General features: G+C 45.9%; 1 protein-coding gene and 2 long non-coding RNA genes across 5 annotated transcripts; 2 read left to right on the top strand and 1 right to left on the bottom strand.

The window, feature by feature from the left end:
* The first annotated feature begins 93,453 nt into the window (after positions 1 to 93,453).
* Positions 93,454 to 147,101, top strand: LOC137542153 (uncharacterized). The gene is made up of 3 exons (XR_011025365.1): positions 93,454 to 93,523; positions 134,216 to 134,274; positions 146,993 to 147,101. It is a non-coding gene; the product is annotated as an uncharacterized lncRNA (long non-coding RNA).
* LOC137542151 (uncharacterized) lies at positions 98,940 to 338,074 on the bottom strand. Of its 2 annotated transcripts, none has more exons than XR_011025363.1 (5): positions 337,839 to 338,074; positions 302,720 to 302,779; positions 223,616 to 223,695; positions 108,684 to 108,809; positions 98,940 to 99,010 (listed from the first exon to the last, which is right to left on the bottom strand). It is a non-coding gene; the product is annotated as an uncharacterized lncRNA (long non-coding RNA). The 2 variants fall into 2 exon arrangements; XR_011025364.1 differs by lacking the exon at positions 337,839 to 338,074 and adding an exon at positions 309,567 to 309,639.
* A 32,045-nt stretch (positions 338,075 to 370,119) lies between these two features.
* PMEPA1 (prostate transmembrane protein, androgen induced 1) lies at positions 370,120 to 466,064 on the top strand. Of its 2 annotated transcripts, none has more exons than XM_068263868.1 (4): positions 370,120 to 370,570; positions 450,575 to 450,729; positions 461,009 to 461,062; positions 464,016 to 466,064. In XM_068263868.1, the coding sequence occupies exons 1-4, from the start codon at positions 370,468 to 370,470 to the stop codon at positions 464,556 to 464,558; spliced, it is 855 nt and encodes a 284-aa protein (XP_068119969.1). In that variant the 5' UTR covers positions 370,120 to 370,467; the 3' UTR covers positions 464,559 to 466,064. The 2 variants fall into 2 exon arrangements, with proteins under 2 accessions (XP_068119969.1, XP_068119970.1); XM_068263869.1 differs by lacking the exon at positions 370,120 to 370,570 and adding an exon at positions 448,840 to 448,867.
* Positions 466,065 to 505,000: the final 38,936 nt, after the last annotated feature.

Raw genomic sequence — 505,000 nt, 5'->3', positions numbered from 1 at the left:
ACTGTGAGTGAACAACCTACATATAAATTAAACCACACATATTAAGTGCATAGTGCCCAGTCACATTAATAGATACTTAAGTCAATATGAAAAAAGCGACGTGCCCCTGTGAGTGTGGCCTGCAATGTGCTGCAGATCAATGAAAAGATTGTGTCTGCTTACCTCTGGGATGTAAGGAATGGGGAGCCTGGGAGGGCGCCTTGCGCGGTCGCAGCTGAACTGCTGCTTCTAAAGGAGGCTATTAGCCTGAGCTGTCTTACGTCTTAACCACTTCCCGACCGCCGTATAGACAATTGGCGGCCAGGAAGTGGACCCCGCAAGGACCGCCGTATTGACAAATGCCGGCGGTCCTTTTACGGGCATGGGCGGCGCGATCCCGTCATTCTTGACGCGATTGGCCGCCGGGGACTGGCTCCGCCCACCTTGCGCTGTAACCCGCTGGCCGTTCGGAAGCGCCGGCGGGTTACTAGCACCCGGATCGCCGCATACAAAGTGTATAATACACTTTGTAATGTTTACAAAGTGTATTATACAGGCTGCCTCCTGCCCTGGTGGTCCCAATGTCCGAGGGACCACCAGGGCAGGCTGCAGCCACCCTATGTCGCACCCAAGCACACTGATTCCCCCCCCCCCTGCCCCAGATCGCTCCCACAGCACCCCTCAGACCCCCCCCCCCAGACCCCTGTTTGCACCCAATCACCCATCAATCACTCCCTGTCACTATCTGTCAACGCTATTTTTTTTTATCCCCCCCCCTGCCCCCCTCAGATTCTCCCCAGACCCCCCCCCCCCCCCCTGTGTACTGTATGCATCTATCCCCCTGATCACCTGTCAATCACCTGTCAATCACCCATCAATCACCCCCTGTCACTGCCACCCATCAATCAGCCCCTAACCTGCCCCTTGCGGGCAATCTGATCACCCACCCACACCAATAGATCGCACGCAGATCCGACGTCCGATCACCTCCCAAGTGCAGTGTTTACATCTGTTCTCTACCCTAAACACCCACTAATTACCCATCAATCACCCACCAATCACCCCCTATTAACACCTGTCACTGTTACCCATCAGATCAGACCCTAATCTGCCCCTTGCGGGCATCCAATCACCCGCCTACACGCTCAGATTGCCCTCAGACCCCCCCCCCCCCCCTTATCAATTCGCCAGTGCAACATTTACATCTGTTCTTCCCTGTAATAACCCACTGATCACCTGTCAATCACCCATCAATCACCCCCTGTCACTGCCACCCATCAATCACCCCCTGTCACTGGCACCCGGAAATTGATTTTTATTGGTTTTTTTCACAAAGTGTCATTTTCCGCTAACTTGTGACACAAAAATAAAATCTTCTATGAACTCACCATACTCCTAACGGAATACCTTGGGGTGTCGGAATACCTTGGGGTGTCTTCCTTCTAAAATGGGGTCATTTGTGGGGTTCCTATACTGCCCTGGCATTTTAGGGGCCCTAAACCGTGAGGAGTAGTCTTGAAACGAAATTCTCAAAATGACCTGTGAAATCCTAAAGGTACTCATTGGACTTTGGGCCCCTTAGCGCAGTTAGGGTGCAAAAAAGTGCCACACATGTGGTATCGCTGTACTCAGGAGAAGTAGTATAATGTGTTTTGGGGTGTATTTTTACACATACCCATGCTGAGTGGGAGAAATCTCTCTGTAAATGGACAATTGTGTGTAAAAAAAATGAAAAAATTGTCATTTACAGAGATATTTCTCCCACCCAGCATCGGTATGTGTAAAAATACACCCCAAAACACATTATACTACTTCTACTGAGCAGGCCACATGTGTGGCACTTTTTTGCAGCCTAACTGCGCTAAGGGGCCCAAAGTCCAATGAGCACCTTTAGGCTTTACAGGGGTGCTTACAAATTAGCAACCCCCAAAATGCGAGGACAGTAAACACACCCCATTTTGGAAAGTAGACACTTCAAGGTATTCAGAGAGGGGCATGGTGAGTCCGTGGCAGATTTCATTTTTTTTTGTCGCAAGTTAGAAGAAATGGAAACTTTTTTTTCTTTGCCACAAAGTGTCACTTTCCGCTTACTTGTGACAAAAAAATAATATCTTTTTTTTTGGGGGGGAAGGGGACACTTGGTGACAGCAGGCCTAGGGCCCTGGAAAGTACAAATCCGGCCCTGAACACCAATCAGGATTGGGAATTCAGACATAAACCGCTCCAGCCTTGGCGTACTAATCGATAGGGAATTGAGTTTCAGAAACCAAATTTCATCTGTGGTTAAATCTTGCTACTTTCATCTGAAGAACATTGCAAAGATTAAACATCTGATTCCCCCAGAGGATCTTCCAACCCTAGTTCACACCTTCATCACATCACGGCTGGACTACTGCAATGCCCTTTATGCTGGCCTCCCCAAAAAGGACCTGCGTCGCCTGCAATTAGTGCAGAATGCTGCTGCCAGATTGCTAACAAACCAGCCTCGCCACTGTCACATTACACCGATCCTTCGCTCACTGCACTGGCTACCAGTAGAATGGAGAATACTCTTCAAGATTGGACTGCTGACATTCAAATCCCTGCACAATCTGGGCCCTGGATACTTGAAGGACTTGCTGAAGCTGCACCACACCTCTCACAACCTCAGCTCAACAGGTTCTATAAACTTGGTCACTCCCAGAGTGCACCTCAAAAAATCTGGAGATAGAGCCTTCTGTCATGCTGCCCCTACTCTTTGCCCCTACTCCCTGCCACACCCAGTAAAGACAGCACCATCCCTGGAGCTATTCAAATCCAGACTGAAAAGCCACCTGTTTAGCCTGGCATTTTCGGACTTATAAAATTCCACGATGGTCTGAGCCATGCCTATGCGCTTTGAGTACTACGGGAGAAAAGCGCTTTACAAATGGTATTTGTTGTTGTTGTTGTCGTCTGCTATATGCTCCTTCATGTCCTCTCGCGTCTTAAAACTTAATATAAGTAAAACAGAACTAATCATTTTTCCACTGTCTCTGTCCGCCTCTCTGCCTAAAGTAACAAGAAATGTTAATAACACTCCATAACTTCAGTACCCAAAGCACGGTGCTTGGGGTAACATTCGACTGATCTCTCTCTTTTAGGCCGGGTTCACTTTAGGACGCATCCGCCCGTACACTTGCGTTCCGCTCCGTGGGCGGAGCGGTAATACAAGGTCCCGACATGTCGGGAACGTCCGCTCCGATGAGCGGAACGCAGGGAACGGAAAGGAGCGGCACGTAGCAATGTAAACTTTCCCATAGGGAAAGAATTGTTGCGGCTGCTGCATTCCGCTCATCGGAGCAGAACGTAGGCTGAAAACAGCCTAATGTAATCCGAGCCTTTATTCCTCATGTTCACTCCCTAACCAGCTCCTGTCATCTCCAACTCAACAAAAACATAGCTCGCATACGACCTTTTCTCATTCAAGACACAACTAAAATGTTAATACATGCGCCTATAATATCTCGTCTGGACTACTGTAACATACTACTTTGTGGACTACCTTCTAACAGACTGGCCCCGCTCCAATCTGTACTGAACTCAGCTGCTGGTCTCATTCATCTTTCTTCTCGATCTTCCTCTGCAGCTCCTCTCTGTGAAGCTCTTCACTGGCTGCCAATCAACCAGAGGAGTCCATTCAAATTCTTAACACTAACCTACAACGCTCTTCCCAATCTCTCTCCCTGGTACATATCCTCACTAATTTTCAGATACAAACCCAATTGCAATCGCAGATCTGCACACGATCTTCTGTTTTCCTCCTCTAGAATTACCTCCTCACATTTAAGTTTACAAGATTTTGTACAGGCTTGACCCCTCCTCTGGAATGCCCTCCCACAACGCATCCGTCACTCGCCAACCTTTGTTACCTTTAAACGCTCTCTAAAAACTCACTTGTTCCAACAAGCATATGCTCTATCGTTAATCAATATCAAAGCGCTCCAGCCAAAAAAACGTATTACAAATCACAATACGTTTTCAGAGTGCGCCTCAATCCGGTCTTACGCTACAACCATTCTCATTATTAAACACAATGTCTCAGCGCACATCCGTTATTGCAAGTCCTTCAATACATCAGTCCATAAAACTGCAATAAAATATTCAGCCTTCTGGGGCGCGGCTAAATATGATTGATGGTAACAACGGGCAGTCATAGTGCCGAGTCGGGAGGGGTGCGGCCGAGGCATGAAGGCCGAAGCACCAATCGCGGCGAAGCATGGGATCGCATATAGTAGTGACGGTGGCGCGCGGCAGACCAATCAGTAACATCCTATACGAAAATAGTTATGTGGTCCAGTCTCCGTGCCCCTGATGAGTCACGAGGCAGTGACGAATACTAGGAAGTCGGCGGAGAAGGTGTACAGCGGCCCCTGTCTGATCTATGCGGCGGATCCCGGGGATAAAGTGGCAGCACGGGAAAAGGACCATCAGCCCAGCATAGGCAGCGGGGGAGAGCCCGCCATAAAAACTCTATGCGCACATAACGCCTAGGACCATGTGAGTGGCTTTTAATAATAAAATTGTATATGTATCACGCTATGAGAGGCTCATTTCTTTGAGGTAATCTACTAATAAGGAGGAAAGAGTGATATATGATATCTGAAGGGGACCACCTGTACCAGGACCCTGAAGCACCAAGGCTCCTGGATTCATGCTTTTTCTGACCAGTCTAAAGGGGCCCATACACCTAACGATTTTCCCGCCGATATACGGCCGATTCGATCACAGTGATCGAATCGGCTGTGAAATCGCTGCGCACACCGCTGACAGAACGATCGATTTCCGTCAATAATCGATCGTTCCCGTCGATACGTCTGTGCAGAAGATTTTTCTTGCTCGCCGGCGGGTCGGGAGTGCGTCGATAGCGGAGTTCGAATGCCTAACGACCGACACAATACAGCGGGTATACATTACCTGTTCCTGCCGGCGCAAGTCCTCTGGTCTCTGCTGTCTTCTCCACTCTGGTCTGGTCTCCGGCATGCTTCACTTCTTCCTGCCCGGCAGGAAGTTTAAACAGTAGAGGGCGCTCTACTGTTTAAACTTCCTGCCGGGCGGGAAGAAGTGAAGCATGCCGGAGACCAGACCAAAGAAGACAGCAGTGACAGCAGGGACTCGCTTCGGCCGGAGCAGGTAATGTATGCGGCGGCAGCACCACCACCACCACAGATTGTGAACGGTTTCAGGCTGAAATCGGTTCACAATCTGTTTGCAGTAAGGCAGCCATAGGATCCCTCTCTGATCAGATTTGTTCAGAGAGGGATCTATCTGTTGGTCGAATCTGATGGCAAATCGACCAGTGTATGGCTACCCTAATAGTGGTCAGAGACGTCTGGTGAGAGTGTCTTTTATAATGGTGTATCTGGTGGTGGACATGAAGAGATTACTAATGATAGCAAGATACAGAAGGCTGAATATTTTATTGCAGTTTTATGGACTGATGTATTGAAGGACTTGCAATAAAGGATGTGCGCTGAGACATTGTGTTTAATATAAGCATATGCTCTACCTTAGGCCACTTCCCTTTGTCCATAGACCAAATGCAGTCATACTATCTCAGGGAAAAAAACAATAAATATATAAGTAGATAAATACTTGCTCTACTTACATAACATATATATTGCACTGTCCACGTGATGAATTCTGTGACTTTTCTAAAGGAAAGGTAGAGATTCCTATTCTAGACAGTTTCCATATTTACTGTGGCTAATTTTGAAGCCAGCCGTGATGTAATATCTGCCCTAATGCTTCATACACACTTGAGATAAAAGTCTTTGGAAAAGGCAAGATCACAGACCAATTTTACCCCCTTCCATGTAGTATGAGAGCCATACTCTACACAGTCTATTCTATGGAGCTGAACTCCTCATCAGATAAAATCTTTGCAAGATGCAGCACACACAGATGCTGTACACACTCAAAAGATTATCTGCAAAAGATCTGTTCCTGCAAAAGATCCATTCCTGCAAAATGCATTCATAGTCTATGAGATCTGCAGATCATCATACACACCTTGTTTAACAGACTTCATCTGCATATCTGGCAATCGCCTGCAGATCTGAAAATCCATCCTGGTGGATCTGATCTGCGGAGACACCCTCTGTGAACTGACATGGAAATGGTAACCCGCAGACGACCAGTTTACGCCAATCGGCGTTAGCTGGTCGTCAAGAGGTTAAGTGAGAGTGAATTTGAGGTGGAAATAAACTGAAGATATAAACAACTGTATGTATCCTCCTACTCTTAAAAAATATTTTTTAAGATACCCCAATGGTTTGATTTTATGTTTAAACATTTGCAAAGTAGATACGTTTTATTGTCTATGCTTAATGACTGCTTATTAAGTGCCCCAGAGCTAAAATATATGTATTTTATCTATCTCCTGCACTCAGACGTTGTTCTCTGCAGGAACAAGTTTTATGCCTCTAATTTCTTATCAGTGAAGGCTATGCTGTAACCCGACAATGGTCCAACAAAACAGAAGCTGTCACTTGCATGCCTGAAGCTTAACTCTTTCAGGCAGAAAAATAAACTGTCTAATTATCATCTCATCATGCCACATATCACCTTGGGTACACTTTAATTTCCCTGCTTTTTCTGCATCATAAACACTTCCTATATCTCTATATTTCATTGTATATTGGTATGTAACCCCCCCCCCCCCCCCCAGTGAGGTTTAGCCTAGGCTATTTAGCTATGCAGCCTTCTGCCCCAGTGCATTCTGGGAGACCAGATGTTGTTTCTTCTGACAGTGGAGCACGCAGTAAACAAATATTCCGCAGTGATGCTCCTTGCCAGCAGCAAAGATGTCACTATCTGTAATATATTTCAGAATGTAAATAGAGGAGAGGAAAGATTTTACAGTGTGCAAACACTGACTAAATAATGTATAAAGTAGTACAGCAAAGTCCCCAACATCCAGAATTTAGGTAACAGTCTCAACTAACCGGCATGCCTGAGGGTTAACAGGGACAGTTTTTTAATTTTATTTTTTTTTGGGGGGGGGGGGGGTGGTTGTGGTGATTAAAACACTTAAGTGTCCAGTGCCTCCTTCTAACTTTCCTGTCGCTCATAACCGCTTACCAAGGTCCTCCATGCATGGCTCCCGGCAGGTCACGTGGCCAGAGGCGGGGCAGGTGACACGCAGGGAGCTGTGCACGGAGAACCTTGGAAAACCGCTATGAACGACAGGAAGCTTAGGAAAGCTGCTATGAGCAAAGGAAGCTTGGAAAGCCGCTATGAGCAACAGGAAGCTTAGGAAAGCCGCTATGAGCGACAGGACACTTAGGAAAACCGCTATGAGCGACAGGAAGCTTGGAAAGCCGCTATGAGCGCAGGAAACTTAGGAAAGCCGCTATGAGCACCAGGAAGCTTAGGAAAGCTGCTATTAGCACCAGGAAGCTTGGAAAGCCGCTATGAGCGACAGGAAGCTTAGGAAAGCCGCTATGAGCGACAGGAAGCTTAGGAAAGCCGCTATGAGCGACAGGAAGCTTGGAAAGCCGCTATGAGCGCAGGAAACTTAGGAAAGCCGCTATGAGCGACAGGAAGCTTGGAAAGCCGCTATGAGCGACAGGAAGCTTAGGACAGCCGCTATGAGCGACAGGAAGCTTAGGAAAGCCGCTATGAGCGACAGGAAGCTTAGGAAAACCGCTATGAGCACCAGGAAGCTTGGAAAGCCGCTATGAGCGACAGGAAGCTTAGGAAAGCTGCTATGAGCGACAGGAAGCTTAGGAAAGCTGCTATGAGCACCAGGAAGCTTGGAAAGCCGCTATGAGCGACAGGAAGCTTGGAAAGCCGCTATGAGCGACAGGAAGCTTAGGAAAGCCGCTATGAGCGACAGGAAGCTTAGGAAAGCCGCTATGAGCGACAGGAAGCTTGGAAAGCCGCTATGAGCGACAGGAAGCTTAGGAAAGCTGCTATGAGCACCAGGAAGCTTAGGAAAGCCGCTATGAGCGACAGGAAGCTTAGGAAAACTGCTATGAGCACCAGGAAGCTTGGAAAGCCGCTATGAGCACCAGGAAGCTTGGAAAGCCGCTATGAGTGACAGGAAGCTTAGGAAAGCTGCTATGAGCAAAGGAAGCTTGGAAAGCCGCTATGAGCGACAGGAAGCTTAGGAAAGCCGCTATGAGCGACAGGAAGCTTAGGAAAGCCGCTATGAGCAAAGGAAGCTTAGGAAAGCCGCCATGAGCAACAGGAAGCTTAGGAAAGCCGCTATGAGCGACAGGAAGCTTAGGAAAGCCGCTATAAGTGACATGAAGCTTAGGAAAGCCGCTATAAACGACTGGAAGCTTAGGAAAGCCGATAAGAGCGACAGAAAACTTTGAAGACGTCGCTAGAGACTCAGTGACTTTTATTTAGCACAGGGAAAGGTGTGTGCTTTTTAGGCCAGTTGCTTAAGCAACCAGCAACAAGGAAGCTTAGGAAAGCCGCTATGAGCGCAGGAAGCTTAGGAAAGCTGCTATGAGCACCAGGAAGCTTAGGAAAGCCTCTATGAGCAACAGGCAGCTTAGGAAAGCCGCTATGAGTGACAGGAAGCTTAGGAAAGCTGCTATGAGTGACAGGAAGCTTAGGAAAACAGCTATGAGCGACAGGAAGCTTAGGAAAGCCGCTATGAGCGACAGGAAGCTTAGGAAAGCCGTTATGAGCAAAGGAAGCTTAGGAAAGCCGCTATGAGCAACAGGAAGCTTAGGAAAGCCGCTATGAGCGACAGGAAGCTTAGGAAAGCCGCTATGAGTGACATGAAGCTTAGGAAAGCCGCTATAAACGACTGGAAGCTTAGGAAAGCCGATAAGAGCGACAGGAAACTTAGAAGACGTCGCTAGAGACTCAGTGACTTTTTTATTTAGCACAGGGAAAGGTGTGTGCTTTTTAGGCCAGTTGCTTAACCTCCTTGCCGGTTATCCCGAGCTCAGCTCGGGGTAACCTGCGCAGGAGCATATCTCAGGCCCCGCTGGGCCGATTTGCATAATTTTTTTTTTGTTACAAGCAGCTAGCACTTTGCTAGCTGCTTGTAACTTCCGATCGCCGCTGCTCGCCGCCGATCCGCCACAATCCGCCGCGCCGAGTCGCTCCCCCCCGCCCCAGAGCCCTGCGCTGCCTGGCCAATCAGTGCCAGGCAGCGTTGAGGGGCGGATCGGGATTCCCTATGACGTCCCGACGTCGGTGACGTCATCCCGCCCCGTCGCCATGGCGACCGGGGAAGCCCTGCAGGAAATCCCGTTCTCAACGGGATTCCCTGCATACTCTGATCGCCGAAGGCGATCGGAGTGGGTGGGGGGATGCCGCCGCTTAGCGGCTATCATGTAGCGAGCCCTTGGCTCGCTACATGATTTAAAAAAAAAAAAATTAAGAAAAAAAAAAGGCGCTGCCTCCTTGCCGGATTTTTTAGACCGGCAAGGAGGTTAAGCAACCAGCAACAAGGAAGCTTAGGAAAGCCGCTATGAGCGCAGGAAGCTTAGGAAAGCTGCTATGAGCACCAGAAAGCTTAGGAAAGCCGCTATGAGAGACAGGAAGCTTAGAAAAGCTGCTATGAGCGACAGGAAGCTTAGGAAAGCCGCTATGAACGACAGGAAGTTTAGGAAAGCCGCTATGGGCGACAGGAAGCTTAGGAAAGCCTCTATGAGCAACAGGAAGCTTAGGAAAGCCGCTATGAGCGTCAGGAAGCTTAGGAAAGCCGCTATAAACGACAGGAAGCTTAGGAAAGCCACTATGAGCGGCAGGAAGCTTAGGAAAGCCGCTAGGAGCGACAGCAAGCTTGGAAAAGTCGCTAGGACAGGAAGCTTAGGAAAGCCACTATGAGCGACAGGAAGCTTAGAAGACGTCGCTAAAGACTCAGTGAGTATTTTATTTATCACAGGGAAAGGTTTGTGCTTTCTAGGCCAGTTGCTTAAGCAACCAGCAACAAGCACATGTACACGGCATCAGGCGATCCCCCGCTGGTGCCAGATACCGGGGATTTTGCTGTATTGTTAAAATAAGAAATGTTATTCAGTAAGCTTTATTCAGTAAAGTTTATCTTTAAGTCCGCTAATAAATGGTAATGCTTTGTAATCAACACTTATTCCAGAATGTTAGCTCTGATAGAAAATAATATAAATATATTTTTTTTTAAAAAGCAGCGATGTGAATAGAAGTAAATAAGGCCGGTATGTCTCTGTCTGCGGCCGCACAGCGAGGGTCTGGGACGCCAGTCATTAGGAGTCTGCTTCTCAGAGCACAGTTATATAATCACTACTGTGTTATAATGAGAAGGCTGCACTCTGAGGACAGCAGAAGTGATAGCGTGACACCAAGTCACTTGCTGAGGCTTCCTGTTCCTCGTACTGCTTCCCCCTGCACAGAGGCCGAGCTAGAGTTCTGCAGAATTCAACATCTATGTACTGCATGTCAATTTGCCTTCTTGAAACAGAAGGTATTTGCGATAATTCAGCTTTAAAGAGGAACTGCAGTGAAAATAACGTAATTAAAAAGAAGTGCTTAATTTTTACAACAATTATTTATAAATGATTTAGTCAGCGTTTGCCTATTGTACAGTCTTTCCTCTCCCTGATTTACATTTGACATTTATTACATTTGGTGACATTTTTACTGCTTGCAGGTGATGCCTGTGGAAGGAAGGAGATGCTGCTTTTTGGCAGTTAGAAAAAGCTGTTATTTCCCACAATGCAACAAGGCTCCCTACAGTGTGATGTCAGCACCATGGCCCTGACATCACAATGTGGGAAGGGTTTCACCACAATATATACAGCTATACAGAGCCCTTTGATGATCCGTTTGTGAAAAGGTAAATATTTCCTGTGGAAAAGGGGGTATCAGCTACTGATTGGGATTCTTGGTTACAGGTTACTCTTTAAGTGAGCAACTGTCGTTACCCACAATGCACTGCTACTGAATATGCAAATTAGGGGCATAACAATAGACCCTGCAAGGGATGCAGCCCATAAGCCACAGGGGGCCCAGTCCTGGGAGACTGACAACTAAGGGCAAAGAGGAAAACCAATTTCTGCTCTTGTGCTCTTTGCACAATTGTTCCAATAACTTCGTCTTCTCAGCCACTGATAAGGAATCACAGAATGTTTTGAAGACAAAGATTTGTAGACAGTCCTTATTCAGTGTTCAGCAGGGTCTTGTGTAGAACCTGCTCTACCCCTCCCCAACTGCTGTGCCCTGTAGTGATACTTGAGGAGACTGGGCAAGGAGAGAAGGCGGGAGGGGGGGCATCCAAAGTTTTGCAGGGGGGCCCCGTGATTTCTAGTTATGACCCTGATGCAAATCATCTCTTTCTGCCCCTGAAAGTAAGGCTGCACATCCAGAGCCGCTGGTGTATGCAGCTAATCAATTTTAAAGATCCATCTACATGTATACCATACCTCTAGTCCGCATTGCAGAAAACAGTCCCATGTTAAATCTAATGCAAGCTCAGCCTAACACCAACTTTAAACACTTCATGCCAACCATTATTAATGTTATTTATACAGTGATCAGTGAAAACACTAAAACTGAGCTGTGGTTCTTCTATGAAGACATGCTGGGAGCTGTGGTGCCTCAGTGGTAGGCCAGTGGAAGCATGGGAGGGGGTCCACTAGAAGGTCAGGAAATGCTATGGGGGAACTGCCAGATAACCTGGTGGCAGACCAGCCCACCCAGCAGAAAGCCAAGCCAGCCAGCACAGGTAACTCTGCCTAGTCATGCAATCCAACATTTTGCTGAGCAGGCCTACTTAGACCTCTGTTAAGGTCATGTATATTTGGCTCCACCCATGACCACACCTACATTCTGGTGCGTGACCACACCCATTATCCAGCTGGAGTGACCAAAAATGCCCCGGATATCTTAGGATCCTAGCAACCCCCCTGCCCAGGTGCCACTAAAAGAGCTCTTACCTGTCAAGGCATGGACTTCACAAGACCAGTGAAGATGTCCTACTTTACAGTTTTTGGCACCAAGACATTAGCAGAAGATCCTTTAAGTCCTCTAAGTTGTGAGGCTGGACCTCTTTGGCTTGGACTTTATTTCCCATCACATCCCACAGCTGCTCCACTGGAATGAAATCTGGGAAATTTGGATTTGAAGGCCAAAGAAAACGTGCTTCATCACCTGGCCACCTTCTCCCGTTGCTCCAGTTGTGTCACTCACATACCCACCGTTGGCAGTTTTAGCAGTGGTGAGGGGCACTCTGTTCTGGGATTAAACAGGCCCATACCCAGAATGCTGTAGGTCTCTGGTGCCTTCAGCATAAAGTTTTCCAGTGGTTCATGTTCCATTAGCTCTTCTACAGGCTTGGTCCATATGAGCTCTAGCCTTCTCTCACTGCCAAATCAATCAGCATTGGGCACCAATGACCCTCTCGCTAGGTCACCAGTTGTCTTTCCTTGGAGCACTTTTGGTCAGCACCAACTACTGCATACCAGGAACACAGCACAAGACTGGCCATTATTGAAGATGTTCTAAATGTTGTTTCACCACTACAGGTTTGCCCAAACCAAAGCTGTTCATTGCACCCAATCTTCCTGCTTTAGTGGATTTAATGTGGTGGTTGATCTGTGTACAGCACCATCACCTTCTGTAGCACTGTACAAAGTAAAATACAAACAAGGGTGAATATTTTTATAAAGTGGTAATATACAATATGGTTTCTAACAAAACATACAGCTATTAACAGAAAATAAGGGTGTTAGAACTATGGCCTTACAGTAACCTTAAAGTGTACCTGAGACGGCGGGATACAAAAAAAAAAAAAAAAAATTATACTTACCTGGGGCCTCCTCCAGTCCTTCAGTCAGGCTCGCCCCCATCATGCGCGCTCCCATCGTGCTCCCGTCATTGGGAGTGTGTGCTGGTGCAGGTAACAGGAGCGTAACGGAAGGGGGGGGGGGGGCGGAGCACAGCAAGACTGCGCCTGTGTCGACTGAAGGCCTTTATGGGCCAAATTGTGGAGGATCCAGGCAGTGCAGGAGGACAGCAAATGAGTGATTAGGCAGGAGGGGGCTGGAGTAAGCCTCAGTTATGTATATTTTTTTATGTCCCCGTCTCAGGTAGACTTTAAAGAACCACAATCACAAAAATGTGTACAATTTATGCACAATTACTTTTCCCCTATGTCTCTGTTTTGGACTAGTCCATCTCTTCACGGGGGAGGGGGGGGGTGAAGGGGGGTTCTAAGCATTTTCTTTATTCTTTCAAAAAGAACTCTATAGAAAGGATGTTTATAAGGGTGCTGCTGCAAACTGATGCAATAAACCATTTTATTTATAGACATACATCTTGATAGGATTTTCTTGGATTCCCACAGACTTATTTTGTTTTTAACATCCAAAAACATGAGGTTTAAGATTTTACTCACTTTGCTGTATGATGATAGTTTTAGAAGTTTTATAACCCCACCTTCAACTGTTTATTTTTTTTTGTCTATTCCATTCACTGAGAAGAGTTTTATAGCCTGTAATTAGTTATTATTGAGTTTCCTCTGTCTACAGTCTGACTGAAAAAAAAAAACTTTAATTTATAGCCCTGGAATTTAAACCCTTAAAGGACATCCGAGGTAGAAATAAAATGATGAGATAAACAATTGTATCTAACCTCCTCCTCCTAAAAATGATTTTTTTTGTTTGTTTTTTTTTAGATATCTCACAGTTTTATTTTATATTTAAATCTAGTTTTTAGTTTTTTTATGGTTTAATTGTCTCTGCTCAATGACGCCTTGCCAGGGCTTAAATCTATGAACTATTAACCCTTCTTTTCTATTTCCTGCTCTTAGAAGCCATTTACTGACAGGAAAGTGTTTTATGGCTGTAATTACTTATCAGTGAGGGTTACGCTATAGACTGATCCAGTCCTGACCCGGAAACTGTCACTTACAAACCTGATTAACTCTTTCATGCAGAGAAAGAAAAAAAAAAAGAAACACAGCATAGTCATTTGCGTGCTTGGCACTGTACATACACCGAATACTCACCTGACGATGGATCGGGAAACTTCGTAGCCATACCTCCCGACGAATGAGGTTTCCCAATCGATACTTCTGCTGGAGGGAACACACAACAGTACACGACAGGCGCGAACGAGAGTTCAAACAATCCTGGCTCTTTATGCGGGAGTTGTCAGGGATCTTAGGGATCCGATCCGCTGTGACTGTTATCGCTGCATGCCACAAACTTTAGTGCGCCTAATCGTGCACATGTACCCACATCGCAAGATTGCAGAAACGATTGCTCATCACTAATAAAAAAAACAACACAAAACACCAGTCGTCGAAAAAATTGCCATAAAATCACAGAGCGGCTGCTGGAGAGATACGCAAAGAGCGCACTTCTCTTACGTCAGACTGGCCGCGATTCACAGAAGTGACGGGGCCCAGTTCCGAAGAGGAAGAAGGCTGAGGATGGCGGCGTGTGATAAATCCGTGCGCAAGGGGCTGGAGGAAGCCCCAGGTATGTATAAAACAATTTTATCCAGCTCTGGTACACTTTAACAGCGAGGAAAAAAGAAAAAGCTAAGAGGACGTGTAGGTAGTTCCGCTGGCAGGTAGTGTATGATGCGGGCACCACTGGGGGGGGGGCTACATACCAGCAATATACAACAATATATAGATATAGGAAGGGTTTCTGATACTGAAACCAGGATAATTACAGAAATGTAAAAGTGGGTATCCTGAATAGTTTACTGCATTCTACTATGTGTCACTGCAGGGTCTCTTTAAAAGGACGTCATCAGGATTGTACTGTGCAGGCGCAGTAGTTCTGCGCCTGTGCAGTATAATGCTGATGACGTCAGCCGGACCACATGACCCGCGCGGGGGGGCGCACAAGAAGCCGACCAGGAAGTCGACCTGGCAGGGCAACGGGAGCCATCGGAGCTGCGTCGAGGGCACAGGACGGCTGCCAGGGGCTGGGGGAAGCGCCAGGTAAGTGGATTTTGTTTTGTTTGTTTTTTTAGCCTGGACCTTTCCTTTTATGCTGGGAACACACAACACAATTTCCCATCCAAACAAAGGGAATCGGGATTTTTTCCCAAAATGTCTGATCTGTTTCCGATCGAGAAAGGAATCAATTTTGCAAAATTATCATCGAAAAATTTTCCTTTATTGATCAGGAGCAGTTTGGACATGTACACACGGTACAACTTCCCAGCCAATCACCCATCGATCAGACGAGAAACTGCATAGAGCAAAACTCTTGTACTCAGCAGCCCTGGCACAAACCTTGAGAAATAGACAATGGCAGCTTTGTGATTTATGTCAGCCCTGATGCTTACAAAGCCTAATGGTGTCCATACACGGTACAATAAAAATGTTCTGATTTTCCCGTTTATTCAACCAAAACGATTTAATCGAATGAAATTCAAAACGACAAAAAAAAAAACATGCTGGAAAAGTATTTATATTCGATCTAACGGAATAATCAAACTAAATTATCTAATACAAAAAAAATGAAAAATTGTACCATGTATGGGCTCCATAAGAATGACCTTCTAGTGGGTGTACGAGGCCCCCACAAAACAAGACACCTCTATGAAGCCTCTGCTGTACCGAATCGGCTGGTGAATTAATCTGGGGAAAGTCACATGACTCCGCTAGACTGAGAAGCTGCCAGACTACGGTTCATCAATTACCATCACTATACAGTTGTGTCCTTTGCAGCAATTACATATATATTGATTTTCCTATGGAGCTGGTGTTTGTTAAACGCCACATGTTAGGTCTCAGAGAACCTCAGTGATCAGGCAATGCTGCGGAACCTACAGTGGGAAACGCAAAGCTATCACTTATTGATGAGCTAGTGACCAGTTGCAGAGAGGAGCATCTATTCCTTAAAGGGATACTGTAGGGCAGTGGTTCCCAACCTTTTTGAAGTTGTGACACATCACACCAAACGCTCAGATCTCCGTGACACATCACATATGTATAGGTAGTATAGCTGCCCCAGTATAGGTAGTATAGTTCCCCAGTATAGGTAGTATAGCTGCCCAAGTATAGGTAGTATAGCTGCCCAAGTATAGGTAGTATAGTTCCCCAGTATAGGTAGTATAGCTGCCCCAGTATAGGTAGTATAACTGCCCCAGTATAGGTAGTATAGCTCCCCAGTATAGGTAGTATAGTTCCCCAGTATAGGTAGTATAGCTGCCCCAGTATAGGTAGTATAGCTGCCCCAGTATAGGTAGTATAGTTCCCCAGTATAGGTAGTATAACTGCCCCAGTATAGGTAGTATAGCTGCCCCAGTATAGGTAGTATAGTTCCCCAGTATAGGTAGTATAACTGCCCCAGTATAGGTAGTATAGCTGCCCCAGTATAGGTAGTATAGTTCCCCAGTATAGGTAGTATAGCTGCCCCAGTATAGGTAGTATAGCTGCCCCAGTATAGGTAGTATAGCTGCCCCAGTATAGGTAATATAGCTGCCCCAGTATAGGTAATATAGTTGCCCCAGTATAGGTAGTATAACTGCACCAGTATAGGTAGTATAGTTTCCCCAGTATAAGTAGTAAAGCTGCCCAAGTATAGGTAGTATAGATGCCCCAGCATAGGTAGTATAGTTCCCCAGTATAAGTAGTATAGCTGCCCCAGTATAGGTAATATAGTTGCCCCAGTATGGGTAGTATAGCTGCCCCAGTATAGGTAGTATAGTAGCCACAGTATGTAGTATAGGTGCTCCAGTATAGGTAGTATAGTTGCCCCAGTATGGGTAGTATAGCTGCCCCAGTAATGGTAGTATAGATGCCCCAGTATAGGTAGCATAACTGCCCCAGTATGGGTAGTATAGTTCCCCAGTATAGGTAGTATTGCTGCCCCAGTATAGGTATTATAGCTGCCCCAGAATGGGTAGTATAGCTGCCCCAGTATGGGTAGTATAGCTGCCGCAGTAATGGTAGTATAGCTGCCCCAGTATGGGTAGTTTAGATGCCCCAGTAATGGTAGTATAGCTGCCCCAGTATGGGTAGTATCGCTGCCCCAGTATGGGTAGTATAGATGCCCCAGTATAGGTAGCATAACTGCCCCAGTATGGGTAGTATAGTCCCCAGTATAGGTAGTATTGCTGCCCCAGTATAGGTAGTATAGCTGCCCCAGTATGGGTAGTATAGCTGCCCCAGTATGGATAGTATAGCAGCCGCAGTAATGGTAGTAAAGCTGCCCAAGTATAGGTAGTATAGATGCCCCAGTATAGGTAGTATAGCTGCCCCAGTATAGGTAATATAGTTGCCCCAGTATGGGTAGTATAGCTGCCCCAGTATAGGTAGTATAGTAGCCACAGTATGTAGTATAGCTGCTCCAGTATAGGTAGTCCATAGGAGAAAAAGAAAGTCTGGCACTATAGTTTATTGTATCAGATAAAAAATGCAAAAAGGCTTGTACAAAACGTAGCTGTGCAAAATACAATGTGCAATGCAAACTGCCATGCAGAACTTGTAGACGTGCATGGAAAATATCAAGAAGACAAGGTCCAATTGCTGTACCTGAGTGGTGGGAGGTGGCAGCTGTGGGCGCCGCTGGTGCACGGCCTTACGACCGTTTCGCTAGGCTAAACGCCATGCTTCTTCCGAGGTGGGGTGTGCACTTGGACCTTGTCTTCTTGATATTTTCCATGCACGTCTACAAGTTCTGCATGGCAGTTTGCATTGCACATTGTATTTTGCACAGCTACGTTTTGTACAAGCCTTTTTGCATTTTTTATCTGATACAATAAACTATAGTGCCAGACTTTCTTTTTCTCCTATGGACTTTCATGCAACACTTTGCTTTAGTCTTGAGCACATAGTTACCTTACCTGATTGGTGAAGCACAGTACAGACTCATACAGTGAACCCCGAGTGCCTACCTGTTCTCCCCACATCTATCCAGTATAGGTAGTATAGTTGCCCCAGTATGGGTAGTATAGCTGCCCCAGTAATGGTAGTATAGATGTCCCAGTATAGGTAGCATAACTGCCCCAGTATGGGTAGTATAGTTCCCCAGTATAGGTAGTATTGCTGCCCCAGTATAGGTAGTATAGCTGCCCCAGAATGGGTAGTATAGCTGCCCCAGTATGGGTAGTATAGCTGCCGCAGTAATGGTAGTATAGCTGCCCCAGTATGGGTAGTTTAGATGCCCCAGTAATGGTAGTATAGCTGCCCCAGTATGGGTAGTATAGCTGCCGCAGTAATGGTAGTATAGCTGCCCCAGTATGGGTAGTTTAGATGCCCCAGTAATGGTAGTATAGCTGCCCCAGTATGGGTAGTATAGCTGCCCCAGTATAGTTAAGGCAGTTAGGTGGCAAGCCTGCTTCTCCCTCCGTTCCTGCGGCCGCCGATTGTTTTTCCTTCTAAGCTGGCAGCCACTTCCTCTATGCAGGTATCCGGCAGCCCCCTCTTCTCTGTCACAGGCTCTTCCCTCCCCGCTTATCCCTGCCTCCTCTCTGTCCGTAGTTAGATAGCTAGTCCGTAGATAGTCCGCATTTGTGGACATCGGCGGCCATTTTCTTGTAGTGCTAGTCTAATTACAAACGGAGCAGAGGCTAGGAAATGCAGGGAGAGACAGAGCGGGACAGCGAGCGGCGACACATACCCGATGCTGCCGCGACACATGAATGTGTCGCGGCACACGGGTTGGGAACCAGTGCTGTAGGGGGTCGGGGGAAAATGAGTTGAACTTACCCGGGGCTTCTAATGGTCCCCCCCGCAGGCATCCTGTGCCCACGCAGCCACTCACCGAGGCTCTGGCCCCGCCTCCGGTTCACTTTTGGAATTTCAGACTTTTACCCCCTTGCCGTTCCAATTCTGACTGCAAGGGGGTGGCGCAGCACTTTTAAAATTTTTTTTTTTAATCATGTAGCGAGCCCAGGGCTCGCTACATGATAGCCGCTGACAAGCGGCATCCCCCCACGCACTCTGATCGCCTCCGGCGATCAGAGTAAGCAGGAAATCCCGTTCAGAACTGGATTTCCTGCAGGGCTTCCCCCGTCGCCATGGCGACGGGGCGGGATGACGTCGGGACGTCAGAGGAAATCCCGATCCACCCCTAAGCGCTGCCTGGCACTGATTGGCCAGGCTGCGCAAGAGGTCTGGAGGGGGCGGGTAGCGGCGAATAGGCGGCGATCGGGATCGGGATCAGCGGGGCCAGAGAAATCCTTCTGCAGGTTACACCGAGCTGAGCTCGGGATGACCGGCAAGAAGGTTAGTCTGAAAACCACTGCGCCTGCGTAGCCGTGTCCTTGCTCCCACTGATGTCACCAGGAGCGAACTGCACAGTCACAGACCATACTGGGGTTGTGTTATACACTTCTGGTGACATCAGCGGGAGCGAGGACATGGCAACACAGGCACAGTGGTTTTCAGACTTTAAAGTCTGAAATTCCAGAAGTGAACTGGAGGCGGGGCCGGAGCATTGGTGAGTGGCTGTGCGGCACAGGATGTCTGCGGGGGACCATTAGAAGCCCCGGGTAAGTTCAACTCATTTTCCTCCGACCCCCTACATTATCCCTTTAAAGGATACCCAAGGTGACATGTGACATGATGAGACAGACATGGGTATGTACAGTGCCAAGCACACAAATAACTATGCAGTGTTCCTTTTTTTCTTTCTCTGCCTGAAAGAGTTAAGAATCAGGTATGTATTTAATGGCAGTTCCTGTCTGAGTCAGGAGTGTCTGAGTGTAAAGGATCCGCAACAGGCACAAGTGTAAAGGATCCGCAACAGGCACACGTGTAAAGGACCCGCAACAGGCACACGTGTAAAGGATCCGCAACAGGCACACGTGTAAAGGATCCGCAACAGGCACACGTGCAAAGGATCCGCAACAGGCACACGTGTAAAGGATCCGCAACAGGCACACGTGTAAAGGATCCGCAACAGGCACACGTGTAAAGGATCCGCAACAGGCACACGTGTAAAGCATCTGCAACAGGCACACGTGTAAAGCATCTGCAACAGGCACACGTGTAAAGCATCTGCAACAGGCACACGTGTAAAGCATCCGCAACAGGCACACGTGTAAAGGATCCGCAACAGGCACACGTGTAAAGGATCCGCAACAGGCACACGTGTAAAGGATCCACAACAGGCACACGTGTAAAGGATCCGCAACAGGCACACCTGTCTGTCCATGTGAACGGCCCTTACCGGTTATCACAGTAACGCTGACACTGCGGGATGAAAGTAATAAGTGCGATAAGCCGCCTCTACACATTGCCATTATTACATCTGAGCTGGGAGTGCAGCGTTAATTATGGAATGTTCACACAGATGCAACACTTCGTAGTTTCTATGGTTCCCTCATGGCAACAAAGACAATCTGAACATTTCTCAGTTGCGCTCGGTGGAGACATTCAAGGCCCACTACCAACCAAATGGGGCAAAGTTGTAAATGAGCACGGCTCACAAAGTTCATTACAGAACTTTCCTCTCCTGGTTCAAGGAATTACCTCACCCAGAGAAGTATATGATGGAGGTCAGAGTTACCCTTTAACCACTTAAGGACTGCAGCCTTAAAACCCCTTAACCTCCCTGGCGGTCAATTAAATCCACCAGGGAGGCAGCGCAGCACTATTTAACAATTTTTTTTTTAAATCACATAGCTAGCCTAGCGCTAGCTACATGATAGTCGCAGAGCGGCGGCATCCCCCTACCCTCTCCGATCGCCTCCGGCGATCAGTCGCATTAGGAAATCCCGTTGTAAACAGGATTTCCATGAGGGTTTCCCTCGTCGCCATGGCGACGGGCGCGATGATGTCACCGACATCGTGACGTCAGAGGGAGTACCGATCCACCCCTCAGTGCTGCCTGGCACTAATTGGCCAGGCAGCGCACGGGGTTTCTGGGGGGGGGGACCCTCTATTGCGACGGGAAGCGGGGTTACCGCTAAGGAGGTTAAGGACCAGGCACTTTTTTTCCATTCAGACCACTGTAGCTTTAACGGTTTATTGCTCGGTCATACAACCTACTATCTAAATGAATTTTACCTCCTTTTCTTGTCACTAATACAGCTTTCTTTTGGTGCTATTTGATTGCTGCTGTGATTTTTAGTTTGTATTATATTCATCAAAAAAGACATGAATTTTGTAAAAAAAAAAAAAAAATTTTAACTTTCTGTGCTGACATTTTTCAAATGAAGTAAAATTTCTATATAATTTTTTGTCTAAGTTTATTGTGCTACATGTCTTTGATCAATAAATAGACAGACACTTATTGGATTTTTTTTTGTTTGAGTAAAAGTTATAGCGTTTACAAACTATGGTGCATAAAGTGAATTTCCCCAGTTTGAAGCATCTCTGACTTTTCTGAGCATCGGTCATGTTTCGTGAGGTGCTAGAATTCTAGGATAGTATAAATACCCACCAAATGACCCCATTTTGGAAATAAGACATCCCAAAGTATTCACTAAGAGGCATGGTGAGTTCACAGAAGATTTTATTTTTTTTGTCACTAGTTAGCGGAAAATGACACTTTGTGACAAAAAAATAAGTTAAAAAAGTTTCCATTTCTGCTAACTTGTGACCAAAAAAAATATGAAATCTGCCATGGACTCACCATGCCCCTCTCTGAATACTTTGGGGTGTCTACTTTCCAAAATGGAGTCATTTGTGGGGTGTGTTTACTATCCTGGCATTTTGGGGGGTGCTAAATTGTAAGCACCCCTGTAAAGCCTAAAGGTGCTCATAGGACGTTGGGCCCCTTAGCGCACCTAGGCTGCAAAAAAAGTGTCACACATGTGGTATTGCCGTACTCAGGAGAAGTAGTATAATATGTTTTGGGGTGTATTTTTACACATACCCATGCTGGGTGGGAGAAATATCTCTGTAAATGAGAATTTTTTGATTTTTGTACACACAATTGTCCATTTACAGAGATATTTCTCCCACCCAGCATGGGTATGTGTAAAAATACACCCCAAAACACATTATACTACTTCTCCTAAGTACGGCGATACCACATGTGTGACAATTTTTGCCGCCTAGGTGCGCTAAGGGGCCCAACGTCCTATGAGTATCTTTAGGATTTCACAGGTCATTTTGAGGCATTTGGTTTCCAGACTACTCCTCACGGTTTAGGGCCCCTAAAATTCCAGGGCAGTATAGGAACCCCACAAGTGACCCCATTTTAGAAAGACGACACCCCAAGGTATTCTGTTAGGAGTATGGTGAGTTCCTGGAAGATTTTATTTTTTGTCACAAGTTAGCGTAAATTGATTTTTATTGTTTTTTTTCACAAAGTGTCATTTTCCACTAACTTGTGGGAAAAAAAAATCTTCTATGAACTCATCATACACCTAACGGAATACCTTGGGGTGTCTTCTTTCTAAAATGGGGTCACTTGTGGGGTTCCTATACTGCCCTGGCATTTTAGGGGCCCTAAACCGTGAGGAGTAGTCTAGAAACCAAATGCCTCAAAGTGACCTGTAAAATCCTAAAAATACTCATAGGACGTTGGGCCCCTTAGCGCACCTAGGCTGCAAAAAAAGTGTCACACATGTGGCATCGCCGTACTCAGGAGAAATAGTATAATGTGTTTTGGGGTGTATTTTTACACATACCCATGCTGGGTGGGAGAAATATCTCTGTAAATGACATTTTTTATTTTTATTTTTTTTTTTACTCAAAGTTGTCCATTTACAGAGATATTTCTCCCACCCAGCATGGGTATGTGTAAAAATACACCCCAAAACACATTATACTACTTCTCCTGAGTACGGTGATACCACATGTGACACTTTTTTGCAGCCTAGGGGCTTTATTCACAAAGCGGTGCTAACCTACTTAGCATGTCTAAAGTCTTTAGACGCGCTAACCAGGGTGCTAAGTAGGTTAGCACCGGATTTCTCAATCAGATCGCGCGCTAACTTTGCGCACGCAAAGTTTTATGCGCGCTAAGTCCCATAGGCTTTAATGGGCACTTCGCGTGGAGCGCCCTGCGCTCTGTGCAGTACGCGCGTAAAGTTTTATGCGCGTAAAGTTTTATGCGCGAAAAGCTTGTTTAGACGTGCTAAGGGGGTTTTCACAGGCATGCTAACAGTTAGCACCGCTTTGTGAATCAAGCCCTAGGTGTGCTAAGGGGCCCAACGTCCTATGAGTACCTTTAGGATTTCACAGGTCACTTTGAGGCATTTCATTTCTAGACTACTCCTTCAGGTTTAGGCCCCCTAAAATGCCAGGGCAGTATATGAACCCCACAACTGACCCCATTTTAGAAAGACAATACCCCAAAACTATAAAAATCAAGTACAACATGCTTTTCCAGTTATAACAGCTTTTAAATGTGAAGCATAGCTTGACACAAGTGTCTTGCAGCGATCTACGGGTATCTTAGCCCATTCTTCATGGGCAAAAGCCTCCAGTTCAGTCACATTCTTAGGCTTGCTCGCTGCAACTGCTTTTTGTAAGTCCCACCAGAGGTTCTCAATCGGATTTAAGTCTGGTGACTGCGATGGCCACTCCAAAGTGTTCCAGCCTTTAATCTGCAACCATGCTCTAGTGCATGGGTCCCCAACCTGGGGGCCGTGGCCCCCTAGGGGTCCTTGGGCAGATTTCTGGGGGGCCGCGGCTTCTCCCTCTCCCCCCGCGGCCGCCACTCCTGTTACCTTATGAGCGGGCGGCCGCTTCCTTCCTTATATTCCTCCAGCCGCGGCTCTCCTCTTCGCAGCATGTCGTATTACAGCAGCGCTTCCTGCACGGCTGCTGTAAGGAGCCAAGGGAGCCGGGACAGCGGTTCCCATGGTAACGGTGATGCGTATCGCCGCTACAGGAAGCCGCTACCCCACCTCCTTCCCTCCTTACAGTAGCCGTGCAGGAAACGCTGCTGTAATACGACATGCTGCGCAGAGGAGAGCCGCGGCTGGAGGAATATAAGGAAGGAAGCGGACGCCCGCTCATAAGGTGACAGGAGACTTCGGGGGGGGGGGGGGGGGGGAGAGGGCACCTCTGCTAGCTACACTGGGGCAGCTATACTGGGGTAACTACTGGGCTAACTGTACTGGCTACACTGGGCTAACTGTACTTGCTATACTGGGCTAACTGTACTTGCTATACTGGGCTAACTGTACTTGCTATACTGGGCTAACTGTACTTGCTATACTGGGCTAACTGTACTTGCTATACTGGGATAACTGTACTTGCTATACTGGGCTAACTGTACTTGCTATACTGGGCTAACTGTACTTGCTATACTGGGTTAACTGTACTTGCTATACTGGGCTAACTGTACTTGCTATACTGGGCTAACTGTACTTGCTATACTGGGCTAACTGTACTTGCTATACTGTGATAACTGTACTTGCTATACTGTGATAACTGTACTTGCTATACTGGGCTAACTGTACTTGCTATACTGGGCTAACTGTACTTGCTATACTGGGCTAACTGTACTTGCTATACTGGGCTAACTGTACTTGCTATACTGGGCTAACTGTACTTGCTATACTGGGCTAACTGTACTTGCTATACTGTGATAACTGTACTTGCTATACTGGGCTAACTGTACTTGCTATACTGTGATAACTGTACTTGCTATACTGGGGTAACTGTACTAGCTATACTGGGGTAACTGTACTTGCTATACTGGGCTAACTGTACTAGCTATACTGGGCTAACTGTACTTGCTATACTGGGCTAACTGTACTTGCTATACTGGGCTAACTGTACTTGCTATACTGGGCTAACTGTACTTGCTATACTGGGCTAACTATACTTGCTATACTGGGCTAACTGTACTTGCTATACTGGGCTAACTGTACTTGCTATACTGTGATAACTGTACTTGCTATACTGGGCTAACTGTACTTGCTATACTGTGATAACTGTACTTGCTATACTGGGGTAACTGTACTAGCTATACTGGGGTAACTGTACTTGCTATACTGGGCTAACTGTACTGGCTACACTGGGCTAACTGTACTTGCTATACTGGGCTAACTGTACTTGCTATACTGGGCTAACTGTACTGGCTACACTGGGCTAACTGTACTTGCTATACTGGGCTAACTGTACTTGCTATACTGGGCTAACTGTACTTGCTATACTGGGCTAACTGTACTTGCTATACTGGGCTAACTGTACTTGCTATACTGGGCTAACTGTACTTGCTATACTGTGATAACTGTACTTGCTATACTGGGCTAACTGTACTTGCTATACTGTGATAACTGTACTTGCTATACTGGGGTAACTGTACTTGCTATACTGGGCTAACTGTACTTGCTATACTGGGCTAACTGTACTTGCTATACTGTGGTAACTGTACTAGCTATACTGTGGTAACTGTACTTGCTATACCGGGCTAACTGTACTTGCTATACTAGGCTAACTGTACTTGCTATACTGGGCTAACTATACTTGCTATACTGTGATAACTGTACTTGCTATACTGGGCTAACTGTACTTGCTATACTGTGATAACTGTACTTGCTATACTGTGGCAACTGTACTTGCTATACTGTGGTAACTGTACTTGCTATACTGTGGTAACTGTACTAGCTATACTGTGGTAACTGTACTTGCTATACTGTGGTAACTGTACTTGCTATACTGTGGTAACTGTACTAGCTATACTGTGGTAACTGTACTTGCTATACTGTGGTAACTGTACCAGCTATAGTGTGGTAACTGTACTTGCTATACTGGGGTAACTGTACTAACTATACTTGGGTAACTATACTAACTATATTGGGGTAACTATACTACCTAACTAACTATACTGAGGCAACTATAGTCCTTATACAGGGGCAACTGTGTTAGCTACCTATACTGGGGGCAACTATACCTAGATACCTACTTACCTATATACTACACTCAAAATTAGGGAAAAGAGGGGGGGCTGCCGCCGCCACTAACCACGCCCCCCCTCCCCCCGGGGGGCCCCAGAGAAAAGTTTGGTCGGGATAGTGGGCCCCGGGCTTAAAAAGGTTGGGGATCCCTGCTCTAGTGGACTTGGAAGTATGCTTGGGATCATTGTCCTGTTGAAAGGTCCAACATCTCCCAAGCCTCAGGTTAGTGACGGACTGCATCACATTTTCTTCCAATATCTCCTGGTACTGAAGAGAATTCATGGTACCTTGCACACACTGAAGCTTCCCGGTACCTGCAGAAGCAAAACAGCCCCAAAGCATGATTGACCCCCTACCATGCTTCACAGTAGGCAAGGTGTTCTTTTCTACATAGGCCTCGTTCTTCCTCCTCCAAACATAGTATTGATCCATAGGCCCAAACAGTTCTAATTTTGTTTCATGAGTCCACAGAACACTACCACAAAAGTTTTGGGATAGTGTTCTGTGGACTGATGAAAAAAAAGTAGAACTGTTTGGGCCAAGACTGGAACATTTTGGAGTGGCCATCGCAGTCATCAGACTTAAATCCGATTGAGAACCTCTGGTGGGACCAAAGAAAGCAGTTGCAGCGCGCAAGCCTAAGAATGTGACTGAACTGGAGGCTTTTGCCCATGAAGAATGGGCTAAGATACCCGTAGATCTCTGCAAGACACTTGTGTCAAGCTATGCTTCACATTTAAAAGCTGTTATAACTGGAAAAGGATGTTGTACTAAGTACTAAGAATGAATATCACTTGGGGGTTGAATGAAACTGATAATGATGTGAGCACAGAAAAGACATTTGTGGTTATTTCATTATAAATTTTATGTTATATTTGTCTGACTTACAAGTGCCTCTTTGATTTAATTGTAAACAAGATGACTGAAATGATCAAAATCAAAGTCAAACTGGCCAAAACACTCAATTTCAGTGGGGATTGAATAATTTTGAACACAACTGTATATACATGTATATATACACGCATGGCACACTTTGTTTTTTTCTTCTAAAAAAAAAAGTTTAGGTCAGCTTTGAAATTAGCCCCGCCCCTCACCGACGTCCTGCTGCCACCGCCGCACTGATTGGCCGCCGAATCCCCAGAAGAACAGCGGGGACAAGGGGACAGTAGGCGTGGCCGCGGCGGCAGCCCCAGGACCGCCTAACGCCAATTGGCGTAAAGTCCTGGGGCTCTGTTTTGCATGAGATCGCGCGCATGGTGCGCGCGCATCTCATGCTCGCAGGGCCGAGCTATTGCCGCTCGGGAGACTGTTAGACGGCGATCACGCCGTCTATTTACTAGGTGCAGCGCTGCGATGAGCAGCAGCGCTGCACTGGGGACAGCCGTGTGACACGGCTGTCCCCATGGGGGACAAGAGAGCAATCGGCTCTCATAGGCAGAAGCCTATGACAGCCGATCGCCATAATTGGCTGGCTGTGGGGAGGGAGGGAGGGAATAAACTTAAAGAAACAGGGTTTAAAAAAAAAAAAAAAACAATAATATTTATTTTTAAAAAAATAAACATGGGGGGAGCGATCAGACCCCACCAACAGAGAGCTCTGTTGGTGGGGAGAAAAGGGGGGGGGATCACTTGTGTGCTGAGTTGTGCGGCCCTGCAGCTTGGCCTTAAAGCTGCAGTGGCCAATTTAGCTAAAAATTGCCTGGTCACTAGGGGGGTTTAGCCCTGCAGTCCTCAAGTGGTTAAACTGGGGCAATAGGAACAGATGGGAGGTTACCGCCAGGGAGAAGTTTCTGTATATCAGTATATCTCATGACAGATATCTCTAACAATGATCCAATCAGGTGAAATGAGCTTGATTTTACCTTTTGACTGGCCATCGCAGTCACCAGACTTTTTTTTGCTATATTTACCTAAAATGACACCATGGGCTCCAAAATATAATTATTGCTAAATATTTTTGATATTATATCACTTCTACCATCTGCATATTGAAATATTCTGTAGAAATCCTCTTCAGTGATCTATACCCTAAGTTTCTTATTACAGGCCACCCAGGCAAATAACTGGAATGTCACCTAGAGGTAAGAGGACATATTGCACTGTCACAGTTTTTTTCTATATTTTTACACAGTGCTGTCCATGCTCACAGCACCAGAATGGCTAAGGATTAGGCTGCACCTACCCCAGGGGCTATGTGTGTTGGATCTTAAGGGTACTTAAACTGGGCACACTTGGAAAGAAAGCTATGGCAAGTTTGGACAGGTCTTATGCTGGGAATACACGAGTCGATCCGGTGGCCGATTAGCCGCCGGATTGACCCCAGCCGCGTCCCCGCGTGTGCGTGGATCGATTACCGCTCGTCCCTGCGCTTCCTTATCAGCGCTTGATTCCCTGCCATTGTCCGCCGGCGGGGATCGAGCTGGCGGGAGTCGAGCGGCTTGATGGGGCCAGCTGAGTATTATCAGCTGGCCGGATCAGCTGGTCGATACACGGTACAGAAACGTACCGTGTATCCCCAGCATTAGGGTTAGGCATCAGTACAGGGTGGTCTTAGGGTTCGGCATGGGAAGAGGGAGGTCTTAGGGTTAGGCATTGGTAGAGGGATGGTTCTGTATGAGAGTAGGGTTAGGTTAAAACAGTAAAATTTCAGCAAAGATTACCGATATTTTACTTTTGGAATTAATTTGGTAATTTTACCAATATTCTACTAGCAGCAATTCCCCATGCCCCCTTTTTTTTTTGCATGTAAACACTGAGCGTTCCCTGGGCTGCCAGAAGACCTATCCAGTCAATACTTAAAGAAATAAGAGAGTGTTCACTAGAAGGGCTGATACTACTAAAAACTTAAATACTCTGATCACATGAGAAGGCTGGATTCTCTGGAGAAATCCTTGATGCTTGGAAAAATTGTGGGCAAAACAAGAAGAGGATGACAGAGGCTAAGATGGATAGACAGCATATGTGAAGCTATGAACATGTCTATGCAACAGCTGAAAGAAGCAGTGATTGACAAAGATATCTGGCATGCAGAACTACATATGCTCACGAAGAGTCCGAGTCGACTGAACAAATGAGGAGGAGAACTTTTCAAAGTACTTTAACTATAGCAAGTGTAGAGAAACAAAACAAAACAAAAAAACCCCTCATAAGCCGCATATACAAACTTAACCACTTGCCGACCGCCCACTACCTATTGGCGGTGGCAAAGTGGCACCCCCAGGACCGCGTAACGCCAATCGACGGAGGCTCCTGGGGGACTCAATGACCCCCTGTCACTGCCACCCATCAGATCAGACCAGACCCTAACCTGCCCCTTGCGGTCACTAAAACACCCGCCCACACCCTCAGATCGCCTGAAGACCCGCCCTCAGATCACCTCCCAAGTGCATTGCTTACATCTGTTCTCCCCTCTAATCACCCACTGATCACCCATCAATCACCCCCTGTCACTGCTACCCATCAGATCAGACCGTAATCTGCCCCTTGCGGGCACCCAAAAACCCGCCCACACCCTTAGATCGCCCTCAGACCCCCCCTGATCACCTCGTCAGTGCATTGCTTGCATCTATTCTCCCCTCTAATCACACCCTGATCACCTATCAATCACCCCGTCACCCCCTGTCACTGCTACCCATCAGCTCAGACCCTAATCTGCCCCTTGCGGTCACCCAAACACCCGCCCACACCCTCAGATTGCCCTCAGACCCCCCTTATCACCTCCCCAGTGCATTATTTACATCTGTTCTCCCATCTAATCTCCAACTGATCACCTAACAATCATCCGTCATCACCTGTCACTGCTACCCATCATACCAGACCCTCATCTGCCCCTTGTGGGCACCCAATCACCCACCCACACCCTCAGATCGCCCTCAGACCCTACCCCCCCCCCCCCCCGATCATCTCGCCAGTGCATTGCTTGCCTCTACTCTCCCCTCTAATCACACCCTGATCACCTATCAATCACCCCGTCACCCCCTGTCACTGCTACAAATCAGATCAGACCCTAATCTGCCCCTTGCGGGCACCCAAACTCCTGCCCACACCCTCAGACCCCCCCTGATCTCCTCCCCAGTGCATTATTTACATCTGTTCTCCCCTCTAATCACCCACTGATCACCCATCAATCACTCCCTGTCACTGCTACCCATCAGACCCTAAGATACCCATCAATTATCTCCTGTCACCCCCTAGCACACCTACCCATCAGATCAGGCCCTAATTTGCCTCCTGTGGTCTCCTGATCAATCAGCCAAACCCTCGGGTCCCCCTCAAACCCCCTTCTGATCACCTCCCCAGTGCATTAATTGCATCTACTCCCCCCTCTAATCACACCCCGAGACACCCATCAATCAACTCCTGTTACCACCTGTCACCTCCTGCGGGCACCCAAACACCCGCCCACACCCTCAGATCCCCCCCCCCCCGATCACCTCCCCAGTGCATTATTTACATCTGTTCTCCCCTCTAATCACCCATCAATCACCCCCTGTCACTGCTACCCATCAGATCAGACCCTAATCTGCCCCTTGTAGGCACCCAATTACCCGCCCACACTCTCAGATCGCCCTCAGACCCCCCCCCCCCCCTGATCACCTCCCCAGTGCATTGCTTGCATCTATTCCCCCCTCTAATCACACCCTGAGACACCCATCAATCACCACCTGTCACCCCCAGCACACCTACCCATCAGATCAGGCCCTAATTTGCCCCGTGTGGGCTCCTGATCACTCGGCCAAACCCTCAGATCCCCCTCAGACCCCTTTCTGATCACCTCCCCAGTGCATTGATTGCATCTATTCTCCCCTCTAATCACCCCCTAAGACACCCATCAATCACCTCCTGTCACCCCCTAGCATTCCTATCCATCAGATCAGGCCCTAATCTGCCCCCTGCGGGCTTCTAATCACCCGGCCAAACCCTCACCCCGCCCCACCGCAGTGACAGAATTTTCTTTTCTAATCACTGTGGTCTCTACGACTTAATTGTGGCTGAGACCAACCGTTATGCCACACAATATGCAACCGCCAATCCAAGAAGCTACCATGCCCAGCCTTTTCGGTGGAAACCACTCCAACGTAACATTTTTGGGGCCTTCTCCTTAACATTGGTCTAGTCAAAAAGAATGTATTGCGGTCTTATTGGTCTACGCACCCAATACATCACATGTCCATGTTCTCTGCTGCCATGTCCAGGTCACGATGACAAAAAATCATGTGACAAAAAATAAAATCTTCTATGAACTCACCATACAGCTAACGGAATACCTTGGGGTGTCTTTTTTCTAAAATGGTGTCACTTGTGGGGTTCCTATACTGCCCTGGCATTTTAGGGGCCCTAAACCGTGAGGAGTAGTCTAGAAACCAAATGCCTGAAAATGACCTGTGAAATCCTAAAGGTACTCATAGGACTTTGGGCCCCTTAACGCACCTAGGCTGCAAAAAGTTTCACACATGTGGTATCGCCGTACTCAGGATAAGTAGTATCATGTGTTTTGGGGTGTATATTTACACATACCCATGCTGGGTGGGAGAAATATCTCTGTAAATGGACAATTGTGTGTAAAAAAAAAAAAATAGATATTTCTCCCACCCAGCATGGGTATATGTAAAAATACACCCCAAAACACAGTATACTACTTCTCCTGAGTACGGCGATACCACATGTGTGACACTTTTTTTGCATCCTAGGTGCGCTAAGGGGCCCAACGTCCTATGAGTACCTTTAGGATTTCACAGGTCGTTTTGAGGCATTTGGATTCTAGACTACTCACGGTTTTGGGCCCCTAAAATGCCAGAGCAGTATAGGAACCCCACAAGTGACCCCATTTTAGAAAGAAGACACCCCAAGGTATTCCGTTAGGTGTATGGTGAGTTCATAGAAGATTTTATTTTTTGTCACAAGTTAGTGGAAATTGATTTTTATTGGCTTTTTTTTCACAAAGGGTCATTTTCCACTAACTTGTGACAAAAAATAAAATCTTCTATGAACTCACCATACACCTACGGAACCATAACTCACTATACACCTAACGGAATACCTTGGGGTGTCTTCTTTCATTTTCGTTTAACTGAGGGTTTGCTGCCCACAACCCTTTCAGTTCATGCACGAGGAAATATTTTAAACAGTTGATTTCCTGCAGCAAAATCATTTCAGTCGCTTTATCGTAGGACTGTCCATAAAGGATTTGCAAAAAAAAACCCGCCAAAGTATATTTTCGGCATCTTCTTACGGAGACATTTTATCCATGAAGGGCTCCTGGCTGGTTGAATAGCTGAATACAAGCGTAGATTTGTTGAGCACAATGTGGATTGTGGCGGGGGGGGGGGGGGGGGGGGGCGTCGGTGGAGCGCTGTGTTTTGTGAAGCAGCACAATGACCCTGAATCTTCATTTAAGCCATCAGTGAGGTGACAGTATCTATCGAGCGGCGGCGCAGCAGCGTCTGCAGCTAGCCGCTCGCTAATTTATCTGTTTTCCTCCTGTCTAGACATTGTTTGGGTCAGAAAGCGCGGCTCTCCCCTGCCGTGGGCCTGCTGCTCACTTGCAGAGACCCCGGGCGGCCGGGAAAGTTCAGCGCATTTTGCCTTGTGTCTGTCTGCGTCTCGTTATTAAGAGTCTAAATTATTCTGCCTTCTGCAGACGCGGAGTCACGCAGAACTGGCCGCCGAGAGGGGAGAGGGAGGGCAGACTAGCAGCTGAGGTAAACAGGTCAAGCGCTCCATTTACAAAAAAAAAATAAAATTGTTTTTCATTTTTTTTTTTTTTTGGGCAATTACAGAACGCATGACGGCTGGGACAAGCGCGCAGCTGCGAATTAAACATTTTGTCACCTCAAAAATAAAATTTAGCTTTTTTTGCTTTTCTTTCCACAGGTATATCGAAAACTCCTTCATTGAGCATGCTGTCAAGGTGCCCATTAATGGTACAATCTCCTAAACAATCGACCGTCCGATCTGATTGTTGCGATTGATCGGAAACAATCATTTTTTGCCCACCAACAGAGGGGAAAAAAATATGCAAAGCCAATCAGACTTATAGAATCGATCTAAAATTTGGATTGCAAGAACAATTGATGGAATGATTGCTTGTCATCGATAGGTACCTATAACGGTATCTGATTTGATCAACTGCGCTCGATTGTTCGGGTAGATTGTACTGTTAATGGACACCTACATAAAGAGGAAACTTGGGTTCTTCGTATGAAAAAAAAAAATAGGGTAAATTTAAAATGTAATGTGTAGTTCATCTGTAAGTCACAGTGTTTCCAAAGGGCTGGGGGAGGGGTTATATGATGACCTCATCACATTCTGTTCTATAGCTTTACAAGGCTTTTAGGACTAATTCACATTAGGGAGATTAGCGGGCAATTCCCGCCAATCACCGAAGCGCTCGCGCAATACTAACTTAATGGCAGTGATCTCACTACCGCGATTTCCGCCAATCACGGGCGATTCACGATTCTTGGCAATCGCAAAACGGTGCATGACGCATTTTACAGTGATTCTAGGGCGATCGTGATACAGTGCTTAAAAAGCACTAACTGTGATCGATCAAAATCCCCAAGAGTGCACAGTGATTTTACTGCGTTAATCACGGTAAAATCACCCGCGCTAAGCGTTTTGCGATTTCTAGTGTAAATGGACCCTAAGGGTGTGTCAGACACTAAACTTGAGGCACATAATAATGCTGCATAAACAAGCAGTCTTACTCAGACACACAGATAAATGCAGCAGTGCTGGGGGTAAGTTTGTTGAATATATTTGCACAGATTACGATTTTGTTTAAATACAAGATATTTTGGCCTGAAGATTCACCGATACCATCCTGATGTGACATGTGACATGATAAGATAAACATAGCTACGTGTACTACTATTATTATTATTTATTGGATTTATAGAGCACCAACATATTACTCAGCGCTGTACAATACATAAGATTATAGACAAGGGGTGACGGACAACACAATGCAGGTAATCAATAAGATACACAATGCCAGATCATGCACTGGAGTAGTAGTAAGTTCATGTTACTCCGGGTAGAGTGAACAGTCAAGTATGATACACAAGGAGGAGTGCTACCAAAGGCTTACACACTAGTGGGAGGGGGTGGTCTCGTGATAGGAGGGGGGTTGCATCGTGAGGTTCTCAGCAGAGAGAGTTAGGGTATCGAAGAGGTGCAGAGCTTGCTCATCCAGAAGGCATAGTTAGGCAGCTGCCTGGGGTCTGGAAAGAGAAAAGGGGCCTGGCTGATGCCAGCACAACTTAAAAAAAGCTAGATGGTTAAAGTTGCTGTTTTGAGGGCTTGTGTGAAGGTGTTGAAGGAGGTGGGGGGGGGGGGGGGGGAAGTCTGATGGGAAAGTGAAAGAGAGTTCCACAGGATGGGGGCAGCTCTAGTGAAGTCCTGCATATTGGAGCGCAAGATGTTTGGGCTGCTTAGGAGGAGGTTGTTGGAGGAGCGAAGTGGGCAGCCAGATATGTATCTGCTGACCAGGTCAGAAATGTAGGTCTGGCAGGACTTGTGTATAGATTTGTAGGCCAGACATAAAATCTTGCAGCATACCTCCCAACTTTTTGAGATGAGAAAAGGGACACTTAAGCCACACCCCTGACCCCACCCCGACACACCCCTAGTCACACATACGTTAAAGATTTAATGAGAAAAATTTGTTGTTTGATAATTCAAACCACACTGGTCCTTTCTATCATGGTTTCTTTTTTCTTCATATTAACATTTTAAAACTATTAATCTATCAATTTAAAGGATGGAAACAAAGTTTAGAGTCTTAGAGGAGGAAAGAGGGACAGAGGGACAAATGAGTAGGAAAGAGGGGCAGAGGGACAGGGCTCCCGAAGAGGGACTGTCCCTCCAAAAGAGGGACACTTGGGAGCTTTGTTAAAGCCAATTCTGAATCAGAATGGAAGGCAGTGAAGGGATTTGCATAGGTGAGTCGTGGAGACAGAATGATGGGAAGAGTAGAGTAGTCTGGCTGCTGCTGTTGTTGATTCTGAGGGCATGGACAAGCAGTTTGACAGTGTCAATGGAAGATGCAGACCAGGGCAAATTCTAGGCCAAAGTGCACCCTGGGCGAGGGTGTAAACCCCCCTCCCCCCTGCCGAGGAGCCAGGTATAGGTGCCCGTAGTATAGGTTAGCCAGGTCTAGTTGCACTTCGTATAGGTAGCCAGCTATAGGCCCCCCACTATAGGTAGCCAGGCATATGTGCCCCAGTATAGGTTAGCCAAGTGGGTGCCTCCAGTATAGTTAGCCAGTATAGTTGCCCCCAGTACAGGGTAGAGATAGGCAGGTTCCCCCGGTATAGGTTAGATAGGTAGGTGCCTCTAATATAGGTAGTCAGAATAGTTGCCCCCAGCATAGGTTAGATAGGCAGGTGCCCCCAGTCTATAGGTGCCTCCAATATAGGTAGCCAGTATAGTTGCCACCTGTATAGTTTAGCTATGTAGGTGCCTGCAGTATAAGTTAGATAGGTAGGTGCCCCCAGTAAAGGTTACATAGGTAGGTGCCCCCAGTTTAAGTTGGATAGGTAGGTGCCCCCAGTACAGGTTAGATAGGTAGGAGCCCCCAGTACAGGTTAGATAGGTAGCTGCCCCCAGTAAAGGTTAGATAGGTAGGTGCCCCAGTATAGTCCAGATAGGTAGCTGCCCCCAGTGTAGGTTAGATAGGTAGGTACGCGAAATATAGGTTAGATAGGTAGCTGCCCCCCCAGTATAGGTTAGATAGGTAGGTACCCGCAATATAGGTTAGATAGGTAGCTCCCCCAGTATAGGTTAGATAGGTAACTGCCCCCAGTAAAAGTTAGATAGGTAGGTACCCGCAATATATGTAGAAAGGTCCGTGGTATGGAGGTACATATGTATACACAGTAAGTGGTAATCCTGGAAGGCCTGTTTTTGGAGGTGCACCCATCTGCAGTGTGAAGTCGGCCTCAGCATTGTTCTTGTGTCTGGTTATTTGCCATGTGAACTAGGCCTAAAGTATGTTCAGAAATGAGAAATGAAAACACCACCATGGAGTGTAGAAGGTAGAGAGGGGGTCAGTCACATGAAGAATGCCTGAAATGGATGTAGCATGGACATGTAACGGAACGACACATATATTGCAGCATCTAGAAACAGGGCCTTAGGGCTGGGACCCACTAGAGCGTTTTTGGATCGCCATAAATTGCTGGCAATTTCCAAAACCGCTTTGTTAAAGTAATTGAATTGAGAGGAACCCACCGGAAGCATTGCGACTGAGGGAATCGCAATTGCAAGACATGCAGCATTTATGGAGTGTTTGCGCTCCAATGGAAAGTTTGTAAGCGCTGTTAAATCGCTACACAGAGCGATTTGTGTGCAATTTTAAAGCGCAGGAAGAGCCCATAAGCCCTTGTTTTTAACTATAATGCTTTAAAAGCACTGTGATACTTCCGTTTATAGTCTCCTGGATGAAGGGAAGTCCACAGACTGCTTTTATACTCCACATGGTGCCAGCCAGCCAATCACATGTGTAGGCCACTTTAAAATGTTTATATTGCTAAACACACATGCAAACGACAAAAAAACAAACAAATTGAAACGACCAATCAGAATTGAAATTGCTAATCCCAAATCACGGGTCAAAAGCTAACACTATTTTAAAATTGCTATTCCTAGAGGGTCCCAAGAATACAAAATACCTATAAGGCAACTCTTGGCCTTTTGGCCTACAATGGCTCGTGTGTTGTGTGATGGAGGTCATGGCATTCTGTTTTTAAAAAGGTAGAGCTTTGCTTTATCCGCTTCCAGACTAGTAGGCCCCTTAAAGGGGAACTGAAGTAAGAGGTATACGGAGGCTGCCATATTTATTTCCTTTTAATCAATACCAGTTGCCTGGCAGCCCTGCTGGTCTATTTCTCTGCAGTAGTATCTGAATAACACCAGAAACAAGCAAGCAGCTAGTCTTGTCAGATCTGACTTTAAAGTCTGAAACACCCGATCTGCTGCATGCTTGTTCAGGGGCTATGGCTAATAGTATTAGAGGCAGAGGATCAGCAGGGCTGCCAGGCAACTGGTATTGATTAAAAGGAAATAAACATGGCAGCCTCCATATACCTCTTACTTCAGTTCCCCTTTAAGGACCTGAGACTTTTTTGGTGCGAAAACAGGGCTCACCGATGTCATGCCACACGGATCTGCCGCTTCCGCCGCACTCCCGTCATTGAAGCCCACTTGCTCTGCTGTTACCATGACGATGTAATCGGTTCCTGACCCTGTGATTGATATGAACCAATGAGATTGGCCGACGTTGATCACAGGCAGGCTCATGGAGCTCTGCTGTCATACCAACAGCAATGTGAGTGGGCTGCAGCAGCGGAAGAGCGGCATGATCAGCGGTAGCGTGCAGTGCTTGAAATCTGAGCCCTGGCAGGGATAACAGGTCCCAAACAGGGCGCAAATTTCAATCAGCAAGGTCTGGAAAGGGTTAAAGTAGGATGAGGAAAGCATTTCTCGGTTTTTGCAACAGGCAAAATCTAGAAGGAAAACTCTCACACAGCGACAGCACTGTACTTCTCCTTATCTGGAACGTAGGTGGGGGAGAGAAGGAACTGCGCTGTCATATCAGTGAGGCAGAGGAACAAGCACACATCACCTGCCACAATTACTGGAAGAGTCACTGCTAATCTCACACAATTCAAAAGAAATGCCGCCTACACAGGAGGATTCTGGGAAGTGATGACATCGCCTCCTCTATAGTGGCCGATCAGTCATGTGTGCAGTGCCTGGAAGCCAGGTCTTATGTGCGCTTCTTGGAATTCTGGGTAATATAAGTAATGTCATCATGACAGTCAGTCATGCAGCAAACAGATATTTGTTTATGCTTTGTTAGACAAAACTTAAAAGGAGTACTGTAAGGGGGCGAGGGGGAATAAAGAGTTGAACTTACCCAGGGGTTCTAACGGTCCCCTGCAGACGTCCTGTGCCCGCGCAGCCACTCACCGATGCTCCGGTCCCCGCCTCCAGGTTCACTTCTGGAATTTCTGACTTTAAAGTCGGAAAACTACTGCACCTGCACAGCCGCGCCCTCCCTCCCGCTGACGTCACCAGCAAATCATACTGTAGATACCATGCCTTAACAACCTACTTTTCAATTTGCTGCTGTCCTTTTTTTAATGCAGACAAACAAAAATGAAGCTTGCTGGAAACCATGGCAACAGTATGCAGATTACTCGGGATTTGCGAGAATTCTCATCTCTCCATTTGTCCAACTGGCCCCAAACTAAAGCTTGGTACACATTTTAAATTATGATTGGCCAATCATTGACCAATTTTACCACCTCCATGTAGCATGAGGGTCAACATATATGGAATATTATGAGCAGAATGTGTACGCAAATCCTCATATTACATGAAGGTAATTTGTAAATCTGTGCAAAAAACCTGCCCTGCCTACATCTCGGAGTTTGTTCACAGGTATACACTAGGCCGCCCCTTCCGGTCCTCCAATGACCTTCCCATAACTGTCCTGCGCATCTCCCCCTCCCATGCAGGAGTTCTCAAGTGCTGATGCCCCCCCCCCCCCGTCTGGTACTCCCTTTCACTGCCCATCAGACTCGCCCCATCTTCAACAGCACAAACCCTGCCCTACCTAAATCGCAGGCCGCCCCTTCCAGTCCTCCAACGACCTTCCAATAACTTGCCCGTACATTTACGTGTGAGCAGGTGAATTAGTAACCCTGTCACCCAGAGATCCTGGCATAACTTTCAAGCTTCATGGTGGAAACTGCATGTGAATTTGCATAGAACGCTAGCGTATGGGATGCACAAAAGTCGCATTGCTGTGGGACACGCAACACGATTTTATGCGCGTTTTGAAATTGTACAGCAAGGGTTTTTTTCCCGCATACAGCATGTGATTAACACACAAAGGTTTTCAATGATAGAGAATGTATTTTTTTCACTAGATATGAATATGAATAAACCCAAAACGGAAATGCATGAAAAAGGCACATAAAACGCACACATGTAAAAATGCAAACGCAGAAACGCATAAGACAGAAAACTCATTTTTTTTCCTGCACAATCAAGTGTTCTCCATGCCTCAAAGAGGTTCTAAGAGGCTTAAGGTGGCCACACACCGTGCAATTAAAAGATCACATTTTTCACCAATTCGATAATTTCGATCTGTAATCTTGAAAAATCGAGAGCTTTTCTTTGTTTTTGATCAATAATTCTGATTGAATTTCCTGTTTTCTTCGATTTTTTGAGATTGGACAGACCAACTTTATCAAGAATTGTATGGTGTGTGATGGATTGTCAATTACTTGATGTACAGTTCCAAACAATCACTCAAAAAAATTGATTGCCAGTCTCGAATTGAACAGATATTTAAAAAAAAAAGTTTTGTATGGTGTGTAGCCACCTTTATACTTCATATTTGATGTATTCTATATTACAGCCTTGGTTGTCTTTCAGTATGAGAGCTTAGCTTTTATTATTTTGTATTGAAATAGTTCCGACATTCAGCGCTGTACAGAGTGTATATATAGTCTTGTCAGTAACTGTCCCTCAGAGGAGCTCACAATCTAATAGTTATATGTCCATTGTAGTCTAGGGCCAGTTTTAGGTGGAAGCCAATTAAACTATCTGGGAGGAAAATGGAGTGTCTGGAGAAAATCCACGCAGACACGGGGAGAACATGCAAACTCTATGCAGATAGTGCCCTGGCTGGGATTTAACGACCCAGCGCTGCAAGGCGAGAGCACTAACCACTACGCCACCGTGCTGCCTACACAATCTGTTCAATATCTGTTGGCCCTCATACTACATGGAGGTGGTAAATTTGGCCAATCAAATCAAAATTGGATGTGTGAGCAAGGCATCAGTCATCCCCCATACTCCCACTATGTTCAAATATGACCCGAGCAAGAGCTAGACTTTCCCACCAAACGTGTACTGGGTCAGCTGTGATAGAAGGTCTAATAGTAAAGCCTGGCACACACTTTCAATTATGTATGGCCAATCACTAACCAATTTTACCACCTCCATGAAGTATAAAGGTGAACAGACAGTGAATAGAGCCCAGTCTGTTCATAGTATTCAATAAGGGCAGTTTGGTAAAATAATTTTGGTCGGTAGAATACCGTATCAGTATTTCACATTTTTTTCCAAATTCACTAAAGATTTTCCGCATGAGGCAGAAGGTCGGTAATTTACCAAACAAACATGCCTCAATTCACTAAGCCCTGCTCGGTAAGCCATGTAGCAGGGCAGCGGTGAGGCAGGGGGCTGTGTGTATGAGTTGAGGTTTTCTGTCTAGTACATCCTCTACATCCCTTTAGAGCAGGGGTCTCAAACTCAATTTACCTGGGGGGCCGCAGGAGGCAAAGTCAGGATGAGGCTGGGCCGCATAAGGAATTTCACAATCGCGGCGCATCGCCGCCTCTGCCCGCCCCTCTCACTCTTCCTTCACAGAGAGGGGCGGGGAGAGGCGGCGATCCATGCGGCGATTGACGTCAGGAGGGGCAGAGCTGAAGCTGAAAGCTCTACCCCTTCCAGGAAATGCCGGCGGATTGCCCCCGGGCAATTTGGGGGCTCTGCAGCCCTCGATTAGCAGCGGGGATGCGGCGGATTACTTGGGAGCACTGAAGCAAACTATAAGGAAGCTTTTGCCGGCGAGGGCCACAAAATATTGTATTGAGGGCCGCAAATGGCCCGCGGGCCGCGAGTTTGAGACCCCTGCTTTAGATGTACTGCAGCCACCAGGGGGAGCTCTTCTGCATGCCAGAATACAGGATTTTCACATTTAAAGGGAAGCAGAAAAGCTTAAAAATGTTTACCTTCCTCTGCTCTTCAACAGTGAAAGACCCACCCAGTATTCCCATCAAATCAGAGTGAGGAGCAGGGCTGCCTGGCTCTCCACAGAGGATGTCTGTAAAATCTACTGCACAGAGACAGCATGGTGAGAGCCAGTTATCGGCTGCTGTGAGCAGGAGAAAATTACTGAACACTTTCACCCGGTAAAATAATTGTATAAATCTTTGCGAATTGGAATTTCTTGGCAATTACCGCACAAGCCGGTAATTCAAATTGGTACTTTTCCGTTAGCCGGGCACAAGTGTAATAGGGCAAAGTAATGTGTTCCGTGAGCCACCGGCTTCGGCTCTGCCTCCTCTCCTCCCCCTGCCTCTCTCCTATAGAACACTGGCAGCCGGGGGACATGCGTGTCCCCGAGAGTCGTTTGACGCAAGATAACAAGCAGAGCGGGGAGGCTGCAGACATTGCTTCTGCCAGCACCCGCTCTGCAAGAGAGAACGGCAGGATTCTCTGCCGCGACAAACGACCCTGGGGGACACGCGTGTCCCCCGGCTGCCAGTGTTCTATAGGAGAGAGGCAAGGGGGAGGAAAGGAGGCAGAGCCGAAGCCGGCGGCTTCATCTGTTACATTGCCCTATTAAAGTTGCGGGCGGCTAACGGGCTCACAGAACACATTACTTTGCCCTATTACACTTGTGCCCGGCTAACGGAAAAGTACCTTCAAATTTTCTATGCGGTAACAGGTTTAGTGAATTGTGACTTGGGAGGGTGATCGGTAAAATCAGCTGTTTTCAGCATTCGCGAATGCAGTAATGCTTTGTGAATAGAGCCCATTGTGTAGGTAAACCCTCATACTACATGAAGGTGGTAAAATTAATTAGTGATTGGCCAATCATAATTGAAAGTGTGTACCAGGCTTTAGTCATCACTGCAGGAACTGTACAGACACACAAGTTGTCAGAGTTTGAGACCGTTTGAGACCGTTTTATAGCCTTCTCTAGTCTGAATCCTGAGCCTACAGCAATCCAGCCTGTGAGAATGCTTCATTAACAAGAACTGTTAACACAGGGGGGGGACTGCAGCTACACAGAGGGGACTGCAGGGGTGATACCAGCTACACAGGGAGGGGGGACGGGACTGCAGGGGTGACACCAGCTACACAGGGAGGGGGGACTGCAGAGGTGTAATAGCCTTTATTAGGCCTCTTTTCCATGGACTGTTGAACTGTGTGCTCAGCAAACAGTTACCAGGCAGCAACGAGCAGTTGAGAGACTTTGAGAGGCATTTCACTGCCTATCGACAATTCTTGGAAAGGAGGCCTAAACCATGTCTGTCAGAAGAGAGCTCTTACCTGCAGCTGCTGGGCCCTGGCAGGTGCACTATGAAGTGAAGAGGGGGAGGGGATGTAATTATCATCAGGTGATCTCACACCTTGTTAATCATCATCAGCTACACAGCCAAATGTCTTTATTTTTCTTCTCAGGCCAGGGGCACACTTTTTGAATTGCATGCGTTTTATAAAATGCATGAAAAAACACACATAATGATAGTCTATGAGCACAAGTCTATGGCCTGCACAAAAACTGCATTAGTATGCGATTTTTTTTTTATGCGTTTTTAAAACGCTTAACAAGTTCATTCGGTACTTATCCGTTAGCCGGGCGCATCCGGGCAGGTGGCGCTGTTGTAGCGAATTTCGATGCGCTGGGTTGTATCTAATTCCATTCATACTTCAACGTAGTACTGTGTGAATGGGAGCGCCGCAGGTGGCGCTAATTACATTGATACGTTGATAACAATACAGTGTTAATGGCAAGGAATACATTGTATTTGAAGTGGCTGGCACTTTTACATGGAATTCAAATGAAGGCGGCGGCAATGTAACAGATGAAGCCGCCGCCTTCCTCTGTTCTTCTTCTTCTTCTCCTCCCCCCTTGCCCTCCTCTCGCTTCTACAATGCTGGCAGCCTGCGGGGACATGCGTCTCTCCCCAGAGTCGTTCGTCGCGGCAGGGAATCCTGCTTGTTTCCTTGCGACGAACGACTGTGGGGGGGACAGGTGTGCCCCCCCCCCCAGCTGGCAGGGTTGTATAGTTGAGAGAGGGCAAAGGGGGAGAAGAAGAACAGACGAAGGCGGCGGCTTCATCTGTTACAGTGCCGCCGCCTTCATTTGAATTCCATTAAGTGCCAGTGCCGGCCACTTCAAATACAATGTATTCCTTGCCATTAACGCTGTATTGTTATCAATGTATCAATGTAATTAGCGCCACCTGCGGCGCTTCCATTCACACAGTATTACGTTGAAGTATGAATGGAATTAGATACAACCCAGCGCATTGAAATTCGATACAACAGCACCACCTGCCGGATGCGCCTGGCTAACGGATAAGTACCGTTCATTCTTTCTGCATGCAATGCTTGGTACTTATCCGTTAGCCGGGCGCATCCGGCAGGTGGCGCTGTTGATCTTAATTCCAATCATAATGACTTCACGTTAACCTGTGAATGTAAACGCCGGATGCGCCCGGCTTAAACAGATCAAGCCGCCGGCTTGCTTCGTGTCTCGCTCTTCTCCCCCTCTTGCCCTCTCTCCTATAGAACACTGGGGAGGGAACATGCGTGTCCCCCCAGAGTCGTTCGTCGCAATGCCGCGACGAACGACTCTGGGGGGACACGCATGTCCCCTCCCCAAGGCTCATACGAGAGAGGGCAAGAGGGGGAGGAGAGCGAGACACTCACGAAGCAAGCCGGCGGCTTGATCTGTTTAAGCCGGGCGCATCCGGCGGTTTACATTCACAGGTTAACGTGAAGTAATTATGATTGGAATTAAGATCAACAGCGCCACCTGCCGGATGCGCCCGGCTAACGGATAAGTACCCAATGCTTTCCTTTGGTGTAAAAAAAAACAAAACACTTGTGTTTTGCATCCATTTTTGCCCAAAAACGAATTTTTATATTTTTACGTGTTAAATATGAATATTGATAAAAAACACACATTGCAAAATGCATGAAAAACACATAAAACACACACGGAAAAATGCAAACACAGGAAAACTGATGGTTTTCCGCATTAACAAGTGTGACCTTAGGGTGCATACGCACATCAGACTATAGTCTTTGGAAAATGAAAGATCACAGACCAATTTTACCCCCTTCCCTGTACTATGGAGAGCCATACCTTCAGTCTTTTCTATGGAGCTGAACTCTCCATCAGATAAAAATCTTTGCAAGATGCTGCACACAAAGATGCTGTACACATTCAAAAGATCAGTACCGTATCTGCAGAAGATCTGTTCCTGCAAAAGATCCATTCCTGCAAAATGCATTCATAGTCTATGATATCTGCAGATCCTCATACACACCTTGTTTAACAGACATTCATCTCCAGATCAGATCCACCAGGATGGATCTTCAGATCTGCAGATAAATGTCTGTTAAACAAGGTTTAACAAGAAGGTGCCCGTGGGTGGTGAGGTGGGTGCCACTACACTTCAGTCAGAGCACCTGATCTGCATGCTTGTTCAGGGTGGATGGCTCAGGGCTGGAACCCACTAGGAATCCATGAAATCACGGTCAGCGCTGTGTCCAGTAATTCTTAGGGCAATTGCAAACAATTTGTTTTGAAGTGCTGTACAGTAAACTGTAAACTTCAAATGCGCCTGCACGATCCGAGCCACACGTATCTTTCTTCATGTTCTAGCCCGCAATAGCGTCCTGCGCTAATAGCGCAGGACGGTATTTCAGGCGGAAACGAGAAGAAAGATACACGTGGCCCGGGGGCACACGGGCGCAGTTGGCGCATCGACTGAACCAAAACTAGCTGGCGGCAGGGGAAGGGAGAGTCGTGGAGGACCGGCGCGGGACAGGAAGTCTGCAAGGAACTGGCAGATGCTCCACATCAGTGAAACTCTAGTGGATCCCAGCCCTTAGGCTTGGGGCACACTTGAGGCTGCTCTTTTCCCACGGCCAAATTAGCATTTTTGGTGGGTCGCTAGCTGAGAACAGCTGACTGACGGAAATGGGGACTCGGAGGCAATGGGCTCTATTCTCAAAGAGCCAAATTTTCCGCAAAATTTTACCGCTATATTCCCGCCAGCGGGAAAACTCCGCATTTTTTCCACATTCACTAATATTTTCCGCATGTTTTTCCGCATGCGGGAAAAAAAGATGCGGAAACAGCCATTATTCATGCGGGAATGATGCGGTAAAAAGGTTGCATGAAAAAGTGTTTAAAAAAAAAAGTCAAAGTCCAGCAAGCACAGCCCTTAGGGCCCTTTTCCACCAGCAATCGCTAGCGTTCACGCTGAACGCTAGCGATTGCTGAATCGCAATTACCGGCGATTCCCCGACGTTCGCGGCCGCGATTTTGCTATGCTATGCACTGCATAGCAAAATCGCGGCAATTATCGCTCCGCCGCGCGTTCGCGTTCCCGGCAAAAACGAATCGCGGTAGTGGAAATGACCTACCGCGATTCCCATGTTAAAAAGCAAACCGTAGCGATTGTAAAATCGCTAGCGGTTTGCGTTTTTGCGATTCAGCCAGCGCAAACGCGCTGGTGGAAAAGGGCCCTGAATGCTTCATACACACTTGAGATAAAAGTCTTTGGAAAAGGCAAGATCACAGACCAATCTTACCACCCTTCCATGTAGTATGAGAGCCATACTCTACACAGTCTATTCTATGGAGCTGCACTCCCCATCAGATAAAATCTGTGCAAGATGCTGCACACAAAGATGCTGTACACACTCAAAAGATCATTATCTGCAAAAGATCTGTTCCTGCAAAAGATCCATTCCTGCAAAATGCATTCATAGTCTATGAGATCTGCAGATCATCATACACACCTTGTTTAACAGACTTCATCTGCATATCTGGCAATCATCTGCAGATCTGAAAATCCATCCTGGTGGATCTGATCTGCAGATGATCTGCAGATGATTGTCTGTTAAACCAAGTGTGTATGAGGATCTGCAGATATCATAGACTATGAATGCATTTTGCAGGAATGGATATTTTGCAGGAACAGATCTTTTGCGGATAATGATCTTTTGTGTATGTACAGCATCTGTGTGTGCAGCATCTTGCAAAGATTTTATCTGATGGGGAGTGCCGCTCCATAGAAAAGACTGTAGAGTATGGCTCTCATACTACATGGAATGGGGTAAAATTGGTCTGTGATCTTGCCTTTTCCAAAGACTTTTATCTTAAGTGTGTATGAAGCATAAGCCTCCACACTTCATTAAAGTCAATGGGATGCGGAATATATCACCTACTACTTGTAGGTGATAAAAAATCGGTAATTAACGACGAAATGATGCGCCTGAACATTTTTGAGAATTGATCTTTTATTGCGGAAAATACCGACTTTTGCGGAAATTTTTCCGCATGAATCCCGCACTTTTACCACACTTTTTCCGCATGCATTTTGAGAATGTCAACTTGACAGTATTTTGGGTGCAAACTTCCCGCATGTACTTTACCGCATGCGGGAAGTCTTTGAGAAGAGAGCCCATTGTGCGATTAAAAAACAACAGTGTCTGTTTTTTTTCACCCGTGTGGAAAACCGCACAATGCTCCCGGTGCACTGCGTATTTTGCCAATTGTGACCATAGCAGTAAAGTTTTAGGCTACGTTCACAGTGGGTGTTACATTCCCTGTATGCTTTGCTGTCAGCACACGTGTTTTGCAGTAACGCAGTGCCTTGGAATGCTGCATGCTGTTTGAGCGCACCATGTACACTGTGACATCACTATAGTTGGTGCATTGCAGTGCGACGGTCTGCGCTACAATGTGGCCATTATGTCGCAGCCCCCCCCCCCTCTCCCTCCCCCTCGGCAATATGTATTGTTTCAAAGGAAATAAATATGGCAGCCTCCATATCCCTCTGGCTAGGTTCACAGTAGTTGCAATGGAGACTGGACATAATACAAAGCCTGCATGCAGCGAGCTAGAATAAAGCAATCAGTTAGGACTCAGCCAACATATAAGATGCTTTTCTGAGCGTTTTGTAATTGATTAGCGCTTTCGGAGAGCTTTTTAAAAATCATTCCCATTCACTTTCATGGTAAAAATCATGGTAAAAATTGCATAAAACTCACCGTGATCATGTACGTGAAAAATCGCTGCAATTTTTACAGCGATTTTAATGAGCATTCAGAAAAGCAATATAGTGTGACTCAGCCCTTACAACACAGTACTATAAAGCCCCTGGAATTCTATGGGAAGTGAGTTGACATTTAGAAGTATTCTGCAACGCAACTGAGCACTGTGAACAGGACCTCTCACTTCAGGTATCCTTTAGGCCAGGGTCCCACTTAACAGAATTGCATGAGTTTTCCCCATAGAACATATTAGAAAACGTATGCGATTCTGCTAAGTGTGACCCTGGCCTAAAGGATACCTGAGGCTAGGTGCACACTTAGCAGAAACGCTAGCATTGCGGAAAAAGATGCGTTTTTGCTGCTAATGAAAGTCTATGGGCCACAGTAAAAAAAAACGCATATCAAAAATGCATATGCGTTTTCAATGCATGCGTTTTCCAAAACACTGGTTTTGTTGCAAAATATGCAAAAACTCATCAAAAACGCACATAATGAAAGTCAATGGAAACGTAAATGCACCAAAAACGCAGCAAAAATGCACACAACATAAAATATGCACATGACATAAAACGCAGCCTTTCATGTTATGTTATGTGTGCACCTACCCTCAAGGGGAAAAAAGAGCACAATTTTGGTACTTACCTCTAGGGATGGACAATGAGATAGAAATAATTTTGAGTTGATGCAGGATTATGCAAATTTTTGCAGCCTGAAAATGGACCGAATTTTACCTCAGCAGGATTTGATGTGGTTCATTTTCCAGCTACATACATTTGCATACAAAATGTGTATCAACTCGAAATAATTTGCATCTCATTGACCATCCCTACCTACATCAGTGGAGGGATGTCTCTGGATCGTCCAGAAGCTTCCCCTCCCCCTCTGCCTCACCGGTCCAGCGCTGGGGCCCCCTGAAGCTTTTTAACTAACCCTGGTCGACAGAGTGAAGTCTCCAAGCAGCCCTGTTTTTTCGGCACACAGCTGCAATTCCGGCCCCAGCCACTGGGAGTTCCTGGAATGCCCTCCTCACTATGCACAGTACCAAACTGGACTGGTTGGGGTGTCCTTACACAATGCAATCTTGATTGTATGACTTACCGATACAATCTACAATCTCCTCTTGAGATATTTAATATGCTGCTACCACCTCACAAGAGGGTGAGAGGAACTCCTACAGTTATCTGTTCCTGTAAGTATCTCCACAAAGAAAGAAATGACCAGCACTTCAGCAAAAAAAAAAAAAAAAATGACCTGGGCAATTAGTTATCTTCTCATGGTGTCACATACAACGTGCCTCTGCCAAAGCACAACTTCCATACTAGTAGAGTAAGAGAAAAAGCGGGCAGCCAATAAATGTTTTAATGGTAAACACGAGCATCGGTGCCCGCCTTCTCTCTTAGGCCCAGTGCACACTGAGCGGTTTTAGCAGCGATCCGCCAGCCGCATCCACCAGTGAAAACGCTTGGCTAATGAATTTCAATGGGATGGTGCACACCAGCGGTTTGAGTTTTTTTCCAAACCGCAAACGTGCCTCCTGCTGCACGCTTGCGGTTTTCAGAAGCGTTTCTGCCTCAATGTAAAGTATAGGAAAAACGCAAAACGCTCTGGAAAACGCTACATCAGAGCGGTTTTGCAGGCGTTTTTGTTACAGAAGCTGTTCAGCAACAGCTTTTACTGTAACAGTATTTGTAATCTGCTACACAAAAACGCTCCAAAAAACGCTATGCATGTTTAGAAAACGTATCTAAACATGCCTAGAATCGCTCTGAAATCAGCTCCAAAAACTGCTATCGTTTTGACGATCTGCTAGTGGTTTTGGTGTGCACTGGGCCTTATGCTGGGCATAGACGGTTCATTTTTCTTTATCATTCGAGCCGCTGATGGCTCAATTGATAATTTTCAACAGGTCCGATCACCACGCGGATCGATTCCTCGCTCGATCCCCGCGGGCGGACAATAGCGGAAATCGAGTGGAAGATAAGGAAGAGCCCACGGGGACGAGCAAAATCGCCAGTGCTTAAAAAAAATCTTCAAACGCTAATAGTGTGAACAAGGGCTTTTTCACACTATGAGCTTTTGCGTATTTTTTTAACCACTTGCCGACCGCCCACAGCCGATGGGCGGCGGCAAGTACTGGGCCCAAACGACTGCAATACGCCCATTGGCGGCGGCGGGCGTGGTTATGCGACGATCGCGTCATTCGTGACCCGATCAGCCGACAAAAGGCTCCGCTCCCCTTGCGCATGTGTTTTGGGGTGTATTTTTACACATACCCATGCTGGGTGGGAGAAATCTCTCTGTAAATGGACAATTGTGTGTAAAAAAATTTTTTTACAGAGATCTTTCTCCCACCCAGCATGGGTATGTGTAAAAATACACCCCAAAATACATTATACTACTTCTCCTGAGTACGGCAATACCACATGTGTGGCACTTTTTTGCAGCCTAATGCTTCATACACACTTGAGATAAAAGTCTTTGGAAAAGGCAAGATCACAGACCAATCTTACCACCCTTCATGTAGTATGAGAGCCATACTCTACACAGTCTATTCTATGGAGCTGCACTCCCCATCAGATAAAATCTTTGCAAGATGCTGCACACAAAGATGCCCGTACACACTCAAAAGATCATTATCTGCAAAATATCCATTCCTGCAAAATATCCATTCCTGCAAAATGCATTCATAGTCTATGAGATCTGCAGATCATCATACACACTTGGTTTAACAGACTTCATCTGCATATCTGGCAATCATCTGCAGATCTGAAAATCCATCCTGGTGGATCTGATCTGCAGATGATCTAAAGATGATTGTCTGTTAAACCAAGTGTGTATGATGATCTGCAGATCTCATAGACTATGAATGCATTTTGCAGGAATGGATATTTTGCAGGAACAGATCTTTTGCAGATAATGATCTTTTGAGTGTGTACAGCATCTGTGTGTGCAGCATCTTGCAAAGATTTTATCTGATGGGGAGTGCAGCTCCATAGAATAGACTGTGTAGAGTATGGCTCTCATACTACATGGAAGGGGGTAAAATTGGTCTGTGATCTTGCCTTTTCCAAAGACTTTTATCTCAAGTGTGTATGAAGCATAACTGCGCTAAGAGGCCCAAAGTCCAATGAGCACCTTTAGGCTTTACAGGGGTGCTTACAATTTAGCACCCCCCAAAATGCCAGGACAGTAAACACACCCCACAAATAACCCCATTTTGGAAAGTAGACACTTCAAGGTATTCAGAGGGGGGCATGGTGAGTCCGTGGCAGATTTCATTTTTTTTTTGTCACAAGTTAGCAGAAATGGAAACTTTTTTTTTTTGTCTCAGTGTCATTTTCCGCTAACTTGTGACAAAAAATAAAATCTATGAACTCACCATGCATCTTAGTGAATACTTTGGGATGTCTTCTTTCCAAAATGGGGTCATTTGGGGGGTATTTATACTATCCTGGAATTTTAGCACCTCATGAAACATAACAGGTGCTCAGAAAAGTCAGAGATGGAGAGAGACAAAATAGGAAAATTCACTTTTGGCACCGTAGTTTGTAAACGCTATAACTTTTACCCAAACCAAATATACACTGAGGCCTAGTGCACACCGGAGCGTTTCCGCTGCTGTTTGCGATCCGCTTGCGGGTGCGGATCCGCTAGGGTAATGTATTTCAATGGGCTGGTGCACACCAGAGCGGGAGGCGTTTTGCAGAAACGCATACTCCCGGGCTGCTGCAGATTTTGGATTGCGGATGCGTTTCTGCCTCAATGTTAAGTATAGGAAAAACGCAAACCGCTCTGAAAAACGTCACTTCAGAGCGGTTTGCCAGGCGTTTTTTGTTACAGTAGCTGTTCAGTAACAGCTTTACTGTAACAATACATGAAATCTTCTATACCAAAACCGCTACACAAAACCGCAAAACGCTAGCTGAAACGCTGCAGAAAAAGAAGAAAAAGCGTTTCAAAATCTGCTAGCATTTTGCGGATCTGCTAGCGGTTTTTGGTGTGCACTAGGCCTGAATGGGTATTTTTTTAGCAAAGACATGTAGCACAATAAATTTGGACAAAAATGTATACAGAAATTTTACTTTATTTCACAAATTTTATCACAGAATGTAAAAAAAAAATCATTTTTTTACAAAATTCATGTCTTTTTTAATGAATATAATAAAAACTAAAACTCGCAGCAGCAATCAAATAGCACCAAAAGAAAGCTGTATTAGTGACAAGAAAAGGAGGGAAAATTCATTTAGATAGTTGGTTGTATGACCGAGCAATAAACCGTTAAAGCTGCAGTGGTCTGAATGGAAAAAAAAGGCTCACGGCAAACCGCTAGCGGTTTAGCAAAAACCACTACACAATGGGCTCTATTCATAAAACCTTACCGCAAGTTTTCCGCTCAAAACAGCGGATTTTCCCGTCCATTTAGCAAAGTGGGCATTCATAAAAGCTGTTCCCGCATGAAAATCTACAATCCCCCAGCAGAGCGAGAAATTTCCGCCTTCTCCAGTGTTTTTCTAGATTTATCTAGAAAAAAGTAACAAAATGGCCATTCATAAAGATTAGAGGAAGCAGTATGTGGATGGGAAATACCGCTTCCTCTGATTTTGCGGATTACATACAAGTGAATGGGACAGACCTCCCAGGGAGAGCAGTGCACGGAGGGACTCTGCCGGCTGAAGTGTTTCCGCATGCCTTCCGACAGCTTACCGCCAGCTTTCAGCGGGGGATCTCCGCTCTTGCATCGCAGCTTTCAAGATTTTTTTGAATGACCACCTAGAAGTGTAAAATACCGCTGCGGTATTTTACCTCTACGAGTATTTGCCACATTATATGCCACATTATATGCCACAACTTTTTTATGAATAGAGCCCCATGTAGCGAGTGCAGTGTTCTCACTGCCGCGGTTGCGGTTAGCGATAACCGCAGCCGTGCTGCATGCAGCGGTTTGCCAGCGACGAGCGCTCCGCGTTTAGCGTGCAAAGCACGCTAATTGCGATCGCTCCAAAACCGCCACAGTGTCCAGTGATTTGTTTCCGCGCTAATCGTGGGAAAATCACTCCCGCGAAACATTCTGCGATTGTAAGTGTGAACGGGCCCTCAGGGGCAAAAAGACTGTGGTCCTTAAGTGGTTAAGCGCTGGTGATTTTAGAAATCACCCCAAAAGCACTTGTGCAATGATTTCCTATGAGAGTGTTCACATATGAGAGGTCAAATTGCGATCCGCTTTCAAAAGCGCTGCATGGACCATTTCGGCCCAATGGAAAGTATAGGGAAATCGCTAAGCGCTTGAAAAAGCGTTTTGTAAAGCGATTTCCCGAGTGCTTTTAAAGGGAAGGTTCAGGCAAAAAAATAAGCAAAAATCAAGTACCTGAGGTTTCTTCCAGCCCCTGGCAGCCGTCCTGTACCCTCACCGCAGCTACCGGTCTCCTCTGGTGCAGATGCCAACCTCGCAAGGTCTGCATCTGCCTGCACTCTAATGTGCGTGGAGCGCAACTAGGTCTCTGATACCGGAGGGGGGCCCAGGCCTCCGGCGGGGAGCGGAGCTGCAGCCATGGCACAGGACAGCTGCAAGGGGCTGGAGTAGATTTTTGTTTATTTTTTAGCCTGGCTGTATCCTTTAAGAATAAATACATTGTATTTATTCTTTTCCAGGTCAAAGAGTTCACAATCTCAATCACTCATCAAAAGTGCTTAGAAAAGTGATTCCACAAAATCGCCCAACGCTCAGAAAACGCCAGGAATTGCTTGAAAAAAATCGTCCACAAAAACGCTCGGCGCTTGCGATTTAAAATGTGAACATAGCCTAAAAGTAAGTTTATTTCAACAAGTTAACTAGAAATATATTATCACAGTCTAATAATCTAGTAACGTCTTCAGAAGGCAGGTTTTTTTTTTGCTAGGTTTTACAAGGTTATTCAGAATAAGGGCAAGGCTGAAATGGATTAACCACTTATCTTATGAGGCCTTGTCTACATTGCATTCCGATCATGTGAGCGTACGCGTTGGGCATTTTTTGATGTGATTTTTTTTTCTTTTTTTTTTTTTGCGATTCCCGGCGCTTGGGTGGGCAGTGCGTTTGACCCGGAAAAGAATAAATACAAAGTATTTATTTTTAAAACCGCGAACGCAATTGCTGCACAAAAGGGATTTTGTGAGCGTTTCGCGGTTTTCCTATACCTTCTATTGAGGAGGAATCGCCCCGAAAATGGTCCATTTCAGAATGGAAAGCGAACAGAACGCCCCAATCTGAACTACGCATAGGAAAGCATGGTGTAAGTGCTTTCACTGCGATTTTGAAATATCGCCAGCGCTTAAAAAAAATGAAAAAGCGCCTCTAGTGTGAACGAGCCCTAAGAAAATAGTGCATAACAACATAAGAGAAAAAGTTGCCGAAATTACCATGCATCCGCTAATGCTACATACACACTTGAGATAAAAGTCTTTGGAAAAGGCAAGATCACAGACCAATGTTACCCCCTTCCATGTAGTATGAGAGCCATACTCTACACAGTCTATTCTATTAAGCTGAACTCCCCATCAGATAAAAATCTTTGCAAGATGCTGGACATAAAGATGCTGTACACATGCAATAGATCAGTATCTGCAAAAGATCTGTTCCTGCAAAAGATCCATCCCTGCAAAATGCATTCATAAGCTCCGTCTACACGGAGCGATGTTCCTTATCAATCGAGCCGCTGATGTGGCTCGATTGATAAGATCTGTCAGGTCCGATTTTGCCGCCGCCGATTCCCTGCTTGTTCCCCACGAGGGGACAATGGCAGGGAATCGAGCAGAAGTTAAGCGGCACGGCGCGGGGACGACCGAATCCGACGCGCGGGCGAGCGGAGACACGGCAGGATGCGGAAGAGGCGATCCGGCGGCTAATCGAGCCGCCAGATCGCCTCGTGTAGACAGGGCTTAAAGAGGAACTCCAGTGAAAATAATGTAATAAAAAAAGTTCTTCATTTTTACAATAATTATGTATAAATGATTTAGTCAGTGTTTGCTCATTGTAAAATCTTTCCTCTCCCAGATTCACATTCTGACATGTATTACATGGTGACATTGTTACTGTGGGCAGGTTATGTAGCTGCTTCTAGCTGTTCTGGATGTTACAGACAGCTGTAAACAGCCATTTCCTGTCTGTGAACATTGTTACATTCCGGCAGTTTGCCCAGAGTACCGCGGTATTCAGAGCTTCTTGTGGGAGGGGTTTCACCACAATATCAGTCATACAGCGCCCCCTGATGGTCTGTTTGTGAAATGCAATAGATTTGTCATGTAAAAGGAGGTATCAGCTACTGATTGGGATAAAGTTAAATTCTTGGTCGGAGTTTCTCTTTAAGTCTATGATATCTGCAGATCCTCATACACACCTTGTTTAAAGGTGGCCACTAATGATACAATCTTTTTCATCCAATTTTACCAAATATATGTAATACAAGCGTAAACTGAGTGATGTATTGAATGGATAATTTAGGCAGTTACCTTATATTACATAGAAATCGAAAGATTGGATGAAAACAATTGTATCATTAGTGGCCAGCTAAACAGACCTTCATCTGCAGATCAGATCTACCAGGATGGATCTTCAGATCTGCAGATGATTGTCAGATATGCAGATGAATATCTGTTAAAAAAGGTGTGTATGAGGATCTGCAGATATCATAGACTATGAAAATTGGTATGTGATCTTGCCTTTTCCAAAGACGTTTATCTCAAGTGTGTACGTAGCATAAGTCTTTTAACCCAGCAGCAGCATCAGTAGAGTTATCTCATTTGAGATTAGTGCACTGCTTTGGACCTCAGGCGGCAGAACTCGTGCTGTAAATCTTTGGAATCCTTTGATGTGTCTCTGCTAGCACAGACTATACAGCTGCTTTCACAGTGGGACGTTAAAGTCCCACGTTACAGCAGCCTGTAACGCAGCCCAACTCACAGTAATGAAAAATCAATGGGCTGTTCACAGTGCCCACGTTGCGTTACATTGTAACGCTACACGTTGAATGAAGGTGCAGCAAGAAGTGCGTTATACTGGGCTTTAGCTGCGTTAGACTGCTTGCACATGCTCAGTGACTAGCCACATGGCTAATTAATATTCACTGCACTGTGGTGACGTAACCTGGAATGTAGTGTTGTCCGGATCATGAATGAATCGTTCATTTGATCTGGATATGTTTCGTGAGTCAAATCATCCGGATCATCACAATTAACGATTCGGTTCACAGTGGATGTCTGTTTGGAACAAACAGGAACATACAGAATGTACAGTGCAGGGAAAGTCCTGTCCTGCTAGTCAGGGCCGGATTTACCATAAGGCACTGTAGGCACGTGCCTACAGGCGCCTGATGATGGAAAGGCGGCTCATTTCCCTCCCTGAGTGCCTCCCTCCCTCTGCAGATTCCTGATGAGAATGTAAATGAGAGGGTATTCACCCAGCTCTTGGCATTTCACTGATGAGATCTCCCTTCAGTCAGGGGCACCTCCAGCTACTTAAGGTAAGAAATGTAATATTGAAATTAAGTTAATCAGGAACAACTTACTTTGAGTGATTGTTTTGCTTGTAAATGTGCTGAAAGGTTATTTTTATCAGTTAGGTGATAAATAAGTCATGTATGAGAACTTTTGTGAATAGAGCCCAATGACCCCTAGTGACAAGTGGCCATTAATACACATTACAGCAGTACTAATTAGAAGCAAGGAAATGTAACAAATAAAAAAAAAAAGTGCTGAAATAAAATGGCCTGGGGCACTTGCAAACCTCTAAATAAATTGGCTGCTAAAGGGTTAAAAGTTGAAGGCCAATTATATGCACCCAAATAGCAGCATTTAGTAACACTGCGCGTGTCACTTGCTGCCATATTAGGTGTGGTTTTGGGGGTATAGTTGCCATATTAGGTATGGCTTTGGGGATATCGCTTCCATATTAGGTGTGGTTTTGGGAGTATGGTGGTTTTTGGGGTATCGCTGCCATATTGGGTGTGGTTTTGGGGGTATCGCTGCCATATTAGGTGTGGTTTTGGGGGTATCCTGGTTTTTGGGGTATCACTGGCATATTAGGTGTGGTTTTGGGGGTATCGCTGCCATATTAGGTGTGGTTTTGGTGGTATAGTTGCAATATTAGGTATGGTTTTGAGGGTATTGTGGTTTTGGGGGTATTGCTGCCATATTATGTATGGTTTTGAAGGTATCACTGCCATATTAGGTGTGGTTTTGGGGGTATTGCTGCCATATTAGGTGTGTTTTTGGGGGTATCTCTGTCATATTAGGTGTGGTTTTGGGGGTATAGTTGCCATATTAGGTATGGTTTTGGGGGTATTGTGGTTTTGGTGGTATCGTGGTTTTGGGGGGATTGCTGCCATATTAGGTGTGGTTTTGGGTGTATTGCTTGCTACACAGAAGAAAAAAAGGGATGTGTGCTCAGACCAGTCAACTCCTGACTAAATACTGGCTGCCTCAAGTCATCTGACTAATTAAAATGGCAAAGCGTATGCAAATTGCATTCGCCCACCAGAATATGCAGGATCTAACCTGTCCACCTAACTTCCTGCAGGAGTTGGCCCACGCAAAATTCTGCATCTCAACAGGGGTGCCTCGTGTAGGCCTCCTTGTACCCCCAAGAAATGAAGGGCAGCGCAGACACCCCCACAAGGCATCCACTGCCCGGGAGCGCTGCAACTGCCTCCCATGGGAGAGGGGAGCGAGAGAGCATGGCCAGCACCCCCCAGACATGGCCTGTGTCCAGGGGGGACCACCCACGCTGCCCCCCCAAAGGATAGATTCCCTACCTTTGCGAATTTACTTACCTGTGGTGCCATATGCATGGTTTGGGAGCGAACACACCAATGGTGAGGTGAGGGGGGACGGGGCGCAGACAAGCCCCCCAAGCGCTGCCACCGCTGGGCAAGCCCATCCGCACCCCCCCCCCCCCCCACAACACCCCGTGAAGGAAGAAACACAATTGTATGCTACACAGAAGAAAAAAAGGGATGTGTGCTCAGACCAGTCAACTCCTGACTAAATACTGGCTGCCTCAAGTCATCTGACTAATTAAAATGGCAAAGCGTAGCATACAATTGTGTTTCTTCCTTCACGGGGTGTTGTGGGGGGGCGGGGTGCGGATGGGCTTGCCCAGCGGTGGCAGCGCTTGGGGGGCTTGTCTGCGCCCCCCCCCCCCCCCCCCCTCACCTCACCATTAGGTGTGTTTGCTCCCAAACCATGCAAATGGCACCACAGGTAAGTAAATTCGCAAAGGTAGGGAAGCTATCCTTTGGGGGGGCAGCATGGGTGGTCCCCCCTGGGCACAGGCCATGTCTGGGGGGGGGTGCTGGCCATGCTCTCTCGCTCCCCCCTCCCATGGGGGGCAGTTGCAGCGCTCCCGGGCAATGGATGCCTTGTGGGGGTGTCTGCGCTGCCCTTCATTTCTTGGGGGTACAAGGAGGCCTACACACAGCACCCCTGTTGAGATGCAAAATTTTGCGTGGGCCAACTCCTGCAGGAAGTTAGGTGGACAGGTTAGATCCTGCATATTCTGGTGGGCGAATGCAATTTGCATACGCTTTGCCATTTTAATTAGTCAGATGACTTGAGGCAGCCAGTATTTAGTCAGGAGTTGACTGGTCTGAGCACACATCTCTTTTTTTCTTCTGTGTAGCATACATTTGGGTGTATTGCTGCCATATTAGGTGTGGTTTTGGGGGTATCGCTGCCATATTAGGTGTGGTTTTGGGGGTATAGTTGCCATATTAGGTATGGTTTTGGGGATATTGCTTCCATATTAGGTATGGTTTTGGGGGAATCGTGGTTTGGGGGTATCACTGCCATATTAGGTGTGGTTTGGGGGGTATCGTGTTTTGGGGGTATCACTGCTATATTACGTATGGTTTTGGGGGTATCGCTGCTACTATATTACGTATGGTTTTGGGGGTATCGCTGCCATATTGGGTGTGGTTTTGGGGGTATCGCTGCCATATTAGGTGTGGTTTTGGGGTATAGTTGCCATGTTAGGTATGGTTTTGAGGATATCGCTTCCATATTGGGTCAAGGCTCAGTCCTTGGCCCCCTACTGTTCTCCCTATACACATCCTCCATTGGCAAGGTTATCTCCTCCATGGGTTTTAACTATCATCTGTATGCAGATGACACCCAAATCTACCTCCACACCCCTGACATATCTACCACTACCATGGACAAGGTCTCCTCCTGCCTATCTGCCATCTCCTCCTGGATGTCCACTATGTTCCTGAAACTAAATCTAGACAAAACGGAATTTATGATCTTCCCACCCTGTTCATCCCTGGACCTCCCAGATGTGCAGGTCACTGTTAACCACACTATAATTCGCCCTACCTCTCAAGCCCGCTGTCTGGGTGCCATCCTGGACTCCGCACTCTCCTTCACTCCCCACATCCAAAACCTCACAAAGTCCTGCAACTTCCACCTTCGTAACATCTGTAAGATTCGCCCTTTCCTGACCCCTGCTACCACCAAACTCCTCATCCATGCCCTCATAATTTCCCACCTCGACTACTGCAATGCCCTTCTGTCTGGTCTGCCTATGACCCAAATTGCCCCACTACAGTCCATCATGAATGCGGCAGCCAGAATTATCCACTCCTCCCATCGCTCCACCAGGGAGGCTCCCCTCCGTGAATCCCTCCACTGGCTTCCTATCCAGTCCAGAATCAGATTCAAGATATTGTGTCTGACCTACAAATCCGTCCACAAAAACTGTCCAACCTACATTTCTGATCTTACTCAGAGATACACACCAAGCCGCTCACTCCATTCCTCCAATGAACTTCGCCTGACCGTCCCCCGCATCACCCAGTCCCATGCACGCCTCCAGGACTTCTCAAGAGCCGCTCCAACACTATGGAACTCCCTACCTCCACCCTCCTTCAACACCTTCAAGAAGGCCCTCAAAACTCACCTTATTTACTCTGGCCTACCACCCCTCACAATTGCTCTAAACACACAGTTGAACTCTGGTCCCCTACCTCTCGGGTCCCTACCTCTCCCTCTAGATTGTAAGCCTTTGGGCAGGGTCCTCCTCCTTTTGTGTCCTACCTGATCATGCACCTCCATTACTGTGAACCCATGCTATGCATTTGAGTGAACCTAACTTGCCTAATCTCCATGCTCCCATCCAGTGACTAAGCATTACCTTGTAGTCATACTGTGCTGTGTGATCTGGTTTTCTTGTATTCCTGTATTGACATATTGCTGTATGTCACCCCTAAATAGTGTCTGTAACCTAAATTAATGTCCAGCGCTGCGTAATATGTTGGTGCTTTATAAATACAACAAATAATAATAATTGGGTATAGTTTTGGGGGTATCGTGGTTTGGGGGTATGGCTGCCATTTTAGGTATGGTTTTGGGGGTATCGCTGCTATATTATTGGTTTTGGGGGTATCGCTGCCATATTAGGTGTGTTTTTTGGGGGTATCGCTGACATATTAGGTGTGGTTTTGGGGGTATAGTTGCCATATTAGGTATGGTTTTGGGGGTATTGTGGTTTGAGGGGGTATCGCTGCCATTTTAGGTGTGCTTTTCGGTGTATCACTGACACATTAGGTGTGGTTTTGGGGGTATAGCTGCCATATTCTGTGTGGTTTTTGGGGTATCCTTGCCATATTAGGTGTGGTTTAAGGGGTATCCCTGCCATATTAGCTGTGGTTTTGGCATGGCTTAAGTGTCCATCTTTTTTTATCTCCAAAAGTTGGGAGGTATACCATTGTTTGGGGGAGGGGGGCGCGCAAATCTGGCTACCTATACTTGGGGGCTTATCTCGCTACCTATGCTATACTTGGAGGGCTAATATGGCTACCTATACTTTGGGGACTAATCTGCCTACCTATAGTTGGGGGGCTAATCTTGCTAATTTACTATATTTGGGGGCTAATCTGGCTACCTATACTATACTGGGGGGGAGGCTAATCTGGCTACCTATACTATACTTGGGGGCTAATCTGGCTACCTATACTTGGCGAGGGCTACCGAAATTGGGGGGGCTAATCTGGCTACCTATTCTGGGGGCCCCTCTGTTTACCAATACTGGGAGTCCCTCTTGCTATTTCATACAGAGGCTTGCTCCCTATACTGGGGGCTACCTGGGGCATAAAGTTACCTTATAATTATTTTGAGGGGGACCCAATCAAAATATGATTTCTAGCTATGCCCCTGCAAGGACCATATAATAGTGAAACTACAGTTGACAATTTTCGGGAGCAAGGCCTACAGTGAAGATTGCAGCATGTTCCCTTGAAATGACACACTTACAGATAAGCTGTGAGAGGCCATTATAAATATCTCGTGGTGTCCCTGTTGGGAAACAGACGGTGGGGCTGCCAGCGTGTCCCGGCGTATTCTGTGTGACTCATTAGGCTGACTCACAGGTGTTGCGTCTGGAAGAGAAGCTCTCCACGATTCCCATCCTTTATTTGTTTTATGAAGTCGCTCTTGTGGCAGTCATTGTTTGACTGCAGAGTTATAAATAGCGGGTCTCGTGTCGCCTGCTAAAGGGGGAGGGGAGTCGCGGCGGTGAAAGACTATGGGAACCGCGATACGTCACCTCCAGCCAGACTGCTGAGTCACAGGAGACAATTGTTCCTGTCCCCAGGGCTGAACTTTAGCCTACATTTCCTGCAGACTTCCGACCGTCTGGCATCGTCACACCTGCCCCTGACTCAGCAGAACTCCGCTATAACCTCTAGGTACGAGTCTCCATTACGTCCAACACTCCAGGCACTACGGCTTTCCTACCTCTGTGCAGAAGTTACCTTGCAAATATTAGTCTTAAAGTGTACCTGAGATGAGAAGAAAAGTAAAATTCATACATACCTGGAGCTTCTTCCAACCTCCTTCAGCCTGATCACTACCTCGGTGCCATCTGTCGCCTCCTCCGTCTTCTGTAAGGTCTACCGCCAACTTCGGCCAGTCGGCGCATGAGCAGTGCGGCCGTGCATGCTCTTCCATCTCGCTCCCGCGGGCAGGAGAGTTCCAGGCGAGGGGACAGCGACAGGGCGTACGTGGGCGGGCTGTGCATGTGCAGTAAGTCCCGACTGGGAGCCCTTACAAAAAATCCAGGAGGCGAAGGACTGAGCCGAGGGAGCTTCAGGTGTGTATGAAATTTTTCATTTCATCCCAGGTTCCCTTTAAGGTGGCCATACATCAGGATTTGCTTATTATAATCATTATTATTGATATTACTGGTAGACCTAAGCCTGTTTAAAAACTGGCTCTAGGTCTGTTGCTGCTGCCACCTGTCAGCACGCATGCGTACCCACCCACTGCGTGTGTACCCACCGCGCGCACCTGCCCGCCCACCCAGCCGACAACCTGTCCCAGGCTGTCCGTGCGACACATGCGCAGTATCGCAAACGCACAGACACACACACACACACACACACAGGGATGCAGAGACACAGGGGGATTAATATATAGGATCTCTTGCCACCAAGAGCATGTCCAATCAAAAATGCGACCAATTTCAGGCCGAAATTGGTCACATGTTTCGATCTGACATGCTGCAAGATGTACGGCCGACATGCTTGATCAGGTTTGTGGCGGAAATGTCATGCGATATCGGGACGCACGCGAAGCAATACAAATTACTTTTCCATCTGAGTTACTACGACTTGGAGGGGCAATAATATTTATTGCCGCCAGGAATTTGGCAGCAGGGTGAGCTGTCATACAGGGATAAACTTATTGCTGATTAAACAGGGACATAGCTAAAATGTCAAAACTGCTCTTGTCTATAAGGGGGAAACAAGGTCTGGATGCGAAGGGGTTAAAACTCACATCAAACACACCTAGCTTTCAGGGGCATAAAGAGATTTGCATATTCAGGTGTGATGCATCATGGGAAACCAGAGTTGCTCACCTAAAGTTGAACTACTGCAGTATTGCAGCACTGTACCTAATAAGGGAGGCGTACGTATTGTAACGTCACTGCTGAGCCGAATAACGGATCAGCCTGCTGCCGCTCAAATCCCAGACTGCATAAAATACTATTTCCCCTCCAAGTTGTAATAACTTAGAGAAAGATGTCATTCTGGGTCTGGCAATCGCCGGAATCACTAATTATCCGTGGGGCGCGCACTAAAGCATCAGTGCTACAGCAGTGCCTAGCTTTTGCGCCAAAATGACCTGCTTCGTAAGGGAGGCCCTATGCACTAATGTATTAGTACAGTGTCGAATAAATGGAGACCCTTCCCAGTATTAGTATAGTGTTCCTAATAAAGGGAGGCACTGCCCAGTATTAATACTATAGTGTTCCTAATAAAAGGATACCCTACCCAGTATTATTATACTGTTCCTAATAAAGGTAGACCTTACCCAATATTAGAATAGTGTTCCTAATAAAGGGAAGCCCTGCCCAGTATTAGTATAGTGTTCCTAATAAAGGGAAGCCCTGTCCAGTATTAGTATAGTAATCCTAATAAAGGGAGACCCTACCCAGTATTAGTATAGTATTCCTAATAAAGGGAAGCCCTGTCCAGTATTAGTATAGTAATCCTAAAAAAGGGAGACCCTACCCAGTATTATTATACTGGTCCTAATAAAGGGAGACCTTACCCAATATTAGAATAGTGTTCCTAATAAAGGGAAGCCCTGCCCAGTATTAGTATAGTGTTCCTAATAAAGGGAGACCCTACCCAGTATTAGTATAGTATTCCTAATAAAGGGAAGCCCTGTCCAGTATTAGTATAGTAATCCTAATAAAGGGAGACCCTGCCCAGTATTAGTATAGTATTCCTAATAAAGGGAAGCTCTGTCCAGTATTAGTATAGTAATCCTAATAAAGGTAGACCCTACCCAGTATTAGTATAGTGTTCATAATAAATGGAGGCCCTGCCCAGTATTAGTATAGTGTTCCTAATAAAGTGAGGTACTGCCCAGTATTACTATAGTGTTCCTAATAAAAGGATACCCTACCCAGTATTATTATAATTTCCCTAATAAAGGGAGACCTTACCCAGTATTAGAATAGTGTCCCTAATAAAGGGAAGCCCTGCCCAGTATTAGTATAGTGTTCCTAATAAAGGGAAGCCCTGCCCAGTATTAGTATAGTGTTCCTAATAAAGGAAGACCCTACCCAGTATTAGTATAGTATTCCTAATAAAGGGAAGCTCTGTCCAGTATTAGTATAGTGTTCCTAATAAAGGAAGACCCTACCCAGTATTAGTATAGTATTCCTAATAAAGGGAGACCCTACCCAGTATTAGTATAGTATTCCTAATAAAAGGAGACCCTACCCAGTATTGTTATGCTGTTCCTAATAAAGGGATTCTCTACTAAGTATTAGTATAGTGTTTCTAATAAAGGGGGACCCTACCCAGTATTAGTATAGTGTTCCTAATAAAGGGAGGCCCTGCCCAGTATTAGTATAGTGTTCCTAATAAAGGGAGACGCTACTCAGTATTATTATAGTGTTTCTAATAAAGAGAGCCCCTACCCAGTATTAGTATAGTGTTCCTAATAAAGAGAGCCCCTACCCAGTATTAGTATAGTATTCCTAATAAAGGGGAACCCTGTGACGTATGCGCAGACACCCACCAATTCCTGTTCCCTTTGCTGCAGTTTACCATAAAGCCTCAGACCCTGAGGGAATCCTGAAGGCAGTCAGAACTGCAGGCAAAGTAACCTTTTGGATTGGTTGGTGAGTCCACACACAGTCCAATTTCAATTGTATATACCAGGGGTCTCCAAACGTTTTGGGTCGAGGGCCGGGTCAACATACTTCAGACTGCTGGGGGGCCGGAGTAGACATAAAATGATGTAGAAGTCTTTGCGGGACAGACAGTGAAACATACCCAGGTGACAACCTGCAAGCCAATTGGACAACAGTGTCACCTGATGTGGAATTTGATTGGAAACCAGCAAATTACTGCTTTCTGGCTTCCATGTGGATGGGGGGTGCTGCACTGCTATTCCATATGTGGACCACCAATATTTAAAGATGTAGCTGACTGCATTTATAAGCAATACCTTTTCTGTGTGGGGGGCCGGTAAAAAAGCCTTAGGGGGCCACATTTGGCCCGCGGGCCTTAGTTTGAGGACCACTGGTATATACAATCGATACAATCTGTGCTCTCATATAGAGGCCATGTCACTGCCACCAATCCGCAATAAAAGCGTGCAAATGCGCTAATTCTAACTCTAGTTAAATCCTGTAGGAAAAAGGGTTAATTTGACAACTTTTCTAGAGATAGCAAAACTAACAATATTTAATATCAAAACAGTTATGGTAACATGTCTCTATTTGAAGATGTGAATTTTTTTGGCGGAGATTTGTTTCAGAAAAGCACTTAGATGAACAATGTTTTAATCGTTTATTTAAAGAAATAATGCAGAACAAAATATAGGAATAGAAACAAATGGATACAGAAATAATAAGGGTTCAATATGAAAATAATAGCTGATTACAGTCTGAGCAGTTTGTCAAGTTACCGTGTCCTTTGCGGTAAGTCCCACAGAAGATTTAAAGTCTAGTTCTGGAAAGTTCTGTGGAATGGGTATTAATCTTTTTATCATCCAGCCCAAATCCATGATGGTACAGGATGGCTGGGGTCTCTCTCTCCAGGCTGAGTTTCAGTTGGTTTTAACCCTTTCTCTGCCAGAGGGTGTGGATGGTAACAAGATAGGTTGCTCCACCCTTAACAATCTGACCTCAGGCTGCTGAAGTCCGCCCCTATTGTCTGAGGGACAGAATTGGCAGTTTCTCCAAGTATGCCATAACTCAGCGGATATCTGACATATCATACCCAACATTTTACATTCCGTCATCATGCGCTGAACCAATCGACATCAAACTCGCTTGGAGTGCCACCTTCCCTGCCTATGTAATCAATACCCCAGGCTGTGAGATGACTAGGAGATCGATTAACGTCTCAGAAGGTGTGCTGCGCTGGTCGCATGGCGCACTGTGAGTTGTGGACCACTGGGCCCAAACGGTTCCACAATATCCATCGAATTATGGACTACTATGAAGTGAGATATCAAAAGCTCATTAAGCCAGGGACATGTCTCTGGGTATTCTCAGGACAGGCAGGAATGTGAATGGGTCCTAATGAGTTTATGAGGGGATCTGTTCCTCTCCTTATCTTTAAAACTAGGATGGGAGAAACTTCCTGGAGAATCTTTATTGCCCCCCTTATAGATAACATTTTTCCTGTGTGGATGGTCTGGTTTTAGGGTGAATGCCTTCTTTCAGTAAGTACAAACAAACACAAACAACACTCCCTCACATCCCCCAGGGCGGGGGTGGTGAGATGGAAGAGCACTGAGTTTCTAAAAGCCAGGCATATGAATTAAAGGAGCTCTCCAGATCATAGTTTGGACGCAATTACATGCGCTTCCCGCAATGGCGTTCGCGAAATTGTGACAAACCCTACTAAGTACTAGTATAGTGTTCCTAATAAAGGGAGGCCATACCCAATAATAGTATAGAGTTCATAGTAAAGGGAGTCCCCACCTAGTATTAGTATAGTGTTCCTAATAAAGGGGGGCACTGCCCAGTATTACTAAAGTGTTCCTAATAAAAGGATAACCTACCCAGTATTATTATACTGTTCCTAATAAAGGGAGACCTTACCTGTCACAGGACCCCTCGTGGCCAGACCGCAAATGCCTTCCAATCAGTTTCAGCACACAGACCATGCAAGCTGTGGTCGCGATCAGTGCGCAGAAATCGCTGGAGTTTTGGCAGCAGACCGACCAGAAGGGAGCCCGTGAGTTACGGTAATTACGAATTACACACTATTTCAGGGTATAACTGCCACCACCTCTGTTTTCTGAGACAGAGATACTCACTGGCTGAGCCTAGATGTACAAATAAAAACGGTTAAACACACTCTATTCTGTCTAGCTAGCAACAAAAGTAGCGTCTCTCCAGAGGTCTGGGTTCAGTTTCTGTATGGCTGAATAATAGGGTAGCTGAACAAACAACTGATGATAGCGTCGGTTTATTAATGCAATATAAATAATTAATATATACAGAAAATTGTTAAAATCAACAATTATGGAGACAAATGATAACACAGTATGAAAATAAAAGGGAGAAAATACTTAATTCATGGAAAGATGTCCTTCCTGGGAAAGTCATAAAGTTCTTAGTTTCAATTCCAGAGCAAAGTCCAAACAAGATGGCTGCTAACCACGTGTCCTCTGGCTAGCAGCAGACAGGCTCTCATACAGATGGAATTTAGAGGACTGAGGTCCGCCTGCTGGCAATGTGCTTTTGATGAAGCTGGCTCGGGGGTGTGGCCGTGCCTGCCCCCTCTGAATTACCAACCAACCACAGTTCAAGTCCTTGGGGAGAGATTTAGGCTTAAACTTATAAGATGCCGTAACTCATAAACGATACATGTCATATTTAGGTGGATAGCAGATTCATACTTGTCGGAAAATACAGATTAATATGATATCAGACGTGACTAGGGCTCCTGGTTCTGAGAAGATTCATACCGCAATAACTGGACGAGATATTGCCATGAATGTTATATCAGCACGTTGGGCAGACTTTAACGAATAAGACTATATGAATTTCATAGCTGTGCAATACACGGTCTCCATATACCGACAAGAAATCATCCAACACCTGCATTCAGATCTGCCCTCCATCGGTGCCATGGAGTCTGTGGGAAAGCAGGTTTTGAGTTGACCTGCTGTGAAGGAAGTGTCCTTTGAATAGGCTCACAATTTGGTGACTATGGACATCTCCCTGAGGTAATTAAAAGTAAACATTCTTCTTGGATACAAGCATTGTCCAAGCTAATTAACACCTCCCCCAGGCCTTCTACAGGGATTCTCTCAGCTAAGACCAAACCTCCCAGCTGTTCCTAGTCAGAGGGACATTACACATCACATCTCGGTTTAACGATTTGTGGCGCAAACCGACCGCAATTGCGTTTTGGCCGACTGGGCGTCACATTACCCAGTATTAGAATAGTGTTCCTAATAAAGGGAAGCCCTACCCAGTATTAGTATAGTGTTCCTAATAAAGGGAGGCCTCACCCAGTATTAATATAGTATTCCTAATAAAGGGAAGCACTGTCCAGTATTAATATAGTAATCCTAATAAGGGGAAGCCCTGCTCGGTATTAGTATTGTGTTCTTGATAAAGGGAGGCCCTACCCAGTATCAGTATAGTGTTGCTAATAAAGGGAGGCCCTGCCCTGTATTAGTATAGCATTTCGAATAAAGGGAGACCCTACCCAGTATAATTATACTGTTCCTAACAAAGGGAGGCTCTACTCGGTATTAGTATAGTGTTCCTAATAAAGGTGGACCCTACCCAGTATTAGTATAGTGTTCCTAATAAAGGGAGGCCCTGCCCAGTATTAGTATAGTGTTCCTAATAAAGGGAGACGCTACTCAGTATTATTATAGTGTTTCTAATAAAGGGGGGCCCTACCCAGTATTAGAATAGTATTCCTAATAAAGGAAGACTCTACCCAGTATTAGTATAGTGGTCCTAATAAAGAGAAACTCTACCCAGTATTAGTATAGTGTTCCTAACAAAGGAAGACCCTACCCAGTATTAGTATAGTGTTCCTAATAAAGGGAGGCCCTGTTCAGTAGTACAGAGTTCCTAATAAAGGGAGGTACCACCCAGTATTAGCATAGAGTTCCTAATAAAGGGAGGTACCACCCAGTATTAGTATAGTGTTCCTAATAAAGGGAGGCCCCACCCAGTATTAGTATAGCGTTCCTAAAAAAGGCGGCCCTAACCAGTATTAGTGTAGTGTTCCTAATAAATGGAGGCCCTGACAAGTATTAGTATAGTATTCCTAATAAAGGGAGGCCCGGTGTCCAGTATTAGTATAGTGTTCCTAATAAAAGGAGGTCATGTTTAGTATTATTATAGAGTTTATAATAAAGGGAGGCCCCCTACCCAGTATTATTAGAGCATTCATAATAAAGGGAGGCCCAGTCCAGCCTATTGTTATATTGTTCCTTATAAAGTGCTCAGTGAGTTTAGAAGGAGCAGGCAGGGAAGCGTTAAACGCAAGTTTTCTTCCTTCGACTTCAACTTCTCTTCTCATTATTTAATTGTGTTAATGGAAATGCATCAAAAGCTGTGGAGGAGAGGAAAAAAAAATCTGCAATAAGCAGTTTTTTTGGGAAGGAAAAAAAAAAGGCAGATAGTTCCAGCTGACTTTGAAATCACTTTAGTCTGGCTGTAAGGAAGGTGTAGCGCGTCTGGCTTCATGAATGCTGAAGAGAATGAGCCTTTAATTTGTATTCAGAGGGTATGAATTTCATCCACTCACAGGAGACGCCGCTGTTTAATTAGGTCTGGTAGTTAACTCTACTTCTGGGCGATTTTTTTGGAACAGCGTTGCAGCCTCTCGGGAGATCGCGGACTTCAGACAAAAAAAAAGGAGTGGAGGAGAGGAAAAAAAAAAATATCAAAGCTAGCGGTTCGAGGAGACGCGGAAAAAAACATGGCTCCCAGCTATAGGTTAGCACTCGGAACGAAAACGCCGCATCCGTGGCTTTTTATGCTGCTTGTTAGTTTTAATGAAGTCGGTAAACATCGCTTTGTCATGGAAAAATGAGAAAAATAAAGAAAAGGTGGGCTGATTCCAGCGCCTGCTTGTCTGCTGCATTGGAGGCCTTTGAAACGGGGCCTCTGTTGATAATACCTGCTTGTTCAGGTTTACTTTACACCGCCTGTGTTAGGAGCAGGGCAGCGGAAATAGGCGGATAACTGGGAGAACACAGATTTTTCAAATATATGTAAGAAACCATGCCATATTATTATGTATTTATATAGCAGTGACATCTACTGCAGTACTTTACAGAGTACATAGTCAAGTCACTGGCTGTCCTCAGAGGAGCTCACAATCGAATCCTACCATAAGTAGGAAGCAAGAAAGGATCTGCAAACCAGACAAGGTCGGTGCAAAAAGCTGGTTTTCTATATTGGAAACTCCACATTACAAGGTGCAATAAAACCACAGGGTCATCTGACACGTATCGGGCCTACAATCTGCCCTTAGTCATAATCCACCGTATTTTTCAGACTATAAGACGCACTTTTTCTCCCTCAATAGTAGGGGGGAAAACTCAGTGCGTCTTATAGTCCGAATGTGCACAAGTGTATGTTTCCCTACAACAACTGTGATAAGGAGAGTGATGTGGACGCTCTTTCGAGAAGGAGAGTACAGCGGCATAATAATAATTACCTCATTCCGCCCCCTTTTTTCCTCCCCTCTCTGTCCCTCAGCTCGGGCTATACTGTCTCCTCCCCCTGCATGAGCGCCGCCGGCGCCCAATCGCAGCCGCGGCTCATTCTGCGCGGCGTCTCTGACAAACGATCAGCTGCCTTCAGGCTTAGAAAGTGAAGTTCCGGTTGAGGAGTAGCGTGCGAACAGGACAGGCCAGCGGTGGATCCAATAACAGCTGCTCACGTGATCTGGCTCAAGCTACGACGTGAGTGCTCACGTGATCTGGACCCGGAACTTGTGATCAGCTGCCTAAGCACACGCCAAGTCCCGGCAATCACAGCCTCTGGACGGATGCATGGCGGAAGGGCTTGAAGTTGAACGCACAGCACGCAGCTCCACATGCTGTCTGTGGCACAGGACATCGAAACCGTGAGTCTTTGGGGAGGCGCTCCCCACACTGGCATCTTGTTGACACTAGCCAGCGATCTAGGTGCATGTCATTCACTGCTGCAGGTGATAGGATGGGGACGGGAGAGGACAGCTGAAGACACGTGGCCCTGATACTGTGCCCTCACTCCTTTGACTGGCTGGGCTCAAATGTGTTGTATGCATTTGTTGGTGTCAGCACTTGATGTCACGTGAGCTGACTGAATGTGTAGGACTCTCCCTGACTGAAGTGGCGCTGAACATGAATCCCCTTCTACACAGATGAATAGTTTGCTTGTTGGAGATTGCAAGTGTAGCAAAGTGTAGTGTTAGTAAAGAGTAGTAAGTGGGAAAGCCGAGGGTTAGTGTAGGGGACCATAGTTAGTGTAGCTGGGGCAGCAGGGGGTTAGTGTCGCTGTGCAATGTAGAGACAGTTTGAGGGAGGGGAGGAAGGTCCATAAGATGCTCCTGCACCATAGACGCACCAGGTATAGTATAATTTTATTTTTCCCAGGATTTTGTCCTTTAAACCTAGGTGCGTCTTATAGTCCGGTGCGTCTTATAGTCCGAAAAATACGGTAATCCTACCGTAGTCTAATATCCTACCATATTATTATTATGTATTTATATAGCACTGACATCTTCTGCAGCACTTTACAGAGTACACAGTCATGTCACTGACTGTCCTCAGAGGAGCTCACAGTCTAATCCTACCATATTCCTAGTCTAATGTCCTACCATTATATTATTATGTATTTAGATAGCACTGGCATCTTCTGCAGCACGTTACAGAGTACATAGTCATGTCACTGACTGTCCTCAGACGAGCTCACAATGTATTGTATTTTTTTGGACTATAAGATTCCCTTTTTCTCCCCCTTAAGTGGGGAAAAAAGTGACTGCGTCTTATAGTCCAAATCCTGGGAGTTCCTGACTTGTGAACGCCACTACGAACCTCCAACCCGCTGCAATGTCGGGGACTGCCTGTACTGTGCCCATGCAGAGGAGGACACAGGGGGACACAAAGGGGCATAGAGGAGTAGAGGAGAAAACAAGGACAGAGATGGCCACATGGGGGGGGGGGGGGGGGGGGACACAGGACGACACAAGCGGGACCGAGGAGGACACAGGGAGACTCAAGAGGTCCAAGGGGGCATGCTGTACAAATGGGCCATAATCCACAAGGTGCCCCATTACTATGGATACACCAGGTTTAGTATATTAGTATATATTTTTCCCCTGGTTTTTGTCTTCTAAACCTAGGTGCGTCTTGTGGTCAGGCTGCGTGCTTTCTCCACTCCTGTTCTCCCTGTATACCAACAAATGCACCTCGACCTCCGACTCCGTCAAAGTTATTAAATTCGCAGACGATACCACGCTTATCAGCCTCATCGACAGAAACGGGGAGGACCCTTATCGAAATGAAATTGTGAAGATTTGTAATTGGTGCAAGGACAACAATCTTGTTCTCAACACGGCAAAGACCGTGGAACTGATTGTGGACTTCCGGAAACTCCCCCCTGCCCCCCTCCCTGTGTTCGACGGGTCTGAGGTCTCCAGAGTTCAAAGTGTACGCTTCCTAGGTACAACCTTAACAAGCGACCTCAAATGGGAGCAGAACACTACTAAAACTCAGAAGAAAGCACAGCAAAGGCTATTCTTCCTGCGTCAATTGAAGAAATTCGGTATGTTACGGGAACTGCTTACCAGCTTTTACACCACGACCATCTAATCCATCCTCTGCTGCTCCATCATCGTCTGGTATGCTGGAGCAACTGCTAAGGATAAATACAAACTCCACAGAGTGATAAGCGCAGCAGAAAAGATCATCGGCGCCCACCTGCCCTCGCTAGATCTCCTCTACTCCACGAGAATAAAGACAAGTGCCTCCAAGATCCTACTCGACCCCTCTCACCCGGGCAGACGCTACTTCGAGACCCTTCCATTGGGACGCCAGTTCAGATCCATCCCCTCCAAAACCAATAGGCGCATGAACACCTTCTTCCCCCAAGCAGTTCACCTGTTGAACTCACTGAACTCAAGACCCCCCCCCCCCCCACCACCACCACTGGGACACTCTAGCCCCCAGGGCAACCCTTCCCCACAGCTGTAAATTCTGACCCTCCCAAGACTCTAATTGTGTTGCTCTATAAGTTTGCGTGTATGTTTTGCTTTGCCTTGCTTATGTTTGCCGGGTGTTATATGTTTGCCGGGTGTTATATGTTATATGTTCCTGAACTGCCATTTGCCATGTGAACCACAAGCAATTCCGGGCTCACCAATTGGTGTGCTTGGTGACAATAAAGATGATTCTGATTCGGATATGCAGTTGGAATTGAAGAGTTGGAGTTGGTGTTTTTTATAAAATGAGTCTGATGATTTTTGTACTCCCTCCACAGCCCTAGGTAGGTAGCACTCAGATTATACAGAGTGTTACACAAACTAAGTAAAATACATGTTACGCATTTTATGTCGCTTGTGTCTAAATGTGTAACAACCCATTCGCTGTCTGCGTACCGTACGTTCATTTTAGTGAATACACTCCAATGTCCCTAGTGCAAATTAAAAGCCAATTTAGGGGGAAGCCAATTAATGTATTAGTATTTTGGGGGTGATGTAGACAGTCCCCGAGCTGGGTATGGGACTCTTGCACTTCAGCACTCCAAGCTGAGACTGTGAAACACCTAGCCAAAAAAACCAAAAAAAAACCCAATCCATCTAGTCCCTTTAAATATGAGCGGTAAACTTTCTTACAGAAGGAAAAGAACACTGGAACTTTTCCAGGGCAGAATTAGCATCAGGCACGGGCCGGTGAACGGGTTAATGTCGCGGCCACATCCAATTAGTCACACCTCCGCTTAGCCATGCTCAGATTTTGCTGCAATTAGCAGAATGGCCTTTATAAAGCGAACGGCCCGAGGAGAGGAAACGCGCTGAGATAGCCGCACGCCGGACATTAAGGGGAAACGTGTTTATTTCTTCGGACCCCAACGCAGTAGGTAACCACAGTGACCCTTGTTTTACAGAGAGTAATATTTATGCTAAACTTAAGCGCTGATACTATTTAGTAATTAAAGGTCTGTACACACTCTAGATTAAAGTCGTCCCAGACAAACAAAAGATGTTGCTTAAACAATGTTATCCGGCATAAAGTAACAACGTTGTTAATACACACCAAATTCTTTGCGCGCAAGTGGAAGTGGCATTACACACGACTTGTACGCATGACTGTGGTAGGGATTGGATTGTGAGCTTCTCTGAGGACAGTCAGTGACTTGACTATGTATATAAATACATAATAATAATAATAATATGGTCGGACATTAGACTATGACTATGCTGGGATTAGATTGCGAGCTCCTCTGAGGACAGTCTATGACATGATTATGTACTCTGTAAAGTGCTGCAGAAGATGTCAGTGCTGTATAAATACATTATAATAATCTAGTCGGACATTACACTATGACTATGGTGGGGATTAGTTTGTGAGCTCCTCTGAGGATAGTCAGTGACATAACCATGTAATCAGTAAAGTGCTGCAGAAGATGTCAGTACTATATAAACACATAATAATAATCATATGGTAGGACATTAGACTATGACTATGATAGGATTAGATGGATGACTATGTACTCTGTAAAGTGCTGCAGAAGATGTCAGAAGTGCCCAATCTAACGCTAGTGCAGAACTACAGTGGAGGAAATAATTATTTGACCCCTCACTGATTTTGTAAGTTTGTCCAATGACAAAGAAATGAAAAGTCTCAGAACAGTATCATTTCAATGGTAGGTTTATTTTAACAGTGGCAGATAGCACATCAAAAGGAAAATCGAAAAAATAACCTTAAATAAAAGATAGCAACTGATTTGCATTTCATTGAGTGAAATAAGTTTTTGAACCCCTACCAACCATTAAGAGTTCTGGCTCCCACAGAGTGGTTAGACACTTCTATTCAATTAGTCACCCTCATTAAGGACACCTGTCTTAACTAGTCACCTGTATAAAAGACACCTGTCCACAGAATCAATCAATCAAGCAGACTCCAAACTCTCCAACATGGGAAAGACCAAAGAGCTGTCCAAGGATGTCAGAGACAAAATTGTAGACCTGCACAAGGCTGGAATGGGCTACAAAACCATTAGCAAGAAGCTGGGAGAGAAGGTTTCAACTGTTGGTGCGATTGTTCGAAAATGGAAGGAGCACAAAATGACCATCAATCGACCTCGCTCTGGGGCTCCACGCAAGATCTCACCTCATGGGGTGTCAATGGTTCTGAGAAAGGTGAAAAAGCATCCTAGAACTACACGGGAGGAGTTAGTGAATGACCTCAAATTAGCAGGGACCACAGTCACCAAGAAAACCATTGGAAACACATTACACCGCAATGGATTAAAATCCTGCAGGGCTCGCAAGGTCACCCTGCTCAAGAAGGCACATGTGTAGGCCTGTCTGAAGTTTGCCAATGAACACCTGAATGATTCTGTGAGTGACTGGGAGAAGGTGCTGTGGTCTGATGAGACCAAAATAGAGCTCTTTGGCATTAACTCAACTCGCTGTGTTTGGAGGAAGAAAAATGCTGCCTATGACTCCCAAAACACCGTCCCCACCGTCAAGCATGGGGGTGGAAACATTTTGCTTTGGGGGTGTTTTTCTGCTAAGGGCACAGGACAACTTAATCGCATTAACGGGAAAATGGACGGAGCCATGTATCGTGAAATCCTGAACGACAACCTCCTTCCCTCTGCCAGGAAACTGAAAATGGATCATGGATGGGTGTTCCAGCACGACAATGACCCAAAACATACAGCAAAGGCAACAAAGGAGTGGCTCAAGAAAAAGCACATTAACGTCATGGAGTGGCCTAGTCAGTCTCCGGACCTTAATCCAATAGAAAACCTATGGAGGGAGCTTAAAGGGAAGGTCCAAGCAAAAAAAAAAAATGAGATTCACTTACCTGGGGCTTCTACCAGCCCCATGCAGCCATTCTGTGCCCTCGTAGTCACTCACTGCTGCTCCAGTCCCCCGCTGGCAGCTTTCTGACCTCGGAGGTCAGGGCCAAATTGCGTACATTTTTACACATTCCCGCTAGTGCAGGAACATTAACACCTACATTTTTACGCGTTAGTGGTGAAACGCGTAAATTTTTGTTCCTGCACTAGCTGGAATGTGTAAAAATGTATGCAATGTGGCCCTGACCTCCGAGGTCAGAAAGCTGCCAGCGGGGGACTGGAGCAGCAGTGAGTGACTACAAGGGCACAGGATGGCTACATGGGGCTGGTAGAAGCCCCAGGTAAGTGAATCTCATTTTTTTTTTTTGCTTGAACCTTCCCTTTAAGCTCAGAGTTGCACAGAGACAGCCTCGAAACATTAGGGATTTAGAGATGATCTGCAAAGAGGAGTGGACCAACATTCCTCCTAAAATGTGTGCAAACTTGGTCATCAATTACAAGAAACGTTTGACCTCTGTGCTTGCAAACAAGGGTTTTTCCACTAAGTATTAAGTCTTTTATTGTTAGAGGGTTCAAAAACTTATTTCACTCAATGAAATGCAAATCAGTTGCTATCTTTTATTTAAGGTTATTTTTTCAATTTTCCTTTTGATGTGCTATCTGCCACTGTTAAAATAAACCTACCATTGAAATGATACTGTTCTGAGACTTTTCATTTCTTTGTCATTGGACAAACTTACAAAATTAGTGAGGGGTCAAATAATTATTTCCTCCACTGTACGTTACCATGCAGCTCCTGTGGTGATCAGCATCAGCCCGGAAGTGATGTTACTCTATGGCGACACAGGTTTTTTAAAAAATTTTTTAGAAAGTTAGCGTTGCGGCTCGCATTCACGGAACCATATTTTTAAAATACGCTTCCGTGCACTTCCACATACCCCGAAACACCGTGTACTAACACGGTATTCCCTGAAGGCCTGTTTTTGGTGGTGCAATGTGGTGCAATGGACGCGACGCACCGCAACGCTGATGCCAAATAAACAGGGTGAAACCAGCCTTAAGCTTTACTCATTGTGCGGTAAGACTTTACGCTAGTTATTCCATATAACTGCAGTTTAGTGAATATACCCCTAAGTGGCTAATTCATAAAATGGTGCACAGACTGTTCACCTGAAAACCGCAGACCACACATACTTTTGAGTTGATGCAGGATTATGCAATTTTTGTAGGCACATTTATGCAGCTTGAAAACAAACCGATCACATTTTACCTCAGCAGGATTTGATTGGCTCATGTTCAAGCTGCATACATTTGCATACAAAATTTGCATAGTGCTGCATCAACTCAATATTATTTGTATCTCATTGACCATCCATACTGCAGACAAATCTACTGAAACATGGGCATTTTTCCCTATCATTAAATTTTAACGTCGCCAATAAAATGAAAGAAATAGAACTTTTCAGAGTGCATGGGAATCCTAAGAATATCTTCATTTAAAGGGGCACTATGCCAAAAAATTGTAAAATTTAAAATATGTGCAAACATATACAAATAAGAAGTTTATTTTTTCCAGAGTAAAATGAGCCATAAATTACTTTTCTCCTATGTTGCTGTCACTTACAATAGGTAGTAGAAATCTGACAGAAGCAACAGGTTTTGGACTAGTCCATCTCTTCATGGGGGATTCTCAGGGATTTATTTATTTTCAAAAGCACTTAGTGAATGGCAGTTGCGCTGTCCAGCTGCCAAAACAAACTGCAGCGAGCAGGGAAGCTGGCCAGCATCATTGTTTAAATGCTTTTTAGGGAATATCCTCATAAAGAATAAAAGCCTTGCTGAGAATCCCCTATGATGAGATGGACTAGTCCAAAACCTGTCACTTCTGTCAGATTTCTACTACCTACTGTAAGTGACATCAACATAGGCGAAAAGTAATTTATGGCTCGTTTTACTCTGGATAAAACATACTTATTATTTGTTTATGTTTGCACATATTTTAAATTTTAAAATGTTTCACCATAGTGCCCCTTTAACAGCAAGATGCAAAACGCCAACTCCCACTTTATGGAGGTGTGAGGAGTACATCAAGTGCACAACGGACATAGCGAACAGCGGCGGAGTTTGTTACAGATATCTGTTTACCACTTGTGCAGTAGCGCTACACGAGGGAGACGCAAAGTTATTCGGCCACAAAGAATGTCAGCAGGTCATTACTTTTCAGATAATGATAATGGGAAGGACTAAAGGCTCACGGCTATGGGGGCAACCAAAATGCTTGTACATGCTCTAATCCGAAGACATAACAACAAATGTTGTTAAGGTGATACCTTTAATGACTAACTGTACAAGATTCCTTTGCAAACTTTCGAAACTTTAAGTTTCTTCTTCAGGCATGTTTAAGAGCTGGATCAGAACCAGATGGCCCCTCCCATTCCATGTGCAGCCCCCTCTTCCATATGTATCATCCATGTACAGCAGCCCCTCCTCTTTCATGTTCAGCCCCCTCTTCTGTGTGTATCATTCATGTACAGCAGCCCCTCCCCTTCCATGTACAGCCCCCTCTTCCATGTGTATCATGCATGTACAGCAGCCCTTCTCCTTCCATGTGCAGCCCCTTCTTCTGTGTGTATCATGCATGTACAGCAGCCCCTCTCATTCCATGTGCAGCCCCCTCTTCCGTGTGTATCATTCATGTAGAGCAGCCCCCTCTTCCGTGTGTATCATTCATGTACAGCAGTCCCTCCCATTCCATGTGCACCCCCTTTTCCGTGTGTATCATTCATGTACAGCAGCCCCTCCCATTCCATGTGGTTCTGATCCAGCTCTGGAACATGCCTGAAGAAGAAACTTAAAGTTTTGAAAGCTTGCAAAGGAATCTTGCACAGTTACTTATTAAGGCTGCTTTCACAGTGGGACGTTAAAGTCCCACGTTACAGCAGCCTGTAACGCAGCCCAACTCACAGTAATGAAAACTCAATGTGCTGTTCAGAGTGCCCACGTTGTGTTACATTGTTACGCTACACGTTGGATGAAAGTGCAGCATGCTGTGCGTTATACTGGGCTTTAGCTGCGTTAGACTGCTTGGATATGCTCAGTGACTAGCCACATGGCTAATTAATATTCACTGCACTGTGGTGACGTAACCTGGACTCATAGTGTTGTCTGGATCATGAATGAATCGTTCATTTGATCCGGATCTTTTTTGTGAGTCGAATCATCCGGATCATCACAATGAACGATTCGGTTCACAGTGGATGTCTGTCTGGAGGAAACAGGAACATACAGAATGTACAGTGCAGGGAAAGTCCTGTCCTGCTAGTCATTTCACCCCCAGTCTGCTTCCCTAGTAAAATGATTCAAATGATTCGGTTCAAAGATACGGATCTTTTCAATGACCCAATTCGAATCATCCGAATCCTTGAAAAGATCCAGACTTCCCATCACTATCCTGGAGCGGCTGTTCTATCAGTATAGATAGAACGAAAACAGCGCACCAAGAGCTGCATAACGCGGCTCAATCTGACGTCCAACTTCAACACCACCATGCGTTGCGTTAGGAGCACGTTAGGCGACCTTAACGTCCCCTAAAACGCAACGTCTTGGTGTGAAAGAGGCCTGAAGGTATCACCTAAACAACTTTTGTTGTTATGTCTTTGGATTCTCTCCATGACTAATACCGGACAACGCGCAACATACTCTATATCATCTCCCGTCCTGACTACTGTAACACCCTACTCTGTGGCCTACCAAAAGGCAAACTGGCACCTCTCCAGTCCGACTAGAACTCTGCTGCCCGTCTCATCCACCTTTCCTCCGGCAACTCTAATCTCTCCATTGGCTGCCAATTACCAGGAGGATCCAGTTTAAACTCTTCATGCTATCATACAAAGCTCTACACAAGCTGTCACCTCTATACATTTCCACATTCATTGCCAGATACCTCCCTGCCCGGATCCTCCGTTCCTCACAGGAGACCCCTTTTGTCCTCTAGCTTGGTCGCCTCTTCTCACTCATGCATCCACAACTTCTCACGGGCTGCCCTCTCCTTTGGAACTCTCTCACAGCCTGTCCGTCATGCTCCAAGCCTGGAAACCTTCAAACGTACTCTAAACACCTTTTCAGAAAAGCCTATAAGTTGCTATAGGTAGCATTGGAGGCTCACTGCCTCTTCCACTAACCAGTCTCCTTCCCTATCATGTCCACCCCACTACCCTCTAGACTGCTAGCAAGGGCAGGGACGTCCTCCTATTGTTTCTTATATTGTGTAATTTACCATATGAAGGTGTACCAATTTTAGTAATCTCTCAAACCAAACATTAACTACCGCATATCCTTGAATATAGGTCGACCTCGTGTATAAGTCGACTCCAATATTTGACCCTCTTAAGCTGGAATTTTTTATTGACTCAAGTATAAGTCTACCTAGCAAGTTAATGGCTGTACTTGGGGACCAGAAGGGCTTAATGAATGTACTGCATACATTATTGCAGCGATTAACCCCTCCTGTCCCTTGAGTGCAGCCAATAACTCCTCCAGTCCCCTAAGTCAAGCAATTCCTGCAGCCCAATATTTTCCCCCTGCCCAGTTCCTTGTTAATTGTTGTGGCCAGGACCTGTGTTTTCTTTGCATTTCCTTTATCAAGGAAATGCAAAGACCACTGGGTAAATTGCTGCAAATAGGAATGTAACTAATAGTACACACACTGCTCAGTGAGTTCAGTGTTGCTTGTGACTTGTGTATAAGTCGACCCCTATACTTTTATTTAGTGAGTCAGACTTGAATTTCTAGACTTATAGTTGAGTATATACAATATGTATGCATTTGTACTTATGAAGGGATACATGGATATCATGACTGTACATTGTCTTGAACTTCTCATGTATGTTCCCCCATATTGATTTCATACTATGTACAGGGCTATGTAAGATGTTGGCTCTGTATAAAATAAAAAATAATAATTCTAGGGATATAATTTGCCATGACACAAGGTTACCAGCAGCAAATCCCCCCCCCCCCTAATGCCCAGCCCATAATACCCGAAGAGTAAATGGCCATCGGCATTCACAAACGCAGTAACTACGGCAAACTCCATCCCTATTGGCTAGCTGACTTCAGGACAGAGGTCATCATGGGATAAAATTCAAGTTAAAGTAACACTAACCCGAAAAATCCAAAATTTTAAAACAAGTGTAGGAGAAGTATATTTCAGACTAAGTGGCACTGTAAATTACTTTTCTCCAATGTTGCTGTCACTACAGTAAGCAGTAAAAATCTGACATATTTTGGGCTTGTCTATATCCTCATGGAGGGGGTTCGAAGGGTTTTCTTTATTTTATAAAATACTTACTGAACGGTAGTTGCTCAATGCAACTGCCAAAATAGTGTGCAAATGAGTAGGGAGGCTGGCTGATACCTTTCTATAAATCCTTTCCAGGGATTGCTTTTGTATAGTTAGGTTACGTTTCCACTGTAGTGTGAAATTTTTGCATCCCAAAAAATTGTATAAGATTTTTCTGATTGGTGAAAAACTCGCTTGTAAATTTGTACACTTTTATGCAAATTTTCGTATGCGAAATAAAAAAGTCAAATATAACAGAATCTGCCTAGTAACAACTTATTCATGACTGCTGATAACTTCCTGTAACCATGGATTTAATGCAAATTTTCACGCAAATAACATGAACATTTGCATTGCTATGCATTGCCTATGCAAAGCATTGTACGCGAATCGTACGCGATGTCCGAAAAAATTATGCAGGACCTCAGATTTTTTTTCCCATGTACAAAAGTTCACATCGAGTGGAAACACCCCCTTTTACTACCATTAGTTACCATTAGTTGCCAAATCAACGTGAATTTTCTATGCAAAAAATCTTTAACAAAACTCCCAAGGAAATAATGAGAATCCCCCATGAAGAGATGGAGTAGTCCAAAACCTGTCAGACTTTTACTGCCTACTGTAAGTGATAGCAACATAGAAGAAAATTAATTTTAGTGCATTTTACTATGGGCATTGTACTATACTCTCCCTCTTTGTTCCCGTAGGGCTGCTCAAGTGTAATAACGTGATCAGCAGAAGCTGGCACTAGGGCAGTGATCTGAAAATTTGGCTCTCCAGCTGTTAAGGAACTACAAGTCCCACAAGGCATTGCAGGAGTCTAACAACCAGTCATGATTCATAAAGGCAAATGCATTGTGGGATTTGTAGTTCCTTAACAGCTGGAGAGCTAAGTTTGCAGACCACTGCACTAGGGGAAGAGTGAGGGAGAGGAGAGGTCTCTTATCACTGCGGGTGCCAATAGACCAGGTGAGACATGTGCTGCCACTGCTTTTTACTATGCACAGAAGAGTGGAGGAGGATGCAGTGGGACAAACAGGGCACAAAAACGATGACACGGTGGCAAACAAGGAAACTGACAAAATGAGGGCACAGAGGGACAAACAAGGACATGAGAACAAAAAGGGGCACAGAGGACACAGGACAAGGGGGACAGAGGCAGACACATTGGGGATAGAGAAGGAAACTGGGACACAAGAGATACAAGGGGACACAATAATCGGGAAGGAAAACATCAAGATGCCCCAGCACCATGGACGCACCAGGTTTAGTATATTGTTTTCCCCCTCTGTTTATGCCCTCTACATTTAGGTGCATCTTATAGTCCGGAGCATCTTATATGCTGAAAAATACGGTATGTTAAATTCTTGTGGCTAAAGTAGAATACATACAGTAAAGTCGTTCTCAATGTATCAAGGCCAGAACTCCTTAACAACAAAAACTGTACCTTCTTTTATAAACGCAAAGTGTCGACCATGATTTGAAAAACTGAGAATAATAAAGAGAAGACGTTTTTCATAAATGGACCCCGAGCAGAATGACATTGTGATCATGACAAGTGTTGCCACTGATGATAACAGAACAGACTATGAAATTAACATGTGTGAAGACGCCTCGTGTTCTCCTAGCACTAAACTCCTACTCGTCCCATTTCACCGTCACCTGGAACACAGAATCCCTTCTGAAAGGAGAAGACTATATTTGCAGCATAAACTCAATTAACCTTTTAATAAAGGCCTACAAAGAGAACTAGTAAGTGGCTCTATTTATAGCGAAAACGTAACGGTTTGGAGTGGAACTTAACAAGCCGAAAGAGAGGATCCAATTATAGCTCCTCGGCCCTGAAGAGGAAAAATAATTTGAGGTGTTTGGAAGTGCAGGACTGAGAGTCACAACCACGCTGTGTCCTTCAGAGCCCCCAAACATCCTTAAAGCAGACCTAAACTAAACGGTTTTTGGCTCAATCACATCCCTGATGGGTTCTACGCAACCAAATAGGAGTATGTTTTGCAGCGCCACCGCATGAGTTGGGCAACAAGTGGTGCCCCTATCTAAAAATATATTGGTAATTTAGTTTACCGATATTATCCTATGCACTAGCAGCACACATTCTCACTTGAAGCCTCCCCTGTAAGTCCCTAATAAGAACCTTCACACCCAGTGCATAACCCTAACCTCCTCCAAGTGCCTAACAAGAACCCCCCCCCCCACACACACACACCTAGTGCCTAAACCTAACCCTTCCAAGTGCCTAACAAGACCCCCCCACACACACCTAGTGCCTAACCCTAACCCATCCAAGTGCCTAACAAGAACCTCCCCGCCTAATGCATAACCCCCCCCTCTGCCCAAGTGCCTAACAAGGACTTCCCTGCACCTAGTGACTAACCCTAACCCCCTCCAAGTGTCTAACATCTAATACATAATCCCCTCCCCCGAGTGCCTAACATGGACCCACCCCACACACCAAATGAATAACCTCCCCCTCCCCTGGAAGTGCCTAACATGACAAGTCCCTAACGGCCCTCCAAGTTTCTAACAAGACCCTCCTCACCTAATGCCTAATAAGACACACACACACCACACACACACACACACACACACACACACACACACACACACACACACACACACACACACACACACACACACACACCTAATCCTCCTCCTCCTCCTCCCCTGGAAGTGTCTAACAAGAACCCCCCACACCTAGTACCTAACACCACCCCTCTCCCCAAGTGTCTAACAAGAACCTCCCCCACCTAATGCCTAACCACAACAATTCTCTTTGTGCCTAACAATGACCCCCCTCAAGTACCTAAAACTAACCTCCTAAACCAGGCAACCCCAAATGGCAGCTAGTTGTAGCTGATCTAATAGGATGGGCTACAACCATTAATTCCTATGTAGTAGCCTATCTGCTACCACCCGCATTGGATGCCTAACTCACCGCATGGGCGCCGATTACTGATAGTCAGGCCTCTATTGAACATCTGCCGATCTCGGCTCCTAAATGACCTGACCCTCCTAATTATCACTTTTTTTTTTTTTTTTTTTTACTGTTGTACACTGCCATTTATCCTTACAGGTCAAAATCTGCTGTCTCTGTGATATGAGGGCGGCCGGGCCATCTTGCTTCCTCAAATTCCAAAAATGTTATTGCCAACACAGACATGGCTCTGGGGCTGTACACAAGCCCTAGGCACGTATCAAACCTCACCCCACCTATTCCTCCTTTTTACACATAAAGAAGCCAGTGGTGTAGCAATCTCCATAGCAATTACTATGGGGCCTGCCGTGTCCCTCCGCCACAGGGGGCCCGTGGCCGCCCGCAGCTGAGAGGACCCTTTTTTAAACTATAGTTATAACAAATCCAAATCCCTCTCCCTCCCTGAGTCCCCGCGAATAGCTGGTGGTGAGGGGGGACTACTTTCTGCAAACTGATTTACCTACCTGGCCGGACCCGACAATTACTCTGTCGTTTCAGCCAGGAGTGGCATCCTGATGTGGAGAGGAGGAGGACCGCGGCGGAGCTGTGACGGGCAGAGACGGAGTGCTGGACTCACGAAGGAGCAGCAGCATCAATCTTTCCCATCCCCAACCTATACTGGGGGAGCTCCCATAGTTCCATAACTAGCTAACCTATATTGAAGGGGCGCCCATACAGGGCTAACATATACTGGGTGGCAGTGGCTCCCATATCTGGCTAAACTATTTACTAGGGGGGCAGTGGCACCCATACCTGGCTAACCTATATACTTGGGGGGGGGGGCAGAGGCACCAATACCTGGCTAACCTATATACTGGGGGCAGTGGCACCCATACCTGGCTAACCTATATACTTGGGGGGGGGGGGGCAGTGGCACCAATACCTGGCTAACCTATATACTGGGGGCAGTGGCACCGATACCTGGCTATGATATTTACCTGGGGGGGGGGAGGTGGCACTCGTACCTGGCTAACCTATATACTAGTGGGACAGTGGCACCCATACATGGCCAACCTATACTGGGGGAGCTCCCATAGATCCATACCTAGCTAACCCATATTGAAGGTGTGCCCATACAGGGCTAACATATACTGGGTGGCAGTGGCTCCCATACCTGGCTAACCTATTTACTAGGGGGGCAGTGGCACCCATACCTGGCTAACCTATACTGGGGGGAGCACCCAAAGCTGGCTAACTTGTTCTGGGGGCACTCACAGCTGGCTAACCTGTCCTGGGGGCACTCACAGCTGGTTAACCTGTCCTGGGGGCACTCACAGCTGGCTAACCTGTCCTGGAGGCACTCACAGCTGGATAACCTGTCCTGGGGGCACTCACAGCTGGCTAACCTGTCCTGGGGGCACTTACAGCTGGCTAACCTGTCCTGGGGGCACTCACAGCTGGCTAACCTGTCCTGGGGGCACTCACAGCTGGCTAACATGTCCTGGGGGCACTCACAGCTGGTTAACCTGTCCTGGGGGCACTCACAGCTGGCTAACCTGTCCTGGGGGCACTCACAGCTGGCTAACCTGTCCTGGGGGCACTCACAGCTGGTTAACCTGTCCTGGGGGCACTCACAGCTGGCTAACCTGTCCTGGGGGCACTCACAGCTGGCTAACCTGTCCTGGGGGCACTCACAGCTGGCTAACCTGTCCTGGGGGCACTCACAGCTGGCTAACCTGTCCTGGGGGCACCCACAGACTGCTGGCTACCATGTTTGGGGGTCCTGGAGGAATGTTTGGGTGGGTGAGAGGTGCGTGGGGTTGGAAGGTTATGGGGGTAGTGGGCCCATAAAAAAATTGCTATGGGGCCCAGTCATTTCTAGCTACGCCCCTGAAAGAAGCAGAAAGATAAATAACCCAGCCGATGTAAGGAAAGCAGCCGCAGGTGTCTTATGGAAGATGTGTTTATATCTTTCCTCTTTTCCATCTGGATTGTACGCCTCCCCCATTTGTGTACGAGAGCGCTGCGGTGAAGGATGCGCTGCTGTTCAGTTATCAGCTGTAAGTGCACATAAAAGCACATACGGGAACACACCGGCTCTCATATAAAAAAAGCACTGTCTGCAGGAAACCGCCACCCGGACCAGCATCCTGCTGAGCGGCCAGCAAAGAAAGACACCAGCCAATCATCTCGTCCGCAAGAAGCACAACACGGCAGACATTACAGCACCATGTCGTTGCTGTGGCAATTCTTTAATTAATCTCAGTGTTTTTCATACATGGTCATTCATTAAAAACTTAAAGGATAAGAGAGGCGACAGAGGTGCATAAAGGTTTTTACCTTATCTGCTGCCAGTGAGGAGCGAAAATGACGACATTCTTTTCACATAAATTTTTGCGAAAATAATGTTAACCGGTATAAATAATGATTTCATGCGCTTCCACAAATTTTCGCCATATATTGCTTAAATACAATGTATTTTTGCGAAAAATTATCTAAAAATGTAAAAAAAAATGGCAATTCCAAAGCAAAAATGACTTTGGCGAAAATTTGCGAGCAACACTGCCTGCAGCATTAGGTATCTGGGATGCAGACTGTGTTTACCCCCCGATTGCCTCCAACAGTCTGGACTGGGCCCGGACCCTCCCCTGGGTAGCTATCCTTGACCCTGAAGCAGTACTGTGCATTTCAAGCCGCGCCTGTGCAGTCCGCAGGCTGAGTGCGCACTCACACCCTGGAGACCGCGGACGCAAGTGCGTAGGCGTGCACGCAGCCCGCCGAACTGCTTAGGTGCAGTGTGTAATGCACAGCACTGCTTCTGGGCCAAGGATAGCTACCCAGGGGAGAGTCAAGGCCCGGTCCGGACTGTTGGAGGCAATCGGCGGTAAAGGGAGGCCGCAGTCTGCATCCCAGATACCTTATGCAGCAAATAAGGTAAAAACTTTTATGCCGCTCTGTCCCCTCACTTATTCTTTAACCTCCCTGCCGTTATAAAAAATTGCTGCGCACGCCAGGGAGGGTGTTTTTTTGGCATTTTTTTTTTTTTGTAGCATGTAGCTAGCCTAGCGCTATGCTATGCTTCCCCCCGAATGCGCCGATCGCCGCCGGCGCATTTACCCATCCGGAAATCCCGTTCTGAACGGGATTTCCAGGAGGGCTTCCCCCGTCGCCATGACGTCACCGACGTCATCGACGTCGTGACGTCAGAGGGAGTCCCGAACCACCCCTCGACGCTGCCTGGCACTGATTGGCCAGGCAGCGCACGGGTCTCGGGGGGGGGGCACCCTCTGATGCGGCGGGTTGCGGCGAATCGGCGCGGAGCGGCGGCGATCGTAAGTTACACGCAGCTAGCAAAGTGCTAGCTGCGTGTAACAAAAAAAAATTATGCAAATCGGCCCAGCAGGGCCTGAGGAATCCTCCGCGGCAGGTTACCCCGAGCTGAGCTCGGGATAACCGGCAGGGAGGTTAAGGAAAGGCCAGGCTGAGTTCACACCTATTGTGACCAATTGGGCCTTGCTCACACTATCGCTTATGTCAAGATGCCAAGGAAACACTACTGCTGAATGCCTCAGAGCAGTGGCATAGCAATAGGGGTTGCAGAGCTCTCGACCACACGCGGCCCTTGGAGCCCTTCCTCAACAGTAGTATTAGCTCTTTATTGGTCCTGTTCTTTGGTATGATCACTTCTATAAATGCTTTGAATGATAATAATCATTAATAGGCTGGTTCCCATCCCCTTCTTGCACCTCTGACACTGTGGTTGTCCTTGGCTGGTTTTGGAGTGCCGTATCAATTGGCATGTCTAGAGGCTTGGGGGGGGGGGGGGGGGGGGCTTGGGCCATGTAAAACTTGCACCGGGGCCCATAGCTCCTTAGCTAAGCCAGAGGGCCTTTTCGCAAAAGAAGAATTGAGATATTATGTCACTGTGTTCTGATCCTCGAAATAGGATTGCCAGTTTCATAGAATTGTCTTTATGAAACGCTATCATATTATTCTGAATATCCACCACAACCTGGTAAATTTGATCTTGAATCAAATGTTTGATGGCTTCCACCTCACCTCACACAGATGCTCACTCACCAGATGGAATGACAGATCAAACCGTCATAGAGCCGCCTCATGTAGTTCTCCAAAGTGGTATGTTGTTCCCATAAGCCATGCAAAAATGATTACATTATATACTCGCCTATAAGCCTAATGTTTCAGCACAAAAAATGTGCTGAAAAGATATCCCATAGGCTTATATGCAAGTCAGTGGAGCAGAACGGATGGTGGAGCAGGATAAGTTACTGGCAGAGGAACGCAAGGATCTTGCACTAGTGATCTCTTGCCATCTGGCTCCCTGCTGTGTCCGTGTCCCACATCCCCTGCAGCATGGTGCGCAGAGTGCGCTGCACAAGACTACCTGTTTCCCCTGGTTTGTGGAGCGGAGTGTGCAAGCAACGTGTCAGCGGTGCAATGATCGGGGATTCTTCCTGCATGGCAATTGCTGTGTCTCATATCTATGTGGCGTCTTGAGACACAGCTGTATCATCCTTGGGGCACATCTGGTTATGAGGAGAGTGAACATCTGGCTACTGTTGAGGGGGCTATACTGTGGAGGGGGCTTATACGCGAGTCAATCACTTGTTCCTGGTTTCTGAGGGAAAAGTGAGTACCTCGGCTTATATGCAAGTATATACAGTATTATTATTATTGTGATAACAGCCAATTGCGTCAGGGATTAGGCTGGCGTGGTGCCTAAGACAAAAATAATTTATAATAGACTCTATAGGTTTATTTTACAATCAAACAATTTTACTTTTCTAGATGATTATTATATGCAGCAGTGAGGCACGGTGATGGGCATGACGTTCGCGCCTGCTTTTGTTAATCTTTCCTCAATCACAAGAAAATGTATGCGTGCTCTACGCCAAGCTTAACCCTTTCAAGTCTAGCTGTGCAAATCTGGCTAAAATGGCTTATCATGAGACATGCTCATGCAGAAATGCATCTGCTTTCGCATGCCAAACTTTGCAGGGTCAAAAACCAATACCGCGAAGCGGTTGCCCTGCGGGAATTAGTTCATGCTATACAGCACTATCCAGGAGCGCCTCGGGGAGGCTTCCCATTGCCCCCATACAACCGGGGGGCTGTGGGGCCCCAGGCTCTCTCACTGCCTAGGGACCACAGCAACACCCCGGAGGTGGAGGCTGGGTAGCGCAGACGACCCCCCCAAGCGTGGCCGGCGCCGGGGGGGGCCATCCGCACCCATCTCCCAAAAATTTAAAAACAGGCACTTACCTGAACGTCCATTGCGTTCTGCTGCTGCGCATCGACTCGGGGCACTGCATGGGAAAGGAGTGACGCATGGGTCACCCCGAGCTGTGGGGCTCAGGGCTGGCTCACACACATCACTCCAGAAGAGGGGGGAGGACAGGCACAGACAGCCCACTTATAGAGCAAACCATCCACCACCTGCCTCCAAAGGACAGAATGCAAATATGCTCAATCACAAGAAAATGTGTGCGTGCTCTACGCCAAGCTTAACCCTTTCAAGTCTAGCTGTGCAAATCTGGCTAAAATGGCTTATCATGAGACATGCTCATGCAGAAATGCATCTGCTTTCGCATGCCAAACTTTGCAGGGTCAAAAACCAATACCGCGAAGCGGTTGCCCTGCGGGAATTAGTTCATGCTATACAGCACTATCCAGGAGCGCCTCGGGGAGGCTTCCCATTGCCCCCATACAACCGGGGGGCTGTGGGGCCCCAGGCTCTCTCACTGCCTAGGGACCACAGCAACACCCCGGAGGTGGAGGCTGGGTAGCGCAGACGACCCCCCCAAGCGTGGCCGGCGCCGGGGGGGGCCATCCGCACCCATCTCCCAAAAATTTAAAAACAGGCACTTACCTGAACGTCCATTACGTTCTGCTGCTGCGCATCGACTCGGGGCACTGCATGGGAAAGGAGTGACGCATGGGTCACCCCGAGCTGTGGGGCTCAGAGCTGGCTCACACACATCACTCCAGAAGAGGGGGGAGGACAGGCACAGACAGCCCACTTATAGAGCAAACCATCCACCACCTGCCTCCAAAGGACAGAATGCAAATATGCTCAATCACAAGAAAATGTATGCGTGCTCTACGCCAAGCTTAACCCTTTCAAGTCTAGCTGTGCAAATCTGGCTAAAATGGCTTATCATGAGACATGCTCATGCAGAAATGCATCTGCTTTCGCATGCCAAACTTTGCAGGGTCAAAAACCAATACCGCGAAGCGGTTGCCCTGCGGGAATTAGTTCATGCTGTACAGCACTATCCAGGAGCGCCTCGGGGAGGCTTCCCATTGCCCCCATACAACCGGGGGGCTGTGGGGCCCCAGGCTCTCTCACTGCCTAGGGACCACAGCAACACCCCGGAGGTGGAGGCTGGGTAGCGCAGACGACCCCCCCAAGCGTGGCCGGCGCCGGGGGGGGCCATCCGCACCCATCTCCCAAAAATTTAAAAACAGGCACTTACCTGAACGTCCATTGCGTTCTGCTGCTGCGCATCGACTCGGGGCACTGCATGGGAAAGGAGTGACGCATGGGTCACCCCGAGCTGTGGGGCTCAGGGCTGGCTCACACACATCACTCCAGAAGAGGGGGGAGGACAGGCACAGACAGCCCACTTATAGAGCAAACCATCCACCACCTGCCTCCAAAGGACAGAATGCAAATATGCTCAATCACAAGAAAATGTATGCGTGCTCTACGCCAAGCTTAACCCTTTCAAGTCTAGCTGTGCAAATCTGGCTAAAATGGCTTATCATGAGACATGCTCATGCAGAAATGCATCTGCTTTCGCATGCCAAACTTTGCAGGGTCAAAAACCAATACCGCGAAGCGGTTGCCCTGCGGGAATTAGTTCATGCTATACAGCACTATCCAGGAGCGCCTCGGGGAGTGTTAATCTTTACATGGGATGGCTGGAGGTCCAGATGGTCTGACCTCCGATCAACCCATTTGCCTTGAACCTCGTGATCCTTCGCCGTTTTATAGATGATATATTATGCGTCTGGTCAGGGATCATGGATGAACTACAACTATATACAGAACACCTTAACAGCAACCAGTTGGGTCTGCCCTTCACCATGGACAGTCACCCAAACAGATCAATTTTCTAGATCTACTGCTATTTATAGAACCAAAAGCTAACCTGATACGCACGAAAAACTATTTTAAACCCACAGAACCTAATGGGTACCTAGACTTTACCAGCTCACACCATAAACAGTGGTTGAGGAATGTATCATTCAGTCAGTTTGAAAGGTTGATGTGTAACTGTACTGAGAAACCAGATTTTGCGAATCAAGCAGAAATATTAATAATATATTTCTAGAGAAAAATATCCTGGCACTATAGTTTTTGCTGCACTAGAAAAAGCCGCCAGATTCACCCAAAGCAAACGTCTAGACAAAATACCTATAAAAAAAACACTAAAACAGAAACCTATAGAAAATATCCTTTTATTTTAAATTATTTAGCACAATATGAAACGCGTTGAGCCATGCTAAACAAATTGTGGCCAATCCTTTGCCAATCCTTTCTAAGTTAGACTTTATGGTGACTTCTTTATTTCTATGACTGTATTATTGTATTGTGATTTTAATACATTTTTGTATGTTTGCAAGGATTTTAATGTGGTTTATACCTTTGCATTTTGTATTGTTATACTTAAAGAACTACATAACAACTGTGTTAGTCCCAGAGCATTGTAGGTATAGATCCCATTTCCATACCTCTACCCACCTAACCTGTTAACTAATATCAATTGTTTGCACATATAAATACCTGTAGCAACAGGAATTCTGTAATCCTGAGGAAGTGGGGGGTGGGGAGGGTAATACCCCCACAAAACGTGATGTGGAATAAAACTTTTATTATACCACTCTAACTTGCAATCATTGTCTCACTATTGCCTGTCTTGCCTTATGGGCCCAGCTTAAAGGGAACCTAAACTGAGAAGGATATGGATTTTTCTTTTAAAATAATACCAGTTGCCCGACTCTCCTGCTGATCCTGTGTCTCTGATACTTTTAGGCTAGTTATACACCAGGACGTTGCGTTTAGGGGACGTTATAGGGCACATAACGTGCCCCTAACGCAACGCCTGGTGCTCTCTGGTGTGGACGTCGGAGTGAGCCGCGTTGTGCAGCTCACTCTGGCGTCCGTGATGCCGTGATGCGTACTCTTGGACGCATGCGGCATCACGTGGTCCTGGCCGGCCAATCGCGGCACAGAGAGGCCGCTCCAGGAAGTAAACACTGCACGTCACTGAGTGCAGTGAATATTAATTAGCCATGTGCCTGGCCGCTCTCCCCTCGTCCCCAACATGACTGAGCATGTGCAAACAGTCTAACGCGGCTTAGCCGCGGAGAACGCACAGCATGCAGCACTTTGCTGCGTTACAATGTAACGCAACGTGGGCAGTGTGAACAGCCCACTTGTGTTACATTGCTGTGCGTTGGGGGAGCGTTACAGGCTGCACTAATGTGCGCCTGTAACGTCCCTGTGTGCAAGAAGCCTTAGCCACAGCCCCTCAACAAGTATGCAGATCAGGTGCTCTGACTGAAGTCAGACTGGATTAGCTGCATGCTTGTTTCAGGTGTGATGTAGTCACTACTGCAGTCAAATAGATCAGCAGGACTGCCAGGCAACTGGTATTGTTTTAACCATCTTAGCGGTATGGACGAGCTCAGCTCGTCCATCACCGCCGATGGCTGCCGCTCAGGCCCTGCTGGGCCGATTTTAGTCAAATAAAGAGCAGCACACGCAGCCGGCACTTTGCCAGCCGCGTGTGCTGCCCGATCGCCGCCGCTCTGCGGCGATTCGCCGCGAGCAGCGGCGAAAGAGGGTCCCCCCAGCCGCCTGAGCCCAGCGTAGCCGGAACAAAAAGTTCCGGCCAGCGCTAAGGGCTGGATCGGAGGCGGCTGACGTCAGGACGTCGGCTGACGTCCATGACGTCACTCCGCTCGTCGCTATGGCGACGATCTAAACAAAACAAGGAAGGCCGCTCATTGCGGCCTTCCTTGTTTATTCTGGGCGCCGGAGGCGATCGGAAGAACGCCTCCGGAGCGCCCTCTAGTGGGCTTTCATGCAGCCAACTTTCAGTTGGCTGCATGAAATAGTTTTTTTTAAATTTAAAAAAAACCCTCCCGCAGCCGCCCTGGCGATCTTAATAGAACGCCAGGGTGGTTAAAGGAAACATCCATATCCCTCTCAGTTAAGGTTCCCTTTAACTCCTCTGACCTCGGCAGTGCATTAGCACTGCTCCTAGCACTACCGCCCTCACTGCTCTAAAACATAGGCAACAGTTATAACCTTTAAAGAAAAACATTTCTTTGTTACAGCTTACAGCAGAGCAGATTCTAGGCTAAATTGCTCCCAGGCTTAGTGTGTCAAATTTGTTATTTGCGATGTTGTATTTAGCCCCACAGTATAGGTATCCAGGTATAGGTGCCCCCAATATAGGTATTCATGTATAGGTGCCCCAGTATAGGTATCCAGGTATAGGTGCCCCCAATATAGGTAGCCAGGTATAGGTGCCCCCAAAATAAGTATCCAGGTATATATGCCCCCAGTATAGGTAGCCAGGTATAGCTGCCCCCAGTATAGGTAGCCAGGTATAGCTGCCCCCAGTATAAGTAGCCAAGTATAGCTGCCCCCAGTATAAGTAGCCAGGTATAGGTGCCCTGATATAGATAGCCATCTACAGGTGCCCCATTATGAGTTAGCCAGCTATAGGTGCTCCAGTATAGGTTAGTAAACTATAGGTGCCCCAGTATAAGTAAGCCAAGTAAAGGAAGCAGACAAAGGGTTAACATCCTGTGTTTACATATTAGGTGTGTCTGCTGAGGACTGCCGAATGTCTGTGCTGACACAGCTGAGAGATCAAATTACACTGGTGATTACATACAGATGAGGGGGAATTAGGCAGGCTAAATGCTCTAAAAACACACAGGGTGCATTTCTCTATGTTTTTCTTGTGTCCTGTGCAAGACTTCAGGTCCACTTTAGGATTCTAGGATCACACAACATACTTGCTCTGATTATTGATTTATATAACACCACCATCCGTCGTAGCGTTGTACAATATAATTATAAGGCTTGAGTGCATGAAAAAGTGAGCGCAACCTAAGTATGACAATTACTATAAATGATTCTCTAATAAATATACAGCAGTTGCAAGAAACAATAGTGAAAGGAGGCCTGTCTGGACTTGTAAGCTTACAATCTAATCTCGCTATAAAGAAATAAAAAAAGCCCATAAACTGGCTATGACTGCAAAGCAACAAGAACGTCAAAATGAATAAATATATGCAAAGTAGAGAAACGTACGGAGAATGAAGGTCTGACTGCCCCCATCCTCCTCTGCACCAATCCCCTCCTCCCCCGAATACAGAACCGCGTCCATCCGCAGATCCGGCTGGCGTAATGTGTGCAGGCATTAGAATTTTGGGACTAAATTTAGCAGACTGGAAAAATCAGTCTTTTTTTATTATTGTGCTTTTCCTATTGCTGTCGCTGCCAATTTTATCATTATTTTTTTCCTCTCTCTCTTCTTTTTAAGATGCCTAAACAGCCCCCAAAAAATATGAAGCGCCCTCCTTGATATACTGCATTGCACAGCTTTTAGCTATAAAAGTGATTGAGGCTGGCTGGGGAGGACGCAGACCACAAGGAATAAAAAAAAAAAGAAGAAGAAGAGTCGGGTTAGAAGCGTCTAGAAGATCATCTCTCGTCTAACTTTTTTTTCTTATTTATTTATTTCCTGCTCTTTCTCTCTTCTTTTTCTTCTACTTTTTTTTTTTCCTGAAGAAATGTTGATCTAGGGAGCGCTTGCTGCAGCTTGGCAGAATATCCAGACGTTACCTCATAGCTCTAGACAGACAGCAAAATTTCTGTGCCAGGGTAGCGCTGCAGGAGTACTCCGCACACAGGCTGCCTGATTAGCACTTATTCTGTTTCAAGAGGCCCAGAGTCTCTTCTGCAGTGCCGGGTCCTGAGTGGCTGCTTTCCGCTGCCTGCGTCCGATAGGCTGGCAGATAAGGTGATAATGGGGAGCAGGTAATACTTTCTAAACTTCTGCCCTTTCTGCTTTCTCTTATTCTTTCTTCTTTCTTTTTTTTAATCTAAACCTTTTGTCCTATTATCTCAATTGCAATATTTAAATAATTACCTCTTTTTTTCAGTGCGATTTTTTTTTTTTTACTTTCTTCTTTCTTTTGTTATGAATTTTTTTTTTTAATCATGAAAAATACATACCTACCATCGAATAGTCTGGTTAAATTTTACCTCCCTACCCCGATCTTAATACAAAGTAGGGCATTTGGGGTGCGTGGCTCGGCAGGTGCCTAATTGGTGCAAATGTTGAGTATCAGTAACCAGGCGCCCAACTCACCGTTTGGTACTAAAGCTGGAAACCATCGGCTACATAAGTAGCCAATTGGTACTACAGTAGACAGGCCTAACCAGCTGGCTACATATAATGAGGGAAAGGTTAGGTTTAGGCGTTAGGTTGGGGATTCGTTTTAGGCAATAGGTGTGGGGGGTGTATTTTAGGCACTAGAGGGAGGGTTCAAGCGAGCATGTGAGCCTGGTTTGTCTACAGTAAACTATTGGTAATTTAATTTTCCAATAATTTTACTATCAGCAACTTCTGTGCGCCCGACTCATCCAGCCGCAGCGCTGTACATACACTTCTAAACCCACCACCTGCCCCGAAGGCGGACGTATGCAGGTGGATTTCAAAACAATTATTTAAGGGGCTGTTCTTACTCGGTCGATTAGCGGGCGTTTACCACTTATCGCCGAAGCTTTTTAAAGTGCTAGCTCAATAGTAATAATCAGGGCCATGATCTCATTGCCACGATCGCCGGCGGTCCGTGATTAGCGGTGATCGCAAAATGCGGAACTTGCGATTTAACAACGATCGCGATTACAATGCTAAAAACACGCCAACTGCAATTGGTCAAAAATCATAGAGTGTAAAGTGATTTTACCGCATTAATGGTAGTAAAATCACCAGCGCTAATCGCTAGCGTTTTGCGTTTGCAAATGGAAACGGGCCCTAAGGCTACTTTCCTTGCTGAATCAATTTTACTCAGTGAGGAACTGATTGTTTTGTTACATCGGGTAGCAATCTATAAGTGTATAAACAGCTTACCAAAAGAACCACAAGGGGAGCCCAAACCTACTTCTTTGCCTAGGAACCCATTACATCTTATTCCATCTCTGGATTGGGCCCTGCACTCACGTGCATATAAAGATGATGTAGGGAAATTTGGGTGCAGCCAAAAGACAGCTCACCCTGATCTAGCTATACTCCTGCCATTGCTATAAACGATTCCCCCCGCTGATAACCTAACTATTCACTTCCCCATGTAACTTGGGCTATGGCTATTGCTGACACATACCTATGAATCTGCCACTGGGAGATTTGGGCGCAGGATAAAGCCTCACCCTGCTTCTGCACAAGTCCCGGCGGCGTTAATTACTATTCCCCCTCCAGGCCATGGATAGTGGGGGAATGATGTAATTCAGCTTCCAGGTATTGCTGGCAGCAGAATTACAGTGTTTTATAGGTAATTTGGGCTCTGTCTATTGGCGACACCCAAGTTACTCACTGAACGCAGCTATAGCTGTAATTCCTAATACGGCCTTTGGTGGCGCTGGACGCACCCAGATCTCCTGCGCTGTTTTGACAGAGCTTGATTGCTGACACCCGTATAACACCAGTTTTATCATAATTTGGGCTCTGGCTATTGCTGGAGCCCAAATTAGTCAGTGAGCACCGCTATAAGCGTAATTCACAGTACAGCCTACGGGGGTGGCCAAATCTCCCAAATTAGCCATTTCCCTGACTGCAGTGAAGCCTGGTGGTGGTGATCAGTTAGCTGTACAGAGTGACAGATTGTATAGTCAGCACAGAGAGTACTATTGCTAGTGGAACACTGCAGACTAAAAACTAAGAATGACGTGTGCGTGATCGAGAACACACAGCCAGGACCACGCAGAGGCGGTGGCCGGCAAATGGCTCTGTCACCCAAATCAAAACGTAGTCACTGCGGGGGACCGGAGGATCTGTTTGTCCCATCGCGGGCACTGCGCAGCTGCAAGGGGCCGGTAAAAGCCCCAGGTGAGTTAAACTTATTTTTGGGTGACTTTAGGTTTCCTTTAAAGGACAACTAAAGTGAGAGGTATATGGAGGCTGCCATATTTATTTGATTATAATAAACATTACCTGTTGCCTGGCAGCCCTGCTCATCTATTTGGCTACAGGAGTGTCTGAATCACACTAGAAACAAGCATGAAGCTAATCTTGTCAGCTCTGACAGTAATGTCAAAAACACCTGATCTGCTGCATGCTTGTTCAGGGGCTATGGCTTAAAGTATTAGAGGCAGAGGGTCAGCAGGAAAGTCGGGCAACTGGTATTGCTTAAAAGGTGAATAAATAAGGCAGCCTCCATATCCCTCTCGTTACAGGTGTCCTTTAAACAGAACCTGTTAGTACCTTAACCTATGAGGTGAAGCAGCAACCTTTGTCTTAACCCATACTACCTAAAGAATGGATGCTATGATATTCAACTTCTGATTATCTTATATACCTATGCAATGAGACATCCTAGTAAAACCAACTGTTGAATTGTTTATGCCGCACCTTGTCTGTAGCTGACTTCTAGCTAATTGCATACTTCTTGTGTTGGATGTTCAAATATGTTGGCCCTTGGCCATGTTCTGTACTTTTAAAAATCAATAAAATGATTTGTTAAAAAAAAAAAAACAGAACCTGTAACAAAAAAAAGTTCACCTGGGGGGTACTCACCTTGGGAGGGGAAAGCCTCAGGGTCCCAATGAGGCTTCCCCCACCCCTGTAGCTGCAGGCAGTCCAGCGCTGGCTCCCCCGAAGTGTCCCGGAATCCTCCCTCGACAAGCCTGATAAGCGACAATTTATTTACCTTTCCTGGCTCCAGCAGGGGCGCTGTTGCGGCTCTGCGCACAAAGATAGGCGAAAATAGCCAATCTCCGTCGGGTCCGCTCTACTGCTACAGTAGAGCGGCCCGACAGCGATCGGCTATTTCCGCCTATCTCTGAGGCGGAGAGCCGATACTGCGCCTGCGCTGGAGCTGGGAGGGTAAATATTTACATCCCCGCTGTTCAGGGAGCTTTATCTCTGCCGCCGTGGGACACAGGAGGACGGGGGAAGCCTCAACAGGATCCGAAGTCTTCCCCCACCCGAGGCGAGTACCCCCCAGGGAAGGTTTTCTTCATTACAGAGTTTCTTTAAACGTGTTCATCCACTATGTGATGGTAAGCCCAGTGCCACAAACTATTGACTGCACCTTATCTGGAGATTGGAGCAATCATTGTCTCACCTTGCTCTCAGGGGCTTAACTATTAGAAAGCTCTATAGCCACGGGGAAGAGGGCATAAGCCGAAGAGGAGCCCCCACATTCTACTTCCCTCCCATTTTACTTTACTTTCTCCAATAAGAATTTAAAATAACCTTTCTGCATTTAATAATTGAAAAAGTACCAAAAATAGTAGTAAAAACACTATCAAAATGATTTTAAGAAGTTTCTTGCTTGTTGGGGGTTTAAAAGGCACTTTATTGACAAGGTGTGAAAATATCAACTTAGAGAAAACTCAGGAGAAAAAATGAATTGCATGTGGGCCAAGGAGGAGTTTTCTCCTAGGTGACATTTTCACAACTTGTAAATAAAATGCTTTTAACCCACCAGCAAGCAAAACATAAAATACTCAAAATAATTATGACAGTACTTATTCACCTACTTTTTGGTACTTTTTTCATTACAAAGTGATAAAAAGTTATTTTAAATCAAAGATGAAAAATTATCTCCTGGGAGAAAACTCAGGAGAAAAAAAGTGAATTGCATATGGGGTTATGGCTATACCGGGGGACAAAATTATATGGGGGAGGGGCTTGACATTAGTGTGGGGAGTAGGGATGGTCAATGAGATGCAAATTTCAAGTTGATGCAGGGTTATGCAAATTTTATGTGCACATTTATGCAGCTTGAAAATGGACCAATCAAATTTTACTTCAGCAGGATTTGATTGGTTAATTTTCAATCTGCATAAATTTGCATACAAAATTTGCATAATGCGGTGTCAACTCAAAATTATTTGCATCTCATTGACCGGGATGGTCAATGAGATGCAAATAATTTTGAGTTGACATAGTGGGGAGCATGGTAATACGGAGGACAATGGCACTACTGGGGGAACACGGCTATACAAGGGAAAGGGGGTGACATTACTGTGGGGGAATGGTAATACTGGGATACATGTATATATATATATATGGGAAGTGCCGCGAGTTACACTATTAGCATTACTCACGCTGCTCGAGTAGTGAGACTGTTACTTCAGTAACGTGTGTAACTAACAAGTGGCACTGTTTGTTACGTGAGTTACCATAGTACCGCAAGTCACGCTAATAACATATCTCACAGTACTTACTGGTGCTAATAAGGGTAATATTGCCATGCACTGTGTGTGCACGGTAATATTATCTCTAAGTGAATCAACCCTATTGTGGCAATACTTGTCATGGGTTGGCAGAGTCATGGTGGTCACTCTTGTCGTGGTTTGGCAAAGTCATGGTGGCCACACGTATGGGTTTTCAGAGACATGGTGGCCACACTTCTTATGGGTTGGAAGAGTCATGGTGGCTACACTTGTTATGGGTTGGCAGAGACATGGTAGCCACCCTTGTTATGGGATGGCAGGGTCATGGTGGCCACACTTATGGGTTTACAGAGACATGGTGGCCACACTTGTAATGGGTTGGAAGAGTCATGGTGGTCACACTTGTTATGGGTTGGAAGAGTCATGGTGGTCACACTTGTTATGGGTTGGAAGAGTCATGAGTATTATGGGTTGGCAGAGTTATTGTGGCCACACTTGTTATGAAATGGAAGAGTCATGATGTCCTCACTTCTTATGGGTTGGAAGAGTCATGGTGGCCATACTTGATATGGGTTAGCAGAGTTATGGTGGAGACACTTGTAATGGGTTGGAAGAGTCATAGAAGTCACACTTGTAATGGGTTTGCAGTCATGGTGGCCACACTTGTTATGGGTTGGAAGACTCATGGTGACCTCGCTTGTTATGGATTCACAGTCATGGTGGTCATGGTGGCCATACTAGTCATAAGTTGGCAGAGTCATTCAACCATGGTCCTCATTTTAAACAATTTTGTTCAGTTCAAGGCTGTTTACCAACTTGAGCATCGGTGCAACTGAATGGTGGTCAGGCTTATCCCATTCAGATAAATTTATAACAAAAAAAATAAGTCTACAGCAAATCCCCTTTGATTTATTAAAAGAAACCAAAGCATAAGAAACAAATACATCTCTTTTTAATAAAACTGCTGCGTTTGGGGGCAACTCTAAATTAGCTTGCCAGGTAAGCAATTCATTAGAGACTCTTGGAACATAAAGGATTAGATAAACATCTTGTAATAAACAGGCTGGTTCTCGCCGTCACACCGCAGTCTGCCACAAAACGCCGCCATTCCATTCAGACACACTGAGAAGTGAAATATTAAAGCAGAGAGGTGTAAGCCACCACAAAGACATGCAATGCAAAAAAAACAGCGAACGGCTCAGGTCTGTGGAAAGCCGCGGCGTAGAATCCATGCAGCGCCAGAGGTAGAGAGCCGCAGATGCGAAGTACATTCTACCTGCCGTGGACCTGAGCCGTTTACAATGAACCTGAACCGACTGAAAATTATTTAAAATAAACACATGATGTACCTGCAAATGAATATTACATACTCACCGTCAGCTCCACAATTTCTTCTAACAACGATTCCTTCTAGTTCCGACTAGATCTAGTCAGACTTGGCTCTCCGGAAGCTGAAAGCCTTAGAGCCCTTTTCCACTATATTAGTTGCTGTCAATTATAACTGAAAGGACAAATGATATGCAATGTAATGCATGTGCTTCCCTATGGCTAAAATGGGTGATATTACAGGGTAACGGAGTGCTGACCCAGAAGCTGTTATATGGTCATCGCCATTTTTAAAATGGAGGCTGGTTAATTCCATAGGTCACATTGGACTAACAGGACGCGGAAGAGGAGAGAGAGATTGATGAGTATACTACACCAGAGGTGAGTATGACGTGTGTATGTTTATTCTGCATTTTATTTTTCAGTTCAGGTTTGCTTTAAGCCCCAGTTCTCCTCCTAGTCTTATTAATGAATCTATCAGATATGCAATTAATGTTTTTAAGTAGGGTAATAATAGGAGGAACTTGCTGGAGCACATCACCGGTTGCCAGCTACGTATCGCTGACAACCTAAAGCCTTGCTGTACTCCAACTCCATTACCTCTCTGTGGGTCAGGAGCCCCCCCCCCCCCCCCTCTCCCGGCCACACCAGAAGTATTGTGGTAGTGGAGTGAGGTGCTTTACCACAGGGTGACAAGGATGACTAACATCCAATGGGAAACACATAGGAGACCACAGTGCAATGGAAACAGGGGAGCTACAGCAAAAAGTCAGGTCACAGTGACAAAGGGTGTACAGTATACTACCAAACAAGTGTTAATGGATGAGAGTGATCCCTTTGTTCTAAGTAAACCTGTGAGATTTGAACATTTAAAAATTTACCTCAGGAGAGTCTCCCTCCAGCCCGCTCGGGTCCACCCAACTGCTCAGGTGTAGATGGCTCGCACATGTGCAGTAGCATGGAACCCTGCTACTGCGCAAGCCATCAACAAGGGCTTGTTGGTGGTTTTGTGGACGTGACAGCACTGGAAAGGCCAGTGAAGTACGACAGGGAAGCCTCTTCATTTATCCAGAGGCTTCCCTCTATTAAAGTGGACCTGAACTCTTGCACAGGACAGAAGGAGAAAGATAGAGAAATACACCCGGTATTTATATACAGAGTTTAGCCTGTCTAATTCCCCCTCATCTGTGTCTAATCACAATGTAATTTGATCTCTCCCCGCATCACCTGACTGAAAAGGCAGATAGAGCAGATAAGCTCATTTGAAAGCATAGGATGTTAACAATATGTCTGCATCCATGAAAGCAGGAAGTAGGAACACTGCAGACTTACTGTATAATTTGTATCAGCTGTAACAAAGAAAAGTTATTCTCTTTATTTCCAGATTTAGGGTGTAAAATGCGTGCCATTTTTTCACAAGCTTTTAGACCCTAAAAACAAGAAAAAAACATAGCCCAGAGATCTGCAGCAGCTCCTGCATATTATAACCCACTCAGGCACGGGATTACCTTTCTGAGCTACGGATTTCTGTCCCGAGCCTGGCTCGGGATTACCGCTAAGGAGGTTAAAGGATATTATGCTGTTGCTTATCTTTTAGAGTAGAGGGGAAGTTTAGGTCCGCTTTAAGTTAAGTTCCCAGTTGGGGCACTTTTTTTTTCCCCTACAGGCACACTTAGAAGTATCAGAGCCCTAATTGTGCCAATTGTGGAGCCCAGGATTAGAGGCATAAAATATCTGCTTATGTGCTAACTGGTGCGGGAGAGAGCACGGATTAATTCAGACAAGGGAACCTTATCGTAGGCGGATTGGAACAGTCCAAACACTCTACACTTTTTGGGGGAAACGAACACCCTCCATTTTTATTATCTTTAATAGTAGTTTGCATCGCTGTCCGTGTCCCAGGTTGCTGCATATACAATTTTTGAGTGCAAAGGGAAAACAATGGTTAGTTGATCTGGCCACACCGTTTAGCACAGCTACACTTGTTTAACAGTATACTTACCTACTCACCCACTCCTTCATGTCACTTCCCCAGAACCAAATCCAGCTGCAACACTGTCATTTTGCTGATGTAGCCCTCTGTTGGCAGCGGAGGACCAGTGACAGGGTAATTCATATGTAATGCGTTTATACTACATTCTGCAAGTAACCAAAGGGCAAGCAGCCCTTCTTCTCATCCTCAACTACTGCTTGTATCAACTCTCCCAGCCAACATTTACCCACCCTTCATTTATACCCCTGTCCTCATGTGACTTCTCCTGACTCTCACCCAGGGCCGGGCCGAGGCATAGGCTGGAGAGGCTCCAGCCTCAGGGCGCAGTGTAAGAGGGGGCACAGAATTCATTCAGCTGTCATTCCTAATTGTGTTTGAAGCAGAAAGAAATAAGAAAAGGGGAAACATAGCAGTGACTGCAAGCCAAATAACTACATATTAAGGTGTTGGGGAGGTTGGGGGCCCTGTGGCGCCTCTTAGTCTAATAGCAATCAGTGTGTGACGCTGGGGTGGGAGGGATGGAGGGGCGCACTTTGGTGTCTCAGCCATGGGTGCTGGAGGACCTTGTCCCGGCTCTGCTCTCACCTACCCTAACACACTTCCAATACAAATAGAGATGTCAAAGGCAATCTGATTTTGGGTTCCCTATGTTAGGTATCGTATGCTAGACACTAACGGGCCCTACCCAACCCACTAAGGTTCTCACATGCAGGCTAGAAAAGTCCGATAGGCTGAACTACCACTTCTCTTTATTACTTAGCTTAGTGACAGGAGTAAAGGTGCATACACACGCACAAAGAATGTCAGCTGCTGGGCCACAGCCTTGTGGCACGTTCTGTTGCTATGGAGAGGGGAAGAGACAGTCAGCGCTGCACTCGATTAAGCAGTTTCCAGTGGGAGGGGTAAGGAGAAGCTAAACTCTTTGCTGCTTGGAGTAATGGTTGCAATACATACCTCTCTAATAGGATTCAATCAAATCTGCCCATCATCGCTAGATCTGTGGGATGTCCATATACCGCAGGCCAAAATGTTTTATACATACATGGGGCTTCGTCCAGCCCCTTCAGGCGAATCGGTCCCTCGCCAATCTCCGCTGCATGGATCCTCCGCTAGGCAGCCCGATAACTTCGCCAGTTGGCGCCAGATGTGCTCCCCCGGCCGGGAGCGTTCTGTGCCTGCGCAGTACACTCCAGACCACGTGGACGTGATTGACAGCCGCTCTCGCGCAGGTGCAGAAGATCTTGACCTGGGAAGGTCGCCACGGCGAACGGAGGAGATCCTGGGACCCCGGAGCTGCGGCGAGGGACATGTCGGCGGCCTGGGGCTGGAGGAAGCACTGGATAAGTAGATGTCATTTTTTTTCTAGCTCTGAATTTCCTTTAAAGAGAAACTCTGACCAAGAATTGAACTTTATCCCAATCAGTAGCTGATACCCCCTTTTACATGAGAAATGTATTCATTTTCACAAACAGACCATCAGGGGGTGCTGTATGACGGATATTGTGGTGAAACCCCTCCCAAAAGAAGCTCTTAGGACCGAGGTACTCTTGGCAGTTTCCGGTCTGTGAACCCTGTTGCATTGTGGGAAATAGCGGTTTACAGATGTCTCCAACTGCCAAAACAGCAAGCAGCAGCTACATCACTTGCCAGCAGTAAAAATGTCATCATGTAATAAATGTCAGAATATAAATTAGGGATTTAAAAGATTTTACAATGGGCAAACACTGACTAAATCATTTATACATAATTTTTGTAAAAATCAAGCACTTTTTTTATTACATTATTTTCACTGGAGTTCCTCTTTAAGTAAATTATCTTTGCATATTTGCAGTCAATATCCAAGAATAGCCTCTAATGAAGTTATTTGCACGCGCTGTGAAATATCTTCTAGAAAACAAAAAGGTATCCAGCTGAAATTGCCCTGCTTTCTCTTTGAAAACATGAAACAGAGGAGGAGCTGAATGAAAGAACTGTACTCTGCACCAGGGCCGGCGCTACCATAGAGGCAAAGGAGGCAGCTGCCCCAGGGCCCCAGAGCTTTTCAAATCGACCTTATAGTTCCTGAGAAAATCAATTTTAACCCTCTGGGCGATACAATTATATCGCCCAGGAGGTGGCGCAGCACTATTTTTTTAAAAAATAAAAAAATTTAAATCATGTAGCGAGCCCAGGGCTCGCTACATGATAGCTGCAGCGCAGCGGCATCCCCCCACCCACTCTGATCGCCTTCGGCGATCAGAGCAAGCAGGAAATCCCGTTCAGAATGGGATTTCCTGCTGGGCTTCCCCGGTCGCCATGGCGACGGGGCGGGATGACGTCACCGACGTCATGGACGTCGGAGGGAGTCCAGATCCACCCCTTAGCGCTGCCTGGCACTGATTGGCCAGGCTGCGCAAGGGGTCGGGGAGGGGGGGGACTGCACGGCACGGCGACGGATCGGCGGCGATCGGAAGTTACACGCAGCTAGCAAAGTGCTAGCTGCGTGTAACAAAAAAAAATTATGAGAAATCCTCCTGCGCGATATACCCCGAGCTCAGCTCGGGATTATCGCTCAGGAGGTTAAAGTTTCAAAGGAAAAAAAATACACATTTAAAAACCAGCCGACTTTAATGGTTAATAGCAAATCCACCTTAAACCTTATAGTTTTTGAGAAAATCGATTTTAAAGTTTCGAAGGAAAAAAGTATACTTTTAAATGCGGTAAATGTCACTTTTAGTACCTAACAGTAGTGTAATTTTACATGTATCAAAAGAAAGAGCAATACATTTACTGACAGGGTTTCCAGGGGGTTCATACGCAGCCGCAGTGCTTTGGCCAGGGATCGCTATACAGCCGCAATATGGCTGCATGAAGATCCCTGGCATTTTTTTCCTATTTTCCCAAATTTTTTTTATGTTTAGAGTGTGGGAATTTTTTTTTTTTTGTTAATTATGTGGGGTCCACCCTCCTGAAACTTTTTAACCCCTTGTCCCCCATGCAGGCTGGGGTAGCCAGAATGTGGAGCTCCGACTGATTGGTGCTTCAAACCCTGACTATACCAGCTGCAAAAAAGGTCCCTTAGTGCCAATTTTTGCTCCGGGGTATCTGTTGGGGGGCCCCCTAGGTTTTTTTGCCCTGGGGCCCCATTGTTGCTTAAACCGGCCCTGCTCTGCACTAGTGGTGATCTTATTGTGCTAGCTTTGCTGATTTTATATTTTGCACTTATGATTACACATAATTATGTTTTTCAAAATGTAATTGATTTTACGTAATCCATTAGTAAATATTGCATATTATGCAAAATTAAAAACGGAAACGAAAATTACAAACCAGAATGGTAAGGGAGAATAATGGGAACAAATCAAATATTTTTTATTTCAAAAAGACCTTTCAGTTTTTGTGACAATCTATTTAAAAAAAATCATAATCCAAAATCCATGGTACAACAAGCGCTTGGGGGAGGGGTTGCCGCCCCTCTCTCTTTCAGAGCCCCCACATCATAGAGAATGCAGGCTGTTATAGCTCAGGGTGTGGTCTGGGCTACGACTTCTCACTATACCAGCCTGCTTGGGTGAAAAGGTGTTAAACAGGCATGAAACCTCGTAAAAAAAAGTACATTTCCTCCAGAGTTCAATGTGCTTTAAATTATTTTTCTCCTATGATGTTGTCACTTACAGTAGGTAGTAGAAATCTGACAGGACTGACAGGTTTTGGACTAGCCCATCTCCTCATGGGGGGTTCTCAGGGTTTTATTTATTTTCGAAAGTACTTTTTGAACAGCAGTTGCACAGTCCAACTGCCAGAATAGTGTGCAAACAGGTGGTGGTGGTGGGGTTGTCGGCCTACATCTTTGTATAGATTCTTACCAAGTAATGCTTTTGTAAAGAGAATCCCCCATGAAGAGATGGACTGGTCAAAAACCTGTTCTGTTTCATAAGATTTGTACTAACTACTGTAAGTGACAGCAACATAGGAGAAAAGTCATTTGTAGCTCATTGTACTCTGGAAGAACCATACTTATCTGTATGTGTTCACATTTATTTTACATTTTACAATTGTTGGCGTTAGTGGTCCTTTAATGACAGGCAGCGGGAGTTGGCATCAGCCGCTACATCAGAGCAGGCAAGGACACTGCAGAAAAAGTTGGATTCACTTTATATTGTTTTCTCTCATTTTTTTCCCTGACTCTCTAATCTCCCTCTCTCGCCACCACCGCCGCCTTCTCCACGCTTAAGCCCGACAGATATCAATGAAGCCACCGCGTCTGGGCTCAGTACGTCAGGTCCTGCCCACGGGCATTAACAAAGCCAGTACAAGCTCAAAGCATCCAGTTAACCTGATTACCATTCAACCTTTGTCGCAGGGGAAGCGGTTCAGAAGCTCCGCGGCTCATCCGAAACGGAAAGGTCAGCGCCAGAGGAAGAAGAGCGAAACTCAAAGATGATGGAGTGACCCCTCCGATCAGAAGGATGTTAACTTTTATTATCTGGTTCGGAGCGGTGGGGAGAGCCAAGCTTTTTTTACACGGCAGCTGCTTACGTTCCCATTCAGCCGAGTCTGGCCGCAGACAAAAGTGTCTGCAAATAAGACCGCTCAAGTGTAATTTTCTCCTTCACCTCTCTCCTTATTGATCGGCCTTCGCCGCACTCTCCATGTAGATGGGTGAAGCTTCTGTTCTTAACCCTAGGTCGCTGACGGCTGAGATCCGCTCTTCAGCCGCGAGTTTTCTCGCTCTCTCACCGTCTCGCGCTATATAGGTCACTTCTTTTATACAAATCAGGCTGCTTCCGCTGGCAAACAGACAGGAAGGCCTCAGGGCAGTCATATTGTAAAGCCAGCTTCTTCTCTCCATCCAACAAGCCGAGCCCAGATTTCTCAAATAAAAAGTTTGTTAAAAGTTTTACTTAGCGGAAGAGGCCTCAGCTCTTATCCATATGAATATTTTTTCTGCTTACTTATTTAGCTTACCTATCCTGCTGCTTTAAGTGTTCACCGTCAGATTTATGAGAAATGTGATATGTCCCTCCCACAGCAAACGTCACCTATACAAACAGCTTACATCACTGTGTAAACTCTTCAAAGGGAGGGAGGGGATTCAATATCCTTCTGTCATAGTGTCCTTATCTTATCAGAAATAGGAAACTTGCTGTTATTTGCATGCTGAGATAAGCTTGTTACTGTAGCTAAAAAAACAAAAACCTCCCACAATCTTGGTGGCACTGCACAGATCCTGCAGTTAGGGCAAGACAACCAGAACAGGTAAAAAGAAAAACAATTGAGACACATATTTTGGGGGAACTATTTTTGGGGCATTTTGTTATTTTTGGATGTTACGATTCTATTCAAAATTGAGAAACTTAATGTTCAAACAACAAAAATGTCTGTAAGCCAGTCACTTACATCAAGGCATTGTTTCTTTGATCAGTTCCTATACTAACCTTGCAGCATGAGCAACACTGCAAGTAATCCTCTCATACCTCACAGGGAGCATGCATTAGGACCAGGGGCGTAGCAATAGGGGTTGCAGAGGTTGCGACCGCATCGTGGCCCTTACTCAACTGCAGTATTAGCTCTCTGTTGGTCCTTGTGAGAAAACGCGGAAAAGCCGCTGCAAGTACTCAGAGTAAGGCGGCTGATTCCGCGTTCAACATGGCAGCTTGCGCGCAGAGACCTGCATTCACTGGCTTGACGGAGCGCGGAGAAACCGCCGCATGCCCAGAGAACAGGGCGGCGGATTCCGCGTCCGACGCGGCGGTTTGCACACATAGGCCTACTTCTGTCAGTACTGCTGAACGCGGAGAAAATGCCGCACGCTCGGACAGCAGTGCGGCGGATTCCGCATCCAAAACAGCAGAGGCATTACAACACATGTCTGGTGTGGCTGGGACTGATAGTCCACACAGGTTCAGAAGGACGCGTGCGCGCGCGGAGAGGCAGAGCATTTATGACAGCCAGAAGGGTGTCAGCTGACCAGGCCGGTCAGCTGACAATTCTTTCAGTTTTCATTGGTCCAGCACTTAGGGGAGGCGCAGGAAAGCGCTGGTGTATATATACTGGGTGCTGGTCATTCCTCTGGTGTCTGGCGTTGCGATCACTACGTGGTAGCACTCAGACCTTGTCAGTATCTGTGTTACATTAGACCAGTTTCCTAGGTGTTGATGATCAAGGACCTCACACCTTAGTCTAGGAATTCTGTTATTATCTGTGTTATTATCTAGACCAGTTTCCAAGGTGTTGATGACCAAGGAACTCACACCTTAGTCTAGGAATTGTTGATTATTTGTTATGACCATCTGCTTTCCTGACCATTCTTCTGATCTCTGATTTTGTACCTTTGTCATTCTAATACTCTGTTGCCAAACTCGGCGAGTCTTAGGATTCTGCATCTGTCTCCTGTCTTTGTACTTTATCTGTCCGTGTGTTAACGACCTGGCCTGCCCGACCTCGAGAACGATCTCTCCTGTTGAGAGATAGTTCACAGATCTGTCAGTGACACTCCCTCATTGGTGTCACTCACGTTCTGTCCTTCCCACTCTCGGCCTGACTCCTCCCTGCAGAGAGTTCAGACCAACGGAAGGAACTTGCTGCGGAGCAGTACTCCTTATTGCTCTAGCACCTGTTAATCAGGTGCGGTCCTCAAAGTATTACTCTTGCACCAAAACACTCTCATCACTCAGGTGTCCAGAGGTTAGAGATATATCTGATTATCGGTGATACTGCAGATCATCAATAATCAGGTATATATCTGCATTCTCGGTGATACTGCAGATCACCGGTAATCAGATCCTCTCTGTGTTACACCGATCGTTACAGTCCTGTGCTCATAAAAATCACTTCTATAGATACTTTGAATAGTGGTAATCATTAACAAACTGTTCCCCATCCCCTCTCACACGTTAGTTGCCATTGGCAGGTTTTGGTGTGCGGTATCAATTGTTATGTATAGCGTGCTTAGGGGGCCCCAATGTAAAACTTACATTGGGGCCCACAGCTCCTTAGCTCATAACATTTTGAAAAGGAAGCATGTCTAAACCCATTTTTCAGGGAGCAATCAATATTCCAACTCTCATTACTTATTGGAACAGTAATAGGGGCAAGGAATAATCCATAGCCAGGACTTCCCATGACTTCCAGCACCTATTCAGTAAGGAGACCTGGGGCAAGACTCCCTAACACTGCTACTGCCTACTGAGCGTGCCCTTATTGGCTGCAGCTCTGGCGCTTTGAGTCTACCAGAAGAAAAATGTTATAAATGTTCTGTGTCTTGTCTACTCATAGAGAAAGAAAATTAGGTTCATTCACCCATAATATTTATATAGGCTGAATTAAGGCAGGTGCTTAATAGGCGTGGCCAAAATAAACAATACAAGTTTACCGAAATGTGGACTTGAAATTGAAATGATGAATTTTGTAGAAAGAACAATATATAAGAAAAGCTAGAATGAAAAGCACTTGGCATAGGATATCAATAATGAGATTTTAAGAAATTAAACTCACTTAGCATTGGTTATTTAGTAGATTTGTTTAAAGAGCGTTTCTCTGTCCAATCACCATGGCATGACACAATTAACTGACGAGCTTCCAGAATGCATGGCAGGCATTCACTGCACCTCAGCAACAGTCCTGTAAAGAGAGTAACAAAGGGTGACAATTTGGCCACGCGTATTCGGCATGATCCTGAGAGGAAAAAATATATCAATACACTGCAAGCGAATACTTACTAAAGAAAAAAAAGATCAAGAAATGATTGATATTTGCCATGCCATTTGGTCATGTTGTTTGATCTACAACCAGCCTGCAGGTCATCTTCTTTACTACTGGCAGACATGGAAAAAACTAGACAGCACCAACTGCCATTATTTATAACCACACACACCAACATTACAATAGGCTAAAACATTGTTGTTGTTGGTTTTTTTTATAGATAGACATATGCACAGAGGAAAGATGTGGGTTGCTTGGCAATTGGGAAAAGCTGTTATTTCTCACAATGCAACAAGGTTCACAGACAGGAAACTGTCAGGAGCAAGGTCCTGACATCACACTGTGGGAGGGGTTTCACCACAATATCTGCCATACAGACCTCCCTGATGATCTGTTCGAGAAAAGGTAAAGATTTCTGTAACGATTGTGGAACTTTCTCCGTGATCAGCGCACAACGCGTGCGCTGACACGGCGGAAATCCTCCACAAGCGTATATTTGCAGGCACCCAGCAAAAGGTGCTACGCACCTGTAGAGGGAAATTCCTGTCGGCAGATGGCGCTGGGGAGTGCAGAGGAACCAATCCTCTGTACCTCCACAAGTGCCAGACAGGAATTGTACGAAGCGCAGAACGCAATTGCAAGAGAGGCGATTGCGAATGAGATTGAGCAAAGGGATAGGTTGTATGTGTGTGCGCCAATCCAGTCGCCACCCCGCGACCGCGCACACACAACAGCAGATACGAAATAGGAACGCGATCGCGAGAGGTGCGATTGCCAGACGTGACACAAGGCAGATCAAAATAGAATACGAGCGTAGCAAAGGCACAGCAAATACAATAAGGATATACGGAAAACAACAACGCTAGCTAACCGCGAACACCGCACTCATTCGCAACAGTGCACGTGGTTATGCGCGATCTCCACGTGATAAGCACAATAGAGACAAGCACGCCTAACTAACCATTAACAGACAAACATGAAACAGAGGACGCGAGCGCTTGCTTAACGGTTACCTCACCGAGCCTGCAGCAAGCGTAGCGGACAAGACAGACACACGAAAACAGGGACAAACGAGAGATAAGATCCACAGCACTAGCGAAAAGTGGCTAGCGTGATCCAGGTACAGAGTAGCAGAACAGAAGGATCCCCAGTGCTAGCGAAAAGTAGCTAGCGCGATCCCAGGAGACAGAACAGAAGAGATAGCTGGTAGCAACCGCTGCACCAGCTATACTCCAAGAACAGAGATCAGAACCATTTCCTGTCGACCACCATTGGGGCAGGACAATGGCAACAGGCAAGACAAAACAGAACAGGCAATACAGATAATACAACCTGACTGGGCTAGAAGGGGAGCCTAAAGCAACCCCCAGGAATTAACTATACTAGATAGCAATGGCTGACACTCCAGCAGTGTCCATCAGGAACAGACCATGGAAAGAAAATGACCAGCGAAGCATTGTGGGAAAGACATAGTACTTATAGTACACGCCTCCAATGAATGTGGCCAGGCAATTTGCATGACAACGTATGCAAATTCCTCTGCAAGCACAAGCTGCAAAACTGACAGAAACTCTTCTTTCCAGAGTCCTGCAGCATGCAAACCTACACAATGGTCAAAGGGCTGCCTGCCTGCACAGGCAGCTGAGCAAATCATCACAATTTCTCATGGGAAAGGGGGTATCAGCTACTGATTGGGATGAAGTTCAATCCTGGGTTATGGTTCCTCTTTAAAGAGACACTGAAGCGAAAAAAAAATTATGATATGATTTGTATGTGTAGCACAGCTAAGAAATAAAACATTAAGATCAGATACATCAGTGTAATTGTTTCCAGTACAGGAAGAGTCAAGAAACTCCAGTTGTTATCTCTATGCAAAAAAGCCATTAATCTCTACGACTTTTAAAGTCGTGGAGAGGGCTGTCTTCTGACTTTTATTATCTCAACTGTAAGTGAACAGTTTTCTTTTTATCTGCTAGAGGAGAGGTCATTAGTTCACAGACTGCTCTGAAAGAATCATTTTGAATGCTGAGTGTTGTGTAATCTGCACATATTAGAGAATGATGCAATGTTAGAAAACACACTATATACCTGAAAATAAAAATATGAGAATATTTTCTTTGCTGCTAATCTCCTAGTAATTATTCATAGTACACAACCAATTCATTATATCATATTTTTTTTTTCGCTTCAGTGTCTCTTTAAAGTGCAAGTTAACCGACTAGATTTATATCCTTTCACAGTTCCCAAAGAAACTGTCTGATCTGGTTTTTAGGCTGTAATGCTGGGAATACACAACAAGTTGTTTGGGCAGATTACCTTTCCGATCGATTTCCATTCACTATGAAAAAAATCCATCAGAAAAACAACCGAAATAAGATCGGATTTGTCGGATATAATCTATCGAGCCATCTATCTGCCAAAAAACGCATGGTGTATTCCCAGCATTACTTCTGTCGAAGGATTGACACACAGAAGCTGTGAGAGGAGCAAGAGTCTCCTGACCCAGCTATCTCGGTATCTTTCTGCATGGTATATGTGTGGGCCAAAAAGTGCTTCCCGTGCATTATAGTGCCTTCAAACACTGTTGAAACACATAGGGATGGATTCTCTAAAGTGTGATAACTGCTATCACAGTAGTTATTACGTGATCTGCTGCGTGCGGCACTTTGCCGCGAACAAGGTTACTCCTTGTGATAAAGGAAGGTTTGCGCGTGATCATTCAAGTGAGTGATTGTGCACAAACCTTCCTTTATCACACGGAGGAACCTTGTTCGTGCGCAAAGCGCTGCACGCGGCAGACCACGTGATAATAGCAGTTATCACGCTTTAGAGATCCGAGCCCATAGTCCGATCCAATTCCCTTTTTCTCCTAGACCTAGAGGATACATTTTCATCTTCAGTTTAAAAAAGCCTTTGCACTCTGCAATTGAAAAAGTACCAAACGTGGGTAACACAAGTACTGTAGAAATTATTCTGAGCATTTTCTTGTTTGCTGGTGGCTTAAAAGGCATCCTATATAATGATTTTCCTGTCCCTGCGTCCTCCTGTATCTGTGCGTCCGTTGTGGCTGGCGCACATGCGTGACATGTGTCCAGACTTTGAACAGCAATCATGGATAGCCGTGCACGACCGGTCACATGTGCGTGGGTTGTGACCGTGAGCAGGTCCCAGCTGTGTGGGTGTTGCAGGTCACGTCCGTGTGCTTGTTGCGAGAGGGGGTCGTGGCTGAGCACTTGTTGCGGGTCACGTCCATGCACGTATTGCGAGGGGGGGTTGTGGCCATGTGCGTTATGCGGTCACAGCCAAGTGTGTGTCGGAGGGGGGACAGGAACGTGCGCTTGTTGCCTGTAACAGCCATGCACATCTTTGGGAGGGGGAGGGTCATGGTCGCGCACTTGTTGAGGGTTATGGACATGCGCGTGTTGCCAGGGAGGTCACAGCCATGCGCCACTGGCTTAGCGGGCGTTATTTAATGCACGGGCCTTTTTTCAAATTTTATTTATGATCTGAAAATATCATCTAAGAGAAAAAGTGAATTGGAAGGGGCCCATAGGCTAAATCTCCTTCCCAACACCTCGTTTACCAACAGGACTTCAACAGTTTTTCACAGACAGCAATAAAAGTGTTACATGTCTTCGAAACAGTGGCGTGTTTTTGTTGTTGTTGTTTTTTTTACAAGGGCTTGTGAATAAAACAGAATGGAACAAAAGTTACAGAACTAAATTAAAACTAAATAAATCACAATTTAACAGTTACAATTTTTATATAGTATTTTTTTTAACAACAATATAAAATACAATATCCCTTGTGTAGAATTAATGTTGGAAAAACTTTTCAACAAAAATTAGTATTTTCTTCAAGTGAGACATGACTATGTACAGTGCTGCAGAAGATGCTATATAAATACATAATGATAATATGGTGGGACATTAGACTATGACTATGGTAGGATCAGAGTGTGAGTTCCTCTGAGGACAGTCAGTGATATGACTATGTACTGTGTATAGTGCTGCAGAAGAGGTCAGTGCTATATAAATTCTTACCGTATTTTTCAGACCATAAGACGCTCCAGAATATAAGACGCACCTAGGTTTAGAGGACAAAAACCCTGGGGTGAGAAGGGGTAATATACTAAACCTGTTGCGTTCATGGTGCAGGGGCGCCTTATGGACCTTTCCATGACCTCTGGTGTCTCCCAGTGTCCTCTTTCCCCTTCCTCTGTCCCTCTGTTCTCTGTCCCCTGTGTCCCAGTGTCTGTCCCCTCTGTCCTGTTTCCTCCCCGTGTCTTCTATCCCCCATGTCCTCCATTGTGTTCAATACATGCATGCAGCCGCACATCTCTATCCCTGTGTTCCCCCTGTGTCCTCCATGCCCCCTATCCCCCATGTCCCTTCTATTCCCATGTGCTTTCTATCCCTCATGTTCTCCATCCACTGTGTCCTCCGGTATTTGCTCCCATCATTCAGAAGTCTCTTCACAGCTTTGCCGAGCCATTAACTAATCAGGTGGGGGGCACTGCCCCAGACCGCCAATCACGCTGCTTACTGCTCCTTGCTCCTTTCTTAACCTCCCTAGCGTTACGGATGAGCTGAGTTCGTCCAGACTAAACATGCTGAAAAAGTTTTGGACAAACTCAGCTCGTCCAGCAGTTCCCCCACTCACCGCTGCCGCGTGCGCCGCTTTCGCCGCCTCCAGCCTGCTCTCCAGGCTGCTGCAGGCTGCAGGCTTCTCCCTCCCGGTCTCCCCTTCCCTCTTCTCCGGGCTGATCATCTGTGCAGGGAAGATGGCGCTGCCCAGCCACTTCCTCTGACGCAGATCATGCGCCCCCTGCTAGCCGTCGCACAAATTGCATCATTGGATTACATCAGTACACAAAAGATGTAATCCAATCATTCTATAGTAAATCACACTTGTTTGCAAACACCTGTATACACACTATAAAAGGGCAGAACCGTTACAGGTTCTCCCTCTTTCAGAGTCCCAGTGTCCAATATCTTAGGCCTCGTTTCCATCTATGCGCTTCTGTCCGCTTCTGTCCGCTTTTCAGCAACATGTATCAATCTGTAACATTGATGTGCTGATAAAAAGCGGACAGAAGCGGATAGAAGCGCATTAAGGGCTCTTTCACACTAGAGGCTGCGGTAGAAAAGGCTGAAAGTCAGCCTTTTGCTTAACGCCAATACATAGCGTTTTCAAAGCGTTTTACAGCTCATATGAAAACGTCCTTTTTTTTTTCCTATAAAAATAAGTGAACAAGTCAGCTGTAAAACGCTTTGAAAACGCTTTGAAAACGCTGAAGTTGGCGTTTTCCATTGACTATCATTGAAACGCCAACAGCCAACTTCGGCTGTAAACAGCCCTGAAAAAGCTCCTGGGAGCGTTGAAACGCAACACTCCAAAACGCCGAGTTAGATGTGAAAGGTAAAATGAAAGTCTATGGACTTTCATTTTACCTTAGAAAACGCCAACTTCGGCTGTGGCGTTAAAACGCCGAAAAAGTCCTCTGGTGTGAAAGGGCCCTAAGTGGAAACAAGGCCTAGTCTGCTTGTCAGCTCTGCTTTTGTGATTTCTGTGCTTTGAGTGATTTCCTGCCTTTTCCAGCCTTTGCTACATACATATTGCAGTTTTGCTAGTTTTTATAAAGACGCTGTGATCTCTGTGTGCTTGCATTTGCTGGATATTTTTTTATCCCCTGTCGCTGACCTTTGACCCCGTATCCAGTTTGGGGTCATGGCCTCGTCCTCCCGGAGGCGTTTGTGTGACCAGGAGCTGCTGGATGTCCTGGAGGTAAGCAACAGTGAGGAGGAGCTCGTTGAGGAGTCTACGGACAGCGAGGTTCCCGGTGACCTGTCTTCGGTCGCGTGACGGTGAAACCGAGGAGCCAGTGAGTGCCGCACGCACTTGGTGTGAGCTGGAGAGCCCCACTCAAGCTCCACCATCCAGGTTCCCTTTCCCAGGAGCACCTGGGCAGAAAATTGCATGTGACCACAGCCCGCTGTCCTACTTGGAGCTGTTTCTTACCGATGAGGTCATCCAGAAGATCGTCGAGGAGACCAATCAGTATGCAGCGCAGCAGCAGTAGGGTGCTCCTCTACCCAGGTTCTCTCAGAGCAGGAAATGGGAACCGGTGCCCTGCGACGCCATCTGGGTGTTCCTGGGCCTCATCATCCTCCAGAGAGTTGTCGGTAAGCCGCTGCAGAAGTGGTACAGGACCACTAACAAGATCCTCAGTACGCCCTTCTTTGGATCCGTTATGTCCGAGCCCCACTTCACCCTCATCATGAAGTACCTGCACTTCAGCAACAATGAGGACTTTGATGAGGCCACCCATCCCACTCCCAAGCTGAAGAAGATATGGGAGATCTATCAGCTTATTGTTGCCAACTTCAAGGAGGTCTACGCTCCGGAGCGTGACATCACCGTGGATGAAAGCCTCATGGCATATAGGAGGAGACTCAGCTGGGTGCAATTTATTGCATCCAAAAGTGCACATTTGGGGGTGAAATCCTTTATGCTCTGTGAGGCCAAGTCCAGGTACATCTGGAACTCTCTTATTTATACAGGTAAAGGCACCAAATTTGAACCTCAGTACAGCGAGTTTGGGTGTGCTACCTCCTCTGTACTAACACTTATTGAGCCATTGCTGGATCAGGGGTACTGCCTTACGACAGACAATTTTTATAGCTCCCCGGAACTGTTTGACCACCTGATTCAGCACGAGACAGATGCATATGGTACGGTGAGGGCTAAACGTCGCCATATGCCACCGTCCTTCTCTACCAGGAAGCTGAAGAAGGGAGAGGTTGTTGCCTGGCAGAAGGGCAAAATTATGGCTCTGAGATGGAGTGATAAGCGGGACGTGTGCATCCTCAGCACGGTGCACAATGCAGAGACTGTCTGCACCACTACGAGAAGTAGACAGGAGGTGGCCAAGCCCAAAGTGGTGTTGGATTATAACCGTACGATGGGGGTTGTGGACAGGGCTGATGGAGCAATGACTTTCTATCCGGCTGTCCGCAAACCGCAGCGGAAGTATTATAAAAAATATATAATTCCACCACCTGCTGGAACAGTGTTTGTGGAATGCCTATGTCCTGTATAAGGAAAACTGTAAAAGGCCTGTAGCCCACCACAACTTTGTCTGGCAGGTTACGGAAGCCATATGCATGAAGCACCGGAGTCAGCAGCTAGACCGGGGCGCAGGGCGTCATACGTTGTGAACCCGGCATGACTTTCTGGACGCCACTTTCCAGAGCCCTTGCCACCGACCGCACTGAAACAAACCCCTACAAGAAAGTGTGTGGTCTGCTGCGCACAAAAGGGCAAAGACGGCAAAAAAATGCGCAAGGAGACCTGTGTCTATTGCCCGGACTGTGATGTGGCACTTTGTGCAATACCATGCTTCAAAGTATACCATACAAAGGAAGTGTTTTAGGAGTAAACCTCTGTACTGTATTATTTTTTCTGCCTTAAATAGTTATTTCTGCATTTTCTTGATATTTCTGCATTGATTAAAAATGCAAGTTATTTCTGTTTGTCATTAAAGCCAATGGGTACCGTTTAAAAAAAGAAAAAGTCAGATACTCACCTAAGGAGAGGGAAGGCTCGGTCCTAATGAGCCTTCCCTCTCCTCTCCCGGTGCCCTCGGTGCTGCGCTGGCTCCCCTGTTCGCGTCCGCCGCGGCAGGGACTTCGGAGGTCTTCGGGAGCACTCGGGCTTCCGAAGACGGGCCGCTCCATACTACGTACGCGCGAGCGCGTCATAGAGGGCGCTCGCGCATGCGTAGTATGGAGCGGCCGCGTCATCGGGAGCCCGAGTGCTCCCGAAGGCTTCCGAAAGCTCCCTTCGGCATGCGGAAGTGGCAGTATTTGACCGAACTGGTCGAATACTGCCACGGGGGATCCTGCGCGGGACCGGGAACCAGGAGAGGAGAGGGAAGGCTCATTAGGACCGAGCCTTCCCTCTCCTTAGGTGAGTATCTGACTTTTTTTTTTTTTTTACCGGTAAACATTCACTTTAATACATTTTATTTTATTTTTGACAAGAATTTGTGTTGGACACTTTTATTATACTCATAATGTACAGGTCCTTCTCAAAAAATTAGCATATTGTAATAAAGTTCATTATTTTCTGTAATGTACTGATAAACATTAGACTTTCATATATTTTAGATTCATTACACACAACTGAAGTAGTTCAAGCCTTTTATTGTTTTAATATTGATGATTTTGGCATATAGCTCATGAAAACCCAAAATTCCTATCTCAAAAAATTGAAACAAAACTCTAAACACCTGCAAAAGATTCCTGAGGATTTTAAAAACTCCCAGCCTGGTTCATTACTCAAAACCGCAATCATGGGTAAGACTGCCGACCTGACTGCTGTCCAGAAGGCCATCATTGACACCCTCAAGCAAGAGGGTAAGACATAGAAAGAAATTTCTGAACGAATAGGCTGTTCCCAGAGTGCTGTATCAAGGCACATCAGTGGGAAGTCTGTGGGAAGGAAAAAGTGTGGCAGAAAACGCTGCACAATGAGAAAAAGTGACCGGACCCTGAGGAAGATTGTGGAGAAGGACGGATTCCAGACCTTGGGGGACCTGCGGAAGCAGTGGACTGAGTCTGGAGTAGAAACATCCAGAGCCACCGTGTACAGGCGTGTGCAGGAAATGGGCTACAGGTGCCGCATTCCCCAGGTCAAGCCACTTTTGAACCAGAAACAGCGGCAGAAGCACCTGACCTGGGCTACAGAGAAGCAGCACTGGACTGTTGCTCAGTGGTCCAAAGTACTTTTTTTTCTCGGATGAAAGCAACTTTTGCATGTTATTCGGAAATCAAGGTGCCAGAGTCTGGAGGAAGACTGGGGAGAGGGAAATGCCAAAATGCCTGAAGTCCATTGTCAAGTACCCACAGTCACTGTGATGGTCTGGGGTGCCATGTCAGCTGCTGGTGTTGGTCCACTGTGTTTTTTTTTATCAAGAGCAGGGTCAATGCAGCTAGCTATCAGGAGATTTTGGAGCACTTCATGCTTCCATCTGCTGAAAAGCTTTATGGAGATGAAGATTTCATTTTTCAGCAAGACCTGGCACCTGCTCACAGTGCCAAAACCACTGGTAAATGGTTTACTGACCATGGTATTACTGTGCTCAATTGGCCTGCCAACTCTCCTGACCTGAACCCCATAGAGAATCTGTGGGATATCTGTGGGATATTGTGAAAAAAGTTCAGAGACGCAAGACCCAACACTCTGGATGAGCTTAAAGCTAATGGGAACCGTTTTTTCTTTTTTTAAATTCAGACACTCACCTAAGGAGAGGGAGGCTCTGGGTCCTATAGAGCATTCCCCTTTCCTCTCCCGGTGCCCGCTGCTGTCCTGGCTAAGAACACTTTTCTTTTATCGGTCGGATGAAATATGCTAATTTTTTGAGATAGGAATTTGGGGTTTTCATGAGCTGTATGCCAAAATCATCAATATTAAAACAATAAAAGGCTTGAACTACTTCAGTTGTGTGTAATGAATCTAAAATATATGAAAGTCTAATGTTTATCAGTACATTACAGAAAATAATGAACTTTATCACAATATGCCAATTTTTTTTTTTTTTGAAGGACCTGTATACTAAACTATTGCTTGGCTCATTTTGATAAGTTACAGGAAAAAAGGTTCTGAAAATTAATTGTACCACTTTTTGCACGGAAATCCTGGGGAATCAGAACGCCGAGGTGATTAATAGGAGGCGATGGTCTCGAGAGCAGGACCACTGCTCTGCCATTGGGGCCAATCACTGCACTCCCTGCTACTGAAGATCTCAGTGAATCTCTGCAGAATACCAGATCTCGGTTACACAGTTTGGTTGAAAAAAGACATTCGTCCATCAAGTCCAACAAAACATAAAATAAATAAACTTTAGGTACTTTGGGGTTGATACATCAAACGCCAGTAGTACTGTGGTGCACACTGACGAATGGCAGCCTAGGTATACAACTGTGATGCATAGAGGAGACCGGCAGCACTGGAGCAGGTAAGTATTACTCTGGTCCCTGTGATATTTTGCATGGGGGGGGGGGGGGCGGAATCAGGTACAACCGGGCATACCTCCCAACATTTTGAGATAAGAAAGAGGGAAACTTTAGTCACCCCCGGTACACCCCTGGTCACGCATACTATTAAGATTTTATAAGAAAAATATATTATTTTATAATTCAAACCACACTGCTCCTTTCTAACCTGGTTCATTTTCCTTATATATAATTATTTCAAAATAAGAACTACCGGTATATCAATTTAAAAAATGGTAATAAAGTTTAGAGTCAAACTCATTTATCAGTAGAAAAATACATATATTTACATAAACTTGTACATGAGTCCTGAAAGAGGGAGAAAGAGGGACAGAGGCACAGGGTTCCTAAAGAGGGACAGGTGGGAGCTATGTTTGGATTCTAGGGGGCTTCACGGGCTGTTGTTACCCCCCTGGTTAAAGTGGACCTGAACTCTTGCACAGGACACAAGGAAAACATACAGAAATGCACCCTGTATGTATTTAGAGAGTTTAGCTTGTTTAATTCCCCCTCATTTGTGTATAATAACAAATTGTAATCTGATCTCTCCCCGTTTCACATGATTGTCAAGGCAGAGATGGCAGATAAGCCCATTTGAAAGCACAGGAGGTTAACAACATGTCTGTTTCCATGAATCAGGAAGTAGAAACGCTGCAGATTTATTGCAGGATGTGTATCAGCTGTAACAGTAATGTGTTTAGGTTATTATGCTGTTGTGTGTCTTTTAGAACAAGAGGATGAGGATGTTCGGAGTTCAGGTCCGCTTTAAGCCTGTGTTAATCTACATGTAAATATTGCAAAATGTTATTTACATCTGTGTCTGATCTCTACTGCCTCTGTGTTTGTCTCTGTCTCTTGCTGTATCATATGCTAAGTATACACTATTGGTACAGCAGTGGGGAATAGGTTAGTGCTACTTAAATCAATCATAATAATCATCTGCAAACATTGCACCCCCCCCCCCCCCCTCCACACACACACACACACACATCGCCGTCACGTGCAGCTATTGTCGCGGTCTCCCTCCCAGTAATGAAATGGTGCTGTGTTGATTGTAAAAATGAAAACTACCGCTGGAGATAATTGTGAAAATGCTTTATGATTGCACTAGAGCATTTAATTAGCCGATTAGAGCAATTAAACATTGACAAAGTAAATGGCACATGTGATTAATGAAATCAATCTGGAGAAAGTAACAAGATGGAGAGGGATTGTCGGAAGCGCAGGAAACGGCAAACAAATCAGAGGGGGGGAATCAGAGGGGTGTTTTACCCGGGGAGCTCTCCTATCGCACCATATCCAACCTGCGGCTGGGAATGTGGGACTGGCTGTCATGTGACCGGTCTCCTAGAGGGCATGAGGCCTGCACTGGCTCCTATAACAGAATATTATCATCATTCAAGCAGCCTTCAGATCACTGTAGTGGGCTCTATTTAGATCTCACTGCTGTCTTTTAAAGCTGAATACTCACCTGAAGAAGCAGGAAGATGTATCATAGCTACGTTAACCAACGACAAGCGTTCCACAATCTACCTTCCTGCTCACGGGAACATGCGATGTCAAATGATGGGTGTAGATGAGAGTTGTCGGGGATCTTAAAGGGTCCCTGAGCAGTGCAATAAAAAGGAAATGTGAACTTACCTGGGGCTTTCTCCAGCCCCCTGGCATCCTCTTGGTCCCTTCCGCGGTCCTGCTGGCGGCTCTGGTAATCTGGCATCTTCGGATGAAGTGCGTCATTGTGTCGTTCAGCATAGGCGTCTTGCGTGTCTAGTTCTCTAGTCATAGGATTACCGGAGCCGCCAATGGGACCATGGAAGGGACCAAGAGGATGCCGGGGGACCGCACGGCTACCGTGAGCTGGAAAAAGGCAGAGGTAAGTCCAGATTTCCTTTTTATTGCACTGCTCAGGTTCTCTTTAAAGATTTGATACCCTGTGACAGTCGTTATCGCCATGCGTCGCAAAGAGCCATTCGCCTAATCACGCACTCGTACCCACGAGATCGTGGAAATGATCGCTCATCGCTAGAAAACAAAAAAACGGGGCTCCAAAACGATTTGTTGGTTATGGAATGGATCTGTGTCACAATTTGTGAATAAACAATGTTTTGGTTAACAGAGGCGCCAAGCTCGCTGATATAATACAGATGCTGTGACTCCTACTGTATTTTGCCCGAGGAAGCGGGATGTATGGAGCGTGAAACGCGTTGCATTGTTTTTTGGAGTTCCGGATAAATTGTTGACTGTCTGAATCGTAGTCCTTGCCTGTGTCTGTTTGGAGGGGGTAAGACCACCGCTGCCTCCTCTGTTTAACCAGTTGGTTTTTTAAGTTCATTTAATTACCTTTTATTCTTTTGGCGCCTCTGTATCTTGTACACTACATTGAGTCCACCCTGGGTGGAGGGTTGTTACCCTATTTTCCTGTCTACAGAGAGCGACTTTTTATTCCTGAGTAGGGTCAGGATTGTTCTCCCCACCTGCCTATACAGTGGTTGCCTATTGGTAACCCTGGTTTGTAAGTATAATTTTAACTTCTCATTTATTTTGTTGTCCCCAAGACGAATTACACTATTGGGGCTCTTGGTGTCCCTCTGCTTTATTTTCTTCAAAGTTTTGGTTATATTTGAGTGTGCACCCCTCCCATTCCATGTGCAGCCCAGTCTTCCATGTGTATCATCCATGTACAGCAGCCGCTCCCATCCCATGTGCAGCCCCCTCTTCCATGTGTATCATCCATGTACAGCAGCCCCTCCCATCCCATGTGCAGCCCCCTCTTCCATGTGTATCATCCATGTACAGCAGCCCCTCCCATCCCATGTGCAGCCCCCTCTTCCATGTGTATCATCCAAGTACAGCAGCCCCACTCCCATTCCATGTGCAGCCCTCTCTTCCGTGTGTGCCATCCATGTACAGCTGCCCCCTCCCATTCCATGTGCAGCTCCTCTTCCATGTGTATCATCCATGTACAGCTGCCCCCTCCCATTCCATGTGCAGCTCCTCTTCCATGTGTATCATCCATGTACAGCTGCCCCCTCCCATTCCATGTGCAGCTCCTCTTCCATGTGTATCATCCATGTACAGCTACCCCCTCCCATTCCATGTGCAGCTCCTCTTCCATGTGTGCGATCCATGTACTGTTGCCCCCTCCCATTCCATGTGCAGCCCCCTCTTCCATGTGTGCCATACATGTACAGCAGCCCCTCCCATTCCATGTGCAGCCCCCTCTTCCATGTGTATTATCCATGTACTGCAGCCCCCCTCCCATTCCATGTGCAGCCCCCTCTTCCATGTGTAAAATCCATGTACTGCAGCCCCCTCTTCCATGTGTGCCATCCATGTACAGCAGCCCCCCTCCCATTCCATGGGCTGCCCCCTCTTCCATGTGTATCATCCAAGTACAGCAGCCCCCCTCCTATTCCATGTGCAGCCCCTCTTTCATGTGTGCCATCCATGTACAGCAGCCCCCCTCCCATTCCATGGGCTGCCCCCTCTTCCATGTGTATTATCCATGTACTGCAGCCCCCCTCCCATTCCATGTGCAGCCCCCTCTTCCATGTGTAACATCCATGTACAGCCCCCCTCCCATTCCACGTGCAGCCCCCTCTTCCATGTGTGTCATCCATGTACAGCAGCCCCCTCCCATTCCATGGGCTGCTCCCTCTTCCATGTGTAACATCCATGTACAGCCCCCCTCCTATTCCACGTGCAGCCCCCTCTTCCATGTGTATTATCCATGTACTGCAGCCCCCCTCCCATTCTATTTGCAGCCCCATCTTCCATGTGTAAAATCCATGTACTGCAGCCCCTCTCTTTCATGAACAGCTCCCTCTTCCATGTGTAACATCCATGTACTGCAGCCCCCCTCCCATTCTATGTGCAGCCCCTGTTCCATGTGTATCATCCATGTAGTGCAGCCCCCCTCTTTCATGAACAGCTCCCTAGAGCATCAGTTTCCCTTCTTTATGTGTTGCTCCCCATTTTTCAGCCTCCTCTTTCCTATACAGCAGCCCCTCTTTCATGTTTAGGTGCCTCTTTGGGTTGCAGCTAGCCAAGGCCCAGGTCTTTATGGCCTTTCCAGAAATCCGGCTCTGCTCCTATATGCCCCTACTGGCCTGCAGGCTGTGTACCGAGCGGCGGTGTGACACACAAGTGGTGATGCGTACCATTGATGGAAGCACATGGGGGGACGCACTAACGCGTAGCGGATGGTAAAATTGCTGCAAGAGGATGTAACCGGCCCTTACCAAAACAGGTCCAAGGAAGGATGAGCGGTGGGCTCATGGCTATGCAAGGCTCCCAGATATGTGCGGGGCTAAACGGCAGCATCTTGGGGGGTTCAGCAGTGCTGTCATCCCACCTGTCCCCTGGCCACAGAGAGTAAATCAGTTCCTCCCTGTTCCTAAGTAAATAAAAATAGTGCTTCACTTCCCCATTGTGACTCCCTGCTGCACCCAGCCAGGCAATCAATTATAATAATGAGTCAGGTGACCACTAATGACACCGCGCCGCACGCTCCCCCCGGCTGCAGCGCGCAGAAAGCCACTTAATAATGACTTCCTTTATTTTCATAAGATTTAATAAAGCAATACTGGGGATAAAAGAACAGCAGGCTGGTGGCCTAATGCATTTTGCCAGCACTCCCAACTCTTTCCTTCTGGCTCACAAATGCCTGGTTACCCGTGTAGGCTTGCAGCGTTGGAACCCTGGGCACAGATGCCATCACAGACAGTACTGACATGCAAGCTCAGATTTACCTCACAGGAGCCTATAGGCACAGATGTCCTGGCACCTCAGATTTCGCCCTCCATAAACCTACAAACCGCCGCTGACCCGCACCGAGGTGTGCTGGCTGTCCCAGCTGTCACCTCTCTCTTACTTCCCTTACCTGTCCTACAGAGGCATCAATAGGGTTGGTGTCACCAGGCGCAGAATCTCATGGTGCCACCCCTGCTTACCCCATGAACTTCCCCAGGTAGTAACGTTGCTTATTATAGGGGTATGTGACAATGATCACCATGTGGCCCAGATGGGGAAAAGAGCAAGAGGGAGAAGCACATCAGGCACTAGCCTGGTCTGTATTTGCATAACCCTTCTCCACTGTCCCTTAGCCTGGAGCTTGGTGTCACCCCCTCTGCTAGTGACACCTGGTGCGGTCCGCACCTACTGCACCCCCCAAGGGATGCTACTGCCGCCATAGGTAGCTACAGGTGTCCACAAGTATTAGATAACCAGAAGTAGCCTCAGTATTATGTAGGTAGAGGTGCACCCAAGTGAAGGGAGATCTCGGCACTGGAATGCTGAGAGCTGGAAGAGTAACCTCTCAATTACACTCCGCTCAGGACTCTGCATAGAGAAGGAGGCACTGGGGGAGGGGACATGCCTACAGTGCCTTATGGTGAATCCAGCCCTGCCAACATGGAGTATGTATGTGGGCTTTCTAGAACAAAAGCATGTAAGAAAAAATAGACACAACCTCTAATAGATGTTGAGTGAAGGTGCCCATTACCGGTACAATTTTTCCTTCAGATTCGATCTTTCGACATGATCTGAACGATCGAAACGAATCGGAAGACAATTATCAATTGTTCCCATTAATGGAACAATTTAAGAAGGTTTTACATTGCGATTCGATAATAAAATCTCAACAATTCTTCAACTCAAGAATTCTTAATCATAGGTCTTCTGAGAGCTCTTGTGTGAGGCATCATTCACATCAGGCAATACTTTTTGGGAAAGGCAAACCCCAAAACTGTTGTGTGTGTTTTTTTATAGGGAAGGGCAGCTGTAACCAACACCTCCAATCTCATCTCATTGATTGGACTCCAGATGGCTGACACATCACTCCAATTAGCTTTTGTAGATGTCATTAGTCTAAAGATTCACATACTTTTTCCACCTGTACTGTGAATGTTTACATGGCGTGTTTAATAAAAACATGGAAACATGTAAGTATTTGTGTGCTATTAGTTTTAGCAGACTGTGAGTGTCTATTGTTGTGACGTAGATGAAGATCAGATCACATTTTATGACCAATTTGTGCAGAAATTCATATAATTCCAAAGGGTTCACATACTTTTTCTTGCTACTGTATTCTTATTAAATACTTTGTTCTTTACATAGTTGAATATACCGACAACAAAATCACACAAAAATTATCAATGGAAATCAAATTTATCAATCTATGGAGGCCTAGATTTGGAGTCACGCGCCAAAATTAAAGTGGAAAAAAACTCTACAGGCTCATCCAACTGTGATGTAATGTCCTTAAAGGACCACTATGGCGAAAATCGTAAAACTTAAAATACATGTAAAACACATACAAATAAGAAGTGCATTTCTTCCAGAGTAAAATGAGCCATAAATTACTTGTCTCCTATGTTGCTGTCACTTACAGCAGGTAGTAGAACTCTGACAGAACTGACAGGTTTTGGACTAGCCCAACTCTTCATGGGGGATTCCCAAGGTTTTGTTTATTTTCGTTTTCAACCATTTTTATTGGAAATTTCAAATTATAAACATATACGTCATTTGACATACCATTTATATATACTTATGGTATATACTTTTTACATAATAACATTCTTATCTTATTAAAACAATATAAGAGAACCTGTACCTAGATACATATGATAGAAAGTAAATTTTATGCATAATACAGAGAATATTAACAGAAAAGTAGTTTATGGCTCATTTTAATTTGGAAGAAATGTACTTTTTAAATTTTACAATTTTCACGAAAGTGGTCCTTTAAAACAAGACAAAATGAGGCTCAGTAGTATGTGTGGTGTGGCCTCCACGTGCCTGTATGACCTCCCTACAACGCCTGGGCATGCTCCTGATAATGTTGCGGATGGTCTTTTGAGGGATCTCGTTACACACCTGGACTAAAGCATCCACCAACTCCTGGACAGTCTGTGGTGCAACGTGGCAATGGTGGATGGAGCTAGATGTCCAAAATGTGCTCAATGGGGCTCAGGTCTGGGGAACAGGCAGGCCAGTCCATAGCATCAATGCCTTCAGCTTGCAGGAACTGCTGACACACTCCAGCCACATGAGGTCTAGCATTGTCTTGCATTAGGAGGAACCCAGGACCAACCACACAGTGTAGAATAAAATATACTAAAAACATTTAAAACAGGAGGTAGTGGTGGATGTACCTCCTCAACAAAGACTCAGAAAGTCGATATTCTGCATAGATCAGACTTAAAGAGAACCCGAGGTGGGTTTGAAGAATATTATCTGCATACAGAGGCTGGATCTGCCTATACAGCCCAGCCTCTGTTGTTATCCCAAACCCCCCTAAGGTCCCCCTGCACTCTGCAATCCCTCATAAATCACAGCCACGCTGCTGACAAACAGCTTGTCAGAGCTGGCTGTGTTTATCTCTATAGTGTCAGTCTGCTGCTTTCCCCGCCTCCTGCAGAACTCCAGTCCCCACCTGCATCCCTTCCCACCCTGCTGATTGGAGGGAAGGGACGGGGGCAGGGACCGGAGCTATGCAGGAGGCGGGGGAGCAGCTGAGACTGACACTACAGATGTAAACACAGCCTCACAGCACGGCTGTGATTTATGAGGGATTGCAGAGTGCAGGGGGACCTTAGTGGGGTTTGGGATAGCAACAGAGGCTGGGCTGTATAGGCAGATCCAGCCTCTGTATGCAGATAACATTCTTTAAACACACCTCGGGTTCTCTTTAAATCAAAAATTCTCCAAACAAGCAATGCATTTCGCAGCTATCCGACTGCTTCTTCAGGCAATAAAAGGAGCAACTTTGATAAACTCAAAGGCAAAAATAGCAACTCCAGAGGCAATTAAATTTGTTTTTAGTATATTTTATTCTATTTTGGTGCCTCTGTTTCCAGCTGATTAATTACTGGAACCAAAGCAGGTCATTTGGGCGTTGTTGACGCTGCAGTAAAGTCGGTGCCCGTAGACCGCAATATTAATCATGGCTATAACGGAGCCCAGTGGAGAATATAGGAGCCGCCAATAAGTTACACATTTTGTAATAAGGTGCTGCAGATATTGGCAGAGGGTATTTTTAGTGCCCAATGAGGCATGGATATGGTGCCTGGGTTTGTCGGTTACTGTTAGGTATTGATGGGAGGGCGGTTCAAGTGAGAATAGGGGTAGGTTTTGGGATAACAGAATATTGCTAAAAGTTAACAATATTTTAATATAGTATTGCCCACTGACCAAATCAGATGCTGGTAATTCTGAGTTGATGCTTAGTTTATGCAACTTGGAAATGGACCTATCAAATGCAGCAGTCCATATACTAGCTGCATAAATTTGCATACAACTTGCATCAGCTAAGCATTTTATTAACAATACCTATGCTATTCATAAGATCTGACAAACTAATCCCTAACATAGTCATAGTCTAATGTATTATTATTATGTACATTATTTATATAGCACTGACATTTTCAGCAGCACTTTACAGAGTACATAGTAATGTCACTGATTGTCCTCAGAGAAGCTCACAATCTAATCCTATCATAGTCATAGTCTAGTATCCCACCATATTTGTATTATTATTATGTATTCATACTGCACTGACATCTTGACAACTTCTGCAGCACTTTACAGAATACATAGTCATGTTACTGACTGTCCTCAGAGGCGCTCACAATCGAATCCATGCCATAGTCATTGTCTAGTGTCGTACCATATATTATTATTATTATTATGCATTTATATAGCACTGACATCTTCTGCAGCACGTTACAGAGTACATAGTAATGTTACTTGACTGTCCTCAGAACAGCTCACAATCTGATCCTACCATAGTCATAGTCTAGTGTCCTACCATATATTATTATTATTATTATTATTAGAAATCCAGCAAAGGACCGGCACCACAATCGTGTGTAATAGCTCAAATACTTAAATGGAGCATCAAAAGCAACGACAGACTGCTGTTTCGGCCTATCATAGGCCTTTGTCAAGTTGCACAAAGTGATAGAAACATACAATGTACAAAACAAACTTTAAATACACAAAGACACCACCCATGGGGTGTCAATAGACCAATCCTGGACGGGTGACAAAGGCGGACCTGATGGGGAACAGGAACAACACACAACCCACCAATCAGGAGGACATAATTCAAACAGGTACTCACCTGTGGCATAATAGCGGAGAACCGCCGCTCTAATGACCCCAGACGCGCCGCCATAGATGCTCAATAGCGCCAGTATACAATACGGCGCAGGCGGATGTGACGTCACCGTCACATGACCTGTTACAGCCCAATCATTGCATCCGGCCGCCGTCCAATGGGGACACAGAGCGGCTCCAACGCAATGACAGTGGGTGGGGCGGCTAAGTCGCGTAGCCATAGCTACGCATGTAAATAAACATAGAAGTACAATGCCGCATAATACTTACACCACACTGTCAGTGGAGAAGGTAAGCCGCTGCCACAGACATCACCCGACCAGGAAGATCTGAAAATAAAAACAAAATAAAAACAACATTAAGCACAAGAACTATATCACATCTAAGTAAATATAACATCAGAGGAATAAATGGCCAATAATTATTAAATACAAAACGAGAAATCTATTTCCCTATTTAAGCCTGCCCTATCCATGGCCCCTAATCTTTTGATCCACCCTGCCTCCCTACGCAGTAATTCCTTCACCCGATCACCCCCTCTCCAATCTCTAGGTACCCCATCAATAGCCATAACCTTAAGTTGAGCTACACTATGATGGCACATAGTAAAGTGATCCGAAACTGCCTGTCCCGCAGTATAATTTCTGATGGCAGTTTTATGTGATGAAATGCGACTTTTGAGAGTTTGTGTAGTCATCCCTACATAGATGTAACTACAGGGACACTTAATTAAATACACCACATAGGTGGAATCGCAAGTAAATCTCCCCCGAATATGAAAAGTGGCACCAGACATAGGATGGTGAAAAATGTCTCCACGCATGACGTTACCACACATGTGGCACGACATGCAAGGAAACATGCCACTTTTACCCATAGGAGCCTGCGGTTTGTGATTCGCACGAATGCGCAACTTGTCTCTAACAGTTGGAGCCCGACGAAAGGACATAAGGGGCGGGTATCGAAATTCAGGGACTCTAGGTAAACCATCCCGCAGAATATACCAGTGGCGACGCAAAGTTCTAGCTATCAAATCGCTACAAGTATTATATGTGGACACGAACGGTATACGGTTGGCATGTCGGTGTCTGGACCGCCGAATTGGCGCGTCCAGCTCCAGACTATCAGCCGGATAGCCCCTCAAACGAAACTTGTGTGCCAACTCTGCCTTACGTGACTCACAAACCTCAGGCTCACTGACAATTCTGTCAACCCTTACAAATTGACTGCGGGGGATACTACTTTTAATACGATCAGGGTGGAAACTGCGGTAATGTAACGTAGAATTCCTATCAGTTGGTTTGGTAAACAAATCAGTGGAAATACCTCCCCCCTTACGAAACACCCTAACATCAAGAAAAGATACAGAGTCTCTATCGCAACAAGCTGTGAGTCTGATGGGCGGACATTGACCATGAACCTGATGGATGAAATCATCCAAACTCGAACGTGGCCCCCTCCATATGCAAAATATGTCGTCAATAAACCTCCACCAACAAACAGAATGCTGGCGGAATAAAGGGTTGAGGTAGACAAATGTCTCCTCATATAACCCCATATATAAATTAGCATAGGCATACTTGTAGCGATTTGATAGCTAGAACTTTGCGTCGCCACTGGTATATTCTGCGGGATGGTTTACCTAGAGTCCCTGAATTTCGATACCCGCCCCTTATGTCCTTTCGTCGGGCTCCAACTGTTAGAGACAAGTTGTGCATTCGTGCGAATCACAAACCGCAGGCTCCTATGGGTAAAAGTGGCATGTTTCCTTGCATGTCGTGCCACATGTGTGGTAACGTCATGCGTGGAGACATTTTTCACCATCCTATGTCTGGTGCCACTTTTCATATTCGGGGGAGATTTACTTGCGATTCCACCTATGTGGTGTATTTAATTAAGTGTCCCTGTAGTTACATCTATGTAGGGATGACTACACAAACTCTCAAAAGTCGCATTTCATCACATAAAACTGCCATCAGAAATTATACTGCGGGACAGGCAGTTTCGGATCACTTTACTATGTGCCATCATAGTGTAGCTCAACTTAAGGTTATGGCTATTGATGGGGTACCTAGAGATTGGAGAGGGGGTGATCGGGTGAAGGAATTACTGCGTAGGGAGGCAGGGTGGATCAAAAGATTAGGGGCCATGGATAGGGCAGGCTTAAATAGGGAAATAGATTTCTCGTTTTGTATTTAATAATTATTGGCCATTTATTCCTCTGATGTTATATTTACTTAGATGTGATATAGTTCTTGTGCTTAATGTTGTTTTTATTTTGTTTTTATTTTCAGATCTTCCTGGTCGGGTGACGTCTGTGGCAGCGGCTTACCTTCTCCACTGACAGTGTGGTGTAAGTATTATGCGGCATTGTACTTCTATGTTTATTTACATGCGTAGCTATGGCTACGCGACTTAGCCGCCCCACCCACTGTCATTGCGTTAGAGCCGCTCTGTGTCCCCATTGGACGGCGACCGGATGCAATGATTGGGCTGTAACAGGTCATGTGACGGTGACGTCACATCCGCCTGCGCCGTATTGTATACTGGCGCTATTGAGCATCTATGGCGGCGCGTCTGGGGTCATTAGAGCGGCGGTTCTCCGCTATTATGCCACAGGTGAGTACCTGTTTGAATTATGTCCTCCTGATTGGTGGGTTGTGTGTTGTTCCTGTTCCCCATCAGGTCCGCCTTTGTCACCCGTCCAGGATTGGTCTATTGACACCCCATGGGTGGTGTCTTTGTGTATTTAAAGTTTGTTTTGTACATTGTATGTTTCTATCACTTTGTGCAACTTGACAAAGGCCTATGATAGGCCGAAACAGCAGTCTGTCGTTACTTTTGATGCTCCATTTAAGTATTTGAGCTATTACACACGATTGTGGTGCCGGTCCTTTGCTGGATTTCTACTACTTTGACCCCGTTGGTACTGGGGTGGGACCTTGGCACGCATATACCTTGGGCATTGGTGCTCCTGGATCCATTCTACATACGTCTGATTGTACCATTTCCAGTGCAGCACGATGGCTAACACAGAGGAACAGGCTGAAGATACCTTCTATTATTCGGACATACAAGCTGCCTCTATCCTGGCTTCTGTCGGGACAGGTACACCCTTTTTGGCCAGACCGGATGTAAAACCCCTACAGTTGGAGTTTGAATCGTACAGGAAAACCTGGATTAACCTTGATCTCCATGCAAAAACCCTGACCGATTACTGCAGGGCAAGGAGGATTCCACGAGGTGTGAGAGCTCATGTGGCACCTCTAATCTTTCCCAAAGATGTGGAGTTTTGTAGCACTTGGGAGAAGATATGGAACAAGGCCTCATATGACGCTATGTTGCTTACTATTGTACGCATACAGAAAGAATTACCAACTTTGGAAAATAAGATCTATGAGTCCAAACGTTTGATTGAAGAACATTTGTCTAAAGAGGACTTTAAAGTTTATTTGGAGTCCATTGATAAAAAAATGGAGAGTTTCACTAAAACCCTGGAAGATGGCAAACGGGCCAAGTTTAACCGTGATAAAAATGACTACACAGCAGGATATGTATATCCATGGCAGAAGGTTGGGTCCCCCACACACAAGAAACCCCTACGACGCCCGAGGAGAGTACCGCCTAGGAGACAGCCAGGTGGTGGAGCCTCAGGAACTGGCTCGTCTGATGATCAGGTTGTCTCCAGAGATGCGTCACCGGCTCGCCCCCAAGAAGTAGGAGACGTAGGGGCGGTCGTCGGTGGAGGGCCAAAAGGGAAACCCCCAGCCAATGCGATGAACTTGCGCCCCAGGAGGGGCCATTAGTCGATAAAACTTTGGTGGTAAATATCTCTTCCTACACTCTCTCTGACATCGAGGAGCAGGTCCTGAACTATGGACTGTCATTTAGCTTGACCAATCCCCCAGATTTTTTCTTAATTGAACAGGATCTTTATCGCTTTTTTCGTTCTGTTAAGCTTAAGAACTTTTTTAGTAACATCCCATCCACAGGTACTTCATTACAACAGGATCAGGATGTAGACTCTTGTTTGCGTCTTAAGGATTCGGGTTTAAGGAACTCTAGTGCTTTTAGGCCACCTAGTCATGCTCTCATAGATTCATATATGGCTAAAGTTAATGAAGATTTGAAACAACTTGAGAGGGACTTTAAGAGTGGCTCCTTTAAGGTTAATCGTAATTTGACTAGATCTGAGGGCCTAGCACTTAAATCATTGCAAAATAATCAGGATATTGTTGTGTGTCCAGCAGATAAAGGTGGGGCAGTGGTTGTTATGGACCACATACAGTATGATGGGGAGATTGAAAGACAGCTTGCAGATCGTGAAGTTTATGCACTATTAGAGTCAGACCCTCTACCTATGATCCAGCAGTTGATTTGTAAGATTCTTCAGCATGCCATGTCCACTAATATCATTGATGAGGCTTTGTTCAAATTTTTACAACAGCAGAACCCCTCCGCGCCACACATATATATTTTGCCAAAGATACATAAAACCCTTGTACGCCCTCCTGGGCATCCTATTGTGGCTGGAGTGGGTTCTGTTTTTGTTCCCTTGGCGCAATATCTGGACAGAGTATTGCAGCCTATTGTTCAGTCTGTCGATTCTTATTTAAGGGACACTGGGATGTTCCTTGATAGGTTGAGATCCATTCCTGTTTTTGACAATGACATGTTTTTTGTCACTTTGGATGTAGAGAGCCTCTACACCTCCATCCCTCATGATGGGGGTGTAGAGGCTACGGATTGGTATCTTATGACGCATTCAGACTGTTCTGCTGGACAACGTAGGTTTTTGGTGTCTCTGTTGGAGGTGGTCCTAAAACACAACTACTTTGAGTTCAAGGGGCGGTTCTATGGCCAGTTACGTGGCACTGCCATGGGATCGAACGTGGCCCCCTCCTATGCTAATTTATATATGGGGTTATATGAGGAGACATTTGTCTACCTCAACCCTTTATTCCGCCAGCATTCTGTTTGTTGGTGGAGGTTTATTGACGACATATTTTGCATATGGAGGGGGCCACGTTCGAGTTTGGATGATTTCATCCATCAGGTTCATGGTCAATGTCCGCCCATCAGACTCACAGCTTGTTGCGATAGAGACTCTGTATCTTTTCTTGATGTTAGGGTGTTTCGTAAGGGGGGAGGTATTTCCACTGATTTGTTTACCAAACCAACTGATAGGAATTCTACGTTACATTACCGCAGTTTCCACCCTGATCGTATTAAAAGTAGTATCCCCCGCAGTCAATTTGTAAGGGTTGACAGAATTGTCAGTGAGCCTGAGGTTTGTGAGTCACGTAAGGCAGAGTTGGCACACAAGTTTCGTTTGAGGGGCTATCCGGCTGATAGTCTGGAGCTGGACGCGCCAATTCGGCGGTCCAGACACCGACATGCCAACCGTATACCGTTCGTGTCCACATATAATACTTGTAGCGATTTGATAGCTAGAACTTTGCATCGCCACTGGTATATTCTGCGGGATGGTTTACCTAGAGTCCCTGAATTTCGATACCCGCCCCTTATGTCCTTTCGTCGGGCTCCAACTGTTAGAGACAAGTTGCGCATTCGTGCGAATCACAAACCGCAGGCTCCTATGGGTAAAAGTGGCATGTTTCCTTGCATGTCGTGCCACATGTGTGGTAACGTCATGCGTGGAGACATTTTTCACCATCCTATGTCTGGTGCCACTTTTCATATTCGGGGGAGATTTACTTGCGATTCCACCTATGTGGTGTATTTAATTAAGTGTCCCTGTAGTTACATCTATGTAGGGATGACTACACAAACTCTCAAAAGTCGCATTTCATCACATAAAACTGCCATCAGAAATTATACTGCGGGACAGGCAGTTTCGGATCACTTTACTATGTGCCATCATAGTGTAGCTCAACTTAAGGTTATGGCTATTGATGGGGTACCTAGAGATTGGAGAGGGGGTGATCGGGTGAAGGAATTACTGCGTAGGGAGGCAGGGTGGATCAAAAGATTAGGGGCCATGGATAGGGCAGGCTTAAATAGGGAAATAGATTTCTCGTTTTGTATTTAATAATTATTGGCCATTTATTCCTCTGATGTTATATTTACTTAGATGTGATATAGTTCTTGTGCTTAATGTTGTTTTTATTTTGTTTTTATTTTCAGATCTTCCTGGTCGGGTGATGTCTGTGGCAGCGGCTTACCTTCTCCACTGACAGTGTGGTGTAAGTATTATGCGGCATTGTACTTCTATGTTTATTTACATGCGTAGCTATGGCTACGCGACTTAGCCGCCCCACCCACTGTCATTGCGTTGGAGCCGCTCTGTGTCCCCATTGGACGGCGGCCGGATGCAATGATTGGGCTGTAACAGGTCATGTGACGGTGACGTCACATCCGCCTGCGCCGTATTGTATACTGGCGCTATTGAGCATCTATGGCGGCGCGTCTGGGGTCATTAGAGCGGCGGTTCTCCGCTATTATGCCACAGGTGAGTACCTGTTTGAATTATGTCCTCCTGATTGGTGGGTTGTGTGTTGTTCCTGTTCCCCATCAGGTCCGCCTTTGTCACCCGTCCAGGATTGGTCTATTGACACCCCATGGGTGGTGTCTTTGTGTATTTAAAGTTTGTTTTGTACATTGTATGTTTCTATCACTTTGTGCAACTTGACAAAGGCCTATGATAGGCCGAAACAGCAGTCTGTCGTTGCTTTTGATGCTCCATTTAAGTATTTGAGCTATTACACACGATTGTGGTGCCGGTCCTTTGCTGGATTTCTACTACTTTGACCCCGTTGGTACTGGGGTGGGACCTTGGCACGCATATACCTTGGGCATTGGTGCTCCTGGATCCATTCTACATACGTATTATTATTATTATTATTATTATTATTATGTACAGGATCTTCTCAAAAAATTAGCATACCGTGATAAAGTTCATTATTTTCTGTAATGTACTGATAAACTTTAGACTTTCATATATTTTAGATTCATTACACACAACTGAAGTAGTTCAAAGCCTTTTATTGTTTTAATATTGATGATTTTGGCATACAGCTCATGAAAACCCAAAATTCCTATCTCAAAAAATTAGCATATCATGAAAAGGTTCTCTAAACGAGCTATTAATCTAATCATCTGAATCAACTAATTAACTCTAAACACCTGCAAAAGATTCCTGAGGCTTTTAAAAACTCCCAGCCTGGTTCATTACTCAAAACCGCAATCATGGGTAAGACTGCCGACCTGACTGCTGTCCAGAAGGCCATCATTGACACCCTCAAGCAAGAGGGTAAGACACAGAAAGACATTTCTGAACGAATAGGCTGTTCCCAGATTGCTGTATCAAGGCACCACAGTGGGAAGTCTGTGGGAAGGAAAAAGTGTGGCAGAAAACGCTGCACAACGAGAAGAGGTAACCGGACCCTGAGGAAGATTGGAGAGATGGACCGATTCCATCCCTTGGGGGACCTGTGGAAGCAGTGGACTGAGTCTGGAGTAGAAACATCCAGAGCCACCGTGTACAGGCATGTACAGGAAATGAGCTACAGGTGCCGCATTCCCCAGGTCAAGCCACTTTTGAACCAGAAACAGCGGCAGAAGCGCCTGACCTGTACTTGACACTGGACTTCAGGCATTTTGGCATTTCCCTCTCCCCAGTCTTCCTACAGACTCTGGCATCTTGATTACCGAATGATGTGCAAATGTTGCTTTCATCCGAAAAAAGTACTTTGGACCACTGAGCAACAGTCCAGTGCTGCTTCTCTGTAGCCCAGGTCAGGCGCTTCTGCCGCTGTTTCTGGTTCAAAAGTGGCTTGATCTGGGGAATGTGGCATCTGTAGCCCATTTCCTGCACACACCTGTACACGCAGGCCCGCCATCAGGGGGGGACATCCGTGACTCCCGTCACGGGCCCGGGGCCTGCAGGGGGGCCCCATCCCCGCCGCGGCGCTGCGGGTGCCGCCCGGCCGCCGCTCAACCCCTCTGGCCGCTGCTCCCTCCCTCTAGCCGCCGCCGCCGCGTCAGACCTCGATCAGGCGGCGACAATAGTGCGGGCGCTAGGACCCAGCGCCCGCACTGATATGCGGAAGTGACATCACTTCCGCATATAGAGCGGGTGCGTCCGGTGCCCGCTCTTACTGGTCGGGTCGCCGCTGATCTTGAGGTCTGACGCTGGGCTGCTGGCTGCAAGGTAGGGGAAGCGGCGGCGGCGGCGGGGGGGGGGGGGGGTTGCTCCCTGTCACTCACTCACTTGCTAAAGGGCCTCCCTGTCACTCACTCACTTGCTAAAGGGCCTCCCTGTCACTCACTCACTAGCTAAAGGGCCTCCCTGGCACTCACTCACTAGCTAAAGGGCCTCCCTGGCACTCACTCACTTGCTAAAGGGCCTCCCTGTCACTCACTCACTAGCTAAAGGGCCTCCCTGGCACTCACTCACTTGCTAAAGGGGCTCCCTGTCACTCACTCACTAGCTAAAGGGCCTCCCTGGCACTCACTCACTTGCTAAAGGGCCTCCCTGTCACTCACTCACTAGCTAAAGGGGCTCCCTGTCACTCACTCACTTGCTAAAGGGGCTCCCTGTCACTCACTCACTTGCTAAAGGGGCTCCCTGTCACTCACTCACTTGCTAAAGGGGTCCCTGTCACTCACTCACTTGCTAAAGGGGCTCCCTGTCACTCACTCACTTGCTAAAGGGGCTCCCTGGCACTCACTCACTTGCTAAAGGGGCTCCCTGGCACTCACTCACTTGCTAAAGGGGCTCCCTGGCACTCACTCACTTGCTAAAGGGGCTCCCTGGCACTCACTCACTTGCTAAAGGGGCTCCCTGGCACTCACTCACTTGCTAAAGGGGCTCCCTGGCACTCACTCACTTGCTAAAGGGGCTCCCTGTCACTCACTCACTTGCTAAAGGGGCTCCCTGTCACTCACTCACTTGCTAAAGGGGCTCCCTGGCACTCACTCACTTGCTAAAGGGGCTCCCTGTCACTCACTCACTTGCTAAAGGGGCTCCCTGTCACTCACTCACTTGCTAAAGGGCCTCCCTGTCACTCACTCACTTGCTAAAGGGGCTCCCTGTCACTCACTCACTTGCTAAAGGGGCTCCCTGTCACTCACTCACTTGCTAAAGGGGCTCCCTGGCACTCACTTCCTAAAGGGGCTCCCTGGCACTCACTCACTACCTAAAGGGGCTCCCTGGCACTCACTCACTACCTAAAGGGGCTCCCTGGCACTCACTCACTACCTAAAGGGGCTCCCTGTCACTCACTCACTACCTAAAAGGGCTCCCTGTCACTCACTGCCTAAAGGGCTCCATGTCACTCACTACCTAACCTGGGGGTCCCTGTCAGAATCCAGGTGAGAGGTGTCTACCATAAGGGGTCATTCTGCCTATTTATGTGAAATGCTGTCTATTTATGTGCCTCATGACTGCTGAATTTGTCTTGTTGGGGGCCTAATGATTTAATTTTTACTTGTTGGGGGCCTCATGATTTGTTGGGAGCCTCAAGATTACTGAATTTGTCTTGTTGGAGACCTCATGATTTGTTGGGGGCCTCATGATTGCTGAATTTGTCTTGTTGGGGGCCTCATGATTGCTGAATTTGTCTTGTTGGGGGCCTTATGATTGCTGAATTTGTCTTGTTGGGGGCCTCATGGTTTGTTGAATTTGTCTTGTTGGGGGTCACATGATTGCTAACTGCGAGACTATGGGAAAAGCTGAATCATTACCATATGAGACAATAGCATTAAACCTACTTTTTTTAGCTTTTTTAAACAGAAAAGAAAACTGGGAGGTTCTAAAAAAATGATGGAGCACTTCCTCCTTTCGGCTTGAAGGAGGAAGTGCTCGATATCGAGGCTTGCAACGCGTCCATTCGGACACTTGCACCTCGTTGAAACGCTGGGCGGAGAGTGGCGTTCTGGGTAATTAACCCCGCCGCATCTAGCCGCTCAGCTGTGGCAATTGGAGCTAACTTGAATCACGAGTATCCACCGTGGTTATTCGTGATTAATTTGTGGACAGCAAGCCTCCAACTACCTCTGCCAACATGTAATGGCTACGCACATTTCTCAGTTTGGGGGGGGGGGGCCCGGACTGATGATTTGTGAGGGGCCCCAAAATTTCTGATGGCGGCCCTGTGTACACGGTGGCTCTGGATGTTTCTACTCCAGACTCAGTCCACTGCTTTCGCAGGTCCCCCAAGGTCTGGAATCGGTCCTTCTCCCCAATCTTCCTCAGGGTCCGGTCACCTCTTCTCGTTGTGCAGCGTTTTCTGCCACACTTTTTCCTTCCCACAGACTTCCCACAGAGGTGCCTTGATACAGCACTCTGGGAACAGCCTATTCGTTCAGAAATTTTGTTCTGTGTCTTACCCTCTTGCTTGAGGGTGTCAATGATGGCCTTCTGGACAGCAGTCAGGTTGGCAGTCTTACTCATGATTGCGGTTTTGAGTAATGAACCAGGCTGGGAGTTTTAAAAGCCTCAGGAATCTTTTGCAGGTGTTTAGAGTTAATTAGTCGATTCAGATGATTAGGTTAATAGCTCGTTTAGAGAACCTTTTTGTGATATGCTAATTTTTTGAGATAGGAATTTTGGGTTTTCATGAGCTGTATGCCAAAATCATCAATATTATAACAATAAAAGGCTTTGAACCACTTCAGTTGTGTGTAATGTAATGAATCTAAAATATATGAAAGTCTAATGTTTATCAGTACATTACAGAAAATTTCCACAAATGTCAATTCGAGCTCAGCTCGGGCTGGCCCCAAACCGCTGTGTGCACTGTTTTCCTGGGTCCTGCGCATGATCAGTGCTGGCTAACAGGACCCAGGCTTCTCCCCCAGGCCACTGGGATCCCCTTACCTCTATTCTCTTTCCGGGGATCCCGGCAGCCAATCAGGATGGCTGCGCTGTATTGTGCGACATCGTGGGTGGCGTCACATTTTTAAAGAGAACCTGTACTGAGTAAAAATATTTAAAATAAACACATGAGGTAACTTCAAATGAACATTACATAGTTACCTTGCCATCAGTTCCTCTCAGAAGCTCACCATTTTCTTCTGACAATGATCCCTTCCAGTTCTGACAACATTTTGTCAGATCTGAAATATATCAGTTGCAGTAAGTAAAATATCAGTTGCTGTCCGTTATAGCTGAGAGGAAAACTGATGTACCAGGTAATGTCCATGTTTCCCTATGGCTCAAGTGGGCGATGTTACAGTTTAACTGTGTGCTGACCAGAAAGCTGTTATGGGTAATAGCCATTTTCAAAATGGAGGACGGAAAATTCCCTTGAGCACACTGAACAAACAGGACGCGGGACAGGAGAAAGACACTGAGGAGTAGACTACATGGATGGTAAGTATGACTTGTGTATGCTTATTTTGACTTTTCATTTTCAGTTCAGGTTTTCTTTAAGTGGACCCGGTCTCTCGCACAGGGCAGTGTGCATGCCCTGTAACATGCAACAGTCTAGCCTGCCTCTATCCCCCATCTAGACCCAGACTCAACTGCCACCTGCACCAACGCCTGCCTGGACATTGACTACTCTCTGCCTGCTGCCTGCACCGACCTCTGCCTGGACATTGACTACTCTCTGCCTGCCGCCTGCACCTACCTCTGCCTGGACATTGACTACTCTCTGCCTGCCGCCTGCACCGACCTCTGCCTGGACATTGACTACTCTCTGCCTGCCGCCTGCACCGACCTCTGCCTGGACACTGACTACTCTCTGCCTGCCTTATTTGTACAGTTTCACGATTGTTAAGTTTATTCATAAATTTAATTAATTCAACAATTTTATGCTAAAGTCTTTTATTTATATGCAGAATGTCTACCAGGCTTTTATTCTGATATATTTTGGTGAGTTATAACTTAAGAATTGGAGGCCTGAAATTATTGAAAAAAAATGTACCTCTTTTGATTCATAATTCCAGATAGAAATGCACCGCCAAGGAGGTTAAAGGACAACTGTAACAAGAAGTATATGGAGGCTGCCATATTTATTTCCTGTTAAACAACACCAGTTGGCTGGCAGCCCTGCTCATCTATTTGGCTGCAGTAGTGTCTGAATAACACCAGAAACAAGCATGCAGCTTATCTTGTCAGATCTGACAATAAATAATGTCAGAAACATTTGATCTGCATCTGCTTGTTCAGAGTCTGTGGCTAAAAGTATCAGGCCCCGTTCATATCTGAGCGTTTTGCCGGCGATTTCGGCAAAATGCTCAAGCGCTAGCGCTTTTTAAAGCGCTAGTGCAATAATAACCTATGGGCCCGTTCTCACTTGGGAGATTTGCGTTAATAGCCGGCGATTAACGCAAAGCGCCAAACGCAAATTTGTATCCTGCACCATTTTCAGTTGATTTCCAGGCGATCGCGTTTAGTGCTATAGGAGGGCTAATCGCAAAAAATCGCCCCAAGTGTGAATGGTGATTTTTCACGTTAATCGCCAAAAATCGCCAGAGCAAAACGCTAGCAAAAGCGCTAGCGCTTTGCGAATTGCAAGTGTGAATGGGCCCTTAGAGGCAGAGGAACAGCAGGACAGCCAGGCAACTGTTATTGGTTAAAGCGGTATTGTCACCATAAAAATCAAATTTCAACAGCAACTGGTCTGAGTGTATTAACCACTTGCCGACTGCCTTAAGTCGATGGGCGGCGGCAAGGGCTGGGCCCAAACGAGCACAATACGCCCATCGGCGGTGGCGGCGGCGGGCGTGGTTATGCGGCGATTGCGTCATTCGTGACGCGATCAGCCACTGGCGACTGGCTCTGCCCCCCTCGCGCTGTAACCCGCCGGCTGTTCGGAAGCGCCGGCGGGTTACTAGCACCCGGATCGCCGCACACAATACGTATAATAGGCTTTGTAATGTATACAAAGCCTATTATACAGGCTGCCTCCTGCCCTGGTGGTCCCAGTGTCCGAGGTCCCCTGCCCCGTGATCGCCCACAGCACCCCTCAGACCCCCCCTGCCCACCCCCAGACCACTGTTTGCACCCAGTCACCTCCCTAATCACCCATCAATCACTCCCTGTCACTATCTGTCAACGCTATTTTTTTTAACCCTAAACTGCCCACTGCTCCCTCCTGATCACCCCCCATCCCTCAGATTCTTCCCAGAACCCCGCCCCCCCCCCCCCTGTGTACTGTATGCCTCTATCCCCCCTGTAATAACCCACTGATCACCTGTCAATCACCCATCAATCACCCCCTGTCACTGCCACCAATCAATCAGCCCCTAACCTGCCCCTTGCGGGCAATCTGATCACCCAACCACACCAATAGATCGCCCGCAGATCCGACATCAGATCACCTCCCAAGTGCAGCGTTTACATCTGTTCTCTCCTCTAAACACCCACTAATTACCCATCAATCACCCCCTATCACCACCTGTCACTGTTACCCATCAGATTAGACCCTAATCTGCCCCTTGCGGGCACCCAATCACCCGCCCACACGCTCAGATTGCCCTCAGACCCCCCCTTATCAATTCGCCAGTGCATTATTTATATCTGTTCTTCCCTGTAATAACCCACTGATCACCTGTCAATCACCTATCAATCACCCATCAATCACCCCCTGTCACTGCCACCCATCAATCACCCCCTGTCACTGCCACCCATCAATCAGCCCCTAACCTGCCCCTTGCGGGCAATCTGATCACCCACCCACACCAATAGATCGCCCGCAGATCCGACATCAGATCACCTCCCAAGTGCAGCGTTTACATCTGTTCTCTCCTCTAAACACCCACTAATTACCCATCAATCACCCCCTATCACCACCTGTCACTGTTACCCATCAGATTAGACCCTAATCTGCCCCTTGCGGGCACCCAATCACCCACCCACACGCTCAGATTGCCCTCAGACCCTCCCTTATCAATTCGCCAGTGCATTATTTACGTTCTTCCCTGTAATAACCCACTGATCACCTGTCAATCACCTGTCAATCACCCATCAATCACCCCATGTCACTGCCACCCATCAATCAGCCCCTAACCTGCCACTTGCGGGCAATCTGATCACTCACCCACACCAATAGATCGCCCGCAGATCCAACGTCAGATCACCTCCCAAGTGCAGTGTTTACATTTGTTCTCTACCCTAAACACCCACTAATTATCCATCAATCACCCCCTATCACCACCTGTCACTGTTACCCATCAGATTAGACCCCTATCTGCCCCTAGGGCACCCAATCACCCGCCCACACCATCAGAACGCCCTCAGACCCCAGCCCTGATCACCTCGCCAGTGCATTGCTTGCATCTATTACCCCCTCTAATCACACCTTGAGACACCCATCAATCACCTCCTGTCACCCCCTAGCACACCTAACCATCAGATCAGGCCCTAATTTGCCCCGTGTGGGCTCCTGATCACTCGGCCAAACCCTCAGATCCCCCTTAGACCCCCTTCCGATCACCTCCCCAGTGCATTGATTGCATCTATTTTCCCCTCTAACCACCCCCTGAGACACCCATCATTCGCCTCCTGTCACCCCCCTAGCACTCCTATCCATCAGATCAGGCCCAATACAACCTGTCATCTAAGAGGCCACCCTGCTTATGACCGGTTCCACAAAATTTGCCCCCTTATAGACCACCTGTCATCAAAATTTGCAGATACTTATACAGGGCCCCCAACCGCCCTGTTTTCAGCGGGACGGTCCCGATTTTGGGGGGCCGTCCCGCGCTGCCCCCCCCCCCCTGGTCCCGGCCGCTGGGGAGAGAGGGGGGAAAAAGCCGATCGAGGCACCAGCCCGGTATGCGGCATAGATAGCCGTCGCCATTATCTTTCTCCCTCCTAATAAATAAATAATAAATAAAAAAAAAAAAAACTTTTTTTCCTGGGGTGGGCGTGACTAGGGGTTGGGGGTGTGGCCAGGGGTGTGGCCTAATTGTCCCGTTTTGGGACATTGAAATGTTGGGAGGTATGAAGGCTTATACCCCTGAACAGTCATTTTGAGACATTTGGTTTTCAGACTACTCACGGTTTTGGGCCCGTAAAATGCCAGGGCAGTATAGAAACCCCACAAGTGACCCCATTTTAGAAAAAATACACCCCAAGGTATTCTGTTAGGTGTATGACGAGTTCATAGAAGATTTTATTTTTTTGTCACAAGTTAGCGGAAAATGACACTTTGTGAAAAAAAAACAATTCAAATCAATTTCCGCTAACTTGTGACAAAAAAAAAATCTTCTATGAACTCACCATACTCCTAACGGAATACCTTGGGGTGTCTTCTTTCTAAAATGGGGTCACTTGTGGGGTTCCTATACTGCCCTGGCATTTTAGGGGCCCTAAACTGTGAAGAGTAGTCTAGAAAACAAATGCCTCAAAATGACCTGTGAATAGGACGTTGGGCCCCTTAGCGCACCTAGGCTGCAAAAAAGTGTCACACGTGGTATCGCCGTACTCAGGAGAAGTAGTATAATGTGTGTTGTGGTGTATTTTTACACATACCCGTGCTGGGTGGGAGATATCTCTCTGTAAATGGACAATTGTGTGTAAAAAAAAAATCAAAAAATTGTCATTTACAGAGATATTTCTCCCACCCAGCATCCGTATGTGTAAAAATACACCACAAAACACATTATACTACTTCTCCTGAGTACGGCGGTACCACATGTGTGGCACATTTTTGCACCCTAAGTGCGCTAAGGGGCCCAAAGTCCAATGAGTACCTTTAGGATTTCACAGGTCATTTTGCGACATTTGGTTTCAAGACTACTCACGGTTTAGGGCCCCTAAAATGCCAGGGCAGTATAGGAACAACACAAATGACCCCATTTTAGAAAGAAGACACCCCAAGGTATTCCGTTAGGAGTATGGTGAGTTCATAGAAGATTTTATTTTTTGTCACAAGTTAGCGGAAAATGACACTTTGTGAAAAAAAAAATTCTAATCAATTTCCGCTCTTGTGACCAAAAAAAAAAATCTTCTATGAACTCACCATACTCCTAACGGAATACCTTGGGGTGTCTTCTTTCTATAATGGGGTCAATTGTGGGGTTCCTATACTGCCATGGCATTTTAGGGGCCCTAAACCGTGAGGAGTAGTCTTGAAATCAAATGTCACAAAATGACCTGTGAAATGCTAAAGGTACTCATTGGACTTTGGGCCCCTTAGCGCAGTTAGGGTGCAAAATAGTGCCACACATGTGGTATCGCCGTACTCAGGAGAAGTAGTATAATGTGTTTTGGGGTGTATTTTTACACATACCCATGCTGAGTGGGAGAAATATCTCTGTAAATAGACAATTGTGTGTAAAAAAAAATCATAAAAATTGTCATTTACGGAGATATTTCTCCCACCCAGCATGGGTATGTGTAAAAATACACCCCAAAACACATTATACTCTCCTGAGTACGGCAATACCAATACCAATACCAAAATGTGGCACTTTTTTGCAGCCTAACTGCGCTAAGGGGCCCAAAGTCCAATGAGCATCTTTAGGCTTTACAGGGGTGCTTACAATTAGGCACCCCCTAAAATGCCAGGACAGTGAACACACCCCACAAATGACCCCATTTTGGAAAGTAGACACTTCAAGGTATTCAGAGAGGAGCATAGTGAGTCTGTGGCAGATTTCACTTTTTTTGTCGCAAGTTAGAAGAAATGGAAACTTTTTTTTTTTTTTTGTTGTCACAAAGTGTCATTTTCCGCTAACTTGTGACAAAAAATAAAATCTTCTATGAACTCACCATGCCTCTCACTGAATACTTTGGGATGTCTATTTTCCAAAATGGGGTCATTTGGGGGGTATTTATACTATCCTGGAATTTTAGCCCCTCATGAAACATGACAGGTGGTCAGAAAAGTCAGAGATCCTTGAAAATGGGAAAATTCACTTTTGGCACCATAGTTTGTAAACACTATAACTTTTACCCAATCCAATAAATATACACTGAAAGTTTTTTTTTTTATCAAAGACAAGTAGCAGAATAATTTTCGCGCTCAAATGTATAGGAAATTTTACTTACTTACTAATTTGAAAAATGTCAGCACAGAAAGTTAAAAAAGTCATTTTTTTGGGACAAAATTCATGTCTTTTTTTGATGAATATAATAAAAACTAAAACTCGCAGCAGCAATCAAATAGCACCAAAAGAAAGCTGTATTAGTGACAAGAAAAGGAGGTAAAATTCATTTAGGTGATAGGTTGTATGACTGAGCAATAAACCGTGAAAGCTGCAGTGGTCTGAATGGAAAAAAAGGCTCTGGTACTTAAGGGGCGAAAAGACTGTGGTCCTCAAGTGGTTAAGTGATAAAGATGCTAATCCTGAATTCAAAACTAGCAAACCTTTTTCTGCTGTTATGGTTTGGAGTTATCACATACTTTAGGAGCACTGGCCCTAGTGTCAAAGAGTTGAATGCTGGGAGTTCTTTCTATCTATAATATATTCCTCCTCTTCCATTTATTTCCCTGCCTAGCTGCTTATCAGAAACACCCTCTGATTACTTGTGTTTACAAGCAAGGCTGAGGCGACTCAGTGATTGGATGTGTAAATAAAAAACAGTGCAATTCCTAGTATACACCTCAGTGGGAGTGTCTGAAGACTCTGGGAGGAGGGCAGCTAATGAATACACAATGAGCAAGAGAAGGGAGGGGGGAAAACAAGAGTCAGGGACGGATATGATGTCAGCATTAGCTTGGCAAGATGGCCACTGCCTAGAGTAGGATTTTCTGCTTTTCCTTTCTAAAATTCACAGGAATCATTATGTGGATAGTACAATACATCTGTTATGCAAGTAGAAGTAGTATTTATCTACTTATATACAGGTTTTTTTATTTCTAGGTTAGCATGGGTGTCGCTTGTTCTTTAAAAGGAAATAAATATGGCAGCCTCCTTATATCTCTCACTTCACTTGTCCTTTAAAATAATGAATTAAATACCGCATGAGGTAAAAATCTTAGTGAATTGTCATGCAGTTTTTCTGTAAGTTACCGAACTACCGTATTACCACGTGTGAAAATCTTAGGGAATTTGGGGGAAAAAAGGTCTAAAATACCTCACGAGGTAAATTACTAAACAGGACATTTTTACTGACGTGTCTTTGTGAATTGAAGCCCCTGTGTCCCTGCTTCTGCCTCCATACATGGGATGTGCATCCTGTACGCTATACGGAAGGTAACCCTCTCTCTGGGGGGAGCGTGGAAACATTAGTAAAATGAACGTTCCGGCTTCCAGGAATACGCTCATCCTAGCAGGAAGGAATGTTGTTGACTGAAGAGCTGGCAATCTAATGCTGGCACAACGCAGCTGAGGCCGTCACACGGGAGGGATATCACTGAGTGCGGAGGGCTCCCCGCTGGGAGGGCTAATACGCCGGGACAGCTGGGTAACGCCAGCCGCTTGTGTTGTGGGAGATGGATCTTGTTTACTCAGAAGGAATGCAGGGGAAGAATGCCCCCTCTGCCCGTCTGGTGGGTTGTGTGCGGACCCCCTACCAGCAGAGGGCGAGGGCAACGGCGGGGCATGAATATCTCTGCGCAGTGTGAATCTGCTGGAATCCCCGGTCCGCGTACCTTGCCTATTTCCAGTGCTGACGTGGGAGTCTCAGGGCAAAGAATACAACAATTATCTGATAATTACTGCTCACCTGTTGTGACTAAAACAACTTTTATTACCATTAGTATTATTGCAATAAACAGGGAGCGCTTATACCAGCACGTCCGTGTCTATAGACTATAGAACAGCCTCTCTCAACCTTTTTAGCCTGGAGGAACCCTGCAAATAATTTTTGGATCTCAAGGAACCCCTGCATTTATTTTGCAGGAGGCATGGTCTTTAAAAGTAGCTGAGGCTGTTTATTTCACTAACCCCTATTACACTGCCACTCATTATTCTGTCTCCTTATTCTAGTGCCTTTAATTAATATGCTCATTATTATTCTGAACCGCCAATTTAGTGCTTTTTTTTGTTTTTTTGTTACAGTACCCCCCTATTAAAGTATGCTCTATAATGTGCTCTATTATACTTCCCCCAGGATGGGGGAAATGCCAAGGAACCCCTGCAGAGTCCTCAAGGAACCCTGGTGGAGAAAGCCTGCTATAGAATATAACTGAATGGCTTCCTCTAGGGTACTGTCGCACGGACACTGTGGCATGTTGCGATTAAAAGTCTAGAAATAGCGCAAGAGGAAGTGTACGTAATAACGTATTTAATAAAATTGCTTGGTTTATTTACAATAATCATTTATAAATTAGTTAGGCTTCATTTACACTTAAGGTGGCCACACACCATACAATTTTTTAAATATCTGTTCAATTTAAGAATTGCAATCAATTTTTCTGACTCATTGAGACATTTCAAAAATATGACCAATGTACCACACACGTATGTTAAATTTTTCCCCAATTATGATAAAAATGATTGGAAACTGAGAATATTGCTTGGGTGTGTATATTAATAAATTGACAATCTAGAGGTGCGTACACACATGCGACTATAGTCGTTTGAAACAATCGTTCCCTGATCGTTTCAAACGACGATCGTTTAAAAAAAAGCAACCAACGATCATTAAGTCTAACGACAGACGAGCTAGATCGTTAAAAACGAACGATCTAGCTTGGCGGATTTTTACCAACGATGATCGTTTACAAAAGTAGTACATCGTTGGAAACGGTCGTTCGTACTAGGCTTGACATGCGCATTTCGCTATTTCTCCATGAAACTTCTCATTTTTATGCGCAAGCGCAATAGTTGCTTTACGTGATGTAACGTTCGTTCTAACGATCAGATCGTTACACACATTTTAAAACTAACTTTACTTAGGTTGTTCTTTCATCAATTAAAAGTTCGTTCGTCGTTCTGAAAGAACGATTGTTGTTGCATGTGTGTACGTAGCATAACACACACCATACAATCTTTAGAGAAATTGAAGAAAAATATCTAGCATTCTGGATAGATAAAAATCGAAAAAAAAAACGGGAAATACGATTGGATTTTTCAATCGAATGAAAAAAAAGCTTTCGATTTTTTCAGGAGATCCGATCGTTTTTATCAAATTGCCGTAAAATTGGATCATTTTATTGTATCGTGTGTGGCCACCTTTAGGCCACAGTGCAGATGGCTGTGCAATCAGAACGTAACGCGTACAATCTCACGCCATCTGCACCGCTACCCACTGCGCTGCTGATCCCATCCATTGACAGTGATGGGTTAGCTCTGCGCTTGCGGGCAGAATGCATGCAGCAGTATGCAAGCACATCATAGCGTATCGTACTGCTGCGCAACGCCTTTGATTTGAACGGCAGAAGGGCTATCTATACCCTTCTGTTGTTCTTGCGTGTTATTACGCCATACGCGCGTTCAAATGTGCATGTAAGTGCATATGATGTGAACAAGGCCATCGTGCGCTTCTGTCCACTTTTTATCAGCACATCATCAAGCCACTCGCCACATCAAGAGGTAGCTCGGTGGTTGGCTGGCTTTTCAATAAGAATGATACACACAGTATTACAGCGCTAAGAATCTAACAAATGTCTTTAGGTGGTGCGCGCCATATACAGTTACCAATCCGTCATGTAAACTTATAGTCCAAAAAATAGCTAGCGCTCAATCCATGCATCCAGAGGTCCACACGTCTCTGTAGTCTTTCCCCTTGAGCATGGGTACACCTCAAATATAAACACACAAAAAATGATAGTGCAGACTGTTTATCACAAACAGACACCCCTCTGGTGTGAGCACGTCCACAGGCTTGCTTTACTAGTGAAGGTTAGGGGGGCTGGGGATACCACCACCAACTAAATCATACTCTCCCCACCAATGCCTATATCATCTATCTGGGAGAGTATGATTTAGTTGGTGGTGGTATCCCCAGCCCCCCTAACCTTCACTAGTAAAGCAAGCCTGTGGACGTGCTCACACCAGAGGGATGTCTGTTTGTGATAAACAGTCTGCACTATCATTTTTTTTGTGTTTATATTTGAGGTGTACCCATGCTCAAGGGGAAAGACTACAGGGACGTGTGGACCTCTGGATGCATGGATTGAGCGCTAGCTATTTTTTGGACTATAAGTTTTCAATAAGAATGTTAAGCGTCTCTTGGGGGCAGGCAGAAGGAGGCTTGTTGTAACTGTATAGGAGGGGTCTGGTGCCCCCTTCCTCCTTTGCATGCAGGGTGTGCTGGTCCTGAGCGGGTCGCTTATATCATAGGAGAGCTTTGCTTGCTACCTGAATCAGGTTATTGGTATCAGTTCATAAAACTCTCTAACAAATGTATTGGGGGGCAAAAAGTAATGGCACACAAAAAATCCTACGAGAAACTACCTTCCCCTTTATGTGCAGTAAATCACAGCGACTGCGTTTCTGAGAGAGACAAGCAAAAGAAAAAACAAGGACTCCTAGCATAGCGGCTGCGGGTGGCAGTACTGGGAATATATTACAATACAATTATTATTTTTTAGTATTTATATAGCACCAACATCTTCCGCAGCGATGCACAGAGTACACAGTCTTGTCACTTAATTGTCCCTCAGAGGAGATCACAATCTAATCCTACCATAGTCATATGTCTCTGTATGTATATGTATGTGTAATGCTTCATACACACTTGAGATAAAAGTCTTTGGAAAATGAAAGATCACAGACCAATTTTACCCCCTTCCATGTAGTATGAGAGCCATACCTACAGTCTATTCTATGGAGCTGAACTCCCCATCAGATAAAATCTTTGCAGGATGCTGCACACAAAGATGCTGTACACACTCAAAAGATCATTATCTGCAAAAGATCTCTTCCTGCAAAAGATCCATTCCTGCAAAATGCATTCATAGTCTATGAGATCTGCAGATCATCATACACACTTGGTTTAACTCTCATACTATATGTAGAGTATGGCTCTCATACTATATGGAATTATTATTATTATTATATAGTATTTATATAGCACCGACATATTACACAGCGCTGTACAGTGTATATACAGTGGTGTGAAAAACTATTTGCCCCCTTCCTGATTTCTTATTCTTTTGCATGTTTGTCACACTTAAATGTTTCTGCTCATCAAAAACCGTTAACTAACAAAGATAACATAATTGAACACAAAATACAGTTTTAAATGAAGGTTTTTATTATTTAGTGAGAAAAAAAACTCCAAATCTACATGGCTCTGTGTGAAAAAGTGATTGCCCCCCCTTGTTGGTTTATCACACCTGAGTTCAATTTCTGTAGTCACCCCCAGGCCTGATCACTGCCACACCTGTTTCAATCAAGAAATCACTTAAATAGGAGCTATCTGACACAGAGAAGTAGACCAAAAGCACCTCAAAAGCTAGACATCATGCCAAGATCCAAAGAAATTCAGGAACAAATGAGAACAAAAGTAATTGAGATCTATCAGTCTGGTAAAGGTTATAAAGCCATTTCTAAAGCTAAGAGAACTACTGAGCCTGCTCAGAACAGCCCGGAGGACGTCCGATGACGTCAGCGCGCACCAGTGAGCCGCACATTGGAGCGCAGAAGAGCCCGACCTGGCAGCCGGCCTGGCCAGGTCGGGCGCGCCACCGGAGGAGACCGGGAGCCTGCGGAGCCGCGACGAGGGCACCTCCTGCCTGCCACGGGCTGGAGGAAGCCCCAGGTAAGTGGATTTGGATTTTTGTTTTTTTCACAGCGTCCCTGAACCTTCCCTTTAAGTGTGACAAACATGCAAAAGAATAAGAAATCAGGAAGGGGGCAAATAGTTTTTCACACCACTGTATATATCTTGTCACTAACTGTCCCTCAAAGGAGCTCACAATCTAATCCCTACCATTGTCATATGTCTATATTATGTAGTGTAAGTACTGTAGTCTAGGGCTAATTTTTTAGGGGGAGCCAATTAACTTATCCGTATGTTTTTGGAATGTGGGAGTAAACCGGAGTGCCCGGAGGAAACGCACGCAGACACAGAGAGAACATACAAACTCTTTGCAGATAGTGCCCTGGCTGGGATTCGAACCAGGGACCCAGTGCTGCAAGGCGAGAGAGCTAACCACTACGCCACCGTGCTGCCCTTGAATGGGTAAAATTGTTCTGTGATCTTGCCTTTTCCAAAGACTGTTATCTCAAGTGTGTATGAAGCATTAGTGTATGTCAGTGATTCCCAACCAGCACATGCTACTGGGGACTCCTAAGGTGCATACACACATCAGACTATATCTTTGGAAAATGAAAGATCACAGACCAATCTTACCACCCTTCATGTAGTATGAGAGCCATACTCTACACAGTCGTTTCTATGGAGCTGAACTCCACATCAGAAAAAAAATCTTTGCAAGATGCTGCACACACAGATGCTGTACAGACACAAAAGATCAGTATCTGCAAAAGATCTGTTCCTGCCAAAAATCCATTCCTGCAAATTGCAATGATAGTCTATGAGATCTGCAGATCATCATACACACATGATTTAACTGACATTCATCTGCAGATCAAGCAGTCATCTGCAGATCTGAAAATCCACCCTGGTGGATCTGATCTGCAGATGAATGTCAGTTAAATCATGTGTGTATGATGATCTGCAGATCTCATAGACTATCATTGCAATTTGCAGGAATGGATTTTTGGCAGGAACAGATCTTTTGCAGATACTGATCTTTTGTGTCTGTACAGCATCTGTGTGTGCAGCATCTTGCAAAGATTTTTTTCTGATGTGGAGTTCAGCTCCATAGAAAAGACTGTGTAGAGTATGGCTCTCATACTACATGAAGGGTGGTAAGATTGGTCTGTGATCTTTCATTTTCCAAAGACTATAGTCTGATGTGTGTATGCACCTCTACTCCTAGCTATCTATCCTGAGAGCACCTACACCTCGCTACTTATCCTGAAGGCAGCTACTCCTGGCTATCTATCCTGAGGGCACCTAGCTATCTATCCTGAGGGCACCTACACCTCTCTATTTATCCTGAAGGCACCCGCACCTCACTTCCTATCCTGAAGGCACCTACACCTAACTACCTATCCTGAGGGCACCACACCTGGCTACCTATCCTGAGGGCACCTACACCTCACTACCTATCCTGAGGGCACCACACCTCGCTACCTACCCTGAGAGCACCTACACCTCGCTGCCTATCCTGAAGGCAGCTACTCCTGGCTGTCTATCCTGAGGGCACCTAGCTATTTATCCTGAGGCTACCTACACCTCTCTACTTATCCTGAAGGCACCCACACCTCACTTCCTATCCTGAAGGCACCTACACCTCACTACCTATCCTGAAGGCACCTACACCTCACTACCTATCCTGAGGGCACCACACCTCGCTACCTTTCCTGAGGGCAGCTACAACTCGCTGCCTATCCTGAGGGCACCACATTTCGCTACCTAACCTGAGGGCACCTACACCTCTCTACTTATCCTAAAGGCACCACATCTCGCTGCCTATCCTGAGGGCACCTACACTTCCTTACCTATCCTGAAGGCAGCTACTCCTGGCTATCTATCCTGAGGGCACCTACACCTCTCTACTTATCCTGAAGGCACTCACACCTCGCTGCCTATCCTGAAGGCATCTACACCTCACTACCTATCCTGAGGGCACCACATCTCGCTACCTATCCTGAGGGCACCTACACCTCGCTGCCTATCCGGAAGGCACCTACACCTCACTACCTATCCTGAGGGCACCACATCTCGCTACCTATCCTGAGTGCACCTAACCTCTCTACTTATCCTGAAGGCACCTACACCTCGCTGCCTATACTGAAGGCACTTACACCTCACTACCTATCCTGAAGGCACCTACACCTCACTACCTATCCTGAGGGCACCACACCTCGCTACCTATCCTGAGGGCACCACATCCCGCTACCTACACCTCTCTACTTTTCCTGAAGGCACCTACACCTCGCTGCCCATCCTGAGGCCACCTACACCACTTTACCTATCCTGAAGGCACCCACACTTCGCTACCCTTCATGAGGGCACCTACACCACGCTACCTATACTGACGGCACCTACACCTCACTACCTATACTGAAGGCGCTCACACTTCGCTACCTATCCTGAGGGCACCTACACCTCGCTACCTATACTGAGGTCACCTACACCTAACAACCTATCCTGAGGGGATTTACACCTCACTACCTATACTGAGGGCACCTACACCTCGCTACCTATCCTGAGGGCACCTACTCCTCGCTACGTATCCTGGGGGTACTTACACCTTGCTACCTATCCTGAGGGAACCTACAGCTGGCTACCTATACTGGGGGCACCTACACCGGGCTACCTATACCGGGCTACCTATACTGGGGGCACCTACACCGGGCTACCTATACTGAGGGCACCTAGAACTGGCTTATACCGAGGGTACCTCTACACCTGGCTACCTATACTGGGGGCACCTACATCTGGTTACCTATACTGAGGGCACCTAAAACTGGCTACCTATACCAAGGGCACCTACACCTGGCTACCTATACTGAGGGTTCCTATACGGTGGCTACCTACTTACCTATACTGAGTCCGAGGGCATTTTATTTGGGGGGTGGAGGTTGATGTGTCACGGAGGTCTGAGCGTTTAGCATGATGTGCCAAGACTTTAAAAAGATTGGGAACCACTGATGTATGTAGTCTAGGGGGCCAATTTAGGGAAAAGCCAATTAACTTATGTGAATGTTATTGGTGTGTGAGAAGGAACCCACAGCCACGGGGAGAACATACACTCTACATATATACAGTGCTCTGGCTGGGATTTGGTACCGGGGAACCCAACGCTGCAAGGCAAGAGTGCTAGCCAGTACACCTCCGTTCTGGCCATTGCAATGAATGAAAGTACGTCAAGCGCTGCTCCAACACCTCACGTTACAATATGTAAACTGGAAACACAGAAAGTGAGAGGGTTGAGGGACCCGTATCCTGAAAAATGAGAGAATTTAAGTGGAGTTCTGTATATATCTATTAGTGTCGGAATTTAAAGAGGAACTGCAGTGAACATAACGTAACAAATCAAATTACTTATTTTTTATATGGATTTATTGATTATTTAGTCAGTGTTTGCCCATTGTAAAATCTTTCCTCTCCCCGATTTACATTCTGACATTTATCACTGGTGGTGACATCTTTAGTTCTGCCAGGTGATCTGTGTGGAATGTTCTATGCACAGAGAGTTCTATGCACAGAGGGAGATTCTGCTTGCTTGGCAGTTCTAAACAGCCATCATTTCCCACAATGCAACAAGGTTCACAGACAGCAAACGGTCAAGACCATGGTCATGAAATCACACAGTGGGAGGGGTTTCACCACAATTTTCACAAGTTTCAGCCCCACAAACCCCCGATTATCTATTCGAGAAAAGGTAAAGATTTCTTGAGGAGGTATCGGCTACTGATTGGGATGAAGTTCACTCCTTGGTTCAAGTTGCTCTTTATTATTATTATTATTATTCAGGGGCGTAGCAATAGCCGTTGCAAAGGTAGCGACCGCATCGGGGCCCCTGGGCCGAGGGGCCCCGTAGTGCCCACCCTGAACTTCAGTATTAGCTCTCTATTGGTCCTGTGCTCAGAATAATCACTTCTATAGATACTTTGGATAGTGGTAATTATTAACAAACTGTTCCCCATCCCCTTCTTGCACCTCTGACACTGTAGTTGCCATTGGCAGGTTTTGGTGCACCGTATCAATTGTTATGTATAGAGTGCTTGGGGGGCCCCATGTAAAACTTGCATCGGGGCCCACAGCTCCTAAGCTACGCCACTGTTATTATTGATTTATAAAGCGCCAACATATTCCATGGCACTGTACAAATTAAGAAATGAACATGGGGTACATAATAATACAGACAATGCTGAACACCAATACACAAAATACATAACTGGTGACAAAATACAGAATCATAAAACGTCTGCGTTGTGATAACTCTTGAACCCTTCACTAGTCACCTGGCTCTGATGCTAGGTACACACCATGCAATTTTCTGGTAGATTTACCTGCCAGATCGATTATTTCCAACATGTCCGATCTGAATTTTCGATCAATTTTTTTCAATTTTCCCATCAGTTTTTAAAAAAAAAATTTTTAATCTTTTTTGATTGATTTTCAATAGAACTGAATAAAAGTCGATTGAAAAAACGATTGGAAAACTCGAAAAATTGATTGAAATTCAGATCTGACATGTTGGAAATAATCGATCTGGCAGAGAAATCTGCCAGAAAATTGTGCGCGAGAGAGAGGGTCACTTTCCGAAGTCACCTTCAACAAGCGGAGCGAGCAGTATTTGACCAAATGAGTCAAATACTGCTCCCGGGGGCAGCGGGAGAGGAGAGGGAAGGCTTATCAGGTCCCAGAGCCTTCCCTCTCCATAGGTAAGTATCTGGCTTTTTTTTTTTAATCAGTGGTTTCCATTTACTTTAAAGGGAAGGTCCAAGCAAAATAAAAAAAATGAGTTTCACTTACCTGGGGCTTCTACCAGCCCCATGCAGCCATCCTGTGCTCTCGTAGTCACTCACTGCTGCTCCAGTCCCCCACTGGCAGCATGCCGACCTCAGAGGTCGGCGGACCGTATTGCGTACATTTTTACGCATTCCAGCTAGTGCAGGAACATTAACACATACATTTTTACGCGTTAGTGGTTCAGTGCGTACATTTTTACTCATTGGTATGTGTTAATGTTCCTGCACTAGCTGGAATGCGTAAAAATGTACGCAATGCGGTCCGCCGACCTCCGAGGTTGGCATGCTGCCAGTGGGGAACTGGAGCAGCAGTGAGTGACTCGGAGGGCACAGGATGGCTGCATGGGGCTGGTAGAAGCCCCAGGTAAGTGAAACTCATTTTTTTTATTTTGCTTGGACCTTCCCTTTAAATAACAACTAAAGTGAGAGGGCTATGGAGGCTGCCATATTTATTTCCTTTTAAATCATACCAGTTGCCTGGCAGTCCTGCTGATTTATTTCGCTGTAGTAGATGTGAATAACACCAGAAACAAGAATGCAGCTAATCTTGTCAGATCTGACAATAATGTCAGAAGCACCTGATCTGCTGCATGCTTGTTCGTGGTCTATAGCTAAAAGCATTAGAAGGCAAAGGATCCACAGGATAGCCAGGCAACTGGTATTGTTTAAAAGGAAACAAATATGGCAGCCTCCAAATCCCTCTCACTTCAGTTGTCCTTTAAGCAGCATCTTAGGTTGCCCACATAATTTCCTAATAACACAGCAGCTGGTAATTTGTCCATTATTCGCAACTGTCCCAGGAAATTGGATAAATCCAGCTCTTGCTCTTGGCTGCCACCAATGTGAAGAGATGAGGATCCATACACCACGAGCAGACCAAAAGTTCAAAAATCTATATATATAATAGAGTAAGTGCCTCAACCTTCAAGCAAGAAGAAGAAGTAGCGCCCTGCCCCCAGGGCCGGTCCAAGCAAGAAGAAGGGGCTGATCCAAGCAAGAAGAAGTAGCGCCCTGCCCCCAAGGGCAGTCCTAGACTTCCCGCCGAGCTGGAGGGGGTAGCGGGCAGGAAGGGGTTATTGGGCACAGTGGCGGGGAGGGGGGTTGGACACCCCCCCCACCCTCACCTGGGTCCCCCATCTGCGCTCCCCTTCTAGCTTAAGTTCAGCAGCAACCGCCACTATTAGTAAGAGGCAGTGGGCGGGAATGACTCACCTCTTCCGTGTTCCAGCGTATGTTCCACTGTCGTCTTTTCCTGCAATACCGTCCCAGTGGGCGGCATTGCAGGAAGTGACGACAGTGGAATGCACGCTGGAACGCGGAAGAGGCGAGTCATCCCCACCCGCTGCCTCCTACTAATAGCGGCGGCTGCTGCTGAGCTTAAGCTGGAGGGGGAGTGCACATGGGGGACCCAGGTGAGGGAGGGGGGGGGGGTCCTGCTGAGCTTAAGCTGCAGGGGGAGCGCACATGGGGGACCCAGGTGAGGGAGGGGGTCCTGCTGAGCTTAAGCTATAGGGGGAGCGCACATGGGGGACCCAGGTGAGGGAGGGGGGGTCCTGCTGAGCTTAAGCTGGAGGGGGAGCGCACATGGGGGACCCAGGTGAGGGAGGGGGGGGGGTCCTGCTGAGCTTAAGCTGGAGGGGGAGTGCAAATAGGGGACCCAGGCGAGGGAGGGGGGGGGGTCCTGCAGAGCTTAAGCTGGAGGGGGAGCGCACATGGGGAACCCAGGTGAGGGAGGGGGGGTCCTGCTGAGCTTAAGCTGGAGGGGGAGCGCACATGGGGACCCAGGTGAGGGAGTGGGGGTCTGACCCCCCTCCCCACCGCTGTGCCCAATACCCCCTTCCTGCCCGCTACCCCCTTATGCGGCTTATGCTACGCCACGGGTCGGCTAGTCTCCTTTATTCCATCTCAAGCAGTAGAAAGAACTCCATCTCACGCAATAGTAAAAATCCAAACCTCTATCGACAAATATACAGCAGAACTGTTCAGTCCACTCCAGCACAATTCTGACTCTAAATACAGCTCACCTGGCTCTTATGACATTAAGGTGGCCATACATCAGGCGACTTGGAGGCTGATCGACCATCCAATTCGATTATTATAATCGAATTGGATGAAAATCAGTGCCGCCAAATGCTTGCCCACCCTACACAGCAACCAATTCGGGATGAAAATTGGTTGCATTCTCGATTGCACATGCTGCAAGATGTTGGGCCGCCTTGCTCGACTGGGTGCACGGCAGGAACGGCCTCCACTTGTGCCTTCGCTGCTCCAGGCGCATTCCCCTCTTAACACACGCACACCTCACCTGGGGCGGAAAATCAAAGAATTGATCGAAATTCGAAGTTCAGATCCTACATGGTGGAAATAATAGAAATGTATGGTGTGTACCTACCATTTTTATAGCCCCACAAATTTCCACTATAACAGCATCCTTTTTTTATATAAACTAAAACTAGATTTTTAGCTACACCAGGCGCCTTTTGTAGCCGAATCTGGATTTTTTTCATCTATATCAGGTGCCCTTTTCAAATGTATGCCCTCTGGCTACCTAATACTGGAGGGTACCTCTGGCTACCCCAGTGGAACGTAAGCTGTTTCAGCACCAGGTCAGCGTATCTCTGTTGCATACGGCATTTCAGTTGTTATCTTTACAAGGGGTGCCTTCAAAGTCTTCAAGGGTGCCCTCCCCTAAAAAAGTCTGAGAACCACTGAACTATACAGTATATGATTATTACTAATGTATTTGGTTAGATTGTTCAGTCTTAACTGATTTACATTAACCTGCCTGGCGGAGCATTTCGGTCTGGAATTCTGTCTGGGAGTCAAAAGCGGTACATTTTTTTTCAAGATTGTTAGGCCTCCGATTCTTAAAGGACTTACGGGCCCAAAAACTTTAAAAAAGTGAAGTACCTTAATCACGTTTAAATGCACGGAGGACGCCATCCGCGCCCTCCGTGCAGTTCTGCCGGGTCCCCGCAGTGTAATAGCCCCCGTGCCACTCCCGACCCCACAGATGGGGTCGGACTCTCCTTCCTCTCCTAATATGGCAGCCGGAGCTGACTGCGGCTGTGCAGTCCGCATACACGTGAGTGCGGCTGCGCAGTTCTAGGGCCTCTCCACACAATCCACGCTACTGTGCGACTTCACACCGCATCGCTGCTCCTCCACTGCCTCCAGCCTGGCCGCCGTGTTCCTTGGAATTAGAGTGGGGGAATGGGGATCCCGGCAGCCAAAGAGCAGGCTGATAGCTGGGGGGGAAGCCTGGGTCCTGCTGCAGAGCTCTGATCTCACGCGAGTTTCAAGCAGCCAATAGGAGCAGCGGTTTTGGCCAGCCCAAACTGAGCTCAGGCTTACCCCTTCCAGCTCCTGAAACTGAGCCTGAGCTCAGTTATGGATTACAGCCAGGGGGGGGGTTAAAATTGATCTTTTAATTCAGCCACAAGTGAATACTTCCCCCCTCCAGCACCTACCCCTTTTCTCCTAGGGCACCTCCTATGGTCCTGGCAGAGGACAGGGCCGGGGACTCTGTGCAGAGTAGCCCCATGCCTGTGTAATGGAAAGGCGGGATCATTGTTATTTCTGGTTTTGCTTTAGTATTGCGGGAACGTTATCCAGCCCTGCCTCAGCTCGCAATGTTATTTTTTTAATGTTAAATTCTGACAGTCTTCCTCTCACAGCGCTTCAAATTACTTTTCAGCTCCATGATAAACATTTCTCCCTGCTGAGTAAAACGGCGCACCCCCCGTTGTCTACAGAGCCGCCATTACAGCCGTAATCTCGCCGTTCAGCGGAGAAGTCCGGCTCTCTGAGAAAACGCTCCGGCTCTTCTCGCTTCCCTGTATTTCTGCTGCAGGACAGGAAGGAGACGTTACGGGACTTTAAAGAGAATCTGTACTCTAATATTCTTACAACAAAAAGCATACCATTCTATTCATTATTTTCTCCTGTGCCCCTCTCAGTGGCGTAGCTAAGGAGCTGTGGGCCCAGATGCAAGTTTTAAATGGGGCCCCCCAAGCACTCTATACATAACAATTGATACGGCATGCCAAAACCTGCCAATGGCAACTACAGTGTCAGAGGTGCAAGAAGAGGCTGGGAAACAGTTTGTTAGTGATTACTACTATTCACAGCATCTATAGAAATGATTATTATGAGCACAGGACCAATAGAGAGGTAATAATGTAGATGAGGGAGAGCCCTTCGGGGCCCCTCTGGCCCAAGGGCCCCGATGCGGTCGCTACCTCTGCACCCCCTATTGCTACGCCCCTGGCCCCTCTGTGCTGTTTCTGCCACTCTCTGCTGCAATCCTGGCTTGTAATTAACAGTTTTAGGCAGTGTTTACAAACAAACTAACCAGCTTCTAATAGGCTCAGCTAAGCATAGAGTGTGAGTCATTCAGAGTATGCAGGGGGCCTGCAGAGGGTGTGTATCGCTTCTACCAATCACAAGCAGCCCTGCACATTCCACACAATCAAAGCCTTAGCCCGACAAACAGGACAGAGGAAAGATACATTGATTTATTACAGAGACAGTGTAATTAGGAAGAGCTGCAGTAAGCCCCAGCACATTAGAACAGGCATAGGAACTCATAGGATAGAAGAACTAAGGCTGAAAAAATTGTTACAGAGTCTCTTTAAAGAGAATCTATACTCTAATATTCTTGCAATAAAAAGCATACCATTCTATTCATTATTTTCTCCTGTGCCCCTCTGTGCTGTTTCTGCCACTCTCTGCTGCAATCCTGGCTTGGGCCCGTTCACACTGCACGCGTTTCCAGCCGCGTTTTGGAAACGCGTGCAGGTGGCCAAAACGCACGACATCAGACATTGCATAGAGTGCAATGTCTGATGTTCACACAGCATGCGTTCCGGACCTGTGCGGTCCGGGAACGCATGCTGCACGCAGATTTTACAAAAACGCGCGGCTGTCCCATTCACTTTTCAGTGATGGGATCAGCCACGCAACGCATACGAACGCGGACATGCGTGCGTTCGTACGCGTTGCGGTCCGCATGCGTTGCGGTCCGCACTTTGTAGTCTGAACGGGCCCGTGTTTACATACAAACTAACCAGCTTCTAATAGGCTCAGCTAAGCATAGAGTGTGAGTCATTCAGAGTATGCAGGGGGCCTGCAGAGGGTGTGTATCGCTTCTACCAATCACAAGCAGCCCTGCACATTCCACACAATCAAGCCTTAGCCTGACAAACAGGACAGAGGAAAGATACATTGAATTATTACAGAGACACTGCAGTTAGGAAAGACTGCAGTAAGCCAGAGCAGATTAGAACAGGCATAGGAACTCATAGGATAGAAGAACTAAGGCTGAAAAATTTGTTAGAGTCTCTTTAAGGCTCTGTGCACTCCTATGCAAGCCAAGCCCAGCGAATTTCTAATGCTGCCCTTTGCAAGTGTAAAGATGGTCACACACGATACAATAAAATGATCCAATTTTACAGCAATTAAAGAAAAATCAAAAGTTTTTTTTTTTATTTTTATTCAAGTGAAAATTCCAATCAGATTTCCCGATTTTTCTTGATCGGCAGTGGTGGAAATTTCTGATCAATTTTTTTACAAGATTGTATGGTGTGTGTGGTAGATTGACAATTTTATAATGTAGAAATGCAAGTCATTTTTTCAGAGCTTTCAATAAGTTTTCTTCATAATTGGGGAAAAATGTAACACGTGTGTGTGGAACATTAATCAGATTTTTCCAGAGTTCCAATCAATCAGAAAAACTGATAGTAATTCTTGAATTGAAAAGGAATGTGAGAGTCCTGCGCATGTGTGGTTCAGAGTTAAAGAACTGCGCATGCGCAGGACTCTCACGCCAGCCAGCATGACGACGAGTAACGTGCACGGTGGGGACTCATACTGGCGACTTCACACGGAAGTCGCCAATTAACGGAGCCGCCAGGAAGACCGGGAGAGGAGCCAGAAGGACGCCGGGAGACCTCACAGGCTACGGTGTGCTGAAGGAAGCCCCAGGTAAGTACCAATGGTGATATGTAAACCTGCTCATTATCACTTTAACTCTTAATGGGGTTAAAAGATCATGCCCAGCGCATCCCTAAAAAGCACTTAAAAACAGACCTAATCCTGCCTTTCTCGTTGCCTGCAATGTATTCTGCTGTATTTTTCTGAAAAGTTTTCTTTATTTTCACGGACATTTAAGCAAAGTTTTCTCTACAGAGGTTGTAAGTCGGTGTAGAACGACTGAATTACAGCCCTAATGGCAGCACGGCGAGCAGCGGGAGGCTCCCCATTTTGCTCAGCAGGGAAAAACGTAACTGGCGGAGCCTGAAAATAATTCAAAGTACTTTGGGAGGAAGGCTGTCAGAATTTAACACGAAAATGCGACAAGGGGCTGAGGCAGGGCCGAACCTGAAGTCCTAACGGGTGACGCCTGCTGGGAAACAATGCAAAAGCGAGAAAAAGAATGAGCACGCCTTTCCATTACACAGCCAGGCGTTCCTCTGCGAAATGTCAGCGGCCTGAGAAAGCTCCACGTTCTGGTAGAGGGGGGTGTGGCGCAGTGGCCTCCGCCATTATGTCACAGACAAGTGTCCAGCCTCCTGGCCTTTTCAGACGCACAGCCGATGTGGCTCATTACGAAGTAGGGATGCGCGAGTTTTTCATGCGATCTTTCGGATCCTGCTACTTCCTGCCTCCCCGCCCACCGAATAGGAATTAGCAGTAAATGTTATATCTCTATAGTCAGCCACTTAAAGGACATCACAAAATAAAAAAAATAAAATTTCAAATGCATACATATAAATGTACATTTCTTCCAGGGTGAAATGCAGTGTAAATTATTTTTTGCTGCGTGGCTGTCACTTACAGTAGCTAGTGAAAATCTGACAGGATTTGGACTAGTCCATTTCCTCCTGGGGGATTCTCAGTTATTTCCTTCTATAGAAAAGCACTTGCTGAACTACAGTATATAAATACTAAATAATGATAAAATAATAAAATAAAAACAAAAACTGCAGTTGCTCAATCCAACTGCCAAATCCGTGTGCAAACAATTATTGAATCTGGCTGACATCATTGTGTAGGTCTTTTCCAGGGTATGTTTTTGTAGAGAATAAATAATAGGAAAATTGGGTACAGCGCTCAGCGTATATCAGTCTCTTTATCAAGTCATATGCAATAGTTGGCACTTCATAGGCATATGAGGACGGGGGGTTTGGATCAATCAACACTCCCCCCAATATGAAAGGACTCACCGGATCAGCTGGCCAAACGGGCCCGTCAGCGCGATAGGGGTATTGGCCACCCCTCAGCCACCTCAGGCAACCACAGCAGGACACTTGTACTCCAGTAATCGTCACCTCCAAAGAAAACGCCTCAACATAGCGTAAAAGTGCAAGGGATTTACACCCACATTTATTTAAAAAGTTAAAAAACATAAACAAAGTCCACATCAGATATCACATGGTTATTCAAAAACGGGATGCGCACAGCTCTGTGGCAGCCTGCTAGCCTGTGAAGGCTGCTCCGGCTCTAATCCGCGTAAACCGCCCGCCAGGGCCGTGCAGGTGCAGTGCACTCCAACTGCATGAAGTGAAAGTGAGCCGCGGCGGGGGACTGGAGCATCGGTGAGCGGCTGCGTGGGAACAGGTGGGCTGCAGGGGGCTGGCAGAAGTGTGGTAAGTGAAACTCATTTTTTAACGTGATTTCAGTTGCGTTTTAACTCTGGGAGAATTGTATATTTTATGTGTATGTATTTAGTAAACACAGGAAAGGTTTGGATCAGCACCCATCAAACGTAGGGAGAAGCGTGTGCCCAAGCTTATGGCGTTCCACACCACCGGAGCCGTTAGTTCAGTAAATCCGTATGGAGCAGGCACCAACGATGAAAATAATCCTCTCTTTATTGATCACATCGATTAAAATCAGCAGTGATATAACAACGACAGACCGCTGTTTCGAGCCATGGGGCTCTTTATCAAGTTGTCAAAACTGCAATACAAACAATCACCTTCCACCACTCCTTATATACAAAAGCAGCACCAATCGGTGGTCAGTGTTTGAATCAACGAATCACAGTGCATAAACAGCATGGAGGACCTGATGGGGAACTGTGTGATACACCTAAAAAACACACCCCCTAAGTCAAACCTCTCCCACTGGATATGAATATAGTAGATTAAAAACACTTAACAATCTCACCTATTGGAGACTAGAGATGGGCCGAACCTCCGATTTTAGGTTCGCGAACTTTCGCGTAACGTTCGGTTCGCGTTAAAGTTCGCGAACCGCAATAGACTTCAATGGGGATGCGAACTTTGAAAAAAAAAAATTATGCTGGCCACAAAACTGATGGAAAAGATGTTTCAAGGGGTCTAACACCTGGAGGGGGGCATGGCGGAGTGGGATACATGCCAAAAGTCCCAGGGAAAAGTCTGGATTTGACGCAAAGCAGCGTTTTAAGGGCAGAAATCACATTGAATGCTAAATGACAGGCCTAAAGTGCTTTAAAACATCTTGCATGTGTATACATCAATCAGGTAGTGTAATTAAGGTACTGCTTCACACTGACACACCAAACTCACCGTGTAACGCACCGCAAACAGCTGTTTGTGTAGTGATGGCCGTGCTGGACTGGTGCGCACCATGGCGAGAGTGCAGGTTTTGGTGGCTTTACAGCCCATATGGTCGCCTGGCTGATGTAGCTGAATGACAGAACAGTGACTGTCCAGCTGATCAAATTTGGTCTGACCACAATGAAGCAACGACCTTATTATCTTTTGTGTGCCCCCCGAGACACTCATCTAGGCGCCGGTCATTGCTTCATTGTGATACGCAAGCCCCTTCACCACGGCAAGGTAATGATCACGAAGGGGAATGGGCGCATGTACATGCCTTTTCTTTTGTTGTTGCAGCTGCCCGCAGTGCAGCCAGAAAAATTAGGCAGTCATGTACACGCACCAGAAAAATTATTACAGCGGCCTAAAAAATTCAGCAATCCGCCTGGAGTCCCGGACCCTGTTGGTGGTGGCGGAGAAGGTAGTCAAGCGGCCTGCAGGCAGACATGCTGTGTGGAGGGACTGGGAGCGACTTAGTCTTCTTGGGGCAGGCCAGGCAGCCAGTCACACGGCGTGCAGGCAGAGATGCTGTGTGTGCGGGGACTGACTTAGTCTTGGGGCGGGCAGCAGCCCTCCGGGATCCATGCCTCATTCATTTTTATAAAGGTGAGGTACTTAACACTTTTGTGATTTAGGCGACTTCTCTTCTCTGTGACAATGCCTCCAGCTGCGCTGAAGGTCCTTTCTGACAGGACGCTTGCGGCAGGGCAGGAGAGAAGTTGGATGGCAAATTGGGACAGCTCTGGTCACAGGTCAAGCCTGCGCACCCAGTAGTTCAAGGGTTCCTCATCGCTGTTCACAGCAGTGTCTACATCCACACTTAAGGCCAGGTAGTCGGCTACCTGCCGTTCCAGGCGTTGGTGGAGGGTGGATCCGGAAGGGCTACGGCGAGGCGTTGGACTAAAGAACGTCCGCATGTCCGACATCACCATGAGATCGCTGGAGCGTCCTGTCTTTGACTGCGTGGACACGGGAGGAGGATTAGTGGCAGTGGTACCTTGCTGGCGTTGTGCTGTCACATCACCCTTAAAGGCATTGTAAAGCATAGTTGACAGCTGGTTCTGCATGTGCTGCATCCTTTCCACCTTCCGGTGAGTTGGTAACAGGTCCGCCACTTTGTGCCTGTACCGAGGGTCTAGTAGTGTGGCCACCCAGTACAGCTCATTCCCCTTGAGGTTTTTTATACGGGGGTCCCTCAACAGGCAGGACAGCATAAAAGACGACATCTGCACAAAGTCGGATCCAGTACCCTCCATCTCCTCTTGCTCTTCCTCAGTGACGTCACGTAAGTCAACCTCCTCCCCCCAGCCGCGAACAATAACACGGGAAGGTTGAGCAGCACAAGCCCCCTGCGACGCCTGCTGTGGGTGTTCTCCTGCCGCCGTCCCTCTCCTCCTCCTCCTCCTCCTCCCCCAAAGAAACACCTTGCTCATCATCCTCTGAGTCTGACTCATCTTCTGCACACGACTTCTCTTCTTCCTCCTCCTCCCCCCTCTGTGCTGCCGCAGGTGTTGAGGAAACAGCTGGGTCTGATGAAAATTGGTCCCATGCCTGTTCCTGCCGTAACGGTTCCTGGTCACGCTCATTCACAGCTTCATCCGCCACTCTACGCACAGCACGCACCAAGAAGTAAGCGTAGGGAATTAAGTCGCTGATGGTGCCCTCACTGCGGCTCACCAGGTTGGTCACCTCCTCAAACGGCCGCATGAGCCTGCATGCATTTTTCATCAGTGTCCAGTTGTCGGGCCAGAACATCCCCATCTTCCCAGACTGTTTCATTCTACTGTAGTTGTAGAGGTAGTGGGTGACGGCTTTCTTCTGTTCTAGCAGGCGGGAGAACATGAGCAGGGTCGAATTCCAGCGAGTCGGGCTATCGCAAATGAGGCGTCTCACCGGCATGTTGTTTTTCCGCTGAATTTCTGCAAATCATGCCATGGCTGTGTAAGACCGCCTCAAATGCCCACAGAACTTCCTGGCCTGCTTCAGGACATCCGCTAAGCCAGGGTACTTTGCCACAAATCTTTGAACAACTAGATTCATGACATGTGCCATGCAGGGTATGTGTGTCAGCTTCCCCATATGCAAAGCGGCAAGCAGATTGCTGCCGTTTTCGCACACCACGTTGCCTATCTCCAGGTGGTGCGGGGTCAGCCACTCATCCACCTGTTTCTTAACCTGCCTGGCGTTCTATTAAGATCGCCAGGCAGGCTGCGGGAGGGTTTTTTTTTAATAAAAAAAAAACTATTTCATGCAGCCAACTGAAAGTTGGCTGCATGAAAGCCCACTAGAGGGCGCTCCGGAGGCGATCTTCCGATCGCCTCCGGCGCCCAGAATAAACAAGGAAGGCCGCAATGAGCGGCCTTCCTTGTTTTGCTTATATCGTCGCCATAGCGACGAGCGGAGTGACGTCATCGACGTCAGCCGACGTCGTGACGTCAGCCGCCTCCGATCCAGCCCTTAGCGCTGGCCGGAACTTTTTGTTCCGGCTGCGCAGGGCTCAGGCGGCTAGGGGGGCCCTCTTTCGCCGCTGCTCGCGGCGAATCGCCGCAGAGCGGCGGCGATCAGGCAGCACACGCGGCTGGCAAAGTGCCGGCTGCGTGTGCTGCTTTTTATTTCAGCCAAATCGGCCCAGCAGGGCCTGAGCGGCAGCCTCCGGCGGTACTGGACGAGCTGAGCTCGTCCAGACCGCCCAGCAGGTTAAGAGCAGCCAGGAGAGCTGCTCCAGTGTGACTCTCCGCTTTGAGACAAGACATGTCTAAGATGGCGTGACAGCGTCGTACCTGGCATGCAGCATAGGCCCTGCGGAGCTGGGGCTGCGTAGCTGGAGAGGAGAACTGCCACTCAGCCAAGGAGGAGGAGGACAGCGAAGAGCATGTAGCAGGAGGAGAGGAGGTGGCAGGAGGCCTGCCTGCAAGCCGTGGAGGTGTCACAATTTGGTCCGCTGCGCCCTGCTTGCCATCGTTCACCACCAGGTTCACCCAATGGGCTGTGTACGTAATGTAGCGGCCCTGCCCGTGCTTGGCAGACCAGGCATCCGTGGTCAGGTGTACCCTTGACCCAACGCTCTTCGCAAGAGATGACACCACTTGCCTCTCAACTTCACGGTGCAGTTGGGGTATGGCCTTTCTCGAAAAATAAGTGCGGCCTGGCATCTTGCACTGCGGTGTTCCGATGGCCACAAATTTACGGAAGGCCTCAGAGTCCACCAGCTGGTATGGTAACAGCTGCCGAGCTAACAGTTCCGCCACGCCAGCTGTCAGACGCCGGGCAAGGGGGTGACTGGCCGAAATTGGCTTCTTCCGCTCAAACATTTCCTTCACGGACACCTGACTGCTGCTGTGGGCAGAGGAGCAGGAACCGCTCAAGGGCAGAGGCGGAGTGGAGGAGGGTGCCTGTGAAGGTGCAAGGGAGAAAGCGGCAGAAGCAGATGATGCACCTGAAGGAGGAAGAGGAGAAGGAGGGTGACTTTTCTTTTGTGTGCTGCTGCTGCTTTTGCTCAGGTGGCCATCCCATTGCTGTTTGTGCCTTTTCTCCAGGTGCCTTCGTAAGGCACTTGTCCCTACGTGAGTGTTGGCCTTTCCACGGCTCAATTTTTGTTGGCAGAGCGAACAGATGGCTTTGGTCCGATCTGAGGCACACACATTAAAAAATTTCCACACCGCTGAGCCACCCTGGGATGTGGGCACTATGGGGACCTCAGCAGCTGATGCTGAAGGGCAAGTTGGCTGGCTGTACATAGGTGGCGATACATGGTGCCGGACACTGCCACCAGCTGTTTCTGACGAAGAGCTGCCCCAGCTTCTTTCAGCAACTTCTCTCCTCCTACTACTCTCTGACTCCCCCTCTGAACTGTCCCCCTCTTCATCTCCTCTATTGGGAACATACAGAGGATCCCTATCATCGTCATCATCGTAATCATCCTGCCCAGCTTCGCTTGCCTCAGACAAATCCAAACATGCACCATCAGTAGGTCCTTCATCCTCCTTACACGTTACATCCATAGTGTTGCCGGGTAACTCAAATATATGAGCTGGTGAAAATTCATCTGGCTGTAACAACAATGGCTGTGCATCAGTGATTTCAACACTAAATAATTCTTGCGAAGTGTCAAATGCAGCGGAAGTGGTGCTAGTAGTAGCGCTGGTGGCTGAGCAAGATGAGGTGTTCTGTGTCGCTAAATACTCAACCACGTCCTGACAATCTTGGGAGGTGATGGGACGTGCCTTCTTCCGAGCACTGTACTGTGGGCCAGGTCCACACGAAATTACATTTACACGACCTTGCGCAGACCTGCCGGGTGGCCTTCCTCTGGCTCTGGCACTACCTCTTCCTCTACCTGTTTTGTCCATATCGGGTATGCACGGAGTGGTATATCACACTGTGTGCACTCACGTAGGTAGGTGGGTTCACTTAACTGCACAGGTATGCGCACTGATGCGGTGGGTTCACTGAACACAACAGGTATGCAGTGGCAGGTTCACTGGACACAACAGGTATGCAGTGGCGGGTTCACTGAACACAACAGGTATGCAGTGGTGGGTTCACTGAACACAACAGGTATGCAGTGGCGGGTTCACTGAACAGTACAGGTATACAGTGGCGGGTTCACTGAACACAACAGGTATGCAGTGGCAGGTTCACTGGACACAACAGGTATGCAGTGGCGGGTTCACTGAACACAACAGGTATGCAGTGGCGGGTTCACTGAACACAGCAGGTATGCAGTGGCGGGTTCACTGAACAGTACAGGTATACAGTGGCGGGTTCACTGAACACAACAGGTATGCAGTGGCGGATTTACTGAACAGGTATGCAGTGGCGGGTTCACTGAACAGTACAGGTATACCGGGGACGTGTTCACTGGACACAACAGGTATGCAGTGGCGGGTTCACTGGACACAACAGGTATGCAGTGGCGGGTTCACTGAACAGTACAGGTATACAGTGGCGGGTTCACTGAACACAACAGGTATGCAGTGGCGGGTTCACTGGACACAACAGGTATGCAGTGGCGGGTTCACTGAACACAACAGGTATGCAGTGGCGGGTTCACTGAACACAACAGGTATGCAGTGGCGGGTTCACTGAACAGTACAGGTATACAGTGGCGGGTTCACTGAACACAACAGGTATGCAGTGGCGGGTTCACTGAACAGGTATACAGTGGCGGGTTCACTGAACAGAACAGGTATACAGTGGCGGGTTCACTGAACACAACAGGTATGCAGTGGCGGGTTCACTGAACAGGTATGCAGTGGCGGGTTCACTGAACAGTACAGGTATACAGTGGCGGGTTCACTGAACACAACAGGTATGCAGTGGCGGGTTCACTAAACAGGTATGCAGTGGCGGGTTCACTGAACAGTACAGGTAAACAGTGGCGGGTTCACTGAACACAACAGGTATGCAGTGGCGGGTTCACTGAACAGGTATGCAGTGGCAGGTTCACTGAACAGAACAGGTATGCAGTGGCGGGTTCACTGAACAGGTATACAGTGGCGGGTTCACTGAACAGCACAGGTATACAGTGGCGGGTTCACTGAACACAACAGGTATGCAGTGGCGGGTTCACTGAACAGGTATGCAGTGGCGGGTTCACTAAACAGTACAGGTATACAGTGGCGGGTTCACTGAACACAACAGGTATGCAGTAGCGGGTTCACTGAACAGGTATACAGTGGCAGGTTCACTGAACAGAACAGGTATACAGTGGCGGGTTCACAGAACAGGTATGCAGTGGTGGGTTCACAGCACAGGTATGCAGTGGCAGGTTCACTGAACAGGTATGCAGTGATGGGTTCACAGCACAGGTATGCAGTGGCAGGTTCACTGAACAGGTATGCAGTGATGGGTTCACAGCACAGGTATGCAGTGGCAGGTTCACTGAACAGGTATGCAGTGATGGGTTCACAGAACAGGTATGCAGTGGTGGGTTCACAGCACAGGTATGCAGTGGCAGGTTCACTGAACAGGTATGCAGTGATGGGTTCACAGCACAGGTATGCAGTGGCAGGTTCACTGAACAGGTATGCGGTGATGGGTTCACAGAACAGGTATGCAGTGGTGGGTTCACAGCACAGGTATGCAGTGGCAGGTTCACTGAACAGGTATGCAGTGATGGGTTCACAGCACAGGTATGCAGTGGCAGGTTCACTGAACAGGTATGCAGTGATGGGTTCACAGAACAGGTATGCAGTGGTGGGTTCACAGCACAGGTATGCAGTGGCAGGTTCACTGAACAGGTATGCAGTGATGGGTTCACAGCACAGGTATGCAGTGGCAGGTTCACTGAACAGGTATGCAGTGATGGGTTCACAGAACAGGTATGCAGTGGTGGGTTCACAGCACAGGTATGCAGTGGCAGGTTCACTGAACAGGTATGCAGTGATGGGTTCACAGAACAGGTATGCAGTGGCAGGTTCACTGAACAGGTATGCAGTGGTGGGTTCACAGTACAGGTATGCAGTGGTGGGTTCACAGAACAGGTATGCAGCCAGCCAGGAACAAGTTAAGCCTAACTAATCTTTCCCTGAGAGACAGTCTGCAGCAGCTCGCCCTACTCTCACTAACACAGGCAGCACACGAGTGACCGTAATAGCCGCCGCTGCCTGCCTTATATAAGGGGGGGTGGGGCTCCAGGGGCTAGTGTAGCCTAATTGGCTACACTGGGCCTGCTGACTGTGATGTAGAGGGTCAAAGTTGACCCTCAAGGTGCATTATGGGGCGAACCGAACTTCCGCAAAGGTTCGCCAGCGAGACGCGAACGCGAACCACCGAAGTTCGCGTGGAACCGTTCGCCGGCGAACCATTCGGCCCATCTCTATTGGAGACAAAGTATTCTCCAGTTGCCCTGACATCATATCTAGACATGGGGAGAACCTCCAGCCAGCCGCGCGGTTTACAGTATGAAAACTCTGTTCTCGCTCGCCCCAGCTAATCAGCTATGGCAGATGTCAGCCAATGAAAAGGCCCCCATGACTCAGAGCAACGGCCAATCCGCATCAACATGCGCATTGGCCAATGGGCTACGCGTACATCACGACGCGTCACAAACGGCGGCCAATCCGCATATACATGTGGCCTGGCCAATGGGCAACGCGTACAACACGATGCATGGGAAGCGACGACCAATTCGCATACACATGCGGACCGGCCAATGAATAATGCGTACATCATGGAACACCAAAGAGGCGGCCAATCCACAGCCACTAGCAGCGCAAAGTAAACAATGCGTACATAATGACGCAACAGGACGCTGGCCAATGGGCATATAAGCACAAGTGACCATTCACACGTCCTGAAGCCTGCATGATTGGCATATAAAAGGACCCGCGTCTGCAAAACAAAAATACCAATGGGCTTCACATTAGTTACCCAAGCAACCATATACGGTGACTAAACGCTCTCCCCACATCCAGCATCCTACAAGTCAAAAAAATAGGAAAAATTAGAAAAATTAGATGTCATGTAATAACTACATCTCTCACTGTGTCATTGCAAAAAGGTGACTCAAACACCACACACCTCTACCACATAAATTAATAAAACATTTTTTTGCAATCAAAAAAGAGACAGACATACCACCGTTTAGTCACCGTATATGGTTGCTTGGGTAACTAATGTGAAGCCCATTGGTATTTTTGTGTTCCATGACGTACGCATTATTCATTGGCCGGTCCGCATGTGTATGCGGATTGGTCGTCGCTTCCCATGCGTCGTGTTGTACGCGTTGCCCATTGGCCAGGCCGCATGTATATGCGGATTGGCCGCCGTTTGTGACGCGTCGTGATGTACCCGTAGCCCATTGGCCGATGCGCATGTTGATGCGGATTGGCCGTTGCTCTGAGTCATGGGGGCCTTTTCATTGGCTGACATCTGCCATAGCTGATTGGCTGGAGTGGGCGAGAACGGAGTTTTCATACTGTAAACCGCGCGGCTGGCTGGAGGTTCTCCCCATGTCTAGATATGATGTCAGGGCAACTGGAGAATACTTTGTCTCCAATAGGTGAGATTGTTAAGTGTTTTTAATCTCCTATATTCATATGCAGTGGGAGTGGTTTGACTTAGGAGGTGTGTTTTTTAGGTGTATCACACAGTTCCCCATCAGGTCCTCCATGCTGTTTATGCACTGTGATTCGTTGATTCAAACACTGACCACCGATTGGTGCTGCTTTTGTATATAAGGAGTGGTGGAAGGTGATTGTTTGTATTGCAGTTTTGACAACTTGATAGAGAGCCCCATGGCTCGAAACAGCGGTCTGTCGTTGTTATATCACTGCTGATTTTAATCGATGTGATCAATAAAGAGAGGATTATTTTCATCATTGGTGCCTGCTCCATGTGGATTATGTGTATGTATTTAAAATTTTTCAATTTTTCCTTTAAAGAGGAACTTTACGGAATGTAACCTAAGTAGGTTGTGAAAATAACGGGGAGAGAGGTTGGAGTCCCGCTGCACAGTGCGATCGCGCGTGGGACTCCGAAAACATATGGAAAGCGGTTAATTTGTTAGCCCGAGCTGAGCTCGGGATTACCGATCCCAGCTAATTTCTCCCACCCTGAGCTCAGCTCGGGCTTACCGCCAGGGAGGCTAAAGATAGCTCCCTCTTTGATCTAAATCTGATCAGAGGCTACTGCCACACACTAAAAATAGGTTTCCAATACATTTCAGCTTGAAATCTATTCAAAATCTATGGCTTCACCACAGCAGGACCAGCTGAAGGCCAACCCCCCCCCCCCCTGCTTAGGGGCGTAACTACAATTCAGGGGGCCTTCAGTGAAACTTTGATGCCCCCCCAATGTTCACACCCTTCCCTTGCCTCCTCTTGATAGCCTTGGGGCCCCATCTTACTAGGTCCCATTCACACTCAAGTGGTTAGCTGGCGATTCCCGCTAATCGCTAAATCGCTATCGCTTTTTAAAGTGTTAGTGCTTGGTTACCCTATGGCAATGTTCTCACTGCCGCGATTGGCACTGACTGCGATTAGCGCCAATCACAAACGAGTTACCTGCAGCATTTTTCGGGCAATCCTGGAGCGACCGCGGTACAGTGCTTATAAAACGCTGCCCGTGATCACTCTGAAATCGCATAAGTGTCCAATGATTTTTACCACGGTAATTGCGATCAAATCACTAGCGCAAAACGGAAGCACTGCATTTTGTCCTTTTAGATGTGAACGGGGCCTAAGGGTCATCATGCTCGTCACACCCATAGCAAGTGTTGTCACAAAACACCTGATCTGTAGTATAGTCCCCTGTATCAGAGGAAGGGAAGGTTAGTGGCTGGGGCCCCCACAGGTCAGGGCCCCCTGTGATCATAGGAGCTGCTCCCCTCTAGTTACACCTTTGATGGGAAGCCTCTGGATGGTCCAGAGGCTTCCCAGAAAGCTCATTCATTATCAGTGCACAAATGCCATAGCTCCCAACTGTTACTCTTTTGAAGGGACAGGGCCTCTTTAGGAAAATTGTCCCTCTGTCTTCCTCATGTGTCCATTTTTCATGGACTGATGTACAGATCTAATATATGGATTTTTCTTCTGAAGAATGTGTTTCCTTGACTCATCTATACTTTGATACTCTGTATTCCCAGGCTCCCATTGACATATTGCTTATTTCCATATGTTAAAGAGACTCTGTAATTAGAGGGAAAAAAGGGGGATACTTACTTCGGGAGGGTGGAGCCTCAGGGTCCCAATGAGGCTTCCCAGACCACTGAAGCTGCAGGGAATCCAGCGCTGCCTCTCCTGTAACCACCTCCAATCCTCCCCCGACAAGCTTGACAAGGCTTGATATATATACCTCGCCGGAATCCTGCGCAGGCGTTTTCATTCCGGCTAGGCGGAAATAGCTGAGCCCAATTGTCTACGCTCTACTGCGCAGGTGCAAAGGACTCGCACCTGCGCAGTAGAACGGATGTGATCGGGTTTGGCTATTTACACCTTAACCCATAGGAAGAGTAGCTAGTGTGCCTGCGCAGATTTGCGTTAGGTAAATATTTACCTCGCCGCAATTCAGGGGGTCCCGGCAGGGCAACGGAGGAGGACGGGAGACCTCGTTAGGATCCAGAGGCTTCCCCCTCCCGAGGGAAGCACCTCCCAGGGAACGCTTTTTTTTAATACAGATTTTCTTTAACCATCTCTCGACCGCGTCACGCCGATGGGCGTGGCCGCGGCGGCAGCCCCAGGACCGCCTAACGCCAATTGGCGTAAATTTCTGGGGCTGGGATTTGCAGGAGATTGCGCACAGGCTGTGCGCGCATCTCCTGCTTGACAGTGTTGCCAACCGTCAGTAAATTTACTGACAGTCAGTAAAAAAGTCAACAAATCTGGGCTGTCAGTAAAGTCCATGAAAAACTTTGTGGTGTCAGTAAAAAAAAAAAAAACTTTCTCTCCCAGAAGATCACAGCACTTACTGCTTATCAGTTCACGTATCACTCTGGAATGTACACTGCTCTAGCTAAAGATGGCCATACATCTGTAGATTTGGTGGCCAATCGAATCTCAGATAAGACAATTATTATTGATATTATAAAAATTGGTACCACCAAGAGTGTGCCTATACAATCAAACCAATTTCGGCCTAAAATTCGTTGCATGTATCGATCGCATGTATCAATCGGACATGCTGGAAAATACCAGGTTAGCATGCCCGATCAGGTGCATGCATTGGTAAGGGCTCCGATAATGGAGAACAAACATGATGGAAACCCCCGGTCGCATCCCCCAAATGTAAATGTATCAAAGCATACCCCGACACCCCCCCCCCCCCCCCCTCCTTAGATGCAGTGCATTAATAATTTATCTGTCCGGGGTCCGCCACTGCACTCTTCTTCCTCATTTGCAGCCCACATGGTTGCCGGTGTATTGCACGTAAGGGTGCATGTGTGATATCTTTCATTTAATTTCAGTAATATAAGATGTCAGTAAAAATAGTGTTGTGTCAGTAAATTTTTTATGCTTTGTCAGTAAAAATGTATTTCCGAGGTTTGCAACACTGCTGCTTGAGGGGCGGACTGTTAGACGGCGAAATCGCCGTCTATTTACATAGTGCAGCGCTGCGATCAGCAGCAGCACTGCACTCGGGACAGCCGTGTTACACGGCTGTCCCCCTGTGGGACTCAGAAGCGATCCGCTGTGATAGGCTGAAGCCTATCACAGCCGATCGCTGTGATAGGCAGACGGGGGGAGGGTGGGAGAGTAATGCGCAGAGGGGAAAAAAAACAAAAATGGATTCAAAAAATGACACAAAAAATGTTTGTTTGTAAACAAACAAACATACCTGGGGGTGATCAGACCCCACCAACAGAGAGCTCTGTTGGTGGGGGGAAAAGGGGGGGGGGATCACTTGTGTGCGGTGTTGTGCGGCCCTGCAGCTTGGCCTTAAAGCTGCATTGGCCATTTTCATTATAAAAGGCCTGGTCTTTAGGGGGGTTAATCACTATGGTCCTCAAGTGGTTAATATGAAGGTAAATGAACCAGGATAATAAGAACCAGTGTGATTTGAATTATAAAACAATATATATTCCGTTTGAAATCTTTATGCTGTGTGTGGTTAGGGGTGTGTTGGGGGCGTGATTAGGAGTGTGACGGGCGTGGCTTAAGTGTCCCTCTTTCTTATCTCCACAAGTTGGGAGGTACAGTGGTTTGCAAAAGTATTCGGCCCCCTTGAAGTTTTCCACATTTTGTCATATTACTGCCACAAACATGAATCAATTTTACTGGAATTCCACGTGATAGACCAATACAAAGCGGTGTACACGTGATTCCAAACATTTTTTACAAATAAATAACTGAAAAGTGGGGTGTGCATAATTATTCAGCCCCCTTTGGTCTGAGTGCAGTCAGTTGTCCATAGACATTGCCTGATGAGTGCTAATGACTAAATAGAGGGCACCTGTGTGTAATCTAATGTCAGTACAAATACAGCTGCTCTGTGACGGCCTCAGAGGTTGTCTAAGAGAATATTGGGAGCAACAACACCATGAAGTCCAAAGAACACACCAGACAGGTCAGGGATAAAGTTATTAAGAAATTTAAAGCAGGCTTAGGAAACAAAAAGATTTTCAAAGCCTTGAACTTCCCACAGAGCACTGTTCAAGCGATCATTCAGAAATGGAAGGAGTATGGCACAACTGTAAACCTACCAAGACAAGGCCGTCCACCTAAACTCACAGGCCAAACAAGGAGAGCGCTGATCAGAAATGCAGTCAAGAGGCCCATGGTGACTCTGGACGAGTTGCAGAGATCTATAGCTCAGGTAGGGGAATCTGTCTATAGGACAACTATTAGTCGTGCACTGCACAAAGTTGGCCAGTTATGAAAGAGTGTCAAGAAGAAAGCCATTGTTAACAGAAAAGCATAAGAAGTCCCGTTTGCAGTTTGCCACAAGCCACGTTGGGGACACAGCAAACATGTGGAAGAAGGTGCTCTGGTCATATGTGGCGGAAAACTAACACTGCATATTACTCTAAACACACCATCCCCACTGTCAAATATGGTGGTGGCAGCATCATGCTCTGGGGCTGCATCTCTTCAGCAGGGACAGGGAAGCTGGTCAGAGTTGATGGGAAGTTGGATGGAGCCAAATACAGGGCAATCTTGGAAGAAAACCTCTTGGAGTCTGCAAAAGACTTGAGACTGGGACGGAGGTTCACCTTCCAGCAGGACAACGACCCTAAACATAAAGCCAGGGCAACAGTGGAATGGTTTAAAACAAAACATATCCATGTGTTAGAATGGCCCAGTCAAAGTCCAGATCTAAATCCAATCAAGAATCTGTGGTAAGATCTGAAAACTGCTGTTCACAAACGCTGTCCATCTAATCTGACTGAGCTGGAGCTGTTTTGCAACGAAGAATGGGCAAGGATTTCAGTCTCTAGATGTGCAAAGCTGGTAGAGACATACCCTAAAAGACTGGCAGCTGTAACATTCAGAGCAATGCTGATCCAAAATCAGCTGCCTCGTTTCCAGATACTCGTAGAGTGCAGCGTTGCTGGTCAAGACCCTCTCTATCTCCTGGCCATGGGCAAATGCAATCAGACTGGACATGTGCAAGAATGTAGGAACAAAGCCTTTCATGAAGAATTTTTCCTTCTGTGCACACACGTTTTGTTCTACTGGGTGTGATGTCACCCTCCAATTTCTGTTCCCTCTGCCACAGCTTACCACTCAGCCACAGACCCTGAGGAAATCCTGAAAGCATTTAGCAATGAAGGCAAAGTAACCTTTTGGATTGGTTGGTGAGTCTACACAGAGTACAATTTCGATGGTATGTACAATCAATACAATCTGCAATCTCCTATAGAGATCGGGTCGCTGCCACCAATCCGCATTTTTGCGTGCGAATACGCAATTCTAACTCTAGCTAATCCTGTAGGAAAAAGGGTTAATTCAACACTCTTTCTAGAGATAGCAAAATATAACAATATCAATAAAAACTGTTATGGTAATGTTCTCTTAGGAAACGCGGAACTCTTTGCAGGGATTTCAGACCAAGCACTTGGACAAACAATTTTTTAATTGTTTATTTTATATGAAAATAATACATAATATGAATATAGAAAATGAACAGATGTATACAGTAAAAATAAAAGGCATAAAAGTGAAAATAGCTGAGTATAATGTCTGAGTTGTTTGTCAAATTACCGCGTCCTTTGCGATGGTAAGTCCAAACAGAAGATATAAAGTTCTGTGGGTAATAATTATGGAAAGCCTAGATCCTCTATGGAATATGGATACTAGTAAAGGAAGGACTCCCTAACAGCCGGTGTCCAGCAATTTAACCCTCTCTCTGCTGGAGGGTGGAGATGGTAAACACAGATGATTCCCCCACCCTTAGCAATCCAACCTCAATCTCAGTCCAGCCCCTTGCCTTAGGGAGAGAGTCTGGCATTTTCTCCAATTTATGCCATAACCGACATATGATATAAAAGCCATCATTTTACACTCTGTCATAATGCACTGAACCTATAGATATCAATCATGCTTGTTTTAACAACTTCCCTGTCTAGGGAATTGGTATCTCAGGGTGTGAACCAGTTATCTGAACCATTAACCTCTCAAAAGGTGTATTGACCTTGCCGCATTAAGCCCTGTGAATCGGGAACGACTGCGCCCAAGCGGTTCATGAATATTCACCCAGTTATGACACCATGTGGAATTATATATACCAAAGTTGAATTACAGGACAGTAAATGTAATCCCCTCCCCTGCCCACCAGGCAATGTGGAGGAATTGGGGTGCTAGAGAAGTAGAAAAAGCACAAGGACACCGGGAGCCCCTTCTGGTGTAGTATCGTCTGGCAATTGGCAAACGCTATATAGTACTGATTATACTCAAAGGTGTTGGTTGCTGAATGAGGCAACCACTCATATTTGCATGTGGGGAAGTACCGTCTCCACTCAGCCTTTTCTACAGGGTGTTATAGGTCGCTGCTCCTTTACCATTAATTACCATATCAAATACCATTGAATTATGACAACTCAACAATTTGAAATGTAGTATTTTCTACCAATGCCCTTGTTTTTATTTTTGCTTTCTAAGTGCCAGTTTATTGTTTATTTTAAAGCATTGTACTTGACCTGAGGAAGCGATTTAAGCCACAAAACGCGTTGTCTGAAGTGCATACAGTCCTAATAAACTCATCTTTTACCTTTTACCCACGCAAGTCTCCTAAAGGCTGATACAGACAGGGCACCGTTGTTGCTGTTGCTAGCACACAGGAGATGTGTGCGCTACAGCTCGGCGACAGCTCCACCTGAGCGACAGCTGTCTACAAGTCTCTGCTCAACAGGCAGAGATGCGGCAGAAGCTGTCGCCGAAAGTTTCATCTCCCCGCCGGAAGCTCCCTTCTGGCTGTGGGTAGCTGTCGCTAGTCCGCACATACACACGCAGTACGCGTGGCGGACTAGCGACGGTTGCTGTGACAGCTGTTGCCGGCGATTGGCCAACTCAATCACCTGGTGACAGCTCTGAGTAGCGACAGTTCGTGGCGCACCTTATACACACGGAGGACCTGTCGCCACAACATGCGCGTGCCACGTGTTTGTGGCGACAGTGTGTACGGGCCTTTACTCAAGGTAGGCGAGAAATTATATAACTATTTTGTGTGTTACTGACACCAACGTTACCCCGGGGCAACTCCTAAACAGTTCGTAATGTGGAGGAATTTGGTTTTGGACAGCTAGAAATTTATAACCGGTGATTTGGTTTCTGGTCCCTGGACTCTCCTTATCAATATTCTTTGAAGTAGACCCAAAGGTTAGGAGGTGGTTCTGCTTCAGGGTTTATTAGCCTCTCTCTAGGGGAGAATAAACAAACAACCATTTTCCCCAGAGCAGAGGCCTGGGCTGAAGGAGACACTGTTTCACGGCTACAAAGTTAAAGGGACACGCCAAATCATGCTGTGTGTGCTCGATTACGTGCGTTTGCGCAGGTGGCACAGGCGAATCCGTGACACTGGGCATGTGTGGACCTGCCCGAATAGTGTATCTGCGGATTGGTTCTCTTGTATCAGGTGTGGAATAGGCTTATAGTTAAGTCCAGGGTTTCTCAAACTGGGTGCCATGGCAGCCTGGCGCACCTCCAGCACCTCCCAGGGGTGCCATGGCATTCATCCCCATCCTTTATGCATTGCCATCAGGTAATGCAGCTGCACAGTGATATACAACGGGTGGGTCAGTGACCACTAGGAGGGGGAATAATGGGGTCACTGACTACCTGAAGGGGGAATGCGGCCTAATAAACATCACTAGCTATTTGAAAGGAGGGAAATGGTGCCTAATGAGCACCACTAGCTACATTGGGGGGGGGGGGGGGTGCTACCTAATGGGGGAGGGGGTCACTGACTACTTGGATGGGGAATTATGCCTTATAAGCATCACTAACTACTTGGAGGGGGACTGCCTAATAAGGGTCATAACAGCAATTCAGTAGTTGTTTTTGCCAAGGGGTGCCTTGAAAAAGTTTCAAAGCCATCAAGGCGCCCTCACCCCAAAAAGTTTGAGAACTACTGGACTATTCAGCAGCAGACAGGGAGTTCTGACTCTTTATGGATGTGCGAAACAATTCCACAGTGGCACATTGGGCAATTGCCCCGTTGTCCCCATATGTGTATTATAAGGGTTAAAACGCAATGAACACAACACATTTCACAGCAAGGGGCTTAAATTTGTCGTCATAGTTACCTAAACAACCAGACTCTACAATCTCGCAATTACACTGTGCCTAAACTAAAAGTATTCAGCTTTCTAAACTTTTCATCTGGAGTGTTTTGCCTGCCTCTGCCGTCCCCTCAATGTTCGCTCCCTTTAATTCACGTCAAATTGACCTCAGCTGCGGGTCAGATCAGGACAAATGGCGGGGAAGTACTGCCCTGTTATACAACAATGCATTATACTCCTGCTGCAGTAGCAGGTACAGGGTCAGGGGGCTGCTCGTCTACCAGATGGAGGAACGTTATGTAAGATATCTGGGAGCAACAAAGTGTTTTTCTGAGAACTCTTCCAGTTCCAGGTCAGCTAGTAACGGGAGAGCTCTCGTAGGGACGTACAGCTGAGAAGCGCGGAGTCCTCTCTCCCCTCCCCCCGCTGAGAGATGTAACACTAGCTTGCAACACCACCCCCACCCCCCTCATGCCAAGTGACCGCTTCACATACATTTAGATTTAAAGCAAACCTGAACTGAAAATAAAACTTGTGAGATGATTAAAGGACCGCTATCATGGAAAACTGTTAAATTCTAAATACATTAAAAAAGTAAATTTCTCCCTGAGTAAAATGTGCTATACATTACTTTACTAATATGTTGCTGTCACTTACAGTAGGTAGCAGAAATCAGACAGAACTGACAGGTTTTGGAGTAGCTCATCTCCTCATGGGGGATTCTCGGCATTTTCATTATTTTCAAAAGCACTTAGTGAATGGCTGTTGCTCAGTCCAACTGCCAGAATAGTGTGCAAACAGGTAGTGGAGTCCGCCGGAATCTTTGTATAGATCCTTTCCAGGGAGTGCTTTTGAAGAGATTAAATAAATGAAACACTGAGACTCTCCCATGAAGAGATGGACTAGTCAAAAACCTGTCAGTGACACGAACATAGAACAGTATTTTTTTTATTATTATTCTTTTGGCGCTTCTGTACTACTGCAGAGCTACTGAGTCTACCCTTGGTGGAGGGGATTGGCCCTTCTTCCGATCTACAGAGAGCGACTGAGTGGGGACAGGGCTAATTCTCCCCACCTGCAGTTACAGTGGTTGTCTGGATGGTAACCCTGGTTTGTGAGTTTTAAATTATACTTACCTTATCACACCCACACTTCCAACACATACTACACTATACTGGTCTCTCGGGGGCTCCCTTTTATATAGTAATTTATAGCTTTATTCTGGAAGAAACATGCTTCTTATTTGTATGTGTTTTCATGTATTTAAAATTTTACAATTTTTCACAGTCGTTATCCTTTAATTGTAAGCGCAGTAACTTAAGGATAAATAGAATGTTCCTTGAGTGTCACATTCGTATTTTCAGTTTAACGCCAACCTGAAGTCAGGGAAAAAAGGTTGATACAGAGAAAAAGGCTGTGTATGAGTGGCTTTGTGATACTACGCTGGTCGAATTATGCGCATGTGCTGTGCGGCTATGCTCATACACGGAGGGGCACAGGAAGTCTGGGGGAGACTCTGGGCGGCTATGCTCATACACGGAGGGGCACAGGAAGTCTGGGGGAGACTCTGGGCAGCTATGCTCATACACGGAGGGGCACAGGAAGTCTGGGGGAGACTCTGGGCAGCTATGCTCATACACGGAGGGGCACAGGAAGTCTGGGGGAGACTCTAGGCGGCTATGCTCATACACGGAGGGGCACAGGAAGTCTGGGGGAGACTCTGGGCGGCTATGCTCATACACGGAGGGGCACAGGAAGTCTGGGGGAGACTCTAGGCGGCTATGCTCATACACGGAGGGGCACAGGAAGTCTGGGGGAGACTCTGGGCAGCTATGCTCATACACGGAGGGGCACAGGAAGTCTGGGGGAGACTCTGGGCAGCTATGCTCATACACGGAGGAGCACAGGAAGTCTGGGGGAGACTCTAGGCGGCTATGCTCATACACGGAGGGGCACAGGAAGTCTGGGGGAGACTCTGGGCAGCTATGCTCATACACGGAGGGGCACAGGAAGTCTGGGGGAGACTCTAGGCGGCTATGCTCATACACGGAGGGGCACAGGAAGTCTGGGGGAGACTCTGGGCAGCTATGCTCATACACGGAAGGGCACAGGAAGTCTGGGGGAGACTCTGGGCAGCTATGCTCATACACGGAGGGGCACAGGAAGTCTGGGGGATCCTCTGGGCAGCTATGCTCATACACAAAGGGGCACAGGAAGTCTGGGGGAGACTCTAGGCGGCTATGCTCATACACGGAGGGGCACAGGAAGTCTGGGGGAGACTCTGGGCAGCTATGCTCATACACGGAGGGGCACAGGAAGTCTGGGGGATCCTCTGGGCAGCTATGCTCATACACAAAGGGGCACAGGAAGTCTGGGGGAGACTCTAGGCGGCTATGCTCATACACGGAGGGGCACAGGAAGTCTGGGGGAGACTCTGGGCAGCTATGCTCATACACGGAGGGGCACAGGAAGTCTGGGGGAGACTCTGGGCAGCTATGCTCATACACGGAGGGGCACAGGAAGTCTGGGGAAGACTCTGGGCAGCTATGCTCATACACGGAGGGGCACAGGAAGTCTGGGGGAGACTCTGGGCAGCTATGCTCATACACGGAGGGGCACAGAAAGTCTGGGGGAGACTCTGGGCAACCCCTGACTACCTGACTACACATAGCCTTTAAAGGGAAGGTCCAAGCAAAAAAAAAAAATGAGTTTCACTTACCTGGGGCTTCTACCAGCCCCATGCAGCCATCCTGTGCCCTTGTAGTCACTCACTGCTGCTCCAGTCCCCCGCTGGGAGCTTTCTGACCTCGGAGGTCAGGGCCGAATTGCGTACATTTTTACACATTTCCGCTAGTGCAGGAACATTAACGCATACATTTTTACGCGTTAGTGGTGCAACGCGTAAATTTTTGTTCCTGCACTAGCTGGAATGCGTAAAAATGTATGCAATGTGGCCCTGACCTCCGAGGTCAGAAAGCTGCCAGCGGGGGACTGGAGCAGCAGTGAGTGACTACAAGGGCACAGGATGGCTACATGGGGCTGGTAGAAGCCCCAGGTAAGTAAAACTCATTTTTTTTTTTTTGCTTGAACCTTCCCTTTAAAGGATACCACAGCCAAAATGAAGATGAGAAACAGGGGGAACAGGCATGTATAATGAACTGTCCTGATGTTCACCTCCTAATACCCCCCCCCCCCCCCCGACCTTGTCTTCCGGACAGCTATAATTTGATCTCTCAGCTGTGTCAGCTGGCTGCCTCAGCAGAGCAACAAATTTATAAACACAATGTTAAACCTATGTCAGCTTCCATGAAAGCAGGAAGTAGACACACTGCAGATTTATTGCAAGATTTGTATCAGCTGTACCAAACAAATATTTTTCTTTAAAAGGCTATTATGCTGTTGCTTATCTTTTAGAGCAGAGAGGAAGTTCTGAGTTCAGGTCCGCTTTAAGGTGCATATACACAAAATTCACACCTGTAGAAATTGAAACGCAATCCCTAGGGTGACAATTCTAGTCACAAAGTTCATACAGGCTCGTGCCATTGCGTAAAGGAGCACTTTGGCAAAAAATTGCAAAATATAAATAAGATACATATAAAATATAAGTTGTACTGTAAATGGGAAGAACAATTCAGTGTCTTATATTGCGAATGAAAGAAATCCCCGTCTTACGAACGCCCGCCGATACAAACCAATGACCCGTCGCTATGTCGGGGACTCTGCACTGTCCCCAGTGTGTCCTCTCCCCTTGTGTCTCTCCGCTGACTCCACTGTGTCTCCTGCTCCCCTGTGTGTAAGTAGAAGTGAAGCAGCAGTGTCTTACCTAATTCATCACTCCCACAGGGATCGCAGACCTCTCCTGTCCCACACAGCTTCCATAGTGATGGCTTCTGCTGAAGACTAGGGGAGAAGTGCAGGAGAGAAGAGGTCTGCGATCCCCGCGGGAGCCATGGATTAGGTGAGATACGCTGCCACTACACTTCTAGTTATACACAGGGGAGCAGAAGACACAGGGTAGTCAGTGGAGACACAAGGGTAGTGGACACACACAGAGGTGGTGCGGGCACACTGGGGAAAGAAGGGGACAAACTGGGGAACAGAAGAGGGCCTGCTGGGGACACACGGTGGACAGAAAGAGACACACTGAAAACAGAAGGGGACACACTGTGGACAGAAGAGGACACAGGAGGACACCAATTAGGGGAGAACATGTACAAGATGCTCCTGGAACATGGGACGCACCAGGATATATATATATATATATATATATATATATATATATATATATATATATATATATATATATATACACACACACACACACACACACACACACACACACACACACACACACACACACACACACACAGTACAGAGCAAAAGTTTGGACACACCTTCTCGTTCAAAGAGTTTTCTTTATTTTCATATGTATGAACAGAACGAACATTGTAGATTCACACTGTAGGCATCCAAACTATGAATAACACATGTGGAAGTATAGTACATAACCAAAAAGTGTGAAACAACTGAAAATATGTCATATTCTAGGTTCTTCAAAGTAGCCACCTTTTGCTTTGATTACTGCTTTGCACACTCTTGGCATTCTCTTGATGTGCTTCAAGAGGTAGTCACCTGAAATGGTTTTCACTTAACAGGTGTGCCCTGTCAGGTTTAATAAGTGGGATTACTTGCCTTATACATGGGGTTGGGACCATCACTTGTGTTGTGGAGAAGTCAGGTGGATAAACAGCTGATAGTCCTACTGAATAGACCGTTAGAATTTGTATTATGGCAAGAAAAAAGCAGCTAAGTAAGGAAAAACGAGTGGCCATCATTACCTTAAGAAATGACAGTCAGGCAGTCCGAAAAATTGGGAAAACTTTGAAAGTGTCCCCAAGTGCAGTCTCAAAAACCATCAAAAGCTACAAAGAAACTGGCTCACATGTAGACCGCTCCAGGAAAGAAAGACCAAGAGTCACCTTTGCTGCGGAGGATAAGTTCATCCGAGTCACCAGCCTCAGAAATCGCAGGTTAACAGCAACTCAGATTAGAGACCATGCCAAACAGAGTTCTAGCAGCAGACAAATCTCTAGAACTGTTAAGAGGAGACTGTGTGAATCAGGCCTTCATGGTAGAATATCTGCTAGGAAAACACTGCTAAGGACAAGCAACAAGCAGAAGAGACCTGTTTGGGCTAAAGAACACAAGGAATGGACGTTAGACAAGTGGAAATCTGTGCTTTGGTCTGATGAGTCCAACTTTGAGATTTTAGGTTCCAACTACCGTGTCTTTGTGCGACGCAGAAAAGGTGAACGGATGGTCTCTACTTGCCTGGTTCCCACCGTGAAGCATGGAGGAGGAGGTGTGATGGTGTGAGGGTGCTTTGCTGGTGACACTGTTGGGGATTTATTCAAAATTGAAGGCATACTGAACCAGCATGGCTACCACGGCATCTTGCAGCGGCATGCTATTCCATCCGGCTTGCTTTTAGTTGGACCATCATTTATTTTTCAACAGGACAATGACCCCAAACACACCTCCAGGCTGCCTAAGGGCTATTTGACCAGTAAGGAGAGTGATGGGGTGCTGCGCCAGATGACCTGGCCTCCATAGTCACCAGACCTGAACCCAATCGAGATAGTTTGGGGTGAGCTAAACTGCAGAGTGAAGGCAAAAGGACCAACAAGTGCTAAGCATCTCTGGGAACTCCTTCAAGACTGTTGGAAGACCATTTCAGGAGACTACCTCTTGAAGCTTATGAAGAGCATGCCAAGAGCGTGAAAAGCAGTAATCAAAGCAAAAAGGGGCTACTTTGAAGAACTACACTTCTACATGTGTTCATTCATAGGTTGGATGCCTTCTGTGTGAATCTACAAGCTCCCAGTCATGGAAATAAAGAAAACTCTTTGAATGAAAAGGTGTGTCCAAACTTTTGGTCTGTACTGTGTGTATATACTGTATATATTATTTTTATTTTATTTATTTTTCTCCTGGTTTTTGCCCTCAAAACCTGGGTGTGTCTTATATGCTGGAGCTTCTTATAGGGCGGCAAATACAGTACATTCATCTTGCAGTAACCTGCAACATAAATTACTTTTCTCCTATGTTGCTGTTACTTACAGTAGGTTGTAAAATCTGAAAGGTTTTAGACTGATTTATAACCATACAGTATTTTATACAGAAGCTCTTTCCTACATCGCAGCATCTAATCATTTGGAAAATCCTGTTTAAATGTTTTTGAAGCTATAATTATGTTAAAGTAAAGATTAAAGTATCTTCTGCTATTATCTAAAGAAAAAAATGTAAAAAAAACTAAGAGAAAAGTGAGATTCCACCTTTGTTAAGGAATAAGCATTCCCTTCATTTCAGCTATAATTAATGCTAGGAATAATGGCTCATTTTATTTAAAATTGCTCACCTCTAAAGAAAATAACGGCAGTGCATGAATGCCCGGCAAAATAGATAAATGGCAATCCTAGCAGCAAGCGCCCATCAAGATCGGCTAACCCAAAGAAGGACTAGCAGCTCCCATCAAGACTGGCTAACCCAAAGGAGGACAGCAAGCTCCTATCAAGACCAGCTAACCCACATCAGGACTGGCTAACCCAAAGAAAGATGGCAAGCTGCCATCAAGACCAGCTAACCCACATCAGGACCGGCTAACCCAAAGAAAGATGGCAAGCTGCCATCAAGACCAGCTAACCCAAAGAAGAAAGACAACCTCCTATCAAGATCGGCTAACCCAAAGAAGGACAGCAAGCTCCCATCAAAACTGGCTAACCCAGAGAAGAAAGACAAGCTCCCATCAAGACTGGCAAACCCAAAGAAAAACGCCAAGCTCCCATCAAGACTGGCTACCCAAAGAAGGAAGACAAGCTCCCATCAAGACCGACTAACCCAAAGAAAGATGGCAAGCTCCCATCAAGACTGACTAACCCAAATAAGGACGACAAGCTCCCATCAAGACCGGCTAACCCAAAGAAGGACGACAAGCTCCTATCAAGACCGGCTAACCTAAAGAAGGACGGCAAGCTCCTATCAAGACTGGCTAACCGAAAGGACAGCAAGCTCCTATCAAGACCTGCTAACCCAAAGAAGGACGACAAGCTCCTATCAAGACTGGCTAACTGAAAGAAGGACAGCAAGCTCCCATCAAGACTGTTCCAAAGAAGGATGACAAGCTTCTATCAAGACCTGCTAACCCAAAGAAGGACGACAAGCTCCTATCAAGACTGGCTAACCTAAAGAAGGACGGCGATCTCCTATCAAGACTGGCTAACCGAAAGGACAGCAAGCTCCTATCAAGACCTGCTAACCCAAAGAAGGACGACAAGCTCCTATCAAGACTGGCTAACTGAAAGAAGGACAGCAAGCTCCCATCAAGACTGTTCCAAAGAAGGATGACAAGCTTCTATCAAGACCTGCTAACCCAAAGAAGGACGACAAGCTCCCATCAAGACTGGCTAACCCAAGGAAAGAAGCTCCTATCAAGACTGGCTAACCCAAAGAAGAATGGCCTACTCACCGGATGGGTACCAGGGAATGAACAATTAAACACTGAAGGTCACAATGGACCAGCCCTATAGGTACAGTAGCAAAATAATGGTTTCTTTAATGTTAAAAATAAATGTTAAGAGCTCTAACTTGGGCTATTTAAGGGTTGCTGGGTGACACTCTGTCCAATTGTACAGTGGTGGGGGGAATGTATTTATAATGTATATAGCACTTGCACTATGTCACTTTCTGAAGAAGCCTGTTTGGTGAAACTGGTCAAAGTTATAGAAGCACTGTATATACAGTGGGTTGCAAAAGTATTCGGCCCTCTTGAAGTTTTCCACATTTTGTCACATTACTGCCACAAACATGCATCAATTTTATTGGAATTCCACGTGAAAGACCAATACAAAGTGGTGTACACGTGAGAAGTGGAATGAAAATCATACATGATTACATGATTCTAAAATGTTTTTACAAATAAATAACTGCAAAGTGGTGTGTGCGTAATTATTCGGCCCCGAGTCAATACTTTGTAGAACCACCTTTTGCTGCAATTACAGCTGCCAGTCTTTTAGGGTATGTCTCTACCAGCTTTGCACATCTAGAGACTGAAATCCTTGCCCATTCTTCTTTGCAAAAATCTTTTTTCAGATCTTGCCACAGATTTTCGATTGGATTTAGATCTGGACTTTGACTAGGCCATTCTAACACATGGATATGTTTTGTTTTAAACCATTCCATTGTTGCCCTGGCTTTATGTTTAGGGTCATTGTCCTGCTGGAAGGTGAACCTCCGCCCCAGTCTCAAGTCTTTTGCAGTCTCCAAGAGGTTTTCTTCCAAGATTGCCCTGTATTTGGCTCCATCCATCTTCCCATCAACTCTGACCAGCTTCCCTGTCCCTGCTGAAGAGATGCAACCCCCGAGCATGATGCTGCCACCACCATATTTGACAGTGGGGGTGGTGTGTTCAGAGTGATGTGCAGTTTTAGTTTTCAGCCACACATAGCGTTTTGCATTTTGGCCAAAAAGTTCCATTTTGGTCTAATCTGACCAGAGCACCTTCTTCCACATGGTTGCTGTGTCCTCCACATGGCTTGTGGCAAACTGCAAACGGGACTTCGTATGCTTTCTGTTAACAATGCCTTTCTTCTTGCCACTCTTCCATAAAGGCCAACTTTGTACAGTGCATGCCTAATAGTTGTCCTATGGACAGAGTCTCCCACCTGAGCTGTAGCTCTCTGCAGCTCGTCCAGAGTCACCATGGGCCTCTTGACTGCATTTTTGATCAGCGCTCTCCTTGTTCGGCCTGTGAGTTTAGGTGGATGGCCTTGTCTTGGTAGGTTTACAGTTGTGCCATACTCCTTCCATTTCTGAATGATCACTTGAACAGTGCTCCGTGGGATGTTCAAGGCTTTGCAAATCTTTTTGTAGCCTAAGCCAGCTTTAAATTTCTCAATAACTTGATCCCCGACCTGTCTTGTGTGTTCTTTGGACTTCACGGTGTTGTTGCTCCCAATATTCACTTAGACAACCTCTGAGGCCCTCACAGAGCAGCTGTATTTGTACTGACATTAGATTACACACAGGTGCACTCTATTTAGTCATTAGCACTCATCAGACAATGTCTATAGGCAACTGACTGCACTCAGATCAAAGGGGGTCGAATAATTATGCACACACCACTTTGCAGTTATTCATTTGTAAAAAATGTTTGGAATGATGTTCGTTCCACTTCTCATGTGTGCACCACTTTGTGTTGGTCTTTCATGTGGAATTCCAATAAAATTGATTCATGTTTGTGGCAGTAAAACGACAAAATGTGGAAAACTTCAAGGGGGCCGAATACTTTTGCAACCCACTGTATGTGTATAGCACCCATGTACCTGTTCTACAGAGTATCCCAACCCTCTGCTTCTACCTGTACTGTTGTAATCACTGTTTATATATTTTGGGACGCTGCCAGACATATACAGCTACCCTAACCATTGTGATATAATCAGAATCAGAAACTTTATTTCGCCAAGCATGACTGGGTCCTGCCTGGAATTGGGTTTGGCACAGTACATACGCAGCTCGAAAAAAACATAGTTACAAAAGATAGGTTTAACCAGCCTGGCGGTATGGACGAGCTCAGCTCGTCCATTACCGCCGGAGGCTGCCTGCCGCTCAGGCCCTGCTGGGCTGATTTGCTTCAAATAAATAGGAGCACAAGCAGCCGGCACTTTGCCAGCCGCGTGTGCTACCTAATCGCCGCCGCAGCGTGGCGAAAGAGGGTCCCTTAGCCGCCCGAGCCCAGCGCAGCCGGACCAAACAGTTCCGGCCAGCACTAAGGGCTGGATCGGAGGCGGCTGACATCCATGACGTCACTCCGCTCGTCGCCATGGCGACGAGGAAAGCGAAACAAGAGAAACCGCTCATCGCGGCCTTTCTTGTTACTTTTGATCGCCAGAGGCGATCAGAAGTACGCAACAGAAGCGCCCTCTAGTGGGCTTTCATGCAGCCAACTTTCAGTTGGCTGCATGCAATAGTTTTTTTTTAATTAAAAAAAACCGTCAGGTCGTCAGTCTGGCGATCTTAATAGAACGCCAGGCTGGTTAAGTATGCAGTTAACAGAGCTAGAAAGGAGAAACAGAACAAAAACACAGTATACAACACAGATCAAAAATCACAGTATGCATAAAAAGTGCGCAAAAAATACACCAAAATCTGCATGGGGGAGATCGTACAGTTAGTCTGGAGAGCAGGTTGACTGGGGGGACAGTATGTGAAGGGAGTTCAGGAGGCTGACAGCTGAGGGAAAAAAAGAGTTTCTGTGTCTGGTGGTTCAGGTTGGCATGGCCCGTAGCCTCCGGCCTACTGGAAGTGAGCTGAAGAAGCAATGACCTGGGTGAGAGGGGTCGCTGGCAATCTTCAGTGCCCTAGTGCGCATTCTTGAGCTGTATAGGAGGGCCAGTGAGGGTAGGGGCATACCAATGATCTTTTCCGCCGACCTGATGACCCTCTGTAGTTTATTCCTGTCATCAGTGGTGGCTCCAGCATACCAGACCAAGATGGAAGAGCAGAGGATCGACTCAGTGGTGGCGGAGTAGAAGCATGTAAGGATCTCTTGGGTCATGCCGAACTTCTTTAGTTGCCGGAGGAAAAAGAGCCTCTGCTGGGCTTTCCACTGGATGGCCATGATGTTGGGTTGCCAGCTGAGCCCACTGGGAATGGTGGTGCCCAGGAGGCGGGCGCAGGGTGCTCTGGCCACCTCAGTGCCATCAATGTAAAGTGGAGGTGGGGTGTGGGCAGACTTCCTGAAGTCAATGATCAGTTCGACAGTTTTCGCAGTATTGAGCACTAGCCTGTTCTCCTTGCACCAGTGACAAATTCTCTCCACCTGCTGACAGTACTCTTGGACGTTGTCCTTGGTGATGAGGCTGACAATTGTGGTGTCATGAGCGAACTTAATGACCGTAACCGAGTCTGCCGTTGACCTGCAATTATTCGTATAAAGGGAGAACAGCAGTGGAGATAGGACGCAGCCCTGGGGTGCCCCCGTGTTGGTGACCATTTCTTGTGAGGAGATGGTCCCCAGCTTAACGACCTGGGTCCTATTGGAGAGGAAGTCCATGATCCAGTTGCACAGGGTGGGATGAACCCCCAGTATGGCAAGGTCTTCCAGGAGAATGCGTGGGCAGATGGTATTGAAGGCAGAGCTAAAATCCAGCAGTAATATTCTGGTATATGTGTTTGGTCTGTCCAGGTGGTCGTAGATGTGCTCCAGTCCGATATTTATGGTGTCATCAGTGGACCTATTTGCCCTGTAGGCGAATTGGAAGGGGTCTAGCAGGGGCAAAGTGGAGAGCTTAAGGATAGATGGGACCACCTTCTCCAGGGTCTTCATGATAACTGATGTCAGGGCCACGGGTCTAAAGTTGTTAAGGTCAGAGACCCCCTGTTTCTTAGGAATGGGTATGATGGTAGAACTCTTGAAACATGCTGGGACCTTTCCATCCTCCAGAGACTTGGAGAAGATAGCAGAGAGGATGGGGGAAAATTGCAGTGCACAGGTTTTAAGATAGGCTGGAGACACGCCATCGGGGCCCGAGGCTTTCCTGGCATTTAGTGTGGATAGGAGGCGCAGGACATCGGCCTCGCTCACCTCCAAAGAGGGTGTGCCGATGTACTCGGGGGCTGAGGAGGGGGTGGGTGGAGGCAGGTGTCGTTCTGGAGCTGCCTGCCTCTTAAATCTACAGTAGAATTTGCTGAGTTCTGCAGCTAGTTCTGGGCTGGGTGATGCATGTTGGGGGGGAGACTTGTAGTTGTTGGCAGCCTTGAGCCCTTTCCATACAGCCCGTCATTCGAGTGTAGGTTGTCCTTCATCCTCTTAGCGAACTCCCTTTTGGCAGCTCTCAGTTCCCGAGCAAGGTCATTTCTCGCCCTCCTGTAGTCCTCCAGGTTGCCTGACTTGTGTGCCACTTCCTTGCACTTCCGCAGTTGCGTAGTTTGTTGGAGAACCAGTTTGTTGTTCGGGTAGACCTTGAAGGATTTGGTCGGCACAGAAGTTGATGTATGAGGTAACATTCTCTGCCCACTCATCCAGGTTATGTGCTTCAAGGGACTTCCAGTCAGTGCAGTCGAAGCAGGCTTGAAGTTGGAGCTCAACTGATATCTGCAGCTGATCATCAGGACTAGCTACACCCCACTCCTATTCACTATAGGGAGTGGAGGGGGATCAGCAAAGACACCCTGTATCTTACACGCAGTCTCAGTATGAACCAGTACATACTTTTTATTCTAATAGAGGCACGCAGACAAGAGTGAATTCTCTATTTTTAACATTTATTTTTAACATTAAAGAAACCATTCTTTTGCTACTGTACCTATAGGGCTGGTCTGTTGTGACCTTCAGTGTTTAACCCAAAGAAGGACAACAAGCTCCTATCAAGACCAGCTAACCCACAGAAGGATGACAAGCTCCAATTTAGACCGGTTAACCCAATGAAGTATGACAAGCTCCCATCAAGACTGGCTAACTCAAAGAAGGACTACAAGCTCCTAACAAGAACGGCTAACCTAAAGAAGGACGACAAGCTCCTATCAAGACTGGCTAACCCAAAGAAGGAAGACAAGCTCCCATCAAGACTAGCTAACCCAAAGAAGGATGACAAGCTCCCATCAAGACTAGCTAACCCAAAGAAGGATGACAAGCTCCCATCAAGATTGGCCAAGCCAAAGAAGGATGACAAGCTCCCATCAAGACTAGCTAACCCAAAGAAGGATGACAAGCTCCCATCAAGATTGGCCAAGCCAAAGAAGGATGACAAGCTCCCATCAAGACTGGCTAACCCAAAGAAGGAAGACAAGCTCCCATCAAGACTAGCTAACCCAAAGAAGGCCGGCAAGCTCCCATCAAGACTGGCTAACCCAAAGAAGGATGGCAATTTATGGCAATATAAATACATAATAATACCATGGTAGTACATTAGACATATGACTATGGTAGGATTAGATTGTGGGCTCCTCTGAGGACAGTCAGTGATATGACTATATACTCTGTAAAGTGCTGCAGAAGATGTCAGTGCTATATAACTGCATAATAATGACATGGTAGGACATTAGACATATGACTATGGTAGGATTAGATTGTGAGCTCCTCTGAGAACAGACAGATGTACTCGGGAAAGTGCTGCAGAAGATGTCAGTGCTATAAAAAATTAGCAGGAATGCCCCCCTCCACTGAATACAGTGCTATGGTTGATGCTAGAACTGTGCAAGATATATATATATATATATACATATACACACACACAGTATACATGTACTGTACATACTGGACATGGATAAATAAGAACTATATAACAAAACTACATGTCCCTATTAAAACTATAAAACAGCTGCTTCCCGGTTGGATGAATTTCCTTTCGCAGAGTTGATTTGGAAGCGTCGGATTTTCTTGGCCTCCTTCAGACCTGTGAACAAATATCTTTATTATCTGTTGCCTGTCTCGGTATCCGTCTGTAACCAGATAGCAGGCCAGTGCCATGTGTGTTGGCGTCTGATAGGGTGAGGTGCCAAGCTGCAGAGAATGGAGGAGTTACAGGGAAGACATCTGCGCTGGGATAGGAGTCTTATCTGCGCCTGGCAGCGGCAGAGAAATGCTCGGAAGCTCGGAGCCATCGGCCCAGAGATTAACAGACGGCTCAGTGAATGGGAGAATTTCGAGAGGACGCGGCCGTGACAACTGCGTCGCCGATGTCTGCGTCCCTGGCACAGGGTGCGGATTTATTTAAAGTGGAAGTCCATGTGTATAGCTAGCTGTGTGCACAGCTAAAACATGAGCTGCTGTTGCTGCTAATATATCTGTAATTCTTTACAGGCAGCCCAGTGATTCAGATGAAACCTGCCAGGCAGTGTACTTTAAAACCAGACTATGCCTTTTCTCCAGTATGCACTGAAGGGTCAGGACATGCTGACTGGAGTGTGCAGAGCAGCAGCACATTGATGAGTCATCATTTTTAGAAACACACCTGCTATGTCTTCCTCTCGAATGAGCTGTTGTAGTCCCGCCTTTTATATTATATGCAGGTGCATGCATCCGCACACTGATTCCATCTTATTCTGCATCACCGTGCTGGATGTATGTGACTTATTCTGCATCACCGTGCAGGGATGTATGCGAACTGCTCCATAATAAGGTACAGTATTGTCCGCAATTACACTTAGGGCTCGTTTCCACCATAGCGAACCCGCATGCGGCGACAAGATGCGGATTCGCTTGTTACACTGAAGTGGCCGGGGCTGTTTCCACATGTGCGGCGTGCGGGAGCGATTTGGCGGCGGGCCAAATCTGCACGACGGGACCCACAGAATTCGCCTGCGTCGGGAATCCGTGCGAATCGCCGCTAATGTATTTAATAGTAAAAACGCATGCGTTTGTTACATGCGTTTTTACCCGCGATTTCGCACCTTTTTCAATGTTATTTTGCCCTGGCAGTGTCATGGTTAATTTCGCATGGCACCCTGCCATGCGAAATCGCACGCGAAATCGCGGGTAAAAACGCATGCGGAAACGCATCCGCATGCGTTTTTACAAGCGTCGGAATGCCGGCGAAATCGCGTTGCAACAGTGGAAACGAGCCCTTACTAATTATTTCTCTCCTGAGTACCTGTGTAGCTATTTACCTCTGTCAGTCCTTTCACTGGCAGCCAGTTACAAAAAGGATACAATTTAAAATCCTTACACTCGCTTACAAAGCTCTCAGCAACCTTGCTCCTTCTTATCTAAATAAACTTATTTCCAGATACCATCCTATGCGCAATCTCCGCTCTACTAACAATATTCTCCTGTCTTCCTCTCTGCTCACCTTTTCTCACTCCCGCTTACAAGACTTCTCACAATCCTCTCCCCTGCTCTGGGACACTCCAACATATCCGTCTCTCACCCCCACTTACCCTTCAGCCACTGACCACCATCTCATACACAGCTTCCCTTTACCTACTGTCCTAGATCTTAAACCTTTAGGCCCCGTTCACACTTGCGGTTCGAGTCCGCAAGTGTCCGGGGTCCGCAAAGAGACCGTACGGGTCTCTGCGGTGGCCACAAGTTGCGGATCCGGAATGTATCAGTTCCAGCTACCTTAACCACCCTGGCGTTCTATTAAGATCGCCAGGGCAGCTGCATGAGGGTTTTTTTTAAATAAAAAAAAAAATATTTCATGCAGCCAACTGAAAGTTGGCTGCATGAAAGCCCACTAGATGGCGCTCCGGAGGCGTTCTTCTGATCGCCTCCGGCGCCCAGAATAAACAAGGAAGGCCGCAATGAGCGGCCTTCCTTGTTTTGCTTAGATCGTCGCCATAGCGACGAGCGGAGTGACGTCATGGACGTCAGCCGACGTCCTGACGTCTGCCGCCTCCGATCCAGCCCTTAGCGCTGGCCGGAACTATTTGTTCCGGCTGCGCAGGGCTCAGGCGGCTGGGGGGACCCTCTTTCGCCGCTGCTCGCGGCGGATCGCCGCAGAGCGGCGGCGATCGGGCAGCACACGCGGCTGGCAAAGTGCCGGCTGCGTGTGCTGCTCTTTATTTCATGTAAATCGGCCCAGCAGGGCCTGAGCGGCACCCTCTGGCGGTAATGGACGAGCTGAGCTCGTCCATACCGCTAAGGTGGTTAAAGTAGCCGAAACTAGATACATTGCAGTGCCAGAAAGGCACCGCAAGCATGGGGGATACCGGTGTGTAGTCCAGGCCCCCCAAGTGGTATAGGACCGGTGCTGGAAGCATCCGATCCTATTGCCAGTGTGATGAGAAACATCCGTTTCTCATTGCACAGCATGGCCGCATGTTCGGGTCAGGATCCGGCCCGGGTCCGCAGCCACATGGGGACGTACGGCAAAAATGGAGCATGTTGGAAAAAAGCCGGATCGTCCCAGAGCTGCGTTCCCAGATCGGATCCAGACGGTCGCACGAGTGTGAATGGATACATTGATTAACAATGTATCCATTCACCATCCGCTGTATACGGAGCGTTCCGGGTCCGGGGAACGCTAATGTGAACCGGGCCTTAGACTGTATGGCCTTTTGGCCAGGGCTCCCCCCCCCCCCCTTTTGTATCACAATGCTGTGTAATGTGTGTGTACATATCCCACCCCTGTGTAAAAATCTGTAGTGGATTTGTTTGCTGCACTAGCTGTTATCCACACTTGTCTTGTATTAACTGTTCTATTGTTTATTTTGTATGGTTATACCTTGTATGCTGTTAAACAGCAGCACGGAAGATGCTGGCACTATATAAATCAATAATGATAAGGATGATAATAATAATAATAATAATAATATTAATAATACCTGTAGAATGTCATGAACTTCCTGTATCCTTAGTAACATGTTTCCTAACCTATAAAATCACAACCAGACCTTGAGTTTCTACTCAGCCTACACATTACCAGCACCTGTCTTGACTATGGATTGTGTCCTGACCCAAGAATCACAAAAACCTGGTCTGACCTAGAACTGTGCCCTATGAACCTTGGTTACCTACCTAACCTTTTATGCCTTGACCTACAGTGTTCCCGAGGTGACCCTAAACAAAAAAAACCCAGATACCTAAGAAAAGGGAATTTTGGATCCTGTAGCAGTGTTCCCCAACCCTGTCCTCAAGTACCACCAACAGTGCATGTTTTGTGGAAATCCCACAGCAGTAGTTAATCAGCTCTGCTGAGACACTGATTACTTCACCTGTGCGTCTTTGTGGTTTCCTGAAAAACATGCACTGTTGGTGGGCCTTGAGGACAGGGTTGGAGAACTCTGCTGTAGAGCAGTGACTTAACTACATTTCATGAAGCCCCCCAGTGAAACTTTGATGGGGCCCCCCAGTGTTCACACCTCTATCCTTGCCTCCCCTTGGTACCCTTCATGGCCTTGGGACCCATTTCTCAAGGTTCATAAAACAAGTGTGGTCATCAGGATCTATAACAAGTGTAGCCGCAAAAACACCTGATCTGAAGTTTAGTCCCCTGAAGGTTAGTAGTTGGGGCTCCTACAGCTTTGGGCCCCACTGCGATCACAAGAGCTGCTCCCCTCTAGTTAAGCCCTGCTGCAGAGGTTTCCCACATTCTTCTGCCCACCACCACTGTGGGGCGTGGACTCCCCAAAGGATGGCGACCATGCTCCTCTTCATACACCAGTGGGGCGGTAATGCGCAAGTACGACCGCGCCTGCACAGTAAGCCAGGGTCGCTGGTACACCTTAGGGTCTACTCGAGTTCACTTAAAATTACAAAACAAAGAGAGGTAAATGGAGGCAGACCTTGGGCCTGATTCACAAAGCGGTGGTAACTCAGTTATCACGCCTAAAAGACTTTAGGCGTGATAACCTTTGCACTAGCAAAGTTATCACCGCTTTGTGCTGTAACCCACGCAAAGCTCCCGCGCGCAAAGTTTTGCACGCGCAAAGTCCCATAGGGCTTAATGGGCGCTGCGCGCGAAGCGCGGTGTGCTGCGCGGGAGCTTCGCGCGAGTTGCTTCAGATCACGCCTAAACTAAGTTTAGGCGTGATAAAGGGCTTTTCACAGGTGTGCTTGGAGAATCAGGCCCCTTGTGTATTATCAGTTAGATATACAGGTAGTCCCCTGGGTAAACAAAAGAGATAGAAACTGTACGTTTGTTCTTAACCTAATCCATTCTTAAGTCGAAACACTGTGCCATTTCTGTCCCCTGTACCTCTTCTGTGCCCCCTCCCCCCCCCCCCCCGTGCCTCCAATGAACCCTGTATGTCACCTCTGTTCCCCTCTGCCTTCATTGCCCCTTCTGTGCCACCCCTCTGCCCGCCACTGTTTCACCTCTGTCCCCGTTCCCTCAGTGTCTCCATCTGTGGCACCTCCCCTCTGTGCCTCCACTGTGTCTCTCTGTACCACATCTCTGATCTCTGTCCCCGTTTGTGCCTCCTTACTTAGTTTAAAAAACATTTTGCTTAGCCTTTTTATTTAAATAATTTTTTTCAAAAACTATAAGGTCTATTTGGAATTTTTTTTTTTACTTGTTCCCATTTTAGTGCCATTCGTAACGACAAACCGTTTGAAGGTCGGGGACTACCTGTAATACTGTTTCACATAGATTGAATGTTACTTGCAAAGGCCGGTTGTCGCCAAGACAACCTTGGATATAGCTTAAGGTATTCTCTTGTATGCCATCCACTCAACAGTGACTTAGTCACATTCTCTTGGCGTTTTCACTCAACTCGCCACAGTGAATGTAGGGTTTGAGGGATATGGCCTTGCTGTTCCTCACCACCAAGGGTGGGAGAAGTTGGGTACTGGTGGTGAACTAAGATAGAGGCGCCCCTAGGGATGTGTGATAGAAGATACCATCTTGTCTCCTTATGGATGACACACTAATTGGCTCAATCTAGTACTTTGTGCACAACACATTTCGGTGGACACAGCAAGCTTCATCGGGTAATATTTTGCACTGATTGTATAGCACATCAATAGTCTTCCACTGGAGCAGTATAATCATCACAAAGATATTTCTTGATAAAGCCGACTCTGTCTACTGAAATGCATTTTTATTAAATAAAGAGATACATTGAATCAATTTGTGTGTCACCCTTGACCTTTAATTGTTGCCAAAATTATGCGCTTAGCCATGTGACCCGACCTTACAATTGGCCCTTCCCTATGAACCATGGGCTTGTGCTGTTTGTTGACTGATCTATGAATCAGTGGGCCAGATTTATCAAGAGTGTCTGAGACAAAATATTACTAGGTTTTTAGAAATCCGTGCAGAACTGTCTCAGACATCCTAAGAAATCACTAGATAGTGCAGATTCCTTCTTAAAGTGTAAGGAATAGAAGGAGCTAGGAAGGTCTCCTATCAGTGCAGTGTGTGAGGGGAATTGCGGTTGCTGAAGTAACCAACACACCTGCTGTCAGCAAGCTCTGAGTGAGGGGGGAGGAGCCCTTCACAAATCACATCTAGCCTGCACTATCTGTAGAACTGCTAATGAGCAATTCTTAATCTGCAGCAGTTAAGGAATGGATTTGCACTTTTCTTAACTTTAGTGTAGCTCTAAATCCACGCTAAACTGCCACTATTACATAGGCTTTGGGTAGTTTCTTACTATCATGCAGAACTGTTCTTCTGCTAGTTAGAACAGTTTTAGAAGAAAAAACTGTCGGTAATGCTTTGATAAATCTTGCCCACAGACACCTGCAATGACCTTGGACTGTGCTCTGACCTATGAACAACAGCTATATAGCCTGGCCTAGCAACCAACTGTTAAAGGTTGGCTGGATTCGCCCATAGACCCTGACACCGGTGGTTGGTGTGGGCTCTCCCAGAGCTTACAAAGTAAGTAGTCACTGGTCTTCACAAGAGTGCACTGAAAGAGATGATGGACCATTATCTATAGTGGGAAGTGGACTACTTTGCTGCTAGTAAAAACCAGTTCATGACCTCTGAGATTGCCTCACTACATACAATTTAATAGTTGTAGCAGATCGGATACCAATATGGGTATTTTGGGCACCCAAAACTAATTAGCCCAACTGATAAAGCAGTACAATAATATGAACTCTGCAGCTATTCCAGTCACATTAACTGCATGCTTTATCAGGGTCTCTGGCTAAGAGTATTACAGGCAGAGGATCAGCAAAACAGCCAGGCAACTGGTATTGAATATACCCTCACGACATACATAGTAAAAAAGCTGGGTCCATAACTTAGCATGTAAAAATAAAATACATAAATAGTTGTCACTTTTTTTTTACCAAAAGTTTTGTATTTTGGTAACTACAGGTGGCAGGGGATAATTTATATAGTGTAAAATGTAGTGTAAAGTGCAGTGTAAAATGTTTTTTTCTTTTACCACTAGATGTCCCTACACACACTATTTTGTGTGCTCTGAACAGATTTCAAAGCAGACAGGAAGTGTTGTTACAGGTAAGATACGTAATTGTCTTCTTGTTGAAGCCATCTTTCCCTTACAGGCACCTTGATTGGCTCAGAGAACACATTTACGTTCACCAATCAAAGATTCACCAGTCAGTCTTGAGTACACGCGGCTTGCACGTTTCCGTGTGCATCGCAGCCCAGCAACATATTAAAACATCAGTTTGCCATTAACAAGAGTAAACAGGATGATTTAATTCCAACAGCGGTCCTGTAGTGGTTAAAATATATTTTTTACATTGTTCTCACTATTCCCCTTAAAGGGGATCCGAGATAAACTTTTACTCATTGCATAATTGTGCCCCTTACATATAGTTTATAGGGCATTCCTCAAGCCAAATACTTTTTTTTTTTATTGTTACAATACCATAATTCCCTATAAACTAAACAAGCCTCGCCCACAGCTCCTCCAGCACCTAGGCATTCTGAGTCCCATGTAGCAAGTGTATTCTGTATACAGGGAAAAAGAAATGATGATGATATCCTCTCAGGTGTGCCACAACACCTACATAGAGTTTATACTAGTAAAAAGGATATATGTAGCAAAAGACTGAAAAAACTTGAAGAGTTTATATGCAAAAATACAAAAGATTTTTATTGAAGACAACACTTGTGCAAAAATATGTATTGTAATGTTGCCATTCCTCTCCAGCTCCTGCCTTGTGCGGTTCCTGTGTCTGAAAATTGGATGAGTTTGGTTAATCCTGGCTTGATGTTGTCCAGATGTTTATTAAGAACATGTGTTAACTATATAGATTTGTCTCTATTTTTGGAGGCCTGATGAAGGGTCTATCCCGAAACAAGTCGACGTTGCCGCCTCAATTTGCACAACTGCACTAATCTTGATGTTAACAACTGATGCATTTTTGCCATTCTCTGCTATGGAAAATGTTCCCTGATGGATACTTTTTATACATATTTTTGCACAAGTGTTGTCTTCAATAAAAATCTTTTGTATTTTTGCATATAAACTCTTCAAGTTTCTTCAGTCTTTTGCTACATATATTCTTTTTACTAGTATAAAGTCCCATGTAGCAAGTGCTCATGGGAGCTCACTCTGAGGAGGAGGAGGAGGCGTTACCAGCCAGAGATTTTAGAGGCAGGGGGGCAGAGAGAAGATAGGAGGAGAGGGGAGTGGGGTTTTTACAGGCCAAGGGGTGGAGATGCAGAGTAGCTTGCCTGTGTAATGATGACAAGCAGAAGATGATCGTTCTCGTATGACAGGAAGAAATAGTCATATAATATTGAAGCTGTGTGCAGATTTACTGTGTAAAGCATCTAAGCTTTAGAGAAGATATATAGACAAGTTACTTGTTATAGTTCGTTTTTCATCTCGGATCCACTTTAACATACGCAGCAATTTTGCTCATGATAGCATGTATGGGGACTTTGCTATTAGTTATGTAAAATTACACATGATTTACGCAAAATCAATTGAATGTCCAAATCGTAATTACGCTTGCCCATAACTGCAAAAAAATTAATCAGCAGATTCATTAGTAGATTACGATCATCACTATGCCTGACTACTTTTCCGTCTCTGCCAGAGCCGTCGACCCTCCAACATACACATTACAAAGTACAAGTCCCGCACTTCCAAAGTTAAAAAAAAACACATTGTGCAGAAAAAAGAAAAAAAAAAGAAAAAAAAAGTTTAAATAAATAAATAAAAAGATGTTGAGTATTACTGCCTAAAGATCTGCATTCTCTTTCTGAGATAATTAGAGTGATTTTCCCTGGAGAAGCTGGCTGCTTCCGCCGCCGCCGCTTGATACACTCCAGGTTGGACTTATCATTAAATGTTAAACCTAATTGTGGGTATTAATTAGTTTCTTTAGTGATGTGGCGATCTGCCGCTCTCGGGCAGATTCATTCTGAACAGGAAGATCTCGATCTCCGATATCCGTTCACAAAATCCTTCAGACAAACGATAACATTGCAGAAAGGATGTTTTTGTGTAACGGAGGAATACCCCTCCCCTTTTCAGGGCCAAAAGATTTTTAATGATTTTTTTACGGTTGCCAAGAGCTACAAGGCTGACCACATTTTTATTTATTGATGTACCTAATTAGGAATCGTTTTCTTTCCTCGGTCCAAAAGCATTTCACTAATTTATGCAGAGAGATGATTGGCTGAGATCAGAGCCTAAATTCAAGAATTAGGTCCCCCCCCCATCTGCCCTTCTGCTACCCCTACCATATCACAGAAGTGGCCCCAACTAGGGGGATCAAATTCCAATAGGTGGGAGGAGATGTGTTCATGTAAAAAAGGTAATGCCTAGCCCTTAACCCTCCCGACGATTTTTCCGACGACCAGAGATTTTTGAGCAGTGAGTGGTTGTTACCGCAATCTCGCAATACGGGTACAGGGGTGCGATCACGCGGGCGACGTTTAGCGGCGCACAGCGATAACGACCATCACAGAGGATCTTTAAGATCCCTGACGACTCGGAGCAAAGTACCACGATTGCTTGACTTCCCATTTGCACCCGTGTGTGCTGGCGTGAAATGTCAGGTGACATTGGGAGCAGGAAGAGGAATCGCTGCACGCTGATCTTCAAGGAGACGTTGCTGGACCCGCCAGGATGGTGAGTACATAGCTCGAGTCTCAAGTCCTAATTGGCTACACTAAAGATTTTTGGATGTAAAAGACTCAGGTTCTGCACTAAAAACCGCAGCTGCTCCTGTGTTTTTTTGTTTTGTTTTTTTGTAGAAAAGTTAATGTGACAGTGTCACACTAAAAAAATAATCAGATGCTATCACTAGAGCGACAGTTAGTATAGTTGCACGGCTGTGATGTTGCCTAGCAATGCATTTATACTGCCTGGCAATGCATCTATTCTTTACAGTTCGCTTCACTAGTACTTGTGTACACAACTTCATGTTGACGAATTTGTGGGGCTTAATTGCTATTGCATATGAGTTTGAGTGGCGCCTGTACTGAGTATTGAACCTCACATTACTGCTGCACTACTGAGTGACCTGGTGTGTGGGTCGTGCATCTGCTGAACACCATGCGATATCTGTGTTTGTGGGCAAGTGTAAACAATTCAGTCAGCATTACCCAAAATACCCCTCTCAGATCTCAGGGCCACAGACACCCTGAACGCCAGAAAGTCTATCTGCAGGGTGAGGTGGAGAGTCTTATTGCTGTAGAAAAGTTGAGCATCTTTGCATAAAAAGTCTTTTATCGTTGCACTCACTCTTTAAGTTACCTTTTTCTCCCTCGTTCCCCATACATAAGTAATCCTACTTATCCAATCGTCCATTAAATAGCCAATCTTTCATTTTTCATTATAGGAAGTGTTCTGTAGAGAAAAAAAAACTATTTAGAAAAACTTCTAAATCTTTGGCAAACGTTGCTCGCGAGTCTCCTTCTGTGTAGTTATGTATGATCTAGTCTTTGTTTTGAATGATTTTCTGAAGCTTACCTATAATTTCAGGGGAATAGGCTGCAATCAGGCAAATGCACAGAGAAGCGCGGTTTTCACTCGGCGAATATTAATGCGGTTGTTCCAGACAATATACTAACATTTTCCTGTCCTGGCTCTGAGAGGAGGGAGAGGGTCATTTGTAACGAAGGCATTTCACAAACAGCGCCGCGTTCCCGCAGACTATTTGTTTACGGCCGGAGCAGATAGCCAAGTGGCGGCGTAACAATTTGCATTCTCCAGCTTCATAAATTGGATAGTGTGGGGGGAGGGGGGCACGAGCGCTGTCAAATATTATGCGTATAAGTAAGTGGAGGGAAAAGAAGGAGATTTTGAGAGGACGTGGACAACAAGATGCACTCTGTTTTATACTGAAGTGTGGCTTCAGGAAGTCTCACCCGATTTGTCAATGAACAGGAAGTACATTTTTCATTTATATCTAAACTTTTTTGTCTTTGAAAAGTTATGATAAGTTATGATAAAACAGAGCAGAGCTAATGAGCCTTTGAACTTTCCTGCAGTAAAACCTTATCTTGAGGGGTCTGTCACTATTTATTGGTAGGGCTCCTCAAATCCGGATCAGGGAGATACCCGGATAGTTGCTAGTAAACCTGTACGGGGTGGAGGGTTCACTCTTACCTGTCTGACGTCTTCTTCGTCCGTCCCTCGGCGTCTCCCACGATGCGCTCCATGCGCGTCACGTGATTACAAACACTTCCTCCTTCAACCCGGAAGGAGGAAGTGTTTATAATCACGTGACCGCCGCTTGGACCGCATCGTGGGAGGCGCCGAGGGACAGACTGTAGATTTGAGCAGCCCTGTTTCTTGGTTGAGATAAGTGCTTTAAAAAGCAGGATTGTACTCCACCCAAGTTGGGTCGAAGAGCTCCAATAAGCTCTTTTGCATAGATACAACTAAAGTTTCTTAACTCTTCCTGTATTGGAAACAATCTGAGACTCTTCACTTTGCTACTAATGTTCTATTTCTTAGCTGTGCTACACATACAATTCATTATCTCAATTGTTTATTTTTGCTTCAGGTTTGCATTAAAGAAGATCTTCTGTCAGTGAGATTGCTAATATATATATATATATATATATATATATATATATATATATATATATATATATATATATATATATATATATATATATACATATACATACATACATACACATATATATATATATATATATATATATATATATATATATATATATATATATAATGCCTCCAGGGCCGGTCCAAGCAGAAGAAGGGGCCGGTCCAAGCAAGAAGAAGAAGTAACGCCCTGCCCCCAGGGGCGGTCCTAGACTTGCCGCCGAGCTGGAGGGTGTCCGCCGAGCTGGAGGGGGTAGCGGGCAGGAAGGGGGTATTGGGCACAGCGGCGGGGAGGGGGGGGTCGGACCCCCACCTCCCTCACCTGGGTCCCCCATCTGCGTTCCCCCTCTAGCTTAAGTTCAGCAGCAGCCGCCGCCATTAGTAAGAGGCAGTGGGCGGGGATGACTCACCTTTTCCGCGTTCCAGCGTGCGTTCCACTGTCGTCACTTCCTGCAATGCCGTCCACTTACAATACAGTGGGCGGCATTGCAGGAAGTGACGACAGTGGAACGCACGCTGTTCTCCCCCATTGTCCTCCTGTGTCCACTATGTGTACCCTCCTGCCCCCCAGTGTGGTACTCCTGCCCCCATGTGTCCTCCTGTCTTGTGTGTCCCCTCTTCAGCCCCCTGTGTGGTCCTCCAGTCCCCCGTGTCCCCTCCTGTGTGTGTTCATCCGTATCCCCTCCTGTGTTTGTGTCTGTGGTTCTCCAGTCCCCCTTGTCCCCTCCTGTCTACCTGTATTGGTTTTCGTGTCTCCTCCGGGCCCCCTCCTGCCCCCTGCATGTCTCTGCTCCCCCTGGGTAAGAATAGCGGCAGAGAAGCTCACTTTACTATCACTTTATCTACTATTGATCTACTATTTACTATCGATTCCAGCTCTTTGGTGTCCGCTGTGCGTCTCCGCAACCCTGTGAAAGAATAATTTGCGGCAGAGCGGCTCACCTTCCTAGCTATTCTAGTGGTGGCGTTCTGCAGACATCTCACGGCTTCCTCTAGTGAAGTCTCCTGTTGATGACACGACCAGACATGCAGGAAGCAGGAGGACCAAACAGGGGGACAAGGCAGGGAGTTTCCGACGTCGCGGCCAGTTGTATGGGCGGGCGATCGTAAGTCAGGCATTCCCTGTCTTTGAAATATAAGACACAATTTTTTTGGGAGAAAAAGTGTGTCTTATATTTCGGAAAATACGGTAAATATAGGGTCGGTTGTTAATTCCTTCTGAAAGTATTTGCTGATTGGCCATCATGCTGATGCATAGCTCCCAAATGTCCCTAACAGCCTCTCTTTGGGAACCCATTCCCTCTGTCCCTCTTTCTTGCAGAAATCTGAGACAAGGTCTGGAGCAGCTTGAGAGAGCTGCAGCCCGGCTGGGCACGCTCAGTACATGAGCATGAGCACATTTGTTCATCTTTCAGGACTGATGTACAGATTTGTATACGTATATGCATTTTTTTACAGAAAAATGTGCTTAAAGGGAACCAGAGACGAAGCACCCTTGTGTAATTTACCATATATATCAGTAAGAACATTAGAGAAAACACTTACCATGCTCTCTGTTTCATCCTCACTGCTAAAAGTGTCTGTTATTAGCTGTGATAAGAATCCCGGACTGAGCGTTCAGTCTGGCTTTGCAGGGAATAATTATAGCTGAGTCATTATAGCAGAGCCACCGGGGTGCAGGCTTGGGCTTGAAAAGACACCAGAGAAGACAGACTCAGCTATAATCTTTCCATAGCAAAGCTAGACTGAGTGCTCAGTCTGGGATTCTTATCAGAGGTGATAACAGTCAGATTAAACAGAGAACAATGAAACAAAGAGCAGATTAGGTGTTTACTGTCATGTCCCCACTGATTTATAAGGTAAAATACAAGAGGGTGCTTCATCTCTGGTTCTCTTTAAAGAGAGCCCGAGGCGGTTCGGGGGGGGGGGGGGGGGGGGGGTATGGTTGTGAGCGGAGGCAGATGGGACACAGAGGCATCTGCCTCATGATAGTCCTCTGTGTCCCCACACAGTCGCTCTCTGCCCCCGAAGATTTGTAACAATATTTGTCGCTATCTTGGTGGTAAACATAGGGAAGAGGGACTCCCTGTTCAGAACGCTAGCCAGGGGCATTCCTGCAGGGTTTTCAGAGCTGCCTTTGGGCAGCTCGCTCCCTGGCCACGCCCCCTGCCACTCCCCCGCCTCCCTGCACACTGTGAATGAGAGATATGGTCTCTCCTTCCAGCATTGTGACCTATAGGTCAGGAAAGTGAAAGTGGGCCAGCGTTGCCCACAGGAGTGGCCGGGAGAGGCGTTTTTTGCGGCTACCAGATCCGCTCAGCCCTCCGGATCAGGTAGCCTACGTTTTTTTATCTATGAGCCCACCTCGGGCTCTCTTTAGCTGACTCTAAACTTCATTCGCATTATTTAAACTGATATACAGTATTTATTATTTTCAAAAGTTGTAATTAAGGAAAACTAATGGTGATAGATAGGACCAGTGTGGTTTGAATGATAAAACAACATCTTTTGTTGCTGAATTCTTCGTTGTATGCATGATGAGGGGTGTGGTAGGGGCGTGGTTAGAGCTGTGACAGGGGTGTGCCTTAAAGTGTCCTTCTTTCTTATCTCAAAACGTTTTGGAGGTACAGTATGTGATCCTCTGACTGCCATACTTCCTTTGTCAGGTTTCTGGAAGTAGTATGCTAATCATACATACATAGACACATGACTATGGTAGGGACTAGATTGTGAGCCCCTCTGAGGGACAGTTAAGTGACCAGACAATATACTCTGTACAGCACTGCAGAGGATGTCGGCGCTATATACCGGTAAGTACTAAATAATAATAATTATGGCAGCAGGCTCCAAGAGGGCATTACAGAGAGCCTGCTAGTCGGGGCCCAAAACATAGCATCGGCAGCATGGATCATGTGACTGCAATGCTGGTCGCTGCCTATAGGGTACACACAGACTATGTGTAATTTACTGTTAGTGAAAGAGGAGAGAGAGAGAGAACAAAATAATTCAAGGTGACATAAGGGACGTAACAATGTCAGTGATGGAGTCTTTCAGTAACAGCTCACAATTGGCCTGAAAGTAAAATAAAAAAAATTAAATTAAAAGATGCATCTTTATTATTTGTCTCATCCGCCGCCGCCTCGAACGCATCTCCCTGATGGCGGGTGAAAAAGTTAAAAGTAGCAATTACAGCCGTCTCCTAATGGCACAGAATACTATTAAGACACTTAAATGCCTATTAACACCTTTTTTAATGTATTGGTTTGCCGCAAAATCCCTGCCATTTCCCATCCGCCGAGCGCCATTAAACCCGTATTAACAACACTCCCTTGACCCGCCGCGTGAATACATTAATATTGCTACGTATAATTTCCCTCCATCATCTGTCACGCCGCGCCTGTATGAAAGCGTCCGACGCCGAAGGGGGTGAAATTAAATAAAAAGAAAAAAAAAAACACAATTGGGGAAGTGGAGTTTTACAGGTAAGCATCTAAAGAAAAACTGCAGGGTTTTATCTTCATTGTTTAAAAAAAAATTCACAAAGAAAGGATACAAACTTTTCTGTGCTTTTCTTATAGTAGAACTAGACATCAGTAATACAGTAAAGCCCTCCCACAGTTGTTGTAATACAAATGGGACACAGAGGAATGTTCTTTTCTAAATGGGAAGCACGGTGGCGTAGTGGTTAGTGCTCTCGCCTTGCAGCGCTGGGTCCCTGGTTGGAATCCCAGCCAGGTCATCATCTGCAAAGAGTTTGTATGTTCTCCCTGTGTCTGTGTGGGTTTCCTCTGATCACTCCAGTTTCCTCCCACATCTCAAAAACATACAGATAAGTTAATTGGCTTCACCCTAAAATTGGCCCTAGACTACGATACATACACTACACGACACATACATAGACATATGACTATGGTAGGGACTAGATTGTGAGCCCCTCTGAGGGACAGTTAAGTGACTAACCAACATACTCTGTACAGATGTGCCTAATATGTCGGCGCTATAGAAATAAAAAAATGTATTAATCACATGCCTCTGTGTGTCGCTCTCCATCCCCCCCCTTCTCTTCGGACTCCCAAAAATGCAGACAAAGGGATTGTCTCTAGATTACTAGGAAAAGGGGCATTTCTAAAAGACGAGGCACTCCTGCAAAAAGCCTCTTACCTACCTCTGTGCGCCTCTCCCCTCCTCTATCCCTCCCCTCTGAGCCTCTCCCCGCCTTTAACCCGCTCCTGAGCCTCTCCCTGCCCCTCCGTGGCTCTACCCGCCTCTATCTGAGCCTCTCCCTGCCTCTATCCTGCCCCTCCGCAGCTCTCCCGCCTCTATCCCTCCCCTCTGAGCCTCTCCCCGCCTCTATCCCTCCCCTCTGAGCCTCTCCCCGCCTCTATCCCTCCCCTCTGAGCCTCTCCCCGCCTCTATCCCGCCCCTCAGTGGATCTCCCTGTCTCTATCCCTCCACTCTGAGCCTCTCCCTGCCTCTATCCTGCCCCTCCAAGGCTCTCCCCATCTCTCTGCTCTGTAAGGAGAAGCAGAGAGGTGAGCTGCAGCGTTGTGCCTCTGGGATCAATAAAAACAGAACTGACTGATTGCTGGTGACAGGAGTGGCAGTAAGAGGCTCTACCTGATCCGGCTAGACTCCCGGATCAGGTAGTATCTGATCTGCTGCTCATTCTGGGCCAGTGACTTATAGTATTAGAGGCGGAGCATCAGCAGAGAAATCAAGCAATTGGCATTGCTTATTAGAGAATGAATGATGACAGCCTCTGTATTCCTCTCACTTCAGGTTCCGTTTAATAATTCCCCTTATAGACACCCATTACAGAGCCCCTGGACCCCCTGCAGAAATGGCAGCGAAGTGTAGTAGTAACATCTAGAATGACCTGCTCTGGCCCTTATCACCTGCCTTCACCCCCATCAGCCGTGTTTCGAGCCTCAAGCTTCCCGCCATTCCTCTGCTCCCGAATCAAAAATTGGATCGTATAACCCCCCCCCCCCAAAAAAAAAACTGAATTTCATGTAGTGTGCAAGAGGCCTATAAGCGCTTTTCTGGCCCTCAGAGATTTCTGAGAGCTTTTTAAAAACCGCGATTGCATGTGAAAACAAGCACAAAATGCGGAATTGCGCACAAAAACACTATCGCAGCCGTGATATGAGTTATCACGGTTTAGTGGATCAAGCCCATAGTGTGCCTGAACCCTTACTATGATTTTTAATGCAATTTTAGTATGCTATTCCCACAATACTTCCTAACAAATTACCTAAAATGCTGGGTCCTGTTTCCTGCTTTGTATAGAGACACATGTCCACAGTGCAGTTTCAGGGGCTGAACGGTTGGCGGGGAGGCCGCAGAGCAGAGATAATAGCCAATAGTCTAGTCGGTAAATAATCAGGGCATGCACCGGAAGTTTTGTAGTGTCCTGTGTGAGAAAAGGGCGGATGTGGGAGATGTTTTTTAGGTAGAGACTACAAGAGGAGGATAGTTTGTCAATGTGTTGATTGAATGAGAGACCCGAGTACATATAGGCTATTGGAGGCTCCGTGAAGCTGGCCCCCCCTACAACCAGCACAAATAAAAATTCCATCATAGTTGGTTAGTGCTATGTTTGTGCCCATTTGTGCTGCAAAAAATAAGATTTGTGTTGCTTTCATTTTGAAGATAATAGCACTTATTTCCAAAACAATACCATCACCCAGCCCCCGTACAACAACCTACAGACTTGAAACTGGTATGGGTGGGTAGTGCTGTGCATGTGCTCATTTGTGCTGCAAAAATCATCTTTCTATGTTTTATAGTTTTTGAGATATTCATGTTTTTATACAGGTTAAAAGGTTACTCAGGCTAACTCAGCCTTTGCTATGTTGGGGGGCTGAGTGGACTTTTGACCTTTATAAAAATGTGAATATTTCAAAAACTATAAAAGATAGAAATATGATTTTTGCAGCACAAATAAGCACATGCACAGCACTACCCACCCATACTAGTTTCATGCCTGTAGTTATTGTATGGGGGCTGGGTGATGGTATAGTTTTGGAAATAAGTGCCATTATCTTCAAAATGAAAGTAGCATAAGGGCCCATTCACACTAGAAGCGCTTTTCTGAGCGTTTTTCGATTGATTAGCATTTTTAAAATCGCTCCCATTAATTTATTAAAATTGCGGTACAAATCGCGGTGATTTTCACGAAAGTGAATGGGAGCAATTTTAAAAACCGTGAATCAATCGCAAAACGCTCAGAAAAGCGATTCTGGTGTAAATGGGCCCTTAATCTTAATTTTTGCAGCACAAATGGGCACAAACGTAGCACTAACCAATCATGATGGAATTTTTATTTGTGCTGATTTTAGGGGGGACAGCTTCACGGAGCTGATATGGCAACCCAAAGAGATCAGCAGGACAGCCAGGCAACTGGTATTGTTCCATAGGAAATAAATATGACAACCGCCATATTCCTCTGAGGTCAGTTGTGGTGCTTCAGATTATTAAATTACAATATATTCCTGCGTATAAGACTACTTTTCAACCCTTGAAAATCTTCTGAAAAGTCAGGGGCCATCTTATACGCTGGGTGTCATTGATGCCGGGTGATACGCCCTATCCTGTTACCGCCTCTCAGATCTCGCTGCTGAGGACTGTAGTGAAGCGGTGCAGGCGCACATGTGTGAGATGTGAGAGGCAGAGAAGGAGGTAAATAGGATACAAGAGTGGGCCAGAAGGGTGAAAGAGGCGTGTTTTATGGGCACAGCACGATCTATTCTTCCATACGGCTCTGATAAACAGGTAGACAAGGAGAGTTGACCAATCCAACCAGTCAATCACCTGTATACTGTTATATACTGGGTACCACATACAGTACAGCACCAGTATCTGTTCATCCATAGCTCCAGTATATGATATTTTTTTTAATTTTTATTTGGTGTGCGTTGGAAGAGGGGTAGTCTTATATGGCGAGTATATCCCAAACTCTATATTTTAACTGAAAAAGTTGGGGGGTCGTCTTATATGCCCAGTCATCTTATACGCCGGAATATACGGTATTAAAGATGCCCATCTGTGACTGGTCCACTTTGACAAGCAACTCCAGGTTGAATTCAGGGTAAAAAAAAAAAGCCTAAAGATAGAAGGATCGGCGGCGCTGTACACAAAAGTACAAGACGTAACCAGTGTCCTCGTCACAGTAAATCCTTTGTGTTCAACCACTGAGCGCAGCAGCGGGGAGCCACTCTGAGCCTCTTATGGAGAATTGCTGGACACAATTCAGTAGAGGCAGCTAAATGCCAACAGCTATACTCTGCCTTACACGGTATACGTTTACTGATCGCGCTTTAACGCTTTCACGCCATGGAGAAGCCATGCCTGCAATTCTCTTATGACGTGCCTCTGTTACAGAGAATTCTCACTTAGTGCCGGTTCACGCTTGTAATAAAAACGTACCTGTTCTGTACTCTTTTTGGAGCAGACAAAAAAAAAACACGGAGGAACGGATCATAATGTTAAAAATAACTCGATTTGCAAATGAAAACATGTCTGTTGGATACGTTTGTGAAAACTGAGTGAAGAGTCCAAACGTCTCACTTTTTTCCGGAGAGTGGATCGCCATGGAGGCAATGTAAGGCTATGCAAAGATGGATCTTTTGTTCACGCACAGAACTTTGCACACAAATCGTATGCCAAAGTCCATCTCCTAATGTTGCTACTCCTCCCCTCTGCGTCATTTTTGTGGACTTCCTGTTAAAAGCAGGGCTTTAAAGTAAACCTGAGACTAAATAAATATAAAACTTCATACATACCTGGGGCTTTCTCCAGCCCCCTTTGGCCTGTTCGCTCCTTCGCTGCCATCCTCCGCCTCCTGTATCTTCCGTTATTAGTCCCTAGTAACTTCGGCTAGTCAGGGATTAATGCGCATGTGCTCCCCGTCAGGGGCGCCTCTAGGCATAGGCAGTACAGGCCATTGTCTGGAGTGCCATTGGTCTTGGGGGGCGCCATGTTGCTGGATTTAGGCCCACCCCCACATTAAGCCCCCCCCCCCCCAAACTAAGCGCTACCTGGTGGGTGTTCTATTACTTGCTTCTGCTGCATCTGCTTAGCGTAAGTTGCAAGCAGCTGCCACCTCTGTGCCTTGTGCCTCCTTCTGTCCCTTGTGTGCCTCATTTAGTCCCCCTGTGCCACCTTCTGTGCCCCTTTGTGTCTCCTTCTGTTTCCCTGTGCTTCCTTATGTCCCCTTTGCCTTTATTTGTCCCCTTGTGCTACCTCTAACCCCCCTGTTCCTCCTTCAGTCCCACTCTGCCTCTTTCTGTCTCCATGTGCCACCTCTGTCCCCTGTGCCTTCCTCTGTCCCTTTTTGTCGCCTGGAGTGACAAAATGGCTAGAGGCGCCCCTGCTCCCCGTGGTGCTTCCATGGCCGAGAGCATTCTGTGCCTGTGCAATACTACTGCTCAGGCGCAGAATGCTTCTGGCCGCGCAACAGGGGAGCACACGCAGCTGCACTGCGCTGGCGCCGGCTGGCCTAAGTTACCGGGACCAATAAAAGAGGATCCAAGAGGCGGAGGACGGCAGCGAGGGAGCGGTCAGGCCGAAGGAAGCACCATGAATCTTTCTATTTATTTTATCTCGGGTACACTTTAAAGATACCGACCGAGCCGTATTTTAGCAGTTTAGCAGTCTCACATTAACACGTGTAAACATGTAATACAGTACATTAACATTAAACGGTGCATTAAACAGTATGTCAAAAATAAATGGGTACATTAAACAAGGCCATATGGATAAAACATTGCTTGGTACAGCATAACCACCCCCAGTTCCTTCCTATTGATCGAAACAAAGTACATTATAATAAAAACACCCACCACATCCAACCTGGGCTCATATCAACCAAGCTATTTTTAACATGATACAATCCCCCTTCTCTCTTTCTCCCCATCTTGCCAACCCCCATGTAAGCCTTGAAGAGATACCTCTTGTTCACCGCAAAAAAGTAACTCATCTGTTACGCACCACCAGACAAATTATCTTACAAAATTGGGGAACAACACTGGTCCCTACACTGCCTCATATTTAAGCCATAGTTGATAGCAATCTTAAGATGGAACTCGTCTACAAAAACAAATTTCATTAATAGATAGCCAATTACCAGAGTTGCCCCTGTGATCTTCTGATCAGATTTCTGATTTTAACTCCCGGGCCCATATGCAATTCACTTTTTCACCTGAGTTTTCTCCTAGGTGAAATTTTCAAACTTGTCAATAAAATGCCTTTTAAAACACCACCAAGCAAACAAATACTTATTTTGATAGTACTTTATCAAGTATTGATGGTACTTTTTGCATTACTAAAAAGTTATTAAAAATTAAAGAAGAAAAATTATCTCCTAGGAGAAAACTCAGGTGAAAAAATGAATTGCATATGGCCCCCTACCCGTAATCAACTTCAGCAAGCATCTAGCTAAAGTCCAATACAACGCACCAAAAGGAGGAAAGATTATCACTCAAGTTTACTACTCAGTACCTATTTCCTACCACAACCTTGTGGTCAGTTATAGTTTTACATTCTTTACTGTTATGGAGTTTCACTCTCTGCTTGTTAAATGCATGTCTGTTTGGACGGGATGGGTCTGTAGGGTATTTCCAAACACCCTTGTATTAAACATTGTAAAGTGGCCCACCTTCAGCCTTTGGGCCTCAGTACACTTAAAAGAAGACTCTCACCCAGGACCTCTACAGGTAGAGGCTTACGACCTACATCTCTTCATTTTAATAAGGTTGAGAAAACAATCTACCTTCTCATAAAAGAGAAGCTGTCAGCCATACTATCTAAAAAAACAACAACACATATATAAGTATATAAATACTTGCTCTACTTACAAAACATATGTATTGCACTGTCCACATTTTTATTTTAGTGATTTTTCTATAGTAAAAAAAAAGGGAGAGAGAAAATCCTTCTTAGGATTCTCCATTTTAACTGTCTATCTTGAAGCCAATCCTGATGTCATTTCCTCCCTTACTCTCCTCTGCCTGATTGTGTATGCATTGCCCACCCTCCTCCCAGTCTTCAGGCACTCCCACACAGCTCTGCTATAGAACGTGCATTGTCAGCATGAGAAATATTGGGCAATCAGAAAGGAACAGAGGTGTGGGAGGGGAAAACAGGAGGAAAAGAGGCTTCAGCCAATCGGGCTGCATTAGTTAAGTCTGAGGCGAAGTAGAGAAGCAAAAAAAGACAACCCAGCATGCCCTGCAACTTCCTTCATGCGGCAGATGTACCAAATAAGAGTCAGAGAAACTGGGGAATCAGCATTTTTCAACAAGAAAAGTAATAGTGATTTTTAAATTTTGGTTTGCCTACTTAGCATCATTATTTCCTATATTACCAAATAAAAATAAACGATTTTTGATTTTATGCCCAACCGTTACACTTAAAATAGCCTTTTCCCCCCTTTCACTTGTGAATCCTTCCAGTGCCGTCCTGCCTGAGAGCCAACACCTTCAACACTACTTTAAAAGAAAACTTATGTTTAGTTTATCTGTTAAGATTTTTGACAATTCACACCAATACTATACAGTATGTACTATATGTATCAATTGCCATATCATCTGTTCTGTATCTACTCATTTAAAATTTCAACATACCGTAGTTACCAAGCAGCAAGGGGTGACCCCACAAGCTGCTTGGTTACTCTGTTGTACTGGTCCAAGCACTATCGCCATACAGCCATATCAATCCCTGCCATGTACAGATGAGGACCAAAAGTCTAAAACAGGCTGTCTACATGTGGGGTTGATGTGGCTGTGTAAAATTTAAAGCCTTAGGCTTGCTATTCACTAGCGGTTCTGGATGCTAGCCTGGCGTACAGGGGCATAAAGAGATAATTTGCATATTCAGTATTGGAGCATTGTAGGTAACCACAAATGGGCACTTAAAGAGGAACACCAGTGAAAATAATGTAATAAAAAAGTGCTTCATTTTTACAATAATTATGTATAAATGATAAAGTCAGTGATTGCCCACTGTATAAGCTTTCCTCTCCCTGATTTACATTCTGACATTTATCACATGGTGACTTTTTTTACTGCTGGCAGGTGATGTCAGGGGAAGGAGATGCTGCTTGCTTTTTTGGCAGTTGGAAACAGCTGTTATTTCCCACAATGCAGCGAGATTCACAGACAGGAAACTGCCAGGACTATGGTCTTCACGGTTTGCTGTGGGAGGGGTTTCACCACAAAATCAGCCATCCAGAGCCCCCTGATGATCCGTTTGGGAAACGGAATAGATTTATCATGGGAAAGGGGGTATCAGCTACTGATTGGGATGAAGTTTAATTCTTGGTCTTGGTTTCTCTTTAAAGCTGAATTATTGCAAGTTTCCTTCTGTTTTAAGAAGGCAAATCGCACCAAGCATTAACATTTCAATAAATATTATTTTTTTAAAAGCAAACAAAATAAAAAAACAAAACACCCAATACATTTTGCCATGCGTTAAAACGTTCTGGAAACGTACTACAAAAAGTACAAATTGTGGAAAACGGATCTGTTTTCAAAAAACGGATCAGTTTTAATCCGCTGCAAGCCCTCAGGCCTCTTTTACACTGGCGCGGAGCGTTGGCCTATTTGGCAGCAGGCCAACGCTTTGCCACTGCAAGTCTATGGGGCATTTCACACCGAGCGAGGTGTGATGCGTCCCACCGGAAGTGCCCGATTCACCGCTAAAGCAACAGCATGTTGCTGGACAACATGCACGGTGACCCGGGAGTCATGTAAGTCTATGGCGATGCATATTTTTTGAAAAATATACGGTGTTAGTGTTGCGCATGCGTGGAAACATATTTTTTCAATACACTTATGCGCAGTTTGAATTTTGGCCACAGGAAGTGAGCGCTAGAGATCCTCACCTGATGCTTGTGCTGCAGCCAGAATGGACAAGACAAGACAAGACAAATAACATTTATATTGCGCTTTTCTCCTTGCGGACTCAAAGCGCCAGAGCAGAGCAGCAGCCACTAGGGCGCGCTCTATTGGCAGTAGCAGTGTAAGGGAGACTTGCCAAAGGTCTCCTACTGAATTAGTGCTGGCTTACTGAACAGGCAGAGCCGAGATTCGAACCCTGGTCTCCTGTGTCAGAGGCAGAGCCCTTAACCATTACACCATGGAGATTACCGCGCACAGCCACAGTAATCTCCATAGGCTTTTTTTGGTGGTGCAGTGCAATCAGCCACAAGTTAGCAGTGTGAAACCGGCCTAAGGCCTTCATTTGTCCCTTAAAAAAATAGTATCTTTGCACTTACCTCTTTTCCGTCATGACAGGTCAGCTTCAAACCTCAGCCCCGCCGGACTCCTTTCCTTACGCTATGAGTGGTTTCCGACCACCGTCTGTGGACCGGAAAAAGCACTCGTACAATGGAGATTTGCTTTAAGTCAAACAGACCCAACATGGATCAGTCATTTTCAAAAAAAAAAAAAGGTTGACTCGAGTGTTTTTCCCCCTTCTGTAATTAATATTATTTCCGATTGGCTGGGCACAGCTGTTACACTGCAGAACGCCCGTTAGTAACCGCTTCACCACCAGAACACAAGTGCAAGGTATTGTATTGCAATTTTGTTTAGTCAGCCGGTCAAGTCACAGAACTTTGACTGAAGCAGCTGAATAGACCAGACTGTAGTAATGTAGAAACAGGGGTGACAACTGCAGCAAGGCCCTTGCTACAGAGGGCCCTTCTCCCATCACCAATCATTGGTAGTCTACAGGGCTGATTCTCTCATGAAGCAAGGTGAAACATTTGCATGCAGTCAGAGTAGGAGAAGAAGCGAGAGGAGAGCGAGGTGAAGAGGTCATCATTGGGGAAAAGCAGCTTATTGTGCTGTGTGAGGAGTCTGACAGTGACTGAGGAGGGGGGAGGCAGGAGAGCAGCAGTGTTTCATTTGACTTGCACAGCAGAAGGGAGGAGGTGGCACTGCTGTCCTGACTGAGGAGTAATGGAGTGGCTGAGGGTGAGCAGTTTATTTGTTACAGACTCACAGCCAGCCAGTGTGCTATTGTGTTGAGCTGCAGCATGTCAAGTGAGAACATTAAATGAAGCAGAGTAAATTGTCAGGTGCTGTGCGATCATTCCAAATTGGGGGTGGGGGGAAGGAGCATCCTCACAAGTTTGCCTCAGGCAGCAAAAAGTCTAGAACCGGTGTTCCAACTTTGCACATGCTCAGCTCAGTAGCATTTGTATGCTATTTTGTCGGGTATGCTGAAATGTTGCAACACCGGCCCAGGTGGTCTAGTGCTCGTGATGACTGCCATGAATGATTTGTATAGTTTTAAACATTACCAAAGGTGTTGGTTGCTGCTCGCTCGGACCTGGATCATTTGCATCCTTACTGTGAGTTTGGTGGTGGGGGGGTTCTTGCCTTACATAACTGTGTACAAGGGAGTGCACACTTTTTCGGCTTTTGTACTTTAAAAATTACAGGGGCAGATTGATCTACTGACCCCCCACCCTCCATAAAATATCCTTCGCAGAGGTGGCCCCCCCATACACACTTCCCAGTGTAGACAGCCAGATGTGCCCCTGTGCTCCCAGTATTTGCTGCCCCCACGCTGGCATAGGCAGCCACACATTCCCCTACCAGAACAGCCAGGACTACTCTTCAGCTCCACCCCAGGCCGCCTTCAGGGCAACACAGATAGGACTGCAGTATGGGGCCCGAATAAGTCTGGGACACAGCGAACAATGCCATGCACATGGGTCCCATCTGCAAGTCTGTTGCAAATTGTACAGACTGTCAGTGAATGTGGCTGTGTTTGCATTGCGTTTTTTATTTAGATTTTGCCATGTTTGTGCTTTGCCATTCTCATTTCAGTGAATGAATATCGCATTCACTGAGAAAATGCTGCATGTATTGCGTTTGTGATTTATGCAAATTGAAAGCGCTGCTCAAGCACGAGTAATCCCATAGGATTAGATGTGTCACGGTGCTTTTCTGATCGCCAGCGACCACCTTAAATATAGGGGGGGGGGGGGGGAGGGGAGCGAGGGGGGCCCTGTAGGTTTTCCCAGTATGGGGCCCAGAAATTTCTGAGGAAGCCCTGGAGCCTCTACCATCCACAGTTTGGCCCCTCCAGCAGTGCATGTAGTTAGAGAGAACACTAGAGGGCATCATAGAGATGAGAATGTGGAAGGCAGAGCTGAAGGAGGATCCCGGCAGTGCTGATAGGTGAGTGATCACATCCACTCGCTCCACTTAAGCGGTTTCATTCCTTGATGTCAAGCGCAACTTCGCCATTCTTGTTGGCATGCGGGAATGCGATCTACCAAGCAGTTCTCTGCGATCAACGCATTGGGCAACCCTGGATGATCACATGATCCTGATCATAAGGGAGCTGAAAGATTTCTAATTCAGGTTTAGGGTCGGTTTCTCATTTGTTTTAAAAACGTATCCGTGACTCCGTTTTCTGTCCCGGACCAAAACCAGAGCCATGCATACCAATGTTAAAAATAGCGGCCGTCTTCACACACTTCAAAAAACAGATCCGCGGGATTCGACTTGAAAAACTGAATGGAGATTTTCTGGGACTTCACGGACTGTAGATACACGGAAGGGTAGTGAAAGGCAATACAAAAACGGATCTCCCTCTACACAGAGAACTTTTGCCCTGAACTTACTTCTCCTCCCCTCAACATCATCTCTGACAGCTTCCTGTTGACAAGCTGGGAGAGACGAGCGTGACAAGGTGGGAGAGACAGCGCTGCCATCATGCCCAGCAAAAAGTACCTAAACACGGAGGACCAGATTATGGCGGTCAGAGAGCGCCCAGAGCTGTGCAACAAGAGGCATGAGAATGAGAATGGTTCAACAATTGTTTTTTTACAGCATAACCACTCCCACTTCCTTCCTATTGGTCATAATCCACTCCCAATCCTCCCCACTACATTCCACATGTCCTTAAATGGTTAAACTACTGTTTTGTTTAGCCCTAACCACGCCCACTTCCTTCCTATTGATCAACATTGGCATATAGATTGTTTATTTACAACAAAACCCCTCCCACTTCCTTGCTATTGGCCAATATCAACAGCATTAAAAAAACACATTTTCTGTACGTTTTTTGGGGTGAAAAACAGAATGGAAACAGATAGGAAATGGATGCTCTTTTTTACAAAACGGATACGTTTGCTTTCCAGTTTTTGAAAACCGCAGCCTGGACCGTGTATTGCGTTCTGCAATCGCACTTAGTGTGGACCGATCCTTATCTGGAGAAGCTGAAGGCACTATACCACTGATGAAAGCCTCTGTTGCAGGGTCTACTCTAGTCGCAGCATAAGCAATATTCATCACCAAATGGTTTATAGGGGTATGGCAGGGCAACCAGACTGGGAATTGGGGAGGGCGGCACTCAAGAGAGGAGGAGCGTGGCACTGCTGGAAAGGAGGGGGGTGAGCAGTCGGGGGGTGGGGGGGGGGGGGGCATTGCAATCTTTTTATTGAGGCCTGTGGTTGCCTAGCAACACTGCTGTTTTATTTTTATTTTTTTGTTTGTTTGTTTGTTTTATGGGGAGATGCACTCTTGCTGAAAAAAAAAATGGAAAGATTGTCCGAAATAACCAAGAATGAACGTTACCTCAAGTGTATGTGTACTGTTTCATGTGTGCACAGAACACAGCCATTCTTCAAGGTTTAAAACCGTAGCTGGTGGGCAGGACTGGAAAAAAATGTGCAGTCAGTCAATAGATTTAATGGACCACTGCAGTGAAAAAAGCAAGCAGTTAAGATCTGACAGAACCAACAGGTTTTGGACTAGTCCATCACCTCATGGGGGATTCTCAGGGTTTTCTATGTATTCAAAAGCATTTCATGAACGACAGTTGTTAAGTCAAACTGTCAAAACTGCCTCCATACTCGCTTAAACACTATTTAGACTTAGCAACTGCCGTTCAGGTAATGCTTTTGAAAATAAACAAAACCCTGAGAATCTCCCATGAGGACATGCGCTAGTCCAAAACCTCTCGGTTCTGTCAGATTGTTACTGCTTACTTTCTTCGCTGTAGTGGTCCTTTAAAGAGAACCAGAGATGAAGCACCCACTTGTATTTTACATTATAAATCAGTGGGAACATGACAGTAAACACCTAATCTGCTCTTTGTTTCATTGTTCTCTGTTTAATCTGACTGTTATCACCTCTGATAAGAATCCCAGACTGAGCACTCAGTCTAGCTTTGCTACGGAAAGATTATAGCTGAGTCTGTCTTCTCTGGTGTCTATTCAAGCCCAAGCCTGCCCCCTTGTGGCTCTGCTATAATGACTCAGCTATAATCATTCCCTGCAAAGCCAGACTGAAGACTCAGTCCGGGATTCTTATCACAGCTGATAAGACACTTTTAGCAGTGAGGATGAAACAGAGAGCATGGTAAGTGTTTTCTCTAATGTTCCTCCTGATATACAGTGGTGTGAAAAACTATTTGCCCCCTTCCTGATTTCTTATTCTTTTGCATGTTTGTCACACTTAAATGTTTCTGCTCATCAAAAACCGTTAACTATTAGTCAAAAATAACATAATTGAACACAAAATGCAGTTTTAAATGATGGTTTTTATTATTTAGTGAGAAAAATAACTCAAAACCTACATGGCCCTGTGTGAAAAAGAAATTGCCCCCTGAACCTAATAACTGGCTGGGCCACCCTTAGCAGCAATAACTACAATCAAGCGTTTGCGATAACTTGCAACGAGTCTTTTACAGCGCTCTGGAGGAATTTTGGCCAACTCATCTTTGCAGAATTGTTGTAATTCAGCTTTATTTGAGGGTTTTCTAGCATGAACCACCTTTTTAAGGTCATGCCACAACATCTCAATAGGATTCAGGTCAGGACTTTGACTAGGCCACTCCAAAGTCTTCATTTTGTTTTTCTTCAGCCATTCAGAGGTGGATTTGCTGGTGTGTTTTGGGTCATTGTCCTGCTGCAGCACCCAAGATCGCTTCAGCTTGAGTTGACAAACAGATCGCCGGACATTCTCCTTCAGGATTTTTTGGTAGACAGTAGAATTCATGGTTCCATCTATCACAGCAAGCCTTCCAGGTCCTGAAGCAGCAAAACAACCCCAGACCATCACACTACCACCACCATAATTTACTGTTGGTATGATGTTCTTTTGCTGAAATGCTGTGTTACTTCTACGCCAGATGTAACGGGACACACACCTTCCAAAAAGTTAAACTTTTGTCTCGTCGGTCCACAAGATATTTTACCAAAAGTCTTGCCAATCATTGAGATGTTTTTTTAGCAAAATTGAGACGAGCCTTAATGCTCTTTTTGCTTAAAAGTTGTTTGCGCCTTGGATATCTGCCACGCAGACCGTTTTTGCCCAGTCTCTTTCTTATGGTGGAGTCGTGAACACTGACTTTAATTGAGGTAAGTGAGGCCTGCAGTTCTTTAGATGTTGTCCTGGGGTCTTTTGTGGCCTCTCGGATGAGTTTTCTCTGCGCTCTTGGGGTAATTTTGGTCGGCCGGCCACTCCTGGGAAGGTTCATCACTGTTCCATGTTTTTGCCATTTGTGGATAATGGCTTTCACTGTGGTTCGCTGGAGTCCCAAAGCTTTAGAAATGGCTTTATAACCTTTACCAGACTGATAGATCTCAATTATAGTACTTTGTTCTCATTTGTTCCTGAATTTCTTTGGATCTTGGCATGATGTCTAGCTTTTGAGGTGCTTTTGGTCTACTTCTCTGTGTCAGATAGCTCCTGTTTAAGTGATTTCTTGATTGAAACAGGTGTGGCAGTAATCAGGCCTGGGGGTGACTACAGAAATTGAACTCAGGTGTGATAAACCACAGTTAAGTTATTTTTTAACAAGGGAGGCAATCACTTTTTCACACAGGGCCATGTAAATTTGGAGGTTTTTTTTTCTCACTAAATAATAAAAACCATCATTTAAAACTGCATTTTGTGTTCAATTATGTTATCTTTGACTAATAGTTAACGGTTTTTGATGAGCAGAAACATTTAAGTGTGACAAACATGCAAAAGAATAAGAAATCAGGAAGGGGGCAAATAGTTTTTCACACCACTGTATATGGTAAAATACACAAGGGTGCTTCGTCTCTGGTTCCCTTTTAAGGACTTACCAGGCCAAAGAAAAAAAAAGTTCAGTACCTGTAGCTAATTTGAATGCACGGAAGACGCCATCCGCACCCTTCGTGCAGTTTCACCAGGTCCCCGCTGCTCAATATCCCCCCGGGCTGGCTCCCGACCCGGGTCAGGCTCTCATGCCACCTGCAAAATGTCCGCCCAAACTGGCCGTGGTTGCGCAGTCCGCACAGACGCGAATGCGACTGCGCAGCTCTAGGGCCTCCCCCCTGATCCACGCTACAGGAGACAGCCTGCAGCGTGGATCAGGGGGGAGGCCCTAGAGCTGCTCAGCCGCACTCGCGTCTGTGCGGACTGTGCAGCCGCGGCCAGCTCGGGCGGACATTTTGCAGGTGGCATGAGAGCCTGACCTGGGCTGTGGGGTTGGGAGCCAACCCGGGGGAATATTGAGCAGCGGGGACCCGGCGAAACTGCACGGAGGGCGCGGATGGCGTCCTCCGTGCATTCAAATTAGCTACAGGTACTGAACTTTTTTTTTTCCTTTGGCCTCGGAAGTCCTTTAAGAAAAAAATAGTTTCTCTTCCATGCTGACAAATCCCTATGCAACAAGGTGGGATTTTATGGTCTGTCCGTACTCCAAACAGAGAAATGTTACCATGGTTGCAATTTGAGCTTGCAATCAGATCTGGAAACTCACAGACTGACGTGAAAGGCTGGATCAGGCTCGCGTTAGGTGGTTAAATGCCTGGGGGGTCTTAGAGTGATAGACAGCAGATGGGTCTCCCCAGATACAGAGAAACTAATAATAGAGTGGTACAGAAAGATACTGCTGTACTCTGGAAGGACAGGAAGAAAGTGAATGCCAAAAGCAAATAGTGTACCAGGAAATATACAGGGAGGTGAATGCAGTACTCACAAAGCCAGGATCTACTTGTGGGGAGTTTCAGCTTGTCCCTGCTCATTGCTGCCACCTGGGTCCTTGGAAGGGGACACTCTCTGGAATAAAACAAAAGGATGGGGGTGTGAAAGGACAAAACAACACTCTAATGTGCCACTTGTAGACTACTTATCTATCATCTAAAGCAGAGGTGTCAAACTCAAATACAAAGTGGGCCGAAACTGAGCTCTGAGACCAAGTCGTGGGCCAACATCAATGTATAGTGGCCACCTCTCTCCCTTATAAAGGTCCCTGGTGTCTAATACCCCCCCCCCCCCTCCATCTCCTGTACAGTTTCCTGATGTTTAGTGGTCCTCCGTCCCCTACACAGTTTCCTAGTGTTTAGTGGCCCCCTCTTTCCCCTACGCAGTTCCCTAGTGTCTAGTGGCATCCACCTTCCCGTATACAATTCCCTGGTGTCTAGTGGCTCCATTCCCTCTCCTATACAGTTCCCTGGTATGATGTGCTGCCCCCCTCCCCATATGGCTTCCCTGGTGATCTAGGGCTTACCCTCCAATATAGCTTCTCTGGTGGTCTAAAGTGGGACAAACATAATGCAAAGTGGGAAAACCACCTGAGGGCCAAATATAATGGCTCAGAGGGCCAGATGTGGCCCACGAGTCGAGGTTTGACATGTATGATCTAAAGCAGGTGTCCCCAACCTTTTCTGGCCCGGGGACCACTTTCTGACCAAAGTTTTCTCCGGGGACCCGGGGGGGGGGGGGATGGGGGGCGGTGGGAGCGAGGGATGGGGTGTTTGCGCGACTTAGTGGACAGTGTCGTGCGCAGCAGGTTATGGGGGGGAGGGGGGCTGGGGTGCGGCGGCATAGCTAGCATAGTTGCCCCAGTATAGGGTGTTTAGTTGCCCCAGTATGGCTAGTATAGTTACCCCAGTATAGCTAGTATAGTGCCCCAGTATAGCTAGTATAGTGTCCCAGTATAGCTAGTATAGTGACCAGTATAGCTAGTATAGTGCCAGTATGGGTAGGTAGTGCCCCAGTATAGCTAGTATAGTGCCCAGTATAGCTAGTATAGTGCCCAGTATAGGTAGGTAGTGCCCAGTATAGCTAGTATAGTGCCCAGTATAGCAGTATAGTGCCCAGTATAGCTGGTATAGTGCCCAGTATAGCTAGTATAGTGTCCAGTATAGCTAGTATAGTGCCAAGTATAGCTAGTATAGTGCCCAGTATAGGTAGGTAGTGCCCCAGTATAGGTAGCTAGTGCCCCAGTATAGCCAGTATAGTGCCCAGTATAGGTAGGTAGTGCCCCAGTATAGTGCCCAGTATAGCTAGTATAGTGCCCAGTATAGCTAGTATAGTGCCCAGTATAGCTAGAGGAAGAGGGACACATATACAAAGTTACCTATACCTTTCTAACCTATACTGAGGAACACCTAAACCGGATTACCTATACTGGCCACACCTGTACCTGGCTTCCTACACTGGGGAACATCTAAACCTGGTTACCTATACTGGCCACACCTGTACCTAGCTTCCTATACTGGGGAACATCTAAACCTGGTTACCTATACTGGCCACACCTGTACTTGGCTTCCTATACTGGGATAACACCTAATCCTGGTTATCTATATTGGCCACACCTGTACCTGGCTTCCTATTCAGGGGAACACCTAAACCTGGCTACCTATACGCCATTAAAAATAATGCTCGAGTGGGGTGCAATTTTTCTATGTTTTCCTTCTGTCCTGTGCAAAAGTTCAGGTGCACTTTAAGTTTGGGCTTACATCTTCCGTTCCTCCGACGTGTTTGTCCTTGCAGGAAAATGGTTAACAGCGTCTGCACCCTGTGCCGCTAAGCTGTGGCTGAATGCGAATTGTAAAGGTGGATTACTTCCGCGGCTCGGCCTGACACTTCAGGCTTTGCAGGTGTGTTTAGCTTGCTAAAAGTCTCCTGGATTGATTTTCTGCAGCTGTTGCCTCGGCCCCACTGTGAATAACATTTACACAGCAAAATCCGAAGATGCCGGGAGTTAAATTGCTTCGCCTGTCCATTATAGCAAATAATTTCATCCGCCGTCTCCTCTATGTACAGAGAGAGAGTGGCGGAAGGAGCAGACAGCGCCCAAACACGTCTCCAAATGTTCCCACAACCATTCTGTACATCCAAGCCTAAAAAAAAAAATCACTTGTGTTTGCTGAAGAATTTCAAATAAGAAAGTTGTAAGAACTGAAGCCAAAACTCCAACAGCAGGAGGTTAAAGGGGGACTCTAAGCCTGTCTGTAAAGGTACACGGAGGGCGCACATCAAAAAAGGGAGCAGTCATTACTAGAATATCAGCAACACTGCCGTAATTCAATTGTTGGGTGCTGGACAAGTACAATAATAAAATATCAGTGATTTTAACTATCCTATTAGCGTTCTACCTAACCTTCCTCACGACCGTTACGGCGGATCTTTTTCCCATGCAAAGGGCCACGATCATTTGAACTCTTGTTCTTGCTAGTCACATACATGTTCCCACGAGTAGAAAGATGGATTGTCTCGGTGGGGTATTCAACTTTACATTAAAACCCCTTATCTATCCCTACCACTAACCTACCACTATCTAAGCGTAAATACACTAACCGACCCCATCTAAGCCTAAATACTGTAACCTACCACTATCTACGCGTAAATACACTAACTTATCACTATCTAAGCCTAAATACAATAGTCTACCACTATCTAAGCCTAAATACACTAATCTATCACTATCTAAGCCTAAATACACTAATCTACCACTATCTAAGCCTAAATACAACAACCTACCCCTATCTAAGCCTAAATACACTCACCTTAAGGATTATTAGGAACACCTGTTCAATTTCTCATTAATGCTATTATCTAATCAACCAATCACATGGCAGTTGCTTCAATGCATTTAGGGGTGTGGACCGGGTCAAGACAATCTCCTGAACACCAAACTGAAAGTCAGAATGGGAAAGAAAGGTGATTAAAGCAATTTTGAGCGTGGCATGGTTGTTGGTGCCAGACGAGCCGGTCTGAGTACTTCACGCACAACCATTTCTAGGGTTTACAAAGAATGGTGTGAAAAGGGAAAAACATCCAGTATGCGGCAGTCCTGTGGGTGAAAATGCCTTGTTGATGCTAGAGGCCAAAAGAGAATGGGCCGACTGATTCAAGCTGATAGAAGAGCAACGTTGACTGAAATAACCACTCGGTACAACCGAGGTATGCAGCAAAGCATTTGTGAAACCACAACATGCACAATCTTGAGGTGGATGGGCTACAGCAGCAGAAGACCCCACCGGGTACCACTCATCTAAACTGCAAATAGGAAAAAGAGGCTACAATTTGCACGAGCTCACCAAAATTGGACAGTTGAAAACTGGAAAAATGTTGCCTGGTCTGATGAGTCTCGATAAGAGTCAGAATTTGGCGTAAACAGAACGAGAACATGGATCCATCATGTCTTGTTACCACTGTGCAGGCTGGTGGTGGTGGTGTAATGGTGTGGGGGATGTTTTCTTGGCACACTTTAGGCCCCTTAGTGCCAATTGGGCATTGTTTACATGCCAAGGGCTACCTGAGCATTGTTTCTGACCCTGTCCATCCCTTCATGACCACCATGTATCCATCCTCTGATGGCTTCTTACAGCAGGATAATGCACCATGTCACAAAGCTCGAATCATTTCAAAGTGGTTTCTTGAACATGACAATTAGTTCACTGTACTGAAATGGACACCACAGTCACCACATCTCAACCCAATAGAGCATCTTTGGGATGTGATGGAACGGTCGCTTCCTGGATGTGCATCCCACAAATCTACCTCATATCAATATGGGCCAACATTGCTAAAGAATGCTTTCAGCACCTTGTTGAATCAATGCCACGTAGAATGAAGGCAGTTCTGAAGGCAAAAGGGGGTCAAAACACTGTATTAGTATGGTGTTCCTAATAATCCTTTAGATGAGTGTACACTAACTTCTCACTATCTAAGCCTATATACACTAATCTACCCCTATCTAAGCCTAAACACATTAACCTATCTATATCTAAGCCTACATACACTAACTTATCACTATTTAAGCCTAAATACAACAACCTACCCCTATTTAATCCTAAATACACTAATCTACCACTATCTAAGCCTAAATACACTAACCTATTGCTATCTAAGCCTAAATACACAAACTTACCACTATCTGAGCCCAAGTACATTAACCTACCACTATCTAAGCCTAAATACACATACCTACCACTGTCTAAGCTTAAATACACTAACCTACCACTATCTAAGCCTAAATACTGTCTGTACTCAGAGGGGCTCACAATCTAATTCTGCCATAGTCATAGTCTAATGTCCTACCATATTATTGTTATATATTTATATAGCACTGACATCTTCTGCAGCACTTTACAGAGTACATAGTCATGACACTGACTGTCCTCAGAGGAGCTCACAACGGGACAGCGACTTCCAACCTTGGACAGTCCCGGCATAGCCAGGATGGTTTGTAGGCATGATGACCATCACTTGTACTGGTACTTGAACAGAAGGGCTGTGGCCGGAGGATAGGACACCCATACAGAGCTATGGCTAGGTGGAATCATTGCTGAGGGAATGGTATAACTCCCAATCAACCTGCTCACAGGATCCCCTCTATAATGCAGTATCTGCAAAGTCCTACCTGGATGGGATCACGCTGGTTGAAAAATTACTGGCTCAGATGCAAAACCACATGGAAGAGTAGTATGCTGCCAGCCTGTGTGCTTCAGCCAATGGGATGGAAGTTGCTGCCAGCCTGTGTGCTTCAGCCAATGGGATGGAAGCTGCAGCCAGCCTGTGAGATTCAGCCAATAAGATGGAAGCTGCAGCCAGCCTGTGAGATTCAACCTATGGGATGGAAGCTGCAGCCAATCATTGGCCACATGCTGCCCACCAAGAGCGAGACAATGTCAATGTAGAGAAAAGAAAATGCTCTTCAGTATCAGATTCTGTATCTACAGCTTTCAGGTTTCTTCAAGTACAAATCTGCCCTGTGTGCAGAGAAAGCCTAATGGCATACTGCAGAATTACTGGGAACAATTACAAGTACATAATGTATTTACATAGGCAAAGGTTCCTTGCCTGCAGCTATCACCTGCTGCCGCTCTACATTGTACACTGCCTGCATTAGTACGGATAGTATACTGTCTGTGTGTCACTGTGTGTCTGTGGGTCACTGTGTGTAAAGCGGTGTGTGTTTGTGCCTGTGCGTATCTTGGATGTGTTTGTAGGGAAGTATTGGTATGTGTGTGTAGGAGTATGTTGGAAACCTGAAGTGACAGTGATATGGAAGTGGACATATTTATTTCCTTTTAACCACTTATTCCTCTTGAGGCAGTATATCTACGCCCAGTCCAACTTCATCTAAAGTCCCAGAAGTGTAGTCATCTGTGGTCTATGAGCGGAGTGCGTGCGTGCTCGACCCCGTCATAGGCCACTAGACTAGAGGATAGATTGCTGAATGGGAACATATGTTCCCAAAGCCAAGCTTAGTGCCAAATTTCCGGGTCGTACACCAGGAGAATACCTGGCGTTGTGCGATTAGAGTACTGTACTTGTGTGAAGCTTGTTACCATAGCAAATGTTCTGAAACACTAGGTGTCAGTAAGTCATTGTTCTGGGGCTATAAGTGTCAGTGTGACACTGTTCTGGGATCCCAAGTGTCAGTGTGACACTTTTCTGGGACCCCCAAGTGTCAGTGTGGGTTACAGAGCAATGACACATGGGGGCCACAAAACAATGACACACTGACACTTTGGGTCACAGAACAATGACGCACTGACACTCGGGGGCCACAGAAATCTGATAGTTTCAGACTTCCCAGCAAGCTCACGGTAAACAAGCGCTCCTAAGAGTGTGTAAGGGGCTAAAAGAGACCAAAAAGCCCTCTTACTAAAATGCTATGAAAAACAGACATTTGCCTTCGTAAAACAGAAGGTATTTGCGATTATTCAGGAGGGAGTGAGCATTTGATGTCTCCCACAATGCACCACTGCTGAATAAGCAAATCATCCTTTGTTGTCCCTGAAAACTGAACACACCTCCAGAACCGCTGAAATGCAATGATGTGTCCGCTTGTAAATATTACAGAGCCACACCAATCCAACATACATACAGACTGTTTCGGATTGGTTGATCCTCATCAGTTTATGACATGGATTAAATGTGGCTCTATGGAGTAGGACTTTAAAAACCCAGAGTTTCAGAGTACCCAGCAACCTCAAGGTGAACAAGAACGCCCAGGAGTGTGTAAGGGGTTATAATGGACCAAAAAGCCTCCTTACTAAAAATGCTATGCAAAACAGAAGTATGCCTTCTGATAGTGACAGAACAATGAAACATTAGGAACAGCAGTACAGTCCACAAGGGTTCCCAGCTGCAGGAAGTTGAGGCAGAGTTCCTCTAGACAAGATGCATTTTGGTCAGTCATAAATCCCTCCTTGCCCGTGGTCAGTGCGCCCCTGCAGCAGCGGCAGTGCTGGGTGTTACGCATGCCTGAGACAGAGGCTGAGCGTCTGAGACATCCTGTAATTTGCAGCGTGTGTGACTTACCGCAGTGTCATAAGGGGAACATCTGCCCACCATCACACTGGCACAGGAGGAAACTGTACGCCTGCTGGCGCACCACCAAATCTCCCAAACGTACGCAAGCTCCTCTTCACAGCTATAAACGGCTGGCAAAAACATCACCAACTCAAAGCCTCAGCTTGATAAACACCTCACACAAAGTTCATTACAGTTTATCTTTTTACCAAGAGGAACAGACTGTGCATAGTGAGCCTTAGGTTTGGTATACAGAACACCCCTACATTCCAAACTTTCCTACATGAGTCATATGATGCACAGGGCAGAAAGGGGGGTTTTAATATCCATTCACTCCACCCTTATTGCCTAGTTCAGGTACAGTTATTTAAATGCATTTAACAGAACATTATCTTAACCACCTTGGCGGTAATGACGTCCATTACCACCGCGGTGGATTTCTTAGGCCCTGGAGGGTCTTTTTTTTTACCAAATTTTGGGAGGGGGTGTAGCTAGCACTTGGCTAGCTTTATCACCCCTCCAATCACCGCCGGCCTACTCTGATCCCCCGATCGCTGCTGTTTTCTATATACCCCCAGGAGCCCGCGCCGCCTCTCCATAGCCTCCAGGGGTCGCTATGGCGGCGATCGGAACTGCGCATGACGTCATGACGTTGATGACATCAGACGTCATGCCCGATCGTCGCCATAGCAACGCCTGAAGCTATGGCAGAAGTCTCGGCCATCATGGGATCGCGGCTAGGTAGATATCGCCGGCGGCGATCAGAGGGGGGGAGGGGGAAAAGTGTCGGGGGACTTGGGGGAAAAGTGTAGCTAGCCTAGCGCACCACATTTTTTTTTTTTTTAAAAGCCACTTGCGGCTGCAATAAATAGAATGCCAGGGTGGTTAAAGAGGCCCTGTAGTGACATACAGTATAGTAGGAAGCAGTTAACCCTCCTGGCGGTTTATTAAAATCCGCCAGGGGGCTGCACAGCAGTTTAAAAAAAAATAAAATAAATTTATATCATGTAGCTGCTCAGCGGCATCCCCCAGCCCCTCCGATCGCCGGAGGCGATCGGAGATCAGGAGATCCCGTTCAAAGAACGGGATCTCATGGAGGGTCCCCTTTCGCCATGGCGACGGGTGGGATGACGTCACCGACGTCCTCGAAATCGTGACGTCAAAGAGGACTCCGATCCACCCCTCAGCGCTGCCTGGCACTGATTGGCCAGGCAGCGCACGGGGTCTGGGGGTGGGGGGTGGCAGCGGCGCGACGGATCGGCGGCGATCGGATTGCACACGCAGCTAGCAAAGTGCTAGCTGCGTGCAGCAAAAAAAATTTATGCAAATCGGCCCAGCGGGGCCTGAGCGGTGCCTTCCGGTGGCATAGCCCGAGCTCAGCTCGGGCTTACCACCAGGAAGGTTAATGGTCCAGGATACCCACTTTTACTGGAACCTAAAGTGAAGAAAAACTGATGAGATAAACAACTGTATTTATCCTCCTACTCCTAAAAATGACTTGTTTAGTCAGTGGCTGACACAGGAGACCAGGGTTTGAATCTCAGCTCTTCCTGTTCAGTAGGCCTGCACCCTCTTCGGTAAGGAGACCTTGGGCAATGCTCCCTAACACTGCTACAGCCTACTGAGCATGCCCTAGTGGCTGCAGCTCTGGTGCTTTCAGTCACCAAATAAATATTCCTCTTTAACCACATTGTGCGCTGCAACATTTTGAAGTACTGGAGAGTGTCAGTTATCCAACACCGATGGAGATTGGCTGGATCAGTGTGCTTTCTGGTTGCTTAAACTATGTTAAAAATAGGCCTAACTAATATAGTGCTATAGCCCACTCTATATTCAGTGCTGCCCATAATTATTCACACCCCTGACAAATTTTGACCTAAAGTTACTTTTATTCAACCAGTAAGTAATTTTTTTGACTGGAATAGACATACTGTAGGTATCTCCCAAAAGATATTAAGATGAGGTACAAGAGGCATTATTGTGAAGGAAAACATTTCTCAGCTTTTATTTACATTTGAACAAAAAGTGTCCAGGCCAAAATTATTCAGACCCTTCTCAATAATCAACACAAAAGGTTTTATTGGCTATTACATCCATGAAACGCTTCCTATAATTGCAGACCAGCTTTTTGCATGGCTCCACAGGAATTTTTGCCTATTCATCTTTAGCAATGAGCTCCAAATCTTTCAGGTTGGAGGGTCTTCTTGCCATCCCTCTGATGTTGAGCTCCCTCCACAGATTCTCAATTGGATTCAAGTCAGGACTCTGGCTGCGCCACTACAAAACGTTAATGTTGTTGTCTGCTAACCATTTCTTCACCACTTTTGCTGTGTGTTTTGGGTCATTGTTATGCTGAAATGTCCACTAGTGCCTAAGGCCAAGTTTCTCTGCAGACTGCCTGATGTTGTCATTGAGAATCCTCATGTATTGCTCTTTTTCCATGATGCCGTTTACTTTGATTAGGTTAACCTGGTCCATTGGCTGAAAAACACCCCAAAAGCATTAGGTCCCCACCACCATGTTTGACAGTGGGGATGGTGTTCTTTGGGTTGAAGGCTTCTCCTTTTCACATCAAATGAAGGAAACATCATTGTGACCAAACAATTGAATTTTTGTTTCATCTGACCATAACACAGAATACAAGAAGTCTTCTTTATCCAGATGTGCATTTGCAAGGGCCAAGCGAGATTTTGTGTGCCTTATTTGGAGAAGTGGTGTCCTCCTTGGTCTGCATCTGTGTAACCCAGCAGCGTGGTCCGTTGGATTGTCTGCCTTGAGACATTGCCACCAGCAAAGCCCAGATTCACCAGCATAGCCTTAGTGGTGATCCTTGGATTCTTTTTCACCTCTCTCACTATCCTCCTTGCCAGCACAGGTGTCAGTTTTGGCTTCCGGCCACGTCCTCTGAGATTTTCCACAGTGCAGAACATCTTGTATTTTTAATAATACTTTGCATTGTAGCCACTGGAACTTGAAAACATTTAGAAATGGCCTTGCAGCCCTTCCCTGACTTGTAAGCAGCCACAAGGCGCAGCCGCAGGTCCTCACTGAGCTCCTGGGTCTTAGCCATGACTGTCCACAAACCAACTGCAGAGCTGCTGTTTTTCACCTGTTGAGTTGATTAAAACAGCTGTTCCCAATTAATTAGGGTAATTAGGATGCTTTAGAACAGCTTGGACTGTTTGTGAAGGGTATGAATAATTTTGAACTGGACACTTTTTGCTCAAAGAGCTGAGAATTTTCCACAATAATGCCTCTTGTACTTCATTTTATCTTTTGGGAGACACCTTTGTCATTTCCCGTAAAAAAAAAAATGACTTGCTGGTTGAATAAAAGTAACTTTAAATCAAAATTTGCCAGGGGTATGAATAATTATGGGCAGCACTGTACATACCATAAACTTTGTATTAACCTCTTTGGCGGATATCACAAGTCCAGCTCAGGGTGGGGAAAACAAGCCAGGAGCAGTTATCCCGAGCTTGACTCGTGGTAGCCGCCGGAGGTCTATGCAGAGCAATGCGCTCAGCGGGCGTTTTAACTCACCTCCCGGAGGATCCCAACGTCAGCCACCATTCTCCACGGAGGCTCTGCAACCCCCGAGTGAGATCGCTGTCTGTCGTCATGACAACAGATGGCGATCTCACTACAGTGTTACAGCACCACCCGGAGGACGGAGGGAAAACTGTAGTGCTGGATCCCAGGGAGGTGAGGGAGTGCTGGGCTGCAGAACTCTCTAGCAGCATTATTTTTCCCCAGTTTAGGGTCTAAAAAGATGCCAAAAAATGCACCATTTTTAGACCCTAAAATCCAGAAAGGATCATCACGTCAAGGGGTAGGGGGGGGGAGACACCGAGAGCCCAATATAGTGTAGTATGTTACGTAAAATGGGGAGAAAGTGGTATATTGGGATATATACTCACAAACACGGGTTACCCTCCAGGTAACCACTGTATAGGCAGGTGAGGAAATTAGACCTGTCCTCACTCAGGAATAAGAAGTCACTCTCTGTAGTTAGGAAAAAGGGGGCCAATTCCCCTCCACCAGGGGTGGACAAATTTGTGTAGCAAGGATACAGAGGCGCCAGTAGTATAAAAAAGGTAAAAAATCTTAAAAACGGGGAGGTGATAGGTGGATCCACCTCTCCCAGAGAAAACACAAGATAATGTTGATTTTTCAACACAAGGAAATTTAATTATACACTCCAATAGTATGCAACGCGTTTCGCGGGTTCAACCCACTTCATCAGGCTATGGAACGGAGTATAACACTTGTCTGTATGATTCGTCAGCTTAGCGCCGCTTTTATACTACTGGCGCCTCTGTATGCTTGCTACACAAATAACGTCAAGGGGGTTAAGGTCGCATTCACAGTGGGACATTATGGTAGCGCGTTATAAAGTCTTATAACGCAGCTTACCACACTGCAATGCTAATCCTATGGGCTGTTCACAGTGCGACGTTAAAGTCGCGTTAAAAATGTTGTGTTGTGCTTGCAGTGCATTACTTCTTAACGCAGACATGTTGAGACTTTAATGTTGCATTAAAACACAACATCCCACTGTGAGTGCAGCCTAAATCTTAAAATACAGTAAGTGAAAGTATATTAACCTTGGGGGAGCCGTGGAGCCCGGTCTATAAGCACAGCAGAGCCCACTAACATTGCGCGAAAGGTGGATAAGCGCAACACCAGGCCGCCTCCGAATGGCCTCCAATCAGAGATGCGCTGAGCCCCCCCAGGAACTACAAACGCACCTTGAGCCGCACCCAGGCTATGCATATACATAGGTTAGGATTTAGTTAGTGTTAGGCCCTTCCCATGGAGGATTGACTTCTCGCAGTGGGAGGGACGAGTACTTAATAGGTTGCATGCAAGCTGTTACAGGAAACCAACATCCTCCAGTGGTAGACAGGTCATGTGTATGCTCGGTGTGCATTCGACCCCACAAGTGGGGCTTGCACTCTTTTGCAGGTAGGCACAAGTCTGTTTTTAAGTAGCACTGCTCATTTCCTTGCTATGTACTAATTTAATTCGTTTTTGGTTAGCTGCTCCCACTAAACAGCCATGCTTTTGGTGTATATGCAGAGCTTCTGTTTGGGTTCAAGGTGCGTTTGTAGTTCCTGGGGGGGCTCAGCGCATCTCTGATTGGAGGCCATTCGGAGGCGGCCTGGTGTTGCGCTGATCCACCTTTCGCGCAATTTTCGATTTTTCAATTTTACTTGGTAGCGCATCCAGGCTATGCATATACATAGGTTAGGATTTAGTTAGTGTTAGGCCCCTCCCATGGAGGATTGACTTCTTCGCAGTGGGAGGGACGAGTACTTAATAGGTTGCATACAAGCTGTTACAGGAAACCAACATCCTCCAGTGGTAGACAGGTCATGTGTATGCTCGGTGTGTATTCGACCCCACAAGTGGGGCTTGCACTCTTTTGCAGGTGGGCACTAGTCTGTTTTTAAGTAGCGCTGCTCATTTCCCTGCTATAGAGCCCACTGACAGCCTAAGAAGTTGGCCTTCACCACTGGGAGTCTTGCCAGCAATTTGTTCTGGTTGGTTGAGACGGCTGGTTAGTTGAGTTCTGGATAACTGGGACTCTAATGTATTTGCAAAACAAAAATTGAAATACCTGTTCCAACAATTTAAGATCCTCTATTCCCCTTACCTGCCAGCTCACAACCAAACAGTCTAATTAACCCTCTCTTCAGTCACATGAGAGAGAGAGTAGGAAGAGAGTATGGGAGGACGAGGAGGACGAGGGGGGGGGGGAGAGATAGCTAAGAGGAGGGAGTGGTACAGAGGTGAGTAAGTGAGTGAGTGAGTGAGTGAGTGAGTGAGTGAGTGAGTGAGTGAGTGGGTAAGCGAGAGAGGGAGGGAAGAGAGCCAGGGATTAGCCATTGACAAAATCAGTGACAATCTGTCGGACGCGGAGCTCTGTACTGTGCCAAGATCGTAACTGTGATTTAGGAAACAAAACAACTCACAACTCAGTGCTCTACTTGCTAAGTCGACTTTTATTTAATGATCTAGTGTTTTAGCAGAGAATTACTTTACAGGAGAACAAGCCAGTAGGAGGCTGTAAGCACCAGGGAGTGTGACACAGAGAGTGTCATTAACCCGTCCCCTGGCAGAGGAAGGTGTACCGGGGGTAGGAATGCTTCAATGACGCACCATGTGACCTGGCTGCTTTAGGTTATGTGCGTACATTTAAAATCTAAAGAGAGCCATAGCAGCAGGCGCAGACACGAGTTACAACGGCATACGTATAGCCGTTTAATGCGCCCATTTTATACAGTCTGCGCCGGGACCGAGAGATGTAGCCGGTAAATACATTGATAGAATAGCCGCGCCCATTTCAACTTGCGCTTCAATTAACTGATCCGCACGTGGACATCGGTGGGCTCTATATGTAACCATGCTTAGTACACAAATGTACTATATATGTAACCCCATGCTGCACAAAGGCATCCTCTACATGTATCTGAAGCCGATTCATCCAAAAGGCAACTTGGGCAGTTGCCTACGGTCTAAAGTGAGACTAGGGGCCTAGTTGATGCTAGCGCCCACCAAATCTTACCAAAAAAGCCAGGTGGCCATCAAAGGTGGGCCTAGCACTTGCCTAGTGCCCCATTTCATCTTAATTTGTCTCTGACCCAAGCTTAGCATACACAAGCTGTCAATGTACTCATACACATGATACTGTACATGTAGCCACATAGCCTACATGTGTGTACTCTACATGTACCCAAGTGCTGTATACATGCTGCACACTTACCCTATACGCCTACTTATCAGCTTACACTCACACACTGTGCTCTTAAATACTGTATATCTACGCGCTGTACACAAACAGTGTTCATTTACTCATGCACTGTACAGACATTTCCCGTATATTTACCCATGCACTGTATGCTTGTGCTGCATGTATAGGCCAGTTTTACACCTGAGCTGTGCGTTTGCGGTGTGATGCCCCGCCCCCCTGCATCACACCTCAATGCACAAAATCACAAACACATGATCTATCAGATTAAAGTGGACCTGAACTCAAAACACCTCTCTGCTCTAAAAGATACACAACAGCATAATAACCTTTAAATAAAAACATGTATTTGTTAAAATCCTAAAAGATATTTGCACTGTTTCTACTTCCTGATTCATGGAAGCAGACATTTTGTTTACAGCCTGCGCTTTCACATAGGCTTATCTGCTTCTGTCATAGGCAGCCATGTGATACGGGGGAGATCAAATTACAACTAGTGATTAGTCATAAATGAGGGGGAATTAGACAGGCTAAACTCTCTAAATACATTCAGAGTGCCTTTCTCTACATTTTCCTTCTGTCCTGTGCAAGAGTTCAGGTCCACTTCTGTGACAGCAACATAGGAAAAAGTAATTTACAGTGCATTGTATTCTGAGATAAACCTTACAGTTTTTCTCGACAGTGTTCCTTTAATCTAACATCACCCACTGCAGCATATCATTCGACTTTTTAAAGTGCCGTAAGGTAGTACCTCCACCCCACTGCACACGATACTGAGCTTTGCGGTCTCCTCTGAAAACTACAAAGGGTACATTTTAACAGCCGTCACTATTAAAAAGTACCAGCAGCAGAAAAGGAGACATCAGCAATTTACAATGTATGTATGGAGGTAAGACTAAAGACAATATTTTTCTGTTTTAGTTTAGATTCGACCGGGATGGAGTCCCTCTTCAAGCTTTATACCAGTCACATGCCCCATGCATAACTGGCGCAACTGTCAGGATAGTGTGCGAAGCTAGCGACCAAAAGAGTAATGGAAACTAGCCTGAGGACATCGTCTATCGAGTCCCAGCTTCTATGGTCACAGTGTTCCCTGCCAGCCACAGATATGATAATGGGTCTCTGCATCAGGTATCGGCTCTGAGTTTAAATGAGCTCTGAGTTTAAATGAGCAGCATCCTCCGTTACTTCAGTGTCACCGCGGCTAGCTGAGATCCTGCTGACAGGAACGCGACAGTCAGAACACGGCACTGAAAACAAAAACATTCTGCCACATGCTTGTTTTTCAGGATATGTAGGTCATGTGGAGAGGTCTAGAGCAGAGGTTCTATACACTATGACAGTGTACCCCTTCTTTATGGAACACAGTCTCTGCCAACAAGCCCCTAATGAGGGTCATACCACCACAAGAACACCTAGATGCATTTATATACATACAGCAGGAAACATGCCTGAAGAAGGGGACTAGATCCCAGAAAGCTTGCATCATTTAACTCTATTAGTTAGCCATTAAAAAGTATTATTTTTTACAAAAAATTTTTTTACCTATATAATTTGTTTGGCTAACACGGTACAGAAACTTTTTTGCTACTATATACATACAGCACTCATTTATGATTGCATGTAATAGTTTCCTTTATGCCTTCAGGTGGCCACACACCAAACAATTTTTTAAACATCTGTCCAATTCAAGAATTGCAATCAATTGTTCTGACTGACTGTAACACTTCAAAAATCTGACCAATGTACCACACACCTATGTTCAATGGTTCCCCAATTATGATAAAAATGATTGGAAACTCTGAGAATATTGCTAGGGTGTGTATATTAATAAATTGACAATCTAAAACACACCATACAATCTTTAGAAAAATTGAAAAAAAATTTCCAGTATTCCGGATCGATAAAAATTGAAAAAATGGGAAATTCAATTGGATTTTTTCAGTTGAATGAAAAAAAAGCTTGAAATTTTTTGGGGAGATCTGATCATATTTATCGAATTGCCGTAAAATCGGATCATTTTATTGTATTGTGTGTGGCCATGTGAAAATAGCGTAATGGAATACAATTGCTTTTTTTTAAACAATATTTATTTATAAATTAATCAATGTGTCTCCCAGAATACATATCTAATCAGCCTAGGCTAAGCATCACTGGGAAGGCCGGGCTACCCTGTAAAAGTGGGTATCCTGCATAATCTACTACATTCTACTATATGTCCCTACAGTGCTTCTTTATATGGAACCTAAAGTGAGCAGTATATGGAGGCTGCCATATTTATTTCCTTTCAAACGATACCAGTTGCCTGGCAGCCCTCCTCATCCTGTGTCTCTAATACTTTAATGCTAGGAGCACACAATTAGATTTTCTGGCAGATTTATTGTCAGATTATTTCCAACATATTGACCGGAAATCAGATAAGACATGTTGGAAATAATCGATCTGACAGTAAATCTGCCAGAAAATCTCATCGTTTTTACCTAGCATAAGCCATAGAGCCTAAAAAAGCTGGCAGCAGATCAGGTAGTCTAACTCGGGTGTTGTTGGATAAGCCATATGCTTGTTCCAGAGTTTTGACTCAAACACTACTCAAAAGATCAAAAGGGCTGCCAGGAAACTGGCATTGTATACAAAGGAATAAATATGGCAGCCTCCATATCTCTCTCACCTCAGGTTCCCTTTAAGTTTTTTGTTTTTTTTTTAATGCTTATTTAGGTTTGTTTATACACCTATGATTTTTTTTCACAACTTCCCTACCACTGTTTTCCCCTTCAAAACCAGAGCAATTTTCACATCATGCGCCTTCCATTAATTCGCCAATAACTTTATCGCTACTTATCACACCGAAATGATCTATGTAATGATCTATATAAGAAAAAAAGGTTTTCTTTCTTCTTAGCAGTACCTTTTGCTAAGAATTATTTTATTTTATATACATTTTACAGGTAAGAAGTAGAAAAAAAATGCAAAAATTCATAATTTCTCAGCTTTCAGTCATTGTAGTTTAAAAAGAAAATGTGCTATTGTAGATAAAACAGACACATTTGATTTGCCCATTTGTCCCGGTTATTATAACGTTTAATTTGTGTCTCTAGTAAAATGTATGGCAATAATATTTTATTTGGAAACAAAGATGTATTTTTTTCCATTTAGTGTTTCTTATTTTATAACAATTATTACATGCCTTTATTTACGAAAGCAACAGTAATATACCCTCATGTAGTTATTTTTTTTAAATGATGTAGTTTTTGTTATTTTTTTAATAAGAGTTTTTTTTTTGGTAACTATGGGGTTGGGTGGAAGGGGTTATATAATAATAATAAATTCAATTTTTTCATGTAAAAGTGTATTATGGTGTATTTAGATGTATTTTACTTTTTTAGCCACAAGATGGCACTACACATAGTTCTTGACTGCTGTTAACAGTAGACAGGAACTAGTGCATGATTCAGTTTGTTCCCAAGTTGAAATTGATTGGTCCATTTTCAAGCAGCACATATTTGTATAAACATTACATAGATTTCCATAAACTCAGACATATTTGCATATAATTGAATACCCCTATTCTAGACGACTGCTGCCGGATGTCTGAACCAATATAAGTACCGCCAGGGTATGCAGACCACATGTTGGGAAGCGAGGGTCTAGATCAGAGGTGCCCACACTTTTTCAGCTTAAGAGATACTTTAAAAATTAGGAAGTCAAAATGATCTACCTATGTACAATTTTAGGAGCACAATTGTATATACAGAATGGGAATGTAGTGCGGTTGGGATCTACCGTAACGTCCTTCGCAATCTACCTAATGGGCACCCCTGGTCTAGATTATCAGCTGCTGTACAACTACAAAGTCACAGCATAGCTAAAACACTGGACACAGCACAACATACAGCTGTCTGTTAATCACCCTGGCGTTCTATTAAATGCGCCAGGGTGGCGGCGCAGCAGTATTTTTTTTTTTATCATGTAGCCAGCCTAGCGCTAGTTAAATGATTCCCCCCTCCCTGCCGCATCCCTCCCACCCCTCCAATCACAACCGGCGCACTTGCCCATAAGGAAATCCCGTTCTGAACGGGATTTCCTTTAGGGCTTCCCCCGTTGCCATGGCGAAGAACGGAATGATGTCGTGACGTCAGAGGGAATGCCGATCCGCCCCTCACCGCTGCATGGCACTGTTTGGCCAGGCTGCACAGGGGTCGGGGAGGGGGGTCTTAGGGGGCGGCCCGTTACGCGGCGGATCGGCGGCGATCGTCCCCAACACTGCGTGTTATAAAAAAAACAATTATCATAATTGGCCCAGCGGGGCCTGAGCGGTGCCCTCCGGCGGTAATGGACGAGCTGAGCTCGTCATTACCGCCAAGGTGGTATGGACATGGATCATTGAACCAATATTTTAATGCACAGAGTTCTGAGTATTGTCTAGACTTTTTGCAACAGATATATATATATATATAGTACCTGGCTGCCTGGGTCCTGTAGTTTCTCTCCCCGTCAGGGCGACAGTGACATTTTACTGCACAGACCAGACTTGTGTTTGTTGTTAAAACTTCTCCCCCTATCCCTTCATCACCTAAGTGACAGAGTCAGGCAGGAGCCGAGAGTGGGCGGCAGTCTATCTGTTCCTCTGCGCACAGCTCACCTGAACCGCCCACTTCTTACCTCTGCTGCTGAGGGATTTACTCTCTGTGTCCAGCACTGCATCTCAGCGGAATCTTATCTCCCCATCCCTGCTTAGTGTGTAAAAAAAACACTTAACCCTTCCCATAATACGGTTATATATAGGAGCGGTATGAAGTTGCTCCTTATTACAGACAGGCTAGAGCAATGAAAGATAGGCATGGCTTTTATAAAATGCACTGGGGTGGGGATGAGAAGGGGCAAATGATTTAGGAATAAATTCAATGAGGTTTCTTTGTGCACACAGTCGTGCTGATGACCTAAAGGGAAGTAGCTGAAGCTGGATAAACAGCCATTAGCACACCTGAGTAAACTTCTAAAGAAATGGCCATGCGGATCAGCAAACAAGACAGTACCGTCAATATCTCTTTTAGTAGCAAATGGAAACCAAGCACCATTCAGTGCTTTATCTTTAATATAAACAGGAATGGCTGACATGAACATTCATAAGTAGGCAGTATGTGGAAGATTTGCAAGCATTTCTGCACAGAACTACGACTAATATTTATATGGACTTCTGTGTATTCACTCTCCTCCCTATTGCAGGAAATTGTCCCAATCCCTGTGGTCGACAGTAAGTGTGCATGCACATACATCCATTGGTGTAGGGTACCTAACCTGACAAGTTACATGATAAGCTAAACATAGGTACATCTAGTACTAGTCCTACTGTGAAACTGTCTGAAGTCCCTTTCTGTTTTCCTGTACAGCAGGTGTTAAAAAAACTAAATCAAATTTAGTCCCATATCCTAAAATGTAAATAATAGGCAAAATACTTTTATCTGCCTGAGGTAACAATGCTGATATGATTGTAGTGTTCAAAGGGGCTTCATTACTTCTGCGTGTTTTGCAACTGAATGACGCAGATTTTACATCAGGCGGTCATGGCCGCTGTTTAACCACTTTCGGATTTCCCAGACGCTTAACTACGCCCCTATTGACTTAATTAGCGGATCAGGGGCGTTTATAAACGCCCCTGCCGCTATTGTGCTGTGCACGCGCGCGCTCCCGCGCGCCCCCGCTCCCGCGCGCTCCCGCGCTCCCGCCCGCGGGTGCGCGCCCCCGTGCGTGCACGTGCACGTGCACCAGCTTCATTTATTTCTGGGTGGGATTGATGAATGGGAGTAATTACTCCCATCACCAATCAGATGCCTGTAACCATGAATGAGCACTGCTATAAGCCAATAGCAGTGCTCATTCATTTGTGAGGTTTACAAACAATGTTGCCAGCACTTGAGAAGATACAGTTACCTTGTAATCACTCCTGAGAGGATTACAAGGTAACTGGATCTTCTTTTCTTGTATTCTGACTGCCACCTAGAGGATTTTATAAATATACCAGGACTGATCAATAAATATACCAGGACTATATACCCCTGATCAACCCTGATCAACCCTGATCAACCCTGATCAACCCTGATCAACCCTGATCAACCCTGATCACCCTGATCAACCCTGATCTAATCCTAGCCTCCCTTGCTTTTTTTTATAGAATATTATTTCTGCTGTATTTTTGTGGACTCTTTTTTTTCTCTCTCTCTCTTTTTTTTTTTTTACAATTTGCCTCTATACAATTATAGTGTATATCCTATATACATTTTCTATAAAGATGGCAAAGAGAATGTATTCTTTGCAAGAGGCGTTCGCCATTCTGGAGCGTGACAGTGACAGTGACAGTCACAGCAGCAGCGAATTTGAGGATGATTTGGAGTCCACAGATATTGATTGGCTGCCGTCCGAGTCAGAAAGCGACTCAACGGACAGCGATTCTGAGTCTGCTGGGCCATCCACAGCTCAGCCATCTAGGAGCGCGGAGCAGGCAAGGGGCATTAGTGACACTGACACTGCTTCTGAAGGAGGGTCACCTATAGCTACCTCCAGCAATGCCATCCCAAGAGGTCAGAGGGCTGCCAGGCCAAGGCAGAGCATGCCAGCAAGGGTACCACAGAGGGAACCACTACCCTATGATCTAAGGGACCCACAATGGTCAGCATCTAATATGGAGACCCCTAACCTCCCTCCCTTCACAGCCAGGAGTGGCCTATTAGTGGACACCAGCAACATGCAGCCCATTGACTTTTTTGAACTTTTTTTGCCAGAGAGCTTCCTGCAGTATGTCTGCGATCAGAGCAATATCTATGCCCAGCAACGCATAGCAGACCATCCCACCTGTGTGTTAGCTTCCCACTGGACCCCTGCAACTACCCGTGATTTGAAAGTTTTTTTGGGATTGACTTTCGATATGGCCCTTTCTCCATTACCTGAACAGCAACTGTACTGGACAAAAAATCCAATCCTCTGCATCCCAATTTATTCGTCCAGAATGTCCAGACGCCGCTACCAAATGCTGCTAACCTGCTTGCATTTTAGCAATAATGCAGACCACCTCCCACCTAACGACCCAGCCCATGACCGACTATTTAAATTGAGGCCCTTCATCGACCATTTAAATAGAACTTTTGCAGAAAAATACATGCCAGAGCAAAGAATAGCCATCGATGAGTCCTTAATCCCTTTCCACGGGAGGCTGGCAATCAAACAATATATACCCAACAAAAGGTCACGGTATGGGATAAAACTGTACAAGTTGTGCGAAAGTGGGAGTGGCTATATCTATTCACTAAAAGTTTATGAAGGGAAGGACAGCTTAATACAGCCTCCTGGATGCCCTCCCTACATGGGTACAACAGAGAGGATAGTACTGGACCTCCTCAACCCTCTACTCCACCAGGGTTACCACCTTTACGTGGACAATTTTTACACGAGTGTTCCACTGTTCAAACATTTATTTTCAGTCCAGACTCCAGCCTGCGGAACTGTCAGGGCAAATCGCAAAGGCCTGCCATCAGAGGTCGTTCATAAAAAACTGAAGAGGGGGGAGACCTGCAGCCAACGGAGCAACGAGCTGCTCGCTTTAAAATTTAGAGATAAGCGCGATGTCTTAGCCCTCACCACCATCCACACCGAGGCAACAACAACTGTGAGGACTCGTAGTCGGGAAGTAGTAAAACCACTGGCCATCGCTGAGTACACCAAGTTCATGGGGGCAGTGGACTTGTCCGACCAGGTTTTGGCACCATACAGGCTCAACAGGAAGAGGAAGATTTGGTACAAAAAAGTGGCTCTATATTTTTTCCAGATGTGCCTCCAAAACGCCTTTGTCCTGTACAAAAAATCAGGTAACAGGGACTCTTTTTTAAAGTTCCAGCTGGCAATAATTACATGTCTCCTTTTTGAATCTGGACAACCTGCCCCAAACCCAGACCAACTTCGTGCAGAAAATGTTGCCAGATTTGAGGGAAATCATTTTCCTGCCCCACTCCCCCCAACTGCATCAAAACCATACCCCCAAAAAAGGTGCAGAGTTTGCAGGAAAAATCACGTTCGAAGGGACACACGATATCATTGTCCGAAATGTCCGTCCAAAGCAGCACTATGCCTTAATCCCTGCTTTGAGACCTATCATACAGTCCTTCATTATTAGTTGTTTTTTTTTTTTGTTTGTTTTTTTTACCCTTTCACTGCCTTTTTTTTTATGGTATAATTGAACTGTATTTGACTCTCCGGATCTGACCTCTGGCATGGCTGACAACCACTCTATGGAATTCGACCCCTGGCATAACTAACGACCACCCTCTGAACTCTGGCATGGCTGCCGAATTACCCTCTGACCTCTGGCATGGCTGATCTACCAAACTCTGACCCTTGGCATGGCTGCCGGACACCTTCGGACCTCCTGACTTCCACCTTTCTACAGCTTCTACAATGGTGAGTACCAATTTGTGTATGTTTAAAGACATTGTGAAGCCCTCAGTATACTTTGCTAAAGCCTTGTACACACTTTCAAGTATGATTGGCCAATCACTGATCAATTTTACTATTGAATCTTGAATAATATGAGCAGATTGTGTAGGTAAACCCTCATACTACAGTATGAGCGTTTACCTGCACAATCTGCTCATACTATTCAATATTTGTTGACTCTCATACTACATGGTAAGGTGGTACAATTGGTCAGTGATTGGCCAATTTTAATTGAAAGTGTGTACTGGACTTAAAAAAAGAATGACACTTTGGGGAGAAAATTGGCCTTGAAAAAGCTGTTGGTGCTACTTGTGGTTATCAGTGTGCGGTGTGCCCAAGAAGCTATCTGATGATGTATATAGGGTATCATTTTAACCGTGACAAGCGAGAGAATATGATTTGGGATGTAGTATTGTTGAAGTCTATGTCATGTGATTTTTTTTTCTCGCCAAACTGAAGAAAACTGTAAAAAAATGCTATTTTCAAACTTCTGGTACAATTTCAGCAAAAGGGCATGAATCCAAATGTTACAAAATATGTTTATCTGAGTAGGCCTAGGTCTCTAGTTTTCAGAATGGTTTGGTTTATGACCTGTACTGAATGTTCTGAGACACCAGGGGCGTTGCCAAGAAAGAATGACTGTATTACTTTTGTTGCAAAAAATGGCCTTGAAAAATCCAATGGTGCTACTTGTGGTTATCAGTGTGCGGTGTGCCCAAGAAGCTATCTGATGATGTATATAGGGTATCATTTTAACCGTGACAAGCGAGAGAATATAATTTGGGATGTAGTATTGTTGAAGTCTATGTCATGTGATTTTTTTTTCTCGCCAAACTGAAGAAAACTGTAAAAAAATGCTATTTTCAAACTTCTGGTACAATTTCAGCAAAAAGGCATGAATCCAAATGTTACAAAATATGTTTATCTGAGTAGGCCTAGGTCTCTAGTTTTCAGAATGGTTTGGTTTATGACCTGTACTGAATGTTCTGAGACACCAGGGGCTTTGCCAAGAAAGAATTACTGTATTACTTTTGTTGCAAAAAATGGCCTTGAAAAATCCAATGGTGCTACTTGTGGTTATCAGTGTGTGGTGTGCCCAAGAAGCTATCTGATGATGTATATAGGGTATCATTTTAACCGTGACAAGCGAGAGAATATAATTTGGGATGTAGTATTGTTGAAGTCTATGTCATGTGATTTTTTTTTCTCGCCAAACTGAAGAAAACTGTAAAAAAATGCTGTTTTCAAACTTCTGGTACAATTTCAGCAAAAGGGCATTAATCCAAATGTTACAAAATATGTTTATCTGAGTAGGCCTAGGTCTCTAGTTTTCAGAATGGTTTGGTTTATGACCTGTACTGAATGTTCTGAGACACCAGGGGCTTTGCCAAGAAAGAATGATTGTATTACTTTTGTTGCAAAAAATGGCCTTCAAAAATCCAATGGTGCTACTTGTGGTTATCAGTGTGCGGTGTGCCCAAGAAGCTATCTGATGATGTATATAGGGTATCATTTTAACCGTGACAAGCGAGAGAATATAATTTGGGATATTTGACAACTGAAACCTATGTCATGTGAATTTTCTTTAGCAAGAAACTGAATGAAAAGCAATAAAATTGTTATTTTCATATACTCGGCACCAAAATAAAACGCTTGTAAAAAAAACCCACAAGTGACATAATTGAAAATACAATACATAAATAGCTACCTTAGTCACTCAGCTTTTTAAATATGTATGCCATGATGGTATATTACTGTTACTTTTACAGATAAGGGCTTTTAATTACTGATAGATGACAATGAAAAAACAGAAAACAGAAAACTGAAAAAATGTGCCTTTATTTCCAAATAATATATTGTCGCCATACATTGTACTAGGAACATTATTTAAATGTTGTGATAACCGGGACAAGTGGGCGGATAAAATGTGTTGGTTTTATCTATGGTATCTTTGTCTATTTTAAAACTACAGTGGTTGGAAATATAGAAATAGTGTATCTTTTCATTTTTTTCTCTTTTTTCTCTTTAAAATGCATAGAGAATAACATTATTACTAAAATAAAATATCACCCTTGAAAAGCCTAATTTGTGGCGAAAAAAACAAGCTATAGATCATTCACATGTGATGAGTAGCAATAAAGTTATCAGTGAATGAATGGGAGGAGCGCTGAAATGTAAAAGTTGTTTTGGTTTTAAGGGAAGAAAACCTGTGATCCTGAAGTGGTTAATATTCAGTCTAAAAATTTTGAACGGAGAATAAAAATATGAGACTCAGTTCTATGTTACTAATGTTCTATATACAATTAGTACTGCACATACAATGAATCTTTCTCAGCCTATATTGCATCTTCTCTGCTAGTAGCTAAACTTGTGAACTAGGAATTTACCATGCCTCTGTGACAGTCCCAATTCTGTGAGTATTGCATAAACAAGGAGTCTTATCTCAGCTAACAACCTCCCACCCCATTAAGATGTTCTGTTTAACTTTAAGAGGAGCTGTAAGCCATACTATCTCAGAAAAAAACATATATAAGTAGATAAATACTTGATCTACTTACATAACATGTATTGTACTGTCCACATTTTGATTTTAGTGATTTTTCTATAGTAAAAAAAGAGAAAGATCCTTCTTAGGTTTCTCCATTTTAACTGTGTCTATCTTGAAGCGAATCCTGATGCAATTTCCCCCCTTACTCTCCTCTGCCTGATTTGCCCGCCCTCCACTATAGAAAGTGCATTATCTCAGCATGAGAAATATTGGCCAATCAGAGAGGAACAGAGGTGTGGGAGGGGAAAACAGGAGGGAAAGAGGCTTCAGCCAATCAGGCTGCATTAGTTAAGTCTGAGGGGAAGTAAAGAAGCATAAAAGGACAACCCAGCATGCCCTGCAACTTCCTTTGTGCGGAAGATGTACCAAATAAGGGCCACGGAAACTGGGGAATGATGCTTTATGGATAAGAAAATTAAGGGTGATTTGTAACTTTTGGATTGCCTGGTTAGCATCCTTAAAGGGGTTCTGTGGAAGGGGGTTTGGGACATTACAGCTGCAGGGGCCGGTGGAAGCCACAGGTAAGTGTCCATGTTTTATAACACCCCCCCCCCCCCCCCCCCCCAGAACCTCTTTAATACCTGTTTAATAGATAAAAATAAAGAATTGATTTTTTTTATTTTATGCCTGACAGTTACACTTTAAGGCATTTTAATGACATCTATTTATGCTTAAAAAAATCTATGCATCCCATTTTGATGTTGATGTCTACTGTATGTATCCCATTTTGATGTTGCATATATATATATATATATATAGCTGTCTATTCCATCAGTTTGTAAGCAAACTAAGCTATACAGCCGAAAGCTTGCTTACTCTTATTCTTTTAAGTTATCCAATAAATGGCATCATCCTGATTCAAAACTTCATGCATTTGATGAATTATTTAATACGTTTATTTTCAATTTTGCTTTAAAGAAGAACTTTATCGAAAGATAGTAGTAGGGGGGGAAATAAATCAATATATCGTTAAGTGAGAACTTAAGAAAAAGAGGATACATCAAGATATGATTAATATTTGCCATGCAATTCATTCATGTTGTTTGGGCGACCTTGAGCCTGCAGGTAATCATCTTTAGTACTGGTAGACAAGAAAAGAAAACAGACAGCACCAACTGTCATTATCTATAAACACACCCACTAATTATGTGATAATCTAAAAGGTTTATAATTATTTAGATACACAGAGGGAGTTAAAGTGGGCCTGAACTCTTGCACAGGACAGAAGGAAAACAGAGAAATGCAACCTGATTGTATTTAGAGAGTTTAGCCTGTTTAATTCCCCCAAATATGTGTCTAATCACAAGTTGTAATTTGATCTCTCCCCGTGTCACATGACTGCCTATAGCAGATAAGTCCATTTGAAAGTACAGGCTGTAAACAATATGGCTGCTTCCACTAATCAGGAAGTAGAAACCGTATTTTAGGATTTGTATCAACTGTAACAAATACATTTTTTTATTAAAGGTCATTATGCTGTTGTGTATCTTTTACAGCAGAGAGGAGTTTTGAATTCAGGTCCGCTTTAATGCTTGCTTGGCAGATGGACATGGCCATTATTTCCCACAATGCAACGAGATTCGCAGAGAAGAAAGTGCCAGGGCCATGGTTCTGACATCAAACCGTGGGAGGGCTTTCAGAATAATATCAGTCATACAGACCACCCCTGATGACCTATTCGAGAAAAGGTAAAGATTTCTTTTAGGAAAGGGAGTATCGGCTACTGATTGGGATGAAGTTCAATCCTGAGTTAAAGTTCCTCTTTACCCAGATATTTGTGTCTCGCGTGCCGCGGCCAATCAGAGGCTTCCTTCCTCTGTCGAGCCTGTGCTACAAACGCATCCTCTACAGTCCTGTTTTCCTGCCATTTTTAGAAGGAGTTTGACAGGGCCTCTTTGTCAGCGTTCTGCCACCCACGTCTCTCCACAGACGGAGAATGAAACCTCACTGTTCATTATACGCAGAGACAGAATGGGAGATTGTGCAGTGTCTTTGCAGGGGGAAGATTTAAAGAGCGGAAGTGTCTGTCAAGAACAAGCTGTACAGTCGTCTCCACACAATGAGGCTCTTCAGCTGAAGTCTTCTTCTGTGCTGCCTGGCAGCCGCCCAGATCACTCGGCAAGCCAAGCACGACACAGGAGACCAGGAACACACCGAAAACAAATACTGAGCAACTTTTCGGTTCACGCAATTTTAAAGCACTACTGTGTGTGTGTGTGTTTTTTTTTTAAACTCTCGTTCACAACACTATTTCTACGAGGTAAAGGTAAGACTCTACAGTACTATTAATAGCAAGATTCTCCTATTTGATGTAGTTATTCCAGAGAAATTCCCTTTGGAAAATTCAGTCATGTGACCCAGCAATCCCTGTAGAAAACATGCAGCTGGCAGCAGAGTGGATGTTTCTTAATCCCAGCATAGATTTACTCTTTGTGGACAGCACTGCAACTTGGTAAATTCCTATTATGATTAGACTAACTCCAGTGCTGGTGGCAGCAAATTGTAAATCCCAGAGAAGAGGGAGGGGTTGGGAGGGGTCATGTGATCTGTGCTCACAGGAAGTGACAGGCTGCTGCTACTGCCCACCTCCTCTTTGTCTGCTTCCTCTGTTGTCGATGATGGGATGGATGGATGAGTCTGGACAGCTTTCTCTTTAGTAAACGTGCATGGTCGTTTCATGGGGGAGTGAAGCTACAGGGTGCAGCCCGCCAGGCCATTCAATGTTTGAACTGTAAAAATAACAACATTGTGCATCGCAATAGCTTATACTGTACATATTGGAGGTAGCAAAGATTGGAACACACTACAGCTAGTATACTATCAGTACAGACACAGAGTAACAGCTTATACTGTACATACAAAGGGTAGCAGGGATCAGCACACACTGCAACTGGTTTACTATTTATACAGGCACAGAGTAACAGAATGTACTGTACATACTGGAGGACGCAGGGATCAGCACACAGTGCAGCTAGTTTACTATCAGTACAGGCACAGAGTAAAAGCTTATACTCCACATACTGAAGGCCGCAGAGATCAGCACACACTGCAGCTAGTTTACTATCAGTACAGGCAAAGAGTAACAGCTTATACTCCACGTACTGAAGGCCGCAGAGATCAGCACACACTGCAGCTAGTTTACTATCAGTACAGGCACATAGTAACAGCTTATACTCCACATACTGAAGGTCGCAGAGATCAGCACACACTGCAGCTAGTTTACTATCAGTACAGGTGCAGAGTAACAGCTTATACTGTACATACTGGAGGTAGCAGAGATCAGCACACACTGCAGCTAGTTTACTGTCACTACAGGTACAAAGTAACAGCTTATACTGTACACAATGGGGTCGACATATCTGTATTAAAAAAAAAGGGGAAAAAAAAAAAGCGTGAACTTGGATCAGAGGGGCCTAATGCTGTGTCAGACTGGATCTGACATCAACCCAGCAAATGGCAGCCCAAACGCACCCTTGTTGTACGTGGTCAGAAATCAGGAATTATGGAGAATGCTTCTGATGTCGGACCATATCCAACAATGGAATGGAGAGGGATACCCCCTTTCTGCTACAAGGCTTTAAATTAACGTTCTTGCAGCACACTTTGCAAGCATTGCACCTTATCAACCCCGTTTTTAGAAGCTGTGTGTGCCATCTCCAGAGTGGCATCTCAGCTCGTGGCCTTCGGCAACTGAAGAGCTTGACTGATCAAAGTAATCATGGAGAAAGGTTGGTAAGCTTGCTGTTATTTAACCACTTCAGCCTACAGTGTTGTTCACCTTATGCATCCGATCAACTTTCACCTCCCATTCATTCGCCAATAACTTTATCACTACTTATCACAATTAATTGATCTATATCTTGTTTTTTTTCTGCCACTAATTAGGCTATCTTTGGGTGGTACATTTTGCTAAGAATTATTTTTTTCTAAATCCATTTTACCAGAAAGATTAAGAAAGAAATGGAAAAAAATCATTATTTCTCAGATTATGGCCATTATAGTTTGAAATTAATATATGCTATATGTATTTTATTTGCCCATTTGTCCTGGTTATTACACCATTTAAATGATGTCCCTATCACAATTTATGGAACCGATATTTTATTTAGAAATAAAGGTGCATTTTTTCAATTTTTGTCCATCACTATTTACAAGCTTATACTTAAAAAAAAAAATAATATACTCTCTTGACATGCATATTTAAAAAGGTCAGACCCTTAGGCTTGGTTCACATTGCACCTGATGCGGGACGGATACGACAAAACGGATCCGTTCTCCGTTCCGTTTGATACGTTTTCATATGTTTTTACAACCATTTCGCATACGTTCTGTTCTGGTACAGTATGAACAAAAACGTATGGAAAATGGACAATGGGGAAGGGAAAGGGGTTGGCCAGGGTGAGGTTTGGAGAGGGGTATGGTTTTAGTAGTTGTTTTTATCTATTGAGTTGTAGTTATTTGTTCATTTGGAGACAAGGACCTGAGTAGAGTACATTCCTCCATTTTGTTGTGCTGTTCTGTGGAACCATGAGGCCAACAGATCCCTTGTTCCAATTGCACTTTTGGCTCACTGTGGCAACAGTGGTGGTGGCATTGTACTATGCCAGGCGGAGGACCATTACGAGGAGAAGAAGGTGGTGGGTGCATCCTCTGCTGATCGAAAGGGAGCAAAAAGGACAGTTTGCCCTACTGTACTACGATCTACGTAGGCACCCAGACAAGTTCTTCAAGTACTGCTGGATGGCTGTGGCTCTGTAAGTATACCTATGCGACAAGCATACCACTTACTATATTGTGTACAGAAATGAATACCCCCTTTATTTACCCAGGTTTGATCGACTGCTGGCAATCGTGAGGATTCATTTGCAGAAATCTGACACCCAACTGCGTAAATCCGTGACCCCTGAGGAACAGTTGCTGCTAACTCTGAGGTATGCCATATTGTTATTTGCCATACTATATCGTTAAACAAGGAAGGACCATACCGCAATGTCAAAACAATATTTTTATTTAGCTGTACCATACAACCGACAGTTTACTACATAAAAGCAAGGAATTGGCAACGTCAGACAATAGCACATTGCTTTACAAACCTGCCACCAAGGACCATCAACAGTCCAGGCCTTGCCAGCTGCAATCCTGCAGCTGTGTCCAAGAGGCGTGGTTCAAGACCTGACCTGTTGTCGGTCCTTGGTGGCAGGTTCGGAAAGCAGTGTGCCATGTGCTGTGCAGTACAGTTTCTATAAAATTAGCTTATTAAACTTAAAAAAAAGTGCAAAAACTTCAGACATGGAAGTCCAACATATAACGTGTTTGTTCCTACAGCAAGAAACCTTGGGTATACTATTGCCACTGGCAAGGTAGCACAATAGCACACTGTTTTACAAACCTGCCATCAAGGACCATCAACAGTCCAGGCCTTGCCAGCTGCAAGCCTGCAGCTGTGCCCAAGAGGCGTGGGTCAAGGCCTGACCTGTTGTCGGTCCTTGGTGGCAGGTTTGGAAAGCAGTGTGCCAATGGCTAATAAAGGCTATATCAAATTTTTATGTCCCATATCTTCCTCTCCTGGGAAAAGTAATTGAGAAAGGGGTGTGTTACAAGCTTGAGAAACTGGGATTGATCACAGTTTGCAGCAACACAGACACTGAGCCAGGGAAATACTGTGCAGAAATGTTTATTGACAACCGTGCTTCAGACAATATAATGCAAAGTCCATGCAATTGCATACACAACAAACAATCAGGAATGCAAGACAAATATACACAATGATGCAATCACCACATACATGTGGTGATTGCATCATTGTGTATATTTGCCTTGCATTCCTGATTGTTTGTTGTGTATGCAACAAGCAAAGTGCAAATTCCCAAAACCCTATCTATCTAAATATATACAGGATATATACACAGGACAAATATACAGGATCTTCTCAAAAAAATTTGCATATTGTGATAAAGTTCATTATTTTCTGTAATGTACTGATAAACATTAGACTTTCATATATTTTAGATTCAAATACACACAACTGAAGTAGTTCAAGCCTTTTATTGTTTTAATATTGATGATTTTGGCATACAGCTCATGAAAACCCAAATTTCCGATCTCAAAAAATTAGCATATTTCATCTGACCAATAAAACAAAAGTGTTTTTAAAGCAAAAAAAAGTCAACCTTTAAATAATTATGTTCAGTTATGCACTGAATATTTGGTCGGGAATCCTTTTGCAGAAATGACTGCTTCAATGCGGCGTGGCATGGAGGCAATCAGCCTGTGGCACTGCTCAGGTGTTATGGTGGACCAGGATGCTTCGATAGCGGACTTAAGCTCATCCAGAGTGTTGGGTCTTGCGTCTCTCAACTTTCTCTTCACAATATCCCACAGATTCTCTATGGAGTTCAGGTCATGAGAGTTGTTTTTCTTACTTTCTTTTTTCTCTCTCTTACTATAATTAGTTTGACCTGAGCCACTGGTGGAATATTTGATATATTGTAGTGATGATGGAGTGAGGGAGGGGGGGAGGAGAGGAAAAAAAATCAAACTATGATGCAGACCTGAGACCCACGTATGATGGCTTCACAGCTGTCACATGGTCATATCTGGGTCACATACCGGCTGAGTTTGAAAAAAAAAAAAAAAAAAAAAAGGAGAGTTGGCAGGCCAATTGAGCACAGTAATACCATGGTCAGTAAACCATTTACCAGTGGTTTTGGCACTGTGAGCAGGTGCCAAGTCGTGCTGAAGAATGAAATCTTCATCTCCATAAAGCTTTTCAGCAGATGCAGATGGAAGCATGAACCCACTTTTGAACCAGAAACAGCGGCAGAAGCGCCTGACCTGGACTACAGAGAAACAGCACTGGACTGTTGCTCAGTGGTCCAAAGTACTTTTCTCGGATGAAAGCAACTTTTACATGTCATTCGGAAATCAAGGTGTCAGAGTCTGGAGGAAGACTCGGGAGAGGGAAATGACAAAATGCCTGAAGTCCAGTGTCAAGTACCCACAGTCAGTGATGGTCTGGGGTGCCATGTCAGCTGCTGGTGTTGGTCCACTGTGTTTTATCAAGGGCAGGGTCAATGCAGCTAGCTATTGGGAGATTTTGGAGCACTTCATGCTTCCATCTGCTGAAAAGCCTTATGGAGATGAAGATTTCATTTTTCAGCACGACCTGGCACCTGCTCACAGTGCCAAAACCACTGGTAAATGGTTTACTGACCATGGTATTACTGTGCTCAATTGGCCTGCCAACTCTCCTGACCTGAACCCCATAGAGAATCTGTGGGATATTGTGAAGAGAAAGTTGAGAGACGCAAGACCCAACACTCTGGATGAGCTGAAGGCCGCTATCGAAGCATCCTGGGCCTCCATAACACCTGAGCAGTGCCACAGGCTAACTGCCTCCATGCCACACCGCATTGAAGCATTCATTTCTGCAAAAGGATTCCCGACCAAGTATTGCGTGCATAACTGAACATAATTATTTGAAGGCTGACTTTTTTTGTTTTAAAAACACTTTTCTTTTATTGGTCGGATGAAATATGCTAATTTTTTGAGATAGGAAATGTGGGTTTTCATGAGCTGTATGCCAAAATCATCAATATTAAAACAATAAAAGGCTTGAACTTGTGTGTGTTTGAATCTAAAATATATGAAAGTCTAATGTTTATCAGTACATTACAGACAATAATGAACTTTATCACAATATGCTAATTTTTTTAGAAGATCCTGTATACAATATATACACCAATCGCAGTACAAGGAGGCAGGCACAAAATCATGGTCAAAACAAAGCATAAGTCGGCAACAATCGAGCAATCACAGTACAAAAGGAGCAGACAGGAATCGAGGTCAGATAAGGAATAGGTTCAATAACAGAGAAGCAAATACAGGAATACAAGATACCAGGAAACCAAGGTTGTCCAGATACTCCAGCTTGTGAGTGCAAAGTTCTGGCAAAGGTTGCTCCTTGCAGGGCTCTTATATAAGGAGGACACACCTGCAGCATGATCAACAAGCAAAGTCCATAGAGAGCAACCCTTGCAGTGGCAGAGCTGTCTCCAACCAGCATAGAGCCACCCTGTGGTGGAAAAACGAAAGTTCAGGGCATGCAAAGTCTCAAGAGCCACCTTCTGGTGGAATAAAGGAAGTTCATCAAAGTTCAACAGGATGCTGCCACCAGCAGGCAGGAAGTGGCATGACCAGATTCCTACCGTCTTTCCCCGAATATAAGACACTGTCTTATATTCTTTTTGGGGAGGAAATATGTGCTAGGGCTTATTTTCTGGGGGGGGGGGGGGGGGGCTAGACGCTTTGTGTATGGGGAGGCTCTTACCGCACCTCCCTTGTGGCTGCGTCCCCCTCCGTTCCAAGCAATTTCTCCGGTGGTGGTGACATGGTATTCAAGCTATGAGGGCGCCCTTTGACCCTCACGCTGCACGCAGTACGCTTTGCGCTGGCGCTCCCTTCCTGTCATAATCGTGCACCTGGCTGATGCGTCCCAGGCGCACATTGATTATTACATGAGGGGAGCATCAGCGCAGAGCCGGCAAAGCGTACTGCGTGCATCGTGAGGGTCAAAGGGCACCCTCATAGCTTGAATACCATGTCGCCGCCACCACCACCGGAGGAATTACTTGGAACGGAGGGGGGCGTAGCCACAAGGGAGGTGCGGTAAGAGCCCACACACCTCCCCATACACACAGCGCCCCCCCCCCCCCCAGCCAGGCCTTATTTTCGGAGTAGGTCTTATATTTCAAGCACGCTTGAAATATAAGGGAGGCCTTATTTTCGGGGTAGGTTTTATTTTAGGGGAAAGACGGTAACAGGGTGGTTGTTTGTCCACTACATCAGGTGTGCTGCTATGTTGTGGTAGAGCAGAAAGTATCTGTGTGCAAGTTGTTCTGTCTTCCGGTGGTGCATTATAGTAAGGAGCACCCTGATATGATTGGGACTGTTGATTTGCCCAATCCCCTTGAGGCCTGAAAGGTGGATGATGAACAGGTGATGGCACAGGACCAAAAGACAGGTGCCTTTCGGGTGACATATGTGCTTTAATGGTGTCCATCAAGCTGTATAGGCAAGGCAAACGCTTGTGCCTTGGAACGTCATCCATGAAGGGAATACGCCCTTAGAGCATGGTAGTTAGGACTTAGCTCGTATTTTTTGCTGTCCTCCAACTGCTTACGTAACTGTTCCAGTTGGTTTTGAAGAAATTCCATATGTTTGTGGGACCTGTCAACTAATGTAGGATTACTATCGGGCTGAAAATCTCTTCTAACCAGCTGTTCTTGGGTTCTCACAATGCCCAATAGCCCCTTAACAGCCCCAGCCATTTCTACATCCGACTCAAGTCTTGTGTTAATCCTGGGACCTACACCTCTTCCCGTTCTACCTCTAGATTGAGATGACAGTACCACTTCCTCTTCCCCTTCCTGTATACTTTCTGTAGGGTGGTTTGTTGTAGGGTTGGGGTGCTTTCCAGTTCGGAACAAGCGCTGTGTGGAGAGGATGGAGTAACAAATGACGAAGATCTTTCTTGCGCTTCCTCTAGAGAATCTTCCAGCCTCTGAGATGTGGACTCTTCCATATCGGCAGATGTAGTTGTGTCCTCCGTGGGCCTCTCCTCTGTATCCCCAAAACGGTCTTCAGTCCTTGTGTAAAATAAGCAAAAGCAATATAAGTATCAAATTGCTTACTATTGTGGTAGCTCACACAATTATGCTTACGTACCTTCTGGGCTCGATGTACTTTTGCAGAAAGCTCAATTGGGCCATGTAGCAATAGGGAACTCAGCGTGAAGAGCCACGTCCACTCCTCTGTTCCTTTTTTTCCCGCTTTAAGTTCTTTGATGAAATTATCTCTGATGCTTCGCCACTTGGTCTTGTATTTTTCAACTGAAAAATATAAATACTACAAATATATTACCATCAGCAAATGAAGTCCATTAACATATTTTTCTTTATTCCGGTCTAGGTTTCTGGAGACAGGTCAGAGCTATTCCTCCCTCCATCTGACCTTTCGCATAGGAAAGAGCACTATTTCCTACATCGTCACCCGGACTTGCAAAGTCCTTTGGGAAAAGTCTTGTCCCCAATACATGCTGGTCCTTGACAGGAAAAAATGGGAAGAAGTGGCGGAGCGGTTTTGGACACGCTGCAATTTCCCAATACATCGATGTGGGATCATATGGCAGCGCAAGTAACTCTGCAATCTTTCAAAACTCACGATTGTATAGACAATTGCAGGAAGCCATCTTTACCTCCCTGATGACAAGTCTTGGCATGGGACTGCTTCCCCCAACTACCCTTTTGTTTTCATCGGGGATGAGGCCTTTACGTTATCCCAGGATATCATGAGGCCCTACGGACAGAGAGGGCTGACTCACGGCAGAGGAATTTCAACTATCGGTTGTGTCGTGCCCGACGTATGGTAGAGTGAACGTTTGGCATCATGGCCAACAAGTGGCGAATATTTCACACACCCATCCAGTTGAAACCGGACAATGCCATTTGCGTGGTCAAGGCCGCGTACATTCTACACAACTACGTCCAGCAGGAGGAAGGTTATAACATCGACCACCTAGACCAAGACTACCTTCCACGGATGCGCAGATATGCCACCAGGGGTAGTGCACAGGCATTGCACAACCGTGGCAAGCTGTCAGAATTCTTTCTGACACCACAAAGACTGGTACCTTGGCAGGAACGCTTCATTTGGTTGAGTTTTGTGGGTTAATAATGTTAAGTGGGGAGAGTGGAGAGGGTGGGCAGGGAGGGGAGGAGACTTGGTTGTGGGGTTATGTTTCTATTTTGTTTGCTGTGGTTTTCAATAAATTACGGATTTTAGTTTTCACATGATATGAATTTTTTTGTTTTTTTTAACAAGGTGCCCCTTCCACTCCCACACCCGACACATACAGGTACTAAATGGCAAAATGAATTACCTTCACTGTTCTTCCTGGATGCAGACAATTTCTCGAATTCCGGGCAGTACTGGCGAGCAATTTTCCCCCAAATGTTTCGGGCCTTGTTGGGGTTCGGATAGTCTGGGTGCCCCTTATCATAGAGTTGAGGGTGTTCTTCGACAACCACGATCAGATCCTCCACACTGAAGTAGCGAGTGGTGTAGCTTCCAGTAGCCATGCTGCAGTGGATGGGTGATGTGGCTTGCAATGGGCCTATGTTGTAGTGTGCCTATGCAGCACACAGACAGCCTGGAACCTGCTGTGTCTGGCGTGGTGTGCATCAATCTGTGCCCCGGAAGTAGAGAAAATTAAAACAGGAAGTGAACTTTTGGTACGATTCAGGTACGTTTTCTAGCCAATGGGATCAGTATTGTCTGTTTCCCATTGAGATACATTGCATACGTTCAACGTTTAGGTCCATGTCAGTTCCGTGAAAATGGTAAAGGTCCGGAACATCCGATCAGTTTAGCGGGACGTAGGAAGCGGATCGGTTTTATAATACCAATGTGAACTATCCCATTGAAATGTATTGCATCCGTCCACAGATACGCTTCTACGCTCAGATTAACGCTACGGTTTTTGTGCAATGTGAACCAGGCCTTAGGTAACTATTTAGTTTTTTGTTTTTCAATTGTAATTTTTTTTTTTTTATTAAAACATTTATTTGGGTAATTTTTGGTGTGGGAGGCAAACAGCTAATTTTAAATGTAATATAACGTAATTATTTAATAAAAAATGTATGTGGGTGTAGTTTACTATTTGGTCACAAGATGGCCACAGTCAAAAAGTCCTGGAAGTGAAAGATCTCGCTTCCAAGAACAAGAAAGAGGAGAGGAAATTTTTTTTTTTTTGTTGCAGAAAGACTGCGGCATTTGATAAGAGGCCGACTGTTTTTCTGCTGGGGACTTAGATCGACGAATGGGAAGTATATTCCCATTCATTGATCGGGGGGCTAACGGCAGGCGGCGGGAGCATGCGCTTCAGGCAGCAGGAGCAGCACAGTCTATCTGGACGGATATATTCATCCAGATAGACTTAAGTGGTTGACCACTTCACCACTGAAGGTTTTTTACTTATGGACCAGAGCAATTTTCACCTTTCAGCGTTCCTCCCTTTCATTCGCCAATAACTTTACCACTACTTATCACAACAAATGATTTATATCTTGTTTCTTTTCGCCACTAATTAGGCTTTCTTTGGGTGGTATGTTTTGCCAAGAATTATTTTGTCTCTATCTGCATATTAACAGGAATAAGAAAAAAAAATGGAAAAATTCATTATTTCTCAATTTTCGGCTATTATAGTTTAAAAAAAAAAAAAAGTGTTACTGTGGATAAAACTCAAACATTTTATTTGCCCATTTGGCCTGGTTATTACAATGCTTAAAATATATCCTTAGTTTAGTGTATGGAGAGTGGAGACAATATTTTATTTGGAAATAAAGGTGTATATTTTCAGTTTTGCGCCCGTCACTTATTGCAAGCACATATATGCAAAAATAACAGTAATATACCCTCATGACATACATATTAAAAAGTTGAGCCCCCGAAGGTAACTATTTATGTATTTTTTTTTTTATTTTTTTTATAAAAGTGTTTTATTTTGTTAACAATGGGAGGGGAGGTAAGGGGTTACTTTTAAAGAGAACCCGAGGTGGGATTTAATTATGTTACTGGTGCACAGAGGCTGGTTGTGCACACTAAGACCAGCCTCCGTTGCCCCATGGTGTGCCTCCATGTCCCTCCTGCGCGCAGATATACCGCCCGCAGTGATGGCGACACGCAGTGCGTCGCCAGCACAATGTTTACCTATGCGCTGTCAGTTCGCGCCGCTCCCCCGCCTCCTCCGCATCGGCGCTACCCGCCCGCGTCACTTCCCTCCTATCAGCGGGAGGGGAGGGACATGGGCGGGTAGCGCCGATGCGGAGGAGGCGGGGGAGTGGCGCTGACTGACAGCGCATAGGTAAACATTGTGCTGGCGTCACGCTGCGTGTCGCCAGCACTGCGGGGGTATAGCGCCGCGCAGGGGGGACATGGAGACACACCATGGGGCAATGGAGGCTGGTCTTAGTGTGCACAACCAGCCTCTGTGCCCCAGTAACATAATTAAATCCCACCTCGGGTTCTCTTTAATGGAAGATTTATGTATTTGTATTGAATAAATGTGTAATTTACTATTTGTCCACTAGATGTCCCTCCCCCCAGTTTATTCTTCCTGTGTAAACGCTGTACACAAGAGGAAGTAGTCCGTATATGTATTACTTTCACTTTATGCAATGACTACCAGCATCTCATTGATGCCAGTGATCATTAATCACAAGCATTTAGATTGGTGATTGGGAACTATGTTCCCATTCACTGATCTGAGTACTAACGTGCAGGAATGTGAATACGCGTGGGAGAGCGTGCAGCGGCGATCACGGCAAGATACATATATCTACACCCATGGAGCGAAGATGAAGTCTCCGGGGGCGTAAATATACTGTATGATTTTCATTGAGTGGTTACAGAGGACCCGTAACAGCATATAGTAGAATGCAGTAAATTATTCAGGATACTTATTTTAAATTAACTTCCCTGGTTTCAGCATCAGAAACACTTCCTATAACTACCGGTATATTTTTGTGTATATTGGTATGTAGCCCTGCACTCCCAGTAAAGCTTAGCCTCGGCTATTCATTATGCCAAATTCTTCCCCTCCCCCATAGAGCATTCTGGGAGGCTGTTTACCGGCTTCGGAACTCTCGGTTAACAAACATTCCGCAGAGATGATCCTGGCAGGACTAAAGATGTCACCACCAGTGATAGATTCCAGAATGCAAATCAAGGAGATGAAAAATGTTACAATGGAAAAAAACTGACTAAATCATCTATAAGTGAATATTGTAAAAAATAAGCACTTTTTCATTGTGTTATTTTCACTACAGTTCTTCTTTATCATTCAATTTTAATGTGAAATCCTGAACGTTTGATTTGTCAGTGCAAATCTTATGCAGCCTAAAATGGAGCCAATCAAAATTGCCAGGAAGTATGTGTGACTGACCCAATTTCAAGTGGCCTACATTTTACACTTCATTTGTATGCAAGTCAAAACGAAAAGTACAGGATCTGAGGAACTGTAGTGAAAATAATGTAATGAATGAAATTCATTATTTTTTTGTTTTACAATATTAATTTGTAAATTATTTAAAATGTTCTCTGTCCCTGATTTACAATCTGAAATTGATCACGGGGGCGACATCTTTATTGCTGTCAGGTGATCTCTGCAGAATGTTTGTTTACTGAAAGCAGTGCAGTTTCTAGGCTAAAATGCACCCAGGGCGAGTGTGTAAAAATTGCGCGCCACCCCCCCCCCCCCCCCAAGCAAGGTATGGGTGCCCGCAGTATAGGTTAGCCAGGTCTAGTTGCACTTAGTATAGGTCCCCCCAGTATAGGTAGCCAAGAATAGATAGGTATCCCAGTATAGGTAGCCAGGCATAGGTGAGCCAGTATAGTTGCCCCCGCTATAGGTTAGCCAGGTAGGTGCCGCCAGTATAGGTAGCCAGTATAGTTGCCCCCAGTATAGGTTAGATAGGCAGGCGCCCCCGGTATAAGTTAGTTAGGTAGGTGCCCCAGTACAGGTTAGCTAGGTGGGTGCCTCTAATATAGGTAGCCAGAATAGTTGCCCCCAGCATAGGTTAGATAGGTAGGTTCCCCCCAGTATAGGTTAGATGGGTAGCTGCCCCCCAGTATAGGTTAGATTAGGTAGGTGCCCCCCAGTATAGGTTAGATTAGGTAGCTGCTCCCCAGTATAGGTTAGATTAGGTAGCTGCCCCTCAGCGTAGGTTAGATTAAGTAGGTGCCCCCCAGTGTAGGTTAGATTAGGTAGGTTCCCCCCAGTATAGGTTAGATAGGTAGGTGCCCCCCAGCGTAGGTGAGATTAGGTAGCTGCCCCCCAGTGTAGGTTAGATTAGGTAGCTGCCCCCCAGCATACGTTAGATTAGGTAGCTGCCCCCCAGTATAGGTTAGATTAGGTAGCTGCCCCCCAGCGTAGGTTAGATTAAGTAGGTGCCCCCCAGTGTAGGTTAGATTAGGTAGGTGCCCCCCAGTGTAGGTTAGATTAGGTAGCTGCCCCCCAGTATAGGTTAGATTAGGTAGCTGCCCCCCAGCGTAGGTTAGATTAAGTAGGTGCCCCCCAGTGTAGGTTAGATTAGGTAGGTGCCCCCCAGTGTAGGTTAGATTTGGTAGGTGCCCCCCAGTGTAGGTTAGATAGGTAGGTGCCCCCCAGCGTAGGTTAGATTAGGTAGCTGCCCCCCAGTATAGGTTAGATTAGGTTGGTGCCTCCCAGGGTAGGTTACATTAGGTAGGTGCCCCCCAGGGTAGGTTAGATTAGGTAGGTGCCCCCCAGTATAGGATAGATAGGTAGGTGCCCCCCAGCGTAGGTTAGATTAGGTAGCTGCCCCCCCCCCCTTCCAGTATAGGCTAGATTAGACAGGTGCCCCCCAGTATAGGTTAGATAGGTAGCTGCCCCCCAGGGTAGGTTAGATTAGGTAGGTGCCCCCCAGTATAGGATAGATAGGTAGGTGCCCCCCAGCGTAGGTTAGATGGGTAGCTGTTCCCCATAATGGAGGGGGGAGCCGGAGCCGCGGGGAGGGCAACCCGACCTCTCTCCGGGCCGCCCTCCGTGCTCCCCCCTCAGATGTAGAGCGCAGCAGCAGCAGCAGCCAGGGAGGAAGCGCTGTAAACAACATACCTCCCTGCGTTCCAAGCGCTGCTCTCTCGCCGCCGGCCTCTTCCTCTCTGCCTATACGATGATGCACACGCTGGTTCCTGTTAGCCGGAACTAGTGTGTGCATCATCGTATAGGCGGCAGAGAGGAAGAGACCGGCGGCGAGAGAGCAGCGCTTGGAACGCAGGGAGGTATGTTGTTTACAGCGCTTCCTCCCTGGCTGCTGCTGCGCTCTGCATCTGAGGGAGGAGCACGGAGGGCGGCCCAGGAGAGGGAGGGAGAGGTCGGGCTACCCTCCCAGCGGCTCCGGCTCCCCCCTCCATTTCAGCGCCCACCTCCCAAAAGCGCCCCGGGCGGCGGCACGGGCCGCACGGCGCTAAAAACGGGCCTGACTGAAAGCTCTGAAGCCAGTACAAGATATACCTGGTCTCCCAGAATGCTCTGGGAGGGGGAAGAGTGAATTCCACATAGCTTATCAGCCTAGGCTGTGACATCACAGGAAAGGTGGGGTTACATTCCAATATACAGCAATATATAGATATAGGAAGTGTTTCTGATGATGGAAAATGACCATACAACTGAGTATCCTAAATAACTGGCTGCAATCTATTATGTCGTTATTTATATAGTATTGACATCTTCCGCAGTACAGAGTATATTGCCTTGTCACTTAAAGAGACACTGTATCAAAAAGTTCCCCTGGGGGTACTCACCTCAGAAGGGGGAAGTCTCAGGGTCCCAATGAGGCTTCCCACGCCTTCCTCCGTCCCTGGGGGGTCTCGCTGCAGCCCTCTGAACAGCAGCCCGATAGATGAGACAGCCTATTCTATATTTACCTTTCCAGGCTCTAGCGGGGGCGCTGTTGCGGCTTTCGGCTCCGAAGTAGATGGAAATACCCGATCTCAGTCGGGTCCGTTCTACTGCGCAGGTGCCGGAGACTTGCGCCTGCGCAGTAGAGCAGACCCGACGGCGATCGGGTATTTCCGCCTATTTCGGAGCCGAGAGCCGCCACAGCGCCTGCGCAGGAGCCAGGAAGATAAATATTTATATCGACGCTGTTCAGAGGGCTGCAACGAGACCCCCGAGGGACGGAGGACGGCGTGGGAAGCCTCATTGGGACCCTGAGGATTCCCCCTCCCGAGGTGAGTAACCCCCAGGGGAACTTTTTGATGTTACAAGTTTTCTTTAAACGTCCCTCAGAGGGGCTCACAATCTACTCCCTTCCATAGTCAAATGTCTATGTATGTATCGTGTAATATATGTATCGTAGTCTTTTAAACAATACCAATTGCCTGGCAGTCCTGCTGATATATTTGGTTGCAGTAGTGTCTGAATCACACCAGAAACAAGCATGCAGCTAATCTTGTCAGATCTGACAATATCAGAATCATCTGATCTGCTGCATGCTTGTTCAGGGTCTATGGCTAAAAGTGTTGGGGGCAGAAGATAAGTAGGGCTGCCAGGTAACTGGTATTGCTTAAAAGGAAAAAATATGGAAGCCTTCATAGCCCTTTTGCTACAGCTGTCCTTTAAAGGGGAACTGAAGTAAGAGGTATACGGAGGCTGCCATATTTATTTCCTTTTACTCAATACCAGTTGCCTGGCAGCCCTGCTGGTCTGTTTCTCTGCAGTAGTATCTGAATAACACCAGAAACAAGCAAGCAGCTAGTCTTGTCAGATCTGACTTTAAAGTCTGAAACACCTGATCTGCTGCATGCTTGTTCAGGGGCTATGGCTAATAGTATTAGAGGCAGAGGATCAGCAGGGCTGCAAGGCAACTGGTATTGCTTAAAAGGAAATAAACATTGCAGCCTCCATATACCTCTCTCTTCAGTTCCCCTTTAACTTATTTGTATGTTTTGGGGATGTGGGAGGAAACTGGAGTGCCCAGAGGAAATACACACAAACACGTGGAGAATATACAAACTCCGTGCAGATAGTGCCCTGGCTGGGATTTGAACCGGGGACCCAGCGCTGCAAGGCGAGAGTGGTAACCACTATGTTACTACATTGCCTCTTTAATGACCCTCTCTTGCCCTTACCATACAAGTAACGTCACATGACCAACCTCCTGGCAGTAGGAGGTGTCCTCTTTATATGCATATATGTGTTCTCGCTGAACACTTAGCGGTTTGTCGAGAACTGCCTCTTGTACTTTCTAACTGTTAGCAACTTCCCAAGAGTGTAAAGCCAATGGAAAAGAGCGCAGCTAAGTCCTGTAACGAGAGTCCCTTGCTCACCCTGTGAGGTGTAATCAGGGGGAATTAGAGGAGTCTGGGAAGAAGATTCTGCCTCTGGAGAAGATGTGTGTGTGTGTGTGTGTGTGGGGGGGGGGGGGGGCGGGGACAGGCAGGTCTTAGTACTGCGCAGCCTGGTCGGGTCTAACCGCGGTGAGCTGATGTGTTTACTCCGCTGTTCCGTGGCTTGTAGCCATCAGAAGCTTGTACAGTAGATTGTAAGCTCCTCTGGGACCAATCTCCCGTACTCGCTACAGTTTGCTGCGTTGGTCTCCAGCGCCCGGAGCTTGTTTTACACTTATGCGGAGCTGCAGAGGCGCCACGCACTGCGGCTCTCACAGGATAACAGTCTCCTGCACTTTTTGTGAACCCGAAACTATAATCCAGAACTTAAAAGGGTCACTCCGCACCAAGCTGATATTTCTGTGGTTGGTGGGGGATAGAGAGGTTAGTAAAGAGCATAATAAGTAACAGCCGTTTTCATTTAATCAATTAACCACTTAGCAACCTTTGCCTTGCTTATCTACGCCCCTTTAAAATTCACCTGGGTCACAGGGGCGTAGATAGGCATCTCCTGTTTGTTTTCCCGCTGTGAGCGTTCGCGATCGCGTGCACGCGGATGTGCAGTCGCATTCGGCACCCGCTGGTCAGCCAATCAAAGTGATTACAAGTTTGAATGAGCACTGTCAAAGCCAATGACAGTGCTCATTCATTCAGAATGTGTGTAAACATTGAATCAGTCACTATGCTGTTACAGTTACTGAGATCACTCGTGAGAGGATCTCAGATAACTAATACAGCATTAGTGAGTGATCAGCATCAGTGAGGGTTTTTTTTTTTATAAATTATACCCCCATTAAGCCCATTAACCCTTGCCTCCCTAAAATGTTAAAATTGCTGTGGTTTTTAGGTGAAAACCCCTGTGGTAGAGAAGTGGTTAAAGGACAACTTTCACAGAAATGTTTTCCGCTGGAGTGGTCCTTCAAAGGTGGAAAGAAGGTAAGGGTCAAGCATCATATAAGGGATGCTGATCCCTCAGGCGACATTGCAGGGCCAATGCTGTTCAGAGGCGTTGCTAGCCTATATATGTGTTTTGTTGCCGTGTGTGTGTGGGGGGGGGGTTAACCTCCTTGGCAGTAACCCCGACCTGAGCTCAGGGTAGGAAAAATGAGCTGCGAGCAGTAAGCCCGAACACAGGTCGGGTTAGGGAATTACATTATTTATTGTTTAGGAGTCCTGTGTGCGATTGGCGCTGTGCAGCCGGACTCCAGCCTTTGTACCCCGCTGTCTGCAGCCTTTACTGGCCGCCGGGATCCCCACTCTTGTTCCGGGGACCTGGCAGCCAATCAGTGCGGCGGATCAGCGGTGGAGGCGAACGTCAGCGGGGGGCGGGACTAACGTTAAAGCGGCCATGTATTTTTTTTATGCAGAGGAAAAGCGAGCCATGCAGATGTATTTATATACACAGTGGGATGCGAAAGTTTGGGCAACCTTGTTAATCGTCATAATTTTCCTGTATAAATCGTTGGTTGTTACGATAAAAAATTTCAGTTAAATATATCAAATACGAGACACACACAGTGATATTTGAGAAGTGAAATGAAGTTTATTGGATTTACAGAGTGTCAAATAATTGTTTAACCTCCCTGGCGGTAAGCCCGAGCTGAGCTCGGGCAATGCTGCCGGGAGGCACCGCTCAGGCCCCGCTGGGCCGATTTGCATAATTTTTTTTTTTTGTTACACGCAGCTAGTACTTTGTTAGCTGCATGTAACCTCCGATCGCCGCCGCTACCCGCCGATCCGCCGCTATACCCGTCGCCGCAGCCGCCCCCCCCAGACCCCGTGCGCTGCCTGGCCAATCAGTGCCAGGCAGTGCTGTGGGGTGGATCGGATTCCCCTTTGACGTCACGACGTCGATGACGGTGACATTGTCTCGCTACATGAAAAAAAAAAAACATTAAAAAAAAGTATTTGCTGCCCCCTGGCGGATTTTAACAAACCGCCAGGGAGGTTAAACAAAATTAGGCAGGTGCATAAATTTGGGTACCACAAAAAAGAATGATATCAGTATTTAGTAGATCCTCCTTTTGCAGAAATTACAGCCTGGATTCTGGTTGAAGGTATTTTGGACCATTCCTCTTTACAAAACATCTCTAGTTCATTCAGGTTTGATGGCTTCCGTGCAGAGACACCTCTCTTTAACTCACACCATAGATTTTTACTTATATTCAGGTCTGGGGACTGAGATGGCCATTCCAGAACGTTGTACTTGTTCCTCTGCATGAATGCCTAAGTGGATTTTGCGCAGTGTTTAGAGTCGTTGCCTTGTTGAAAGATCCAGCCCCAGCGCAGCTTCAGCTTTGTCAATGATTCCTGGACATTGGTCTCCAGAATCTGCTGATACTGAGAAGAATCCATGCGTCCTTCAACTTTGACAAGATTCCCAGTCCCTGCACTGGCCACACAGCCCCACAGCATGATGGAACCACCACATTTTACTGTAGGCAGCAGGTGTTTTTCTTGGAATGCTGTGTTTTTCCTTCATGCATAACGGCTCCTTGTTATGCCCAAATAACTCAATTTTAGTTTCATCAGTCCACAGCTCCTTATTCCAAAATTAAGCTAGCTTGTCCAAATTATTATTATTATTTAGTATTTACAGTAGCTTGCAAAAGTATTGGGCCCCCTTGAAGTTTTCTACATTTTTGTCACATTACTGCCACAACCATGAATCAATTTTATTGGAATTCCACGTGAAAGACCAATACAAAGTGGTGTACACGTGAGAAGAGGAGCGAAAATCATACATTATTCCAAACATTTTTTTTACAAATAAATAATTGCAAAGTGGGGAGTGCATAATTATTCAGCCCCCTGAGTCAATACTTTGTAGAACCACCTTTTGCTGCAATTACAGCTGCCAGTCTTTTAGGGTATGTCTCTACCAGCTTTGCACATCTAGAGACTGAAATCCTTGCCCATTCTTCTTTGCAAGAGTAGCAACATGGGGGTCTCAAAACAACTCTCAAGTGACAAAGAGTGTTCACCATCATGGTTTAGAGGAAGGATACAGAAAGCTGTCTCAGAGATTTCAGCTGTCTGTTTCCACAGTTAGGAACATATTGAGGAAATGGAAGACTACAGGCTCAGTTTAAGTTAAGGCTCGAAGTGGCAGACAAAGAAAAATCTCGGATAGACAGAAGCGACAAATGGTGAGAACAGTCAGTCAACCCACAGACCAGCACCAAAGACCTACAACATCATCTTGCTGCAGATGGAGTCACTGTGCATCATTCAACCATTCAGCGCACTTTACACAAGGAGATGCTGTATGCGAGAGTGATGCAGAGCATGCCTTTTCTCCGCCCACAGCACAAACAGAGCCGCTTGAGGCATGCCAAAGCACATTTGGGCACATTTGATCACATTTGGGGCAGTACGGTGACATAGTGGTTAGCGATCTCGCCTTGCACCACTGGGTCCCGGTTCGAATCCCAGCCAGGTCAACATCTGCAAGGTTTTTGTATGTTCTCCCCGTGTCTGTGTGGGTTTCATCCGGGCACTCAGGTTTCCTTCCACATCCCAAAAACATACAGACAAGTTAATTGGCTTCCCCCTAAATTGGCCCTATATTACAATAAATACACTACACGATACATACATAGACATATGACTATGGAAGGGACTAGATTGTGAGCTCCTCCGAGAGACAGTTAGTGACAGGACTATATATACTCTGTACAGTGCTGCGGAAGATGTCGGTGCTATATACAGTGGCTTGCAAAAGTATTCGGCCCCCTTGAAGTTTTCCACATTTTGTCACATTACTGCCACAAACATGAATCAATTTTATTGGAATTCCACATGAAAGACCAATACAAAGTGGTGTACACGTGAGAAGAGGAACGAAAATCATACATGATTCCAAACATTTTTTACAAATAAATAACTGCAAAGTGGGGTGTGCGTAAGTATTCAGCCCTCTTTGGTCTGAGTGCAGTCAGTTGCCCATAGACATTGCCTGATGAGTGATAATGACTAAATAGAGTGCACCTGCGTGTAATCTATTGTCAGTACAAATACAGATGCTCTGTGAAGGCCTCAGAGGTTGTCTAAGAGAATAGCGAAGTTATATAGAGAACAACTGACTCTTGGGTGCATGCTAGAAATATTTTAATCTAGAAAAAATTGATATACAAAAACACATATGCACATTATTAGAACTTGAAAAACACACACTACATGGACAAAGTTAAAACAGGGACACTGGGGCCCTGAAGGAAATAGCCAAATCTCCCACAACCACACTTAAATCTCTTGGAGGCTGCAGTCCTCCAAGAAGATATGGACCAGGACACATCCAGAGCCACTTATAAGTGGAATGCAGTTCCAAGCAGAAGATGTATACAGCCAGTTGACTCAATCGCAGTCATATATCACCTATAATCATCAGTTGAGTAGATTGGTTGGACTCAATCGCAGTCCTCCATGTCACATGGACATCTCCATTGATTAATATGTGCTGTGCATCAAACAGTAGCTTTGAGTATAAAACATGCACATCCAAAAGATCAGCTGTAGCAAAGCAAGGATAAAAGCCATGCAGACATGATGAAAATGGCAGCCGTGACTATCCCCAGTATAGCAATCAACTAGGCCTTCAATATTGTAGTATGCAAGGCTCATGCGTTGTGAACCATCAACATCCACATGCAGTAGGTAGGATGCAGCCAGCAACAAAGACATTGGGTTGTGAGTTCATGAGTTCATAGTTACCACACCGCTTAGTATGCGGATTGAAGATGAAAATGGAGATAGAGTTCCAAGATGGAGATAGGATTGCAAGTTCCGGGCTCCGGGTGGTCCTGATAGATGTTTAGAGGTGTTGGAGAATGGCGTCAGACGCTATTACATCTGACATGTTTCGCTGTCCACCTGACAGCCTCTTCGGAGATTAGCGTCTAATTCTTACAAGCGCCACATCGCGAGTATTCAAGGCGTCCATCCGGGGACCGCCCACCTCCCTCTTAACCGCTGCAGCCAATGGGAACGGCCCAGCGTGAGCGCCGAACCCCGCCCACCGCACGCCGCGCATAGCGGCGGAGGTGTGCGTGTCATGCGCTCCACAGTGGGACGCAAACAGGAAGCGTCCCACTAACTATAGGGAGAGGGGCGCCACCACGGGAGGCCCAGAGCCTCGGAGATAGCTCATATATTTAAATTGCTACGCTATACGAAACATCATTGAGTTCATGCTGCAACTGGAGCTCAAGATCACTTATACTTATATAGTAAAAACTTCTACAACTATCCTGTGTATGCAGCCAAAATACTATTTCTTTGAAAAATAGCAGAGCAAAGCCCTGCCCACATTGTACACACGTGTATACAACCCATATAGAAGTTATTTTACACAGAAAGAGATTATTGGTTTGTAGAATATCTAAATGTTTCATGCAGAAGCATGAACATAAACTTAGGATAAGACCAGGGCAATATAGTAATACCCTATGAAAAATCATCATGAATAGTTCTAGATTGGGACCCTTATAAATAAGAAGGGAGGGTGAGCCCTGAAAAAAGGGAGGGAGAGAAAAGAAAGGACAAAAGAAAAGGGGGGGGGGGGGGGGACAAATGGAAGGGGAAGGGAGTGGGAAAAAAGAAAGGAGGAGGAGGGAAGGGAGTTTAACTAAGCCCCCTGGACGTCCAATAGTGTCAGGATGTGGTGCCTTGACTGAGAAAGCCAGCGTTTATGTAGACCAACACCTGCAGCCACATGTTTTAGGTCTCCCGTCCTATGTTAAGGACACCTCACATCTTCTTACCATTTTGGAGGGTTCACAGCTGCCCCCTGGTTCTCTTTTAGTCACCTTGGACGTGGAGGCTCTGTATTCGAGCATACCACAGGACAAGGGAGTCACTGCAGTGGGCAAATTTTTGTCAGAGTTGGACGTTTCTGAGTATGAACACAATCGTTTCATTCTGGAACTTTTGTCGTTTATTTTGAACAATAATGTGTTCTTATTTGATGGCTCCCATTACCTCCAGGTGCAGGGGGCGGCGATGGGCACAACGTGCGCTCCATCGTTCGCCAACCTGTACCTGGGGGATTGGGAGCGGGGCCTTTTTGGCAATGATAGTTTGGTCGCGTACCTGTGCCACATAGTTTCGTGGCACAGGTATATAGATGACATTTTGATGTTCTGGACGGGGGGCAGAGATCTCCTCGATGAATTTGTACTGAGGCTTAATGGGAATGTATTGAACCTTAGATTCACTATGAACTGTGATCCGACATCGGTGCCTTTCCTGGACCTAAGGGTCAGTGTGAATGCGGACGGATACATTTTCACTCAACTATTTCGCAAAGAAACAGCAACCAATTCTTTTTAAGAGCAGAAAGTCAACATCCTAAACACACCATACGCCAAGGCAACAGACAGACTAACGCTGACAGACTAACGCTGTTGGGCCAATCAGATAGGAAGCAGATAAAAAACGAGGAGGATAAAAAAGTACGCCTGGTCACTAGATACTGTGACCAGGAAAACCAAATTTATAAGATTCTAAGTCGTCATTGGCACGTGCTTTGCACTGACCCTTCGGTCCAGGAATTTGTACCTCCCAGACCCTTGGTGACCTACAAACGTTCAAGAACCCTAAGGGATTCTTTGACTACAAGCCACTTTCGTTCCAGACCAGCTTCTAAGCACTGTACAGTGTTGGGGACCTATAGCTGTGGTGGGTGTGTGTACTGCAGATATTTACAGGTGGGGGGCGAGGTTGCACTCCCCAATGGACGCACCTGGAAGCTAAGGCACTTTGTGAACTGCAACACCACCTGCGTTGTCTATCTGCTGACATGCAGATGTGGATGCTTCTATATAGGTAAAACATATAGGGCGTTCAAAGAACGCATCAAGGAACACATTGGTGATATTGGGGGGTGCAATTTTAAGTCCCCCATCTCGAGACACATCAATTTAACACATGGTGGGGACTCCAATTTTGTCCACTTTGTAGGTTTGGATAGAGTACATCCACATGAAAGGGGAGGCAATGTAGATAGAATTCTTCTGCAGATGGAATTAAGGTGGAACTTTACTCTGGATGCCACTAGAGGCAAGGGCCTTAACGACGCAGTTCATTATGGAGCTTTCCTTCCTGTATAGCAAGCTCTCCTTGGCTTTTATGCTGCATCCCCCCCCCTTCCCCTCCTCTCTGGCCCTTTCCCCGCCCCACTGTTCCTATATCTTCTCTGGTTTCTTCTTTTTTCCCTTTTCCTCTTTCCTTCCTTTCTTTTTCTTTTCTCTTCCCCCATCGTCTCTTTCTCCTTCTCATCCCCTTCTCTTTCTTCCCCCTGTTTCCTCCCCCCTGCCTTCCTTCCCCCCCCCCTTTCCCTCTCCTTCTCCCCCTATCCTCTTCCATTTCCCTTCCCTCCTCCTTTCTTGTTTTCCCACTCCCTTCCCCTTCCATTTGTCTCCCCCCCCCCCCTTTTCTTTTGTCCTTTCTTTTCTCTCCCTCCCTTTTTTCAGGGCTCACCCTCCCTTCTTATTTATAAGGGTCCCAATCTAGAACTATTCATGATGATTTTTCATAGGGTATTACTATATTGCCCTGGTCTTATCCTAAGTTTATGTTCATGCTTCTGCATGAAACATTTAGATATTCTACAAACCAATAATCTCTTTCTGTGTAAAATAACTTCTATAAGGGTTGTATACACGTGTGTACAATGTGGGCAGGGCTTTGCTCTGCTATTTTTCAAAGAAATAGTATTTTGGCTGCATACACAGGATAGCTGTAGAAGTTTTTACTATATAAGTATAAGTGATCTTGAGCTCCAGTTGGAGCATGAACTCAATGATGTTTCGTATAGCGTAGCAATTTAAATATATGAGCTATCTCCGAGGCTCTGGGCCTCCCGTGGTGGCGACCCTCTCCCTATAGTTAGTGGGACGCTTCCTGTTTGCATCCCACTGTGGAGCGCATGACACGCACACCTCCGCCGCTATGCGCGGCGTGCGGTGGGCGGGGTTCGGCGCTCACGCTGGGCCGTTCCCATTGGCTGCAGCGGTTAAGAGGGAGGTGGGCGGTCCCCGGATGGACGCCTTGAATACTCGCGATGTGGCGCTTGTAAGAATTAGACGCTAATCTCCGAAGAGGCTGTCAGGTGGACAGCGAAACATGTCAGATGTAATAGCGTCTGACGCCATTCTCCAACACTTCTAAACATCTATCAGGACCACCTGGAGCCCGGAACTTGCAATCCTATCTCCATCTTGGAACTCCATCTCCATTTCCATCTTCAATCCGCATACTAAGCGGTGTGGTAACTATGAACTCATGAACTCACAACCCAATGTCTTTGTTGCTGGCTGCATCCTACCTACTGCATGTGGATGTTGATGGTTCACAACGCATGAGCCTTGCATACTACAATATTGAAGGCCTAGTTGATTGCTATACTGGGGATAGTCACGGCTGCCATTTTCATCATGTCTGCATGGCTTTTATCCTTGTTTTGCTACAGCTGATCTTTTGGATGTGCATGTTTTATACTCAAAGCTACTGTTTGATGCACAGCACATATTAATCAATGGAGATGTCCATGTGACATGGAGGACTGCGATTGAGTCCAACCAATCTACTCAACTGATGATTATAGATGATATATGACTGCGATTGAGTCAACTGGCTGTATACATCTTCTGCTTGGAACTGCATTCCACTTATAAGTGGCTCTGGATGTGTCCTGGTCCATATCTTCTTGGAGGACTGCAGCCTCCAAGAGATTTAAGTGTGGTTGTGGGAGATTTGGCTATTTCCTTCAGGGCCCCAGTGTCCCTGTTTTAACTTTGTCCATGTAGTGTGTGTTTTTCAAGTTCTAATAATGTGCATATGTGTTTTTGTATATCAATTTTTTCTAGATTAAAATATTTCTAGCATGCACCCAAGAGTCAGTTGTTCTCTATATAACTTCGCTATTTATTTTGCTGACAAGGTGCATGTTAGTTAATACATTGGCATCTATTTTCATCACTCTGAATACATAGTTGATGGCCTATGTTGGGTCATCAACATAGATGATTAGTCATCTGCTACTTTGGTGTCCTTTTCTTGTCCTTTTACATGTCTAAGAGAATATTGGGAGCAACAACACCATGAAGTCCAAAGAACACACCAGACAGGTCAGGGATAACGTTATTGAGAAATTTAAAGCAGGCCTAGGCTACAAAAAGATTTCCAAAGCCTTGAACATCTCACGGAGCACTGTTCATCGATCATTCAGAAATGGAAGGAGTATGGCACAACTGTAAACCTACCAAGACAAGGCTGTCCACCTAAACTCACAGGCCGAACAAGGAGAGCGCCGATCAGAAATACAGTCAAGAGGCCCATGGTGACTCTGGATGAGCTGCAGAGATCTACAGCTCAGGTGGGAGACTCTGTCCATAGGACAACTATTAGTCATGCACTGTACAAAGGTGGCCTTTATGGAAGCGTGGCAAGAAGAAAGGCATTGTTAACAGAAAGCATAGGAAGTCCCGTTTGCAGTTTGCCACAAGCCATGTGGAGGACACAGCAACCATGTGGAAGAAGGTGCTCTGGTCAGATGAGACCAAAATGGAACTTTTGGGCCAAAATACAAAACGCTATGTGTGGCGGAAAACTAACACTGCACATCACTCTGAACACACCATCCCCACTGTCAAATATGGTGGTGGCAGCATCATGCTCTGGGGGTGCATCTCTTCAGCAGGGAAGCTGGTCAGAGTTGATGGGAAGATGGATGGAGCCAAATACAGGGCAATCTTGGAAGAAAACCTTTTGGAGACTGCAAAAGACTTGAGACTGGGGCAGAGGTTCACCTTCCAGCAGGACAATGACCCTAAATATAAAGCCAGGGCAACAATGGAATGGTTTAAAACAAAACATATCTATGTGTTAGAATGGCCCAGTCAAAGTCCAGATCTAAATCCAATCGAGAATCTGTGGCAAGATCTCAAAACTGCTGTTCACAAACGCTGTCCATCTAATCTGACTGAGCTGGAGCTGTTTTGCAGAGAAGAATGGGCAAGGATATCAGTCTCTAGATGTGCAAAGCTGGTAGAGACATACCCTAAAAGACTGGCAGCTGTAATTGCAGCAAAAGGTGGTTCTTCAAAGTATTGACTTAGGGGGCCGAATAATTACGCACACCCCACTTTGCAGTTATTTATTTGTAAAAAATGTTTGGAATGATGTATGATTTTTGATCCACTTCTCACATGTACACCACTTTCACGTGGAATTCCAATAAAATTAATTCATGTTTGTGGCAGTAATGTGGCAAAATGTGGAAAACTTCAAGGGGGCCGAATACTTTTGCAACCCACTGTATATACTGCTGCCTGCACCGACCTCGGCCTGGATTTTGACTACTCTCTGCCTGCACCGACGTCTGCCTGGATTTTCGTCTGCCTGGATTTTGACTACTCTCTGCCTGGCGCCTGCACCGACCTCTGCCTGGATTTTGACCACTCTCTGCCTGTACCGACCTCTGCCTGGATTTTGACTACTCTCTGCCTGCACTGACCTCTGCCTGGATTTTGACTGCTCTCTGCCTACCTTATTTGTACAGTTTCACATTTTTTTAAGTTTATAAATAAATGAAATTAATTTAACAAATTTGTATTCTATTTTTTATATGCAGAATGTCTACCAGGCTTTTATCCTAGCATATTTTGGTGAGTTATGGCTTAAGAATTGGAGGCCTACAAATCTTGAAAAACAATGTACCGCTTTTGACTCATAATTCCAGACAGAAATGCACCGCCAGGAAGGTTAAATTGGACCCGAATTAAAAATACAAGATTTCAGAAATAAAACCTATTTTCTAAATTATAATAATAAATCGCAGCCTTTTTTCAGCTGCATGATGACAAATATAAAATATTTTACATTTATTGGAGGAACCCCTCCCTTCTTTTCAAATTGCCGGGATTTTCCGGCAAACTGGTGGAGTAGATGGTGTCCGGCAATGGAGGAATTGCTAATGGCTGCCCCCAGTATAACCCTAGTTATGGAAAGAGAAGGGTGAAAAGCAGGCACTGAAATGCTCAGAGGCTTGAAGGAGTGTTTATTTATCTTTGTATGTGTCAGAGTGGTGCAACTAAATATTTTTAATTAAAAAAAATGTTTGGTTTGGGTCCGCTTTAAGGCTTTAGGTTGGTTTCACAACCGGGATTGGCGGCAGCAGTGCTGCCCGGGGGCCGCACTGCACCGCCAAAAACACGCGTTCGGAATTACCGCGTTCGTACATGGTAATCCCCCGTCTGGCAGCTGGCCAAGCAGGAAATGATGCTCACTTCCTGTGGCTGAAGTGATTATTACTAAGATACGCTTTCACGCATGCGTGATGCGTAAAACATGCAGCGGGTATTTTAACACACACACATCGCCATAGACATGACTTCCAGTCCGCTGCACGCCGCCGCATAAGCGTGCGGTCACATAGGTTTGCTTTCGCGACAGGCATGTAGCGAAAACGCCACTTCCATCGTATCACGACGTACTGCGTTAGTATGAAAGGCCCCATAGCCTTTCATTGACATGCGTTGGGGGTGCGGTAAGAATAATGCACCACTCCAGTGTGAAACTGGCCTCAGCTATAAGCTAAAGTTAACACGGGGGGGACCTTTATGAAACAGATTTTCACTAGACGTCCGTATGACAAGGAAGAAGCGAGGATAGCACCACCAAAAAGTATTGCATTCCAAATTAAACCTATTACTGGTAATTGGTAGGTGATCAGAGGCGCCAGCAGAATAAAATTAATATAAAATTGTTAAGAATTGCCGGGAGGGAAAGTGGTGGACTTCCCCTCAATAATTAGACACCAAGGTCTGTCATCAAATCAAACGAATACATTTATTCAATAGTACCCCAAAATCTGCAACGCGTTTCGTGGGAGCAGACCCACTTCTTCAGGCAATAAAACGGGGACAACAAACACAGCAATCAATGTGCAGTGAATTTAGCACCTCACAGAGGTGCTAAATTCACTGCACATTGATTGCTGTGTTTGTTGTCCCCGTTTTATTGCCTGAAGAAGTGGGTCTGTTCCCACAAAACGCGTTGCAGATTTTGGGGTACTATTGAATAAATGTATTCGTTTGATTTTATAACAGACCTTGGTGTCTAATTATTGAGGGGAAGTCCACCACTTTCCCTCCCGGCAATTCTTAAAGAGAATCTGTATTGTTAAAATCGCACAAAAGTAAACATACCAGTGTGTTAGGGGACATCTCCTATTCCCCTCTGTCACAATTTCACCGCTCCCCGCCGCATTAAAAGTGGTTAAAAACAGTTTTAAAAAGTTTGTTTATAAACAAACAAAATGGCCACCAAAACAGGAAGTAGGTTGATGTACAGCATGTCCACACATAGAAAATACATCCATACACAAGCAGGCTGTATACAGCCTTCCTTTTGAATCTCAAGAGATCATTTGTGTGTTTATTTCCCCCCTGAGGGGGGAGTTCATAGCAGAACCACAACACTGAAGAACTTGGCAGCCTTCCAGACACAGGCTGACAAGTCTGACAGGGGAAAGATACATTGATTTATTACAGAGACTGTGATAGTACAAAGTGCTGCAGTAAGCCAGAACACATTAGAATAGCTTTTGGAACTTGTAGGATGATAAAAAACAGGATGCAATTTTTGTTACGGAGTCTCTTTAACAATTTTATATTAATTTTATTCTGCTGGCGCCTCTGATCACCTACCAGTATACTTGAGTCCACCCCAGGTGGAGGGGTGACCCTACCCCATTTTTTCTGATCTACAGAGAGTGACTTCTTAATCCTGAGTGAGGACAGGTCTAATCTCCTCACTTGCCTATACAGTGGTTGCCTGAGCGGTAACCTATGTTTGTGAGTATAACCATCTCACCTATTCATTTCCCTTCGTATCTCTGACATACTACACCATATTGGGCTCTCGATTTCTCTCTTTTTTATATTACTGGTAATTGTATTGCTGCTGACACCAATCCCAATGACACTGCACCAGTATAAAACCCCCAGACATGCCCCATGTAGCCAAGGAAATCTCAGCAGCGTGATGATGAGGTCATCAACAAGCCCCTCCCTGCCCGGCAGGGGTCTTATTCTCATGGCACCCCGCAGCAAGGCAGTCTCCCTCTCAGGGGCAAAACTACAGGGGAGCAGCGACCGCAGGAGGGCCAAGAGCTGTAAGGGGACCCAAAATACTACGTCACTCCAATAAAGGGGCCCATCATCCAGATCAGGTGTTTTTGTGGCTACATTTGTTATATTATTATTATGTATTATTTCTATAGCGCCGACATAATGCGCAGCGCTGTACAGGAGTATATTGTCTTGTCACTTATCTGTCCCTCAGAGGGGCTCACAATCTAATCCCTACCATAGTCATTTGTCTATGTATTTACCATTTTAGGGTATGTATTGTAGTCTAGGGACAATTTAGGGGGCAGCCAATTAACTTATTTGTATGTGTTTAGGATGTGGGAGGAAACCCGAGTGCCTGGAGGAAACCCACACAGACATGGGTAGAACATACAAACTCCATGCAGATAGTGCCCGGGCTGGGATTCAAACTGGGGACCCAGAGCTGCAAGGCGAGAGCGCTAACCACTACGCCACCTTATAAGTGTGAAGACTACAATGTCCACACGTTTTACGTTTTATTACCCTTGCAAGATGGGTCACTAGGCTGTGAGGGTCACCAGGTGTAGGCTAGGGAAACAGTGGGAACATCGGGTGGGCCCTCCAAGGTTTTGCTGGGGGCCCATAATTTGTAGTTGTGCCCCTGCTCCCTTTTACAGACTCTCTGAGACTGTGGAGGTGCGTGTTAAAAATGTGAACTTTTGTACAGCTGAGAACTGACAGGCAGCCCCACTTTCCTTTACAACCTTGAAATGTGAAGGTCTGCTTTAACGCCACTCTGCTGAATATCACCCCTGCTGCTGCTGTGCGGCTCTGGGCTATGTATAGGTTCCCAGCGCCATCCCAAAAAACCTGCCACTTGGCACAATAGCAAGCTGGCACTGGGCAAAGATGCTAAATATAGAGCCGTTCCTCCTCTCGGCTGCAACAATGAATAGAGGGAGAGGAACAAAGCGGGTGTCAGGCTGCGGCGGCCTTCCCCTCCAGCCAGGAATACATTCTGTGCTGGTGTGACAATAACTCCACTCACCAGCGGTTTATTCCGAAACAGCAACTTAACATAACGCTAGTTTCATTTCACAAAAAGGAAAAAACTAAACTTTAATTTCCAGAGAAATAAAAATCTATTTTTTGCAACTTAAAGCAGACCTGAACTCGGAACTTCCTCTGCAGTAAACGATAAGAAACAGCATAATAGCCTTTAGGGTGCTTTCACACTGGGGCGGTGTGGTGTAGTATTTTTGCCGCACCCCAATGAAAGTCTATGGGGCCATTCATACCAATGCGGTGTGTGATGTTTTAGGCGACATGCAGCCAAACGGAAGTCATGTAAGTCTATGGTGATGCAGGGAGTTTAAAAAAATGTCGCAGTGGCGTTGCGGTGCACGGAAGCGTATTTTTACAATACTCTTCCATGCGTGTCTTTATTTCTGAATCAAAAAAGTGAGCACCCCTGCCGCCAATCCGAAGTCTGAAACCAGCCTCAAAGAAAAACATTTCTTTCTTACAGCGGATACAAATCCTGCAATAAATCTGCAGTGTGTCTACTTCCTGCTGCCATGGAAGCAGACAAATTGTTAACATCCTGTGTTTACAATTTACTTGCTCTGCCATGGCAGCCAGCTGACTCAGCTGAGAGACCAAATTACACTTGTGATTAGATCATCAGGGGGGTCTGGATGGCTGATATTGTGGTGAAACCCCTCCCACAGTTTGATGTCAGCACCTAGGTCCTGGCAGTTTGTGGTCTGTGAGCCTTGTTGCATGGTGGGAAATAACAGCTGTTTCCAACTGCCAATAAACTAGTATCTCCCTCTGTTCATCTGTATATCTATAAAAAAAAACAACCTTTTAGGCTATTCTCTTTGTTAGGAGGTGTGGTTATAAATAATGGCAGTAGGTGATGCCTAGTTTTTTTCTTGTCTGCCAGTAGTAAAGTGGATGACCTGCAGACTGATTGTAGATCAAACAATGTGAACAGATTACATGATATCATCCATTTCTTGCTCTGTCTTCTATTTTTTTACCTTTTCACTTTACAATGTATTGATTTAACCTTTTCCCATTATCGCTACAGTTCTTCTTGAATCTTTATTCTACAACCCTACCTAGTGTGTCAATCTCCCCTCCCCTTAGATTGTAAGCCTTTGGCAGGGTCCTCCTAACCTCCGTGTATTCTATAAGATTGTGCGTTCCTTTCCTATGACCCCCTCATACTTGTATTACTAGCCTACCTAACCAGCCTAAATCACGAGATCATGCATCTTGTACCTCTGTTTGCCTTGCATAACTTGTCCTATCTTATATTATAAAACCTAAGTGTCCCTGCGTCATCCTGCCCCTGTGTCCGTGCGTCTGCGCTACTGTGCATGCGCAGTGACATGTGGCAGTGTGACAGACCTAGAGCCTGTTTTTAAACGGGCTTAGGTCAACTACTGTTGTATAACCTTGTTACGTCTGTCATCCTTTGTATCATTGTATGTATTTATTGTCCAGCGCTGCGTAATACATTAGCACTTTAAACAGTAAGTACAATAAATAATACGATTAATGCCAACTCTGCAGCAGCTCTCATCCTCTTCCGGCTGGATGCAGCTGGTGGGCGGGTCAATGAGGTAACGCCAAACATTAGTAAAACCACAGAATGCCAGTTTATTTACCAGCATCCCCCATTACAGTAGAAGCCATACTACAACTGCACGAAGTAGGTGCACCATAATTTGCACATAGGAAACTATTCTGACACTAGTGGTCCTAAGTGTGTATATCTGGGTGCACAGCTGCAGTCAAACAGAGCTACTGTGAGAAAACGCAGAAAAGCCGCCGCGTGTACTCAGAACAAGGCGGCTGATTCCACGTCCAACGCGGCGGTTGGCACGCATTCCGAACGCGGAAAAACCGCCGCATGCCTTGATAGCGGTGCGGCGGTTTCCGCGTCCAGCGCGGCGGGTGCTTTACATCACATGTCTGGTGTGGCTGGGACTGATAGTCCACACAGGTTCAGAAGGACGCGCGCACTGAGAGGCAGAACTTATATGACAGCCAGAAGGGAGTCAGCTGACCAAGCCGGTCAGCTGACGGCAGTACCACTTCCCATTGGTCCAGCACTTAGGGGAGGCGCTGAAGAGCGCCTTGCTATATATACTGGGTGCTGGTCATTCTCTGGTTGTCTTCCGTTGCGATCACTACGTGGTAGCACTCAGACCTTGTCAGTATCTGTGATATTATCTGTGTTATTATCTAGACCAGTTCCTGGGTGTTGACGATCAAGGACCTCACACCTCAGTCTAGGGAAAACTGTATATTATCTGTGCAGTGTTCTCCCCAGGCTCTTTTAGCCGGGTGCTACACCCGGCTAGATTTGGTGACCACCCGGCTGTCATCGGCTCACCTCCTACCTCCTCCTATGCTGTAAGCAGAGTTGCCCTGCATTTTCATCTCAACCCACCCGGCTACTTTTTCATGCCACCCGGCTACTATTTCTTGCCACCCGGCTGGAAAAAAATTCTGGGGAGAACACTGCTGTGTTATTACCTAGACCAGTTCCAGGGTGTTGATGATCAAGGAGCTCACACCCAAGACTAGGCATTGTTGATTATTTGTTATGACCTTCTGCTTTCCTGACTACTCTTCTGATCTCTGATTAGGTACTTCGCTATATCTGATACTCTGTTGCCGAACTCTGCTTGTCTTAGGACTCCGTATCTGTCTCCTGTCTCTGTCCCTGATCTGTCTCTCTGTTACCGACCCGGCTTGTCCGACCTTGAGAGCTATCTTCCCAGTCTAGAGATAGCTCACAGACCTGGGGGTGACACCCTTCCTTGGTGTCACTCACACTCTGTCCTTCCTACTCCTAGCCTGACCCCTCCCTCGGGAGAGTCTCAGGCTTACGGAAGGAACGTGTTACTGTGCAGTACTCCTGCTCCTCAGGTGCAGTCCTCAAAGTATTTCTGTTACATCAAACACTCTTATTACCCAGGTGTCCAGAGGTTAGAGATATATCTGATTATCGATGATACTGCAGATCATCAATAATCGTGTATATATCTGTATTCTCGGTGATACTGCAGATCACCGGTAATCAGACCCTCTCTGTGTTACACCGATCGTTACAGCTACCCAATTAATTTTATACTGGAAAGTTTACATTCCAAAGGAACATAAGAAGGTCACCAACGGACCCCAAGACAGGGTCACGATTTCCAGACCAAAGGCGTTTCACAGAATGCGCAAAGATGCACATTGCGACGTTCTTCAATAAAGCTAATAGCCCGCTTGGCCATTTGTTGCCGTTGTCCATATTATATCTGCATGGGTTTTTTGTAGTTAAATAGGTAAAAAGAACAAAAAACAACTTCCTGCTTTTTTTCTGCACATAACGCGCATTTCCAATTACAATGTATTTTGCGACCGGCGCAGTGTTCCGTACTCCTCGGGCATCTTTCAGAAGTACTCATGTCCATGAGTACGGTACTGCCGAAGACATACGCATATGTATTGCGTATGAGCGAGCCTGGACTCGCACATGCGTAGCATGGATGTGTTCATCAAGTACTTTCTAAAGCTTCTCGTAAAGCTATTCTACCTAGTAGGTCAAATAACCTTAACCGGCAACTACAGGTATGGCAGAACAGAATGAGGACAGGGAAGGCTCTATGGCAGTGGTCCTCAAACTAATCATCCAACTGGATGGCAGGTTGTCACCTAAGTATGCTTCACTGTCTGGTGCACAAAGACATTCTTTGGGTGCGCATGACTGAATGGCTGCTGCTGGGAGGTCTCCTCTGGGCATGATTGGGGGAAATCAATACCTAGATTCAATGTAATGTTTTTCTACAACATTTTATGTATGTTCCGGCCCCCCAGCAGTCTGAAGTATGTTGACCCGGCCCCCCAGCAGTCTGAAGTATGTTGACCCGGCCCTTGACCGAAAAAGTTTAAGGACCCCTGCTCTATGGTATCTAGAGCTTATGTTATTCCCTCTACTCACGTAAGTGATTTTCACAACACAACATAAGGGTGAAAGAAAACTGGTATAAAGTCACTGGAAGGGTTCATAATTTAATGTTCCACTTCACTGAAGCTAGTTGATCATGCCTGTGTAGTCGCACTCAAACAGTCCTGGAGGATAAATTGGGTAAATCACACTGGTCACCTCCTCTGCGTACCCGTAATCCCCTGTTACTGGCCTAGGTACTGTGTGTTCTCGTGACTCTCCTTCAGGGGGATCCTCTGTCTTCCTGTCCATAATTCATTATATTGCTGTAAACCGATCGTCAGTGTTTTACTGTCACAAGCCATCCCCGCTGGTGCATAGACCATGATGGCTGCCACCTCTGCATTCTTTCCCATAATCCTTTGTTCTTTTAACAATGAGACTTAAAAAAAAGAATCTGTACTTTTCCTGAACATCAGTAGCAGACAAATTCTGTGCAAAAAAAAAAAAAAAAAATCTTTTGTTGAGCCGAACTACGCATTTTAAGTACTTCTCTTTTTTTTGAATAACATTATCTCTGGTACAAAGAGAAGTCTTACCGACTCTCTTATCAGACTTTGAGAAATAACTTTTTGGTTGCTAGGGAGCAGAAATCACTTAGAAATAAAAAACAAACGCACGCAGACGCAAATGGATTGCAGCATCTACCCAAGTCTGTACTTTTCCAAAGTGCTTCATTGCCAAGACCTCGGACTGTCCTTGTCCTTGCAGACCGAACTTCATGCTCACCTTTTGTCTGTTTACTGTTTTGATTATTTTTTGTTTTTATTAACCGCTTCCAGACTTGGAGACTGAAATCTATGCCCGGTTTACGGACTGTTATCCCTGCCAGGGTGTAATTACTATCTGCCACTGCCGAGTGTGCACGCCGTTCTCATTCCGCTTATCGATTGGCCGCTGCTGCAGCCCGCTCACCCGGCTGTCATAATGACAGCAGAGCCCCGTATCTCGGTCAGGAGCGGGTTTCATTGGCTCTTGACCCTAAGATCACTGTGAGCCAATCATAGAGATCACAGCACGCATTTCTGTGATAAAAAAGGAAGTATCTGGTCCGTTAAGTAATTGGGAGTGGTGAATTAAAAAAAAAAGCCAGATACTTACCTATGGAGAGGGAAGGCTCTGGGTCCTAATGAGCCTTCCCTCTCCCAGTGCCCTCGGTGCAGCGCTGGCTTCAGTGTTTGAATCCCCCGCCGCAGGGTACTTCGAAAGTCTTCAGGAGCCAAGTCCTCCAGAAGACAGGTTGCTCCATACTGCACACACGAGAGTGCAAGAGAGAGGGCGTGTGCGCTGTATGGAGCGGCCCATCTTCGGGAGCACTCGGGTTCCCAAAGACTTCCAAAGCCTCCAACAGCGGAGCGAGCAGTATTTGACCAAATTAGTCAGATACTACTCCTGAGAAAAGCGCTGCACCGAGGCACCGGGAGAGGAGAAGGAATGCTCTATAGGACCCAGAGCCTTCCCTCTCCGTAGGTAGGTATCTGGCTTTTTTTTTTTTTTTTTTACTGACGGTTCCCATTGACTTTAAAGGAAACCAGAGCTGTAGCAATAAAAAGAATCAATACTTACTCAGGGCTTTCTCCAGCCCAATAAGCACATCTAAGTCCCTCGTCGTCCTACCGCGGTCTGCTGTGCAGCCTGGATCAGCCCAGGTAAAGGGCTCAGTTGCGTCAGTTGTGGTCTTCTGCGCATGAGGCTCTGGCTGGAGGAAGCCCCAGGTAAGTATTGATTCTTTTTATTGCTACAGCTCTGGTACACTTTAAACCCAAGCCGACCGCTCCACGCTGCTTGGCGTGAACACAGCGGCAGCCTTAGGACCACTCCACGCCAACTGTTGTGAATGGCTGCGGGCGGGGATTGCAGGAGATGGCGCGCTGATGCACATCTCCGCATGAATAAAGGAGCTCCACTCCGCCTTTGGTCTCCCAGCGGCAATCACCGCTCGGAGACTGTTAGACAGCGAAATAAGTCTGTACGGCGCTGCGATCTGCAGCAACGCTGTACTGGGGACAGCCGTGTAACACGGCTGTCCTCCTGGGAGGCACAAAAGCGAACCCCTGTGATAGGCTGAGGAGGTAGGGAGGGGGGGTTATGAAATGAATGTCAGACCCCACCAATAGAAAGCTCTGTTGGTGGGGAGAAAAGGAGGGGGGGGGGGAATCACTTGTGTGCCGAGTTGGACGGCCCTGCAGCGAGGCCTTAACGCTGCAGTGGCCCAATTAGGAGAAATTAGCCTGGTCCTAGCCAATGAGCGGTCACCTGATACAACCAGTAGGCGCTTCAAGGGATTGTGGGGGCTGTAGTGTGGATGAGTGTGGCCTACATATCCCCCTATGCAGCACTGCAATGCTGTGCAGCCAGTCCTTATATTGTAGTCCGGGAGATAGCCACATGGAGTCCTGGCGGTGTGACCCCCCCAGCTGTCAGTGGCCCCAGGGCAATTGCCCAGTTTGCCTTAATGGCAGCACCGACCCTGAAAATGTTTAATGCAAGGCTCTATCGCAGAGCTGCAAGGATTGGCGGGTGTCAGCGGAAGTAACTTGCCAGGCACCCATGGATCATTAGTTTTGAAACTCCGCCCTCTCCATTGACAAGACAGCCACGGCCAGTTTTAACCCATAGTGTTTCAAAGCTCTTAACCCACAAAGCTTTGGAACACTCTACAAAAATTCCACAGCCGTTTTGGCAATGGGGCGGGGAAGTTACTGCCGCTGACACCCACTGATCCCTGCAACTCTGAGCTTTACAATAAATGTTTTATAAATGATAAAATAGGTCATCTTTGAGGGGCCAGAGATCTTTTTTTTCTCCATAGAAATCAGTGCTATGATTGGCTTAAGGTGATCACAGAATCAGGAGCCAATGAAGGGGTTAATAACAGTAGAGCAGATAACAATACCGAATATAATATACTTAGTAACACTTCGGCAGCTCGGTGTTTCGTAGGCCATCTTGTCAGCTGCCCGGGGCATTAATGTTGATGGGGCAGCCTAATAATGAGCCTTATAGGCCGCTATCTAGGGCGTCACTTTTGATGGGGAAGCATAATATTAATTTGTTTTGCTTGCTCTCTTTTGCCAGGTCCCTAGCACTGGCCACAGACAGAGATGGCCAATTTGATGCTAATAATGAAGGCTTCAATGCACGTTTAATGGCAGCTTGGAATTGGGCCAATTAAATGCAGTTCGTGCAAATATTGATTGGCTCCATTCATAGTCCTGTATAAAAACAGCAGGAATAAAGCTACGTACACATTGTCAATAACTGCAACAGCAAAAGCGCATAAACACACACACATCTCTCAGGTACAGCTGAGCAACGTGTACTGCTAGATGCACTCTTCCCTACACTCTCCATAGGATAGAAGAGGCTGCTCCTCCTCCTCCTCCTCCCATCTCCATAGGACAAAACATACTGCTCCTCCCCCTCTCCATAGGGCAGAACTGGCTACTTCCCCTCCTCCTCCCCTCTCTCCATAGGACATAACAGGCTGACGATCCTCCCACTCCCCTCTCTCCATAGGACAGAACAGGCTGCTCATCCTCCCCCTCCCCATAGGACAGAACAGGCTGCTCATCCTCTCTCCATAGCACAGAACAGGCTGCCGATCCACCCCCACCCCCACCCCCCATAGGACAGAAACGGTTGCTCCCCCCCCCCCTCCTCTTTCCATAAAACAGAACAGGCTGCTCCTCCTCCCTCTCCCCTCTCCATAGGACAAAACCGGCTGCTCTCCCCTTCCGCCTCCTCTCCATAGGACAGAAAAGGCTGCTCCTCCCCCTTCCCTCTCCATAGGACAGAACAGGCTGCTTCTCCCCCTCCCGTCTCCATAGGACAGAACAGGCTGCTCCTCCCCCTCCCCTCTCCATAGGACAGAACAGGCTGCTCATCCTCCTCTTCCCCTCTCCATAGGACAGAACAGGCTGCTCCCCTTCACCTCTCCATAGGACAGAACAGGCTGCTCATTCCCCTCTCCTCTCCATAGGACAGAACAGGCTGCTCCTCCCCCTCCCCTCTCCATAGGACAGAACAGACTGCTACCCTTGACCTCTCCATAGGACAGAACAGGCTGCTCATTCCCCTCTCCCGTCTCCATAGGACAGAACAGGCTTCTCATTTCTCTCTCCCCTCTCCATAGGACAGAACAGGCTGCTCCTCCCCCTCCCCTCTCCATAGGACAGAACGGGCTGCTCCTCCCCCTCCCCTCTCCATAGAACAGAACAGGCTGCTCATCCTCCCCTCTCCTCTCCATAGGAAAGAACAGGACAGAACAGGCTGCTCATCCTCCCCCTCCCCTCTCCATAGGACAGAACAGGCTGACGATCCTCCCACTCCCCTCTCTCCATAGGACAGAACAGGCTGCTCATCCTCCCCCTCCCCATAGGACAGAACAGGCTGCTCCCCCCTCCCCTCTCCATAGGACAGAACAGGCTGCTCCTTCTCCCATCTCCATAGGACAGAACCGGCTGCTCCTTTTCCCCTCTCCATAGGACAGAACAGGCTGTCGATCCTCCCACTCCCCTCTCCCCATACAACAGAACAGGCTGCTCATCCTCTTACCCCCCCCCCCCCCCCCTCTTAATAGGAAAGAACAGGCTGCTCATCCTCTCTCCATAGCACAGAACAGGCTGCCGATCCACCCCCCCCCCCACCCATAGGACAGAACAGGCTGCTCTTCCCTTCCGCCTCCTCTCCATAGGACAGAACAGGCTGCTCCTCCTTCCCACTTCATAGGACAGAACAAGCTGCTCCTTCTCCCCTCTCCATAGGACAGAACAGGCTGCTTCTCCCCCTCCTCTCTCCATAGGACAGAACAGGCTGCTCCTCCTCCCCATAGGACAGAACAGGCTGCTCGTCCCCCTCCCTCTCTCCTCTCCATAGGACAGAACAGGCTGCTCCTCCTTCCCTCTTCATAGGACAGAACAGGCTGCTCCTTCTCCCCTCTCCATAGGACAGAACAGGCTGCTCATCCTCCCCATCCCCTCTCCATAGGACAGAACAGGCTGCTCCTCCCCCTCCCCTCTCCATAGGACAGAACAGGCTGCTCATCCTCCCCCTCCCCATAGGACAGAACAAGCTGCTCCTCCCCCTCCCCTCTCCATAGGACAGAACAGGCTGCTCCTCCTTCCCTCTTCATAGGACAGAACAGGCTGCTCCTTCTCCCCTCTCCATAGGACAGAACAGGCTGCTCATCCTCCCCATCCCCTCTCCATAGGACAGAACAGGCTGCTCCTCCCCCTCCCCTCTCCATAGGACAGAACAGGCTGCTCATCCTCCCCCTCCCCATAGGACAGAACAGGCTGCTCCTCCCCCTCCCCTCTCCATAGGACAGAACAGGCTGCTCATCCTCCCCTCTCCTCTCCATGGGACAGAAAAGGCTGCTCCTCCCACTCCCCTCTCTCCATAGGACAGAACAGGCTGCTCATCCTCCCCCTCCCCATAGGACAGAACAGGCTGCTCCTCCTTCCCTCTTCATAGGACAGAACAGGCTGCTCCTTCTCCCCTCTCCATAGGACAGAACAGGCTGCTCATCCTCCCCCTCCCCTCTCCATAGGACAGAACAGGCTGCTCCTCCCCCTCCCCTCTCCATAGAACAGAACAGGCTGCTCCTCCCCCTCCCCTCTCCATAGGACAGAACAGGCTGCTCATCCTCCCCTCTCCTCTCCATGGGACAGAAAAGGCTGCTCCTCCCCCTCCCCTCTCCATAGGACAGAACAGGACAGAACAGGCTGCTCATCCTCCCCCTCCCCATAGGACAGAACCGGTTGCTCCCCCCCCCCCCCTCCTCTCTCCATAAAACAGAACAGGCTGCTCCTCCTCCCCTCTCCATAGGACAAAACAGGCTGCTCTCCCCTTCCGCCTCCTCTCCATAGGACAGAAAAGGCTGCTCCTCCCCTCCCCTCTCCATAGGACAGAACAGGCTGCTTCTCCCCCCCCCCCCCCTCTCCATAGGACAGAACAGGCTGCTCCTCCCCCTCCCCTCTCCATAGGACAGAACAGGCTGCTCCCCTTGACCTCTCCATAGGACAGAACAGGCTGCTCATTCCCCTCTCCTCTCCATAGGACAGAACAGGCTGCTCATCCTCCCCCTCCCCTCTCCATAGGACATAACAGGCTGCTCATCCTCCCCCTCCCCTCTCCATAGGACAGAACAGGCTGCTCCTCCCCCTCCCCTCTCCATAGGGCAGAACAGGCTGCTCCTCCCCCTCCCCTCTCCATAGAACAGAACAGGCTGCTCATCCTCCCCTCTCCTCTCCATAGGACAGAACAGGCTGCTCCTTCTTCCCTCTCCATAGGACAGAACAGGCTGTTCATTCTCCCCCTCCCCTCTCCATAGGACAGAACAGGCTGACGATCCTCCCACTCCCCTCTCTCCATAGGATATAACAGGCTGCTCATCCTCCCCCTCCCCATAGGACAGAACAGGCTGCTCCCCCCTCCCCTCTCCATAGGACAGAACAGGCTGCTCCTTCTCCCATCTCCATAGGACAGAACAGGCTGTCGATCCTCCCACTCCCCTCTCCCCATACAACAGAACTGGCTGCTCATCCTCTTACCCCCCCCCCCCTCTTAATAGGAAAGAACAGGCTGCTCATCCTCTCTCCATAGCACAGAACAGGCTGTCGATCCACCCCCCCCCCCCCCCCGATAGGACAGAACAGGTTGCTCCCCCCCCTCTCTCCATAGGACAGAACAGGCTGCTCCTCCTTCCCTCTTCATAGGACAGAACAGGCTGCTCCTTCTCCCCTCTCCATAGGACAGAACAGGCTGCTCTTCCCTTCCGCCTCCTCTCCATAGGACAGAACAGGCTGCTCATCCTCCCCCTCCATAGGACAGAACAGGCTGCCCCTCCCCCTCTCCCCTCCCCATAGGACAGAACAGGCTGCTCCTCCCCTCCCCTCTCCATAGGACAGAACAGGCTGCTCATCCTCCCCTCTCCTCTCCATAGGACAGAAAAGGCTGCTCCTCCCCCTCCCCTCTCCATAGGACAGAACAGGCTGCTCCTCCCCCTCCCTCTCTCCTCTCCATAGGACAGAACAGGCTGCTCCCCCCCCCCTCCCCATAGGACAGAACAGGCTGCTCCTTCTCCCATCTCCATAGGACAGAACAGGCTGCTCCTCCCCCTCCCCTCTCCATAGGACAGAACAGGCTGCCCCTCCCCCTCCCCTCTCCATAGGACAGAACAGGCTGCTCATCCTCCCCCTCCCCATAGGACAGAACAGGCTGCTCCTTCCCCTCCCCTCTCCACAGGACAGAACAGGCTGCTCATCCTCCCCTCTCCTCTCCATAGGACAGAACAGGCTGCTCCTCCTTCCCTCTTCATAGGACAGAACAGGCTGCTCCTTCTCCCATCTCCATAGGACAGAACAGGCTGCTCCTCCCCCTCCCCTCTCCATAGGACAGAACAGGCTGCTCCTCCCCCTCCCCTCTCCATAGGACAGAACAGGCTGCTCATCCTCCCCTCTCAGGGGCGGCGCCAGGGGGGTGCAAGGGGGTGCTCGAGCACCCCCTAGAATTGTCCAAGCACCCCCAAAGCACCCCCTGGAGTGAACTGACTTCAGGCGTCTAAAAGACGCCAAGTCAGTTCACAGCGGCAGCCCGAAGCAGCAGAGCAGGGCTACGGTAAGATGGCCGCCCGGAGCCCTGTTCTGCAGACTTCGAGTCTGCAGTGCATGGCTTCGGGCGGCCATTTTCCCGTAGCCCTGCTCTCTGCATGCAGGCAGGAAGTCTCGTCGTGACGTCGGGAAGGAAGAGGATCGTGGGCGCGCGGGCGCTGCGCGCCACAATGAGGTCGGGACTCGGGACAGGAGGTCGGGAAAGAAGGTCTTCTGGCTGTAGGTGAGTAAATGGGTTTTTCTTTTCTTTTTCAGGTGATGCTGATTGTGCATATTGGGGTCATATCTGCTACGGATTGTGCATATTGGGGTCATATCTGCTACGGATTGTGCATATTGGGGTCATATCTGCTACGGATTGTGCATATTGGGGTCATATCTGCTACGGATTGTGCATATTGGGGTCATATCTGCTACGGATTGTGCATATTGGGGTCATTTCTGCTACCGATTGTGCATATTGGGGTCATTTCTGCTACCGATTGTGCATATTGGGGTCATTTCTGCTACCGATTGTGCATATTGGGGTCATTTCTGCTACCGATTGTGCATATTGGGGTCATTTCTGCTACCAATTGTGCATATTGGGGTCATTTCTGCTACCGATTGTGCATATTGGGGTCATATCTGCTACGGATTGTGCATATTGGGGTCATATCTGCTACCGATTGTGCATATTGGGGTCATATCTGCTACGGATTGTGCATATTGGGGTCATATCTGCTACCGATTGTGCATATTGGGGTCATATCTGCTACCGATTGTGCATATTGGGGTCATATCTGCTACCGATTGTGCATATTGGGGTCATATCTGCTACCGATTGTGCATATTGGGGTCATATCTGCTACCGATTGTGCATATTGGGGTCATATCTGCTACCGATTGTGCATATTGGGGCCATATCTGATAACGATTGTGCATATTGGGGCCATATCTGCTACCGATTGTGCATATTGGGACCATATCTGCTACCGATTGTGCATATTGGGACCATATCTGCTACCGATTGTGCATATTGGGACCATATCTGCTACCGATTGTGCATATTGGGACCATATCTGCTACCGATTGTGCATATTGGGACCATATCTGCTACCGATTGTGCATATTGGGACCATATCTGCTACCGATTGTGCATATTGGGACCATATCTGCTACCGATTGTGCATATTGGGGCCATATCTGCTACCGATTGTGCATATTGGGGCCATATCTGCTACCGATTGTGCATATTGGGGCCATATCTGCTACCGATTGTGCATATTGGGGCCATATCTGCTACCGATTGTGCATATTGGGGCCATATCTGCTACCGATTGTGCATATTGGGGCCATATCTGCTACCGATTGTGCATATTGGGGCCATATCTGCTACAGATTGTGCATATTGGGGTCATATCTGCTACCGATTGTGCATATTGGGGTCATATCTGCTACCGATTGTGCATATTGGGGTCATATCTGCTACCTATTGTGCATATTGGGGTCATATCTGCTACCGATTGTGCATATTGGAGCCATATCTGATAACGATTGTGCATATTGGGGTCATTGGACGTTTTTTGTTAAAATCTGCTCACATTACGTGTATTTTCTTGAGAAAACCTGCACAATTATGTGAATTTTCTGGGAAAAGGGTCACCAAAACTTGGGCCCTCTGTCTTTGCGTTGCACTTTTAAAGGGAACCCGAGGTGAGAATAATATTGAGGCTGCCATATTTATCTCCCTTTAAGCAATACCAGTTGCCTGGCTGCCGTGCTGGTCCTCTGCCTCTTATTCTTTCAACCATAGACCCTGAACAAGCATGCAGCAGGTCAGGGGTTTCTGACAATATTGTCAGAACTGACAAGATTAGCTGCATGGCTTGTTTCTGGTGTAATTCAGTTCACTACTACAGCCAAATAGATCAGCAGGGCTGCCAGGCAACTAGTATTGTTTAAAAGGAAATAAATATGGCAGCCACCATATCACTCTCACCCTGGGTTCACTTTAAATTACAGTTAGCCCCGCCCTCATCCGGTCATGACCACGCCCATTTTTTCGCCGCGGCGCGCTTTGCGCGCCGCAGGTTGTAGCCACACCCATTTTTTGCAGCGGCGCGCTCGTCAACTCCCCCGGAAATTGGTCCAGCACCTGCATAGCACCCCCTAAAAAAATTTCCTGGAGCCGCCACTGTCCCCTCTCCTCTCCATAGGACAGAACAGGACAGAACAGGCTGCTCCTTCTTCCCTCTCCATAGGACAGAACAGGCTGTTCATTCTCCGCCTCCCCTCTCCATAGGACAGAACAGGCTGACGATCCTCCCACTCCCCTCTCTCCATAGGATATAACAGGCTGCTCATCCTCCCCCTCCCCATAGGACAGAACAGGCTGCTCCCCCCCCTCCCCTCTCCATTGGACAGAACAGGCTGCTCCTTCTCCCATCTCCATAGGACAGAACAGGCTGCTCTTCCCCCTCCCCTCTCCATAGGACAGAACAGCAAGCATGTATCCAGGAGCACCCAAGTGAAGCTCAAAGTTCTTTAAAGGTGTGTGCCAAGATCCTCACCCTTGTACCAGAGGGTCATACGTATTGTTCCAGAAGAAAGATCGGCACCACACTTCGTATGTATTAATCAGCTCTTAAACCTTTATTCCATAATAAAGTTTGACAGGCAGCGACAGCCCGCTGTTTCGGCCAGGACGGCCTTTTTCAAGTTGCCAAAAACTACAATAACCAACACCATTTAAATACCCCAAAACTCCACCCCTAAGGGCAGACAACCAATATAAAAGCAAGTGGGAGTGGCAAACAGACGGACCTGATGGAGACTGCAAAATTTCAAAAAGCACCAATAAGAGTGCTGCTAAACACTCACCATACAGGTGACGCATCCCATACAGAAACCGCCGGTCTCCTTCCTAATTAAATAGATGTTGCAGCCGCGCATCACGCTCCATGGACGCCGCTGTAAACAGCGGCACGTCACATACACCACACAGCCCGCCATGTGATTATAGTCACATGGGCGGCTGAGAGCCTATCATCTGCGCGGAGACTCCAACCAATAGGAAGCGACCAGCCTCGGTAGTGCAGAGGCAGGGGGCGTGTCCCAAAGTTACGGAGTACGCTCAAGATATCAAACAACGCCAACTCCATAGTAACCACTGTAAACAACACGCACTCCACACTAACCTCTCCCGAGCTATGGGTAAACTGTATGTAGATGCAATCCAGTCTCATTGCCACCCAACCACTGCATCTGAAAAATAAAAATAAAACATAGAAAAATATGAATAAAAGAGAAGCTCCTCATAATACATACATCATTCATCAAAAATGAAGCATAGCAGCTAATATTAAAGGGACATGCACCACATTTACAGAAAAGTGCATATCCATATGAAAAACATTAAATACAGAAACTCAGGTCGTATTCTCTATTGAGGCCTGCTGGACCCATGGCTCCCAGTCTTTTAATCCACCCCGCCTCTCTTCTCAGTAACTCTTTTAAAGGGGTTCTTTCGCGAAAAAAGTAGGCAGTTAAAAAATGTGACAGATGACAGGTTTTGGGCCAGTCCATTTTTTTAAGGGGGATTCTCAGGGCTTTCTTTGTTTTCAACAGCATTTCCTGAACAGCAGTTTAACTGCCAAAATAGCAAAATACCAGCCGGCCTCCCTAATCACTTGCACACTATTATGTCAGTTAGATTTTGCAACTGTTGTTCAGGAAATGCTGTTGAAAACAAAGAAAGCCCTGAGAATCCCCCTTAAAAAGATGGACTGGCCCAAAACCTGTCATCTGTCACATTTTTTAACTGCTTACTTTTTTCGCGAAAGAACCCCTTTAAACGGTTACCCCCCCTCCAATCGGGTGCAACCCCATCTATAGCCATCACCCGCAATTGAGATACGTTATGTCCACACTTCGTAAAGTGTTCTGCAACAGACTGCTCCGTGGACTTATTCCTAATCAAAGTCTTATGTGAAGAAATGCGATCCTTCAAGCGCTGGGTTGTCATTCCCACATATATAAAACTGCAGGGACACTTAAGAAGGTATACAACATAATTGGAGTCGCACGTATAACGACTCCTGATATTATATATATTCATTATTTCAGCGCTGCGTAATATGTTGGCGCTTTATAAATACAATAAATAATAATAATAATAATAATTATATATATTCCCTGTAGTTGGATGACAAAAATCCTTGCCCCGGATCACACTGCTGCACATATGACATGATAAACATGGGTACATACCCCTATTTTTCATAAGATCAACAGATACATCTCTCTTAGTCCTGCGTAACTTATCACGCAATGTCGGCGCCCGTCGATAAGACATAAGAGGCGGATATCTGAACTCCGGTACCCTCGGGAAACCATCCCGCAAGAGATACCAGTGCCGTCGCAGACTACGGCTCACGACATCACTGCAAGTGCTGTAGGTAGAAATAAAAGGTACACGAGGTACATTATTTCTCCTACGCTTTTTTCTTTGTTCATCCAATCTCGTGTACCCACGAGCTCTAAATTTATTCGCCAGCTCTCCCTTGCGTAAGGCAGATGTATCTGGATCACTAAAGATTTTGTCAATTCTCTTAAACTGACTCTGTGGGATACTCAATTTCGTATTAAGAGGATGGAAACTGAAAGTGTAAAACAGAGTTTCGGTCCGTGGGCTTAACAAATAAATCAGTGATGATCTTATCCCCTTCTCTAATCACACTCACGTCCAAAAATGAAATCCTGCAGGGGTCGACATGGGCTGTCAGTCTAATATAGGGACACTGCTGATGTATAGATGCAATAAAAGCATCTAGGCTCTCACGTGGCCCCCTCCACACGCAAAAGACGTCATCAATAAAACGCCACCAGCATAATGAATGCTGGCGAAACATGGGATTCAAATATACAAAAGTCTCCTCAAAGAGACCCATATACAAATTTGCATAGGAGGGGGCCACGTTCGAGCCCATAGCTGTGCCCCGCTGTTGTCCATAGAATTTATCCTTTAACCAAAAGGACGTCCTCATTCAATGGCGGTAAAGATCTCAGTTTTGAAAGAAACATGTCCGTATCTCTAAGATACGAATCTAATGAGAGGACAATTGGTTGTAAGATCTTATCAATAAAACATGCAATCGGAACAAAGACAGATCCTACACCTGCCACAATTGGGCGCCCAGGTGGGCGAACCAAAGTTTTATGAATTTTCGGTAAAATGTATAGGTGTGGAGTTGTAGGATTGTCCTGTTGTAAGAATTTAAATAAATCCTCATCAATAATATTTTTAGCCAAAGCATCACGTAGTATCCTCAAGATCATTTTCTGAATATCAGATAAGGGATCTGGTTACTGATATGTTTGGCACTGTACATACACATGTTTATTTCATCAGTTCACATGTTGCCATGGTTACACTTAAGGCCCATACACACGTCGGACTTTTGCGACCGACGGGTCGTTTGAACGTCCCGTCGTTCAGTCGTCCACACGCTAAATCGGGCGTGTGTACAGACTGTCGTTCGGGTGATAAGACTGGTCTTGAGCGATCCGCCGGGCGTTATTTCCTCCTATCAACAAAATGACAGCTGTCACAAGAAAAGCCCCTCTGCTGTCTCCAATGCATTTTTCACACTTAATCGACCACTGCCTAAACAGGGGTCCAGTATCACAAAAATAGTAATATTTAAAGCACATGCATATAAAATGTAGATTTACCCCCAGAGTAGGATGCACTATAAATTAGTTTTCTGCTATGTCGCTGTCGCTTACTGACAGGTTTTAGACTAAGCCATCTGATCATGGGGGCTGCATGAGCGCTTGCTATCTTTGAGTAGAGAGCTCACACATGCCCAGTTCACAGGAGCTTGTGCACGGCCCTGGGCGACTGGGATCCAGACAGAGGATCCACTAATGGGGAATGGCACAGAACGAAGGAGAACAATGGGGAGTGAGAGGAGTCTGTAGGTAGACATACAAACCAGTATATCCGGTTTGCAACTTTTTAAACCAGTCCAGATGTGTTTTAACAGTAAAGGTGGCCACACATCTAGCAATGATGGGCAGATTTGACCAAGAGACAGAGCTCTGTCTCTGATCATTTCTGATTGGAGAGAGATCGGTCATACACCACAGGCCAATTCCCAATCGATGTTAGCATGAAAGCTGGTGGGAATCTGCCTAGTGACGTCGCCTCCGCGCGCATCCCCATTACGCCAGCAAGCACGTGGGACACGTGTAAATGAGGAAGAATGCGGAGACGGAACAAGCAGCAGACACCGTTAGGTAAAGTACAATGCACCGGGGGGCATTTTACACTAGAAGGGACAGCGCTGGGGGTTCCATCACGTTCCTCACTTGGCTCGATACGCACGCCATTACTGCCACGCACCTAATCGAGCATGTCAGCCCAACATGTCTGTTCGAAACATGAGACCAATTTCGGACATAAATTGGTGATATCATCAGTCGGGCATGCTCTTGGCGGCACAGATTCTCATCCGATTCCATTATAATAATCGAATTGGATGGTCTATCGTCCGCCAAGTCGCCTGATGAATGGCCACCTTAATCTAGAATCTACAGTCTGAAGAATGTATTACAGCAAACACTTTGAACTGAAGGAAGAAAAAGAAACCCTGGAACAAGCTTCACTCAATACATCCACTTTTCAAAAATGATTACACTGATCTTTATTATAACATGACCAATCACAAGGTAAGTTTTATGCACAATGGATAATCCAAAAAGAATAAAACCAGTACAAACAGAATCCCAAAAATACCTGTTGCAACCGAAGATAAATGCATACACAATAATATGCTACTATCAGCAACCGGGGCTCAGAAAAGTGCCCCGGGGCTGTATGAACCCGGGTTCAGTAATTAATAAGGTGCTTATTGCTTAATCCTAGTGCAAATATAGTGAAAATACTTAGTCAATTAGTGCAAAATCAAGAACATATCCTAAAAAGGAAACAATAACATATTATAGGGAGCCTGTAGCGAAGCAGTAATGCAGCCCACAGTAGAGGTGCAAAGAAATAAGATACTTAGCTTTCTTTGGCAACAGAGCGGCGAGGAAGGACGGAAGATCCCCTCTGACAACCCCACTAGTTCAGCGGGCGTCCAAAGGAGAGGAGAGACCGTTTAAACGATTCAAACTCTTTGAATCGTTTAAAGTTCGCAAATAGATGGTATCATCCTTTCACACATAAATATACAAGTGTTTCCCTAATGTTATTTCAACTGAGGAAGAAACTTGTACCAGCGATGAAACGTCTTTTACAGCAGAAAAATGCCACGTGGAAACTACCCGTTTGTTTCTTGTAAATTTACTATCTGCATGTTGCAATCTTTTTCTAAGACAATGATTCGATAAGATAAGAATGCTGAAAGCCCCGCCCACACAGACAGATGGATGCAGCAGATGGGGGATGAAATTATACAGAAAAAAAAAAGAAAAGATGGGTGAATCCTTCCTTCTGGCAGACACTTCAATATCAGCTATATACAATGATTTAGAAAAGCTGACCACAAGTCAACCCAATTCCCTCTCTCATACAATTTCAATACTTGATGCAGCCGTTCCAGAGATATTCCCTTTGGAAAAGTCAGTCACATGACACAGATACCTATGCACAAAGACTAGAGCTGCCAGCAGAGTAGAAGTGTCTTTCCCAGCACAGAGGCACCACCTTACCCCACCCACATCCACCCTCTGCTGCTACTGTAGACGGGGTCGGCACTGTCCTTATTGGGAAAGCCTAGTAGATCATTAAAATGCTATTTTTTTCTGGTTTGGCTGCAAATTGGAATATGGGCCAATCAAATGCAGTTGCTACAGATTTGGATAGGCCCGCCATCTGCCTCAAGTCATAAACATTAGCATCCCATAGATGATCTCTAAAGACCCAGCTCCTCATATGTGTGATGACTGGATAGGGGAGGAGGAGTTTGGACAGCTCACAGACTTGCTGTTTCATCAGGTAAGCAGCATCTGATACTAGGGCTAGTTCACACTAAAGGCTGAACCACGATAGGGATTTGGCAGGCAAAATCTTGCGTTTTACCGCAATTTGCGCTTATGATTCCCGTTCAACATAATGAGAATCACAGCGCGATTGTCAGCAAAGCGCTGCATGCATGCGACTGATTGAAATCACAAACGCTGCAGTGAGAATGTATCCATAGAGACACATTAGCAGCAGCGCTTTGCTGATCGCTGGCAATCAGCAAAGCTCTGCAAAAGAATCCAGTGTGAACCAGTGCTGACTTGTGAAGATAGCTTTGCAAACCATGCCAGATAAGTAGTAAAAACAAATACAGTACTGCAAAAATAGTTTCAGTACAATCCACAAAACTATGTGCAGTGCAAGGTATGATAAGTTCCACACAATAGTAACGAGAAATAAGATGAGACGTGCCTAATGGGTTCAGGCTATGTTCACATTATAAATCGCCAACTCTATCGCAAGCGCTGAGCAATTTGTTCAGTTTTTAAGTGCTTTCCCTGCGTTTTGCGCTTAAAAAAGCGCTTTTCTAAGCGCTTTTGCAGAGCTATTTATTTTTTCACTTCCTCGCATCAGTCAGGAAGTGAACTCTTTCACCTAGAAATGAATAAATACAGTGTATTTATTCATAGAAGCACTCAGGGAATTGCTATACAAAGCGTTTTTTTTTTATTAGGCACAATGACGTATCTTTATTCTGATTGGCTCTAAGTTTTTTGAGTCTGTCATCCTGTTATCCTGTTTATCCAATCATGGAACTGTTTGTTGCTGAATAAAGACAATGTCCCACGTGAAATTAACTTTTTCTCCCAAGTTATCTCCTAGGAGATCATTTTCTTTAAAATAACTTAAGCATTTTACAAATGAAAAGGTAAATAAAAGTAGGTGAAAATATATGTTGTCAGATACTATGTTAGGTCAATCTATAAGATTTGATTTTTGCAGAGATAGAGTTTAAAGGGAAGGTTCAGGGACGATAAAAAAAAAATCCATATCCACTTACCTGGGGCTTCCTCCAGCCCGTGGCAGGCAGGAGGTGCCCTCGGCGCCGCTCCACAGGCTCCCGGTGGCCGACCCGACCTGGCCAGGCCGGCAGCCAGGTCGGGCTTCTTCTGCGCTCCATTCTGCGTTTCACGTCACCGCGCTGACGTCATCGGACGTCCTCCGGACTGTACTGCGCAGGCTCAGAACTACTGAGCCTGCGCAGTACAGCCCGGAGGAAGTCCGATGACGTCAGCGCGCCGGCGTGAAACGCAGAATGGAGCGCAGAAGCCCGACCTGGCCGCCGGCCTGGCTGGCCACCGGGAGCCTGCGGAGCGGCGCCGAGGGCACCTCCTGCCTGCCACGGGCTGGAGGAAGCCCCAGGTAAGTGGATTTGGATTTTTTTATCGTCCCTGAACCTTCCCTTTAAGGCGATCATCAGGTTTGTGATGGTGGAGAGACCAAGGGAGGGCTAGGGTGGGAAGGGGGGAGGGCTAGGGTGGGAAGGGCGAAAGGGGCTGGGTATGTTACCCAGTGTATACCAAACGATTTTATAGCAAACCCTGTTTTCTGTATTCCTGTTTGAGAGCAAATACATGGATGTGTTGCCTGAGAGGTGGGCACATGACACCCCATGTAGGTTTTGGCAAAATAATTTTGAAAATGTTCAATAAAACACTTTGGGGAAAAAAAAAAGTACTATCAAAATTTTGAGTATTTTCTTGCTTACTGATACCAGAGACGAAGCACCCTCATGTATTTTACCATATATATCAATGGGAACATGACAGTAAACACCTACCCTTCTCTCTGTTTCATTCCTCTCTGCTAAATCTGCCTGTTATCAGCCCTGATAAGAATCCCCGACTGAGCATTCAGTCTAGCTTTCACTGGAATGATTATAGATGAGTCTGTCTTCTGTGATGTCTTTTCAAGCCCAAGCCTGCCCCCTTGTGGCTCTGCTTTGCTGCTTTGAGGATAAATAGCAGGGAAGCGGAGTCACAAGGGGGCAGACTTGGGCTTGAAAAGACATCACAGAAGACTGACTCGTCTATAATCATTCCGGGCAAAGCTAGACTGAATACTCAGTCTGGGATTCTTATCAGAGTTGATAACAGGAAGATTTAGCAAAGAGGAATGAAACCCAAGAGCAGAGTAGGTGTTTACTAGCATGTTCCCATTGATATACATGGTAAAATACATGAGGGTGCTTCGTCTCTGGTTCTCTTTAAAAGGAATTGTATGACAAGCTGTGAAAATATTACCTAGGAGAAATCTCAGGAGAAAAAGTGAATTGCATATGAGCCAATGACTAAGTGAAATGAAAAAAATCAGTTTAACTTCCCTGGGGCTTCTTGCAGCCCTCTGGAGTCATCCTGTGTCCATGACATCCGTCCGAGTCCCTCAGACCCCCGCAAAGCTGGCTGGTCAAGTGCCTCATAGTGCTCCCATAGCCGGGAGCATTCTGCACATGTGCAGTATGTGGAAATCGCTACTGCACATGCGCAGAGTGACTGGCAGGCAGTGACTGGCTAGCAGTGCAGAGGTCACTGCTGCTTACCTAAAGCATAGGTTCTCAACATGCGGTACGCGTACCCCAGGGGGTACTTCTGATGGGTCCAGGGGGTACTCGGGCTTGATATACTTAACCAAGAATAACAAATTTAGAGATTTAGAAAATTATAATTCTTATTTAAACAACATCAAATTAGTATTTTAGCTAATTAAAAGCAATAATAAATGCTTGCACATTGTTTAGAACTAATTATCATGTACTACGATTAAATATATATTTGTCAAGGGGTACTTGTGATAAAGTTTACTGTGCTAGGGGGTACTCGATGAGTACAGGGTTTTAAAAGGGGTACACACTTATAAAATGTTGAGAAACACTGACCTAAAGGATGCACAGGAACAGGATGACTCCAGGGGGCTGCAAGAAAATCTAGAGTAGTTAAACTGATTTTTTCATTTAACTTAAGTAACTTGTTAAAGAACTTTTGGAAGACGTTGCTAGGTCATTTGCTGCAGTAAACATAAAAACTTACATTAGCCCGCATTCCCCATTTCAACTCTGCAGAGGATTGTTGTCACCATGTCTCTGTAACCTACAAGAATGAACAAAAGAAAATACATAAAATACAACTTAATAACCCCCCAACCCCCGCCAGATTATCTGTCTTTTTTTTTTTTTACTGAAATGCTACAAAATTAAAATATAATATTGGTGATTTTGTACAAATAACCACATCTGTGCAGAGTTTTAGCAGAACTGCATTTCCGTAAAATACAGTAAAGTTGAGATTAGCTCACATCTATAGAGCATAATCTTCCAAATGAATGAAACAGATGAGACTCTACCTTGTTCATAAATAACAAACAGCACACATTTGCAAATGGTGAAAATGGAAGCTATGCAGAAGTGTAAGCATATGCTAAAGAGCTTTACCATGTCTATTATTATGTATTTATATAGCACTGACATCTTCTGCAGCACTTTACAGAGCACATAGTCATGTCACTGACTGTCCTCAGAGAAGCTCACAATCTAATCCAACCATAGTCATGGTCAAATGTCCTACCATATTATCATTATGTATTTAGATAGCATTGACATCTTCTGCAGCACATTATAAAGTATATAGCCATGCCACTAACTATCCTCAAAGTAGCTCACAATCTAATCCCTACTATAGTCTAATGCTTCATACACACTTGAGATAAAAGTCTTTGGAAAAGGCAAGATCACAGACCAATTTTGCCCCCTTCCGTGTAGTATGAGAGCCATACTCTACACAGTCTATTCTATGGAGCTGCACTCCCCATCAGATAAAATCTTTGCAAGAAGCTGCACACAAAGATGCCCGTACACATTCAAAAGATCATTATCTGCAAAAGATCTGTTCCTGCAAAAGATCCATTCCTGCAAAATGCATTCATAGTCTATGATCTCTGCAGATCCTCATACACACTTGGTTTAACAGACAATTATCTGCAGATCATCTGCAGATCAGATCCACCAGGATGGATTTGCAGATTTGCAGATGATTGCCAGATATGCAGATGAAGTCTGTTAAACCAAGTGTGTATGATGATCTGCAGATCTCATAGACTGTGAATGCATTTTGCAGGAATGGATCTTTTGCAGGAACAGATCTTTTGCAGATAATGATCTTTTGAGTGTGTACGGGCATCTTTGTGTGCAGCATCTTGCAAAGATTTTATCTGATGGGGAGGGCAGCTCCACAGAATAGACTGTGTAGAGTATGGCTCTCATACTACATGGAAGGGGGTAAAATTGGTCTGTGATCTTGCCTTTTCCAAAGACTTTTATCTCAAGTGTGTATGAAGCATAAGGCCAATGTTTGGGGGAAACCAATCAGTGCTTTGATGCAGTGGCAATGTTGTATTGATCTGAGGAAGCGGGTGAATCCCGCGAAATGAATCATCTTTTATTGGTGTCTTATATACATTTCTTAAAGGGATACTGTAGGGGGGTCGGGGGAAAATGAGCTGAACTTACCCGGGGCTTCTAATGGTCCCCCGCAGACATCCTGTGTTGGCGCAGCCACTGCCCAATGCTCCGGCCCCGCCTCCGGTTCACTTCTGGAATTTCTGACTTTAAAGTCAGAAAACCACTGCGCCTGCGTTGCCGTGTCCTCGCTCCAGCTGATGTCACCAGGAGTGTACTGCGCAGACACAGACCATACTGGGCCTGCGCTGTGCGCTCTTGATGACATCAGCGGGATCGAGGACACGGCAACGCAGGCGGAGTGGTTTTCTGACTTTAAAGTCAGAAATTCCAGAAGTGAACCGGAGGCGGGGCCGGAGCATTGGGGAGTGGCTGCGCGGGCACAGGATGTCTGTGGGGGACCATTAGAAGCCCCGGGTAACTTCAACTCATTTTCCCCCGACCCCCCTACAGTATCCCTTTAACCACTTGAGGACCCACCCTTTACCCCCCCCTTAAGGACCAGCGCTAGTTTGATTGATCTGTGCTGGGTGGGCTCTGCAGCCCCCAGCACAGATCAGGGTGCAGGCAGGGAGATCAGATTGCCCCCCTTTTTTCCCCCCTATGGGGATGATGTGCTGGGGGGGTCTGATCTCTGCTGCCTGCGAGTGGCTGGCGGGGGGGGCACCTCAAAGCCCCCCTCCGCGGCGAAATGCTCCCCCTCCCTCTCCTACCTGGCCCCCTTTGGTAAGCCGGGCTGCACAGGACGCTATCCGTCCTGTGCAGCCAGTGACAGGCTGTCTCCTGTCACATGGCGGCGATCCCCGGCCGCTGATTGGCCGGGGATCGCCGATCTGCCTTACGGCGCTGCTGCGCAGCAGCGCCGTACAAATGTAAACAAAGCGGATTATTTCCGCTTGTGTTTACATCTAGCCTGCGAGCCGCCATCGGCGGCCCGCAGGCTATTCACGGAGCCCCCCGCCGTGATTTGACAGGAAGCAGCCGCTCGTACGAGCGGCTGCTTCCTGATTAATTAGGCTGCAGCTGGCGACGCAGTACTGCGTCGCTGGTCCTGCAGCTGCCACTTTGCCGACGCACGTTATGAGTGTGCGGTCGGCAAGTGGTTAAAGAGACTCTGAAGCGAGAATAAATCTCGCTTCAGAGCTCAAAGTTAGCAGGAGCACGACTTGGTCGTACATTTGGTCGCTACTGGAGGCAGGGCTAACAGCCGCAGCCCTGCCTCCAGTCGCGTCTATCAGCGGCGCATCGCCGCCTCTCCCCCGCCCCTCTCAGTGAAGGAAGACTGAGAGGGGCGGGGGAGAGGCGGAGATACACGCTGACAGACGCGCGTGGGGCAGGGCTGCGGCGGTCAGCCCTTCCCCAACCAGGAAGCGCTCCCCCGCTTTACGGAGGGGATTTGTGGGATCAGGGACCCCCGTTAAGCCGCGGGATAGCTGCAGTTTAGCAGGGGCACACATGCCCCTGCTATTTATGAGGTCTGAAGCGAGATTTATTCTCGCTTCAGACTCTCTTTAAACACCCTACCAATTTAAGATTTTTTTTTTAATCCACTTATCCCATATATATCCTGTCCTGACATCTTAGGGTGCCTCCTTTCACTGTGTACACTGTGTTCCAACTGATTATGCATATTGTATTTAACCACTTAAGCCTATCTGGATGAACATTCTTGTCCAGATAGGCTGCGCACACTCCCGCCGGCCGTGCTCGTTCCCGCCGCCGGCTGTTAGCCCAGCGCTCAATGAATGGGATGATAGCTCCCATCCATTGATCGAAGTCCCCCACAGAAAAACGTTTTTTTCTGAGTTAAAAAAGTTTCCGTCCACGTTCATGTTACATTGTACAGCACCACAGAATATGTTGCCGCTTTATAAATAATAATAATAATAATAATAATAATCATACGCTTCCAGGACTTTTTAACTTAGGCCATCTTGTGGCCAAATAGTACAACTACACCCACATTCTTTTTTTATTAAATAAATACCTTATTTTATTTTCAAAATTAGCTGTTTACCTCCCACACCAAAAATTACCCAAATAAAATTTTTAATTAAAAAAAACATAAATAGTTACCTAAGGGTCTGAACTTTTTAAATATTCATGTCAAAGGAGTATATTAACATAATTTTTTAAATTATGGGCTTGTAAATAGTGATGGACGCAAATTGAAAAAAATGCACCTTTATTTCTAAATAAAATATCGGTGCCATACATTGTGATAGGGACATAATTTAAATGGTGTAATAAGTGGGAAAAATGGGCTAATAAAATACATGGATTTTAATTACGGTAGTATATATTAATTTCAAACTATAATAGCCAAAAACTGAGAAATTATTTTTTTCTATTCCTTTCTCAACCTTCTTGGCGGTATGGACAAGCTCAGCTCGTCCATAGCCGCCAAGGCTGATATCTCTGGCCCTGCTGGGCCGATTTCCTCCAAATAAAGTGCGCCACACGCAGCTAGCACTTTGCTAGCTGTGTGTGGTCTTTGATCGCCGCCGCTCACCTGTGATCCGCCGCTCACCTGCGATCCGCCGCCTGTAGCGGCGGAAGAGGGCCCCCGCCAGAGCCCTGCGCTGCCTGGACCAATCACTTTCAGGCAGCGCAAAGGGCTGGATCGGAGGCGTCTGACGTCAGGATGTCGGCTGACGTCCATGACGTCATCCCGATCGTTGCCATGGCGATGGGGTAAACCTAACAAGTAATCCCGCTCTTCGCGGGATTTCTTGTTACTTGTGGTCGCCGACAGCGATCAGAAGGGCGCACCATGTGCGCCCTCTAGTGGCCTTTCATGCTGCCAACTTTCAGTTGGCAGCATTGAAAAAAAAAATGACGAATAAAAAACCCTGCCGCCGCCACCCTGGCAATTTAAACAGAACGCCAGGGTGGTTAATATTCCTGTTAAAATGGATTTAGAATAAAATAATTCTTAGCAAAATGTATCACCCAAAGAAAGCCTAATTGTGGCGGAAAAATCAAGCTATAGATCAGTTCATTGTGATGAGTAGCGACAAAGTTATTGGTAAATGAATGGGAGGTGAAAATTGCTCAGATGCAAAAAATGAACAACCCTGTGGGCTGAAGTGGTTAAATATCATAATTATTACAATACTTTGTGCATGCATGGTATTGTGTCTCAGAGCTCTTTTGATCACTGGAGCAACCTCAAACAAAAGAGCTATGAGAGTGGGAGGCAGTTTATATACAAACAGCAGCTCTGGGAGGCTATTCTGACATCCTGCAAAGAAATTCAAGCAGAACTCTCTAAAATCTCACAAGTTCAATGGATGCAAGAATTCTGGAGCCGCTATCAAATAAGGAATCCTATGTTCATACATAACTTAACCTGTTAAGAGGTTTTTGATTGAAACAGGTTTTCATTATAGTAAATATGACCTAATTGTAATAGTGCGACTGGTTGCGCCGTAGCATGGCAGCCTCAGCTCTTGGTTTTCGGACCATTATCCCCCCCTCCTTCCAGAACCTGTATGAGCCAAAACCAATTCCTTCCAGGTACAACCCCCCTTTGTATTTAGCGAAATAAAGGATTCTGATTCTAATGCTGGATATTCAACAAATCACCATTCAGTTCTTTACGACCTATAAAATGTTTTGAAACTCTGTTGTGCATAATAATTTGGAACAGTGCATTTTTAGTTCTTCAGGTTTAAAAACATACCCTTATCATTATGAGGTTTATTCATTAAAGAGACTCCGTAACAAAAATTGCATCCTGTTTTTTATCATCCTACAAGTTCCAAAAGCTATTCTAATGTGTTCTGGCTTACTGCAGCACGTTCTACTATCACCATCTCTGTAATAAATCAACTTATCTCTCTCTTGTCAGACTTGTCAGCCTGTGTCTGGAAGGCTGCCAAGTTCTTCAGTGTTGTGGTTCTGTGATGCATCTCCCCCCTCCAGGCCCCTCTATGCACACTGCCTGTGTATTATTTAGATTAGGGCAGCTTCTCTCTTCTCTCATCTTTTACAAGCTGCATAAATCCTCCTCTGAGCTGGCTGGGCTTTCACATACTGAGGAACTACCTACAGGCAGAGCTGTCTGCACTCTGCAGGAAGAAACAGCCTGACACTTCAGTGGAAGATAGCTGCAGGGGGAAAGAAACACACAAATGATAATTTTGAGATTCAAAAGGAAGGGTGTATACAGCCTGCTTGTGTATGAATGTATTTTCTATGTGTGGACATACTGTACATCAACCTACTTCCTGTTTTGGTGGCCATTTTGTTTGTTTATAAACAAACTTTTTAAAACTGTTTTTAACCACTTTTAATGCGGCGAGGAGCGGCAAAATTGTGACAGAGGGTAATAATAGATGTCCCCTAACGCACTGGTATGTTTACTTTTGTGCGATTTTAACAATACAGATTCTCTTTAACATTAGGATTATACTCAGAGGCAGAGGTCACACTTGTCTCCTTTCATGCGCGTTTTCTGCACAGAAAAACTGCTTTCAACTGAGAACTCATGTTAATCAATGGGCTTGGTCACACTTGAATGGAGATTTCGCATCTTGTGCAATTTGTCAGTTTTCTCTCTATAAATGACATTAGCTGCTGTAAGGCAGGGGTCACACTTGGCTTTCAGTTTTCTGTAAAGTGTAGAAAACTGAAAGACAAGTGTGACCCCTGCCTGATGATCGCTTACTCAAATTATGCTGACTGCCACTTGCATCAACTAATTAGGGACATCAGAGAAAAATATGATTTGCTTAATCATTTGGAATACAGTGCATAAATTAGCCCTACTATCACAAGGGGGTCTGTGATAAGCATCCAGTGGTCTTTTTGGTATTTTGCTTGGCGTGTGACCCACCAAATTTGAAAGCATACCTCATATCCACATGTAGACTGAATTCTCAGATATTGTGGTTGCCTATGAGCAATATCAGTCAAGTATTTGATTAGTTGGTCCCTATATCTAGAAATACTACAGCATATTGGCCCTCCTGGCGTTCTCGGTTTCCTCCCGTTTCTTTACGGTCCCTGGAATTCAACACGTGAATTTCATCTACCAGACACCCAGCACAGTATGCACTATAACGCACAAACTCAAATTCAGACTGTAAATTGTGCCGCTTTTATCAATGTGATTGCCCTCCAGAAGGCAAAAAGGAACCATTACGTCCGCACGACGTGGGACACCTGTATGCCAATTGTTACCAATAGGTCCCTCCCTAACACTTTCAACTGCCAAGAAGAGGCCACTTCATCAGGGCAAATCATATTTTAAGACGTGCAATGTAGCCCCAGGGATGACAGGTCTCTATGAGGTGTGTATAAAACAGAACCAATATTTCACATACTCATCTCTTCCAGTTGAAAGGATGCAAAATAAAAGATTTTTTTTCATGTGTGGAATTGGCACCACTGTGCTATCAGGAAAAATGAATACAGACCTCACAAAGCACAGTAACACCGCGGACCTGGATTCTATTCTGGCCTCGCCGTCGCTCACAGAGTTTGTTTTTCTTTCCTGTGAAAAAGAAACGGAAAGGATATGTACAAATTGTACTTTTGTTTAGCGGTTTGGTTTGTCAGCTGGTATTAAATGTGAGCACAACAGTGTAGGCGGCAATCCTAGAGGATTTTTTTTCCCTAAGCGCAAACATGTGCTGTATGTAACCAAATGATTGCTCTCCAAAAACTGAGCGGAACGGCGGCCTGCGGTGGAACTTTAAATAAGATGTTGTCAGTGGGGCTGTTGTGCTGGAAGATTGTAACGAGCTATGGAAGTTATTTATACTCATTTAGGCATTTGCCAACTGTAGAAGCTGTTAAAGTAAGAGAAACAGAGAATGATGGACACCCAACAGACTATGACAAAATGGCACCTGGCTCATTTTAAGAGGATTAACCATTTAGCAGCCACTTTATTTAAAAGCTTGGAAGCACTCCAGGTCAATTTATTTTAGCACTTTTTTTTATTTCATTTGTTACATTTCCTTGCTACTAATTAATACTGTTATAATGTGTATTTAAGCCCACTTGTCACTATGGGGCAGTATGTGGCAATAACAGAAAAGTTCAGCTTTCATTTTTTATATCCTCTGCTAGCCTCTGAGACATCAAAGCATTCCAAGAATTTACAGCACGAGTTCAGTAGGATTAGCCATACTATGCCAGGGGAAAAAACACATATATAAGTAAATAAATGTTATGCACAAAGTGGTATGAGTGCTCCTCCTCCCTCTGTTACTATGTAGCAAGCTATTAGGTGGATCGCTATACAGAATGGGGTTATCTCCTCCCCTGAAAACGGTACATGTAAAAGGTCCGTACAGCGCTCACTACCCCACAGTCGCAGTTAGATTTGAAGAAACCGTTCCACTGTCTGCAGCAATCAGATCCAGTTATTGATTCAGTAAAATTCTCACCAACGTTTAGTGGCCGATTTAGTCACAGATCAGCAAAACACGCTTTACACACAGGCCTCTTCTCGATCAACTTCCTTCCTCCTACAATATTACTCAGAGACAAAAAGACATGGGACAGAACATAGCATAATCAAGTTTGGAATCAAAGTCCTTCACCAACTCCTCCGTGTGTCACCCAATATGTACACAGTGCTCGGTGTTAGATAGATTACAGGCTCACCAGATAAAATGGCTGATTAAACCACAGATCAGCATAACAGGCTTATGCTGGGAATACACGGTTCGTTTTTGCCTTCGTTTAAACCTTCGTTTCGATTGTGCCTTTTGTCCTTTTCGATCCCGAAATAATCAGTCATACGGTTAATATCACCACCCACGGTTTAGTTTTTTTTTCCGATTCTGATGGTTTCGTTTTTCCAATGATCGAAGGCTGCAAAGAAACGAAACGAAAATCCCTTTTTACAGGGACGGACTAGCATAAACGAATGTATAATCGATCTGAACAGCCATCAAGCCTACCAATGGCTCGATTAGATGGATAAAGAGAGATAATATCAAACATGTTCGATCACTAGTCGTTCGTTTTTGGGGTCTATTAATCGAAACTATAATGAGATTATGACTATTTTCACATACGTTTTCAACACTCGATTCGTTTACCGAACGAATCGAAGGTTTAAACGAAGGCAAAAACGAACCGTGTATTCCCAGCATTAAACTGATTCTCGTTGGCTCCCAATCTCCGATCTTCTTTCCATATAAACCTCAGGAGAGAGAAGTGTGACACAACATAGCGTAAGCCTGTATAGTTCCAACGTTTTTCTCTTTCTGTCACACGTGCACAAGTGAGTACACCCCCGCACATAGGACAGTGCACACCTCCGCGCAAACAGCTACCAACAGTGGCTTTCCCCTACACAAATCCTCTCCACCATGAGATAGTAAAAATGCAGGCTCACCAAATCAGAGCGCTGACCAGATTAGGACCAGCAAACAGCGCTTCAGCATGTCTCCTCATTCAACAGGGACCAATACCATTACGGCACGCGTGCAGTATGAAAAGACTGATCAGTTCAAGAGGAGCCCCCCGAGGATCCCATACAAAGCTATTGCACTGGCCACTGTGCTGTTCTTGATAGGCACTCTGCTGATTGTGATCGGTGCCCTCCTTATAACTAGACATATTAGCAGTGGGTTCCTCTAGGTTGCCTTAATGGCAATTAATCTCTCCCCTATACAGTTCCCTGGTGAACATAAGAAACCTTGGCACAAGTCTACTTTAGGAGACTTCATTGGAGAACAGTTCTCCAATCACAGCACCCTACAGCACAAAGCGATGTGATTGGGCAAATAGTGGGGGCATAGTTTTCTACAACCTATTGGAAACCAAGGAATTTGAGAGGGTGCTGTCCACCCAATCACGTTAGCTGAATTTCCCTATAAGGTTTCCTGCTGGGTCTCCTAAAATAGACTAGCGCTGAAACATAATCGACAAGCTTTTGTAAGCGCAGGGATGGGGAGGATTATGGGGTGAGAGGGGGGGGGGGGACACTAGGAGATGAGTGTGAAATGAGGAAAGGAATAAGTGAATGAGAATCAGTGAAGACACGGAACAGAGGGGGATGAAAGGGGCGAGGATGTGAGAGAGCGAACCAGGTCATCTGGGCATCCGGCGTCAGCTGCATATCACTAGATTACTGTGTGGCTATAGCAGTAATGGTATCGTCCACACCCCGTGCACGGGTTATTACTTCTCCCTCCAAGTCGCTATGGGGAATAGTATTTAACGCCGTGCGGTGATTCGGAGGCATCAGGGTGAGCCGTCATTCGTCTTGCCCTGCACTCAGCTGACTGGCGGGCCAATAAGTATGCGTGAGAGAGGGACCTGACTCAGAGGAACCTGGCTACCTCTACCTCTTTATTAAGACCTGATGGCGTGAGGGTATTTAGCTTAAACACGCTCATGGTTCCCCTAATCCCTGTTTAGAGGGTCCCAGGCATCAGCAGTGGGCTTCAGAAGGCTCAGAAAATCCTCTGGACTATCCAAAAGGCTTTCCATTTTTAACTTTTTTCATTACAGCCAGTACACTTCAGTAGCCACACACAGTAGCAGAGTAGCAGAGCTCATAGAGGAGCATGCGATCAGTCTGATCAGGTGAAAGATTTGTAATGCTCCGATTTGCTGCTCAGGATCATGTGCTAAAATGGGACGTCACGTGATCACAGCTAATCTAAGTGTGCCAGCGGACAGGTGAGTGCACTCTGCTGCTCCGGGGGAGACCTAGATGGGGGGACCTGGGGGAGCTGCTTTTGGCCTTGCACGGCAGTGGTAGCGGTATTTTAAATATCTGTCAAGGTGAAATCTATTCCAATAAGTCTATGCATCCTGTGTGATGCGATCCAACGGACTAGAGTATCCCATCGCAGTGCATTACAGCAAAATGCAGCAGTGAAGCATAGTTTTCATTGACTGTATGATTCGCTTTATTCAATGCAACGCAACTCTCACTACATACATAGCCTTAGAGTGACTCACACTGGTGTGTGTCTGACTACAAGGGTGAGAAGCATGGTTACCACCCACTTATCAGTGGCTCCAGAGAGCTTCCATAATTCCCGCTGGATCACCATGCATCTTCTCACAGCCCTGATGTGCTTTCTTTGCAATGCGAGCTATTTATATACACACAGCTGTTTATGCCTTACTAGTCAACTAGCTAAATAATCAGCAGAATGATGATTATCATCATCATCATGTATTTATATAGCACTGGGAGCTCATAATCTAATCCCTACCATAGTCAAAGTGTTATGTCCTACCATATTATTATTATTATTATTATGTATTTATATAGCATTGACATCTTCTGCAGCACTTTACAGAGTACAGAGTTATGTCACTGACTGTCCTCAGAGCTCACAATCCAATCCTTACCATAGTCACAGTCTAGTGCCCTACCATATTATTACAAGGTATTATATACAGCGAGATGCAAAAGTTTGGGCAACCTTGTTAATAGTCATGATTTTCCAGTATAAATCGTTGGGTGTTATGATAAAAAATGTCAGTTAAATATATCATATAGATAGAAGACACACACAGTGATATTTGAGAAGTGAAATTAAGTTTATTGGATTTACAGAAAGTGTGCAATAATTGTTTAACTACTTGCCGACCGCCCAAAGCCCATGGGCGACGGCAAAGTGGATGCCTTAAGGACCGCAATACGCCTCAGGGCGTTGCGTCCTTTTCCTATGCCGGGGGAGCGATCGCGTCATTGATGACGCTCGCTTCCCCCGGCAACTGGCTCCGCCCACCCGCCGTAACATCCCGCCGGCCATACGGAAGCGCCGGCGGGATGTTAACCCCGCGATCGCCGCTACAAAGTGTATAATACACTTTGTAATGTATACAAAGTGTATTATACAGGCTGCCTCCTGCCCTGGTGGTCCCAGTGTCGGAGGGACCACCAGGGCAGGCTGCAGCCACCCTAGTCTGCACCCAAACACACTGATCTGCCCCCCCCCCCCGCCCACTGATCGCCCACAGCACCCCTCAGACCCCCCCCTGCCCACCCCCCAGACCCCTGTTTGCACCCAATCACCCCCCTAATAACCCATCAATCACTCCCTGTCACTATCTATCAACGCTATTTTTTTTTTATCTCCCCCCCTGCCCCCTCCTGATCACCCCCCCACCCCTCAGATTCTCCCCAGGACCCCCCCCCCAGACCCCCCCCCCCCCTGTGTACTGTATGCATCTATCCCCCCGGATAACCTGTCAATCACCTGTCAATCACCCATCAATCACCCCCTGTCACTGCCACCCAACAATCAGCCCCTAACCTGCCCCTTGCGGGCAATCTGATCACCCACCCACACCAATAGATCGCCCGCAGATCCGACATCAGATCACCTCCCAAATCCATTGTTTACATCTATTCTCTCCTCTAAACACCCACTAATTACCCATCAATCACCCATCAATCACCCCCTATCACCACCTGTCACTTTTACCTATCAGATCAGACCCTAATCTGCCCCTTGCGGGCACCCAATCACCCGCCAACACGCTCAGATTGCCCTCTGACCCCCCCTTATCAATTTGCCAGTGCATTAATTAAATCTGTTCTTCCCTGTAATAACCCACTGATCACCTGTCAATCACCTGCCAATTACTTATCACCCATCAATCACCCCGTCACCCCCTGTCACTGCCACCCATCAATCAGCCCCTAACCTGCCCCTTGCGGGCAATCTGATCACCCACCCACACCAATAGATCGCCCGCAGATCCGACATCAGATCACCTCCCAAATCCATTGTTTACATCTATTCTCTCCTCTAAACACCCACTAATTACCCATCAATCACCCCCTATCACCACCTGTCACTGTTACCTATCAGATCAGACCCTAATCTGCCCCTTGCGGGCACCCAATCACCCGCCAACACGCTCAGATTGCCCTCTGACCCCCCCCTTATCAATTCGCCAGTGCATTAATTACATCTGTTCTTCCCTGTAATAACCCACTGATCACCTGTCAATCACCTGCCAATCACCTATCACCCATCAATCACCCCCTGTCACTGCCACCCATCAATCAGCCCCTAACCTGCCCCTTGCGGGCAATCTGATCACCCACCCACACCATCCGATCGCCTGCAGACCCGCAGTCAGATCACCTCCCAAGTGCATTGCATCTGTTCTCTCCTCTAAACACCCACTAATTACCCATCAATCACCCCCTGTCACTGCTACCCATCAGATTAGACCCCAATCTGCCCCTAGGGCACCCAATCACCCGCCCACACCCTCAGACCCCAGCCCTGATCACCTCGCCATTGCATTACTTGCATCTATTCCCCCCACTAATCACACCTTGAGACACCCATCAATCACCTCCTGTCACTACCTGTCACCCCCTAGCACACCTACCCATCAGATCAGGCCCTAATTTGCCCCGTGTGGGCTCCTGATCACTCGGCCAAACCCTCAGATCCCCCTCAGACCCCCTTCTGATCACCTCCCCAGTGCATTGAGTGCATCTATTTTCCCCTCTAATCACCCCCTGAGACACCCATCAATCACCTCCTGTCACCCCCCTAGCACTCCTATCCATCAGATCAGGCCCAATACAACCTGTCATCTAAAAGGCCACCCTGCTTATGACCGGTTCCACAAAATTCGGCCCCTCATAGACCACCTGTCATCAAAATTTGCAGATGCTTATACCCCTGAACAGTCATTTTGAGACATTTGGTTTCCAGACTACTCACGGTTTTGGGCCCGTAAAATGCCAGGGCGGTATAGGAACCCCACAAGTGACCCCATTTTAGAAAAAAGACACCCCAAGGTATTCTGTTAGGTGTATGACGAGTTCATAGAAGATTTTATTTTTTGTCAAAAGTTAGCGGAAATTGATTTTTATTGGGTTTTTTTCACAAAGTGTCATTTTTCACTAACTTGTGACTAAAAATAAAATCTTCGATGACCTTGCCATACACCTAATGGAATACCTTGGGGTGTCTTCTTTCTAAAATGGGGTCACTTGTGGGGTTCCTATACTGCCCTGGCATTTTAGGGGCCCTAAACCGTGAGGAGTAGTCTAGAAAACAAATGCCTCAAAATGACCTGTGAATAGGACGTTGGGCCCCTTAGCGCACCTAGGCTGCAAAAAAAGTGTCACACATGTGGTATCGCCGTACTCAGGAGAAGTAGTATAATGTGTTTTGGGGTGTATTTTTACACATACCCATGCTGGGTGGGAGAAATCTCTCTGTAAATGGACAATTGTGTGTAAAAAAAAATCAAACAATTGTCATGTACAGAGATATTTCTACCACCCAGCATGGGTATGTGTAAAAATACACCACAAAACACATTATACTACTTCTCCTGAGTACGGCGGTACCACATGTGTGGCACTTTTTTACACCCTAAGTGCGCTAAGGGGCCCAAAGTCCAATGAGTACCTTTAGGATTTCACAGGTCATTTTGCGACATTTAGTTTCAAGACTACTCCTCGCGGTTTAGGGCCCCTAAAATGCCAGGGGAGTATAGGAACCCCACAAATGACCCCATTCTAGAAAGGAGACACCCAAAGGTATTCCGTTAGGAGCATGGTGAGTTCATAGAAGATTTTATTTTTTGTCACAAGTTAGCGGAATATGACACTTTGTGAAGAAAAACAATTCAAATCAATTTCCGCTAACTTGTGGCAAAAAATAAAATCTTCTACTCTACCGATACTTATCTCCTCAAATATTATCCCAACTGCATGGTCAGACCATCAAGCGGTAACAGCAGAACTCGACTGGTTATCCTCCCCCCATAAACCTATGCACTGGAGACTGAATGAGTCACTTTTCAGAGATAAAACTTTAATTTCTAAATGCTGTGAAGAATTAAAATCATTCTTTGATATAAACATAGATTCAGTTCCGTCCCTTGGCTTAGTTTGGGAATCCCATAAAGCTTTTATAAGAGGCTTCTTCATTGCAGAAAGCTCCAAACGTAAACGTTTTTCCTCTGAAAAGCTGACACATCTCAATGTGCTAAGGCATACTCCATATACAAATTACAGCCCACACAGGTCCACTTTTCTGACATTCAACGCATAAAATTAGACATTAGGTCCCTTCAATCATCTCAGCTAGAGAAAAGCTTAAAATGGACAAGACAGTTATTTTTTGAAAGGGGCAACAAACCTCACACCATATTGGCCCGAAAGCTAAACCCCAGGGGATCATATCAGGCCGTCCACTCCTTAAAAGACCAACAGGGCACTCTTCATCATGACCCCTCCCGGATAGCTCAAATCTTTACATCTTTTTACGAGCAACTGTACAACTTGCCAGACCCCTCCTCCTCTCTAAATTACGACTCAAGGGTCCTATCCTTCCTCACTCAGCTAAACCTTCCAAAACTCACAGAACAAGAACGCCTATCTCTTAATACCCCCATAACAACTGAAGAGGTCTTAGAAATACTTAAAGCCCTTCCATCGTCCAAGTCACCAGGACCAGACGGCCTTCCCTACTCCTATTACAAAAACTTCAGCTCTATTCTTACCCCTCACCTGGTAAATTTAGCAAATAAGATTATGGAAGGGGAAACCCCCCCCCCCCTCCTTCCTTATTAGCATCCCTGCTTACTGTCCTCCCAAAGGATGGTAAAGACCCCCATTTACCCCAAAGCTATCGCCCTATCTCCCTTCTCAACTCAGACCTGAAGATCATCACTAAAACCTTAGCCAACCGCCTCAATCCTATCCTTATCAGACTTATTGATAACGATCAAGTGGGCTTCATTATGGGTAGACAAGCAGGGGACAATACCCGCCGAGCTATTAATCTTATATCCATAATGAATAGATCCAACAACCCTTCTCTGCTTCTTAGTTTAGATGCAGAGAAGGCTTTTGACCGTCTCAATTGGCCTTTCCTCTTCCATGTTCTAAACCACCAAGGCTTTTCAGGTCCATTTCTCTCCATGATAAAATTTCTATATTCATCCCCTTCAGCTTCGATTAAATTACCCTTTGCTCCCCTATCCCCTTTCCCGATCCATAATGGCACTAGACAGGGCTGCCCTCTCTCCCCCTTACTATTTGCTCTGAGTATCGAGCCCCTGGCTTCAGCTATAAGACAAAATACAGATATCACAGGAATCTTATTTGGTAAACGAGAATATAAAATATCCCTCTTTGCAGACGACATACTCCTTACCCTCACTAATCCCCTCACTACACTCCCAATCCTACATGATACCCTGAGAATGTTTGAATCCCTGTCTGGATTCAAACTTAACCAGGACAAAACGGAGGCCCTGCCTATTAAAATTCCCTCTCAGTTACTTACAATAATACAGTCATCTTTCCCCTATAGATGGCAAACCCACTCACTAAAATATCTAGGTATCCATTTAACTCCTACATATAGTACACTTTACAAACGCAACTTCCCTTCTCTTATCCAAAAAATATTACAAGACCTCCACAAATGGACGGCCTATAAGATCTCCTGGTTAGGTCGCATCTACGCCCTCAAAATGAATATACTCCCACGTCTCCTATATCTGTTTGAGACCCTCCCAGTCCAGGTCCCTGCCCACCAGTTATCATCCCTGCAGTCAGCCTTCTTCTCATTTATTTGGAATCATAAACGATCTCGAATTTCAAGATCTGTTCTCCTCTCTCCTAGGGATCAGGGGGGCCTAGGGGTACCTCATCTTAGGTATTATTATCAAGCCTCACACCTGCGCCAACTCCCTGAATGGACAAGCCTGAAGGTCTTCACCAAATGGGGTCTTATCGAGGCCTCTAGCATTCTCCCCATGTCCCTCGCATCTCTCCTATGGTCTCACCCTCAACCTAGGACCAATGAACAACAATTGCTTCCTACCATTAAATTTACGCTCAATATTTGGAAAAATACCAGCCACTCCGCCAAGTTGAAGTCATCTCCTTCACCTCTATGCCCAATTTTGGGCAATCCCCATTTCCCCCCAGGGCTATCAAACTCCTTTATGAATAGGTGGTTTAACCTGGGTTACTTTAACCTCAGCGATTGGCTCAATCCACTAACGGGCAAAGCATATGGCAAACCCCACCTAGAGGAAAAAATTACTTTCACATCCCAACTTCTATTGCAGTATAACCAGATCTCCCATTTTCTGCAAACTCTCCTGAAAAAATCACCTCCTACTCTATCTCCCTTTGAACGAATTTGTAAACAGCCTGGCCACCAAAAGGGCCTGATATCTCAGATTTACGCTCTACTACATACAAAATCAGGAACATGGTCACCTGATCACATCTATATGCATAAATGGGCCAGTTCCCTCTCAACCCCCATTCCCCTAGAAGATTGGTCTGAGATATGGACCAATGCTAGACATTCATCTCAATGTATTCAGATTCGAGAAAATATCTATAAGATCCTCTTCCACTGGTATCTAACACCAGCCAAATTAGCAAAGATCTACCCAGGCTCATCGGATCTTTGCTGGAGAGGGTGCAATAATAAAGGAACCACAGAACATATTTTCTGGTTCTGCCCCCTGATCTCCAATCTATGGTCCACAGTTCGGGATCTAATCAAAACATCAATGGATATTACAGTTCCCTTAGATCCTGTGCATATGATCCTGGGCAAACCTTTGAAAAAAGTTCCCAAACACTCCAACCGTCTAATTACCCACATACTAACTGCTACTAGACTAACTATTGCGTCCAATTGGAAAAAATTAGCACCCCCTGATATATCAGAAGTCATTCATAAAATTAACTGGACAAAAAATATGGAACAACTCACAGCATCACTGAGAGATACGGAATTAAATTTCCACAAAATGTGGGATTCATGGCCCTATTCCTCTCCTATTTACCATCCACCTTAGACGATACACAGCCCAGGCCCTTGGTAACACCCATACAACTCCTCTATGAAGCATAGGTCAGAGTAGTATCAGAGTGGCCCCACTTTTCTATATACTTCTATGTAGATACAATTGTCTTTTCTTCTTTTCTCCTCTTTCCTTTTTCGAGTTTTGACGCTTACACAATTAAATCTGCATCCAACCCCTTGTGTTGGCAATGTGTTACTCTCTATTCTCCACAGCGAAGACTTAAACTACAATCAACATCACATCTGAAAACGCTCTCCTATGAGCTAAGACTTTTGCCTCCTTAGGACTTATCTGGTTTATTCATGTTTTCACTTAAATAAGATTCTTACCAAGACTCTTCCACGTTCGCAGTTTACCTCTGTTGCACTATTTTCTACTGGTTGGATATTTGTAACATTGTCAAAATGTGGACAAATTGTAATACAGTGAAATCAGTATTTTTGAAAATAAAACAAGTATAACAAAAAAAAAAAAAAAAAAAAAAATCTTCTATGAACTCACCATACTCCTAACGGAATACCTTTGGGTGTCTTCTTTGTAAAATGGGGTCATTAGTGGGGTTCCTATACTGCCCTGGCATTTTAGGGGCCCTAAACCGTGCGGAGTAGTCTTAAAACAAAAATGACCTGTGAAATCCTAAAGGTACTCATTGGACTTTGGGCCCTTTAGCGCAGTTAGGGTGCAAAAAAGTGCCACACATGTGGTATTGCCGTACTCGGGAGAAGTAGTATAATGTGTTTTGGGGTGTATTTTTACACATACCCATGCTGGGTGGGAGAAATACCTCTGTAAATGACAATCTTTTGATTTTTTTACACACAATTGTCCATTTACAGAGTTATTTCTCCCACCCAGCATGGGTATGTGTAAAAATACACCCCAAAACACATTGTACTACTTCTCCCGAGTACGGCGATACCACATGTGTGGCACTTTTTTGCACCCTAACTGCGCTAAAGGGCCCAAAGTCCAATGAGTACCTTTAGGATTTCACAGGTCATTTTGAGAAATTTCGTTTCAAGACTACTCCTCACGGTTTAGGGCCCCTTAAATGCCAGGGCAGTATAGGAACCCCACAAATGACCCCATTTTAGAAAGAAGACACCCCAAGGTATTCCGTTAGTAGTATGGCGAGTTCATAGAAGATTTTATTTTTTGTCACAAGTTAGCGGAAATTGATTTTAATTGTGTTTTTTCACAAAGTGTCATTTTCCGCTAACTTTTGACAAAAAATAAAATCTTCTATGAACTCACCATACTCCTAACGGAATACCTTGGGGTGTCTTCTTTCTAAAATGGGGTCATTTGTGGGGTTCCTATACTGCCCTGGCATTTTAGGGGCCCTAAACCGTGAGGAGTAGTCTTGAAACGAAATTTCTCAAAATGACCTGTGAAATCCTAAAGGTACTCATTGGACTTTGGGCCCTTTAGCGCAGTTAGGGTGCAAAAAAGTGCCACACATATGGTATCGCCGTACTCAGGAGAAGTAGTATAATGTGTTTTGTGGTGTATTTTTACACATACCCATGCTGAGTGGGAGAAAGATCTCTGTAAATGGACAATTGTGTGTAAAAAAAATTAACAAATTGTCATTTACAGAGATATTTCTCCCACCCAGCATGGGTATGTGTAAAAATACACCCCAAAACACATTATACTACTTCTCCTGAGTACGGCAATACCACATGTGTGGCACTTTTTTGCAGCCTAACTGCGCTAAGGGGTCCAAAGTCCAATGAGCACCTTTAGGCTTTACAGGGGTGCTTACAATTTAGCACCCCCCAAAATGTCAGGACAGTAAACACACCCCACAAATGACCCCATTTTGGAAAGTAGACCCTTTAAGGTATTCAGAGAGGGGCATGGTGAGTCCGTGGCAGATTTCATTTTTTTTTGTCGCAAGTTAGAAGAAATGGAAACTTTTTTTTTTTTTTTTTTTCCTCACAAAGTGTCATTTTCCGCTTACTTGTGACAAAAAATAATATCTTCTATGAACTCACTATGCCTCTCAGTGAATACTTTGGGATGTCTTCTTTCCAAAATGGGGTCATTTGGGGGGTATTTATACTATCCTGGAATTCTAGCCCCTCATGAAACATGACAGGGGGTCAGAAAAGTCAGAGATGCTTGAAAATGGGAAAATTCACTTTTTGCACCATAGTTTGTAAACGTTATAACTTTTACCCAAACCAATAAATATACACTGAATGGGTTTTTTTTTTTATCAAAAACATGTTTGTCCACATTTTTCGCGCTGCATGTATACAGAAATTTTACTTTATTTGAAAAATGTCAGCACAGAAAGTTAAAAAAATCATTTTTTTTGCCAAAATTCATGTCTTTTTTGATGAATATAATAAAAAGTAAAAATCGCAGGAGCAATCAAATAGCACCAAAAGAAAGCTTTATTAGTGACAAGAAAAGGAGCCAAAATTCATTTAGGTGGTAGGTTGTATGAGCGAGCAATAAACCGTGAAAGCTGCAGTGGTCTGAATGGAAAAAAAGTGGCCGGTCCTTAAGGGGTAGAAAGCCCTAGGTCCTCAAGTGGTTAAACAAAATTAGGCAGGTGCATACATTTGGGTACCACAAAAAAAGAAACGAAATCAATATTTAATAGATCCTCCTTTTGCAGACATTAAAGCCTCTAAACGGTTCCTGTAGGTTCCAATGAGAGTCTGGATTCTGGTTGAAGGTATTTTGGACCATTCCTCTTTACAAAACATCTCTAGTTCATTCAGGTTTGATGGCTTCCAAGCATGGACAGCTCTCTTTAACTCACACCACAGATTTTAAATTATATTCAGGTCTGGGGACTGAGATGGCCATTTCAAAATGTACTTGTTCCTCTGCATGAATGCCTTAGTGGATTTTGAGCAGTGTTTAGGGTCGTTGTCTTGTTGAAAGATCCAGCCCCGGTGCAGCTTCAGCTTTGTCACCGATTCCTGTACATTGGTCTCCAGAATCTGCTGATACTGAGTGGAATCCATGCATCCCTCAACTTTGACAAGATTCCCAGTCCCTGCACTGGCCACACAGCCCAACAGCATGATGGAATCACCACCATATTTTACTGTAGGTAACAGGTGTTTCTTGGAAAGCTGTGTTCTTTTTCCTCCATGCATAACGCCCCTTGTTTTGCCCAAATAACTCAATTTTAATTTCATCAGTCCACAGCACCTTATTCCAAAATGAAGCTGGCTTGCCCAAATGTGCTTTAGCATACCTCAAGCAGCTCTGTTTGTGCTGTGGACGGAGAAAAGGCTTCCTCTGCATCACTCTCGCATACAGCAGCTCCTTGTGTAAAGTGCGCTGAATGGTTGAACGATGCACAGTGACTCCATCTGCAGCAAGATGATATTGTCGGTCTTAGGTGCTGGTCTGTGGTTTGACTGACTGTTCACACCTTTCGTCACTTCTGTCTATCCGAGATTTTTCTTGGTTTGCCACTTTGAGCCTTAACTTGAACTGAGCCTGTGGTCTTCCATTTCCTCAATATGTTCCTAACTGTGGAAACAGACAGCTGAAATATCTGAGACAGCTTTCTGTATCCTTCCCCTAAACCATGATGGTGAATAATCTTTGTCTTCAGGTAATTTGAGAGTTGTTTTCAGCCCCCCATGTTGCTACTCTTTAAAAATAAAAGAAAAGAAGAGGGAAACTTACAATTGACCCCATTAAATACTCTTTCTCATAATTGGATCCACCTGTGTATGTAGGTCAGGGGTCACTGAGCTTACCAAGCTAATTTGAATTCCAATAATTCGTTCTAAAAGGTTTTGGAATCAATAAAATGCCCAAATTTATGCACCTGCCTAATTTTATTTAAATAATTATTGCACACTTTCTGTAAATCCAATAAACTTCATTTCACTTCTCAAATATCCCTGTGTGTGTCTCCTATATGATATATTTAACTGACATTTTTTATCATAACAACCAATGTTTTATACAGGAAAATCATGACGATTAACAAGATTGCCCAAACTTTTGCATCCCACTGTAGCACTGACATCTTCTGCAGCACTTCACCGAGTACACAATCATGTCACTGACTGTCCTGAGAGGAGGAACATTTTTAAAGAGACTCTGTAACAATTTTTTCAGCCTTAGTTCTTCTATCCTATGAGTTCCTATGCCTGTTCTAATGTGCTGGGGCTTACTGCAGCTCTTCCTAATTACACTGTCTCTGTAATAAATCAATGTATCTTTCCTCTGTCCTGTTTGTCGGGCTAAGGGCTCGTTTCCACTAGGGCGAATCCGCATGCGGGCACTGCATGCGGATTCGCATACTTAATGTTAGTGGATGGGGCTGTTTCCACCTATGCGGCGTGCGGGAGCGATTTGGCGGCGGGCCAAATCTGCACGGCGGGACCCACAGATTTCGCCTGCGTCGGGAATCCGTGCGAATCGCCGCTAATGTATTTAATAGTAAAAATGCATGCGTTTGTTACATGCGTTTTTACCCGCGATTTCGCACCTTTTTCAATGTTATTTTGCCCTGGCAGTGTCATGGTTAATTTCGCAAATCGCACGCGAAATCGCGGGTAAAACGCATGCGGAAACGCATCCGCACGCGTTTTTACAAGCGTCGGAATGCCGGCGAAATCGCGTCGCACTAGTGGAAACGGGCCCTAAGGCTTTGATTGTGTGGAATGTGCAGGGCTGCTTGTGATTGGTAGAAGCGATACACACCCTCTGCAGGCCCCCTGCATACTCACACACTATGCTTAGCTGAGCCTATTAGAAGCTGGTTAGTTTGTTTGTAAACACTGCCTAAAACTGTTAATTACAAGCCAGGATTGCAGCAGAGAGTGGCAGAAACAGCACAGAGGGGCACAGGAGAAAATAAGGAATAGAATGGTATGCTTTTTAGTGTAAGAATATTAGAGTACAGATTCTCTTTAAGATGGCATCTTTTTAACCATCAAACTATAAAACCCCTTAGGAATCTCAACCAAAGTAACATTTAACAACAAAAATATGTAATAACAAAAACAGCAATGTACAGTACAGTAGCAAGAAATAGTATGTGAACCCTTTGGAATTATATGGATTCTGCACAAATTGGTCATAAAATGTGATCTGATCTTCAACAAAGTCACAACAATAGACAATCATAGCCTGCTTAAACTAATATCACACACATAATTAAATGTTTCCATGTTTTTATTGAAAACACTATGTACATATTCACAGTGTCTGTGGAAAAAGTATGTGAATTCTTGGATTTATTAACTGGTTGAACCTCCTTTGGCAGCAATAACGTCAACCAAACGTTTCCTGTAGTTGCAGATCAGACGTGCACAACGGTCAGGAGTAATTCTTGATCATTCCTCTTTACAGAACTGTTTCAGTTCAGCAATATTCTTGGGATGTCTGGTGTAAACCTCTTTCTTGAGGTCGTGCCACAGCATCTCAATTGGGTTGAGGTCAGGACTATTTTCTTCTGTTTAAAGTGAATGGGAACTGCATTTAAAAAAAATGAGACACTTACCCAAGGAGAGGGAAGGCTCTGGGTCCTATAGAGCCTTCCCGCTCCTCTCCTGGTCCCCTCCTTCCAGTGCTGGCTCGCCCGGTAGCAGTACTTGACTAAATTAGCTGAAGGAGGCTTCAGAAGTCTTCAGGGAGCCCGAGTGCTCCTGAAGAAGGGCGGCCCTGTACTGCGCCTGCACAAGCACGCTCTCTAGCACGCTCATGCCTGGATGTATGGAGCCGCACGTCTTCGGGAGGATACGGCTCCCGAAGACTTCCAAATACCCTTTCGCGGGGGAATGAAACAGGGAAGGGGGGGGGGGGGGTAAGCCAGCACAGGATAGAGAGCACCGAGAGAGGAGACAGAAGGCTCTATATGACCCAGAGCCTTCCCTCTCCTTAGGTAAGTATTTGCTTCATTTTTTTTTTTAAATGCAGTTCCCATTCACTTTAAGCCATTCTGTTGTGGATTTACTTCTATGCTTTGGATCGTTGCCCTGTTGCAACACCCATCTTCTGCTGAGCTTCAGCTGGTGGACAGATGGGCTTAAGTTCTCCTGCAAAATAATGATGATGCCCTCAGCACCATACTTCACAGTTGGGCTGAGGTTTTGATGTTGGTGTGCTGTGCCTCATTTTCTACACATATAGGCTGTCATTCATAAAAGTGTGGTCGGTAACAAAAATCCGTACGGGAAAATACCGCTTTCGGTATTTTAAACTTCTGGGTGGTCATTCATATAAATGTTGCCAGTTGCAATACAAGTGCAGTGATTTCCTGAAAAAGGCTGGCGGTAGGCTTGCGGAAACAGAGAAGCTGCCAAGTCCCTCCGTGCACTGCTTTCTCTGCTGCTGCTTGGGAGGTCTGTCTCCATTCACTTCTATGTATTCCGCATGCTTATCGCTACTTCCAAGGGAGCGGTATTCCCTGTCCACATAGCGCTTGCGTTAATCTTTGTGAATTGACATTTTGTTACATTTTTTAAGATAATCACCGCACAAGGCGGTAATTTATCGCTCTGCTCGGGAATGTCAGCTTTTCATACAGAAACAGCCTTTATGAATACAAATTTTGCTAAGTGGTCGGTAAAGTAAGCTGTTTTCAGCATTTCTGCATGCGGGAATGCTTTATGAATGATAGCCATAGTGTGTGTTTCTTCCAAACAACTCAATTTTGAATTCCTCTGTGTACAGAATATTTTGCCAGTACTGCTGTGGAACATCTAGGTGCTCTTTTGCAAACTTTGAACATGCAGCAATGTTTTGTTTTTTTTCTTGGACACCAGTGGCTTCCTTTGTGGTAACCTCCCATGAACTCTATTCTTGTTTAGTGTTTTACGTATCATAGATTCACTAACATGGATGCTAGCATATGCCAGAGACTTTTGTAAGTCTTAAACGGACACTCTAGAATTCTTCTTCACCTCATTGAGCATTCTGCTCTGTGCTCTTGCAGTCATCTTTACAGGATGGCCACTCCTAGGAAGAGCAGCAGCAGTGCTGAACTTTCTCCATTTATAGACAATTTGTCTTACCGTGGACTGATGAACTGCAAGGCTTTTGGAGATACTTTTATAACCTTTTTCAGCTTCATGCAAGTCAAAAATTCTTAATCGTAGGTCTTCTGAGAGCTCTTTTCTGTGAGGCTTGTTTTTTATAGGGCAGCCATAACCAACACCTCCAATCTCGCCTCATTGATTGGACTCTAGCTGGCTGACACCTCACTCCAATTAGCTCTTGGAAATGTCATTAGTCTAGGCAGGATTCACATACTTTTTCCACCTGCACTGTGAATGTTTATATGGTGTATGGTGTTTATATGGTGTGTTCAATAAAAACATGGAAACAGTTAATAATTTGTGTGCTATTAGTTTAAGCAGACTGTGATTGTCTCCTGTTGTGAGTTAGATGAAGATCAGATCACATTTTATGACCAATTTGGACAGAAATCCATATAATTCCAAAGGGTTCACATACTATTTATTGCTACTCTATATTTTGTACATGAAGACAACTTTGTGTGTATGAAAAATTGTAGCTCGAGTTGTCTTTAAGAGGCACTTGGCATTCCAATGACTGGCTCTAGTTGCTCCTATAATTGCCAGATGAAGCAGGATTGCACCTGCTAAATGCTTTGCACAGTGGAGTCGTAGAATAAAGATTATTATTGAACAGAAATCAACATAATGCATCTTCTATTGGGAAGGTAAGTCCACCACTACTTCCCTTTTTATACTTTTCAGAGAAAAATTGTTTTTATCCTTTTAGGCATCTTTGTTCAAATCTACAGTACTGTTTGTAAATCGGGATGGACTGAAATTAAAAAAATATATGAACAAAAATAATAAATAACGATGATAATAATATAGGTTGACTGCCCTTTAAAGATGCTAAGGGAAGTATATTTAAGCTGTAAATTTAAAGGACAACTGTAGTGAGAGGGATATGGAGGCTTCCATATTTATTTCCTTTTAAGCAATACCAGTTACCTGGCTGCTCTGCAGATCCTCTGCCTCTAATACTTTTAGGCCGGTTTCACATCGGCAACCAGCGTTTTCATGGCGGTGCGATAAGATGATTGCATCTCGCCGCAAGAAAACAAGCTTTGTAGATACCTGCGTTAATGAGCGTTAATGTAATTCTTGGCAGCAAAACACACCATAAGTAAGGCTCTCTGCTGCTCACTTCCTGTGGTGGAAATACGTATTGCAGGCAATTTTTCTGTCGCAGAGCCAGAATAAATTGGTGTCTACGCATCCACAGCGCTACGCTAATGCCAAATAGTTTAAAATATCTGCGCCACCATTGGCTTACATGACGTCCGGGCAATGTGCGCCACCACAAATGCTGTTCCATAACGCGCTGTTGACTTTGCGTCAGAACAGATGATTCTAGCGCATCGACACTGCATCCATTATGAAATGTCCCATAGACTTTCATTGCTTTATTGTCACCCTGCGTAAAAATGTCATTAGCCATAGACCCTGAACAAGCATACATCAGATCATGGACGTCTGACATTATTGTCAGATCTGGCAAGATTAGCTGCAGGCTTGTTTCTGGTGTGATTCTGACCCTATTGCAGCCAAATAGATCAGCAGGGCTGCCAGGCAACTGGTATAGTTTAAAAGTAAATAAATATGGCAGCCTCCATATTCTTATCACTTCATTTTCCCTTTAAAGAGAACTTAGAGATAATAAATAAATAAAATTGCTTATTTTTTACAATATTCATCTATAAATTATTTATTTATTGTTTGCCCATTGTAAAATCTTTCATCAACCTGATTTACATTCTGTTATTTATCACAGATGGCTACATTTATCATCATATTACAGATGGCGACTTATTTATATGTCAGGTGCAGATCTGTGGAATGTTCGTTAATGAGAATTCTGAAGCCAGTGAAGCAGCCACTGGCCATTGGGTTACAGTTCGGTAGTCCTGCAGAAACTCCCTTAGTTTTTTTTGTTTTTGTTTATTTTGGGGGGGCTAAACTTGGGATCTTTGTGAAGGAATGCACCCAGAACAGAAATCCTTGATCCCAGCTTTGGTTTGGATGGCCCTCCTTGTTTGTTTTCACCAATTTTTAACCACTTAAGTACCAGCGGTCTCTGCCCCCTTAAGGACCAGAGACCGCTGGTACAAGAAATGCCGGAATAGCGACAAATACAGATGAATCGCCGCACATACCCGCCACAATCGCTGTCACCACCACACGTCGGAAAACCTGGGCCACCCACTCTGCCGTCTCTATGACGGCAGAGTTCCTGTGAGCCAGTCAGGAGCCGCTTTCATTGGCTCATGACCCTGCCTATCAATGTAAGCCAATGGGAGCTGCTTATGTTGAAAGACAGGGTCAGGAGCCAATTAAATCGGTGGGGAGATCGTCGGGAGCAACGAAAGCAGCGAGAACGCACGGCATTGTATTGAAATCTACACCCTGGCAGCGAGGTAGCCATCAAAACAGGGCATAGATTTCAATCATCAAGGTCCTAAAGTAGTTAAAGCAGTAGATTGGGTAAATTTAGAATGATCTCACCTCTAGAAGTTGCTGGCGACCCTGTACAGGAGTAGCCAGCGTGTAGGCTTTTATCCCTCTAGCCAGGGATCAGGCACAAAGGCAGCTGGATTCCTCCTTCACTCGGATGGTTGTTGGCAGGCAACGAGCGGCTCTGAAGTTGTACACCATGTCTGTGTGCGAGTCCGCTATATGCAGTTGCACAAACAGATTGTGGTGGATTTCAAAGCATCAGCTCCAGGATTGAGGGATCTAAAAGCAAAGCTCCACGCTGCTCCATGAGTCTTGCCTGATGAAAGGAGGACTTGGTCTCCTGAAACGCGTTGCAATATATTTTAATAAATCTTAACACTATACGGCAGCCGCCGTTTCTTCTTTCCTACACGCATTGCTGCATTACAATCAGACTACCACTCCAACTGCCCGTGAACTGCCCCTGCAAGACTCATGGAGCAGCGTGGAGCTTTGCTTTTAGATCCCTCAATCCTGGAGCTGATGCTTTGAAATCCACCACAATCTGTTTGTGCAACTGCATATAGCGGACTCGCACACAGACAGGGTGTACAACTTCAGAGCCGCTCGTTGCCTGCCAACAACCATCCGAGTGAAGGAGGAATCCAGCTGCCTTTGTGCCTGATCCCTGGCTAGAGGGATAAAAGCCTACACGCTGGCTACTCCTGTACAGGGTCGCCAGCAACTTCTAGAGGTGAGATCATTCTAAATTCACCCAATCTACTGCTGTACTGTTCTCCTGAGTGCGCTCGGTCTCTTCTTGTCTCAAACACAGATACTTTTGCCACCGAGGTGGATACCAAGAGCAGCACCTTTATCCTTCCCCTCTTCTACCCTGCCACACTGATCGCTCCTTCTGTTTGCCGGAAGTAAACCGCCTGCTTCTTTTCCTAAAGTAGTTAAAGAGAACCTAAACCGTAGGAAATAATAATAGTTTTACTAACCTGGGGCTTCTACCAGCCCCCTGCAGCAGTCATGTCTCACGCAGGTCTTCAAGGATCCTTCGTTCCCCCAGTCGGTTGGTTCCAATTCTGCCAATCACTGTGCCTGTGCAGCCCTAGCCTCGCACGCGTTCACGTCTATGAGAGCATCCTGCACAGGCGCAGTAAGAGGAAGCCTAGTAATGCTTTCACCGACATGAATGTGTAGGAGGATGCACGCGGCGCAGTGGACCGCCAACTATTAGTCGGCAGAAACAAAACTAATCGGCGGGAGGGGGTTATCGGAGGATCGTTGAGTGATGGTTCAGGCACAGGACGGCTGCAGGGGCTGGTAGAACCCTCAGGTAAGTGAAACTTTATTTCCAACTGCTTAGATTCACTTTAAATATTACATTCAAATTGTTACAAATACTGGGAATTAACCTTGACTTTGCAAAGAGACCATTATGGATTACACTTCGGGACAGATTGTTTATTAGAACATGGATTAGGCATGTAACGAGAGACTTTTACTTCTGTTCCCTGTTCTTGTCTGTTTTTTCTTTTTGCTGCAGTGGCGTCTACGTTTAAAGGGCCCTTGCACAGGAGCGGTAGGCTCACTTTACGCCACCTAGTCTAATGTAACTTTGCGCCTAAAACTCAGCATACTAGTTTCACTCCGGGCACGATGCATGACAATTATGCTAAATAGGCTGATAGTGGAGTACAGATTGGGGAATCTACTAGATCTGGAGACACATCAATGGCTGACATTTAGGGAGGTTAGACAGATGTATGGGGTTCCAAGAGAGGACTTCTTAATCTTCAGCCAAATGCAGTCTTTTGCTAAGTCTCATCTGCAGAATATCTCACCCATAGCACGAATAACACCCTTTGACAAGTTTCTAAATCCAAGAGGGGGCAAGGTGTCGCTGTCTACCATTCAGAAAGAGTTAGGAGGTGTGGGGATTCAGGACAATGAAATATGTCTGGTTGGAATAAATATTTCACAGTTCACAGCTTGAGACTCATATAGTAGATGGTAACAACCAAATAAGGAGAGTAATGATAAAGTGAGAGATGGAGGGAATCACATTTTCTGATGACGTACAGAGCTAAGTTTGCTTTTAATGTTGTATATAAATCACCTAGGGCGGGGTATGTGAAGTACTGTCATAAGTGTAAGCACCTACAAGCTGATATGGTACACTGTGCGTGGACTTGCCCAATCATCCAAAGGTACTGGGAAGAGGTCATCAAGTTTGCTAACAAGCTGGGGAAATGTAAGCTGACCATGAATCCTGTTATGGTTAAATCTGGTCTTCTTGACTGTCCACTGAAGGAAGAGGCGTTACCCAGTTGTGGGTCTTATGGGTCTTCACCAGAACACTCCGTAAGAAACGCTGGACTTAGCAGCCTAGCGCCCACCAGGACACAACTGGGATAACCTCAGCTAGAGGTCAGGAGAACAGTCGCACCTCAATGTTGAGTTTCCCGCAAGGTACCAATTCAGATAGTAAGAAGGCGTAATGGATATCCGGGTAGTGGTTGAGGCAGGCAGCAGGCAGGCGTCCACGGTATCCAGGCAAGAGTTGGGGCAGGCAGCAAACAGGTGTGATCAGAATCGAAGCAGAAGTCAGGGAAGGCAGCAAACAAGGCGGCAGACAAGGGGTCAAACCAGGGGCAGCAGATCAAGGAGTAGTCAGGCAATCCAGTAGATCAAACAAGGCAGAAGGAAGGCCAGAGCTCAGGGCTAGCAGGTGAACACACACACTAGCTGTCAGAATGAACAGCACTGGAAGCTGGGAGAAAAGGCCCTTTATAGGGGAGGGTGCGGCATTTTGGCACGTAATCTCCTACGCCACACATGCGCACAAATGTCTGCCAAAACCATTCCGCACAAAAGTACGCACGCCCCCCATCACTAAACCACGGCCAGCAACACGTCTGCGTAGAGACCAGAGGACGCCAGTGCAAGGATGAGGCTGTACACGGAAGAAGCAGAGGACGGAACAGAGCCAGGTGAGTATAACAGTTCCGATTACGCTTCTCTTCAATTCCCCGGAACATACTACCCCACCAACGAAAGTATGTGACTCCATTATAGCAGGTGAATTTATGCTACCCATCCTTCCCTATGGGATTTAAGAGGAACCCCATCATGTCATGCTTCTCGATAAACTGGAAGCCATTCTGAATAAGAACAAAAAAATTCTTCCAACAATTGAAACCCTTACTTCTACCACAGGATTTGAAAGCTTTAGTGATACCTTTTAAGTATACCTCTTAGGTACCTCAAAACAACTGAACCTGGGCGGGGAATAGATGCTATTGCTTAACCCCTATAAGCCGAGGCCTACAGCGGGACACGGACTCTGAGGAATCTAGTATGAGGAGAAAGTGATGGTGTGGGTGGGGGGCTGTTTGAAGTTGGGAGGGGGTTGTACTACGTTTGATTACGAATGTTAATTCATATATGATTATTCATTGCTATGTGGTTTATAGACATGAAAAACTGAACAAAACATCAAAAAACAAAGGAACGGTAGGCTCAAGAATGATTCTGGAAGCCTCAGGGAATCTGGATTATCAAGAGGCTTCCCACTACTGAGGTAAGTAACTTTTACCATATTTCTCCTTACAGGTTCACTTCAAGCATAGTACCCCAACCCGAAATATAATTACGCAGAGACTCTCCATATGTAATTAAGCAGTATGTGCCCACCATCACAAATTCAAAGAGAATCTGTAATACACCCCCCCCCCCCCCCAAAAAAAAAAAAAACAACTGGGGGATTTGTACCTTAAGAGGGAGAAGCCTCTTGATCCTAATGAGGTCTCCCCCCTCTTCCTCTGCCCCTTGATTGCAGCGCTGGCTCCCCCGAAACCAAAGCTGACAAGGATGTCAGGGCTGTGGCACTTGTAATATTCACCTTCCCAAGCTCCAGCGCAGGCACAGTAGCGTTTTTCTATTGGGCTCATACAGAAATAGCAGAGTCCGATCGGGTCCACTTTACTGTGCAGGCGGCTCGTGCCAGCGCAGCGGACTGGACCCGATTGTGCTCAGCTATTTCCACCTGAGCTGAAACGAAAAGCTGCTATTGCGCCTGCGCTGGAGAAGGTAAATATTTACATGTCCGCCATTCGGGGGCGGTTAACGCTGCAACGACAGGACAGAGGAAGACAGGGGAAGTGTTACAGATCCTTTTTAAGTACGATGCTCAGAAACAGCTAAGGCTGAGGAGTCGGATGATTTTTGTACAAAATACACAGCCTTAGGGCCTGTTCAGACTATGCGCATTCCTAGCCAGTTTCAGGGAACGCATACGGGTACCAAAAACGCATAGAAACGTCTCCTAATGCTTTTGAATGGGCTAGTTCACATGTATGCGTATGAGACGCATACGTTTCTTATCCGCATTGCTGCATGCAGTTCTGTGCGTCACGCATAGAAACGGACGCAATGAAAGTCTATGGACGCGTATCAAAAATGCGTACTATTGCGTTTTTAGCGTACTTTTCCCTCTGCGGTTCCCATAATTCTTTTTTTTCCCCTGGGTCACGTGTGTGTGCAAAACGCAATAGAAAACGCATTAGAACGCAAGAAAAACGCATGCGTTTTTCAACTTGCGTTTCTTTGATTTTATATGCGTGCTTCATACGCTGACAGTCTGAACAGGCCCTTGGACTAAGGAGCCGGAGTCGAGGAATCGGAGTCTGAGCCATTTTGGGTACCCAGAGTCGGAGTTGGAGTCGTGGTTTCATAAACTGAGGAGTCGGAGTTGGAAGATTTTTGCACCGACTCCACACTTTGTCACCTCTGTTTGAATCCTCCGAGACGCGGGAGGGTTTGGAAGTCTTGGGGAGCCTCACTGGCGGCTCCATACTGCGCATGCGGGAGCACACAATAGAGAGAGCGCCAGCGCAAGGTGCATTACAGAGCTGCCCATCTTCGAGAGCACTCAGGCTCCCGAAGCCTCCAGCGGTGGCAGAGAGCAGTTTTCGACCGACTGGGGGTGACAGCACTGGGACCATGAGAAGAATGTGAAGGCTCTATAGGACACAGAGCCTTCCCTCTCCATAGGTAAGTATCTGATTCTTTTTTTTTTTTTTTCATGCTTAATATTCACTTTAAGAAATGCAGTTTTTAACAAATGTTAATTATATCCCAGCTGGCTTCCATTTTCTATGAACTGTACTGTAATAAAGGAGTAATACCACATGAGTCCTTAAAATAAAGAATGAATTACCACATGAATTCGTAAATGACACATGAAATACCACAAGTATTCTTAAAATATGAAATCCATCTTTAAAGCTAATGAAAACTGAGAATAATAAAAAAAAAAAAAAAATCAACCAGATATTTGACTAAGGAGAGGGAAGGTTCTGGGTCCTAGTATAGAGCCTTCCTGCTCCTCTCACAGTCCCCTTGTCTTTTACCTAAAGAGAGGGAAGCCTCAGGATCTTATTGAGGCTTCCCTCCCTGCTCTGATGTCCCTCGTCACAGAGTGTGGCCCCCCAGAAGATTGGCTAAAATGCATTGTCGCTAATCAGATCGGGGCAGCGCAGCTCCTCTTCCTTGTACATGGCCGTGCAATGGCCGACTGAGCCAGTCCGTGCAGTAAGCCGGAGCCATGGGCTCTGTGCTACTGTGCATGAGTGAGCGGGTGGCTCACGAGGCTACTGCATGGCCATTAATACAAGAAGTAATGCTGCACGGTCCGATTTGGAGGCGGGCTGTACTCTGCAACAGGGGGCTGCCGACATAAGAGGGAGGCCTCAATAGGACCCTGCAGGGTAGGAGCTTGTTTTGAACCCAAAGGCTTTGGGAGCCCGAGTGCTCCAGAAGACGGGCGGCTCCGTACTGCACATGTGTGAGCGTGCAAGACAGAGGGCTAGCGCTGTTGCAGTACAGAGCCACCCACCTTCTTCAGAAGCAGAAACCCAATTGGTCAAATACTGCTATACCAGGATTGACAGCTCTGGAATGCAGGGACCTGAGAGGAGCGGGAAGGCTCTAGAGCCTAGGTTCTCATCGGTCGGTATGTGTACCCCAGCGGGTACTTCTGATGGTTGCAAGGGGTACCCTGGCTATATATACTTAACCAAGAATAACAAATTTGAAGTTTTAGAAAAATGATAAATCTTATTTAAAAAGCACCAAATTAGTATTTTAGCTAATTTAAAGCAATAGTAAATGCTTGGAAATTGTTTAGAACCAATTATCATTATTACTATGATTAAATATATATTTGTCAAGGGGTACTTGCGATGATGTTTACTATGCTAGGGGGTACTAGGTGAGTACAGGGTTTTAAAAGGGGTAAATACCAATAAAATGTTGAGAAACACTGTTCTATAGGACACAGACAGGGGCATAGCAATAGGGGGTGCAGAGGTTGCGACCACATCGAGGCCCTTGGGCCAGAGGGGCCCTGAAGGGCCATCCCTCAACTACAGTATTAGCTCTCTATTGCTCCTGTGCTCATAATAATCACTTCTATAGATACATTGATTAGTGGTAATCATTAACAAGCTGCTCCCATCCCCTTCTTGCACCTCTGACACTGTAGTTGCAATTGTTACTTATAGAGCAGTGATGGCTAACCTTGGCACTCCAGCTGTGACAAAACTACAAATCCCATCATGCCTCTGCCTCCCCCAGTTATGGTTAGAGCTTTCAGAGTATTGCAATGCCTCATAGGACTTGTAATTCCACCACAGCTGGAGTGCCAAGGTTAGCCATCACTGTTATAGAGTGTTTGCATACCTTCCAACTTTTTGAGATAAGAAAGCGGAACACTTAAAGGACCACTATCACGAAAAAAGTAGGCAGTTAAAAAATGTGACAGATGACAGGTTTTGGGCCAGTCCATCTTTTTAAGGGGGATTCTCAGGGCTTTCTTTGTTTTCAACAGCATTTCCTGAACAGCAGTTTAACTGCCAAAATAGCAAGATACCAGCCGGCCTCCCTAATCACTTGCACACTATTATGTCAGTTAGATTGTGCAACTGTTGTTCAGGAAATGCTGTTGAAAACAAAGAAAGCCCTGAGAATCCCGCTTAAAAAGATGGACTGGCCCAAAACCTGTCATCTGTCACATTTTTTAACTGCATACTTTTTTCGCGATAGTGGTCCTTTAAGCCACGCCCTGTCACACCCCTAGTCACGCATACCATAAAGATTTCTTAAGAAAAATATGTTGTTTTATAATTCAAACCACACTGGTCCTTTCTATCCTGGTTCATTTTCCTTCATATTAAAGATAACCTAAAGTAAAAAAAAAAAAAAAGAGATTAACTCACCTGGGGCTTCCCTCAGCCCCCTGCAGATGATCGGTGCCCTCGCAGCTCCGCTCCGATGGCCCAGGACCCGCCGGCGAACACTTCCGGTTTGGCCGTCACCGGCCAACAGGCATGGGAACGCGAAGAATCACTCGCGCTCCCATGCCTGTCGGCCGGTGACGGCGAAACCGGAAGTCGTCGCCGGCGGGTCCAGAAGCATCGGACCGGAGCTGCGAGGGTACCGATCGTCTGCAGGGGGCTGAGGGAAGCCCCAGGTGAGTTAATCTCATTTTTTTTGGTTACCTTTGGGTTCACTTTAACATTTTAAAATTAGTAATATATCAATTTAAAGGATAGGAATAAAGTTTAAAGTCAATAAAACACATTTTTTGGTAGATAAATACCGGTACATATATTTACATAGAAAGAGGGACAAAGTCCTGAAAGAGGGACAAGTGAGGAGGACAGAGCTCCCAAAGAGGGACTGTCCCTCCGAAAGAGGGACAGTTGGGAGCTATGTGTTTGGGAGGCCCCAATGTAAGACTTGCATGGGGGCAACAGCTTCTTAGCCATACCTCCCAACTTTTTGAGATGAGAAAGAGGGACACTTAAGCCACACCCCTAATCACGCCCCATCACACCCCTAGTCACGCATACGATAAAGATTTCATAAGAAAAATATGTTGTTTTATAATTCAAATCACAATGGTCCATTCTATCCTGATTCATTTTCCTTTATTTTAACATTTTTAAATTAAGTATTATATCAATTTAAAAGATGGGAATAAAGTTTAGAGTCAATCAAACACATTTTTAGTAGAGAAATATATATATTTACAAAGAAAGAGGGACAAATGAGTCGGAAACAGGGACAGAGGGACAGGGCTCCCAAAGAGGGACTGTCCCTCCGAAAGAGGGACAGTTGGGAGCTATGCCTTAGCTATAGCTAAGCCACTGGACACAGAGCCTTCCCTCTCCTGTATCTCGCTGATTTTTTTCCCCATTTCCATTTATGGAAATAAATAAAGTGAAAACCTATGTGAAGTGGTATGAAAAGTGCATTAATTTGCTATCTGTAAAAGATCACCAGTGAGGAAATAATATCAGTGTTCGAATCGTGAACTGAGCGACACGAGTGCATACATTCCATACACCGCACTATGCTTACCCTGCGCAAGAACACATTGCTTTTATACCAATTTCAGCCCTCAATATGCGTTGTGCTCTGCTGTATACATTCCATACATTGTGCGACGGCGCTGGTCCTGCCGTGTGCATACGTTATATACATTGTGCTATGCTGTGACTGGAGCCCCCGGGCAGTGAAGGGTTACTGCAGCCGCGTGACACCCAGTGACAGGCAGCAGGGTCACCACGGGGTCAGAGCCGCTTTATCCTCACCACGTGTAGCTCTCCCCGCGCGTGTCCGGCCGCGACCTCCCCCGCCCGCTGATTGGCTGCTGGCGCCGCCTCGCTCCGCCTCCCACTACCGGCTTTACTTCGCATTGGCCTAACTAGCCGCCTGTCACTTTCCAGACGGGTTGGTGACGTCACTGTCTGGCGACGCCTCTGAAATGTCCCCAGGGAGCATTTAAAGAGGCAGAGGCTTGTTTGATGGCGGTGTCGCCTGCTGTACAGTCTGGCTGGGGCATTCCTGTCGTGTCTCCCTCCGAGCAGGTCGGTCGTGGGGAGAGATGCTGTCCTGCAATTGCTGCCTTTATAGCCTGATTCCAGGCATTCTTCCTCGCCCCCTGTAGTCATTCATGTAGCATTCTCTGTATCTCATAGAACCCCCTCTTCACCAGGTAGGTGGCCATACACCTACCATTTTTCTGGAAGATTCAGTCACTCCGATTGGATCTGCTAGAAATTGATGTTGGAAACAATGCCTGATTGAATGATTTTCGTCAAGAACAGGGGTGTCAAATGCAAAGTAGGCCGACATTGAACACTGGGACCAAGTCGCAGGCATCCTCAATGTCTAATGGCCTCCTCCCTCCTTCATACATTCCCTAGTGTCTAATGTTCCCCCTTCCCAATGCTGTCTAATGCCCCTCCCTCCTACCTTATACAGTTCCCTGGTGTCTAGTGGCCCTCTTCCCTCCTCTATAAAGTTCCCTGGTGTGTAGTGGCCCCCCCCTCCCCTATAAAGTTCCCTGGTGTGTAGTGGCCCCTCCCTCCCCTATAAAGTTCCCTGGTGTGTAGTGGCCCCTCCCTCCCCTATAAAGTTCCCTGGTGTGTAGTGGCCCCTCCCTCCCCTATAAAGTTCCCTGGTGTCTAGTGGCCCCTCCCTCCCCTATAAAGTTCCCTGGTGTCTAGTAGCCCCCTCCCTCCCCTATACAGCTCCCTGGTGTCTAGTGGCCCCTCCCTCCCCTATACAGTTCCCTGGTGTCTAGTGGCCCCTTCCCTCTATACAATTTCCTGGAGTATAGTGGCTTTCCTCCACTCCCCTATACAGTTTCCTGGTGTCTGGTGGCCCTCCTCCCTCCCCTATACAGTTCTCTGGTGTCTAATTCCTCCTTCCTCCCCTATACAGTTCTTTGGTTTCTAGTGACCATTTACCTCCACTTTCAGTTCGCTGGTGTTTAGTGACCCCCCTCCACTATACAGTTCACTGGTGTCTAGTGGTCCTTCTTCCTCTATTCAGTTCCATGGTGTCTAGTGGGCCTCCCTCCCCTATACAGTTCCCTGGTGTCTAGAAACCCTCTCCCTCCCTCATAAGGCTTCCCTGGAGAGTTAGATCTTTACCTCTAATATAGCTTTCCTTTTGGTCTATAAAGGGCCAAACATAATGCACAGTGGGAAAACCACTTGGGGGCCAAATGTGAGGGCCAGATGTGGCCGTGGGCCGGATTTTGCAATGTATGGTCTAGAATGATCAAATTGGTCGGTTGCACCAGACAGATCTCGATTGGCCGTGTTCAATTTCAGAATGACCAACATGCTAAGTGTTGGTAGACAGTGGTGTAACTACAATTCCTGGGCCCCCCAGCGAAACATTGATGCTCTCCCTATGTTCACAACCTTCTCCTTGCCTCCCCTTGGTCCCCGTCACAGCCTTGGGGCCCATCTTACAAGGGTCATAAAAGAAGTGTGGCATCACTGTCTTCACACCCATAACAAGTGTAGCCACAAAAACACCTGAGCTGCAGTATAGTCCCGGGCATCAGAGGAAGGGAAGGTTAGTAGTTGGGGGCCCCCACAGCTCTGGGCCCCCCTGCAATCGCAGGTGCTGCTCCCCTCTAGATACACCCCTATAGGCAGTGGAGCTTTCTCTCACCTGTCCATGGCGCGTGTCTTTTCTCTATCGTCGCCTGGACTGCCGTTCTCTGTTTCTTCTCTCCATCGCCCGTGTCCCATGAAAACAGTAGAGGCTAGGTGGCTCATAACTTGTGTGACCACCTGCATGCCAGGCCTTTAGTGTTTAGTCTTTAGTGTTTGCCATTTGCCACAGCATGAGCAGCTATGGTGCATGGTTGGCATAGGTGCCACCCACGTGGCGGAGCTGGGTGCAGTAAGCTTTATCCTTTCTGGCATCCCACCCATCATCATGTCGGGCATAGCGCCAGTAGGTGTCTCTCCCCTAGTGGTGGCATGAAGCCATAGTTGTATTAGTGCTCCGGTCCTGTTTATTGCGGTATTTCTTCTATATTCTGCAAACATTGATGGATGTAGCAGACTTACGTTAGTTTATACACTTGCACAGTTATTCTGTTGGAAAAAACAAGCAAGATTCCCTATGAGGTTTCCCACTAGGCCATCTCAAGCACATTAGCTTAGTCTCTCCCACCTGACAAGACTTGTAACAGCCATAACTCCTCCTGTTCTCTAAAGTGTACCTAAGGTGAATAAAATAGATACATAAGAAGAGGGAAGCCTCTAGCTCTCCACATCCTCCTGGCACCCACCGTACCACAGCATGGAGTCCTGGAACACAGCCTGCATGAATGTGGCATCTGCGTGAGTATGGCAGTGCTGCACCTGCGTAAGCCTGGCCGTGTTGCCAGGGCCGGGGATTTGTACTCTTTACCGCCCTAGGCCACTGTCACCAGCCGCCCCCCTTCAATATGGGTAGCGAGATGACCCCTCCCCCTTCCCTCTAGTATAGGTAGCCTGATGACCCCCCCAGTATAGGTAGCCAGATGACTCCTCCCCTTCCCTCCAGTATAGGTAGCCAGACGACTCCTTTCCCTTAATCCCTCCTTTTCCCACCCCCTCACCCTTCAGTATAGGTAGCCAGCTCACCTTCACACCGCAGCAGCAATCAGTGTCACTCATTTCTCTGCTCATCTCCAGTGCAGAAGCTTCCTCTTCATTTTTGTCTCCAATGCTTCCCAAGTCCATAGCCGCCGGCCACAATGCAAACATGCACAGAGAGCAAGGGGGCTGCTGCACAGGTGGCTAGCAGCAGAGTACCGCGGTCAGGTGCTCGCCTGATCTCCCTTCATTGCACTGCAAGCTTGCAAATGCTGCACTAGTTCAGCCTGCTGCTTTGGTGCCCCTGCTTCTGTGGTGCCCTAGGCCATGGCATATGGGGCCTTGGCCTAAATCCGGCCCTGCGTGCTGCACCTGCGTGAGTCTGTTCATGTTGCATCTGTGTGAATATGGTCATGCTGGGCCTGCATGAGTGCGGCATTGCTGTTCCTGTGTGAGTGTGGTTGCGCGGCACCTGCACGAGTATGGCAACTGCGTGAGCGTGGCCGCGCTTCACCGGCGCGAGTGTGGCCACTGCAGTCTCCAAGAGGATTCGGCGAGGCTCTGGAGAATCCAGTGTCCGTTTTTGTGTGGGAGGGGGGGGGTGTTTGTTGTTTTCTGCCACCGCTGGTCTTTTTTTTTAATATTATACAGATGAGGGTCTGTGAGATATTTAAAAATAGCATTTCTGAGTGATCTTATTCTGCTGATATTATAGAAATGACTATAGGGCTAGCAGAATATTAGATGTTTGATGCTGCTGAGCTGTAATCTCGTTGTGACACTGGACAAGAGTCATAACATTTCAGTACAAAGTCAGTTAAAGGGAACTGCATTTAGAATAAAAAATTTTTTAACACGAACCTCCCCATAAGGGGACGGGGGGGGGGGGGGGGGTGTTATAAGGTATCCTTATATTTTAGGCTTTTCTCTTTTTTAAAGGACAACCGAGGTGACATGTGACATGATGAGATAGACATGTGTATGTACAGTGCCTAGCACACAAATAACTATGACTTGTTCCGTGAACTCACAATCTAATCCTACCATAGTCTTAGTCTAATGTCCTACCATATTATTATTTTGTCACTGACTGTCCTCAGAGTAACTCCCAATCTAATCCTACCATAGTTACAGTCTAATATCCTACCATATCATTATGTATTTATATACCAGTGACATCTTCTACAGCACATTATAGAGTACATAGTCATGTCGCTGACTGACCACAGAGGAGCTCTCTGCCATAGTCATATGTCCATCATAGTTTAGGTCCAATTTTAGGAGGAAGCCAATTAATTTATCTGTATGTTTTTGGACTGTAGGAAAAAAAAACGGAGTGCCCGGAGGAAACGCACACAGACAGGGAGAGAACATACAACCTCCATGCGATGCATTTTGTTGCTATAAAGGGGGGAGGAGAGACGAAGGAGCTGGGAACAATGGAACGAGGGCGAGGGAAAGAACAATACCCTTGGCCAAGTTGATCTGCTATGGCTTATCGACCGCTGGCGTAGAAAGGGTGGTTGGGGGGTCGCTGTACACACGCTAGTTTCTGTTGTATGTGTGTACGCAGCAGCTTTAAGCTATATATACACATGCTAGATTAATCTTAGCCAGGTCAGCCTCGGGCAAGAATCTAGCGTGTACAGGAGCCCCCAACATCGCCTCAGGGCTCTTTCACACTGGTACGGTGCAGTGCAGCAAATTGATGCACTGCTACCGCAGCCTAATGAAACCCTATGGGAAAGTTCATTTTGCAACGTTTGCGGTGATCTGTGTCGGCCCGGAAGTCATGTTATTCTATGGCGATCCTCGTTTTTTTTAAAAGTTGGCGTCGCAATACGCTTACAATATGCTTCCTGAATACCCGAACCAGGAAGTGATCACAAGCGCGTGTCACTTCCTGCTTGGCCGATTGCCAGACAGGGAACACCGTGTACTAACGCAGTGTTCCCTGAAGGCCTGTTTTTGTCGGTGCGGCGGGCGCGACGTACGGCATCGCTGCCGCCAGTTTATATCTGAAACCAGCCTAAAGATCTGGCATGCCTGGAAGACCCCGAAACGGTTGTTTTCCCACACACCCCACCCATGAAATCCACGCCATTGTGCGCCGCGCATCATCTCTCCCTCCTCCATAGCAACAGACGCGTCGCTAGCCTCTAAGACTGAGCCCCGATCTCGGACGGGTGACTATACTCGTTGCTTTGTACGAGGCTGAAGGCAGGTTGTTATCCGGCTCGGATGTCACTTTGCGACAACCCTGTTCAGCGATAACCCCTGCGCTCTATTCTACTGATATCACCGAGCTGAAACTCAAATATTCCGTCTGTCTGAGATTTATGTGCCATTTCCACGCACTGTGTGCCCTTTTCAAACAGCACACACCTTCTCATACCTTCCTATGTCTACAGCTACGAACAAAGGGGCAGACTTGTGCTGGTCGGAGCTCCGTATCCTGCTGTGACTGCAGCACTGTGTCGTCTCCTGCAGAATGCAGAGTTTTTGGAGGGGATTAATGCTGCAGTGGTATGAAGAGTGGTTTTATGGCCTCCGTTACCTGCTGGGATGTTGCAGATATTTCTCCAGCTTAGAATTTGGAAAGAATATGTTCTTTTTTTTTTTTTTTTTTTGCGGAGAGGCTTAAGTAAGATTGTAAAACTAGAGATCAGACAGACAGAGGATACATAGATAGACAAAAGGTATCCATGCACTTTTCTCACGGCCATCGGATCCCTCTCTGGTGAATCCTGATCATAGAGTGATCTATTACCAGCCCACACACTAAAACTATGAACCCACGTCGATATTTTTCAAGCAGTTTTTTCCACACTGGTGATTTTTTTGCACGATGAGCATTAGTTTCCACGATTTAACAATGTGTGTGATTAAACGAACAACGTTTTGCGACACGTTGCAATTACAACCATCTTGACCTTTGGGATCCCCGACAACTCCTGCGCAAAGTACCACGATCGCTTGCACTCTCGTTTTGCGCCTGTCGCGTGTTCTCGCGAGCAGGGAGATGTATTGGGGAATGCTCGTTCATCGGGTTGTGTCGCTGTGGGTTCTGTGATCCATCTCCTGGTGAGTACAGGCAGTACACACGATGCAATTTTCTGTTAGCTTGACGGTTGCATTGATTATTTCCAACAGGTCCTATTGGATTTCCGATATTTTTCTGTTAATTTTAGTATAGAAGTTCTAGGAACACATGGTACACACCATGCAATTTCCCATCAGATGGACGGGCCAAAGAGATTCCATTCATTTTTCTGGTAGATTTTGTGCAGAAGTGATCAGGAAATTGATCAGAAAAAATAATAGGAAATCAGATCGGACCTGTTGGAAATAATCTACGGTATTTGACGCATCTATCTGACAGGAAATTGCATGGTGTGTACTTGATATTAGGCAGATTTCCAGGAGATTTAAGCATGAAATATACTGGTAATCATTTTAAAGCAGGGGTGTCAAACTCAAATACAAAGTGGGACGAAATTGAGCTCTGGGACCAAGTCGCGGGCCGACCTCAATGCCTAGTGTTCCTCCTCCCTCCCCTATGTACAGTTCCCTGATGTTTAGTGGTCCTTCCTCCCCTATACAGTTCCCTGGTATCTAGTGCTTCCCCTCTTCATATGGCTTCCCTTGTGATCTAGGGCTTCACCTCGAATACAGCTTCTCTGGTGGTCTAGAGTGGGCCAAATATAATGCAAAGGGGGAAAACCACTTGAGATCCAAATCTGATGGCTCTGAGGGCCAGATTTGGCCCACGGGCCAGAGTTTGCCATGTATGTTTTAGAGCCTGCTATGCCCTCCAAGTGTATTTGTACCACCCACCCCCAGGGCGTGGTGAGTGATGGGGGCTCAACTGTCATGCTGGTGCTCTTCCTCCTCCTGTGTTCGGCCCCTTTGAGCACCTTTAATACATTACACTGCCGCATGTAGTGACGTCAGTACAGGTGGCGATCTTACGTGATACAGGTGCTTAAGGTGGCAATTCAAACACCTGCCAGACACAGGAAGCAAGAAGTTGCACCGGCGTGAAAGGTGAGCACTCCCCACAGGTCTGGGGTGACACTTACACTTGGGGGGGGAGACCGGCCAAGGGTCCGTCTCATCAGGAAATTAAACACTGTTACACTGCACACACGATCAAACCCTTCCGACCGCGACCCTCCAGCGTGCCCGGTTGATTCTGATGGAACCGATTGGGTGGCTATGTTGCGACGTTGATCTCGCAATCCGACTGGATGTTCGGCAACAATCTTACAAGCATGCTAGCAGCGATTTCACTCACCCCTAGTCCAATCTAGCCTAATCAATTAGGTCAATGATGGCTGGCTTTAAATACAGTGGCTTGCAAAAGTATTCGGCCCCCTTGAAGTTTTCCACATTTTGTCACATTACTGCCACAAACATGAATCAATTTTATTGGAATTTCACGTCAAAGACCAATACAAAGTGGTGTACACATGAGAAGTGGAAAGAAAATTATACATGTTTCCAAACATTTTTTACAAATCAATAACTGCAAAGTGGGATGTGCGTAATTATTCAGCCCCCTTTGGTCTCAGTGCAGTCAGTTGCCCATAGACATTGCCTGATGAGTGCTAATGACTAAATAGAGTGCGCCTGTGTGTAATCTAATTTCAGTACAAATACAGCTGCTCTGTGACGGCCTCAGAGGTTGTCTAAGATAATCTTGGGAGCAACAACACCATGAAGTCCAAAGAACACCCCAGACAGGTCAGGGATAAAGTTATTGAGAAATTTAAAGCAGGCTTAGGCTACAAAAAGATTTCCAAAGCCAGGGCCGGCCTTATGTTTCACAGCTCCCTGAGCGGAACCTGATTTTTGTGTCCCCCCCCCCCCCTTTCATCCTTTTCCCACGTGCATATGCACGCACGTATACACACACACAAGCCTATATGCAATACCTCTTTTCTCCAAAGATATCTCCTAGGACAGTGGTTCCCAACCTTTTTGATGTTGTGACACATCACGCCAAATGCTCAGATTTCCGTGACACGTCACATATGTATAATTGAAAAATACTATTAACAACCACGAACAGATGGAAAGAGCGCATTATCCTGAATACACTTAAAAATGAAGGCTAGAACCTTTCAGGAATATTTATAAAAACAATCAGTGGGACAGTAAGCCGCTCCCCCCAATTTAGAATGATAGCACAGCACTGACAATTTGCACCACGCATTACAGCTGCAGTGTCTTTGGTCTCAGTGCAGTCAGTTGCCCATAGACATTGCCTGATGAGTGCTAATGACTAAATAGAGTGCGCCTGTGTGTAATCTAATGTCAGTACAAATACGGCTGCTCTGTGACGGCCTCAGAGGTTGTCTAAGATAATCTTGGGAGCAAGATTATGAATACACTTATGAATACACTCCTGAATACACTTAAAAATGAAGGCTAGAACCTTTCAGGAATATTTATAAAAACAATCAGTGGGACAGTTAGCCGCTCCCCCCAATTTAGAATGATAGCACAGCACTGACAATTTGCACCACGCATTATAGCTGCAGTCCCCCCCCCAAATGCCCTCAGACTCAGTATAGATAGGTAGCCAGGTATAGGTGCCCCAGTATAGGATCTCATGTATAGGTGCCCTCAATATAGGTTGCAAAGCATAAGTGCCCCCAGTATAGGAAGTCGGTTTAAAGAAAACCTGAACTGAAAATTAAAAGTCAAAATAAGCATACACAGGTCATACTTACATCCTGTGTAGTCAACTCCTCAATCTCTTTCTCCTGGCCCGCATCCTGTTTGTCCACTGTGATCAATGGAATTCTCCGTCCTCCATTTTGAAAATGGCCATTACACCATAACAGCTTTCTGGTCAGCACACTGTTAAACTGTAACATCACCCACTTGAGCCATAGGGAAACATGGAGACATCAGTTCTCCTCTCAGCTGTAACTGACAGCAACTGATATATAACTGACAGCAACTGATATATTTCAGTTCTGACAAAATGTTGTCAGAACTGGAAGGGATCATTGTCAGAAGAAAATGGTGAGTTTCTGAGAGGAACTGATGGCAAGGTAACTATGTAATGTTCATTTGAAGTTATCTCATGTGTTCATTTTAAATATTTTTACTCAGTACAGGTTCTCTTTAAGGTCACCATCCCCCCATAGGTAGCCAAGCGTAGGTGCCTCCAGTATAGGTAGCCAGGAGTAGGTGCCCTTCCTCAGTATAGGTAGCCAGCTATAGGTGTCCCCAGTATTGGAAGTCAGGTGTTGGAGCCCTCAGTTTAGGTAGCCAGCTATAGGTGTCCCCAGTATAGGAAGTCAGGTGTTGGAGCCCTCAGTATAGGTAGCCAGCTATAGGTGCCCTCAGTATAGGAAGTCAGGTGTAGGTGCCCTCAGTATAGGCAACCAGCTACAGGCGCCCTGAGCGACCGCTCCGGTCGCTCATATCAAAGGCCGGCTATGTCCAAAGCCTTGAACATCCCACGGAGCACTGTTCAAGCGAACATTCAGAAATGGAAGGAGTATGGCACAACTGTAAACCTAGCAAGACAAGGCCATCCACCTAAACTCACAGGCCGAACAAGGAGAGCGCTAATCAGAAATGCAGTCAAGAGGTCCATGGTGACTCTGGACGAGCTGCAGAGATCTACAGCTCAGGTGGGGGAACCTGTCCATAGGACAACTATCAGTCATGCACTGCACAAAGTTGGCTCTTATGGAAGAGTGACAAGAAGAAAGCCATTGTTAACAGAAAAGCATAAGAAGTCCCATTTGCAGTTTGCCACAAGCCATGTGGGGGACACAGCAAACATGTGGAAGAAGGTGCTCTGGTCGGATAAGACCAAAATGGAACTTTTTGGCCAAAATGCAAAGCGCTATGTGTGGCAGAAAACTAACACTGCACATCACTCAGAACACACCATCCCGACTGTCAAATGTGGTGGTGGCAGCATCATGCTCTGGGGTTGCTTCTCTTCAGCAGGGACAGGGAAGCTGGTCAAAGTTGATAGGAAGATGGATGGATGGAGCCAAATACAGGGCAACCTTGGAAGAAAACCTCTTGGAGTCTGAAAAAGACTTGAGACTGGGGCGGAGGTTTACCTTCCAGCAGGACAACGACCCTAAACATAAAGCCAGGGCAACAATGGAATGGTTTAAAACAAAACATATCATTGTGTTAGAATGGCCCAGTCAAAGTCCAGATCTAAATCCAATCGAGAATCTGTGGCAAGATCTCAAAACTGCTGTTCACAATCGCTATCCATCTAATCTGACTGAGCTGGAGCTGTTTTGCAAAGAAGAATTGGCAAGGATTTCAGTCTCTAGATGTGCAAAGCTGGTAGAGACATACCCTAAAAGACTGGCAGCTGTAATTGCAGCAAAAGGTGGTTCTACAAAGTATTGACTCAGGGGGGCTGAATAATTATGCACACCCCACTTTGCAGTTATTGATTTGTAAAAAAATGTTTAGAATCATGTATGATTTTTGTTCCACTTCTCACGTGTACACCACTTTGTGTTGGTCTTTCCCGTGGAATTCCAATAAAATTGATTCATGTTTGTGGCAGTAATGTGACAAAATGTGGAAAACTTCAAGGGGGCCGAATACTTTTGCAAGCCACTATGTAAAAAATTATTAGGATTAGTATGATAAAGGACACCTGATAGACCCCTACGTTTGTAAGTATAGGCAAACTAGGCAGTTGCCTAGAGCGCCTCCCCTGCTGCAGGAGGCATCAAAAAATGATACAGAAAAAAAGATACCGTTCTTTTGGGAATTATTACTTACAGTTGCTAATGTCAGGATGGCAGGGAGGAGATGGAACTGTGATAGGGTAAGTTACTGGGCATGAATTTCACAGAATATCCTGCAGCTTCTAGCCAGCCCAACAATTAGTTAACTCTTAAATCAACTTCCCCCGATCAGCATAACGATTGTGAACTGATTGGAATAACAATAGTGAGGCCACTGTTGTTAACCTGCTAACTAAGCTTGTAATTGCTGAACACGTATTTTTCTTTTTGACTCAATGCCTCCAGATCCATAGGGGAAATATTTAGCAAATTAGAACTGTGCAATGTTCTGTATGCATTCAATTTATTTAGTATTATTATTTGTATTATTCAGTATTTATATAGTGCTATACAGAGTATATTGTCACTTGACTGTCCCTCAGAGGGGCTCACAATCTAATCCCTACCATATTCCTATGTCTATGTATGTATCGTGTAGTGTATGTATCATAGTCTAGGGCCAATTTTAGGGGGAAGCCAGTTTACTTGTCTGTATGTTTTTGGGATGTGGTAGGAAACTGGAGTGCCCCGAGGAAACCCACACAGACATGTGGAGGACATACAAACTCCTTGCAGATAGTTCCCTGGCTGGGATTTGAACCCATGCTAACCACTACCACCACTGTTGTGCCCATCAGTCTTATTTATTTGAAAATAAACTGATCAGATAATATATACAATTGTATGGGTAGTACTATTACTAAATAAAACATTGGTAAAATAGAACTGATTGGTAAAATAGAACTGATTGCTAGGCTGGCTTCAGCATGTAGCATTGTAGTGTGTAGTGTTGGTGGTATAATGGTGCCTTCCAAGCAGTAGGCCTGGCTTTGATTCCTGGCCAATGTATGTGAGCTGGCTTTTGACATCCTACAATTCCCTGGAAGACAAGAGGGGAGGAGGAGGAGAGGGATGAACTTGTAAGTCTGTCGAGCAAAAATCCGGTTGGTGGCAAAAAAAAAAAAAATTGCATTCCGCGGAATTCCACATTTTTCCGCGGAAATTCCGCCATAGCGCTATAGCAATTCCGTTCCGTCGCAGTGGAACCGGAATCACCAAATTCCGTCCGGAATAATGGAAATCTTAATTCCGCGGAATCCAGCGACCATCCCTAGTAATGACCCTCTGAATTGTTCAGCAGGAAAACATTATCAGCATTGTTTCCTCAGATAGATTAAAGTGTCTTGCCTGCTATTTACTTTTCAGGACATCAGGCTGAATTCCACTGTAGTGTGACACATTTGATAGAATAAAAGGCTGTTTATAAAGAAGTTGTGACATACCATTAGATTGCTGACCCCTTAAGACGGTCAGTCATTCAACTACCAGATCATTTTATTTTTCTGATTGTTTGATAAGAGGGTCGCTTGTATAAAAAAAAAAAAAACTAAAGAAACTTTTCTTTCAATCAAGAAACCTTGACCACGTTAGTGGAAAAGTGTTTGATGTTTAAAGGATACCCGAAGTGACATGTGACATGATGAGATAGACATGTGTATGTATAGTGCCTAGCACACCAATAACTATGCTGTGTTCCTTTTTTTCTTTCTCTGCCTGAAAGAGTTAAATATCAGGTATGGAAGTGGCTGACTCAGTCCTGACTCAAACAGGAAGTCAGTACAATGTGACCCTCACTGATAAAAAATTCCAACTATAAAACACTTTCCTAGCAGAAAATGGCTTCCGAGAGCAAGAAAGAGGTAAAAAATGGGAATTTCTTATCAGTGAGAGTCACGCTGTAGTCACTTCCTGTCTGAGTCAGGACTGAGTCAGTCACTTACATACCTGATATTTAACTCTTTCAGGCAGAGAAAGAAAAAAAGGAACACAAAATAGTTATTTGTGTGCTAGGTACTCTACAAACAAGTCTATCTCATTATGTCACATGTCACTTTGGGTATTCTTTAATTAAAAAATTAAACATCAAACAGTGTATCTTAAAGGAAACCTAAATTGAAACAAGAAAAAAAAGTTTCACTTACCTAGGGCTTCTACCAGCTCTCTGCAGCCGCCCTGTGCCCTCACCATCACAGATCAAGTCTCCAGTCCCCCTCTGCCACTGCACTTGCCTGGCCTTGGCCACACGCAACCTCGATCACGCTGCCGCCCCCTGAGTGTCCTGTGCATGTGCAGAACAAGAAAAACTCAGGAGCGCGATCGACAAGGACGCGCACGGCCATGCAGGAGCAGTGGCCATCGACTGGCCAGACGTCAGGATAGAAACTAAGTGACAGAGGGGGACCGGAGACTTGATCTATGACAGGGCGACTGCAGGGGGCTGGTGGAAGCCCCAGGTAAGTGAAACTTTTTTTTTCTTGTATCGGTTTCGGTTCCCTTGTTCCCTTTAAAGTGAACTCAAGGTAAGAGTGATATAGAGGCTGCCATATTTATTTCCTTTTAAATGACATCTTAAGTGAGAGGGATATGGAGGCTGCCATATTAATTTCCTTTTAAACAATACCAGTTGCCTGGCTGTCCTGCTGATTCTCTGCCTCTAATACTTTTAACCTTAGACCCTTAACAAGCCTGCAGCAGATCAGGTGTTTCTTGAAAAAATCTGACAATATTAGCTGCATTCTTATTTCTGGTGTGATTCAGACACTACTGCAGCCAAAGAGCTCAGCTGGACTGCCACGCAACTGGTATTGTTTAAAAGGAAGTAAATATGGCAGCCTCCATATCCCTCTTACTTCAGGTTCCCTTTAAAGTATACCAGTTTCCTGGCAGTCCGGCTGAGCTCTTTGGCTGCAGTAGTGCCTGAATCACACACCTGAAACCAGCATGCAGCTAATCTTTTTGGCTGCAGTAGTGTCTGAGTTACAACCCTGAAACAAGTATTCAGCTAATCCAGCCAGACTTCAGTAAGACCACTAGATCTGCATGCTTGTTCAGGGTCTATGGCTAAAAGTATTAAGGTAGCCATACACTGGTCGATTTGCCATCAGATTCGACCAACAGATAGATCCCTCTCTGATCGAATCTGATCAGAAAGGGATCGTATGGCTGCAAACAGATTGTGAACCGATTTCAGCCTGAAACCGTTCACAATCTGTGGTGGTGGTGCTGCCGCCGCTCCATCCCCCCCGCATACATAAACCTGCTCCTCTGGCGCGACTCTCCAGGTCTCCGCTGTCTTCTCCGCTCTGGTCTGGTCCCCGGCATACTTAACTTCTTCCTGCCCGGCAGGAAGTTTCAACGGTAGAGCGCCCTCTACTGTTTAAACATCCTGCCGGGCAGGAAGGAGTGAAGCATGCCGGAGACCAGACCGGAGCGGAGAAGACAGTGGAGACCTGGGGAGTCGCGTCGGCGGAGCAGGTAATGTATTGCCGCTCTATTGCGTCGGTCGTCGGGCACTCGAACGCCGCTAGCGACGCGCTCCCTACCCGCGAGCGATCGACGGTAATTTCCCGCACGGAGCGATCGATGGGATCGATCTATTACGGGACGAAATAGATCGAAATTTAGCGTGCATGAGGCTGTACGAGTCCCTAGGTAAGTTCAAATTCCATTTTGAATTACAGCTCTGGGTCCTTACCTGGCGTTCAATTTCCCCAGGATTTCTGTGCAAAAAGTGTTTCAATTAATATCCAATAATTTTCAACCTTTTTTTTTTTTGCAATTAATTTTTTTTTTTAATTGAATTCAATACAGGTTATTGTATTGAATTTAATTTAAAAAAGTGTTTTCTGCAAGATGTTGATGACGCTGTTGACCTTGGTGTCATCAACGCCGATCAACGGGGGAGATGTGATCGCCGAGGGAGAATCAAAATCCGCCAAGGGACATGGAAGAAGACACTGGGGAAGCTATCAGAGGTACGAGACGAGGGATCAGCACGCCAATGGTGAGTATAAGACCCATATGTATAGGTAGCCAGATGTGCAGCCAGGTATAATTAGCCAGATGTATAGGTAGCCAGATGTGCAGCCAGGTATATAGTGAGCCAGGTGTTTAGCCAGATTTATAGGTTGCCAGATGTCCCCCCCCCCATCCTAGCACGCTGTGGGTAGTGATCTGTGCTACCCACAGCGTGCAGAACAAGCATCCAGCCACCCTAGGGAATCCCTGGGCAGCCAGCGGGGCAGAGAATGTGCGGGGGTTCCCCCTTGTATGCGGAGGCTATGTGGAGGGGGATCCCCCTCTGTGCGGGTGGGGGGATCCCTTTCAATGATGGCTATGTGGGCGGGGGGATCCCCCTCTGTGCGGGTGGGGGGATCCCTGTTCAATGATGGCTATGTGGGCGGGGGGATCCCCCTCTGTGCGGTTGGGGGGATCACCCTTCAATGATGGCTATGTGGGCGGGGGGATCCCCCTCTGTGCGGGTGGGGGGATCCCCCTTCAATGATGGCTATGTGGGCGGGGAGGGGGGATCCCCCTCTGTGCGGGTGGGGGGATCCCCCTTCAATGATGGCTATGTGGGCAAGGAGGGGGGATCCCCCTCTGTGCGGGTGGGGGGATCCCCCTTCAATGGTGGCTATTTGGGTTGCCTATCCCCTTCCAAACCCCCTCCCTCCCGATCCCCCCCCCCCCCCCACACGTCTCAGCCCGTTGGGTAAATGTGTGTACTCACCCGAGGGCTTTCTCCAGCGACAGCTGCAGCGCACTGTCTCCTCCATCTCCGAAGTCTCAGTTGCCGTACAGTTACATTACGAGACTTGGTGACGGAGATGGACAGCTCGTCATTACCACTTTTTGCAAGTTTTTGCTGGACGAACTCAGCTCGTCCATACCGCAAGGGAGGCTACGCCATGCAGTTCTCTTGAGGTAACAATGGCATTGTGTGACTTATTAGTTTATATTACACACAAACACTTCAGGGTCACTTTACAGCTTTGAGCAGAGCCCTATCATCTGCATGCACCATAACTGTGAGGTAAAAGGGAAGGGATGCTGGGGCTTTTTGTCCTGCAGAAAGAATGGTTGTAGGCAAAGTGGTGTGAAAAATAAATGTGCATCCCACTACGTTTTCACGCTGTACTGACAGTAAAGTTGTTGTGACTTGTGACCTGCACAATCCCTAACTGGGGGGGGACCTAAGCAGCTGGGGGGTGTCTGGGCAAGTGCCCTGTTTGGTCCTATAAAAGCACTTGCCTTGACCTGCAGCCAAGGCCCCCCGGATCCCTTGCCTCCCCCTCCACTTGCACGTCTGCCGCATTTTGGAAACCTCTTTCGGTGCCCGTGAAGTTGCATTTTTCTACAAATCTGCATTTAATCCTTTATCTCCCTGAGGATGAAGGGGGCGACTTGTGCACTCGGGAAACCTTTCCAGTGACAGGGAAGGAGTTAAATGATGAAAGGGGGGTGGGGGGTGTCTAGCAGAGAAGTCCTAATAGATATGTCTAGACAGGCTTTTGGAAATTCCTGTGACTGCAGAATAGGAACAGATGTACCAAAATAGACATATTCCCCCCCTCATCTTTTTACCTAGGCGTTGAGTTCTCGCCCCTCACTAATGCAATCATCTGGCAGGAGGGGAGGCTCACAATGTTTGCCATCATTTTAGCTCCAAATTATTTTCAATTTTCCAGTTATTCCCTTGGAAATAAAACGTATTATAGATTCCGAGGCGCTGATGGCAGCGACGCTGCACAAGACGGTCCTGCTCACAGCTCTCTCCGGATAGAGGTGTGCGTCCCTATTCATTATACCGCAAAGCATGGACAGATATTACTGCTGCATCCAATCTCCCTCCCTGAGATTACTCAGCAATATGGCCACAGTCCCACATATACTGGCTTTAGGTGTGATTTGTGTGATTGTCTATGTATGTACTATTCATATGTCTGTCTGCTTGCCTGTGCACTAGTTACTTCATAACTTTTATTGGTTAACTGAGTAGCTCTAGTGACATCTTAGAGCTACTTTTCTCTCTTGCTGCCTTTTATCTCTCTCTCTCTCTCTCTCTCTCTCTCTCTCTCTCATCTCTGACTCTCTTTCACCCGTTCTACCTTTTATTCTCCTCTCTCTCCTCCTCACTCTGTCTTTTATCTCAGTCTGTTTCTTTCTCTTCCTTCTCTTTGTGTCTCTCTCTCCCTCTTTCTTTGCTTCTCTCTGCCTTTTTATCTCTTACTCTCTCTTCCTTATCTTTGTGTCTTTCTCCCTCTCTCTTTCCATTTCTCTACCTTTTATTTCAGTCTCTCTCTTCTTTCACTCTCTCTGCCTTTTATTCAGGTCTCTCTCTTTCCCTCTTTCTGCCTTTTATCTTGGTCTCTGTCTATCTCTCTCTGCCTTTCATCTCAGTCTGTCTCTCTCTTTCCTTCTCTCCCCCTTTTATCTTGTTCTCTGTCTCTGTCTCTCTCTCTCTCTCTCTCTCTCTCTCTCTCTCTCTCTCTCTCTCTCTCTCTTTCTCTCTCTCTCTCTGCCTTTTATTTCTGTCTCTCACTCTCTCTGCCTTTTATCTCAGTCTCTGTCTCTCTCTCTCTCTCTGCCTTTTATCTCATTCCGTCTCTGTCTCCCTCTTCCTTTTATCTCCGTCTCTATCTCTCTCTGTCTCTCTCTCTGGCTTTTATCTGTCTCTCTCTTTCCCTCTCTCTGTCTTTTATCTGTCTCTCTTTCTTCTCCTTGTCTCTCCTCTCTCTTTGTTTTGTCTACAGAGTACCCCCCCCCCCCCCTTAAATCTCTCTGTCCCTCTCTCTTCCCTCTCCTTTTCTCACGCCTCTCTCTCTCTCTCTCTCTCTCTTTCTCTCCCTTTCTCTCTTTCTCTCTCTCTCTCTCTCTCTCTCTCTCTCTCTCTCCAAATCCAAATCCAAAAAAGCTTTATTGGCAGGACCAAATACATTTAGCATTGCCAAAGCAAAATAGAACATTAATGTGGGGGGGGGGGGGGGGGGGGGGGGGATTGTGGGAATAAGGGAAGGACATGGGTATACAGTCCATAGGAGGATGTACGGGATGGTATGGGGGGATGGGGTATATAGTCCATAGGGGAGGGGGGTATAGGCATACAGTCCATAGGGGAGGGGAGTATGGGGTTATACAGTCCATGTGTTATCATGTTCCTCTCAGTTGGTGGCAGGCTGTGACATATCGGGCAGCTATTTGCACAGTTTCTTCCTCTTCCCCCAGTATGATGTAGAGTTTCCTCTCCTCATCTGTGGAGGTGAAATCTGCAATGTGGGCGGAGAGTCTTTGGAAATGGGCGGTCCTCAACGGTGTATATTTGCTGCAGTGTAGCAGGAAGTGGGCCTCATCCTCCAGGACCCCCTGGTCACATTGCCTGCACAGTCTCTCCTCCCGGGGCTTCCATGTCTGTCTGTGTCGTCCTGTCTCTATCTCCAGGTTGTGGGCACTCAGACGGTACAGGCTCAAGGCCTGTCTATCTTTGTGGTGGTGTAGCCTCTCCAGATATGGGGCCATTGTGTACTCCCTCTGTAGTGATTGGTAGATAGTGAGTTTCTGGGAGTTCTTTATGTCACTTCTCCATTCCTCTATGTATCGGTCCTTGCAGCTTTCTATCATTCCTTTTATTTGGGCTTTTGTCAGCCTGTGTTGGTGGTCTTGGCTGGGCTGGCTCTTGACGTTTTGTTTCAGAGAGCGTGGTATGGCCTCCCCACCCTGGCTCAGTGAGGCTTTATGGTGGTAAGTGCTGGGGTTGCTGCTCTGTATATGCGCCCAATATGAGAGCGCCCTCTGCTGGATAGTCAGCCATAGTGGGAATCTGCCTAGCTCTGCCCGGCAAGCTGAGTTCGAAGTGCTGCGATGGACTTGGAGAAGATACTTGCAGAACTCTAGATGGAAGATTTCTGTTGGGCTGGAGTCCCATTTTGATTGGTCAGGGTAGGTGACCGGGCCCCATACCTCACTGCTATAGAGCAGGATTGGGGTGATGATGCTGTTGAATATCTTTACCCAGACTCTCACCGGTGGTTTTAGGTGGTAAAGTTGCCTTCTGATGGCATAAAACGTTCTGCAGGCTTTTTCCTTCAGGGCCTCTACTGCTGGTTTAAAGCTCCCAGTTTGGTTAATTTCCAGCCCCAGGTAGGTGTAACTGTTTGTGGTCTCCAGTGGGCAGCCATTTAATATAAATGAGGAGGTGGGCATTTTTAGATTTTTTCTCTGGAACACCATCACTTTTGTCTTCTTTGGGTTGATGGGCAGTGCCCATGTGGTGCAGAAACTCTCCAGTACTGCCAGGCTGTCCTGTAGGCCCCTTTCTGTTGGGGAGAGCAGCAGGAGATCATCTGCATACAGCAGGAACTTCACCTCGTGGTCATGCAGGAGGAGGCCTGGTGCTGGGGAGGATTCCAGGGCTACAGCCAGTTGGTTAATAAATATGTTAAAGAGCGTTGGGCTCAAACTGCAGCCCTGCCTGACTCCTCGACCCTGCTTGAAGAACGCGCTTCTCTTCCCGTCCACTTTCACACTGCATTGGTTCCCAGTATATGAACTCTTGATGACATCATAGATTCTACCTCCTATTCCGCTCTCTAGGAGTTTTAGGAAAAGGCCTGGGTGCCACACCGAGTCAAACGCCTTCTTAAAATCCACAAAGCAAGCGTGTATTTTGCCACGTGAGCTGTGGACATGAGTCTTGATAAGGCTGTGCAGTGTGTAGATGTGGTCGGTTGTGCGGTGGTTTGGCATGAACCCAGCTTGGCTTTTGCTGAGTACGTCCTGCTGTGTGAGGAAGGAGAGGATCCTTTTATTGATGATGCTGTTAAACAGTTTCCCCAGTGTACTGCTGACACAGATTCCTCTGTAGTTTGCTGGATCATATCTGTCCCCATTCTTGTAGATGGGTGTTATGAGGCCTTCACTCCAGGCCTGAGGAAAGGAGCCCGCACTCAGGATAAGGTTGAAAAGTCTTGCGAGTGCCTCATGTATGTCCGGGGGGCTGTATTTTATCATCTCTGGCAGGATGCCATCGGTACCGCTAGCCTTCTTACATTTTATCAGCTTTGTTCTTTCTCTTATTTCCTCCATCGTGATTGGTGTATCCAGGGGGTTTTGAAAGTCCTTGATTGTCTCCTCCATGTCCTTCAGCTTTGCGGCTATTTGTTTCTGTTCCGGGGTTTGGGCATTTTCTGGGATGTCTTTGTAGAGGTCCCTGAAGTAGTGGAGCCTCTCTCTCTCTCTCTCTCTCTCTCTCTTCAGTCTGCCCCTCCACCTTCATTGTTCTACTGCTTCCCCTATCTGTTCCTCTTCTCTCTTCCCATTCATTCGGTCTCCCCACATTTCTTCATATGGGTCACCCCAATCTCTTCCTCCTCCTCTCTCTTCACCGTTCCGTCAGTCTCCCCCTATCTCTTCCTCCTCTCTCTTCCCCGTTCTCTTGGTCTCCCCCTATCACTTCCCTGTTCTCTTATTCTCCCCCTATCTCTTCCTCCTCTGTCTTCCCTGTTCTCTCAGTCTCCCCATCTCTTCCCCCTATCTCTTCCCTGTTCTCTCAGTTTCCCCTTATCTCTTCTTCCTCTCTCTATACCATTCTCTCGGTCTCCCCCATCTCGTTCTCCACTCTCTTCCCCGTTCTCTCGGTCTTCCCCTACCTCTTCCTCCTCTCTCTTCCCTGTTCTCTCGGTTTCCCCCTATCTCTTCCCCGTTCACTCGGTATCCCCATCTCTTTCTCCTCTTTCTACCCCGTTCTCTCGGTCTTCCCCTATCTCTTCCCCGTTCTCTCTGTCTCCCCCATCTCTTCATCCTCTCTATTCCCTGTTCTTTTGGGCTTTCCCTATCTCTTCCCCCTCTAGCTTCCCTGTTCTCTTGGTCTCACCATATTTCTTCCTCCTCCTTATTCCCTGTTCTCTCGGTCTCCCCCTATCTATTCCTCCGCTCTCTTCCCTGTTCTCTTGGTCTTTTCCCATCTCTTCCTCCTCTTTCTTCTCTGGTATCTTGGTCTCCCCCTATCTCTTCCTCCTATTTCTTCCTTGTTCTCTCGGTCTCCCCCTATCTCTTCCTCATATCTCTTCCCTGTTCTATCGGTCTCCCCTATCTCTTCCCCCTATCTCATGCTTGTTTTCTCTGTCTCCCCCTATCTCTGCCTCCCTTCTCTTCCCTGTTCTCTTGTTCTTTCCCTATCTCTTCCTCCTCTTTCTTCCATGTTCTCTCAGTCTCCCCCTATCTCTTCCTCTTTCTTCCATGTTCTCTCGGTCTCCCTTATCTCTTCCTCCTCTCTCTTCCCCATTCTCTTGATCTCCCCCATCTCTTCCTCCTCTCTCTTCTCGATTCTCTTGGTCTCCCCCTACCTCTTCCTCCTCTCTCTTCTCTCTCTTCTCTTGGTCTTCCCCTATCTCTTCCATGTTCTCTCGGTCTCCCCCTGTCTCTTCCTCCTCTCTCTTCCATGTTCTCTTGTTCTCCCCTATCTCTTCCCCCTATCTCTTTCTCCTCTCTCTTCCCCATTATCTCTGTCTCCCCCTATCTCTTCCTCTTCTCTCTTCCCCATTCTCTTGGTCTCCCGCTATCTCTTCCTCCTCTCTCTTCTCTGTTCTCTTGGTCTTCCCCCATCCCTTCCCCGTTCTCTCGGTCTTGCCCTATCTCTTCCTTCCCTCTGTTCCACTTTCTCTCGGTCTCCTCCTTTCTTCCTTCTTTCTCTCCCCCTTTTCACTCAGGTTTTTCCTTTTCCTTCAGCTTTCTCTCACTTTTCTTTTCTCTCTCCGTCTCCTCCTCTCACTTCTTTCTTTTTGTCACCCCCCATCTGTCTCCCTCTTTCTTTCTTCCCGTTCCACCACTTATCCATCTGTTACTTCATCTATCTGTCTCAATCAAACCGGATATTTTAATAATTTATCCATTTAGGTGTGAATATCCACTAGCCTTCTTTTTGTAAAAGTTTTCTGTTTATCTGCACCCCCCTCCCCTCCCTCCCAGGAGTAATCCTGCAGACAGTGGCAGCAGACTGGCAATAGGGGGCGGTGTAGTCTTCGCACACTACCCCCTTGTGTCCTAATTAGCCGTGTTTTGTACTTCTAGCTTTTTACAGAAATCCAAAGTCAGGCAAGGCTGAATGGAGTGCCTCTCTTTCCCGAGAGCCATTAATTAATGCTCGTTATCGGAGAATGCCAAGCTACTGCCAGCATCGCTCATTAAACTCCTGCAAAGGAGGATAAAATACGGGTGTTGCCCCTGGCAACCAACCAGGGGCTTCCTTGCGTCCTCCAACCTGAGACGTGACAGCTGTAGTCTGGTTGCCGGGGGCAACGCAGACACTTCACTTTTTTTTCTCTCCAAGTTTCCCTGGGCTCGGCTGCTTGTCGAGGTTAACCCCTCATTGACCGCTTCGTCATTCCCAGTTCAGAGATCCCATCCGCCCTTTTGCTATGAAACGAGCGGAAATCTCACATACCGCTGTGCTCCTGTAGATCACTACGAAGACCTTGGGAAGCGCCAAGTCCAGCACGGGGGGGGGGGGGGGGGGGGGGGGCAATGGGTGTTTGGGCGACAACCAGGTGCTTATATGCTGTTTGGGCGAACCATAGGCGCTAATGCAAAATATCGCCAAAGAAGAAATTGGGATGCCCGATAAATTGCAGGCGTCGGACCTGTCGAACCAAAACATTTTTTCAGAATCAGGGTTTTGAAAAATATTGTTCTTAAATTAATTTTGATAATTATGATTTTGTAAATTATTGTTCTAACTTATTTTTATAATTTTTAAAAAATGTTAAATTATCATCATTTTGAAATGTATTATCTTACAAATGTATTGCTTTTTGTATTAATGTTATTTGCATCCAAGAAAGGGGGTTTTAGGGTTAGGTGTCATGAAGGGGGTTTTAGGGTTAGGCACCACCAGGTGGGGGTCTTAGGGCTAGGTACCACTAGGGGGGTTAGGTGTAAAGGGAGGATTCTGTGTGAGAGTAGGGTTAGGTTTAGTAGTAGAAAAATATTGGTAATATTTAGCAATGTTTTACTATGCTTATTACGACTCTTGATATATTTTAATTTTCATTGTTATAGACAATATTTTAAATTTTCAGCTATACCCCACGCCCTTATTTGATGTATGGACAGTATCTCGGGTTTTATTCATCCCCAATTCCCTGGCACTCACATAAGTTCAATAACCTACCTTTGTTGAAGTAACGAATGCCACGTCCCTTCTTGCAGTATGCTGGTCACATGGCCTGTGTGCCTGTTTCTAAAACGCCTTCTGATCACTTGACTAAAACTGTTCTTAACCACTTAAGGACCGCGGTGTTAAACCCCCCGAGTGACCAGGCCTTTTTTTTTTTTACTAAATAGGCTACTGCAGCCTTAAGGCCTCGCTGCAGGGCCGCACAACTCATCACACAAGTAATTCCCCCTCCCTTTTCTCCCCACCAACAGAGCTCTCTGTTGGTGGGGTCAGATGGACCCCAGGTGTGTTTATTTATTTTTTGTAAATATATATATTTTTTCATTACACCATGCCAAAATTTTTTTATTATTTTAATTTCCCCAAGCCCCCCCCCCCGTCTGCCTATGACAGCGATCGGCTGTGATAGGCTTCAGCCTTAGATCGCAGCACTGTACATAGGTAACAGTCTCCGAGCTGCGATCGTCGCTGGTAGACTGGAGGCAGAGCGGAGCCATCAGAGCGGAGATGCGCGCGCATTCAGCGCGCTCTCCTGAAAAGCCCATTCCCAGCCGTTCATGCCAGTCGGCATGGATCGGTCCTGGGGCTGCTGCACTGCTCTTGCCAATTGGCGTGGAGCAGTCGGCAAGAGGTTAAAGAGGTACCATAGTAACATAGAGTAGAATGCAGTAAATTATTCAGGATACCCATTTTGGCAGCCATCTTCCTGATTTCAGCATCAGGACCACTTCCTATAATTTATATATTGCTGTATAATGATATGTAGCCCTGCTCTCCCAGTGATGCTAAGCCTAGGCTGTTTAGCTATGTGGTGCTCTGCTTCTCAGAGCATTCTGGGAGACCAGGTATTATTTGTACTGGTTTGGAAATCTCACTAAACAAACATTCCACAGAGCTGCACCTGACAAGACTAAAGATGCCGCCACCTGTGATACATTTCAGAATGTAAATCAGGATGGGGAAATATTTTAAAATGGGCAAACACTGACTAAATAATTTATTAAGTAATATTGTACAAAATAAGCAATTTTGTTCATTACATTATTTTCACAACAGTTCATTTTTAATGAAGTATCCCAGCCTTGCGGGAGTGTTTTACGCCACTTATTTGGGAATTATGGGAAAAGGGAAGGAGCAAAAAAGCCTGCCCCAGGCTCCTCCCTTTGCATTTATGCAAAACTAGAAAAGGCAGGGGTTTTCTGACCTGCTCTTTCAGCAATGTAAGATGGCGTTTGGTATCACACAGCATAGCATAGGCGATATCAACAGCAATATTTTTCAGGCAACAGTTTCAGGATCCATTGAACAAAATTACGTGATAGGCTGATGGATTTTAGCCTGAGCATAACGTTTTTCAGCCTAATTTATGTGTCTGGTAGTGACTGGATAGTGTACTGGTTAAAGCGGATCCGAGATGAAAAACTAACTATAACAAGTAACTTGTCTATATATCTTATCTAAAGTTTAGATAGTGTACACAGCATATCTAGCTGCAAACGGCTTCAAAAGTTTATGATTATTTATTCCTGTGATACAATGAGGGCAGCCATGTTCTGTTTGTCACATTGTCACAGGCTGAGGGCTGGAGATGCTATCAGCTTGCCTGTGTCAGTCCCCTCTCCTCCTCTCTCCTCCCCACTGCCTCTGAAATCTGGTAGTGACTGGATAGTGTACCAGAGCTGAAAATAATAAAAGTTTTACACATACCTGGGGCTTCTTCCAGCCCCATCCGCATGGATCGCTCCCACGCCACCGTCCTCCATTCCCTTCCTGCTTCAGGAACCGGGTCCCGTCAATTACGTCAGTCGGGGCCAGTCTACACAGGAGAAGTGCGCCCTCTTCGTATCACTCCAGCGGCTGCTGGAGAGATACGCAAAGAAGATACTTTTTGCTGCGACGGCGGGGTGGAAGCGATCTGAGCGGATGGGGCTGGAGGAAGCCCCAGGTATGTATAAAACTGTATTATTTTCAGCTCTGAGTCACTTTAAGGGCACTACCTTTGACATTGGAGACCAGGGTTCAAATCCTGGCTAAGGTCAGTACCTACTAAGTAAGGAGTTCAAGGCAAGATTCCCCTAACACTGCAGGGTGGCCTCTTGAGCGCATCCCAGTGGCTGCAGCTCTTGAGTGCTTTGAGTCCAACAGGAGAAAAGCGTTATACAAATGTTTGAATTTGTTTGGAGGATGGCAAGGAGCAAAGAAGAAAATGGGTTGGCAAGAGTCATTGTTTGGAGGATGGCAAGGGGCAGAGAAGAAAATGGGTTGGCAAGAGGCATTCTATGTAAAACTCGAACAACCATCCCTAAACAGGGAGGGGACACGCTACACCATTTTGTCATCAACTCATAATGTTGTTTTGCCATGTTTGCTTAGAGTCAGTAGCTGAGTTCCAGGTGCCCTACATGGTAATGGTAATACAACATCATAATAGCAGTAGTAATATTTTTTATCAATTTTCTCCCAAAGGGCATAAAGAGCCTTGTGCAAAAAATTATGCAGTCAGTTAGTCAATTAAGAAGATAGTGTAGTCGTTATGGCTGGATCACACTTTCTTACCTGCATCAGTATGACTAGAAATGTACTATGCCAAATGTCTGCTCCCACCCCATGGCACGATGTAGTTTCAGCTAGTTCTCAATTGCTAGGGTAAGATTAAATGGCACCATGGCTACCACACTGCCCTGGAATAAAGATCTGCAATAAATGTACCATCTTCGTTGTGTTCTATTTGTGCGAGTTACACCTACTTGTATCCAATGCTCACGTTTGATCTCCTTAGAGAAGTGAAGGCCTATCTACAATCTTCTGCAAAAAACTGTGTGTTGACTTTGGCCTCTTCCAGATTGGCGGCTGTGATTCGGATGTTGGATAGAATGTCGACTCTAGGGTTGTTTAAGATCATAATGTAAAAAAAAAACGTTTACCTCCTAAGCCAGGTGCTGACAGACGTGTTTGAGATCTTGTGGTCATTTCCGTAACTCTCCAGCCTGGCCATGGGGCAGTCACAGCTCCACAATGGTAGGCTTCCCCTATCAGCAGCATTACAATGGTGGAATTCTCCAAGCAGGATCTCAACAATAAAGGTCTTCTCCTATGACCATGTCTACAATGGTTGGCTTCACCATCTCCACAATGGTGGGCTTTTCCCTTCAGCATCTCCACAATGGTGGGCTTTTCCCTTCAGCAGCTCCACAATATTGGGTCCTCTCATCAGCAGATACCCAGTCGTGGGCTTTTTCTATTCACATCACCACAGTGGTGGGCCTTGACCATCAGCATCTCCACCTTGGTAGGCTTATCCCTTGAGCTTTTTCCTTTATGCAGTAGGAGACATGCAGCTCACTTGGGGGGGGGGGGGGGGGGGGGCACAGAGAACTCAGCCATGGACTTCCCATACCAAAAGATAAAAACGTATTTGCCCATGAAGGAAAACACAGATGTGATTGAACTAAACCTCAAGGAGAGCCTGACGTGGGTAAAAAAATGAGGCATGTTAGATTTCCTGCTGATCCATGGCTTTGAAATCCAACTCTGGACAAAACTATACACATTCCCAAGGGCAAAATGGGCAGTGGCTAAGAGTCCAGAGCTCCTTAAAAGTCCTATAGTCATGGGCTGTGAGATTCAACCAGGTCATCGCTTAAGAGGGTCCGGCTTCAACCACTGATAAGTCTGGCATCCCAGTGCCAGGCCTGGTCCGCCATGATGCCAAGTGAGGTGACTTCCTCAGGCGGCAGAAGTCTGGGGACAGCACCAGGCAGAAACAGGAAGTGAAGAGAGTGCCTGGCTAACCTATACTGGTGGCAACTATACCTAGCTACCAATACTGGGGGCACCCATACCTGGCTACCTACCTATATTGAGGGTGTTTTTTTGGGAGGCTCAACTATAATGTGCGGTGCAAATTTTCGGGTGCTGTGCGATCATTCAAGTTTGCCTCAAGCAGAAAAAAAAAGTCTATAACCAGCCCTGCCCATTGCTGAGGATGATTGGAGTCTCGGGACACATGTAATGTCTACACGTGTCACAAGTATTCTGTGCAGCTTCATTTTTTTAAAAAAAGTGTGTTTTATTATCAGCTTGCAGTTTTAATTGGTCAGCATCGTAAAGGATGGTTCAAACTACGGCAAAAATATCCATATATTGGCTATATAGCAATGTATGCAATGTCCATATAAGGGGAGGAGGGTGGAGGGGTGCTTGTCCATGGAGGGAAGAGACAGGGGTAGGTAGAACCTATTCTACCTATCCCACCATGGCAAGTCTTTGACACTCTGAGTGTAGAAGATTTTGGAATTCTCATTCAAAGTCTCCGCCCCACTACCTGCGACCTGGATCCTGGCCCAACTGGATCCTTAATGCAGTGCCCAGCGCTGTTCAGGCCAGCACTTCACAAAATCACTCAGTGCTCCTTGCAAAGTGGACTTTTCCCAGAAGAACTAAAGAAAGCAATCATAAAACCCCCTCCTGAAGAAACCATCACTAGATCCTGATTCTGTAACCAACTACAGACCTGTGGCGAACTTACCATTCCTATCAAAAGTTATCGAGAAAGCAGTCGCCAACCAGCTAGAAGCCAGGCTTACAGATAACAACATCTTTGATACTTTTCAGTCAGGATTCAGGAAAAGGCACAGCACTGAAACAGCATTAGTCCGAGTAATGAATGATCTACTTACTGCAAGGGACAAGGGTGATTGCTCAATTCTGATTCTTCTTGACTTGTCAGCAGCATTTGATACTGTGGACCATGAAATACTAATCCAGCGACTGAAGAATTACTGTGGCCTAAGGGGTACTGTTCTTAGCTGGTTTCAGACCTTCCTATCTGGCAGGACACAGCAAGTATGTCTGGGCACACACTACTCTAATCCAGTGCCACTTGCCTATGGAGTTCCACAGGGTTCTGTACTATCACCATTACTCTTTGCAGTCTACATGCTCCCACTGGGCAAAATAATCCAGAACTATGGTTTAGGATACCATTGTTATGCAGATGACACACAACTGTATCTGTCCTTCAAGCCTGGCACCCAAGACCCATCAGCATCCATAAATGCGTGTCTAGTGGATTTACAAAATTGGATGAACACCAGCTGGCTGAGGCTGAACTCTGACAAAACAGAGGTGTTGGTGGTAGGTGGTCCACACATGATGGATAAAGTTCAAACCGCTCACCACCTCAAACTAGCAATTGGGGGAGATACTGTACAGTATAAAGACTCTGTGCGAAACCTTGGGGTGATCCTGGATGGAAATCTAAAACTCAGACAGCAGGTATCAGCTGTCGTCAAGTCTTCCTTCTTCCATCTAAGAAATATAGCGAAAATAAAACACCTAATCCCAGCTGAAGACCTACCTGCCCTGGTTCACGCATTTGTATCCTCCCGCCTAGACTACTGCAACGCCCTGTTAATCGGATCTACAGATAAGGTTCTGCGCCCCTTACAGCTAGTACAGAATGCTGCAGCCAGACTCCTAGCCAATGCCCCCCGCAGCTCACACATCACCCCAGTACTGCAAACTCTTCACTGGTTGCCAGTAAAATGGAGAATCAATTTTAAGATCTGCCTGCTGACATTCAAGGCTCTACACCACATGGGACCCAAATACATAGCGGATCTATTGGAACTTTATGCCCCTCCACGCACCCTCCGCTCTGCCAACAAGATGAAGCTGGTTATTCCCAGGATACACTTAACATTTGGTGCTCGGGCCTTTTCCTATGCAGCCCCTACTCTATGGAACTCACTTCCACAATCAGTACGAGAGGCTCCTTCCCTGGACAGCTTTAAAAAAAGGCTAAAAACTCACCTCTTTTCCCTAGCCTTTGAGACTGCATAATGCAGGGTCACAGCGCTTTGAGTCCCCAGGGAGAAAAGCGCTATATAAATATTATTGTTATTGTTATTGTGTTCTAAAGAGGCGACCCATATTTCTGCAAGGAAGACATACAGATGTTGGGCTTGATTCACAAAGCCGTGCTAACTGTTTAGCACAAGTGTGCTAAACAGTTAGCACGTGAAGTGCCGTTCGCGGACTTTTGCGTGCGCAAAGTGCCGCGATTTGCGCGATCACGGACTTTTGCGTGCGCAATTTGCCACGCGCCCGCCAAAGTCCGCTGTCGCGCGAGTCGCGGCACTTTGCGCGCACATAAGTCCGCGAACGGCACTTCACGTGCTAACTGTTTAGCACACCCGTGCTAAACAGTTAGCACGGCTTTGTGAATCAAGCCCGTTATGTCCAATAATGTATTTATTTCATATAGGGCGCAGTATATAAATTGATAATGAGTTTTGGAGTTCATAATCTGCATTTGATATTTTTTAGAGTTTTTCTTATATAAACATTGGAACATAATAAGTGCTAGTGTAGGCAGATGTTATTTTATTATATGTTGTTGTTTTATATTGCAGTTACTCCTACCTTTATTATTGCCTGAGGAAGCGGGCTAGAGACCCGCGACCTTTATTATTGCCTGAGGAAGCGGGCTAGAGACCCGCGAAACGCGTTGCATTTGTTCTGGAGTACGAATTAAATCTTGTTTAAACCATACATAGTGGTTGTGTTTGGTTTTGGGGAGGTAAGTCCACCCTTGCCCCCCAACTTTTATCTGTTTTTACCTATGATCAATTTTTACTCTGCTGTCACCTCTGTTTCCATTGCAATTATTGTTATCCACCTGGTGGATGGGTGAACACCCCTTCTTTCCTTCTACAGAGAGCGACTTTTTAGCCTGAGTGGGGACAGGCCTAATATCCCAATACGTGCTTTAAGTGGTTGCCTGAACCCGGCAACCCATACTTGTGAGTATATTTCTTATTGCTGCTACTTTGGCATTCCTTTATCATCAATAATACACTATTGGGGCTCTCGATTGTGTTTTCCCTTTCTTTTACATGTTTCTGCAAGGTCCAAGGTAAAAAATCTAATGTGGGTACAAACGTCCTATGACATTGTTTGAATGGCCGGCACAGTAGATCCCTAAATGACAAGAGCTTAGCCTGCTCCCTCGTGCACCAGCCCATCCTTCCTCCCTCTCCATTGAACAGTACACAGTATAGAAAGTACCTGGTCAGGGAGCCCGCTACCAGTCATTTCCATACAGCACTGTGTATGAAAGAGAGTTGTTCAATAATATACAGTCAGCTCTAAAAGTGCGTCGTTGTTCACAAAATAAAACGTTACAGCCTTCCGCGTGGCTGTCAGTATTAGTAATTGCTTATGTTATATCCTAAAAGGTTGATCTTCAAATTCGAGTCTGTCTGTCCTGTTCTCTTGCCTTCTGCCTGACACTAATTTTTGGTTTCGCAGGTCAGAGGGAGGTGCAGTGCTAGCTTCAACATTGAGTCTTATCTCTTGTCTCAACAACGTCTTGCTAAAGCTACGTACACAGGCTAGACTGCCATCATTAGCAGAAGAGTGATCCCCAACGCCAATGTGATGAGTAGATGACATCTGACAGCAACATGGTACGTTTTAATACAACGATGGTCTGCCAATCGGATCACTAGTGGAAGCTCAAAACTGAGGATCTGGAAGTACGTAGCCAGCCATGCACAAGGGTTTTGCATGGGCTGGTTGTTTGCCTTCGCCCCATACGTGAGCTTTCTAACGACTTATACCAATTATCTTTCGAATGGATACACCAGGTCAGATTGGTCTACATGAGCGAAAATGGGTGCCTTTTCACGTCATCATAGGTCTTCCCCCCCTCCCTCCCCCCCCCCCCCCCAAATCTGTACAGCACGTTGTTCTTCGTTCGTTATGGAAGACTACTATCTAGAGTGTCTACGAAACCTTAGGGTCCGCGCTAGATTGAAGTCGATGCACGCAAACAAGCGATGCCTCCCCAGATTATATTACCAAGCAACAAGAAACGATAAGTAGTTTAAATGAAGTTGTTCATACACACACACACACACTCACCAATATCCCAAATGACTATCATTCAAATAGGACGCGTGCAAACATGAGCGGTATTTCACACCACTTGCACGTATGCCCTGGAACAGTGTTGACATTGCACACACTGGCCGTCTGCACCATATCTGCCGCATAGTCCTCAGAATTGGTCTGCCAGTTGGATCGACTAGAATACGGGATATCGGTCCCTTGTTGTTTACCATCATTTGGCTACTTTTTTAATACAGATTCTCATCTGAATTGGTGATATATTGGTGTCATTTGGTTTAAACGATTTTCATCCAACTTGTGCTTAAAGTGAACCCGAACCGAGTAAAATTATTTAAAATGAACACATGATGTACCTGCAAATGAATATTACACTTACCTCACCATTTCCTCTTAGACGCTCACCATGTTCTTCTTATAATGATTCCTTCCAGTTCAGACAAGACTTTTGTCAGAACTGAAATATATCAGTTGTCAGTTATATATCAGTTGCTGTCAGTTAAAACTGAGAGGACAACTGATGAGCAAGGTAATGTCCATGTTTCCCTATGGGTCACGTGGGCAATATTACAGTTTAACAGAGTGCTGACCACAGAGCTGTTATGGGGTAATAGCCATTTTAAAAATAAAGCATGGAGAATTCCATTGATCACAGTGGACAAGCAGGACCCAGGAGAGGAGAAAGAGATTGAGGAGCAGACTACATGGGAGGTAAGTATGACATGTGTATGTTTATTTTGACTTTTAATTTTCAGTTCAGGTTTAGTACTATACAAAAAGTTAATAAACAACATCTACCTGGAAGTGATAGAATACACTCCCACACAGAAGTTATCTGAACTCCATTGAGATCGTTCAATGCGGATTTTTGAACGCCAAAATAGAATTGAGGCTCCCTGCACACTACACATCCGATTTGCGATTTTACCTGGATGCTATCGAAAGAAAAACACGGCATGCAGTACCTATTAAAAATTGGAAATCAAATTGCATGTGAAAATCGATTAAAAATCGCGAATCGTAATCGCATGTAGTGTGCAAGAGGCCTAAGATATGCTTTGCTAGATGCAGTGGGGGAGGGAACCTGAGGTGGATCTATCTGGGAAGCTATCCAGACACTTTAAATAAAACCAGCACGTCTTTCATGTCAGACAAAAGAATTACTTTTTTTTGCAAGACAAGCTTTGCAAAGTGTTTATAGCAAAAAATATATAAATTATTAAAACATATTGTATGTTTTTCATCCTTTAAAATAAAAAACAGCACTTCTTTTCTGTCTGAAAAAAATGAAAGAAGAGAGTATAAAAAAAATTCTGTTCTTTCCAGACAAGCCCTCACTTCCTAATCTCCCTCTGTTGGCTAGTCTGAGAGTCTCTTTCACTTCAACTGACTACTGTTCCTTTAAGAGCAGCGCCCGCCCCCGTCGCCTCTTCCCACTGGCTGCCCTGCCCTTCCATCAAAGCTCCCCTTCGGCCCCGCCCCCGTGCGGTGGAAGGGCAGTCCCAGTCTGGCGCTGACGTCACGGCCCGTCTGGCTGCCTGGGGTTGGATCCAGCTGTATAGAGGCAATCTCCTTGGACTTGAGGAGGGGGAAGGAAGACGGGAGTGCTGGGGAGTTTGGTGACTGCTTCTCCTTCCAGCAGCCCAGCCTGGTCCTGGGGCAAGCAGGGAGTGAGCCTGGGGCAAGTACAGAGTGAGCCTGGCACTGCCAGCAGCTTAAGAGCTAGGACTGATCAGCAGAACTCCCCCCAACCCCCCCTGTACACTTCCAGCCTGGGACTGAAACAAAGTATCTGTCTGCCTTCCACCAGCAGCCCTGCAGAGCTGTGAGCTGGCTGTGCCATGTGTGCCCCCCAGTGAGCCCCTCACACTGCCTGGAGCCCCTCCATGTACAGCTTGATGGGTCTGAACGGAACCAGCACCACCACCCACTCCAATGTCTCCTGCACATGCAACTGTAAGAGGTCTTTATTCCAAAGTATGGAGATCAGTGAGTACCTTCTTCTTCTAGTAACCTTTCCCTTCTGTGAATGCTGCTGCTGTGGCACTACAAGTTCCAGCAGGCCATGCTGGTGGATGTAGTGCCGCCAGACTGTGCGATCCTGCCTGCCCTGCAGCGGGGGGCAGCCTTGGAAAAGTTTGGGGAAACTTTTTGCTGTACATTGTATAGGGGAGGGAGGGGTCGCTGTGTGGCTGCTCTGCATCCTCTGCTGCAGTGTGTATGTATAGAGACGCTTCACTCCTGGCTTCCATGGCACTTTGTGTTCCAGCAGAGCTGTGTAGATCCACAGCCATCCCTCAGAACGTGCTGTCACCTCTCAGAATGTACAGATCTGTATGAGGACAATGATCTCAAAGCAATGTATACATCTGTACAGAATCAATGTGATCACTAGTTCTGTATAGCCAGTTACCCCAGAAACTATAAAGATTTACAGTAAACCCCCATATAATGTATAGAGGATAACAGTAACCTCTGATAATGTATATGGGGTGACAGTGACCCCTGATAATATATATAGGGTGACCGTGACCCCTGCTAATGTATATAGGGTGACAGTGACCCTTGATAATGTGTATATAGGGTGACAGTGACCCCTGATAATGTGTATATAGGGAGGCAGTGACCCCTGATAATGTACAGAGGGTGACAGTGGCCCCTGATAATGTACAGAGGGTGACAGTGACCCCTGATAATGTACAGAGGGTGACAGTGACCCCTGATAATGTACAGAGGGTGACAGTGACCCCTGATAATGTACAGAGGGTGACAGTGACCCCTGATAATGTACAGAGGGTGACAGTGACCCCTGATAATGTACAGAGGGTGACAGTGGCCCCTGATAATGTACAGAGGGTGACAGTGGCCCCTGATAATGTACAGAGGGTGACAGTGGCCCCTGATAATGTACAGAGGGTGACAGTGGCCCCTGATAATGTACAGAGGGTGACAGTGGCCCCTGATAATGTACAGAGGGTGACAGTGGCCCCTGATAATGTACAGAGGGTGACAGTGGCCCCTGACAATGTATAGTCAGTCACTGTGATCCCTAAGACTGTGTAGTCACAGTGATCCACATTAATGTATAGATCTGTAAAGAATCACATTAACCCTCAAAAATGTATAGATTTATAAAATCACATGTATCCCCAATAATGTATAGAACTATAGAATCACAATGATCCCTAATAATCTATAGATCTGTATAGAGTCGCAGCTGTTGCTAATAATGTAAAGATCCACTGATATCCTTAAATAATTAAATTAATATTTGATTATTTTCCTATAAAGTCCTAACATGTTACGCAGGGTACTTATCTATAGATCCCCTGTTATCCTTGAAATTATGCGGTTCACTATGGACTCACTGTGATCAGGTATAATCTGTAGAAACCCAATGTGAGCCTTGATTCCGCATAGATCCTCTACAGTTCTTAATAGTTCACAAATTGAGATCTGTTGTGATATTTAATAGACATCTGTAGATCCGTTGTGATCCTTCTTATATTTTGATTTCTGTGGATCCACTGTGATCCTTAATAATGTATGGATCTCTGTAGATCTATGGAGATCCTTAATAATCTATAGATTCACTGTTATGCTATCCATAATAATACACAGATCTCTGTAGATCCACTGTCAATCCTTTATAATTTATCAGATCCATTGTGGTTCTTATTCATATGTAGATTGTACAGGTCTGTATAGATCCACTGTGTTCCTTGCTTAATGTATGGATCTGTAGAGATCCACTGTGTTCCTTGCTTAATGTATACATCTGTAGAGATCCACTGTGATCCTTGCTTAATGTATGGATCTGTAGAGATCCACTGTGATCCTTGCTTAATGTATGGATCTGTAGAGATCCACTGTGATCCTTGCTAATGTACGGAGCTGTATAGACCCACTGTGGTCCTTGCTTACTGTATGGATTTGTATATAGACCGTCTGTGTGCATTGTTTAATGTACGGATCTGTATAAATCCACTGTGTTGTTTGCTAATGTACAGATCTCTATAGATCCACTTTGCTCCCTGCTAATGTATGGATCTGTGTAGACCCACTGTGTCCCAATGTACGGATCTGTATAGACTAGCAGACTTCCTTGTAAATTTTCTGATCTAGTTCTGTTTACTCTGCTGTTCTGTTTAAAGGGATTCAGACAGTCAAAGAGGCTTCTGTTGTGACAGAGAGGGGCACAATTTTGCCAAGGGTGGGGCCAGCTTCCCCTTTCCTGTCACTTAAATTATCCTTGCTTCAGTGAGGAAGTTACTTTTCCCAGGCCAAATTTTGTCTTCTGAACAGTAAAATAAGCATAAAAAAACAACATCTAGAAGTACCACAAATGTTAGAAAATGAAGTTTACTGATAGAGGGATGTGTTTAGATCAGGCTGGTAGTTTGGATAGTTCTTTTTAATCCTCTTTTTGGGAGGGTAGTGGAGAAGACTTAAAGAGTTGCCCAAGTTTTTTTCCTTTCTTCCCCTCTTTGTCTGATACTGCTAAAGCCACATAGACTTCCTGTCTGGGTTTGGGAGGTTTTCCTGCAAACTCTAAACTTTCTCCCATAACCCCCCACCCCTCTTCCCAAGACTTCTAGAACTCTTTTTGTCATCAACATTTTCTTTCTTTCTCCCCTCCTCTTTCCAGAGAAGGTTTCAGAGCAGAGCAGGAAAGTGAGAATGACCTCAGCTGTGTCTGCACTAGTGACGCAATGTCTATAAAGTTATTTCTTTTCCCTTTTATTTGCGTCGAACGTGTTGCATAATGACCAGGGATTGTCCCTCTCTCTGGAGAATGTGGAATGTCTTTACTGCACTTCACATCCCCCCCCCCCCCCCCCCCCCCCTTTCCACCTTTTTTTTATTTAGTTTTTTTTTTTTTTTTTCTCTTATAGGAAACCTTCAAATAAAAATCTTGCTCAATGCTTTTGCTTTTTACAAGGTCTCCTAGGAACTTTAGAGTTTACAGTTCCCTTGCGTAAGTTTTAAGAGTTAAGGAGAGAGAGAGAAAGAGGAAGGAGAGGTGCTGTTTTGTCTGCAGCTGCAGTCAAGGCTTTTTAATGTCACCGCAAGTGAGGTGGCAGAGCAGCGACTGCACCAAATTTTTTTGGGAGGTGGAGTGACAGCCCCCCGCGACGGCGACCAGACAGCGAGCTTGGCTGGCTCTGCTGTCCAGATACCAATCAGGAGAGGTCCTCATCTTGGCAGCCGAACAATGTGTTTAAAAAGCGCCCCCCCCTCCTCATCGCCAACCACAAGAGACGATGGATAAAAAGCCTAGACCCACAGGGCTGTTTATTGATCGCCATTATTTTCACCGCAAATTCCTTCCTCAAAAGACTTTTATTGTTTTTATATCTAAACACGTAATTCCCCTCCCGGTTTGTCTTTCGTCCCGGTCTTCTTTCTCTCCTTTTCAAACTAGATGAAGCATCGGCGGCGACATGGCGTTGATTGTAGACACACCAGATAGCTGAAAAAAATAATCAGATTTGTTATAATGATGATGTTAAAAACTTGCACCTTGTCCAGAGCAGAAACAAGTTTTTGATGTTAATTGCGATGAGATTTTTATTCTTGATCAATTTTTTTTTTGTTTTTATGTAGCATTAAATCGTCGAAGGCTCAACAGCTCTAAGTCCCCGATTTATTAATCCCAGCTATTCTCGCACTCAATTTAGAGAAGGGGGGCAAGAACTGATCACAGACGACTTGGAATTTCTGTCTGCTTTCTTGTCCTCTCTGTGAACAGAACAATACACTTGACATTCCCTTCGAAAGAAAATGTATTCCGATTTTTATCAACCGAGTTAATTACCGGAGGCAAAGGGTTAATAAAATTCAGCATCGTTGCCTTACATGACCTGTGTTGCTCTGCAGCCGGTGCTTGTGGGTTGTACTAGACTGAAATGCCATCGTGATTATTTATCTATCCTATTAAAAAAAAAAAAAAAAAAAATACAAATATTTGGTGTAGTCTATGTACTTCATAGTCTCAGAGATTATAATTCTATATGAGTTTAGTTTTATCAGATAAGCTCACTTTTTATAGACTCCTGAAGTTTTGTTTTTGTAGACGTTATTGAGATTCCAAAGCTATTTAGCAAAACCTGAGACAGCGCTTACATCAGGTCTGTCTGATGGCTACAGTGCGACTGTTGACTCAGGGATGACTCGTCCGATTGAGGCTACAGTCCGTGGACGTAAATATGACTCAGGAGTTTTAATTACCGGAGGAAGATAGGCGACATCTGCTGGGTCACCTTCGACTGTGTAAGAACTACAGCTCCCAGCAGATCCCGTTAACTGAAGCAGGTGTTTGCTGGGACTTTCAAGTACCTTATAGACTGGCCAAGGGTGTTAAACCCTTTAAAGGGGAATCCCACCCAGAACATAAACTTCCTATGTCTGGCAGATGCTGGAAAGTGAAGTTACTTACAAGTTTCTTAATCCTGTGCCAAGGTCTTTGTGTATTAATTTGCCAGGTCTGCAGACCTGCTGAGTCATTGATGAAGGTGTCTTGATCTTCGTATTAGGTTTGTAATGCATTTGGGACTACAAAAAAAGGAGGGGGGTTGGGGGATATGGAACACTTTGTACCATGATAACCGATGTTCTAAACTCTACAACCTAAGCATTGTATGACTCAGTCCATTGTACTTTCATCAATATCTGATCTATCAATTTTTGGTGGTGTCACCCTTTAAAATCTTAAATATATCCTTTATTTTTAATATAACTTTTTTTGTTGTTGAAGACCTCAGATTATTTTAATAATATCTTTTCTTTCACCATTTGTATGTACTCTTCATTGGCTATCCTGATCTGTAATTGGCCGTGTATCGATGAGATTATTGAGGTCACCTTTGAATGATCTGTTACATCCAATCAAATTTAAGGAAAGTAAACGCTCGTTAACTCCTATCTTTCAAGGTGCATTGATCCCCCATTACTTTACGCTCCCCTGAATGTATCTTCTAACTTAAATCTGTTTTTATGTTTGACTTTTATCCTCCTTTTTTAGGTTGGGGAAACCAACCAATTATTTATTGGTAGTGAAATTTAACTTTGAAGATTGTAAAGAGATCTGATGTCATTGGACGTCTTCTCTATAAACACTAACGTTTTTAATGTCTGTGGTTGATCAGTAGTTGCCGGTGGAAGGGGTTAAGTGTTCTAGAATTCCTTTTGGCTCGATGCTCGGTAACCCATAGCAAATAATTGGCAGTCAGACTTCCTCGTTTTTTTGTTGTTGTTTTTTTTATTCGTGCCTTTGCACCGTCTTGTTGAAGAACTGCGATAGGATTTTTTTTTTTGTTTTGTTTTAGTTCTGTCTGAGCTCTTTTGTCTGTGTTTGGTCAAGGTCAAGAGGCCATAGAATTATCAGATGTGAAGTTTGTACCTTGTTAGAATATGATTTCCGCATATGGACAGAGCTCTGTGCGCAGGATGCGCCTGTCATAAAAACCGCATCGGCAAGGTGAGGACGTATTTAACGTATCTCGGGGCCACTTGAAATTGAGGACACTTTTTAAGAACTTATTTTTAGTGTCACGTTACCCCTCAGGCGGACACATCTTCTTTTCCTGAGAAATACATCGTCGAGGTGAAAAAATGCAGCTTTTCTGAATCTGTAAACCGGATATTCCAGACTTTTGGCAATAATCATTTTAGTTCCCCCTTCCCACCTGTGGCGAATGATTAACCCATGAGTTTTATGTCTGACGATGTGCTGCTTGTTGAGGTGGGACTGTGTTGATGCATTTGGGGGTTGTTGGGGTAGAAGATGGGCTTATTTATCTATGACAAAACTGTGCCCTTAGGTTATAGGATGAAAATGTTGTGGGGTAGTGTGCGTCTTCGTGGTTGGTAGCCTGTATCACGATATGGCGCTGTAAGCCCAATGCACCAGGGTAGTTATATCTGAGACTATGGCAATGAGAGAGTCTAGGTGCTATCATGCCTGTGAAGAGCATAGCACTGTGCGAGAATATGGAAGTGACAGAGCTTGGCACTATTATGTAATTATATAACACGGACATCTTCTGCAGCACTTTACGGAGTTCATAGTCATGCCACTGACTGTTCTCATAGGAGCTCACAATGTAATCCTACCATAGTCCTAGTCTAATGTCCTACCATATTATTAATATTATGTATTTTTATAGCACTGACATCTTCTGCAGCACTTTACAGAGTTCATAGTCATGTCACTGACTGTCCTCAGAGGAGCGCACAATCTAATCCTACCATTGTCATAGTCTGATGTCCTACCATATTATGTATTTATATGGCACTGACATCTTTTGCAGCACTTTACAGAGTACATAATCATGTCACTGACTGTCTCAGGAACTTGCAGTCTAATCGCTTCCATAGTCATGGTCTGATCATCCATGCCATATAAGACTTTTATTTTTTTTTAGGAGGAACCAATTTACATAAGTGTGTTTTGAGGGGTCACGGAGGAAACTGGAGTGGTCAAAGGAAACCCATGTGATCCTAGTGAGAACCTACAAACTCTATGCAGACGTTGACCAGATTGTGGTTTAAACCTAGGACTCTGAGAAGTGGCAGAACATGGAGCTATGTCAGGATGTAGCACTAAGATTATGGAAAAGTGGGAGTGTGGCAATATGTAAGAATGTGGACATGTCTGTGTGCTGTGCAGTGTAGTGCGTGACACTGTGAGAGTATGGACATGTGTATGCTATGCTATGTAAGGTAATGGCAATGTCGGAGTATGGCGCCCACTGACAGCATGGCAGTGTCAGAGCGTGGCACCTGCAAAAGTACAATGTATTAGAAAATCTCAGAAACAAAGTGTGGCACTGTGTAAGAGCATGACAATGTCAGAAGAACGTGGCGCTGTGTGTATGGCAGTGTCATACAGTGACAGCGTGGCACCGTGTGAGGGTATGGCAGCGTGGCACCGTGTGAGAGTATGGCAGCGTGGCACCATGTGAGGGTATGGCAGCGTGGCGCAATGTGAGGGTATGGCAGCGTGGCACTGTGTGAGGGTATGGCAGCGTGGCACTGTGTGAGGGTATGGCAGCGCGGCACTGTGTGAGGGTATGGCACCGCGGCACTGTGTGAGGGTATGGCACCGCGGCACTGTGTGAGGGTATGGCACCGCGGCACTGTGTGAGGGTATGGCACCGCGGCACTGTGTGAGGGTATGGCACCGCGGCACTGTGTGAGGGTATGGCACCGCGGCACTGTGTGAGGGTATGGCAGCATGGCACTGTGTGAGGGTATGGCATGCAGCATGGCACCGTGTGAGGGTATGGCAGCGTGGCACCGTGTGAGGGTATGGCATGCAGCGTGGCACTGTGTGAGGGTATGGCATGCAGCGTGGCACTGTGTGAGGGTATGGCACCGCGGCACTGTGTGAGGGTATGGCACCGCGGCACTGTGTGAGGGTATGGCAGCGTGGCACTGTGTGAGGGTATGGCTGCGTGGCACTATGTGAGGGTATGGCATGCAGCGTGGCACTGTGTGAGGGTATGGCACCGTGGCACTGTGTGAGGGTATGGCAGCGTGGCACTGTGTGAGGGTATGGCAGCGTGGCACTGTGTGAGGGTATGGCAGCGTGGCACTGTGTGAGGGTATGGCAGTATGGCACTGTGTGAGGGTATGGCAGAGTGGCACCGTGTGAGAACATGTTAGCATGGCTCTGTGTGAAAGTATGTCAGTAAGAGTGTGGCTCTCTGTGGCACTGTGAGAGAATATACAATGTCAAAACGTGGCACTCTACAGGAGTATGGTACTGATATGGAACCTCTCAGTGCCATACAGTGGCATTGACATAACACCCCGCTGATGGCCTACGGGACGCAGTAACACACTCTGTCAGCTCCCATAAGTCATGAGAAGAGCAGATGATTTGTGTTTAGTTGCTGTACGGTCCAGCATGCCACATATTCCTTATTCACTCCTCACAAAGGCCAAACATTCCATGAGGGATCACTCGTGTGCCTGCGAGAAACGCAGGAATTCCACCACCAGGGCTTGCAAGCAATTGAACGCATGTGTTTTTTTTTGGGGGGGGGGGGTACAGTAACCAGAGAATTTCAAAAAGTACTATGATCTGGTCTTTTTTTTTTTTTTATGCTATGCAGAACGATGGCTCCTTAAAATCAACGGCCCCATAGGAAGGTAATACTTGCGTTTTCGCATTGCGGCAAAGCACCTGTGCTTTCAACATGTTTGACCCTTGCCTCAATGTACAGAGTGTGGGAATAACTGGTTGTTGTTGTTATAATGCTGGTCATTATTCCACCCTATTGCCATTCCTACCTTGTTGGGCCTGTTCCTCTCTGCAACGTTGTGGTGGATTTGGGAAGGGGGAAGGGGGGGGGGGGGCTACCTGATAAAGTCGACAATTTACCACAATAGCCAGACACAATAATGGGATTAATCTGCCGCCTGTTGTCATGGGCCTCGGAATATGTGTGCATGTTAAACGCACGCTTTTATTGGCCTGTTATTTTATCGTGTAGCGCATAATTGGTCATGTAGTTTCAGCGCACTGTTTGTGCTATCGTCGGGCGAGCTTCATTTAGTTGTGAAACATTTTACGCTTCGAGGGGAGAAGCCTATAGACCGCTGAAACCAATAGCAACCAGACAATGCCAGTCCACTTCCTGGGGGGTGGGGTCAGTACAGCACATCGGGGGGCTGGCTTTTCTGCGTACCGCTCTTAAAGGATACCACAACTGAAATGTGACATGATGAGATAGACATGTGTATGCACAGTGCCTAGCATACAGATAACTGCTGTGTTCCTTTTTTATCTTTCTCTGCCTGAAAGAGTTAAATATCAGGTATGTAAGTGGCTGACTCAGTCCTGACTCAGACAGGAAGTGACTACAGTGTGACCCTCACTGATAACAAATTCCCCTTTTTTACCTCTTTCTTGCTCTTAGAAGCCATTTTCTGCTAGGAAAGTGTTTTATAGTTGGAATTTCTTATCAGTGAGGGTCACACTGTAGTCACTTCCTGTCTGAGTCAGGACTGAGTCAGCCACTTACATACCTGCTGTTTATCTCTTTCAGGCAGAGAAAGAAAAAAAGGAACACAGCCTAGTTATGTGTGTGCTAGGCACTGTACATACACGTGTCTATCTCATTATGTCACATTTCAGTTGGGGTATCTGTTTTTTACTAGATTCAATAAAAACATAATTTCCAAAGGAAGTCTATTAAAAAAAAAAAGGTTCTTGCGATCACGGTTTTACCAAAATAACAATTGAAACCTGATTGAGATATTTTCTTTTATCAGTTGCGTCAGGGGCGGTTTAAGCTGCCCATTAACGGTACAATTGGTAAACCATAGACCTCCTAATCTGATCATTGCGATTTGATTAGCTGAAATTGGGGAGATGTTCATGTTGCCGATCAACAATAAACAAAAGTATGATTGATCAATTCTGTTTGAAATGATCAGATTGGTAACCTTTTATTTTTTTTAATCCCATTTGTGGAGGTGATTTATGATTGTATTTCTTCCATTTGCTATTATCGGATTGGAAGGTTGGTCGGAACTTTAACAGCGGAATGGCTTTGTACCGTATCGAACAAAGCATAGCTAGCGGGGATGGCGGCATTCCAATCGATATTCAAGTCTAACCCAGTAACGATCAGTGCAAGCTGGTGATCCAAGTATTTGGTCGCTTTCAAGCTGATATCGATCATTTACCTGATCCGCCAATGATCTAATAACGTGTAGTACGTCTATGACCCACTTAAGCACTTTTGTCGATTGTGCTTTAAATTTGCGTTCTTCCGTGCGTTCCGATCATGTCACCATCATCAAAGCCAGCTTGTTTTCTGGTCGGGTTACATTTACGTGTGAGTTCACGGCTCGCAATCCTGCCGCTTTGAACGCAGCAGACACAGACAGGACTGCAGACGTCTGGATTTTTTTTTTCTTCTCCATCGTCTGGGGGGCAAACGAGCAGACATTAGGAAGTCTTGCTGTCTAATAGATCAGGGTACCTGCTGCTGCAGCTGTCAGGGGGGACTAGTGGAGGATAGCAGCGCACAGCTGCTGAAGACCCTCCTCAGGAAAGCAGGCCGTGGGCATATATTTGTAGAAGAGAAGGAATGTTACTGAGATATAGTGGAGCTTGTCCTTGATGCAGTGATTTCTGGATGAAATCCTTGGCTGTATAACTGACGTTACAGCATGCTGAGGTGATTGTGCTATTAAAGTAGGGGAGTTTAAAGGGAACCTAAACCGACTGAAAGGATTTACAATAAACACATTATGTACCTGCAAATGATTATTACATACTTGCCTCCCCATCAGTTCCTCTCAGAAGCTCAACATTTTCTTCTTACGATTCCTTTCAGTTCTGACAAGAGTTTATCAGAACTGCACTATATCAGCTGCTGTCAGTTGTAACTGAAAGAACTGATGTGCAAGGTAATGTCCATGTGTCCCTATGGCTCAAGTGGCCCATATTACAGTTTAACAGTGTGCTGACCAGGAAGCTGCTTTGAGGACAAACCGGAAGCAGGAGAGGAGAAAGAGATTGACGAGTAGACTACACTGGGGGTTAGTATGACGTGTGTATGTTTATTTTGACTTTTCATTTTCAGGTTTGCTTAAGGACTAGACTATAGACAGGCTAAACTCTCTACATACATGGTGCATTTGGCGTTGCCGATCAGATAGCCGTGTGCGATACTTTAACATCACAGTACATAGACTACACTGTCTGATGCAGCTTATATGCAGCACAGCACCATTTTTTTGACAGCGCACTGCTACGTGGGTTTCATGGGAAACCCTATGCCATCCCATTCGTTATAGATGCAATAAGTCTTCTCCGAATGTCTCTATGGTGGCCTGCCGAGCCCATGTAGTGTAGGTGGAGCCCTGCAGTGCATGCATGAAGGGATGGAAACATCCTATCATGCATCACCTCTTCCCCCCCCCCCCCCCATCTACTAACAGGAAACTAGCCAGGCAACAGATGTTTTAAGTCTGTATGGATATGTGCACAGCTGCAAGCAAGCACACCTACATGTTATATTTGTTTTGTTTATTGTTACTTGAAAAGAGAAAAGGAATACTTTATAATTTACTCTTATGAACATTGGTGCTTTGTGAATTCGTCTTGTTTAATTTATCAGTCTAGTTCAGTGATCTGTAAACTTGGCTCTCCAGCTGTTCAGGAACTACAAATCCCACAATGCATTTGCCTTTATGAATCATGACTGTGGCTGTCAGACTCCTGCAATGTATTGTGAAACTTGTAGTTCCTTAACAGCTGGAGAGCCAAGTTTGCAGATCACTGGTCTAGTTTAAAGGGGAACTGAAGAGAGAGGTATATGGAGGCTGTCATGTTTATTTCCTTTTAGACAATACCAGTTGCCTGGCAGCCCTGCTGATCCTGTGCCTCTAATACTATTAGCCATAGCCCCTGAACAAGCATGCAGCAGACCAGGTGTTTCAGTGGTTCAGACTTATAAGTCTGATCTGACAAGACTAGCTGCATGCTTGTTTCTGGTTTTAATCAGATACTACTGCAGAGAAATAGACCAGCAGGGCCGCCAGGTAACTGGTATTGATTAAAAGGAAATAAACATGACAGCCTCCATATACCCCTCTCTTCAGTTCCCCTTTAAGCTTTTCATTATTTTGTTTGTACATAGATTTGGCTTTTAATGTAATGAATGGGGATAGGATAGCACTCACCTTGCAGCACTAGATCCCCAATTCGAATCCTAACCAGGGCACTATTTGCAGGGTTTTTCCTCTGGACACTCCGGTTTCCTCCCACATCCCAAAAACATGCAGATAAGTGAATTGACTCCCCCTCCCCCTAAATATGGCTATGGATTAGATTGTGAGCTCCTGTGAGGACAGTCTGTCACATTACTATGGACTTTGTAAAGTGCTGCAGAAGATATCAGTGCTATGTAAATATATAATAATTATAATATGGTAAGACATTACACTATGACTATGGTAGGATTAGATTGTGAGCTCCTCTGAGGACTGACAGGACTATGTACGCTGTCAGGCTGGCTTCCGCACCCCGCTGTTATTTGTATGCTGCGTTCCTGCAAGCAGATCAGTCCCGGCTGTAGTGTTGTTTTTCCCATTTTGCACAAGCATTCGAGTTCTGGCATGCTCCGATATTTTCGTGTCCTTTGGATGCGGCACGGCGTTGCCTGTTCCACAGTCTAATTTTAACTGGGAGAAGAACAGAATTTGGAACATCACGAGAAGGAGCTTCGGAATAAAAAGAAAAAAAAAATTAGCATTATAATGCGCACATATGCTGTGTTGCTTGTGGCAGCCTGCGGAATTATGTCACCTGGATTTGTCAGATCCTGCTAAGCCGTCTCTTGCCGTGTCCCGGGCAACCCGAGAGAGGACGGGCTCTCTGTGCGTTTGGCTTAAAGAGGACGCCACGCTCAGAGACCCCACAGTGCAGGAAGCTTCCCCCTTGTGTGCTGTCGCTTTAAAGGGGAACACCGCTCATCCTCTCAGCCGTACCATATTATAATTATGTATTTATATAGCACTGACATCTTCAGCAGCACTTTACAGAGTACATAGTCATGTCACTGACTGTCCTCAGAGGAGCTCACATTCTAATCCAGGGGTCAGGAACCTTTCTTGCTGAGAAAGCCATAAGCGCCAGATGTTTTAAAATGTAATTCCATGATAGCCATACAATATGTTTCAAACTGAGACAGCGCTCATGTGTAGCAGAGGGCTCATGTCCCTGTTGCCATGGTGATGTGTATACAGTTGATCCGCCAGGTAGCGGCAGTGTCAGACTTGTCTTCAGCTTCTCTTTGGTTTCAGCAACATCAGCAATTTTCTCAAGAGGCAGAGAGGAGAAATACCTACTAACAGCTTGTACAATTAGCTAGCTGACTTGGAGGTTGATTCACTTTGTAGGATGAGATCCCAGCACTTTGGGCCAATAGGCTGGCTGTCGCTTGACAGGCAGAGTATTGGGACAAAGTGCAGGGATCTCGTCTTACAAAGTCACTGGACCTGACAGGGTCCAGTGTGGGACAATTGGAGCAGCCGTCGTTCGTTTTGGGGTAGTGAGAGTAAGTTAGTAGTGCATGCTACAGCAGTAGCGTGCCTACTTTGAAAACATTACTTGCGCTGCCACACTAAGCTGTGCTACTTGAGCAGTGTAGCTTAGTGAATCAACCCCTACTGATTTGTCTGTCAGCCAGATGTAGCCAGCAAGAGAGCCACATCTGGCTCCCGAGCCATAGGTTCCCTACCCCTGTTTTAATCCCTACCATAGTCATAGTATAATATCCTGCCTTATTATTATTATTATTATTATTATTATTATGTATTTATGTAGCACTGACATCTTCTGCAGCACTTTACAGAGAACATAGTGATGTCACTGACTGTCCTCAGAGGAGCTCACAGTCTAATCCTACCATAGTCATAGTCTAGCCTCCCTGGCGTTAAGATTATTTCCGGATTTATGGTCTATAAGCCTTGTCATATTTTTTTTTTTTTTTAACAAGCTTTTTAAACACTGTAAACAAGAAAAAAACATACCACAGAGAGATCTGCAGCCGCTCCTGCATATAACTCACTCGGGCACGGGGTTACCGCCCTGAGCTGCGGATTTCCATCCCGAGCCTGACTCGGGATTACTGTTAAGGAGGCTAATATACTACCATATTATTATTATTATTATTATTATTATTATTATTATTATTATTATTATTATTAAAAATATGTATTTATAAAGCACTTACATTGTCTACAGTGCTTTACAGAGTACATAGTCATGTCACTGACTGTTCTCAGAGCAGCTAACATTCTAATCCCTACCATAGTCATAGTCTAATATACTACAATAATATATATTTATGTAGCACTGACATTTTCTGCAGCACTTTGTAGAGCACATAGTCATGTCACTAACTGTCCTCAGAGGGGCTCACAAACGAATCCTTCCTTAGTCACAGTCTAATGTGCTACATATTATTATGTATTTATATAGCACTGTCATCTTCTGCAGCACTTTGTAGAGCACATCGTCATGTCACTGACTGTCCTCAGAGGGACTAATCCTACCATAGTCACAGTCTAATGCCCTACCATATATTGTTATTAATATGTATTTATATACAGTGGGTTGCAAAAGTATTCGGCCCCCTTGAAGTTATCCACATTTTGTCACATTACTGCCACAAACATGCATCAATTTTATTGGAATTCCACGTGAAAGACCAATACAAAGTGGTGTACATGTGAGAAGTGGATCGAAAATCGTACATCATTCCAAACATTTTTTACAAATCAATAACTGCAAAGTGGGGTGTGCGTAATTATTTGGCCCCCTGAGTCAATACTTTGTAGAACCACTTTTTGCTGCAATTACAGCTGCCAGTCTTTTAGGGTATGTCTCTACCAGCATTGCACATCTAGGGACTGAAATCCTTGCCCATTCTTCTTTGCAAAACAGCTCCAGCTCAGTCAGATTAGATGGACAGCGTTTGTGAACAGCAGTTTTCAGATCTTGCCACAGATTCTCGATTGGATTTAGATCTGGACTTTGACTGGGCCATTCTAACACATAGATATGTTTTGTTTTAAAGTGTACCTAAAGTCGAGGTAAAAAAATGAGATTAACTCACCTGGGGCTTCCCTCAGCCCCCTGCAGCCGATCGGTGCCCTCGCAGCTCCGCTCCGATGGTCCAGGACCCGCCGGCGAACACTTCCTGTTTGGCCGTCACCGGCCGACAGGCATGGGAACGCGAGTGATTCTTCGCGTTCCCAGCCTGTATATCGCCCCCTATGCTGCTATTGCGGCCTCCTGGCGACGGTCAAACCGGAAGTGTTCACCGGCGGGTCCTGGACCATCGGAGCGGAGCTGCGAGGGCACCGATCGGCTGCAGGGGGCCGAGGGAAGCCCCAGGTGAGTAAATCAAATTTTTTTTTTTACCTTGACTTTAGGTTCACTTTAAACCATTCCATTGTTGCCCTGGCTTTATGTTTAGGGTCATTGTCCTGCTGGAAGGTGAACCTCCGCCCCAGTCTCAAGTCTTTTGCAGACTCCAAGAGGTTTTCTTCTAAGATTGCCCTGTATTTGGCTCCATCCATCTTCCCATCAACTCTGACCAGCTTCCCTGTCCTTCTGAAGAGATGCACCCCCCAAGCATGATGCTGCCACCACCATATTTGACAGTAGGGATGGTGTGTTCAGAGTGATGTGCAGTGTTAGTTTTCCGCCACACATAGCGTTTTTCATTTTGGCCAGAAAGTTCCATTTTGGTCTCATCTGACCAGAGCACCTTCTTCCACATGGTTGCTGTGTCCCCCGCATGGCTTGTGGCAAACTGCAAACGGGACTTCTTATGGTTTCTGTTAACAATGCCTTTCTTCTTGCCACTCTTCCATAAAGGCCAACTTTGTACAGTGCATGACTAATAGTTGTCCTATGGACAGAGTCTCCCACCTGAGCTGTAGATCTCTGCAGCTCGTCCAGAGTCACCATGGGCCTCTTGACTGCATTTCTGATCAGCGCTCTCCTTGTTCGGCCTGTGATTTTACGTGGATGGCCTTGTCTTGGTAGGTTTCCAGTTGTGCCATACTCCTTCCATTTCTGAATGATCGCTTGAACAGTGCTCCGTGGGATGTTCAAGGCTTTGGAAATCTTTTTGTAGCCTAACCCTGCTTTAAATTTCTCAATAACTTGATCCCTGACCTGTCTGGTGTGTTCTTTGGACTTCATGGTGTTGTTGCTCCCAAGATTCTCTTAGACAACCTCTGAGGCCGTCACAGAGCAGCTGTCTTTGTACTGACATTAGATTACACACAGGTGTACTCTAGTCATTAGCACTCATCAGGCAATGTCTATGGGCAGCTGACTGCACTCAGACCAAAGGGGGCTGAATAATTACGCACACCCCACTTTGCAGTTATTTATTTGTAAAAAATTTTTGGAATCATGAATGATTTTCGTTCCACTTCTCATGTGTACACCATTTTGTGTTGGTCTTTCATGTGGAATTCCAATAAAATTGATTCATGTTTGTAGCAGTAATATGACAAAATGTGGAAAACTTCAAGGGGGCCGAATACTTTTGCAACCCACTGTAGCACTGACATCTTCTGCAGCACTTTGCAGAGTCTCTGTCCTCAGAGGAGGTCACACAATCTAATCACGCATAGCTACACAATCTAATCCTACCATAGTCACAGTCTGTCTTACCTTATTATTATTTAGTAGTAGTAGTAGTAGTAGTGTTATATATTTATATAGCATAACACTATGTGTTTATCTATCTTATGTTCTCGATTTTGTCTGACTATCCTTCCCGTGTGTGTGTGATATCTATGGTGTGTGTGTGTGTGTGTGTGTGTGTGTGTGTGTGTGTGTGTGTGTGTGTGTGTATGTATATAATATCGTGTGTGTGTGTGTGTGTGTGTGATATCTATGCTGTGTGTGTGTGTGTGTGTGTGTGTGTGTGTGTGTATATAATATCTACGCTGTGTGTGTGTGTATGTATGTATATAATATTGTGTGTGTGTGTGTGTGTGTGTGTAATATCTATGCTGTGTGTGTGTGTGTGTGTGTGTGTGTGTGTGTGTGTGTGTAATATCTATGCTGTGTGTGTGTGTGTAATATATGTGTGTGTGTGTGTGTGTGTGTGTGTGTGTGTGTGTAATATATGTGTGTGTGTAATATATATATATATATATATGTGTGTGTGTGTGTGTGTGTGATATGTCTGTGTGTCTGTGTGTGTAATATCTGTGTGTGTAATATCTAGTGTGTGTGTGTGTGTGTGTGTGTGTGTGTGTGTGTGTGTGTGTGTGTGTGTGTGTGTGTGTGTGTGATATCGGTGTGTCTGTGTGTGTAATATCTGTGTGTGTGTGTGTGTGTGATGTCTGTGTGTGTAATACCTGTGTGTCTGTGTGTGTAATATCTGTGTGTCTGTGTGTGTAATATCTGTGTGTCTGTGTGTGTAATATCTGTGTGTCTGTGTGTGTAATATCTATGGTGTGTGTGTGTGTGTGTGTGTGTGTGTGTGTGTGTGTGTAATATCTATGCTGTGTGTGTGTGTGTGTGTGTGTGTGTGTGTGTGTGTGTGTGTGTGTGTGTGTGTGTGTGTGTGTAATATATATGGTGTGTGTGTGAGATCTATGCTGTGTGTGTGTGTTAGTTATGTGTTTTTTGTTTTCATACATTGGAAAAATGATTGACCTGTCCTAGGAAGGAGTCAGGCTAGTTCTTCCTATCCACTAATGAAGGGACATTTTTCATGAACCCATTCCTTGCCAGATGGAGGTCACACAATGGTACACAATGCACCAGGACTGCGCCCGCTGATCAAAGCCTCTCTGTTTGGTCACATGTGAAGGTCAGGACCAATGTGTCCTCGATACAAAGCATCATTCACCGAGACCAAAACAACTAACCCCCATTCTCCCTGTGAATAGGGCCGCTGCCCGGGACTTCCCCCGTCAGGAGTTCACCAGAGTCAGGGGGCTTCTTAAACTTACCTTGACCCTTCAGGGAAAGTGGCCAGGGTTCCCGGGGGAAGAGTTAGCCGGCGACCCCCACCAGACCATTTGTATAGGAATGCCTGGGAAACGGCAAATCAGGTTTAAAGGCCCCTCAAAAGCTAAAGAATTCCTCTTGTTTGTGGCCAGAGGGGACATATGGCCGCGGGACTGCCTCGCCATTTTACGGGACTCTTGTTGGGTAATTCAAAGAGTAACTTTAACCAAGGATTGAACTTCATCCCAATCAGTAGCTGATTCCCCCTTTCCCATGAGAAATCTTTTCCTTTTCTCAAACAGATCATCAGGGGGCTCTGTATGGCTGATATTGTGGTGAAACCCCTCCCACAGTGTGATGTCATGACCATGGCCCTGACAGTTTTCTGTCTGTGAACCTCGTTGCATTGTGGGAAATAATGGCTTTTTCCAACTGCCAAGCAAGCAGTGTCCCGCTCTGTACATAGAACATTCCGTACAGATCAACTGGCAGATCTGAAGAGGTCGCCACCAGTGATACATTTCAGAATGTAAATCAGGGAGAGGAAAGATTTTTACTATGAGCAAACGCTGGCTAAATAATCTATAAATGAATATTGTAAACAATAAGCAATTTTATTCATGATGTTCTATTCACTACAGTTCCACTTTAAGGGCTGGTTCACACGGATGTCTGCCCCACGTTTACCGCCGGTGTTCAGGACTCGCTCCCATTCAAGTGTATTGGCGCATTTTGTACCGGCGTAAGCGCGAACGCGGCGTTTCGATCCTGATACAAATACATCAGCAGGGCTGCCAGGCAGTGGATGTTTAAAAAGAAATTAATATGGCAGCCTTCATATCCTCAGTTCAAGTGTCTCTTAATGTGTCCCTTCACTAATCTCCAGATCCCACTAGCAGCCTTCGCTCTTTGAGTGAAATACTCCTGTCCTCTTGCATCCAGGACTTCTCACGAGTTTCATCCCTCTTTTGGAACTCTCCTCCGCATCTTGTGTCGCCTTGTTCTGAAATGTTAGAGTGTACCAGAGGCACAGGGTCAAAAATGATACTTGCCTAAATAGAATGAAGCCTCTGGATCACGTAGTGGCTTCCCACACAGTCTTCCAAACCCCCGAAAGAAAAATCCAATGAGTTAGTCAGAATCGGGCCTTGCACTTCTTCATGCACAAGCACGGCTGTCCTGCACCCCGACAAGTACAGCCGCGCCTGCAAAGTAAGCCCGAGCGGCTCATGCATGAAGAGGAGTGCAGCCTGGATTTCCAGAGTGGTGGTGAAGGAGAGGGAGAAACAGAATGCCTTTGGAGGATCCAAAGGCTTCTCTTTTCTTAGGTAAGTATCTGGGTTTTTTTTGTCCTTAAAGAGGAACTCCAGTGAAAATAATGTAATAAAAAAGTGCTGTTTTTACTATTATATATAAATGATTTAGTCAGTGTTTGCCCATTGTAAAATCTTTCCTCTCCCTGATTTACATTCTGACATTTATCACATGGTGATATTTTCACTGCTGGCAAGTGATGTCTGTGGAAGGAGATGCTGCTTGCATTTTTTTTTTCAGTTGGAAATAGCTGTAAACAGCTATTTCCCTCAATGCAATGAGGTTCACAGATTCTTGGTCCTGACATCACACTGTGGGAGGGGTTTCACCACAATATTTGCCATACATATATATATTAGCCCCTTAATGATCCGTTTGAGAAAAGGAGATTTCTTACGGGAAAGGGGGTATCGGCTACTGATTGGGATGAAGTTCAATCCTTGGTTACGGTTTCTCTTTAAGCTCACCTCAGCTCAGGTTCACATTAAAATCCTTCCTTCTCCCCCAATGGACAATCAATCTGTCACAGTGCCTCTTCAGAGACCAATCCACATCTGCACTGATTTTGAGGCTCGCTGCCACATCCATGGACCCGTTAGCTGCCTTAACTAGCCTCTAAGCTTAGAAGGGCAGTGTCCTAATTCTAGGATTTGTCATCTCTGTGCTACTTAGCAAATGAGCATGTACCTGTATTGGTGAATGTTATACTGTGTATGAGCTAATGGATAGTGTAGATAGTTAGTCTCAGTCTCTGCCATAGTAAGCCAGCACCTATTTAGTAAGTTCTTGGGCAAGATTCCCTAACAAAGCTACTGCCTACTGAGTGCGCGCTAATGGCTGCTTCGCAAGTGCTTTAAGTCCGACTAGAGAAAAGCGCTATACAGATACAGGAATTATTTTTTTTTGGTTGTTTTGCTGGATGCCCCAGGTTGCACTGTGCATGAACTACATAGGGTCCCCAGCATTGTCTGTATTGTACTCTATACCTGTACTCTATACCACACCAGGGTAGATTTATTTTTTTAGAGTACTTCCTCAGTTCTGTGAGGCACTGTTTGTGACTGCGTCTCTCTGAAGGCCTGACTACTGCCTCTTTCAGCAGAGTACTTCCTTAGTTCTGTGAGGCACTGTTTGTGACTGGGTCTCTCTGAAGGCCTGACTACTGCCTCTTTCAGCAGAGTACTTCCTTAGTTCTGTGAGGCACTGTTTGTGACTGGGTCTCTCTGAAGGCCTGACTACTGCCTCTTTCAGCAGAGTACTTCCTCAGTTCTGTGAGCCACTGTTTGTAACTGGGTCTTTCTGAAGGCCTGACTACTGCCTCTTTCAGCAGAGTACTTCCTCAGTTCTGTGAGGCACTGTTTGTAACTGGGTCTTTCTGAAGGCCTGACTACTGCCTCTTTCAGCAGAGTACTTCCTCAGTTCTGTGAGGCACTGTTTGTGACTGGGTCTCTCTGAAGGCCTGACTACTGCCTCTTTCAGCAGAGTACTTCCTCAGTTCTGTGAGGGGCTGTTTGTGACTGGGTCTCTCTGAAGGCCTGACTACTGCCTCTTTCAGCAGAGTACTTCCTCAGTTCTGTGAGGGGCTGTTTGTGACTGGGTCTCTCTGAAGGCCTGACTACTGCCTCTTTCAGCAGAGTACTTCCTCAGTTCTGTGAGGGGCTGTTTGTGACTGGGTCTCTCTGAAGGCCTGACTACTGCCTCTTTCAGCAGAGTACTTCCTCAGTTCTGTGAGGGGCTGTTTGTGACTGGGTCTTTCTGAAGGCCTGACTACTGCCTCTTTCAGCAGAGTACTTCCTCAGTTCTGTGAGGGACTGTTTGTGGCCGTGTCTCTCCAATGGATGGCCTGCTGCCTCTATTAGCTGAGTGCTACCTCCGGTTTTTGAGGGACTATTTGTGGCTTGATCTCTGAAGACCAGCCTGCTGCCTCCATTAGCTGAGTCCACTCTCAAGTTTGTGAGAATCTGTTTGTGAAGTCTGGGTTGGAGCAGAACTAAATGGAACACCTACCTATTAAACTGCCCCATAAAAGGAGGAATCTGTTTCAGGCATCCCCTATGTGAGGTTTATAGGAAGCCTGGCATCTGGCCTTTATGGCGGCCCTGCTAGGCTAGTAAAATGTCTACAACAGTTCCAGCTGTTAACCTCCATGTCAACCCTGCACGTCCCCATTGTGTGTGGACAGGGAAAGCATCTGGGGGAAGGGTCTCTGTGAAGGTTATTAGTGAAGTGTAAAGGTCATTTGTCGTATAACCGCACACAGGACCCTCTTGTCTGAGGTTTCTCTTGAGAAGACCACTCTAAATGCTCAGAAGTGTCGCACTCTGCGTGACCCCAGAGCTGACTTCGTTTTAACTTGAATTTGGGCACCATCTTGTCTTTTGCCCTGTTGTGATACTAACCACTAACCAAAAAGTCTACTTCAGCATTCAAATTCTTAGGAGCCGTAGGGCTACGAGGACCCTTCTGGGCAGAATTGTGTCAGGTTTTCTGGGGTACGCTGTGCTGTGCCCTACACCTTATTAACAGATCTGTGTCTTAAATTGCAGGGTTCAATAAAGCATTGCTCTTAGGGCTTTGGATGTTGAAGCAAATGGGATGGAGTTTTAGCTCCATCCATCCTATCCTGCAGGTTCAGCTAATGGCGGTTGCATGGGTTTATCTCTCTACATATCAACCACTTGTTCTGTAGGAACAATTGTAATGATGCTTTAAAAAGTTTAAATTGTGTCACCAGTCTCTGAATGGATAGGCTGCATTCTCAGTGATGTCACTGGTCTCTAGTGAATGGATAGGCTGCATTCTCAGTGATGTCACTGGTCTCTAGTGAATGGATAGGCTGCATTCTCAGTGATGTCACTGGTCTCTAGTGAATTGATAGGCTGCATTCTCAGTGATGTCACTGGTCCCTAGTGAATGGATAGGCTGCATTCTCAGTGATGTCACTGGTCCCTAGTGAATTGATAGGCTGCATTCTCAGTGATGTCACTGGTCTCTAGTGAATGGATAGGCTGCATTCTCAGTGATGTCACTGGTATCTAGTGAATGGATAGGCTGCATTCCCAGTGATGTCACTGGTCTCTAGTGAGTGGATAGTAGGCCTGAACGATTTTAGGAAAAAATTGAATTGAGCGTTTTCTGTCTAAAATTACGATTTTGATTCGATTCACGATTTCTTTCAAATCAAGCTTTGTTCTCCCTCTGTGCCTGTTTGCTCCCCCTCTGCCCCCATCTCGCTTTGTACCCCCTTTGCTTCTTTATGCCTCCTCTGGGTCTCTCTCGTACCCCCTTTGAGTCTCTGTGCCCACTCTGTGTCTCTCTTTGCCTCCTCTGTCCCCCAAGCTGCATCAGTTCTGGACATAGCTTCAAGCAAGAGTCCAGCGATGCCCGTCTATCTACTTCGCCTCCTGCAGGCTCTAATGCACGCAATACTCCGTGTATGTCATGTGACATAGAGGAACCCAGAGTTTTGCCAAGCACAAGAACCGGCAGACGGCGATAGAGGACGGACAGCGTTGGACTCATGCAAAAGGTATGTCCAACGCTGCGGGACGCACACGCCGGGACTTTGGGGAAGTTTGAAGCCACTTCTTCAAACTTCCCCATGTGGAAATGACGTGATCGCGATAATTGCTGCTTTGACTATTCCAAAGTTGTGATCTTGGTGATTGCGATTTCGGTTTAAATTCGATTCATCTTTCAGGCCTAGTGGATAGGCTGCATTCCCAGTGATGTCACTGGTCTCTAGTGTATGGATAGGCTTCATTCCTCGTGATGTCACTGGTCTCTATTGAATGGATAGGTTGCATTCCCAATAATGTCACTGGTCTCTAGGGAATGGATAGGCTGCATTCTCAGTGATGTCACTGGTCTCTAGTGAATGGATAGGCTGCATTCTCAGTGATGTCACTGGTCTCTAGTGAATGGATAGGCTGCATTCTCAGTGATGTCACCGGTCTGTAGTGAATGGCTAGGCTACATTCTCAGTGATGTCGCTGGTCTCTAGTGAATGGATAGGCTGCATACTCAGTCATGCCCGTTAGCAATCACCCCCCCCCCCCCCCCCCTTTTGGAACAATCAGATTTTCGATAAAATAATTCAGCTTGAGTATAGTTTGTATTTAATTGATCCACAGCATTAAAGAATCACATTTGCGGTCAAATATAACCGCCATGCCGATCAACCATTTCATTAAGGAAACAATACTTGAATAGAAAATGTGATCGTTCGCTAAAAATTGTACTGCTGCACCTTTAGATGTCAAGCCGTAGTTTGTTTGCTTTCCGTCGCAAAATTTGAACACAAGGTCGCTTTAACTTTTAAAGGGCCACTCGGCTTTTAATCCTTTAGCCTTATGTGGGTGGATGTAGCGGAAACGCGCATTGCCCGTGGTAACCAATCAGATGTTGGCGGCTGTGCCTGTGGTGTGTGTCTATGTGGGCTGAGGTATACACTTGAAGCAGTAACAGCTGTCCGGCCCTCTCTTCCTGCGCTCGCTTCTTCCTGACTTTGTACAAACACGTCTGGCTGGCTTGTCTCTCTAATTGACGTCTGTGAAAGCCCAAAGCTTTATTCTGGCGGAAAGCATGATTCATGCGATCGGTGTCTACGCCGGCCACAGCTTTATTACTGTAATTCCAGAACGCTGATCCCAGCCAAAACTTCGTCAGTGACGGTCCGGGCGCACGCTGGCAGGGCCCGAGCTTTCTCCAGACACTCTTCCCTTGGCTATTTTTGGGGCCTGGAGTAAGACGTTGGTGCAGCGGTGATGAACAGTCCTCTGCAATTAGCTCAGGTTCCCCTCTGCTTTTGTTTGGGTCTGTTTGGCTGGGTAACCCGGGGAAGGGTCATTGCTCTGCAGCCGGTCCTTAAAGCAGCAGGGACAGCCATATTATCTCAGGGAAAAAACCACATATATATGTAAATACTTTTTCTACTTACATATCATATGTATTATACGGTCCACATTTTGATTTCAGTGAATTTTATGTAGTAAAGAAAGAAAACTGTTCTAGGTATTTTTCATCTTTACTGCCTTTGACTGAAGCAGGAATGTGGGCGGGGAGATAACAAGCTTCCCTCTCACCGGCAATGTACCAGAATAGAGCCAGGCTGATTTGAAATGAGATTCATTACAGCAGAAACATTTATGATTATATTGAAATGCTTGCAATGCAGTCTGCATGTAGACTACATAGTAAACGCAGAGCAGTGGGTCAATGGAATTTAATTTTGCAGCTGACAATCCCGCTTTAAAGGTAACTGAACTTAAAGGGATACTGTAGGGGGGTCGGAGGAAAATGAGTTGAACTTACCCGGGGCTTCTAATGGTCCCCCTGCAGACATCCTGTGCCTGCGCAGCCGCTCACCGATGCTTTGGCCCTGCCTCTGGTTCACTTCTGGAATTTCAGACTTTAAAGTCTGAAACCCACTGTGCCCGCGTTGCCGTGTCCTTGATCCCGCTGATGTCACCAGGAGCGTACTGCACAGGCTCGGTATGGTCTGTGCCTGCGCAGTACGCTCCTGGTGACATCAGTGGGAGCGAGGACACGGCAACGCTGGCGCAGTGGTTTTCAGACTTTAAAGTCTGAAATTCCAGAGGTGAACCAGAGGCGGGGCCGGAGCATCGGTGACTGTCTGCGTGGGCTCAGGACTTCTGCGGGGGACCATTAGAAGCCCCGGGTAAGTTCAACTCCTTTCCCCCCCCCTCATTTCTGTTGGTCGGATCTGATGGCAAATCGACCAATGTATGGCTACCTTAAGAAGGGTGTAACCCCTGCCACCAAAAGTGACCAGATAATAGACAACCAAAGACAGGGCTACAGGTGCTCAAGACTCAGTGATGGCCATAGGAAAAGAAGGTTAACCTGCAGCACAGTTTGCTGAAATACTGAATGATGGTTATGAGAGAAAGGTGCCCGGTGCTTCCTGCCTCTTCCTCTTTTTATGTACTGTACTGATCCGGATAACCGTCCGCTCCCCTTTTATACTTCTCAAGCTTGAGATCCCTCCTCTCCTCCTTCTGCTTCCAGAGCTAGAGATCCCGCCTCTCCTCCTTCTGCTTCCAGAGCTAGAGATCCCACCTCTCCTCCTTCTGCTTCCAGAGCTAGAGATCCCGCCTCTCCTTCTGCTTTGAGAGCTAGAGATCCCGCCTCTCCTCCTTCTGCTTCCAGAGCTAGAGATCCCGCCTCTCCTCCTTCTGCTTCCAGAGCTAGAGATCCCGCCTCTCCTCCTTCTGCTTCCAGAGCTAGAGATCCCGCCTCTCCTCCTTCTGCTTCCAGAGCTAGAGATCCCGCCTCTCCTCCTTCTGCTTCGAGAGCTAGAGATCCCGCCTCTCCTCCTTCTGCTTCGAGAGCTAGAGATCCCGCCTCTCCTCCTTCTGCTTCGAGAGCTAGAGATCCCGCTCTTCCTCCTTCTGCTTCCAGAGCTAGAGATCCCGCCTCTCCTTCTGCTTCCAGAGCTAGAGATCCCGCCTCTCCTCCTTCTACTTCGAGAGCTAGAGATCCCGCCTCTCCTTCTGCTTCCAGAGCTAGAGCACCAACCTCTCCTCCTTGTGCTTCCAGAGCTAGAGATCCCGCCTCTCCTCCTGCTTCCAGAGCTAGAGATCCCTCCTCTCCTTCTGCTTCCAGAGCTAGAGATCCCGCCTCTCCTCCTTCTGCTTCGAGAGCTAGAGCACCAACCTCTCCTCCTTCTGCTTCGAGAGCTAGAGCACCAACCTCTCCTCCTTCTGCTTCGAGAGCTAGAGCACCAACCTCTCCTCCTTCTGCTTCGAGAGCTAGAGCACCAACCTCTCCTCCTTCTGCTTCCAGAGCTAGAGCACCAACCTCTTCTCCTTCTGCTTCCTGAGCTAGAAATCCCACATCTCCTCCTTCTGCTTCCTGAGCTAGAAATCCCACATCTCCTCCTTCTGCTTCCTGAGCTTGAGATCCCGCCACTCTCCTGCTTTCTGAGCTATTGATCCTGCCCCTTTCCTCCTTTTGCTTACTAAGCAAGAAAACTTGCTACTCCCCCTTTCGCTTCCTGAGCTGGAGAGCGCTCCTCTTTTTCCTCATACCTTCCCTCCCTTGCAACTGCTAAGCTGATCAGGTGACTTTCTTTGAATACAGCAATCGGCCAGCTTTCCTCACAGCAGAGTCCCCTGTCAGGTCTGCTTGCTAGTTAGTGCAGGCTGCTACTAGTGATTACTGATAAATTGTCCTAACAGGCCAATTAATGTTGCCTGTGCCTAGCAAATCACAAGTTTGCTTTCCTAAAACAGAATTTGCGATAATTCAGGTTGGAGTGAGCTTGAGATGTCTCCCAGAGCAACACTGCTGAATATATGCAAATTAACCATTGTACCTTTAGAAGCTAAACACACCTCCAGAACCGATGGAATGCAATGATGTGTCACCTTGTTAATTTGTACAGAGCCATAATAATCCAACATGCATACAATACAGACTGTTTCGGATCACTTAATGATGAATACAGCTGTTTACTGGGTCAACTTCTGGAGGCTGCAAGTTAATAATCCCAGCTCCTGCTTCCTGTCTGGGGCTAAACAGCTTGTTAGGAGAACTACTTTCCCTCACTCCTAGCACGTTACACTAGATTGCAAGCTCCAGGGGTGGTAAGAGCTGGTGGGAACCGTAAAGTGTTCAAGGTGACAATATGGCTGCCCTTTAAAGAGGAACTGCAGTGAAAATAATATAATTTAAAAAAGTGCTTTATTTTAACAATAATTATGTATAAATGGTTTAATCAGTGTTTGCCCATTGTAAAATCTTTTAAATCCCTGATTTACATTCTGACATTTTATTACATGGTTCCATTTTTACTGTTGGCAGTAGCTGCTGCATGTTTTTTGGCAGTTGGAAAACAGCTATTTCCCAAAATGCAGCAAGGTTCACAGACAGGAAACTGCCAAGAGCATGTACTCAGAATTTCTTTGTGGGAGGGGTTTCACCACAATATCAGCCATACAGCGCCCCCTGATGATCTGTTTGTGAAAAGTAATAGATTTCTCATGTAAAAGGGGGTATCAGCTACTGATTGGGATAAAGTTCAATTCTTGGTCGGAGTTTCTCTTTAAATGAATATGGGGGGGGGGGGGGGGGTCTGGTATCTGGCTAATTTCACAGATCTGTTTCCCAGGACTGGGTTTTTCAGAGCCTCGGAAAATATTGCCGCGCTCCAAAATACGTGAAGAGTAGAACAGAGAGCCATCTGTTTTATGCATCATCGCTGCAGCATCCTAAATTATATCTGGCTGGAGAGCCAAAAACAGTCTTAAATTTGCGGTACACCTCGGCTATGCTGCACCAGTATCCAGCCCCTGTGGAGTATGTGGTCCATTCCAGCGTGTGGAGGAAGGCCAAGTGTTTATTTATACCACTCTAATACATACAGGGTAGATTTTTCTAGGCCATCCTTCTGTCTGTGCAAGAGTTCAGGTGCACTTTAAAGCAACAGTTTCAAGGGGGGTGCTACACTTTACAGCAGAAACAGTCACTCCATTAGTCACAATGCTTCTATGAGTCTGTAAATTACAATTTTCCAGTGCAGACTATAGGAGTGATATATTCAATTATGAATTGCCGTAACTCCTATAACTAGGAGATACATAAAAAAAAAATCATAAAATTGTGTCATAAGGTGTTGCCTTAGTGGTGGTGATGTATAGTTCGACAATCCCCCGAAAATCATGTGATCGTGTCTCGGCAACCTCTTTTTCATCCTAACCGTCAATGACTGGTGCTGTGGTTAGGGTAGTTCTAGTCACCCTTCTGCTGTGGTAGACCTTCCATCAAACCATCATGTGTTCCTTTGCCCCCACCCTCCTCCCCCACCCCTTGTGTTTACTTCTGACTCAGACGCTGGGTTGATCATGGGATCTGGAAATGTTTGTGTGAGTGTGTCTGCAGGCTGTACTCAGGAGAACGTGGCTCACTTTAGCTGCAGTCATGCAATACACACAGGAGGAAACCTCAGTTCACATCACCCCCTCCCCTCCCGTATCCAGAGCCAGAGATGTTTCATTCTTCTTTCTCTCTTCTCTGTAGCCTATGATGGTGCAGAGAAGGTTTAAAAGCTTCTAATTAAAGGTAAACTAAAATTCTATAGCTAAATATAAAAATAAATTAAGTTACAAAATAAACATATTGGCCAAAATATTAAAACAACTTGGCCAATACTGTTTAGATCCACCTATTGCTACCAAATCAGCTCTGACCCAACAAGAGAAGGACTCCATAAGACCTTGGAGTCCTGTGGTATCTTGGCACTGAGTCTATGGCAGCAGAACCCTTGTCTCCTGTAAGTTGGGGAGTGGGGCCGTCATGGATCAGAAGTGTTTTCCAGCACATCCCGATCAGGCTGAGATTTGAGGTATTTAGAAGCCAAGCCGATGCTATGAACCCTTCTTCTAACAGTTTGTAGACAGTGTTTTAATGGGGTGGTGGCCTAAAGGTGGCCACTAACGGTCCAATTTCTAGTGAAAAATCGTTAGAGCGATCAGAAATTCTGATCGGATGAAAAATCGTTCACTACACCATCAACTAACCAATCATTGCTTCCTATCTTTCACGACCACCAAGAAAATCCAAATTTTCGTTCGACGAAAATTCATTCGGGCGACATTTTTTTTCACTCGTTCATAATCGATTGTGTCCACCAATGGAGATTATTTACAACCAATCTGATCAGAATTTCTGATCGCTCGAACGATTTTTCGCTAGAAATTGGACCGTTAGTGGCCAGCTTTAGACCTATCATGACCTATCATCCTGTTATCGAAGAGTGCCATTACCATCAGGGGGTGTATGTTTGTGAAAATCTTGGAGTGGAGAATGTGTCAAAGCTGAGGTAGGCCTTACTAACCTGTGTTTTCCTGAAAATAAGACAGTGTCTTATTTTTTGGTCCAAAAGTTGTGCTAGGGCTTATGGTATTTTCAGGGGATGTCTTGTTTCTGTGCTGTGTTTCCTCCTGCCTCCCCCACTGTGCCGACTCTTCCTCTGCTGGATCCACCTCTCGTATGCGTGTCCCCCTTGTACCTTTAGTGTCCTTTTGGTGTCCCCCTCTATCCCCTCTCCTCCTGTGTCCCATGTCCTCCGCTGTGTCCTCCAATGCCCCCATAACTGCTTATATTTCAAGCAAGCTCGAAATTCCTGCTAGGGCTTACTTTCAAGGGATGTCTTAATTTGGGGGAAATGTTACATTGCTTGATATTTTGAATATACTGTATATTAGATTCAATAAAAACGTAGACTATGTATATATGTATACGGTGTTGCCTTCGTGCTGCATTACATTACTTTATTCGCTATATAAAATGAAAACTTTTACTTATGTTCAGATGTTTACATTTAAAACTATAAAGACTGTAGCGCCCAATACAGGGGTATGGCTATTCATACTGTGGGCCATGCAAAAGAGGGCCGCGTTTCAAGGAAAAAAAATACTGATGAATAATGAAGGCCTTCTAAATGGAACTCTGAGGGTTTTGTTGGTTGCTTTGGTTGGAGTGGAGTGGTGTGGGGCAGCAGAGCTGCCGTGGTTAGTGTGTTGGGGGCGGCGGTTAGTAAAGTGGTCCTAGAGCTGGGGTCAGGAACCTCTTTTGCTGAAAGAGCCATATATAAAAACGCCACATATTTAAAAATGTATATCCGTGAGAGCCATACCATATATTTCAAACTGGGACAGTGCGCATGGGCAGCAGAGGGCGCACGTCCCTGTTGCCATGGTGATGTATATACAGTTAATTCTGCAGGCAGCGGAAGTGTCAGACAGCTTCTCTTGGGTTTTGGCAACACTAGCAATTGCCCCCTCAAGAGCCAGACAGGAGAAATACAGACTAACAGCTTGTACAATTAGCTAGCTGACTTAGGGGTTGATTCACTTTGTAGGACGAGATCCCTGCACTTGGCCCAATAGGCTGCCTGTCAAGTGACAGGCAGCCTATTGGGCCAATCAAAGTGCAGGGATCTCGTCCTACAAAGTCACTGGACCTGACAGGATCCAGGGTGGGACTTTGAAAATTTTACCTGCCCTGCCACACTAAGCTGTGCTGCTTGAGCAGTGTAGCTTAGTGAATCAACCCCTACTGATTGTTTGTGAGCCAGATGTAGCCATCAAAAGAGCCACAGGTTCCCTACCCCTGTCCTAGAGCCAGGGCTGCATTAGGCTCAACACACCATACAATCTTGGTTGTTCAATCTTACCACTTTCATGTAGTATAAGAGCTTATCCAATCAATCATTCAAGGTATTTTCAATCTGTTGGCCCTTATACTACATAGATTTTGGAAATCTGTACAACCAAGATTGTATGGTGTGTGGGCTTTGCACTGCAATGGGCTTTACAGAGCTAGCTCCAGCAGTGGTGTGGATAATGTACGATCACATCTCTAAGATCTGATCTATTATCGATTGAGGCAAGGTGTCAGACTTTCTAAACTGTTCATTGTATACCTACATTGGCCAGGGCTGTGGAGTTGGTACAAAAATCATCCGACTCCTCAGTTTATGAAACCACTCACTCCAGGTACCCGAAATTGCTCTGGCTCCTCGACTCCAACTCCTTTAGCCTAATACTTACCAGGGCATCCGACTCCTCAGTTTATGAAATCACAGACGATGACTCTACAGCCCTGATATTGACATCCACCCATTTTCCTTGGATGACTTTTAGTAGGTGCTAATCGCTGCTTCCCGGGAACACACCAGAAGGCCTTCAGCTTTGGAGATTCTCTGACCCCAGGGGTTGGAAAAGACAGAAGCCCTTTTTTGTCCCTCTACCCAAAACTTTAATAAAAAAAGTATCACAATTTGGCTTTAGACTTCTCCAGGCAGCCTCCATTTTCATTTGGTTTCCTGCTGCTGCTGCCTCGTGTCCTGTAGACAAAGATTCGTGTTGCAACATGACTGGGCTCCTTTACCTCGTTGAGGTGTGTTCCTGCCTCACCTGATTCTGCACTCTTGTTTCCTTGTGCTTGTTTATTTATTATTTTTTTCAGTCCTGCTTTTTAAGGGACGGTGTCTTCTTTCACCTGTCCGTTTCCTCCTGCGGTTTTGTTTTGACAAGATACCCATTGTTCCTCAGACCTTTTCCCAACCAATCTGGCTGCTAATCTCTTCCAGCTTGGAGCAGTGACAGAACAGTGACAGAGTCACGGCAAGGAAACTTCACCCAGACGATCTGAAAGAGGCCGATAGTGCTGCTCGGATATCTGATCTTTGATGTCTGTTCTCTTTGCCAAGAGGAACTAAGAGAAAGTAATGTTTCTACTTAAGCAGAGGCTTGAGGCCTACCAAATGTCCACATTCAAAGTATTTGTTTTAGTTTTCTTTTATGTTCATCTCGTTCTGATGTTTTAGATGAACAGATACAGTGATCTAGAATATTGCCCCTGAAGATGCCTTCAGAAGACCTCTTAAAGAGGAACTGTCCCAAAAATCTTAAAATTTAAAACCCAAACAAATAAGAAGTACTTTTCTTCCAGAGTAAAATGAGCCATACATTACTTTTCTCCTATGTTCCTGTCACTTACAGTAGGTAGTAGAAATATGACCTTACCGACAGGTTTTGGGTTAGTCTATCTCTTCATGGGGGATTCTCAGCATGGCCTTTATTCTTTATAAAGACATTCCCTGAAAAAGATTTATACAAACACTTTTTTGGCAGTTGGACGGAGCAACTGCCATTCACTACGTGCTTTTAAAAATAAAGAACATCCTGAGAACCCCCCAATGAGAAGATGGGCTAGTCCAAAATCTGTCGTTAATGTCAGACTTCTACTACTTACTGTAAGTGACAGCAACATAGGAGAAAAGTAATTTATGGCTCATTTTACTCTGGAAGAAATGTACTTCTTATTTGTGTATGTTTACATGTACTTTAAATTTTCCGATTTTCGCAACAGGTCCTTTTAAAGAGGAACTTTAACCAAGGAGTGAACTTCATTCCAATCAGTAGCTGATACCCCCTTTCCCATGAGGAATCTTTCTTTTCTTTTAGATCATTAGGGACAGCTCTGTGGCTGATATTGTGGTGAAACACCTGCCACAGTGTGAAGTCATGAGCATGGTCCCAGCTGGCTGTGAATCTCATTGCATTGTGGGAAATAACGGCTTTTTCCAATTGCCAAGCAAGCAATATCTCCTGTGCATGGAACGCTCAGTAACAAACATTCCGTACAGATCACCTGACAGAACTAAAGATTTCAGAAGGCAAATCAAGGAGCTGCTATAATAAGTGTTTGTACAGCTACACAGTTGGTGGATCAACTATTTTACTCATCCACCTTGATAGTTGGTTAGAAGCTGCCTTATAGTATGGGAAAGAAAGGCCACCCACATTATTAGGAGGCTTATGTAGGTGGGGGAGCTAGACTCAGTAGCTGGGTTGCTCCTCCCTGGGAGCTAGACTCAGTATCTGGGGGCTTCTCACTGGAAGCTAGACTCAGTAGGTGGGAGGCTTCTCACTGGGAGCTAGACTCAGTTGGTGGGGGGCTTCTCACTGGGAGCTAGACTCTGTAGCTGGGGGCTTCTTACTGGGAGCTAGACTCAGTAGGTGGGGGGCTTCTCACTGGGAGCTAGACTCTGTAGCTGGTGGCTTCTTACTGGGAGCTAGACTCAGTAGGTGGGGGGCTTCTCACTGGGAGCTAGACTCAGTAGGTGGGGGGCTTCTCACTGGGAGCTAGACTCAGTAGGTGGGGGGCTTCTCACTAGGAGCTAGACTCAGTAGGTGGGGAGCTTCTCACTGGGAACTAGACTCTGTAGCTGGGGACTTCTCACTGCGAACTAGACTCAGTTGCGGGCAGCTTCTCACTGGGAGCTAGGCTCTGTAACTGGGGGCCTCTCACTGGGAGCTAGACTCAGTAGGTGGGGGGCTTCTCACTGGGAGCTAGACTCAGTAGGTGGGTGGCTTCTCACTGGGAGCTAGACTCAGTTGGTGGGGGGCTTCTCACTGGGAGCTAGACTCAGTAGGTGGGAGGCTTCTCACTGGGAGCTAGACTCAGTAGGTAGGTGGCTTCTCACTTGCAGCTAGACTCAGTTGGTGGGGGGCTTCTCACTGGGAGCTAGACTCAGTATCTGGGGGCTTCTCACTGGGAGCTAGACTCAGTATCTGGGGGCTTCTCACTGGGAGCTAGACTCAGTAGGTGGGGGGGCTTCTCACTGGGAGCTAGACTCAGTAGGTGGGAGGCTTCTCACTGGGAGCTAGACTCAGTAGGTGGGTGGCTTCTCACTGTGAGCTAGACTCTGTAGCTGGGGGCTTCTCACTGGGAGATAGACTCCGTTGGTGGGGGGCTTCTCACTGGAAGCTAGACTCCGTATCTGGGGGCTTCTCACTGGGAGCTAGGCTCAGTATCTGGGGGCTTCTCACTGGGAGCTAGACTCAGTAGGTGGGGGGGCTTCTCACTGGGAACTCGTCTCTGTAACTGGGGGCTTCTCACTGGGAGCTAGACCCAGTCGCTGGGGGCTTCTCACTGGGAGCTAGACTCTGTAGCGGGGGTCTTCTCTCTGGGAGCTAGACGCAGTATGTGGGGGCTTCTCACTGGGAGCTAGACTCAGTAGGTGGGGGGCTTCTCACTGGGAGCTAGACTCAGTAGGTGGGGGGGCTTCTCACTGGGAGCTAGACTCAGTAGGTGGGGGGCTTCTCACCGGGAGCTAGATTCAGTAGGTGGGGGCTTCTCACTGGGAGCTAGACTCAGTAGGTGGGGGGCTTCTCACTGGGAGCTAGACTCAGTAGGTGGGGGGCTTCTCACTGGGAGCTAGACTCAGTAGGTGGGGGGCTTCTCACTGGGAGCTAGACTCAGTAGGTGGGGGACTTCTCACTGGGAGCTAGACTCAGTAGGTGGGGGGCTTCTCACTGGGAGGTAGACTCTGTATCTGGGGGCTTCTCACTGGGAGCTAGGCTCAGTAGGTGGGGGGCTTCTCACTGGGATCTAGACTCAGTAGGTGGAGGGCTTCTCACTGGGATCTAGACTCAGTAGGTGGAGGGCTTCTCACTGGGATCTAGACTCAGTAGGTGGAGGGCTTCTCACTGGGATCTAGACTCAGTAGGTGGAGGGCTTCTCACCGGGATCTAGACTCAGTAGGTGGAGGGTTTCTCACTGGGAGCTAGACTCAGTAGGTGGGGGGGGGCTTCTCACTGGGAGCTAGACTCAGTAGGTGGGGGGCCTTCTCACTGGGAGCTAGACTCAGTAGATGGGGGGCTTCGCACTGGGAGCTAGACTCAGTAGGTGGGGGGCTTCTCACTGGGAGCTAGACTCTGTAGCTGGTGGCTTCTTACTGGGAACTAGACTCAGTAGGTGGGGGGCTTCTCACTGGGAGCTAGACTCAGTAAGTGGGGGGCTTCTCACTGGGAGCTAGACTCAGTAGGTGGGGGGCTTCTCACTAGGAGCTAGACTCAGTAGGTGGAGGGCTTCTCACTGGGAGCTAGACTCAGTAGGTGGGTGGTTTCTCACTGGGAGCTAGACTCAGTAGGTGGGGAGCTTCTCACTGGGAACTAGACTCTGTAGCTGGGGACTTCTCACTGCGAACTAGACTCAGTTGCGGGCAGCTTCTCACTGGGAGCTAGGCTCTGTAACTGGGGGCCTCTCACTGGGAGCTAGACTCAGTAGGTGGGGGGCTTCTCACTGGGAGCTAGAGTCAGTAGGTGGGGGGCTTCTCACTGGAAGCTAGACTCAGTAGGTGGGTGGCTTCTCACTGGGAGCTAGACTCAGTTGGTGGGGGGCTTCTCACTGGGAGCTAGACTCAGTAGGTGGGGGGCTTCTCACTGGGATCTAGACTCAGTTGGTGGGGGGCTTCTCACTGGGAGCTAGACTCAGTATCTGGGGGCTTCTCACTGGGAGCTGGACTCAGTATCTGGGGGCTTCTCACTGGGAGCTGGACTCAGTAGGTGGGAGGCTTCTCACTGGGAGCTAGACTCAGTAGGTGGGTGGCTTCTCACTGTGAGCTAGACTCCGTATCTGGGGGCTTCTCACTGGGAGCTAGACTCAGTAGGTGGGGGGGCTTCTCACTGGGAGCTAGACTCAGTAGGTGGGTGGCTTCTCACTGTGAGCTAGACTCAGTAGCTGGGGGCTTCTCACTGGGAGCTAGACTCCGTTGGTGGGGGGCTTCTCACTGGAAGCTAGACTCCGTATCTGGGGGCTTCTCACTGGGAGCTAGGCTCAGTATCTGGGGGCTTCTCACTGGGAGCTAGACTCCGTTGGTGGGGGGCTTCTCACTGGAAGCTAGACTCCGTATCTGGGGGCTTCTCACTGGGAGCTAGGCTCAGTATCTGGGGGCTTCTCACTGGGAGCTAGACTCAGTAGATGGGGGGGGGGGGGGGGGCTTCTCACTGGGAACTCGTCTCTTTAACTGGGGGCTTCTCACTGGGAGCTAGACCCAGTCGCTGGGGGCTTCTCACTGGGAGCTAGACTCTGTAGCGGGGGTCTTCTCTCTGGGAGCTAGACGCAGTATGTGGGGGCTTCTCACTGGGAGCTAGACTCAGTAGGTGGGGGGCTTCTCACTGGGAGCTAGACTCAGTAGGTGGGGAGCTTCTCATTGGGAGCTAGACTCAGTAGGTGGGGGGCTTCTCATTGGGAGCTAGATTCAGTAGGTGGGGGCTTCTCACTGGGAGCTAGACTCAGTAGGTGGGGGGCTTCTCACTGGGAACTAGACTCAGTAGGTGGGGGGCTTCTCACTGGGAACTAGACTCAGTAGGTGGGGGGCTTCTCACTGGGAGCTAGACTCAGTAGGTGGGGGGCTTCTCACTGGGAGCTAGACTCAGTAGGTGGGAGGCTTCTCACTGGGAGGTAGACTCAGTATCTGGGGGCTTCTCACTGGGAGCTAGGCTCAGTAGGTGGGGGGCTTCTCACTGGGATCTAGACTCAGTAGGTGGGTGGCTTCTCACTGGGATCTAGACTCAGTAGGTGGAGGGCTTCTCACTGGGATCTAGACTCAGTAGGTGGAGGGCTTCTCACTGGGATCTAGACTCAGTAGGTGGGGGGGGGGGGGGCTTCTCACTGGGAGCTAGACTCAGTAGGTGGGGGGGCTTCTCACTGGGAGCTAGACTCAGTAGGTGGGGGGCTTCGCACTGGGAGCTAGACTCAGTAGGTGGGGGGTTTCTCACTGGGAGCTAGACTCAGTAGGTGGGGGGCTTCTCACTGGGAGCTAGACTCAGTAGGTGGGGGGGGCTTCTCACTGGGAGCTAGACTCAGTAGGTGGGGGGGCTTCTCACTGGGAGCTAGACTCAGTAGGTGGGGGGCTTCGCACTGGGAGCTAGACTCAGTAGGTGGGGGGTTTCTCACTGGGAGCTAGACTCAGTAGGTGGGGGGCTTCTCACTGGGAGCTAGACTCAGTAGGTGGGGGGGGCTTCTCACTGGGAGCTAGACTCAGTAGGTGGGGGGGCTTCTCACTGGGAGCTAGACTCAGTAGGTGGAGGGCTTCTCACTGGGAGCTAGACTCAGTAGGTGGGGGGCTTCTCACTGGGAGCTAGACTCAGTAGGTGGGGGGGGGGCTTCTCACTGGGAGCTAGACTCAGTAGGTGGGGGGCTTCTCACTGGGATCTAGACTCAGTAGGTGGGTGGCTTCTCACTGGGATCTAGACTCAGTAGGTGGAGGGCTTCTCACTGGGATCTAGACTCAGTAGGTGGAGGGCTTCTCACTGGGATCTAGACTCAGTAGGTGGAGGGCTTCTCACTGGGATCTAGACTCAGTAGGTGGAGGGCTTCTCACTGGGATCTAGACTCAGTAGGTGGGGGGGGGGGGGGGGGGCTTCTCACTGGGAGCTAGACTCAGTAGGTGGGGGGGCTTCTCACTGGGAGCTAGACTCAGTAGGTGGGGGGTTTCTCACTGGGAGCTAGACTCAGTAGGTGTCCTGGTATCATATCATGTTTGTTGAAGCACTGACTTTATTAATCCCTGCAACGATAAAAATATACCATACAATCTGTTTGTGCAACTTTCATCCAATCTTGCCCACATTTATGTGACCTAAGGACCTGCCTGAATACCGAGATGCTAGCAATTCTAGACTTGTATGCATCTTGAAATTAGGCCAAGCAAAAATGCCAGGAAATACATTTGAGTGTCTCCTTTTTCAATCGGCATACAATTTGTAGGCAAGATGGAATCATTTGTATCTTGTTTACCATTTCTGTTCCTAAACCGCACAGCCAAATTACATCCCACTTATTAGTTCACAATAGTACATGCCTAATACATCACACTTTATTAGTTTACTATACAGAGGTTGGTAGGACTGTACAATCGGATTGCACAGTGTATGGCCAATCTTAGTGTGGCTTTTTGTCAACATAACATTTGCAGTGCCTGCTTCTGGCTCTTTTTGATAATAGAAATTGGTGTTAGGAAGGAGGCGACAGGACATCTGTTAGGCAATTTTAGGATAAAGTCGTTCATTTTTAAAATAATAGACTATTTAAAGGGATACTGTAGGGGGGTCAGGGGAAAATGAGCTGAACTTACCCGGGACTTCTAATGGTCCCCCGCAGACATCCTGTGTTTGCGCAGCCACTCACCGATGCTCCGGCCCCGCCTCCAGTTCACTTCTGGAATTTCAGACTTTAAAGTCAGAAAACCACTGCGCCTGCACGCCCGTGTCCTCGCTCCCGCTGATGTCACCTGGAGTGTACTGCGCAGACACAGACCATACTGGGCCTGCGCTGTGCGCTCTTGATGACATCAGCGGGAGCGAGGACACGGCAACGTAGGCGCAGTGGTTTTCAGACTTTAAAGTCTGAAATTCCAGAAGTGAACTGGAGGCGGGGCCGGAGCATCGGTGAGCGGCTGTGCGGGCACAGGATGTCTGCCAGGGACCGTTAGAAGCCCCGGGTAAGTTCAACTCATTTTCCCCTAACCCCCCCTACAAGTATCCCTTTAAAGCAGACCTGAACTCAGAACTTACTTTCAACTTTTAAACATACTGTAAACATTTCTTTTTTCTTTTTTTTTTTTTTTTTTTTTTTTTTTACAGCTGACACACACACTGCAATACATCTGCAGTGTGTCTACTTCCTGCTTTCATGGAGGCAGACATAGGGTGAACATCCTGTGTTTACAAATTAGCTGCTCTGCCGAGGCTGTCAAGATTCCTGAGCTGACACAGCTGAGAGATAAAATTACAGTTGTGATTAGTCACAGATGAGGGGTGATTAGACGGGCTAAACTCTCAATACATACAGGGTGCATGTCTCTGTTTTTCTTTTGTCCTGTGCACGAGTTCAAGTCCACTTTAATTTTAGCCAAACAGCATGGAAGGCAATACTTTCCTCTTATATTATTTTGAAATAAACTTTTAAGTTCTATAAGCATAGTCAACCGGCAATTATTGACAGATATTTTCTGGCGCATTGGTACAGACCATAATCGCTATTAGTCGTTTGTATCCAACAATAACAAAACGATTGCTCCATTCAAAGCACTTAGCTGTAGCTAATCCTGCACTTCCGGCTCCTCCTTTTCGCAGTTACGCCAACAATACGATCGGTGGACCGTTGTTTGGCTGCCACTGAACTCAAACGTGCTCCAATGTCGTTAACCTTCAGGGATAATTCCTTTTATAACTATGTTGCTTGAGCTTGTGTATGGAGTTTAAAGGGAACCCAAGGGGAGAGGGGTATGGAGGCTGACATGTTTATTTCCTTTTTAAACATTGCCAGTTGCCTGGCTATCCTGCTGATCCTCTGCCTCTAATACTTTTAGCCATAGCCCCTGTACAAGCATGAAGCAGATCAGATGTCTATGACAAATCTGACTAGATTAGCTGCATGCTTGTTTCAGGTGTGTGATGTAGACCCTACTGACCAGAAAGATCATCAGCACTGCCAGGCAACTGGTATTGTTTAAAAGGGAATAAATATGGTAGCCTCCATAGGTCTATCACCTCAGGTTCCTTTTAGCAAACATAATTAGCTTAAATCTGGGTAGAGTTCTGTCGTCTTTAAAGTCGATGATCATCCCAGAAGTGGATAATCAATCAGTCTGTTTCTGCACTTGTATTCTGACTGGTGTGAATAGGTGGAGTGTCCCGCCTGGCGGGAGACTGTGTCAGTTTTGAGCACTTGAAAATCGGGCAGCTGTGCGGCGCTTTCCTCGATATGGCGGTTTTAGAAACACTTTGGGGCCTCATTCACACCTAAAAAGGAAAACGCAAGCGTTTTGCTTTTTTGTGCGCTGTTTTTTTTCCCCCTCCCGGCGCTTCACTGTGCACTGCGTTTTTGTAAAAAGTGCTTTTCTAAGTGCTTTTTCAGAGCGGTTTTGTAATTCACTCCCTGACGCAAGTCAGGAAGTAAACTCTTTGACCCGGAAAAGAATAAATACAATGTATTTTATTCTTAAAAACGCAAACGCAATCGCTGCACAAAGCTATTTTTGTGAGCGGGTTGCATTTTTCCTATACCTTTCATTATAGCAAAAAGGCCCCAAAAATGGTACACGCAGCGCTTTGCAACGGCAACGAACCACTCAGCTGTGAACTCTCTCGTAGGAAATTATTGCACAAGTGTTTTGTGGGCATTTTTTTAATAATTACCCCCCCCCCCCCCGCCCCCCCTACCGACACACACTGTTACTCGTCTCTTAGGCTTCCGCTAGTCTTCAGTCGTTGCCGGGAGCCCTGTGGAATTCGGAAGTAAAGACGAAGGGTTAATTCCAGTCGCGGAGTCTGAGCTGGGCTTTTGTCCAGAAGCCGGGGACATATTCATGACGGGAAAACAAAATAAAACCCCCGTCTTGCGCTTTTAATGGATTCCACCCAGTGTTCTGGACACAAAAGGGGAACGTATTAAAAATAACTGGCCTGTTACTCACCGTTTCGGCGGCTTTGTCACGGCCCGTCGAAGGGCTGATTCGGTTACACTCTCAGCCCACCTCCCAATTCTTGCTGCTCCTTGCCGGGAATGCGTCAGTGGCTATGAAAGCCTCCCTGCAGCCTCTGTCTCCGTTCCCCTGATCCCTGCTCAGTGGTTCCTGCCTCTCGGCGGAGAGTCGCGAGGAACGTGACAGCTTTGCTAGTTTTGTGCTTTGGCAGAGTGGTGTGCGTCTCCGCAGCCTACCCTGTACCTCTCAGAGTAACAACTGCACCCCTTGTATGTTATTGCTTCCTGAAAGGGTAACGTGGCGTTCCAGTGAGGCCCAATATTCCCGGTCGCCTGTACAGCATTTGTACCGTGCATTTATACAGCGATTAACGGCAAACGCTTGTCACCATCGGCGAAGTAGGCAAAAGATCCCGTGTAAAGACCCACTGCGCAATTTTTTTCCGATGGCAGGCAGTTTTTTTTGTTTTTTGAGTGACGAGCGAGCATTTCCGCAATGTGGGTACAGATGCGCGATCACGTGAATGGCATTTTGCGGCACATGGTGATAACGACCGCCGCGGCAGATCGTATCTGTAAGATCCCCGACGACTCCGCACAAAGTACCGCGATCGCTTTACTTTCCGTTCCGGTGAGTATTTAGCTTAAAGGACTCCTGAGGCGAGGGGGCTTAAACAATGTTTACTCACCTGGAGGTTCTTCCAGCCGAGAGCAGCCGTCTCGTGTCCTCCCCTCAGCCTAAAGCTGGCCATACACTGGCCCGATTTGCTGCCAATCGTTCACGCTAAACGCACCCGCCGATCCGATTTCCTCCCGAAATCGGATCGGTCCGTCGATCGCTCCGTGCGGAAAAATACCGTCGATCGCCCGCGGGTAGGGAGCGCGTCGCTAGCGGCGGCCGATCCGATCAGGTATACATTACCTGACGCTGGCTCCCGGGCATCTTCTCCGCGCTGCACCGCTCTGTTCCTGCTTCCATCCCAGCGTACATTAACTTCCTGTGTCACTGCAGTGACCAGGAAGTTCAGATAGAGGGCACTCTATTTGAACTTCCTGGTCACGGAGTGACACAGTGTACGCTGGGATGCGGTGCGGGGTGCAGCGCGGAGAAGAGGACCCGGAGCCAGCTTTAGGTAATGTATACGGGGGGAGGGGGGGACAGGCGGCAGGAGCAGCTCAACAGATTGTGATCGGTTTCAGGCTGAAACCGATTCACATTCTGTTTGCAGTAAAGGCAGCCATACGATCCCTCTCTGATCAGATTCGATCAGATAGGGATCTGTCAGCTGGTCGATCTAATGGCAAATCGACCAGTGTATGGCTACCTTAAGTCCTCCGCATTGTCCCGCTGGCCACCCGTGAAGATCACGCCTGCACGAGACTGCTGCTATGGGCTGGAAGAACCCCTATGTAAGTAAAATTTGTTTAAACCCCATCGCCTCGGAAGTCTGATTCTTTTGGGCGTTTTCACAAACCTTTAAAGTACACCTGAACTGAGAGGGATATGGAGGCTGCCATATTAGTTTCCTTTTAAACAATACCAGTTGCCTGGCTATCCTGCTGATCATTCTAGCATCAGCAGTGTCTGAATCACACATCTGAAACAAGCATGTGGCCATTCCAGTCAGACGTCAATTAGAAACACCTGATTGACATGCTTGTTCAGGGTTTGTGGCTGAAAGTATTGGAGGCAGAGGATAAGCAGGACAGCCAGGGAACTTGATTTGTTTAAAAGGAAATAAAAATGGCCGCTTCCATATCCCTCTCAGTTCAGGTGTTCTTTAGACAAATGCATCCTTCATCCCTACCTACAAACGGGTTCCGTTCTGGGAGGTTGCTTGTAAGTAAAGTCGTGTTACACATGGTGAAACGTGAATAAATGATTTACTTTAGGAGTAGCAGTAGGGTATTACTTTAGGACAACTCTGGATTTGGACAGACAGTATAAACTGTGTTTTTTGTTTTCAGCTACTTACACCCGTTTTTATACAATACTGTAACATGTAATAACAAAAACAGACACACTACATTTTGTACATAAAGCAAACTTTGTAGGTATGAAACGCAATGGGTACGGCCCTCTGAAGTATAGATTGTGAGCTCCTCTGAGGACAGTCAGTGACATGGCTATGTACTCTGTAAAGTGCTGCAGAAGATGTCAGTGCTATATAAATACATAATAATAATATGGTAGGACAATAGACATGTGACTATGGTAGGATTAGATTGTGAGCTCCTCTGAGGACAGTCAGTGACATGACTATGTACTCTGTAAAGTGCTGCAGAAGATGTCAGTGCTATATAAATACATAATAATAATATGGTAGGACAATAGACATGTGACTATGGTAGGATTAGATTGTGAGCTCCTCTGAGGACAGTCAGGGACATAACTATGTACCGTGTAAAGTACTGCAGAAAGATGTCAGTGCTATAGAGCTAAAAAAGGATAATGCTTTTTGTGCATTAAACAATATTATGCTTTTGCACATTTTACTGGATATACTTATCCAGTGGTTGTATTGGAGGGGCTCCGCTCTGTATGGATAGGTGCCATGATGGCGCACTGTGGCTTATTAGGCGCTCTGTGGCCTTCTCTGTGCCTCTTTCCCAGCATTCTCTGCAGCCACACCGGTCACACCCATCAAAGGCCGGACCTGGGTGTCGTCTCCTCACGTCTGTGAAATGTGTATGTCAGTGAGGACTGAGGAGAGGGCAGGCGGTAAGTCGGTGGGTAACTAGACTGGGCATGCTGCAGTGATGTCATGGCATCTCATGGTTCCTCACAGACTCTAAACACGTCTTTTGATGGCCCCTGAAGATGATTAATTGGGAATTGCCTCATCCGTCTGGTCAGGCTGGGTGGGAAACAGGAGAAGATGCGGGTGAAGGAAGGCTGTGGGCCTCTTTGTGGAAGTTGACGTCCTGGTATCCATTTTGTCAGGGGTATCCGGGCCTGGGAAACGCGCCCCCCCCCCCCCCCCCCCCCCCTTGCCAGACCACCAGGCCCTTCCTTCCCTTTTTTTGTTTCTGTCATTTTTCATTCAACATCTCTAATGTAATCTTCCCTCCGAGAATCTACAGGCAGCCAAACATCTGAAATTTCCACGCCAAACATTTATGCCGGCTGCTCAAGTGTAAGTCGTTCAATGAATGAAACTTGTTTGTAAAGGACCATTATTTTGAAAAATAATACAATTTATAATGCATATGTCTAAGAAGTTTGTTTGTTCCGTGGTGAAATGCACTATAAATGACTTTTGTCCTATGTTGTTGTCACTTACAATAGGCAGTAAGATTCTTGACAGATCTCTCAGGTTTTGGACTAGTCTGTCTCCCCATGGGGGATTCTCAGAGCTTTCTTTATTTTCAAAAGCGCTTATTGAACGGCAGTTGCTCAGTCCATCTGCAAAAAGTTGCACGCAAATGAGTAGGGAGGCCGACTAACATCCTTTATATAGATCTCTTTCATAGTTTTTCTAAAGAAGAAAAGAAATCCTGAGCATCCTCCATGAGGAGATGTACAAGTACAAACCTAGTCAGATCTGTCAGATTTTTTTACTGCCTACTGTAAGTGACGGCGACATTGGAAGTCCTTTATAGTGCATACTTCTTAGGCAAAAATTGACTTAGAAATATGGATTTTTCATTTTACAATTTGTGGCGTTAGTGGTCCTTTAATGAAATGTGATCATTTCGACAGGGTGGGGGGGGGGGGGGGGGGCGGAAAAAGTGACAGTCGAACCATTCAAACAACCTTTTCACCACATTTTTGAGAAGAATTGCATTAAAACGTACACGTGTGTGTGATGAGCAGTAGGCCTTGTTTTGTCAGTGGAGATGGTCAGTGTCCTGCCGATCATTCCCAACTTGATGAGAATAGTTCCCTAATTTCTATGGAAATTTATGAAACTTGGAATTGGACCAATGTGATTGGTCCATTTTTATTTTGCATAAACTCAGCATGATATTTGTATTAATTCAGAATTCTTCTGTATCCAGCCCAGGCACTGGAGAAGAGTATGCTGAATGATCAGGTATCGATGCCACTCACAAGGGTCACCCTAGCTCATCTCAGATTACAGCATACTGCAGACTGACTCACACAGGAGGGGTACGCCACCCATTTTCTAAGGTGTGGCTTCAGCTCACAGAGCAATCAGTCTCTCCCGTCCACACTCATGTGACTAGAGGAGGAGTGTGTTTTAGACTGACTGGGAGAGAACAGGAAGTCTGTGAGGAGCTGGGTCTGTCTGAATTGATATAGCAGGTATTCTCCTCCTTTTTTTTTTTTTTTTTTTTTTGCAACACTTTTACTTTATGCATTATTCATTTAAAATGTATTATTAAATGCTTCTGAAAACATCTGTGCCCTGAACGAATGCTTTAAGAGCAAGATCTCCGAGACCTATTTTAGTGGCGCCGCAAAATCAGACGTTATTGAAAACTGCTTTTCGTTGATCTCTGGGATGCGACCTGCGCAGTGAACGCCACTGTTAATTTTGCAGCGCCCGCCTCGTTACAGAGGCGACGGAAGATGCTGAGTGCGGACGCCGCCACCAGATGTTCCAGCAGCTGCCAGGAAAGACGTTCCCTGTCACAGCGCATCTAGATCATTTGCCAACGACGGTATGTGGAAGCGCAAGATGCCATGCGAACCTAGAGTGCAAAACTGACTCATTGTCAGTGGTTTGATAGGAGAGCAACTGTGGGTGTATGCTTGTGGCCGGTTGATTGTGGGGGTGGGATTTAGCAACTCCGCCTACCTGCCGTATTGATTATGGCGGGTTTGTACCCTCCCTGACAGAATCTACTTCTAAGGCCTCTTTTCCACAGACTGCTGATAGGCAGTGAAATGCCTCTCAGACTCCCACAACTGCTCGCTGCTGCCTGGTAACTGCTTGCTGAGCACACAGCTCAACAATCAAATATAAAGGGACATTTACCTGGAGCTTCTACCGGCCCCCTGCAGCTGTCCTGTCCAGCGCCGTCCTCCTATGATCCTCGGTTCCCCACCGCCGGTCCCGGTCTGATATTCGTCTAAGAAGACAAATAGTGCTTGCTTCCACGCGCATCTTCGGGAGTTTACTGCGCAGGCGCAGTACAAAGTTTTCTTGTACTGCACCTGCGCAGTAAGCTCCCGATGATGCGTGCGGGAGCGAGCACGTGTGCGGCCACAGTTGGATTAGATGCAGGATTAGACCGGGACCGGCGGCGGGGAACGGTGGATCGTTGGAGGACGGCGTGGGACATTACAGCTGTAGGGGGCCGGTAGAAGCCCCAGGTAAGTGTACGTTTTTATTTTCAAACCTCACACCCACACCCTTTAAGGCTGGTACACACTTTCAATTATGATTGGCCAATCACTGACTGATTTTACCACCTCCACGTAGTCAACAGATATTGAATACTATGAGCAGATTGTGTAGGGAAACCCTCATACTACATAGGGGTGGTAAAATTGGGCAGTGATTGGCCGATTCCAAACAGCATATAATTTGCATGCAAACATGAATGGTTAATGCCTCTTTGACAATCTTTAGCAAAGATGCAAAATCATTTTTGCACGTTGATGATAAATGGAAGGACCTTTCCTCTGTTTAGGGATGGCTATTCAAGTTTTCTGTAGATGGCCTCTTTCCTAGCCTTAGGCCCCATTCACACTTAAAAGCGAAGGGAGCGATTTTTCCGCGATTAACAGTGGAAATATCACTGGACACTGCATCAATTTTTCCGCGATCGCGTTTATCGCTTCTATAGCACTGAAATGCGATCTCCGGGAAATCGCTTGAAAATGGTGCATCATAATAACGTGATCAGTTACAGCGCAATACCGTGAACAGCCCCATAGTATTGTATGGGCAGTGATGTGTTACAGCGCAGTACTGTGAACAGCCCCATAGTATTGTATGGACAGTGATATGTTACAGCGCAGTACTGTGAACAGGCCCATAGTATTGTATGGGCAGTGATGTGTTACAGCGCAGTACTGTGAACAGCCCCATAGTATTGTATGGACAGTGATATGTTACAGCGCAGTACTGTGAACAGGCCCATAGTATTGTATGGGCAGTGATGTGTTACAGCGCAGTACTGTGAACAGCCCCATAGTATTGTATGGGCAGTAAATTAACATGCAGAATTATTCTGCAATGCAACTGACCACTGTGAACAGGCCCTAAGGGGAATATCCTGTATGTACTGGGTACTCCTCCTTTCCTTGTGACGTGAATAAGTTCCGTTTAATGTCTTCCAGAATGCGAAATAGTGTCTAGTCAGCATCATTTACTTTTATGTATATATCACACCCTGGATCACAAGAACTTTTATAGACACGTGCAGATAATAGGAGTAAAGTGGGAGCGGTCAACCAATCAGAATCCTTGTTTCATATACAACAACAAAAGATTTTAGTAAAGCGCTTTTCTCATATATGACCCAAAGTGCATAAGCTTGTCTCAGATCAGTACATAGTGATGTGTACAGGGGACAAAGTTATGTAATCATAAATGCCTGGCTAAACAGGTGGCTTTTCAGGTTTCATATAAATGCCTCCAGGGTTGGAGCTGGCTCAAGTCGGTATGTCAAGGTATTCCAAAGAGTTGGGGCAGCACGACAGACGGGTCTTACCCCAAAAGTTTTTAGTTGGACTCTGGCGATGCTTAAGTTATTAGATCCTGTTGATCTAAGGTTGTGGGAGGTGTGATGCAGCTGAAACCTGATTGGTTCTTCATAGAAGAGTTCATCTAGCTATTTCGTTTCCTGTAAATGTGGCGTGTCTCCTCGTTAAATTGTAAAAGAAATGTCGCTAATTAAATATGCGATATTTTTCCCCCTCCTATTTCCTTTTTCTCGGTTACGACTCCTTTTCTTCACATGCTAAGTGCATTGCTTTTTTTTCCCCCTCGCTCCATGACACAAAGTGATAGCTAATCATTTTTATTTTAACTCCGTCTGACAAAGCGTACCGGGGAGACCCGCCGCTAGCCGCATCCTTAAATGACTATCGTCTCTCGCGCCGCTCACCCAGGCTTTATCTGATGTCTAGACGCGGCGGCCGTGAGACACGGTTTTGTTTCTTCCTCTACATACTTTGCTCGTTCTTCAAGCCGATTAAAAATGGCATTTTTTAAATATATTTTCTAATAAACAGATTCCTCTTTGTGCGTTTGGCTTTTTTAGCCTCTTACGCGGCGGCGTGCGGCTTTGGGGTACTGCAGAGCCGGCTACCCTGAGTGCTCTGATCAGTGTCTAGACAGCTTTCAGATGTGATTGCGTCTTGGGAATAGACTTGCCCTGCGCTGTCTGCTCCGCCTGGAAAATCCCCGTCTGTAATTTTTTTTTTCCATTTTTTTGCGGCTGCTTTGCATATATTGCAAGTCCGAGCTGCTTTACTTAAAGCAGACCTGAACTCAGAACATCATCTCTGCTCTAAACAGATAAGCAACAGCATAACAACCTTTAAAGAAAAAACATTTATTTTGTTACAGCTGATGCAAATCTTGCAATAAATCTGCAGTGTGTCTCCTTCCAGCTTTCATGGAAGCAGACATAGTTACCATGCTGTGTTTACTAATAAGCTGCTCTGCAGTGGCAGTCAGCTGACACAACTGAGGGATCAAATTACAACTTGTGCTTAATCACCGATAAGGGACTGGCAAGATTTTTGTACTGACAAAGCTGAGAGATCAAATTACACTTGTAAGAAGACACAGATAAGGGGGAATTAGACAGGCTAAACTCTCTAAATACATACAGGGTGCATTTCTCTATGTTTTCCTTTTGACTTCTGCAATAGTTCAGGTAAACTTTAAAGGGGTACTGTAGGGGGATCGGAGGAAAATGAGTTGAACTTACCCGGGGCTTCTAATGGTCCCCCGTAGACATCCTGTGCCCGCGCAGCCACTCCCCAATGCTCCGGCCCCGCCTCCGGTTCACTTCTGGAATTTCAGACTTTAAAGTCTGAAAACCACTGCGCCTGCATTGCTGTTTCCTCGCTCCCGCTGGTATCACCAGGAGCATACTGCGCAGGCCCAGTATGGTCTGTGCCTGCGCTGTGCGCTCCTGGTGACATCAGCGGGATTGAGGACATGGCAACGCAGGCGCAGTGGTTTTCACGGTGGGTCGGCAGCCGATTGGGCACTTCCAGCGAGATGCGGTAAGTGTGCTGGGCTCCATTGTCGTTGCGTTACCCTGCGGTAAATCAGAGTAACGCAATGCACGCACGCACACTTGCAAGGCAAGTGTAAAAGGGGCCTGCCAGAGTGTCTGCAGGCAGGAAGTGGAAATATCTGAGGAATGGGACTTCACAGAGACAAAATAAGGTTTTAGTGTGCGCTCCTAGACGTTAAGGGTCTTGTGTATGTGCTGGTTGATGTGAAGGGAACCTATGTATAAACATGGAGACAAAGGTGCTGTTATTAGCATTATTCATACTTTGTGTAGAATTCCATAGGCTACAATGGACAAGTGTTCAGTAATAAGATGCTAATCATTTTTTCAGTTTGTATCAGATCGCTGCTGTAATAGTTCCCATTAACCTCATCTGACCTCTTGTTGCCAGTATGGTTGGATGGAAAGCTAGAGGAGTCACAGTCTAGTATGAGCATCTTGCTTTTTCTGAAATGTATCTGGTGGTGACCATACATGGTTCAATTTTTTCATCCAATCTTACCATTTCTATGTAGTATAAGGGTAAATTAAGTGAATATACAGAGGATAATTTAGGCAGTTCCCTTATACTACATAGAATTGGTAAGATTGGATGAAAAAATTGTACCATGTATGGCCACCATTAAAGAGACTCTGTGAAAAAAAAAAAAAGTGCCCCTGTGGGATACTTACCTCGGGAGGTGGAAGACTCTGGATCCTATCGAGGCTTCCTCTGTCCTCCTCCGTCCCATGGTGGTCTCGCTGGGCCCCTCCAAATGGCGGCCATGTAAATATTTACAGGCGCAGTAGTGGCTCCCCAATGGGCTAAGGCGGGAATGGCCGATCCCAACCTGGTCCGCTCTACTGTGCAGTATTAGAGGTAGAAGATTAGCAGGACAGCCGGGCAACTGGTATTGCTTAAAAGGAAATAAATATGGCAGCCTCCATATACCGCTCACTTCAGTTGTCCTTTAAGATCGGTTGTCTAACAAAGGCATGTTGCGGCACTTGCTAATAGTGTCTGGGTATAACAAGGAAAAGAAACGGGAGATTTCCGGGCTTGTTTAGTATGCTGGTAATGGTAAGAGATGCGGTACATGGGGAGAGCTTACTAGGTCATCAGCTGCATTAATAGATTGTTCTGGCCTGGGGCCATTATTATAAATTATTATAATGCTTGTGTTATTTTGATGTTGTTTCCCTAACTACACATGTGGGTTTGTTTTGTTTTTCCCTTTGCTTGGCCGTGGCTGCTGAGTTCTGCTAAGTATGAATTGCAAATGGCTTATAGTGGAAGACTTTCAAAGGAATGCTCCCTGTCGCAATAGAAATTTTGCTTTAAATTGACCTTATAAAGAACTTGTTCTATATAAATACAGCAGATGGAGATAAGTTGCACCTTCCAAGGTTGCTTTGCATGAAAACTGCAGAAGGAAAAATATTTTTGTTTTAGAGCGAAAGTAGAAGTAGTGGTGTTGACTGGTTGGGAGGAAGGCCCTCCAGGGTCAGGAGAAAATCATTCGCTTCCGATTCACGCAGGCGCAGAAGTGGCTGAGCTCGCCAGGTCACCAGCTGCAGCAGGGGGACCCCGGCATAATGACGGGGAGGGACACATAGGCTTCCAGGGGCAGGAGGAAGCCCCATATAAGTAGATCTGGTTTTTGGGGGTTTTTTTTAACGCCTCATGTTTCCTTTAAAGCAGGGGTCTCAAACTCGCGGCCCGCGGGCCATTTGCGGCCCTCGATACACTATTTTGTGGCCCTCGCCGGCAAAAGCTTCCTTAGGCCTCTTGCACACTGCAAGTGAATTCGATTCTGATTCCGCTTTTGAATCGTTTTTTACGTCCGATTCAGATTCCGATTTGCAGTGTGCAGAGAGCAAACTGCAAATCGGAATCGGATGTAAAAACCGATTAAAAAGCAGAATCTGAATCAAAATCGCATGCAGTGTGCAAGAGGCCTTATAGTTCGCTTCAGTGCTCCCAAGTAATCCGCCGCATCCCCGCCGCTAAACGAGGGCTGTAGAGCCCCCAAATCGCCCGGGGGGAAATCCGCCGGCATTTCCTGGAAGGGGCAGAGCTTTCAGCTTCAGCTCTGCCCCTCTTGATTTCAATCGCCGCACGGATCACCACCTCTGCCCGCCCCTCTCTGTGAAGGAAGAGTGAGAGGGGCGGGCAGAGGCGGCGATGCGCCGCGATTGGGAAATTCCTTATGCGGCCCAGCCTCATCCTGACTTTGCCTCCTGCGGCCCCCCAGGTAAATTGAGTTTGAGACCCCTGCTTTAAAAAGAACCCGAGGTGGGTTTGAAGAATATTATCTGCATACAGAGGCTGGATCTGCCTATACAGCCCAGCCTCTGTTGCTATCCCAAACCCCCCTAAGGTCCCCCTGCACTCTGCAATCCCTCATAAATCACAGCCACGCTGCTGACAAACAGCTTGTCAGAGCTGGCTGTGTTTATCTCTATAGTGTCAGTCTGCTGCTCTCCCCGCCTCCTGCAGAACTCCGGTCCCCGCCTGCATCCCTTCCCTCCCTGCTGATTGGAGGGAAGGGACGGGGGCAGGGACCGGAGCTATGCAGGAGGCGGGGGAGCAGCTGAGACTGACACTACAGATGTAAACACAGCCTCACAGCACGGCTGTGATTTATGAGGGATTGCAGGGGGACCTTAGGGGGGTTTGGGATAGCAACAGAGACTGGGCTGTATAGGCAGATCCAGCCTCTGTATGCAGATAACATTCTTTAAACACACCTCGGGTTCTCTTTAAGGGCCCTTTAGCACTAAGAAACATGGTCACAATTGCAATCCTGCTGCAGTGCAATTGTTTATTTCTATTTCTCTAACCGCAGTTTTGCTGGAAAATAGTTTGAATTGCTAAGTCGCAGGGATTTTTGCGATTGTCATTGCAATATTTCTGCAAATGATGTAGGCCAACAATTGCAATTCTGAAGAAAATAAGTCGCCCTAGTGGAAAAGCAGCACAGCGATTTACATGTTAATCAAGGTGCCGTTTCAATCATCAAAACGTGATAAATCCGATTTTTAGATCAAAACGCAGCAAGTGGAAAAGGGCCCTTAAAGCGGACCTGGACTCACAACTTCCTCTCTGCTGTAAAAGATAAGCAATAGCATAATAACCTATAGAGAAAAAAAACATTTTTTTGTTACAGCTGATATAAATCCTGCAATAAATCTGCCGTGTCCTACTTCCTGCTTTCATGGAAGCAGGCATAGGGTAACATCCTGTGTTTACAAATTAGCTCCCCTGCCAGGGCAGTCAGCTGACACAGCTGAAAGATCAAATTACAACTTGTGATTAGTCACAGATGGGGGCTTATTAGACAGGCTAAACTCTCAATACATACAGGGTGCATTTCTCCTGTGCAAGAGTTCAGGCCCACTTTAAAGTGATGGGTAAGGACTTATGAATTTGTACTACAAACATTATTCCTTTTGCCCCCCAAAAAAGCGAAAACTTTTTATATGCATAATTGGAATAAAATGATGTTCTATTAAATGCATACTGAAAATATTTACATCTGAAGTTCAGTTGTAAAGGTGGCCACACACCATACAATTTTTTAAATATATGTTAAATTTAAGAATTGCAATCAATTCTTCTGACTGTAACATTTCAAAAATATGACCAATGTACCACCACACCTATGTTCAATGTTTCCCCAGTTATGATAAATTGGAAACTCTGAGAAAATTGCTTGGGTGTGTATATTAATAAATTGACAATCTAACACACACCATACAATCTTTAGAAAAATTGAAGAAACATTTCCAGCATTCCGTATTGATAAAAATCGAAGAAAAAAAACAGGACATATGATCGGACTTTTCAGTCGAATGAAAGAAAAAGCTTTTGATTTTTTTTTCGAGAGAGAGATATCCGATCATATTTAGCAAATTGCTGTAAAATCGGATCATTTTATTGTATCATGTGTGGCCAGAACATGGTAGAAAATTGACAAACCCTTCCATTTAACTGTTGCTGAAAAATGTCTGACTTCCCATAATCCTGCAGGAGTTGTACAGGAGTTGCGGTGTACAGTGCGGTAGGTGGAGGCACTTTGTTTGTGAGGGTGTCGGTTACTGTTGTAGGTATTACACGCTGCGCACAACAAGGCACAGAAAGGGTGCCGTGTTGGTTTTATTTCACTGTTACTTTGGTTGATCGTCATCATGTTCCCTGTGACTGGTACGGGTGGTAGCGGAGCCCTCCTTTAGTACGCCTCCGGCGCTGGTGGCTGGCCGCCGTCTGGGATGATTTTCGTGTCACGCATTACTCGAGGTGACCCTGAGTGGGAGGATGTGAATGAACGAGCATAACATTAACAGATCACACTGCTTCTTTATTTGGTTATGCAAATTCCCCCCCCAGCAATTACCATCTTAATGCTTGTTACTAAGCAGACTCGGAGGAAGGCCCAGCGATATCTCACTGCCTCCGTGACACCCACGCCACGGCACGGCACAGGGCAGCTGTCAGCGCACAATAATGGTGGCCACATGCCCAGGCACAACTATGGCACTCCTGGCTGGGAGGTCAGCTGACGTACCCAGATAGGAGCTGCCGACTTGGCTACCAACTTCTGATCTATTTATACACCCCATTGGGGGCGGGCTGAGCGCAGACCAGCGAATTTCCCAACGCCACCAACAATGAGGCCAGTCTCTGCTCTGCTGTGCCCTCTGCTCCCTCTATCACCTGCAGTGCCCATGCAGGATCCCACCCTCTTCTGCATTCTGGATATAGAAAACTCTGGCGATAGTAAAAACCATGGTTTGGGGTAATAGACTGCCCAGACTTTCCCATCTCTGTCAGGGGCCTTTCACACTGGCACGGCCTAACGTTAGGACAATGAAGGTCTATGGGGTAGTTCACATGGCATGCGGTGCACTGCGCCACACTGGAAGTACCCTATCTAACGCGAGCGCATACCTATGTTACTGTGCAGCGGACCGAAAGTCGTTTAAAGGCATACATTTGAAATCGGCGCTGGTAGACTTGGGCGCAGGATACAGCCAGTATATGGCGGATCCTGCTTCTGCACAAGTCCGGGCCGTGTTCATTACGTAGGGGGATAATATATTTTGGCTTCCAACGATTGCTGGAGGCCGAATTATTGTGGTTTTTTTTTTATGCAACCTCGGCTCTGTCTTCTGACGGCGCCGACGTTACTATCTGAGAGCCGCGATAGATGTGATTCCCATTATAGTCTATGTAGGCACCGGCTGCGCTCAAATCTAGCAGCGCCGAAAAGCACTGCTCCGGTTTAAAGGACTTCCGAGGTGAAAATTAACTGATGAGAAAAACAATTGTATCTATCCTCCTTCTAAAAATGACTTTTTTTTTAGATATCCCACAGTTTTATTTTATATTTAAATCAAGTTTTTCAGTTTTTACTGTTTCATTGTCTGTGCTCAATGACGCTAGCGCTAAAATCTATGAATTATTGACCCTTTTAATCTCTTTTCTGCTTTCAACAGCCATTTATTGACAGGCAAATATTTTATGTCTGTAATTACTAATCAGTGAGTGTTATGCTATTGTCAGACCCGGGCAGAAACTGCCACTTGCATACCTGATTTTTAACTCAGACAGCGAAAGAAAAAAAGGAACCCGGCCTAGTTGTTTGTGTGCTTTGCGCTGTACATACACATGTCAGTCTATCTCATCATGTCACATGTCACCTCGGTTATCCTTTAATTCTTTGTCAACCTTTTTTTCTTTATTGCCTGCCGCAAGTTTTACGTGTTGTGCAAAGTGTATTTTAGCAATACGCTTCCATGCACGTGATCAATCCGGTCACAGGAAGTGAGTGTCACTTCCTGTTTGGCCTGCTGCCAGACAGGGATTACCATGTACTAATGCAGTAATCTCTGAAGGCCTATTTTAGGTGGTGCAGTCCCTGGGCCACACCGCTACCGCCAATATGCAGTGGGAAACCGGCCTCAGTGTTACAGAAGACCTTCGGGTTGATTTGCATGCATCCTTGTGCACCCTTAAACTTTGTACAACTTTATTGTGGTGACACGTTCAGTACATGGCGGAGGGTGGAGTTTGAGCGCCTGCTATTGGCAAAGCAGCCTACTGTGACATTGCGGCCATAGAGTGGATAGTGAAGCTGACAGCGCTGCTGATGGGGGTAAAAATGGCGTTGGATTGGGAGAGGATAGCACCAGGAAGGTTAAGGTTAGGTAGCTGTTAGGGGTAGAGGAGATGGCATTTTTCTCAGTTAGGAGGTCAGTGTTAGACTTCATTAAGGATGTTCTTTTCTTTACTGCTCTAAAATATATGCAACAGCATAATAACCTTTAAAGAAAAACATTTCTTTGTTACCGCTGATACAAATCCTGCTGTAAATGTGCAGTAAGTCTACTTCCTGCTTTCATGGAAGCAGACATAGGGTTAACATCCCGTGTTTACAAATTAGCTGCTCTGCTGAGGGCTGCTGAGGTTCCTGAGCTGAGAGGCCAAATTACGACTTATTAGTCACAGAAGAAGGGGAATTAAACTCTCTCTAAATACATACAGTGTGCATTTCTCTCCGTTACCATACCAATCGCCGGGTGGGCCTACTTCCTATAGCATGACACCGCACAGTCAAGGATGCATTTCAGTGCATAACTGTCATGTGTGTAACCTCTTATCTCCCCAACGTAACCTCAAATGCGTAAAATAAAGCGCAAGCATGTAGCGCACACAATCGTTGCACCGTTGTCTGATCACTCACCCATTATTTTATGCCGCATATGTTTAAAGAGGAACTGTAGTGAAAATACCATAATGAATAAAATTGCTTATTTTTTACAATATTCATTTATAGATAATTTAGCCAGTGTTTGAAAATTGTAAAATCTTTCCTCTCCCTGATTTACATTCTGAAATGTATCACTGGTGGTGACCTCTTTATTTTTGTCAGGTGATCTGTATGGAATGTTCGTTACTGGGAGCGCTGTGCACAGAGGGAGATATGGTTTGCTTGGCAGTTGGAGAAAGTCGTTATATCCCACAATGCAACGAGGTTCAGACAGCAAACTGTCAGGACCATGGCTCTGACATGACACTGTGTGGGAGGGGTTTCACCACTATCAGTCATACAGACCCCCACCCCGATCTTTTCGAGAAAAAGTAGAGATTTCTCGTAAAAAGGGGGTATCAGCTACTGATTGGAATGAAGTTCAATCTTTGTTTAAGGCTTCTTGCACACCAAGACGTTGTGTTAGGTGCCACGTTAAGGTCGCATAACGTGCACCTAACACAACGTATGGTGCTGCAAAAGCCGACGGTAGAGTGAGCCGCGTTCGGCGGCTCGATTCCTATAATGTCTCCCAGAGTGGCGCTGATTGGCCAGCGGGACCACGTGATGCGGAGCGAGACACTCTGCATCACGTGGTCCCACCGGCCAATCAGCTGCCGCCAGTGCAGTGAATATTAAGTAGCCATGTGCGCGGCTACTGTAGCTGGCTCTCTCCGCCTCCTCTCCGCCCCCCACTGCGCATGTGCAAACAGTCTAACGCGGCTATAGCCGCTCCAACGCCGTAGCATGCTGCACTTTGCACCGAACGTGCAGCATTACATGTAACGCAACGTGGGCTGTGTGAACAGCCCACTTGTGTTACATTGCTGTGCGTTGGGGGAGCGTTACAGGCGCACTAACGTGCGCCTGTAACGTCTTGGTGTGTAAGCAGCCTAAAGGTCCTCTTTAATAGTGGCTTTTAACATTATTGTTTAATTATCGCAAATTCTTTCTGTTTTAAGAAGGCAAACTTTTGTTTTTCTTAACATCTTAGTAAGGGCTCTTTCACAGTAGGGGCGTTTTTTGGCCTTTTTTCAAGCGCAGGCAATTCTTAAAATCGCCCACAAAACACGTGTGCAAGGAATCTCTATGAGAAAGTTCACATCAGCGCGGTTCTTGCCTCAATGGAAGGTATAGGGGAAAACGCAAACACTCACAAAAGCGCTTTGCAGCGATTGCGTTTGAGTTTTTAAGAATAAATCCATTGTATTTATTCTTTTCCGGGTCTAAGTGAATTAAAAAAACGCTTGGAAAAAGTGCTTAGGGCTCTTTCACACCAGAGCCCTTTTTACGCGTTTTAACGCAAGGTCTATACTTTGCGTTAACCAAGGTAAAAGGAAAGTCTATGGACCTTTCACACCCGACACTGCGTTTCGATACGACGCATCCCGGCGCATTTTATCGTCGGGAATCGCTGTTTCCCCTTCGGGTTAATTAACTACTACCGCCGCTACTCAGCGTCGCACCGGAGTTTCCCGACGACACGCCGCAACGCGTGCAGGAGCCGTTCTCCTGCACCTTTCTGATGTGTAACAGGCCTTAGAAAAGCACTTTTCACAAAAACGCAATGCCCACCCAAGGGCCAGGAATAAAAAAAAAAAAAAAAAAAAAGCACTTAAAAAAAAAAAAGCACAACGCAATGTGAACAAGGCCTTATTCCAGAAAACTGCTTTTTTTTTTCAACGAACCCCAATGCTGTTTAAAAGAAATTCCGGCAGAGTAGAGGTTAAACGCTCAGAGGGCAATCGGTGGTCAAAGGGTCACGGCTGGTCATGGGTGGGGGGCTGGGTGCACACTAGTGCAATGGTGGGCTGCAGAGTCAGTATCCCTCTACTTCAGTGCTCATTGTCTTGGGCTGACAGCTGGACATTTCCAAACAGTCATCATCCCCTCCCTATTTTATGTGCTGGGAGGAAGGAGAGACAGATGTCCCTAAATCACATAGTGCAGCTATGCCACCCCCCCCCCCCTCCTGAACACGAGTGGGGAATAGCCGTGTGCTACTGCAGACTAATCTGCCAGGAAGTCAGCTGTGTGCGTTGTAAAACCTTACCCCCTCTCTGTTCCCAAACACCTTGTGTGCGGTAGTCAGATGAGCAAATTAGGGCCCACTCCCATGCAAGGCGATCACTGCTCACCAGCTCCTGCGATTAACTGTTTGGCGTTTACAGATACCCGCGCCGTATGATCGTGACTGGCGGAGGGTTGTACGTGTGTACATCTGAACACTTGTCAAAAAGCTGCATGCAGCGTTTGTCAGCCGCTTTCTGAAGGCACAGAGAGTTAAAAGTTGATTCATGCTGTGAATTTCTCCAGCACTTGACTGTTTGACTCTACCGCATCCCTCCACTGTAAACAGATTGCTGCCAGGGGAGCTTAGAGGCAGAAATAACCCTCCAGTGTCTGCAGCAACTGCCGTAGCTCGTTCAGACCAGTTCTGTAATTTCTGGGAAAAAAAAAAAATAGCGGCCCCTATAGAACATTTTAGACCAGCTAAACCAGTAGCAGAATGTTATTTGCATACGTGGAACATTGTAGAGCTCAGATCAAGAGAATCATTGTTTGGAGCAGGTTTGCTTTAATACGGACCTGAACTCAGAACTTCCTCTCTGCTCTAAAAGCTAAGTAACAGTATAATAACATTTTAAAGAAAAACATTTATTAAAGCTGATACAAATCCTGCAATATATCTTTAGTTTTTCTACTTCCTGCTTTAATAAAAACACATAGGGCTAACAACCCTTGTTTACAGATTAGGTGCTCTGCTGTGGCAAACAGCTGACACAACTGAGGGATCAAATTACAACATGTGTTTAGTCACAGATAAGGGAGAATTAGACAGGCTGAACTCTATAAATACATACAAGATGCATTTCTTTGTTTTCCTTCTGTTCTGCATGCAGCAGATCAGGTGTTTCTGATATTCTTTTCAGATCTGACAAGATTAGCTGTATGTAGGGGCATAACTAGAAATCACTGGGCTCCCCTGCAAAACTTTGGATGGGGCCCTTTTCCTGCACACTGAATAGGGACTGTCTACAAATCTTTGTCTACACAACTTTGTATGATTTGTTATCAGTGGCTAAGCAGATGCAGTCATTAGAACAATTGTGCAGAGAGCAAAAAGTTTTTTTCTCCTTGCCCTCAGTTGTCAGTCTGTCAGGACAGGGCCCCCTGTGGCTTCTGGCCCCCCCTGCAGTTGCATCCCTTGCAGGGTCTATTGTTACGCCCCTGGCTGTATGCTTGTTTCTGGCCTGATTCAGATAGTTCTGCAGCTAAATAGATCAGCAGCGCTGCCAGGCAATGTGCATAGTTTACAAGGAAATAATTGTCATCCTCCATATACCTCTCACTTCAGTTATCCTTTAAATATTCCTTTCCGTTTTGATTCGGCAAACTTTGACCAACAGAGCTCTGCTGTGATGGTGAAGGCATGCACTCTCTCGCTGTTGCGTGGGTTGCCGTGAATACACGACTCTTGGCCGAAAGGATAGGTAACATCGATTTGCATTTTTGCCCGTTCTTAAAGGACTTACGAGGCCAAAATCGTTAAAAAAGTCAAGTACCTGCAAGATGTTTAAATGCACGGAGGACGCCGTCTGTGCCCTCCGTGCAGTTCCGCTGGATCCCCTTCCTGAATGCGCCCCCCCCCCGTGCCGATTGCAACCCCACAGGCCGGGTCGGGCTCTCACGCCGCTCCTAATATGGCCGCCGGAGCTGGCCGCGGCTGCGCAGTCCGCATTGCAGCGAGTGCGCAACTCTAAGGCCAACCCTCCGAACCACGCACTGTAGCGTGGATCGGAGGGGTTGGCCCTAGAGCTGCGCAGCCACACTCGCGGCAATGCGGACTGCGCAGCCGCGACCAGCTCCGGCGGCAATATTAGGAGCGGCATGAGAGCCCGGCCTGTGGGGTCGCGATCGGCATGGGGGGAGGCGCTTTCAGGAAGCGGACCCGGCAGAACTGCACGGACGGCGTCCTCCGTGCATTTAAACATCTTGCAGGTACTTGACTTTTTTAACGATTTTGGCCTCGTAAGTCCTTTAAGATCTGCTGGAACAGCAGAAATCGACCATTTCACCTGACTGAAGTAGCATGTCTGTGATAAATCCATACTGGCGGGGTTTCCTAACTTCCTAATCATTTTACTAGTCATACAGTTAAGGCGGCATTCACACTACATCCAATTTTGATTGGTCAGTTTTACCACCTATATGTAGTATAAGAGCTTACCTACGCAATCTGTTCATAGTATTCAGTGTCTGTTGGCCTTCATACTAAATGGAGGAGTTTGAATGGGTCAGGGATTGGCCAATCAAAATTGGATGTATGCATGCACTTTTATCTCTGCAAATGCTGCCTGCGAGTTTCTGCTTTTTTTCCCACATGTTCAATCCTTCATTTTACAGTTTTGATTTTTTTCCTCTCCGATTTAGCATTTTTATGTGCGTTTCTGTTGGTAAACGGTTTCTTTTTTTGGAAGGGGTAGGGAGGGGGAATGCGATTTTTTTTTTTTTTTTTTTTTTTTTTTTTCCGTGCATACCAATTAAGTTAATTACTGAAATTGTTTCTAATTTCAAAACTGGATGCGATTCTGTTATAAAAAGTTGGATTTTTTGTGTTTTCATTCTTACATTACCTTTATTATTATTTAGTATTTATATAGCACCAACATCTTCCGCAGCGCTGTACAGAATATATTACATGTGAATCGCACACAGTAAAAAGCATCACTGCCGCGCCATTTTTAAATGGCAAAAAAAAACCAGCAAATTGCAAGAAATACAAGGGTCAGATGTAATGCCATTGAAATACAGTAGATGTGCAAAGGACGCGCCAAACCTGCACAACGCACGCAAATTCTAAAACGTGTGAACACACACATTTCTGAGCTACAAATGATTTCCCCTACGATCCGACCAATTTAACATCATCATCTCTTTCTCGACTCTTAACACACAAAAAAAGGGGGGGGGTGAATGTGTCCGATGGCTTCACAGCCCCCTCTGAAGAGGCCGATCCAGGATACAAAGAGTCATGTTTGTTCCCCTGTCTCTCTCTCCCACCCATTTTTTATTTTTTTTGTGGCGCGCCCTCCCCCTTGGAAATGTTTGGCTTCCAATGCCAGAAACAGATGAAATATTTGCATTTTGTCTGGAATGTAAAATACAGTCTGTCTGATAGCACGGCTCGGAATGTTCTGTAAAACAAAATAACAGCTCCGAGGAGGGAACAACAATACCTGGAATGCGATCTCTGGCCAAAATTCAGATGCCCTCTAAATCTCTTGTATCTGGGTAGAATGTTGGAAGGCTTATAGTGAGGGCTGAGGTTGGGGGGGATTACAAAGTCATTGTCACCTGACCAGGGCAGCACAAATGTCTCTCCCCCCCTTTAAAGCATAACTATTGCAGAAAATTGTGCATTAAAACACACATATGTAGATTTCTCCATATGTAGAGTAAAATGCACTATGAGTGACATTTTTTTCTTTATTGCCGTTACTTACAGTAGGTGGTAAAGAGCTGACAGATTTGACAGGTTTTGGACCACTCCATCTCGTTGTGGGGGATTTTTAGTATCTTTTTTTTATTCTTTACAAAAGCACTCCCTGGGAAGGATCTGTGCAAAGATGTCATCCGGCTTCCCTGCTCGTTTGCACATTGTTTTGGCAGTTGGACTGAGCAACTGCATTTCAGGAAGTACTTTTGTAAATAAAGAACTGCGAATCCCCCATAAGGAGATGAGACTAGTCCAAAACCTGTCAGATTTTCACCACCGACTTTTAGTGACAGTGACACAGGAAAAAAAGTACTTTATAGTGCATATAGAGGTATATATGGTTTACATTTTACACTTTTTTTTCCAATAATTGTCCTTTTTTAAATTATAGCCCAGAATGAAACCTAAGAATGTTTTTTAAAAAAAATAAAAATAAATAAAATAAGGGTTAATTATTGGTGTCATGGTTTCTCCTCCTCCCTCAGGCTTCCTCCTCCATACTTTTCCAATCTTAAAGGACAACTGAAGTGAGAGGTATAATGGAGGCTGCCATATTTACTTGCTTTATAATTTTACAGGTCGAAGTTGGGTTACATGTTTGAGGTTTTTCTTTGATTGTAATGAGGGCTGATCTAATCCCTAATGCACCTCAGAGTGCTCAGTGCCTAACTGCTAGTCCAGGTGGCCTCCAAACTTCTTCACTGGTTTCCTGATTGGACAGACTGGCTCCTGATCTCCACCAACACTTTCCCCCTCCCACCAGACAGTGTGGGAAGACTTGGGGCGCATACAGACATCCACTTATGATTGGCCAATTTTACCACCTCCACGAAATACGAGGGCCAACAGATTTTGAATACTATGAACAGATTGTGTAGTTAAGCTCTCATACGACATGGAGGTGGTAAAATTGGCCAGTGATTGGCCAATCGAAGTTGGATGTGTGTATTCACCCCAAGGCTTATTTCCTTCCTTGAAAGGCAGAACAGGGTATCCTTCAGAGTGTGACGAAGAGGTAGAGCACCCCCTTAAAGGAAACATCAGGCAAGCTAGGGAAAATTTGATGTACTTACCTGGAAGGGGCTTCCTCCAGCGCCTGGCAGCTGACATGTCCCTCGCTGTCTGATTACCTGAGGTTTCCTTTTTAAGTTTATCTATTGCAGGCCCTTATTTCTTGTTTTTCAAACTTCTCTCCATATCTTTCCTCCTTTTTTTGTGTCTTGTAATCAGGGTCATGTGACGTGACATAGGGTACAGGTGTTCCCTGGATGAGAAGTGCCCCTGACCATACCAGTAATTCCTGTCTAAGAAACTCTTTAGTCGTTGCCAGCATTGGTCCACCAGCAAAGTTATTCAGTCCCTGAGCAGTTTTATAAATTCTAATCCCGGGTGGGGCCTCCTTGCGCCCTCAGATTAGTCTCAGGTCTTCATTGCCTGGATTCCGCAAGGGTTTGGAAAACTTCCTTTGAGATCCTTTACCATGGTGACGCAATGACATCACACAATTTTTGCAGGTTTGTCAGCTGTACATTCATGCTACTATTCTCTCTGTTCTACCACATCCCAAAGCCTGGACTGCTGGGATACGACAGGTGGGCTTCATGGATGGTATTCTGTGGTTACCATATTCCATCCTCACCATCTGTGGCCTAGCAGACGTTCTGAATCACCAGACCTGGGTATACGTTTTTTCCAGTCTTCAGCTGTCCAGTTTTGGTGATCCTGTGCCCGTGGCAGCCTCAGTTTTCTCTCTTCTTGGCTGATAGGAGCAGATCCTGACGAGGCACAACTTGTTGTGTATTCTGAGATGCTTTTAAGGTCAGCACTGATGTAAAGTATGCTTATCTGAGTTACTGTAGCCTTTCTGTCAGAGCAAAGCAGTCTGGCCATTCTCCTCTGACCTTACTCTGCAGCAAGGAGAAAACTCTAGAGGCTGTGGTTTGTGAAAATCTGTCACCAAAAGCTGTGAAATTACACCCCTCCCCTCTTCCCCGTGGCTCTGGATGTGAACTAAAGTTCCTGCCCTATACCTGCATGATTTTATGCGTTCCACTTCTACCATGCGATTGGTTAATAAGAGTACTGTGTGAATAAGCTAGCATACAAGGGTGTAAATGGCTTGTCCGGTGTGTACGCTATGCAGACATACAACCTCCTTATCTGCACCTGCATGGGGCTTACATGGTGTTGCATGCGGATTCCCCTGTCTGACTTATAAACATTCCATTGTCTAAGGTCTGCTTCCTCCTTGTGGATCATTAATCCTATATCGTCTGGCGGAGGCGCACACCCAGACATAAAAGAATCCTGCTCCACCACATTTAACCCCTCGTGTCCTGGCGGGCTGGCATGGCGTCCAAGGACGGTGAAGGGCACAGTCTCCCCTCCGAGTGTGCTGCCCCGTTTGCTGTCTGCCACCTCTGCTGTCAGTCGGAATCTCGGGGTGATCACAGGTCGCTTGTCTTGTGAGCGGAGACAGGTGGCCATGCTGCTGACAGGCATACCTGCGTATTGTACTGTCTGGAGACATCGCTATGGAAACCAACGTCAACATAAACACACCACGCAGTCTGCCCTCTAGCCTAGATGTGACATAGCTGGCTGTGATTGAGAGCCCTGATCTAGTTTTCAGATTGAAGTAGAACTCTGGGATTGATAATGCTTCTGCAGTTATTCTTCAAGCACAGTGACGAGATCCCGTGCTTGTTCCAGGTGTGCTGCATGCTTGTTCCAGGTGTGACTCCACTGGCTGCATACTGGTTTTATGTGTGACTAGCTGCATGTTTGTTCCGGGGTGACTCCATTGACTGTGTGCTTGTTCCAGGTGTGACTTTGGTGGCCTGAATGCTTGTTCCCGGTGTAACTCCACTGGCTGCATGCTTGTTCCAGGTGTGACTCCACTGGCTGCATACCGGGGCTAGGTGTGACTCCACTGGCTGCATGCTTGTTCCAGGTGTGACTCCACTGGCTGCATACTGGGTCTAGGTGTGACTTCACTGGCTGCATGCTTGTTCCAGGTGTGACTTCGCTGGGCTGAATGCTTGTTCCACGTGTGACTCCACTGGCTGAATGATTGTTCGAGGTGTGACTCCACTGGCTGCATACTGGTTCTAGGTGTGACTCCACTGGCTGCATGTTTGTTCCGGAGTGACTCCATTGGCTGCATGCTTGTTCCAGGTGTGACTTTGGTGGGCTGCACCCTTGTTCCAGGTGTGACTCCACTGGCTGCACCCTTGTTCCAGGTGTGACTCCGCTGGCTGTATGCTTGTTCCTGGTGTGACTCCAATGGCTGTATGCTTGTTCCAGGTGTGACTCCACTGGCTGCATGCTTGTTCCAGGTGTGACTCCGCTGGCTGTATGCTTGTTCCAGGTGTGACTCCACTGGCTGCATGCTGGTTTCAGGTGTAACTCCACTGTCTGCATGCTGGTTCCAGGTGTAACTCCACTGGCTGCACGCTGGTTCCATGTGTGACTCCACTGGCTGCACCATTGTTCCAGGTGTGACTCCGCTGGCTGTATGCTTGTTCCAGTTGTGACTCCACTGGCTGCACGCTGGTTCCATGTGTGACTCCACTGGCTGCACCCTTGTTCCAGGTGTGACTCCGCTGGCTGTATGCTTGTTCCAGGTGTGACTCCACTGGCTGCATGCTGGTTCCATGTGTGACTCCACTGGCTGCATGCTGGTTCCATGTGTGACTCCACTGGCTGCACGCTGGTTCCAGGTGTAACTCCACTGGCTGCACGCTGGTTCCATGTGTGACTCCACTGGCTGCACGCTTGCTCCAGGTGTGACTCCACTGGCTGCATGCTGGTTCCAGGTGTGACTCCACTGGCTGCACGCTGGTTCCATGTGTAACTCCACTGGCTGCATGCTGGTTCCAGGTGTGACTTCGGTGGGCTGCATGCTGGTTCCAGGTAGGACTCCACTGGCTGCATGCTTGTGCAAAAAGTGATTCAATTAATTTTTATGAAATTTTTCCTGTACTTTACCAAAATGTGACGTTGAGGCTGAATTGTCAAGGGTCTTGTATAAATTTTCTTTTCAGAGTGATTTTCCACTTTCCTATACTTAATATTGAGGCCGAATTGCCTCATTAACCACCCTGGCGTTCTATTAAGATCGCCAGGGCGGCTGCGGGAGGGTTTTTTTTTTAATTAAAAAAAAAACTATTCCATGCAGCCAACTGAAAGTTGGCTGCATGAAAGCCCACTAGAGGGCGCTCCGGACGTGTAATTCTGATCGCCTCCGGCGATCAGAATTAACAAGGAAGACCGCAATGAGCGGCCTTCCTTGTTTTGCTTACCTCGTCGCCATGGCGACGAGCGGAGTGACGTCATGGACGTCAGCCGCCTCCGATCCAGCCCTTAGTGCTGGCCGGAACTGTTTGTTCCGGCTACGCTGGGCTCGGGCGGCTTGGGGGGGACCCTCTTTCGCCGCTGCACGCGGCGGATCGCCACGCTGCGGCGGCGATCAGGTAGCACACGCGGCTGGCAAAGTGCCGGCTGCGTGTGCTGCTTTTTATTTCATGCAAATCGGCCCAGCAGGGCCTGAGCGGCAGCCTCCGGCGGTGATGGACGAGCTGAGCTCGTCCATACCGCCCGGCTGATTAAAGCGCAGAAATGCTGCAGAAATGCATTTGCGTTTGGGAGAAAATCTCTTGACTCTGGTGTGATCCATCCATTTCAAATACAGTAGCCAAGCGCTTTTCAAAGCGCTAGTGTTTTTAAAAGCGCTCAGAAGCACTTCGATGTGCACCAGCCCTGAGAACTGATATGAGCCCAACTTGTCTATACTGTTTTCAGCCTCTTTTCCCTGGGCGAGTCACGTTGAGGATCAACCTGAAATATATAGATATATATTTTATACAGGTGTATAGCATGGGAAGGTAATTTGAAGAAAATCATTTTATGTAAAGCATCTTAAATTTATTAAATATATCTCAGAATAATAATATTTCAATCCCCACTACCCTTTATGGCTGCGTGGTCCTTAGTTTGACCCATTTTGCTTCCTTGCTGATCAGGGGGGGGGCTCGTATTTTTCACGTTGTGCGGCGTGTTCCCTGGATCATCTTCTCACCCTTGGGCCGCAGTACTGAATTTTGGAAAGGTGGAAGCATAAAAGTAAGCTTAAAAGAAAGGACAGACTGCATAGTCACGTATTTGCCAAGATTAAAAAAAAAAAAAAAACTTGCAAAAAAAAATAAAAAAAATAAATAAAAGGAAAGCTTTTATATGTGATGTTTAGCTGTCCGTGTGGCACTCACCTGGTGGGCGTTGCCTACAGGTGCTTCAGCGCTGGGAGATGCTGTTTATTTTCCAAGCAGCAGCTGTTGTGCCGGTCTAGACATTATGCAAATAGGTCTCCTCTGCTTGTCTGGAACGGACGGGGCCTGCCTGTGGCTGCGGCAGTCCTGCCAGCGCACTCGCCCTACTGCTGCCTCCTGCTGTACTCCGAATACACCTCCTGATCCCAGAATACTGCCAGGGAGCTTTCCCCACTGCTGCCTCCTGCTGTACTCTGAATACACCTCCTGATCCCAGAATACTGCCAGCTCACTCGCCCCACTGCTGCCTCCTGCTGTACTCCGAATACACCTCCTGATCCCAGAATACTGCCAGCGCACTCGCCCTACTGCTGCCTCCTGCTGTACTCCGAATACACCTCCTGATCCCAGAATACTGGCAGCGCACTCGCCCCACTGCTGCCTCCTGCTGTAAACCTCCTGATCCCAGAATACTGCCAGGGCACTCGCCCCACTGCTGCCTCCTGCTGTACTCCGAATACACCTCCTGATCCCAGAATACTGCCAGCGCACTCACCCTACTGCTGCCTCCTGCTGTACTCCTGCTGTACTCCGAATACACCTCCTGATCCAGAATACTGCCAGCGCACTCGCCCTACTGCTGCCTCCTGCTGTACTCCGAATACACCTCCTGATCCAGAATACTGCCAGCGCACTCGCCCTACTGCTGCCTCCTGCTGTACTCCGAATACACCTCCTGATCCAGAATACTGCCAGCGCACTCGCCCTACTGCTGCCTCCTGCTGTACTCCGAATACACCTCCTGATCCAGAATACTGCCAGCTCACTCGCCCCACTGCTGCCTCCTGCTGTACTCCTGCTGTACTCCGAATACACCTCCTGATCCAGAATACTGCCAGCTCACTCGCCCCACTGCTGCCTCCTGCTGTACTCCGAATACACCTCCTGATCCAGAATACTGCCAGCTCACTCGCCCCACTGCTGCCTCCTGCTGTACTCCGAATACACCTCCTGATCCAGAATACTGCCAGCGCACTCGCCCTACTGCTGCCTCCTGCTGTACTCGGAATACACCTCCTGATCCAGAATACTGCCAGCTCACTCGCCCCACTGCTGCCTCCTGCTGTACTCCGAATACACCTCCTGACCCCAGAGTACTGCCAGCTCACTCGCCCCACTGCTGCCTCCTGCTGTACTCCGAATACACCTCCTGATCCCAGAATACTGCCAGCGCACTCGCCCTACTGCTGCCTCCTGCTGTACTCCGAATACACCTCCTGATCCAGAATACTGCCAGCGCACTCGCCCTACTGCTGCCTCCTGCTGTACTTCTGCTGTACTCCGAATACACCTCCTGATCCCAGAATACTGCCAGCGCACTCGCCCTACTGCTGCCTCCTGCTGTACTCCGAATACACCTCCTGATCCCAGAATACTGCCAGCGCACTCGCCCTACTGCTGCCTCCTGCTGTACTCCGAATACACCACCTGATCCCAGAAAACTGCCAGGGCACTTGCCCCTACTGCTGCCTCCTGCTGTACTCCGAATACACCTCCTGATCCAGAATACTGCCAGCTCACTCGCCCCACTGCTGCCTCCTGCTGTACTCCGAATATACCACCTGATCCCAGAATACTGCCAGGGCTCTCGCCCCACTGCTGCCTCCTGCTGTACTCCGAATACATCACCTGATCCCAGAAAACTGCCAGCGCACTCGCCCTACTGCTGCCTCCTGCTGTACTCTGAATACATCTCCTGATCCCAGAATACTGCCAGGGCACTCGCCCCACTGCTGCCTCCTGCTGTACTCTGAATATACCACCTGATCCCAGAATACTACCAGGGCACTCGCCCACTGCTGCCACCTGCTGTACTCCCTGTATTCTATGCAAATCTCCTACAGAGAGATTTTCTTTAGACAATTATATCATTTAGCTGTTGTTTAAAGTGAATCTGAGATAAACTCATTGCATAATTTAGTTCCTTTCATATAGTTTATAGGGCATTCCTCAAGAAAATACTTTTTCTTTGTTTTAATACTCTAATTCCCTGTAAACTAAACAAGCCTCACCCACAGTTCCTTTTGTGCCTTGGCGCAGTAGCAAGGGCTTATGGGAGCTTAGTCTGGGCAGGAGGAGGAGGAGGTTACTAGCCATAGATTTCAGAGGCAGAGGGGAGGAGGAGAGGGGACTGAATTTACACACAGGGAAGCTGATAGCATCTCCAGCCCTCAGCCTGTGACAGTGTGACAAACAGAACATGGCTACCCTCATTGTACCACAGGAATAAATAATCATAAACTTTTGAAGCTGTTTGCAGCTAGATATGCTGTGTAAACTATCTAAACTAACATTACTTGTTATAGTTAGTTTTTTTATCTCAGATCCGCTTTAAACGGATATTTTATCCATGAATGTGCAGTGTGCTGATCTTTGCTACCTCCAGTATGTATAGTATAAACTGTTACTCTTTGCCTATACTGATAGTAAACTAGCTGCAGTATGTGCAGATCTCAGCTACCTCCAGTGTATACAGTATAAGCTGTTACTTTTTGCCTGTACTGATAGTAAACTAGCTGTCGTGTGTGCTGCTTTCTGCTACCTCCAGTATGTACAGTATAAGCTGTTACCTTGTGCCTATACTGATAGTAAACTACCATAGCAGCAGTGTGTGCTGATCTCTGCTATGTCCAGTATATGCAGTATAAGCTGTTACTCTGTGTCTGTACTGACAGTAGACTAGCTGAAGTGTGTGCAGATCTCTGCTACCCCCAGTATGTACAGTATAAGCTGTTACTCTGTGCCTATACTGATAGTAAACTAGCTGCAGAGGGTGCTGATCCATGCAGCCTCCATTATGTACAGTATAAGCTGTTACTCTGGCTGTACCAATAGTAAACTAGCTGCAGTGTGTGCAGTTATATGCTACCTCCAGAATGTGCAGTATAAGCTGATACTCTGTGCCATCACTGATAGTAACTGATCTTTCCTACTCCTGATTATCTCTGTGCAGATCTTTCAAGTGCTAATTCAGGAAACATAAGGGAAATCAGGGTCAGTGATGAGTCATTTCTTCGTGTAAACGGCAGTGCGATGCAGATTCCTTAACAAGAGTAATACAGTTATGTTGCATTAGTAATTAATGCCTCATTTAAAGGGATACTGTAGGGGGGTCAGGGGAAAATGAGTTGAACTTACCCGGGGCTTCTAACGGTCCCCCGCAGACATCGTGTGTTGGCGCAGCCACTCACCGATGCTCTGGCCCCGCCTCCTGTTCACTTCTGGAATTTCAGACTTTAAAGTCTGAAAACCACTGCGCCTGCGTTGCCGTGTCCTCGATCCCGCTGATGTCATTAAGAGCGCACAGCGCAGGCCCAGTATGGTCTGTGTCTGCGCAGTACACTCCTGGTGACATCAGCGGGAGCGAGGACACGGGCGTGCAGGCGCAGTGGTTTTCTGACTTTAAAGTCAGAAATTCCAGAAGTGAACTGGAGGCGGGGCCGGAGCATCGGTGTCTGCGGGGGACCATTAGAAGCCCCGGGTAAGTTCAGCTCATTTTCCCCCAACCATCCCCCCCCCCCCCTCCCTTACAATATCCCTTTAAAGGGAAACTTTTACTTATATGACAACCTTATTCAGTTTTCTGTTATTTCTGATGATCCACCTGTTTCTAAATCGTCATTGAATTTTCCAATATTAGACAATTACATCTGTTTGCAGGATCTCTGCGCATCATTGAGGTGAAACACATGAACGTGAGAAATTTACAAGCAGTCAAAAAAAGACCTGATTATGCCCGATTTAATCGTCTTGGTTACAGTAACGGACAGTAACCATTGAGGTGCTCTACAAGGTTCAGAGTTCCATCAATATTCATTTCCCATGGTCCAAAAAAGGGAAGAGTAAGCATTAACCCATTGGCAGCTTCATAGGAATTATCTTGTTTGAGATAAGTGCACTGCTTCTGACCTCTGCAGAACTCTGTGTGCTCTAAATTCTAGGAATGTTTTGATGTCTCTCTGCTAGCAGAGGATGTAGAAACTGAAAGCAGAAGTCCTCTATTAGTGTCTTACACTGCCCCCTAGTGACAAGTGGCCATAAATACACAATACAGTACAAGGAAATGTAACAAATATGTGCTTAAAAAAAAAATTTGGCCTGGAGCATTTGCAAGCCTCTAAATAATGTGACTGCTAAAGGGTTAAGGAGAGGGTGAGAAATTAGAGGAGGCAAGAAGGGTAACAGTAAAGCACCATCAGATCATTGACCTGTCCGTTAAACAGATTTGCAATCAAATTATGCGATGTACTCTGTTTGGAGTACCATTGTTCAGAGACTCCCGTCTTTATGCAGGATCAATTTGTTGCATAGAGCAGGAGCCTTTAACACCTGCACTGATCTATTGACTGGCAGTAAATGCTGGCACTCCTATCTACCTGTTGTCCCTATATCAGAATGCTGCAGGGTGTCTTTGGTTTTATAATCTTTTGACTTTTTGTGTGTGTGTGTGTGGGGGGGGGGGGGGGGGGGTGAGGGTTTGGTTTTCTGAGGAAATAATTATTTTCTCTAAACACAGTTACAGATTACCCAGCAAACTCATGTTTAAACCAGGACTCCTGTGTAAGGGGCTACAAAGGACCAAAAAGCCCTCTTACTAAAATGCTATGCAAAACAGAGATGTGCTTTCTTAAAACAAAAGGTATTTGTGAAAATTCAGGTTGGATGGAGTATATGCGGTGTCCCACAAATCCATGCCATATACTGATGAGGACCAACCAGTCAGAAACAGTATGTATGCATGTAGGATTATTGTTCCTCTGTATATTTAACAAGCTGACACATCATTGCATTCCAGCGGCTCTGGAGGTGTGGCTAGTTTACAGGGACATCAAAGAGACTGTTCGCATATTCCGCAGTGATGCATTGTGGGAGACATCATATGCTCACTCCAACCTGAATAATCGCAAATATCATCTTCTGTATTTCAAGCATCCTCAAAAACCAGGCTAGGGATTATTTTTTGAGTAGGTCTTATTTCCTAGGAAACCAGCAAGCTGCTAATACCCGGCACTCTAGAAGGCTTGTCAGGAAGCAGTCTGGGACTGGCTAAAGGGTGCATACACACATCCAATTTTTCTTAATCAGCCAATTTTACCACCTCCGTGTACTAGGAGAGCTTACCTACACAATCTGCTCATAGTATTCAAAATCTGTTGGCCCTCAGACTACATGGAGGGGGTGAAATTGGCCAATCATTAGCCAATTAAAATTAGATTTGTGTACCAGATGTAAGCAATGGAGCTGGGTGGAAAATTTATGTTGGTCTGTAGTTTTACCAGTCAGTGAGTGAAGAAGGTAGAAAGTAACAGCAAGCGAGTCCTATTGTCACAGAAAGTGCAGCCATGTTGATGTTGTCGCCGTCTAAAGATACCAGAGATAAGCAAAGGTGCATGTAACAATAATGTGTGTTGCTGACACACACACACAACACGCACACACTGACTCCACAGACACACACACACCACATACCACAGACACACCACCCACACACATCACAAATTCAACACACAACACACATTCAACACACAACACACATTCAACACACAACACACATTCAACACACAACACACATTCAACACACAACACACATTCAACACACAACACACATTCAACACACATTCAACACACAACACACATTCAACACACAACACACATTCAACACACAACACACATTCAACACACAACACACATTCAACACACAACACACATTCAACACACAACACACATTCAACACACACACACATTCAACACACACACACATTCAACACACACACACATTCAACACACACACACATTCAACACACACACACATTCAACACACACACACATTCAACACACACACACATTCAACACACACACACATTCAACACACACACACACATTCAACACACACACACACATTCAACACACACACACACATTCAACACACACACACACATTCAACACACACACACACATTCAACACACACACACACATTCAACACACACACACACACACATTCAACACACACACCACATACCACAGACACACCACCCACACACATCACAAATTCAACACACAACACACATTCAACACACAACACACATTCAACACACAACACACATTCAACACACAACACACATTCAACACACAACACACATTCAACACACAACACACATTCAACACACATTCAACACACAACACACATTCAACACACAACACACATTCAACACACAACACACATTCAACACACAACACACATTCAACACACACACACATTCAACACACACACACATTCAACACACACACACATTCAACACACACACACATTCAACACACACACACATTCAACACACACACACATTCAACACACACACACACACATTCAACACACACACACACATTCAACACACACACACACATTCAACACACACACACACATTCAACACACACACACACATTCAACACACACACACACATTCAACACACACACACACATTCAACACACACACACACACACACACACACACATTCAACACACACACACACACACACACACATTCAACACACACACATTCAACACACACACACACACACACACACACACACACACACACACACACACACACACATTCAACACACACACATTCAACACACACACACACACATTCAACACACACACACACATTCAACACACACACACACACACATTCAACACACACACACACACACATTCAACACACACACACACACATTCAACACACACACACACACATTCAACACACACACACATTCAACACACACATTCAACACACACACACACATTCAACACACACACACACACATTCAACACACACACACACACACATTCAACACACACACACACACACACACACACACACACACATTCAACACACACACACGTAAGCAATGGAGCTGGGTGGAAAATTGATGTTGGTCTGTAGTTTTACCAGTCAGTGAGTGAAGAAGGTAGAAAGTAACAGCAAGCGAGTCCTATTGTCACAGAAAGTGCAGCCATGTTGATGTTGTCGCCGTCTAAAGATACCAGAGATAAGCAAAGGTGCATGTAACAATAATGTGTGTTGCTGACACACACACACAACACGCACACACTGACTCCACAGACACACACACACCACATACCACAGACACACCACCCACACACATCACACATTCAACACACAACACACATTCAACACACAACACACATTCAACACATTCAACACACAACACACATTCAACACACAACACACATTCAACACACAACACACATTCAACACACAACACACATTCAACACACAACACACATTCAACACACACACACATTCAACACACACACACATTCAACACACACACACATTCAACACACACACACATTCAACACACACACACATTCAACACACACACACATTCAACACACACACACATTCAACACACACACACACACATTCAACACACACACACACACATTCAACACACACACACACACACATTCAACACACACACACACACACATTCAACACACACACATTCAACACACACACATTCAACACACACACACACACATTCAACACACACACACACACACACATTCAACACACACACACACACACATTCAACACACACACACACACACACATATTCAACACACACACACACACATTCAACACACACACACACACATTCAACACACACACACATTCAACACACACATTCAACACACACACACACACATTCAACACACACACACACACACACACACACATTCAACACACACACACACACACACATTCAACACACACACACACACACACACACATTCAACACACACACACACACACACACATTCAACACACACACACACACACATTCAACACACACACACACACACACACATTCAACACACACACACACATTCAACACACACACACACATTCAACACACACACACACATTCAACACACACACACACATTCAACACACACACACACATTCAACACACACACACACATTCAACACACACACACACACACACACTCACACACCATACACACACACACCATACACACCATACACACACACACACACTGTATATACATATGCATTTTTGTTTACATTTTACCCAGAGTACCCACTTTCATGAGGTCTTGTTTTGGGACAGGTCAGGTGCGCTTAGGGCCCGTGCACATATGCAATTTTGATTGGCCAATTTTACCACCTCCATGTAGTATGAGGGGCCAACAGATTTTGAATGCTGTGAATAGATTGTGTAGGTAAGCTCTCATACTAAATGGAGGTGGTAAGATTGACCCATTGTTGGCCAATCAAAATTGGATGTGTGTACACACCCTTAGGAGGTGTGGATAAGTGACAGGAAGTAATCAGGCATTCAGGTGCGGACACACTCCGGCTAGAATTGCCTTGATTTCCCCTCCGCGTCTCTGGTTGCAGACAGCCGCAGCTAACGAGATTAGATTCTGTGATCTCAGTCTCTGTGATCGCCACGCTTGGCTGAGCAGCGATATACAAATGTTTACACTTTCCTGCCGTAGGGCGATGGGCCGGCATGAGATGGCATATTTTACCACGCGTCTATCTGTCCGACCATCGCTCCCGCTCTCCTCCTCATAGAACGGCGGCTGCTTGGAATTCAGAGAATTTTCCGCAGCCACACTGCGTCTCGCCCGGCCGCACGCCCTGATTGGTCAGAAGTTTCGCCTTAGCCTTCCAATGTCACTGTAGATTTTGGGTCAAAGGCAAATGCCTACTACGCGACCAGCGATTTTTAAATTTTTTTTTTCCATTTATTTATTTATTTTTTCCCTTGAGTAATGAACGATGATTTCTGCCATCTCGCAACGTGGTTACAGGCACGCAGTTACACTAACGGTGCTTAGCGCCATGCAGTGATAACCATCACGGCGGATTGGCTCTTTTAACCTTCTGCCGACCGCGTCACACCGATGGGCGTGGCCGCGGCGGCAGCCCCAGGTCCGCCTAACGCCAATTAACGGCGTAAAGTCCTGGGGCTCTGTTTAACTTTTGCAGGAGATCGAGCGCAGGCTGCGCGCGTATCTCCTGCTTGGGGGGCGGAGCTCCGCCCCGTCTTCAGGGAGACTGTTAGACAGCATGATCGCCGTCTATTTACACTGTGCAGCGCTGCACTGGGGACAGCCGTGTGACACGGCTGTCCCCCTGGGGGACGAGATTGATCGTCTCTCATAGGCAGAAGCCTATGACAGCCGATCGCAGTAATTGGCTGGCTGTGGGGAGGGAGGGAAGGGAGTTGAAGAAACAGTTTTTTTTTTTTAAAACACGTACAATAATATTTATTATAAAAAAAATAAACATGGGGGAAGCGATCAGACCCCACCAACAGAGAGCTCTGTTGGTGGGGAGAAAGGGGGGGGGGGTCACTTGTGTGCTGTGTTGTGCGGCCCTGCAGCTTGGCCTTAAAGCTGCAGTGGCCAATTTTACTAAAAATTGCGTGGCCACTAGGGGGTTTAGCCCTGCAGTCCTCAAGTGATTAAGAGAAACAGACGAAGCACCTTCATGTATTTTACCATATATATCAGTGGGAACATTAGAGAAAACGCCTACAATGCTTTCTGTTTCATTCTGCACTGCACAGCCTGCTTTTAATCAGCCCAGATAAAATCCCCAACTGAGCATTCAGTCTGGCTTTACTATGACTCAGCCATAATGATTCCTGAGCAGAGCCAGCAGAGGGCAGGCTTGAGCTTGAAAAGACACCAGAAAAGACTCGGCTATAAAGATTCCTGAGCAAAGCCAGACTGAATGCTCAGTTGGGGATTTTATCAGGGCTGATTAGAAGCAGGCTGTGCAGTGCAGAATGAAACAGAAAGCAGGGTAGGCGTTTTCTTTTATATTCCCACTGATGGATATGGTAAAATACATGAGGGTGCTTCGTCTCTGGTTCCCTTTAAGCTCCCCAACGACTCCCACATAAGGTACCGAGATTGATTGAAGTCTCCTTCTCGCCTGTCGTGTGCCGTCTCCTATACTCGCCGCTAGGAAGATGGGTCCGGAGCGCTCGTCGTCGAGAGAAGTCTCCTAGATCCATCTTCCTGGGCCGCGCGTATTCAGCTTTAGGGTTCATATAGCACACACGACTCCATGAATGCAGTTGCAATGTGGTTGAGTTTGCATGGAGATCTACTTCTACTAGTGATCTACTTCTTCTAGGGATCTACTTCTACTAGAGATCTACTTATACTAGTGCTACTTCTGCTCAACCCCTAATGCACGCATCGGTTGTGTATACTTGTGTGGTTAAAGCGGACCTGAACTCATAACTCCTTCAATGAATCTGCCGTGTCTACTTCCTGCTTTCGTGGAAGCAGACATAGGGTTAAAATCCTGTGCTTACAAATTAGCAGCTCTGCCGAGGACTTATGAGGTTCCTGAGCTGACACAGCCGAGAGATCAAATTACATTGGTCATTAGTCACAGATAAAGGGGAATTAGACCGGCTAAACTCTGTAAATACAGACATGGTGCGTTTCTCTGTTTTCATTCTGTCAAGTGTAAGAGTTCAGGTCATTTATACATTAAAAAATGTACAGTATTCATTACATTATTTTCACAAAAATGTATCTTTAAAATAGTATTATTAAAATAAAAAAATACTGTGCTTAAACTTGTGTTCTTATGACGCCTGTCACTTAAATATCCTGCTTCTGCGCTCCGCTATTGACGTCCTCGTGTCCCCAGGGCAGGCTGGCCCGCAGTGACTCCATCTTGTCCCGTGGAATGCTGGCGGCTAGCGTAATGATGTGCCTGGGCAGAGGGGGAGAGCTGTGCTGAACTTGCAGCGTCTGCTCCCAGGCTGTCTCGGCGATTGGGGAGGGAGGGTTCTCCTCCAGGCTGGATTGTACATTAAAGGAGTCTTTATGTGTCTGCCAGCTCGGAGTCTGTGAATCACTGGTCAGCCTGACAAGGGCAGGGCAATTACATGTGAATTGCACTCGGAGAGCAGCAAAGCGCAGCCACTGCCAAACACAGGAGAGCCCTTAATGACTCCCGCACCGTCCTACTGGGGCGCCTGCTGGCCGAATTAAAGGCGAATTGCAGCGGGCTGTCAGCCGGTTCAGAGCTTGAAGTGGATTTTGAAAGACCTTTACAGTAATCATTGGGAAGCAGGGAGGAGGTGTCCCCTCGCACAGCCGGGGAACTGCGGAGTACTGTTATCGGCTCTTACCATAGATGCGGGAAGTATGGCGACCTAAGGTTAACCCCGGTGTGCCTTATCATTGTATGGTCCTGCTAGTGGCCATCAGATTGGACGTAGTCACTAGAGATGGCCGGCGAGATGCTTTTAACTGTGCTAGACTTACAGTTCTACCAAAAATTGTATACAGCTTGGAATTGGCCAATCAAATGCAGTTCTTGACGATTCCGATTGGCCTGATTTGGTGTTGCATGAGTTTTGCATTCAATTTGAGTGAAAGACAGACCGGTTGTTGCATCTCATTGAACATCTGTATTAATCCCATCGCTGAATCCCATCCCTTGTTGCCTGCAGGCTGAAGGTTGCACATTGTGCACCCATGTCGAGCAGGTCAGCCCATCAGAAGTGCAGTTTTCCGTGTATGTTTGGAGCTAGATATTGGCTTTGTAGAGTCCTGTGCAGACCTGGTTTGGGGTTCCTGCAAGACCCATAAGCCTTCTAAAATCCTTCCAGGTATCAGTCTCACCCTGCCTTCCCTATGCACCCTGACCTACTTTGGGCCTGTACCCAACCCTGATCTACCCCGGGCCAAAGCCTAACCCTGACCTACCCCAGGCCTGTGCATAATCCCGGCCTGTGCCTAATTCTGACCTACCCTGGGCCTAACCTTGACCTACCCCGGGCCTAACCTTGACCTACCCCAGGCCTGTGCCTAATCCTGACCTGGCCTGTGCCTCACTCTGTCCTACTCTGGGCCTGTGCCTAACCCTGACCTATACAGGCCCGTGCCTAACCCTGACCTATACAGGCCCGTGCCTAACCCTGACCTATACAGGCCCGTGCCTAACCCTGACCTATACAGACCCGTGCCTAACCCTGACCTATACAGGCCCGTGCCTAACCCTGACCTATACAGGCCCGTGCCTAACCCTGACCTATACAGGCCCGTGCCTAACCCTGACCTATACAGGCCCGTGCCTAACCCTGACCTATACAGGCCCGTGCCTAACCCTGACCTATACAGGCCCGTGCCTAACCCTGACCTATACAGGCCCGTGCCTAACCCTGACCTATACAGGCCCGTGCCTAACCCTGACCTATACAGGCCCGTGCCTAACCCTGACCTATACAGGCCCGTGCCTAACCCTGACCTATACAGGCCCGTGCCTGACCCTGACCTATACAGGCCCGTGCCTGACCTATACAGGCCCGTGCCTGACCCTGACCTATACAGGCCCGTGCCTGAGCCTGACCTACCCCGGGCCCAAGCCTGACCTGTGCCTAATCCTGACCTACTCTGGGCATGAGCGTCACCCTGACCTACACTGTGTCCAATCCTAACCCTGATAATCTCCGAGCCTGTGCATTACCCTGATTTGCTCCAGACATATGCGTTATAGTGACACACACCATTCCTGTGCCTAACCCTGGATTCCCTCCAGCCTTTGTCTCGAACCACCCCCCTCTGCCTTTCACAAGCCTCCTTTATATGATTATTATATGAAAAATAAAACCTGATTATAACTCCAGCGACTGATATTGTGTTCAGGCCTGTGAAAGCAAATGGACCATTAGCTGTTGCTGTGGTAACACATCACTACCAGGGAGGAGGCTGGACAGATTACTTCCTCTTTCCTGGCAACTTCCTCTTTTCAGGCAATGCAATAACAGTAGGATCAACTGAGCTATATATATATATATATATATATATATATATATATATATATATATATATCTTTTTCTTTTTTCTTTTTTTTTTTATGTGTGTTTGGGAGGGCTGATAGACTATTCTACTATTCTAACCATTAATTATTGTACATATGACTACATTCAAGGATTTTCTAGCAGGAGTTGCATCCCACTATAACGAGTTGAAAATTTCGTTTTTTTTTTTTTTTTTTTTATTTTTTTTTTTTAACCCTTAAATCCAGAATAGGAGTTTAGGACCCCAGAAAGTGGCATAGATACATGAGTAGGCGCATCCCTTCACGTGCCCAGGCACGGGCTCTACACAAGAGCTTTTAAATGCCGCCTCTGTACACTTTGGCAACCAGTGCCTTTTTTTTCCTTTCTGTACCTGTTAATGATTAGCTGGGTTATCAGCAGCTCTCCCAGACACCTGTAATGTGCAAAGTATTGTTGGGGTTGGCACGGTTTCCATGTCTGGATATTACAACAAAGCTACTTAAAGGTCATGTTAACCCTCCAGCAATAAGCGGGCGCAGCCGACCTGGTCTTCTTCGCTGGTGTAAACCCTCTGATAAACAATAGGTTTCTTTTTAACGTATACCGGTACATGTTTTACTGACTTTTAGAAGAGTGGTAGCATTAAGCCTAATACACACCGTTCAGTTTTCTATCGGAGCGACCAGTGATCTGATAAGAAATTGCATCGTGTGTAGACATCCAAATTGTTACTGAACGATTTTACTATCAATCTTGCATAGATAAGTACCCAATATCGTTCGGAATCTGATCAGACCGGTTGGGAATTAGCTGATATGTCGATCTGACGATCTGATCTGACAGAAAATAGAGGAAGGAGCAGAGTCCTCCAGCAGAACAGAGTATATCAGGAGAGGAGGGTTAGAGGAAGGAGCAGAGTCCTCCAGCAGAACAGAGTATATCAGGAGAGGAGGGTTAGAGGAAGGAGCAGAGTCCTCCAGCAGCACAAAGTATATCAGGAGAGGAGGGTTAGTGGAAGGAGCAGAGTCCTCCAGCAGCACAGAGTATATCAGGAGAGAAGGGTTAGAGGAAGGAGCAGAGTCCTCCTGCAGAACAGAGTATATCAGGAGAGGAGGGTTAGAGGAAGGAGCAGAGTCCTCCAGCAGCACAAAGTATATCAGGAGAGGATGGTTAGTGGAAGGAGCAGAGTCCTCCAGCAGCACAGAGTATATCAGGAGAGGAGAGTTACTGGAAGGAGCAGAGTCCTCCAGCAGAGTATATTAGGAGAGGAGAGTTGGATAGAGGAAGGAGCAGAGTCCTCCAGGAGCATAGAGTATATCAGGAGAGGAGAGTTAGAGGAAGGAGCAGAGTCCTCCAGCAGCACAAAGTATATCAGGAGAGGAGAGTTAGATAGTGAAAGGACTCCTGCAGCTGCTCAGCAAGAGTAGAGCAATTGTTCATTCGGGTCGTTGTTTGCTTTCCTTGGGCAGCTCCAGTAGTTGTCTGTTGTTTTTGCAGTTGGTGAATTGTTACAAGTATGTGTCTGTAGAGGCAGCTGAAGGAATCTGTAGTGTGTTTATGTCACATGATCATGTCAGGGACTAATATGATGGGATCTATATATTTAATGTGTTGATATCCATGTTATGACACTGCTGTCAACTGTTTTTTGGCCGGCTGGTAACCCCACTGTTCTTCTCGTCTCATTACAGCGGAGCTGGAGTTTGTTCAGATAATCATCATCGTGGTGGTCATGATGGTGATGGTTGTGGTAATCACGTGTCTCCTAAACCACTACAAGCTTTCGGCACGGTCGTTCATCCACCGGCACAGCCAAGGGAGGAGACGAGAGGAGAACCTGTCTTCGGTAAGTGAGCTGCTTCTGACAACACAACTCTGCTATTGGGTTGAAAAGATGGACCATCCACTACAGATCAATTACTGTAAGCAAATTGGGAGTAAGCCTGGGCCGAAGGAGAGGCACAGCAAAGTTATTGACAGCGGAGACAGGCCGAGGTAAGGGCAGCAGAAGCTTAGGCTTAGGGGCAGGCAGCGGGTGCAGGGACAAAGAGGGGATAGGTAGTGGAGGCAGGGGCCAAAGGGCTAGCAGCGGAAGTAAGTGCAAGGCAGCAGGGGCCGGCAGAGACCAAGGGGGAGGCAGGGGCCTAGGGGTGGGTAGTGGAGTCACAGGCCGAGGGGCAGGCAGCGAAAGTAGGGATCAAGGGGGGGACTGGAGCCAAGGTGTGGGCAGGGCCGGCACTAGACTTCTTGCCGCCTGAGGCAAAATTAGAAAAAATCGCCGCCCCCCCCGTCCGTCCGTGGGGGGGGGGGGGCACTGAGCTGGAGGGGTAGCGGGCAGGAAGGGGGTATTGGTCCTAGCGGTGGGGAGGGGGGTCCACTTACAATGCAGTGGGCGGTGTTGCAGGAAGTGACGTCAGTGGAGCGCACGCTGGGACATGGAAAAGGTGAGTGATCCCCGCCCGTTGCCTCTTAATCATAGAGCTGGTACTTCACTTTTTAAAGCTGGAGGGAAGTGCAGATCGGGGGACCCAGGCGAGGGAGGGGGGGGGCCGACCCCCCCCTCCCCACCGCTAGGACCAATACCCCCTTTCTGCCCGCTACCCCTCCAGCTCGGCGGGTGGCCCCCCGCACCCATGGACAGGCGGGTGCCGCCCCCCAGATGTGCCGCCTGGGGCAAATGGTTTACCCCGCCTCATGAGCGGGCCGGCCCTGGGTGTGGGCAGCAGAGGCATTGGGTCCAAGTAAAGCAGCGGAGGCTGAGGGGCAGGTATCAGAGACTGGGGCCATAATGTAGGCAGCAGAAGTAAGGGCAGGCAGGGGCCTAGGGAGGGAGGGAGGCACAGACCAAGGGGTAGGCACCGGAGGATCCGGATTCATCCTCTGCTAATGAAGCACCTTCTCTAGTTGCTAGAAGTTTAGCAAGCTAGATTGTGCTGATTTTACCTGCGGTGGTTCGACAGCTGTTCATGTATTGAACCGACTGGCAGGAAGTGGGAGCGGGAACAATGAAGTGTACAGAGCAACATACGGTATCCTTGGCATCACCACAGATGAGAATGCAGCAGTTTATTTTGGTGGAGTAATACCGTGTCACCAGAGACCCTGAAACGCCAGATATTTTATTCCTGCTTTTGAATTTCACCTGTGTGCAGCCGCTCTGATGCATGGCTGAGAGATCCGCGAATACTTGACCCAGTATTGTCAGGGTAAACGCCTCAATACTTAGAGACCCTGTAACTAGGGCTGCTGAAATCCGGATCCGGGAGACACCCGGATAGTTGCTATCCGGATATCTCCCAGTAAATCTGTGCGGGGGGGGGGGGGGTCACGCTTACCTGTCTGACGTCTTCTTCATCCGTCCCTGGCGCCTCCCACAATGCGTTCCACCCGCATCACGTGACTACAAACACTTCCTCCTTCAACCCGGAAGGAGGAAGAGTTTGTAGTCACGTGACCGCCACATGGAATGCATAGTGGGAGGCGCCAGGGACGGACGAAGAAGACGTCAGACAGGTAAGCTTGACACCCCGCGGTGGGTAGCGGCGATCTGGAAGTACACGCAGCTAGCAAAGTGCTAGCTACGTGTACCAAAAAAAAATTATGCAAATCGGCCCAGCAGGGCCTGAGAAATCCTGCGCGGCATACCCTGACCTTAGGCCGGGCTTACCGCCAGGGAGGTTAAGTGAATATTGGTAAAAATTCATTCATGGGTCCCTGATCATTGACTTTAAGTTTTTGTAATATTGACAAATTCACCTCCAGTGTAAGCTGTTACTGATAGTAAACTAGCTGCAGTGTGTGCTGATTTCTGCTGAAAATCCATAGCGGCAGATGTGTTTCATTAACCATGCTGATCTGATCCGTTTTTCACGGAACCGTTCTTTTTTTTTTTTTTTACCCGTGCAGTGTGAACCAGGCTTTAGAAAGCTCTAGAAAATAAACAAACAAAAAACTTGAGCAAGCAGCACCACCTTGTGGTTAGCTAGAAAAATAACATCTGCTAACACAGTTTTAACTGAAGAATGATTTTATTAGATTAATACATATGGGTTGAAAGCCACTTAAAATATGTTCGGTGATGCAGAGAATTATACAGTAGAAAGGGGATGGTCAGTATAAGACCATTAATTATTCCGTCATTCTAGTGGACCTAAAAGATAAGCAACAGTATAACAACTTTTAAAGAAAAAAAATTAAACATCTAAAGGCAGCCATACTCTGGTCGATTGCCATCAGATCGACAAACAGATAGATCCCTCTCTGATCTAATCTGATCACAGAGGGATCTTCTGGCTGCCCATACATTGCACACAGATTTTGAATCGATTTCAGCATGAAATCGATTCACAATCTGTGTTGCTGCCGCAGCCCGCCGCTCCCAGCAATACATTACCTCTCCGCCGGTGCGAGTCCCCGCTGTTCCTTCTGTCCACGCTGGGCATCTTCTCTTTACTCCCTGTCATGTCCTGTGACCAGCAGAAGTTCGAACTGTAGAGGGCGCTCTACTGTTTGACCTTCCCCTGACTGGACAGGACAGAAAGTGCAGAGAAGATGGCCAGCCGGAGAAGGGACAGCGGGGACTTGCACCAGTGGAGAGGTAAGGTATTGCTGCCACTATGCTGCGTCGGTTATCGGCCAGTTGAACGCCACTAGCGCGGTCTCTACTATGTTATTTCACTAGCCCGGCCGCTACGATGTTACTTCACTAGCCCGGCCGCTACGATGTTACTTCACTAGCCCGGCCGCTACTATGTTACTTCACCAGCGCAGTTGCTACTATGTTACTTCACCAGTGCGGTCGCTTCTATGTTACTTCACTAGCGCGGTCGCTACTATGTTACTTCACCAGCGCAGTTGCTACTATGTTACTTCACCAGCGCGGTCGCTACTATGTTACTTCACCAGCGCAGTTGCTACTATGTTACTTCACCAGTGCGGTCGCTTCTATGTTACTTCACCAGCGCTGTTGCTACTATGTTACTTCACCAGTGCGGTCGCTTCTATGTTACTTCACCAGCGCAGTTGCTACTATGTTACTTCACTAGCGCGGCCGCTACTATGTTACTTCACTAGCGCGGTCGCTGCCATCTTACTTCACCAGCGCGGTTGCTACTATGTTACTTCACTAGCGCTGTTGCTACTATGTTACTTCACCAGTGTGGTCGCTACTATGTTAGTTCACTAGCGCAGTCACTACTATGTTACTTCACCAGCGCTGCCGCTACTATGTTACTTCACTAAAGCGGTCGCTACTATGTTACTTCACCAGCGCGGCCGCTACTATGTTACTTCACCAGTGTGGTCGCTACTATGTTACTTCACTAGCGCGGTCACTACTATGTTACTTCACCAGCGCAGCCGCTACTATGTTACTTCACTAGTGTGGTCGCTACTATGTTAGTTCACTAGCGCAGTCTCTACTATGTTACTTCACCAGCGCTGCCGCTACTATGTTACTTCACTAGTGTGGTCGCTACTATGTTAGTTCACTAGCGCAGTCACTACTATGTTACTTCACTAGCGCTGCCGCTACTATGTTACTTCACTAGCGCGGTCGCTACTATGTTATTTCACTAGCGCGGTCACTACTATGTTACTTCACCAGCGCTGCCGCTACTATGTTACTTCACTAATGCGGTCGCTACTATGTTACTTCACTAGCTCTGCCGCTACTATGTTACTTCACTAGCGCAGTTGCTGCTATGCTACTTCACCCGCGCAGTCGTTACTATGTTAGTTCACTATCGCTGTCACTACTATGTTACTTCACCAGCGCGGCTGCTACTATGTTACTTCACCAGCGCGGTCGCTACTATGTTACTTCACTAGCGCGGTCGCTACAATGTTAGTTCACTAGCGCAGTCTCTACTATGTTACTTCACCAGAGCTGCCGCTACTATGTTACTTCACTAGTGTGGTCGCTACTATGTTAGTTCACTAGCGCAGTCTCTACTATGTTACTTCACCAGCGCTGCCGCTACTATGTTACTTCACTAGTGTGGTCGCTACTATGTTAGTTTACTAGCGCAGTCACTACTATGTTACTTCACTAGCGCTGCCGCTACTATGTTACTTCACTAGCGCGGTCACTACTATGTTACTTCACCAGCGCTGCCGCTACTATGTTACTTCACTAATGCGGTCGCTACTATGTTACTTCACTAGCTCTGTCGCTACTATGTTACTTCACTAGCGCAGTTGCTGCTATGCTACTTCACCCGCGCAGTCGTTACTATGTTAGTTCACTATCGCTGTCACTACTATGTTACTTCACCAGCGCGGCTGCTACTATGTTACTTCACCAGCGCGGTCGCTACTATGTTACTTCACTAGCGCGGTCGCTACAATGTTACTTCACTAGCGCGGCCGCTACTATTTTACTTCACTAGCGCGGTCGCTACAATGTTACTTCACTAGCGCGGCCGCTACTATTTTACTTCACTGGCGCGGTCGCTACTATGTTACTTCACCAGCGCGGCTGCTACTATGTTACTTCACCAGCGCGGTCGCTACTATGTTACTTCACTAGCGCGGTCGCTACAATGTTACTTCACTAGCGCGGCCGCTACTATTTTACTTCACTGGCGCGGTCGCTACTATGTTACTTCACTGGCGCCATCGCTACTACTTTAACATGGTAGCGGCTGCGCTAGTGAAGTATTGATGTTACTTCACTAGCCCGGCCGCTACTATGTTACTTCACTAGCGCGGTCGCTACTATGTTACTTCACCAGCGCAGTTGCTACTATGTTACTTCACCAGTGCGGTCGCTTCTATGTTACTTCACTAGCGCGGTCGCTACTATGTTACTTCACCAGCGTAGTTGCTACTATGTTACTTCACCAGCGCGGTCGCTACTATGTTACTTCACCAGCGCAGTTGCTACTATGTTACTTCACCAGTGCGGTCGCTTCTATGTTACTTCACCAGCGCTGTTGCTACTATGTTACTTCACCAGTGCGGTCGCTACTATGTTACTTCACCAGCGCAGTTGCTACTATGTTACTTCACTAGCGCGGTCGCTACTATGTTACTTTACCAGTGTGGTCGCTACTATGTTAGTTCACCAGTGTGGTCGCTACTATGTTAGTTCACTAGCGCAGTCACTACTATGTTACTTCACCAGCGCTGCCGCTACTATGTTACTTCACTAACGCGGTCGCTACTATGTTACTTCACCAGCGCTGCCGCTACTATGTTACTTCACTAACGCGGTCGCTACTATGTTACTTCACTAACGCGGTCACTACTATGTTACTTCACCAGTGTGGTCGCTACTATGTTAGTTCACTAGCGCAGTCACTACTATGTTACTTCACCAGCGCTGCCGCTACTATGTTACTTCACTAGTGTGGTCGCTACTATGTTAGTTCACTAGCGCAGTCACTACTATGTTACTTCACTAGCGCTGCCGCTACTATGTTACTTCACTAGCGCGGTCGCTACTATGTTACTTCACTAGCGCGGTCACTACTATGTTACTTCACCAGCGCTGCCGCTACTATGTTACTTCACTAATGCGGTCGCTACTATGTTACTTCACTAGCTTTGCCGCTACTATGTTACTTCACTAGCGCAGTTGCTGCTATGCTACTTCACCCGCGCAGTCGTTACTATGTTAGTTCACTATCGCTGTCACTACTATGTTACTTCACCAGCGCGGCTGCTACTATGTTACTTCACCAGCGCGGTCGCTACTATGTTACTTCACTAGCGCGGTCGCTACAATGTTACTTCACTAGCGCGGCCGCTACTATTTTACTTCACTAGCGCGGTCGCTACAATGTTACTTCACTAGCGCGGCCGCTACTATTTTACTTCACTGGCGCGGTCGCTACTATGTTACTTCACCAGCGCGGCTGCTACTATGTTACTTCACCAGCGCGGTCGCTACTATGTTACTTCACTAGCGCGGTCGCTACAATGTTACTTCACTAGCGCGGCCGCTACTATTTTACTTCACTGGCGCGGTCGCTACTATGTTACTTCACTGGCGCCATCGCTACTACTTTAACATGGTAGCGGCTGCGCTAGTGAAGTATTGATGTTACTTCACTAGCCCGGCCGCTACTATGTTACTTCACTAGCGCGGTCGCTACTATGTTACTTCACCAGCGCAGTTGCTACTATGTTACTTCACCAGTGCGGTCGCTTCTATGTTACTTCACTAGCGCGGTCGCTACTATGTTACTTCACCAGCGTAGTTGCTACTATGTTACTTCACCAGCACGGTCGCTACTATGTTACTTCACCAGCGCAGTTGCTACTATGTTACTTCACCAGTGCGGTCGCTTCTATGTTACTTCACCAGCGCTGTTGCTACTATGTTACTTCACCAGCGCAGTTGCTACTATGTTACTTCACTAGCGCGGTCGCTACTATGTTACTTCACCAGTGTGGTCGCTACTATGTTAGTTCACCAGTGTGGTCGCTACTATGTTAGTTCACTAGCGCAGTCACTACTATGTTACTTCACCAGCGCTGCCGCTACTATGTTACTTCACTAACGCGGTCGCTACTATGTTACTTCACCAGCGCTGCCGCTACTATGTTACTTCACTAACGCGGTCGCTACTATGTTACTTCACTAACGCGGTCACTACTATGTTACTTCACCAGTGTGGTCGCTACTATGTTAGTTCACTAGCGCAGTCACTACTATGTTACTTCACCAGCGCTGCCGCTACTATGTTACTTCACTAGTGTGGTCGCTACTATGTTAGTTCACTAGCGCAGTCACTACTATGTTACTTCACTAGCGCTGCCGCTACTATGTTACTTCACTAGCGCGGTCACTACTATGTTACTTCACTAACGCGGTCGCTACTATGTTACTTCACTAGCGCGGTCACTACTATGTTACTTCACCAGCGCTGCCGCTACTATGTTACTTCACTAACGCGGTCGCTACTATGTTACTTCACTAACGCGGTCACTACTATGTTACTTCACCAGTGTGGTCGCTACTATGTTAGTTCACTAGCGCAGTCACTACTATGTTACTTCACCAGCGCTGCCGCTACTATGTTACTTCACTAGTGTGGTCGCTACTATGTTAGTTCACTAGCGCAGTCACTACTATGTTACTTCACTAGCGCTGCCGCTACTATGTTACTTCACTAGCGCGGTCACTACTATGTTACTTCACTAACGCGGTCGCTACTATGTTACTTCACTAGCGCGGTCGCTACTATGTTACTTCACCAGCGCTGCCGCTACTATGTTACTTCACTAGTGCAGTTGCTGCTATGCTACTTCACCCGTGCAGTCGTTACTATGTTAGTTCACTATCGCTGTCACTACTATGTTACTTCACCAGCGTGGCTGCTACTATGTTACTTCACCAGCGCGGTCGCTACTATGTTACTTCACTAGCGTGGTCGCTACAATGTTACTTCACTAGCGTGGCCGCTGCTATTTTACTTCACTGGCGCGGTCGCTACTATGTTACTTCACTGGCGCCATCGCTACTACTTTAACATGTTAGCGGCTGCGCTAGTGAAGTATTGCTGTTGCAATACTTCACCGCACCCGGCAGTTAACGGAACACGCGTTACTATGTAAACAAGTGTGCATAATTAAAAAAGGCAAGCTACACAATGCGACCCCGCGTAGCGTGCATTGCGAACCCAAGTTGTTTTTTAACTTGCGCTGCTGTAGCATTGCAGTTTTGTGCATCATTGAGTTGATTAGGCTACTGCTAGGAACTGTAACCAGGGCTGATCAAATCCGATCCGGGAGACATCCGGATAGTTCTATCCGGATATCTCCCAGTAAACCTGTGCGGGGTGGGCAGGGGGGGTCAATCTTACCTGTCTGACGTCTTCTTCGGTCCGTCCCTCGGCGCCTCCCACGATGCGGTCCAAGCGGCGGTCATGTGATTACAAACACTTCCGGGTTGAAGGAGGAAGTGTTTGTAATCACGTGACGCACGTGAAGCGCATCGTGGGAGGCGCCGAGGGACGGACGAAGAAGACGTCAGACAGGTAAGATTGACCCCCCCCCCCCCCCCCCCCGCACAGGTTTACTGGGAGATATCCGGATAGCAACTATCCGGATGTCTCCCGGATCGGATTTGAGCAGCCCTAACTGTAACTAAGGATTGAACTTCATCCCAATCGGTAGCTGATACCCCCTTTCCCATGAGAAATCTTTACCTTTTCTAGACTAGATCATCAGGGGGCTCTGTGTGGCTAATATTGTGGTGAAACCCCTCCCACAGTGTGATGTCATGACCATGGTCCTGACACTTTCCTGTCTGTGAACCTCATTGCATTGTGGGAAATATTGTTTTCATTTGCCAAGCAACCAGTATCGCCCTCTGTGCATTCAGTATGTATATTTATAAAAAAAAAAAAAAAGACAACCTTTTAGCCTATCGCGTTGTTAGGGGGTGTAGTTATAGATAATGGCCTCAATTCACTAAGATCATGCTGGAGATAAGGCAAGAGAACTTACCCAGTAAAGGTAGCCATACACTGGTCGATTTGCCATCAGATTCGACCAACAGATAGATCCCTCTCTGATCGAATCTGATCAGAGAGGGATCGTATGGCTACCTTTACAGCAAACAGATTGTGAACCGATTTCAACCTGAAACCGTTCACAATCTGTTGTGGTGGTGCCGCTGCTGCTGCCCCCGCCCGCCCGCATACATTACCTGCTCCGCCGGCGCGACTCCAGTCCCCCGGTCACCGCTGCTCTGTCTGCGCTCTGGTCTCCAGGTCCGGCATGCTTCACTTCTTCTAGCCCGGCAGGAAGTTTAAACAGTAGAGGGCGCTCTACTGTTTAAACTTCCTGCCGGGCTAGAAGAAGTGAGGCATGCCGGACCTGGAGACCAGAGCGCAGACAGAGCAGCGGTGACCGGGAGACTGGAGTCGCGCCGGCGGAGCAGGTAATGTATGCGGGCTCTATTGCGTCGGTCGTCGGGCACTCGAACGCCGCTAGCGATGCGCTCTTTACCCGCGTGCGATCGACGGTTATTTTCCGCACGGCGCGATCGACGGGATCGGACGAAATGGATCGAAATTCGGCGTGTAGCGTGAACGATTGGCAGCAGATTCGATCCCAGTGATCGAATCTGCTGTCAAATCGGGCCAGTGTATGGCCAGCTTAAGAGTTATTTTATCTCTTCATTCCTTAAGTTACCTCCTCTGTAGTTAATTTACCTCTGTAGTTAATTTACCTCCTCTGTAGTTATTTTCACACGCAGTTAACAAACAACCTGTCTAAACTGTGCAGTTATTTTAAGGATTGAAGAGTTAACTTAAAGACAGAAGAGTTAACTTTAGGTTTGCCTGAGGTAAAATGTTTCCTAAATACGACATGCCTCGTCACCATGGTAATAACTCTAGAAACGTTATTAAAGACAGGAGATAAGCTTAGTGAATTGAGGCCATTGGCAGTTGGTGCTGTCAAGTTTTTCTTTTTTTTTCTTTTTTTTTTTTTTTTTTCTTTTCTTGTCTTCCAGTAGTAAAGATGAGAACCTGCAGGCTGTTTGTGGAGCAAACATGAACAAATTACATGGCGAATATCAATCATTTACTGATCTCTCTCTTATTTTTTAACTTCTCACTTTGCATTGTATTTAATTATACTTTTCCTACTACTACTATTTTCCAGTAAAGTTCCTCTAAACAACGGTTGCAACATGTGCCAGACAAAGGCTGTTGATGTGCATTAGGAGATTGTGGCCCTTGTTAAATTCCCTTTTTCTCCCACGTCTTCTCCTGGGTAATAATTTCCAGCAAGCCAGAAAATACAAAAATTTTGACAATACTTTTTCATTTTCTTTTTGGTATTTTTTTTTTCTTTAATTGCAGAATGCTGAAACCTAACTTTAACCCAAAGATTAAAAAGGATTTAGGAGAAAAAATGAATTGAATAGAATAAGGGCCTGTGGAAGTATGTATTACGGGCACACAACTGCGCATACCTCTAGTGTCAGCCTTTGCTAAGTGGGAGGGTTAGAATCAGCCTGCCAGCCAGTCAGTGTTTTCTTATGTCTAGAGCAGCCATTGGTTACTTTACAGGAGAGGTCAGAGCAAACGTTTCCTGAGCAGGAAGGAGTCAAACATTAGCCGGCCAGATTTTAATGCAGTTTATTTTTTTTCTGTCTGTTGCAGGAAGGAAGCCTGTGGCCTTCAGACAGCACAGTGTCGGGAAATGGAGTAGCAGAGGTAAGAAGCTCTCTCCCAGTGTGCTTGGGGGAAATAGGGTACCTGATATCCAGAATCCATTGCAAACCTATGCCTATGTTCCCCTGATTAAAGCCGGATTGTCAACAAAAAAAAAAATACCTATTACTCGCTGCTCTGTGTTTATTATGTAGTCTACAACCTGACCCTGCATTGCAAGCATTCCAATATAAGCATAAATGTTTCTGCTGTAATGAATCTTATCTCGAGAAGAGGGAAGCTTGTTGTCTTCCTTCCCACATTCCTGCTCCTCACTGATTGGCTGAGGGCAGTTCAGTGTGACACAAGGCTGAGACGGGAAATGCACCTCACCCATTTGCAGAAGTTGCTGAAATATAATCTATGCTATGCTCGCGTGTTTACAAAGCAAGCTATATATGACAGTGCAGTTTGTATGAGGGAAAAAAGAGTAAGGGAGGAAATTACATTAGGATTGGCTTCAGTCAGAGGCGGTAAAGATGGAAAATGTCTGAAACCGTTTTCTCTTTATTCACTATATAAAATTCACTGAAATAAAAAGTGGACCGTACAATTCATATGTAAGCAGAACAAGTATTTATCTACTTAGTTAGGTCCATAAATATTGGGACATTGACACAATTCTAACATTTTTGGCTCCATATACAACCACAATGGATTTGAAATGAAACAAACACAATGTGATTTAACTGCAGACTGTCAGCTGTAATTTGAGGGTATTCATCCACATCAGATGAACAGTGTAGGAATTACAACAGTTTACGTAAGTGCCTTCCACTTGTTAAGGGACCAAAAGTAATGGGACAGAATAATAATCATAAATCAAACGTTTGCTTTTTAATACTTGGTTGCAAATCCTTTGCAATCAATTACAGCCTGAAGTCTGGAATGCATAGACCTTACCAAACTCTGGGTTTCATCCCTGGTGATGCTCTGCCAGGTCTCTACTGCAACTGTCTTCAGTTCCTGCTTGTTCTTGGGGCATTTTCCCTTCAGTTTTGTCTTCAGCAAGTGAAATCCATGCTCAATCGGATTCAGGTCAGGTGATTGACTTGGCCATTGTGTAACATTCCACTTCTTTCCCTTCAAAAACTCTTTTAATTGCTTTTATAGTATGCTTTGGGTCATTGTCCACCTGCACTGTGAAGCACTGTCCAATGAGTTCTGAAGCATTTGGCTGAATATGAGCAGATAGTATTGCTCGAAACACTTCTTAACCACTCTGCGACCGCCTAACGCAGGATGGTGGCTGCAGAGTGGCTCCCTTGTTCCTCCGTCACGCCATATGGCATCATCTCGCTCCTCACGAGATGAGACGGGAGCTCGAACAAATGAATGACAAATACATCTGGCATATCTACCTTTTTTATAGCCCCCTTATAAACAAAGACCTGTCAGTTCATGGTCTCCTGTAAAACCCTTGCCTTCTCTGATGGGCCTGTTACTTCATGGTCTCCTGTAAAATCTTTGCTTTCTCTGAGGGACCTGTCGCTTCATGGTCTCCTGTAAAATCCTTGCCTTCTCTGATGGACCTCTCTCTTCATGGTCTTCTGTAAAATACTTGCCTTCTCTGATGGGCCTGTCACTTCATGGTCTCCTGTAAAACCCTTCCCTTCTCTGAGGTACCTGTCGATTCATGTTCTCCTGTGAAATTCTTGCCTTCTTTGATGGACCTGTCGCTTGATAGTCTCCTGTAAAATCTTTGACTTCGTGGTCGCCTGTAAAAAATCTTGCAAGCTCTGATGGACCTGCTACTACTTGGTCTATATTCTTTTGACACTTCCAATTTCTAAACTGGAACTTCTGTTGTGGAGGCGGAAGGGCCAGAAGCTGGAACGCAGCATGGTGTGCATTGTAAAGGAAGCAAGGGCATGTGTCCACTCGTCAGTTTTTCTTCATGAGTTGTCTGACCATTTTGCATTGCTGTCAATTGTTTTTCTGTATCTGAAAAATGCATTCAAGTGTAAACTAGCCCATTGATTAACATGGGTTGCAGTTTTCCCGTGCAGAAAATGAACAGAAAAACTGATGAGTGGAGACACGCCCTAAGTCACTTAAGATTTTTCCACCATTGACTCAAAGAGAACGAATCATCGGAAATTGGCCTATTGGAAGCCATTGCACCCTTCGTTTTTAAGTCCTCTTCCCAGTCCGTCAGGATGCTGGGAAGCGGACATAGTGTCAACTAGGCCTTAAAGTAAACCTACAGGTGCCTTTCCTGTAGGAACAGGTCTTGAGGACTCCTTTGGAAATACTTAATGCATACTTGTCTACAGTAAAGGTGCGTACACACGCATTACTAGAGAGAACGACGGGTCTCTCAGACCCTCCCGCTAGGCCGTCGTTCTCCCGACAGTACACACAGCACTACTGTCGGGAGAACGACCGCCCAGCGGGAGGGTCTGACGGACCCATCCTCTTTAGTAGTGCGTGTGTACGCTGCACCTTTACCGTATGGCAGCAAGAAAAGGGAAAACCTTCTCAGTGGGTGGCATAGTAAATGGCACTCTTGCTTTGCTAAAAGCATGCTGATAAGTTAATTGGTGGTAGGGGTTGGCCAACGAGATTCAAAGAATTCCAAAGTGATGCAGAATTATGCAAATGTATGCAGCTTTAAAATGGGCCAGTCGAACGAAGACGAAGTAGGACTCTGGTCCATTTTCAAGCTGCATAAATGTGCATACTTCTGTATCAACTTGGAATATTTTGCATCTAATTTACCATCCCCATTGGTGATCTGTTAACCATAGATCAATTTTTTGTGCTTTTTTTTTTTTTTTTTATAGTAAATAAGTATTTTTAGTGTTTCCATATTTATTGATTATTGGTAAGTGGCTGAAGAATATTTATTGATCCATTCATCAATTAATTTTGACGTTTTTTTAATGACTATAGAAATATAGGACACGTGTAAAAGCACAACTAATGTGGATTTTTCCCCCCCTATTCTTCACAGCACATTTACACACCACGACCTTCGGATAGACTGAACCTCCCACCCTTCCTCCAGCAAAATCGCTTCAACCGTTTCCAGCCCACCTACCCCTACATACAGCATGACATTGACCTTCCTCCCACTATCTCCCTATCAGATGGTGAGGAACCACCTCCATACCAGGGTCCTTGTACATTGCAACTTCGTGACCCCGAACAGCAAATGGAACTCAACCGGGAGTCTGTGCGGGCCCCTCCCAACCGGACCATATTCGACAGTGACTTAATCGATAGTTCGGTCTACGGAGGTCCCTGCCCACCCAGCAGCAACTCTGGAGTGAGCGCCACTTCATACAGCAGCAATGGCCGGATGGAAGGGCCTCCCCCAACGTACAGCGAGGTCATAGGTCATTACCCAGGATCCTCTTTTTACCAGCACCAGCAGCAAAATATGGGCACTCCCTCCATATTGGAACACAACAGACTTCACTTGCAAAGCAATGGTCACGACAGCACAGCAACAAGGAGCAAAGATAAAGACAAGCAAAAAGGACAGCCATTTTAGAGAAAGCAAAAAAAGCCTGAACATTAAAAAATATATCAATAAACACTGCACTTCTAGCTGGTCCAGTTCGTTGTCAGTGCAGGCCACAATGCCACTTTATTGTGCTTCTGTCTGTCAACCTCTTGGGCACCAGATAAAGAACTTTGAAGAGGAAGCTTGGATGGAGGGGAAATATATTTTTCCCTTCTTCTCGCTTCTTGCTGTATAAATATTTACATGTTATGTCTGGTTTGAATGCACAAGCTGAAGAAGCTTGCCTTTGTTTATATGTTTAGCTATGTCTTTAGATTTCTCAACACCCGTTGCTCTTATTTTTATTTTTTTTATTATAATTATTATTATTTTTTTTTTTTAAAATGCTGAGCAGCGTATGTGAGTGCTTACTCCTGTATACCCCACCCACCTTATATCTATATATATTTTTTTCTTAATATCTCACTTAACGTTAAGGAAAAACAAAATCCTGAAATATTTGCACAAAACTATTTGTTTAAAAGACTTGCAATATATAAATATATATAAAAATGAAAAGAGAAAAAGTATGAGTGAGAGGAACTGTATTTTTCTATTAGAAAAGGGCCTATACATTTTTTGAGATGTTTGCATCAGAAATGGACAGTTTAAAAACAAAAAGAGCAAACTGATTTTTTGTTAATTTTTTTTTTTTGGGGGGTGGGGGGGATTGTTTGAGTGCCAACTCGGAAAGTGTGTTGTAAAATGTTGAGAGAAAACAAACAGGGGTTTTAGGATTATTTATATAACTATTGAAATTTTGCACTATTTTTTGATATGACTATACCAGTGCTTGTGTTAGAGGTAATGTATCAAGTCTACCACAACAATCCAAAACAAAAAATGGGGGGAAAAAATATCGAAACAAGGGATATCTGCAGCGTTGATCAATTATCTTTTGAAAATATTAAAACTCAATATGTTATTTTTAATGGATGATATTATGATTGTCATAGTCTTGGGTCAAAACGATGCATTCAGAAATTTGATCTGGTATTAGAATGCAGATAATTTTTTTTCCACGTTTTTGTTAAATTTTTTGAAAATGTTATTTGTCTTACCCTGCCTTTATAAAATGCTGTTTTCATGCACTTGCATTTCAGTCTCGTCACTAGTCACCTATAGACACATGGAGGTAGCCTTTTTTGGGGGGAGAACTGCACATGAAAGTAGCCTTATCAAGTCTTAGTGATGAAATCACAAGATGGCTGCCTCCGTGACCTATAGGTCATTAGTATTTTTCAAAGGGAACAAGAGCTATTTAGTAATTTTTGTGGGAAAAATTGAACTTCACTGAAGATTCCATAATGCAATTTATTGTCCACAGAGAACTTTTAGAAGAGTGCACAACCTAATCCTGAGGGGAAAAAAAAAAACTTTTGCCAGTGACCCTTGCTGTACTGTTCATACATTCCCTGTGACACCAGAAACAGTATTTAGGCCAATTATAAACCTAATTGGATATATAATAAATTGCTTTAAGAGCTTATGTTATTCATGTTTTGGTTCTTCATTATTTTTTTTTATTTTACTGGTTTTCCTTTGAATATTGTTTTGTTTTTTTGTTTTTTGTTGTTTTTTTTTGGGGGGGGGGGGCTAGGTGGGTTTACATCCCACTACATAGTTTTGGAGAGTGCCCTTTGAATTCCAATTGTTTTAATTTGCTTACTTTCTTTCTCCAGTATTGCCTGTGACTGATTGAATAACATCAATCAGCTGCTTAAAGAGAATCTGAGATGAACTGTGTGGCCTCCAGCCTCATGAGGTGCTTTGAGTCCCTCAAAGTGCCGTTCTTTCAGAAAACCTCCTAGTAATCAGGTCGGACACGCTCTCATGCGCAGCCACATGTGCATCCACGTCATGCTTCCGCAGCCTGGAGCATTGTACATCCACCTGCGCAGCAGTACTGCGCGGGCGCAGAATGCTCCTGGATACAGGAGTGTGACGGGGCAGGGCTGAGCCGTGCATGCCTTGAAGAACGCAACTGACCCCATTACGGGGAGGATTTCTGAGAGAACGGAGCAGCCGTGGGAGAACCTCAAGAGACTCCAAGCACCTTATGGGGCTGGAGGAATCCCTGGGTAAGTATTTACTGGGCCACACAGCTCATCTCAGGTTCTCTTTAATGCTAAAATTGTGAAACCTTTTCACATGGAACTGTAACCATTAGTTTGGTGCAGCAACTTTGCACAGAAAATTGCGGGCTACACACAACCATGTTGTCGGCCTCATAGGAGCACCTCATGGGCATCTGCAGTAAGATACGGGTTATTTTAGATGCCAGGAGAGCAAATAAAACATTACTTGTTTACCTTAGTTCTAAACACAGCTAAACAAGCAAATGCTATACAAATGCACATACCCAGCAAGCATTCCCATGGCACTCAGTTGCCTCAAACTTTCTCCATGTTTATTTTATGGCGTACTAAAGGAGGTCTCCAAAATACTCTAAAACTTGGCAAAATCCAAGGGAAAGGGGGTTTAATTTCAGGACATAACTTTTGTTCCATTAACTTGACACCTGAGCACAGGTAGACTGCTTCCAGACTGCCTGGGATGCTCAGTGACCTCATTTGCCTTTTTTACTTCAGCAAATTGGTTGTGGAATTCATTGACCCTGAAGGCTGGTTGAAATCAAACACCTACCTATCCACCAAAACTTCCCAAGACTGTATCATTATTATTTAAAACCCTGATTGTACTTTTTCAGGGTGTATAAATATATTACATTTACCCGTATATTTTTTTTTAACTGGAAAATACTTGAAATCCATTAACTTCTCATTGTTGACATAAAATTGGAAGGATTTTATTTTGTTTTCAAAGAACCGCTATTTGGTTTCATATTTCAGACTAAGTTACTGATCTTTAGCTAATTAAGGAGATGCTATGAAGAAGAGACCCTAAGCCTTAAGCATTGCTATGATGTCCACAAAAGTTAGTCACTCATTTTTTTCTTTTTTTTTTTCTTTTATTAAGCACCTCCTTGCCCATCTCATGAAACACAATGTAGGCTCTCGCTTTATGGATGAAATGCCTTTGACTGCTACTTGGTGTTTACCTGTTTTTAAATTTTGTAGCACATCAGTCTTATTGATGATGTACTTATCCCAATCAGAAGCTGATAACCCTTTCCCACGAGAAATCGTTACCTTTTCTTGAAGAGATAATCAGTGGGGTCTGTATGGCTGCTATTGTGGCGAAACCCCTCCCACAGTGTGGTGTCATGGCCCTGACAATTTCTGGTCTGTGACCCTCATTGCATTGTGGGAAATAATGATTTTTTTTCCAACTGACAAGCAAGCAGTATCTCCCTCTGTGCATAGAACTCTCAGTATCGAACATTCCGTACAGATCACCTGGCAGAACTAAAGATGTCCAGTGATCAGTTTCAGAAAGTAAATCTGGAAGAAGAAAAATTTTACTAAATAATCTATAAAGGAATGTTGCATCTCATAAGCAATTTTATTCATTTTTGTTTTCACTACAGTTCCTCTTTAAGGATTCAGTGCATTTAAATAACACACTTTTTTTAGGAGCAGAAAACCACAATTTTTGCACAAATTGAGGAAGTGCAAGTGTAGACTTGCATACGTAACAACATATGTAGGCATTTACTACAAGAATGTGAATAGGCTGTTTCTGAAAGAATTCAAACAGACGCCACCAAGGGAAATTCGAATCGACTGATTATCAAACAGTGCCCCCCCTCCCCTTTCCAAATTAACAGTTAAGAGTGACACAATTGATTCGGGATACTTTGATATCCCTTGATTAAAGTAGATAAATGTCCTATAACTTTACTTTTTTTTTTTTTTTTTTACGTAATCCCATAACATTCCTTTCTAACCTTCTCTATCAATGTGTGGTTTTCACTTTTACCATTTAAAATGTATGATATGTTTGTTTTTCAATAACTTGCAAGCTCACAAATTAAGGATTAAAATAGGTCATTGCAAAAAAGAAACTCTAAAATTTGCTGGATTTTTATAACCTGCTTTAAAGTGAATGGGAACCGCATTTAAAAAAATGAGACAGATACTTACCCAAGGAGAGGGAAGGCTCTGGGTCCTATAGAGCCATCCCGCTCCTCTCCTGGTCCCCTCGTTCCAGTGCTGGCTCGCCCGGTAGCAGTATTTGACTAAATTAGTCAGATACTGCTTTCACCCGGCCGAAGGAGGCTTCAGAAGTCTTCAGGGAGCCCGAGTGCTTCTGAAGAAGGGCGTTCCTGTACTGCGCCTGCGCAAGCACACGGACACGGATCCCGAAGACTTCTAAATACCTTTTCGGCAGGGGATTGAAACGGGGGGGGGGGGGGGGGGGGGAGCCAGCACAGGGTAGAGAGCACCGAGAGAGGAGAGGGAAGGCTGTATATGACCCAGAGCTTTCCCTCTCCTTAGGTAAATATTTGCTTCATTTTTTTAAATGCAGTTCCCATTCACTTTAAACAGACTTCCAGAGCTTGGATGATTTTAAATAACATTAATATAATGATTTTCCATTTATATGGTTCTAATGTTTTCCTTAGCAGTACATTGTTATGTTTCTGACTGTTCCTTAATAGAGCTCACCATCTAATCCCCACCATAGTCCTAAATCTCCACCATAGTCCAAGACCAGTTTTAAATGGGGACCTATTAATGTATCAGTCTGGGGTGTGGTGGACGGGGATGGTCAATGAGATGCAAATAGAGTTGAGTTCTTGCAGGGTTATGCAAATTTTGTATGCAAATCTATGCAGCTTGAAAATGGACCAGTTGAATTTTACCTCAGCAGGATTTGATTGATCCATGTTCAGGCTGCATACATTTGCATACAACATTTGCATAATGCTACATCAACTCGACATTATTTTCATCTCCTGGATCTTCCCTAGTGGGGGAAACCAGACTTCCCAGAGATAATTCATATGAACACATTTAACCAGTATTTTGGCTGAGATTTGACCCTAGTAATCCTAGCACTACAAGTACAAGGCAAGAGTACAAGCCTCTTCCACCATTATGACTATTCTCGATAATGCAGTATTGCATTTTTATGTCTAGGGATCTCGCAGCCTTTTTATATTTAGTCATATCATTAAATGACTTCATCTTTGATTGTACTAAAAATAACATTTGTTTGAAGTTACAACATTTTATGTGGTTGATCATACTGTAAGACATTTTATTTTTACTACACACAGGGGCCCATATGCAAACTTTAACTTTTACTCCTGACTTTTCCCCAAGGTGATCTTTTCATTCCTCGTCATAAGATGCCTTTTAAACCTCCAGCAAGCAAGAAAATGCTCAAAATAATTTTGATAGTACCTCACCAACTTATAGGTACTTTTTCAATTGTAAAACGCTTAAACGTTATTTTAAATACAATATAAAGATTCTCATAGGAGAAAACGCAGGAGAAAAAATGAATTGCATATGGCCCCCGTATGTTCCATTTTTACACCATGTATTGTGTGGCGTTTAGATTTCTATAGTTCAGTCATTCCTTTTTTGTGATATTTTTAGAAACTTCCTGATATTAAGCTTATTTATAAGCCAAAGACTGTTTTCAACAGAATCTGTATCATTTGGATGGTACACCACTCAGTCCAGAAATAAATTGTGAATGGCTAGAGTAATAGCAAGAGGTCACATGCCTCGCCTCAAATCCAATGGCTGATTGAGTTAATTTGTCAAAAGTCAAACTAATACATTTTTCAACTCACCTGTGTGTTTTTGCCTTTGCGTTTCAACACCTTTGGGTGATAAATGCTCGGGAATATGATGCTGTTAAGAGGACACTACCAATTTTTTCTTTTTAAAATCATGAAATGGTTATTTTTGAGTAACAAATTTTTGGTTTTTAAATGTTACATCAATTCCTCCGTACTTTATGCAAGATGAAGGAAAGGAGTATAAAAAAGCATTGGGAAACCACACAGTTTATCAATGCAGAATATTGCAGACAGGTTCATGAATGTTTAATGTATTGGTAAGAACCCTGTCCCTTATGACATCTTGCTAAAAAAAAAAAAGTTTATAAAAATAAACAAAACATATAAACATGCAGATACCGTAAGTTAATTGGTTTCCCTCTTTAAAAAAAAAAAGAAAAATTGCCTAGACTACAACAAACATGTTACTATGGTAGGGATTAGATTGCGAGCTCCTCTGAGGGACAGTTATGTGATAAGACTATATATATATATATATATATATATATATATATATATATATATACACTCTGTACAGCACTGCCCAAGATGTTGGCGCTATATAAATACATAACAATTATGCTTGAAAAGGTTTGGATGATGGTGGAAGAAGGTTTTGCTCTTCATGATAAAAGGTAAATCTGATTGATTATTAAAAAAAAAGTAAATCTGAAAAAAATGTGGGTTGACCAGTAGTAATTAACCAAAGTCCCCAGTGTAGGGATACCTATTAGCAGATACCACCAAGGTAATTACTATTTTAGATCTTTTGCTAGGCCCAATCCCTCAACCTGTACAATATATCATGCCTTGTACAAACGGTGCCATAACAGCAGTTTAAAGCTTTCCAAACCAGTCTGTCAGTGTCACCGGGTCAACCACAGCATCAGTTAATGCTTCCAACTGCTAATTACAGTCATTAGCAGACCTCTTTGACTGAACTGTGTGGAGGATTCATCTGAAATCCATATCTTACTTCAAAGGACGAGGTATTCTCCTCTGTGCTAACTGCCGCTTTTGTGAGATGTTAATTAAAAAAAAAAAAGATATTCTATTGCTTTACTAATATACCTTGAAATCCACACATTCCTGAAATATACAGAAAAGTGAGTGCGATAAATGGATTTAAATTATTTTTTTCCCCTGCTGCTTGTAAGCCGTGGTGAAGCTACTTTTAAATCATTCAATTTACAGATTTCCTGTTGGGAAGACACTGGCTTCTGATTTCTCATTTTCCATTGGACTTATAGTTGAGAACAAAATTAAATTAGAACAGGAAAAGGTCATATCAAATTAGCAATGTTGTCAATTAACCGCCAGTTGGAGGTTCTATTTCGGCTTCCAACTGTCACGGGCAAAGTGGTGTCTGAATTCTGGTCCGTATGACAAGTTAAGTTCACAAAAGTGTCAATGTTTGCTATAAAGATTTCCCCTTCCGTTGTGCCCTTCATATAAGTTTTTTTTTAGTTCCTTGAATTTTTCCTTTGTTAACTAGAACTAAGTTTACACTGAAGAGGTAACCCCTTCATTTTGTGATGTGAAGTAGTAGGAGAGGGCAGTGGGAAAGAGTTCTTCCTGTAACACTCCCTCCAATTTGCACAAAGTTAATCACTTAATGAGACCAGCATGACTTTTTGCTAGTAGTTGACTGAAAATGCTGACATAAAAGCAAAATAAGGCAATAAGCATAATTTTTATGGAAAGTTTTTGTAAGGCACCCCTCCAAGTTAAGACCTGGGATTTTTTTTTATTAGATCCTGGTGTGTTGACATTAATATTACAACAGTACTCAAAGATATGCTAACTTGTTACTGAAATAGAGCAGTCTCCTATTTTTTTGTTTCCTATGTATTGCTAATGTTTGGGGATTTCCACAGTTAAGGGATGTTCAATCTAGATGAATATGGCCATGGCCTTAGTATGTGGTACAAATATATTAAGTATTTTTTATTTTTTGTGTTGTGTCAGTTTAGTGCCTTAAAATATCCTTTTGTGATATAGGGGTTAGACAAGCTTAAGATCGCACTCTTTCTCTGACTGTGTGTAAGATACTTAAACCAATGAGAAAGCAGGAATGTTGCCTGGTAAAATGTCCCCCATACCTTCACGCTAAGTATTTAAATTATATAAAATGTGCCTCGCTGTGTATGGTGCTCCCTATGCTAAACGTTGGACTGTTGGCAAGGTTTTACGTAAGCCTTGTTTTTAATGCACATATCCTAATGCTAGGTAGGCTGACAAAACTGTGGTAGAATTTTTGTATGGTATAAACCACCAAAACAGAATTGTTGAACTTTCCATATTGAGCCAAAAAAAATAAGCTGTGCATATCTATTATTTCCTATGCTTTAGTATGTGTCTCTTAGTAAATAAAATGACTGTGTCATAAAGCCTGTAGCTGTTGTAACCAATGTCTGAGATCTTTGACTGCTGAATTCATGAGTTAATACATTTTCAAAAATTAAAAAAAAAAATCTGTGCAGAAATTCCTAAATATAACTGTGCCTCGTAATGTAATATATATGGACTCAATGATCTAAAAATGCTCTATAAACTTTTTTTTTAAGCAAAAGAATTTCAACTCCATGCATTTGTTTTTACCAAGAAAACATACATATTAATTTCCTGAGCTTAAACGAAAATTCTCATGTCCGAATGCATGAGTTCCATCAAATATCAAATCAAGAACCATTAAAAAAAAATTGCCTTTATTTTTGAATGTGTTCACTCCCTCCACATTCAGCACCTTAAAGCTCTCTGCTGTTTAACATGTTCACATAAAATTGCTTTTTTTTAAAAAAAGTTGACAGAAAAAATGGGTGGATACAGAAATAATAGATATTGGCTGTTTTCCTGTTGTGTTTTGTTTTAGAGAAATTGATTGTCAAAATGTAAAAAATCAATGACCTTTTTAGTGTTATGCAATCTTTTCTCCATAAGGTGGCACTTTAGAAAAATACTATACAGGGCTCATTATTTTTCTCCATTCCATTTGGGGCACTCCTGAGCATCAACTTTTTTTTGTTGTTGTATTTTGGTGGAGGTAGAAGTACATTTCTGTACTACAGTACAGAATGCCTATTAAAATTGGTTATCTCAGTCAGTGTGAGTGTGCATGTTTACCCGGTTTTGTAGGAATATTTTTAACAAACATGCTGCATACATTGGATAAATATTTATAAAGGACGACTGTAGGAAAGTTTACAAACTTCAGGCAGCAAAAATAATCTATGTTTAACTTAAGTTATTATAAATACTGTAATCTGAAAACCAAGAAATTATTTGGACTCGAGCTGGCATGTTTTCGAGACCAAGTTCAGGGGTAAAGGATTTAGTCACAGGGGCCATATGCAATTAACTTTTTCTCCTGAGTTTTCTCCTAGGAGATCTTCGATTTAAAATAACCTTTTAGTACTTTGCAATTGAAAAAGTACCAAAAAGTAGGTGCAACAATACTGTAAAAATTATTTTGAGTATTTGTTTTCTTGCTGGCAGTTTTTAAAAGGCATTTTATTTACAAATTGTGAAAATATCACCTAGGCGAAAACTCAGGTGAAAAAGTGAATTGCATATGGCCCATGTTAAAATGAAAGGTTATATTTGTTTGTTTGTTCTTAAATTAATTTCACTTGAAGATTTATTCACTAAATGTTTATAGTTTGTCATGAGACCAAAAATGTCTTATTGATGGCACTGATACTTGCTACATTAGAAATCTGTTTTAACCTCATTTGACTCAGCTGTGGTAATTTTATGTTAGATTTTATTTATTAGATTTATTACAATTTTTTTCTAATCAAACAAAAGTGGAATGCGTAAGTTTTTATACTTCCACCTGCTTTTCAAAATTTGTTAGTACTAAAACATCATTCCTTTAGTATTGTGTAAAAATTAAGATGATTCCATTGTGTACAATAGGCCCGAAATCAGCACGCCCTCCTGTATCAATTAATGTCAATGGATCCTCGGACTTGGTTGTGTAACAGGTTTTTTGTTTTGTTTTGTTTTGTTTTTGCAGAAGTAGAAAATTAAATCAAGCATGAAATATTTATTTGCAATATTTCAGATTTTCCTAAGTAAAATTGTCTGAAACTGGGTAAACAAATCTATCAAAATCACTATTTTTGCCTTCAAAGTGCACAAATACTCAATGCTAGGAGTGCCCTCTGACTTTTATTTTGTCTTCTGAACACAAGAAAGGCTAATCTATAATACAAGGATGATAACTTTGTTTAAATAACCCTTTTCTTGTGCCTTCTTTTTGTAGTGTGCAAGAAAGGGAAAAAATATCATATATAAGACATGAAAATCCTAAACAAATTTTAATCTCCTGCAAGGTTAATTAACTTGCCCAAAACATTGTGTTTAGAATTTTGATGTTTGGTGATGGTGTAATTTGTGGTTCTCTCACACAGCAGAATTCTAAAGATGACAAAGAAAATTTAAAATACATTTTCAAATTTTAGGAATCTGCTTATGTGCATGTTCATTTAAATTTCATATTACATGGTGGTTTTTACATTTCTACATTTATGCTGGTTATCTTTTTAATAGCTGGTATTCATTCACTGCAGAAATCCTTCCCTCTCTGGTGTGAGAATCCTTCCCTCTCTGGTGTGAGAAAGTCTGACACAGACTACATTTTAGAATGAACTTTGTTTAAAAAGAAAAAAAAAGCAAAACAAATCAATTGCACTAGAACGACAAAGAATAAAAGGACTTTTCAGGAACGGTTGCAAATCTTGTGCATCACACAAGCTCAGATGTGAAGCATTTTGTGTGGAAAAAAAACTTAGCAATTTTTTTTAATAGTTATGACATATTTTAATCTATATAACTGTTGCAATGTCCCATAAACGACACTACAAATATACAAATATTGCTATACAATGGTTTAAGTTCTTTGAAGAGCTGAGTTATGTGCTTGTTATTTTTCCTGATACTTCCGTGAAAATATGTGTATGGTGTATGTATTTTAGGCAATTTTTATTTTATCACAGAGTTCTGTTCTCGGTCTACTTATGTAAAAAAAACAGCACATTCAATGCAGTAATTGATAATTATTCTGAATACTATTATAATGTTATTTTATGCCGCAGTTTATAGTATATACAGATGTACTCTGATGCCAGTTTTCAAACTGTTCTTGCTTACTGTGTATTGGTAGAAATGTCATACAACATGGCTGCAATACTTTACTCTACAATAAAATTTACTTAATGTTGCCTCCAATTCAGTCAGTGTTTTTGTTGTTTGTTTCCTCAAAGTGAATCAGGGACAAAGCCCCCTCATGTAGTTTACCATATATATCAGTGGGAACATTAGAGAAAACACCTACCCTGCTCTCTGTTTCATCCTTCACTACTCAGCCTGCTTATCAGCCCTGATAAAATCCCCGACTGAGCATTCAGTCTGGGTTTGTTAAGGAATCCTTATAGCTGAGTCTGTCTTCTCTGATGTCTTTTCAAGCCTAAGCCTGCCCCCTTCTGGCTCTGCTATGACTCAGCTATAATGATTCCTGAGCAAAGCCAGACTGAATGCTCAGTCTGGGATTTTATCAGGGCTACTAACAGCAGGCTGAGCAGTGAAGAATGAAACAGAGCAGGGTAGGTGTTTTCTCTAATGTTTCCACTGATATATATGGTAAAATACATGAGTGTGCTTCCTCTCTGGTTCACTTTAAAGGGTACCTGAGATGGCTGAAAATAAAAAGACGACATACCTGTACCCCTTGCAGCCGTCCTGTGCCCACGAAGGTAACAATCCTCCACACCCCTGCTATGGCTCACTTTCACTTCTGGAAGTCGCCGTCCACCATGCCTGTGCAGCCCTGGCCGCGTGTGTCCTAGTTCGCGCTCCCGACGCGGGAGCATATGGCGCAGTACAATTTTTTTGGTATTGCGCATGCGCAGGATGTCCTAGCCATGGGAGCGTGTATAAGCATGCTCAGTGGACGTCGACTTCCAAGTCGGCGTGGACAAAAGTGAGCCACGGCAGGGGAACAGAGGATCGTTTGGAAACGGCGTGGGCACAGGGTGGCTGCAAGGGTGGCAGAGGCCCCATGTATATGAAACTTTTTTTTCATTTCATCTTCAGATTCACTTTAAAATGTCAATAAAGGTTTCTTTCAAAACTACTCATCCAAATATCATGACATGACTAAGAATGCAGCCTATCATTCACATGACATCACTGAGAATGCAGCCTGTTCATTCGCTAGAGACCAGTGACATCACTGAAAATGCTGTCTTTCCATTCACTAGAGACCAGTAACATCACTGAGAATGCAGCCTATCCATTCACTAGAGACCAGTAACATCACTGAGAATGCAGCCTATCCATTCACTAGAGGCCAGTGACATCACTGAAAGTGAAGCCTATCCATTCACTACAGGCCAGTGACAACACTAAGAGTGCAGCCTATCCATTCACTAGAGACCAGTAACATCACTGAGAATGCAGCCTATCCATTCACTAGAGACCAGTGACATCACTGAGAATGCAGCCTATCCATTCACTAGAGACCAGTAACATCACTGAGAATGCAGCCTATCCATTCACTAGAGCCCAGTGACATCACTGAGAGTTAAGCCTATCCATTCACTACAGGCCAGTGACATCACTAAGAGTGCAGCCTATCCATTCACTAGAGACCAGTGACATCACTGAGAATGCAGCCTATCCATTCACTAGAGACCAGTGACATCACTGAGAATGCAGCCTATCCATTCACTAGAGACCAGTGATATCACTGAGAATGCAGCCTATCCATTCACTAGAGACCAGTGACATCACGGAGAATGCTGTATATCCATTCACTAGAGACCAGTGACATCACTGAGAATGCAGCCTATCCATTCAATAGAGACCAGTGATGTCACTGAGAATGCAGCCTATCCATGCAATAGAGACCAGTGACTTTACTGAGAATGCAGCACATCCATTCACTAGAAACCAGTGACATCACTGAGAATGCAGCCTATCCATTCAATAGAGACCAGTGACATCACTGAGAATGCAGCCCATCCATTCACTAGAGACCAGTGACACCACTCAGAGTGCAGCCTGAATCCATTCACTTAGAGACTGGTAATATATCGAGAATGTAGCCTGTTGAGTCACTAGGACTCGGAAGTAACAAATAAACCATGAACTTTTAAGCAACCAAAAGAAAACGCTTATGGTGGAAAAAAAACAGCATTACCTCTCCTCCCCCCCCCCCCCCCCCCCCCCCCCCTCACCAATCCACAGGCATCTTCGCCATGCTACTATCTTGACAGCAGAAAAGATCCTGCAGCTAGGTCTTTTCTTTCCTTACCCATAGCTCAGGGGCTTGGAAGCAGAAGAGCAGGTGACCATGAAGATGTTAGCAGAACCTCACTGAAGATCTCACCATGGTCTGTCCATGGTTTGCGAATCAATGAGGGAGGGACCACTGGAAGCCTCCCTATGGTGGCCAGTATGTACTTTTCTCATTTTTGTATGAAGTAAATCTTTGACCTGTAGGGAGGCAGAATCTCTAAGGCTTTGCGAGTTGCTCGCCCCTCCAGTCGTACATTCTAGATATTTATGGACTTTTATAATTCCTCTTTACTTAAGCATTTCTGTTTGACATGTCCATGAAATGATAGAGAACAAGAGGAGGAAAACAAATTAAATACCCTCATGGCCACCAGGTTAGCTTGTACACCTTTGTTAAGCAGCAACTTGTTCCTCCCGCTAATGTGACAGGTATCCATCACGCGCCACGCTGCACTGACAGCGCAGTCAAAACACATTTATTATCCAGCCAGCAGTTCAAAGGCCCATGCACCCGTTTGCTGGAAGAACAGGCTTTTCTGCTCCCATTTATATCCAACATGTAAACATTGCCACATATCGTCTCTTCACATACCATACCTCGTAACAGAGAGGGAAAACCATGAGAATTAAGGTTTGTCTCTTAACTTTAACGTCTAAACCCACTGAGTGTAAAACATTTTACCTGTTAGAGGCCTTGTTAACCTTCCTGGCAGCCGTAGAGTTTGCGGGCCTGGAGCCATAAGAGAGCGGAGCCAGAGCCATTTTTAAAGTACAAGAGTGACAAGTTAGCATGTTTCAGTCTGTAGCATAGTATAGCTTTTGTGTGAGAGAGAATACTGCAAGCCAAAGCCTCATGTGTGGAAAGTATTCATGCTTATTGCCTGTAGCAACCAGACACGTATTTCTTGTTTCACTTGCACATCAGCCCTTTAAAATGACAGTTGGAAGTAGAGATGGTCCGGAATGCCAATTTCCGATTTCACAGGAATTCTAATTTCTGAAAATGGTGATTACCGATTCTGTGGATTTCCATGGAACTGGGAATTTCCAAATACCGATTTCTACGGAAAGTTGTTTTTTTTTATTGCCATTTTTGTTAATAAAGTTATATTTTTTTAAAACGTAAATCAGAATACCACAGAAATGTTATACCACTCACAAGACGCAGATACTACAGAGTTTTTCCCAGTTTTGTGATTGGCCTAAAATTTCTGTGGTAGTCCCATTTCCGTGGTAAACCTCCACATTCTCTGATTGGTCCAACACTACAGAGTATTTTCAAATCATGTGAGTGGCTTAAAATTTCTGATTTTAGGTCAAATCACAAGACAAGAAGAGGGATTCAGAAGTACTCTGTAGTATTGGACCAATCAGAATGCAGAAGTCTACTGCAGAAATTGAAATACCACAGAAATTTTAGACCCATCGCAAAACTAGAAAAAAAAATCAATAGTACCTGAGTCTTGGGATTGGTCTAAAATTCCTGCCGTATTTTGATTTCCGCTGAAAATTTTTGCATCCTGTGATTGGTCCAATGCTTCCAAGCTTGGTGATTGGGCGAAAATTTCTGAGATGCGGTAATAGGCTTTCTGAGGCCGATTTCCAATTACCGCTGCAGAAAGATGATTTCCGATCGGAAACTTTCCAACCTTCTCTAGTTGGACGCAGGGCAGACATTACCGGGGACATTACAAAATCTTGGAACACGGGAAGGAATTGTTGTTAAAAGAAAGTGGTGAGCTTCTAAGAGGAACTGACGGCGAGGTAAGTGTAATATTAATTTGCAGGTACATCATGTGTTTATTTTAAATAAGTTTACTCAATTCAGGTTCCCTTTAAGATCTATGCACACCTTTAATAACTGCCACCCGTAATTGTCTAATTTTTTTTTTTTTTATCTCTCAAATAGGTGAGCGGGCCAGCTAGTTGTAAAGAAAATGAAAGACTTCAGCAGCTGATATCTTTGGTCAAAAAAAACATTTAAAAAGGTATAAGTCCCAATTGTTATTCTTATTCAATGCTCAATCTTATGACATTGCATGGATACCCCCTTAAAGATGCATACACACACCTCTTGACTTATGTCGCTCATCAGTGGATCAGGACCTGATTCTCTTGGGGGACATTGCTGGGCCAACCTATACAGAAGCGTGTCAACTGTGTAGCTGACAACACGTTCTGCTGCTATGCTTGGAGGGGGGGGTTGAGGGGCTTGTGTGATGTCAAGCGGCGGACGGGGGAGTGACGTAGACAATAGGATTGCCCTTGCGGGGGTGAGTTGATCTGCCGGCCCGGCCGGACTGCTCATGTGCTGAGGGGCCACTGTACACAAGCCTGATATCGGCTGAGGTGGTCGTTATTGGCTGTCTTAGTCAGGCATGTGTACAAGCATTTGAAGGACACCCGAGGTGGAAATAAACCATTGAAATGACTTAAGATATTCCACAGTTTTAGTTTATATTTACTTTTTATGTTTTTTATTGTTTTTGAAGTATGCCAGAGCTAAAATCTATGAACTATTGACCCTTTTTATTTCTCTCCTGCTCACAAAGCCATTTTCTGCTAGGAAAGCGATATATAGTTGTAATTTCTTATCAGTGAGGGTCACACTGTAGTCTGACCCAGTCCTGACTCAGACAGGAACTGCCACTTACATACCTGGGGCCCATATGCAATTCACTTTTTCACCTGAGTTTTCTCCTAGGTGATATTTTTAAATTTGTCGATAAAATGCCCGCTAAGCAACCAGCAAGCAGGAAAATACTCAAAATAATTTTTATAGTACTTTTGCACTTACTTTTCAGTACTTTTTCAGTTGAAAAGTGCTGGAAAGGTATTTTAAAGAGAAGATGAAACATTATCTCCTAGGAGAAAACTCAGGAGAAAAGTGGAATTGCATATGGGCCCTGATGTTTAACACTGAGGCAGAGAAAGGAAAAAAAAACACGGCTTAGTTATTTGTGTGCTTGGCACTGTACATACACATGTCTATCTCATCATGTCACATGTCACCTCGGGTATACTTTAAGCGTACCTAATTGAGCCCTCTGTTCTCTAGTACTGGGGTTTCTCTGAATATACTAGAGCTTGTTAAATATGCTCTCGTGGCCACGCTCTGATCTACGTACGAGCTTCTCCACACTGGGCATGTGTGAGGATGGTCATCGCTTGCCCAGTAGAACGAAGCCGCTCGTGCATGGCTTCTTCCTTCATACACAAATGTCTTCCTTCTACGGGGCATGCATGGACTGCACTCTCTCCTACACAGTATGGATGCATTCATACATGGATGGGAGCGTGACCATGAAGAAGGAGGAGGGTCCTGCACAGCAGCAGTGGACTCCAAAAGGAACTCAGGAGCCCAGGCCCATCCGGAAGCTTCCCACTACTTAGGAAAGTACATGAGAGTCCTGGTTACCCAGAACTCAACTATCCAGCAGTCTCAACCAACCGGCACAAATCACCGGTACTCATGGTGGTAAAGTCCAACTTCTTAGGCGGTTAGTGGGCTCTGCTTTGCTTTTAGACCGGGTTCCACGGCTCCCCCAACGTTAATATACTTTCACTTACTGTATTGTAACATTTAATACAGAGTGAATGGTTTACATTGGGGTATAGTACTGTATTAGCTGAGCCTGTTTTTAACATTTAGTCTCAAGCAACCAGAAAACAGCCAATCCTGGGAAGTGCTGGATCACTGAGACTATCTAAGGGCTGGTTCACACGGGCGTCTGCCCCGCGTTTACCGCTGCCATTCGGGACTTGGCGTTAAACGCTCCAGTTCAAGTGAATGGGAGCGTTTGTACCGGGCTTGTACCGGCGTTTGCACGAAGACAGTGTTCAGATCCCACTTTTCCCTGCCGTTCAATGCAACCCTGGATGCTATATGTAGCGTCCAGGGATGGATAACCGCCGTCCTCTTGTGAGAAACGCTGAACGCACCTGAAAGCCGCCGAAAGCCCGAACGCAACACCACCGAAAGCCGACAGCCCTAACTTCCTCATAGGTTTCCTTTAACCACTTCCCGACCGCCGTATATACAATTGGCGGCCGGGAAGTGGACCCCGCAAGGACCGCCGTATTGACAATTGGCGGCGGTCCTTGTAGGGGCATGGACGGAGCGATCGCGTCATCAGTGACGCGATCCTCCGCCTCCGCCTGGCGCCGCTCACCCGCCGCAACATCCCGCCGGCCATACGGAAGCGCCGGCGGGATGTTAACCCGACGATCGCCGCATACAAAGTGTATAATACACTTTGTAATGTTTACAAAGTGTATTATACAGGCTGCCTCCTGCCCTGGTGGTCCCAGTGTCCGAGGGACCACCAGGGCAGGCTGCAGCCACCCTAGTCTGCACCCAAGCACACTGATTTCTCCCCCCCCCTGCCCCAGGTCGCCCACAGCACCCCTCAGACCCCCCCCCTGCCCACCCCCCAGACCCCTGTTTGCACCCAATCACCCCCCCTAATCACCCATCAATCACTCCCTGTCACTATCTGTCAATGCTATTTTTTTTTATCCCCCCCTGCCCCCTGCTCCCTCCTGATCACCCCCCCACCCCTCAGATTCTCCCCAGACCCCCCCACCCCATGTACTGTATGCATCTATCCCCCCTGATCACCTGTCAATCACCTGTCAATCACCCATCAATCACCCCCTGCCACCCATCAATCAGCCCCTAACCTGCCCCTTGCGGGCAATCTGATCACCCACCCACACCAATAGATCGCCCGCAGATCCGACATCAGATCACCACCCAAGCGCAGCGTTTACATCTATTCTCTCCTCTAAACACCCACTAATTACCCATCAATCACCCATCAATCACCCCCTATCACCACCTGTCACTGTTACCCATCAGATCAGACCCTAATCTGCCCCTTGCGGGCACCCAATCACCCGCCTACACACTCAGATTGCCCTCAGACCCCCCCTTATCAATTCGCCAGGGCATTATTTACATCTGTCCTTCCCTGTAATAACCCACTGATCACCTGTCAATCACCCCCTGTCACTGCCACCCATCAATCAGCCCCTAACCTGCCCCTTGCGGGCAATCTGATCACCCACCCACACCAATAGATCGCCCGCAGATCCGACATCAGATCACCACCCAAGCGCAGTGTTTACATCTATTGTCTCCTCTAAACACCCACTAATTACCCACTAATTACCCATCAATCACCCCCTATCACCACCTGTCACTGTTACCCATCAGATCAGACCCTAATCTGCCCCTTGCGGGCACCCAATCATCCGCCTACACGCTCAGATTGCCCTCAGACCCCCCCTTATCAATTCGCCAGTGCATTAGTTACATCTGTTCTTCCCTGTAATAACCCACTGATCACCTGTCAATCACCTGTCAATCACCCATCAATCACCCCCTGGCACTGCCACCCATCAATCACCCCCTGGCACTGCTACCCATCAATCACCCCCTGTCACTGCCACTCATCAATCAGCCCCTAACCTGCCCCTTGCAGGCAATCTGATCACCCACCCACACCAATAGTTTTCCCGCAGATCCGACATCAGATCACCACCCAAGCGCAGCGTTTACATCTATTCTCTCCTCTAAACACCCACTAATTACCCATCAATCACCCATCAATCACCCCCTATCACCACCTGTCACTGTTACCCATCAGATCAGACCCTAATCTGCCCCTTGCGGGCACCCAATCACCCGCCTACACGCTCAGATTGCCCTCAGACACCCCCCCCCTTATCAATTCGCCAGTGCAATATTTACATCTGTTCTCCCCTGTAATAACCCACTGATTACCTGTCAATCACCTATCAATCACCCATCAATCACCCCCTGTCACTGCCACCCATCAATCACCCCCTGTCACTGCCACCCATCAATCACCCGCTGTCACTGCCACCCATCAATCAGCCCCTAACCTGCCCCTTGCGGGCAATCTGATCACCCACCCACACCAATAGATCGCCCGCAGATCCGACGTCCGATCACCTCCCAAGTGCAGTGTTTACATCTGTTCTCTACCCTAAACACCCACTAATTACCCATCAATCACCCCCTGTCACTGCTACCTATCAGATTAGACCCCCTATCTGCCCCTAGGGCACTCAATCACCCGCCCACACCCTCAGAATGCTCTCAGACCCCAGCCCTGATCACCTCGCCAGTGCATTGCTTGCATCTATTCCCCCCTCTAATCACACCTTGAGACACCCATCAATCACCTCCTGTCACCCCCTAACACACCTACCCATCAGATCAGGCCCTAATTTGCCCCGTGCGGGCTCCTGATCACTCGGCCAAACCCTCAGATCCCCCTCAGACCCCCTTCTGATCACCTCCCCAGTGCATTGATTGCATCTATTTTCCCCTCTAACCACCCCCTGAGACACCCATCAATCACCTCCTGTCACCCCCCTAGCACTCCTATCCATCAGATCAGGCCCAATACAACCTGTCATCTATAAGGCCACCCTGCTTATGACCGGTTCCACAAAATTCGCCCCCTCATAGACCACCTGTCATCAAAATTTGCAGATGCTTATACCCCTGAACAGTCATTTTGAGACATTTGGTTTCCAGACTACTCACGCTTTTGGGCCCGTAAAATGCCAGGGCGGTATAGGAACCCCACAAGTGACCCCATTTTAGAAAAAAAGACACCCCAAGGTATTCTGTTAGGTGTATGACGAGTTCATAGAAGATTTTATTTTTTGTCAAAAGTTAGCGGAACTTGATTTTTTTTTTTTTTCACAAAGTGTCATTTTTCACTAACTTGTGACAAAAAAATAAAATCTTCTATGAACTCGCCATACACCTAACGGAATACCTTGGGGTGTCTTCTTTCTAAAATGGGGTCACTTGTGGGGTTCCTATACTGCCCTGGCATTTTAGGGGCCCTAAACCGCGAGGAGTAGTCTAGAAAACAAATGCCTCAAAATGACCTGTGAATAGGACGTTGGGCCCCTTAGCGCACCTAGGCTGCAAAAAAAGTGTCACACATGTGGTACCGCCGTACTCAGGAAAAGTAGTATAATGTGTTTTGGGGTGTATTTTTACACATACCCATGCTGGGTGGGAGAAATTTCTATGTAAATGGACAATTGTGTGTAAAAAACATCAAACAATTGTCATTTACAGAGATATTTCTCCCACTTAGCATGGGTATGTGTAAAAATACACCCCAAAACACATTATACTACTTCTCCTGAGTACGGCGGTACCACATGTGTGGCACTTTTTTACACCCTAAGTACGCTAAGGGGCCCAAAGTCCAATGAGTACCTTTAGGATTTCACAGGTCATTTTGCAACATTTGGTTTCAAGACTACTCCTCACGGTTTAGGGCCCCTAAAATGCCAGGGCAGTATAGGAACCCCACAAATGACCCTATTCTAGAAAGAAGACACCCAAAGGTATTCCGTTAGGAGTATGGTGAGTTCATAGAAGATTTTATTTTTTGTCCCAAGTTAGCGGAAAATGACACTTTGTGAAAAAAAAACAATTAATATCAATTTCCGCTAACTTGTGACAAAAAAATAAAAACTTCTATGAACTCACCATACTCCTAACGGAATACCTTGGGGTGTCTTCTTTCTAAAATGGGGTCATTAGTGGGGTTCCTATACTGCCCTGGCATTTTAGGGGCCCTAAACCGTGAGGAGTAGTCTTGAAACAAAAATGACCTGTGAAATCCTAAAGGTACTCATTGGACTTTGGGCCCCTTAGCGCAGTTAGGGTGCAAAAAAGTACCACACATGTGGTATCGCCGTACTCGGAAGAAGTAGTACAATGTGTTTTGGGGTGTATTTTTACACATACCCATGCTGGGTGGGAGAAATACCGCTGTAAATGGACAATTGTGTGTAAAAAAATCAAAAGATTGTCATTTACAGAGGTATTTCTCCCACCCAGCATGGGTATGTGTAAAAATACTCCCCAAAACACGTTGTACTACTTCTCCCGAGTATGGCGATACCACATGTGTGGCACTTTTTTGCACCCTAACTGCGCTAAAGGGCCCAAAGTCCAATGAGTACCTTTAGGATTTCACAGGTCATTTTGAGAAATTTCGTTTCAAGACTACTCCTCACGGTTTAGGGCCCCTAAAATGCCAGGGCAGTATAGGAACCCCACAAATGACCCCATTTTAGAAAGAAGACACCCCAAGGTATTCCGTTAGGAGTATGGCGAGTTCATAGAAGATTTTATTTTTTGTCACAAGTTAGCGGAAATTGATTTTAATTGTGTTTTTTCACAAAGTGTCATTTTCCGCTAACTTTTGACAAAAAATAAAATCTTCTATGAACTCACCATACTCCTAACGGAATACCTTGGGGTGTCTTCTTTCTAAAATGGGGTCATTTGTGGGGTTCCTATACTGCCCTGGCATTTTAGGGGCCCTAAACCGTGAGGAGTAGTCTTGAAACGAAATTACTCAAAATGACCTGTGAAATCCTAAAGGTACTCATTGGACTTTGGGCCCTTTAGCGCAGTTAGGGTGCAAAAAAGTGCCACACATGTGGTATCGCCGTACTCAGGAGAAGTAGTATAATGTGTTTTGGGGTGTATTTTTACACATACCCATGCTGAGTGGGAGAAAGATCTCTGTAAATGGACAATTGTGTGTAAAAAAATTAACAAATTGTCATTTACAGAGATATTTCTCCCACCCAGCATGGGTATGTGTAAAAATACACCCCAAAACACATTATACTACTTCTTCTGAGTACGGCAATACCACATGTGTGGCACTTTTTTGCAGCCTAACTGCGCTAAGGGGTCCAAAGTCCAATGAGCACCTTTAGGCTTTACAGGGGTGCTTACAATTTAGCAGCCCCCAAAATGTCAGGACAGTAAACACACCCCACAAATGACCCCATTTTGGAAAGTAGACCCTTCAAGGTATTCAGAGAGGGGCATGGTGAGTCCGTGGCAGATTTCATTTTTTCTTTGTCGCAAGTTAGAAGAAATGGAAACTTTTTTTTTTTCTCACAAAGTGTCATTTTCCGCTTACTTGTGTGACAAAAAATAATATCTTCTATGAACTCACTATGCCTCTCAGTGAATACTTTGGGATGTCTTCTTTCCAAAATGGGGTCATTTGGGGGGTATTTATACTATCCTGGAATTCTAGCCCCTCATGAAACATGACAGGTGGTCAGAAAAGTCAGAGATGCTTGAAAATGGGAAAATTCACTTTTTGCACCATAGTTTGTAAACGCTATAACTTTTACCCAAACCAATAAATATACACTGAATGGGTTTTTTTTAATCAAAAACATATTTGTCCACATTTTTCGCGCTGCATGTATACAGAAATTTTACTTTATTTGAAAAATGTCAGCACAGAAAGTTAAAAAAATCATTTTTTTGCCAAAATTCATGTCTTTTTTGATGAATATAATAAAAAGTAAAAATCGCAGGAGCAATCAAATAGCACCAAAAGAAAGCTTTATTAGTGACAAGAAAAGGAGCCAAAATTCATTTAGGTGGTAGGTTGTATGAGCGAGCAATAAACCGTGAAAGGTGCAGTGGTCTGAATGGAAAAAAAGTGGCCGGTCCTTAAGGGGTAGAAAGCCCTAGGTCCTCAAGTGGTTAAAGGACACCCTAAGTAAGTGAGATATGGAGGCTGCCATATTTATTTTCCTTTTAAATTTTACTTGTAGTCTCCCGAAGAAAAAATGTAGATACTTACCTAGGTAGAGGGAAGTCTGGAAAGTCCAGAGACCTCCCATCTACTCTTAAACCCCACCTTTGCCCGGACCCTCTGATTATATCCAGCAAGGGAATGTTGGATATGACCTCGTGGCCATGCTTCTCTTTGTGAACAGGTGTGGCCGATCTGCGCCTGCGAGAGTATCGCCACACCTGCGCAGTGAGCCCAAGCCACTAGTCCACGAGTGGATTTGTACTGCTGGGCAGCTGTGCCCAGACTCAATGAGGCCACGGGAATCCCCTGGACTATCCAGAAGCTTCCCTTTACATAGGTAAGTAACTTTTACCTTGGGACTCTACAGGTTTACTTTAAACAATACCAGTTGCCTGGCAGTCCTGCTGATCTTTCATGCATCAGTAGTGTCTGAATCACACACCTGAAACAAACATGAGGCAACTCCAGTCAGACTTCAGTCAGAAAAATCTGATCTGCTGTATGCTTGTTCAAGGTCTATGGCTGAAAGTCTTACAAGGAGATGATCAGAAGTACAGCTATGCAATGAGGGAACTATCCCTTTCACTTCAGGTGTCCTGTAATGGTAACAAACAGAAACATGGAGGCAGCCATTACAGACTTGTGCAGGCACAAAAAAGGGACAGATTAAAACTAGTCAGCAATTGAAACTCTTCCTTGTTTAAAAGTTTTATTTGTTGCTTGACCTGTTACTCTTGGAGAGAGAGCATAACTTCCTGTTTGAACAGGAAGTAATAGGAATTCTCACAGATAAGAGACAGTCACAGGAGACAACAATAAAAAAAAATAGGTTTTACTCCCTTGCAAGTGGCGTAACGATCACCTCCGTGGTGGGAGTCTATTGAATCTGCGGATCTTCCAGGATGGGGAAAAGAAACACAGGAGAGAAAGGGAGCCCCTTATGGTGTAGTAAGTAATATAATGTGAGAATGATAATATTAAATATGGTACTCACAGACCAGGGCTCCAGAACGGCAAAGGCTTTTTGAGGTGCAGTGGTTCCAACCACCCTGTAGAAAATATAGATCTCTTGCAGAGCCGGGACAAGGTCCTCCAGCACCCAAGGCTGAGACACCAAAGTGCGCCCCTCCATTCCTGCCACCCCAGCCGTCACACACTGATTGCTATTAGACTAAGAGGCGCCACAGGGCCCACAACCTCCCCAACACCTTAATATCTAGTTATCTGGCTTGCAGTCACTGCCATGTATCCCCTTTTCTTATTTCTTTCTGCTTCAAACACAATTAGGAATGACAGCTGAATGAATTCTGCGCCCCCTCCTACACTGCGCCCTGAGGCTGGAGCCTCTCCAGCCTATGCCTCGGCCCGGCCCTGATCTCTTGTTGCATAGCTCCCAACTGTCCCTGTTTTGGAGGGACAGTCCCTCTTGGGGAACCCATTCCCTCTGTCCCTCTTTCTTCTTCATGTGTCTCTCTTTCAGGACTCATGTACAGATCTATGTAAATATGTATTTTATCTACTGAAATATTTGTTTATTTGACTCTAATCTAATAAGACTTTAATTGACTCTCCCATCCTTTAAATTAATATACCGTATATTCCGACATATAAGACAACTGGGCGTAAAAGACGACCCCCAACTTTTCCAGTTAAAATATACATTTTGGGATATACTCGCCGTATAAGACTACTCTCTTGACTGTTGGACATTTGTATACTGTACTGTGTGTGCTGGTGCTATACTGTATAAACAGGTACAGATACTGGTGCTGTACTGTATGTGGTACCCAGTACATTACAACCAGCAAGTGATGCACCTTACTGGAAATTGGCTGGTTGTTGTATACAAAGCCTGCTTGGATTGGTCAGCTATCCTTGTCTTCAAGACAATCAGAGCGGTAGCACAAACATGCCTCTTACACCCGTCTGCCCCCCCTTCCACCTGCTTGTGTACCATTACCTCCTTCTCTGTCTCTTAAATCTCACACATGCGCACCTGCGCTGCTTCACTGCATTCCTCAGAAGTGAGATCTGAGAGGCAGAGAAGGAGGTACGGTAATAGAATACGAGGGCGGGCCAGACGTGTGAAAGAGGGGTGGTTTTCTGGGCAAAGCGCCACTCTATCTCTTTTTGTTTCATACCCCAGGCATCCTAGAAAGCCTGCAGCTTGCTCCACCCTTCACTTACACCTTCCCAGTGAGGTGCTCCCTCACCTCGTCATTCGGGACCAAATTAAGTCACTTCTTTCCAGGAATCCTGGTGAGTGGATTTTCTTTTACCATACTTGTACAGCACTGCCCTTGCTGCTTTCATACGGTCGCCGCATATGGTGGGGATGCGGCCGCAGACGGTTTTGAGCTCGCCACACTGTATACGGCAACCACAGACTCTCCAGTCTGGCTCGGAAGTTTCAGCACCCACCTTATAAGACAACACCCGGCGTATAAGACGACCCCCGACTTTTGAGAAGATTTTCCTGGGTTGAGAAGTAGTCTTATACGCCAGAATATACAGTATATGTTATTTTCAAATCTTATTATGAAGGACAATGAACCAGGATAGAAAGACCAGTGTAGTTTGAATAAAAAACAAAACTACATTTTTTTAAAATAATATCTTTATGGTATGCGTGACTAAGAGAGTGCCAGGGGTGTGGCAGGGGCGTTGGGAGGTTTGTTGTTGGTCCAGTTATTCTCCAGAAAAAGGATATAGTTGAGGCCAGGCTGGTCTCTTGGAAGACGAGGGCTGTCAACTGGCCAAACTAAGAACCACCCCTAAAAAGGGGGAGCTGTAAAAGTACTAGGGAGGGAGGAGGTGCCCCAAAATAATAAAACAAATGGTCCGTCCACTTGTGGCCGATTGTTCTGCAGAATGCCAGGCTCTGTATGGTGCTGTTCAGCATCACTAGTGACTGTATAGCGTACAGGGATGCTTTTACTGGATTAAAAGAAGAATTCTGTGACAAGTGTTGAGGCATTGACTGGCAGTGAGCCTAAGCGAAGTTTCCACCTGCAATCTGAGGTGGGCAACATCTGGTGAGCGGTTTGGCATATATTGATGTGGGATTGGCACTGATTGAGCACTGAGTGATATCACCTAACACGGAGGGGAAGTTCCACATGGTGTGTCCTGAACGTGGTAGTGAAGAGGATTAATATATATGCAGAACCTTATTACCCTATGTGAAGCTTTTTTATTGCAGGTGCTTGTGTATCACCGTCAGTAGGAGACTGTACAGGTCTGGAGAGCGCAGCAGTAATTTTGCATAACAATTTTCCTGAACTGGACTTTCTGTAGCGATCCCAGGCACTGGCGAACTAACCACAAGATATCCATTTTGAACTGTGGCGCAGTGTTTATTAATTGTTATTTATAGGATATACTTTGAAATTGTTATTTATGCAACATCCTCCTAACTTTTTATTTGATTGACAGGCTGTATAAATATTTTATTTAGGGAATATGCTACCTACCTATTTTTATTTTTAATGTGGTGGGCATGCTGGCTGACTGTTATGTGGGGAATATGCTGCCTAATTTTGTTATTTGCGGTACATGCATCTTAAATATATTATTTGGGGAAACTGCTATGTTTTTGTTTTATTTTAGGGCTATGCTTCCTATTGGTTATTTTGGGAGCATATTGGCTAATTCTTATTAGAGTGCATGCTGTCAAATTGTGGTATTTAGGGACATGCCTGCCTAATTTGGTTATTTTTGAGGCATGCTGCCTAATTATGTTATTTGGGGAGGACATACTAAATTTTATTATTTGACGGCCATGGTGTAATTTTAAGTTATTTTGGGAAACGTGGTTCCTAACTAGGCTGGAAATGTTGCCTGATTTTGTTGTTTTGGGGGACATGCTGCCTAATTTTACTATTTGGCGGGATATGCTACCTAATTATTTTGGTAAGGGACAACGTGGCCAATTTTACTATATGTGGACATGTTATCCAAATATATATTTCAGGGGACAAGCTGAGAAAATGCTGCTCATTTATGTTCATAAGAGACATTTCTGCTTAAAGAAAAACTGAAGTGAGAGCGAGATGGAGGATGCCATATTTATTTCCTTTTAAGTAATACTGTATAAGTTGCCTGGCAGTCTTGCTGATCCTCTGTCTCTAATACTTTTATCCATAGACCCTGAACAAACATGCAGCAGATCAGGTGTTTGACATCTCTGTATGGTCTGACAAGATTAGTTGCATGCTCGTTTCTGGTGTTATTCAGACACTACTGCAGATAAATAGATCAGCAGGATGCCAGGCAACTAGTATTGTTTAACAGGAAATAAATATGGCAGTCTCCATCAGTTTTCCTTTAAGGTCATGGATAATTATGATTTCTAGACATGGCTGTTTTGGCAAACAGTACATACGCCATCTACACTCTAATTTATTACTTTTCGGATGGCTGTTTGTATCGTTGTTAGGGCCTCATTTCCATCTTTTAAAGGGAGTTGTAATGTGTTTTTGGGGGGTCCACTGATTTCCAGCCATTTTTACCACACTATTTAAAGCTAAAATAGTTTATTTTCCCCTGGAACTGAGCTTTAACAGCTTATTAAAGGGAAGGTTCAAGCAAAAAAAAAAAAATGAGATTCACTTACCTGGGGCTTCTACCAGCCCCATGTAGCCATCCTGTGCCCTCGTAGTCACTCACTGCTGCTCCAGTCCCCCGCTGGCAGCTTTCTGACCTCGGAGGTCAGGGCCACATTGCATACATTTTTACGCATTCCAGCTAGTGCAGGAACAAAAATGTACGCGTTTCACCACTAACGCGTAAAAATGTATGTGTTAATGTTCCTGCACTAGCGGGAATGTGTAAAAATGTACGCAATTTGGCCCTGACCTCCGAGGTCAGAAAGCTGCCAGCGGGGGATTGGAGTAGCAGTGAGTGACTACAAGGGCACAGGATGGCTGCATGGGGCTGGTAGAAGCCCCAGGTAAGTGAATCTCATTTTTTTTTTTGCTTGGACCTTCCCTTTAAGGGACGATCACGTTCTCATGGACCTCAAGCTGGTTTCTCCAAACCTAATTGTTATTGATTCCCATATCAGATGTCTTCTGTTATTAGCCTGCAACCACATAAACGGTGGTATGACCCAAAAGCAATAAAGCAAACAAGATTTCTTTATTGGCGTCATGACAAGTGGGGGATCTAAGCGCAGACATCAGGCGTACCGAGAGATTGATTGGCCGGCTGTAGGTTTAGTAATGTTCGTCCCCTTGTGCAGTCGCCACCTGTGAATGCAGAAATTACAGTGGCCATGTGGTTTAGGTGCGGTAATTCTACCGCAGCCCATTGAAAGTGTATGGGGCCGTTCATACTGAAGCGGTGCTGCGTAGGGATGGCCCTGCTTAGGAGAACCCATGGAGGAGCATGTGATCAGTTTGATCAGCTGATAGATTTGTAAGGTTCTGATTTGCTGGTCGTGATCATGTGTTAAACCAGGAAGTCATCACTGCAAATCAGGTCCTTACAAATCTATCAGCTGATCAAACTGATCACATGCTTCTCCATAAGTTCTCCTAATCAGGGCCATCCCTAGTGTCGAGCAATGCGACGGAAGTGACATTTTCACCGCATCCCCGATGCAAGGACAAATCTATGTTACTGCACGACCTGCGGCAGACTGGAAGTCATGGAAGTCTATGGCGAAGCAGGGTTTTTTTTAAATGTGGTATTGCGGCAATACGCTTCCATGCACTTCCGTATTTCTGAAACAGGAAGTGAGCGTGAGAGAGTGTCACTTCCTGTTTGGCTGTCAGCCAAAAGGGGATTACCGCATACTAATGCAGTAATCCCCAAAGACCTGTTTTTGGTGGTGTGATGCGGCCCCGGACCGCACCACTCTGCTAACGCCAATCCACAGTCTGAAATCAGCCTTACACTGTGACATTAATGCGTTCGCAGTAGCTGAGTTATGTCATTGCTACAGATATGAGTTTTTGGGGTTTTTTTTCCATGCAAAACCAATTATGAACAAAAAGTGTGATTTATCTTTTAGAAAAAATGAATTAAACATTGATTAACACTGTAGTTTATGTATTTTGTACTAGGAGTAATATAGGTTAGGAGAAAGCACACTGATGGCATTCACAAAATACTGGAGCTTCCAACTCACGCTGCTATGTGGACATCCCTCACCCCTGTCACCATCCCCAGGTAATGCAGAGGACTGGCGGAAGGATGTATTTACTTCCGCATGACAGGTGAGCCTGCAACACTCACCACGGGCCGGGGGACGATGACACATTACTGTTGGAAGTATCAACAGGATTGTTACCTAAACTGCAGTATAGTAAACACCCACAAGATGTCACTGTCTGTAAAATGTGATGATGATCTATATGGCATTGTTATTCCCTGTATTAACTCTGTGTTCCTCTCTCGTAAGCTGCATTTCCTGATGGTGGCGTATGATTTATCTCTACAGTGTGAAGAGTTCTAACTTTTTATACCGGGTTCCTATCTAGGTTTACACACCACTCTGCTCCAATTACATAATGGGGGCACATTACATGCCTGGGCGGAGCGGCCGTGCAAGCACAGTGCTGGGGCGATTTCCAATAGATTTCATGCTGAAATCCAAGGCCGGCGCTACCATAGAGGCAAAAGGGGCATTTGCCCGGGGCCCCGACCTCTGCTTGGGCCCCAGTAGCGCCGACCCTGCAATATTTTCTTCCTCTCCAACCCCCCTTCCTGCTCGCACTGCTCCCCACGGCCCTGCAGCAAGTATATTAGCAGCCATAATCACCTTATCCCCATCGGGTGAGCGGGTGGCAGCGGCTGCACTCGGAGACACTCTGTCTTCCTCCCACACTGTTTACACAGGACGCGCCGGGTCATAGAGTGGGAGGGAGACAGAGTGTCTCCGAGTGCAGCCTCTGTCTTCCCGCTCACCCGACGGATATAAGGTGATTATGGCTGCTAATATAGGGGTTCTGCGCCCCTTACAGCTAGTACAGAATGCTGCAGCCAAACTCCTAGCCAATGCCCCCCGCAGCTCACACATCACCCCAGTACTGCAAACTCTTCACTGGTTGCCAGTAAAATGGAGAATCAATTTTAAGATCTGCTGACATTCAAGGCTCTACACCACATGGGACCCAAATACATAGCGGATCTATTGGAACTTTATGCCCCTCCACGCACCCTCCGCTCTGCCAACAAGATGAAGCTGATTATTCCCAGGATACACTTAACATTTGGTGCTCGGGCCTTTTCCTACGCAGCCCCTACTCTATGGAACTCACTTCCACAATCAGTACGAGAGGCTCCCTCTCTGGACAGCTTTAAAAAAAAGGCTAAAAACTCACCTCTTTTCCCTAGCCTTTGAGACTGCATAATGCAGGGTCACAGCGCTTTGAGTCCTCAGGGAGAAAAGCGCTATATAAATATTATTGTTATTGTTATTGTTAATATATTTGCAGCAGGGCCCTGGGGAGCAGAGGGGTAATGGGGGGGGGGCAACGATGAAGTTTGACCCTTGAACTGGCCCTGCTGAAATCTATTGAAAATTGGTCTGCAGTGTGCGGGCAGGCAATAGACCCCTCTCTTATCAGATTCGGGGACGTGTGCATGAAATTGCATTTGAACACATGTTGTCTAGTGTAAATGAGCCCTACAGGGACTCTGAAGTGACAGGTAACAACATGGGATAAACACAGGGCCGGTTCTCTCATGAAGCAAGGTGAAACATTTACACTGTGTTTACACTAACAGCATGCAGTCAGGGTATGAGGAGAAGCGAGAGGAGAGGGAGGTGAAGAGGTCATCATTGGGGAAAAGCAGCTTGTTGTGCTGTGTGAGGAGTCTGACAGTGAGTGAGGAGGGGGGAGGCAGGAGAGCAGCAGTGTTTCATTGGACTTGCACAGCAGAAGGGAGGAGGTGGCACTGCTGTCCTGAATGAGGAGGAATGGAGTGGCTGAGGGCGAGTAGTTTGTTTGTCACAGACTCACAGCCAGCCAGCGTGCTATTGTGTTGAGCTGCTGTATGTCATGTGAGAACATTAAATGAAGCAGAGTAAATTTTCGGGTGCTGTATGATGATATCAAATGTGGGGGGGAAACCGCATCTTCACAAGTTTGCCTCAGGCAGCAAAACATGTGTGTAATCCATTGAGACTGAAGTTGCCATGTAGGTAAAGAATCAATCACCAGCCCTTCGATTTCCAATCGATCAGCTTAGCGTATCGGATCATATTCGATCCATGTAAGGGCTGGCTTTGCTCTGCTAGAATGGTGAGATTACTGGGAATGAAACTTTTCTGAAAAAAAAAGAAAGAAAAAAAGTACTGTACTGAAAGTAGCAGGGGTCACGTAAGGCGAGGAGACGTTGCCAAAATTAGACGTGAAAGAGGGGCGGCGTTTTATTCTCTGTACTCGCTAAAAATCCACCAAGTTTAAAAAAGGTGAAAACTTTCAGCACCGCAGACGAGTCTTACTGCATAATTTATCAGCTGCGATAGTGGCGTGACTACAGCAACCGCAGCCACAGCAGCCAGTCTAATAGGACCTGAAACCAATTCCCTCTACCGAACACCTTCTGGCCATGTGATCAAAGATATAACACAGGTTTTTCACCTGTAGAGGTCTCGTTTTACACAAAATGGTAACTTTTCAGCCCTCAGATTACAGATTGCAAGATACTAAGCTATTAGAATGTATTTTAGAATGGTGCCTGAAGATAGGCTTCAAAATGAACCCGAGGTGAATGTGATATGGAGGGTGTCATATTTATTTTCTTTTAAGCAATACCAGTTGCCTGGCAGCCCTGCTGATCCTCTACCTCTAAAACTCTTAGCCATAGACCCGGAACAAGCATGAAGCAGATCAGATGTTTCTGACATTATTGTCAGATCTGACAAGATTAGCTGCATGCTTGTTTCTGGTGTGATCCTGACATTGCTGCAGCAGGGCTGCCAGGCAAGTTGTATTGTTTAAAAGGAAATAAATATGGCAACTTCCATATCACTCTCACTTCGGGTGAGAGTGATATTTTGGCTTCCTGGTCACAAGCAAATGCAGGGGGAGATTACAGCTGCCCAGAATCCCCCCTCAGACCAGGGATGGTGCAGTGTCTAAGGACAGGCACACGTTGAGACACTAGAATATTTGCAGGTATCCTGCAGCTCACAGCACTGCCCCCTTTCTTTCCCTGATACAGTTGACTTTGGATGTAGCAACAGCGTGTGTACAGAGCATGGAGCAGCAGCGTGTGTACAGAGCATGGAGCAGAAGCGTGTGTACAGAGCATGGAGTAGCAGGGTGTGTACAGAGCATGGAGCAGCAGTGTGTGTACAGAGCATGGAGCAGCAGCGTGTGTACAGAGCATAGAGCAGCAGCATGTGTACAGAGCTTGGAGCAGCAGCATATATACAGAGCATGGAGAAGCACTGGGGAACTTAACAGAGTCAGGTATGAGCACAGTCCTGTGCCCTGCTGGGTGAATGCTTCACTTTCCCCTTCATTAGCATGTCAGCTGTCCTCATTATTATCTGTACCCAAACTGCTTCTGAGAAACATTATTATACTGTATTGTGCGTGGCTGAGAGAGACCTTTCAGGAATCCCCCCCTTGAAAATGCTGGATTTTCCTATGCTGGTAGAAGGGCATGCAGGAACTTAACTTCCTGGTAGAAGGGCATGCAGGAACTTAACTTCCTGGTAGAAGGGCATGCAGGAACTTAACTTCCTGGTAGAAGGGCATGCAGGAACTTAACTTCCTGGTAGAAGGGCATGCAGGAACTTTGGCTTCCTGGTATAAGGGCATGCAGGATTTTGGTTACCTTGTAGAAGGGCATGCAGGGACTTTGGCTTACTGGTAGAAGGGCATGCAGTGACTCTGGCTTCCTGGTAGAAGGGCGTGCAGGAACTTTGGCTTCCTGGTAGAAGGGCATGCAGGGACTTTGGCTTACTGGTAGAAGGGCATGCAGGGACTCTGGCTTCCTGGTAAAAGGGCGTACAGGAACTTTGGCTTCCTGGTAGAAGGGCATGCAGGGATTTTGGCTTCCTGGTAGAAGGGCATGCAGGGACTTTTGCTTCCTGGTAAATGTGTGTGCAGGGACATTGGCTTCCTGGTAAAAAGGCATGCAGGGATTTTGGTATCCTGGTACAAGGGCAATGAGGAACTTTGGCTTCCTGATAGAAGGGCATGCTGGGACTCTGCCTTCCTGGTAGAAGGGCATGCAGGGATTTTGGTATCCTGGTAGATGGACATGCAGGGATTTTGGTTTCCTAGTAGAAGGGCATGCAGAGCCTTTGGCTTCCTGGTAGATGAGCGTGCAGGGACTTTGGCTTCCTGGTAGAAGCGCATGCAGGGACTTGGGTAGAAGGGCATGTAGGGACTTTGGCTTCCTGGTAGAAAATATGTATCCATGCAGGACTTAAGGTTCCTGTGCAGGCCGTAGGTTGTCTATGCCTGGAAGCCAAACATTCCTATAAACCAGCAGTGTTGTTCTCTACTTCCTCTTTGTAATACTCTTTGTGGCGTAGCGGTTGTCCAGAACACTCCGTCATCACCATCTGTTGTGGAAAACTGTCCTGCGATAGCAACACAGTCAGTTAAGAGTAGCCGCCAACTCCTGACCTCAGGATCCCGTGGCTTCCTTCCTGAGATTTTTCCATCACGTCCCTTTTACCGCCCAAACTAAACACACTCTGCTGATTTCATCCGTCGCATTTGGCTCTGGAACAAAATCTAGCTTGCCTTTGTTTTTGGAAATAAAATGCTTATAGGGAGGAAGACTGGAGATAACAAGATCCCAAAATATATCCCTTAAGAAAACCCAAGGCCAGGCATATTATTTATTATATACAGTCACGCTGATTTATATTAATTAGGCATAAAAGTTTGGGGAAAAAATGTAGTTTAAAAAAATAAAAAAACAACAATACCCAATGCACAATTTCATAGCTCCTCATTTTCACCTCAGCAATCTCCTTCCGATCCCTCTCCCCACACAGTTGAGTCAGGCTTGGTGCAGGCAAGTGCAGGAGTGACAGAATTCAGGCAAATATAAAAGGATCAGGCTGGCTGGAGGCTGTAACCAGCCATGACTGGAAAGTTTCTCAGAACTGAGTAAAGATGAACTAGGACTGGCAGGCAGGGGCATAACTATAGGGGAGCAGACCCTGTCATCACATGGGGGGTCCAGAGCTGTGGGGGCCCCCTGTTGGCAGTATCAACAGAATTACCTAAACTGCAGTTTAGCAAAGCAACCACAAGATGTCAGTGTAAAATGTAAAGTGCTGCAATGATCTCTATGGTATTGTTATTTAATGTTTCCACTCTGTGTTCCCCTCTAAATAAGCTGCATTTCCTGATGGTGGCGTATGATTTATCTCTGCATGTTTTTCTTCAAGAGGAACTGTCGCGAAAAATCTTAAAATTTAAAACACATACAAATAAGTGCATTTCTCCCAGAGTAAAATGAGCCATAAATTACCTTTTTCTCCTATGTTGCTGTCACTTACAGTAAGTAGTAGAAATCTGACATTACCGACAGATTTTGGACTAGCCCATCTTCTCATAGGGGGTTCTCAGGGTTTTCTTTATTTTTAAAAGCACTTTGTGAATGGCAGTTGCTCCTTCCAACTGCCAAAATAGTGTACAGCGAGCAGGGAAGCTGACCAGCATCTTTGTATTAATCATTTTCAAGGAATGTCTTTATAAAGAACTAGTAGACCCAAGCACGTTTAAAAACAGGCTCTAGGTCTTTTCACGGCCGCCGCCAGTGCGCATGCGTGCGTACGCCCGCCTGTACCCGCCCACCCAGCTCCCTGTTCCCAGCTATCCGTTACTGCACACATGCGCAGTAACAAAAAACCTAGGACACAGGGACAGCTGCTGGACGCAGCAACACTTAGGTTTTATTAGGTAGGATAAAGGCCATGCTGAGAATCCCCCATGAAGAGATAGATTAGCCCAAAACCTGTCAGTAATGTCATATTCTACTACCTACTGTAAGTGACAGCAACATAGGAGAAAAGTAATTTATGGCTCATTTTACTCTGGGAGAAATGTACTACTTATTTGTATGTGTTTTACATTTTAAGATTTTCGCGACAGTACCTCTTTAAAGGACTTACGAGGTACAAAAAAAAAAAGTTAAGTACCTGCTTCAAATTTGAACCCACGGAGGACGCTATCCGAGCCCTCAGTTTACTTCCGCCGGGTCCCCGCTGTTTAATCACCCCCCGGGCCACTCCCGACCCCACAGCCCGGGTCGGGCTCTCATGCCTCAAGTACAATGCCCGCCGGAGCTGGCCACGGCTGCGCAGTCCACATAGACGCAAGTGCGGCTGCGCAGCTCTAGGGCCTCCCCCCCCCCTGATCCACGCTACAGGCTGTCTCCTGTAAAAGGCTGTTGGGTCAGGAGCGGCCTGGGGGGGGGGGCATTAAACAGCGGGGACCCGGCGAAAGTAAACTGAGGGCGTGGATGGCGTCCTCTGTGGGTTCAAATTTGAAGCATGTACGTAACTTTTTTATTTTTTTTATTTTGACCTCGTAAGTCCTTTAAGTAAAGAGTTCTGACTTGTTATACTGGGTGCCTGTCTGTGTGTGTACAGACCCCTCTGCTCCATTAACACCAACTACTAACCTTCCCTTCCCCTGATACAGGTCCCTATACTTCAGATCAGGTGGTTTTGTGGCTACACTTGTTATAGGTGTGAAGATCTTGATGACCACACTTGTTGTATGACCCTTGTGAGATGGGCTCCAAGGATGTGTTGGTAACCAAGTGGAGGCAAGGGAAGGGTGTGAACAATGGGGGGACCATGGAAGTTTTGCTGAGGGGCCCCATGAATTGTAGTTTTGCCACTGCTGGCAGGGTTCTAAGAACTGGGCATAAAGGAACCAGGGTTGGAATTGCTTCACTCCTCTCTTCAGCCTACCCTACAGTCAGTGTAACTTGCGGCTCCTGTCCCTGCATGTCATGTGACTCTGCATGTCATGTGATGTGCATCAGGTGCCACAAGAGGTTGCACTGTACAGCACTGCTGAAGAGTGGGGGAAAGAGGATGTTTTGCTAACTAGTGAGGCCTGTTTTACACGGGCAGTTGAACTGTGTGCTCAGCAAGCAGTTACCAGGCAGCGGTAAGCAGTTATGAGAGTTTGAGAGGCTTTTCGCTGCCTATTAGCTGCCCGTGGAAACGAGGCCTAAAACTTGCTACACACATCCAATTTTGATTGGCCAATGAGTAGCCAATTTTACCACCTCCATGCAGTATGAGAGCCAACAGATTTTGAATACTAGGAAAAGAAATCCTATGAAAAGATTGTGTAGGTAAACTCTCAAACTACATGGAGTTGATAAAATTGGCCAATCATTGCATTGGCCAATCAAAATTGCATGTTGGAACTATATGCTTAAAGTTGGGGTAGATGGAGTGAAAGCAAGGTCAGATAACAGCAGAGTTGCCCTTAAATAAATGAGACTAGGGATGAAGAGGTGTGTCCAGTGTTTGCGCATGTGCAGAAGGATTCCCTTTAGAGCTCAGCAGTGGCGTTTTGTGCATGACACGAAGTGCTCCCACGCATGCACTGGGCCGCTGTGGTTCCACGGTGCATGCACAGACTTCCTCCCCACTTTGATCGGCCAATTTCCGAGCTGCATGTCATTTGCACAAGGTTTTCATGCAAGCCAGAATATCTATACATCATGTCTGGATCACACCTGATCTGTGACCCATGCTGGGCAATAAGTGAGGGCTCAGGAAATGGTGTCACACTTTCTAGGGTATAACAGTTACATGATTGGGGAGGGGAGGGCCCTTTCCAGAAAAGAGAGAGATTTGATAGGCAGTCAGATATCCTCATGCTAGCTTGCAGGGATGGTTTAGGCCACAAGGTAACTTGGGTCCCCCTCCACCAAAGTCATCCCCTGGGGCCCCCAATCTGGCCCGCCGCACGTCCACCCCGACCAAGCCGCTAGTTATTTACTGCATTGCAGCGCTGCATAGGATATGCAGAGGCTGATTGTGTCCGCACCACAGCCCCCACAATCCTTTGCATTTTCTACTGCTCGTACCAAGTGACCGCTCCTAGCCAATGAGCGGTTCCCTGGTACAAGCAGTAAGTAGGCGATGCAAAGGATTGTGGGGCTGTAGTGCGGACGCATGTTGCCTACGCATTCCCTATGCAGCACTGCAATGCTGTGCAGCCAGCCACACATATTACAGGTGCCCCAGGAACAGTAAGAGGGAGACCACCTGGAGTTCTGGTGGCGCAGGGGAGGCCCAGCAGCTGTCGCGGGCCCTGGTGCAATTGCCCCCTTTGCTTTAATGGCAGCACTGGCCCTTCTGGCTTGGAAAGGTTTTTATTTATAATTACATTCTGATTGGCGTCCCCATAAGACCCTGCGTCCTTGAGAACACAGTCTGGTATAGATGAACAGAGGGCGACCACAGTTCCCCTCCTGGCACCAGGTTACAGCGGACCTGAACTCAGAACTTCATCTCTGCTCTAAAAGATAAACAACAGCATAATAACCTTTACAGAAGAACATTTCTTTGTTACAGCTGATACAAATCCTGCAATAAATCTGCAGCGTGTCTACTTCCTGCTTTCATGGTAGCAGACATAGGGTTAACATCCAGTTTTTACAAATAAGCTGCTCTGTCCAAGCAGCCAGCTGACACAGTTGATAGATCAAATTACAGTTGTGATTAGTCACAGATGAGGGGGCATTACACACGCTAAACTCTCTAAATACACACAGGGTGCATTTCTCTCCATTTCTCTTTTTTTTTTTTCATTCTCCGGAGCCCTTGTGCCGTGCTATATTGGAGACAGAGCTGTGCTGAGGTCAACTGATTTTCCTGCTAAACCGACTGCCGATGACAGCTTTCTGGATGCGGTCTGCCGGCGGGAACGCCACTTCCTGCAGCTGCAACCGTCGCCTGTGCCAAGAGCAGACAATGAGCGAGTCTGTGTGCCAAGGACTTTGAACATTCAGAAAGCACGATAATGATTACCCTGGCAACTACCCTTAACTCCTCACCCGCCGCAGCGCTGCGCTTTCCCGACAAATGCTACCCACACCATGGAGTGCATCTCTCTCTGGCTAAGGCAAGTGCACTGTCCTTATATTAGGGGCAGACACCTCTCTTAAGGTGCCATGAATGGTACAATCTCCCGAACTATTGGCCAAACCGTAACGGTTAGTGGATTGAGGATCGTTCTGTCGATCTCGAATTTCGTAATGATTCTATTAGTCTTTCTGAATTGCTTAACATTTTCCGCTGTGCTGGTGGACCCAGAATGATCGTTTCCGAATAATCACAATGATCAGATCGGAAGATCAATCGTTAGGGAGATTGTACCGTTAATGGGCACCTTTATAGTGCAGTTCTAAAGAGAGCCTCTGGTGGCAAAAGAAATAGCATACCATCAATCACAGCATAATGTGGGCATGACTATAGCTGGCTGCCAATACACTGTACTGGCGAATGTGATTAGGAGGAGTCAGCACAGTGGCGTAGGTAGCCCTCTGGTTTCGGTGGGAAGGGGGGCACTGTAGCTCGCCACTGAATAGGCATGCCACATTAAGGAGTCTCAAGAGCTTTACAATTTGATCAATCACCTTCAACTGACCAATCCTAGTTTCGGAGTCATACTAGACCTCCCTTCGTGAAGGTAGTACAGAACAAGTGCAAAATGCTGTCTTAGGTCTTGTTCACATTCTAAATCACCCGCGCTATCGCAAGCGCTGCGCGATCTATTGAGCTTTTTTAAGTGCTTTTCCCAGCTGTTTGCGCAAACAAACACTGCTGTTTGCCTTTACAAAAACGCTTTTCTAAGCGCTTTTGCTGAGTGATTCATTTTTTCACTTCCTGATGTCAGTTAGGAAGTGAACTCTTTGACCCAGAAATTAATAAATACAGTGGGCCTGATTCACAAAGCTTTTCTGTTAAATTATCTCACCTTATTTCTTAACTCACAATTTATCTCTCCTTAAATGACTTAACTCATGATTTACCTCTCCTTATATAACTTAACTCATGGTTTAGCTCTCCTTATCTTACTTAACTAATGGTTTAGCTTCCTTATTTGACATAACTCATGGTTTAGCTTCCTTATTTGACATAACTCATGGTTTATCTCTCCTTATTTGACATAACTAATGGTTTATCTCTCCTTATTTGACATAACTCATGGTCTAGCTCGCCTTATTTGACATAACTCATGGTTTATCTCTCCTTATTTGACATAACTCATGGTTTATCTCTCCTTATTTGACATAACTCATGGTTTAGCTCTCCTTATTTGACATAACTCATGGTTTAGCTCTCCTTATTTGTCATAACTCATGGTCTAGCTCTCCTTATTTGACATACGGTAACTCATGGTTTAGCTCTCCTTATTTGACATAACTCATGGTTTATCTCTCCTTATTTGACATAACTCATGGTTTAGCTCTCCTTATTTGACATAACTCATGGTTTAGCTCTCCTTATTTGACTTAAGTCATGGTTTAGCTCTCCTTATTTGACATAACTCATGGTTTAGCTCTCCTTATTTGACATAACTCATGGTTTAGCTCTCCTTATTTGACATAACTCATGGTCTAGCTCTCCTTATTTGACATAACTCATGGTTTAGCTCTCCTTATTTGACATAACTCAAGGTTTAGCTCTCCTTATTTGACATAACTCATGGTTTAGCTCTCCTTATTTGACATAACTCATGGTTTATCTCTCCTTATTTGTCATAACTCATGATTTAGCTCTCCTTATTTGTCATAACTCATGGTTTAGCTCTCCTTATTTGACATAACTCATGGTTTAGCTCTCCTTATTTGACATAACTCATGGTTTAGCTCTCTTGACATAACTCATAGTTGAGCTCTCCTCATCTATTTATCTCATGAATTATCTCTCCTCATTTGTTTATCTCATGCATTAGCATAACTAACCTTTGTGAATCAACCCCAATGTATTTATTCATAAAAGCGCTCAGAAAATTGCTATACAAAGCGCTTTCTTAAGCGCTTTGCGATTTCCCTATACCTTCCATGGAGCCAAAGCGCTCAGGAAATGGTACATGTAGCGCATTTGCGATTACAAAGAAGTTGAAAAGCTCATATGTGAACACTCGTAGAAAAACATGGCACAAACGCTTTTAGGGCGCTTTCTAAAATCGCCAGGGCTTAAAAAAAATAAACGGAAACACTCATAGTGTGAACGACCCTTTAAAGGATACCAGATCCGAAAATATTAAGAGAAATGTTCCTGTGGCCGGAAGCGCACTGCGCATGTGTATGACATCATGCGCAGGATGTAGTGACGGCATACGCATGCACAGAGCTTTCCCAGCCACGGGCGCACGCTGTAGGACACACACAGCCCGCCCAGCGCCTGCGCAGTAAGGCCTGACTCCGTGACCCTGAGGAGGGTCCCGTGGGGCTTTTAGGTATGATAGGAGGGCTAGACAGGAGAATGGGGGAGCAGCGAGCATCAGTGATAGTATATGCCTGCTCCCCCCATTTCTCTTACTATTTTCGCAACTGGTATCCTTTAACCACTTGATGACCCAGCCTTTACCCCCCCTTAAGTACCGGCGCTGATTTCGCTGATCTGTGCTGGGTGGCCTCTTTTTTCCCCACAAGGGGGATGATGTGCTGGGGGGGTCTGATCGTTCCTGCCTGTGTGTGGCTGGCGGGGGGGGGCACCTTAAAGCCCCCTCCACCGCAGGATTTCCCCTCTCCCTCTCCTCCCTCCCTTCCCCGGAGATCGGAGGCTGCACAGGAACGGATCTGTCCTGTGCAGCCTCTAA

This window comes from Hyperolius riggenbachi, chromosome 12 (genome assembly GCF_040937935.1).
Source record: "Hyperolius riggenbachi isolate aHypRig1 chromosome 12, aHypRig1.pri, whole genome shotgun sequence".
Lineage (NCBI taxonomy): Eukaryota > Metazoa > Chordata > Amphibia > Anura > Hyperoliidae > Hyperolius > Hyperolius riggenbachi.
The sequence above is the reverse complement of the archived record's forward strand: the minus strand, read 5'-3'. Positions and strand labels throughout refer to the sequence as shown.

Excerpts from the sequence above, each read along its gene's own strand:
- PMEPA1 (XM_068263868.1), top strand. The coding sequence starts at position 370,468 with ATGTACAGCTTGATGGGTCTGAACGGAACCAGCACCACCACCCACTCC. Across the intron at positions 370,571-450,574 it reads ATTCCAAAGTATGGAGATCA|CGGAGCTGGAGTTTGTTCAG; the intron begins GTGAGTACCTTC and ends GTCTCATTACAG. Across the intron at positions 450,730-461,008 it reads GAGAGGAGAACCTGTCTTCG|GAAGGAAGCCTGTGGCCTTC; the intron begins GTAAGTGAGCTG and ends TGTCTGTTGCAG.